The 418,463-nt window shown below is 38.7% G+C and overlaps 3 protein-coding genes across 9 annotated transcripts; 2 read left to right on the top strand and 1 right to left on the bottom strand.

The window, feature by feature from the left end:
- Window positions 1-2,182: 2,182 nt before the first annotated feature.
- Window positions 2,183-36,359, top strand: CDK13 (cyclin dependent kinase 13; the record flags this gene model as incomplete). Its single annotated transcript, XM_075747037.1, has 13 exons — window positions 2,183-2,790; window positions 6,366-6,533; window positions 6,813-6,952; window positions 8,528-8,698; window positions 18,237-18,426; window positions 20,898-20,954; window positions 23,722-23,823; window positions 23,943-24,020; window positions 26,149-26,265; window positions 27,215-27,346; window positions 29,686-29,891; window positions 32,832-33,392; window positions 34,496-36,359. Coding segments are annotated over 13 exons (3,387 nt in total), but the record flags the coding sequence as incomplete, so codon positions are not given.
- A 22,309-nt stretch (window positions 36,360-58,668) lies between these two features.
- MPLKIP (M-phase specific PLK1 interacting protein) lies at window positions 58,669-66,542 on the bottom strand. The gene is made up of 2 exons (XM_075745345.1): window positions 65,971-66,542; window positions 58,669-61,497 (listed from the first exon to the last, which is right to left on the bottom strand). The coding sequence occupies exons 1-2, from the start codon at window positions 66,328-66,330 to the stop codon at window positions 61,294-61,296; spliced, it is 564 nt and encodes a 187-aa protein (XP_075601460.1). The 5' UTR covers window positions 66,331-66,542; the 3' UTR covers window positions 58,669-61,293.
- A 2,382-nt stretch (window positions 66,543-68,924) lies between these two features.
- Window positions 68,925-418,262, top strand: SUGCT (succinyl-CoA:glutarate-CoA transferase). 7 transcript variants are annotated; one of them, XR_012834023.1, is made up of 15 exons: window positions 68,925-69,244; window positions 73,292-73,343; window positions 73,436-73,509; window positions 76,772-76,857; window positions 77,634-77,684; window positions 83,435-83,555; window positions 111,685-111,776; window positions 121,560-121,703; window positions 136,966-137,061; window positions 199,284-199,355; window positions 204,202-204,299; window positions 216,793-216,895; window positions 274,552-274,621; window positions 362,296-362,359; window positions 414,404-414,478. XR_012834023.1 is itself a non-coding variant. In XM_075745339.1 (15 exons), the coding sequence occupies exons 1-15, from the start codon at window positions 69,067-69,069 to the stop codon at window positions 418,108-418,110; spliced, it is 1,530 nt and encodes a 509-aa protein (XP_075601454.1). In that variant the 5' UTR covers window positions 68,925-69,066; the 3' UTR covers window positions 418,111-418,261. The 7 variants fall into 7 exon arrangements, 6 of the variants coding, with proteins under 6 accessions (XP_075601454.1, XP_075601456.1, XP_075601455.1 ...); XM_075745339.1 differs by lacking the exon at window positions 274,552-274,621 and adding an exon at window positions 417,967-418,261 and having other exon boundaries at window positions 414,404-414,558; XM_075745341.1 differs by lacking the exons at window positions 121,560-121,703; window positions 274,552-274,621 and adding an exon at window positions 417,967-418,262 and having other exon boundaries at window positions 414,404-414,558.
- Window positions 418,263-418,463: the final 201 nt, after the last annotated feature.

The raw sequence follows: 418,463 nt of genomic DNA, 5'->3' as shown, positions 1-418,463 counted from the left end.
TGGAGATACATAATTATACTGATTCTACAGCTGGTGTGGATCTGTAGCAGCATACCTCTGCTTGAGATAATAATTCCTCTCAGAAAGTGAGATAACAGTGTGCGGAGAGCTCCGACCTAGAATTTGAAGTGTATGTATTGTCTGGATAGTCTTGGCCCTCCTTTTTCTACCTACTACACCATCATAACTCTATATTATGGAACTTTGTACTTTTTTACTTTTACTTCAGTTTGGCCCAACCTCTGAAAACTTTCTTTGGGATTTAGTACTTAGATTTCCAACGTAATAATGAGAAGTGTAAAAACTATTATTATTATTGTTGTTACCACCACCATCATCATCTGTCTTTGTTATCCTGCTATGCCAGAAAATTCTATAAATCCTGCTTTCTGGCATAGAAATGAACCGTGTTAGTTTCCAAGACTTGTCATGTGGGGTTTGGTTTTTTGTTGTTTTTGCTTTCAAGGTTCTCTAGCCGTTTGGATCAATTTCAGTTTTACCTATAGAATTTTGAAGCTTGTGCTGCAGTGTACAGTGTGCACACCTACACATTGTTTTGAATCACTCCTTCATAATTTTGACTTATCTCAATGAATTTTTATGTTGCTTTAGAAAGGAGACATTTTATAATGCAGGAAAACTGTGTAAATTTGGAAATTAGTAATTATTGCACACAAAATAGAAGCATATACCATATCAAATATTCAGTTGAAGCACTGAATGTTATTTCTTCTGTTGATATTAAATTTGATTTAATTTAATTGTTACTAAAATTAAATTTAACATGGGGTGGATAGTCCTGACCATAACGATTGTAGTTGGCTGCTTTGGTTTTTTTCTCTTTAAAGTTTTGCCAGCCTCCATACACTGGTGTGCTATTTTTTGAACTCTGAAGTTCTTGTATCTCCAAGAAGTCTTATTTTTGCTATTGCTTAATAATTTTTTTCTTTGTCCAGCTTATGAATTTATCCTTATTATACTTTTTCTTCCCCTTTAAGTGATATACTCAAGAGAAATATATTTCCATCAAACTTTAACTTTTCCATCAAGAGAATCTTGGTGAATGAATAACCTTACTATTCTTAGTATGGTAAAATGGATTAAACCCCCCACATTTCATTTCATTTATTTCATAAAGTTTCTGTGTGGTAGCAGTGGATTAGGCTACTTTACTTGTTCTCATGCCCTTCACCCCAATTCGTTTTTTTGTGGGGGGTTTTTTTGTGGGTTTTTTTTTTTCCCTTTTGTCTTTTAATGAAAAACTGAATCAAAACTACTGGGGAAATTAGGATATCCCTCTGGAAAACTGAATGAAAAATAATTCATGTTAAATGGTATTTTTGTACAGTAAAAGTGTTTTTCTAACTGTTAAGATTTCCTCCTGCCCTCATTCTCTGTTGTTTTCCTGTTATGATTTTGTAGATGGCTTAGATTTACACACACACACCCCCTTTCTATTGGTCTCTTTATTCTGATGCAGGCATAGCATGGGCCTACTTGTGGATTATGTTTGCTTATTAGTAGCTATAACAAGTATTGGGTACTTATGGTTTTTGGGAAAAAGTATGTGGTTAAATTTTGAAAAAAGAAAGTTAAGGTTTATTGCTGTCTTTCAGTTAGTTACATAGCAGCCTTTAGTATTCAGTATTTTTTTCAACTAACTTATTTTAATGACCATTGTGAAAGTAAAAATTAAGAAATTGCTTACTTCTTCAGTGTTGTATTTAGATTTTTCTTGTCATGTTGTAACAGTGATTTAATTTTGTTGAATTCTGGTTACATAGCCAGCTGATTTTTTTCTCAAATACTGCATATACTGAAGGTGTTCGCACAAGTTGCATCGGATCAGATTTTCTTTAAAGGAGAAAAATATCTGATAAGTGGTGAGGAAAAAGGAACCTATCTGCCCTATAGGTATACTTGTATTTTGCAGTTTTTTAATGAGAAAAAGTATGTATAAGAAAGCTGTAACATTTTCTAAAATCCTGTTTAGATGGAAAATCTTGATTTTTTAACTGTGCAGACTTTTTTTTAAGGTACGGTCTCTCCTATTTCATAGCCTTGTTTATTCTTGAAGTATGGTGATGATGATTGGTTTAAAAGTAGTTTGTCAAAAAAGCAGATAGACTGAGAAAGCAGCTAGACTAATCTTTAACTGGGTAAATCTTAACTTTTTTGAAACAGGAGATCAGCAAAATCTCGAAGCAGAAGTCCATATTCATCAAGGCACTCAAGGTCTCGTAGCAGACACAGGTTGTCTAGATCCAGAAGTCGTCATTCAAGTATTTCTCCTAGTACATTGACTCTGAAGAGTAGCCTGGCTGCTGAACTGAACAAAAACAAAAAAGCAAGAGCTGCTGAGGCAGCCAAAGCTAGTGCAAAAGCTTCCAATACTTCAACACCTACTAAGGGAAGCACTGACACTGCTGTAAGTGCGCCTCAAGTGAACAATGTAAAGGACCTGAAGAAAATAAAAACTGAGCATACGCCTTCTCCTACAAGCAGCGCAAATTTGAAAAATGACAAGGCAAAGGCAAAAGTCTCGCTTCCTGAAACAAAAGGAGAAAATAATTTAATTGCAGACAAAATTACTAAGCAGAAACCCACAGCAGTAAAAGAGAATAAATTAACTGTTGTAAAACAGCCACCAGTCACTGTAAAAGAGAAAAGCAAACCAAGTACACCAAGTGTAGTAACCAAGGACAAGGATCGAATTGTTGCACTACCAACCTCCACACTGCCACCCTTGCCTTTGCCTCCCACGCTGCCTGAAGATAAAGAAACTGATAGGTGAGTTGTGACATAGATTTGCTTTTTGGAGTTGTCTCTTCCTTTTTATTAGTGTTGTTGTTGTATGTTCTTTTTTTATTGTTATTGTTACTTCCTTTGGAAAACAAATATAGATCAGGCTGATGCAATAGGTAGTTTGTTCTTGCTCTTCAGTTGTTTAACATGGTGATTGTTAGTGAACTGAAGGAATTTGATCTTAAAAATAATTTAAGTGGTTCTCAAAGAGAAGGATTTAGTCTAGGAGGAATCTTTCAATAAAAAGTACACTAAAGACGATTTAAAATTGCTGGTACATAATAGCTAGGGACTAATGCAAAGATGCATTCAAGGATTCAAGATTTCAAGCTTGGTATGAACATGTACATACTTGTGGGGAAAAGTTGAATTCAGTAGCAATATGTGAAAACTCTTAAATTGGGGGTGTGTGAAGTAAAGATTCTCTTCCCTTTGGAAGACAATTGTTTTTATAGCTGTGTGTTATTTTCGTATAATTTGTCTCAGAGCTCAGTATTATTTTAAGAATGTATAATGGAAGTGAGGTTCATGTCCTGTCATTTGTGTTAAGTTTAGAAGCGTAAAAATGGGTCTGTAGTGAAGAAATTCATGTCTATTCCAAGTGTCATCTGAGTTTAGACTACATGAAGTCTCTTCATAGTCCTAATAGAGAATACATGCTGTCAATAGGTGTATTGGGAAATTATGCTGTTGAGCTGTAATTTACTGCTTTTCTTTTGGTTTTGGTGATGAAGTTGAGAAGAGTTACTTTTGATTTTACTCGTGGTGTTACATGCTTCTCACATGTATACGAGAAATCAACTTTCACAAGTAAAATAAAATTTCTGAATGTTGAAGTAATAACTAATTTAAGTGTGATAGATCTTTTGTAAAAAATCAAACTGTAAAAGAAAGATTCAAAACCTTATGAAGTACTTTTATATCCCATATCTGTGAAACTAGCCTGTCTTCTCTTGTTCTTTGAGAAGTGTGTAGTGTTTCTTTGATTAGTATAGTAGTTATAACTAGAGATGTAAATGTTTCTCCTGTGTTTGCTAGTAATTCAATGCTGTGGTAAACATTAGGATGCACAGAAGGCCTTGGCAAATAAATACAACCTAACAAGGTATTAGATTTTTTTTTTTAGTAGTAAAAGAAAAGTCTTTTTTTTCTTGCCCTTCAGCACTCTAGCAAATGTCATTCCAGTTGTTCAGAATCACATCTGTGTGGTGAATGTGTGGTTGCATTTAAATTTATGACAAAGTCATCCTCTAGGTAAATGGGATTTCTGACACTGTTATTTGAGAGCAACATTTACTGTTTTAACTAAAAACTAGGCTAACTAGTTTAAATATGACTGGTTTGCAGTGTTAATAATGATGTTATGAAATGAGGATTCATCTTGCTTCTCTTTAGTATTTTTTTTAGCGTAATACCTGTTTTAAGTGTAGCTAAACTGCACAGAGGAGTTAAACTACAATTAAATGGTGCTATCAGCACTGAGCTCATTCTCCTTTCCAGAAAAAAAACAGCCTAAGGCTTGCAAACAGCTGCATTAGAAAAATTAACAAGTAATAGAATGTAATTTATGCTTTGCTTATAGGACGTTATAAACTTCATATCAGAATGCTTGTGATTACAAGTTGTGATAAAGCTTAAGTCATCAAAGAAAAATGTTCAACGTTTTTTAGGGGCAAGGAGGGCAAAGTTATTTACCTTGGGCTCAAAATTACTATGCAGAAAGTGTGCCAACAAAGCAAGCTTGATGCTGTGCAGAGCTGGATGGTTCCTAACGCTGTGTCAGTTGTGAAGTTCAGTAAGAATCTGTTAAACCCACAAATAAACTACCTAAAGGAACAGCTGTGTTGCGAAACCACTGTGTAGGTTAGTTGAAAGGGAAAGCTGTTCTGGTGGTCCACGACTTGTGATTTAACAGGCCTGGAAAAGAGGCTGCTTTTGGCTGCCTCTGTTTTCCTAAACCACTTTTAAAGTCTGTTTCAGTACCTCTCATATATTGTACTTTCACTAATATTTGAAAGTTTGGAAGCAAAATTTTGTGAGAGAAATACAAATATATGAATTCAAAATTAAGCATTTTTCTTTACCATGGTAATTACATGCACTGTCCAAAAGTGCTTTATTCTTTATAGCGTGCTAACTATTGTATTTGTGATGAGGGCAGTATGTGCTTCCTTGAGGTGCCTCTTTAAATTCAGGCAGTGGAATCTTGAGAAGTGGTAGAAGACATTCAGGTGTTCTGCATAGCCATACACAAAACACTGGAATGCTTTATATAATTAAATAAAAGATTGCTAATTGCAGTTAATGTAAGAAAGAAAATACGCATTCACTGTGATAGGAGATAGCAAGATCTTTCCATTTACAGAAGTTTATGCTTTGTCTGTTAAACTAAATAGATTATAAGTTGCAGAAAAACCTCTAGAAAAGGTTCCCAGAGAAGGATGCTGACAATAGAATAGTGCAATTTGGCAAATACAGCTATCTTGGAAAATGTCCCCTCAAAGCATGACAGAAAGTTTTCTTGATGCAATGACAAAGTTTGAAATTTAAAGAGAGAATACTGTATGAGAGTCCTGTGGGGAAGAAACGTTATGTAATTACATATAGAGATGGTTGTGGTTTAAAAATGCTGGATGCGCAGTAGCTGCACAAATCTAGCTAAAGGAAGTTCTGGTAAAATGGAACCATGTGTTTTAAAAAAAATATAATCCTGCAGGAAATATGATGTTTTCAGAATTTCCCCATTAGAATGGGAAGAGCATTTCTAGAATTATTGTGTATAGTAATTGTTAAAAAAATACATTCCTGTACATGTGTTTGGGGGATTTTTCTCAAGACAGAGATTGACTGTCAGTATCTGTTACCTAATAATGGTTGATGATTAAAAATGGTCAGATATCAGTAACTCATGGCAGAAAAACATGTAGTCATTTTTTTTATCTGATTTTTTTTTTCCACTTGATTTGCATGCTTATCACTAGAAATGTGTTGAATCTGGAGTGTTTCAGCAAATGTACGAGATTGGAATCTGTAAATGAGGTGGTGTGGACTGCCTCGTAATGACCTGCAGTGTTACTGTGGCCACAAAGCTCATTATCTCTGGAGAGCAACATTATAGTGAACTGGATTAGGGTAATCTCTATTATATGGGAAGTCAGAGTACAGATTTTACCACTACACTTCTGATGTCTGGCAGCACCTGAGCTCTAAATATTCTTAATAGTCTAGGCCATAAGTTTGAGAAAGACCTTGTGCGGCAGAAGAAGTCTGGCTTGGTAAGGCTTGTCATCTAACCTCAGCTTTCACCAGAAAGATCTGATTTCATAGTCTCTGTAGAATTTTGGTAGTTAGCTGTGCATCTTCCAAGAAGCTGTTTGTGAGCCATTTGTAATCCATAAATCAAAAGTCCTGCAAATTCTAAGAGCAGAGATTTCAAATGTTGATGAACCAGCAGCCTACAATGTATTTTAAAAAAATAATTCCAACAGGTTTTCCCTTATGTATGTTAATATCATTCTACTGTGTTCAACTTATTAGCAAAATTGTGTCTTTTTTAATAGTTTGCGAGAGAATCTTTCCGTGAAGTCAGTTAAAGAAGCAGAGAAGAAACTTCGCCATCTGCTTGCAGACTTGCCACTTCCACCTGAGTTGCCAGGAGGAGCTGACTTATCCAAAAGTCCTGAAGAAAAGAAACCAGCAGTTCAGTTACACAGCAAGAGAAGACCAAAGTATGTTTATTAGACTTTTTTTTAAAAGCCTGTCAAGCAAGTAGAAGTGATAATTGTTTCTTTAAAATACATTCTTTTAAAAATGTTTCTGCTTCGTAATGACTTTTTTAGTATTAATTTAGACTTGAATCAAACTGCGTGGTTTATCGCCACTTGATGGTAGTAAGCCAGTTATCTAATAACGTCTCATAAATATTTTGTGTTGAGGTTTTTTTTCAAGGTTAAGACAATCCTTAAGATAAATTAGCTGTATTCTTAGAAATACTTGTTGTTTTCTAGAATATGTGGACCACGACATGGTGAAACAAAAGAAAAAGAAATAGATTGGGGAAAGCGCTGTGTGGATAAATTTGATATCATTGGTATTATTGGTGAAGGCACTTATGGGCAAGTTTACAAAGCTAGGGATAAAGACACAGGTAAGTTCAAAAAGGTAAATTACAATTCTAAAGTGAACTGGATATTTTGGTTTTGTTTTTATATTGAGTAAAACCTGTAGTATTCTGCCTTCTAATGTCTCTGATAGTCACTAGCTGATAGTAGGAAGACAATCTGCCTCTCTGCAACACAGCCTTGAAGTGTTGCCTATTGGGTATTTTTCTTGCAGTATAACTGACTTATGACAAAACAATGACATAATTTTTAGATTTCATGTTAAACTATTGCTCAAACGAGCAAGCAGTCACCACTGTGATACTTAAGAATATTGTCATTACTTCTAAATAGATAATGCATTTAAATTGGTTCTTCATATGTGCTGTATGTTGCTTGATCGTTTTATGTTTAATTAGTGGTTCTTTCTGTGACTGCTTGCCCTTCTGGCTTATTTGTGCACGCTTTAAATGCTGGATAATTTTCTGCTTCAGCAGTAACTGAATCACACAGGATCACATACCAGTCTCAGTTCCTTCTTTCTGATCTCCAGAAGAATAAGCAGTGTCATTATAATTCCTTCTTTATTCTTCACCTGTGCTTGTCCCAGTTTGCAAACTTTAATTCTTAAGTTGAACTGTCACAGATTTTATTTTTTAGCTACTACCTTGGGAACCATTGCGAATCATTGTTAGGAGTTTCTTCCTGCTCTCTTGTTATTTGGTTCATCGCACATTTAACTCCTTAATCCATCATAACTGTATTGCCTCTTTGGCAAGCTTCAGGTTATTAATGTGTGGTGTCATTTCTTAACCTCCAGTAGAAGTTGTTGCTGTCTGTATTGAGTGGGTCCATATAGTTACAGCAAACCTTCCATTAGCTTTGAATTCAAATCCTGTGTGAAGATTGGCATTCAGGTGTAGGATAAGTCCTTTTTAGGGCTTACAAAGATATCTGTACTGTCAATATACTTCCCAGACAGCAATAAAATTCCTGGCATACAGTCTTTAGATATCCTCCATCATGAGCAGATCATGTTGCTGCCATTTTGCAGAATCTAGCTTCATCCAGCCCAACCTGCAGTAAAATAATAAGGAAAATTGCTCCTCACTGTAAGCATGGCAGTGACACTTCTGCTTGTAGAAAGTATGCTGTGGAATTTGAGAACTCTTTAGTTGTCTGACTCATATCTTGAACTATGTAGTATTTCTGGCTAGATATATGCATTCTGACCTGTGGTGAGGTAGTAATAAGAAATCCAGAGCAGATACAGGCTTCTGTCTCTGAAGCTGCTGTTGATAATCACTCTTATATGGGAGTTTATTGATAGACTCGATGTGGAATATCAGGACACAGGTGAGCGAGGTATGCAGGAAGATGATGACAAGCCTTGCAGTGGGTAGCTGAAAATTCTCATTTATAGTTTTGCTTCTCCATGTGATTGTTTCCCAACAACGGTTAATTCTATTTCCATTCAGCATAGTGTTTGGTGCAACCAAGGCTGATGCATTCAGAAATAGTAACAAATGAGAAGGGTTTTAAAAACAAATGAACAAACCCAATACTAAATCCCATAGTTTGCTTGCTAATCTGAAGGGTTTTTTATTTAAATTTTCTCTTAGGGGAAATGGTGGCACTAAAGAAAGTACGTCTGGATAATGAAAAGGAAGGGTTTCCAATTACAGCTATTCGGGAGATTAAGATTCTGCGACAGCTTAATCACCAAAGTATTATCAACATGAAGGAAATAGTGACAGATAAGGAAGATGCTTTGGACTTCAAGAAGGACAAAGGTATGTATGCTAACACAGGAGGGTAGCTCTTTCTGGTCCTGTTCTTAGTATGACAGTCTGCTATGCTGGATTTGAAGTTAAGCTTCATTAAAAAATTTATTTGCAAATTGTGATGCTTGACAAGACATTTTAATTTTTATTTGATTACTATTAGAAGTCCTTTATTTAACTCAGCTGTGCCTTTTGCTCATAGAAACATTTTTTGCAAATATTCTATAGGATAGAAAAAATTATTACTTGATTCCAGTTTTGCTGGAGAGGAACAGATGTTTGACTCCTTGACGCTCACGGATTAGGGAGGCCAGCAACAATAGGAAGCTCTTAATTGTGAGCTTTTTTTAACCTTTTATTTTCCTTGTAGTATTTTCTCATATAATTTAGACTATTGTAGACTCAATGCTGAAGAGGTGTTTTTCATTGTAGGCCTCTGTTTTATCTGAATTGTGGTTTAGTTTTTTCATAATTGGGTATGTGTGTCTTGAAAGCTAGAAGAAGGATAAATGGGAAGAAAAAAAATGCAAGATTTGTGTAGTGGTGGTGGTGTTTTTAGTCAAATAGAAGGTATGCAAACTCTTACTTTTTTGGTTCCTTCAGTGTTAAGTCTGACTTGTTTGAGTAACTGTGACCTCCTTAGCCCACAGAATCAAGCAAATACAGTGGAAGTGATACAGTGTTGTTGCTTGGTACTTTGAATATCGGAGTGGTCATTTTGCCACTTCCTTTTAGGTCCAAGTCTTATCAACCTATAATTTTGTGGTATTTTAGTGTCCTGGGGGCAAGTTGATATGTGGTTTGGCTGAGGAGGGTGTTTGGAATGTGGTACCTGTGCTTCTTCCCTGCTCTCTCTCCCTGAGTTTCTATACAGCATGCCCAGCACCAGTGCAGGTAGAAAACACCGTATGTACTGCATAGCCAGCAGCAGAAATACCAGGTGACGTTGTGATGAGTCAGAAGATGGCTGTCACAATTAAGCAGGAATTAGTTTGGCCTTTTATACTTTCTAAAGATGCCAGGAAAATACCTTGAAGGGTATACAGCACTGACACACTTTTTTATTGTGTTTAAAAGTAGAAAGCATCTAGCAAAGGAGTTTCTCTAGATATGTGCAGGTTCAGTGGTCAGCACCCACTCTGAACTCTGACAGTCTGCAACAGCCAGTTTAGGCTTTTCGTGTGAATCTTGTACTAAGTTTTAATTAGGTCTAACCTACTTGGCTAATGAGACCACACTGAGCCTTGACTAAATACTTAATGACTCATTAATTAATTTTCTCCCTTTTTGTTTGGTGCCATGTCTAGGATTGAATTGTAATTTTTTTTGGTGTACTTCAAACTGTGTCTCATTAATTTCAAATGTAATTTTTTTTTGTCCAAGCCTGTATTTGTGCTTTTGATATTGTTTTCAATTTAATTTCTCATTCTTATTTAACAGCTTATTAAAACAGTTACATTTTCAGAAAATTTGCAAAGGAAGGGGCTTCTCTGGAGATGGTAGAATAAAATTAGTTTCTGATAGTCTCTTGAAAGCATTAGCATGATAATGAGACTCTGCTATTACGATTTGTCTGTGAAAAGATGGCAGTTGGTTTTTTTCAGGCACTGCATTCTGTATTTCTCTAATGAGTAGTTCATTGTGATGTGGGGATTTATAGCTGAGATGACGTGGCCAAATTGTAGTCAACACAGGGAATGAATGCAAGCAGGAGGAAGTTTGGTCATTTTCACAGTAAACCATTGCAAACACAAAAGTGGATTGCTTGGCTTATGATGGAACCATTATAAAAGTCCTAGTGATGTCTTAGGAAGAGCTTACAGTAGAAGCAAAGTGTTTTGTCCTCTGAGCATGCTTCTGCTTAATGTGTGTTATATGCTTACCTTATCTTTGAAATATAGATCTTAAAAAAAAATGCTGCCTGATAATCCCATTTGTAAAAGTAGGGAATGAGAACATTTCTGCTAACACATGTTCCTCTAGTTAATATGAGTAAAGTTAATTTTGTATCTAAGGAGGTCTATCATATCCTGACCTATTACTCATCTACTTATTCACTTAAGGATTTTTTTGTTAGATCTCAGTAATTTAAAATGCAGCAAATTTACTTTTCTGACAATTATGTAAATATTCGGTACACTTTGTACAGTACTTGTTTTAAGGATACTTTTTAAGTATCCTTTTTAAGTACATTGGCCTGCAAACCAGCCATGGCTTGGCTTGTACAACTTTGTCCTGATACTTTGAGCTGTGTTACATGTTTTTAAGTGACTCAAAAGTTTGGAAGACACAGGATTATGTATCTGCCTTGTCTCAATATTTTGTGTGTTTCACTTTCTTAAAGTGGAAGAAAAGTATATCTGTGTTTTATCCTGTCCAGCATAGCGTATAAGCTTAATGCTAAGAACAGCTTTAATAGATAGGATTGATTTTATTCTTTCTCAACCAACCAATAGAAAAAGAAATGTAACACATTGAAGCAGTGTTGTACATATGTTATAAAGGTATTTCTATCAGTGGAAATACAGCACATCAGTCAGCAACAATTGGTTGTATAGGTTGGGCGTGTACACAGCTGAGTGGGTGATACATGGATCTGCTATACTGAAGATCTGAAGTTTTTACCTTTTGCAGTCTTCATTACGTGTAAGACATGCTTGATGATCAGCATTACTGATTATTAATTGGGAAGGTAAGATCTTGATTCTGAGGCACAATCCTGCCAGGTAAAATGCATGTTTGGTGTGGCGAGGAGTATCCATTTTGTATGTTTCTCATGTAGGCTTTTCTCTCCTACCTGTCATTCAGAGGGAGATACGCGAACACACAAGCTTAGGAATGGGAATACATGACTCAGTTTGTATTCTGTCTTGTGTGTATGTCTGTGTAACAGCTGACTTAAAAAAAATATCTGCTGAACATACTGCCAAAACCTACTCTGTTTCTCTCAGAACATAAAGCCTCATTTGACTTGATAGCACTGATGAGCTGTAGTTTCCATTCAGTTTTTTCCTAAAAATCTTAGAACTTCATTATTTTTGTTGAAAATGTTTTCTTCTAGTGAGCTAGTGCAGGAGCAATTGTGGGTGTCAGTCTTCAACAGTAGTAGAAGTAGCCTGATGCTGTTGGTGCTTACGACCAAGTCTACTGGCAACTTAACTTTCCTTTGCTTTTTGTTTGCTTGATGGTAGTTCAATTTAATTGGGGTTCACGTTCATGAACTTCAGTTCATATCCATTTGGAGCAGGAGGATTGTACTTTACAGAAGCTCTTCATCTTCTCTTTGTGTGAGAAAGATTGTGTGACGTTTCCTGTAGAACAGTAATTGAAGAAAACAAGATTTAAAACAGAAGTTGAAAACAAAGAGCTACTTCCTAGGTATATTCAAATCTATACACCTCATAAGCTAAGTTAGTTGAGCCACTTCATCAGTTATAAAGTGAATCATTGGAAAAAAGGCCCTGCTTACTTTGGACTTTTGTCAGCTCTGGTTTGTTTTCTCAGTGAGTCTGTGATTTATGTGACTTAAGTGTCTGTCTTTTTCTTTGGGCACTTGAGATGGTCTTTCAGTTCTCAGTTGCGTCTTTATCAGCTAGAAGCTGTTTGGCAGTGCTCAACAGTTTAGGTATGGGACTGCCATGATCTCTTTTTACTAAACACATGGAGAGCACCTGACTTAGCTTTTGTTGTTGTGAATGTAAAACCAGTAGGTGTACTGACTGACGTCTCTCTCCTTTTGACTGGAAGAGGCATTTTCAATTGCTAACCTGAGGGAGGATGTAAAACTTTGCATGGGAGACTCTAATAAAAAAAGATCTGGTTAACATCACAGCTTTTTTTTTTTTTCCTGCATGTGGATTATCTATTTGTATTGTGTGTGTGTTTCTGCAATTTATTTTAAGATCTAAGTTTACTTTAGATAGCTTATATTTTGAATTAATTTGCAATACAAATTAACAAACCTTTTTAGGCATGAAGTCAGTATTTGTCCTGACAGCACTGTAGTACACGTGTCAAAAGGACACTGTCGTACATGATCGCATGATTAGCAGGTTACTTTCTCACAGCTGTCAAGGATACTCAGTGTGTCTGAAAGCTTGTGGTTTGGAAGGAGCCTGTGACAGCGATCATTTAGTCATCAGAGTACTTCACTACTGGGTTCCTTCTCTACTTACTTGTATTGTAGCTAGCTTTATCCAGGTTTCCTGAGAAGCTGACTAAAATCAAACTGATCTGAATTTCAGAAACCTCTAATGATCCGCAGCTTGCCTTGCTGCTCCCGAAATAGCTGATAGAAACTTCTTACCCAAATAGTTTTCATGCTACAGCTAAGTTATCAGGAATCGTGCGACTGCTTGAGTGGTGCTTCCTGTTTGTGTGCACTGGATGGGGAGTCTGGTCTGGACCTAATTGTGTGGCTTTTCAACTTGATCTATGTTACGGCAAAATGAGAAAAATCCCTGATCATTAATCAAATATTTCTGATATGTTTGGTTTACTTTTCCTCTGCTTTAAGTTTTTTGTTCAGTTTTGTATTTGCCTGTAGTATGCGATGAAACAAGGACAGTATTTACGCCTAGGGCTGCATTATGCCCTTGGCTGGTATGCCTGTTTCAGAACGTGTTTCCATGTACATGCAGTTTGGGTTGGATTTGTTTCAAGAGGAGAATGCAGTTGAACTTGGTAGACAGTTGAACAATGGGAGAATAACAGGAGGATAACACTGTCATCAAATAAAAACTTAATATTGGGTGAAAATGTAAACAAAAAAAAGGGGCGGGAGTTCTGGTTTTATTACACTAAATTTGTCTTAAAGTGCTGTGATATCTAAATGGAAAAATGAGTATTGCAGTGATGCTTTCTTTAGTCTTAAGGTGATTAATTCAGCGGCTATGCCTTTATTAGGTGTTTTTCAAATTACAAAATAGGTTTGTAAAACATGAGTAGAAAGAAAAGATGAATGTTTAAGGAACTTCAAGGAATTTGAATGTAAGGAACTTCAAGGAATTGCTGGACAATTTCTTCTCTAGCTTTCAAGCTCTGCTTGATGAAATTCTGTTTAAACCTGTCTTGGAATAGAGTGTATCATGAGTACTGGAAGAGAAATTTTAAGGCAATGGAAGAGGAAATATAATCCAATTATTGCTCTTGTGTGACCCCACCTGGAGTACTGCGTCCAGCTCTGGGGGCCCCAGTACAGGAGAGACATGGAGATGTTGGAGAGAGTCCAGAGGAGGGCCATGAAGCTGATCAGAGGGCTGGAGCACCTCTCCTGTGAGGACAGGCTGAGAGAGGTGGGTTTGTTCAGCCTGGAGAAGAGAAGGCTCTGGGGTGACCTTATTGCAGCCTGCCAGTACCTGAAGGGGGCCTACAGGAAAGATGGTGAGGGACTGTTTATGAGGGAGTGTAGTGACAGGACAAGGGGTAATGGGTTTAAGCTGAAGGAGGGTTGATTTAGATTAGATGTTAGAAAGGAATTCTTTACTGTGAGAGTGGTGAGGCACTGGAAGAGGTTGCCCGGAGAGGTTGTGGAGGCCCCATCCCTGGAAGTGTTCAAGGCCAGGTTGGATGAGGCTTTGGGCAGCGTGGTCTAGTGGAGGGTGTCCCTGCCCATAGCAGGGGGGTTGGAACTAGATGATCTTTGAGGTCCCTTCCAAGCCAAACCATTCTATGATCTCTAATCAATCAAGGGGGGAAAATACGTATTGCATAAAAGAAGCTGAGGCGGCTTATTAGCAAAATAAAATCTGATGGAGCCTCATTCTGAACAATGAGTACAGAACAAAATGTTGAAAACCTGTTCAACACCTCAACATTGTACATACCGTGCACTGAATGAGGCAGGGATCCTTTTGTCTTTTTAAGCATTTTTGTATTTCAAGATGCTATCGTAACACATGTATACAAGGACTGAATTAAAATTTGCACATAATAAGACATCTCTAGTCTCCCAGTTCGTCTGATCTGTATCTAATCAGATATTTTGTGAAACCCCAAACACTTTCCCCATGAAATAATATTTGGAAAATATTTGCTTAAAAGATGTCATCTATGTAGGCTTTTGCATCATTCTCCCCTGCTGCTCCCCCCCCACCTCACCCAGCCCAAAGCACTTGTATCTTATTTAGGGAATAAATGCATGACTTGATGTCTTGCTTTGTTGAATCTGTATGATTTGATGACAGTCCAAAAAAAATCCAGAGCCTACCTGTGTGACAAAAATACAAAGTATGTTTTGTCAGGCTTTTTGGTCCCTCAGAAAATCCTTTGTGTATTACAGATCAGTGCCATGTTTTGCTGTCTTACTCATTTTGGATCAATAGCTTTTTACATCATTATACACCAACTCATTTTGTGTTTTGGTTAAGAAAACTGCTGCTGTTAGAGCTCCATGACTTGAAATATATGAACAGGAGGAGGAGATATGTTAATCCTTTCATTATTCTAAACTGGTACCTCACTTTCTGACCCTTACCAATCCTAACTGACAAAATGGTCAAAAAGATAACTTTTTCTTAAGTGCAAATAAAAGGAGTAAGGTGAGGATTGTTTCCATCCATGTGAGTCTTTATTTATTGTATACCTCCGCAATAGATTCAGCTGCTCTCTCTTATCCCATATTCAGGAGTATCACTGAACCATAGAATGGTTTGGGTTGGAAGGGACCTGAAAGATCATCTAGTTCCAACCCCTCTGCTGCGGGCAGGTACACCTTCCACTAGATCAGGTTGCTCAACGTAGGCAATATTACTACTGTTCAGCTGTTCCAGCGGCTACTCCGTCAATGTGCAGTGACATTAAGGTTTCTTACTATCTTGGTAGATGAAGGAATGGAGATGAGCTGTGTGGTATTAGCAAAGGAAATGGGGCACCCAAGACATAAACCCCCTGCTAGTGCTCTGTTGCAGCACGTGGAAATGGACTGTAGGCTGCCTCCTTGATTGAACTAAAGGATGCTGTAAACTCGAACTCAGGCTATGCTGTAATAAGCAGACTTCTGCCTGGGCGTAATTCACTTGTAAAGTCTTCCATGACCGTTTCCTTCTTCCTGAATATCAATAGCTTCTTTCCCTGTTATGAAGGATCAGATCCCCTGATCTGATGAAAACGGATGGAGGTTTGAAATGATCAACTGGAACAGTGTAACTGTTTTGTTGACTGAAACTGTAGACCTCTGTCAGAAAAGGGAACCACATTTGTCTAGAAATAAACTAACAGAAGTTTCACTTCAGTTTGTGCCTTCTTTGCAGCTACAATCGCTTCCAAATATAGTTAGAGTAATACTGTAAATCAGGTTTTAGTGGTTAGACTGCCATAGCTAGTAGACTAGGTTTAATAGATTCTCATAACCAATGAAGATTCAGCTTTGTCAGTTTTTCTTTTTAAAACAAATTCTAACATTGTATAGGTAGGTAATAATGCGTAAGTGTAATGGATCTGTGCATTTGCTCTAATATGGAAGGAACATTTAGCATTTACATTGTGCTAGTGTGTGTTTCTTTGAGAGTTGCAGAGAATATAAATAATTAAATGTCATCTCCCAGGTACTATTCTTTTATTTATGAATTGTCTCCATTGTTGTCAGCTTTCCTTCTTGCATGAGGGTAATCACAGTTGTGATTGCTACTTATAAATAATGGTGAAAAATTCCATTAGCTAGTAGGCAGAGCAGGAAATTGCTCAAGGCATGGAGCCTACTTTGCATACAAACAAGAAAACCTGGGTTCAGCTGTTCTTACTAAACAAGTGTGCAATCCCACCGACCCTTCACAGTCTTTTTTCCTGTCATGTACACACAGTGTAGCCTGCTGCCATGACAGAGTTAACTTCCCTGTGTATTCCAGACAAAGAAGATACCAAGATCATTGGTATTCAATTTTGTTGAGCTAACGTCCTCTGAAGGGCGTATCTAGACTATTCTGGCACTGCAGCATTAATAACAGGTGTTTTGTTTCAAGGCATCTTAAAATACGTCATGGTTCATACTTCAGCTGTCAGAGAAGTAGACCTAACACCAGGTTGCCAGCTATCTTGGTTTAAAAGACCAAGATTAAGACCCTCTGTGCTTTTACCATGCTGATCTGGTGAGCTGCATTGATTAACTCAGTTATGCCAGTATTAGCACTCTTTTAGTTATTTATGGCTCTTAATACTTCCTCCTTTCTTTTTGAAGTGGTGGGATCAGGTTGTACCTGCTGGATTTACCTCCTGCTCCACTTCCTCTGTGCACACTATCGGGTATTTTATGATCAGTATTTTACTTCCTCCATATAACATACAGCAGGACAAAAGGACCTAAATTTGAAACTATGAACCCAGAGTGTGTTATGCAATGGCCTGTGGTTTAGCTGCTCTACGCTGATCTTTGTTATAAGTTTAAGTAATCTTTTTTCTGTTTGTTAAATAGCAGATGGATTTAGCACTCTTTCTTCCCTTTTCAGCTACTGTGCAAGAAAACAAGTCAGTTCATTAGAATTTGGCTGTCTGCATGTATGTTCTGGCAAGCTGACTTGTCATTATTGCTCCAAGACTTTCACTAGCTTCTGAATTGAAACTTCTTGTTTAGGAACTAAAACCTGCAATGAGTTCTTGTTGGGCAGAAGCTATTTGCACTTCAGAGTGGTGGCTTTGAAATCTTTTTTGGGGGAGGCTTTTGAAAATGGAAGGTGGATGGACCCGCTTGAATGTGTTTTCTGCATTGCCACCAGTGCTCTACAGGGATTGCGCCGTCTTCTCTGCCCCAGAGTGAAGAAGGGGAAGAATTAAGTACTGAGAAGTAGATTGTTCTCAGGGTGTTTGTGCTGGAGATTGGTTATTGCTGCTTCTGAAGTACTCAGCAGTTTTCCTCTTCAATAATACTTATTTATATCAAAAAGCCTTCATTTTAATAGCTTTATTTGTGGAATTACACAGGGTAATGTGAGATAAGACCAGATTCTATTATGCTTAATGTATGTGTGTGGCAGCTTGGAATATGAACTCATCTTTACAGAGCTGCTGTTGCTATTAGGTTAGTTATGCTTTCTCATTTTGTCTTGTCTTATAGGTACTTCTAGTCTGAAAAGGGCAGGCTTATTTCTGACCTAATTTCACACTAAGAGCTTAAAAAAATCAGTCACAGATTCATGCAAGATGAACTAATGCTGTACATACTTTGTTTCTAGATTTCTCCACAAACTTTACACAGGGTATATTAACCCAGTTAATTTTTCTTTAAATAAAATGGATGGCGATGGAGACCCAATAGGGAGAGTACATGTGCCTCTAGATTAAAGTGCCATGTGGTAGAATTATATTTGTTTTCACAAACATTTGACTAGAATAATTGTTTATCTGGAAAAAACCAATATTATGAAAACATTTTACTGCACTATACTTCATTGTTGTTATTGGATATGAGGTACAGCTATAAATATTGCAGAAAATGTAAATAGTTGTGTGGAAAATACTTCCAGCTTTCAAAAGTAGGGAGCAGCAGTGCTTTGGACTACTGTTAAATCAGTTTCTCTCTTTCTATTTCTCCTCCCCTTTCCCTTTCTTTTCCTAGGTGCATTTTACCTGGTATTCGAATATATGGACCATGACTTGATGGGACTGCTGGAATCTGGTTTGGTTCATTTTAATGAAAACCATATTAAATCATTTATGAGACAGCTGATGGAGGGCTTGGCCTATTGCCATAAGAAGAACTTTTTGCACAGGGATATCAAATGTTCAAATATTCTACTAAATAATAGGTATGGATATTACTTCAAGTATATAAAAAAATTGTGTGTTAACATCTTTAAATCTTTCTTCTAATCTGCACAGTTCACTTTGTCATTAGCAAAACTTTTTTTTTTTTTTTTTTTTAGATTGTCTGGTTTCTTTAAAATCAATTGTAAAATACTGATCTGGTCACGTTACTGCTTAACACTGGATCCTACAATTGTTTGTTAAACTTCCCTGTGTTAAAGCAGCAGGATTAAAACTTGAATCTTTTAGGTCAGAGTGGGGGGAAATTATCTTGAGTTCAAATATATTAAAGCAGAATTTTAGGAAATAAATGTTTGATGTGTATTCTTTTTGTAATCTCAGTTCAAGATGAAGTGTGGCTAGGCTGGTTCTTTGTGACATAATTCTGAGGTCCTCATCTTTATCAGTCAGGATAATGCTTTAAAATAATATGTCATCAGGCATGTTCAAACATGCTTTGGCTTGCAGTTACAGCCATAATGAAATGGGGAGAAGAGTTTGTTTCTTTTTTAACCTCTTGTAATTACAAATCATATTAGTAAACTCGCTTTTGTTCAGCATGCAACAGCAGCAAATAAAAAGCCTATGTGAACATAGTGGGTAACTTCAGTACAGAACTGTTGTTACCAGATCCAGCAGTACTAAAACCAGGGAGCAACCGTAGGAGCAAGGTTTATTACAGCAAAAAAAGAGTATCTTTACAGAGCAGGTAGTCAGCTTCTGGAATTTGTTGTCACAGGAGGTTTCCAGGGTAGTGACCGGAGATTCAAAAAGGGACGAGACACATTCATGGGCAGAATCATTAACAGCTGCTAAAGGGAGTAGACAGGAATACTTGGTTTTAGCCTCCTTAACACCGTGACTGTGGGTGGTGAAGTACAAGGAAGGTGAGCCCCAAAGTGAGCAGGTTCACATGTTTTCCCTAAAAATCTGCTTAGCTGTTGTTGGAGATGAAATACTGGGCAAAATGAGTCAAGGATCTCTTCTTGGTAGGGCCCTAGTTTTGTCCCATCTTACTCCAAATTAAATTTTCCATTTTCTCCTCCTTTTTTTCTTATAACAAATTAACATTAGATTAGTTGCAGTTCTGGATTGTGATACGGACCCCTAAACAGATGTACACATGTGTCCACATCACTCCTTTTGCACGCTCACCTAATCCTGCTTGCCTGCTCATCTCCAGTGGTGGTGCTGTCTCTGTGCGCATTTGGGAACGCAGAAGCTGAGGTGTAACCTGGCAGTGGAGAAGAATGCATTATGGTAGTGGTAGAGTTTTCTGTTGTACTGTGCTCTCTGCTCCAGGATACAGAGTTTTTTTCCCCAAGGATATTTTTTGAGCATCCTTAGACATTTCCACTGGAAGAAGAAAAAGTTCATAGTTGATCTGAATAATTTTAAGCTAATGTTTATAAAACACCATTACTAGTTACAGCCTGCAGCCAAACACAGGGATTATAGATCTTTTAGATGTGCAACTTCAATGAATTTTTGAGCAAAGACATTTATCTTCCACAAATAAGCTCTCTGAGGAATAAACATGTAAATTTGAGGGGAACATTTCTTTGTTTATGTGAGTTCTCCAAGTGTTACAGCAATTCCAAGCACACATCTGAGGGGAAGAAAGGAAACAACAATCTGTATATTTTATTACCACAAGATGGTCATTCTTATACACATCAGCAAGTCTTGCCCTAATTTGATAAAATTTATTTGAAAGTGACATTTGCATGTATTTGAAAGTGATGAGAGTTTTACAACTCATACGTACAGAAAAAACAAAACCCCTGTGTAACATACCAACATTCATTTCATGTATTACAGAAGCTTGCAGGTAGCTGTTTAAATCCTCCAGACTTTATAGATGGTGAGGGATTCTGGGGATTGAGCAGTGCCTTTCAGCTGTAGAAACTGCCAGGCAAAGCTCTGTATCTTCTACTCTTCCCCTCATATATGGGAAAACTCAAGAAGGGGTTAGGGGTTGTGTCATTCAGCAAGTTGGCTGCTGACAAAAATAGAAACCCTTATCTGGTTGCTCACCCTGATTTAAATGCTGTATTTAAACTTTACAAGAGCAGAACAGGGCTTTGATGGCTTCCTAGAAGGAAGTACGACTGCTGTTTGTACAAATGCTTATACTAGCAGTAAGGCATGAGAAAATTGCAGTTTCTTCCCTCCGTTTTTTCTTGCAGAGTTACTGACTTGAATGCTTTACAGTTTGCACCTGAATTTTTACTAACATCTGGTGATGTAAATGCCATTTGATGAGCATACCTAATTTTGCTTACTTGTCTTTGATATTCAGTAGGTTAGTGTATTTGTTTACTGAAGAGGGTATAGGTTCTAAGATGTTTCCTCATTAATGTGGTTTGGTGAAGATCAGTTGCAGCTGCCTTAATCTCAAACTTCACCTGATTTTTGGGGAGGAAATCTTAACAGCATTAACCACCAAATAATTCTTTGCTTTTTCCACCAGAGGGCAGATAAAGCTTGCAGATTTTGGGCTTGCTCGGCTGTACAACTCAGAAGAAAGGTAAGATATAATTATACTGTGAAAAAAGCATTCAGAAGTTTAATCTTTTTACATAACTCTGAGGGCCAGAAAAGAAGACTGTTTAGAGCAGATGTTATTGTACTGTAATACAAGTAATTGCTTAGGAAATGGAGAGTGCACGTTGTCTTATACTGCATAAAGCCACAAAACTCTCTTTGTGCAAGTGTATTGCTTTTCCAAGTGTTCTGGGTAAATAACTGTAGAGAGTGGCCATATATTGATTGGAAATGAGGAGTTGCAGTCCTAAGTAGGTGCATTGATATGTAGATTTTTACTATTAGTTTCTGGTCTTGTAAACGTAAAGTACATTCTTTCTGTTGGTATACCTAGGAAAAGTTTATTTAGGGAAAGTGAAATTTTTTTACTGACAAATTCGTACACAATTTCTTTTCAAAAGGCATTACTTTTGTGTAAGATTTAACCTTACATTTGAAGAGGTTCATTGTATTCTTTAGGCAGTCAGTGCTGTTGAATCTGCTGGAAACAGAGATATGAGTTTAAATAAAAGTTATTCTGAAACTTCTTGTGACTTGTGCTTCTGTTGTTCTTGGCTTCGTTATGTTTGTACTCCAGGAAACAGGTGCACAGTTTTTATGATTAAGAACTTCAGTATTTATATTGTAATGTCATGCATTTGTCATGTGGAACTGGATTTTCAAAATTCAGGCCAAATGTTCGTTACACTAGTATGTACATCGGGTGGTTGGCTACAGAGAATATTAGCTACCTGAGCTTACTTTGATTTCTGCATACCTGATTTGGGAAATAATGTCTATAATGTTAGCTCTATGAGTGTATTGTTTTCTCACAGAGCTCTGAGCTTGTTGTTGAATCTGATAGCATTAGTTTCACTGTCTTCTGAGCTGTTCTTTCAGGAACATATGCTTAAGTACAGTTATGGAAAATGTTGAATATAGTAGCAGGGTAAGATAATCTTAAGCAGCTGCTGGGTAATTATTTTTTTGTTTGGATGTACTTATAATAAAAGGGATTGATGCCATCCTACCTTCTTATTTTAACATGCACCAAATTGACTTAATTTTTTTCTTCTCTGATTTACCATGGGGGGGTTTAATGTCTGTTTTTAAATTAATTTAAATGTTGCTTGTAAAACTCTGTTCATTAAGAATTGAACGATTGAAAAGTTCAGTGTCTTTATAGCGCAAATAACAGATTTTACTGTATATCAAACAGCAACATTATTATGCCATTATACATAAATGAAGCCAAGATTAAATTGTAGTTCTACTAACGAATAGAATTGCCAGTTGAACTTGGGAGGATAATTAGAATCTCATTAGTAGATTTTTGACAATTCTTTTGTCATTCATTTTCCTTCTTACTAGCTTCTGACCTGCAGTATTGGGTGTAATTAATGTATACCGACAAGTGTATAATAGCTGCTGCTTTAAATTCATGTATTTTACATTTGTTTTTCTGTTGTTTAAAATTATATACTTTTCAGAAGGGAACAGAATTTACTAGGAACATAATAGGAAAGAAATTAAAATTTCATTTTAAGTAAATTCCCATTGTAAATTGTAAATTAAGTAAATTCCCATTGGTTGTTGTAGTTGTGCTCCTTTAAATGTTATTCTGGTGGATTTAATATGTTTGGAGTAGGAGATATGACAGATTGTGTAAGAAAACATCTGTTCAAATAAAAAGCACTGTATACTAATATATGAGTGGTGTATCTGTAGAGAAAGTCCATACCATGTAAACATTTCATAGAGGAATAATTGCTTCAGAGATAAATACAACAAATGATGGGATTGTTTCCAAAAACATACTACATTTTAAAAATTAATTGGGGAGCTCCTTAATGAAAAAAAGACTTGGGTGATTTTGCAGAAGTGATACCTGTACCACTGAGTATGTTATAAGAGCTTGTTAGACTTTATGCTATGGCTGTTCAAACTCTGCACTTGATGTTACTCTGCTTTCAATTTGGAGTTACATAGTATTGGTAAGAGGGAATTATTAAAACTGAAAGAATTTTGGAATCACTTTTAAGACACCTTGGCTGAAGCAAACACAAAACTTAACATCTGTTTTCTGCCTTCCATTGTGAACTGTTCTGTTGATGCTGTATCTCAACCTGTCCACAAAAAAATTACGTGTCTAAGATAGTGGAAATCCTTGCCTGAATGTGAGGATGGAAAGGATTATTCCCAGTGACCAAAACTTCTGGTTAGAGCTGTAGAGAATTAAAGATGTTGTGAAATACAGGAAGATACTGGAAGCGTTCCAGGCTTTGGAATCAAAATTGTTGAAGGATGTAGTTCACAAAAAAGGCTCTGTCTCTTTTGCCCCTACTTACAGAGGGGAAAGTGACTTTTTGTCGTCTTTATAAAATGCTTGTAGAGGTCCTACATTCGGTATTCTAATAATAGTTGCCCAGAAATTTCTGGTTTTATCCAAACAGGTCCTTCTCCTGAAATGACTAGCAATGTAATAAATATGCAGTATTTCTATCTGAATAATAATTGAGATATGGGATTCACATAGCATTGAGAAGGCTATGTGATTATTACTTATATCTTCAGTCTGTCCTTTGATAGCCTCAGTCAGACGGTTGTGTTTGCTTTTGTGCAGTGCAGCTTTGCAGGACTAAAATTAGGAAAAGGGAGTGGAAAATTGTACTGTTCTTAAACAGCACCACAGAAGTCCTTCAAAATATCACTTTTTCAGAAATGAGATCGTAGTAAAATGATAGTCCTCTCTTTTTCCTCCTCCCCAACAGCCGACCATATACCAACAAAGTTATTACATTATGGTATCGGCCTCCTGAACTTCTGCTTGGAGAAGAAAGATACACGCCAGCTATCGATGTCTGGAGCTGTGGGTAAGAGTTTGGTACAGAAGAGTAGCAAGCATAAACACAAGCCAAAAATAAATCTTAACTGTTTCTATCAATCTGTGTTGAAAGCCATAATGATGGAATTGTGCAAAACTGTTTTACAGCTGCATCCTGGGGGAACTTTTTACAAAAAAACCAATATTTCAAGCAAATCAAGAACTTGCTCAACTGGAACTTATAAGGTAACTTGCAAGCACTGCAACGTAGTAGGTGCCTCTTAAACTGTCAGGTTTCTTTTGTTAGTATTAAAATTGTAAATGTTGACATTGTGTTATTTCCAAGTACTCAGTTATTGCCCTGAGATGTTAGTGGTTTTGATGGGCATGTAAAGCAAGTGACTTTTGCTCGGACATGGAGAAGAGTATTTTGTGAATATTCTATGGTGACTTGAATAGTAAGAGGGTTTTTTGTAGAGCAGCTGGAGTTGCCTGTTACTGAGGTTGTAAAGAGAGAGTAGTCAAAATACCTGTTATTTTTTAAGATGATGTTACAACTTCCTTGTAGCAAAACAAAAACATGGACAATAATGAGGACAAGCGGGATTTGCGAGGAGTAGGTACTTGGCATGCTACTGGCCTTGAGTTCTTATTTCAAGCCTTCCACATAGACACCTGGGCTTTATTATTTATGTGGGAATATTTCTGTTCCCTTACAAAATGCCAGACACTTTGTGGAGGTAATTCTATTTCCTTCCTTATCTCAATAAATCATAGAATGATATGTATATAACTCAGTGGAACCAGAGCATCTTTTTTTCCACCCTTTATTCAGCACGTAAAAATTGCTCTTGATTCTGATATCATAATTGACCTCGTAAGTGAGGAAAGGTCCTCTTCCTAGAAACAAGGGCAAGAGAGGATGAGTCCTACAGAACTTACAGAACCTGAATAGTAAACGGTCAACATTATTTTAAAAATTAATTGAATAAAAAATATTGCAAAGTTATATATTGAGATGTTTTTCAAAACAGATTAAACAGTAGTATGTTTGTGTAATGTATTACTAACTGGCCTGGAAAAATGGAGTTTTTTGGAGAGGCGAAGCATATCAGTGGTCATTCTCAGTATAAGGAGAACTAAACTCGTGAGTTGGGAAATTTTTGCATTTGAGCACTAGATGGCGTCGAAGCATGTTATAGTGCTGTCAGCTGAAGTTTTTTCTCTTTGCGTTGTACCTCTGGTGCAGCAAACTAGAATTTTGTAATTTCCTTCTCCTGCTGTGGAAGCTCCTGTTTGTAGCTCATTTTTCCTCTTCACTGATACTATGCATTTTTGACTGCTTAAGTGTAATACATCAATTTTATCAACATCTCTACCACCATCATGTTACAGTCAACAATTCTACATTTATCTTTTCTAACTTTGATGTTCAAAGATAGAACTGAAGTAAATTCTGATAGGAAAAGATAGATTTATTATTTTCTTTTTATTATTTTTCTTTTCCCTCCTGAAAGTTACATACCCCAACCACTGTAAGGTCAGATGGGTTGGGGCATGACTAATAGATCATAGGCTCTTAAACTAACTGTTTAAATCTAATAAATGGGAGGAGTGAAATAGGGAAATGTATTTGCAAAATGTCCTTTTATGACTGCCAGCATTAGAGTTTGAAACCTTCCATGTATGGTGAGTTGCCTCTTCAGAAGTGTGGTGTTGGTCAACCTGTACTTAGCCATCCTCAGTTGGACAAAATGTGTGGGGATGGATGGGGAGGAATAAGACTATGGGCAACTCCATTTGTGGAGACAGATGAGGCATGAGACATAAAACTTGTAACTGAAGTAAAAAATACACAGGTTTTCTAGTGGTCGGATCTTGCTTCTGCCCTTAGGCTTTACTAAGATTATGTCTTCAGTGTCAACTAACTTCTCTTTAGTCTTAAATTTGTTGGTGAAAAGTGCTTTTTCAGCCATTTGATGTATCTTTCTTCACTGGCATTGGGAGCTAAGGGCATAAAAATTAATTAGCACTGTAAACCTGGGATATCCAAGTCAAATACCTGGAGTATTGTCCAGACATAGTAGGTTAAGTTTTTCAGAACATTTGTGTGGAGGATGCTTGGGGTGGGGTGAGGCAGAAACAGTGGATGTCTTAAAGTAAGATTAATCTGTGCAGGGTGATTACCTTTCGTAGACAATTCACCATTATTTAATGGTGTTGGGCATGGGACAGTAGAGAAATTTTAGCTAAAAGAACATGAACATTAAAAATTTATTTTTGTACTGACTGTACATGCAAGAATAAAATGACAGCTGTGCCCACTTGTGGTTTTGGATCTCATACCCTTTTTTTCCCCTTCTTTTTGGTACAGCCGAATTTGTGGGAGTCCTTGTCCAGCAGTGTGGCCTGATGTTATAAAATTAGCTTATTTCAACACAATGAAACCAAAGAAGCAGTACCGTCGAAAACTGAGAGAAGAGTTTGCTTTGTAAGGATGAAGAATTACAGTTGACTGAACTAATAGCGTTAAGTTTTCATGGAGACTTTATGAACTTCGCTATTTTCTGGAGAATGAGCATAGATTAAGTGTAAATAAAAATGGCTTTAGGTTCTTACCCTTCCCATGATACTCACAGAGCTTGTATTAACCCTTATTTAATAGGAGCTTCATGAAGAGGGAAGGTGGCCCTAAAATTTCAGCCACTTGTCAGCATTCACCTAAGGAAACATTTGGTTTCCATGATTGGTACACCTGCTTGTTGTCCCTGTCCAAAACCTAGCCCAGAGTACTTAATTGTTTTTTATTAGGACAACTGGCTACAGCTAAATATGTAGTCTGGTTAACATTGCAGTCTTTTGGGTCATAAATTCATTCAACACAGAGGAGTTACCTGAACTACTCTAAACTACAGCCATTGGACTAGTTTTGTGCAAATATCACATGTGAAAGTTATGGAAAACAGCTGTAAGCTTATTTTAAAGGGTTTGTTCCCCTCCTTCAGTTACTGTGGGTTTCATGGGAAATTTATCATCTTGTTCATACTGGTGAGACATATCTTAAAGCAAAGAGACCAATCAAAACTGCAGCTCCCTGGGTGCTAAATTCCAAAGTGTAAAGTAACAATACAGTCTTGGCTTGAAAAGGTGTGGATTGTGGTTTTGTTTGTTTTGTTTTGTAAGGACAATGTTTCAAGCAATTTAAACCACACAAAGCAAAGAAAGCTTGGCTTATATGCTTGCATAGGTAGTGAAAGGTGAAGTTTATCTTTGTCTCTTAATACCAAGCTCAAGTTGTGAGTGGGTTTTGTTAGGATGTAAGTTATCTGAGGACTTAATGATTAGTTATTTTGGAAGGGATGCGTTCATTAAAATTCTGCAGAGAAGTGTGTGATTCAAAACAAAAATGTGATGCTTTTCTCCATTTTGCTCTTTTGTAGCATCCCACCAGCTGCATTAGATTTATTCGATTATATGCTTGCTCTGGATCCCAGCAAGCGCTGCACAGCCGAACAAGCTCTTCAGTGCGAGTTTCTGCGAGACGTGGAACCGTCTAAAATGCCTCCTCCAGAGTAAGTAATTTCCTTTGGTAATGATCCTTACCTCTATGAAATGGGAACATGCACTGATTTCATTAAGCTCATTGTGTTTCAGTTGAAGGAGCTTGTGGCAGAACAAAAATGTTAATATGTGCAGTTATTTAATGGTGATTCTGCACTAAAATGGTTGTGCAACTGAGTGACTCTTACACCACGATAGCACTGGTTGTGGGGATCTAAGAACTGTTTCATTTGTTATTCCTAGAACTAGCTACTGACTTAGTGCATTTAAAAAAAAAATCTTATATGAATGTTTCTAATGTTGAAAAAAACATCATTTCCCTTTTATCTCTGTTTATCAATGTCTACTTTTTCCAAGGGTTTTTGGGTCCTCCGTGAATCTGAATTGCCTTCTTTGATGGTAGAATGACACTGGGTATAGAATTCTGCAAAGGTACCTGAGAGTTAAAAGTGAAATAGCATAAATCATTTCCTGTGCCAGATGAGATTCTTGGTTTTACAGGCAGGAGAAGTGAAATACTTTGTGCAGGGTTTTTCCTGTCTGTTTCTCTGAGAGGAAATGTATTGTAATGTCCAGTAGGGTTTTTGCAGTGACTTAATTGTTATTTTAATCAGTACAAATCATACTGGAACAGGCTCTGAGGAAAACAATGAAAAGGTATTATAGAATCTGCAGGTTTCATTCTTCCCTTAAGATAGCTGTCAGAACATAGAACATTTAATATTGTTTGAGTAAATTGTACCTTCAAGGTAGCCTGTACTGGCTTCTTTTTAATTAGTTACCAACTGGGAAGAAATGTTTGAGTTTTATCTAAGAATTTTATTTAAAATCTTTTGAGACCTACCTTTTACATGCACAAAGTTGTTATTAATGCTCCTGATACATGAGGCTAAGAGGTTTCCTTGCCTGAATATGACTATGTATATATAACTGTCTGAATATCAGTAATCAGCAATCTTAGACTATTTGTTAAAATCTCAGAACCACTTGTACAGCTTGTTGCTTACATGCATTTTAAAGTAAGTGAATGAGGAGAAATTGTTCATTGTTTTTTGGTTTTTTTCCTGGGGCTTGGTAGTGCATCTGTTCTATGGAAATTCAAAACAAACTTCTTGTTGGTGTCCTTTTAAAAATTTAAGAGGAACCACACTCACTTCTGACAGTGCACAGGAAAGTGTTGGCTGTTCTCTTGAAAGAAGAAAGTTCTACTTTGGGAAGAAATAGCTGTTCATATAAGAAAGTGATAGTGCTGATTGCAAGGACCATAGGACACTTCTCACAATGAGTTCTTAGTTGCTTCTAGTTGTTTTTGACTAAATACCTGGCAGGTCTTTGATCTGGTGTGCGGAGGGAGAAATTAAAGGAAGCAGTTGTCATAATTGGATTTCCGGTGGCTCTTGTCATCTGTCACCTCATTTTTCCACGTTCCTGGGTGAGGGAACTACTCAGACAGTTACTAATATGTAATAGGAAAACAGAAGGTGCTATTTTTACTGCCTATCTCACTATTTCCATTATCTATGAGATGAGTCTCTGTGTTCCCCAGGAAATCAGAATTGGGATGCCTGCAGGCAACAGTAATGGAAGGACAGAACTGGTGGCAGCTGACTTCCTTAGGAGACTTTTGCCTCTGCTTTTGTCTGTCTTAAAGGACTGGGATATCCCTTGTTCTTCCTAGTATCCTAACTTTGCTAGTGTCAAGAGCTATTTATTCCTGCAACTTTTTTTTCCCCCCTACTTTCTTGGTTGTCTGTGCTGTGCAACTATAAATACTAGATAGCCATGTCTGATATTGTGGACAAATATTTTAACTCATGAGGCAGTAGTACTTTTACAAGCGGACAAAAGGTCACCTGGACCCTGAAAAAAACTGCTTTCATGTTGATAACTGTTAGCTGTTACTCTGCAAATTCCGTTTTGTAGCAAGTGTGCAGCGTTGATTTTGAAGTCTTGAATTGCACGAATAATTAGGCTTTTCATAAGTATGAATGCAATAAAGTAATATTGATTCTCATTATAAGATATGTGTTCCCCTTTTCTGCCAGAGGGACCTGTGCTTCTGAAATAGAATCATAGAATTGTTTTGGTTGGAAAAGACCTTTAAGATCATCAAGTCCAACTGTCAAAAAACATTAAATTGGCAATCAGATTTCAGCCAGAAAAAGCATATCTGAGATTTTGCTGGCTTTGGGTGTTTTCTGATGTATTTCCGAGTTCCAGGAGGTTTGTCTTTCTAAAGTTACATTATGTATAATTTGAGCGTTTATTTTACCAACATGGTTAAAATAAATAAATAAATTTAAAAAAAAAAATTAGGATAAAACTGATTATCTCTAATCATTCTTTGCAGCCTTCCTTTGTGGCAAGATTGCCATGAGCTGTGGAGTAAGAAACGCAGAAGACAGAAGCAGATGGGCATGACTGATGACTCAACAGCAACTAAAGTCCCTAGGAAGGATCTGTCTCTAGGCATGGATGAGAGCAGAACCAACACCCCACAAGGCATGCAAACTTCTTCCCAACTCAAAACTCAGGGCAACTCTAGTGTAGCACTTGGTCAGTAATATTTTCGGTTCTTATAATTACCTTCTACTTGGATTGCACCTCTAGAAATTTTAGATGTTATTTTCAGAGTACTGACGTCTCCTGGATTCTTGAGGGAGGAACAGTATTGTAAGTTAAATCTTTGTTACAAAAGGTTTACCTTTGCTTTTGGAAACTAGGTTTTCCTTTTAAGTTTTACGTAATTTTTCAGTCTGATCAGAGCAACTACCTTGCTCTGTATTTTGAGGGGATTTTATCTCTTTCTTACCTAAATTCTTCTGTAATCCCCCAAGTTAGCTGCTGCTCTAAGTTCCTCACAATCTCCATAGATTGGAGGAGCTTTATTGGTATTGATAACTAATCAGAAGGCAGATTTTAGAACAATCATCATTTCAAATGAAACAGATTCCCTCTGCATGTTATGTTAGCCTTCAGCTTTCCAAGTTGTTGGGGCTGAATCAAGTTGTAAAAAAAATAAATGCAAAAAAATAAAAAAAACCCCACAAAACCTGGTATAAGAAGAAGTAGCTACCTCTAGATTGCACAGCCATTAATTCTGAAACTTAACCGAAGTATCTTGCTTGGAGACCCAATTTTTTGAATATAATATAAAAAGTAAAGTAATGGTTTCCCATGTGGACACCATTTGAGATACTCAGCAGTTCGGTGATAGTTCCGTCATGATATGTAGAAATATACAGAGTAACAATATCAAATGGATACCTGATAAGTTTAGTTTAGACCATGTTTGATTGTGCAAAGTGACCATAAATCCTGTGGCACTGATACAGGAGTTCAGCTGAAGAAAAACAGTAAATGCATTCAGAGGGCCTGAAAATTCTTTTATAGTAACCATCTTGAATCAACTCTTCATTTAACAACAGAGCAGAGCTCCAAATAGTCTGTGCAAAGATATATATAAAATAGTTCTTTTGATCCTATTTTATTGCAATTTATTGCCTCTTGCTCCTGTTCATCCTGTTTCTCACTGTAAGCCAGCTGTGAGCTTCTGCCACTCCGTATGTTTAGGGTAAAGTTTTGGCAGCGTTTTCCAGCATGGCTTTCTGGAGCTCTTAAAAAATTTTCCCCTGGCAAATGAAAACTGTATAGAAGTTTAAAGAGTCCAAAGCATAGTAGTTATTTTCTTTGTGCTTTTCTAACAGGTAGCACGATGAGAGACTACTATGTTTATTAGTCATTAATACTAACCATGCAAAATAAACCAAACAAATAGAGAAGGAATCATTCAGGTCTATATTGCTGTTTGCCCATATGTACATAGAAAAATATATCTAGGTAGAAGACAATTTAATTTTCAGTGGAGCTTAGACAGTTCAGCATAGAGGTGTTTTCTGTATTAAGAGAAACACTTCTGGAAGCCATAATGCACATTAGATGATAATATCAATAAGGCACGCTAAAGAACTCTATATACAAATGCATGCTTTAAACAAAACTTGCATTTGTTTCTGAGCACCCCAGAAGAAGAGGTTAAAAACACCTTGGATCAATTGCTAATGTTCTGATTCATGAATGGGACACCTGGTTATTGCATCTTACAATTTAACAGGAGTTATGTAGAGCTCAATAATTCTGTTCTGGTAGAAACTGCCACATTTCCCAGAGAACAGTTTGCTCTTGGAATGGACTTGAAACTAACCGAGAATGGGAGAGGTAGATTAGTTTCCCTGTTTGGTGTTTTTCTGCTTAATTTTCACTGAGAGTCTGAGAGAAGTTTGAACGTTCAGCATACCACCCTCAGATGTTGCAAAATCAACTGTTAAGCATGACATCTGAGTGAGAGCCAGCAGTACAAGGCATTAGAAACAATTTTTTTTCTGTGTTGCCAAATAAAAGGTGGTTTTATTTTTTATATTCATGTAAATATATAAAATTGTTGAAGTCCCTGGATCCTGCCTGAGTAGGTTCCAAGTGCTTGTATCCTGGTGCACATCTACAAGTAGGGTAGTGGGTTGTGGTTTCCAGCTATGCTGCTCTTAGTCTTGCAAGGCAAATACTTAAGATTTGTTTGCCTGTGACCATTTTTTCAGGCATGGCTTTGAAGCTGCTATGAATTAATATATTGGTGAATTAGCAGAATGGCAGGGTAGAAGAGAACAGAATGTGTTCATGTTGATCTGGGTTAAAAAAAATCCCGGGCTCTGCCAGTACAGTCATGCATGCTCATTTTTTAATTTTTAACTACTTTCTTCTCTAAGTCATCTACTCATAGGGCATGTTGAAATCCATGCTGCTTCACTTCTCCTTTCAAAATAAACTACCATAATGTGTGTTTGAAACTAAGAAACTACTTTGATATTCTGACTTCCTTATTCATATTCCCCTGCATCATCATAATCTCTTATTTGTGGCAAGTAAACTCCCATTTCATTGAAGAAATTGTGTATCATCACAAACATGCATTTTCCTGCTATTGACTGATTGACTTGTCCTTCAAACTCAGCACTTGCTTTTGCATTTATACCGCCAGCTTCTGGGTCACCTAGAGCCTGGTCACTTGAGCAGGTGTTAGAATCCAGATGCTGAATTAGAATGGGCCAGAATATGACTGGAAGTGTGTTTTGCAGGGGGATGTGATATCTCAAAGATAGGAAATTTTGTGGGGATTGGAAATCTTACAGCTGCCTAAAGCAGGTGGCCTTAAGCCCCAGCTTAGTTGTATTGTGGAAAATTGAGCTCCAGCTTGATGTTTCCCATCTGTCCAAGTGCGTGTGCACACTCCTTAGAAGTCACTTTCTTTACATTGGATCTTACTATTCCATTTCCTAGAGATACTCCCCCAAAGGCAGTGAATATGTAAAAGCATTCCATTTCTATGTTGTCCAAACCCATGCTTTGCCAGTCGTGTCAGCCGTGCTAGATTAGTCTTATTTTTGAGTTTCTGAAATATGCCAGTTCTAAATACTTAAAAACCACCTTTTTTGTCTTTAGCAAAAACAAGCACTGGACAGCAGTTAAACCAGAATGAAGTGGCAATCCTGCTAAACCTGCTACAGTCTAAAACAAGTGTTAGTTTGGCACAGTTTGCCCAAGTGTTGAATATTAAGGTAAACCCAGAGACTCAGCAGCAACTAAATAAAATAAATCTTCCTGCTGGAATTTTGTCAGCAGGTGAAAAACAGTCAGAACAGCAGCAGCAGCCGCCACCGCCTCCACCACCACCACCGGAACAGGAGCCTCTAAAACAGCCGACCGTCACGCAGCCTCCTGTACCACCTGCTCAACTGAGTCAGCCTAAAGTTGAGACTGATGCTGCCCAGGCAGCTGTACAGAGTGCATTTGCTGTTCTGTTGTCTCAGTTAATAAAGGCTCAGCAAACAAAACAAAAAGATTTTGTGTTGGAGGAGAAGGAAAATGGATCAGGAAATGAAATGTCATTACAACTCAGGCAACCTCCAGAGCCCACCACTCCTGCGTCTGTCAGCCGGGATGACGTGGAATCTCCGGCACCCGGCTACCCACATCTGATCAAGTCATTATACACGTCTGCAGGTACTGAAGGTCTTTGTTGCTAACCAGCAGGTGCCTTGAGCAGTGGAGGCGTGACAGTTTGGGGATAAAGAGTTAACATGTTAACTGTATGAGTCTGTGTGAGTATAGGAGAGATGATTAAATTGATTTTTGTCACATTTGACATCTGGATCATAGAATTTGTGTCTTACTGTAACAGGTGCCATGCAGACACAGCAAAAGATGATCCCCACTCTTAAGAGGTGCACAAGTGCCAACAGTATTTCTGATCAAGCAGTTACAGGGATCATTATTCTGGAGCTTTGGGGTTTTCTTAGTGGTGTTTGTGGTGGAGAAGACAGTCTCCTCTAGCAAATTCAGGGGTGGAATTTGCCAATTTTGTGTGTTTAGGTAAAACCTATTTTGGGGAGAGGGTATTTTATTTTTGGTTTTAATGCTGACTAGAGCAATTTCTTAGTGTCAAATTCTGTAAGTGGTAACCCATAACTGTCCCTAAACACATGCTTGAAGGTTTCCATTGAGGTATAATAGTGGATTCCATAGTCTCAAAGTTTAGAGCTCTGTTGTTGATCTTTTTGGATTGCTATTTCAGTTTTATTACATAGTGGTTTACGTACTGCTCTGTGGTGTTTGCAGCTGTTGAAGGAAATATATCAAGTGGTTTGGGCGTGTTTTTTGAGGTTTTCCTGGGTGGTGGGTTTTTTTCTTCAATTTTTTTTAGCCTTAAGTTTTGCTATTCCTTGATAGGGTGGCCTTTGGTCTCTCAAGACTTCTATCCCTATTTGCAAATCTTTTCTGATACCTCTCTGAATTTTCTAGTGTTTATATGTTGCTTGACATTTGGGTTGGTTTCTTCTAAGGAACTTGTACCATTTTTCTTTAACTGTTTGCCTGCTAATATTACTTTGAGGAGAAACCTGCATCACCTTCCTGAGGCAAATGAGCTGCCTTCTCCAAAATAATCCATCCAATACAGATTATTAATAATCTACCAATACATTTAACTAAGAAGTTAATGAGAACTGAAGTAACAACCCCCTGTATTGTTCCAGGAAAAGTCCTTTTCTTTCTGGTGGTGTTATTGTATATTTTTATTCCAAAGCTTTTATTTTTCATCTGCTTAGGTCAAGAGGATTTGGTTAGGCAGTCTGAGATGAGGCTTCTAAACAGAACACCCGAACAAGAACGCCCTCGGATCTTGCCTCCAGACCAGCGTCCCCCAGAACCACCGGAGCCTCCACCTCTCACTGATGAAGACCTTGATTATCGGACAGAGAACCAGCATTTGCCTATAACTAACTCTTCAGGAGCAGATCCTCACGCAGGAGTGAAAGCAGCTCTTCTGCAGCTGCTTGCTCAGCATCAAGCTCAGGCGACAACGGAGGAGCCAGTACAAGCGAGTGTGGATTACCAGGCTAGAGACTCCTACGTAACAGGCCCAGACTACAAGGATAGCTTTGGATCATCTTCCTTCTCATCCGCCCATTATGGCGGTAGCGATGGAATAGGAAGTGGATCATCAGGAGCATTAGAAAGGAGGAGCTTCCTTGGAAACTCCGATATTCAGTCTTTGGATAACTACAGTACTGCTTCATCTCACTCTGGTGGTGGCCCTCCTCCGTCGGCCTTTTCAGAATCCTTTCCCAGCTCAGTAACTAGTTATGGAGACATTTACCTCAACACTGGCCCCATGCTATTTAGTGGAGATAAAGACCATAGGTTTGAATACAGCCAGGGCCCAATTCCGGTTCTGGGGAGCAGCAGTGATGCTTCTGCAGGGCCAGAGAGTACGCACTCTTTGCCCACGAAGATGCACAACTATAACTACGGAAGTAACTTACAGGAAAATCCCAGTGGCATCAGCCACATGCATGGACAGACTTGGACTTCTCCTGCCCAAGGACCTGGCTATTCCCAAGGATACAGGGGACACATTAGCACATCTGCAGTGAGAGGGCGAGGCAGAGGATTACCATATTGAGTATCTGTTTTTCCTCAGGCACATCATTTTTATCTGGAAAAACTTTTTTTTTTTTCCTAGCTGCAGTTTAAAGCAGCAATTCAACAGACTTGAATAATGTTAATTCAACAGCTTTATTTTTATGTGGAAAAGGGTCTTGCATACAGTAGGAAAAATTAAAAATGCTTAAAACTCATGCTGTCGGAAAACTAGATAAATTGATTGTACATGTTCACAAACTCTAGTTCTGAATTTTATTTTGTATTTTGGCAGTTTTAAGTGGATGCTAAATTTAGGGACATCAGCTTTTTATGGCACTCTTTCAGATCTTCTGAACTATGCACATTTGTGCTTTTTTTGTAAGTTTGGACCAACTTTTATGTAAAAAAAAATTTTACAACAATCAAAGCAGGGCACTGATTTATTTGGTATTTTTCTTTTTACAGAACTACCTTTAGTCAAAGGTCACTGTCAGTCTTTGCACTGCTTTCAGTGTTATCGTGGAAGGTGTACTTTGTGCTCATTTCAGATAATAAAACACAACCTTTCTCTTGATGCAAAATTTTATAAATATTTGGTCAATGTTATTTTTTTTTTCTTTCAAGAAAAAAAAAAAGAATGGATGTTCTAGTAAAATGTTCTCTCCATCTCCCAGGCTTGTTTATATAAAAACTGTTTTACTTGAATGGTAAGTGCCTTAACATGTAAGCTTAAGGTCTGCAAAAATTTGGAAGTACTTTATAGATTGATATGAAAATAATACCTAAACCTAGGTAGTTAACATAAAATTTCAGATAATAATAGGCAACTCAAATAGGTCATAACCTTGTGCTGTTTACTTCAGGTGGGCCAGTTATTTAGAGACCTAATCTTATCTTGATGAAATCATAATTTCCAAATTGAACTTCATGAGAAACCTTGAAAGTGAGGAGAAGAATGAAGAGTGTAGTTTTTCCTCAGCTCCCTCTTGGAGTTGTAGTAAGTGTTTTAGTTCCTCTGCCAAATAAACTATACTTTATATGTCCTTACCAAGTGATGAAATAGTTTTTTCTCTTAAATGTCAACAGCAGTAATTAGTTTACTTTGTGTGAAAAGCTGACACTGTTGTCTTTTTACCACAAATACTGCATTATAGGAAGTAACCAAAGGAAAAATGACCAGTATTTAAAGCAACGGCAAAATGTTTGACACTAGTTCTAACTCTCTGTAAACTTGTGATTGTGCCAATTAATCAATTTTATATCTGCTATTCCACAGAACATTTTAATATTGGAATTGAATCTCTCTGAACAACTGATAAAATGACTGTAGTTAAAACTCTTACCAAGAGCCACTCCTCATATTAATTACAACTTCCAGCATGTTTTTTTTTGCTTTGACAACAAGTGGTCTCTCTTCTGCAGAGAGGAGGTATGGTTATATTTTGCATGTACGTAAAAGAATGTTTTAAAGCCCATATTGGAAACAATTTTCCAACTGATTATCCAGTTGACAAATCGGTACCTTATGTAACTGAGTGTTTAATTATTACTTTTTAAAAAGTAAAATTTCTACTTACACTATTACAAACGTAGTCTTGTCAGTGACTTTTTGGATTTTCAGAATAGAAGCCAAAGTTGTTGGTGTTTTGTTTTGTTTTAGTTGAAAATCCTGGTTTGTATATGGCTAACCTACCACATTGTAGAGCATGGAGAAACTCACTTCTCTAACAACGTAGTGTTTGAGGATCTGGCAGATGAGAAATGGAGAGAGAGTCATGCTGCTTACGATGTCCCTGTAAGTCTGGCAGTTGCCTTCATTAGACACAGTAGAAAATCCTGCGATTTGAAAATAAAAGCGGCTCGGTCAGAAACAAATACTTACAACCTGAATAGCTTGTGCTTAAGAAAAACAGAAGCTTTGTGTGTGAATGACAGTGCATTGGATAGTTTTCCTTGAGTAAGGAGACCCTGTAGCATTTTTCTGCTAGTAAAATTTTAAAGGCAAAAATCCTGAGTGTCATTTAGATATAGACAGTGTCAGCTAAGGCTTTTTGTTTAATAATCTTAAAAAAAAAAACCAACCCAGTCCTACAGTGATACACACAGATTGCTTTTTTCCAGAATCAAGCAAAAGACTTTCAAAGCTCTTAGGCAGTTGCTTTCACTAAAAATGTGCAGTCTGGTGTCACTCTCCTGCACTTCAAATGTAACTGCAGGTGATAGTTGGCTGAAAAAGCAGGTAAGTTCAAATGGAAGGTAGATCTCAGAAGAATAAATAATTTTACTTCCAATACAAAAATGCAAGGAAGACATTGTGTCTCCTACCACTTGCCTTTTGGAGGTAAATTTTCAAGTCATTTAGTTCACCTCATTTAATGCAGAGAAGTCAGTCCCCTCTGCACGTGTAAACGACAGTGCCATTTCCTTACGGGCTGGCAGTAATCTGACGTTGCATCATTCTGCCAAAATGGATTTCAGTCTTCAGCCATGAAAAAACCCACAAAACCCCAGCACAAGTAACCCTGACTGTGAGGAGAGAGAAGGACGTGCAATAGGCAGTTGACTTCCAGATGAATCAGAAAGAAAACTCTTGGCACGCTGTGGCAGGTGCATACTGCACAATGACTTTTCCCCAAATTCAGTTTAAGGATTAGTAGCCCGTGACTTTGAACGCTGTATTTGCCTGGGACAACAGTGTTGGGATAATTTGGAGGGAAAACTAACATATTCCCATATGTGATAACTCTGAAGAGATTACCTTCTCTGCAACCCAGAGGATCTTCTTGGCTCTTTCACTGACAACCTTTCCTCCCGGGCAGGTAGGGGCTGTGTGTGGGTAAGGAGCTCTGCCCTCCCTCTGCAGGGGGCGGCAGGAGGATTTCTGCCCGCGGCCATGCTCCCCTGGCCCCGGAGTTGCGTCTGGGCAGGTTAGCAGCCAGGGAACTGGCTGGATCTAAGGACCATAGATCCACGTTCATTTTTATTGGACCTGTGTATTATCTATCAACATTTCTTTTGAATTAAATCACTTGGCAGAGTGAGTCATTTTACATCATGTGGTTCTTGCATTTTTTTTTTTTTGATGCAGTAGTAGACATTCTGAAAACCGCATTATTTTTCTGTGGAGCCGTGGCTTTTGTTACTTCCCCCCCTATTCCTTTGGGTTTACACTTTCTGTGCTGCAATTCCAAAGTGTGCTACAGAGACCTGGACACTACATCAAAAAGTAAGTGTTGTGTGTTTGTATTTCTAAATAAACATAGCAAAATACCATAATCATGGACTATCAAGTAGCAAGTACTTCATTATTTATATTAAGTGGTCTTTAGCCATACCAAGAGGAAGAAAGCGAGCACGACTGGACTGCTATGACCATGACTTAAAACGCTTAGACTATACTGAAAAACAGCCAAAGGAAAAGGAAACAGCTTTTATCATGGATTGCTAGTTGTTGTTGTTACCTTGAACAGAAAAAGCAGTGTTAGGGAAGAGGTGTAAAAATACATGTATCCTTAAATGTTAATATAATTTCTTGGAAAAATAATTTTTAAATGGCAAACTTCTATATTTTCTTATGTTTCCATAAAACATGGTCTATGTTAAAATTTCCCCATATCACAGTAGTGTGAGGTGCTTTCTAGAAGCAGAGGCGATAAGTGCTGTAATATAAGTTCTTACAGTTTTGAGTGCTCTTCTCCTTTTGCTTGGTGCAGGAGCCAGTTTCTGTTTTGGTGAAGTTTACAGTTGGATGAGTTTAATAGATAATTGTGCGGTAAGAACTGAAGTAACATAGGATACCTCTTGTCTGCGGGCAAATTAGATCTCAGACCATGAATTCTGTTTCCAAGAGAGAAAAATCTCAGATGTATTTCTTGTGTTATTCTTTTCGTTAATAAAACACGCAAGTGTTTTACATACAACATTTCTCCAGTCTATTCTGTTAACACTGTTATTTACGTGGGGAAATTTTTACTATTTCCCTTCTTGATAGTTTTGGGATGTTCTAGATATGCGGAAGTGTGTCATGAAATTAAGGAATCACCAGAAAACTGATTTGAATTGTGTATTTAAAAATGATATGACCTTGGGTTGACTAAAAATCAAACTAACTTTTGCTTATCAGGGTGAAGAATACTTTATTGCAGGAGTTATTTCAAGACAACCTAATTGAAAATAATCAAACTGTTATGCTTCAGCTTGCTTACTCTTTGTTATTTTAAGCCATTTGTATATAAAATGTATTGTGCGGCCTGTAAATAAAATACGTGAAAACTTGAAGTCTGTCATTGTTTTCTCTCTGGTTATCAAACAGCATTTCAAAAGGACATTGGGGTAAACTGATTAAACTGATTAACTGGTTAAACCATGTGCTGAGAAGATGCTGCTGTTTCCAGCCCCTGTTGCCTGAGCTTTTCAAGACGGTGGGCTACGTATAACATGACATTTCTTCTTAGCGCTGTCCAAGCAGACGTGCAGTTAATATTCCCCACCACTGCCTCTTGTAAAGAGGATGGTGTGTGTGTTAGAAGTGATGGGGAATCAAACCCAAAGAGGCAGCTATTTTCAGTGTCTGGCTACGTGCGCGCACTGCTGGCGAAGCAATGTAAATCGAGCGTGGCTTCAGCAACTGTGCTTTGAATGCCTGAGGCTTCTCTGCTTTTCTCCTACTGTATCAGCTAATCGAATGAAAACTTTTGCATCTTACAATAAATGCTATACTTTCATCCAAAACATATGCCACTTGCCGTATCTTCAGTACTCTTAAAGTGCAGGTCAGACAGACTGCTGCTGTCATCGCTTCAGTAACTTGTCATTGATAGACAATGGGCGGTGAAGGGGCAATAGGAAGGTACATGCGCCAGCAGCAGTTACGCAGATGTCCTTTGACATTAGGCTGGCAAAGGGGGTAGCTGTACCCCAAAGCATCTTCTCACTTCGGAGATGATCCTTGGGCAACAGCTACAATGAAAGCCTGGATTTTTCTTCTTCAGGCTGTATTATATAGGATGGTGACTTGCACATAGCAGATCAGACAGATGCCTGAAACAATTTCTAGCTGTCTGCTCCGTCTTTCTCATGAAAGCTGCTATTGCAACTAGTTGGGGTATGAACCCGTAATGGTGAGAGAATGGTGCTGCATCCCATTCATTCAGCTGTTAGTGCCATACAGCCACTGAGCTGTGCAAAGGGTGCAAGTAATAATTCCAATGGGATCTGCATGTGAGTCAGCGTCCCCAGCCGCTAATAAAACAGCGTCAAGTGAAAGAGGAGAGATGCAAATAACTGCAGAACAGCAGCCTGTATCAACACAGAGCAAGGAATGCATCTGTGAAATTGGTGGCAAGAGAGGAAGCAGACCGTTTTGTGTCACAGCCATGAATTATTGCCTGTTAGCTGTGAAAGAACCATGTGATTTTGTAGAAACTTCTGTTAAATTAGCTGAACCGGCATTAGGTTGCTTCTATTTTTAAGGAATGCCTGTAAGCTCTGACAGGCCATCCGGATGAAGGGGATTACAGCCACCAAACTCCCCCATCACGTGGAAGAGCTCTTGGCAGCGACAGCAAGGGGAGAGAGACCTTCCTTTGACAAATGAGAGGAACTGTTTCTTTTCCCAGTCAACTGTGTTCGCTTCAATGGAGCTTGAGGGGTTTGCTTTTAAAGCCACTTGCTCATTATGGCTGCTTATTTTGGGCTTTTTTTTATTGCCCATGGAGAAAAATAGCAGTCATTGTGATTTAACTCAGGAGGAACTTTGGAGTCTGAGCCTACAGTAATGTTTTACTTCAGGTATAGTGGCCCTTGCTAATAGGTGATACTTGGGTTGCTTTTCACAGCATGGCTTCGATTTCACTGCAACAATTCCTCTGTGGGTACTTAGAACATACTATTGATATGGCAAGTTCTCACAACGTGATGAACGTATCTTTAATAGGGCTTCTTGCAAAGCAGCTTTGTGAAGATTTTTTTCATTATTAGAAAAATACAGTGTAGAAGAAACATAACTGGGTAGAAAAGGGAATACCTGAGTGTAAGCTTTACAGAAACCAGCCTGGGAGTTTCTGGTACTTGCAAGCAGATCTGTCAGCTGTGTACTGCCCTTAAGGTAACTCAGGGGGATTAATTGGTTTCTGCAGTTAGTATTTGACTTGTGCACATGTCTGTGCCTGCTATACTCCCTCCTACATGCTAGGTTACGGTAATAGTTGCTAGAGGATGTAGTTGGAAGCGAGTGTTTAATGTGCAGGTCCAGCACAGAAAGGTGCCTTTTTTTCTTTCCTTCTGCAAGTTTTTTTCAGACCTGTTTAACAAATGTGTAAAATACGGTAGCAGGTTCTGACGTGGGGGAAAAACCACTATTTCTCCTGTCTTTCAAATGTTTCCCAAGGATCTTGGTTTTGCCCAGGTGGCAGCAGTAGGGAAGTACTGATCTCAACAGCGTGCCTTGCCGTGGGGGGCCTCTCTAGGCATCGCTGCCACAAGAGCTGATGCTGTTTCTCCTCATAGCTCCGTGTCAGGGTCGCCCTGAGCAAGGAATGGGCTGTGCAGAGAATTGGACAGAAACCTGACTTAGGAGGGGATTTTCCCTGAAGGAGGGGCAAGGGAGAGATCATTGCTTATGTGCCCAGCAAGGGTGCTTTTGCCTTCATTCTCCTCCGTCCTCACAGACTGCAAAAAGTCTTATGGGAGTGGTTTCAAAGCAGGACCTGGTTTTGTTGGGGGTTTTTTGGTTGTTTTTCCCTACTGGTATTATCCTTCAGGGAGCTTCTGGATGTTTCAAACCACCCTGAGACTTCCCCATGTCTGCTGAGCAGTGGTCCTCCCAGACTCCACGGCACACCCTGTCTGCTTTCTTTACTCTCTCTCACGGACAAGATGTAGGACAACTTTCAGGGGCTAGAACAAGATGTTTCCCTCTTCTCTCAGAGCTGAAGTTCAGTGGCTCATGTTGCAACTTCCGACCTCAAAGACTAGTGGCAGGAAAATGCCTCTTCTACAGGTCTTATTTTTTTTATTTAATGAGGAGACAAGACTTCCACACTGCTGACTTCGCTGACACAGCTGTCTCCTGCACTGCTTCTCTAGATGCCTCAGCCAAAAAAATGCCATTGGTTTCAATAAATCACCAGATTTTGAATGACTGGCATGGTCCAACACTGTGGTAAGGTCCCCTGCCACACTACAGCTGCTCATCCAAGCCTCATTCCCTTCCGTTTCACTGAGATCTGTGAGTAGCTGTATTGATACTCTAGAATTACTCGAAGCTTTTTTTTTCCTGTTGTTTCAAATTCTTTGATGTACCAGGATATGGGGGAGAAAGCATATACAACAGGTTGTAGAGCTGTATGCAAGCTCTCTCCTTTGATCCAGTCCCTGATGAAGATGTCGTGGAGTGAGAATGGGAGAAGGAAACAACCTCACCTGTCCAGCGAAACTCTGCTTTGCTGGGCAATGCGCTCGCTGGCAGGATCTGCTTTTATTTCTAGCTGGGGAATATAAGTGCTACTTAACACTCAGGAGTGTCTTTCTGGTAAAATGTGAGGGAAGCATCTTCCTCGCACACTTGTGAAGTCAAAGATTCCCTATGCTTTTACCTGAAGAGGGCCAGAATCATTGACCAGCATTTTTTCTACATGTTTTTCACTGTGACCCACTTCAGTCTCTATACAGACAAAGCACCATGTCTGGGACTTCATCCAACAAAAACTTCTTTTCTTTTCTTTTTTTTTTTTTCACTTTTCTTGCCAAACTGAGCCCTAACCTGCTTTAAAAATCTCTCCTTGTAGGGAGAATAAATCTTGTATTTCGATGTAAGAAAATCAGTAGATGAGAACTTGAAACAAACTGGAAACGGGGTTTTCCTGGGCTACAAAACATTGTCTCCGTGTTTCTGTTAGCAGTGCTGCTTCTACCTCCCTGGGGGAAGGACAAGCCGAGCGTACAGAAACCCCCTGTGCTCCCTGCCATCCCCAGCAACGCGCTCTCTCCAGGCAGCGCCCGCTGCGGGGTGTGACCTAGCAGTGAATGTTACGGGGCATGTAAATGCTGTTAAGTCTCTCTAGCAAGTTTTTTTTTTGGGAGGATGGACACCAAACCATAAGATGAGAAAACCCAACCAGAGCATAGTGGTTTTGTTCATCTCCCTCGGTTTCCTCCTGCTGCACGTGGCAGCCCTGCTCTCGGCAGGACGACGCTGCGGCTGCTGCCTCCTCCATGTCCTTCTGGCTCACGGGGGTTCGTGCAGGGCTGATGCCCGTTCACACTCCGAGGAGGAGGAGGTCAGAGGGGCAGGGTACGGCCTGGGAGTGCTCAGAGACGTGGTGGCACAGTGGCATCCTCCTGCCTTGCAAAGAGGTTGGTTTTGATCTGAGTTTCCTTTGTGGAGTCATGGTATCTGCAGCGTTTGGATCCAAGACCCGGGTGCACATCCATTCGTTCCCAGTCGGAAGCATCGTTCGCCTCCTGGAATAGCTGAAGTAGTGCCACTGGTTCAATGAGGAGATCATTTTCAGCCACTTGCTGGTCATCCGGAGTGTGTAACCGTGGTGTGTCCACCGGAGCATATCATTCTTCACCCTCTCGGTAAGAAGGGAATACCTGCCTCTCATCAGCACAGCTGGTAAACACACAACGACCCTTCTTTTCACATTACGTTGGAGGGGAGGGGGGGTTAGAAAAATAGTGTTATTTTTTATATGAGAATCTGGGACAAAGGGCATCCTGTGGTCACACTGGATGTCTACAGTGAAGCCAGGAGCTGAATACGGGTGTCTTGTGTTGTCTTGCCTGGGTTACAGCAGTGAGCGCAGGGATGAGCTGCAGATGGTCCAGGTTTTGTAATGCTGCACCACTGTTTGTTTCTAAATTGTAAGCTCCAAGACAAGGTAAAGTGATGTTTAGATTATAGTATAAAAAGACCCAAATATTGCTGTGTGGCATTCAGTACTTCTGATGCTACCTTTTTTATGTTGCTTTTATTATTCCTTCTGGAAAAATGTTTTTTGTATGCTCCAGTATTTGCTATTCCCCAGTTTCCTCCACCAGGCCAATGGATGTTGATTATTTCCAAAATACAAGATAAAGCTCCAAGGCTTAGGTTAGATGAAGCTGTTTCTTGTTCTGTCCTGGACAGCCTCTGTGTGCCTTGTCCATAAAATACGAATAAATAGTTGTACCCTATTCCTCAGGACCAACATCAGACTAAAAGCATTGCCTGAGTCTCTCAAAAATGCTAGTAAGTGCTAAAGATCATTAGGAAAATGCTGAACTTCATCCTTCACTTAACAACTTTCTGACCTACGCCCCTGCAAAGCAATACATGATTAAGAGATCCGGACTTTTGCTTTGCAGCTGACCCAATGGCAAAAAAATACACTGAAGTTACAGAAGAGGAGCAGGCCACCCCCCCGCCTTCCTGCGCTAGAGTTTAAAATGAAAACACATCCCCGTACTGGGAAACGAGGGATGCTGTGTGCAGCGCACAAAACCAGCAGCCACAGTTACCTGTGTGCAGTCCTGTAACCTTCCCCACCCTACAAACTCCTGAGAACTCGTGTCATCTCCAGGCTGGAGTCCTTGTCCCCAAGACAAGGCAGCGGGCTGACTGCGCAGGCACCTTCCTGCTTTCTACCCTGCTACTGCGGAACAATGATTAATGGTGACCATTTATTTTCATACCTTTTTTTTTTTTTACAAAAATTGGTCATTGTGGGGGGAAAAATAGACTAAAAGAACTACAGAAGACGTGGGAAATGAACAGAAAGCTATTACTGATGTATATGAGAAGTGGGGTAGTAAATAATAATTAAAACCTTATCTGCAGATGGTCTGGTGATTCCACATCAGGAAAGTATTACTGTAAGCCTGGCAGACTTTATTAGAAGCTATGTACGTTTTTCTCTCCAGATTGCTTCTCATTATGGATTGCAGATCCTGCTCTGAGACTTCCAAGTAAGCACATACAATTATGCGAGATAGTGAAAGAAGACATGCAGGCAGTAGTAATAATTTTTATTTGCAAACTGTACTTGCAATTACAATATTGCCTTTTGGGAACAATGACAAAAAAAACCCCAAATCCCACAGAATCTTGCAGACCTGTTCTATCACAAATTCAACACTATGTCAGCTTCTAGCATCAGACAAACCAGAGATGGCCTTCTCTTTTGACTGATCTCCTGGGAGCGCTCCAGTTTGGGTTTTTTTTGTTTGTTTTGTGGTTTGGTTTTGGGTTTGTTTGGGGTTTTTTTGGTTGGTTGGGTTTTTTTGCTTTATGTACAACATTTAAGTCTTAACTGCAGGAATGCAAATTCTTTACTGACATTCAGGGAAACCTTCTGCATGCTTTATTGAAGCACCCATCATTTGTTGCTACCTTGCAGCCTCTAGACTCTTCATTTCTCAACTCCTGAATTAAGGTTTCAGCAGTACAGAGGTTTTGTATTTTAAAAACTATTACATTACACCCTTCATCATGGGAAGCAGTATATCAAAGCATTGCTCTGCATCTGAAATCCTGTGCTTTCTGTGTTTATTTAAAATGTAGATATATGGCTTGATACAGTGTGGTGAAAATAAGGTGCTCTTGACTTTGCAGAAAGGATGTGAAATGTGGAAAGGATATGCTAATATGACATCTGTGACAGGAAATTAATTTTAACTATTTATTCTAACTATTTTTGAGGCCTACAGGAAAGCTGGAGAGGGACTGTTTATGAGGGAGTGTAGTGACAGGACAAGGGGTCATGGGTTTAAGCTGAAGGAGGGTCGATTTAGATTAGATGTTAGAAAGGAATTCTTTACTGTGAGAGTGGTGAGGCACTGGAAGAGGTTGCCCAGAGAGGTTGTGGAGGCCCCATCCCTGGAAGTGTTTAAGACCAGGTTGGATGAGGCTTTGGGCAGCGTGGTCTAGTGGAGGGTGTCCCTGCCTGCAGCAGGGGGGTTGGAACTAGATGATCTTTGAGGTCCCTTCCAACCCAAACCATTCTATGAGTCTGTATCTCTTGTTATTTTAGTATGCTCCGAGTATGGGCACATAGGTATGCAATTTATAGGAAATTTCATCCAATTTCTTTAAATATGGATTCATATGCATGAAATTTATGTTAAAATAAAAAGGAGCCATACCCTGTCACAGTATGTAGTTTGTAGGCTGGTAACTAAATAAATGATTCTTTTCAATTACTTTTCTGAAGCAACGTTTGTTTAAAAGCATCTGTTATTCCATTTGAAGTGATGAATGAAAAAAATGTTTGAGAAAATGTCAACATTTTAAAGAAAACATCATTTTCACCGAAATCTTTTGGTGTAACTGGCATGACTACCTAAAAGGCCTTTTTCTTCTCGAATATGTATTTCCATCAAGTTCTAAAAATATCTGATTACTTGAGATACTGTCCCAATATAAGGCATCCTCCTGTCTTGTTTAAAATACGTTTCTGTCTAAATATTTCATCCGTATGACGTGTGTTTGTGGTGGCAAGAGCAGAAGTGGAGTATCCAGTATCCGACAGAATTAAATATAGTCACTGCATTCCGTAATGAAGTAAGAAAGTTGGTAGCTTAAATATTGGGTGAGATCATGAATTGCCTCTATAGAATTTGGAAGAAAAATGTGATGAGAATGAGAGGGATCAGTTATATTGACTAATTGAAAATAAAAACTTCTAAAACCTTCTCCTGACAACAAAAGAGGCTGCAGATAACAGGAAAAAGTCGGGATTTCATACACAGATTGGAAGAACATCAAATGCAGACGCTTCACTGACAGTCAATTTGAAGGAATGTATTTCTAGGTGTGTTTTAACAAACAGCTTCAAAACAGCTTCTGCTGTAGGGAAAGGGGATAACTGACCAACTTCCTACACAATGTAGAGACAACAATTTGACAAGACAAAATCAACACGAACAACATAAAAGCACGAGCTTTGCTGTGCGGAGATAGGCCACTGGCTCAACCTCTTCCCACAGGGAACCATTTGGTTGCACAACACTTTGACAAGTTGTGTAACTCCCCTGGAGGATTTCACAGGACAGGAGAGGTGATGCATCAACAAGCAGCATCATTAGATTCATAAGAACATAAACAGACTCAACATATTGGATGAGATTTCTTATTGGTAGGATTTTTGTCAAGTGGGTGCTCCAAAGTGTATTGGGGAAGCTGGCAGCTCCTACTGTTCTTCAGAGCAGTTCTAAAACTATTTGTAAGTGGGAATGAAAAAGCTGCTCAAGATGACATGGAACACTGTAGTTAGTCAGAAAAAGCAAGAAATCAGGTTTGTAACACTTGCATTACACACCCTGTGTTGTGCAAAACATCATCCACAATGTGCAATATATTGTGTATTGTCGGAATATTAAATTCAGCACTTCCACAGCTTGAACACTACTAATGATGCAGTAACATTTTTAGGCTTGATTTTCCGTAGCTTTTAAAAAATAAGATCTATGAAATGACTTGCAATTATTATGGTGACAGGTTTATGCTCTAGAAAGACTATGCCACTTAAAGTTCCTGTCCAAAAAAATCCGCAACCAAAAAACCTTGAAGACCTGAAACCACAACTCTGGAAGTGAATTTATGGATTATTTTTCTGTTTTGAAGCGTGCAAAGTTTATTACAACACACATTAGAATACTGTTGTGTATCGCTTTCTGATTCATTAATCTGAAAAGCTGAACCACATTTGTCTCCAGGAGACAAGTGAGCAGGTGCTTTGCCAGATTAGGGATCCATCAGTTATGAAGACACTGGTCATTAAAAAAAAAAAAAAGGCCTCATTAAATTAATGGCTAGTAGAGCTAAAGACTCGTTTACTCTGTGATAATTGCTTGAGAATCTTCTACTCGAAGGGGCTACACTTCTGATTACAGCATAAATCATTTCCATATGCAGTGAAATTCAATAGTACAAGTATCCCTTTCTATTTCTTAGGAGACTGTGACCTCTATTGCTGTAGTGTTGTGTGTGAAAACTTGACTGTTACCTTAGTTTGAAGTTGTTCCTGCTGTCATTGCAGATTTTAGGTCAGATAAAGGATGAAATCCAAACCCATGTTAACTTCAGCAGGGATTTCCATTTAAGTCTCCAGTGACAGAATTTCTTTCGAAAAGAATTTTGGTTGGTTTTTTTTTTTTGGGATAAAACTATCTTCCATTAAAAGAAATAAATGTATAACTTAGCATACTTATTTTGGCCACAGAAGACTGGAAATGCAGCTCTCCTTGAGAGCTGTGAACCATACAAATATGTGGATTATTCAAGAATTCCTGGAGATTCTCGATTGCTCCAAGTCCTTGCACGCTAACAACGTAAGAAGTGGATTTCTTTTGTTAAGAGTAATCTGAGTCTATTTCTATTCTTTACAGTAAATTTGAATGGTGCTCAGGAAAATGGAAGTGGTTTTGCAGGCTTGTATCAGAATTGGGAACATTTAATGAAGAGCTGTAGCACAGAGTGAGATGCTCACAGAACTGAACAGCTGCCATTTATCGTTAGTGTGTGTTGGAAAGGACGGCTGCCTTTCTGCTGGCATCCCTCCTCCCAGCAAGGTGACGCGTTTGAAACTTGCTCTGAAAATTTTCTTGAGCAATCAGCTTTAGGGAATGGGATAGGGGAGGCGGAAAGCACTGCGCTCTCTTCTCTCATTTAATCGTACTAAGGCTTAACCAAGACACCTTCTCTTGCTATTCTTTAATTCTCCCGTTTGTAAAATGATGGAATAATAGCGTTATCCTCTCTAAAGGCTGACGTGATGCTTAACTGAATGTAATTGATGTGTTGGTTTAGCTATATATCAAAAGTAATGTTCACATTTGTGAGGTGATTTTCTGTTCAGAGGAATATAAGGATTAAAGCTATTTCTAGAACTGTGCATTGTTGTTCTGCTTGCTCTGATCTTTCACACTGGCCTGTCTGGAGCAACAGGGAGGCAAAATAATTAGACATGAGCCCTCATATCTAAATCTGATAAAAAAGGGTTGATTGCACCTCCAAACGGAAACACAAGAGATGGGGGCGTTGTATACTTCCACCGAAATACCACACTTGGTCTTAAAATCAGTGTGATTTTTATTTTTTTTCCCCCCAAGTAGTAACTCTTGTTGAACAGTCTTCATAACATAAATGTGTTTCACAATTTCCTGTACATACTTAGCCGATTTAGGTATAGACAATTTGGACAATTTCGGTAATTTTTTATGAGAAAAGTAGTAAATTGGCTTTGGTACTATATTCTAAAAGAATGAGTTCTATCATTAGCTTCAAAGAAGCTAATACAAATGCAAATGCCACTTTGCAGGCCTAAATGTCACAAAAGCACTAAAGATGTGGTAGCTAATGATTAAAATTTAGGAGGGTTATTACGTGGAGCTTTACAATGTTTGTGTTTGGGATATTCAAGGAGTTTTTATTTTAGGTGCTATTTGAACCACTGCACTAAGAGATGAGGGAACGGAGAGGAACATGGAGCACGTGCCTTAACATTTTAATACAGTGAAATTTAAGATCCCACATAAAAGATCAATGAAATTGGTCACATTTGTAAGACACAAAAAGCTGAAATGAGATGACAGTGAAAAGGATGGCTACCTTCCAGTATGATCCTGGACATAAGGGTTAATATCATACTTAGGCAGAGGAATATTAATCAGTAAGATTTTAGTATATAATTTTAATGATTTTAAAGTAAACCATTACTTTAAAACTTATTAGAAAAGCTTCAGAAAACAGATAGAGAAACAATCTAGTCCTAGAAAAAATGTCCTAATGTAATTTAATGGCTGTATCTAATTGTGGCAGAGAATGTTCAAATGTTATTTGATCACCGCCCTTGAATGGAAATTTGATACATTTAATACAATATTAAAATGTAAAATTTAATCTGTTGATGGAAGCTAACATTAGACAAAGCCAGCCTAGATAGAAAACAGCTTTTGAAGTGACAGCAGTTAGCCTTGGTATCAACTTCAATTGACAGATGTTGGCGTATCTGCCATCTGAAATCTTTAAATATTGGATATCTATGTTCTGGTTTAAAGTTGTTGGTTTGATGAGGGAGTTGCCAGGTGAGGTTTAGACCTAACATTGTGCTGGATATCAGGACAAATACTTCTTTCTAGCACTGACTGATGGACACTGAGGTTTGGGATTTGTCAAAATCTGTATTAGGAAAAAAGTATTTCACATGCTGCTTTAGTTTATGGAATCCACATTTTACTGAAAAGGTCTGTATTCTGTACCTCTGAACCAAGTAGCATCATTGAACCCACTCTTTGGGACTCAATATGTATAGATTTTGCTCAGAACTTTAAAAAATGTTTTTCTTTAACTCTTTGAAAGATGCTTAAAATTGGGAATTAGTAAAAAGAAATAAGAAAATAAAAAAAAAATCCATCAGCACAAAGATAGTGATGCAGGAGTCTGAAAAGAATTTGCAGTAAGAAAAAAAGAAAAAAATACAGACAGGTTACAGATGGAGGTACCTTTGCAGATCACTTCTTTGCAATTGATTTTTCAACAGCAACAGTATTACTACTAGGGAGGTTACTGACAGCTTCTGTCCCGAGATTAATTGTTGGAAAAGCTCACTTGAGTTAGATTTCTTGTTTCAGACATCAGCAAGTTCAGTTTGAAACACATTTTAAACTATCCAAGCTCTAACTCATTTGATTTGAAAGCACTTGCAATATCCGCTTTGTCAGGAGAACTTGGGGGGAATAGTGGTAGTCAAATCAGGATGGAAAAATCCTCTTGTGATACAGATAGCTCTGAAGAAGGTAATTTATGGATGGTGTAAGTCACAAAAGAGTGGAAGCGTTGTAAGAGAGAAGTATCTGGTTCAAATGGAGTGTCAAAGAAGGAATATGGGATAGTTGGTGGAAAGGGAGTCCAGAGCAAAGTGAAGACCTGGCCACAAGAGTGTTGTGGAGCCTGTGAAGAAACAGAATAAAGAAATGAATGCAGGTTTTACTCTCTTTCTTGAGCTTTCTACTCTTCTGTGCCACTTATGGGGAGACTTGTAGCACGGTCTGGACTGATACCCCCGTTCTGTGCTGATGCTTTGTGATACTGCAAACAAATGAAAAAGGCTCATGCTGGACTGGCAGGGAAACGCTGTACTTGTGAAGGGGCAGAGCCTTTCACTAGAGTCTCCTTGCCAGATGCCAGAGGGGAAAGCCTGCTGCACTGATGATCCTCCCCAGGCACTGAAGTTTAATGCCAGGAATTGGATTATTTGTTTTGGGTTGCTTACGTAGCAACAGACTACTCGCTGGTAAAGGCGTATACTTTGCTTAGATGTGTTTCTGCTCTTTCTCTGACACATCAATACAGTCAGAACGACACCAGAACCTTGCTTCTTCCTTCTGCTCATTGGAAAGGTTACAAGACTGAGAGCAGTTGCTCCGTAGCAGATCCTCTGGTTGCTTAAGATTCTGAAGTAGAATTTGGCACTGAGGGAACTGAGGCTGGACTGAAGCTGAACTATCTTTTTAATTGACAGTAAATTATTAAATATACTGAAAAGGAAAGGTCCCTATGCACACAGACTTCTTATTTTTGCTGCTTGTAAAAGCACATCTGCTTTCTTGTCATTCGTGGATGGAAAAACAGTAGTATGTTCTGTGGCTGCTGAACGGAGAGTACCTGATTTTATGCTTCCGTGAGGTAGTTTTCCTCCCTCCAACTTGGTGTACTATCAATCAACACAGATATGCTGAGTAGAAACATGAGTATTTAAGAGATGGTTGTGTTGGGAAGCTACCAGGAAGAACTGGGATCAAGATGACACTGTTTCCCCATGCCCTTTTCTTACATACATACTTTTTCTGTTATCTTCTCTGTGACTTTGCCTCTGTCTTTGCAATGATTAGCCCAGATTTGAGCATCACTTGTCTTCATGTTCAGAAGAGAACTAGAGAAAAAAGGGTGGCTGCTACAGTAGAGGCAGGTCTGCCTTGTACAGTTCTCACTGCACATCTGACAACCAAGTCCACCACTCAACCAACACAGGCTCAGTTAGATGAGTGGGGAGGATTTGTGTGAACTTTACTTGTTGACATAGTTCCATCATCTCCAGCAGTGTAAACCAACAGGACCTTTGGTGCACAAGGTATCTTGGGTGGTTGAGTGGCACTGACTCCACCAAACTCTCCAGCACATAATTATTGGTAGCAGAGCCCTGAAGGGTGGATTAAGCCTATTCCAATGGAAGAAGCAGGAAAGGCAGGTTTATTTCCATGGAAAAACCTATGCAGAAAAGCCTTAACATATAGCTGGTGTACAGACAGTTCTGAGAAAAAAAGAGGAGGAAAGAAAGACAAGAGAAGACCCACCAGAGACAAAAAAAAATATGGTTAGACTACCTAAGTTATCTTCTCTGGATGGAGTTAAGGGAGTGTGTGGGTAAAAAAAAAAAAACCAACCAAACCCAAACACAACAAAAACCCCAAACAAAACAACAACAACAAACACAAAAAACCCCAAACAAAAAACCCCAACACCAACCAAAACACCACCACAAGCCACTTTTGGTAGGTAATAACAGAAATATAAAGTACACAATGCCATGTGGATGTGTTTATTAATATATTAGAATCTACTATTTTCAAGCTGTAAGAAGATAAATGATAGAGAGGTCGTTAATGAAAAGAGAGTTCTGTCGCTTACTGGAGCAGACAGAAATTAACCTGGGCTATTACCAGATGTGTATTCACAAAGTATAGACGATAGCTATTTCTTCCTCACCTCACAGCAGTGAGGATGATAGGCTACAGGAGAGTCAATGTATAAAACATGCAGCAATTATTCTGAGAGGAAATTAAATACTGTCAGAAAAATGCAACCAGATGCAATAGATACCCTGAAAACAGGGATTTAAAGTTTCTTTGCGCAAGCTTTCTACATGCTTGGAACTTTATTTTAGAAGCTATTCTAAGTACAGGAACACTGCTGGTAGTGTAAGCCGTCTTCAGTTTCAACAGGGACACAATTTGGCAGTTCATTCATTTGAAAACAGTTAGAGCAGTTTCTCAACCTGTTGTCCATGGTGTGCATACTGATTTCTTAACATCTGGAAATGAACCACCAGATCATTTTGCTTGGTGTAATTTAATTGCCATAGCAACCAGGAGGCTATTAAAAATCTACAGACAAGGGAAATAGCTTTAGGAAAGTGGAATAGGCAAGTAATCAATAGAAGGACCCTGTGAAGGTGCTTTCTTACAGTTACCAACCAAGGTTGTACACTTCGACCGTTATCTTAGCTTAAAAAAAATAACAACTGATGAAATGAGACTTATGCAAAGATGCTAGACTTCACAGACAAGTTGCAAAGATACTTATTCCCTTCTGCAAACTCAACTTTAGGAATAGTAACATGGTAACTCCCAACATCTGTTAAGGGAATAAAGCGAAAGACTTACTTACTTTACTTTACATCATTAACCTAAAAATCTTCATTAAGCTGCAGGAGGTAGTGGTTTAATTTTGAAAGTGCTGTGCATCTACTACTTACAATCCAATTACTGTTGATACTACTCCCCAGTTGGCAATCAGTGTTTTTTAAAGCTTATGTTTGCTCTGTTATTTGTGGTTTATGCTCTGTAGTCATCCACAGAAGTTGTCAATTAGCTTGATTCCTCTTCCCTTGTTTCAGCGTGAGCTTGTGTGATGCTTGAAAAGGGGATGATTTGTATCAGTGTGAAAGAGGTTATGGTCTTCCATTTATTAGTATTTATACTAATAGTTGCATCAACATCATGTTCAGTGGTTTGAACTCTTGGGAATTTCCTCATGCAAACTACAAAGATTTAAACCAAAGGCAAACACTTGTTGACTCTACACTAACAGCTTTCAACTGTCTTGACTACGCAGCAATTAGATTGTGGCAAAACACATATGGATACCAGAAGGTTTAAGTGTACTTCAATACAGCGTAAGGCAGCATGATTACTGCTGCCCACAGAAGCGGGGTAGTACATACAGATTTTTGGTGCAGCCCATTTTAAAAGAATTGCGTTAAGAATTTCAGCTTGACATGATTCTTTGCCTCCTAAGACATGGTCGCTAATGAATAAATGAAAGAACAATTTAAATTCTCTTGACACCAATAACATAGTGGCTCACTGTAGGCTTAGAAAATGAAAAATCCCTTGAAGTGTGTTTATGTGTGTGTGGGAGGGAAGAGGTCTTTCTTGTTTTGTCCTTGTTAAAATCCCTTTATAGCTGCAATCTGGAAACGGGCTAATACAGGTTGCACTGAATTGCAACAAAGTCCCTACTCGTGTAGTCCACCTGGCACTGCCCAGACCATGATTTCCATCCCAGCATCTCAACTGCACAACCTCTGACCCAACACGCCTGGACGAACTGCATTGGCCGGTTCTGGAAAATGTAAAGAAAGGAAGGAGCCTCAGATTCTTTTCAACTATACTATGCAACCCCCATCAACTGTATGAGGTTTAACAAGGCCAAGCGCTGGGTCCTGCACTTGGGTCACAACAATCCCAAGCAACGCTACAGGCTTGGGGAAGAGTGGCTGGAAAGCTGCCTGGAGGAAGAGGACCTGGAGGTGTTGGTCGACAGCTGGCTGAACATGAGCCAGCAGTGTGCCCAGGTGGCCCAGAAGGCCACCACTATCCTGGCTTGTATGAGCAATAGTGTGGCCAGCAGGAGTAGGGAAGTGATTGTCCCCCTGTACTCAGCACTGGTGAGGCCGCACCTTGAGTACCGTGTTCAGTTTTTTTGGGCCCTCACTACAAGGAGGGCATTGAGGTGCTGGAGGGAAACAAAGCTGGCGAAGGGTCTGGAACACAAGTCTTACAAGGAGCAGCTGAGGGAAATGCAGTTGTTTAGTCTGGAGGCTGAGGGGAGACCTTACTGCTCTCTACAGCTACCTGAAAGGAGGTTGTGGTAAGGTGGGTGTTGGTCTCTTCTCCCAAGCAACAAGTGATAGGACAAGAGAAAACAGCCTCAAATTGCTCCAGGGGAGATTTACGTTGGATATTAGGAAAAATTTCTTCCCTGAAAGGGTGGTCAGAAATTGGAACAGGCTCCCCAGAGAGGTGGTGGAGTCACCGTCCCTGAAGTGTTCAAAAAGCATGTAGACGTGGCACTTCAGGACATGGTCTAGTAGACGTGGTGGTGTTGGGTTGACGGTTGGACTTGATGATCCTAGAGGTCTTTTCCAACCTTAAAGATTCTATGATTTCTATGATTTCTACTTGAATTAAGACTGACAGTTGAATTTAATTAATTAAACTTATTTTCTTTCTCTTGTAGGGAAAAAAAAAGTGTAAATTTAATGCGTCCTCCACAATCCTGTCACTGTTACCTGGAAAAAAATGAATACTCAGAATTAAGCAATTTTAATATTTGAAAATTACTTCCCTGGTAGAACTTGAAGGTATAACTTTTTTACTGCCAAATATATTGACATTTGAAATCAAAATGCAGGAATACTTTAGTCTAAAAATTTAAGAAATACATACATGGTGTCTAATGTCAAAAGCTTTCCACATCCAGTGAATAATACAGCCCACAGCTTTATGAAATTGAGTAGGTCCAGTGTTCTATGTAAAACAGACTTTTTACTTTTATCAGAAAACAGGCCAAATGGTGATTTAATGGCTTTGACCAAAGTTCATGTTGTGGAAAGCCTTGAAGTTAGCAGTTACAAGTCAGTGTTTCTCTAGAAGAAAAGTAAGAACAAGACAGGTCTCACAGTTTGTGAGGCTGTGTAAGAATTCTTCTTTTGCGTGCAAGATAATTTTTGAGAAATACTTTTTTCCATCTTATTAGGGAGTGGGATGGTATTTTTCAGCTCTTTGATAAAAATCCTTTCTACCTGCCATCTGGAAACTGGCTAATAAAGGTTATGCTGAACTGTAATGATGTCCCTACTCATGTAGTCCATCTCGCACTGCGCAGATCATAGTTGCCAGCTCAGCATCTCAATAGCTTATTTTTTTGCTTCATATTTGCCCTGTTAATGAGCAGCTCTCCTTTTAATAGCAGCAGTGCCAGCAGTATTAAAATTTTCACTCAAACTGTACTGATATGACCCCTTTTAGCCACAGAAATTACTTTCTTGTATACAAATATTTATACTTCAGAAAAAGAATGTGCAACAGCCACAGATGACCAAACAAAGGGCAGTGGCATTCACCTGTGATTTTACTGAAGAAGAGAATGTGCTACAGTTTTAGGAGTTAAAACTACAAATTTATAGTGCTCGTAAAATATAAAATGCAGGATGTGCACTAAGCAAACCACTGATATAGTTTTAAAATGCTGCAACCTACATACAGGTGATGAAACAAAATGGGTAACTGCCTCAAAACACCCCCACTGGGCCCCATTGCACTGGAATGACAATAAACTCTGGGGGAACCTCTAGGAGAGCAAGCGTAGTTTGATGACCCTGGTGTGACACCATGCATCTGCCCACCTGTTTCTAGCCCAGTAGTCAAAGGCTGCCTAGTGTCATCAAGGAAGTAATGAGGATGAGATAAAGCTATTTTAGCCAGATCTAAAATGCTTTAAAGGCAAGGCCAAGATTTGAGGTCTAACATTCAAGAGCTAGTAATTTTGTAAAGGTGAATTCAGAAGTCCAGGTTGAGAAAGTGTTCTTTAACTCAGCAAAACACATTCTAGTGAAAATGGCAGAAAATGAAAAGGATTCAATTTGTCCCTAGTGAGATGTTCAGATGAAGAGTTACTGTAGGCAAAAAATTTGATTGTGAACTAATGACTGAATTCTGGAACTATACTACTGGTAAGTGTTAATACAACTTGGTGATTCCTTTCTTGTGATGTACGAAGTTGTTTGAGCCATAAAAAAAGTTTATCTATTTGTCTCTGTCAATTGAAATCCTGAGCCACAAAAACCATAATGATTCTTCACCCATCAGTGTAGGCAATCCTCCCTTTTCTCTCCTAGTACGAGGAAGATCGGAGGAAGGTAAGTGCCAAGATTTGGGGAAAGGAGAACCAAGTCTTTACTCTTCATAATTCAGGAAAAATGTTGTAAAACCAAGTTTAATTCATTGCAAGATGGTCTTGGCTCATGTATAAAAGCACATGTATGAATCTGAATTCATCGCAATTGCTAAACTGAGCAGTTTATTGCAGAGGGTAAAAAGCACTGACAGACAAATGGATGATACAATTTTCAAACTGTAATGTTAGATACTTACATATCTTGGTTGCATGAGTAAATCCTCTGACATCAGTGAGATTACTCACAAGCATACCTTGAACCCAGACCATAACAACTTTTCTTTAGAAGGTAGCTGAATAGCTTCCTTGTAGATTTTCCATATAATGCATGTTTCCAATGCTGCCCCTCAGATGTCTAAATAACACATTTTTATAAAGTGAAGAGCACATGAAGATATCCTTAACAGAAGAAAAACGTGACTGCAAAAGTAGTTACCCATTCTGTTGACCAGAGAAGCATTTCCCCTGCAAAGTGTTCCCAGTTTTGACATGAGAAAAATGCCACATCTCAATGCCTTATTGCTAATTCTAAAGAGAAGTAGCTTGCTATGAATTTTTAAAATCCTGTTTTAATTGAGATTTTAACATTCTAAATTGTTTTACACTTTCAATATAAAATAGTGTGTGCAAAGTGCCAGAGAAGCATGAATATTCTGTATTATAAAGTGCAGTGAAACCCCAAACCTGAACTATCTTTAAAGTATTACAGTATACAACTTGGGCTCACTCCCCACCCGGTGCGTTGCCAAGTTACACAGAATTGTACTCAGTTATCTTGCTGTGGTATTAGCACAAAGTGTAGTAGCACTGCAGTTTGCTGTTAAACACAGTAGCAAACAGCAACAAACGAAATTAAATTTTTGCCAGAAGAGAGTTCGTCATGAGTTACACAACTCCTTTACAACTGAATGGAAGTCAGAGGGACTTGGGGGACAAACACAATACAAAACAGAATGAAAAAGAAGTACATCAATCCAAACTTCTGAAAAAGGAGCTAAACAACTTACCTTAAAGTCTAAGAAGTCTGTTGAAGAAAGAACAATGCCCATATTCTTAATGCGTTCATTATAGAAGAATTCCTTCGTTAACAAGACATAGGCACTATTTTGTTTCATGGGCTCAGGAAGAAAGGATGTATTTGTCCTGTACTTTTTATCATCAAATGCTATTTCCAGAGCCACACTGTTACTATGAAGTGGCTTCGTTAACAAATGAGGAAGTGATATATCCTATCTCCATTAGAAACACGTGGGGAAAAAGGATGTTTGCCATGTGGGAAAAAGGAGAAAAATCAGTGAGGAAGTAAGTGCTTAAGCTTCCTGGATATCATAGCAAGAAAGGCAAAGCTTAAAATGACTTTAAGTACATTATATTTATAGTTCTGAACATGTGTTCATGCATTTTACAGCTATTCAACAACAACATTTTGAAATTTTACTGTAATTGCAGGATTCCTCCTAGAAGCCAGAAAGGTGAATCACTTTTAAGTTTTTGGTGCAGTATGATGAGGTTATTAAGTTTATTACATCTACATTTTAATTCCTTGCAGATTCTTGACCAAACTACTGGAGTCTTTAGCAGTATGATGTACTTATAATTGTTGGGTCATATCCTGAAGTATACTGAAGCAGCATCTTAACAGATGGCATTGTGGAAGGCCTGTATTGATTAAACAACACTTCAAGATTATTTCCTCAATTCTCTTTCTGGAACATTTACCTTCGTTGATGTCTGACACCCGGTTCCAGGAGTTAAGAGTTATTACCAGAGGAGACTGGCTTTGATCCCTGGGTCAACTGCAAAGCCAAAGTGGAAAAATGCATCTTTGCAATGTGCAAGGGCAGCTGATATTGGCTACCATATAAGCAGTCCCACCTCTAACAGTCTCTCTTCTGTCATGAATCCTTTTCCTTTCCCTTCTCCTTGCCAAACCCAGTTTCTTCTGATGTCTAACTGGGAACACATCATAACTTTAGTCTCTTAAATAACATCGTGTCTGTTTCCCCAAGATCACCAAACATTGCAAAAAGTGCATTGAATTACAAAGGAAATAGTAACAAAAAAAATGACTCTCTTAAGCACCCTGTAACTTTGTGAGATTTACAGCACCTGACAAGGTTAAAATTAAAAAAGGAAAGAAAACTTTATACTTCGCTTTTCACAATGACATTGATTAATTGATTTATAAATTCTAAAGACTATCTACAACTTGTCAAGTCATCTCAGTTTTGCTGGTACGCGTTACAGGTAACAATACTGACAGCTGCCATTTAAGGCACAGTTTTGATTCTGGGATGAAGATTTAACCATTCTGCATACAAGCAGGCATTATGTTCTCAGTTCTTTGAGCAGCCTTTTTGGATATAATACTAAAACAATACAGTCAATTGGGGGAAGACACAAGTGACAAACTTTAGATTATAGTCATAAAAGTACGAGAGACTCAGCTAGCACATTTCAACATGCTAACCCCCCTTCCAGTTCAAAATTCTTCCTGAAAGCGGCATTAAGCCAAGACATTTTACGCTGAAAGAGGTAAAGAAGTATATAGGACTATTCCACCTCAGCAAAAGACAAGTTTGTAAGAACAGTCTAATGTGATTCCCTGTGCTTTTCTACCTAACCATGCTTCAGGACTACAAAAATATGTTTTCTGTGAAGTACATAAGAAGTTTAAAACAAAACATATGTTTTGAAAACTGAGCTGATGCTTTTATTTATTTTTAACTAAGTTTTCACCCTCTACCTACTGCTTAAAAGCCAAGATCAACAAACAAATAATGGTAGATTCAACAAAATTTTGGTATCTACTTCAGGCTTAACATGGCATGTTAAGAGCATGCCCACAGCTGGAACTATTTCTTATTTATTCTAGATTACAATATTCACTACTAGATTTAAGAACGGATCTTCCACATATAGACAAGCCCTAAAAAAAATTTCATGTTTTCCTCTTTTGTATAAAAATATAGCATGCACGCACATGAAACAAGACTCCTCTAGGCAAAGATGCCTGCCATAGGTAAAAAAAAAAAAAATTAAAAAATTTGAAAAATCTTGTATAGATTAAAAAAAAGATGCTATGTATGTACTAATGTCAACGGTATAACCCACTTTCATTCATTCTATGCTATTCTAACAGGTGGATCCAGAAAGTACATTTGCATTTATTTAATCTTGATGTTTTATGTGCTCCTTAGACTTAAATTGCCACTGAACAGACTTGTTATTATAATCCAGAAATGTCTAATTTTGTTCCAAATAATTTTTTTAAAAAATACAAAAGCAAATGATTACAGAATTATGTTTAAGACTGAAGAGCTGGTTCAACAAATTAAACTTTCCAAAGACAATACATTTGTTTCCTGAGGTGGCCAAAAGTCACGTTTCAACTTCATGTTACACTACAATTAACAAAAAATACTATGCACAAAATCAGAGGTTAACTACAGCATACAGACACATTTACAGAAGTCACCTAATTTCACTAGTACTATTTGTGTTAATGTGTACACCTTAACAAAAGTCCTAAAATAATCTTTATACATTACAAAACAAGGATTTACAAAACTTTATTTTATTTTCAAGTTACTTCATTCTAAAAATGTTGAAACATAAAAAAATACCATTTCCTAAAGGAGTTTACAATAAAAGGCTAACAATCTGGCATGGAAGAGGTAAATATATGGAAACCTGTTTTAACAGTCACAAATCAGTCGCTGGTGATTAAAGAACACTTTGTTCTTCAAAGCTGGTAGGCACTTCCACGTAGCCAGAAATGTAAGTTTTCCTACCACTCCTTTTCCCTCCCATACATAAAAATATCCAATGCAATAAAAAAAAGTAGGATAAAAGGGTGGACATGTGATCAAATAAAAGCATTATCTAAGGTCTTGATTACTGTTCATCTTGTGTAAGTGTAAAGATTTTGTCCCAAAGTTTTCCTGACAAGATGGAGTTATTTGGCTTTTAAAAGTGTTAGCTGAAATACCTCCCTTTTTTACCAGTATATGTTGTTTGCTCACTGCTGTATTGTTGGTTTATGTCTGTAACAGAAACTGGCTCTAGGCCAGCCCATGGGTCCTCAAGCATTGAAGGTCTGTAATAGTTTTCCACATCATTAGACACTCTTTTCTCTCTGCCATGCGCTGTACCAAATGGAGTAGATGTCCTGGGTGATCCCTTTGGAAGAAAACCATCAGGTAAAGAAACATTTAATAGACTAATTCAAACTAAAGAAAAAAAAATTACTTTCCTTCTAATGAAGCAGAGCTTTGAAGCTGATTATTAATGATAATTACTACTCCTCACCTGCATCTTCCTCAGAAAATATTAACTTTATTATACTTTAAATTATGAATGATGATTTACCAGGATAAGAAAAAAACCCCAAAACAACAGTCTTCAAAATACTTGTTTACGTCACTCTGGCACATAACTACAGAAAAGCTCCTTGTGCTATTTTTCGTAAGTTGCCTAAGTCAAGGACATGTCTAACTGAAAAGCTGAACAACAAACCACCGAGTTAGAGGCTGAGGAAGAGTTGGTAATGTTTACAAGAGCAGAAGCCAGGTATTAAGTACTTATAGATTGAACACTGCACTGTATAAGGCCAATAGCTACAAATGAACCAAATAACTTACTGGGACCCCCCCTCCTGTTTTAACCAAACTAGTGTACTGTGAAATTTGAGAACAGAGGGTTTTATTTGATATACAGTCTGGATGGTAATCAGTGATTAAGCAGATACTGTATAAATGAAAAAACTTTGCATGGAGCTTTTGCTGTTTGATTGTTTTTTTTAAAGATCAAGGATCACCAAAACTGCTTCTGCAAACCTGCTACAAGTCTGCAACTTAAAGAGAGCTAGCTATGGCAAAGGAAACTGCTATAACCATTTTCTCATCATCCATTGTTCCTCAGATTCACTTCCCTAAAAAAGGGAGGTTTTGTCTAAAACTATGGTTAAAACAAATGAATTTAAATGAAAAAAGTTAAACAACCTATACTACAGATACATAACAGTTAAGTCTCCAAAGATGCCTGTTGCAGAAGAACAGGACTCCTGGAGGCTGATTATCAGCCTCTGACTTTGTAAAGGAGCGTAAAAGCCCTGATTAAGGGCTGCTTTGTAACAGTATTTGAATTTGACTAATAAGCCCTACAGAATCTATATAAATAGATCATATGAAACAACTTATGGGTAAAACTGAGAAGTGGTGCCATATTGCAAAGGTCCCTACGCTTAGCCAGAAGAACAGAATCCACTGAAAACTGCTGAGTCTTGAACCTATTTCTGAAAGTGCTGCGGCAGAAGCCTGCTTATGTGGTCCCAGGAAGTACTTTTCTACACCTCCTAAAGCTTGATGATAATGGATACACAACCAAATGTAGGAACATCCGTGTCTTATTTACAGGGCATTTGTTTCTAATGATCCGTCGTAGTACAATTAGGTTATGGAGCTAAGATGATGATCTTAAAACCGAAAAATTACTAAAAGGTACAGAATTACTTTATGAAGTATTGTATCAAAACCATGAGGGAAAGGTCAGTGAATCACCTCAAAATACAGCTAAAAACTTTCTAAGGGACAAGGAGTTTCCTAGAGCTAGTCAACATGCACTAGCAAAAGTGACATTAATGTTCTTTAAGCACTCACATTTAGTAGTAAAGCAGTAGTACACAGTGCATTCTATCTTCAAATTAAATAAAACATGTGTTTCATGGAGAACCTGTAGCTTTGACACTGTAAAACAGCTTGAGTGTGGAGTTTATTTAAAGTTATGTCTAATCTGCAGCACTCAAAAGAAAGCTGAACTGACAAAACAATCTGCAGTATCCAGTGACAAAAAAAATTCAATGGTAAGACTCTTTTGGATGGATTTATTTTATAATATTAAATATCACTAAAATATAATGCAGGCCATCAGTAACACACACACACAAAGATCAAGGAAACATATTATTACGTAATACCAGATTGATGGCCTTCAATAAGTGTTAAAAAAAAAAAAGTGATTATTCATATTATAGGTCTGTGGAAAAGGAAAATAGCCCTACCAGTGCAAGTGAAACCATTCTGTGCAAAAGAAACTGGTGCCAAAGATATCTTAAAAAAAACACTTTATACTTTACTGTCACTGGTGCCAACAGTCTCTTCTCACTGAACACTCCTTAAAGAAACAGCCAATCTACTGTTGATACTTTTTTCCAGACAACAAATATCTCTCTACAACAGAAAAATAATATAATCTCTTTTGGTGCTTTCAACGTGTTACTGAATGTGGTAATACTGCCTTGAAAATGGGGACAATCACTCCCTTTATCAGCTTTCTTCACTTGATGTAATTTTAGCTGCTGGCAGATGCACAGAAACACAGAAATCAGGAGATTTGAAAAAAATTTTTTTTTTTACTTTCTGTAATAGTTTTCAATCCATCACCAGTAACTATCTACTGCTACTAGCTAGTTCACTAACTCCTGTTGAGTGTAGAAAGGGAAACACTACCGCTAAGTGAATTCTAAAAGGAGATATTCAAGAGCTACAACAAACATCTTCATAAAATTTAAACCAGATGCATCTCTGGAAAAAAACAGAAAGCTCTGTAAAGTACTGGCCACATGAAGGTTAAGTCAGCCATTTTGGAAAAAGATCAGGCTTACTATCTTTTTGTTTTCTGTTCATTTCATAAAAAGAAAATCTACAAACACAAAATGAGCACAGAATACTAATAACATGTCATTAACAGAACACTAAAGTAACATAGTGTCTTTTAGATTTCCTGATGAGATTTTAAAGAGTCACTTAAAGATTTTAATCTCAAAGGTGACAGTAGCATCATAAATTTCAAAAGTACTGTAGTCTCTTAACAATAGCATCTGCAGAAGAGGAGGAAACAATCCACATACCTCAGAAGAAAGTTGATTAGAACATGCAAAAAATCCCTCTGTCTGAATCTACTCATGGCCTCACAGACTGAGACTCTTGTTGCCCATATCAAGAAAATGGGGACTCACAGTTTATGAGACTTTCTCCCTCCATGGTTGCCTCTATTGCCCTCCCAGGCAAAACAGTCCATGTGCATACACGTAAAAGTACACACATACGTATTACCTTAGTCTTAGGCAAAGCTACAGACATATGATGCCTTTATAGTCTTAGAAAGCATCACCATCAGGTGCTCCTAAACTACTCACAAGGTCCGCAGAAGGAAAGGGGAGAAGGAAAAATATTGTGACTATCTGTGACTGGATTCAAACTTGTAAATTCTTTATGTCAGTCTTACTTAACACGAAGAACGGAGCCTATGAGACTGTTCCTGCCCACAGGTCCTCACGTGAAACAGTTCTGACTAAAACTAGAAGCAAAAGGATGCCTGCATGTTCTTCTGTTAATTTAAGGCAGGTTTTTAAAAAACACTTAATTGAATATGCAAAGAGTGATTTTCTGAAGGGAAATGTCTAGACACCGGTGACATAAACCATGCCTCCAGAATCTGCAGCAGAAACCCCACATCCTTTGCCTTTTCAACAGGTACAGAGGTTAAGCAATCTGTAGGCTTCCACTTGCTGTTGTGTTGAAGAAAATGTACAAAGTTAATAATGATCCCCTTCCACCAACTATGGAAGATAGTTATCTGCATCGTAAAAAAGTAACCAAGCACCATTTTTGAATGGAAACGCAACTAGGCAGTGCAGGCATATTAAGGTTTTACTAATCTCTGTTAAGATTTGACTTCATTATTACACTATAATCCCTAAAGTGTCAGTAAGAGCACTGGAAAATCTTATCATTGTCTGTACTGCATGTGTCATTTGTTACACTTTTAAGGTTCCCCTAATATTGCATAAAGCCAGCTATGTACATAAAGTTGGTATCATCTCAAGAACTGTCATCCCTATCCACACTGCCAGTCACATACCCCAACTAAATCACTTAAAAAAAGCGTAACTCACAGAACCTGTTATTGGCAGCTCTTGGGAAAACTACTTTATACAAATTAGAGCTTTCACTGCAATACAAAGACTTTAAAATGATACTCTATTATCCCAACAGATGCTCTCATTTCTGTTTAAAGGAGCCTCAGCTTAATTCTCTTTAGTAGAGCACTCTTTTACTCATGTCCCTGAAAGCTGTGTGTGGATAGAGCAGCTTCCACGATGTAAGACAATACAGGCTAAGTAAAAACACACAGCACTTCACCACTGTGCTAAAGAAAACTGATCAAAGGGAGGTACATACAAGGGGAACAGATGTTTGCTGTAGTTTTGGGTGGTACTTAATTTTCCCTGTACCTTTCAGATGCCAGAATATGAAAAGGAAGAAAGCTACACTGAGTCCTTGTGTCTTCACAACCACAACAGGCCTCACCCAGGCCAGGGGCCCTCTTCCCTTTCCTGGTCACACAGCTGCCTGAGGTGAGGTCTCTCCATCTTCTCTACTGGGAGAAAAACAGATGCTGCCAGTGTGGTGCAAGTCTCACTCTGCCCTGAACATCGTGGTGGAAGAGATGAATGCTGCGCCTTGCTACAAACCCTCGGCGTGCTCTCCCCTGCAGACTGAGGGCCCCGCTTAGCAGCACACTCCCTCCCTCCCGCCCCTGCCCCGCTGTGCGGAGCCGCAGGCCTGTCTCCCTTACCGCCCTGCCCCATACCTGGTAGTGCCTCTGGAAGCCCCCGGGCGAGCGCCTGTGCTGCTGCGGGTGCGGGGGAGCTCCAGCCGGGGATTTGCCGCCGTAGGGAGCCGGGTACCGGGGGCTGACGCTTTGTGGCCTGCGCGGGGTCTGCCCCCCCGGCGACGGGCTCCCGAACCGCCCGCCGCCGCCGTGAAAACTGTGGCCTCGGGGCGAGTGGCCGCTGCCGTAAGGCCCAGGCCGGTGGCCGTAGGGCGGCGTGTGGTGGGGGCTCCCGTAACCCCGCGGGGAGGGTGGCATAGGGCCTCCGCCGGAGGGAGGGCTCTGGAAGCCGCCGCCCGGGTACGGTGGCGTCGGGGGGCGGAAGCTCTGCCGGTACATGGTCGGGGCCGGCAAAGCGATGGCGGAGAGGAATAAAACCTGCGCAACGACGTCCCCCAGCAGGCGCCTCAGCAGGGCGACGTCGCTTCTGGTTTTTTTTCTCTTCCCCTCGTTTCCCCGCCAGGCGACCGGCACGTTCCGGACTCAAAAGGTTCCGGGCCGGGGAAGGCGAAGCGAGGGACACCCGGCTGGTAAAGGTCGCTGCGCGTGCCCAGGCTAGCGCTCCGCCCCGGCTGACAGGGCGCGGAGAGGCGGCGGCGGGGCCTTGGCTCGGGTGGGCTCCGCGTCTCCACCGCAGGCCTGCCCCCGGGACGGCTCCGACCTTGGCGGACGCGCTTCCTCCCGGGTCCCGGAGAGCAGGTCCCCGCGGCGGTCGTCTCTCCCGCCTCCCTGTTCCAGGCGGGAGGGAGAGCGGCTCGCAGCGATTTGTCACGCTGAGCCTGAGGAACGTTGTGCGTTTTAAAGCTGAAGAGTAATAACGTGAAGTAAGGGAGTTTTAGAAGATGTGTAGCAGCCGTGCTAGTTAGCTCAAATTAAAAGCACAGCACTAAACCCCAGTGTTTGTGAGCTCGGTAAGCGAATACTCACGGTACTACAGTTCGTAAAAATCAACAAGATCAGCTGTTGTAAAGCAAAGCAGGTATTTGCCTAACATTTCATGGCACTTCAGATATGCTTATTTGTGCTCCTTTCTTGTGTAGTCTTTTAATATATAAGCCTGCAAGTGACTACATACATTATAGCAGTCCAAGCTGAAAAGACATACAAGGACACATTAAAGAGTACTTGAATGGAAAGGGCTTTTAAAAATCAGTTTGAACTGTCAGCGACTCTTCAGTAGAGTGGTAGCTCAGGCAATGAGACCTGCACATATAAACTCATGGGAAAATGCTCTCTTGGAGGAGAACCTTGTATTTAGTGACATAAAATCAATTTTATTTATTAGCATTCCTGCTCTGTTCTCAGCTATGTTAATGCAAATCCTCAACAGCTCAGTGAAAAATAGTAAAGAGATTTTTTTTCATTATTCCCATCAGTGAAACAAAGCACCATTCTTTTTTAGGACATGGCAAAGTATGAAAGTTAAATAGGGCTTTCAGAACAGCAGCAAACAAAAGTTAGCCAATAAAATAAGCAGGATGTTTCTATGCTTTGTATACTAGTCTTGCTTTTCTTTGGTTTTAAACAGTTGTTGTTTGTTTTTTTGTTGGGTTTTTTAGGGTGGGTTTTTGGTTTTTTTTTTTTTTGCAATGGCAATAACTCACTTTGTGTTCTCAGTGAACTCAGCTCTCCACTCTGTTGTACACTGTGAAAACACGGAGCAATATCCTTGCAATTCTAAAATGGAGAGAGACTAAACCTGCTGACAAATTTTTTCTAATCCTTTACTGTTTTATCTTCTCTAGAAGACAAATTTTCTATAATTATTAAGCATACAAGGAATGCCATGTCTACACAAGAGAGTTTATCAACATAAGTATCAATTTCTCTGTCTGATCAGTATTCCAGAAAAGGATGGCTTCATTTAATTTAAACCCTTTTCACACAAAATGAATTAGAAATATGTATTGTTACACACATTATACTGGGATAGTTTTGCTGATGCGTTCCTTGTTGACAAATCCTAATTACTTCCAGGATTTTAAGCATCCACGTTATACTTTTCATTATACATAGCGTGTCCACTTAACGAACGCATCACGTAGATAATTTTTCCCTACATTCTTCCTCAGCGTTCAGGATGTCTGACATGCAACGCTTAAGGCTGTGCTGTCCATAATGCTCATTTTCAAGCAGTCAGAAATTTCAGCTATTCTTGAGATGCAGCCGTCGTCTTATCCTCACAGCGGGTTTCTCATAAACACTGAACCTCTGTGCAGGCTTTTTTATCCCGTTGCAGAGCAGGAAGACACCGCAGTGTTCCTGTAACAAGCCTTCCGCTCTGTCCTAACACAAACTAAAAGTAGTCTGAAAGTCCTTAGCTCGGGAAAGAAGTGCTTAAAGGTCAATTCAGGTTAACCCTTCCATAGCTATATACAACTGAAGCAATGGCTTAGAGTGTAAGCAATATTGCACCTTTAATGAAATAAAACTGAGATCTAGGATCTACCCCGTGCTACTGAGAGGGTTTAACAGCACCCAGTAGAATGCCTACCTTGTAAGCGCAGAAGACCATTGTGGGGATATTTTATTTTTATTCCATCTTGGCAACGTTGTATGTTGCAGTCTGTACACCGAATTGGAAGTACAAGTTTCTAGCCATCAACCATCGGCTTGCCCATGAACTAGGCGCTGCAGCAAAAAAACCTTGCCTATTTTTGTGTGAATACTGAGGTTTTTACACAGCAGCTAGAATTACTGCCGCAACACCTGCGAGACACCTCCCTGCTTGATAAAGCCCAGCCCCCTGCGCGCTAAGAAAAACAGAAGAGGCACCCTTTTAACCGGGAATTCTTTATAGGAGGGACGAACCCTCCCGCCACGGAGAGAAAAACGCAGCAACTGACAGCGGCCCCGGGACTCATGGCGGGAAAAGCCGGGGGCGGCAGGGAGGCCACGCCCCACGCCTGCGCACCGCCCCAACCCGGGAACAATTTAACGCTCCACGCGGGTGCGGGAGGAGGAAAGGGGTGGAGGTGGGAGGCGCACGCGCGGTGTGGCGAAGCGCGTACCTCTTCGTGACGCTCGCTGAGGCGCTCGGCGTTGCTTCGAGTGGCGGGTTGGCGGCGTGCGAAGATGCTGCGCGCCGGGCTGGGAAGAAGGAGGTGCCGATGTGGCAGCGGGTTGTGGAGAAGCCCGGGTCCCGCAGCCGCTGGAGGCAGCGCCTCACTGCGCTGCTCCAGGGCTTTGAGCGCCGTCTCCGCCTCCCCTAGCAACGGCGGCGGGGCGTGGGGCGGAGGCTCTCCCCCGGCAGGTAGCTGCGCCGTGCCCTCGCCCTCCTCCTCCTCCGCCTCCCCTTCCTTCCCTCCTTGGGGCCCTGTGCCCGTTAAGTCCCGCCGGGGCTCTGAGGCGGCGCCACACGCACTTGAGCGGCTCGGGCAGGGGCCGGAGCCGTTCCGCTGGGGGGGGGCGGGAGGGATGTTAAACACCTGAGGGGAGGCTTCTGCCGCAGCCCCCTCGCAGCACCGCGGTCCGGCCCCGCGGCCTCCGCCTTTGAGGAGAACGGGGCTGCGCAGTGCCGGTAGCCAGGTGCCGAGTCCGCTGCCAGCCCTGTTGCCCCCCTTGCAGAGCACCGCGGGGCCTGCGGCGCCAGAGTGAGATCGCGGGGCTGTGGACGGGCGGGTGGCGAACGGGGTCGCTTAAGGGCAGCGCGGCCGCTTGTGTAGCCTTGGTCCGCTGCTCCGTTCCCTCCTGGGCTGCGGGGCTTTGCCGAGCCTGACTGCGACGGACTTTGCGCAGCGGCTGTGCCGCGCTGCCGGCCGCTCTGGTTCGCCTGCAGCAGGGAGCAGAGCAGCTCTCTGGCAGCTTCAGCTAATATTTTTTGGGGGGAGGCGGGGAGGGGAGTGCCTGCTGTGTGGTTCTAGGCCTGGTTTTCCTCAGGTTACAAAATTAACTTCATACAGGTTTTTTTTTTTAAATTAAGAAAAATAAAACCAAGCTGCAATGAGGTAATTTTCCTCTGGCTTTCAGCTGTTATTTAATAATATAGAAAAATATTAACAATTGTGTTGATTGCATTAGAATTGGAGCAAGTTTGGAGTTTTGTTTCCCCAAGATGAACGTACCAAGTGTGTCCCTGGTTGGACTGTACCTATTGATAGTGAATTAATCCACAGTAGTGATGGACTTGATCATAACTGCATGTATGAATTAAAAATATTGATTGTGCAATCAAAGTAGAGACAATAGACTTAAGGAATGATGTCCTCTACAATTGAATGTAGTTGGAATGGAATCTATTTACTGTTAATTTGCAGTGGTGCAAAAATACTAATCAGTTCTCTTCCCAGTGCTGCCTTCTGTCACAAGTATAAAGGAAAGCTTTTTTTGGGAATAAGACATGAAAATTAATTTCTGTTCTGTAGAATGATCTTTCTGTTGGTCCAGGACCAAGCCTGGGACAACCTACTGAGCTTAACTAAAGAGTTTAAATCATGTTGCGAGTGAGTGTATCTACTTATTTGTCATCAAAGTTATTTATAAAAAGATGCATGCTGTGTAATTTACAGTACATTTGAGCATCATGAGAATAAAGAGATTACAAATAAGCTATAGTGAGAGCTGGGAGAGTGGATTTTTCTTTAAAACATCAAGTAACTAGAATAATTAAAAGCAAAAATACAAGAGAAAATGTGAGTTGAATTTTAGACAATTTAGCCTATTGAGCCAGAATTCTAACAAAAAATACTCTGCGGGGAAAGTTTAACTTTGGATATGTGCCTGATAGGAGGCTACCAAGGAGAGGGGGGGGAAACCAGGAGATGCTTCTAGTCAACACTGATCAATTCTGAGCTCATCTGTTTGTGGTGTGGTTTTGTTTCTTTTTGTTCCTGCAGTAAGGGGTTGGTAGCACTGTGGAACACAGGATTAGTGTACCAGAACTGCCGTTTCTCTGATCGTCAGAAGGCTTTCTATTGTAATTGTTTCAGCAAATTAGTGTCTTGTTGGAATGCAAATCTAGGTCCTATAAGCTTTGTTTTGTGAATATATGTGCTTTTCTAGTTTGAGGAGACTAACAGGTCTTTCTTTTTTCTCAGATTTTCAAAAGTAGGCTTTTGATCTCTCCTCTTTCATGCATTTCTTCATCATTGTGGACATCAGCATTATTTATCAGCCTTAAAAAATTTCACAATGGTCTGTTTGTACAAGAATTGTACTCTCCTGCTCCAACTATAGAGGAGTCTTAATCCCTGAATGGAGTGTTATATGTTACCATAATGTGAGTGATATGATAATTATAAGGGTTCATCAGTTTTAGTTATGCATAAATGCCTATTTACAGGCTAAATGCATATTTACAGGCTAATCTTAACACTTTTTAAGCTTCTTTGAGAAATATCTTTATGGCTCCTGCAACTTAGCCACAGGTAGAGAACCTGTTAGCTCTGAAAAATTGCTGCTGTTCTGGCAGTGTATCTCTGAGAAATGTAAGTAACACTAAATGCTGGCTCAGGAGGAGAGTGAACCACCGAGTGAGTGCAGCTTTAAAAGGTGTGGAAAGAATAGAGTAAGATAGACCATTTTTGTTAACTAAAATGATTGGGTTTTTTAGGGAGCTGTGGTCTTCAGTAAAGCTGTTGTTTACATATTTACTGTAAATGCATAGTAATGCCATTGTGAAGCAAATGGTGCACTCAGTGCCTTAACAGACAAGCATATGCTTAAGTATTTGCTCAACTAGAGCTGACTTGATAAAATTGAGGTTATGCAGGAGAATCTGTGGTGTTTACCTGGCACTAGCACGAGTATTTTCCAGCTGGAACTCTCACCGATGTGTGCAGCATTGAAGAGAGATGGCAGCCCAAGTTTTCCTAAATGCTTTGAAATATGCAAAATACATGACCACTCCTAGACGTGCTGCTTGGTCTGCGTATTGTATTAAAACCCAAAAGTCTTTAAACTCAAATCCTTCTGGAGTGACTGGTAATAATTGGGGAAAATGTCTTGAAGATGGAGAATGGGATGCAAGCATTCTCATTGAGAGCAGTACAGTGAATGAAAACATTTTAGCAGAAGCCTTGAATTCCCAATGTTGCTTCATATCTCTCTAGCTTTTTACATTTTTTCATCTATCTATACCTATTTCCTTCTTACTATATATACAGTAAGGTATGAGGGAGAGTTATGGGGATGACGGAAGGGTTGCTCAGGTCTGAGGGAGGGAGCGTGGAGCAGCTGACACAGGCATTCACTGCTGCATGACTTGGGAGACACAGCACACTGCCCTGCACATTTTGAGGGACTGTGGTTCTTTTCTCTTCCTGTTCTGTAAGGAAGTCTGTGCTTTAATTAGTTGGTGGGGTTTTTTGTTTGGTTTTTTGTTGTTGTTTTTTGTTTCCCCCATGTTTTACATTTTTCTCTTACCTGGAAAAACACCAAAAAGAGATGCTTACCACAAGTTAGTATTGTGTAATTTTTGTGGTGTTACTAGCCAAGTGCTTTTTTTTTTTTGAGACCACTTTCCACATAGTAATGAAATTACTGTCCACATGGAGTAGTGAAGAGTTTACATCACCATCCTGCAGTTAAAGACACTGAGTTAGCAGAAGAGAACCTGAAGTCACCCAAGAGATAGTTGGCAAAACTGTGGTCTAATCTCTGAGATTGGTTGCATTGTCTGTGATGCTTACTGCCACTGCTGCTGTTTCTTGGAGCTAGTCCAGGTTGAAAAGGGTGAGGGAAAGGATGAAAGCATTGTGATTTCCTAGTGGTTGTTTTGCATGTGTGACTGCCATTGAAAGTTAAAGTTAGAAAAAGTATTTCCTTGGTTCATGCATTGTTTTCAGTTTTACAACCTCCTTTTATGGAATGCAGATATTCTTTTTTTTTGTTGATGAAAGTCTGTGAGTCTACACAGGTCAAAACACTTTGTGAGGATACATGCTGTGCGTCACATTGGTCTGCTACCCAGTAGTTTTAGTTTGTGTCATTCTGATGTTGCTTGCTATGCTTTTAGTGGATCTTTCTTCAGATTAGTCTTTAAAAGCTATATGAGTGTTCGTGGAAGGCAAATATCAAGATATCTCTAAAAAGTAGCTTTACTGTAGAATTGCTAGATGTTTAGAATAGGTTCTGCAATGTTAACCATAAGATTTTCCAACTTTGAAAGGCTTTTACTAATGTAATATACTCCTAATAACCTACCTGTGCAGAAAGCTTTATTATCCTTTATTTGGGGAGGGAGATGAGGGAGGATGATGGGAGAGTGTCATAAAAAACAGTGTTTCAGACTACCAATGAGAAACATATCTTACAAAAAAATTAATTCAAGAGTAAGTCACTGTTTTCTGTTTCTTGTCAGGTGCTAGTAATGTAAAGCCATTGGATGGTGTGAAAATTCTTGATTTAACAAGGTTTGTGTTTTGTCTGTAATTTGGAACAGTCTGTCTAGATGCAAATATTCTGATAAGAAAAACTAAGAAAACAATCTTTTTTAATATTGCAGGGTGCTTGCAGGGCCCTTTGCCACAATGAATTTAGGAGATCTAGGGGCTGAAGTTATCAAAGTGGAAAGACCAGGTAAGATTTTTATTTATCTATTTTAGATATAATAAGAATGTGGGGTAGTTTAACAAATAGTTGTTTATGTATTTTAAGTAATACCTGACTGAGAAAGCAGGATTGAAAACTTTTGGAAGTATTTAGAAAGACAATACTATGTTTATTTGGCGCTGGTGTGTTTTTGGTGACAATGTGTATATGGTATTGTGCTAAGAAATAATTAATTTTGCAGCTATTTGTATACTTTTTTGAGCCAGCAGTTTTCAAGTTTTGGGAACATTTTGCATCTTTGTACTATTTCTGGTATAGTAGAGAACTAGTTATTAGGTTTGCTTATACATGTATGATCTGTTTGCTTGAAGTTTGATACTGTGCTCTGTACATGTGTGTTTTGATCAGAAGTAGTCTATGTCTATTTTTAGAAAAGTGTGAGAAGGTTGAAGTTGTAAGTTCAGGTAACTTTTTCAAATATTGATGTACAAAAGTGTACTGAGTCATCACTTAAAGTGCTTTATTCCATCACTCAGATCCAATAAATTGAATTTGTTTGAATTGTTTGGAGTTTGCTTAGATTTTAAGTTGGGCTTGTGAATGCTTGGGTGTATATAGTGTTTTTTGTAATGTGGTGGGAGGGTTAAAATTGGTTTTAACAGTAGTGTTTGAAATGCAAAATTTGACAAACATACAAATCCTTCCAGCAATTAGTTATATAAGAATTATGGAAAAAGTGTTGTTTGTATTTGTGAATTCAGAATCTTCAGCTAAGTTCCCTCTGAGTCAAATGTCTTAGATAATTTTAAATAGGAATACATCTTACTACTCAGGATTAGAATACTGATAAAATGACAGGCATGTTAATTTTGGAAACAGAAACTTTTAATTTTTATTATTACAAGGAAGAAAGGTAATATGAGCATTTAAAATATATACATTGTTTGTTACTGCTTTTGTGTAATATTATACTGATCTAGTAGGGATGGCAAGCATTGTGACTGGTAGAGTATAAGGTGACTTGGTATACCACATCAACTTTTTCCAAAGAATAATTTTAATGTTCTAGCACAGTTTCAGGTTGTTAATTTAAAATTATTTTGTCGGAGAAATCTTTCTTTGGAATTGTGCAAAGTGAACAAAAGTTATTTTCTGTATGAGGTAGTTGTATCTTTAAAAGTCCAGGATCTGATATTCCTGTATAGGTAGAGATGGGAGCTCATTGGAAAAGGGAGATTTCTGAATTTACATTCAAATCTTCATGCTAGTGCTGAAAGTGTCTGAGGTTAACAAGCTTCAAGTGTGTGTGTGTTCAGATGCAGAAACTTGTGTAGCTCCTCCTGAGTCTGATTGGACTCTGGGTGATTAGCTTCATAAATAAGATTTTATCTTTGTATTTTAGCTTAACACAGTGGGTTATTCTTCCACTCAGCACATGCATTTCTTACACAAGGAATTGTTGAGGATTGGGTAATGGTAAAAATTGCTTCATTCCTAAGGAATAACTACAGTTTTTAGTTCTTAAGACCATACAAGAATAATAACAAATTGCATGGCATTTGGTTCTTTTTTTAGAAATATTCCCTGCATTTGGCTTTAAGTTTTATGCATCATTATGCATTTGAGGCATGTGATTATGCCATAGCAGCTGCACATTATGTCATGTATTTTTTCCTTCTTTAAGTTTCAGTGTTTTAAGTTTCTCTTTTGGTATTATTTGTTTTGAAAAGAACTGGTGAAGATAATTACACTCTTGAGATACTAAACCATATTACAATCCCTATATTTTAAATAGGAAATATTGAGTATTTGAACACTTAACACATTGAATGTCTAACAAGTTTTTTCACATCAACCTATGGATCATCCTTAATCACTCACCATTGTTTGAAACATTTTCACTTTTGTGACAGGGCAGAAGCTGCATCAATTCTGTACTGTCAGATGAGACTGACAGTGGTGTTACTCCAAGTATCTATTTAGTGGGAATGGAGCAATGTCAATGATTAAGTACAAAGTAACAGTTTTGAAGATTTGCATTTCAGCTCTTAGAGTTTTGTTTTGTGATTAAAGAAGGGCAGCCTGAGAAACCTGAATTTCAAACACTTTAGAAGGTGAATAATCAGCTCTTTCTGTGAGAGGATGCCTGCTTTCACAGGAGTATTAATCCATAAAGGATAGTAGCCACACTAGTGTCCTACATGGAAAGTATTACTGAAATATTTTGTTTCAATGGCTTGAAGTGGTAACGTACAGAAGAGATTTTTTCCCCCAAGCTTCCTGCTTGAACCAAAATAGTTTTGAGATACTAAATAGTACAAATGTTGATGAATAATTTATATGTTCCACCACAGTGGATCTTAAATGGCTGTAGACTTTGTGTTACTATAGTGTATAGCATAATTATGATGATGGCTCTTGTGTAAGATCAAAGGTCCTTCAGCTTGTTTCTGTATCTGTGCTGCTATCAAAGAGTCCTCTGTGTTGCCTCACTAAGGAAAGTTTTCAGTCACATGTAGTTAACAAGTAGATAAAGTTTTGATATAGAAATAGATACGGGAATGTGTATACTTGACAGCACTGAGGGTGATGATTATATCTGAATTTAAATTTAGCTTTAATTCTAATTAAAATAAATTGCCAGTCTTCGTGACATTTAAGAACTATTTAAAATTGGAAATTAAACATAAATGATACAGTGACATCAGTATCTGCAGCAGCTTTAATGCCATCTTGCCTTTCTGGAAGGGCTGGAGGTGGGGGATCGCACCAGCTACAGCAAGTGCTTTTTTTTGTTGTTCTGCAACATGCAGATTACAAGTTCTGCTGACCAGTGGTATCTTGATGTTGTGTCCAGAGTGTTTCAGCAATAGGTTATTGACCATGTGCACCGTGTGACTCAGTGCAGGGCAAGAGCTTCTAAATTCTTCTGGATTGCCTAAAAGAATGGCATTGTAGCTTTGCTTTGAAGTTAAAAAAAAGCAGCAACCAACCAACCAAAAAACCCTCAAGAAACCACCCCACAAACAAAACCAACCAAAAAACCCCCAAATACATTAGTGTTATGTGGCTGTAAGGAATCCTGGCACTAGCAAGTGCTATGTTCACTTTGCTTAATCACTCACTTTTAGTTGTTTTTTGACATAAATATCCTAAAACGTGTATTAAACTAGTTTTTTCCTGCCTGCCTTAGGGAGTTTAAATATTACCTCAGAGAACTTTTTATTCTTTTTGCTTGTTGTAAGTGAAATATTGGACAACTACAAAAATGTGATGGTATTTCTTTCAGGAGCTGGTGATGATACTCGAGCCTGGGGCCCACCTTTTGCTGGAACAGAAAGTGTTTATTTTCTCAGTGTCAATAGAAATAAAAAGGTAAATGGAGACCTGTATTGAACATTAGCCTATGTTTTCTGTAATTAGAAGTGAAGACATAATACTTCTTTGATTCTTAACATGGAGCAATAGTTACATTGGCCTTGAGCTATAATGAGTAAATTTCAGGAGAAAACCAGTTCTTTTGAACAAAAAAGCCTGCAAACCTCTGGTACAGTGCTGTGGTCAGCTGAGGCAAATTCAAAAAGCAAGAGTGGTCCTGTCAGTCCTCAGCTGCTGGTGCAAATGGACTGAAAACAAACCCTGCTGAAAGAGTTATTTTATTTGAAGGATCAGTTTTTTCAGGTGTGTCAGCAGAGCTGACCTGCATCAGCTGGCAGCTGGAGGAGAGCAGGCATTATACCACAGTTAGGTTGGCTAAAGGTAGTTTGTGAAACTTCAAGATTAAGATGAAGTTTCATGACTTGCCTGAGCTGTTTAATGGCTTGTTGCCATTGAAACAAATGTTTCTGGTGTCCCCATGTGTACTTGCAATATTAGGTCCTGTGCAAACATACAGTGAACAGACTTCAGTGCAGCTCCCAGTTGCACATCTGTCAAATTTGTTTTGGTGCTTGTCTGATCTGTTGGTGAGGCAGTTCAGCTTGCTTTACCAACAGATTTTTTTTTTGCAGGGGGTGATGGAATGTGTATAAAATTTACTTACTTGGTTTAGCTGTAGTGTGAAACTTGACTGTTGGTTACATTAAGAGGCTGATAATCACCAGGAGGGCTTTCACATAAATTACTGTTGTATTTTTATTTTTTGTCCCCAGAGTATAGCTATCAACATGAAGGATTCAAAAGGAGTAAAGCTAATCAGAGAGGTAGGTTGTGGTAACATGCAAACTGTACCTTTTTTGTATTCTTTTGATCCTGAATAATAAAGAATAAACTCTGCATTTCAAATATTAATTTGATATCTGATAATTAAAAATATGTATGTGTGCAGTAAGTTTGTTAAATTACAGTATATAGCCTCTGTGCTCTTGGATATATTTGATCTTGCTGTACTACTTCATTAGAAAGATTCAGACTGGACTGATACGAAGTCACTGAGCAGTTTACAAAGAGGAGATACTGGGCTCCAGTATTTGCTCTAGTATTTGCAGGTTTTTGAATGTTACAGTGTATTCATGACTTCAGTTGCTGTGCATCTTTCTGAGAAATACTGTCCTGTAGGTCAAATTTAATATTTGTTTCTTTTCAGTATTTTGAGTTCAGAATGTAAGGGTGTTTTAAGGGTGATCCATTTTCCATTGGAAAAAATTAATAAAAGTATCATATTTCACATTCTGTAAAACTTGTTCTTTGCTATCCCTTCATTTATTGAGAAACATAAGACCTGCTACTTGCTAGTGCTGTGTTTTTAGCCCTGCAGTACTAACGTATCTAAGGTGGTGAGCTGGCTTCTGTTACTCTCTGTTTCACTATCAGTTCCAATCACTTGTTTTCACAGTGAGACTGTATGTATCTTGCAATAGGTGTTATCTGTCTGGTAGTATTTTTGTTGGGAATATTGCATGAAATGGAAGTAGATTAAGATGTCTGATACTTTTGACCTTTTTTCTTCCTGTCAGCTCTTTAAAAGACACTTCATATGGAAATCTTTGGCATTTATAAGCCAAGGATTGTGCAGTGCCTTTTTTCTTTGCTGAACAGAAACATTTATTGTTGATTTGTTATGAAGCCATATGTTTATCTTCTAAAGGTTTTGGAAACAGACACTGTAATTTGGAATAATTTTTCATGTTATAACACAGATGTATTTTTGGATAAACTAGTCATATTCTAAATAAGGGCTATAAAAATTGTTCCTCTTGCATAAGAAGACTAACTTTGTTCCTTGCTATTTGGCTTTTAAAAATGGTGGGGAAAAAACCCCCAACCCTACTCTACCCAAAATGTCCACTGATTCTGAGTGCGTGGGCTGGACCTGTTTGAAGAGTTAAAGGGAGCTGGGCTTATGAGTCAGGATGAGCTGGAGAAAAGATGGCTTCAGCGTAAGCTTCTGATATGACTGCCACTATTTGTGTTTAGGAAGTTCCACTTTTCTTGATGTTTGTGCAGGAAGATTACTGCTTGATTCTGTTTTTAAATGTATAACTTTCTACAATATGGAGAACCTTTTTATGGTCTGTATAGTTGAGTGGCTGGTGGCTTAAGAATTGCAATATATAATCTTTGTCCTTGAGGCTCGGGTGCCTGGTTGAGTTCAAATTCCACATGATTTTTTAAATCAAAGTAGCAACTTTCTTCTCCCTCATGCAAGAGCAGCATCCTCTCTGTCAGCTCAGTGCCAGACTTCCTACTCTCTTCCTCCTGGTAAGATCTCTTGTACCACTGTAATGTACAGCTATTATGATGGTGAAGATAGGATAGCTGGCAGTAAGAGTACTTAGAGCTACAAACAAATGGTTCCTGCCAGCAGCAATATTAATTTTTCTGTTAGCTTGATGTCACTGAACTAGTCAAGCATGCGTGAGAATTATTTCCTAAGATGTGATGATATGGAATTTCCAGTTGGAGGAATAACTCTGTTAAATACTTATCACACTAGCTGTGGAAATGGACATCTCCTGTGACAAAGTTCTTTCCCTTGTGAAGATAAAGCTGTGATGAGAAACCTAACTCATGGAAAAACTAGAAAGCAACTGCAAGATTTGCAGAACTGACCTAAAAATGAGGCCAGACAATCTTGTTGCCAAGTAATTTTTTAAAATAATTTCTATCCTTTATTAGAGCTGCTTTCATAACCACTACAGCTTTCTGTTCCTTGAATCAATATCATCCCTCTCTGTGATATGGCAACATTGCAGACTGAAGTGATGAGGCATTATTGAAATGTGACTCTACTTGTGGAGTTGTTCATCATTCTGCTTGATTTAGTGATAGTTTTTGGAAGTTGGTGCAGAGGTCTTGACATTCCATTATTGCATCTCAGATGGAACCAGAATGTAACTTATTCTTTTTGACACAACTCCACAGAAGATGTAAAGGAAAGTTATAGATAACAGGCTTTTTGTTGTCAACTGTCTCCTGGTAACATCAGGACAGATGTGTATAGAATTGAGCATTGTTCAGCAATGTATTTGTTACTAGGAAGAGTAGTGTTCCTGTCTGTAAAGTAATTGATGGCAAGAAGAAATTCAGGTTTGTGACACTGGTTACTCATACATAAATATGAATTTTGTCCTAAGCCCTACAAGAAAGGTAATAAGATTATAATTTTTTTTATTAAGAAATATAGCATGGTTAGAATAAATTTTGTTCCCTCCCATAAATTCCATATAGGCAGAAGAGGGCAAATCTCAGAATGTAGAATCATATTAAAAGTAAAGTAGTAGAGAGTCTTCAGGTATATGACAAAAGCACAGCCTTGATAATTCAGTCAATAGTATCAGGTGAGCCGAAGAAATCTGTTAATCAGGAGTCCTGGCTGCTTTTCTTCCTTTGGCACAGCACTACAAAATACTTGTCCAAGGGTCTGCTTTTTCATAATTATATGATTTCCACAAAATTATTCTTTGGTTGTCTTTTTTATGTTTCTTTATTCTATGTCACTTGTAGCCCTGTCTTCCTTTCTAATGCGTTAGGCTCACTGTTAACTGCTTTCCAAATATTTGTATGTCTTCCTGAATGAAAATTATTTTTTTCTCTTCAGTGATGGTATGTGCACCAGTCCCATGCTCTGACATCCTTTTGTTGTAATATGGCTCAGTATCTCTTTAGAGCATTATTCAGCAGTTACTGTCAGAAGCTTGTCTTAAGAACCTTGAGTACCTCTTTCCTGAGTATTTAGCCTTAACTAACTTACTTTTGAATTTATTCATAAAGAACTTAAGAAAATTCAATTGGCTGGGAACAGATGGCACTCCTTCCCTTCCATTACCTTAGCTAATAGGTCTACTAGAGTCTCTTACATGGTTTCTCACATGATAAAGCAAGCATATGCATATATATATACACACACATATGCATATTTATGTTTATATGTGTATGTATACACACTCTCCTCGGTGTGGAGTTTTTGTAAAAAACCAAACTCCCTCTCCCAACAAACAAAAAAACCAACCCCAAACCTCCTTGAAAAATTAAGAATGGCTTGCTTTGTCAAGTTAGTAGCATCATTATTTGTTATTTTTAGTCAATTTAATGACTAGTTTGGCATGTATGATGCCTTTTTTCTTTCCTGAGGCATAGATGGTGTTCTACCTGGAATATATAGTATTCCAACTCAGGTCTGTGTTGTATTGCTCTGTTAGCAGAGGTTAAAATACAAGTGATATGTTCAGATGATTTGTAGGACAAAGTGTGAAATTTCAGTTGACAGTGGACTTAAAACCCTACTGAAACTGAAAATCCTTTGAGTTTTAAGAACATACGGTTTGTCTAGATCAAAGTTTGAATCCAGTTCTCTGCAATGGCAGAACCCTGGATACCTATGCTTGGTTCAGTGAGCATCAAAAAAAAAGTACTATACACAGGCTGCTGCCTTTATGCATTAAAGACTTATTTCCAAGTGTCATGAAAACTTTAGTGGCAGAGCTGACACAGCACTTCTAGGATTTCTTGAAAATTCATGTTCATTTCTCTCTGAGAATATATACACTGCTAAACTGGGCCCAAATCATTGTATCCTCACTTAGCACTGTCATCATCCCATGTATGTTGCCAAATCCAGAGGTATGGTGCTTATGTTACAGTATGGTATGTCACGCTCTTTTCTTCAGTGGCTTGTAGGAGGTGACAGTTCTTCAGTATGACATGGACAACAACTCTTAAACCATTTTACCCCATACATTCACTGTAAACTGGATAGATTATAAAATCCCAGCAAAAGCAATACACAAGCTGTAACTGATTTTTCTGTCTTGAATGAATTAAGCTTAGGCTGTAGTATTACCAATTTGAGAAGTATTTATGTATGAACTGTGAAGGATTTAAAGAGAGAATAAAACCCCCTTTATTTTTCATAAAGTCATACTAGTAAAGAACAAATAGTTTGCCCCTATTGTGTTCCCATTACCTTACTTTGGCTTGATCTGCTGTCTTGTGCTGAGGATTAGCACAGCTGTAGATCTGAGCTACTTCTGTTTTTACTAGCAAATGCTTTAGCTCTGTGGAAACCTGGATCTTTTTGAGAACTTTCTTGTGAAAATACCTATTTTTTTAATAACTTCCATGAAGTTATGTTCTCTTCACTTCTATGGTATCATGAATTAACAAACTAGCCAGCTGTCCACATTGAAACCCAGCAATGCTTATTTAGAATCTGGAGACTGATTTTACTATAGTCCTACAGGTTCTTGACATGCCTACTTTAAAAATGCTTAATAATGTATTTTGACATGCACTTTCACCATATGCTGAACTTTCTGTAAATGTTATTAATGTCTCTTCTGTGCATCTAATTAAACCATTCATAAATTGTGTGCCACCTTGTCTGAATAAGAATCAGTTTCTGTCTGTCTTGTTAAATACTTGCTAGCTTGGCAGCTTCTTTGGCCTTAAATTCAGATGAACAGCCTACATGCTAGAACAAAAATACTTGTGACTTGCTGTTACAATGACACTAGTTTATAGAAGCTGGTCTAATATACTGTATATATTAATCAGACAGCTACATGATAGTTTCAGACAGTGTGACTCTGATCAGCTGCAAATAGCATTAAGAAACTAAATGTTTTAGGTTATGCTTAAAAATATGTGCACAAACAGGGACTGTCAGGGAATATCTTCTTAAATTCCTGGGGGAAAAAAGTCAAAACAAACAGCTAAGCAAAAAACCCTCTATAACTCCCCCAAGGCACACATCTATCTCTTAATATGTAGTTCTCTTGCTTCAGGAGTTCTTTATTAGTATTAGTCCTTTTGAAATATGTGTATCTATTTATAACTTGTATAAGGACAAAAAAGATGTAATTTAAAGCCCATCAAGGTTATATTTTAATCTTTAGCTTCAGTAGATTTTTTGACTAGGTCATTCATTTAGATGTGATGGTGAAAATCATATTGCAGAGCTTGACAGCACTAGTCTAATTGATGTGACTTTAAGATGTTTAACCCAATAAAACTTTTAGGCTCCCTGTTCTGCTTCTACATACTGGAAGGGAGATATATGGCCTCTGTTACAGTAATTGCCATCAATGATTTTGAAATGAAAAACAACTTATAAAATTATTTCTAAGGTAGAGAAAGTGTGAAGGATAAAGATGCATTCTTTCTCCTCACTTTCTCAAGCTAGGTGCAAATATAAAGGTGATGATTGTTCTGCAAACTATCATTAAGTCTTGGGAAATTGATGTGATACTGATAGTATAATTATGTTACAGTTTTGTCTAATTGCTTTAGGAATTTGCCAACTACATATTAGAGATGCTGTGTATCTAGACAGAAGACTGACAGAGATGCACAGTCTAACAGACCAAAAAATATCTCTCTAGGTCTGTAAATTTTCTTTTGTCAGAAAGACTGGAGCCATTTTGATTAGTGAGATTTTGAAATTTACATGAGGGATTTATTGAACTTTTGGAAGCTCATTACCAAATCTTACTTGTCCTTTTCTTTTCTACAGCTTGCAGCAGCGTCTGATGTTTTTGTGGAAAACTACCTTCCTGGGAAACTGGCTGAAATGGGTCTAGGTTATGAAGACATTAATAAGATTGCTCCTCATATAGTGTACTGTTCAATAACAGGTATTTTACTTTCAATTACTTCTATTCATTATTTCCTTTATTCAGTCAACTTGTTATAGAAGTCATGTGGCTATATAGAAGTGTATTATTTTGATGTCAGTTAAGGTAAATTGAAAGGCTAAATGAGTTAGTTCAATTCTAAAAACTGCTATAGAAAAATTGTGAGGCAGGAACCATGTCAGCAGTTTATAAGCTGTTCAACAGTGGCATTACTGTGCCAGACTGGCATGTTCCTGTTGACTTCAAAGGAGCCAGGACTGGCAGGGCTTCTTGCATTTTGCTCTGAACTGGTTGATAAGTTTTTTCCCCAACAGTTTTACCACCCTCATAGTAAAAAAAAAAAGTGTTTTCCCATGTTGCCTGTTGCCTCCTATCCTGTCAGTGGGTGCTGCTGAGAAGGATCTGGCTCTGTCTTGGTCATTCCCTCCTAGTGGGTATTTATATACATTGCTAAGATCCCCCTGAGCTTTCTCTTGTTTAGGCTCAAGAGTCTCACCTGTCTTGCCCTCTCACTGTCTGTCAGGTGCTCCAGTCTCTTAATCATCTCTGTGGCAGACTTGCTCCAATAAGTCCATATCTGTCTTGTACTGCGGAGCCCACAACTGGGCACAGTACTCCAGATGTGGCCTCACCAGTGCTGACTAGAGGGGAAGGATCCCCTCCTTCAGCCTGCTGGCAACATTCCTCCTAATGCATCACAAAATACTGTTGGCATCCTTTACTACAAGGATGGGTACTTTTCTCTATCCTGTTTAAGCACTCCCTAACTTCCTCCACTGAGGGCAAGTCTGCCTTGCTGCAGACTTTCCCTCTAGTCTCATGGACCTAGGAGTCCTGAGGCTCTTTCCTGGTAAACACTGAGGCAAAGAAGGCATTGAATACCTATGCCTTTTCCATGTCCTTTGTCACCAGTTTCCCTGCCCCATTCTACAGTCTTCCCTGGTCATCTTTCTGCTGATTGGTTTGCAGAATCCTTTCTTGTTGCTCTTGGCATCTTTTGCCAAATTCAACTCCAGGTCAGCCTTGGCTTTCCTAACCACATACTTGCATGATCAAACAGCAGCTCTGTACTGCTTCTAGATCACTTGCCTCTGCTTCTACCACTTGCACCTTTTCATCTTAGTGTCAACACAAATTGGACAAAGATCATATAATTTTGCTGTTTAAAGCTTTGTGTAACGCATAATTTACAGTTATGTTCTACATAATGAAAAACATTAAAAATAGATAACTGAAGGTTTTTTATTCTTGGACTATGATCATATGAGGTTGAAGGTGTTTAGGAGGTAAGAGCTAAGTGATTGTCAGCTACACATAAAACAACTTGGGATCTTAAATGATGGCTACTTAAGTCTTGGACATCCAACAGGTGATAAGAAACATCTATTTAAGGACAAGGCATCTTCTAGGAATAAAGACAAAATCTCTAGTACTCTTAAGAAAAAAAAAACCAAACAGAAATCGATTAAGTCAAGGTAGGCAATAGCAAAGCCTCAATCTGAGTATGTTAAAAGAAGCAACCAGACTAGGACCAAATGTACATCTGTCACAGATTGCATGATGGTGATACTTAGGCAGTAAGGGTTTTTGACACAATCAGGCAGAAAACTGATTTAAGAAGAAAGAATTCCTAACTGATTTCAAAAAGCTCTGTGGCCTTATTCTAGATATTTGTCCTGGTTCTGGCAAGGATAGAGTTAATTTCCCAAGGAGCCAGGACAGGTGAGCCAAGCTGGCCGGGGGCTATTCTATACCATGTGACGTCATGCTCACCATAAAAGGGGGCTAGTCGGGCAGGGGCGGGTTCGGCGTGGCTCCGGGACGGGTCGAGTGTTCGGTCGGTCGTCGGATCGGTAAAATCGTTCTCTGTTATCACCCATTGTTACTATCTGTTATCAGCACTGTTGTTGATTGTTTCCCTCTCCCTCGCTGTCCCAGTAACCTGCCCTTATCCCAACCCTCGAGGCTTTGCCGTTGTTTTTCCGTTCTCCTCCCCATCTCGCCGGGGGAGGGGTGAGCGAGTGGCGCGTGGCACTTAGCTACCGGCTGGGGCTAAACCACGTCAATATCACAGTTCAAAACTATTTTGTGCTGTGATTGACTTTACTACATACAAATATACTTTTTTCTTTTTTTTTTTTTGAGGGGAGTTAAAGAAGATCTAAAAAGAAGTATTATTTCTCAGATGAAAGATGTGCTAGCCTAGAACGTTGCATTAAATGGACTAGTTGTCTTCCCCAAATGTTGAAAATTGTTGAGACAAATTATCCTTGTTACAGCAACCCATTTTACATCTAAACAGTGGGATTTCATCCATTATTTGGCATCTGGCAGGCTGTACAAGAGATAATAGAAATATGTTAGTTCTCAAGTCCTTTCTGGTTTGAGAGTCCTGTGAAGGATAATGGATCCATAACATAACATGAATTATGTTCTAAAGGTCTTTGAACAGAGGATCAGAATGGTTTATGCTGTTTAACTCAGCCAGTTTTGAGTACGCTTTTTTAAGGATGTATTTTAAGTATCATAACTATTGTTAACAGACAAAATTATGTTGGTCACTGTTAATGACTGTCATGAACTATATTACGTTTTAGATGTGAGAATACGTAGACACAGACATTTTGGCATAATGTTTGTTAATAAATAAGTACCAAGAAGTAAACATGTCCAGTGTGTCAGAATCAGAGTATTTTTCCAACTGTAATTTTTGGCTTTCTTGTTTTTTCTTGTTAGTATACATGCTGAAGACATTATAGGTGATTCATTTAATAAATTACAAATAATTACTGGACACTACTTCCTTTATCCATCTAGTTAACTCATTAATGAGACTGGATATCATCTGGAATGTTTTGGTTTCTCATTTTTTTTGAACCATATTACCTTTCAAGTTTAAACTTCATAGGTATGGAATGCAATCAATAAACAAGTAATTTGAAGGAATCAGTTTCACCCTACAGCATAACTTGTATAGCAGCTGTGATCAAGATGTCTTTAAGTTTCTTGGGATTTTTTGTCGTCTCATTCAGTTATTGAATGTCAGTATAAATAAATCAAATCGGATATTAAAATGTTTTTAATTTTAGGGGTCATCCAAAAATATAGTAGGTAATTTTCTGACTCTAGACTGTACTATATCCTTCCTTTGTACTACTTCAGAGAGAGTGTGCTCAAATAGTTGTCATTCTTATCATTGTTATGGTTGTTACACTTCGGAGGAGTATTGCTTTTACTTTTTAAAGACTGTTATTTGTGACAAGAATTGTGTGAAAATATGGGTCTTGCATTTGTCTTCAGACCTCAGAGTCGCTAACTGATAGTCAGCGCTGATAGCCTTTTCTTCTTAAGGGCTCACCTAGAACATTTTTATCCCCGTCACTGGCTGGTTCAGTACCGACTGGCTGCACCTTGCATTTGTAGTTATGGTGGTAGCAGCCATTACCCGATTATGGATTAGGTTATTTGCCAGATCCTTGAAGTGGCTCAGATGCTGAGTGAGTGCACTCCTTGTAATACTTTTCTTGTTTGTCCTTTTACATAGGAATTTCTATTTCACACTGCTTGATGTTGAGCCAGATGGGGCTGGGCTGTCTTTGGAGTATATTGAGTTAGTCATGAATGGTTCATATGTGCCATCTGTAATATCACAACACCTGTATGTACTCTATTAAACTTATTTCTCCTGCTGGATGATAGGTAAAATATGGTAGAGATGTCATCACTCTTCATTTATTACTTCCTTTGGCCTCCTTGCTTTAAGTTGCAGTATTACCATGAAACCTAGTCTAATCAATCCCAATTTAGTACTGTATGGTTCCTCCTAGCCTCCCTTTCTCCTCAATTCTGGCAACTAGTATTTCTGTTGTTCTCAGCCTCCCACCTACATGATGCCTTTGTGTCCTCTTCTTGGTTGTTTTGTCAGATCTATTTCCCTTCCTTCACAATCTGTACCCTCCCCTGCCCTTTCCTAGCCATGATTGCTGATCTGAGCCATTTCAGACTCTTCCCCTCTCCAGTTCAGTTCCTCACCAAGCATCAGTTTCCCTTACCTCCTCTAGCTTCAGGCTCATGTTTTCCCACCAACTTCCTTTTTCCAGCTAATCATAGTCTCGAGTTCTTCAGAACCTTCATTCTAACATTTTTCTGTTTCTCATTTCATTGCAGTGCTAGTAGGAATCGAGCAGACAAGAGGCCCTCTTTTGAAGCTTGGTTTTTCTGTGCTATCCCTATGCACAATAAATGTGAGCAGTAAATATAAATAAAAACTGGGGTAGAGCATGCTCAGTTGGTCTGTGGAGACAGTGTATGTATATTTGTCAGAACAAACTGCTGGGATGTGTGATATGATGGAGCATGTACTTCATGGACTGAATCTTTGGAGATTTTAGTCTTGAAGCACTAACAAATATTTCCTTGGAGAGTATATTTTTCCCAGCCCTCATGATAACTTAAAGCTGTGTTTGAGGATTTTCTAGTGGGGGGAAAAAAAAAACAGCATTAATAAAAAAGCTTAGTAGTGACAAAAAAGTCTCTCATTCTTTCAAATCTTCACTCTAAAGAACAGAAATTCTTGGAGTTTTAAACAAACAGCTATAAGTTGTTTTTTCTAATGTAGCAAAACATTGTTTTGTGCTTAAGAACAGCAGAAACATTCTGTGGGAAATCCTGAAAACACTCAAAATTCTCATTCTTATACAGCTTAAAGATTAAGATTGGACTCTCTTACATAAAATGCTTTTTGTTTAATGGAATATATATGGTGGTGACTGGTTCAGCTGAATAGAAACATATTGTAGGAGAATATAAAATCTGGAAGACATGTTCCTTAGATGTCAGAAGATATGCTACTTCAACTTATCCAGAATTGAGCAATTTTTTCTTTAATAAAGGAATAAAATTTGTATGGAACTGCTTCTTTCTAAATTTTGGATTGTTGCAAATTGTTAGTGATCATAAAGTGACATACAGTGTAATTTTTCAGAAAGTCCAGGGTGTGTGTAGGTAAAGAGTTTAGACATAGGTAAGCCAGATGCTCTCTCCTTTATGGCATTTTGGAAGTCATGATTAGCAAGCTGAGTTTCTTATCCAAACAGTTCTGATTGAATGTATCCAGCCCTGCAGTGGCTGTTGCAGGGTTGTGAGGATTTCCGGGACATTTCCCAACTTCCCTGTGGCTTTGAGCGCTCTTGAGCTCCAGATTGTCTGTTCTCACTCACAAGTTGGCTTTGCTGATGAGAGTAATCTTAGAACTAGTTAAAATATAATATGTTTTGACAGTTCTGTGGTTGAGATTGGTTTAAGGTTTTGAAAATTGGCTGGTTAAAGTAAATCATGTATAGGTCACAAGGGAGTGACCATTTCTTGCTATCAGTATGGTCTGCGTAGCACTTCAACTAACAAAGTCGTAGTTTATTTCTGAACAGGAGGGGGCACTGTTTAAAAGGACAACGTTGTTTTCAAATAAAACCTCTCTTTCCCTCCCTTTTCTTCAAGCCCCTGAAGGCAATGTATTCTGAAAGATTTTTGTAGTTTGTTTTTGAATGATGAAAGCTGCTCTTGTCAGGTTCTCTGCTCTGTCCTCTTGCTCTGCTAATTTGAGTGAATTGTGCTCAGTCTTCTCTTCTGTACGGGTTTTGCCAAAGATAGTGTTCTTGAGGGTGTTTTGTCTCCTTCCTTTCTTTAGTCCTCCTTTTCTAGAAGTAATACTTTATATCATATGCAGGTTGCTTTGTATGTGGCTCGTGGCATGACAAAATCTTGTTGCAATATTTTCTCTCATTTCATTTCTTTAAAATATGGATGTGATGCTTAGTTTTCAGCTGTTTAAAGAACTTTTATTCCTGTAAAGACTTCTTGGTATATTTATGCATGAAAGAAATTGAATACATAATGATAATCATGGAAAATCTTAGAAATATCCTTAGTTCAAGTAAAAGAAACTATGAAGATAAGATTTTTTTTGTATTGGTATTTTTATTAACTTTGTATTATTGTAACATTTCATTTTTTGAGGATTTGCAGTCTCTACCCTAAAGAACTTAGTCTTAACTCTGAATTTACAAATACTTTGTACTGAGCTGTTAATTTGTTTGTTGGCAAACAGTATTGTTGTAAAAAGGCAAAAAATAGGTAGGAAGAATGGCAAAAGGTTTATAGAAGAGGTATTGTGTGTCATCTGAGTTTCATATGGGTCTGAATCTGGAATTGTTGTATATGTAAATTTTATTTAATTTACATAAGCCCTTAAGATCCATAAATCAATACTTTTCTTCAAAAATAAGTAGTAAATCTTATGTGTCTCTTGAGTGATTCTTAGGAATCTATGAGAAGGAAAATAGTTCTTAATTCCACTCATCTACATAAAAATTAATAATAGCTCAAGAGAACCAGCACTTGGTACTTCCCAGTACATCTTGTTTGGTACAGATAATTTGTAGCATCTTCTCATGAGACGATGTAATGTTATAATTTTGATGCATATTCCACTTTGGCTCTAGTATCTTCACAACAGGAAAGAAAAACCAACTGCAGTGTGTTTTGCTGGGCAAAGGCTAGCTGAAGTTCTTTAAATCCTCTAATTTGTGAATTAACTGTGGTAAAATGTGGAATTGCCTTGGATTAGGTAGCTTGTAGACTCCCTCTTACAAAATGATTTTGGCCTATAAAATTATAGATAACTTGGAGTGTCTGTGTCTTCATGCCTGCTCCTTTGCCTGACGACTGATGTTCTTGTGGTTTCTAGATGGTTATAGTCTGGATATAATTACCTGGTACAAATTGATAGATTACCTGCCAACAAAATGATAACTCCTACTCTAAAAAAATGGTGTATATTTCATAATGGATATAATTTGGCAAAATAATTTCTTGATGCTGTAAATTATTTATTGATAGCATATAAGTAGAAACTAAGTTGTATTCAGAAGCTGGCTCAAGCAATGGTTGCAGCTGTCACTAAATAATAGCAACTAGAGAAATGGTCTTGATCATTAATGTGTTGAAAAGTTATTAAAATTTATCACCCAAAATTACTAATAAGAGGGGGTTTTTGTAATTACAAAACAGCAAAATGATCTTAAAACTAGGCACAAGAAATTGGGGGGAGGGGAGGGGAAAAAAGGGCAAAAAACCCCCTGCATAGCAAAATGCATAGACTGGTTGAGGCAGATGGCCAGTGCAAGCAAGATAATGTGGAGAATGAAATGGAAGTTAGGAGAATGAACTGAGAATTTAAAGAGTTATAATGATCTTTTAACTACATTAAAAGCAGAAACAATTTGGAGAGTGAGGAAATTAAGGAAGCTGGAAACTGCAAAAAAGAGGATTGGTGTCTTGTCACTGTCTTCAGTAGAAGATGTTCATAGAGAAATTTTCAACAGATGTGGTGTTTTCTATTATTAGAAGATACTGCACTGTCAGAGACAGATATGTCAAAAGAGGCGTTGTCAGAACAAACTGGGTGTCATGCTTCCAGTAGTTCTTCATGTGGTTTAAGAACAAGGAGGCAGATCTGGGAAATGGTGAACATTATACCTTTCTTAAATAAACACAAAAATCACAGGTTTGCAAGTCTTGAGGTATGAACTTAAGTGCTGACAGTGACTGAATAAAGCATTTGGAGGGGGAAAAATAGGAAGCTTCTACTTGATTTGATGAAAACAAGAGCTTTCCAGCATGGGAAAAGAAAATCAAGCCTCTCCAATCTGTTAATTCTTGCATTATGCACTTGGAAGATGGACAATTAAAGACTTGATCTGTCATATTTTTGGGAGCTTGAAGTTGTCTGAGTGGGCAGTTAAGAGAACTTAGTAATCGGAGTCTAGAGATAAAATAGTCCATGAGAACAGCTTTTGAGGAGTTGAGTAGCAGACTGGATTTGTGGATAGACAAATCGTTATTGGGACAATGTTACCCTGAAATACATAGGTAACTAATAGACCTTGTGCTGTATATTTTGACTGTAGTAAATTTTTAACACTCTTATGTAATGCTTTCATAGACAAGCTAGGGCAATGTGATGTACAAGAAATAATAAAAAAATGGTTCAAGAGTGATCAGAAACTCCCTGATATCTTAGCTCTCATGTTATATAAAGAATAACTATTGGCATATCATGATTGACATGGAAGGCAATGCCTCAGAACTGATGTTGCTGGATATTTTTTTTCTTAAAATAAGTGATGGAATAGAATGTGGATGACTCTAAAAGCCTTATGTGATCATGAGCTACAGGGTGTTTGTTGTGGGTTTTAGTGTTGAGGGGCAGGAGGAATCTGGAGCTGATTTTCAGATAGAAGACATTACTTTATTTACAGCCTTAAACTCTCTTTTAAAATTGTTTCTAGGGATGTGGCTAACTCCCAGAAGAGTCATGGAGGGTTGGCCTCAGCTACTCTGCTCAGTTTTTCTTCCTGAAGCCAGGGATCTAAAGCGTTCCCAACAGTTCCTGTGTCAGCACAGCACTATGGGCAGGAATGTGGTTAAGTCCTCATATAAAAGAGGAGGCCCACAGAGCTGAAAGGGAGTAAATTTATACAGCAGGATTAGAATTAAAACTGACCTTGGCCAAAGTGTTTACACAAATAAAAGAGCAAGGGTAGAATTAATGGTTGGAGCAAGTCCAATATACTGTGCTTAATCAGAAATAATTAAGTCCTTTTAATATAGTATGGGGAACATAGGGTTAGAGAAGGGTTCTCGGAAGACTTGGTGGTTCTGGTGGGGCATGATCGAAGTTGAACATGAGTCAAAGATGTCATACTGTGAGATGAAAGACTAGTATCATACTGGATTAAATAAAGACAAATATGGCCTAAATGACTGTTTATCTGCCCTGCTCCACATGGATAAGGTCTCAGTTGGAAGGCTGAGTCTGTTTCTGGATAACATATTTCAAAAATTATGTGGACAACTGAAGAGTTGAGAGAAGAACAATCATGGAATCATAGAATGGTTTGGGTTGGAAAGGACCTTAAAGATCATCTAGTTCCAACCCCCCTGCTGCAGGCAGGGACACCCTCCCCTAGACCAGGTTGCCCAAAGCCTCATCCTTTTTGAACTTTGAAGAGAGAGTTCAAGAGGGTTGGTAGAGCATGAGACTCTTAATCTCAGGGTCGTGGGTTTGAGCCCCATGTTGGGTGCCAATAAAATAGAAAAAAAAATTCTAATAAAAAACCCAAAAAACAATCCATAGGTGAAAAACACTACTGTGGCCATCTAACCATCTTTTCCTAAAGCATTGTGTACATTTTTATGTAGCAGTTCTTAAATGAAGATCCTAGTAGCATGTGAAAGCATTAAAAAAAAAAATCCTTAATGTGTAGCAGTAGCCAAAATACTACTTGGTATTCAAAGAATGAGAGTGTTAAGAAAAGAAAATCTTAAGAAAAATTTTGGGAGCTAGTAGTTAAAATAAGAATTTAGATGTGACAGCTGAAGTGGATTCTTTGGTTTTCAGAGAGTCAAGTAATTTGGAATACAAGAGCAGCATACAAAATAATAAATGCTATAGATTATTAGTGATTTTCTTTCTCAAAAGTAATAGACAAAGGCATCCCATGAAGCTGGAAGACTAGGTAATTAAAATTGGTAGTGCATTGTAGAGAAAATTTTGCCTTTTAATATTCTGCAGTGTTTGCTGCCTTATGTTCTTAAGAGCAAGATGCTAGTCAAATTAAAAATGAAGGAGTAGACAATTATATAGGTCAGGAGACCAGGCACAATTAAGATAGTTACTCAAGGGGTTTGGAACAAGCCAGCAGGTAACTACTGACTTCTTCAAATACCAAACTAAGTGGTGTCAGTTGTTTGTTGTATGCCTCAGGATCAATATGTGAAAGCAGCTTAATAATAAAATTTAATGATGGTCTTATTTTGAAGAGGGTAGGTTAGAGTATGACCTTACAGTTTTTAGATACAGAGGGAAATTAATTGAATACTTGAGTGCTTTTCTGCCCTGTGCTGGTGTGCTATTTTGCAATTCTCAGTGGAAACTACACATTTGCACAGATTGGTAACTGGTTCCTTTTGTAGTAAAGAACTAGTTTTATGGCATGCAGCAGAAGCTGTAAGAAGTTATGTTTATTGTGTAATAACTCTGAAGTGACCATCAATATATAGTCAACTGTACAGATTCTTTTAAGACTATATTAATTCTAAACATGAATTTCTGCAATGATTGGGAACAGTTTTAATTTATAGAGCACAAGGGTTAAATATTGTAGGGCAATAGTCTCAAAGAAGTTTAAAAAAAAAGTTATGATTTGGAAACTTGCTTCATGTAAATCAAAGCCAAGGAGCTGGTTCTCCCTATGCTGTCAGGGAGCAGGACGGTTTTTCAAACTATTATTCCTTATGTCTTGCATTCACCATATGAATAAAGTACCTAAAGAATCTGATGTGACAATTTTAATCTCTATTTGTATTACACTATGTTTGCAAGCAGAATTTCTACAATTTAATATTTGGAAAAAACTTAATGTGGAAGAGGTAGAGCTTTGTATTATCTCATGAGTCCAAGATACTTGATTTCTTTCTAGACATCTAAACAGATTTGTGCCTCGCCCTGAAAAACTTCTAGTCATATGTCATTTGAGTATCCAAGTTGTGTCAATTTTTCCTTTTGGCTGAGCTGTCAAACCAGAAAACTTCAATGTAAAAAGGCAAAGAATTTGCTTATGTGAGGAAATTAATTTGCAGAGAAATTAAACTACTTTTAAACTACAAAATTTTACTACTTTGATGTAAAGAAGGTACTTTTTTATTATAATTTAGAGAAAAAAGATCACTTGTTTCTGTGAATGAAGAAACAGTTCTTCTTGTTGCTAAGAATAAAGCAATCAATCACCACTGTGGTGCATTGGTGTATTATTGGTGATCTTATGTGGTATGGTACATAGTTATGTTGATAAATTTGTCGAGAGAACAACTTTGATCTGTTTATGCAGGGTCTTTCTTTTACAAAAGTTAAATTTTGAGGCCAGTCAGAATACACTTACATCACTTGATAGTGTTGTGTAGGGGAAAAAAAAATGAAGGTATCTCTAAACCAGTATGGAAAATTGGCCCTGGGGTATTACAGCTGCATTACTTTTGTGGCCTAACTGGTTGAGTCGTCATGGCATGGCAATATGTGCTGTTGATGTACTCTCAGTACTTCTTTAGGACCAAAAAATGATTTGTGTAAATGCAAAACTTCAGGAAGGAGACTCTAAGTTATCCATTGATATTTAAAGGGAGATGGTACTATAGGTGAGGTTTCTGAAAATTGCCCTTACATATTTAGGCACTATCACGTTTTAAGGACTTGCTTCTTTTTGGCAGTAAATGTTAAGATAGTATTGTGCCTCTACTTCACTCCATCTTGTAGAAGGTCACCTGTAAAGTCCCCAAACCTCCTTTTGCTTGGCAGAAGACCCATTCCAGGACAGAGTCTGCTGCCTTAGGATTGGCACTTTGTGGCCAGTATTTATTCCAAGAGTAAAATACTTAGTATACAGAACATAAACTGCAATCCTAACCACATGAAATTTAATTGTTGTAAATGTTATTTATATAATTAGTTTATTTTATAAATCTATAATTGTTATAATCTTCCAGCAGTTGACTGCTTTATTCAGAAATAAGTGATAAGGACCAATGGGAGCTTTTAATTTCTTTTTCCAGGCCATGGTGCCAGTTACTACCCTACTGAAGCACAGCTACACCAGCATGAGGTTCCTTCTGGTGCTGTACAAGAAACTTCATAAGCAGCAGAAATTAAGATCAAGATCTCCTAAATTTTTCCTGCTGTCTGTTTTGTATCACAGGTGATCCATCTGCAAACAGGTGTTTACCTCTTTTGCTTTTCTGGACACAAATGAAAAAATGATATGAGTGTGTTAGACCCAGTATTTTTTCCCGTACTGAGTTTAGTGATGTATTTGGTGGTTTTTTTCTTAACACATAGTTAGATTATTTTGTGATAATTTTTACTTTTACTGAAAAAAAAAAAATCCTAGTTGGAGGCCTGTATTTAGTGGTGTGCCTCAAGTGCTTGGTCCAGTCTTGTTCAACATATTCATCAGTGACCTGTATGAGGGGACAGAGTGTATCCTCAGCAAGTTTGATGATGATACTAAGCTGGGAGAAGGGGCAGACACACCAGAAGTCAGTGCTACCATTCAGCAAGACCTGGGCAGGCTAGAGAGCTGGGCAGAGAGGAACCATATGAAATTGAATAAGGGCAAGCGTAGGGTCCTGCACCTAGGGAGGAATAAGCCCAAGCACCAGTACAGGTTAGGGGTTGGCCTGCTGGGAAGCAGCACTGCAGAAGAAGGACCTGGGAGTCCTGGTGGACAAGGCGTTCTCCGTGAGCCAGCGGTGTGCCCTCATGGCCAAGGCGGCCAATGGTATCCTGGGGTGCATTAAGAAGAGCATGTCCAGCAAGTTGAGGGAGGTTATCCTCCCCCTCTGCTCTGCCCTGGTGAGGCCGCATCTGGAGTACTGTGTCCAGTTCTGGGCGCCCCAGTTCCAAGAAAGACAGGGAACTACTGGAGAGAGTCCAGCGGAGGGCTACAAGGATGATTAGGGGTCTGGAGCATCTCTCTTAAGAGAGGAAAGGCTGAGAGAGGTGGGTCTGTGTAGCCTGGAGAAGAGAAGACTGTGAGGGGATCTCATCAATGCTTACAAATATCTAAAGGGCGGGTGTCTAGAGGAAGGGGCCAGACTCTTTTCAGTGATGCCCAGTGACAGGACGAGGGGTGATGGGCCCAAGCTGGAACACAGGAAGTCCCATCTGAACATGAGAAAAAACTTCTTTACTCTGAGGGTGAGCACTGGAACGGGCTGCCCAGAGAGTTTGTGAAGTTGTCTTCTCTGGAGATATTCAAAACCTGCCTGGACACGATCCTGTGCAACCTGCTCTAGGTGATCCTGCTTTAGAAGAGGGAGCGGATTAGATGATCTCCAGAGGTCCCTTCCATGCCCTACCATGATGTGAATCTAATAATTCTGAGAAAAACCGAGAAACAATGACTGCACTGTTTAATCAGACTTGCAAACAGATGACAAATACTGGGATTCCTTTGAATTACTTATACTTTACTTTTCATGTCTTTTAATACTTCTTTTTAAGGGTCATATGTTTTTAGAAGCCCAGTTAATAGGATTTGAATTTTTGGGATTGCTTGTTAAAATAGTGTAATATTGTTCAAAATCCTCACTTTTTTTTGCTTGTCCTTGTTTATGTTGTAATTAAGTTGAAAGTGCCTTAGTCTAAGCACCCAAAACTTGCAAAGGTTTTCTGTGTGTCTTGCCTCTGAAGAGCTGAGTTGGGAAGTGTCATGTAACTTTACCTCTCAACTCTGTCATGCTCTAAAGATGAAATATGGTAAAAAAACCAAAAAACCAACCCCACAACAAAACCCAAAACAAACAAAAAAACCCCACACCCAAACCAAGACCACCCCCCCCAAAAACAAACCACAACAACAAAAAAAAAACCCCAAACCCCAACAAACCCACACCAAACAAAAAACCAACCAACCCCAAAACCCAACCACTAAAAAAAACCCCAACCCATAAAACCCCCCCAAAACTTAAACCCCTATCCATACATTCAGGAAGACTGTCAGCTGCAACTGTTGGAAGCTTGAGAGTACGCAAGAAAAATATTAGATAGGTTTATCCTGTTTGTATTGGCCATCTGTCTTTTTCCATTCCTGGAGACAAAATACGTAGCTTGTTGGGTCTTGAGTCTGATGTAGTGCATTTGTTTTCATATTCCTATGCCTACTCTGTTCTTCAGACACCAGCTAAACTTTTACACCCATTAGCACAGCTCAGACAGCACAGGGACAGATTTCCTGTGCTTTTGGTCCCTCCAGAATGTTAATCGGTAAAACTGTTGCCCAAATACCACTTGCAGGACTAAATCCCCTTAAACACACCTTTACAACCCATTTGGAGAACATGAGTTTCCCAAAGGTTGCATGGTAAAATGTGAGCCAGCAAGGCTTCAGAGGTGTGTTACAGAGCAATTCAGTTAGGTAGCTTTTCATTGAAGGAGAAGCAAAAAGGACTTGACTTTTGGAGTCTTTAAGATTTTCTAGTGGTGATGGCAACAATACTCTTTAACCTGTATTATACACATAAAGTGTGTGCTCAGTTCAGGAGTGATTGAAATGTAATATGACAAATGTGAACTTTTAGGGTGTTTCAGAAGAAAACCAAAGTTTGGTTTAAAAAAAAATATTTCCTTGTATAGAATTAATGTAGTTATGCTCTGTCCAGATGCAGAACCAAATGATAATTTTCCTACTTAAACAAATTCATGTTTCTGTTGGGTTTATATGTTTTTCTTTGCTGCTTGCAAAATTAGCATACTGGGATCCCAAAGAGACCTATTCAAAAGAGGAGGATTCTGTAAAACTCAGCTGGTTGACAAACTTTTTGGAACTGAGCATGAGGCTGTTTTCTGTGTAACAGGCTTCCGTCAGCACAGCTGTGCTGGTTAGGAATTTGAAGAGGTGTGAACACTGACTGCTTTAGTTGTTCTGGTAGAAGCCATTAGCAAATATGTTATTATGTTGGCAAAACTTTTCTTTTGCTGGCAAAATTGGTCTGCTCAGAGACATGTCTCTGTAAATGGTTTTACATTCTAGTATGAAGTGTAATTTGGCCAGGGAAGCTGTGTTTGCCCTGTATTTGCAGTGCCTTGCCAGTACCTCTAGAGGACTAAAGGGCTCGGCGCTGACACAGGCCAAACTTCCAAAATGCATCAGTAATCCAAATATGAAAAGGGTGGAAGCTGAAAGGAGGCATGCTGAAACAAAGGTTGCTGAGAAACAGATGGGAGCTGACAGGACCCCTTCTCTGTTGGTAGGATTGATATCTGTGCATGATTCAGATCTGCTGTGCACCTCCAGGAAGGCAAGCTTTCTAGCTGAGTGACACTAAATCTTTGAGCTTGTGCTGCTTCTGTCATCGGTGCATGAGCAGCAGCTAGAGTGCATTTTCTTTTCTTTTCTTTTTTTTCTTCTTCTGTAAGTGAGCTAGACTTTTGCACTGGCATTAAGCATCCTAGTAGGAAGGCTTTACTGTTTTCCCGCTATTATTTCTTCAGTCACACATAGCCTGAATGTCCAAAATACTGTGAGCTTAGGAATAAGAAACAGTTGAAAGTGAGTGCTATTCTGAAACACTCTGTTCCCATTTCTTGTTCAATATGAAGCACATATGAAGTTTAATGAACAAGTTGTAATTGTTTCTTGCTTTAAAATTAAGTATTGACTTTCAGCTGTGCATGGAAGTAATATTTTTCTTATGACTTCATGCTCATTGCTTGTTCTTTCGTCTAAGTAGCACTCTGATATTAGCAGTGTTTTGTATAAAATCTGAAACTTCAGGATTTTGTACTCTGTCCTAATGAAGAATACCATAGCAGACAGAGAGCCTGTGAGTCGTAAGATTTGACACTGGGTTAGTTTACAGTGAATGAAACCAGATTAGGCACTGAAATCCTAGATATGAACAGTATAGCAGCACAGTACAATTGTGGAGACACTTACTGATGGTTTAATGTTTATTTTTCAGTAGCTATTATACTTGGACTTATGCCTAGCTAAGTTAACAGAAATAAAGCTGGCAGATTTTAGGCAGCTTCAGAAGCCCTGAAATAGGCTTTTGTAAAGCAATATTTATTGTCTTTGAGTTTTAATACTCTAAAGAGAAGACCCAAGAAAAAATCACCAAACATTTTATTTGTTATCACTAAAGATTTCTCTGCTGGTTTCCAAAGGAAATATTTTTCAGGGAATCTCCTGTCTTGTTGCCTTCTTTTCTGCTTTCTGTTGTTTTATTAATCTTTTTTCCTTGCCGGGTGGACTTATTTCATATGAGGATTGCAGGATATTTTTGGTTGTTTTCTGGTTTGTTTTACTGTTCAGATGGTGTAGTTTTGAGATTTCACCAGAGAGATCAGTATGACTTATTAAAATGGTGCAAAGATCTAGTGTTTTTGTTGTGCCCATTCATAGTATTTTCTATGGGTGTTGTTAGATTAGCAGGAAGACTGTAAGTAGCTGGTGTTGACCTGAAAATGTTTCCCAGTAAATATATGGTCTTCATTACTTCTGTTTTAAAAATACCGTGATAAAATAAAACACTTTGTCAGTAGCTAACAGAGAGAAGGAAAACAGTTTTGGGCGTAGAAGACACAAGCTATTGAAAAATAGCCTGTATTTTGTCATTTTTAGAAACCAAAATGGTGGCAGTATCTGGCACTTTTCCATGTACTTGAACATTAAAAGCTTTCTGTATTCCAATGTTTATGTCAGAGTTGGCTGAAACCCACTGATCTGCAAGTTGTCTTGTAGAGAAAACTTTGTCATTGCAAGTTGTAGATGTTACTGCAAAGTAAGAGTGTAATGAGAATAGGTTTGTGGATAACAGCCTTTCTGTAAGTAAAAGTTCTTGTAAAGTGAAGAGAATAGTCTGTTTGTGATACATGGGACAAGAAGTAACTGTTAAAATTTCAGCAAAAAAGATTCCAATTAAACATTAAGAAAAGCTTTCTGATAGATAGGATGACTTTCTGGTTTAGGAGTAGAGTCCTTGTGGATATTGCAAAGTCAGGATAGGGGTACCTAGTGCCACGGTTATCATGTCTTGCAGGGAACCCTGACCACCTTTGCAAGAGGAGACTGGGAGGCTAAAATTTTGTAACTTCTTTGAAGAGAGTACATCTTTCAAAATAATTTTATGGAACTGCGACTACAAGGTGCTTACTCATATAAAACTATATTCTTTGTACAATAAGAATAGGTATCGTATATCATGTACCTGCTCAGGGTGTATAATATATGATCGTTTCTCTTATTTCTGTCAAATTAAATTAATGATCTTAGGATATGTGGGAATTGATTTGCTAATTAATCCTAACTTATTTTAACATTCAAACTGAAAACCCTAAATATAGTAAAATACATAATCTAGAAGTAAAGATACTATCTCCTCTGCTATAAATTGCTCTAATTTTCTTAACTTTATTGCAGTTCTGAAAATCTTCATGAAGTGATATCCCAAGATGTTTGAGTACTCTGTGCAATCAAAAGTTTGTTCAGTTGTTCAGACTGAACAACTTGTATCTTATTATACATTGCATTGTATTTATTTATATGGTATTTTCTCATCAATGAGACATGAGTCAGAGAATTTGATTAGTGGTAATTGTGTTAGGAAAATCTTTATAGAGGAGAAAACCCGCAAGTATGTGAAATATCAGTTGTCCACTACATATTTTTTTTTGTGAAGGCAAAGATTCTTTTCACATATGACTCTTCCTAAGGAGCCAATTGGCAAAATCTGTTAGTAGAAAAACATTCAAGTTAGGCAATACATTGAGTTAATCAGTTATTAGATTCAGCTGTTTCAAGTAACCAGATACATTTACTTTTTACCACTCCACATATTAAATTCCTGTAAATGATCAGCAACTATTATGTTTAACTATGCATTGTACAATCAGGGAATCTCTTAATATTAAGAATATTCAAGATCACTTTCATATGTATTTCCAAGAAAAGGCTCTTTCAACTTTTCTTTATGTTCACTTAGTCTCTGCCGTACTGGTGAGTTACTGCAACTTCCCACTTCTATCTGATCTGTAACAACAGTTCATTTAAACTTCAAGCTGGGATTTACACCTTTGTTAGGTTGCATAGAAAATGAATGTTATATCAGGATTGCAAATGAAATTCATGTTACAGTTCACTATTTCAGAAGTAGGAGGTAGGTGCGTACCTGGTCTTTAAGCTGAGTAAGGGTTGAGCTGTTCACATATTTTGTGTGTATAAACCAAAGAGAACTATAATCAGGCTCAAGAAATGTCAGTGAAGTTATTGGGTTGAAAGGACAGCCTGGTATTTTAAGAATGTATTGTATTCCATATAACTTAATCATCTTCAGGAATTAAACTTTACAGGTTTATTTTGGAAATTTTTGAGGAAATTTTTTAAAAGTTTTTAGAAAAAAAATTCCGTACGGATTTTTAGTTTGACACTTTTTTCCAGCTAGTAATCATTAATGGCCCTTGAAGGGACTATGTATTTTATCTTAGAGGGAGAATTCAGGGTCATAGTACACATACTCATGTGCGCACACACATGGACGTGCAGCCCCAGGTGCAGTGGAGTGCTTAGTCTAGGTCAGCTTCTTCACTGAACACTGCTGCACAGATTTGTCTGTCAACAAAACCGTATACAGTCACAGCAAATGAAGCCGCTCAGGAACTATCCACTTTAAAATGTTGTCTGATTCAGATGAGAAATAATGATGTAAATAAGTAGTTACTTTAAATTTCTGTCATAGGATAATCATATCCTTATCAGAGATGACTTTGTATCTGTTGCCTCAGAACTGAGACTTCTCTTGGGCTATCCTGACACTATACAGCTTGGTCATAGAGTTATAAATATTCATAGAAAATACACCTTGCAGGTACTCCTTAGTTTTACATTTTTTTTCACTACAGAAATAGCAAGATTGTTAGTATCTGAGCTGAGGTCTGGTGTCTTTCTGTTGACTCCTGGCTGATTCCCACCATTAGCCAGGTGTTTCTCACAAACATTTGCTCCCTTACTGTAATAGTAATAGCATGGCAGAGGTGGGTGCGTGGAGGAGTTCTAGCCAAGTAGGTGAGGACACACACAGGTTAGTACAGAGAGATCACCTCAGTACTTAACTAGTTTCTGTGCAAATTTCGCAACCTGCGTAGATTCAGGGGGAATGCTGCTGCTACACTGCTAGGAGTAATTGACTTCACTATTTTAAAATTAGCTTTTACAATGTAAGTATTTGGAGTCATAAGATCAGCTGTATCTGTACCAAGCAGGGTATAAGGAGTGTGTGTTGTTACCTTTAAGAGTGTGTAGCTGGGAGTATTTGTATAAACCCAAAACAATGGTGGGGAATTTGTGTGTCAGCCTCCATACAAGGTGGGGAAAGAAGTTTGAGTACTTAATCTGAGTGTCATCTAAAAGCTTAAGCTTTTAATTGAAATTTTGTTTTCAGAAAATGGTCACTTGCATTTAATTTCTGAGATCATGTAGAAGGGTACCCCCACTTAGATTGGGAAGCCGCTTCTGCCTTGAAATTCGGAGGAGTGAGAAGTTAAACTTTGGCTGACAGCAAAAGAGAGTGATAGTAGCATCTCTCAGGTAATTACAGTTTAGGTTATGGAGAGAAGAACTACTTTCTTGTAACTTATATTTGGCATGTTGAAAAGCTAGAAAATATGGCCCAGAAGTTTGCAGGCCTGATTAAAAGCCTGTTGAGAGCCAGGCTTGTGTTGTTTGAAATGGTCTGTGGCTGTGTCCCAGAAGTGTGGTTGGTGTTTTCAGAGGAGTAGTGTGAGGCTGGGTACCCAGATCACATGAATGGAGTTAGACAACTGGCAGAGGCTGTTGTTTGTCCCCTTCTACTCTTTCAGTAGCTAAATCCTAACAGAAATCCTGCATTTGATTTAATAATTTTATTTTATCTTTATTTTATCTTTGCCTTCCAATTTATAACACCTGATTTTGTTTAAAATACAGGGTTAGGATGTCTAAATCAGCATGTGTAAAAGCAATAAAGTAATTGATACACTGTACACATCCAGAATCATAAAATGGGAAATGAATTGTATTAGATTGCTGGTCAGATTTTATGCCTGCTGACTTACAAGTTTTTATTTTTTCTTTAACTCCTTTCATCTCTCTTGACAGTTTGCTCTGACTTCACCTTTTTTGTATCGGTTCTGATCTCCTGTAAGCTTGCCTACCCAGGAAGTTGTACTTCCTTTCCTTCTGACCAACACATGGCAAGCATTTTCCAAAAGCCGTTACTCATTTTGCTAAAGTATTTGGCAGCTCTGACTTTGCAAAGTTTCATATAATGTGTCTGTTAGATTTTGGCTTTTCTCATCACAGAGAATTGCTTGTGTTCTTCTGCTAGTTTCATTAATCTTTATTAAGTAAAGATGTAAGCTGTCTTTAATTGAATGTTTTCTTTTGGCAATAGAACAAGTCAAAAGGTGTTTCTCATTAATTTGTTATTCAGCAGGGATAGCCATCTATCTGGATTGAATTTGTGACAATGTTTAGTCCCTATTTGTAGAAATGCCTATGTCGAACGTATTTTTCTATGTATTGCTCAGAATATCCTATACAGGCTGACTTTATAATGTCATTTGTCATGTGGGAATTGAGCTACAGGGAATTGGTTTGTGTTGACAGCATGTCTCCGTATTGGTTTTTCCTCTCCTTTTAGTACAATGTGTTTTATATTTGGTCTTATAAAATTTTATCATGGTATCAAATCATGAAGAAGTGCAGAAATGATGGCTTTTGGTTTTCTCGAGCATGTGATACAATTATTTTGGACAAAGGTCATAATGAGAAATGCCAATCTTTCTTTTTTTATGACATAGAAAATCATATTCAGACTTTCCTGTAGCAGTTAATTACAGGGCCACCATTAGCTTGAAAGCAAATTGTATTGAAGAAATTAGAGTAGCAATTTCAGGTGTTGCACGAGTTCTTCTGTCTCCCTTCCAGTTCCTGTGCTTTTAGTCATTTTTTAAGATTTACTTCTCTCTCTCTTGTTTTGTGGAAGGTACAAACTGCATTTGTGAACCGCCATCCTGGGGAAAGTGTTAGATTTCATCAAAAGCAAATCAAATGCACAACAATCTGAGAAATGAAGAAGCATTTTTGTTTACCTTTGCAAAAATCCCAAATGACTCTAAGGTAACCTACAAAAAAAATACTGGTTTTAGGGTGATTGTCCTTCAAGTGATGATATTGCAACACATTAGTGTCTGTTTATCCCGAAAGCTTTCAGACAGCTCCTAGCTGAAATGAATTGTTTTTATACACATGTTAGGAACCCTGTCATCATATTGTCAGTAACTCCTAAGCAAGCAAACGAGGTGTCCAAATGTTTGTGCTCGGTATAAGTCTTGGAATAGCATAGAATCTAGAGACACATGGAACTTTGTCTGGGACAAAGTTGTTTATTTGGTTTGCCTGCTTTCTTAAAATTTATAAAGAGTGTTTGCCATAAATGTAGCTAAAAATCCTGCTGTCATCTGGCAAAAATGAAATAAAGCTATGTTGTAGCTGACATGGTATTATAAAGCTAAACCTGGAAAGACACATTAGTCTGTTTTTCTAACAGAGTTCTTTTTGGAAACAGTTTTTGCTAGCATTTTTAAATTTAGTGTGACATTTTTGAGCATCTGGCATTTGGCAGCTTCACTAATAACACTTTTGTGCAGTCTAACAGCTTTTACTGTTATTACATTTTTCCTAATCTTCAGCCTGACCTTTCTCACTTCATAATATTTATTTCTGTCTCTCAGACCAGAATCATTTAGGGTGGATTCCAAAGCAAAGTATGTGTCTCTCTCATGTGATAAATATATTGACCATTTAAAAGTGGATAAACTAGCAGTAGTTTATGACATGTTATTTTTTCCCAAACTTTTGTCCCATATGATGCCTCCAAATATTATCATTTTTCCTATAGTATGTTCCAGAGCTTGAGTGCCATCACACGGCACTTGTACACTAAGCACAGAAATGATTAGCTTCATTGTGTCAGAGGTGACTTCTGCATTTCAGTCTAATTGGCCCCCTTGCATCAGAGCAGGAATGTCACAGCAGCTTTAGAGGAGTAGCTAAGATTTATTTCCCATTGCAGAGTGGGTTTTTTTAGGTCTAGGTCTCTCTGATCCAACTAGAAAAATCTGGGGGAAAGAAATGCTTTCAGTCCTTCCCTTTGTCAGGAATTGTGATGTATTAATAATGGTGTAATTTAGAATCATATAATCCTTTAGGTTGGAAAAGACCTTTAAGATCATCAAAACCATTAACCTAGCACTGCCAAGTCCACCACTAAACCATGTCCCTAAGCACGATATCTACACGTCTTTTAAATACCTCCAGGGATGGTGAGTCAACCACTTCCCTGGGCAGCCTGTTCCAGTGCTTGGTAACCCTTTCGGTGAAGAAATTTTTCCTAATATCCAACGTAAACCTCCCATGGCACAACTTGAGACCATTTCCTCTTGTCCTATCACTTCTTACTAGGGAGAAGAGACTGACACCCACCTGGCTACAACCTTCTTTCAGGGAGCTGTAGAGAGGGATAAGGTCTCCCCTCAGCCTCCTTTTCTCCAGGCTGAACAACCCCAGTTCCCTCAGCCGCTCCTCATAAGACTTGTGCTCTAGACCCTTCATCAGCTTTGTTGCCCTTCCTTGGACACACTCTAGCACCTCAATGTCTGTTTTGTAGTGAGTGGCTCAAAACTGAACACAGTACTCAAGGTGCAGCCTTACCAGTGCTGAGTACAGGGGGACAATCACTTCCCTGGTCCTGCTGGCCACACTATTTCTGATACAAGCCAGGATGCCTGTAGTGTTTTATGGGGTTGTTATGACTGAAGTACAGGACCTGTCACTTAGCTGCTTTGAACCTCATACAGTTGACCTTGGTCCATCAATCTAGCCTGTCCAGATCCCTCTCTGGAGCCTTCCTGCCCTCAAGCAGATCAATGCTTCTGCCCAACTTGGTGTCATCTGGAAACTTAGTGCAGGTGAGCTTCTGGAAAAACTCAAAGGCAAGAAGAAAGTTTACAGATGTGGAAAAAGGGACTGGCCCCTTGGGAGGAATATATAGGAACATTGTCGAATATGCAGGGATGCAATGAAGAAGGCTAAGGCCCACTTGGAATTAAATCTGGCAAGGGATGTCAAGGACAACAAGAAGGGCTTCAAGTACATCAGTAGCAAAAGGAAGACCAGGGAGAATGTGGGCCCGCTGCTGAATGAGATGGGTGCACTGGTATACAGAGAAGGTGGAGTTAGTGGATGCCTTCTTTATTTCAGTCTTTACTGCTAAGGCCGGCCCTCAGGAATCCCAGACCCTGGGAGTGGGAGAGGAAGTATGGAGAAACGAAGGCCATCCCCTAGTTGAGGAGGATCAGGTTAGAGATCATTTAGGCAAACTTGACACCCACAAATCCATGGGTCCTGATGGAATGTACCCACAAGTGCTGAGGGAGCTGGCAGATGTTATTGCTAGGCCACTCTCCATCATCTTTGAAAGGTCACGGAGAACAGGAGAGGTGCCTGAGGACTGGAGGACAGCCAAGCCAATGTCACTCCAGTCTTCAAAAAGGGCAAGAAGGAGGACCCAGGCAACTGCAGCCCAGTCAGCCTCACCTCCATCCCTGGAAATGTGACTGAACAGCTCGTTCTGGGGGTCATCTCTAAGCATGTAGAGGAAGAGAAGATTACCAGGAGTGGTCAACATGGATTCACCAGGGTGAAATCATGCCTGACCAGTATGTGAGGAGAGCAGTGGATGTTGTCTACCTTGACTTCAGCAAGGCTTTTGATACTGTCTCTCATAACATCCTCATAAGTGAGCTTAGGAAGTGTGGGTTGGATGAATGGACAGTGAGGTAGATTGACAAGTGGCTGAATGGCAGGGCTCAGAGGGTTGTGGTAAGTGGTGCAGGGTCCAGCTGGAGACCTGTATCTAGTGGTGAGCCCCAGGGGTCAGTGCTTGGTCTGGTCCTATTCAACGTATTCATCAGTGACCTGTATGAGGGGACAGAGTGTATCCTCAGCAAGTTTGATGATGATATTAAGCTGGGAGAAGGGGCAGACACACCAGAAGTCAGTGCTACCATTCAGCAAGACCTGGGCAGGCTAGAGAGCTGGGCAGAGAGGAACCATATGAAATTGAATAAGGGCAAGCGTAGGGTCCTGCACCTAGGGAGGAATAAGCCCAAGCACCAGTACAGGTTAGGGGTTGGCCTGCTGGGAAGCAGCACTGCAGAAGAAGGACCTGGGAGTCCTGGTGGACAAGATGTTCTCCGTGAGCCAGCGGTGTGCCCTCATGGCCAAGGCGGCCAATGGTATCCTGGGGCGCATTAAGAAGAGCATGTCCAGCAGGTTGAGGGAGGCTATCCTCCCCCTCTGCTCTGCCCTGGTGAGGCCGCATCTGGAGTACTGTGTCCAGTTCTGGGCGCCCCAGTTCCAAGAAAGACAGGGAACTACTGGAGAGAGTCCAGCGGAGGGCTACAAGGATGATTAGGGGTCTGGAGCATCTCTCTTAAGAGAGGAAAGGCTGAGAGAGGTGGGTCTGTTTAGCCTGGAGAAGAGAAGACAAGACTGTGAGGGGATCTCATCAATGCTTACAAATATCTAAAGGGCGGGTGTCTAGAGGAAGGGGCCAGACTCTTTTCAGTGATGCCCAGTGACAGGACGAGGGGTGATGGGCCCAAGCTGGAACACAGGAAGTCCCATCTGAACATGAGAAAAAACTTCTTTACTCTGAGGGTGAGCACTGGAACGGGCTGCCCAGAGAGTTTGTGAAGTTGTCTTCTCTGGAGATATTCAAAACCTGCCTGGACACGATCCTGTGCAACCTGCTCTAGGTGATCCTGCTTTAGAAGAGGGAGCGGATTAGATGATCTCCAGAGGTCCCTTCCAAGCCCTACCATGCTGTGAATCTGTATGTGAGGATGTGGCAGGTATCAGAATAAATTGTGCCTTCCTAGTACAAGGTGTAGAATAGGGATTTGGGGAGTTGAATAGGGATTTAAGGGGGGGTTGCAACTTTTGTTCTTTCCAGATTGTGTGTCACACAAACCTAAACCTTTACATGAGATTAGGCTTCTGTGCTGCTCCCTTTCCAACTGACATGGTTTAGAAAACTCAGTTTTATTCAATTAAGTTTTAAATTCTTTTGTCTCTCCTCTGAAATACATTCCCCCCCCCACCAAAATAATATATTCACTGTACTTGAGGGACTAAAATAAATTCTTTACTGGTATAAAGAAGTTATTGAAATATTGACTGTAGCCTGAAGAGGTAAACTCCACTAGAGGGCAGTTTCATCTTCAGAGACCATTACTGTAAAGTCTGTCTTTCTGTATTCAACAGGGATTATCTATTTAGCCTAAAGTATTTTCCATTGTATCTAAACTTGATGAGCCACCTACTACGTTATACTAAACAGGAACCTATATTTAGGGTTAAGCGTGTGTAATAGAGTGCAAAAGCAGAGATTTGCTGAATTCAAGTGTGAGAGAGCGCAGGGCATTTGGACAAACATAAACTTTGTGTGGCATTTTTATATCTTTAAGAAGTTGTTTTATATAGTTATATATGTATAGACATGTATATGTATATATATATCAGTTATGATGTGCGCCAGACTGAAAATTTTCTGAATGTAATTTTGTGCTCTCTTTCAAACTTTTTGTACTTATGTTCATAGTTATTTCTAAAACATCTGCACTAGGTTGCTCCATTGACCTGTGTAGTTTACTAGAATAATAATGTTCAGCATTTGATTTTTTTTGTCTGAATAATGAGATCTTTCATTTTTAGAAATAACTACTTGTCATTTAACTCTTACAGTGAGATAGCTACCTCTTCTTCCAGGCATTTTATGTTCATAGTTCCTGGCGCAAACCATTTCCAATAACAAAAGATTTTGTCCCTATACTAGCTTTGTCAATTCAGAATTCCGATCAAAAGCGGAATTTTTTTTTCTTTTTAATCTATTGTGACCTGTAAAAGCTAATTAAACAATCCTTAGAACCTCTGATTTTAGCCGGAAAGCCATTAAATAACTTTTATTTTGAAACAAGGCTGTTATAATGTGTGAAAAGGACTTCAAAAGTGTATTTCTAAAATACCACTAGAAAAATGCATGACTTGTGTCCCGTCACCTTCCCTGAATACAGTGTTTGAGGGATGGGTGTTTGTCCTTAGAAGAGCATTGCAAAGCATTTTATAGCTGTTCTGTCTACATACTAAATGCTTAATTTTCAGATGTTTTCTGTTTATGAAGACATTTGTGTGAGAGACGTGTTGAGATGTCTTTTCTTTGTTAATAATTGAGGCCAGTACATAATTTCTCACTTACTTCAATATGCTTTTCACTATTCAATTAAAGTTGTTTTGAATATTTTTTTTATTGAGCAAGATTTTTGTTTTTGAAGTGGCCCCACACATTTAAATGGTTTTAATGCTACAGTTCATTCTGATGAGATAATGGTATATGCCTAGTTAGAGCCCTTCAGAGCATTTTTGGGTGGATCTACTGTATTTTATTTGCTAGTCCTGCTATGTTTGAAAATGAAAACACTTATTTTCTGCAAACTTAAGTGTGTAAATATGAAAGGAAATGTCACCAGTTGCTTATTAGGGTCTCATAGTCAGCTGTTGTCAGAGACATGATTTTGAATAAAACTGGGTAAACTGGTAGGTTTTTTCTTCTCTCTTGTGAGTAGTGAAGTCAATAAGATACAGATTTGACCATAAGTAAAGTGTTGAGTCCTTTCTTCCAAAATGTTTGTTTTGAGGCTACATTGACGAAGTCAATGTGCTGACTGTGGTATCTTGATATTCCCTGTGACACTGAGTGTAGAAGTTGAGTTCCTCCTCAGCTTTGCACAATGTGGATCTGATGTCTCCAGGTAATTAAGATAGTTTGTGGTATAATGGGGAAACTGGTATGGCTGGTGGATATTGTTTTGCTTGGTATGAATTGCTAAATATTCATTGGAGTAACAAAGTTCTTTAACTCCCATTTGAAGTGATCATTATTCCCTTGCACTGTACATTAGACATCATTTATGAATTTTGTACGTAACAGCATTGGTCCAAATGGAGGAACTAAAGATGATTACCCCAATGAGTAATGATTTTTAATTGTGTGCTGTAGTCAACAAAGCCAATGTTTAGACTGTTATGTCTACCAAACAGACTATCTGTATATAAAGAAAATTATTCTGGGAGAATAATTAAAAGGAATTTAGGAGACTTGGGAAGTTTTATCTTGCAGTAGATGTTGATTATATTTTTTTTAATACTGTTCTCACAGCTAAGAGTAGTACAGAAACATTGCCTTACAAGTGCCAGCCAAACTAGGAATCTTGTCTGTGACAAATATTTCCTAACTGTTTGCTCCTGTAATTAGGGGATTTCTCCTAGAGATATCTGGAAAGGGTAAAGAAAGCATGAGAATAGCTTTTAAATTTGCTACCTTCGAGGAGGAGGAGAAGAGACTCTTAAATCTGATTCTCAATGGCTCTGACAGTTTGTAATAGTTCTAATAATAGCAATCAAACATGTTACTCATTCCCTGTTGACTTCTCCCCTCTGTGTTGGTGGTCACTCATTCCATAAAAGAAAAGCAGACTTGGCTCTTTGACCATTTAAGGTCATTATATTGTACAGGCCCAGTACACGAACTGCATCCAATTTCAGCCCTAAATTATTAGGTTATGCTGTGATTGACAGGCAGTAGTCCCTGGCAGGAGCATAGGATTGATATCTGGATTTGGAACCTCTTCAGTTGATTTTGTGGTTGTTAGAACATAATGAGTTAAAGCAGAGAAGAGCAAGGATGCTGAGCAAAACTGTATTTATGTAGTTCCATAAAAGTTTTTTGTATTTTGCATTTCATTGTTGCTAACTCTTGGCAAATGGATTGTGTGTACTTGCTAAAGGGCCAGACTTGCCCTCTGTTGTAAACAATGCTTTATTTTGAAGGTAGCTCTGTTTAGATGTGGAATAAAGTAAGAGAAGTAAGGGGAGAACAATTCATGTGTCTAAATCGTAGTGTCATGATTTTAGTATCACTTGTGGTATTCAAGATATCTTTATGGCAGAGTGGAAATATAACATAGGCATCATGGACCCTGTTGAACAGTAGTTGGAGACCTGTAGAGATACCATAGAGCCTCTGAAATGACATCTGAATCCCACCCCAGCTGACCCAGCAAATGAAAAAAGGAATTCTATCCAAAGCGAATGACACATAGCAGGGACAGGAGTCTGTCTAGAATTAAGATCAAACACATCATCAACCCACACAGGATAAATCCAACCATTTACTCTTAAAAATGTGCAAGAATAAATAGAATACAATAGCATTCATTGGTTGTACAATCTGGAGAACTTGTGAACAAAACCTGATGAGAAATACTAGTTGGTTCCTTTTTGTACTAAAATAGTTATATGTGTTTATGTTGTACTTGTCCTTGATTGAATTACTAATTGTTCTCTTTCTGTTTTAGGTTATGGTCAGACTGGTCCTATGGTTCAGAGAGGTGGATATGACTCTGTTGCAGCTGCTGTTTCTGGTCTCATGCATATCACAGGGCATGAGGTATGGTGCTCAACTTATAAATTTAATAGAATCTTTGTGCCATGTGCTAAAACTTGATGCTTCATGTAGCAAGTTGATTTATGCTAATACATCTGTTATGCATGCCCTCCAGAGGCCAACAAGAGGTCTTATCTTTGGGAATCTAAGAAAATTCTAGTGCTTATATCCTTCAGGTATCTCACTCGAGGCTCACAAAGCCAATGCTTGAGTTACAGAAAATGGAAGAAAAATAGTATCCTAAATCTCCAGTGAATAAATTGACAATTTATGCTAACCTGTTAATGGCCACGTGCAGTCACTTCAAGAGCTGTAATAGACACGTTGTTGATACCTGGATGATGAAACCATATATATGTGTGGGAAGTCTCATCCATGCTTGATAGTGATATTCCCTCTTTATAAGAGGGAATTGTGAAGCCATCCAGATAATTCTGACAATTCAGAACCTGACAATTCAATCATCCTGCCTGGAAATAAGCAGAGAGATGCCATTAGTGGTTCTGAAAAGCTTTATGTGCTGCTATTCCCACTGATACCCAAGATTTTGGGTAGTTGCAATAGTGCAGGAGGCTTTACAGAGGTAGCTGAGTATCTGGATTCCAGGGCTACATAGACTGTGTGTCTTCACCTCAGAAAAATGCTGGTCAAATAGATGTTTACTTAAGCTGTCTTGAATCACCTACAGATGCAGAATTTGGTCTCCAAATGACACTTCTCAAGCGAGATAGTGTTACAAGTCTGTTCTATGCATCATAAACACTAGATAGTCTTCTGTGGTGGTGCTCCTGGTACTCTGGAAGCAGTAGTGCAGATCTTTAGAGAATGACACTTGCGTGCCCTAGATAAACAATGAGTTCATCAGGTTTCTGTACTTAGTGTCAGATATTCATGTTTGAGTAGGTTGTTGAAAGCTAACCATGCGTGATCTGGACATAACTCTACTGTAGGATTGATATTCTGCCAATAGACTTGTTTTCTGCTGAGAACAATGGCAAACATCAGAACTCTGTGCTTGTGGCAATTATTGTTACCAGAGTCCTTCCTATAAAAAAATAAATACAAAATGCCAAGCATTGTTGGAGGAAGCCAAAATATCTCGTGCCTAGTGTCCTAAGACTGTCTTGCCCATTGCTGCCATGTTAATGATACATACTCATACGATGTCCCATCTCAGAACACAAGAAGACATGAAGTTGACTGCTGTCCTTACAGGTACTTCTCTTCAAATGCACATATATACTAAGCAATGACTGATCACAGTAACTGTGGTGTAAGTAATTTTTACATTCTGACCCTGGTGTCTGTAGAGTGAAGCTTAGTACTTCCAATACAATGCCAGAAACTTCATGCATACCTCAAAATATACCAAACAAAATTAAATGGGGGTATAAAGTGTTAGAAAGGGCAAAATGTTATTAGTAACAGATGAATAAAGGAAATGATGTTGAAAAATTGAAAAAGACAGGACTCTTGTATAGATTTTCAGTGATATGTGAACGACAGAAAATACAAGTGTTATACTGAATAATTGCATGTAAGTTGTATTACGAGAGCAATAGTCCTCAGTGGCCATTATGAAGATGGATTTTATTAAAAGATTGTGTTAAGATCTACACTGAAAATCCAGATGTTTGCATCACCTCACAAGGACTTGAGGCAATATAATCATAGGAATCATTTAATCATTGTTAGTAACAGTTCTGTCTATTCACTGGGGGCTTTTAACAATTCATTCAGACTTAGTCATTCTCTTCCATGAGTAAAATAAACATGCTAAAACTTGCTTCTTATTTTTTCTTTGTTTGAAGTTGGTCATATATTATTTCATCAGTTTCTCAAAACCATTTTATGATGTATAGAGGGACAGTTTTGTTTCAAAGACTTAAATGGTCAATGACTCCAAAGAAACAAATGCGTCTTTCGTTGTTCTGAAAATTTACTGAAGTAAATTTAAAATCATATTGTATGCTTGTTTGAAAGTTACTTTAAAATGGTAGTGTATTATTTATAGTAAAATCTCCCATGTTCTACATTTACGTTCATGTCACTGGGTTGTATTTAAAATTCCACAAAATAGCTCTGAGAAAAGTAGAAAAACAGTTAACATGTAGAAAAGTGGTCAAAGTAAAAAAGAATCTTACTTTTGCATGCTGTTTTTTCTTTATTAAACCTTATTTGTTGACCAGATAACATGGAATTCATATACAAGTAATGTGATCATTTGAGGCATAACCTAGTAAACTAGAGTATGATTTTTTTTTTTTTTTTTGCTTAAATAAAATTTAAAATGCCAGTCTTATGAACTGGAAAAAAAAAGTTACAACAAATGATGTTGGGTTTGTATTGCATTGTGGTGACTATAGATAATCAGTAGTATGACATCAGTATAACAGCGCTCTGTGGAAGCTTCCCTTCAGTAAACAAGCAATTGAATGTGCTTGCAGGATGGTATTAGAGGTTATCAGATGATGCAGTAGATAAATTATAATGAATTCAAGCAACAGAACATCTACAGGCATCACTGAGGTGCTTAATTTTAAGATATGTTAATACATTTTTTTTACAGCTGCTCACAAAGCATTTTAATAATTTTAGTATCCTATTATGTCCTATATCTGACATTTTAAAAATGGATAGAACTAATAGCAATATATATTCCATTTTAGCTTAGAGAAATTTCATATTATGAATTTTAGTTTCTTTCAAACAGCTGGCTACTGATTTAATATCTCAGAAAGCAGTTTACTGTTGCAGATCACATAACTTTCGAGGCCATGCTTCTAGTCAGTAAAGTCTTAATTTTAAGCCGTGAAATCAATATATTACCAGCACAGCACTTTGAACAAAACTTGAACCTTCATTATCTGTCACATATGTAACGTTAATTTTCTTCAGTACTTTATATTTCATGTAACACTAATTTTTGGTGCAGCACAGAGATAACAGTGGAAGAGATGGAAGTTTGACTAAAATGTGTGTATTTTATCCAAGTTAACTTTTTATTAGGGAAATAAAGATAGTGTAATACAAATGTGGAATGCACCGATACACAATAATATCACATTTAGCACACAGTATAAAGCTCTTGAAAAGGAGGCAAGATCATATGCTTTATACATCTGATTTTTAAGATCAGAGAGAACATTCCTGCATAAAGAAATTCTGAATGGCTTGCTTTTTTTTTTTTTTGCTAGGAAATAGTTGTTACTGAAATGACTTAATACTGATTCTGGGGGTTATCAATAAGCATGTGGAGGAGAAGAATGTTATTGGGAGTGGTCAGCATGGATTCACCAAGGGGAAATCATGCCTGACCACTCTGATAGCCTTCTATGATGGCATGACCAGCTGGGTGGATTAAGGGAGAGCAGTGGATGTTGTCTACCTTGACTTCAGCAAGGCTTTTGATACTGTCTCTCATAACATCCTCATAAGTGAGCTTAGGAAGTGTGGGTTGGATGAATGGACAGTGAGGTAGATTGACAAGTGGCTGAATGGCAGGGCTCAGAGGGTTGTGGTAAGTGGTGCAGGGTCCAGCTGGAGACCTGTATCTAGTGGTGAGCCCCAGGGGTCAGTGCTTGGTCTGGTCCTATTCAACGTATTCATCAGTGACCTGTATGAGGGGACAGAGTGTATCCTCAGCAAGTTTGATGATGATACTAAGCTGGGAGAAGGGGCAGACACACCAGAAGTCAGTGCTACCATTCAGCAAGACCTGGGCAGGCTAGAGAGCTGGGCAGAGAGGAACCATATGAAATTGAATAAGGGCAAGCGTAGGGTCCTGCACCTAGGGAGGAATAAGCCCAAGCACCAGTACAGGTTAGGGGTTGGCCTGCTGGGAAGCAGCACTGCAGAAGAAGGACCTGGGAGTCCTGGTGGACAAGACGTTCTCCGTGAGCCAGCGGTGTGCCCTCATGGCCAAGGCGGCCAATGGTATCCTGGGGCGCATTAAGAAGAGCATGTCCAGCAGGTTGAGGGAGGCTATCCTCCCCCTCTGCTCTGCCCTGGTGAGGCCGCATCTGGAGTACTGTGTCCAGTTCTGGGCGCCCCAGTTCCAAGAAAGACAGGGAACTACTGGAGAGAGTCCAGTGGAGGGCTTGTGTTGGGTTTGCGTGGCAAGGTTTTGGTAGCAGGGGGGGCTACAGGGGTGGCTTCTGTGAGAAGCTGCTAGAAGCTTCCCCTGTGTCTGATAGAGCCAATGCCAGCTGGCTCCAAGACGGACCCGCCACTGGCCAAGGCCAAGCCAATCAGCGCCTCTGTGATAACATATTTAAGACAGACAAAAACAGTTAGAGATTTTTGCAGCCGGAGAGAGGAGTGAGAAGATGTAAGAAACTCTGCAGACACCAAGGTCAGTGCAGAAGGAGGGGCAGGAGGTGCTCCAGGCGCTGGAGCAAGATTCCCCTGCAGCCTGTGGTGAAGACCATGGTGAAGCAGGCTGTCCCCCTGCAGCCCATGGAGGAAGGATGAGGGGGTGTAGCAATTCCACCTGCAACCTGTGGAGGACCCCACGCTGGAGCAAGTGGAGGCACCTGAAGGAGGCTGTGACTCCGTGGCAAGCCCGTGCTGGAGCAAGATCCTGGCAGGACCTGTGGATCCCTGGAGAGAGGAGCCCACGCTAGAGCAGGTTTGCTGGCAGGACTTATGACCCCGTGGGGGACCCACGCTGGAGCAGTTTGCTCCTGAAGGTCTGCACCCCATGGAAGAGACCCACGCTGGAGCAGTTCATGAAGGACTGTAGCCCGTGGGAAGGACTCACGTTGGAGAAGGTCGTGAAGGACTGTCTCCCGTGAGAGGGACCCCACGCTGGAGCAGGGGAATGATGAGAGGAGTCCTCCCCCTGAGGATGAAGAAGTGGCAGAAACACCGCGTGATGAACTGACCGTAACCCCCATTCCCCGTCCCCCTGTGCCGCTGGGGGGGGCAGAGGTTGAAGCCGGGAGTGAAGTTGAGCCCGGGAAGATGGGAGGGGTGGGGGGAGGTGTTTTTAAGATTTGGTTTTATTTCTCATTCCTCTACTCTGTTTTGCCTAGTAATAAATAAGATGAATTCCCTGTCTAAGTTCAGTCTGTTTTGCTCGTGATGATAATTAGAGAATGATCTCTCCCTGTCCTTATCTCGACCCACAAGCTTTTTGTTGTACCTTTTCTCCCCTGTCTGGTGAATGAGGGGAGTGATAGAGTGGCTCTGGTGGGCACCTGGCCTTCAGCCAGGGTCAACCCACCGCAGGGCTACAAGGATGATTAGGGGTCTGGAGCATCTCTTAAGAGAGAAAAGGCTGAGAGAGGTGGGTCTGTTTAGCCTGGAGAAGAGAAGACAAGACTGTGAGGGGATCTCATCAATGCTTACAAATATCTAAAGGGTGGGTGTCTAGAGGAAGGGGCCAGACTCTTTTCAGTGATGCCCAGTGACAGGACAAGGGGTGATGGGCCCAAGCTGGAACACAGGAAGTCCCATCTGAACATGAGAAAAAAACTTCTTTACTCTGAGGGTGAGCACTGGAACGGGCTGCCCAGAGAGTTTGTGAAGTTGTCTTCTCTGGAGATATTCAAAACCTGCCTGGACACGATCCTGTGCAACCTGCTCTAGGTGATCCTGCTTTAGGAGAGGGAGCGGATTAGATGATCTCCAGAGGTCCCTTCCAAGCCCTACCATGCTGTGAATCTGATTACTTGGAAATGCTTCTGAATAAAGTTTTGAACCTTGAAATCAAACTGTAACTTCTGCAATATTGCAAAGTTACAAGCACAAACAACTGCATTTGTGCTACTGTTGTTTTTGGTTGTACAAAATCAGCTACATTCAGTGTACAGTAGAATGCTGTCTTCAAACCATGTTTGCATGTGCAGAAACCTGTATGGAATTCAAGCTCTTGCATGTGTACTTGATTACCTCTGTTAGAAATGTATGACACCTGTGAAGTTTGAAATTCTGGTGTGTTTATGAAAATTTACAAGTAATAGTGGAGAGTCTATTTTGTGTAAATCTGTACCGCAAACCCAATTTGAATGAAAGTAGATGCTTCAGGACGTATTCAGTTTTTCTTTACATAAATTAAAATGTGCTAAAAGGACAGAGTTTGCACTGACGATACATTTATTGTCCTGGACAACATAATTTATAGATATTTCCTGGTTAAACACCACATTCAAGTTTCATATTTGATGAACAGAAAGCTTTTACTTAATATATTCAGATACATCATTTCCAGATGAATATTCCTTTGATGAAAATTTCTATCACTCATTAAGGCAATAACTTGAAATTAATTAAATAAACAATTTGGATATAAATCTCCTTCCAAGTGGATTATAACACACAATTTTCGATATTCAGGGTATCTTTATGGTGGTGCATTCTTTCTTGCTGAAGAAACAGTTTTGTTTTACTGAACATGAGACAGCAAGACATGATGGGGATCTACAATACCAGAGGGGCCATTCTTCAGCTTAAAACCAAACAAACTGCAACAAAAGAGTACACATGGTGTACAGCTCAGAGCTGTTGAAAAAATATAGCCATTGCTGGTTCATATTAGCTTCAGCAGCTATTTCCCATCTGTAAAGACTACTGGACTTAGAATACTTTTATTAAGTATGTAATTGCAGAACAATTTCCATTTTTAATGGATGATTTTTTTATTACTGAGGTAAATTTGGGAAGAGAAAATATGTACAAAAGGAAAAAAAACAACTTGGGGAAGGAACCTTCCAAAACATCTTGTGGCTATCTCTGGACCAGAATGTGTTGACAAATTGTAAGGAATTTTGCAAACAGCAAAAATTGGGAATAAAAGTGTAAACTGATGGTAAGATTGAGCAATAACAAAGTGCAGTGATGGAAGAAAAAGTCTGCTTTGCTGGAGTGAATCTTCATCTTTTCGAATGAGTGAAGGGCATGTCCTGGTGCTGCCCTAAGTAGGGTTTAACCCAGCCCTTGTGCCTGGATGGCAGCTTAAAGTACTTTCTCTCTGACGAGGGCTCTGTTTTGTCCTTCTACCAGAAGAGTAACATCACTTTTGGCTGGCAGGGGTGGTGGTGGTGGTTGTGACTTTAAAATAATTTGAGTAAAAGCTACTGCATACATCTTTACTTTGCTCAGGGAACTAGTATAATGTTAGCTACACAAGTACTGCTGCACTGTCAGAAGCTCTGTCTAAAGGAAGGTATTTCTCTGTGTGTGGAGGGAAGCTTTATCCTTCACATAAAGCAGCTTTATATCCCTTGTTTTACAGGATAGAGATGCAAACCTGTTCTTACACAGTAACTGTGCTTGCAGCTATGTATCCTGTCACAGAAGGTCTGGTTTGTGGCACAGGTGGACATCAGTAGCTGATTAAAGGGTGAAAAATGGCAGCTACTCATGGGTCTTGGTAGAAAGACCAAGGAAGAGTAGAAATTATGGGCTGCTGCAGAATTGTAGGTTGTGGAGTGTTAGCATGAAATAAAGCTAATGTGTTAAAAATAACAGCAGTATAGTGCTAGTAGTTCGACTTCTCAAATGTAGGAGTGTTCTGTAAGGGGAAATTGTGAAAGTATTTTTAGAAATGAAGGTGAACTTTTTACTGAGGCAAAGGAAGTGTTTGCTTTAAAACATTAGGTAGTTTAGTACTTGATGAGGAAAGTGCTAGAATCAAGGCTTGAGAAGGCAAATTCATATCTATTCATATATCTAAATTCATAAATCTATTAAAATAGTCTGGACTTTTGTATCTTCAAAGTGTAGTTTTCTCCATGAAGGGTGAAATTAATGATACTGGCAAGTGATAAGTGTTTTCAAACTAAGAATCTTGCTGCATATCTGTTTGCAAAATCTTAAGTCTTTTTTGATTTCTGCTTATCCCAATGTCTTGGCTGTAATGGAGAAAGAACAATTTAACAAACTGAGAACTTGCAGCAGATAATATGGGGGAAATGTTATTTTTTTTCATTTGTATTTCCTAGTGGTAGGTCTGAGAAGCAAAAACCTTCTCATGTGCTCATTAGTTTTCTCAGTAGGCCTACACGTATAAAAATAAAGAACTTCCCTTCCTGTTTTCCCTCAGACTTGGGTACAAGGAAGGTGGTAAATGGATGGAACCTTTGAGTTGTCTGTTCCATTGGGAAGCTGAAGTAGCTTAGAGTGTGAAGAAGGAAGAAATAAGAGATTCTTCAAGAAAGAAGTACTCCCTAAAGCAGGAGTCCTTAAGTCCTTACAGATGTATAGTTTACACATCATCATTAATATTTAGGCTATAGTTAGTCACAGACTAATCCTTACTGCCATTTGAATGACAGTAACTGAGATTTTTTTTTTTTTAATTCTGTTGTATTTGATACAGGTTTTACAATTTTGTTAGTCACATTCATGATATGAATAAAATTGTAGCCTTTTCCATGTTACATAGAAAATATTGTACTACAGTCTTTTATCCTGGAATTGACCTATTAATGCAATTGATATTATTTTTCTTAAAATAATTTTTAACTTATATATGACTTGATATCAGCCTTACATAAATCCTGTTGGAGTGCGAAAGAAAAAAAAACATGGTGAAGATAAGTTTTAAATTTTTTACGTGAAGCCAAGACACTTTTTAAAAATAATTATCAGTAAACATAACTCTCTCTCAATCTTAAAGTATGATTACACTTAGCAGTTTAGACATGACTAATTAAAGTAATTCTGTAAATTTGATTTTATTGAATTTATACTAAATTCGTTTAAAGGCATTTAGGGGAACTTTGACAAATAGTTATTATTTATCAGTTATGCTGATTTTAAGTTGGCTTATGTTAGGCTTACTTAGGTGGTGAAACTCTGAAACAGTCCCATTAGCTTTGCGCTGCTATTTGTGGTCTGTACTTAAAGGCAAACAATGGCTATCAGAATCTGAGCATCCGACCTCAAACTTTTTGGAGTAGGAAATGGGAGAACATCTCAGAAGAAGAACTTTTAAGCTTCTGTGGTAAAAGCCTACCTTGACTGACATTGGAAGTTCATTTTACCATTGATTGCAGAGGGGCCGTATTTCGTGCCAAAGGTTAGGGGAGTTCTGAAACACATGATGTAAAGTGAAGATTCTTCCCATCATGGCAGAAGAAAGGATGACATACTGAAAAAGGATATCTGAACCAAAGACTTTTCAGTGATTATTGGTCAGTAGGTCAAGAATTTGCTTGTATTTACATGCGTAATGTGTACATGTGTGAACAAAACAAAGTTGTCTTTGTTTTCCCACTGGAAGCCTAGAATGTACGTACTGGAAAATACAAAACAGATTTGGCTGGGGGAGGGCCAGGAGACGAGAGAGGAAAAGAGAGTGAGAAGAGGAAATCAATATGGTTCTGCCTTTCAAACAGACATACACCAGGGTCAGTGTACTGTGGAAATCCTTTATAACTCTGGCTTCTAGGTATAATGAAATTCAGTTTTCACTGATGCTCTTGTCTCTAACAATATCTTTTTCCTTTTTGTATTGGTGAGTTGAAGCATTATGTTACTAGGGCAAAAAGTAGCATAATAAATCATTCACAATTTGCAGTCCGCAGCATTGCGAAGTTACAGAATCGTGTAGATACTGCAAGAATATCTGATTTTCAGTGGTAGTTTTTTTACTTCAGTTCACTCAAAGATACTCTTATTTCTTGCAGTTTGCAGTGCAGCAACATGTAAACACTTTTTCAGATGAGTCTTGTGTAGAATGTACTATAACAAACAGTAATGTTTTGCCTCTCGTTTTCTTTTTTCTTTTATTTTTCTTTTTTTTGTCTTGTTTTGGGGTGCATTCTTCTTTTCCTTTAGGATGGTGAGCCAGTTAGACCAGGAGTAGCCATGACAGATCTTGCTACTGGGTTGTATACATATGGAGCGATTATGGCTGGTTTACTTCAGAGGTACAAGACGGGGAAAGGACTGCACATTGACTGTAATCTCTTGTCATCTCAGGTAGGAGGTTTAAAAAAATTGCTTTTAGTTGTGTAGGTGTTTGAACCTAAGAATACCAATTTGACATAAATTAATGCAAATTAGTTAGCACAACTAATGATGACAATAACAATAACAGTAATAGAATTAGTGACAGTTTCCTTATTCTGCCACTCTGGTAGTGACCATTTTATATGGCATGGCTATAGTTACTACTGCATTACATTTGTTTTTCACTTTTTACAAAGGACTTCCATGTTCTTTGAAAAAAATGAGTTAAGGTTTACAATATTCCTGAGATTGTAAGTAACAGTTGTAGTAAATAATTTGAGGTAGACAAGCATAAATGGTGAAACCACTGTTGGAAGGGAGGCCTTGGCACTGGGTAATACCACTATCAGAGTGACTGCATAACTTGTGCAAAATCACCCAGAGTAATTAAGTATCACCTGAGTGTCAAAGTAATCTAATCCAGGAGGTCTGTGTTTTGGCTCTGGGAATCAAAGAATAAAGTAAGCTTGAAGATGCAGCATTTTCTCTAGGCATATTAAAGAGAAATCTTATCAGAATTGTAAAGACAAAGATGTTTTGATCATGATAGGTATACCATATACCACAGATAATGAAAACTTTAAATTGTCTTTAAACATTTAAGCACCATTAGTGCAATGATTTATACTTTAGAAAAAGAAACTGATTTTGGTATGAGCGCACATGATCGGATGATACATTGTCCTGCTGAGGTAGATATCAGTCCTCCGTTATTTTTTTCTTTATTTAATTGTATTTTTCTTCACATTATACCTGTCAGTACAGTTGAGAGATGATAGAGTGCCCATTGTACAAAAAGTTGGCCCCGGTGCAAGCAGCAGGTTGGACAAGATGACCTCCAAAGGTTCCTTCCCATCTATATCATTGTATGATATAATGATTGAGACTAATGATTGAGGTTGCTCTTGTTTATTACCTACTGCTCTTGTTTAAATACCTATTGAAATCAGATCTGGAAAGGAGGGGAAGCCATTGCTTAAAATCAACAAAGATTTTTTTCATTTCTTTCAGAAATGTTTGTAAGGACTGAACTCTTCATCATACTTATGTATATTTGTAAATGTTGTGTCTGTATGTGAAAAATGTAATAAGCAGTTTAGAAAAATATTTTAAGTGTATGTTAAACTCATTAAATATATACGAGAGGTTTTTTTGTTTAAGGTATCTTATAATGTATTATATTACGGCAGCTTCTCCTTCATTTTTTCCATTTCTAATTTTATTAAAAGGACTTCCAGTAATTCATACTAATTTCCAGAGTCATTCTGTTATTTTTTGATTCCTCGTTGCACTGTTTTTTGGCTTTTTTTAATAGACTCTTCTTGATTATTATGATATTTTGTCAAATGCTGAAATTAAGAAGAGTTAAAATTAACTCTCTTATTTCACCTTACTTTATCACCTCATTTGTCTTTAGAATCTTTTTCCTTGGTTAGGATAGCTTTGGCTATGCACAAAAGTGTTCTCACATTGCAAATTTTCCATCTGAAGTTCCACATCATCATCCTTTAGGCTAGTCACTGGCACACACAAGAAAGGGAATGAAGACTCAGAGAAATGTTAGTGAACAAAGCATGATATATAGTGTTTGACTTCTATATATATGTGCTTAGCTGAAGAAGTAGTAAATGGTGAAGGGACAGTTTAGTGAGTTTTTTTAAACATTAACTCATTCCATGCTTGTTATCAAATTATAATTATCTAAAAGTTATTAAGAAGTAATTCCATACATGCACATTCTTATTGCAAAGTAAATGTTTTTATTTACTTCAGTGTTGGAAAAATAAAATTGAAATAAATTAGTGGTTTGGAATAGAGAATGGGTACAAGCTGTTATTCAGAAAATAGCTATTTTGTTTTAGATAACCCTATTACTTCAGTCCAAATTAACTTTAGGGTGTTGGCCCAAGACTTTAATGAGAACATTTATTAAATTGGAAAAAATATTTATGGATGAGGTGCTGGGATACCAAAAATAAATCCATGTGATCAATCCCATTAAAAAATGTGTTAAAATTAATGAAGAAAAATGTAACTGACAGCTGTGTCTCTCTGAGAACGTCTAGTTTTCCTGGTTCATTTTCTTTGTTTTTGCAAAACTGGTGGTTACTTGTAAGTCTTTAAGGGTGAGTGTACTAAGAAAGAGTAGCACAGGTCTAAAAATTAACGTAAAAAAAAAGAAATTGCTGTTGCAGTACTACTGGTGGTAATGTTTTTTTAAAGGTAAGTTAGACAATTACTGTGATATGATCAGGTTCTTGAAAGATCAGTGCTTTCAAAGGCATTATGGTTTTACATACCAAGTTGAGATATCTAATGTTAGCTCTTCCTCATGTGATGAATGTTTAAAAAGAATGGCCTTTTGAAGTCTCTCACGGATGCTGCCAAAACAATAAGGAACCTAAAGTTGTACACTTTTAGTTTGTTAGGTTCTTGTTGCAGTTGATTAATGGCGCGATCTAGAGGTCAAACAAATGCATCATGATAACTTTTCCTTCAGCGTTAGTTTCACTGGACTGTAGTAATTTTTAATGAGAAAAAGGAATCTTTTTTGTGTGTAAAACAAAATTGCTGCTGAACCATCCTCCTATTAATAGTGTTACAACAGCAGGGACCTTTTGGCTTTTGTCAGTATTTCATACACTGAGCTAATATAACAGCATGCTTGCATCTTTTGTCCATCCCTTCATCTGAACTGAGAAGTGTGAAGCTGGCCTATACACGTCTTCATTGGGCAGTGTTGATGACTTTGACTATGTCAGAAAGGAAAAAAAACCAAACAACCAAAACCAACCCAGGGGTTAAAGCACTTAAATAATCAGAAATCCCTGAAAACCGCTTGGTTTATTTTACAGCAAAAAAACTAGCATGTACATGTCCATCTATGTCTGTGCTATCACTTTTCTGCATGCCTTATAGAAATGCAAGAGAATTTATTTCTTTGGGGGATGAGAAAATGCTTTTGATATTACTTTCTTGCACAGATATGCTAATGACAAAGAGCATTGAACTGAATTCAACTACCAATGAAAATGATCTGAAGGTTTTTTAAGAAATATCCCACTCACTGGCAAGTTTGTTTAGTATTTAACTGCTCTGTTTAGAACCAAATGATAAGTGAAATCCTGTTCTCTAAATAAATGTTATTTTTAGCATATCTTAAAAAGACATCTTTCTTTCAAATTCTGTATGTGAAACATTTTTGCCCTATAGCGGCTTAGTACTACCAAAGAGGATTTCTTTCCCCACAACAGAACAGAATTCTAGGATAGGGTGACTGCTAGGATGTGGTTTTGCAGTGAGCACTAACTTTCTATATCTTTCGTCTATAAACTTTTAACCCATGTCATACAATTCCTTTGAAATTTTTGACTTTTAGATGATTTACAGTTGTCAGCTCCAGACCTTTCAGCGTCAGCATCTAAATAGTGTCCTTTAGATGATGCTAGTAAATAAGAAGGAAGTGGGTTTTGGATTTGGTTCCAATTATGCAATTGTGCCTTTTCTTCTGTTGTGGCTTAAAAAAAAAATCTCTTGGAAGTTTTAATATCCTTCCTGTATTTAATTACAACCAGGCTCCAACAAATACTGTAATAAGTTGGTTTCTCTTGGATTGAAAATCTGCAAGAAGTATTTTACATTTAACATTTCTGCAATTTTGAAGTGTATTTTTTCCCCAGATTCCACAGACAGGATAATGTGGTTAATATTGTTTGTATTATATGATTGTTCATCAGACACTTCTCTGCTTCTGATTACTATGTTTTAGTTTGTATTTGCCATAGCAAACTCTTAATCTTCTCAAAATTTTGAAGTGGCCCTAGAAAAACCGAGCAAATTGGTATAAATTATTTTCTATATTCCATCTTTGTGCTTTAGTTTGGCAGTTAGTTTACTGAGATAACAGTGAGGTTTAGAAGCTATTAGGTTTTTTTTTCCGGACCACTTTTTCCCAAGATTATTGCGTTTATGGCCCGTCTAGTTAAGGTGCTTTTAGTGCTCTCTATTCAGGGCTTTCATGACATGTCTTTTATAAATTATTGAGTATAGGTGAAACTGGTGGCAGTTACATACTGCCTGTAGGATATATATGGCATCACGAGATCCCTGAGCAGTAAGTTGTGTGAGAAATGTCAGTCTTGGAACTCAAATACTGTTCAGGTATCTTGACTGTATCTTGTTGCTTCTCTGCTTGGTAATGGAGAGTTGTGAGTTGACTGAAAACAGAAAGAAAATCTGCTTTTTTAGAGGTCATTGCTGCTGGTGATTTCAGAGACCAGCTAGTTGTCTTGCATGGTTTGAATAAGCAGTTCCTTTTTACAGGCTTATAAAGCATCATATTTGAAAAACATTGTATTCTTAATGTCTGTCATGATAAAAAAAATTGTATATGCATTGTATGGTGATGTTGTCTTTTTCACTGCATAGCTCTGATATGGAAAGATAATAAAATCTGAATTATGTGAACATTTCTTTAAATATATACAGTGCACTAAACACTTCTTGGCTACTATTCCAGATAATTTCCATTGAGGACATCAGTATAACTAAGAACAGAACTTATCCCTCGGGGTTTTAAGTAGCTAGGATTTTATTGAATAGACTAGAAGACCATACTAACATGACAATAAGTCAATTTAATATTGGTCTCTGTGGAATGTGTGTTGTGATTTCGAATGATTAGTTATGCAAAAAGTCAGTGGTAGATCATACTCCAACTGGATCTTGGATTTATTTAGTTGCTTTCTTTACTCTGTAAACAGACTACATACCCAGATGGCAAGGGAATTTCTTCTTTAGCTGCTATCTGACAGTAAATTCTGTGTCTTTTTGTCTTTGCTACTATTGTTCTTGTGCTAACGAAACTAAGTCTGAATGTGTTGCAGCTTCATTTTCCTGTGTTGACCTATCTCTATCATCAATTAGAGAAAGACTAGGAAGGAGATAGAAAAAATATGTCCCTTTAATACATAGAGAAAATAAAAATGGCTATCTGGAATGGGTAGGGCAGAGAGTTTAAAGACAAAGGAAGACATTTCTTTTAATGAGTTTATTATTTAGATGACCTTTGAATAAGGGTGTAATTCTGGAAATGGAATCAAGATGTTTGTTGTAGGTTATTACCAGCAGATCATGTTTTGGGCTCATGCTAAGTGTTAGAAGAAGAAGGATAACCAGGGTAGTTCAAAAGAAATGGGAATGATTTAAGCAATTTAAGTAGCAGAATAAAAACTTTTAGTCTACCCCAAAACCTCACCCCTCTCTCTAAACTCATGGAAACCTTCAGAAGTCATTCTGTAAATTGGTCAAATTTGGATAGGGTCTTTCAATACCTTATGTGCTATTTATTCATGTAAATAGCAAGGTAAAGAGCTGTAACTTGATGGAAGAGGTTTCAATTTCATGTCATAGAAAATTTTAAGTTAGCAAAACAATTGATTTCTGTGTGCTGTTGAACCTCTGGCAATCTAATAAACCTTAACAAGTATGTCATTTTGGGGTACACTGATGGAGCACCAGCTAAGGTTTTAACACTGCTTGTTTTGATCGCCTCACATAGCTCTGATTGGAATTTCTCTGTAGATTATAATTTATAAAAAAGGTGAAGTAAAGGATGATGCTAAACAAATTTGGACTAATGAGTTCTTTTTGGTCTGATGGAGTTCTGCTGCCATGACTCTGTTTTTCTCCATGTTTGTATTATTCAGCACTGTATTGTTTCTGGCTTATCAATTTAATTGCAAACTCTTTACAGTAGTGACGTGATTAGGCCAGAGGTCATAATTCATTAGTTATGTATTATATTATAGTGAAAGCTATAAAAAAAGTGTTGAGACTGTTTTAGGACTTCAAAACCAGGTATCCATTAAACTCTATCTAAAAGTCAGAGTTCAGTTATTTGTAAAACAGCTTTGCCTTCTTTGGAATGAATATTTCTAGTACTAGATTTCTGTGACAAATTATGTGAAGTTATTTTGTAACTTCATTGAAGCTGACTCCGTAATATAACATTTTGATTTTTTTTGGTACTATTTAAATATTTTTGTAGATTTATTAAGGAAAAACTTCTTTCTTCAGAGAATCATTTACAAATCTGTTATCACTATTCAAAATGTGTTATCAGGCAGAAGTGCCATGTTTTGACATCAGACCCGTTAGGAATACTAATCCATGTATTTCTCAAATAAAATGGAACCTTAGACTACGTTTCTCTGACTTGTATGCCCTTTAACAGCTCAGTATATGAACCACATCTGCATTACGGACAGCATTAAAGTGCTCAAAAAAGCATTTGTGGACAACTGAATGGTGGGCGTTCATTAACACTGCAGAGGTACAGAAATACAATCTTATGCATTGTAAAACATCCTATTTCAAGCATTTCATTCAATTGCATGGGTTTGTTTCTTGTGCCATTCCTGTATTGCATTAGCACATGAGTAGTAAATGGGCAGTGTCCAGAGATCTTTCAGTGTTACAGCTAGTGCCAGTGTTGTTCTCCTGAGATAATACTGTTATGACCAGAGGAGATTTGGCTGTGATAATAGCGGTGGAGTATTTGCACATTTCTCACCCAACCAGGTAGACATGGCTCATTTCTGTATGTGCCTCCCTACATATCAAATGAAAAATCTAAAGAAATCTTCCTGCTTGCACTGCTGCAGCACAAGCTGTTGAAATTACTATTGTTTTTGTGGAGGGACAATTCTTTTCAGATAAGATGAAAATGACGATGTCAGGAGCAGACAAACACGCTTAAGATTCTTTTTTCAGTGCGAGTATTAATGCTGATAAATGCAGAGACAAAAAGATGAGTGCTATAAATGGTTAGGTGTATGCATATTTTCATTGTAAATGGCCCTGTTTCTAATCATAAGATCAAAAGTGAAAAGTGCCTCAATACAGCTTCTTTTGGATGTTGGCAGCTTTGCATGGAAATGCATCGTTATTACCAATTAAATAAAACAATAGAATCCTTCACGAAGTCTATGTAGTGTCCAAATTGGAGCCTCTGGATACTACTCTATTACAAATAATAAGAAAAATTGCTATACTTACTCTGATGCCTGTCCTCACAGGTAATTAATTTTTATAGGAGCAAAATCTGTTTTGTCTGGATTTTATTTGTATGTTTTGCTCTATTTATTTAGCTACTGTTTTTAAACCCAAATTGTTCTGTGTTTTGCAAGCATGCTTCCAGTTTTTTGCATGAATAGAAGCCACTCTTAAGAACTTGATCTGTGCTATTTTATAAACAATTGATGAAATACAAGCAGACATCATTACAGAGAATTAAAAACCAGATAAGTTCTAATTCATATTAAATGCATAGCTTTTTGGTGGGAAAGGCTATAATTAAGGAATAATATAAAAACATATGTTATAATATTTAAAAAAACCTGTATAAAATGTAGCAGAAGAAACTTTTCACAAGTTGAATTTTGCCTGGACTTAGTAAAGCTGTATGTAAATGCAGAGTGTAATGCATTTAATATTTCAGTGGATATATATTCCTTCTTCAGAGAAGATGGAGACTGAAGGAAATTATTGCAGAAGACATTTATAGTTAAGGTTGTCTGATATGTATGTTATCAGAGTCTGAATGTATTTTTTATAACTTTGCCAAAGTTTTAACTGTTTTGGCTGAATTTTCCATGTCATGGAATTGCCAAAAAGTGATTTGTTTTCAAAGTTACTGTTAAAATGATTCATCTGTTTCCAGGAACAAGTTATGGGAAAAGACGTTGATGGGCTTTTTTTTTTTTTTCTTCCTGAGAAACTCATTGCCTTCGTCCTTTGGAGTGGAAACTTGAAATTTTGCAGATGAATCACCCTTGTTTCAGGAAAGTGCCTTTTGAAAGGAACTCAGGGTGGCAGCAGGCGCAATGTGTAAGACATATGACATGCGTAAAGGCTGATAGGGACTCTCTAGGAGATTCGATGGATTGGGCTGTGTATTGGATTGTGTATTTCCCCAAAAAAGTAAATATTCAATAAGTACCTACTAATTAAATGAGCTACAAGTTTGATAGGAAAAAGTATAGGACCTTATGATTACGATTTGTATATAAGTGCACAAAGATCTTGCGCAGAGTGTACAGACTAATTTTGGAGTTCTTGTTTGGCTTTTTTTTTACCGAATATTCTCATTAATAGATTTTTTTTTTTTTAAAGTGGCAGATTCCTTAGAGCTGTTCTTTGTGTTGTTATGAAGCTGGAACAAGAATTTTTCAGTGGTTGCAATGGTATGCTTTTTTACATTTTCAGAAAAAGCTTTTAGTGTATTATTTTCATTATGAAAATGTAATTTATTCTTCATTTTAAAATGCTATCTTCTTCAACTGAACCTCATTTAAATTTTTTTTTTTTTTTGTCCTTCTTTCATGCCAGTGCTGTCTAATAGATTCTATAGTCAGGCTTTTTATTTCTGTTCCTTCACCTAAAATTCATCTGACTGTATGTAGGTTTTTTTGTTTTGTTTTGTTTTTTAAAGTGGAGAGTCAGGAGAGATACAAGTCCATCTGACAGTTAGTTTCTCTTGAAACTGTGTGCTGAGCAATATATATTTTTGAAATTTAAAGTCCTACATCTATTAGTTGCATTGAGTCTTTGTTATTGTTAATACTAATTTAATTTTAATCAGATGATGTGGGAAGCACAGAAGTGTTCATTCTGGTCTTTTAAAAGGTCTAAATTGCTCATTAAAAAAATAATTCATAGATCAGTTCTTTTTGTTGTTACATTTCACTGAACTCAGCAGTTCTCTGCTATGCAAATGCCTTGTGTTTTTGAAGATGCCTCAGTTTTTCTATATTTATGTAGTCTGAACTTATTTTTTTATAAAGCGAAAGTTGTTCTCAGCCATCATTTTCACACTAAAAAGTATCTACACAGTTGTGCACTTTAAAGTCTGTTTTGCTGTCTTTAGCTTTCTTCGTCTGAGAATCCATGTTCAAGATAGGGTTCTCAAATATATTACCTTTGTTTTTCTCATTGCATGTATTTTTTTATTGTTTCTAGCTCATTAAGCACCTCCTAGTGCATCATTTCTGTGACTGTATGATTTGCTGTGTGCTGTCATCTGAATAAGGATTATTTGATCAAGTGGCTAACTTTAATCTGCATGTCCCACAAGATGCATGTGATTACTGGCACAGGGTTGGATACCTGCTTAAGTGTCTGGAAGGTCCTAAACCAAATCCTAATATGAGAGGTGTTCTGAAATTGTAGTTATTTGTCATTAAGGATTTGATTTTATCTTTACAAAATTGTATTTGTGGCTGGAGTTATACCATTTGCTAATGCTTCAATGCCAGGATTTTTCTTTTGTGAAGGATAAATTCATGATCACTTCCTGGAGGTACATTAAAAGAAATCAGCATCACTGGGAAGAAAACACTTTTTCCTAGAGCACAGTGTTCATAATGTGATCACAGACATTTTCTAAAGGGGACGTATACTCTTTAAAGGTAAGCCTTGGCCTATGTGATAGTAGTCTTGCTTTTTTTAGTTAGCTTTTGCAGACCTCTTCAAAGTCATTCATTGAATTTGGTGGTCTGCAAAGCACTGGCTGACAGCAGCTACAGTTCTACTGGTTCGTGAAGGGGAGGGAAAAAACTATGTGGAGAGGGATGATGTGACAACAGTTTGAATTTGGGAGAAGGGTCAGACTGGCTGCCTTGCACAGATGTAGGGACACCACTGATGAAAATGTAAAATCGTGCTCCTTTGTGGGCAATGGCTTTGCTGTGTACTTGGAGGTGGTGTCTGCCTGGCCAATGGGTGTATGGCACTCTTGAGCTGATTTTTAGCTCCTGCAGAGCTCTGAACTCCAGGCTAGGTGGGAGGCCCTTACATGCCCAGGCACAAGGTGATGTTCGTTGACAGCTCCTGGGAAGGCTGTGGCTTCCTGCTGGGCCCCAGTGGAATGGGCTGCCTTGAACTGTAGCAGCTTTCTTGCCTCTGTGCAAGGCTGTGGATCCTGGTGCCCAGTTCATTCTTGCAGGAATTTGAAACAGTTTCCTGCCTAAAAACTGGTAGAAACGCACCATTCATTGTGGCGCGGTGCCACGTCCTGACCCAGTTGGGTCAGTGCTTAGGATGTAACATAGAACGTCTGCACTGTCTATGGCAGCAGTGAGATGATTGCGGACTAGTAAGAACTTCTACTCTCATTAAGGCTTGTGGCTGAACGTAATTAGACTTCAACTGGAAGAGTGGTGTTTTCTCCTAAATGGAGTGGGTTTTTCTTGGTAGAGGTAGAGGTTTTTTGTTTTGATGTTATTGGTTATTGTACACAAAATGAGGATTGTGATCTTATGTTCAAATTTTTCTCATATAAAGTTCTTTTTTCCATGTCACCAGAAGTATGGAAAAGGCATAAGTGAAAGATTATTGGCCTTTGCATAACAGAAGGCACTGAAATTCTCCTGGATGATTTTTCTATGAAGTTATAAATTAATATTTGGGTTACTAGTTCAGTAGTATAGCATAAAATAAGTTATCTGTGCTACTGTAAAACGCCTGTGTCTCAAAGTTCCTAAAAGACAGTCTACATGCTTACTTTAAGAAAAAGTAAACAAAGAATAAGGAAAAAAAATTAACTTGGCTGAGAGTTGAATCCTTGTTAAGATACGTGGCAGGAAAGCAGACACAAAATTGGAGGGAGAAGAAAGGAAAGCATATAATTAAAATGTTGTTTTCTCCTCTTTCCAGTTACCTGTCATCTTTTGTTATTCATATACACTTGTTGAACTTGCATGTAAATGATTGATTGACTCAGTGAACTCATTGTAATAAATTATGTTTGATGTGCTATCTTGAAAAAAAATCTTTTGAAATTCTGTCTCTTTTCTTTGTCTGCACACCTTGTGGCTTTTAATATCTTGTTTCCCATCTGTCTGATTCCATCATAAGCTGAGCATAACTTTTCAGACCTTAATGCAGCTCTCTTTTTGTTCTGGTTTAAGTATGTAACGCAAATATGTGATTTAGCCATCAACAGTAATATCTGAAAGGAATGTTGAAGTGTGTGTTCCCTTTATTGATGTGAAATAAAGAAACACTTATCTGTAGATATTTGATAATGCATATTTACAGTGCATAGATCTGTTTCTGCAAGCAAATGAATACAGAGATGTCTGTATCATTGTATTACATCTGCTTTAATGTTATGAGTCCAAAGGTTACTTTTAAGGATTAGTCCTTAATTAAAGGAGAAAAGAAATGGGTCTATAAGGTTTCAGGAAAGCAGTTTTAAATATAGATTTAAAAATAGTTAACTGAATATGTAATACAGATGTACCCAAGCTTCATTTTGAGAGATTGATTGTACTAAAGCTATTCCTACTGCAAGAAGTGTCTCTAGCAATGAGGTCCTTCCTGAGTCTTGAATTACAGGAGAATTTGGAGAAACAGACTTACTTTGTTAAAAACATTTTTGTCTAGGGCATGTAATGTCAGTAGCAATGTTCAGCTGGGCTATCTTTTTTATGCTTATAGTTCAGTAGTTTGCTTAACAACCATATGGTATAGGTAGATAAATTCTTTGTGTTCTTTTTTAAGGAAATAAATTGTATATACTGAAAGATTTTTTTGGATAGTGCCTTTTTAGTGAGAGTAAATCTTTGAAGACAGCAGAGAGATTGAACTGAGCCAGAAAGAGAGGAAAGGGAGAAGCAAGGTAGTCCTGGGACTGTCTGTAACAGTTTCATGGGACAGTAGAAATGGAATCATCTTTTAAGTCTGCTGAGTCCATCAGAGAGTTATTAGGAAAGGGGCAAAAGGCCACAGAGTTCACTCAACTAAGTGTGTTTATACATAAACCACAAAGCACTGAAATACTTACTTTGATGTGGTCGATATAAGTTTATTTGTATGATGATGATACTACTACTACTACTACTACTACTACTACTACTACTACTACTACTACTGCTACTTCTTTTTGGCTGGTTGATTTGACTATGAACATGGTACCCGACTCAGAAGGAAGTCAAAGGGAACCAAAAGCCTTTTTCCTTCATGATTTATTGCAAAACCAATAATAAGTAAACCAGTTTCAGCAGGATACATAGGCATATGCATTCAAGCAAGTGATCAGTACGTTGACTGAAATGGAATTATTCTTCAGACTAAATATCATGTTGAACTGAGGCCTTTATATAGTCGAAGCAACTTTTAGTTCCAAAATTGCTTAGTCTTTACTAAGCTTCTCACTTCCCTGGCATTTGCTGTCTATTGCTACTAAAACAAGCCTTTCAGCAGAAGCTTTAGTGGCGCAATTCCAATATTTAGTGAGTATTATGTTTTAATTCCATGCTGGCTTTGACTGGGATAGAGTTAATTTTCTTCATAGTAGCTGGTATGGGGCTATGGTTTGGATTTATGGTGAAGACAGGTTTGATAACCCAGGGATGTTTTGGTTACTGCTGAGCAGTGCTTACACAGAGCCAAGGCCTTTTCTGCTCCTCAAACCACCCCACCAGTGAGTAAGCTGGGGGTGCACAGGAAGCTGGGAGGGGACACAGCCAGGACAGCTGAGCCCAACTGATCAAAGCGATATTCCATACGATATGATGTCATGGACAGCATATAAGTGGCTGGGAAAAGAAGGAAGGGAGGGATGTTTGCAGTGATGGTGTTTGTCTTCCGAAGTCAGCGTTACGCGTGATGGAGCCTTGCTTTCCTGGAGATGGCTGAACACCTGCCTGATGATGGGAAGTGGTGAATGAATTCCTTGTTTTGCTTTGCTTGCCTGTGTGGCTTTGCTTTACCTATTAAACTGTCTTTATCTCAACCCACGAGTTTTCTCACTTTTAGTCTTCTGATTCTCCTCCCCATCCTACCGTGTGAGGGAGTGAATGAGCAGCTGGGTGGTGCTCAGTTGCTGCCTGGGGTTAAGCCGCAAAAAATTCTTTTTTTCCTATTGTACTGTGAACAAGTGCTTTTGAGAAATCTAGACGTGTATATTTTCCACCAATAAAAGAATTATATTTGTCTCATCAAGAAAACTGGAGCACTTTGCAACACTGTGTTAAGAAGAATTTTTTTAAGGATAGAAGTTTTCTTGTGAAACTTCTTGTGAAGAATTTTGTTTATGAAACTCATAGCTCTATTTCTACAGCATAGAATATAAACAAAGAAATGGAACAAAATCTTGGCTCCATTGTATTCAATATCAGTATTTTAGAATGTATTTCACTGGTTTTTAATTCACTATGTCCTTCCCAGAGTTAAGCTCGGTAGAGTGTTTCCTTCCAGAAGTGCGGAAAGTTAAATGCAGGTATTGCAGAGGGCATCCTTATGTGTTTAAAAGTAAAAGCCCATTGTAGTGGATGCATCTCACCTGTCAGTGAAACTTGTGTGGAACACAGCAGCTGTGTAGTGTTACACACAAACACTACAGAAGAATATCTCACGATTGCATAGCCATTTGCTGTGGTAGAAGAAATACCACTATGGAGTGTGACCCCAAATTGAAAACTGACAGGAGTGATGGGTCTAGCGTAAATGTTATTAATGAATAACTCACTTTTGTGACTCATTTAACTCTATCTGTAATAATGCTGTGTTTCATTCTGTGTTGCTGAGGAAAGTTGCAAACCAGAAGAAAAAGTCCTTTCTACATACATCCCAGATCCATGTCCTTAATTGCTGAGATTTTCCTGGGGACTGAATAACAGACTAGATAGACATTGTTCAATGTTTTACCTGAATGAAGCAACACTGGGATATAATAAGCTGCCATTGAAATCCTACTACAAAGTGTCTTCCAACAGTACTCAGGAATAAGGCATTGTATTTGTAGTTAGTATATATGGACATAGTTTTTGGCAGCAGTTAAATTCTTATTTGTTGTATATTTTTGTAGGTTTTTTTGCTGGACTAAATCACTGTATCCATGTTTTACAGTTAAATATTTTATTTGCTCTAAATGTGCGTGTGACACATTCACATTGCCTTTTCAGCATATATGGAGAAAGGAAAAGAAAATGAAATTACAACCTTTTTCTAGAAATTCTGATATAATTCACATATTGGAATGTGAATGGTGGACTTTGAATTAATTTCTGCTTGTTTTAGAGTCAATGGTTGGAGTTGAGAGGGACCTTAAAGATCTTTTGATGTAGATTAGACTGATTAGGAGGCACAAAATAGTGTAAACACTTGTATTATCATAGTAAATTTCTTTCCTGTAGGGAAAAAATATGAAGAAAATAATGTTTTTGGAAAAAATATTCTCATGGCCTGTTATTTAGACAAGCAGTTGTACTTATTGGAGCAACTAGTTAACAGCGTAAAACCAATACATTGTGTCTGGTGAATTAATGATAACCTTGCATGCTAACTGTAATGCTTTATTGCGTTGCTTGGCTTCAGATATATAGTCACATGCTATATCCTCTCGAAGAAATTAGAATAAAGAGTCTGCCATTGGTTATAACAGAACCAACAATTTTCATACATTACTGCATCATAAACATTCACTTCTTTTTCCTAAGATATATTTGTGCTTACAAAGTATATATTTATCCCCTCAAATTATGGTTACTAAATTAGCATGTCATACTTTTCACAAAATTAATCTTTTTCCAGTTTTGTCGTCTGACTAATAACTTGATAAATATCTCCTTATCTTCTAATGAAAAATTATTTATCTAGGCCTACCACTTAATATTACAGAGCATGTGGAGAGCTGAAGAATTGAGAAGTATTTTCCATAGCTTGAGCATGTAAAATGAGAAGCATAGGAGAAAACAGAAAGATAATCTTGTAAGTGAGAAAAAGCCTTTGTGATTTAAGCATGGGATTGAGGTTCAAGAAATATGAGTTCTATCCCACAAATCCCTTGTGCTTCCCACCAGACTTTAGACAAGACACTGATTTTTGCTTTTCTGCAGTTGACCATTCTGCAAAATATTTAGGGTAATACTGTCTTATCTCTTAGCGTAGTTTAATACAAGGTTTGTCTAGCATTACTAGTGTTATAGGACACATTAGTTTTTGAGTTTATTGAGTTGTACTTATGCAAACACTTCCATGATATAGATAAAGCCTTAATTTTTTCATACTAAAAAGTGTACATAATATGTAATATATAAAGGATACTTTTGTGACATAAATATTTTAACTTATGTATCTGAAGCACATATAAATATACAGAAATCTCAGAGAAGTCATTAATGAAGTTTCAGCTTTCCTGAATACTTCACTTTTTCTCCATTTCCAGGTTGCATGTCTCACTCATGTAGCAGCTAATTACCTTAATTGCAAAATTGAAGCCAAACGCTGGGGTACTGCTCATGGGAGTATTGTTCCATATCAGGTAAGCAGAACGCATTAGGGTTTTTTTGCTCTTGGAATTCATGATTTTGTGTATTATGAGATTGAGAACTGCTTTAGTTTTCCCATGACCTGCTGTAGTCTGTAATGTGTCTGTATCTAGGTAGGACAAGGTTCTGTTGTTCATTGTTATTTCTGCATTTTTCATATTTCTTCATCAGCAGTAGATTAGTAACAGAACACTGAAATAGATCAAAGGTGTTTGCTGAAACTGGATGACTTTAAAGCTCGTGTGATGACTTGATTGGTTTTCACCTGACAGAGAAACCTTTTTTTTAAGGGTTAGCTGACTTCCACTTATAAACTGAACTCTTTTGCCTCTGAATTTTGGTATTTTGATCTTGTGAGTCTACAAGAACAATCTAAATGACCATTCAGATCTGGGAATTCTACATATTTGCCATTTGCTACAAATCACTGTTGCTCAGTGAAACAACAGATAGGCAAAAGGAATTAAACAGACCTCAGATCTCTCCAGCAGAATTCATAGTCTGCTACACCTAATGAAGGATTGAAATTCCTTAAAATAACATGACCTTCATCATATAAACAAGCACAGGAAAAAAAAATGTACTGCCAGTTTTATCATACTTCTGCCTAGTATAGGAACCTCTTACAGTAAACAAAACTTTGTCCTTTTCTAGCTGATCATTTTGTATTCTTGATGGAGGTCATGCTAACTTGCGTAGACTTGGGCATATATTTAATTTTTTAAAAAATCTATTATTTTTTCATAATTTTTGGCACTTCTCATCAAATAGTCATGCTTTCAACTAGCTAGGCAGAGCCTGAATTTCTTAACTTCTTACCAGAGTCCTTTAAACCCTGAGAGGGACAGTTCCCAGCATTTGGGAGAACTGCACCTAAACCCCACACAGTTTCTTTACCATCCCCTTTCTTTTTAGAGAAAGTGAGGGAAACTCGATGTATCGTCTTCTTCCCAGTGGTGAAGATGGTGGTGATCACAACATTAAAAGATTTGCTGCTTGTGGCCATAGAAACTCTGAAGCAAAAATCTTCCATCTTTACGCAGAACACTGTCGCTAGCTAGTGTCACAGCCAGGCCTCCTCAGGTCTGAAACCAAACCCAGTTGTTTTTGTAAAAGCTATGTCCACTTGAGCTGGGAGACTTTTTTCCCAGTACATACCACTGCATAGTCAACTGTCTTGTTATGAATTAGCTAGAACAGATGGCAAATTATTTTAGATCAATGGGGAGAGGTTGTGGTGCTTTCTGCAAGGATGAATTTGGTCTCGCAGTATTTTTGTCTCAGGTGTAGTGCAGCACAGCAATGGCTGTGCTACACTGGTTGGTGTGACATAACAGTACAGCCATGTTTCCTAGAACCAGCTCTGCATGACCCAATGTAACCAGGCATCCACTACACAAGTTACTATGTTCTGCTGTGTTTCTGTGATGTGACCTTTTGGTGTAACCCTTTTTGAACTTTGGTATATTGAAAGTATAAAACAGATCTGAAGTGTCTGAAGTTTGTATAAGCAAAACCAAAAACCTGACTAAACAAAACATTTGGCTGAATAACTGAAACTCGCATTCTTTTATGTCCTTTTGCCTTTGTTTTTCCACAGTCAAAATGAAAAGCATACACTGAGTGTCCTTTGTTTCTTTTTTCATAGACAGCTCTCTAGATATATTTGAGGAGATTGTTTTAGCTATCTGCTGGTTTAATCTAGATTAGTCAATATGTAAATAACTATTTTTAAAAAATCCTATTTTAACTATGGTTCCTGTGTTTCTGTATGCTGTTTCTGTAATAGATATTAGAAGTATTACCTCAATATTGTAAACCATTTTAATCTGAATTTTCTTGTTCATAAACCAGTAATTAGGGTGGATTTACTATGGGTGGAGCTGTGTGTCTATGTTTATGGCTCATCTGTTAACATTCCATCAGCTACCATGGTTATAATTCTGATTGTAACCATAAGTATATTATGCTTTCTAGAATTTATTTTTTGCTTTGCTAACATAAGCTATACTTAGACTGCAAAGCTCTTCAGAAACTTGAATTAACCCTCACTGTTCCTATTGTACGGCTTTTATAGTTGCTTCCATAGCTCATTTGTAACATAGTTTAGAACAGAACTCTGAAACCTGACTTTAATCCCTCATCATAGTTATTGAATATACTGTCTTTTGCTTACTAAACAAATATGTGACTATTACAGTGCTATTTTTCACAAATATTTTTTTGTTTCAAGATACTTTGTGCAAGTGAACTATAATTTATTCAAATAATAAAAATCACATTTCAGAAAACTGTATTTCTATATATTTTAGAACAAGTATGTGGTAGCGAACTGTTGGTTTTTTCCTTATGTCCTCAGCTTTATTTTGTTTTCATTTGCTGTATTTTGAGTTTTCACATAGGTAGTAAATTATAACTTTGAAGTGATACAGAGCCTAGAATCCTGCTAAAAAGTGTCAGACTATGTTAAATCGTGGAAAATTGGGTAAACACGAGAAATCCTTTTATAGATATTAAAAGGGCAAAATCTAAATAACTTACATCATCTTTCTGTGTGACAGAAGTCTGATCAGAGTCATGCTAAAGTACAGACCAAAATTTAATACAAAATATGTCAAAAGCATCTTAAATATGTACATAAATAGTACTTTTTTTGCTTACAGTTGTTACAGTAAGTGTTCTAGTGCTGTTTAACACATTCAGTAGTGTATACTGAATGCTATTGTAGCTTTTCTTTCATTGAGCTTCAATTGAATAATTTTGTTCAGAGTGTCTTTGCAAATGGCTCTATTTTTCCTATTTACAAGTCCAAATTTAGCTTTGAGTTTATCACTGAGTTCCCTTGTAGCTTCTTAACTGGAAAACCATCAGCATTTGTCCCTGAATGTGTTCTCTAGATTGACCTTTCTTACTTTTCCTTGTATTTAAAAGCATAAAAATTGAGCATTAATGGGCAGCTGGGTTTTCCCTTTCCTGAAACTACTGAGATGTGTAGCACCTTTGAAAATCTATTTCTGGTCTGAGCAACAAGCTCGTAATAAAATAGATTTAAAGTTTGGTGTGCAAGGACTTTCATACTCTCTTAAGGTTTTTCTCATTTGCTGATAATGTTCTGACTTTGTGACATGATCATGTGAAATGTCTGAGTTTTCAGTTCTGCGCGCTCATCACCAGAACCCAAAGGAAAGGATTTGAATTTCTTTTGAGTGTACAATCTCTTTTAGGGTTCCCGTAAAGCCATCTGTATAGGTTTGCCATAGGTTTTCAACGGAGATGAACTTCGCAATGTGCCACAAAGATGAAGAACTCTAGATTCTAATCAACCAAAATCAGAAATAGATTTTTGAGTGCTGAGCCCTTCATGAAAAATTATCTACTTTGAGCATATCTGCTTTTTAATCAGAGCAATGTAGTTTGAATAGGTCACTCCTGTGATAGTGCATATAATCAGTTCCCAATTTGCTTAGTTTCAAGTGTTAAAACACAAACCTTGAGTTCTGGGCTGTATCTTAAGCATAATTAGTGCAACTTTTTAAAACAAGCTTCTATAATGAGACACCTTGTTTAGCTACAGCTGCTCCGTTATTATCCAGAGGAAATCAAGGGCTTAAAAGCATCTGGTTTACATAATTGTGCTGAAAAGTAAAGTTGTATTACTGTCTTTCATTTGGAGGGTTAAGGTCTTCCCTCATTCTTGTGCTTTCAGCAGTGTAGCTATCTTGCCTGTACCATGCGTGAGATGTAGATGTTCACTTTTTCATCTTCCGATTGGCCCACTCAGAATGGATATTCATTCTCCTGAGAAAGTTTATTGTGACCTGTGTGTTTACAGGATGTTTCCTGTGGCAGCTTATCACGCTGCCATCAGACACCTGGACAACTGGGCAGCAATTTCAGAGGCAAATTGTCAGCAAAAGGTATAGGGCTGTTTTCTCTCAGGCCATAATGATGAAAGTCTCTTTAAAAACTGAGAAGCCAAGCTCTTACAGATATTCCACATACACACACACACACGCGCCAGTGAATATGATATTATTTCTGTTACAGATTTGGTCCTAAGACTCACAGGGTCTTCTTAAAATATAAGCTCACAAGGAAGTGAAAGGTATGAGGTAGTAGGAAGATGAATATAGTCAAAGATTTAAATATCTCTGTATTATTTTTAGCATCTGCATCTCATATTTTTTCATGTGGAATTCCATGCTGTCCAGGAGTCTTACAAAGAAAATCCTGCTCATGTCACTTGTGTCTCATCACAGGAACAGAGAAATGCAATAAGTTATTTACCTGATTCATCTGGCAGAGATGCTTTTCATACAAAGGCACAATATACACCAACTTTCCTAACTCAGCTCTGGAGAATCTCACAGAACTTTTCATTACTCTTTTTTTTTTTTTTCTTTTTTCTTTTTCTTTTCCTTCCAGTGGAGAAGGCAACAGAATAATGTCAGTTGTTCGGAAATTTCAAACTGCTTATTCCACACAAGAATGGTGATGTGTAGTAATTTTCTTTTCTGTCTTTATGTGGTTTTACTAGGATAATTCTGCAGTTAATGTGTCTTGGAATCAAAATCAACAAAGAATACAACTTGAATTGTTTGCAAAGTTGTGTTTTGTGCCTGAAACTCTCCTTCTTAAATAAGTCCAAAATGAATGTTATTGAAGAAAACGTGTCTGCTCTGTAATGGCTCAGTCTAGGAAAAGATGGAACTTATGTATAGGAAAGAAGTAAAATATAGATTTTTTTTTTGGGGGGGGGGGGTTAGTTCTAGATTCAGGAACTGTAAGACGACCCTTCTTATTATGAACATAATACTCACCTGGACTATTCAGGCTGCCTTGGGGGGCCATTGTCCTATATTGTTGTGAAAATTAAATGTTTCACAGATCAACTGAATAGAAACTTTGTGCTCTCAAGCTGCAAAGTGTGCTCGCTTGCACTTTATACTTTCAGTTTCCAGTTTGACCATCCTCAACATGTCTTAACTCATGTGATGAATACCTAATCTCCCAGATACTTTAGTGGCCTAGTGTATCTCCTTGAACTACTTACCTACAGGTTCGTTTTTTTAACTAGCTGCTTCCTTTCTATTTTTATCTTACAAGGCACAGGAAAGAGAGAAGCCAGAAAGGCCTGTGTCATCCTGGATTCTGTAAAACGAGAAAGCAAAGATATCATTTACAGGACATTTTTCTTTCTTTCTTTTTGGGCAAGTTTCTGTTTGTAGATTTTCTTACTAGATTCTTCAGAAGCGTCTTACTGTGGTATGACTAGATTAACTACTGACTGCACAAATGTTTTGGTGTTATTGTCATTATAAGGGACCAATTTGGCACTCTGCTTGGTAAGAAGTTCTGGAGTAGGGATCCTGATTCCTTGCCATTTTAGTCAATGCAAAGGTATAGTAATCATCTGTGGGAGTCTGTGTAGAAAGCTGCCCATTTATGAGGAACGAATTCTAGTTATTCAAACCTGACAGCATTATGTTGATACCTTTCTGGTGATTGTCCTTCAGTGAGTTGTCAAGCTTCTCTCCTAGGCAGAGCAGCTGTCTGGAAACCAAATCAGTAGGTTTGCCTTAGGCAGTTTTAGATACGTGCTCAGTGTATAATGTGAGATGTAGTTATAACTTCATTCATATATATCCTATCCTGTCACAGCGACAGCACTTTAAAGAAGCTGGCCTTGTATGAACATAGAATAGACAGCTTCTTACCTGTACACAGGAACTTTTCAGATGGAAATGAAATGCATTTTTAATTTAAAACCTGATACTTTTTTTTTTTCCCCTGAAGGAAATCCTCCTACACCTTTCTACTTTAAGCAATGCCTGCAAGATACTTTTTTATGGGCCTGAATTTGCAAAACAGATACGGATAATCACAATTATTGTTAAGGAATGATAGCTGATAATTGAGACTGTCTCATTTTTTATCTCCTCCTGGGAAATGTTGCAGACTATTTTGTGTCCATAATAAAACATTCTTAGATATGTATTTACATATGTGTTTGAACTTAGATATGTGTTTGAACTTGCATATGTATTTATGCTCATTTAAACTGGTTGTACGTTAAGATTATTAGTTTGTCACTTGTCCATGGTCACGTGAGAAGAACTCTAATGAAACTAGGATCAGAATAAAGGCATACTGATGATCAGTGTCATTTAGTGGACATATTTGTCTTTTGTGTATGCTGTTCATTGTTTCCTCCACTTTTGTCCATTGCTGGGGAGAGGGATCTAGTTTGTGTTATATTGAGCAGCATGGTTAGCCTCCAAACATGTTGCATGGTTACCAAACATTACAGAATTGTATATCCTTGTCAAATTGTAATTCTTAGGAAGGGCACTGTAACAGAGCCCACATCAGTAGATGGCTCTTCAAATTGTAGCTGATTGGAAAGGGATAAAATTGGAATCTGTGGGCTTTTAGAGGAGATATTGACTGCAACTGGATCACTGCTTTTCTCTAATTTGCTTATCAGATCCATGGCAGAAGAATAAACTTTGCTTTTCCTTTTCTGAAAGTATTTTTCGTAGTCATTGTATAACTATACGGTGTAGGCACTCAAAAGCTAAAATGTATTTAAACAGTCTGAAAGAGAACTCAGAAATCTGTGGCCAGCGGTATCACTCGGTGACTCCTGACGTAATAATCCTGCATATATAAATAGCAATTTGTATTGCCATCATAACTAGAAAACCTAATAAAACACCACAATCCCTTGTGCAAGGTATTGTACAAGCAGGACAAATCAGCTCTTTCTGGTCAGTAATACAGAATGAAACACAAAGGAATTACTTTAAATGGCTAAAATGAGTAAGGACTTAGGCAGTGTTCACAACCTTTTAAAGCTGTATTTTCTTAAGAATTTGAGGATCTGATGATTTATGGTGAATAATATTCACTCTTAGGGCACAGGAGAGATTAAGGCATGTCCACATGATGATATTAACTTTATGAAGACAGAAAAATAAATAAAAAAAAAAACCCAGGAAAATTCTTCTTTATTTGATGTTCAGGTGCTTGCTTTTATTGTGTGAAATTGTGGCAGTTTCAGTTGGAAAATTTTGATTGTTATGGAAGGGTATGTCCACTAGATGTCATTCATGTAATCTAGTTTTTGTTGCAACATTTATTTCTAAGGAGCTATGTAGCATGGTAGATACAAATTATCACCATTATTAGCTGTTTCTGTATATGCGGTGCTTTTGACTTTATGTATGTGTGGCATGTTACAAAATAATATTCTGATTGTCTCTGTGATGGGCTTGACATACCATTTCGTCTAGAACGTCTGTCTTTACAGGTTTTTGCCTACAATGTTTTTGCCTACAATTCCATTGTTGCATGAGTAGATCTGTTATATAAGAGCACCCAGGTGAGCTGTAGATAGTCTGTAACAGTTCTGCAAGGAGACACATGAGTGTAGAGTTAAGGACATTACGCCCCAAAGGAAAGCAAAAGTATCCTGTAACTAATATAATTCCACCTAAAATATGTTCTTTTCTAAGCTTTTTACACCTCAAAGGGCAGTTCTTTAGAAAAGTGCATATCTAATTAGGGAAAAATTCAAATTTCATAAACTTACACAAGTGGATTTATATACTCACAGATCTCAGCTGTAGTACTGTGCTTACAGTACTTGATTTGTATCACGCTATTAATATCTGAGGCATTTCAAATAGAATCGCTTTAATCAAGCTTAAACAAAATACTCTGTGAGTGGATAACTCAGAGGTGCATCTGGCCATTCATTCGGGCGGGTTGGTAGCATCTGTACAGATATTAGCAAAGAGTGCTTGCGCCCCCCCCTTTTCTCCCCCCATCTTTGTAGTATGACATGTGTTACTAATTGCTAGACAGCATCTGGGAAGCCATATCTATACTCTCATTGAAGAGCAACTGCTGCAACATTGGCCTGTGCTCTTTCCCACTTTCAACTTGGAGTAGCTACGGCAAAACTGGAAGCTGGAGATCACAGCTTCCTCCAACCTCCCTCTTCCCTTCCATATGGAATAAAGAATTTCTCTGCCCTGTGTAGTCAGCCAGAGGGCAGGATGGGGAAGTGATAATCCTCTTGGAATGAGCACTTGCATGAAAAATGATAAATGCTACATTGCATGGGGATTAACACTTGCTTATGAACTTGCTTTTAATGGAGTGATGCTTCTCTTTCAGCAATGTGAAGGTTCGCTGTACTTGTAGACCTGATTAAGAACCTTTACTGCTGTTCAGTCAAAAGGGAACCATCTGCCATCAGAAACATAACGGTGTTCAAAACTGTTTCACTCTTTTGCATATTGTCTTCAAGAATGTAAAACACTGACTTTTCACATAGCATTTACTTCCTTAGGAAAAAACTTGTTCCTCATATCTTATTGCAACATTCTTCCTTCTCTCATCATGAGAATTGCATTTCTGCTCACATTTAATGCATCTGTTTGAGGTCTGCATTTTGTCACCATGAGACTCTGAAACACGACTATCCAGAGCTAGTTGAATGAATGGAGTTGCGATATAAATCATGTCTATTCTCATTTTTTTTTGATGGGAGAACTTACAATATCCTGTGAGGATGTTCACAGAGTGGGTCGATCTGCAAGTGGAGGTTATGAAGCTTGTTTGGCATCTCTAGATGTATTTGGTATTGAACACTACTTTGTAAAGATTTAGTGTAGAATCTGATTGCTACTATTTCTTTTCACAGTGAGCTGACACATCATGCAAATTTAGTCATTAAGTTAATTTCCAAGTACTGATATATACCAATAAATTTGGCATGGGCTATATTGTTTCCTCTAAAACTATTGTATTACTGCTACAATAAGCTTAGCTCCACTGGAATAACACCTGTGGTCCTCCAGTACGCAGGCAGCTTCTGGGAATTTAATTGGAAGGGTAGCATTTTTGAGAGAGCTTCTGTTCTGCTTTCAAAAGTCACAGTGCCATTGCCTTACTAAGGCATTGAAGTTTTAAATGCTACATCTACTCGTGAAAATAAGCTTTAAATTTCAGTGCTTTTTAATGTTGTTTCTCATGCTCTTTGCTACATTCAGATAAAATATTGCATGATGCTAAAGCAGGTATTTTTTACCAATGTACTCACTAATAAAAATTGATGGTAAAAAGACAGAAATTATAATCTAAAGTTTTGTCTATTATTAAACCCCTATTACCAATTTTTTTTATTTGCTTGCTTTTTAAGATAAGCTACAAGACTTGAATTCAATTGTGTTGAGAGTGATAAGTGTGAAGGCGAGAGATAAATTTTTTAAAAGTAGTTCTCTGTTTTGACAAAATCATACTTCCTGACCATCACCTAAACCACACAATATTCATTGCCTGGAATTTACTCTTATAATACAAATTAAGCTAAAGAAATTGATCTTATGTCTGTATCCCCGAGGGGATCTCAACCAGTTTTATCTAGTATACACCCTCACCTTTGTTCGCTTAAATCTAGGATACTTTTGACAGATGTTTGTCCCAATTTCTCTTCACCAGAAGTTTTGAAATACTTGCTACAGTCTTAGTTATCCATGCCCACTGAGAGGAGGAAAAGAAATAATTCCATTTTCAGTAACGAAGATAGAGCCTGGATTTTAAAAAAGATTTTTGGCTATGGAGTTAGTGATGCATTGTGACAGTTGATCACCATATTGTGTATAGCAAGTTGTTATATAAAATATATGTAGAGCTTATCTACAGTGTTCTCTTTCCTGGTTTGTATGAGGCCAGCTCATTCATGTTTTCTCCAATGTTATATTTTCTCCAATGTTATATTTTTTAAACCTCTTGTATTTTTTTTCTTTCTACCATGATTTCCACTTTGTTCACCTCTGCAAGTGGTGTGTCCAGATCTGGTGAGTGCCTTAGGTGAGTTCTTCACCTCTGAGCAACATGAAGAGCTTTGACATGCTCTTAAGGCACCTGAGAATAGTTTGCATTCATTTTTTAACAGCATCACATCGCTGTATCTCCTTCTTCTCAAGCATTCAGCTGCCAGGGTAGGAGAACAGCACATACCTCTGTGCCTAACCTTTGGCGACTAGTTACCAGCTGCAGCTTCAGTTTGATTTACTATTAAATGGTTCTTGGCATTCCTTTGTCTGTGTTCCATGATTTTTTCTTTGTTTCACCATGGATCATTTTACAGAATAGTTTCACTGATGACTCCCAATCCAGTAGAACCTGCAGAGGTGAGGTCACTCAATGCTGAGGTGATCTCTGAATTAGAGGTAGCAGCAGCCAAAGCTATCGCCTGACTGCGATCTTGGTTTATGTCAGCTACAGCAAGTTTAGGGCACTCACTTTTTGAATGAGTATGTCCATGTGTGAGTTTAATGAGATTTTAAAACTTGTGCGCATTAGTTTTACTTCATCAGTCATCTTTCTTTTCCTGGGTGTTTCTAGGCAGACGAAGTCTGAGATTACAAAAAGTTGTCTTGTAAGGATATGGAAGACCCATCTTGTATTTCATATTTTGGATTTTATATTTTCGAAAGCTACCAGGGTAAAGAGTAGAAGTTAAATTATTTTAGTGGAAAGGCTAGATAAAAATATATCTTTGCTAGATAAAAATAAAGAACAGATACAAGGTTAACCTTTAATTTGCTGTCCACCTGGTATGCAGTCAGTTAATATTAGTTGTAAATCTGCATTGGAACAATCCATTGCCATGTGTAATAGCCATAATAATAAACAAATAGGAAGTTGATGTGACTTCAAGTAGAGAAGCATTAGCTGAATCTATGTAACATAGTTAAAACCTAACATAAAGACAAGGAATATAAAATATTATAAATACCAATGTTTGTATGATGTCTCTTCTAAACAGAGACAATTTTTTACCTCGTCAAATTTATCCTTGGCATATGTGGTTATGATAGTGGCTAGAGAGTTTTGACCATGAATAATAATTGTAACAATGCAACAAAGCCTTTTGTAGTAAACACAAGTTATTAACTTAGCTCACTGGGTTAGAGACTGCATTTTAATTTAGCTTGAGGCTTAGAACAATGGACCCCGAGTCTTATTTTAGTGCTTCCACAAAACCACGAATAATTTCTTCCCTTTTTGTGTGCAAGCTTACAGTATTTTATTTTATTTGAGAGTTTTTAATATAGGAGTGAATGTTTTGAAGTAAGTCTAGGTTTTCACTTGATTTTCCTGATGTTACCCATTTTTACATACCCAGTTTACTTTCACCAGTTGGTCAAAGTTGGAGGATGAGTGGGAAGTAAAAATGACCATCACGTGACTGTCAGAATCACAAAAGAATCTGAGATTTAATACCTACAGTGTTTACGGATGTATTTAATCCACAAACGAGGAGGGCCTTGAGCAGGAAGAGTTCTGTGTATTAAGAATCTGATCAGGTAGCTCATTTAAGAGAATGCTATTAGTGATACCTCTTAGCGCTCATGCATAATTATGCTATCTTTTCACTGTTACCTTTTCAAACTCCTCAGAGATTCTTAAGTAATTTTATTTCCTGCCATTTACCAGTTTTGAGTAATAGTGATGAGGAGAAAACAGTTAAATAGTTTCTTTTCTCAAGTACCAGGTGCTGAAAGCAACTGAGAGTATTGATGGTTTTTATAGTGGTTTCCTGTACATCTTATGTGAGCTTCTTCAAACATTCATAGTATAAGTCTTTGGCAGATTAAAAAAAGATAATATAAATGACTTGTGGTTGAGAGATTGGACTGAAACTCAGAAATGTTGCTCTAAATTTGCTTGCAAAATAGCTATATGATTTCTGGTTTGGGTGCTTATTGCAACCTCATTTAATGTGATGCTGCTTTTTGGGTAAGTGTTCCAAATCCATTTTTAATACAAGGTGGAGGAGTTTCTTGAAATCACCAATTTCAGGTTGCAGCAAGTAATGGAGTGGTGGTTACTTCCAGAATTTCTGCTGTTGTGTTTCCTATCACATTTCTATCTATGCTTTGAGATTTGACTCCTGCTGTTGTGATTTGAATAGGCCACTTTTGTGTGCCTCTCCTCCCTCTGTAAAATAGCTGACCTCTTCCTTCTATTTTTCTCCTATTTGGTCTCTATTTAAATAGTAAGCTGTTCAAAAGAGATTATTCCTGTCTTTCAGGGAATGACTGCATGGCATTGAACAGTGTAATGTACAATTATGTGAGCTAGTTTCAATACTGCAAGCAGGGAACAAAACAGTCTTGGATGGGGCTATCCCTTCTCTGTGTAAGATCATCTTTAACAATACTGCTCTCCACAGATATTTGCTTGACTTGTCCTGAGATTCCGTAACCCCCAGGCAGTTCATTTTAGTGCTTCACTATTCATTATCTCCATGGCACACAAGGCAAGAAATGTCTAAATCACATCGAGGAAGAGTCAGATCAGACATTAAGAAAAGCTTTCTAACAGAGGAGCCAGATTCCTTTCTCTTTTCAGTAGCCTTTTATGACTTTATGGACTGGTTTGTCTCAGTATTCTCTTGGCTAAACATTCCCAGTTTGCTGCTTAATCTTTCCTGTGAGATCATGCTTTCCAGAACTTACTACTATTCTCTGTACTTTCTTTTTGGAACATGTTGTTTTTGTGATGTCCATAACCAAGTGCAGTACGTTACTCCAGCTCCAGTTTTATCATCCTGAAGTACAACAGAAAGACTACTTCATGAATCTTGTGGGTTCTGCTGATGTTCTGAAATGCCACTTTAATGTTGCCCTGCTGTTGCAAAGGAGCCTTTGTTTAATTCATGTTCAGTTTGTGAAACATACAAATTCTCGATCCTTTTTTTCTGTATGTGAATTATTCATGTGAGTGAATTATGCCTAATTGTAGAACCTCCCAGTTCATAGAATCATACAATGGTTAGGGTTGGAAGGGACCTTCAAGATTGTCTAGTTCCAAGCCCCCTGCCATGGGCAGGGACACCCTCCACTAGACCAGGTTGCCCAAAGCCTCATCCAACCTGGCCTTGAACACTTCCAGGGATGGGGCCTCCACAACCTCTCTGGGCAACCTATTCTAGTACCTCACCACCCCCACAGTAAAGAATTTTTTCCTAATACCTAATCTAAATCGACCCTCTTTCAGTTTATTATTCAGTTTCAGTTGATTTTCCTTGTTGAATTTCACCCTCTTGCTTTCAGACTTCATCTCCCAGTTAGTTGCAAATGTTTTCAGTTCTCCAGTCTGTCCAGTACTTGCAGTTCCTTCTAGTTTTGTGGCATCTTCAAGTTTGATGTACATACTGTCTTCTCTTAGTATCTGGGTTATTAAGGAAAATATTGAAATAATCCATGAACAGTTGATAATATTCTTTCATGTTGACAAATAGTTCATAACTCCTTTGGGTCATATCCAACCAGTTTGTAACCCCATTTCTCATATAGCCTTATTTAAGTCGGTACTGCCCTTCACTGTAGTCTGGTGAGCAAAGACAGACATCTAAGTCAATGTATTTGTACTTGGTAAGTTAATATTGGCTACTACCCATTCTCTGGTTGTTTTGAGGGGATGAATTTGTGTCTTTCTGGGAGGTAAGTGCTGACATACAATTTACTTGATTTTATTTTTTTTTTTTTAAATCCAGTTACTGTGTTTGCACTTTTCTAAGCTCTAGTATCTCTTTGGTTGCCCAGCTGCTAGTGTGCAGCTTCTTCAGACTGTTCTGCAAGGATTCTAAAAGAAATCTTATCAGGGCATGACACTTGAAAACACTGGGTTTTCAAAGGTGTACTCTCAACACAGCTTGTTCATAATCTAGCCCAAGTTTCACCTCTGTATTGCCACTTTGGTGTGCTACTGTGCCTTTGCTAATGAATTCACTGAATTATATGTTTGTGTAGTGCATAATAGAGTCAGAAGGTATTATTTTAATGCAAATAATAAGCAATTATAATAGTAACAGAGTGCTTACTGTAAACACTAGGCAGATGGGCTGTGCTTGGAGATGGTGAATGTTCATAGGAATCAAGAGCAACATGATTTAGTTTCAGATGGCATTGATTACTGCGCTGAACATCTTCAGAAGACTTAATTACTCAAATCCAGTTTAATCCTTTAAAAGTAGAAGTTAAGTATGACTTCAAGGACATGTAAGACCTGTTGATTAACTTCTGTGCTAGGGTTTATGAATTTCACCTGGAAATAGAAGTTAAAACAATACACTCTTGAGGAATGTGCCAGTTCCAGATTTTATGTAAAATGCTAATCAATAATGTGATAAATTTAACCAAGGAGATACTGGATAGATAGCATGTTTACTATGAAATAGAACATTCTGGAAACAAGGTTCCAATATTTAAATATTGACAGATGTACTGATTATCTCCTTGCCTACCCTTAAATTAGTGTACCAGGTCCTGAAAATCATGAGTAGCAGCATAATAATAATCATGAGACTCATAAAAAAATGATGTCTTCTGTGTTCATTTACCAGTCTTCTTATTTCCTCCTCCCACCCCCCCGACACACAGACACACACTTTTTTTTCTTATATTTAGAGTTCCAAAAATTGCTTTGGTGGAAAAAGAAGGAAGACAGCTGACTCCTTCACATAATCACCCTAGTTGACTTGGCAGCATTCTAGGCTTTGTGTTTTTCTGCCCGCCATTTTAATAAAAACCTACTCAGTTATTTGTTTTTTGTATCTTTGATTTCAGCTCCTTGAGGGAATCAAGACCCTGTTCTTGATTTAGTCAGACTTTACTGCCTGGATGTAAATGGTATTTTTTCAGTAATGTATATCAGACTCACCAGACTCATCAGTAATGTATCAACTCATCAGGACTTGGAAGGGAAGGCAGCTTCTCCCTGAAGCTCCAAAAATTGTGAAAGAGAAAAATACTGATAGTTTTTGGTTTAGAGCATCTCATGGCTTTTCAGCCAACCTTAGGATTTTTGGGAGATCTGAGTGATTTTGAGTATGTGGCTTGGAATAATGTAATCATTCACTGTACCATCTGCTCTAATGCCAGCAAGAGATGCTCTCCTTGACATCCCTACCCCAGAAACATTTCTGGTAACCCTGCTTCCAAGCTCTCATGCCTTCTAGTGGATAAGCAGGGTTTTAACAGATCTGAAAGGCCATTACCGGCCAACCTTATATCCGCTATATTTAAAATGCTATTCAAATCCATTGTAGTTGTTCTTCTGATGCCTCACTCAAAGAATGTCTTAAAACATATATGTAAAAGAGTTGTAATGAGAATTAGAAATACCGCAGACTGAATGTCTCCAGAACCATTATGAAAGTGGCTGCAGTGGAACTGGCAACGGTTGGTGATTGAGTAATGGTATGATGGCAGTTTCAGCTCAGGCAGGGAAGATGCTGTGTTTGCCACATGTGAATTAATATAGTGCTGCTTTTTACTGTTGAGGGATTAGCACAATATTTTTTTTTTTTTTAAAGAATATTTGAAGTAGAAAAGACTAGGAGAATAGATGAACCCATATTGCAGACAGCTGCTTTTTGAGCTGATGAGCTAAAAATCTGCTATAGCTGGGAAGCATCAAATCTGAAATTATAACACTGCCAATGCATGTGATAGGAGTTTACAAATACCAGGTAAGAGCTATGCCCTTCTGACAAGTAATCTGAAAAAGAACAGGAGGCAAGAATATCTGTATGCCGTTTGGACTAGGCTTTCCCGCACAACAGCAATTTGTATTGTAACAATTTTTTTCAATGTAATTCTGTGCACATAGTTTATAAATATCAACCATCAATAGAAAATAAAATTGGAAAAATGTATTAAAGAAAAAGGGATGCTGGAAGTGATAATTTGAGTGCTAGAAGTTAAGAATTTGTTTTTCATCATTCTAGTTCTCTATTTTTCCTAATATGTGTACTAAAAACTAAGAATAAACTCAGAGGCAAACTATAAATTTTTTCTTTAATTCTGTAACATAGAATCATAGGATGGTTTAGGTTGGAAGGGACCTCAAAGATCTGCTGTGGGCAGGGACACCCTCCACTAGACCAGGTTGCCCAAAGCCTTGTCCAACCTGGCCTTGAACAATTCCAAGGAGGGGACATCCACAACGTCTCTGGGCAACCTGTTCCAGTGCCTCACCACTCTAACAGTAAAGAATTTATTTCTAACATGTAATGTAAATCAACCCTCCTTCAGCTTGAACCTGTTACCCCTTGTCCTGTCACTACACTCCCTCATAAACAGTCCCTCTCCATCTTTCCTGTAGGCCCCTTCAGGTACTGGAAGGCCGCAATTAGATCTCCCCGGAGCCGCCTTTTCTCCAGGCTGAATAATCCCAACTCTTTCAGCCTGTCCTCACAGGAGAGGTGCTCCAGCCCTCTGATCAGCTTCGTGGCCCTCCTCTGGACTCGCTCTCCAACAGCTCCATGTCTCTCCTGTACTGGGGCCCCCAGAGCTGGACGCAGTCCTCCAGGTGGGGTCTCACAAGAGCAGAGCAGAGGGGCAGGATCACCTCCCTCGACCTGCTGGTCACGCCTCTTTTGATGCAGCCCAGGACATGGTTGGCTTTCATCCATGAGGCCAATATTTGACATTCACGTATAGAACATATCTTGCTGCAAATGCAAGTTAAGCGTTAAAAACTAGGGGATGGATTGTAAAGGCCACCTCTTTTCAGTATATAGAAAATATACCTTATAAGAAATCAAATTCTTTATAATTCTTCACGCAACTACACGTAACTGTGATTTTTGTCATAGTACTGCATTGAGCTTTATCACATTAATTACATCACATGCAAGTAGTAAGGGAAACATTCTGAGGTCAATATCGCCCTTTCAGATTAATTCGTCAATAGAGTTAAGAATGCCAGGTTCCTAAAACAAGAAGGAATATATGGATTGCAGCATCGTACTCAGTTCTCTTGGAAATGAAGCATGTGGAGGAGCAACCATAAAACTGTGCCTAGCTAGGACGTAGCTCGCGCATGTTGAGGCTGCAGCGATCAGAAAAGGAAATTGGAATGTTGTGTGGCTATAATCTATTGTTTGACATCCAGTGCCTGCTCCTGTGTAATTTACTTGCCTCTTTTGGTCACCTGACTGAAGACATTAAGTGGGCCACAGGGTAAGCCAGGAAATTCAGCTCTCTGCTTTCCAAGCCCAAAGCTCAGTTGTTTCCCCTTTCCCCTTCCCCCTCCCTCTGTCTTCACAGCTGGTCAGCACATGCACAGTAATTGCTTGGGCCAGGTAGGGCAGATACGGAAAGATACATATGGAGCACATGCAAATCTGCACTAAATTTCTGGAATGCAGCAACAGGGCGAAGTTAATGTAAAGCAAGATTTCTTTTATGTTTAAAGTTTCTAAAACTAATAAAAAAAAGAGACAACAAATTCACTTTATAGCCTTTCCTTTTCTCTACTACTACTAACTGAGCGGGTTTGGGATTTTGCCAAAATATTACACATTGCTCAAGAAGATTACAAAGAAATCCCAGACGTGCACTAGAGAGCTATTAAATTTAGCATTTCTAAAAGATATTTTCAACAGCTAAATACTTGTTAGAGCATTGTTTTCCCCAACTTTCAAAAGTTGCCACAACTCAGTCACAGATAAGAACTTCCAGCTTTTTAATTGATATATAAATTGAGTTTAAAACCAAATCCACTACATTTCCTGTGGTAAAGGAAACAGAGACTCTTCAATTTGGTTTGTCCCTAATTTGAAAATCATGTTCTCAGGAAATCCTGCATAATTATTTTACGTAAACAGGAAAAGTAATTATTTGCTTGGGGCTCTGTTGGTGTGGATGTGGGGGTGTGCAGAAATACTGTAGATTCTGGAACTCAATGTGTTAAAAAAATATTGTAGAATGAAGGAAAACATCTTCCAAATAAGGTGATTTTTTGTCTGGTCATGGATGGGCTAAAATGAGAGGGTTTAAAATGCTTGATTTTTTTTCTTTATGTGTTCTTACTGTTTCTCCGAAATTCATTAATGGGAGCAAGTAAAGATGGAAAGATGACAAATTTGTAATGAGGGTATTTTTGTATTTCTCTTCAGGTGCTCTTGCCTTGTCAGCAGAGTTGCTCTTCGTCATCTGGAAATGAATGAATTGTAAAAAGCTATTGTAAAAATGCTACAGGATTTCAACCTTCACATCCTTCTCTCCTCTCACCCCTGCTAGGCCCTAAATTTACTTTTGCCATTTGTAATAGTTCAGTTAAAGGTTGAACTTCCCCTCCTGCTCCTTGTGAGCTTTTCTGATTTCACTTATCGTTTGAACAAGATATATTGGACTTTGTTTTCTCTAGAGTTAGTATGAACTCTACACTTCTTCACACTGTTGATTCTGTTTTCAGTTGGAAAATAACGTTACACATTTTGAGTATAAATTGTACAGTACGTAGGCTGGGATTTTTTTGTGTGGGTGGAAACAATCTGTAGAGTTATTGCGGGAGTTGAACCCTGTTTAGTTATAAAACTTTTGAAATAAAAGCCTAGAGATTTTTGAGGAACTATTTGTGGATTGTTTTTTTAAACCAGGATGTGATTCAGACTATTATTTAACAAGAGGACTCGACAACCTCACCAAATGCAGAGAGGAATTAAGGATGGGAGCAGGTGCATGCTTACTTTATTTGGATTTGTTTGTGGCATTTTCTTAAAAGTTTAAAGTTCAGTATATCACTCTAACAAACTGTGGTCATGAACGGTCGTAGCTTCAGGGGAAGATTGGAAGCAATGATTGTCTTAGCAGAAATTTTAACACTAAAGTTGCTCAGAGAACATAGTTTAAAGTGGAAAATCAGGTTAGTTTCCTCTTTGTTTTCTCAAGGGAAAACTGTGAGTTAATATAGTAAAAATGAAATGATAGGTATTTCTTTGTAGATTTTTAATCCAGTGGAACAGATTTGCTCAGTAATCATTCTAAAAGGTATTTTAAGAATGTTAACCCCAAATGGTAATTATTAAGCGACTGTATCTTGCTGTGAGAAATAGTTTATGTGTGTTAACATAGCTGTATGTAGGAGGACTTGTGCTGGAAGGGTATTCTCAGGAGCATGGAATACGGTTTGAAATGTACGCTTGGTGAAGTCATGCTTGTGTTAGATTAATAACATATTTACCTCTGCTAGGTAATCTTGGAGGGGTAAGCAGGTTCAGCTACTACAGAACAGTTCCCTCCATCCCCGTTTTTCCCCTATTGTATTAATTTTGTAAGTACATATTCCTGAAAACTCCCCTTGCGTGTTCCCATTTGTCCCGTGTGATTCAGGAGTGGGGCTTGAATTCAGATCGTGAATTCTTGGGACACTGATTTGAAGGAAGTAGTAGTCATTCCTTTTCATATATAATGTCAGGTTAACCTTTTTCTTCCCCTTTCAAACAGTTTTTTCAGTGCTCCATACTGTGATTTTTGTAGCTATGTCTATTATTTTGGTGGATAATCTCAGTGGGAGCAGGATGCATGGTTATACACAAACATGAATTTTATTCAGAACCCTTGGATATAATTCCAGAAGTAGAACTAGCTGCCTTCTGGGTATATTTTACATGTTTTTAAGCCTTGTGGGCAAATTAGGACTATACCCAGTTTGGCTTCTTATATAAGGAAATATTAGAACTTCCAGGGAGAAAAGGAAAAAGCATATGTCCAAATAATTTGTTATGAAGAGTTGAAAGTCTTTACAGTTCTTTTAATCAAAAACTTCAGCTAAGGAAAGACATTTGTACGCTAGCATTGCTACGTGTGTTTGTAGTCTACAGGTGTGAGTCTAGCATAGGTGTTATTTAAGGACGTTTTCCAGAAAATAAGGGAACAGAATCCCTCAAACTCTTCTGAATTTATGCTTTTTTTTATTTATTCTTTGTGGACATTTTTAACAACTTATCTATACAGTTCTTTATCACCAATCATATTGCTCTACCATCAAAATCTGTTCTTGGCAAATTCTTGAATACTGACTTTTTAGATGGGATAGCAAACCATGTTTGGTTCTCTCCTTTGTCCACTGATAATTATATCTTTCCTGTGCAAATTATTTAAGCTGTAGCCATAGAAAAGCAGTAGTTTTCTGCCTTAGCCTTAGATCGGGCAGGAACGCTGTGAAATGTGATGTTATAAATTGTTTAGAGTTGCTGTGTTTTTAATAGTATGTTTATAAAGGTCTTAATAGATCTAAGGAACATACTTTACAAGGATTTCATTCTGTTTATAAATAGATATATTTCTTTTTTATATTCCTTCCCCTTCCCTTTTATTTCTTATCCTATTTTTTTAGGAACCATTAAAAAATAACAACTTTTAGCAGGTGTTGCCAAGTACGTGATTTCTTCCAAACAAGGGGAAGCTGATAGTTTGTGAGAAGTAACAGTTCAATCCACCTCTCAAAATTTGATGTAAATCTTCCTGTAGACTTCACAGGGTGCTGCAGTAAGCCCAGGACCCTAATTCTTGCAAGCACTGCAGAGCTTCCTATCTTGGAAAATTCTTCCAAAGCGAAGCTTCTTTTTCTATTCATTCCATCCATCATCATGCTCTTTCAATTTATGACTCTGCCCAATAAATTCAGTATCAGCTACTTGAAGTAGCAAGTCTCCTATGTCTCTTCCAAGTTTTACACTTCATATTTCAGCAAAGATTTTCTATAAACGATTGGAAGAGAAACCAAACCCTCACATATATTTTACATTTATAGTGTAATTTTCTTTATTGTATCTCCTTTGATGAACTCTTTGCCTAGAATTATGGGTGGAAAAACAAACTAGAAAGAAAAAAAAAATTAAATAAAATTAATTTCTGCCATTAATTTCTGCAGTGATAAAAGCATTATAGTATCACATTTTCACTGGCAAAACTCTGGGTTTCTACTTGCAGCATAATTGGCAGAAACAAATGCAGGCAATTACAGGCTTCAGTTCATCAAGGTACTTAAGCATATGTCTAACTTTAATTGAGTAAGTAGTCATTTGACTTCAGGGGATTATTCACATTCTTAAAATTAGACGTATGCTTAAGTAAGTTGGTGAATCAAGGCAATAGTGGCTATTTTAATAGAATGGTGGAGACAGAACAAGCAAGTGTAACCTGCACTGTAGATACTCTTGGATTGCTCTGGTTTTTAAATAATAGTTATTAGTGGGTATATTTTCTATTTCTTAATAAAATATCAATGCTTAGTAACCGTATAGTTCTGTGTTCACCTATGCACAGTACTTATCCTATACCCAGAGAGCAAATGATCTCTTCAAAAAAGTGGATTGGAGCTGTGGAGGGCTGTTATGACTGTTCTCATGTAGGTTAAATGTATTTAATAAATCACTGTTTCATTTTACAGGACAGCAGCCTGGGGCAGGAGTACTGTACATTTCCTGCCAACTGTTGTTTGTTAAATTTGCTAATTTGATTTACAGGCATGGTACATACCATGACCAGTTTGCATCAAGAGACATACAGATTTTTCATCTGAAGAGCTTTCTTAGCTATGTACGCTTGTAAGAGATTTTGAGTTTTAAGGATGCATTGCATTAGAAAATTCTGCCTCAGACTTTCCTTCAAACCTTCTATGTGAAGGCTTAACAATCAGTGTGATACAGACTTGTTTTGGAGTTGCAATGTGATAGTATTCTGATGAGTAAGTCTTGACCAGAAAGAAACACAGGAACATCCAGTGGAGAGTAGCTAAGAATTGCCAGCTCAGATTACTTGTGATTTGAAAGTGGAACATCATTTTAGACAAGGGTTTGCAGGAGGGACATTTATGTAGCTTGAAAACCTAGACTTTCATCCTGATGTGCAAGAAAGATGTGGTTTTGCTCAGTCAGGTTAGTTTATATAGAATCATAGGCTGGAAGGGACCTCAAAGATCATCTAGTTCCAAACCCCTGCCACGGGCAGGGACACCCTCCACTAGACCAGGTTGCCCAAAGCCTCATCCAACCTGGCCTTGAACACTTCCAGGGAGGGGACATCCACAACGTCTCTGGGCAACCTGTTCCAGTGCCTCACCACTCTAACAGTAAAGAATTTCTTTCTAACAGCTAATCTAAATCGACCCTCCTTCAGCTTAAACCCATTACCCCTTGTCCTGTCACTGCACTCCCTGATAAACAGTCCCTCTCCATCTTTCCTGTAGGCCCCCTTCAGGTACTGGAAGGCCGCAATTAGATCTCCCCGGAGCCTTCTTTTCTCCAGGCTGAACAATCCCAACTCTCTCTGTCCTCATAGGAGAGGTGCTCCAGCCCTCTGATCAGCTTCGAGGCCCTCCACTGGACTCGCTCCAACAGCTCCATGTCTCTCCTGTACTGGGGCCCCCAGAGCTGGATGTAGTCCTCCAGGAGGGTCAAAATAAAAGAACCGATGAAGAATAGAAGTAAATTAAACTGCTCTGATAATCATTGATGCCACACTGTTTAAGCAGAAGTACCTTTTGTCCTACAAAGTATGTACTCCTATGTCCAATCAAAATGGCAGTGTTTTTATTGCTTTGAACAGATTAGCCCTTTTTTCATTGAAATTTGACTTATTCTTCTGTTTCTTCTTTCAGTATATTCTGACTTTTTCTCAGTAAAATTGTAATCAAGTATCTGATGTAACTGCAGTATATGAAAAGTAATAATTAACGTTATATTTATTTTGGAACTTACAGAACTGCATTGCAGGCTAATGCTGGGAAACTTATTTTGATTATGGGATTCTAGCATCTGGACTTACAAGTCGGTTCCTTTTTCTTCTCCCTTCAGATTAAAATACCTTTTCAGGCACTTGACTTAAGTGTATGATTTCTTTTATCATTATGGATAAGTTTTAAAATGGGAAATTGTATTGCTGTGATTTGCCAGGTTTCTATGGCATCCTACAAAAATCTGGGTATTTATAAAAACCTGCAAAACAGAGGACTTATGATTCTGTCCACTGCTTTTGAGAACTTGTTATAGTAGCATCAATTAAAACTACATAGAGCAGGCTTAGGAAGCAATAATGAAGACTGGCTATGTGAAAGGGATTTTTTTAATGCTAAAAAACACAGGTAGAAAGCAAGAAATACCTGTAAGTAAAAGCGAGTATATCCAGTTTGTCAGGTGACCTCTGATGAGGTCATCAAACTGAAGAATTTGACGCTTCCATTTCTGTTTATTGGATAATGGGAACATACAGCTAGGTTTTTTACTCTTAATGAAGAGAATGTGACCCAGGTGTATGGGAAGGAGCAAATGAATACAAAAGGGATGAGGTTTAGATGTCTGATCTAGATAAAGTATGTATGATAACTCTTATTACATCAGTTCTTTTCACTTATGACATCTTACTGCCTTTTGCACTGTCAAAAAATAACTGGACAGAATGCTATGGAGGTGCATAATAGACATAATTAAGCAATTGTCTTTTTTCTGAGAAATAAAAACAAACGAACAAAAGACAGAATCAATTTTAATGGCTACAACAGACTTAAAATATTTACATTTTTGAGGTATGGCCAAAATACTTTCTCAGAAGCCCCTGCATAACTAGGACAAATTGAAGTAACTGCTTGACTGGAAATTATTTTAGTATCTCATTGACATCCTAGGACATGATTAAGAGGTGGTTAGTGAGAGTTCGATATGTAGTCTGTAAGAATCTTGAAGCAGGTATGTGATTATAAAATACATTTAAAGCTGCTGATTGCATGTATGGATGAGACTTTTAAACCAGGAAAATTTATTTTTCCCTTGCCCTACCTTATCTAATACCCTGTTCCAGTTCAGATGAAGTGTTGCTATCTCTCTGCTTTTGAAGTTCTCTTGAGACAAATTTAGTAGAGTGATAGTTATGTATTATATGCTGTTATACCACTCATTTAAGATATTGAGGGATACTCTGCAAGACTGACACTGCCTCGTTAAAGGAACAAACGTGAAATGAGGCTTGCAAGTTGCCCTTTGAAGGATACTGGGGATAAATCTGTATCACGATTTATAGTGATGTATAAAGCAGAGTTCCAGGCAGAGAAAAATCTACTGGTAATGTCCTTTGCCTTGTAGGCTCCCTGAGAAGCAACGCTAAGTCGTTTCTCCTCGAGTTGCAGTAACGTGAAAGTTGATGGAAATGGTTTTCTTCCTCATATTCATAAATCCAGAGCTGAACTGGGGCAAGCCTAATTGGAACGAAATACTGAAATATGAGCAAAATTATAAAAAGTGTAGGTGATAAACAGTTCTTACTCGCTGGGGAAAGACTTAAAGGGAGCCAAAATTCTCTTCTGGAAGATGTGAGCAAATAAATCACTTTCTCTACTTTTGAGTGTGTTTTATAATACATTGTTATTTTTTTGGATATACAGAGAATGAAGGAAAGAAAAAATAGAAAGAAAAATAGGCAATTCTGAATGACAAGAGTACCACTTTTAATAGTATAATTATAAGAACAAACCCTCAGTACACAGAATAACAATTCCTTCAATACATGAAGGGTCTCTTGAATCGTTTATGGTTTTGCTATGTGACTTCTGTTTTTTAACTTTCAATTGTTCTTGCAAGTAGTAATTTAAATGGTTCTGAATTATAATGCATATCCCAGTGGGAAGAAAACTGAAATTCTTCTGTGGCTATGAAAGTGCCACAAATACTCAAGCTTTTCTTTTAATGCCAGGAATCAAAAAATATTTTATTAGATACATCCCTTTGAAAACAGGTGCTTCCTCAATTTTTATTAACTGTATATGTAAAAGTAAAAAGAGCAGCTGACGTTAAGCAGTATTGATAGATTCCCAACCAGGAGAAATTTCTGAAGGGAAAGATTGTTCCCGTGTGATGTAGAGTACATACTAATTTTTTTAATTGGCAAAATGAGATGACTCATTGGCTAATGCTTAAAAGCATTCTAGCATGTGCCAACTGGAGCATTCCACGCGGTAAACCTGGGCTGCTTAGTCAGAGCTGTGTGTCAAGTACAGAATAATGGCTTTTCTAACTTCAGGTGTGATTCTTGCATTACATATTATGTAAGAGTTGTAGAAAATTCTGTCTAGGTGGAGCTGGAGTTCCAAGTCGTAAAGAGTTAATTTGATCTTCAGGGTAAGATAACATAGTGGTTTTGGGCACTATGAATTTCCATGGTGGACTTGTTGATTGATCACATACAGTATGGCAGAAGGGTACATGGACGTGATGTCAGGGCAGAAACAACTGCTGTCCATTGAAATTGGAGCCGAAAATGGAGGAGACTGCTGAGGCGAAGAAAAGTACATAGCTGGAAAACAACCCACACATTGTTGGAATAACGTATCTATACACACTGGACAATACTGAACATTTTTATAGAAGAGTAGCAAGTATATATGTTCAACAGAATTAGTTTCTTAATCATGCTAAGTCTTTAGACTGCATTTGTCATTCATTTGTATAGCCTGGTTTCATTTCATGGAGAGTGCTTGAGGGGTAAATTAACGTAAAATATCACATTAAATTTAGTTATATTCATTCACTTAAAAATCAAATAGAGTAGGGAAATTCAAAGCTATTTTTTAGTAACAAGAAGATTTTTCTAAAAAGTAAAACCATAGAGCCTTTGTTTGACGCTTTTATAACTTGAAAGGACTCTAATTTAAACCAAATTAAACTGAAAGAATGCTTGTGGACTAAAACTTCTGAATGTGAGGTTTCAGCCTGGAGTGTGTTTTTTTAATGCCTGAATTACAGACTTCTGAAAAATGAGTTTTGAAGTAACGTCATTGATGTCCTTTAAGGCAGTGATAGTGGAGTTTTTTGTAAGACACAGTATCTGTGTGTATGGTTAACAAAAACAAGTCTTGTGTGGAACTGACATCTATCAAAAGTTAATTGAAAAACATATAATTACTAAATTTGTGATTAGTGATTTATAGCATTTTTTAATTCAAAATCCATTCCAAGTCCAATTGCTCTGTTTAATAACAGTGCTAAATAAAAGTTCTCTGGTGCTGGATTGTTTAGATACTGCTCTGTCCTTAAGCCAGGCTGACTTGGTCCAAAGTAGTACAAACTTTTCTGAAAGTCCTTTACCTGTTTTCTGGATGTCTGGTGGTTGTTGTCAGTCCCAGAGTGTGCATGCGTCAGTTATGGCAAAATTCATATTCTTACACCTACGCTTGTTGTGCTGTACTGCCTTAATACTGGGAAGTATTAACATTTAGGTAAGATTATCCATGTGTATATTTGCTTGGTTTACCAAAAGTTGAGTGTAATGCTGACGGAGACATGTGTTTTTTCTTCTGCTGGAATTAGTTTGTGCACTTGTGTGAGCACTTCTAGGAGTGCTACTCTTAGTGAGAGTACATTCAAGAGCTACAGATTGTTTCTTGGATGCCTCTGTTTCCTATTTGGCCACTGATCCTGAAAATGAGTAACTGAAAAAAATGTTTATTAAAGTTTATGGACAGAGAAAATGACTTCTGACCTCTTTTCCTAAGTCACTCGACATGTAAAGGACGTAAGGGCTGCGTGTGCGTATTCCCTGCACTCTGCATAGAGACACTAGAGAAGCTGATGATGTCAAGATATAAAGTAAGATGTTCTTGCAAGCAAGTAGTGTTTGAAAGTGGTAATATTTCAACCTGGATGTAGAAAACTGTCCTTATTCAGATGAACTTAAGGACGTGCTTAATTTGATTCACGTAAATTCTTACTGAAGACAATGAGACTTAGAATAGAATAGAATATTTTCAGTTGGAAAGGACCTACGTTGATTTAAGTATTGCACAGAGCAGAAGTAGATCTAAGAATATATGTAAGTGCTTTTTTAACCACAGATAATGGGGTGGGATTCATACTCATTATCTTGTTAAGACAGGTAAAATGCATCAGAATTTAGTAAAGATCTAAAGTATTTTGAAGGGATCCTTAAAAGCAAAGCACACACAATTTCTTCTAACACAATGTGAATACTTAATATATAAACTAGTTCCACAGTGTCCAACTAAATTAATCAAAAACTTGCAAAGCTCTAGAAGCTGTTCACATAGAATCATAGAATGGTTTGGGTTGGAAGGGACCTCAAAGATCATGTAGTTCCAACCCCCCTGCTGTGGGCAGGGACACCCTCCACTAGACCAGGTTGCCCAAAGCCTCATCCAACCTGGCCTTGAACACTTCCAAGGAGGGGACATCCACAACCTCTCTGGGCAACCTGTTCCAGTGCCTCACCACTCTAACAGTAAAGAATTTCTTTCTAACAGCTAATCTAAATCAACCCTCCTTCAGTTTAAACCCATGACCCCTTGTCCTGTCACTGCACTCCCTGATAAACAGTCCCTCTCCATCTTTCCTGTAGGCCCCCTTCAGGTACTGGAAGGCCGCAATTAGATCTCCCCGGAGCCTTCTTTTCTCCAGGCTGAACAATCCCAAGTCTCTCAGCCTGTCCTCATAGGAGAGGTGCTCCAGCCCTCTGATCAGCTTCGTGGCCCTCCTCTGGACTCGCTCTCCAACATCTCCATGTCTCCCCTGTACTGGGGCCCCCAGAGCTGGACGCAGTCCTCCAGGTGGGGTCTCACAAGAGCAGAGCAGAGGGGCAGGATCACCTCCCTCGACCTGCTGGTCACGCCTCTTTTGATGCAGCCCAGGACACGGTTGGCTTTCTGGGCTGCAAGTGTACACTGCCGGCTCACGTTGAGCTTCTCATCTACCAACACCCCCAAGTGCTTCTCCTCAGGGCTGCTTTCAATCCATTCCTCGCCCAGCCTGTATCCGTGCTTGGGATTGCGCCGACCCACGTGCAGGACCTTGCACTTGGCCTTGTTGAACTTCATGCGGTTCGCATGGGCCCACCTCTCCAGCCTGTCAAGGTCCCTCTGGATGGCATCCCTTCCCTCCAGCATGTCAACCACACCACACAGCTTGGTGTCATCGGCAAACTTGCTGAGGGTGCACTCGATCCCGTTGTCCATGTCGCCGACAAAGATGTTGAACAGTGCCGGTCCCAGTACCGACCCCTGAGGGACGCCACTCATCACCGTTCTCCACTTGGACATTGAGCCGTTGACCACAACTCTTTGAGTGTGACCATCCAGCCAATTCCTTATCCATCAAGTGGTCCATCCATCGAATCCACGTCTCTCCAATTTAGAGACAAGGATGTCATGCGGGACAGTGCCAAATGCTTTGCACAAGTCCAGGTAGATGATGTCAGCTGCCCTTCCCTTATCCACCGACATTGTAACCCCATCATAAAAGGCCACCAAGTTTGTCAGGCACGATTCGCCCCTAGTGAAGCTCCTAGTGAAGCCATGGATTCACCTGAAATGTTCCAATATAAATAAACAGAAATATGAAAGAAATATCTTTATAAAGTTAAATGATACTTATCAACAAAGAAATAACCCTTGTTTCTAAGGCCGAAGAGATTTTGCTTTCAGCCTGTAGGATCTGAGAGTTTACTCATGATTTTCTAATGTTAAGACAAGATGCTCTAATTGTTGGTGTTGCTGTAGCACCACAACGGAATGTGTATGTAGTGGCAACTAGACTACAGTCAGAACTTACGCTGAAAGGTCAGAGCTTATGCTCAGGTTCTCTGTATTTAACCTCTAGTTCGTTCTGTAATCTCAGCATCTTTCTTTTCTCCCAGTTCTTTAGTTGCAGGAAGAAGGACAAAATAAATTTAGGCCTAAATGAGTGCTGTGGTAACCTTAAAATACCTGCTTGCTCCCAAGAAACACTTGTGGCAAGCTGCTCTCATTTTACTTCTGTGTCTTTCTCCTTAGCTGATGTATATTCATCTCTTGTAGAAAGTTGATTTGATCTTATGATACATTGTTGATATTCTTATTTCAAAAAGAACATAGTTTATGTTGGAGTTGTTGAAGTAGCTGGACTTACAAAGTGGTATTTGGAGAGTTCTCTGGAAGGATGACTCAGCTTCATTCACAACCTGGTCAACATCTCTTTCTTTCACTGTGTCATTTGCTTAAGTATATGAAAAATGTCCCATCTTATTTAGATGTGGTACTTGGGGTCTAACAGGTTGGCCGGGACCAAAAATGGCAATCTGAGTAATGAGTTAAAAAGGTTATTGTGAATTTTGTTTAAATCTGGCATTTTCCAAAGTTGAAAATTTATGAGGACAAATAAGGTTATTTTAGATTACACTTTTAATTTTTTATGGAGATGAGATTAATAGCTGAACATTGTCTCTGAAGTTGAATGTAAATGCATTTCTATAGTTCATTCTGTGCTGTAGAGACATGAACAGTCATTAGTACCCTGTATTTATCTTTATTACCTAATAATTTATTAGAATCTGCCATTGTACATCTCATACTCGATGTTTTTATGGAGCAGGGTGCAAGATATCTTTGGTGTCTAAAAATGGGAAGGTAGCATGTTGCTTTCCAGGGTCTTGGTGGGATTATGGCAAACCGTAGCCGCAGTATACATCCAGCCTTTGTAGCACATATTCTGTCCAGTGTCAGTAACTGATGGCCCCTGTCCCACCCCTGGTATCATGTGTGCATCTCACAGAACTGCTATATAGGCAGCAGAATCCAAATCACCCGTGTGTGTGAACACTAGAAGAAGCAAAGATGTATTTGTCGTACTGTAATACTTTGAGTATGCTGGTAAGATACCTAGCCTGCAGAGCTTCCTTTAGATCAACGTATTTAATTCTTTTTTTTAGCCTCTTTTGGTAACATACGTATTTGAAAACTGGAATCTTTCTTATGAAGTCTTTTTTGGAGAGTTCTCTGGAAGAGTGACTTGGCTTCCTTCACATCCTGGTCAGCATCTCTTTTCCCTGCTATGACATTTGCCTGCGTGTATGAAAAATATCTCATTTTATTTGGTTGCATAATGTGAGTCCAAATTTAGTACTGACTTGAACTTTCTATACATAACCCTTTTTGGCTCGTTTTTCTTCCTGGAAAGCTAAAACCTGGGCCAGGTATACCAGTTTTGCAATCTTTTGCAGTGACTCTTACTCCAGTGATAATATACCAATGCCATTAGAATTAAAAGTGTGCCTCAGTTCTCTAGGCAATGGAAGCATTTTCCACTGACACCTGTGTATCTTTCTTGCTCCGTACCCTTAAAATGACCTGCTGCCATCCTGTCAGGGAAGAGCTGCCTGCTTTTAAGATAAGATCTTTCTAGGACTTTTTGTCTTCCATTGATTGGTCTTATGATCCATGAAGGACACACTGTAGTGAGTTAAGTCCAAAGACCATAGTCATGTATGTATATTTTCCTTCTCACCATGATTTTAAGGAAGATCTGTATACAAATGATGAATAGCCCAGAAATTTTTTTACATGCTTTCTTGGTGTGGACTATCAGTTTGGATTGAGAACTTTCACATAGGGTTGATGGATAAGGAACAATTAAGTAGGACTCGCAATTTTGCTATTTTGTATAGTCCCTGTTGAATGTAGATGAAATATTTATTGGGACGACCGAGCAGCTCACAGGTGCTGTTGAAACCTTACTCTGTGTACTCATAGCATTAAATAAATTATATATGTGATATTGACCCACCCAGTGTAGATGGGACATGTAAATTTGAGGAGGACTTTGTTCTTTTACTGATTTTGTCATGTTAAGGAAGAGACTGGTTTTAGTTATCATTTTGACTTGTGATTTGTGATTTGTATTTGTTATGCTTTAAAGACAAAGAATTTTCACATTATGGTTTTCATTACTTAGTGTAAGAAAATTCAGTAAATTTGGCGTTGAAGTAGATACTGCCTTCTTTTGATGCTAAGAGTCTTTGGCTGCTTTTTACTCTATAAAAGATTTAATTAAAATCTATTTCTACAGTTTTTAAATTTATGAGTTGTAAGGTCACTTGCAAACAAATAAAAATAATGAGAAAATTCCATTCTTTTTATTTCTTTATTTTTTGTTTCTCTTGTAATCTCAGAAACACCCATAAGATATATGAAAATACATGATTTTCAATTCTTTTAAAAATTGGTGTTCACTGAGATAAAACTACCAACTCTGAACTCCAGTCAAATAGTGACACAGAAAGAAAGTGCTGTAGGGTGATACTGAAGAGCAGATTGTGGTTCTTGTAAACCTCTTTTTCAATTTTTCCTCTTTTCCTTCCCTCTTTTGTGTAACCTGTCATCATTATTTATACTAAGAAATGAGTGATATTTTTATCACTCTAATAAAAAGTGTGTTATTACTACATTGTTGAAATAAAATTCTTAGTGCAGAATGGTACATTGTTTTCTGCACTGTACGAGGGACACACTGCAAAGAATATTCAGTTTTACAGTGTACACAGTGATGCTCTCAGTTGCTTGAATTTTTTGGGGCATAGTGTAGTAAATGTCAAGAGCCTTTGAAACATTTGAAGCAGATGTTCTACTGCCAAACTGAAGCATTTGAACTCAAAATGAAACAGTTCCCTTAAACCTTGACATTAAGTCTTAACAGTTTCACTTCCCAATTGGATGTGGTATGAAGAAGATAAATAATAGAACTGTAGCAGGATAAAATATTTATTCTCCCATGAGGTGGGGAAGAAAAACATGTTTAGCATTTGCTTTGCAATTTTATTTGTTCTGGCTCATTTCCTTCTTATACTCACATATATACAGTTCCAGGCACATGTTAAAAGCAGTAACTAGGGCTTGGCTGGGGCCCGGTGTCCTTCCTCTCCCCTTCCATTTCATTCTGAGTTTCTCTCATAGCTTCCCTTAAACTCCCTCTTTGTCCCCATGTTCCTTTCAGGAAGCATTCATCAAAATGTTCTCACTTGTCCAAAATCTGTCTACTTAAACTGATCAATTCCTATGGAAGTCGATGTCAGCCTTTTCAAATAGGAGTGCCATATTTAAAGACCTCAACAAAAATGGCTTGAATTTCCCAGGCTCTCAGTACCTGCTTCTTCCACTGACATTGGAAACAGTGTGGGTGCTAAGAGGTCACAGCAATGAAAATATTTTAATTAGGCGGCCACCTTCACTTTGGAAATGTCAGGCTCCATTTCCTATTTGTCTTGTGAACATATTCTCATAATGAGAGTTTCTGTCTGAGATTTCAGTTATTCTACTGGCTCCATCCAAGTATCTCATCCTATATACATTAGTATTGTTTGCTTTGCTACCTGACTGATAGCATCATGTTATAAACACTTAGAACCAAATAACAACCTTTTTAGGTCCTGTCACTCATCCCACTATTATGAAACCTGTGGCACTAGTTTTGGGCCCTTCTCTACACGTTGTACTCCTGCTGTACTCTGCGCTTTCAGATCAGAGCTGCTTTTCTCCCATGCCTTCCCCAAGGTGAGTGGGTGCTACCCCCAGATCCCCTCTGCTTGAGCAGTGCTGGGGGAAGATCTGGAAGTGAGCTGCAATCCCTTTTCTCTTAGCTGACAGCAGTCCTCCCTCCTGTGGCCGCTTGTCTTTTTCTGTGAATCCATCTGACTGGGAAGCAGGCAGGTTTGGGAGAGTGGAAGAGAAATTCAGTGGCTAGTGCTTTTTTTCTTTTCCTTTAGTACTGAGAAAAGGTGGCATGGGCAATGGCGAAATCATTATACTGGTCATGAAGATGCAATAACCTTTAAGAAAAAAATGGAGATTTGGTCAATAAATACATTCTTATAAACACACACACACACACACATACATATATATATAGTGTTAAGTCTACACTGATAGGTAAATTATCTGTGCTTAGTAAATTTTCCCTGTCATTCCAGTCAGACATCAGAAAATACTCCTTGTCTCTCCTGAGGAAAAGGTTGATAAAAGGTAGATGTACAGCATCCAATTTCATGTGGAAATTAATGGTTAACAGTGTGATCACTCTATAAGCTTTATACAAATACATGTGCTTGAAAGCAACGTGTACTCTTTTAAGGAGAATTCAGCATGGCCATACATCATTAGTATGGTACAGCATGTCTAGTATTTGTTGATTATGGGTGGGGTATTTTTGTTCTGTAATAAGGTCTGTGTAGCAAAATTGGCAAGAAAACTGTACCATGTACTTGACTAGATCTTGGAGCCAGAATGTACAAGCTCACTTTCAATGGTAACCTTATAAAGCAATGCTTTTAAGTGAGGGAGCAGTACTTAACACGGCCTTTATAACATCTTGCACTGTGATTCTGTACTGCTGGTTGAATTAGGGTTTCATCTGCGCTGTTCCATCTTTTAATAATCTGGCTGCTTCATTTGGCTTTCTACTGCAACCTTGTTGTAGGGAAGCAAATATTTTCTGTACAGGCTGCAAAGCAGCTAATGTTTTCTTCAGATCATCCTCTGTTTAACCCCTAATAGAATAAAGACTTCCCATGAGCTTTATATGTTCATCCTTCGGAAGACTTATTTTGTTTGATATTTTACAATAGCTGTCTAGAAAGGTCTTTCATAGGGTGAGTGTAAAAGATCTATTTAACACACACCTTTATAAGGGTGGAGTAGCGCTGTGGAATTTTGATCAAACTGCTCGGTTTCTGTATTTTCCGTGGCCTTGGAAACAAAAAAATAACAGCAGTTGTAGAACATATTTGGATTTTTTTTTCTTTTTTTTTTTCTTTTTTTTTTTCTTTTTTACTTTTCTGGGAATGTAGCATATAAAGAAATTTGATTTGTGTCTTATGGATAAACAGCTTTATACCTAGGACCATCACAGTTTAAAGATAAAAGTTAAGTTAGGAGAAATATATACACACACATGAAGCAGAGGAAGTTTTTATACAGCTTTATATATATGTATATGCATTCATGCATATGTAGATAAATATATATAAAAACTTGTACGTTTATAGGATTTAGATATTACCTACCTGGATGAGGTTAATTCAGAGGCAGTTACTGTTAGGGATGGTTGTAGCTGTGCTAGGATCTACATATATGTATATATACACACACACACACACACACACAGATGTACATCTATATGCATATTTAGGTATTTTGCTTTAGCAATAATAAATGCTTAAACCAATATTATCACCATCATTATCAAACACCTTTTTTCTATCACTTTTTTTACTCAACATCAAAAGGTTCTACAGAGTAAGTAAATGTCATTATACTTACTGTCTAAATGAGGAAGCTCAGACAAAAATGAAATAACTTGTCCGAAGTCAGTCACCAGGCTAGCAAAGGTCCTGTTGGAAGTACCCAAAAAGTCACCAGTTTATTTTATGGTTTTCTGCATTAGGCAGCACTGCAACTCATTTGGTAAGGTCAACTGCATGATATTTAAAGAATAAGTTTATATTCCTTATGCTTATTATGGGGATTGCTTAGCCTAAGGGTATGTTCCAGTAAGAATATACTGAAATGCAATTATGTTTTCACCATGAGGACAGTCAGTGAAACAGGTTGTGTGGAGAGGTTGTGCAGCCTCCTTCCTTGGAGACTTTTGAAAACTAATTCAATAAACCCCCAAGTAACCCATTCTCATCTCATAGGTCACCCTGCAGGAGGATGGACTGGAGACTTCCTGAAGTCCCTTCCAACTTGACTTATCCAATGATCCTATGATCAGAGTTGCAGGTAGATAAAATGCCCCCCTGTTCCCAGTTCTGCTGTTAGATGGAACAACAGGAGAAGGGAACAATTACTGCAGAGCAAGCCCTGTGATTATTCTGGTCATATCATTTTATAGGGAAGGCAATGCCAGCAGCACTGGCTGATGGTAGTGATGTTTTACAAATTGGTGCTGAGTGGCAAAGGCAGCAAAATGGTGTGCACCATCAGTTAGTTGTTAGGAGGGAAGAGCAGGTGGGAATATTGGACAAATGGGGAGAGAAGGAGACAGGAAGACAAAAGAGTCTCCCCACCCTTCTTTAGTATAAAGAGGGTCACCATACATGTTGTATAAAAAAAACATTTGGAGATTCTCTTTAATCACCAGTGACGTCTGTTATGGCTCTGCTTGAAAACATATAGCAACTGTGGTCTGAGAAAAACTGCCTAAAACTCTTCAAGATTGTTTTTAAAGTAAAGTTTTAGCGTTTACTGTTTCCATGACAATGCTTCAGTAATACATTTTTGAATGGAGACTTTATAGGGAACAAATGGGAAATAAGAATAACTCCAACTCTTTGGAAAAAAAGGTGCAATAAAGATCAGGAGTTACTTGAGGTGTGAGCCAGACCCCTACTCCAGCATAGTTGTGATTTAGTTGTGCATCTTGGCTCAGTGTACAATGGTGTGAAAGCCATTAGTATGGCAGAGGCGGATGCTGCAGACCTGCTGTGCTTCTATCTGCAGTAAGAAAAGGCTGTATGATGTCATGCTGCAGTTTGTATGGGACAGAGCTCTATGGTTTTTTGGTTGGGTTTTTGTTTTTTTTTTTTTTTTTTTGATAGCTTTAAACTGCAGGTAGGGAAGCATGGTAGAGCACAGAGAAGAGAATTGCAAGCAGTGCTGTCACTATAACATGCCAGTTGTTGGGAGGCTGCGTGCTTGCCCAGCATTCAGCCTGTTGGAAGGTGGTACTCCCTCAGGCTCTCCAACATGCTTTGCTACAGAGTTATGCTGGTTATGTGCCAGAGTTGATCATTTTAGTGTTTTTATCTGTGGCAATTTATTGTGCAGTTGTACAGAAACTGAATCCTTTCATGTGGTGAGGTTCTTGCAATTTCAAAATTTCTTTTCTCTCAGCACATGTTCTCTGCTACTTCCATGCCTCCTGCCCCTAAACAAAAAACTATTTTCCACAAGCTAAAACTACTGAAATAATGTTTCACTTTGATTCTACTTTTTCCATTGCATAGAGTATTTTGCCATATAAAATGTAAAGGAAATTAAAATGGAAGTTTGTTTCAAAATGAAAACTTTTAACTCTGAAAAAGTTAAAATAATGAATGTTTTTAAATTACTGCAACTTTTGATTTCAGTTTTCATTTTAAACTTATTCTTTGATATTATGTGTTACGGTGAGTTTTGCTGTTGACGAATAAACATTTTCTGTAGGAAAAAAATGTAGTGCTAGGAGATACTGGCAGTTCTACTTTTGAATATATGTATCAGTTGATAGCTACTGTACCCCTAAGCATACGTGCAGAAATAGGGAATAAACTCGGATTAGCAGAAAAAGACTACCCAACTGGATCAACATAGTTCCTGATAACAATGTTTAAAAAAAAAGCAAAGTTCAGCTGCTTTTCAGCTATTGCAGCAGTAAGCATTTTTTTTTAGCTTGATATCTCATATGTTCAAATGTGTTTAAATGTGTTTTGTTTTTCAGTTTAAGTACCATTTTACAAGTGTAACTGGCTTTTCTGGTTTAGCTTACTGTATTTCAAACAGAGTAAGTATAGAACTCTACTAGTACAGATCCAGTTTCTTAATAGTTGTGGTATACGTTTGTGGAAAAGAAAGAAGGTAGAGCATGAAAGCATTTTTTAAAAAAACCCCACCTGACAACCTCTAGAAGTTGTCCACCTTGATTCACTGGGGCTCAACAGGCTTACTTTGGGGTGGGAGGAAGTTCAGTTCCCAAACAGTTTAAGTCCTGGACCTCCCTCAACAAGAATGGCCAATTTTCTGAATTGTATGTGGTTTTAATGTTGAGGACTACTGTCTTCTAGAGATAGAGATGAGAATAGCACATGCTTTCCACTGGATACATCAGATTGGACATCAACTTTTCAATCAGTTAGGGGTGATTGTATAAAGCTGCAGCCTAAGAAAGTATTGTTCTCAAAGTGAGTATCTTTTCTCTCTGTGTAGCTTGTTTGATTTTTTTTCCCCAATATACTTTATTATTTCCAGTAGACTTTCTTTTCTTGTTCTCATAGCCTGCCCTTTTTCTTACATACATTTTCCCATTTTCTTTTTTCCCTTTTGGACTGTATCATGTTTTAAAATACATTTAAGATGCATTAATTTTCTCTTTGCTGTCATTTTCCATAATTTTATTAGATTTTGTACAAAAGTGCAAGGCCTTCAGCTGCTGACCTGGCAGAAAATGCAAAGATGAGGATGAGCCAAACATCATTAAAGTCCTTCTGTCTAAAATTAAAGAGTCCCATGCAAGTTTTGTAATCTCATAAATAAAATAGGACCTGTCAGTTTGGAAAAAAAAATGCATGTAGACTTCATCCGGACTATGCAGCCTGGTGGAATTTATTAAAGATACTATATTGCAGGATGAAATAAAACGTGAACAGGAACTTTGAATTTATCTGATAGAGTCGCATGACTTAGGTGTTTTAGTAACAGCTAAATGTTTAATCAATCAAGCCAACAATGTTGTCTAGTGACATCTGTGTAGTTACAGCAGACAACAGAATGAATTTCAAAAGCATAGAAATGTTAGAAGCTTGGGTATGAAAACATTAAATTGAAACCAGAATATTTATTGAAGAGTATAGAAACTATACTGTTTAAACAGGAAGGGAAAAGAGCCAAAGATAAACATTTATCAGGCTCTTCAGAGAGTAATATTTTGTGGGAGAACATTATATCACTGTACTGTAAAATCCGAAGGACTGCAGAGGGGTCATCCAGGTCCTTGGAACTGTTTCCACGTAATAGCATAGCATAATTCTGTATGCTGAAAATGTTGTTAAGTCCTTTCTCTAAAATGAGAATACAAAACACTAAAGCTTACAGTTTTGGTAGTGCATAGGAGCAACTACTGCAGTGGATTTTTGATTGCTTAAGTAAGGGATTATGCTTTTCTTAAAATACATCTCATTACGTATTTGTATTCTCAGTATCCAGGTAAACCTATAAATATAACTCATAAACAAATGATTTCACCTGAGGTTGAAATGTCATTGTCATTGAATCAATTTAGACAGGCAATGAAGTCTGACCTTTTAATCTCAGAGCCAGCTTTGTTCTACCAGGAGAGAAGTATACAGTGGTGAAATCATTCGTGATACTCTTTTCAGCGTCATGGGAAGAGTATGCATATAGGTTTCCAGTCCATGCTGAAGTTACAGTCATAAATAGTGTTTCATGACACAGGAAGGAATTCATAAAATGATGTAGATATTTTTGTAATTCTTTAAATGTGTGTATCAAAGCTGATTCATTATTAGATGTGACAGGTAAACTTTTATTAGGATGGTGAATTTATGTGTCATCATTTGATCCAATGGCCTAATTATATCCCAAAAAGCATTTGAATCTTCACAAAAGTTTTGACAGCTGCACAGAAATCACTGTCGTGGAAGTATTTATCATCAAGATTTGATGATAATCTACAAATCTGAAAATAACTCAGGACATGAAATGGCTTGGGTTCTGTGGCAGTCCTGGGTCTTGCTTATGAGTTGTATTATGATTGTGTGAATTACTGGGCATCTGACCCATAGTGAATGAACTGATTTGTTTTTCAGAGCAAATAATGAGAAAAGAATGTATAAAGGCTGTTTCAAACTCAAATTTGTATGTCTAGGGTTTTGTTTATTTAAGATCTGTAATATTTTACTCTGATGGATTTAATTTGATTTAATTTACTACTGGATTTTCTCCAGTGATACAAGAACTAGCCTAAAAGAAGGCCTGCCTTTTTCTTGATACACAGTCACAAGACCATTTTGTAACCACCATGTTACTGGGAACCGTGGAAGCAGCATCTATATGAAGCCAATGGAATTACGCACAGGAAAGATCCAAGCACATAAATACATTTTGCCAGTAAGTTTTGCTAGTCTGTGAATTTTCTGTAGTCATTGCAGACTACAGCTGCATAAAACTGTTTTGTTTTATTTTTACATCAAGCAATTCACTCTTCTTTCATATCGTCCATATCTGACATTAGACCCTAGGGGAAGGAACCATTCACAACATTTTTCTGTCAGGCTTGGTGCACATGTAAATCCAAGAGGCTCCAAAACTAGGTGGTACTTCCTTCATGAATAAAGAGGATCAGAAAATCCAGCTCAGTAACACTCCCTACTGAAGTCAGTCTTTCTTATTTTTGACTGCAGCTCAAAATGATAAGCCTTTTGAATTCTGAAGGGTAGTTATTATATGAGAACAAAGTATAATGGAATACAATCAAATGAAACAGATTGTAGCTCTTAATTTATGAAGATTAAAACTGTCCCAATATGAAACACACACAAATGTGTTATAAATTCAGGATAATTTGAATAATGAAATTAATCCAAGCCAGGAACAGTTGACTCAAATGTTTCTTGTAATTAATGCAAGCAAGACACTGTTAATTTAAAAAAAAAAAATAAAATAAAATAAAATAAAATAAAATACTGCACACCCCTTAATCCTCCTTCATATGATGAAAATGTGGCAATATTTTCCTTTGACTATTGTTCTGTGTATCTTTTGTGGTGTTTTCTTCCAGTTGACAAACAGGGCATTTGGGTTGACAGATTTTTAATAACCTTTCCATCTCACATAAAACTCATATCACATGGAGACATGGAAAAAGATGATCTTTGCAATTGCTTCACACAGTAAGCTTGGCTATACTTGAAAGTCTTGCCGGCATAGTTATATTGGTTAGATGTGTGGGAAAAATCACAGTTCACTGACGTAGCCATATTGGCAGAAGCTCTACTGTAAACAGTCGTACTAGAAGTGGGGTTACTTTCCTGGCATGTAACTAATTCGGGAACTCAAATAGACTATACCAGCAAAATAACTTTTCTGATGGCGTAGGCTGTTCTCCTACCAGGAAAATTGCCTGCATAGGTCTACCATAGCTCTGCTGTTGGGAGGATCTTGGATCTGTTTCTTAAGCTGTCAGTAGAAGCAAAGTGTTAGGGTCTACATAGCTTGCTTGGCTTCTGATGAAAAACAAAACAAGAGAGTGATCGGGTCGGGTGTCCTTTCAGTGGTATTTTTGGTTTATAGTGTGGCAGTGCCAGAAGCTCCTCCCGCACATGGATACAGACAGTACCTACCCCAAGGGGACAGGGATTCACAGTCTCAACAGGAGCAAGATATTCTTGTCAAAAAAGAAACACTAAGTCTAATGAGGCCTTTAGTCATTCTAGGATATGGTTAATTTCTTTAAATAATTATTCAGTGGAAGCCTCCTTTTAACTAAGATGCATATTCTAGTACAAAATCTGAAAGTATTATCAGAAACATTTAAAAAGAATTTTGAAGTGAGTTTTCCTCTAGATTTGTCTTGTCATCTTGACCACCAAGTGTTTGTAGCTCCATTTATCTTAATAAAAAGAAATAGTTTTAAGCTTTCTTGCCAATTTGGATTACCACATAGACTGTTGGTTGTGCTTGTTAAAAAAAAAGACTGTACAAAGTTTATCCTGAAGCAGATGTGAGAAACTGTGTTAGATTAGAATTCTTCTACTTAGCTGCTGATCAGCCATTTGTTTAAACATCTTTTGTTTAATGCAGCTTGAAAGGGTGGTTGAGATAACAAATGAAGTAAAAAATATTTATTACAATAAAGTGTTAATCTTACATTCCTATAAATGTTCATGTAAATAAGACAAAACCAGAAAGGTGCTAGAACATTAAACCTTAAATCAGTCTCTCCCATCCAAGTTAGGTCAGTTGTTACCATCCAACAGCTATTAGTGCCCCAAATTACAACAAATAAATAAAAAAAGTTTGGGTTGTTTTTCGGGAAGGTTCCTAAATAGTAAGATTACATGAATCCCTGTGGCCATGCGTATTCTGACAGTAGAACGGATTTATACCTTCATCCTGGAAGTATAGTGTCTCCAGAGCTGGGTTGACTCTGGCAAATCTGTGGGAAGGCCTTACTTTTCTGAAGTTGCCTCTGCAGACAGAAAGCCCACTTTAATTTTAATGCTAGATTTACCTTCCTTCATAAATAGATACTTTAAAAAAAAAATAGATTGTGTTTCACATTGCACAATAATATGCATTATGGAAAGCAAACCGGTATGAATGTGATCTTTTGTATATTGAAAAGAAAGATGCAGGCAAGATAAGTATTTTTTAGATGTGAGTGTCAAATTAATTCTGATTAGAAAGTCTGTTTTTCCACGAAGAATGCAAATACAGTAGAAATTGGTTATGTAGATTATTTTGCACCTTAGTCTATTCCTCCAGCATTATTCATTTATGGGACTTAGATATTTAAAGGCAATATGTATATTCTGTACAGCATTAATGTATTCTTTTTTTTACTGTTTCCTCTACTGGATGTTTACCCTTTTATTTTAAACATTTGGAATCAAGAGCAATATATTGAGAGCAATAAATAAAAACTACTGACAGATGGGGAAAAAATCTGAGAAGCAAAATATCTTTCAGGTCTTAATATTCTTTTATTTATTTAAAGTTTAGACATTTCCTTTTGCTATCTTCGGTTTTTTTGAATGTTTTTAAAAACTTTGTCTGGATGTTCCAATATTAGGAATATGCAAGACTGTGGCATCTGTGTGGAACCTACAGATGGTCAGAAAACAGTAATGAAATCAAGTGAAAGCCAAGTGTGACAAAAACAAGAGAGAAGGTAGTCCTCTGACAATGGAAGGTTACCATGTGGCCCTCTGTCAGTAGCTGCAGAGGAACCAATCCTGCCTTAGACTGCGTGTCCTCTATTGCTCCTACCAGGAGATAGGTGTTACTTCTCAGAGACAAAACCTGTTGGAGAGAATGGCTGCAATCCCTGCGTGTTCTCAAGAAAGTTTAAAGATTATATTAGGAAGAGTCCAAGCCTATGAAAAAAACCACAAACTATTTTATCTTAATTTAAGCTTTGTTATTGTACATCCTTTTGTGAATTCCCAAAAGCGCTGAGTGTGCCTCACATCCATATAGATCATCTGTCGGTTTTTGCAGGTGCAACTCAGAGGTACATTAAGCCCCCTGGTATATTTGGGTCTGCTGCCGAAGCCCCGTGTGCCTCAGAGCATGCCGTCCAACTCTGCTGGGGGCTGTACTTGCAGACAATCTCTCTGTAGTGACAATGAATTTGATTTTGAGAGTAGCACTGAAGATGCAACACAGATTTATTGATTGTGTCTGATCTAAATGCCAATCCCGTGTTATTCTGGAGTATGCAGACCTGAGTGGAGCCTCCTCTTCCTCCTAAAAGAGGAGAACAGAAAATACACACTGCAACTCACCTCCTTTTGGGAATACTAACACCGTGAGCGCCTCTAGTATATGACAGGTTTTATATTCCTTGAGTAACAGAATTGTTGTTGTATTTTTCTGTGCATGCCACAGAAATGGGTGCAAGAAATGGGTGCCTCTGTCTTCTGTTTAAAAATGTTGTAGGAGTGGAAACAATGTGTTCAGAGGTTTACCTGGCTGCAAAACAAAGGAATGACAGTCTAAGCAAAGGGTCTGGTTGTGCTACTCTTAGTTATATTGTAGAACGTATAGACTTAAATGAAATTTTGAGGATCAAGGTGCTACTCTGTATGGGAGTGTCAGAACTGACCAAAAGCTATTTTAACCTGGATTTCTGCAGTGGGTGCCATCCTAGCCATTAGTAAAGTTTTAGCTGCAAAATAAAGTAAGGAGAAAGCATGCTTTGGAGAGCACATATTAGTTCTGAATCTGTAAGATGGAGGGACATTGACAAAATTAAGGAAACTTGAATCCCTATGGATCGTACTTACATTTAGCATACAAAGAGGATCAGACCCAATATATTTAATAGGAAGGTAAAAAATCAGATAGATATCCAGGAAACGTAAAGTTCTGTTTTTAGAAGCCTGTTCCTTTGTCTCTCTGAGATGAAACCAGGCATGCTTGAAGGAGGGAGTTGTTTTGGTTTTCCTGCCCAACTAGCAAAAAAAGTTGCCTTTCCATCTTATTAAATAAGATAACAGTTTTGTTCAAGTTCCTCTGGAAAATGTGACATTCTAAAACCATCTGCATTGTAGAATATCTCACTAAGAACTGATGAGTTTATCCTTATTCATCATCTTTATAATTTTTCATGCACCTATATTTTATATGGCCACTATTGTAATAAAAAAGAAAATATGAGATTGAGGAGATAATAAGCTTGCGCAAATTGGTTTTATTTCATGGTATCTTTTTATTGTTTATTGACTGTAGTAAAGTTAAACCTGTTTGCAATGGCTGAAAAAAAATCTGGTGCAGAATTCCAGTCATGTAGTCTTTATAAAATGAGAAGAACAAAGGGACTTAGTAATGCTAATGAAGGTTCTTTCCAGATATCGTTTTCTCTTTCCATTTGAAAATAATTTAGCATAAGTTTGAGGAATCATAATATTGCAGCCTTTAATCATAAGCATGCCATCTGATGCCGACATGGGTGAGTGACATTAAAAAAAATCCACTTCTTTATTATGAATCTATTATCATTCCATGGGGGAAAAAAAATATTATTCGTTCAACCTTGAATGATATCATAGCATATTTAGTAAACAGCAAGATTTGGATGATGTGTTACTTTGTGGCATCACTCAGGGCTGTATCATTGTATGTAAACACTTGAAAGAAAAGACCAAGAAAATTCACAAAAGGCAAGATTAAAACACAGCTATTGTACTCTGGCTTAAGATCATAAAAGGAAGGAAGTTCATAGTTAAGGATCCAAACCTCAAGTATCTGGGCACAATGCAGTGCCAGCCTTAATTTTACATAACCGTACCCTGTTATGAGTAGACATTGGTGGTTTGATCCTGAATGATGAGTTACATTGCTCTTAGCAACTGAAACCAGAAAAATAATTTTATTTTAATACTTGCCTTTGGTGAATAGACTTTTTGGAACAGTTGCAATTGTTTTCTTTATGTTTTCTTGCCAACTGAAATAAAACAAATCCGTAATAAATAGTATTTTTTCAAAAGTTACCCTTAAAACTCTGCTATGCAACATTCTTTTAAAATGGAAATGGGAAATTGTGAAGAGAAGTCAAGGTCATCTTTAGATTTCGGGAATGTTAAAAAATTTGTCGTAAGTTATAATGGCTATAATCTGCAGAAGCTTAATTAATGCCCCCCCCCCCCCCCCCCCAGTCCTAAAACACTTAACTGGTAAAGGAAGTAGTTAATAGTACTGTTAACACAGAATAATGAAAGTATTACAGAGTTTTTGAAGTATCTGCAATTAATTGTATTTCTATCCTACTTTTCTTAAAAAATTCTGTTTCCCTCCGGTTCTTAGAAATTGCAGTGAGGGTAGCAGAAACAGTGCTTTATATGATACCAGACTGTGGATGCAAAATGCAGAGGACAACCGGCAATGACATCAAATCTTACCTTGACATTTTAGGCTAAAGATATTGCTTCAAGGATTCCATAGGGGAATCAGCAATTCCTTAGCAATCTCCAGTCAAGTCCGGGAAAGACCTTTAGCACTTTAAAAGCCAGAGATGACCTGCCAAACAATCCAAGCATAAAATCTATTATCTGATAAGGTGAGAAGGATGATTGTAGTTTTCTCAGAGGTATTTTGGTTCTTTCACTGATAGGAAGGAACCTCAATGGTGTCCAAGTCACTTGCACCCTTTCTGTCTTTATTTGACGTTTGGAGGGATGCAGTGGACAAGAGCTGGGAGGTGAAGAGACAATAATCTAAAATAATGTAGCTTTCTCGCAACAGATGGAGCTCTAGTCAGTTTTGAATGGTAGTTTAAATTTTCTCTTGAGTAGAAACTACTGAAGGTACGGGAAATTCACATTCCAGATAAACTAGTCTCTTGGGTGTTGCAGTGAAATGGAAAGGTCCCTGACCCACAGTCTGAAAAATTACAGCCCACGAGACGAGAGAGCTGAAGTGTTTGGTGATAAATCTTTTGCTCTTCAGTATAACTGAGCATATCGCTAAAAAAGATTTACACATGAAAAAGAAAAGTCTGGAGACAGAGGGAGAAAGAAAACTACTTTGTGAATATGAATGATACTGCTACACTGAACAGCATGGATAATAGCTGTGTAGAATGATAGTACCATGGTAGACCCACAGAACAGTTCAACCATCAAGATGTTGCTTTAGAGAATTGCTGAATGTCGGAGTTTCATGGCTGGGGATTTGGCAGCTGCTTCTCTATTCTAGTTTTTCTGTAATCTCTTTAGTGAACCATTGATTGGGATTCTCTTAGCGACAGGAAAGCACCCCCTTTCCCATCTCAGCGCCCAGCCTTGGATTCTTCAAATACTCCCTGCCATACATATGTGGACTTTTGATTTCCCCTCTCTCTCCATGAGATTGCAAGTTCCAGGACTAGGGATTTCCCTCTGATTTTCTGATGCATTCTCTTCCATTCATATTAGAGTATTCTCTTCTCTGTTGTTGTGACAGACCTGCTTATGACAGTATCTTCTTTCAGCTGCTCCATGTGTTGTTTTTTCTGGGGAGTTGGTTTGGGTGTTTGGGTTTTTTGGGGTTTTTTTTGGCCTAGCTGCTTTAAACCATTTTTACCACAGAGCACCTACTTGTAAATCCACATGCAAGTCAGGTCAGAGCACTCTGTCTACACTGGCAGTGGGTTAAAGCACAGAAAGCTCTACAGGTACTTCACTAAGATATATCACTGTATGAATTTTTCTGCAGTGTATTGTGGGAAAACTTTTCATCCACAGACCACTATACAAAAATGTTTTTAACTCAACTAACTAAAGTACTTCTATGACTTTTGTTCCAGCCAGTAGCAAGGCATGGATCCAACTCTAGATGATGTTTTCCATCTGTTGGCATGAATGCAGCTCTCATTTTAGGAAGAGCAGAAAATTCTGGGCATGAAATGCAGTGCAAAAGCATTTCAAGAGTACCTTGTTGCCCTAAGAAGTCAGCAGCATGTTTTGCCAGGTCTCTTGTGTAGATGTGTCGATATGGAGACAGCTGATGAGGGTTGAATAGCTGCAGAATCCCCATGCATCTTCTTGTATATCTGGCATGGCTTCTTCTCCAATATGGAGGACACCCTCTTAGACCTTTGTAAAGAGCTTGCTTGTGCCTGTGCATTGCTAGGACTTAGAGACAAAAGGGGTACTTACCAATACCTAAGCTTGCTGCAATCCTTTACTGCTGCTTTACTATGATTTGTTTTTTGGCCAGTCCTTTGCTGGTGCCCAGAGTGTGGAATTATGTATTTCAGTGACTGTTCCAAAGTTGGAGGGCTGAAAAATGTTGATTTCCCTGAAATAACATCTGGATTTTTTGAGAGAAAGTGTGATAGGTCTGTTGAAGGCACAGATTTGTCCAGCCTTCATCCAGAAAGGATAATACTTGCCTGTTAGCAAGCGGAGATAATCCAGATAAAAGGTCCAGGAATGGGGATATGGGGGAAGAATGTGTGACACAGAGATAATCTGGAGATCCCATCTTTTTTTAATTTATTTTTAACATGTAGACAGAGTTTACTTTATTTCTGCCTCCAATGTGGAGTCACGAGATCCACAGTTGTTTAATGGACGTAGAACATTCTCAGCCACTCTGCCTCAAAATGAAGCAAAATGTGAGAACACCTGGTAACAGAAAATTTCTTTGTGTTCTTAGCAGTATATAATTACATGCTGTTGGTATGATTTGGCCAACTGAGGCAAAATGGTGTGGCCAACAAATTTTTTGGACAATAAAGTCCCTATATTTCTGCTTGCTTTTGAAACATGCAAACTGTGTGACGTATCTGAGGGGGAGCGGGGATAGATTTCATTAGGAGTAGACTGGTGCCTGTAATCTGGCTACGGGCTGTTTATGGCTATGTCAATACTGAAAAATAAGCAGTGCTAGAGCTTGTGTTTTATTTCAGTCTAAATGCCAGCTGGGCCAAGAAGGCAAACTGATCTCCTGAATACTTATCAAAACCTTTTATCCAAGTTTATGATTAGATGATTAGAGCCACATTTAGCTCTGCAGTGCTGATACACTTTTTCCTGTGTTCCTCTTCAGCACTTGCCACTCTGGTGCTCCTCTAGACAACAAAGGCACTTGCATTCAAATTCTTCCTGACAGGGACAATCTTTGTTCTTCCACTCCTCAATTCACACCTTATATCACATTTTAAGAGCTTTGGTTCTCTAGCTCTTTTCTGTAGTCTCTGTATTAATCTATTTTAGCCAGTAGGATACAGAACACAGACATTGAAAAGCATGTAGAGATCGTTTCCCTGTGGAGAGTCAAGCACTGTGTTTTTGCTTGGGAAAATTAAAGAAATGCAGTGTTAGGATGGAGATACCAGTCAGAATTAGTTACGTGTTTTTGGTTTTTTGACATAACATGGAACAATGGTGATGATCTATCTGTAGGCAGTTTTCGGGCTACTGATGTGCTCCATGCAGTAACCATCTAATTTTCCTTTAAGCTAAACCCATTAGCATTCAGTGGGTTAAAATGTTCCCTACATGCTAACAGCTAAAATAATGACCCCTCAAGTCATTGCTGCCGCTGATTCTACAGCTCTTGCTATTAGTTTTAGCAGGAGGAAAACTGTTGGATGCTTTAAAACACAACAGTAATTTTCAGAACAACAAATCATATTACAGTTCCTCAGAATGTAAAATGACAGTTCATCAGATTAGGTTGTTATAGTTTGAGAGTTTTATCTAAATCACTGTACGCTTCCTTTTTATCGCTAGCTATATTTTTTCCTTTTTCTTCCAAACTATCCAAGTCTAACTCTTAAATCAGCCATTAGGTTTAGAATGAGTACACCCTTTTTGAATCAGGTATTTGCTCATTTCTGTGAACATAACGAGGTTTAGGAACTTCTGGATCTGTCATTATTCAAGCTGATGCTGGTCCATATCCACTAAATACTTCTCTGCCAAACCCCTGTCTTGGACATCTGGCTGTGGACACTTGGGTGGAAAGCACAGCCTGCGGGGCAGTTAGCAGAATGACTGGCAGCTGAGGTTGTTAGGGTTCACAGAATGACCCTTCCTTCTTCCCTTCCTCCCTTCTTTCCCTTTCTTATGCAAAGAGGTGTTTTGGGTAGAAGAGTTGTCCAGGAAAACATTCAAGCCCTCTTACTTTTACTATTTGCTACTTCTGTTGTTGTCTGGATGGCAGCAAACATGTTCCTAGGTACACAATAGTAATAGTAATAGTAATAATAATAATAATAATGCTTTTTCTTTCATTTCTCCTGATATGCCTGTGGTTTTCCCATCTCATACACGAGCCTTGTTTTAACACACATTTGTGATATAACTGCTTTCTGATCTTTAAGTTTACATTCTGCTAACCAATGTGAGAAGGGAAAGGGAAAACCTGTCTGTGCTTCCTGAAGCTGTCTGTCTTTCTGCAAACTGTGTTTTTGTAGGTGGCATTTTAACAGTGTAAATGTAATAATGATCAGTGAGAATCTTGATTCCCTTGATTTCCTTCCCCTTGCTCTCTAAATTCATAACTTTTGATGTCAACAGCAGACTAACAGCATGGGCTTTTCAGAAACTTCCAAGTAGGAGATGACCACTGCTGTACAAAGGGAAGTATGCTGCTGTCCAAACAGGTATTATTGAAATAGCCTTGGGTCCCAGCCTGGGTATTATTAGCAGTGTATTCATTGTGTATTGCATTTTACAAGTATCATTGCTCAAAAAGAGCTGTTATGAAGATGAAGGTCAGTTCAAGTTCTGCAATCCGTTGAAAACCAGGACAAATGTGAAGGCAGTTAGCCTGAGCTGGCCTTGGTACTTCTGCAGAGTCTCTTACAGAGGAACGCAAATTGTCTAGTTTAAGCCTTGAAATGCCAAAACACTCAGGGTAGGCAATCATATGGCACCATAGGCTTCCTGTATTTTTTCTGTTCCATCAGGTTTTAAGACCAAAACGATTTTGACTGTGTTTTAAACTTCTGTGGACGGAGAGAAAAGCTGTCCTCCTGTTTTATACATTTGAAAACCAGGGGTTTCTTTGTGTGTGAGAAGAATACAAATCTTATTCTGTGGGACCTCTATTTTCATTTGGAGGCTGAAGTCCAACGGACAACCATGTGTCCCACTCATTTCAGTTGATTTTACATTCTTTATGGCAGCTTAAGTTTGCTTTGTTTGCTCACTTGCCGTATTTTGTTTTAACTTGCGCAGATTTTTGAAAAGAAAAAGACAAATCAAGTAGCTGGAGAAATATATTCTTTGTCTGAAAAGTCTTCTACTTCAGTACGTAACTTGATGTGAAAATTGCTGTGCTTCCCTGCATAATTTTCACTAGTGATCCTTCCCACTTAAAAGCACAGCTTTGTCAATGTCTAATAAAATGCCCAAGCTTCGTAACCGTGAAAGTAAATGTATATTGGAGGGAAATTAAAGGTACCAGTATTCCACCGTTACTGAAAGCTGTCTCTGTTCATCTTAATATAACCATTTCACTGCTACTCCTCTCTGTATTATTTTCTGATACTGTTACAGAGGAAGCTGTAAAACATCCTAACGCTTTCATCAGCACCCTGGGAGGAGGAAGAGTGCCTTTACAAATCCACACACCTCTTCTCCCTATTCGCTCCTTCCTTCCCCTCCCCAAGTCAGGCAATCAGATAATCAGCTTCATATAATCGAGGGACAAGAACCTTGTTTCTGTGGCAGGTCGTTTCATAGCCAACTCCAGGGAATACTGGGCAGGCAGCATTTCAGGCTGTCATCAGGGGTGCAAGAACAGGCCAAGCTACTGCCAGAAGCCCGTTTTAGTCTTTCCCAGCACAATGGCGGGTCTGTGTGCTGGGCTTGCTGCTGCCCATTTGATGCCAGCCCCAGTGTCACCAGAAGGCCATCTGGATCATTAGGAGACCAGCCCTTTGACTTTGCCAGCTCAACAAAGAGGGAGGCAAGAGCATGATGAAGGCCAGGTGCCAGGCAGCTCCTCCAGACTTGCTCGCACCATCCCTCAGCCATAGCCAGACTGGGCCCCTCAATAGCTGGGATCATTTCCGTAATGAGGATCACCTGCTCTTTATGAGATGGTCACTATTACTGGAGTTCTTTGCTGTTAGCATGTAGACTCTAACATGGCTGTGTTATAGACATTTAACACTATAGACTAACTGTAGACCAACATAGCAGTAGTTGGGTAGCTTTAAACTTATTTGACTGTATGTGACTGACATCTAATTTAATTGGAGTGCTGTGTGTACATGCTTTGGTTTAGTTTCTGTAAATTATTTATTATGAAAATATGTAAAATAATGTGGGTTTTTTTTTTCAAAAGACTCTATCAGAAGCAGTATATGCTCAGCCTCACTTGCTAGCTGACTGAGGTGCAGTGATGCTGGTACAGTGTTCAGTATCAATTTATGGCAATTATCTGTGGCAGAAATGCAGTGATTTTGCACTTTTCCTGATGTCAGAGTGTTTGGCAGAAGTGCATATAGTCATGGTTCTTAGGCTTTTAAATTGCCACTGTGGTTTGCAATTGGGCATTTATTTACGAAATTGAAAAGTAAGGGTTTAGATTGACAGTGGGAGTAAATTGGCTGGTCATGCTAAGAAATTAAAACTCTGTGGCACTGGGCGATCTTCAGAGTCAGAATCCTGCCCTAAATAAGCCCAGACTCCTGTGATTCTCCCATGATTAAATCAGAGTTGTCATTTGGATGTTCATACTCTCTTATATGAGAGAGAGGCTGTCCCTTAGCCACCCAGAGACAAAAAAATTATGACAGCATAAAGCAAGATGAAACCTTGAAATAAACCTAGCAATGAATAAGAATCAAGTGTGTTTGTTAAAGAACAGCATGATGTATCTGTGAGTGGAAATTAAGGTTTTTTTTCCTTTCAATCGGCAGGGGAAAAATGTGGGATCTTTTTTTTTTTGAAAGCTAGGATTTTCTACTTCTCCTCCTTTTATCGCCTATTGCCTTCTCCCACCATTTTACTGGCACAGCTACGTCCTTCAGGCTTGGGAGGGGGCGAGGGGTGCAAGGAGATGATTTTGTACAAATGTGGCTAAAATCTGGTGTAAATTTTAGGATGTGATAATAGAAGCACATTGATATTGTGTTGATTCTCCAGAACAAGATCTTTTGTAAAAGATAGTTATGTTCATTATGCAAAAGCACTCTACAAGCCATGGATGTAAAGATCTCTGTTAAAAACCAAAATAATAGATACTACCACACAGATTTCCTCAGCTCTTTCTTGGTAGATAATTTGACTTTGTTGCTAGAATGAAAAAGTCGTAAATATTGGCCAACAGAGTTTCAGGTTGGCAAAAGGTATAATGTTTTGATTTCTAATTGTTATGATTTTAAAGCTTTAACAATTGAAATAATGCTAGATTTGAGGTAGATAAAAGATTGTAATTGCAGTAATGTGATATTATATTTCAATATTTCTCAGACTAGTGGGGAATGATAAAAAAAGAATACTAGAGAAAAACACAATTTATAGTTTTAAGGAAACCTAATAGAAATTTACAGGAAAGTGAAGAGGAAAGGGACTTCTGACTTTTTTAGACATGTATGTGTGTTCCACTCATCGAGCATTATTTTTCAGTTTTTTTAAATAGATCTCCCTAGCATTATTCCTATGGCCTGGCAATGTTTGGGGTTTTTTTTTTTTTTGGGGGGGGGGGGGGGGGGGGGCGGGGTTGGCATAAATTCAGGACTTGAAATAGTGTGCATCCTGGATGTATGGCCAGTTCAATTTTTAAATCCTTGATTAGAGATAAAGTAGTGTTTTAAACCAAAACAAACTACACGGAATAAACCTTAATGAGTCTGACTTAAAACCACAAATCAAGGATACTGAAGAGTCAAGGTTGAAATACTTGAAATCCATCCTTAGTTCACCATACTATGTCTACTGAATAGTACATAGGATCACATGCTTTTTTGAGAGATATATTAATTAAAAAAAAAATCTCCAAAATAGGGCAAAGGAACATTGGCAGAATGGAGTAGAGTTTCTCCTGCTTTTGTGCGTCCTGTTCTGCAGCTAAATGGCAGATTTCAAATATAAGCGCTGTTTATTTTAAGTTGTGAAAGTGCCAAATTGCGAAACGCAGCCAGTTTTGCACCCCTGTAATTGTTATGTCCTCGTTGGTGTTTTTACTGATTTTCGTCAGCATCAGTGCTAATTTGATCCCTTTGCTCTTCTCGGTTGTCTGGTTGTCAGAGAAACTCACAAATGATTCAGCTCAGCTTTTTGAAGAGCCTTCTTTATAGCAGGACATTAAGTTATTAGGACCTTTAAGTTAATAGCATTGCCAGTGCAGTCTGAATTCTCATTTGCTTGCACTGGGTCATCTGTTTGCAGCTTGAAATGCCAGGCTGATGGGCTCAGCATGAGTTACCAAAAAGGTACTCGATATTACAAAGCTCACCTTTGGAAATTGTACCACTACATCACTTAAAGCCAAAGAGTAGAGAGGGAAAAGGGACAGAAATAATGAGACAAATCCTGCTCTGATGATTTCTACTGAAAAACAGAAATAGGACCTCATTTAGGATTAAATTCTAAATAGCACTCTTAAAACATTGTATTTGAGCACTCAGATTTTCCAGACAGCTATATCTTATGATTTTTGGAAGGTGTAATGACTATTTGTCATTTCTGCTTCAGTAATGCCTGGAGGCCTGTATCAGGATCAGACTGTGGTCATGTGTGTTGTTTTTCAAAAGAAATGTTTTCATTGCATTCTTTTACTTTAAAAGTGAAACAAAAAAACAATGCTTACAATCCCAAAATTAGAAGAAATTGTGTGAACTATTGTATGAGAAGGAAAAAGGGTAAAGAAACATAGCTTGGATTCAGGCTTTTGAGAGATTATTATAAATGTTGAGAAAAATATTGTTTAAAAAATAGCTCTGCAGTGCCCTTTAAAATCAGTAAGCGTCTATTTTAATTCCCATATAAGTAGTAACTGGCTGCTGTCTGTATATATACTTAAATGCTGCTTGCTGTATAAGACCTTGTTTGCTTAATTTCAACCTAACTGAATTTTTATGACTGTGCTATAAACCTCTTGAAAATAGTGGCTTAAATGGAAATGCTGACACAACATTAATTACACTGGCTCCAGTGTGATACTGCGATTAAAGTTTATTTATTTTGTGTGTGCGTGTCTCTGTGTGTGTAATTTCATTGTTGAAAAGCTAATGGAAAACTAATGTGGCAATGGAGAATGTGATTCTGTGCCTGATACTTTATTTTTCAACAGCAAAGAACAGTTGTAATGCCAGTTTACAATATCGGAGAATTTAATTGAAGTATAGGTAACGTATTTAAAATTTTTAGAAATTTGGGAAAGTGACAAGTTTCCCACTTTAAAGCTGTTCACTGCTCTTCCAGGAGTTTTTAAATGGTTTTTTGGGTGGTGAGGCTAGACATATATTGCAGTCACATTAGAAAACAAAGAAAATGGTTTCATTTCCTTGCAGCATATGTTCTTTGAGATGATCGGGAGAAAAGTCTCATCTCTAAGGGTATGCAATCCAAAGTTAACATTCACTGCACTACTGAATATGAAGTAACAGCTATAAGTGTCTTTTTTGTAAACGGTACGCCCAATTGATACTTTTAGATTACAAATCTATGTATTGCATCTAGTCAACTGGGAAATGAACAGTGTAAATATCGTATGACCAGAAGAAGACAAAGTGAGAGAAGGATCCTCTCTCCAACCTGTTACTTAGGGCAGTGAGCTGGGACTGGAGAGGCCTTGGTTGCGATCTGTGCCCAGCAGTTTATACTTCTCACATTAGGCAACAGCTGGATAAGAACATGCCACAGTCTGGAGAGCAGAGCTAGGCTGTCCCGCTTCCTGAGTGAGTGTTGAGAGTAATACACTATTAACGCTAAATGTAGATATCCCTGTTTGGTGCCGTGATTTTGGGTTAACTTTGCTGCCCCTTTCCGTAAGGTGCATTCGGAGCACATTTAGTCGTTTTTGTCTGCTTTGCTCCGGGATCAGTTCAGCAAAGTCATTTTTTCTGCACTCACACATATGTGGAACTTGAAGGTTGATCAGAAAAAGTGTGTAATAGATTGTGGGTTCTGTAGAAGTGAATGGTCTCCCTGGTTGGTAGTCTGTGGTGTGCTTTCCTTGACATCAGTGCTGGTGTTCTGCCTCATCTCAGAGACCAAAGTAATCATTCCCGTTCTTACCATAAACACCTTTCCCACAGGCTCAGGGCATCCAGTCGAACTGCTCTTCTCTGCGAGAGAATTATTGCAGATATTCTTAATACTGATCTGTCTGGCAGACTGTGATAGCTGTGAAGTTGCAGGGTAGTACGTCCTGCAACACGACAGTGAAGAGAGAGACAAGTAGTGCGGGTTGAGAAGACCAGAGGGGAAAAGTGAAATCTTTGTGTGGAATGTCCTTCTTCAGTTTGCTCAGTGAGAGCATTCAGCATACATTAATCCAGTCCATGAAATTTACATTTCTTATTTTTACTGTTTGCTTTCACTGGAAGAGAGTGCAAAGTAGGCAAATACTTTCAAAGTGTGTGGTCTTTATGATTTATACGTATTGCTCAGAACTACCACTGACCAAACTTCTTGGTCTTGTTCCCATTTGTTACAGTAATTAAATATCCAGTTGTTATGAAAGGATTGTGCCCTTCCCCCGAAAGAATAAAGAATGTGGCTACTCCATGATTCTGTGGCACAGCTGATGTTTTATTCAATCCAATGTGTAAAGGTAGAGAAATGATGTGCCAAGTTTATCCCATCTGGAAGGAATGTAATTGTTCTGGATCCGAAGCAAAACTGAGGATTTCCTACTCTTTAATGTATTTGGGAACCAGAGTCTGATAAGGTTGTGTCCTGGTTTTTAGCTGGGGTAGACTTAATTTTCACAAGAAGCTGGGAGAGGACACAGCCAGGACAGGTGACCCAAACTAGCCAAAGGGGTATGCCATACCATATGATGTTATGCTCAACACACAAAGGGGAGAGCTGCCTGGGGAGGAGGGGCTGCTGCTTGGGCTGGGCTGGGCAGCGGGCTCCGGGCACTGAGCAAATTGTGTTGTGTGTCACCCGCTTTGTATATTCTAAGTATTGTTGTTATTTTCCTCTTCCTTTGCTGTCCTAGTAAACTGTCCTTATCCCAACCTATGGGTGTTGCCTTTTTCCTCCGATTCTTTTCCTCATCCTACCGTGGACAGTAGGAGGGAGTGAGGGACCTCATGGTGCTGACCTGCTGGCTGGTGCTAAACCACAACAGGTTGGACAGAGAAAAAAAATGAACATATGCTGTAGATACATTTGGTTGGCAGAAGAGAGCCTGTGTACAAGTCAGTCAAATCCTGAATACATCACCTTCTTCACTGGAGCTTTTAATCTACATTAAGACTAGAGAATGCTTGTCCTTAATGCTTGTCCTTCAGTGCAAACCTTTGCATTGAATCCAGTATCACAGTGGAAACTTCAAAGTGTAGTTGAAGACAAGTTATGCAATAAATTAAAAGTAACATGGTAATTTTTCTGTGGCTCCAAGCCTGCAAGAGACCAGCTTTTCTCTTTGACCACACCCACTAATACCAGGGAAGTACTTCAAGCACAGAAGTGGAGACCTAGGTATGGTCATGCAGTGTTTTACTGAGTAATTGTTCGCTGATTCTGTGAGTGAGTGAAGAGACTGCAGTCAATGGGAAGATGGAGGGGAGAGAAAGGAGTGGCCTATGAGAATTAATCTCCTTTTAAAAAATGTTGATGACATGTTTCAAAGCTTTGTTTGAAAATATTGGCTTAGCTTTTTCTGCTTTTATGTTTACAGACTTATCAAGTAGGTGTGTTTGCTCTGCACTGTCCCCAGCTGGTCCCAAAGATACTTTCAACCTTCACACAAAGCTGCTTGCTCCTATGCCAACCTTGGGAAGGAGCTTAGAGAGTGCTCTCTCCCTTAATGCCACCTGAGAATGCTCCCTGTTGTGCTGACAAGCATGTACCTTACAGAAATACTGTATCTAGCCTTTATAAAAGGATGGCATATTTCCAAAATCTTGAGCAAGCTGCTTCATAATTCAGTTGGAGCAGTCAGCCTGTTGCTCTGTAAAATCAGCAGCAGTTAGAAGGCACTCAAAAGTTACTACCCTTTAAGCCGCGCTCCAGAACTCACCAATACATAGTGACTGTCTGCAAGCCCTCAGCTGTTCTCCTCATGATCCATCATCTGGTGCTTTTAGAGATGCTACTGTTCAACTTTATGAATCAAAAGGCAGGGCTGTCTTGCAAGATACTTCAAATCTGAGGGTATCTAACATCAGCTATTCCCAGTGAAAGGGATTGTAAGGAACTTTGCAGATCCCAACTGTTATTCACATAGGAACATCAGATAAGAAAACTCATAAAGATGAGTAATACACCTCTTTTACCATACCTGATGTAGTGCAAATCTTCCTCCAAGGGGAGGCCTGGAAGCTTTCAAATATTTTGACCATTGACTGCCATTGTCAGTAAAGGGGACAATACAGTAAATGGTAATGAAAATAATCAGTAGCTTGTTCAGATAATTAAAGCTATTAACCTTTCCTAAATATGGAATAATCCTCCAATTTCAAAACCTCAATGCTTTGTTCTGTTGGTCTCTCTAAGTATTGTTTGGCCTCCAAATTCTTCTTCCTGAGAAGTCTCTGAAGAAGTGACATCCAGTTTCTGCCTGGATGGCACTTGCATCCTTTGCGTTTGACCTTGACAGTCCTTGAGGCACTGGGAAGCTGTCTACTAATGGTGATGGCTGGAGGGTATATTTCACTGTGTGCTGGATTTGATCTGCCAATAGCTTTTGAGACTGGACTATGAAGTGCCCTCACTGTGCCCTCCCTCACTGTGCCCTCCCTGATGGTTTAGATTTAGATTTTTGAGGTGGGGTGAAAACTGTCTGACCTGTCATTCTCAAAGAGTTGTGATCGGTGTTGTCATCAGCTCAAGGCCAATCACTAGTGGCATCCCCAGGGGTACACGGGGCCAGTACTGTTTAACATGGTTGTTAGTGACCTGGATGGTGGACAGAGTGCACCCTCAGCAAGTCTGCAGAATATACAAAACTGGGAAGAGCGGTTGATAGACCAGGTGGTTGTGCTGCCGTTCAGAGGGACCTTGACAGGCTGGAGAAATGGGCCATCAGGAAGCTGATGGAATTCAACAAAGGGAAATACGAAGTCCTGCACATGGTAGGGAATAACCTCATGCATCAGTATAGACTGGCTGGAAAGCAGCTTTGCAGAAAGGGACCTGGAGGTCCTGGTGGACAAAAAATGGAACATGAGCCAGCAGTGTGCCCCTGTGACTCCTAGTCTGTATTAGGAGGAGCATTGCCAGCAGGTCAAAGGAGGTGATCCTTCCCCTCTGCTCAGCACTGGTGAGGACGAATAACCAGTGGATCCAGTTATGGGTCCACAATTGAGTCCACTTCTGGAGTTTGTAGGACAAGGATGTGCTCATACTGGAGCAGTTCCAGTGAAGGGCCATGAAAGTAATTAAGAGCTTGGAGCATCTCTTGTATGAGGAGAGGCTGAGAGAGCTGGGACTGTTTATCCTGGAGGAGTGGAGAGGAGGCTCAAGGAGATCTTATGAATGTGTATAAATACCTGATGAAGGGGCGAAAAGCATCACCATGTGCAGCAGCAGATGTTCTGGTTGTTTTGATTTCTGTGTTTTGGATTCAAATATTTAAAACTGACCTGGACTTTTGATGAATTTATTGGAATTGGTCCCTTACATTTTAAAGTTTTGTTTGTGGAATCAACATGCAAATTGAAACATAGGCAAAGATATTTATCATAGAATCATTGAATGGTTTGGGTTGGAAAGGACTTTAAAGATGATCTAATTCCAACCCCCCTGCTGTGGGCAGGGACACCCTCAGCTAGACCATGTTGCCCAAAGCCCCATCCAACCTGGCCTTGAACATTTCCAAGGAGGGGGCATCCACAACCTCTCTGGGCAACCTGTTCCAGTGCCTCACCAGCCTCACAGTAAAGAATTTCTTTCTAACATCTAATCTAAATCGACCCTCCTTCAGCTTAAACCCATTACCCCTTGTCCTATCACTACATGCCCTTGTAAACAGTCCCTTTCCAGCTTTCTTGTAGGCCCCATTTAGGTACTGGAAGGCTGCAGTAAGGTTTCCCTGGAGCCTTCTCCTCTCCAGGCTGAACAACCCCAACTCTCTCAGCCTGTCCTCATAGAAGAGGTGCTCCAGCCCTCTGATCAGCTTCGTGGCCCTCCTCTGGACTCGCTCTCCAACAGCTCCATGTCTCTCCTGTACTGGGGCCCTCAGAGCTGGACGCAGTACTCAAGGTGGGGTCTCACAGGAGCGGAGTAGAGGGGCAGGATCACCTCCCTTGACCTGCTGGTCACACTTCTTTTGATGCAGCTCAGAATATGGTTGGCTTTCTGGGCTGCAGGTGCACATTGCTGGGTCATATTGAGCTTCTTATCAACCAACACCCACAAGTCCTTCTCCTCAGGGCTGCTTTCAATCCATTCTCTGCCCAGCCTATAGCTGTGCTTGGGATTGCCCCAACCCTCGTGCAGGACCTTGCACTTGGCCTTGTTGAACTTCATGCGGTTCACACGGGCCCACCTCTGCAGCCTGTCAAGGTCCCTCTGGATGGCATCCCTTCCCTCCAGCATGTCGACCACACCACACAGCTTGGTGTTGTCAGCAGACTCGCTGAGGCTGCACTCGATCCCACTGTCCATGTTGACAACAAAGATGTTAAACAGAGCTGGTCCCAGTACCAACCCCTGAGGAATGCCACTTGTCACTGTTCTCCACTTGGACATTGAGCCGTTGACCACAACTCTTTGAGTGCGACCATCCAGCCAATTCCTTATCCACCAAGTGGTCCATTGTCAAATCCACATCTCTCCAATTTAGAGACAAGGATGTTGGGTGGGACAGCGTCAAATGCTTTGCACAAGCCCAGGTAGATTACATCAGTTGCTCTTCCCTTATACACCCACACTGTAACTCTGTCATAGGACACCACATTTGTCATTTATGTATGACTGATGATTGCCATAGCATATATAGGCTTAAAGTTCATAAAGCAGGCAATAAATACAAGAGATTGATGGTCTTTCATTAACACCATCAAAGGTGGAAAATTTTGAAAGGCTATTGACTTAGACCAGTGCAAAGACTGGCTAGTGTGGCCTCACATTATCTCAGCAAATCTTTGTCTGCTCTGATAATAAACTAAGGTTAAGTTTGGCCTGCATCTTTATTGTATAGTCTACATAGCATTTTTGGATAGTACTTGTAAAGCACTTAGAACATTCTGAAAGGTGGATAAGTTTATATTCCTTGTGTTTTGGGAGCTTAAAATGTTTCAGTACACAAAGTATCTCAGGTATGCAGTGTTCTAGGATCAAATTTGGAAAAGTGCTGAGTCTTAATGAGGTCCTGTAACAGCCATTAGTCAGTGTGAGGTGTTGATGCATGCACACTGGACCTTGAGATCTGGCTTTGAACACACATATATTGATGTCATGTACTGTATATCATTCAGTGTGAATTTACAGATTATCTTCCTAGAAACCCCTAAGCTTTTTACACCATACTAAAAAGCTATGCCTCTGGATGCTACGCAGTCTGTCTCTGCCTTTTCCATGAATAAGATGTGGACTAATTTTTTTTGTCTGGTTTTTGTTTCTTGTCTTCACCAAGTGATGTCCTATTGCTCAGGATACCACATGGGAGTAGCAGGTTAAATCATGCTTGTGCTCTCAAGAATCTTATCAGAAGACCTCATTCTTCAGAATAAGGGGAAGGGAGAAAAGACTTTTGCCTTGTGTGTGTAGGGCTTTTTATTGCGCTAATGTGAAATGATTCGATGTGATGGACAGCAGTTTATCAAAACAAAATCTCATTAAAATCTGTCTGCACTTTGCCCTTACTCTCCTTTGTATAAGAAGATTGTGAAGCTTTCTGTGGCCAGACAGTAACCTGTGGTAACCTGTAGTGTGCGTACATTTATGGGTGATGAATAAAACCATTGTTATCACCCTTAAATGTTGGCATCAATATTATGCTAATAACATTTGGAAGTTTCTGCTTTATCAGCAGCAATGACTGGCAAATAATCAGCTGTTTTGTAATGGGAAGCTTAAAATAGCAGCCGAAGACATTTGAGTTAAGCTTCATGGAAAAAGACACTGCTGCATTTATTATGATATCGTTTTTGTTGTGTAAGGATGACATGATTGTTGTTTTAGCTTTTTAGACATACAATGCAATTAAGAATAATCAGTTTTCCCACACATTCCGCAAAGTAACTGAAGCACAAATGCTAATAACCAGGCCCTTAAATTTAGAGTGACTTCCACTGCTGCACGGACAGCCCACGGGTACAGATGCGTGTTTCATAGTGGTATGCAGCTATTGTGTGATTGCAGTCTTCTTACAGAGATGCAAGTCTCAAAAGATGTTGCTGATAAATAGTAAACTCTTTAAGATTTGCCCGTACTACGAATTTAAATATATTTTGGAGTGAGGAGGAAAGGGATCTATATATAAGTACCTATGACATATATCGTAGGCTTTGCAGTATGTAACAGGCATCCAGACTAGAAGTTTAAAAGAATGTGTAAAAGAATTCCTACTTTGTGTTTACTGGAAGTAATAGGTGGTTGCACCAATAAAAACTATATTGTGTTGCATATGCAAACAGATACATGTAGTGTTCAGCCCATAATTTGTGTGAAGTGTGTGTGGCTGGTTTTAGAATTCACAGCATCAGCAAAGATGGGTCAGGATTTGGGCAGAGTGTTCCGAAAACAGATCTTGCCTCTAACTAAAGGTAGTAAGTTTATACTGACAGTTTGAGTTAATCACTATTCCTACTAAAAGCCATTTATTGGGGGGAAGAACGGGGGCAGTCTCTTACATATTCTTAGACCAGGCTCTGTCATGATTGTTTCCGACAGAAATTTGCATGAACAGATGTATCTAAAAATGTTTATACATTCATATACAATTTTCTTTTCTGTGTTCTTTCCCCCATTTTTTTCTGTGCTCATTGCTTTCCTCAGCGTGAGTATGCAGTACCTTTATATTGTGCATGCTTCTAGACTTTTACTGTACTGGGGCTAAGTCAGTGGGACTTTTTTGCATGCTTGGGACTAAATGTTTGCTGAATTTCATCTTTGCTTGCTAAGAATCTTAGACTGAAGTGCTTAATTAAATGTGTGAAAAATAAATTGCTAAACTTTATCGCTGACCAATACTATTTACCAGGAAATGAAACATAGTGAGAGAAACAAGTGATATCCTAACTGTGATGTACAGATACTTCCATTTCAGTGGACATAATTTTCCACCTACAATTTTAAAGCTTTGACTATACCAGATGGTAAAAGAGTCTTAGTGTGGATGTAGTTGTGTCTGTATGAAAGACTGCAAGTTGGAATAGCATATTCCTGTTTATGGAGGAGAATAAGCCACAGTGGCATAAGAAGACTTTTTGTTATTAAAGTGTTCCCATACCAGGGCTTATATTTGTGTGTTATTTTACCAAAATTTATAGTAAGAATTCACAACTTGAGATCAGGATATGATAGCTCATAAAAAATTTGATTTCTGAGGATGGAAGATGAGCTTTGTTCTTTGCAAGAAAGTATCGCAAGGCCTTGTCACCATTAGTGCACCAGCCTGGGCTGGCCTCTTGCACTCAAGTCAAATTAATAGCAAATTATTTTTTCCCAGAAAATTGTGGTTGTAACACTTATGACTGAAACTGCAGTTACACACCCTTGTATAAGGAAGAGGTGTGGAGGAGAAGGGAATCTGTTTCCATTATGCAATTTTAGAAGATGCCCTGACACAATGGTAAAAATCGAGGAAGATGCCAATTACAGATTTTCTTTTTTCCAGTGAAAATCTAAGTACAGATGATTTACACTGAAATGAAAATTGTTATGTCCTACTCAGTTAAATGTTCTGTTCACCATGAGATGTGTCAGTAAGGCCACTGTAATGAAATCAAAAGAGAAAAATAAATCCTCAAAGCTGCAAAAGAAGTCCCATTTTCATGAGACCACTGACCAATGAGATAGCTTAGTGTCCAGCTGAAGAGCTGGCAAGATGCAGCCTATCCCTTTCATCCCCCCATGAGAGTCCCTAACTTGTCATTGCTATTTGGCAATTTTTTTTTTTTTTTTTTGCATATTTGGTCAGGGTCTGTGACACCTCAGTGCAGCTGTCTGCTTTCAGTCAGGCTAAGAATGAAGCTGAATAAATAACTCCAGGCAAGTAAGTGTTATCCTGGTAAATCCTTCTCAGTCCCTGTGAGTGTGGGACACATTTGCAGAGATTCAGGATGCCTCAAGACACATTTTCGGAAAATAAGCTATTAACCAAGTTAACTTCTCAACTCTAGAAAAATCAAAAGGTCCGCATCCATCTTTGTGGATGACTTTGAGCCACTTTTATAGAACTAGAGATTGGATCTGAAGGGAAATGTTTAAGGAAGTCATTTGAACATCATTTACAAAGTTTTCAGTTAAAAGATGAGCTAATATTTTATAGTTTAGTTACAGCTTATCACTTATCTTTGTTCTTCCAGGCTTTTAGGACCAAGGATGGCTACATTGTTGTGGGAGCTGGAAATGATCAGCAGTTTGTCACCGTGTGCAAGGTAATGGTATGGTAGGTGACAGTACAGAAATGTGTAATAGTTTCCATTCTGACTAGGAAAATAATTACTGACTGCTTCTTAATTCCCCTTTTTTTGTCAAAGTAAGTAGCAAGTATAAATTCTAACCCTGGGGTTCTGTCTGGTAGTTTAGGGGACTGATACAGGTTCTCTGCTTTGCCTCTGTATTCAGAACACCCCCATTCCCAAACTCGTGGGTGCTGAATCCCTTTTGAAGTGTGTGCAGCTGTACAGCTAATTAGCTGAAAAAAAAAATGAACAAGCTAACAACTTTCCAGTTCTGGAATAGCGAGTGTCACAGAAGTCACACAGTTGCCTTTTTCAAGAAGAAACGTGACACCGTTTCTCCATAACAGACATGGTAGGCACAGCTCTTAACAAAGCAAAGCTAGGGGATGGATGATTCTTGTGCCATTTTAACCAGTAGCCGAGTGCGTGGTCGTTTCGAACATTAGTGTGTGCTACTCTGTGCTCACAGAGAAACTTGCAGACTTCTTAGAAAAGAAATATTATGGGACTGTGAGCCAACTTTGAAGTGGTTCAGAGATATGACGTTGAAGAACAAATTTTCAAGCAGGACAGCTGCATTCAAAATCTGGTATCTTCATTATTTTGAACTGAAGGAACACTAGCAATTCTATTTTCACAGAGGGTAGCTTGGAAAGTTGTAAAATAGTTTTTGATTTTTCACGTACTCCTTTCCTATTTTTTTAATACCTGGAATTGCTTTTCCCTGGACAGTGAATACATTTTAAAAAAGGAGTGGTTGTAGGGAAACAATTGTTCTTAAATAAAGTGTAGCAACATTCCAAACAAAAGACCCCAGTAACACGTAAGCTGGGGCAAGAGAAGTTTGCATATAGCGTTAGACAGCATTTTTTAAAATGAGAGTTCTACCTTTTTCCTGTCATTATGTTTTTTCTCTGGGAACTTGGATACTTAGCCTGAATTTGTCACACTCTAAATGAGCTGGCAGCCTCAGGAAATTGAGCATTATTTTCCTCCATTTGTTCACGTCAGACATTTCACATTTCCATGGATGTTCAAAATTAATAACTGGAATATGTAGTAAGAAGACAGTACAGTTGTGATTCTCTCAGTGCAGTTTGGGCTACATATCCCCACTTTGCTATCTGGAGGAGTCTGGTTTCATTTGTTTGAATTGGCTCTCTCAATAGGTAGCAAGTTAACCTCCTCAAAGTTTTTTCACTGGGTTTTCTTCTTACAGGTGTCCAACCAAAATAACTTGGTCATTATCTTAACATGAATGAAGACTAATGACTAAACAAGTGTCTACCTGCCACAACTCAGTTTCATCAAAGACTTGTTGTCTCATAAAGGAAATCTTTGCAGAAAGTCCTAGGACTTAGCTGTGAATGTCTTCTTGATGCTTTATCACCTGAAGAGTCATGTACCAAATGCTGGTCTTCCTGCCATCCTTGAGTAAGGCAGAGCTGAAGATCCGGCTCAGTAGGTTCTGACACCATGGTTGAGCTAGAAAGGACTAAAAATTCAGACCATGCATTCACCCTACTTTAGGGTGCAGCTGAGAGACTGTGTGACTTGTTGCTACATAGTCCCTCTGTAATCAGTAAGGAGTGAATGGTACCCCAGGACATGAGGCAACATTTCTACGATTTGTGTTACCTCAGAATCTGTAGGACTAAAATTAAATGAGATGAATATCTGCATGCTGATCATTTTTTGTTTCATCCTTATAAAGGTGTACTGGTAATTCTAGGCTTAAAAGTAGGAGGTACAGCACATGGAAAAATGATGATTGCTCGCATTTGAAAGGGATTAAAAAACCAGAAAAAATAGTTTAAGTTTTGGGTAATGGTTAGACTTTTCTATAAACCAGTTACCATATTTGTTTTTAAAAAGAACAGGTTTTTTACCCTTATTGAGTTATTGTAGGTATGGATTTGGGTTGTTAAATTGCCCAGAAATGGAGTGATGTGGAAGTCAGTGGAATGCTGTGAAATCCGTTAGAGGTAGGCTCTGTGCTAAGTCGAAGGTGATTTGGAACTTAAACCACCATGAAGTGGGAGAGCCAATAAAGGAAGAGGACTTTATTACAGGAAGGCCCGCAACACCCTAGTGAACCTTTAATAAATACAGAGACCACTAATTCAAACATTGGAATTGCTCTTAGAGAACCTTTCTGAGATGAGCTGGTGCTAAAAATACAGGCTGTATGGAAGCTGTTGCCCTGAAGACACATACTCTAGAGATGTAACAGCTGGCTCAAGCTGTAAACAATTGCAAACATTCTGCTTCAACCATATCTTTCCAAGCAAGCAGAAAGAAAAAAACTGGAATAATTCACTGTGATGTTTTCAAAATCAATGACAACTAACTGTAGCTTGTTTGAGGACTTGGATAATTGCAGAAAAACTTTGTAACGCTGCTGGCTGAAGTGCATTTCATAGTGGTCAAGTGTTACGAAAGCACATCCTGATGTATGCTGCTTCAGTCTAAATAGGAATACCGAGCAAGAGTCTTCAGAAGACTCAGAAGACTGAGCTTTTGTGTACAGCAAAGGAGAGTACGAACAGGTTTGCTACTGTTGGGGGACAAAATGCAGAGAGCATAAACTCTGAATGTGCATCTGAGATCTTGAAGGAGGCCCAGAAACGGAGAACAGCAGTTTCATTCCAAGTGGTCACAGTGAAATAAAGAAAATAGCATTGGCAGTATGATGCAGAAAGGTGAATGCCACATTAATGAATAACTTCTCAAATGTGCATTTGTTAGTCACAAAAAAAATTGAGAACATATATAGACACGCAGCTTTACAACAGATGGACATTAAGTTGAAGCTGAAGTCAGTAACGTTAATTAAAACAGTAGAGTGAGCAACTCCATATGATCATTTTTCATATAACTCATCAAATGGAACCATCGTTTTCTGATTAATTTCTTGGTTTTTTAAGCTCTCATAAATAAGTATTCACTATCATTTACTTTGAACAACCTTACATGATTTTTTTTCTCTATAGCAATGATTTGTAAGTCCAAAATAGCAGCAATAAAAAGGGGAGATAATTTTAAGGGGGTACCAATATTATTGTTTAACTTTTAGATAGTAAAAGAAGAACAGTTTCTAAAGCTAGGTTACAATATGTTATGATTTTCATAAACTCAATTGTGTAAACATAGGAGGAAGAGAAAATATGATGTGAATTAAGCACTGATGGAAGATGCTAGATTGATATTTTATGTTATCTTGCAGATAAAAATCTGCAGAAAATTTATATAATACCATCATTGCCCTAACATAACTTACTGATACCTTGGTTTCCATGCTTAGTTTTGTCACTCTAGGCAACAACTACATCAAAGGTGACTGTCTGTTTTGGATATCTCTAAGTATCTGTTGAAAGAATACCTATTTTGCTGATTGATTGTTTTAAGTCATCAAAGGCAAGCCATATCCTTATTCACTCCAGCGAAGTGAGGAGTCATTAAACGACAGGGGCCTTGGTCTGAACCAGTCTCAGAGGAATTAGTAAAGTTTTAGGTTTGAGGCAAATAGCAGAGAGATTGACGCCAATCTGTGTATCACTTAGATATGGTAGTACATAGGCATATGGATTCAAGGGGTGGCTGAACACGTTAATAAAACAAAAATCCGTGGAGAATCGCTAAATACATAGAAAACAGCTCCAGCTCAGAAATGCCCTACTCTAAAGATGGCTGGAGTTTGGGTTAACAGTAAGGAAGTATCATATGTACTGGCCCTGTTCTTAAGCTCATCCTAAGCATCAGCACTCGGCCGCAGGCAGAGATAGGCTGATGGGCTGTAGGGACTTCAGCTTGGAGCCAGTATTGGTTTTTTGGTAAGCCATCGTGGAAATGGCCCTGTAAAAAAATGTGGCTTGTTTAGAATGATTATAAAACTCATCATAAGTAAAATTGATCTTGAGTGTGTGTTAGTGAGTAAAAATACATGAAGAATATGTGACAGTCTCCTTCTTTGTAATCTTCTATTCTGCCTGCTTCTGTAGCTGATGTTATTGGGATATTTTTTATCAAATTTGGAAAGCAAAACTTATTATGTTTACTTATGTTCTATATTAATACATTGTGGCATGAACAGATAAATTATATAGTAACTATTGATTGTCCACACAGCTACTCTGTCTCATAAATGCCTCTACAAAATTCTAAGATTCATCCTCCACATTTAATTTCCTATATAATAAAATTCACATTGTCTTTGCATGATGGTTAAATTTCTAATGTGCCAGGTGGGAGTTACATATAGAAGATATATTTCTCCTTTCTTGGAGGTTATACCACCAATTTTATTTTTTAATTCTTTTGGAAGAAATCATAAAGAAAAAACTATGATGACATTTCAATAGAAAAACACTTTTTTTTTTTTTTTTGCCTTTTTGACAGAAATTACTGAAGTGGAAAGAAATATTCTTAGACATCGCTTTTCTCAGTATAGCATATGAAGTACAGTCATAGTTCTTATTCTGTGACATATAACTTAGTGCAGGATAATCCCACAGATCTCTCCAACCTCATGGTAATAACTTACAAACTTTTTAGTGTTCTACAACAAGAATTTCTCCTAGCTAATGGTGAAAGCTATTGACTAAGATTTGGATCTTCAGTTTAATTTCTGTCTTTTTCTGTACTTCTTATGTAACATTAACGAGGAGGCATTATCTTTTCTTAATTTTCTAATCTATATTAAAAGATTAATGAGAAGTAGGGATTTTTGGAAAGCTATCTTAAATTGGTAATGAATTTCATTAGCTATATAAATATATCCTGCCAAGCACAATTCTTACTCACCTTTATTTTTACTTAGATCCTGAATTTGCCTGAAGTTAGTAAGGATTCCAGATACAAAACTAATGCACTCAGAGTCCAGAACAGAAAACAACTTACTGACATATTGTCAACTCGGTAAGTTAATCAAAAAAGGGAGAAATTACATTTAATCTGTTAATGCAAATAGTCATGTGTAAGAGCGTCTCATCATGTGAAAATTTTACTCTACTCTTTTTGAGATACTTTATTTTTTTAAAAAAGTATTGAGAACACTTACTGATGTTAAATATACTGCCTTTTGCACACAGACTATAGTGTGGACTAGCAAGAAGCCAGACCGCAGTTTTAAGTTTTCAGAAACCATTTTAACTTCTTTTTAAGCATTAACTTGAATTTTAGTGAAACAACCAGTACTTTCTGCTTTCCTGGAAGAATGTAACTCCTGGAAATAAAATGCTTGGAGCATCGTTTGCTTTTGCTGTAGCTGAGATTTTAAAGTTTTCGCTGAGAGCTGCTATATCCGAGGGAGTTCCACTTGATGCTACTCCCTCACTGCTGGTTCTGTGCTGTGATACATTATCCCTGGGTCAGTCCTTTTGAAATCAAAAGGATATGTGCTTAGTATTCTACATGGGAATCATCCTATTAAATACTTTAATTAAAAATTATTTAAGAAGCAGCTCAGGAACCCTTTATTTGAGAAATTAAAATAGCTTAGTTATCTTCCTCATTCTGTTTGAGAAAGCCTTATTTCTGTGGAGTGCTCTTCTGTTTAATGGAGAGGATGATAAATTTATATAACCTAAGAAAAAAACAAATCTGTGTTAAGCTTTCCAAAGGTGGCTTCAGCAACACTTCATACTTCAGGGGATGAGCAGAAGCAGCAGCATATCTACTGTTGTCAGTGATTCAAGAAAAGTCACACTATCATTTTGACACTTGGCCTGTGTGAGTCTTTGTCAACAAATGTGTAACTATTATCATTCAGGCAATTTTTTGTTTATTTAGGAGCTTTAAGTCAGATGTCTCCCCTTTTCATTCCATCTGAGAAAAGAGTTGCAGTAGGACACCCTTCCCCCTCCTCTCAACCCCGCACATTTTTTTGATATTGAGAACCAGAATCACCTTGCATTAAAGACTGTAGAGAGAATGATTTTGCCTCTTCCTGTTGCGCTTTTCTATCTAACCTGTCCATTTTCAGATGTCCTGCCCCTGATGAAATAATGAAGTACCAGGTGACTTTGCATTTTCAAATAATTATGGTACAACTGTTCACAATGAACTTCTGGAACTTATCTTTTACTTGCCTTCCTATTACAAATGGATTGTGATAGCACAGATGAACCCACTCTTCCTATAAGTTTTAAGCCCTTGAAAGGGAATAGTTATCTTTTTACCTATTTTTGAGCTCTTACATTCTTGACACTTAATCTTAGTTTCAAAGGTGATTCATGTCGACTTACTACTTGGAGTTTATTTCATTTAATGTAGCATTTATCTGATTTACTCTGGCACCTTACAAGAGTGCTGTTTTGCCATCCACAGATGAATTACTTAACAGCTTGTTGCTTGAGGTTAATTTTGAATGCAAGGGGTTTTTATGGGCAATATCTGAATAAGAAGATAAAGTTCAAGGAACAGTTGTTCCTTGAATGAATCGCCAGAATTCTAGTTTTGTTTTATATCTGTAGCTATTAGTTCATGAGATTACCTCATTGCTCTTTCAATTACTGCTTTATGTCTTTTTTGTCAGCGTTTATGTTCTGTTTTATTAGAATCATTTAGGCTGAATTTCTGTGTAATTTATGTGCAAGTATGTGACTGTAAACACATTTTTGGAATAGATGTTTCCGGTAGTATTTTGTTATGTCATATTATTGTGAATTCATCTGGCATTCAGTTTTAAAACACTGACTGTAACAAACACCTCTGGCATTCTAATGGACGTTGAATATATTTCCATACACATTCCCTGGTAACTTTGCTTTTATTCACTAATGCACAGTTGTTTGTAAAATTATACATGGTTCCTTTTCTGAAGTTACTTAGAGAATTAAATGAATAGTTTCTCAGAGCTGAAAAATGTCAGCCCTTGAGAAATTAAGGGAAATGACAAAATAGTAATGGCAGACTTTCACTTAAAAATACCTTAATTAAGTCACTGATTGCTTGATAGTATTGCAACTTCCAGCACATGGAAAATATAAACCTAAGGTGCATTAGTTAGAAAGAACCACCTGCAGACCCTACCATTCACTCACTATATGTAAACTGCTATCCACTTCACAATGAATTTGTGGAGATATGAGCTGGAGCAGCTTAAAAGAGTTGTGATTTTCTTGACACGGGTTCTACTACAGCCACTTTTGTTGAGATGAGCCCCTCCTTTGTGTGGTGGAAGGCAAAAAAGAACATGAAAGTCCTTTAAGGATTGAGTCAGGCCATTCATCCATGTCTCATTTTGATGCTGTGCCAGGCAGGTTGCATACAACTTGAGGCAAAGCAGCTTTTTTCCAGTGATGTTGCAATGGAAAAAGTCAGCAAACTTGTTTGGTGTGCCAGGCTGAGCAGTAAAAAGCAGGTAGAAAAATGCATCTATGTATAGGAATCTGGTGATTCCTAAATGTTCCTTCTCTTTTGTACATGCTTGGAAACATAAATGGGAATTATGGTCCTGTGGTGGAATCCATTCAGAATGTTGCTGCTGCTAAGGCCAGTGAAAAGATTCATAGATATGGTCTATGTCTCAGCATCTCAATGGTAATTACAGTGACTAGAAGCACATGAGAGGAAACATAGTTGTGTTTCCTTCCCTTTCCCCCAACCTCTTTTGCTGCCATTTTCAGTTTATACATCCTTCCTGTTCCACTTAAGTCATTGGTATTTTAAACACAATTTGTATGGCAGATACTTGGTACTCTGCAGTTGCTTGTATATATCACTGTTGTGCCACAGAACATACATGCAGACTTTTTTCCAAGCTGTTGATGCTGTTATAATCTTACTGAGCTGAGGTCCCATCAGACCCTAGAGTAGGCTTCCATTGACCTATCTAACCTGTCCCCTTCCTCCTATCTCTTTTAAACTCTTTCTGGAGGTATGACTTACGTTTTCCTATTTTTCTTAATTTTCAAAACGGACTAACTGCAATTCCTGTCTAACTTCTGAGCACTTACTAAGTGCAGGAAGAAGGATTCTTAGCTTCCTGCTCTTAAGGAAAAGGATTTCCCAGGTTCTATTTAGGAATAGAAGGAGATGCTCAGACCTACTCAAAGGGTCAGGAACTCCCTGAAGTCTTGAGCATTTAATTTGCTGCATGTGTGGAGCTGAAATTTTTAAAAACATCTGAACTTTGAATACCAAAGAGACAGTTGATGCCTTTCATTTGCTAGGGTAGATATTAAGGAATTGAGACTCTGGCCACAGTTTTATTCTAGATGTGCACAGAAAGGAAACATTGGTACAACTGGACAATGTTAAGGAATGCTGTTTTTTTAAAAAGGCTGCATCTTGGGAATTCTTGACTCAAATGACCTCTAATTTAGATCAATATTTCTACTCACCACCTGCAGTAACCAGGCCAGATTTCAAGGCAGTTAGATAAGCACGGGGATTATATAGCACTTAGAAGAAACTGACCTTTAAACAGAAGATTTTTCAGAAAGGTGTGAAATGACCTATTCATCACAGTCAGATGTCCTGAGCTGAGTGAGAATACAAGATGGAGATGAATATGGCTTGAGACATAAATGTAGCTTGAAACAACAGCTCTGAGAGGTGTGAATTACTCCATTCATTTCAGAAAGAATCTTCTCATCCTCTCTCTTCCCTGACAGAAATGAAGAGTGAAGCACATCAGTCCTTAGCTCTTCACCCCAGCTTGCCGTCTGCTTACAACATCTCAACTCCCACTGTAGAGTACACATGAAAGAGAGATGAGGAAAGCAGGTAGAGGAGGATAAATTCATATATCCATAGAGATTGTCAGATCTCAATAAAAGGGACTGGATGGTAGACCACTCTGGAGGGGTATGCTGCTTCTGAGAGACCCAGCTCTCACATTGGGGTAAGAGGAGGGAATTACAGAAACCAGTCCCAGACATCTTGACAGAGGGAGAGTTTTTCAATTCCATCTTCTATAGGGAAATGACTACAATGCTGCAAGGACCACTGGGTCATAAGATATTCACAGGGAAGAATATAGGCCTATGGGGTATTTTCTACTTGTTTTGCTACTGGTGGTGTTATCCCTTTCCCATCTCTGGTCCTCTTCCTGCTATGCTCTTTTTTTCCCTGTCCCCATCATCTTCCTACGTTTCCTGTGGCTCCCCCAGCATCTTATTTCCTCTTTCTCTTTCCACTGCTGCCATTTGCACATCTACTATGTTTGCTTTACAGAAAAGGAAGTTTCAGTGCCTTCTGTATCTTCCTCTTTATTTAGGTGACAACAAAGCAGAACTCTGACAAAAGCAAGTTGCCTCTGAGCACCTTCCTTTCTTGGGCGTGTGCCAAGAGTCAAATTTAAAATGACCCTACCTGGGTGGAGGTCAGGTTCAATGGCTACTACAGAGGCCCCTGAGACTCCCAGCTCATGTGAGAACTGACAGACTACAGAGCACTCTGGTTTTTATGTTTCCAGTGGAAGCCTCTGTTTTGTGAGTTAGATGTACATCTATCCACAAGAACCAAGGTTTAATTGTCACTCCATTCTCCCCCACTTCCCTTCCACTTTTACCTTTGCTTCCTCTGGAACAGAATACTACAGGCACAATATGGACTATTTTGTATGTGTATATATATACATACATATACATATATGTGCATAAATATGTCAAGACATACATATATATCGTGCACATGTAATTTGAGATGGATCTGTGCAAAAGCTGGTATAATTACAGTTCTAAAAAAAGGTGCTTTGGGGAAGGGGCTTAATCTATTGACTTCCTTCTTCAAAGTGCTCCTGCATCTCAGTAATGTATCATAGAATCATAGAATGGTTTGGGTTGGAAGGGACCTTAAAGATCATCTAGTTCTAACCCCCCTGCCATGGGCAGGGACACCCTCCCCTAGACCACATTGCCAAAGCCTCATCCAACCGGGCCTTGAACACTTCCAGGGATGGGGCCTCCACAGCCTCTCTGGGCAACCTGTTCCAGTGCCTCACCACCCCCACAGTGAATAATTCCTTTCTAACATCTAATCTAAATTGACCCTCCTTCAGCTTAAACCCATTACCCCTTGTCCTGTCACTACACTCCCTGATAAACAGTCCCTCACCATCTTTCCTGTAGGCCCCTTCAGGTACTGGTAAGCTGCAATTAGATCTCCCCAGAGATGCATTTTAAGACAGTGCAGCTAAATGTGTAATCCAAGGTACTTTGGGAAAGTAACCTGTAAATGGAACAGAGTGTGTGGGATTGTACGAGTGCAGGAGGAAGGGGAACAGCAGACATGCAATCAACCTTTAAAGTGAAGCAGCTCACGTAATGAAGAACTTATAAATTCATCATGATTAGTGCTCCTGCAACTATAGCTAAATTACTGTAGACTTAAAATCAGAAGTGTTAAGGCTGGAAACAATTCAGAGTGGAACTTCTATTCCTAGCACTTATATTTTAAAGCCCTTATTCTTGACTGTTCACCACAGCTGCATGTTACCTACATAAGTGTGAGGGGAAAAGGAATGAGCAGGAAGGAAGCACAGAGGAACCTGATCCTCAGTTAATGAGATCTTTGCTAGATTGTTTCCACCTAGTAACAGAAGAGGAAGGCACCTAAAGGAGAAAGTGTGTTGTAAATTGTTTAATTTACCTGATGAGGAGCATGGTTAAATTCACATTTGTTGAGATACCCCCAGTCTCTGTAAATCTCCTTCCCCATCCCCACCATTTCTTTTTCAAAACCAAGAGCTTTGCAGGCTAAAATCACCGTTGATAAGGTTACAGGAATGAGCAGCTGGTTGTTTCCTGGGTCAGCAAGACAGGTATCTGAAGTTTGAAAAATAATTGACTTTGATGTGGCACAGCTGGTGAGGTTTACTTTTCCCAGTTATCTACCTCACCATCAGTGCATAGATGGTTGAGCTGTGTAGGTGTCAGCTATTAAACTGCTACAGTTTGCTTTAAAATATTTTGGTTTAAGTTGTTATTAGTTTTATGTTGACCTCTATATATGCAACTGTGAGAGATCCAAAATGTCTCAAACATCTGATTTTTGGACTGGGTAAGCTAATGTGTATTTTCTGTGTGTTTTTTTCTCATCATTTAATAAGCCTCTAACCATTTTCATACATAAGTGTGAAGTTCAAGATCTTTCCTCAAAAGGAGTTTGCTATCTTTTTTTTCTGATGACATACATTACTAGCTAGAAGACTGCTGAAATCAAAGGAGATCTTTTCATTGATTTTTGGGTTTTGTTTTTTTTTTTTTTTAATGAGCTTTTTGACCTGACCATTGTTAGCACTTTACTCTCCTTGACTACTTAAAAGAAGAAAGGCAACAAAATCAATATAGCTTTCCATTATTCTTAGTGGGCTTTTACTGATGTGCGTTTACCTAGCTGATTTTCAGTTAATTTGCACTTCTTTGTCATAACTGTAGAAGTAACAGTCCTTTTGCTTACTTGAGAAAAAGAGAGGAAAGCTTGGGAAAAGGAGTACATTTCTAATGTGTGTACATTAATATTATCAGAATTCAGAAAGAACTAGTTCTGGAACATGCTGGATTTTACTACTCAGGAGCCATAAGAAACACATTTTACAATATGGATGTGTTTCCCCTTCTCTAGTATGCTATTCTTTAAAAATGATACATAGTTTTAAAACAGCATGCAAAACTTCATAAAGGACCATGAATGCCCATTCATCTCTAGCACAAATTCTGCACATAAAAGTGAATGTTTATTAGTAGCTCTATTGAACCAGTAACAATATTTAAAGTATGCAGAAATTTAAAACAAGTTTCAGGGTGGATTTGTGGTACCAACAAATATCTGGACTGTACTTTATGTAGCTACCACTTACAATCTACTTTATGTGACATCTTTTAAAGTAGTTGACGTATCCATTGGCAAAACATGTCAGTACAATCATGTTGATCCCAGAGATGTTAAGGGTCTGTTGTGATTTGCTGAGTGATTAATCAGTAACCAAGAGGAGACTAATTAGACACTAACACAGAGATGCTTTCAGACTATTGAGTAAATACTATAGTATTCATTTTGAAAACTCTAATTGTATATTTACTGTACACTAAGGGATAATGATCCATTATTTACATTTTCTGAAGAAATTTTTTTCTATGACTTCTATTCTGTATAATGTCTTCCATAGATGCTACTGTAAGAAAGTGTACCAACTATTTTACTGTGTTAACTACTGTTAAAGGAATTATTAGTAGTGAAGAGAGAAAATATTGTAGATACTTGAAAGTACGTAGACTGCTGATAGAACAATCCAATGCAAAAACCATAATGCAAACTTGAGTTGTGCTAGAAAGCACAAGAATGCTATTGTGGGCTTCAGAAAGAACAGAGAAGGTTTTTGTGATTGACTGCATGTAAATAACTATTACTAATCCTAGATGTTGCTGTTCCATCTGCACTTGGTAGCTGTCCAAATTACTTCTCTAAATTAATTGCTATAAGCTTCCTATAGAAAAAAGCAGTATTTTGCTTCAGTAGTTCTAAACTTACTTTGTGTGGTTTTATCCATTAGAGAAACATGGATGTCCTTCCACATAGGATGTAGTAATGATTGAAGGTTTCCTAGGAAACACGGAAAATGGGATATATGCAAAGAATGCCCACAAAGTGGATTTGTTCATGCTTTAGAAGTTTTTATTTCATTGAAAGACAGAATATTTGCTAAAAAAGAAACAAAGTTTACATTAACTATTAACAGGATGGGAAACTTAGTACATTTTAATAGAACTCCGTTATGTTCATAACTCATTAAAGCCATTTCATCCAATTTGTGCAAGTCAAGCAGACGCTTTCTTTTTTGCAATTAATGATCCATCCTCCCTTTTTTTAATTAGAATTTGTTAGAAAGCAGAAGAGGATTTAGTTCTTGCTTTGTAAGAAGCAAAACTACACTTGTGGCTTGTGTAAGGAAATTTAAGTCCTTTTCATTTGATATTTAATTTTTGGAGGCTATTTCTTATATTGTGCTATAATGTTTTTTTGATTAATTTGCTGAGTGTATAGTTTAAATTTAGCATTTTTCATTTAATGATGCCTGCTAGATTTTTCAAATTGAGGAAAAATATATTTAGTTGGATTTCTTCCCATGAAATAACATTTCAATTAGTTCAGCTCATGTTACGTTTTATATTCTTAGAAAATTTTAAAGCATGAAATATCTTTAATGTTAACTGTTTCAGAATCTGATGCCTCACTTCAATATTGCAACTTCAGTAGCTTCATGAGTGCTGTGTAATTCAGTCCAGAGGAGGCTTAGAGTACTGCTTAAAATGCAAGTAAACATCATGGGGACTACTACCTCTTTTAGTGAAGCAAGCCTTAGTACAGGCTTTACAGTAAAGGTCCTAGCAATGAGTTTGTTCTTCACTGGGATACATATCCTTCTTTTTTCGGAGGTGTTTTCAGAAAGAGCCTGCATTCCAGCTTCATACCACAGACTAGTACAGTAAAAAGTAAATTCTTTTGAACTTCTAAAATACTGGTAATAATTGTAGAAAGCTAAGCTACAGGTTTAAAATGATTCTACAAATAAATCACAGATAACTTAAATGGCATTTATGGGATCGTATCTATAGCAGATGGAGCATTTTAGAGGGAAAAGGGACTGATGTGGAAATATATTAAGCTGTGGTGTGAATCACGTGGTTGGGCTCTCTTGCAGTCACTGAGTGTCACTGAGGGCCTGCGGACGGATAAAGATTCACTCGCAACTGTCATGCTTCAGAGTTCTGATGCGGTACAGGCTTGGATGGTTTTTTACTAGCTTAAGTTTGGAAGATGGGCCATTATTTAGCCTTGTATGTGTTTCTATCAGTGATTTTATTTATATATGTATATAAAAATACTTTTTTCCCACTGAAAGAGAGGAGGTGACATTATAAATTTTCAGTTAACAAAAGGAAATTATATAAATATCCTACTTAGTATAAAAGGCAATATCAAAGCATACAAAAATGTTCTAAAACCAATGTTATGGGGAAAAGGATTGGCCAGGCCTTGTAAATTCCTGCTGATAGAACTTTTCATTTTCAGGAGAGAATTTCAGTCTTTTACTTCTCTTGGAAGTTTTTGTTGAAGGTCTTTATTTAATATTTTGGAGTGCTGAGCATGATACCAATTGATAAACATCAGCCTTTTGCTATAAGGAAAGCTTATGGTATTTATTTGTGTAAGCGCTATTAAGAATGATATTTAGATGGAGGGAATGATATATACAGGTTAGAAGGAAAAAAAATATTTCAAAGTTTGTGCAGCTGACATCAGAGAGGTAAGCTTTGGCGTTTTTTATCCACACCTTACTGTTTCAAAGTCTGATAAAATATATTTCTCCCTTAATGCTGTACAACAATATATAAAACACAATTGAATGAACCAAATAGTTGCATGCTGTTGCTCTCAAAATCTGAATAATAGACCTTTATTGGCAGTGGTGATGTTCTGTTTTGTTTTTAAACATTTTGCTTAATGATACGGTCTCAACAGCCTCTTTTTATCACCAATAAAGGAAGCTATTCTACATCAGATTTAGGTCAAGAGTTTCAATTTCAAGAGACAATGCTGTCTGTATCCTTTGAGGGTGATAGAATGTGGGATTTTACATCTTTGAATTTAAAGCTTCTAGGAATTCTCTCCAGTCACCAATATGTAAATTAATAAGACTAAGACAATTGTTAGGTCCATTCAAAACAAGTATTTTTAAAAACAGAACATCACTTGTTTTCTACAAAATTGTGGGATTTTTTTTTTTTTTGGTCTGTTACATAGGTAGGAAAAATCTAAGCAGAAGCTAAAATTTCAGGCATTCATACACACCATAGAAATCTTGCAAAGCATGCACTCACTTCACTGTATATTGAGTCACTCATAATATTGCTGAAAAAGAATGTCTGTCTTGAAAGTTACTCAGATTTGCCATGGCATACTGATTATGCAGATGTAGATAACTGACACTCCTGTTGAAAAGACTTCATTTTCAGACTATCCTTTAAATCTAAGAGTTAGTTGGTTTTGTTTTGTTTCTTTTTTTTTTTTTAAGAAAGAGTTTATAAGTATTCTCCTGACTTTAAAAAAAAAAAAAAAGTAAAAGGAACATAACATAGCAGGGCTTATTCATTGCTAATAGATCAAGGGAATGCTGATACAAATGCTAAGAATTACAGTAACTTCTTGGAGATGGTTTTCAGCACCAAGGTTATGATGCTGAGTCCAAGAGTCCTCCTGTAGCTGTACTGCCTTTTGTGAGAAATGAGACAGTAGTGGAGGTTGAGGTGTTAGAAAAAGTAGTAGCTGAAGAAAGCTTTTAACTTATAAAAAGGCAGTTAGTGGACCATGGATTATGAAGTATCTCAGCAGGGAAGTGGCTCAGTTGCTAGCAAAGAATCAGCACGGTTTTGTGTAAATAGCACCAATAACTAATGGGAAACAGTTTTTAGTGTGAATCATATTTACACTGTGCAGTGGTTTGAGCCCCAAACCTTAGTAATAGAAGGCTATGAATAACAAGAATCTACGTATAATGAGACTTGTTGCCAAACAGAGTACAGAAGGGAAAGGCAAATTATATTTTAGATTAAAATGATAATTTTCTAATGGCTGCAGTCACTGAGGAAGGAGGGTTATCCTCCTCTGTATAGTTACCTTTTTTTCCCAGTTTCCTGTAATGTACTTGGTTCTAGGTGTGGTCAGCAGTAGAGTACTAAATTACAGGGATCCTAGAGATGTCCAAGAATGGTATTATCTTTATGGCTGACTACATTTTTACCATGAAATAACTTTAATATTCATTGAAGTGTATAATTGAACAGTGCAATAATCTTATATCTGTTATCTTTAGAAGTGATGCTTCATTTCATAATACATTTTGCACTTTTAAAGCCTTTTATTCTGATTTTTCTGTATTATTGCTCCTTCAATTTCTAATAGTGTTATTTGTTAACTTCACATGTACTCAGTAGGAGTAAAGCTTCTATTTCTGAGGAAAAGCAGTGCAAAACTTGTGCATTTTCCTAGTTATTTAGCGTGCAAAATGCATTGAGTATTAGGATTTCTTCCCTCAAAGCCTGGGGAAGTCATTCCTGCACAGGGAGAAAGACATTAACTGTGAAGCTTGGACCCATACCTATTGCCATATATGTAATATAACTGTAACTTGTCACCATCACTAGTTTTGTTTCCTTAGACTAAAAAGTAACATGAAATACTTTGCAGCCAATCTCTGCATATGTATAAAAAGAAGTTTACACAGTTTGACTTTGTACGGATGTAGGGATTTTTGTGCTTTTGAGCTTTGTCGCTATTAACTTTCTGTCAGAAACTTGGAAGGGTTTTTTGCATAATAACATGCTAGAAAGTAAAGCTGAACGTTACTGACATTGTTCTGGATAACCCTTGGGGAATTCTGAACTGGTGAGCTACCAAATACCAGTAACTGAGTGTCCCGTATCAAGGTTTCTATTAATTTCACTTTCATCAGGTCTTTAAATCACACCTAATGTCTTTTCTGTGTTGTACGTATCGTGAAGTAGATCCTTTCTAATAATCCGGTAAACCTTTGTGTTATTTACCTTCATGAAATTTAAGATACAATCTCCAAATAAGTTCACCTTTGAGAATCCTGGACAGCTGCAGACAATACCATCTCTCAGGGACTGATACTGCTTCAAGAGTGTATTTTCTTCATGTAGGTAACTCTACTGGGCAGATGAGGAAAGAAAACATATCTAGCAAAAGAGGGGAAATAGAGTGGTGCTACCAGTTCTGGATTTGAATGCTTAGAAAGAAATAATCTGAGCTTTTAGTATGTGCTACAAGGACATGGAGCTCTGTGTTCACCAGTGTAGGCACAGTGTATATGTATGCTGTGCCGGATATCCTTAGGATAGGTTATGCAATCATACAACAAATAAATATGTAATCAATGTTGTTATCTGACCAAAAAATGTGGCTGTTAATCCTGACATATGTTTTGGATGTAATGGAGGAAAAACACTGCGGTGCTTTACATCAGCTTTTAGTGAGCAGTGCCGTATGTTAGACTTGCACCCACATTATAGCTATCTTTTTGTTGTTAAATATGTACATAAAAGAAAACAAATGTGAAGCACATTAGTGTAATTAAGAACTGGAGGAAACCCCTAGATCCTTATTTGAAACTGCTGATAAATTTAGCTTTACATCATTGTTGGATTGCTTCAGATGATCAGATAGAAAGAGAAGTCAGTTCAGCAATGTTCTTTCCCCTATGTCTTTGTGTTTTGCATTTCTGAAGAACACGTGTAGTACATTTTCATTATGTTGTTTGCTGCCTGGGAAGAAATCAGTGGGGAAGAGCATGGAAGCAGGGAGAGAGGGAGGAGACATGCTATATACTTTTTGAACTCTGAAAGCACGGAGTTGAAACCACATGCTTCTTATTTGCTCTTAGGTTTTCAGAAAAAACAACGATCGAATGGTTGCAGCTCTTTGAAGGTAGCAAGGTTCCATATGGCCCAATCAACAATATGCAGCAAGTATTCTCGGATCCTCAGGTTGGTTCTCACCAAGTCTTTTCTATACATTATTACATATGTTTTACAAATGCTGAGTAATGATTGCTTTTCCTGCCACTCAGACCTGATTTTAGCTACTTTAAAATGGGATTTGAGAGTTATATGGTAGATTGAATTAATATGGCATAATAAGAAATAAATACAGATCCTTAAATGAATTATACGCTTGAGAACACAGATTTTGCCATAATACATTAAACCATAGGTATTCCATGTCTTGTGTGGAGTCTGTCTTTCAAAAATGGCTGGTAAAACAGGGAAAGAAACTGTAATATATTATGTAATTGCATTTTTGTTAGATAATATGCAATATGCAGAAAAGTACCTTTCTGCTGTCTACAAACAACTGATGATGTATGGATAACCAGAATCTGTACTGTTAAAGGGCCCAACACAAACCGAATTATACTGTCTTGAATAGTGTAACAGAGTATTTTATGGCTATTCTTTTGTGTGATGAATCTCCTTTAAATTAATTTCTAATAATGAGAGTAACCAGAAAAATGATTGACCATTGGAGGGGAAAAAAAAAAAAGCAGCCTATTTTGTACGTGTCCATGTCCTCTGTCAAGAAGTGTTTGTCAGGATTGTGAATATGATTGCAGTCTTTGGGAAAGAAGAACAGGCAAAACAATCCCTCATATGAGGGACTGTTGTATGTTTATTATACTTCTAGAGGTATAAGAGAGTATTTGTTAAGCTACTTCAAGGAAAGAAGGTTTTTTTCTTAAATACAATTTCTCCTTAAAATGATGTAGTATCATGCTGTAAAGTATGCATGGGCCAAATATTTCACTTCATAACTTTCACAGGGATTAAAGCTGGGCTTTGAAGAACATACCACAAGAATCTCTATTTTACTCAGAACGTGGTTGACTTGGCTGTACTTGGGACAACATTGGAAAAATATTCTTTGCTTTTTCTTGATGCTGCAAATTAAGAAGTTGGGTCCACTGTGAGAGAGACGGCTTTTTAAAATGTAGTGTGTCGTGGGATGGCCATTACCTCCCAAATTTAAAAGAGGTTAGCATGGTTATCTTGCTTTTGTTAGAATTCACCTAAATATTATTTTTATATATATTTTATATATATGTCAGGTTATTACCTTTTATGGATAGGCCAGCTATGTCAGGTATCACAGTGCTTTGCAGTCAGATACAACCTTATGGCAGGCTTTTCAAAATCTTTTCCCATAAAGGGGCATACCAATCTTTTTTTATTCCCTTCGTGAAACTGCTTGAAAATGTCTTTTCTACACCCTTCTCTGAAGTGGCACTCAGACACTGTGTTCTTATTACTATTGGAAAAGAAATGTCAGTATTTGGGGTGATGCTGCATGTTATACATTTCTTTCATGTCTGGTGCTGCCTGCCTCCTTAAGCATTTTCTCATAGTTCTTGTTCTGTTCAAGGGGAGCAGGGGGAAGACAGCAGTTCTTTCCTTTTCTTTCTTGAAATATGGAAAAGTGTTGACATTTTAAGGTATTGCTCTTATGGCAAGATATTTACTTTACATCACTTATATAAAATTAAGCCCCCACTCCACCTTTACATGTCTGAGAGGCCATCTAGCAGTCTAGGAATTCAGAGAGTAGCATACTCAGCTGCTTAAAAAAATTATGTAGAAATTAGAAAAATAATCTTATTTTGATGGTGAAGACTTCAGACCTTCACAGGTGGCTTCATTGCCCTGAGTCCCTTATTCATAGCTTGGATTTAGAGGCTTAGGGACAGTTCAAGCAAAGCTTTTCACGTTTCTTCTGAACTGTAGTTTTTGCCGTTGCAGCTTGCCCGGTTTCCCTCCACTTGCTCATCTTTCTGCTGTATAGACAGCATGCGTCTGGCATAAACACACATGCTTGTGTACAGCTTTGCTCTTTGATAAGGCAGTCTGCAATTTTGGTTTCTGAAATGTCAAAAAGCAAGACAGTGTCCTGAGAATATGTCTAAGACTTGGGAAGAAGTCTAGTAACACCTGAGAATGTGTAATCTAGGTATCCTCTGCACTATGAAATCCCAGTTATAACGGGGAAATACCAGCACCCACCACCAAGAGCATACCGTAATCACAGCAAGGTTCTTCTCACATGTAAAGCTCAACCCAGTCATTAAGTATAAGAACTTTGTAATCATTCTTCACAGTGCTTCTATTATAATATGGTGGGTTTTTTCAGGCTTGGTTTAGATCAGAAAATGCATTTCTAGGAAAGATGTCACTCAGCTTGCATATAATAGCCTTACTTACTAATACTGCATAACAACAAGTACAAACAGGGTGATTTAAAATGAAAGAGTTTATCATAATGCAGTAATCTGTTTTTCATAGTCATTTGCTTCCAACCATTGCAAAGATTCCAGAAAAACATCAAACCTGGTGATACTTCAGTATATATCAAACTCTAATCTACATCTAATAGTTAATACCTGGGTTTTTCTAACCTTTTCCATCTTGGGCATTACCAGCAGAACTGGATCTAAACTCAATACCATTATTTAACTTCATTTTATTGCCATTGTCTTCCTGTTCAATCTGCGGATTTTGATATCCATAATGTAACCACCGTTGATTGTAAGTGCAGTCTTGCACCTTTAGTGACCAAGGTGCACTGTGTGAACGTCAATGACATCACAGCATCTGTCCCCTCAGCTGTCAGTAATGCTACAGAGGGTGCACTGGGCTGGTACGAGCCAAAGACAGAAATCCTGCAAGGGGGTTGGAATAATGCAAGGGAGGAATGGAAGCAAGTCTGATGAGATAGGAGAGACAAGTAAAGGAGATGACTGAAATGGTCTAATGGAACTTAATCAGCTACAGGTGGGTTGTGTTTTCAAATTTTATTTTATTTTAACTAAAAGGACCTCAGAACTCTGAAGGCCAAGAGTGGTTTGTATAACTTCTATAAACTGAGATAAAGCAACAGGACATTTTGTTAATATCATTAACAGCTTCAATCATACTCCAAGTGAGCTGCCAAAAAACATGAAATTTTTTACTAAGTTGGAGTGCCAGGTGATACTGTTTTTTCCATGAATGGAGTGAAATGTCCACTTTTCCCACTGATTATAATCTTTTATTCATTTGTGAAGTTAAAATGAATACCACAGGCATTTGTACTGCTAAGTCAATCAGTCTGTGGATAGAAGTATATGTGTACTTGTGCATGTATGGATAAAAAGGCTGAGAGAAAGAGGAGCAGATTGGCTAGTTAAGGGAACAATTTTCTTAAAAATGAGAGGGAGGAAAGAATGTTTGTAAAAGTTCTTACAAACTCTTAAAAGTACAGTATAGACTATTTTAATGAAGCTTTTTATAGTCAAACTTTTTCAAGCTATTTTTTAAAAATGTGTTCTTATAATCAGGCCAAGATAGTACAAACATTAAAGGAATTCTTAAAACGTTTTAAAAACTTACTAGTGACCTCAGTATGGTCCCATTTAACATACCCTGGGGAACATGTGCATGAAATACAACGTGGTTTGAGGGTTTCCAAACAAAACAAACTTAAAAGAGAATACCATTTTTAATAGAAACTATTCAAATTCTCCCAAAAGATAAAACAAAACCAGGTATGCACTGTACTGCAGCTAAGTATGAAAGAACAAAGATCTTTGCTGGTTAAGTGAGAGGACTGAAGGGGTTTTTTTGTTTTCTTTAAAATGTGACCCTCTCCTTTCTTGGCAATGTAATTTCTTTAACAGTGCTTATACAGTGTTATTACTTTAATTAAATGGCTGGCATATACAAGAAGCAACAAAACAACCCAGAAATACCATGGGCAGTTTAATAAATTGCTTGTTATCTGATGTTTTACCAGATTAAATCCATTCCTGTTGATGAATTTTACTATATGAATGCTGCCAGCTGAAAATAAGTATGAAAGCCATGCAGTGGTACATCTCCCCCACACACTCCCCCAAAGCAGTTATAGTCATACCACACAAGTTGAGTACATCAGGTGTAAGACATCACCCTGATGCATCACTTCTGAGAAATATGGGGAGGGAAATATCGGAGCTGAAATATCACAGCTGGCCCTGATTTCAGCTCCTGCCAAACACCTGCAGACTCTAAAAGGATACCAAAACAAAACTCCACCCTGTGGCAAGAGGCCATCCCTTAACAACCCTTCCCTGACTTTGCATCACTATAAAAATTAATTTAACATTTTTTACAGAAACCTTAGTCTTCCTGTCCCAGAAGGCCATTACAGTTCCTTTAGCCATTTCTCTGAATATGCCTCAGGAAAAAAAAAAACAAACCAAAAAAACCAAAACACCACAGTAAAGTGAACTATTGAAATATCTGATAGCTGGAAATTATCTGATGTTTTAAGTTCATTATTTGTGGAAACTTATAAAGGTGGTAGGTTTTTTATTTACTTCCAGATTGTCTCTTATTTTGGAAGTCATTTCACTTGAACACATCCTGGCAAAAATTTCCTAGCATCTGGTAAAAGCCTCTACAATCAGTGTTGTGAACACACAGAACAGCAAAAGATATAAAGTGTATTGTGTTTTGGGGGTGATTTTTTTGTTTGTTTGTTTTTTAAATCATCTTATTCATAGTTTTTGTTGGTTTGGGGTTTTGTTTTGTGTTTTGCTTTATTTAAATATGACCATGTTTTAATTGTTATTCTTTGTTGAAAGAGACTTTTGTGGCCCACTGAGGGACGTCCCAAGTTGAATGAAATTATATTCATGTCCATAATACTGCAGGGAGTTTTTACATATAGAGGTTTCTGTAACTGGAAAGCAGTTGATGAAGGCCTGAGGTAATACGATGTGTCTGGAAGTAATTCCTAACAGACAAGAGAAAGAGAAGAATTAAATTTTGCATGTGTCCATTAAGTACTAAAACTGGTTGGAACTTTTCCTATGGAATGTTTTTCCATTTAAAAATGCCAATTCATTGAAAGCGAAACATCCACATGAAGGTGTCTAAAATTAAATTCTATTTTGAAACAGAAATTCGGCTCTATGCCTGCCTGTTTTGCTGAGCTGAAAATGTGTACTGCCTAGCTTTGATTTAGTGTTTCAAGCCAACTTTTTACTTCAATTTTTAAATTTTACACAATGAAAAAAACCCCATACCACCAACCATACCCAACCCTTTAATTTTGTCAAAGTAGCTCTCTTATACTAAGTTACAAATGTTTTCAAGCTTTTGGTTTGTGGGAAATTTAGGAAAGTGGATTCTGTTTTAAAGTGGAAAGCATTAAGGAATGGAACATAGTTTGAAGAAATGAAATGGAAAATTAATTCTAAGACTGTAGTATGTGATTCCCACACATACACAATTTTGCAGGTTTTCTATGTGTTGTGAGATAGTTCTGTATATAGGAAGGGCTCAAAATGAGACATCACTTGTATTTTGGTATGAGGAATATTGTAATAGGAACTGTTTTTTAAATTTGGGCTGTAGTGAAGTGTAGTCCATGGTTATGCCATCTTTTTGTCTGGCCTGCCTATCTTACAGTGATAGTTACAGAGCTTATGGTGGAGAAGTCTTGATGGGGTTCTAAATAAAAATGTATGTTAATGATAGGCTTTTGTTTGTACACACATTTAATATACATCTATTGTCCAAGTAAGAAAAATAATGATAAAGGAGCTAGTTCAACACTTTCTATTGTGAGGTTCTGTTTTCACTTGCCTGTAACTTTGCAGAATTTAATAGTTTGATCTGAAATGTCCAGTGCTTGTTGTCTGCCCAAGTCTGAAGTACATTTGGAAATGTTTCTGATAAAATGGTCTGTTCATGTTTGATAACAAGTTTCTAGAAATCTATTGTCTACCATATCAACATACTCTTAGATCTGTTTGTTCCCTGGGAGCTCTGCTGCTCATTTGTAGAGAATTAGCTCTTTTGCAAAGAGACTTGGGCAGAAAGTTGACTGCCGTGTCATAGATGTGCTCATTTGTTGTCCCATGTTTTTAAGGGTGGGGGAGAGAAGCTGGCTGTGAATAAAGTACAGTGGAGCCCCAGACAGTACATGCAAAAGATAAGCTTTTGCCTGGTGCTGCATATTCTGGTCCTTTATGTGCTTTGTGAGCCCAAAGGTGTCAGCTTTGCTCAAGACCTAGATTAGAAATTGTTTAACTACACTAGATAAAATGGTTAGGCTTTTTTAACACCTGAGTTTTGATTTCTAAAAATGTCACAATAAATAAAGAAGAACCATACAAACATGAGAAAATTCACCAACAACATTATTTACTGTAGAAGAACCTCTAATGTATAAGGTAGAAAAACCTCTAATTCATAAGCACTGTGATATTTTTACATCAAGTAACATCTTTCTGCTGTACCCTCTTCCTGAAGTGTGCGGGATAAACTTGGCTGTTGAGTAGGAGAGCATTTAGTCTGCCTTGTGAAACAGGTTGTTGTCTGTCAGATTCTTAATTCATTTGATTCCGAATATGAAAAGTAGTGAAAGAGGTAAGAGGTTGCAGAAATATGGCTTCATTTTTATAGAAGTTGAATGCCAGACAGGAATCTCTTCCTCCATCTGCCACACAGTTCACACGTGGTTTTGGGTAAGTCACTTCAATCAAACTGTTAAAAGGTGGTCGTTAAATGTGTGTGCCTCATGTTTTGAGCGCCTGCCTTGTGACACCATATGCTAAATACGCAGCAGCACCGAGTTCTCATGGATGTAAATGAAACTTTATCCTTTGGTCATTTTAAAATGCAATATTGTTGAAAATGCTGAAAAAACCTAACATAGCAGTTTTACCCTTAGTTTTCTCTGTACTTTGGTTTCTTAGCCATGAAACGGGGACTCATCTAAAAAGCAGCGTTGTAAAGATGCAGTAGTTATGCTTCTAGAAAGAAAAGCTTCTAATGTGAGAGCGCCGGAGAAGTAACCCTTTGGGAAATCAATTTTTCTTTTTATTGTGTGATTTGAGTGATATATATTAAAATAAGACCTGAAGCTACACCTTACTTATGAGAAATAAAACCAGTTTTGAATACCTTTAACTTCACTGAATGCAGGAGGAGCCTGACAGGAAAAAAGTCAAGTGTGCACTTAAAGATTTTACTGTGTTTCTTTTGTGCAAGCAAGCAAATGATGCTCAGGAGCAGCATTTTTAATGTTCTCTTTTAATTCTTTCAAATGTGTACATATATGAATTGCATGCCTTTAGCTAGTACTATTTGCACATGCATTTCATTGACAAAATACTAACATAAGTCTTTGGTTTTGGAGAATATTAAGTTCTCAAAAGCATCTTATTAGAGGTCTTATCATAAAAAACCCTAAATTGTGTTTAAAAATTACATTGCGGTTGTGGTCATTCAAAGGTGCAGTAAGTCACCTAGCTTTTTGGGGCATTCCCTTCCAGAAGGAGTCCTGTCAAAAAGCCAGGCTCAAGTTTTGAAGCAAAAACCCCCATTTTTGAAACCTCAGTGTTAGGAGTCAATAATGCGTGTCCCTTGTGCCTGAAACTCTTGTACTAGTTTCTGTCCTTGCAGGAGTTACATGTTGCTTTTCCTAACCTTGCAGCTCATCAGAGTGACATCAGTTGATTTCAAAGAATCTGCATTTGGCATCTCGCGCTACCAGAGTATGCTCAGGATAAGGCCATCCATGTTTAAGATGTACTGAGCTAGATGATGTGTAACTTCTTAGAAATCCCTTACAGAGCATGAGCCCAGCTCTCACTCCTGTTTGTATAAAGGATGTAACTATGGGATCAGAAGAGAGTTTTTAATTAACCCAGTTGCATTTACCTAAAGTTTGATGTGTGTCAAGTCTGTTATATGTATGGGAAGGGAGGAAATACATGCGTGCGTCTATTCCATCAAGTCTCACAGTCTGAAGAGAGTTTATATGCTGAAGCAGTTGATTCTTTAGAAGTGTAGCTTGGTTTTTGGTTGGGTTGTTTTTTGTTGGTGTTTTTTTTCACCTGAGCATTCACTGAATCATTGTCACAAAGTAATGGTCAGTTAAAAATAGGTATTCTTTGCTTTCCCCACAGTATGTAAATTGTAAGACTATTTATATTGCCTGTTGGTTGCCCAACTCGCGAGACGATACCAAATCAAGTATTTTTTGTTTTAAAGTATTGTTCTTAAGTAGATGTAGATTCATCTACTAAGTTAAATTTATACGGGAATCAATAATATACTGAAGCATGTCTGAAATGCCAGTGTTTATAACTCCCTCCAACCAAGAGTCACTTTTAAAATTTCCTACTGTAACTATGTTTTCACAATTAATTGCCACCTTGTCTTTCTTAGAGTTCATATGACAATAAACTGGAGATAGATAGATACACATATATATTTAAAAAAAATCTTTTTTTTTTTTTCTTTCTCAGAGACCATAATGGCTAGATTTTGTCATAGGTCTTGTTTCCTTTTAAATAGATTAGTTTCTAATCAATATAAGTAGTGTGGTGCAGCTTTGTTGTGTGAGTTATGTTTTGTAGGCATGAAAACACTAAGGATATTCTGGACAATAAGTATTTGGCATCTTGCACTTCAAAAATCTCTCAAATGGTAGTAGCTGCAGATGATGATATATGTATTCCAGTAAGGGAGAAAATAAAATGGAAAATCCAATAACAACAAAAGAGTACAGAAACTGTGCAGATCAGGCTTTAGTTATCATTTGATCTTCAGCTGCTTTTCCTGAGTGCTCAACTTAATTTAAAAATCTTAGCTCAAGCCATGACCCTGGCCCATCATCCTGAAATTATAAAATTTCCCACTCTCTTCAGCCTAAGTTCAGCTTGGAGTCCCACTCACTGCTGAAAAAAAAGTTATATTTTCAGATGAGATGATGACATGTTCTCTTTGCATTGTACTTATGCAATAACTTAAAAAAAAATATACTGTTTTAGTTTTATGTCTCTTACTGACAAGGAGGAATATTTGAGCCATGAAAAAGCAAGTATGTAGGCTGAGTAGGAGTCGGGTATTTGAAGATTTAGATTTCCAACCACCACAAAAAGGTATTAATTAGTCAGGCAAGCTTTCTCTGTCATTGCCATTTTCCTTCTCATCTCTGACTAGTTTCATGTAGGTTTCTAGTGTGATTTAAGTAGACAGTTTGTAAAGAAGCAGGAAGTATTTCCTCACTGTGCATGGTCACTGAAGCTGGGAGCATTACCATCGTTTTAAAGAACTCATCCTAAGCTTAAAACTGGCTAGAGCATTCAGATGTCAATGCTCTGAGCAGCCAGCCACATGTTGAAATTTTCTCTACACAATTTTAATTGGCTACTTAGCAACTGTAGCATTTAATTATAACAACTTAAATAAAAAGTTCTGTAATTTTGTACTACCTGTTGTAGGGGTAAAACTTCTTCTGACATCCTAAAAAATGATCGAGGTGTATTCTTACAGGAAAAAAAAAATATTTTTTTGATCGAGTTTACAGACAGGGCTTTGGGCTGACCCAATTGAATATTAATTGTCTGTGATGACACCTGAAACACAACATAGCTCACATAAGAAGAAAATGTATTTATATTTTTATGCATGCCTGTAATGGCTTGTTAATGAAAGAGTCACCTCAATGTGAAGGTAGTACATTGAAGACGATTAACGGTAGCGTTAAGTATGGAGATGCTGACTCACACATGAGAGAAGATGAAGAGAATTCAGGAATTTTGAGCCAAGTTTTGAGCGAAGTTTAGGAATGGCATGAGAAAGAGACAAGGATAAATTGAGATGCCAAGCAGACGGTATTTACACTGTGGATTCCAGTTTAATTTCTAAGAAAAAACAAGAAGTAAAAAAAGAACCTCTTTAAAAACAAACAAAAACCCCTCCTAGCAGTTCCTCCCTGCTGTTTGGATATCAATGTTGCAAACATTGTATGCATCATCCATGATGAACTGTACATATTGGCATCTAGGCTGACAGATGGATCTGGGAATTTCTAGAATCAGGCTGTGTCTCCTAACAACCTTTGAGGGCCAGTTTGAGGGGTTGCTATTTCCATGAGCTGGGTTTTGGAGAGAAGCTTCTGCCAAATGATGAAATGCATCTTCCCGCAGTCCTCAAGTCACATGTGCAGTATGCATGACCACAAACACATCTTGTTCTTTCAGATACTTATTTCCACAGGGTCTCAAATGAGAGATGGAGAAATTAGGATTTCTCTAGTTCTTCCTGTGATGCTCAAGACCATCCATTTCATTAAAACAGCTGAAGTCTCTGTTCCAGTCATCAAGATACAGGCTTTGAGTTTTAGAGAAATTTTGATGTTTAAATCTGTTATGTAATAACAAATGTTGTTTAAAAAAAAAAAAAAACAAACCCACAAACTGTCCCTCTTCTTCCCTCTGTCCCTGAGAAATCATGAAGTCAAAACAGAAGAATGTTTACTGACAACTGGAGCATGCAAAAAAACCTCCCCCAAATTCCTATGTCATGATGCTCCCTTAGACTTGGGGCCACCATGTACAGGGTACGAGGAAGTTGTAGGCTGGCATCGTTATTTTCAGAAGGGAGATGGCATCTTTCAGGCTCCAAAGTTATTGAGATATGATTATATTATTATCATTATATTCATTTCTATTGATACTGTCAGCAGATAAACCTGACTTCTCGTTTGGTAGTTTGTACCAAATTCATCGAGATGATGGTCTTGACAAAGGACTCTCTCTGTTACATCCCCGTTTCCTATATAGGTTTGCTATCTGACCTTTAATGTGTGTCTTGCATAGGAATTGGCCATCTTTCAATGACTTTCTTGAGCCATTTTTGGATATGTTATTTGTTCCTGTTGAGAACAGCAGTGGCAAATTACACTCTCCATTTTTTTCTTCTTAGATGTGCCTTGATACTGAAAAGGGCTGACAGTGCGCAGCATGCAGATGCTTTATTCCTATTACTTTCTACTTTCATGGCATTGCTTTTCATCTTTATTTCTCAAACTTTCTTTTTAACGTTTTCATTGTGAATCTAACATTAAACGTGGAATTTGTGTTTCACTGTCCATACAATGTGTGTTTTTTGGATGTAGTATTTCTATACAACCTACCCTATTGCGTGTATATTCTAGTGGGAACTTAAGTTACAGTATTCTGGTATTCCTTATTCTCTACCCCAAACTGATATATTGAAAAAGAGAGATACTTTGCAAGGTGAGCCCTGTTGATTGTTAAGAACTTGTTGGATTTTTCAGTGTTACATCCTATTCCTGGGGTGTAGGAATATGCATTTAATAGGAATGTATACGTGAGGCTTTTGTAAGTCATGTGTTTTGAAACACAGAAGATACGTCCTTAATACAGACTTTCTTTAATTGCCTTTTTTTCTGTCATAAGTTCTAACTCCAGTAAATATGCTGCTACAACTAGTGTCAGTTATAAGTATGTGCTATTAAAGGAAGGTGATGTTCACTGTCTCCACAGTGAAATTTTCAAAATATTTGGAAACTTAAATAACATACTTTCATGTCTTTATCCTCTGAATATGTCCTTTCAGAATCTAAACCCCTAAAATGTTACTCAGCCAAACAGCTATTCTAATTGAAATTAAAGGCACAGCAAGACCAGTGCAATTGCTAATCAAGTAAATATCTAACTCTATCCTATATATTACAATCAGGTTTATAAAAATAACAGCAAATTACAGGTTGCTTGTGACATATTTGTTATTGCAGAAGACTCTTCAATCCAGGCATTTTTCCTATTTTAGATCAAAATGCAAACACGTTCACTCTCACTGTGTACATTTTACTTCTCTTTTTAGATGAGTGATGGAAAAATAAACATGAAATGAAAGCATGTGGAGATAGTTTATATCTTTACAAGTCATCTAGGAAAGGGTGTAGAAAGAAGCGTTACTGTCATTTCACAACACAAAGCACTTTTTCAACCTCCTTGGCTGTTTTAAGTGAATTTTTATTTTGAGCATACAAATTCTGTGGATACAAACCTTCAGCTGTTTCAAAAGGAAAGGCAGATGCACTCATCATATTGTAGGTGTACTGTCTTTGAGATTATTGCCTCTGCATCAGTTTGACCTGTGTCAAATCAAAGGAACAAAACCCAGCGCTGCAATCTTGGCTGAAGTAGCTGGCTATCTGACCATCTACATAACCTCAGAAGTCAGTAGGGTGATGATGAGTGCGACTGAAATTAAGTATTTGCCCGAATATTAATAGGGTTTGTGTTTAGCTATGCCCTTAATTAAAAATTAATATAAAATATCAGTATCCAAGCAATGCAGATGTTAAAAAGGCATCAAGGTGTATTACAGAAAAAGCTGTGCAACTGCTCTACAGATAGCCATTGAGTTTGGCTTGTAAATTAACTGCTTTTTTCTGATGAAACTGCCACTAGGGAGGCCAGCCTTTGGGTGGGTAGAAATAAACTTCGACATGAGTATTCAACATTAAATCATCAATTCATTTATAGTGGCCTCTCTTTTTTTTGAGGGGGCGTGGAGAGTTTAGTGCTAATTACTCAGTTTTGACTGCTCAGCAGGTGACAACAGAAGTAACTAAGGGTTCATAAATAGATTTTATGTTTCTAAAATGAAGGGTTTTTTTCAAGATTTTTGTCAGGAACTTTTTTCTTACTGCATTTTTTTATGCATTACGTAATTAAATGGGAAGAAATGAATGTTACACCAAAGTATAAAATCTATACATAGCAATTACAGGCTTGAAAATTTATATGTATAAAGTGTAATTAGGAATTATTTCACCAATTATAGAATAAGAGAGCATAGTCTTGTAGCAGACGAGTCTTGCCTGCTGCTCTGTGTGGTTACTTAGTAAAACATCTCATTTGCCTGAAGTTCTGGAAGAGTCTAAAATTGCACGTAAAATACGCTGCGGCTTGATTTAGCTGTATTTGAAATGATGATGGAGGATGAAAGAGCATGTAAAATTCATTCTTGCTTAGAAAACCTCTATCTTCTTATTTATGCTAAACAAAGTTAGTTATAATCTCCTCAAAGACATTATGTCCCAAATTCCTGTTTCATTTCTAATTTTAACATTTGCTCAAAATCTCCAAAGGTTACAGAAAGCAATAAAAGTATGCACAAGGAGATTGCTGGAGTTGATAACGGCCATCACGTTTTTCTCTGTTTAGAGGCTGTCTGTTTTAGTTCCTTCAGTTAAATGGTGAAGTTCTCCTGTCTCCTGCTTGTTCCCCCATACTAGAGTCATTGCAGCTGTTCTCAGGAAAGTAAAATACTAAGTATATTTGCTGACCTAACAATGTTCTCTGTTACCAAAGCAAAGGATTTTTCCTAATGTGTGTAGCCTCGTACTGACATGTACCCTTCCTAGCAAAGAAGTATTCAACAGATAAACACTTCTTCACTGCTTCCTTGAAAAAACTGATGTACGGGCCCAATTTTCTCTCCTGATAGGAAAATGTCACTTAAAAACAGGGTGGTTGTTTTGGTGGTGGTTTTTGGTTTAGGATCTTTTTTTATATTCTCTGTCTTAGGCTTTTGGGGTTGTTTTTTTTTTATACAACGAGTCTGCTAAATAGAATTGGGGTAATACTTTTTTTCATGAATCATTCACTAGAAGTGTGGTTCTGGAACAGATAATTTTATTTGTAATTTGTATCAAATTCACTAACTAGTTTTAAATATTGTCAAAAGCTTAAATGTGAGCAAAATAGTAAGATGATAAAGAAGCATTTTCTTTAAATATACTGTATCCTGGATCAGAAGAGAGATCTGAAGAAATGTTTCCCTCTACTCAGAAGGATGATCACTGGCATAAATATTATCATGATACTTTATTATAATAACATTAAGATGAGATTTTTCTCTTTGGTTCAGCTAAACGTCTCCAAACAAGATCATCTTCTTCATACTGAGGAGGAGAAAAAAGCTTGGTTTTTTTCCCTTTTTTTCCTTGACCTCTAATTCTAGTTGATCTAATTTTTGATCTGAGATTAGCTAGCAATTATTCACATAGCCCTGGTGTTTAGAAACTTTAAAAGTAACTTCATGCCAAATATAAAATTCATATTTTTAATAAAATCTTGCTCACTTATTGCTCAAAATATATTCATGAGTGTTCTGACTTTCCATACTCTTAGGAAGACTTATAACAAAGTTCTAGATTTATTTTTTTTTATAAAATACTACTTTTAAAACCTAATTTTTTAAATGAAAATTTGACTTTCAGATGGAAAGCCTGACTTCATAATCCAACTTTCTATATTGTGGACATAATACATACTCTTGAAACAGCTGCAACTACTTGGGGTTTTTTGCAACTGACTTGAACTCAGTTAAATATTACACATTTAAAAACACTTCTCTATTTTTTTTTTTTTTTTAAATTGGTGCTCTTTTATACCTTGCCTTATATCAAGATGAGTCTAGTGGTGAGTAACAGCAGAAGGCAGAATAGGGAACTTTATTTCATTTATATTCTTTTTTAGGCAGAAGGTTCTTGATAGATTGTGTCAGGTTTGTTGGTCTTGAGTATGTTGATGGTCTGAAGCTTCAGCAGTGTGGCTAACTTCGTGGCTTTGCATACAGCGGCAGGAGTTGTGTGGTGATTTTGTGTATTTCCTTTCTTCCAAGCACCTGAGAAACAGAAACTTCTGTATGGAGTGTTTTATGAGCAGTTTAGCGTGGCAAGGCTTTGGAATACGTTTTCTTGTTTCTAAGTAGGGAAATGCCAAGACAGAGATAGCTACAATAGAAACAACTTATATACACTTTTTTTCAGAGCAGGATGGGATGTCCACCTGCTTGCACTTACTCTGGACTTTTCCTAAACTCAGACAGCTCCAGGGACTTGAATCCGAAAGGTGCTGAGCATTTCTGACCCCAATCCATCAACCAGCATGCTGCTCGTGCAATGCTGCGTTCACAGCGGTGTGATTACTCATGCTTTTGTTTTTTTTACTTTCTACTAGTGTACACTTTACAGTGTGTAATAGTTTCAATTTCATTTTTGAATGTCATATATTCTTCCTCTTGTAAAGGGTTTTCTCTTTGTATTTTTCTTTCTGTCGTAACTGCCTGCCTCAAAGGGTTTGTCTGTGTTCGGTGTGGATGAAAAGCTGGGTGGTGGTGCTGGTTTGTGGGTTTTTTTGGGTTTTTTTTCAGAATTGTTTGCTGTGATGTTCAACCATATGTGCCTAGTCCTCCCTTCCCTCTGCTGGAAATACTGTCTGTTCCCATTCCTGCTTTTTGCCATGCAAATTCTTTGGGGCTTTTTTTGGTAGGGAAGTAATTGTGATTTTAATATCTAGATGCATTCACTCAGTTGTCCACTGTGATGGCTGATATACTGTCTTTTTGTCTAGTGTATTTTATTGAGATTTAAAAATTTTTTTTTAGATCAAAGAGTGTGCATCCTCCATTCATTTACATGCCATGCTTCTCTGTAGCACTGAATACCTAGGAAGAACACCAGCAATGTCAATTAAGAGATACACATCAAGGCATAAATGCATTATGATATAGTGTAAGTCCTAACCATTGTTCTATGCTGACTACCACAAAATTATTTCTCCAATTTAGTGAATCTACATGTTTTTATTAATTGGAAACAATTTATTTCACACAGTGTTGCGTGGAACATGCAATATAGTTTGTGAGTTCAGCCTTCGTATATCCAATGGTATATACGATACAGTCTGTGTCCCTGGTGCCAATACTGTTTAAACTCCTCATTAATGACTTGGACAGTGGGACTAAGCGAACCTCAACAAATTTGCAAGTGACACCAAATTGGGGCAAGTAGTTGATATATTGGAGGGTAGGACTGCCATTCAGTGCAACCTTCGCAGGTTGGACAAATGGGCCAGCAGGAACCTCCTGAAGTCCAAGAAAAGCAAATGTGGAGTCCTGCACCTGGGATAGAATAGCTCCATGCAGCAGGACAGGTTAGGGATTGACTGGATAGAAAGCAGCTTCACAGATGATGTCCACAAAGATCTTTGCGTCTTTAAGTTGAACACGAGTCAGCAGCGTGCCCTTGTGAGAAATACTAATTCCATGTTGAAATAAGTTAGTAAAATCATGGCACCAGAAGTGCATGTTGACAGGATAGGAGACAATGGACGCAAGTTGCAGTAAGAGAAATCCTGATAAGATACGAGGAAGAAAAATTTCGCAGTGGAGTTAGGCTTTGCATCAGCAATGCTGTGAAATCTTTATCCTTAGAGACAGTCAATACGTGACTGAACAAGACCCTGAACAGCCTCATTTGACTTGTAAAGTTGGCCCTCCTTTGCAAGGGATTTGGACCAGAAGACTACTAGAAGTCCCTGATGATCTAAATTGCTCTAACTATGTATTTAAAGTATGATTGCATTAATTGTTTCAAAGGCACAAGTGGTGGCACCTGACTAGGCACGCAAGCGAAATTGCATGCCTATGCAAACGTTTATTAGTAAAGGTTTGTTGGAGTGCAGGCAACAGTTGAAGCTGAAGAGGGAGGGGATTATCAATGTTTCAATAGTTCAGAGACATGTTCAAGCTGAAATTTCAGTAGGTCTGTTTTTATTTATTTCTTTTTACGGCTATCATTCCTGCCTATTTCTTTGGTGGATTCTTTGGTGGATGTTTTTTTTTTTTTTTTTTTTTTTACCCTAACAAATTGGATTGAGTTGCCAGCACCTGCAGAATAAGGAGAGAGATAGATTTCCCTGCCTAAAAGACATATTTTTGAATAAGCTTTTCTAGTCTGAAGAAGAAAGAAATGAAAGGGGGGTGGAAGTGATTTTTAGGGTCTGTTTAAAAAAAAAAAAAAGCTAAAGGAAAAAAAAGGTGTGTAAACCAGACTGTTTTATTTAAAGCATCCAAAGCTGATAAGCAAAAAAAAAAAAGGATACAACACACAGGCTGCAAATGCAGTTCTCATGATTTAAATCTGGAAGGCTGTACAGTACATCTGTTTAACATCTTGCAGTTTCAAGAACTCTGCCTTGAAAACCTTCTGTCACAGTGACACATGAAATAAAAGGTTATGTTATGACTTTCAGATGCAAACCTGTAAAAGGTTTATCTAATAGCATACCATCTTTTATTAACCCATTGCTGCTGCTCACCTCTAACTTGCTTTTGCCAGCAGTTTTGGGAGAGATTCTACTGTGTGATGAAATGCGTGATGAAAAGAAATGTCAACTCAGACTGCAAAACTAATTCTGTAATGGCATTAAATGACTTATTTGCCATAGGTAAATAGAAAATTTACATATCTGTGTACCTCCTCATCTGTTTTCTCTATTGCTGTCAATGTCTTTCAGCTATATAACATTTTTCTTTGATTAAAAAATGGAACAGGTTATACTGTTTCTGACGTATACTTTGAGAACAGTTAGAGTGGCACAGAATAATTTGAACAGTTTCAAGGTTTATGATACCATAATGGATAAAATACAAGAATGGCTTGAAGATGGTATTCTTGATTCAGAGGTCTGAGTTTAAGGCTATGAATTTAAAAGAAATAAGGGTGTAATGGTTGCCTTCTCATGAATATTTAATACTTCTGCATCTCAGAATTTGAAAAATTTATCAACCTTTGCTCATAAGACAAAGCTATAGTATGAAAGTTGTGTTGTCAGAATCTTCTTGACAGAGCTGTACTAGGACATGTTTATCAGGCTAGGCTGAAGTTTGCTTAGCTATAGAAAATGTCATTAGTGCAGGAGTAGTTCTTCAGGGTCCTACACAGCAACTACCTAAGAGCCTAGTGCAAAATACAGGGGATGCCATGATCCATTTACTGGAAAACTTCCTTTATCTACTACCCAGACATGCTTTGTACCTTCCCAGATCAGGTTGTTCAAACTTTCATCCAGGCTTAATGGTTGAAGTCTGGTGGTTCCAAAATGAGAGAGTCTGGAGCTTGATCGTAATGCTTGTTGCTTCCATGTTTTTTTGGAGTGACTTTGGTTAAGTTATTCAGCTAGGTAGTGCTGTGGTTTCTATATTTACAAAATATGGAGAGTAATATTTACCTTGCTGAAACATGCTTTATTCATTGTCTGCAAAGTACTTTAGAGATCCTTGGTTGAAATTTCAATGAGTGCTGCTATTTAATATGTTGAAGTGTGATTTGTTGGTTTTCTTTACAAGGCACAGATGCTCCCCGAGAAACAATGGTAATTTCTTTACCTCAAGGAGCTGATGCCACGCAGGCAACAGACACATCACAATAGCAAGCTCTGCTGTATGACCTATGCTGAGTGGGTGTGTGAAAGAGAGAGAGATAGCATTTCCTTCACAGACATACACACCCTCTGCCCCAGACTAGAGAAGAATCTGCTTTGCAGAAGGTTTGCTTCAAGGGATTTTCCACATGTATTTTATTATGTTAAAGCTGATAGTGGTGACAAGTTGCACATTAAGGAACTGTTTCTTCAAAAATGTGCTGTTTATATTCTCTTTAGGAAAAGTGATGTAATATTGGGTTTCTCAGATAAACAAAGTCATTCGGTTATACAATATGTTACCATTGCATATGAACCTTGCTCTCATCTGCCCCATACCTGCTCATTTTAGGCCTCTGGCTTTATATAATGATTACCTGCATGTTTAGGGACAAATGTGTTCATATTCACTAAGTTAGTAGCCAGTGGTTTCCACCAGGGAAATAAGTTTAGTATGCTGTTAGTAATTTGGTTTCTAAAGTACCGGCAAGGTCCTCAGCGTAAGAGTCAGTGAAACATGTGGTCTTAATCATTCCCTTAAAAAGGAGACATGGTCTATTTTCCATTAGGAATGGTGCTTACAGCAAATGAGTAAATACAGAATGAAATTTACACATGTACTATAACTTTAGTGTGTGTGTATGTATTCAAACATGCATGTACATGTGTATGCTTAGGCGTACTCCCAGCGAGTGTAACGCAATGACTCCTGTAACACAGCCAGGCTTAGAAAACAAGTTGGTTGGTTGGAACATGTGGCTGTTCTCAAATTTTTTTTCTCCTCCCCCACCCCCAGCCAGCAGAGTTCAAAACTTACATTTGCATCATGTAAATGGTATAGAGGAGCTACAGTAAAATTTCTTGTAGAAGTGTTGGGATTTTAATGTAGCTCTTACTCAGAACAGAGTTTGCAATGGCAGAAATGCAGCCCTCACCCCTCGATGTGCCGTGCCAGCATACAGGACCAGCGACTGGCCTTGGCCGGACTGGTCTTACAGAGCATGGCATCGGAGAATGGAAGTACAGAGAACTGCCCGACTTTGTAGGAGCTGTTTTATCCCACTGAATCAGGAGGACACAGCAAGGCTTTCTGTTGGTGCCTCACCCTCTTCCCTCTTAGAAAAATTGGCGTAAGAGGATATATTGGCTGGCAGAAATCCAGTCCGGTTTCTCCCTTGCCTTCTGGCAGCCTTCCCGCCGCTGCGCGTGGAGCCTTCTGGTGGCAGAGCAGCAAAGCACAGCCCTGTTCTGCATCCCTCATTGTTAGGTTCCCGTTGGGCGTTGCAGCAAGGGCCTGGGTGTTATTTCCACTTTCTCTGGTTTTAGCTAACTTTGTCATACTTGATGCTCTAGTATTCACAAGATAAAAACCAGGGGAGAAAGCAGGGCTTGGTTCTGCCTTGAGCAAATTTTATGTAGTCCAGGTGTGAAGCAGAACGTAAACTACAGCTTTTCTAGAGAAGCATTCTTGCTCAGCTTTTTCAGCTGAATTTGTTTCTGAGATAGCCTGTTCAAAGCTGACTAGTCAAAATATTCCCGTTCTTCTGATGCTGCCTTGAGCAGAATCTAACCTGCAGGTATGGATATAGGTGGAGATTAAAAAATGCCTGTGAAAGGAAACAGGGCTCCTTCATTGTCTTCTAGGGTTGGTAACATCTGCATTGTTACATCTTTAATCGCTCTTGGGTGTTTCTCTGTCTTTTAATCTGTATAGACCACTACATATGATTTCTGTAATTGCTAACCAGAAACTTGGAGTAGTATATTTGCAGGAAAAGAATTCACACTGAATGCTAAAACTTCATTCACAGAATTTTGGAAGTCATTGAAGAAAGGAAGTTTCCTTTCTTTCACCAGCACTGAAGCTGCTTCATATTTGATTATAAGTAAATCCAGCTCATGGATTTACTTATAGTTTAGTTTATTATTCTCATACACTATTTTTTCTTTCTTGTGATCGGGGGGGAAAAAAATGACCCCAAAACCCCCCAAAAAACCAAACGGATAGGAACCAGACCTGTGGTGGTTTTTTTTTTTTTTTTAGAAACTTATATTAATTAAAATTAACTTATGGTTTTCCAGGAAGAGGCAAATTTTTCCAGATACCAGTGTGAATTCTTGTCGTCCTCTCCTTTATTGTGAGCTTGCTACTTCAGATGTAATGGCTTGCTAAATCTGGTATCTTTGGAATAGTCAGGTCCAAGGCTGTGATATAAAAGTTCTTTAGCGGCCACTGCTTATGCTGTGACTCTTCTTCATTCCCCCCTCCTGCGCCCTTGGAGTTTAATGGCACAGATTGCAAGCTACGTAATGGATCTTGTTTTGCTGTGGCCTTTTCCTTTTCCTCATAAGTACTGTATTTCTCCTGAATGGTAATTCAAACACTACTTTCTTTTTTTTCCCAAGTTGAACTTGGTCCTCATGAAGCATCGTTGCTGCAGTGTAGTGTAATTTAGATGTGAAAGGTGTTGCTCTGATGACCCGTCCTTACACAGGTGGCATATATAATACAGTACTACAGCTGGGGACTCACTATATACTCACCCTTTACTATTTGTGTTTCAGCTTGAGGAAGCAATTGTAACGCACTTCAGTTCCTCTCTTTAATCTAACAAATCATACAGCCACCGTGCACCCTGGTCAGGTACCATCGTTGCCTGACCTAGAGTAAAGATAGGATATGTTTAGCTGTCCTGCAGCTGCACTGCAAGCTTCACTGTGGATACGCGTTCCCTGTGTCTCATTTCAGAGGCTGAAATCATTGTTACCTTAAGGTTCTCCAATTTCTATTGCATTTATGTAAAGTCCTGCATCTGGCACTTTTGGCACTAGTTAGTTATGCAGGTTTTCCTGCAGATTGTCAAGATAAATCTCTCCCTCTTCCTCTGACACTTGCTGTATTGTCATCACTGATCCCCAGTCTTGTGTGTTATTCATGGTCTTGTTTTCAGATGAGGGAGGACATTAATTCTCAAAAATAAATGTGTTCTTATAAGCTTCACTCAAGTCAACATTTCCCATTCAAGAAAACTGCTCGGGCATGTTCATAACTTGGACAGGACTTTCAGCGTGTACTTAAAATACTTAAATGCTTAACTGGATGGGGATGGACTAAATCTTTCCTGAATCGGAGCTATAATTTCTGATGTGTCAGTTACATGACCTATTGCAGAATCTGCTTTGACAGATGGATCTAGGTAAAGTGAAAGCCATAGAAAGGTATCTTTGTGGGGAAGCTGGGTATTTTGTTTTATATTTCATTTTTTTCCTGTGTTCATCCTGGCAATAGTGTTTACCACTGCTTACTTTTTTAATATATGTATATATACATATATGTGTGTGTATATGAAGTTTGTATAAATATGTGTAGCTGTATATATATATAAATAAAAGCAGATTCCTCTGCTGGTGTGTTGTTATTAGAACTTTAGCTGTGCTAGAACAGAAAATTTATTTTCTCTTTACTGTTTAGTGTGAGAATGTACAATGTGCTAACAAACCCCAAATGATCTTCTTAAAACAAATTGCTATTGCCTCATCTTTCCAGAAAGAGTAACGTTTAATGTGAAAGCCATACATGTTCTCCTTCATGGCTGCACGTTGCCACTAGTGTTTGGTTTGAAAGTATCTGTACTAGGTCACAGTTACCTGTCCCTGGGCAAACTGGAGAAGAGGATTTGCAAGATGTTAAGGTATGCAGGAGGAGATGTGAACTGTTATCAGTCCTAGATGCATGGCAGAATTATCTCCTTGTATAGATCTGTCCCCGACATTTAGGAGATTCAGACAGTAGGTAGGTTGTGGGAGAGCCATATATTTTGCAGGTTTCATCAAAATATCCACTATGAGTGAAGTTATGAAAGAGGCTGAGCACCTGCTTTTCAGAGATCAGGGAAGGGTGATAGTTTTATTAGACCAACTAATGAAGTTAGTTTGAGGAAACTTTAAGGAAGATGCATCCTCAGTCCCTGCTGAAATCAATAGAAGCTGGCAATGTTCTGTTTCTCAAAATCAGACCGTATTGTTGCAGATTAAGAGAGAGACACATACAGAGAAAAGATGCTTTAGGGCAAATGCTTCCCGGTCTATGGCCTGCAGGCAACATGTTGCCCTTAAGATCCTTGCTATTGGTAAGAAAAAATGAAAAATGAGGAAAATGCTTATATATGCAAAGTATATTACTCTCGTAGTAGGACACTTTTTACCCAGAGTTCCAAAAAGATACAGTTCCCTCCATCTTTCATTTTTCTGCTTTTGACATGCAGACAATAACCAATATTTCAATTTACTTTGACCAGTCGATATTCAGATTACACTTAGTAAAGAGCATCAAAATAGGAGAGAAATATTTTGACGTTGATCAGTGCCATTGGGTAACATTTACTGCACATGAGGTGGGGCAGTCTCAGTCAGTGGTGAGAGCACCCAATGGTTGGGTTGTGCCCAGCAGCAGGCTTTCCCCTCCGAGGGCTTTGACAGAGATTGTTCTCTGTTCTACCCTGAGTCCATGTGCCCAGGTTTTCTTCTTTGAGTGCCTGGAAAAGGTCAGGTAATGTACCTTACTCACTGACACAAAAGCTGTTAAGTTTGCATCATGTTTACTGTGGCCAAGAACATGTAAGGAGACTTACTGGAGAGCATCTGACATGAAATAACTTGTCATCAGTTGAAAAGTTTTCAGTATGTCGATGTGCAGTCTTTATTTTTTTTTTCTTTATGCAATTCACATAACTTCCCAATACAGAGAACTTAGGAAGGCCATTGTTTTTCAAAAAGCAGTCATGAGACCTATCTGTGACTTTCTATCAATCTGTGACTCTTTATCTAGAACAGTATACACAAAGGGATGTCATAAAAAGGAAGGAAAATTACCTCGTACTGCAATTGTGTCAAATCTAAGAACATCTTTTTCTTGGTCGTGGTTCTGAACTCAAAAATCAAATTTCCAAAACTTCTAGTATGAAGTAATATCTAAAAGTCATACAGCATTGCGAAGTAACCAAAACTATAGGTGGTTAGAGTAGAAAATGTCAAAGACAAAGCTGAAAGTCCATAATGTACTACTTTCTGTTACCAAATATTTGTTTATGATTTCCTACTTTACTGTTTTAACACCTATGTTTGATATAAGCATATACTTCAAAATGAAATAATCATCTCTATTATATCTTTTATCTGTTCCCTAGCACTTTTTATCTGTACATCTCAAAGCTTTTTGCTAACGAGGTAAGTGTCAGTATCCCCATGTAACGTAGCAGGAAATGGAAGCACTGGGGCACTGCCCTGGCTTTACATCAGGCGTGTGGGTGTCAGGACAAGAAATGGAATCTCCCGTGTGACAGGAGAATATTCCTTAAACTTTTTTTGGACTTTTAGGATTCCGAGAAGGTACAGGATATTTCAAAATTTTGTTTGGTGGTTTTTGTTTGGGTTTTTTTGTCTGCAAATTGGTCAGTTTTCAAACCAGCAGGGTCAAACTGCTGTGAGCTGAGATTTTGCTAAGTATAACTGATTTTGAGTTTTCATGTAGTAAAACATGGTGGTTTCAATTTGGGTTTTATTATTTATTTTCAAGTTTTCTTGCATCTGAAGCTTGAAGCAAAACAAGAGAGTATGAAAAAACTGGCAGAAAGAGTGATTGGGGAATAAAAATACCCAAGCCTCACTCAACTTTATAGTATACCTTTCTGTTGGATAAAGAAAGTGCAAGCAGTATGCAAGAGAATCAAAACTATTCAGCAGAGGATTCTGTGTTCTCGGTTCATGTCATGAAGGAAATGAAGAGAGAGAGCGTGTTATGACAACGCTGTCAGGCAGCGACTGATTTTTAACTTTTTCTACATTTTATTTTATTCTTTTACTATATTTGAATTGAAGCTTTCAAATCTACTTTCCTATGAAAACCAGTTTCTCAAAGAGTTGACTTGACTGCCTAACGCTGGACTGAAACGAGAAACCTGTGCTTGGCTTTTGGCTAATACATCACATAGTGCTGAGATGACGCTCCTGTCCAGCTGGAAATATTCAGTTCATTGTTCATCCATCGTGACCAGGATGTGTCATGGGGGTTGGCCTATTTGTTCTATTTTTGTTTCTTTCCTTTTGCCTGCATGGTTAAATAGTTTTAAGTGCATAAATGGTAAGTGGGGCTTTATCCCAATACATACGTCTGTCTGTCTGTGCAATGTTTTTATCAGTAACACTCTTTTAGGGGAAGGAGAGGAGAACGTACCTCATTCTGAATCCCAGCCTAGCTTCCACTGGGTTTGCATCCTGCTCCCTTTTCTTCTCCAGGCTATCGCATTTTTTTCCTTCCTTCAGGGGTTTGATTGCTGTATTTATTTTCCACCTTGGCAATACAGACATATTATTACTGCATGTTTTCTAGGAGATTGTGGTATCTGATGGATTAAGCATAAATCTGTCTGGGAATATTGTGGGATCTAATTGGATTCTGAGGGTGATATACTATTTGGCATTAGGAAAATCACTTAACAGTGCACCCCAAAAGGTAAAAAAGTGTCTTAGTTAACATAAGAAAGAACATATTAAAGGTAGTTTACGATGAGATGCTAATTGAAGATGCGGCCGTTTATAGTTTTGAGGGGGGGTTTCTTATGTTTTGGGGTGGAAAGAAATGTAAGATACATGCTAGGCTTGATTCTAGGGTTAGTTCGTATCATTAACATGCTACCATTGGTAAAAGTTTCTTAGTCTTCACTGTAATTTTCCATGTGTTAACTACCATTCATGAGTGACTGGAACATAACAATATTATTCTTTAGGAAGATATGAACAGCTTCTGGGAAATACAATTTTTACCATTGTAGAATAGGTATAGTACTTCATAACTCAGTTATGGTTTTAGAATTTATACTTACATATTTATTTGTGTGTATATATAATACTTCTTATAATAGTATATCTAAAATTTGTGGCAGAGAAGAAAAAAGATATGAATTTCTTGATGTGAAAGCATCTAAATTCACTGGAGAGGGGATTGGTTGGTGGATTTTTTTTTTGGGGGGGGAATAACTCTCTTATTCTCTTTATTACGTTTTTATTTTCATGAAGCACACACGTTTTTAAGAAGTATAAAATTTATTACTTTTTATTTTATGCAAAAGCAAGATAGCTCAGAGAGCAGGTAATGAACTTACATAATTTGGTTCCCAAATTTATTTCCTCTGCTAAGTTTTGATGACAAAAACGAAAAATTACAACCAAAGTAAATGAATGATTTCCCCTACAATGGAAATACTGATAAATGCTGACTTCTGGAGGGTACTCTACATTAATGCCAATATTTCATAATGTCCTGCATGTGTTTGCTAGTTGGGTAGTACCAAAGAAAGGAAGCGGTATATGATTGCATATTGAGTAAGATAGAAGGAAAAAAAGCTGGGCAAATTATAAACGTGTGGCCTGTGCCAAATTTATACGAAATGAGTTTAAATGTATTATTGATTGCTAGCATAGGTTTATAACATAGTTGCTGAGCATTGTATAAAATTAGTATGTTGGCAAAATTGTAAATTATTAAATACTTCTAGCAGTCCGTAGATGTAGGACATAACTTCCTTGGTAATCTTTTTGACCTTTTTACTTTATTAACTCTAATACGCTTTAAACCTGTAGGCTGACTTGATGCATTTTCCTTGTGCTTTTGAAAGAGATTAATATACTGCTCTGGTGCACTTAATTAGTAGCAAAACAGCTTTTGTTACGCTTTGTAATATTGCATAGCAATCCAACTGAAAGAGGAGGAAAATTGTGAGTAAACATGAATAAATAAGGAAGTGATTAGATTATATGAAAATTGTTTAGATTCTGATGGAAGTTTCTGGAATCTGCTAATGGCAGTAAGTACAGTTTAATTACTAATGCCAAAAAAGGAGGCTGAACATGGAAGGAAGGGAATTTTTCTACTTGTTAGCACTTATGATTTTCTAAAAGCTATCCATATGGGTCCACTTGGTCTGGACTTATAGGCAAGTTGGTCTCTAGCCAGATGCTCCATCTCCTTGAGCTCACACCTCTCTATAGAGCTCTAATGTTCCCCTGAAGAGTACATTTTTTTTTTTTAAAAAACTCTCTAATTTAGATTTGGCAGTTGAAGCATGATGGCGATTGAATGTTTTGAGAACGAGCAATAAATAAAGCTTTAAAACTTCCATTGTTTTGTCTCTCAGTTGCTGTGCTATGCAGTTGCATAAGCATCCGTACGCTAATGTAGTGGAAATCAGATTGGATTACATCTGCTAGGGTCACATTTTGGTTAAGGTTTCTTTGCTTTTTTCTTTTATTTCTATTTTTTCCTTTCCTCCAAAGCTCCAGCTATCCTCATTTGTATCATAAATAGAGAAATATAAAGGAGGAGTGCTTTATTTTATGAGACAATGTCCAGCAAGGAATTGGTTGAATGAAGAAGGTAAAGTTTGGCTAATCGGAACAACATACTTGTAATGAAACATGATTTCTTCCTCCCCCACCAGCCCATATGAATACCACGTAATCCTCCTCTCTTTTTTTCCACCATGGTAACCTGTTGTTGTGCCTGTGCCTGCTCAATGTTTGATCTGCATGTCATATGGTTCTTTCAAACAGCGCAAGCCTCAGTAAGCCACAGGGATTTGTGCCTCTCTGTCAAAGCAAACTAACAAGGTAAAAAGCCACTATATTGTGGAAAACATAGGGTATCTCTATGGTGGCAGTGTATTTTCCACCCTCCTGCAGAGCTGTGAAGGCAGCAAAGGAGAGCGTGTGAGGGTTTTTTTGACTGCAAGTAGTGAAGGTAGTTGGGTAGAAGATTCACTTCCAACGTCCTGGTCCTGATACTGGGATTGTAACAATCATGGGAGCTGCTTGCATAATGCAGAGCCAGGGCCGAGAGAAAGCACATGTAGGTCACTGGACAGGACGTAGATGTTAAGTGTGCGCGTGAAAGACTGGAGATTTTCTGGCTGGTTGTTTCTTTCACTCTTGTGTGCAGGATCAGTTGGCTGTGTAGATATTCAAAACTTGAAAAATGCTGAGATGATATATGTCTGCAAAGTTATACATACAAAACAGTGTTCAACTAAAATCGGATCACAAAACTGGGCACGTGCGAAATAATCCATACTTTGCCAAGTAATCTCTAAATTGTGTTTATTGGTGGATTCACGTGAAGAAACCTAGAAATACCCCTTCTTCACATGAAGAAACCGAGAAATACCCCTTTAAAAATACCTGGTAAAATTTGATTTTTATCTGATTCATAAAAACTCAGAATCATCAAGTTCCTTCTTCCTTAATATTCTCTAGAACACTCTAGTGTACTTATTCAACCCCAAAGGGTAAATGTTAAGTATTATTGTTTTATTATTATTAAAAGTTTGGATCATTTTCCAAAATATTTGGACTCTACGCAGTTTGCAAAACCATACTGGAAATTTCATAACATACAGTGCAATCAGAGGAAGAAAAGGTCAGAAACTTTACAAGAAAGTAACAACCATTCTTATAGTATTCTGGGAATTCTCTTTCTTGTTTTATTTAGAAGCAGGAAATGCACGTTAATTTTGAAGGGGAGAGGGAATGATTACATCTTCTGAAATTCCAGAAACAGTTCAAATTAAGGCTTGACTGAGAATTCTTCTTTCCCTTTTTCTTCCTTTCCTTTTCCTTCCTTTCCTTTCAGGAGTCTAGTTCATTTGAAACATACCTTGGAGTTGGAGCAAGTTATGGCAGCAGGGGAACGCAGACTGTCCAACAATAGAGAGAAGGATAGGTTGAATATGCGCTATTGCATTCCCCTGTGCATTATACAGGCAAATACAACCTTCACACTTTCCACCCTTTCTATCTTTCCACAGATGCTACCTAAGGATTGAACTGGGTGTTCACGATGCTTTGCTTTGTTCCTTCTTCAGCCAGCATTGTTTGTGCTTTCATGACTGTGTTCTTCTAGAAAATATTTGTAGTTTGTGCCATCTCTTCTGCTTTTAGCCACTATGGACCCCAGAGTGTTCTGAGCCTCTTGAGGTTAATTATATTATACAGCTACAAATCCTGTTACAGACTAAAACTCCTTTGAGTGAAAAAAGTTGAAATTTGTTTGTGGGTTGTTTTTTTTTTTTTTCCTGACAAGAAAGCTGTTGGCAAAAGAAGTGACAGTAAAGCTTCATAAGCATTTCATTCTAACGTGCCATGTGGATGTTTTTATTCTCAAAGGCAGCCATTTTGTGGTTTCTCTTTCAAAGGGACTAAGTGAAACAATATATAAAGCTGCACTGTTTGCAGTAAGCATGTCTGCAGAGGGAGCTACTATTCAATAATTGGTTTGGGTTTTTTGGTATTTTCTGGGTTTTTTTGTCAGTTACTGACCTTTTTTCTCAAGACCTAAATCTTCATGAGCATACCACGCTCCATCTTTGTTCGGGACAGATTGTCATTTCATATTTATTTGTCATGGTGTAGATCTGACCATAGAAGGTTTTACCACCTATGGGCTTGGCTTGTATTTCAGTAGCGCTATCGACTGGTGGTGACCAAGAGAATCAGGTGAAGACTCCAGCTATGTCAGTGAGGCACGTCTGGTCATCTACACATCAGAAGACTGTGCTTACTCTTAAGTGCTGAAATAGAGGTGAGCTGCAGGGTCAGAAAACAACAGGACAGATAACTGTGAAACATCTGATGTGCTGTCAGGTTGAATTGACATTTCCGTTATTTTGTGACTAAAGGCAAGTAGGGGGACCAGAGGTAGCCCCAGTAGTTTTATTGTCTTTTTGCTTGATTATTTATTTAAGGAAAGAAAGCCTTATTCTTCTAATAGTTTGCAACAATTGTATATCCCATAAAATTCCCCTCTGTATGTGGAAGGACTGTGTGACAAATCAAGAAACCAATTAATTTTCATTTCGAGGTTTTAAAATTGCCTAATAAAGATGGATTGATAGATATAGGCTACCACTTTTGAACAGAAGATGAGGGAGGAAAAAAGTTTAAAAGCAATCCCAGGCTTCAGAAAAGCTCCAGCTAGACTGTCTGAACTCTGTGCACATAAATAATAAGCTTTTGTTAAAGCCCCAAGGCTGCTAGGTAAAAACTGCAAATCCTGATAAATTAGTTATAATATATAGTCCTCAGAATACTTGAGTACAGACTTGGAACTGAAACATTTTAGCAGTCCATTAGCCATTTTCTTTTTCTTGAATTCAGAGGAAAAGCACATCAGTCACAAAAAAGGGATAATACTATGAATATTTCTTAAAATGTGAGAGAACTTTTTTTCACACTTTGGAAATGGCTTTGAAGAATGCTGGTATCAGCCCTTACTTTGTTGGCTGCTGGCTCTATCCTGTCCTGGCAGGATTTATTTTTTTTCCTACTGTATGCAGAATCTTATACCTCCCTTTTTCTTAACAGAAAACCTTCCAGTACGACGTTAAGCAAAGTGACTAACATCTGTCCATGGTTTTTGTTCTTTATCTTGTCTTGTGTTGAGGAAGAGATTGGCACCTTAAGAATAACGTACAAGTTCATATTTTTGTTTTTTGGACGTGTTTATCTTTAGGCGTATCTTGGGGAGGTAAAGTCAAAGAAGTTTGTTTTCACATGTATTGCAAAGTGGTGAAAAGGACTGGAGTGTTTAGCTCTGCAGAGCAACTATTTAACTTCCACCGATTGACACTCTTCCAAACTTCAGTTTGTAACTCTCATTCTCTGTGTCTTCTGTCCCCATTAGTTGCAGGCTGAATAGTGCTGAATGCTGCTTCATGCAAGAAGTCTGTACAGGTAGAGATCCTGGGACAATCTAGAGCAATGGAAACCTGTGGCTTTTGTGTTGCAGACACAAGATGAGGAAAAGCAGCATAAATATACTTCAAAAATCTCACTTACATACTACTTTAGGCTGATAGAAATGATGCTTGAGTTGTGGAGCTGACTCAACAGCTAGCTGTTTGGAGAATGTTCTGCTTCTCTAAATGCCAATGCAGTTTTTACAGCAAACTTTACACAGCAAGTGCCAAAATGTCTGATCCACTTTTTAACTGGTAGCAGCAGGTCTGTTGTATTTCTGTCACCATCATATAGAAACTTGCCCTGGAAACATTTTGTGCCTGGCATGTTATCCTGCCAGATCTCATGGCCTGCCATCTATGGCAGGAGTCAGAAAGGGATTGTTAAATTGCCCTTCTGTCCTCACCCTTTTACCTGCAAGTTTACATGGCTGTATGCTGTACAGCATCTGTCAGTTTGGCTTCGTATTTTAAAGACAGTATTACCGATTTATTTGAAAAGAGAGGAAAGGGACTCCTTGGATGGACTTTGAAAAACCTAATTATTATTTTTCTTTTTTCAATGCCTTTTAAACTGCTGCTTTCCACTCTGAAAGTTTTCTCCAGGTAAAGTGATAGTTGTGTTTTTGAAATACAGAATCAATGAAATACAATCTGAAAAAAATAACCAAGTAGGATTAAATATTGTGTTGTTAAATGCATTTAGCTTATTTTGATAAACTTGGTGTATAGGGATTGATTAGCGAAAATGTTAAAATGAGTTTTTAGTAGACGTAAGACACTTTCAAATAAGGTGTTTAGTGTGATACCCTGTGAAGTGAACACTGCTTGTTGTTCCATGTTGATGTCAATGGATCTCCTTCTGTAAAAGCATCTGCCTTTGCAGTCCTGACTTGCGGACAGGCAGCTTTCTGTCAAAGCCTTTTAATCCAGCTGATCATGAGAGAGAAACTTTGTTATTCATGTGTCTTTCAGTTCGTTCTTGTTTGGTTCCAGTTCATATTATATTCGTAGTTAGAGGAGATATGTTAGACTACACAATAGCTAACTACTGTGTAAGAGGTCTCTCTGCAAATAGGGAGTGGATCATGGAGCTATTTATTTCCCCTGAATTTTCATTGCCTCTTGGTCTTTCAGCTGTTGCCAGAATCTTTTCAGTTCAGCGCTAGTAGAGGATTCTGAATGGATTGTTTTTATTGGTGGATTTGTATAGTAAACTTGGATGATCACACTTCCCCCCACTATGTTCCTGTGATATGAAGGCAATACCTTCTTCAACAAAAAACAGGAGGGTGAAGCTAAGTAATAGTACAACTTTTCCTAAAAAAAATGGAATATTTTCAAAACATTTATGGAGCTTGATTTGGCATAAGTCATGCCAAGGTGCTGACTGACTTTGTAACTGACTATGGGTAACAAATTGAGACCAATAGACTTCAGACTGTCATTTTGAAAGGGTAAAGTTGGATCTAATTCAGACAGAGTCTGCTTTTAAGTTTTCACTGACAAAACTGTTTTCAGTCAAAACTGCGTGGTTTTGATCAATTTTTATTTTTTTCTAATGAAAAACAAAATCAATATGAGAAACTTCAGCCAGAAGTTTGTACACTTCCCCCCCCCCCCACTTTCCAAGTAAATTTTCCAAGCATTTGGAAATTAAAAAAATCCCCCTCCCCCAGATAATCTGAGAATCTAAAAAGTCATCCAAGTCATCTGTCAGAGAATATAGATTCTGGTGGTCCATTCCCTCAGGTGTTAGAAGCAAAGCATCCCTTCAAATAGCCCTTATAGTATGTATATCACCCCTCCTATGCAAGTCAACAGCAGATCAGTGAAAAGACGGGATATAATTCTGTCCCATTTTGTTCAAGTCAGCATTAAAGTTCCAGTTGATCTGTTTATGTTTTGTGTTTTTTTGGTTTTTTTTTTGTGCCTTAAACTATGCTTCTGTATCTGTTGCTTTCTGAACTGTGAAGAATAAAAAAAGTAAAGTTGGGGATTAAATAACGTCTTTTATTCAAAGCTCTGCAGTGTGGTATGAGGTGCTAACAGTCAGTGGCCTCCAAGTAGCAGTATTACAAACGTAGCTTTGCTGGCAGGTGTGACACCACAGCTCAAGCAGTATATGATGTGAAAAACTAAAAAATGCCTTTTAACAGGTGAGGAGATGACCCTTCATGGTCATCTTAAGCAGCTGAATTTCAGAGGACTTCTGTTTTATATTGTATACTGTACACACATTGTTTATATTGTTGTCCAGAAAAGTTCTTTTCTGAAATACCAAATATCACCCCCCCACTCCCTCTCATAAAATACTGATCTTCTGCTTTATTTTACGTGAACCCTTTTCAGCCCTGACTTCATTCTATTTCTGAGAAATTACAGTAGGTAATCTGAGAGTTTGCATGACAGGCAGCGGGTTTGGAGCTGAGAAAGAAGTAGCATTCAAAACAAAGAGACTAAAGGGATTAAAGGGGAGAGTCAGGAGAACAGGGCAAGAGGTATTCCCTACAAACTTTGTTGGCTATTTTGTAAATATTGTGTCAGTGCAATAAAAGTGGCTTCTGTGGGTTTAAGAGTGGGTCTTAAAACAATATATGCTTCTAGAGGAGACGTGACTACTGTCATAAGCCACTTGCAGCTCAAGAGTAAATGTGGAGTGGCCTATAAACTAAAAATTTCTGTCGTCTTTAAATTGCTATACTGTTGCCAGTTAGCCTGATTTATAGTATTGGAAACTACAGCTGTTCTGTTCTATTACTTCCTTAACTGAAATTTGTATATTGAAATGATTGTTTCAGTTAAACTAAGATTGGTTTATGATAATATGACTGCATAAAGGCAAATAATTACCATATTTTAAAAATAATAATAAAAATTCCTTAATTCTTCTTCCTGTCCCTTGTGTCCTGGAGGCAGGAACAAAAGAGTTTTAAAATCTTTCATTTAGGTAGCATAAAGACTGAACTATGTTTACCTGTTTTTTTTAAAGTTAATTTTGTAGGCATTATGGCTATATCCGCAAACCATCCATGTTTGCCTTTTCAGAATGTGATTATTGCTCATAAAAGCGGTTTTAATTGAATGCTTATGTCATGAATGGCTTGTAGCATGCTTAAAACTACATGCCTCTATTTATATGACTATGGTTTATTTTTTAGAGCTCCCTGTATAACAATACTGGGAAATTACTAAAGGTTTTTTGCTATTCAGCTGGGTGATTTTAAAAGATATTGCTGTTATATTGGACTATTGGCATTGTTGCTTAGGAATAAAAACTTAAGAAAATTATCCCTTCCCCCTTTCAAACAAAGCCACATCTAAAAAGGTCACAAAAGGAAACACACAATTCAAATAATCTTCTTGCTGTATCTGAGATTAACTTGGACACAGATGTTTCAATTTATAGTTTGATCTGGTGTAATATATACATTTAACAAAATCCTGTTTTGTATTGCTTCTATAAACGCTAACGTCTGATAAAAGCATGTTGGCTTTTCTGCCATCTCCTTGAATCAGAAACCTCTGAGCCAGTGCGTAGAAAGCAGGAGTCTGACATTCAGAGACCCAAATTAACTCTTTCAGCATTTGGCTGCAACTCTTCTTAGCCTTTTCCCTGCCTTTTGAATGGCAAATCCGTTTGTGGTTTTTTCAGTTTAAGCTGCTGTGGATAATTATTAGACTTTGTTCTTGCTGTATTTAAAGATGAAATGATTCAACGCTGTTCATTACAGCTCATTTCCGGGCCACACTGTAGCCATTAAATTTCTGAGATAGTATCTGCAAAATCACTGACATTATTCATACACCATGACTACAATGTTTTTCCCCCCTGCTGTTTGCCAGGCATTAGCCCACCTGTCTGTGAAGGGAAATGGCTTTGGCATGATCAGAATCTTTATGGAAGGTCATGAACAAGCAGCCTTTGTCTTTTTTTTGCCAAAAGCAGTTTCCCCTTTATCCGCAAATAGCATTATCTAAAAAATGAATTGCTTCCTCTGAATCACAGATATCACTCGGAGATCGGTTGATTTTTATATCCCAAAGGTGAAGTTATATCGCTTCTGACTGTGTGTCCCAGCAAATTTTAGTTGCAAGAAGGGATACTAGGTTTATTCTGGAAAATAATTAGCGGCTGCTTTACTATTTCATGCTAATTATCCTAATGAAGCAGGGCACAATAACCAGAAAGGTATCGGACAGCCAGGCAGCGAATTCTGAGAATGTGGAGGATCATATCTAACCTCTTGAGTTTATCTTCACAGTTTAGTTAGCACCTGCAATAAGGAGGTAAATATTGCTGTATAAGGAGGATTTTATATGTTTTGGTAAACCGCATCCTGCCCTTCTGTTATTTCTAAAATTGGAGGATTTAATCTTGCAAGCTTCTTACTCTGTGCTGGTCTTTTGATCTCGGTAGGTATTACATTTGGTAGTAAGTGCAGAATTGTTCTCACATTCCCTCAGCTAGCATATGATCATGGCCTTTATGAAAGTTTAAGCAAAAGTCAAACCTCTGAAGGGAAATGAGGGAAACAACAAACCAGTACCTGCTGAAGCAATTATTATAAACTTAACTCAAAGATTAAAAATTTGAATCTGTAAGGTAGAGAGTCATGGAGTGATATAAAACCATACTTGCTTAGATATGTTGCTGGTGGGGGGACCATGCTAAAAGAAGGAAAAGTGTTTCCCATCCTGCTCTGCAAAATGCAGAAGTACTACTTTAGTAGCACTCAGTTATATTTCTATGAAGCTTGGTTGAAAGGCAAAACTTAAGGTAAAAAGCTCCACAACAACTTACTTGTGTATTTGTAAGGCATGTGTTTACCATGTGGCCGCCTTTAAAATCCCACTGAAGGGATGCAGGCAGCAGCTGAGACCCACACAGTTCAGGGTTTTGAAGAAGAGTAGATGTTGGTAGTCTACTGTGTTGCTTGGAGAGCTTGCAGGCAAGTAGTCCGTCTGTCCCCCTTCCCCACACGTTTGCTCTGCCAAAGTCCAGATCCAGCTGCGGACGTTCACAACTGGTGTGATTGGTCCCGGCCCTGTGCTTAAAGGAGCCATTGAATTAACAGCTGTGCTGACAGCCAGCAGCATGCCTGGCAAGCTGATCATGAGGAGGAAGGGCTTTGGAGGAGATGGTCTAAGAAGTGCCAAGGAGGCCTTTTTTTTTTTTTTTTTTTTTCATTTTGGGATAAATTTTGCTGATTTTTCTAAGTATCCTTTGAAAAACGAGGGTGGCCTTATATTTGAAGTCACCTTATACTTGGGCCAGTACGGTAGTTCTAGCTAAATTCATGAGAACAACCAGAGTCTACAAAGATAAACCACAATGAGGTGGAGAAGAAAGCATTCAAAATTTGTTTTGGCAGAAATTGGTTAATTAAGTCTGTTTAGCATTACACAAGACCTTAGCTTGGCCAACTTACTATCGTTAAATATGTGGCTTCCCAGGAGTAAATCTGGATGAAATGTCTTAGTATTGTTTAACTCATTTTTTTCATAGAGAAAACACAAAAATTGTGCAATTGCATATACTGGACCAAAGAAATATATATGTTTGCAGTTTCCCATGAAGCTCTCTTTTCCAGAAAGAAGAAAATCTATGGATAGAGTTGTTAGTTTTAGGCCCTATATTGAGGGAAACGGCAGTATTTTCTTTGTTATGCTTCATCACCTCAAAAACTGGAACACAGATTCTAATAGCAAAACCTGAGTGATTATATTAATGATAATGTTTTAAGAATACTGATATAACAGGAACAACAAGTCAAGACCCTCTTCAGTGTCTCAAACAGATGACTTGGGACAAATACCCCACATATTCTTCCTAGCTTTAGCAGCTGTTGCTAGACATAAGTTAGCTAATATGTCTTCAGGTATTAGTCAGATGATTGAAATAAATTTATTGAGGTTCATGGCAGTATTTTCTGATCATAGAAGAGTCTTCCCTGAGGAAGAGTATGATTCCGGGAAGCCAAATGGGCTACAATTGTATATGGAAGACCTCAGAGATACAAGAGAATGGGCTGAGACACATGCTAATTTTCTTCTCACCAGTATATTGTGTATCTTAGCTTTAGCACACAGTAGACTTAAGTAGGTTCAAGGTCTATTCTTCTTCCCAAATATAGGAACAAATTAATGAAAATATAGAAATAATTTACATTTAAATGAAATTAATGGTACAAGGGGAACTTAACAGCAATTATCTGTCTCAAAATACAATTCTGGAGATAACTTAAAAAAATCATTTAGTCAACTCTGAGTTCACTTTTTGTTTTTAAATTCCATCTGTTAAAAACAGTGGCACACTCAGTGTGAGTAAACAAACTAGAAAAGGCGGGCTTAAAGTAGTCTGTGGGCTTTTTGAGGTAGAGAATGTAATAAAGAGGTTATCAGTAAATCAGCCAGCTTAAAAGACTTCAGGCATAATTCCTCTGGCCCGTCTTGTTCCTGTAGCTATGCTGAGAAGCCAAAGAGCTGTCCTTCATGTCAGCCATGGATTTTTGTGGTATAAAGGAAGGTCCTGGGTTGTAAAATTTTCAGTTTCCAGGTCTGTGGCAGTCACATTTTTTTGTTTGTTTTGGTTTTTTTCCCTCTGCGCTCTTCATCTAATGGACAACTAGGCTGAGCACAGCATGTGAACGCATGTTACGTTACTCTGAGTTGCGCTATGGGTCAGAAACCCTCAAACTTTGAATATGATTCTTACAAGCAAAAGATAAGAAAGCAGTACTACTGATTAGTATTGTAAAGCTTTTATCATTAGCTTTTACAGTGAGTAGAAGTTCAAGCAGCTGTGTAGATTTATATGTATTGTACACTGGCATCAATTATCAATCCATTGCTATCTTACTATAAAGCTGAACAAAGTCTTGGGCTAGGTTGTGCTTGATTTGACTCAACTTGGGAGACTACTTCTTTTAAGATTTATGCTGCTTTTGTTTTTTAAATCAACTTAATTTTCAAGGTATTATAAAGAACTTTGAGTAAAACTGAATGCAGTGATCTAAGCGTAGAATTCCATATACAAATGAACAAGCTATTCTGGTAATACTCACTCTTGGTTGCAAATGTAAAAGTAATGAATGGCCACAATAGTCTATTTCCCATCTGGTTTTAACAGTCTATTTCTTTTTTATTTTCCAAAATGCACTGGTATCTAAGAGCTTATTTAGTAAGTTTTTACTCTGGTAATTAATTAAAGGCTATCATTTTCTAGTATACATCTGTGGAGCTTTTTGAATTGTCATTGTGTTGCCATGCTTAGGACAACAGTTTGAGTTAAAGCCAAAGATAGCTTTGAATCATTTGGTATCAAGGTACTAATGAGCTCTGCAGACATTTCAAATACAATTTTTCCCCCTTCAGCCAGGTGTGGCTTAATCCACTCTATTTTTCCCATAAGCAATATGATGACCAATATATAACTTTCTTCTCATACTGCAAAGAACGTTTCCAAAAGGTTAAAGTCATGTTTTTTGCAACACAGAAGAGAATTTGCCGATTTCTCTCTTCCTGATGTTAGATTACTATCCATTTCTACCCTGAGATCTGATTGCCTGACAAAAATACTTTTTCCTCAAAATCTCATGAACTATACTAGTTTGTATATTGATTTGTTTGTGTGTTTCCTACCCTTAAAAACTGTTTATGACTCAAAGTGAAAAAGCTATTTCTAAAGGGTTTATACTCAAGGATCATTCTTCTAAATTCTAGCTGTGACAATGCAAACAAATTACCTTTGGATTCCAAGGAAAGAAATTAAGGGTTTAATAATGTAGTAAAAGCATTGAAGTAATTACAAATTAGTTTATTAGGAATTCATTCCTCTTGATTGATGTGCTAAGTGGAAGCATGTAGGACATTAAAAGGATATTGTGTAAATCTTGATAGTATTTGCTGCTGCTGCTTAGAGAATGTATACGTGTTCTGGTATTGATTTGTTTGCAGCCAAATAATTAAACTGTAAGATTTCTGGCTAGCAAAATTCTTGCGCGCATAGCATGGGAGTTCCATGCTTTGGTCCAGCTCCAGGAGAAGGGTGCCAGCTTTTGCCTTGCTATTTCTGACTCATTCCACAAAATGTAACTTTGTCAGTGCCCAATTGCCAGAAAGTGTCAGCCCTGCTCTTTAAAGCAGTTCGGACATTTTTTTCTCTACAATTTGTATGTATTCAGTATATTTTTAAAATATTTGTTCAGTATGCCCTTTGTAATAGCCATTCACTTTCTTTAGAAAACACTCTAGTTACAGGTTGGCTTCTCTAAGATGTCACCCAAACTTATGCTCTGGCTTTATTTGCCATAGTGTGGCAATGCTATGACACTCATCATGGCAATCACTCCAAGGGTGATGAAATTTGGGATTCAAATTTGCTCTTGGGGAAGTCTATAGGTTTTGCTTCAGACCAAAGACGTGAACCTCCACTGGGTCATCTTGGTATAAGCATGTAATTCCACAAAGCACCTGCATCTGCTAAAAATACCTCATTGAAGCAAACAACAAATCCTTTGATATGCAGTAAAGAGGATGGGTGTCCCTTGGATACTTCCCCAACCATGTTTGCTTTAGTGTTGTCATTTGAAGGGTTAAATGTAGCAGAGAAGTTTCGTTCCTTCCCTACCAGCCAAGGTGTCCATCCAAAATGACAAATGCTTTGTTAAAAGGGTTGTATGTACAAGTCAGTATCTTCAGACTACTGAAAATCTTAAGTACCTCCACATATCAAGAAATATTGTCATTTTTTAATCAACTACCTGTCTTGTATGAAAGGAATTCCCACCCAAGGAAAAATAACCTCACATCATGATTATTCTGTGTTATGGCCATTGTTCATATTCCGCCCCCCCCCCCCCCCCCCCCCCCCCCCAAAGATACAGGGTTTGTGTCTTGGAATTCAAGGTGAGATGTTTTTCTGTAGTTCTGCTTCCTATTGTCAGTGATAATTCCACTGATAACAGAATAGCATACCCTTTCTTTGGTGGGGAAACATATTTGTGTTTCATTAGAAATGTTTGGTTAACAGAAGCACAAGAAACTAAACCACAAAATCTAAAAAGGGAAGTTTAAATGTATTTTTTATAGGAGCGGATCTGTAATAAAAACAATAAAATCCAGTGTTTAAGCTTTATAGAAATAATTTAATGACCAGCTGCAGCAATAAACACCTTTCCGTTTTGATTGGGTCTTAACTCCTCCATCCAGTGATTAATTGCTCCATGAAAGACAAACACATTACATTATACCTTAAGTATAACATCCTGTTTCAAAGATTCCACTAGTACAGTTTAAATGTTTTTGAACCTGTTCAGACTTTAAATGGATATTTCAAGGATCCTCCATTTATCATTACTTCTTGCATATATTCAGGACCAACGCAATAACTGGCCACTATTTCCTTTCTCATGTTCAGCTTTGGCCTCGCTTGCATTTGTGTTCCACTTAGATAAAGAGTAATGTAATGTTGTAGTGTCATAATTTATTCTCATTGGAAACACCATGGAAAATACAGGATGAAGATTGTATTTTATTTAAATTGTGAGGAAAACCCAGAAACTTTATTAAAAAGTTTTGTAACTGGTTCCTATGCATGATTGAGCATGTATTAATGTATTATTATTAAAGCTATACTCGTTGCAGATAACAGAACATCCACTAAGACTAGTATTTAAAAAAAATTTTGGATATAAACTAGATCTTATCTAATGATCTAAGAGGGAAATAATGACAGTGAAAATTTCTAAATAATCCACTCCTCCTCTTAGGCTTCCTTTCTTGAGGAAGACTGAAAAAGGGACTGTATATGACAATAGCATCAAGAAATCTCTGCCACAGCAAAGGTTGTATCTATATCAGAAGTATGAACTTCATTTGTTTTTTTGAATTCCATTTTATTTCACTTTGTGTTGTGACCTCCATTTGAGAGTGTTACCTTGAGTTTTGATACAGAATCACAGCAGGACTGAGGTTGGAAGGGACCTCTTGAGGTCACCTGGTCCAACCCCTGTGCTCAAGCAGGGTCACCTAGAGCAAATTTCCCAAGACAATGTCCAGCTAGCTTTTGAATATGTCCATCCAAGGTGGGAGATTCCACAACCTGTTCCAATGCTCAGTCACCCTCACAGTAAAAAAAAAAAAAAAAAAAAAAAAAGTGTTTCCTGATCTTCAGATAGCACCTTCTGGTTTTGCCCGTTGCCTCTTATCACTGGCACCAATGAAAAGAGCCTGGCTCCCTCTTCTTTACCCTCCATTCAGGTATTTATATATGTTGATAAAATTCTTTCTGAGACTTCTTTTCTCCAAGCTGAACTGCTGCAGCACTCAGCCTCTTCTCCTTTGCTGGACTGTCTTCAATAGCTCTATATCAAGCTTGCACAGGGGATTTTATTTTATTTTGGATTAAAACATTTGTTGTGGGATGATGCCTTTTATGAAGAATCAGCACAATCTAGTGCTTCTTCCTTTAATGGTTTCTCTGATGAACCCCTCCAGAGAAACAATAGATTCTTGAATGGGAACAGGGGCAGAGGCAAGTTCAGGACCCTTTCTTCCTTTTAATCATCTGTGGCTCTGAATACTGTTGACAAGACATATCAATGGTCAATGCACATTCCTTTGCTAAGCTGGCAGTTTTTGTTTGCTGCTTGTGCTTTCCCATAGCCACCTGAGAGCCCAGAGCACAACGTCACATAAATGTTTATGAACTCAGAAAAATGAGGCAGTAATATCAAGATCCAGAGCAGCTGGGTGACAGCATCCTACTGATCTTACTGGAAGGCAAAGGTGCCAACTGTTAAGATCTCTAGAGAAATCTAGAGCTTGAGGTGAGTGTTTAGCCACTGTCCAGTCCTAGGAAGCTTGGATATAGTCACCTTGGCCACTGGGAGAAATAGGTCAGGCTGCGATAAATCTCTCTACTCACTTCATGATCTGACAGGAAAGCCTTGACAGACCTAATTTAAATTGCACCTAGGGGAAATCACCCATGTTAAGGCTTGCATAGTGTATAGTAAGATCAGCTTCTTTACACCTTGAGGGTACAAGATTTTTAGGGCCAAAGATCTAACATTAGGCTGAATAATTTTTATCATTAGACTTGAAAAACTTTGTGTAATTTTACTGTTGTTAGCACCCATTAACATAGGTGGTGTGATTTATCTGCTTTGTCCAAAAGAGCCAGTTAGTGCTCATTTAGGTATTCAAATAGGAAAACCTCAGTCAAATATTTAAATGATGTTAAAGACAATGGGCCAAACTATTTCTTGTTGTTTTCTTGGCGACAAATCTGGCCCAATTTGAGTCAAGCAGTACAATAGTGAACTGCTAGTTAGCTACTTCTTAAAAGTAAAAACTCCTTGTTGTTAACAGCTGTTATTGCTTCCCATCACAAATGCAACACTTTTAGGATTTCTGAAATAGGGGGAACAATGTGGAACATTCATTTAAAGCAGTGGAAAAAATATAGTTAAAATACGCGTACAAGAATAGAGGAAAACAATCATAAATACAAGTAATGAAAATTTGGCAAGAGAAAATTATTTGAAGTCATATAAAAATCATTTGAAGTCAGAATATCAGGTAAAAATCTATTCTTTCCAACTTTCTGTTTTTTGTAGAAGTTTGTTTAGATATTCTTTAGATACCATTTTTTGCACTTGATTTGGGAGATCAAATAGAAAAATATGGTAGCTTTTTATAGTGATAAGGACAGTTCTTACTTGAAACTTGTGTTTTCCATTACTATATGATAGTCTGTAGGTATCTTTATTTATGCTTCTCTGTTTTTCCATAGTGATCAAAGCAATAAAGCCAATCCAAAACTGTGTATGTGCGATTTCAACATATTATGAACTTCGTCATCTGAATCCACATAGCTAGACATCAGCCAGACGTGCATGGGACAGCATGTATAGCAAGTAGCGTTCCATGTGTTGGTTCATTCTCTCACTGCCTTATTTAGCACTTGGTGTTCTAGGTATGAAATAGTGTGTCTGTGCAGATTGTATACCATTCAGAAAACAACTCACTGAATTCTCATATACATTCGTATCATTACTTGCACAAATGATCCTGCAGAATACATTATCCTCCGACAATGAAGGGGTTAAAATAGGTTTTTCATGCTCTGGTTTTGTCAGTGTTAAGGTTTATATGTTAGATCCTAGACCTTTGGAAACATAATTTGTTTTGCAGACTCTTCCTTGAAAGTGTTCTCTGTTTCAGTCTGTTTGATTTTTATATCTTTCCCATTTCAATGTAGTCATAATGTTAAAAATCAGCTAGTTTCAAATAAAATAAATTTGAGGCCTGTTTTAGAATTTAAATCATTATAGAGAAGTTTTTAGATTTAAGATGTGCATGTTTACATACACCATTAATATCTTGATCATTGTTATAATTTCTTTACTTGGATGCTAGTCATGTTTTTGCCTGATACTTTTCGGACAGGATATCAAGGCCCATAGACTGTTGATATAATTTTTTTAAGTTGAAGTATTTCAGTAGTTCTAATTACTACAGACATGTCTGACCTTACATCCATTGATCATTTCTGTGCGAGGTCGTGGTGGAATCATCCACTTAACGGTATGCAACAATAGCAAAAGTAATTGTAGCTTTTGAACTGATAGGGAAAAACTGCTGAAAATAAATACTTATCACATCAAGAATTTTTTTAAGTGGTGCACGGAAAAGAAGAAAATATAAATTGACAGCAATCAATTTGGAGAGCTTTCAGAATAACTTTTATTTGTCCATTTTAATATCAGCAGCTACATTATATAACGTAAACATGACAGGCCTGAATGTGACCCAGCCAGGTGCATGCCCCCAAAGCAGCTGGTGAAGGTCCCGGAGGCTTTCCTGGGAATTCTCAGGGGGCTTGAAGGGGGGGGGGGGGGGGGGGGGGGAAACATCATCATCTTGCAGTCTCCACCTTCTGGGGAAGTGGGAGCAGAAAAAACCCCACATACCTGAAGATGACTTCTGACTTTATCCAGGACTGTGGGTGTCCTTTTCCATCCACTATTTATTTACATTCAGTAAAACTCAGATGTAGCCTAGGACGTGGGCCAGTAACTGCTGTATTGGAGAATACTGTTAGTCCATCTGATGGTTTAGAGGAAGACAACCCCCTCTCTTCCTTCATTCCCTTCATAATGCACCTGGCCAGTTGTGCAATGCTAACCAATGAACAGCTGCTAACAATGAGGAAATTGTGTTCATAAGAAGTAGCTCAGGATCTGATGGTTATTCTCTGGGGAGAAATTGAAGCACTAGGGACTTGTTTCTTGCCAGGATGGGTTTTTGTTGTTTTTGGTGGGTTTTTTTTTTTTTTACTTCTCTCCACTTGAAAAAGTTGTCTCTGTGTTGAATTAAACACTTTTATCTTCTCTGTTTATGACTTTGTAGAGCTGGTTTCTTTAGAGGAACTCCATTTCCCCATCATTTCCTCTTCCCCTCCCCCTTTTCCCTCTCCCGCTCCCTCCCCCGCCTAATCCATCTGGGAGGATTAAGGATTTTACAGCTGAGAAATAGCTAGGCATTGGAATAGCTATTTATAGTATGACGGGTAACTTTTCCTAGCAGTAATGTTTATCTGTATTAGTGTTGTCAATATATGCGTAGGTGAGTATGTGGATGTGAATTAGCTTATGAGGTACATTTTACAGTGTGCACGTAGCAAGTATCTAGTGTATCCTCTCAAGACATTCCTATTTATTGAGTGTCCTCCCTACAAACATCTTGTAGTACTTTAAAAAAAAAACAAAACAAAACAAAAACAAAACCCAACAACAATAACAAAACCCACCCAACACAAAACCAACCAGGATACGAAAATTCACTGCCAAAGAGGTGAGTCTTTAGGCGTGATTGAAACTTAGCTATTAACATAAAGAACCCCATCTATGAAGGGAATTCAGATCTTTGGGCTTGGGAAAGTAAGCAGAGACATCTAAACTCTGATGTAGTTTCAATTTGAGAAAGTCTGCCACCCTTCACAGCCTGCGTTAGGTGCATGCCTCTAGCAGAGCAGTCAAAGGAATCCATATAAATAATGAATGTAGTGAATCTTTTTCTTTTGTAAGCACGAAATTCTTGCATTGACTCATGTCTTCAGTCTGGTAAAATGTTCTAAGTGTAAACAAATTCAATTCAGAGTGGCTAGACAGGAGTTTGAGAAGAAACTAGCAGTACTTATACTGCTCTATGTAAAAGTCACTTTTTTTTAACAGCTTCAGTGGATTCAGATGCTATCAAGGGACATACAGCAATCACTATTAATTTATAAACTCATTATTTTAGTACATATTTCTCTACAGGTCTTCCTGTTTCATCATGAGAACGATCCAACTGGAATTCTCTGTCACAGTTTTCTTTCTCACGTTAAAATAATTCTTTCCAACTGACTACACTTCTATACTGGCATAAGAAAGCTAAAACTGTTTCTGGCTTGAAAGTATGTCTGTTATAACACAAACAAATGTGTATGCTGTTCTGTATGAAAATATATAAATAAATCATCTTCAAAAAGCTGCTATTGTTGAAAGCTTTCATGAGTGGATGGAAAAACAAGTGATCAGCAGCAGGCACGATTCATCAATCTATTTAGCAATGGCCATGGTATTTAGTAGAAAATCTACGAGGATCGCTTTAAATACAACTAATTTTCTTTGTTCTTCAACTTGAAATAGCCTGCAGACCTCATCCAACCAAAAGCTGAAAAACATTAATGTAAAATTACCTCTCTTCTTATCTCATTCTACACTGAGGAAGACAGTACTTGGACTGATGCTCTGAAGCAGGTCACTGAGGTACCATTAAATGGAAGTCAACCAAATGGGCAGCATTTGCCTGAAGGCTTTGATATTGTGGTTACAGGTGGTATTTCAGCAAATTTGTTTGTTCCCATGACTTGTGAACCTGTATGTAGCCAGTCCTGAAATAACTGCAAACACTTTACTCAGAAACTTGCAGTGAATCTGACATTTTTTAGTCCTAATTATGACCACCAGATCACAATATCTGAAAGTGTTCCTTACAAAAAGCAGACTTTCTTGGACACCTCCAGCTGCCTTCAGAATTGGAATTTCTGATCAAATCTGCAGAATCCATGAGTATCTTGCTGTGACCAAGGAAGCAAGACCGAACTAAAACCTAAAAACAAGTATCCCAAGCCTATCTGTTGACATGGTTTGGGCCAGTCACAGAGAAAGCATTTGAAGCCTTGAGGAAGTTCTGGCCTACCACATAGCTGATGAAAAGTAATGAAGACCATCTGGCCTTCATAGTAACTGAAATCATCTATGCCAGCCTCAGAGAAGGCAGCATTCCATCATTCCTAAGCATGCAACAGTCTAGCCAGTTTTGGAGAAATGTACATTTCATGCCAATGCCCTCATAAATTATACCCAATCTTCTTCCTATCTCATCTCATGTTCTCTTTGTTTTAGAAAGATTACAGAGTAGTTGACAGCAAGTCATTCTCTGCAGTACCTTGATTCTCTTAGAACACGCATACTGTGAGGTGACAAATTATGTAAGCTCCAGATGAAACACAAATGTTGAAGTTTTTGTTGCTAGATTTCATTTCAGCCTTTGACCGATTTAAATGTATAGTGCATGTATAGCCTATGCAAGATAGAAATACAGTGTAAACTCATTCCTTTGGGAGGTATAACATAGCATTTCAAAGGCTATGCCCTTTATGTCACCTGGATATCTTTTTTGCCTCTGTTATCCAGGACTTCCCAGAACAGCTGAACTCCACAGAAACGATGTTGGACAATTCAAGCTTGCAGTGGGAGTTAGATACAATGTATTTTAATTGTAATATTATGTATTAATGATACTGTGTATGAATTTTAATAGTTTTAAGATATATTAGTAGTTTCAGACTAGATTCTTCCATTGGTTATAAAGGTGCACACTCCACTGAGATGAGTGGAAATACTCCGGAATTCTTCAATCAGAATGCACTCTGCAAATGCCACTGAAGCAAAGGCAGCTGTTATTTTTATCCTGATAATGCTAGTACATTAGATGACTATCTGCTTCCTGATATAGATACTACTTTTTACAATAATTTTATTTTGCTCACCAAAAGTAGAGAAAAAAAAAAAAAACATTTTAATGAAAAAAGGAGAAAGTTGCTGTGAAAGATTTCAGTAAGAGAGGTTGGGGTTATTTTGCAAAACAAACCACTGTTTAAATCATTTTTAGGCACTTTTGGAGGCATGACGCAGTCAGCATTCATGCTGAAGAATTAATCTCAGGATTGTAATTATTTGATAAACATATGTTAATTTCAAAAGTTTCCTGCATGGAGAATGGAAATAATTTAGTCTTATCAAATAGCAGCCAACTCTCCCTTTGCATAAGTCATGATTTTCATGTTGATGTGGTGTTTTTCGAACACATAAGCCATCTTTTTGTTTTCAGTGTTCCCACTTGCAAATTGTTCTACTTAATAGTTTATTCCTATTACTGTTTAGTTCTGTACTAGTCTTTCTGATCTTAGTTTCCTCAAGGGCTCTTGTTAAATATATATTAGGGTTGGGCATATTTATTATGCCCTATAAAGGCACTTTTACATATCCAAGCTCACGAGTCATCGTTGCTCATGCAGTTAGACCCACTAAGGTGGAGGAGACCACTTATACCAATATGCAAAATCAAGTCTCAAACATCCCAAGGTATGAAATTTAATCTTGTTAGCACAAATCTGTTTTGGGACTTTATGAGAGAATTTCCATGCATCTGTTTAATCCCTCGAGCTTTTACTCATTTCTCTGAATGAAGTTAATATGATCGACAATTTTATTTTCCCTTTCTCTTTTGAATCATGGCAGAGTTTAGGATTTTACTTATGATAAATGTAAAAGATCAATCCAGAGCAAGTCTCTTGAAAGAAGTATGTTGTACAGTATACTTCAGGGTATTTGGGAAAATAAACAAATCTATTTGGGTATCGTTATGAAAACAACCTGGTCTCTTTAAGAAAGTGATGATGAATTTTCAAAAGTGGTAAGAACGCAGCACTGCCTTTGAAAGAGCTCTAGTCTTGCAATTCAAAATATCAGTTCCTCCAGTTGAGGACTTGGGTTCACCACTCTCTGTAGACTCTTTAATATTACAGTGGTTTTGAGAAGTTTTGACCTTTGTGGAAGACGGCAGACCTCAGAGTAGGCTGTTTATTTGGGCAAACATTTTGAAAAACCAAATTGTACAGATTACTTCCTCAATATGAGTGTAGGCCCTTCAGTAATTGCTGAGTTTGTTAGACACCTGAACACGTGGAGATCCATCAGCATCCCTGAACAATTCAGGTTATGACAAAATTAGGGTAAAAGTCTTTGTCTCCATTTAAGACAATTTGAAACAAGTGTAATTAAAGATGTAATCTGTAGTTTGCTTAAAGCAATACAACTTCAGGGATAGATGTCAGGGGCTAACTTCTAGCCCTGTTGATATTAGAGGTAAAATTTCTATTGACTTTTTACTCAATAGACCTTCTTTTTAGTCACTTGAAGTTTGCTTCATTTTAAAATACAGTTAAGTAAAGCACCTGCCTAAAATAAATATTACCCTGCAGTACTGGGAACAAAGTACAACTTTGTTTTGTTACTAAATGAGAACCAAAGGTGGAAAATAACTTGTCTGTCTTGTTCCATAGTCCACCCTATCAACATAAACAGATGTTAAACTGATGTTTATACACGCACGCTATATTCTTATCAATGATCTAGTAATACTGTTTGTAAAGCAGAAGATAAGATGTACCCATTATACAAACCAAATGTATCCATATGGCTACTCAACTTAAAAGCGGGGCAAAAACAATCATCAAAAAATTGCACCACCACCAAATAAATACCCTTCTGAAATGCTTTAAGAGCCTGTGGTCAAGTCATAATGAATTTTTTTTAATCAGTTAAAGGAGAACAACAAGAAAAAAACAACCTGTACTGCTAATGAAAGACTTCAGAAACCTCCCTTCATTTGTGTTTGTGAAGGCAAAATTGCCAGAAGAATAGAATACCTGAGGTTTCTACTAAACTTTATCATCAAGTGATACAATCACACACTCACGATGTTTCTTTTGGCACCGCAAAGGATCAGGGCTCATCTCATTACAACTTTCTCTTGAGGTCCATTTCAGCCCAGCATGTGCTCTGTGTTTTAATTCAGGTGCTGGTTAGGGAACGAGCCATCACTGAGCAGGTTTGAGATACCAATCTGGCAACAGCTTACCTCATTTCTCATTATTTCGTTATGATGTGTTTTTTAAGAACATCCAGCTCTTATTTGCAGGAAAACAATTTCCTCATGCAAAGTAGAACATGCAGACCTGATTTATTTCTCATTTCAGCTGTAAATCTGTTGATTTTTACTTAGAAGAGTTAATGTCTTTTTTTTTGTCCTCCCCCCCGCCCCCCCATCTGTATTACAGGCCAGACTGTGACTGGCATTCACAGCAGTACACAAGAAATGAAGGGAGGGCTGGAAGGGAGAAGACAATTTTGTTCCTTTTTAACACCATGTATGGCATCCAGCTGTAAGTTTAATCCTTGCTGCTCATACATACTCTTTCAGAGGGAAGTATTCACCATACTCCTCTATTCCTTTTTATGCAAGAAATACCAGTCACTTAGTCTATGCTCTCCATTTAACCCAATAAGAAAGGGATTGTGTACTGTGGTTGCTTATCATAGCAGAGGATTGGATTTAATGGTGTAGAAGTCCCTTCCCTCTGTTCTCTTGAACAGCCATTTTTTTGTCAGATAGTGACATACGTGCTGAGAAAACTCTTCTGCTTTATATAACCAACATGCCCACCTACTGCAATATTTACTGCTTTTACATGATGCAGTGAGCACTCTTCTTGTTTTATCTTCTTCCAGCCTCCATCGGATGTGCTGTTCTTAGGTCTCACAGTGGGAGGGTGAGTTCTTGAGGGCCTGTTCTCAGATGCAGATTTTTTGACCATAAAAATTCTCATGCTCACTGGTGGCTGGTGGTATTTTTCAGGGAAATGAAAAAGCATTCTCAATTAATTCCTCACAAACAATGTTTGTGCAACAGGGGTTACTGCCAGCATATCCATCTACTGGACTTTCCATTGGTAGTAACTCACATTTAGAAATGGTCTTTGCAGGGTAAAAGGATCTCCTTTTAAAGGTGATCATAGGGAAGCTTGCACTGCCTAGCTTTGTTGATAAAGGATTCTGATTATTTTATTTTTTTTTTAGCTAGAGGATACTAATTTAATTTTTTTAAAGTCAATAATTGCATAATGTCTGTGTCTGTAAATTCTGTGGGTTTTTTTAGTATATGTATACACAGTCATGGTTCCTATTTGGCTTTTCGGATTACAACACTTTCAAGTCACAGAAAATTTTACTGGGATACTAATGTTAAATCATTGCTATAAAGACCATGTTGTACCGTATGATCATTTCAGCTGCATGGGCAGAGCAAGCAAGTAGCATCAGAAAATTCTATTAACCAATAGAGATGTTAAAGATGTTAAAATTCTATTAACCAATAGAGATGCTACATCTCTCCCAGTCTGTAGGCACTGGAAGCTTGTAGGTGTGGGCTGTTCTGGAAGGGTAAGGCAATGGGGCTAGAGTGGATACAAGGAGCAAATAAATAATTTAGGTTTTGTTTTGTTTTGTTTTGTTTTCCTCTGTGGTCCCCTCTTGTTAACAACGTGATAGGGAAGTTTTGGGCAGTACTGCTTAAAGATACTACAAGTGGTTGCGGGAGACCAAATGGAGTTATTAATGCCATGGAACAGGTCAGTCAGTGATACAGCCTGTGCGTGTATTAACACAGCATTTAACTGTTTATTAAGTGGTCATGGGGAACTTGGAAAAACTAACGGGGTCTTGTCCTCTCACATATGAGGATGGATGACTTTTGCAGTGTCTGGTGTAGGCTACCTCTATACTGTTAGCAGTATCCAGGCTAGGTTTTTTAACGGGCTCTGGTTTCTCTTCGACTGCAATATGGATTTGCCCACAGTACGTAGCTTCAGGTGACTGAATAGCCAGTTCAGCGTGCAGGGGTTTACTGCTTACGTTCTCAGATGGGTATATCTTCCAGTATTCCCTAAAACACTTTAGAAGTAGAAATTTTTCTTGATTATCTGTTTCAAAAAATGGGCTAAAATCCCTCTCCTAGCTATTATTTACTTCTTGGAGGAATGCTTGCTTTCCAGCTGTTGGGAATGCTATACTTGCCATAAAGATAATCTGAGTGGATGGGATTAGTTTCTACAAGTTTTTTTTAGAAATACAAACATGCAAAAAGGAAGGAGGTAAATTTATTTCTGTGGCTAAAGAATTAAGTCAAATATCTGCTAACACTTTATAGCAACAGGATTTGTTACACCTTGGAGTGTTTATGCTTTCAGACCCCCTTAGTGTTTGAACCTGACCCAGTTTCTTATGTTTCTACATTGAACAATACTTTATCTTACTTTTTTGACAGCTAGACTTGAACCAGAGCTGTAGATTCCACCATTTCCTAACTGCGCATTTTTCAGAAAAAAACTCAACCTGAATTTTACAAATATTCTTACTGCCTAAAGTTGCACTATTTGTGCACTGCATGGATTTTATTAATTGTCTCTTGTAGTCTGTCAAGTCTGATAATTGCTCTTCATTCTGTTTTTATACTTCTGATTTCTATATGTCAAGGACACTGGGGTTTTGTCCTAGTTTCAGTAAACAAAAGAAAATTGCTGAGAGTTGAAATGCAGTGGATGATGGAACTGGATCCAAGTAAGCCATTAATGCACACTCAGAGGTATTTTGTTTACTTCAAGGCTAATGGGGCAGCATGTTAGCTCTTCAAATGTGGATTTTTGGGGAACTTCTGAAACTGGCACTTGCTTTGGCAAAGCAACATACATTAGATGAGTTTGAAAACAAGCAATAAATAGATCTGGAACATTGGGACATGCAACTAGGTATGACAAAATTTCAGGGTGTTTTTCCAGAGTCTGACAGGAGGCAGGCAGGCCAGGAACCTGGTAGGACACACCGTTCCTTTGCCTTCCTGATTGTTACATCTCACTAAGGATCATTTTTATACCAAGAAATTTCAGAGTTTTAGCTGCGCAAGCGATGACTTCCAAATCGTTCTGCCAACGCATGCTTGATTGTCGTTTGCGCCTGTATTCGACCCCAGGCTGCAAAATTCCCGTCGCAAGGAAGGAAGCGGTTGAAGCGCACCTCCGCATCGGGACTGGCGGCACCTGCGCACCCGCGGCTGCCTGAGCCGCCTCCCCGTCCCCTCTCCTTCCCTCTCCCGGCCTGGCCGAGCCCCGGCAGCCGAACGAATCTTCCCTGCCAGGGGCGGCGGGGGGCTGCGGAGCCGCGGCGGGGGGGAGGCGCGGCGGCCCCGGGCGGGCGCTCCCTCTGCTGGGCAGCGCGGGCGGACCGGGTCCCCGCGGGCCGCCCCCCGCTCCGGAGGGCTCCTGAGCTGCCCGCTCCCCCTGGAGCTGCTCAGGCTTCGGGGTCGTCATTTCGAAGGCTGCTCTGGGTAGTCAAGTAACGCGAATTAAATCCTCCCCTCTGCCCCAGCTTTCCCCTTATTGCTTTTAGCCTGATGGTCATGCTACATGTAATTAAATTTCTTCTTCCAGTCAATCTCTAAAATCACATTTCTCACCCCGCCCCTCAGTATGTTCCTTAAAGATTGAGAGCGTAGGGAATTCTACCTAACAGAGTAAAGCTAATTTTTTTTCTTTCATTTCTTGCTGCAAAGAAGTAAAACTGCAAACAGTGATGTTCCGTTCAATAGCTAGGAACGCTTTTGACAACTTTATTTCAAGCAAGACTGCTGACAAAGTAAAGCATCATGCTAATCATTCAACGCTCTGAATTTGTAACAAAATTTGGAATAACATCTTATTCTTTACAGGCTTCCTTTATATAGCTTTTTGTAGGAGTCAATATTGTGATATTTCAAAGACATTTAAATACACAGGCAAGCTTTTGTATTGGCACGAGAGTACAATAAAAATCATCATACATTGGCAAATAGGTGAATATTAGATTACATAGAGGTAAGAATTTGCCTTTTAAAGACAGTCAGAATTTTTAATGTTGATGTTTACCAGTCGGTATTCTATGATCGAGGACTCGGTAATTGTAATACAGGTCTAGGCTGAAAATTATACAAAATTTGAAATTAAATTTGTTTTGGCCTGCTTCTGCCTCCTAATTACCAACTGATTTGTGATCACCTACTTTCTTCTGTGTGGTCACCTCAAAGCTGCAGACACAGAATAATTTTAGAACTCTGAGTGCTCATCTTTCAAGGTATGGCTATATTTCATTTATTGAATAATGTGCTGTGATAGTGGAGGTGCCTGGAATCATAGATCTGTGGCAGCTTGAGGCTTGGCCCTTTATATTATCTGTAACAGGCCAAACACTGCAAAACCCACTGTTGTATACGTATGCCAATATAAAAAGCATCAAACGTTTCCTGGCTGGTTTTGTAAGGGCCGAGTATATACACATAGCTACAATCCTTTTTTCTAGGGTCAGTTACTGGATACAGTTTTAGTGTCTCAAAGAGATGGCTGATGTGTTTTAAGACAAGCTTTAAATATCACTACTTACCGCTAGTAGTGCTTATGAATACACTCATCACTACATTAGTCTTTGGGGAACTATTCGTATGGGCGTTATTTGAGCAGTGTCAAATTTTCATGAATAATACATGTGTTCATTTTGAATGGAAGGTGCTCTCTGGCACGCTCCCAAAGCATGAAACATGTCAAAATTATCTTTGTTTATTTGCTGAGTCCCCAGAATCAGTGTTTAGAAGCATGGCTTCGTTACTCCCTTGTACGTTGTATGCTCTTGCAGTCCTTGACTGGGCAAAAATATCAGTTAAGTAAGCAAGTTGTACAAACTCCAGGATATCATCAAAGCATGGGGAGAACCAAACGAGCGTTCAAACAAGAAGAGTTGTACTCTGGGCAAAATTCAAATACTATATCAGCTGTATTCCTCCTGAGGCCAATAAATGTCACTTAAAAATGAATTGGTATTTGACACTTTTGGGAGTTGTCCTTTCTCTGAGTATATTCCAGTACAGTGTGACCATTTAGGGCTGTTCTCATGTATGAATATGTTTGGCATTTGAAAAATAGCTTTTATATTTGTATGGGTATTTATTAGCGGTTCTTTTTCACATTACTTTGAGATTCATATCTGATATTAAATTGAGAAGCCATCTTAGATGATTTTTTCAAACTGAGTTGCAAAATGGCTGTGAATACTGCTTTTTCACATTCTTGCCCAGGTCACAGATTATTCTTGTCACTATATCCTTTGACAGAAAAGGAACAGTAAGTCAGCCACTTGCTCACATTGTGTGAAAAGAACACTTGCAGCATTTCCCTTGTTGCTGAAAGATATAAATCCTCCCTTGTTTCATGAAATTTGACTGCTTTTGCAACTTTTAAATTTACAAAATAAAATGCCTCTGGAGTTTTTCTGAGCAAAACAGTGACTTTGGTGGGATTTTGAAAGGATGCGGTAATTTGTTCAACTTTCACAAGAAAAAGTCCATGTTTGTTTGTCCTGTAAGTCAGAACAACTTCCCAAATATTGCAGTAACTTTGCCAGATGAAGTTTTCGTTGGCCAATGCTGCTAAAAAGGCAACACCTGGGAATGAGGCTTATCTGCATAGAAGGTCAGAAGCTCTGTTCCATGTATTTATTTCAGAAAGGCCTTTTCTCTTTGACTGTCTTTTTTGGTTCCATTCTTGACTGTCTGTCTTCAGCAGCATTATTTGCCTGTGGTTTCTCTGCTGCATTCAGTTTTCACTTGATTTCAAGCTCTTTGTCTGCAAATTGATGATCCATGATGAAACGTCTCATGATTGTGAATAATCTAATACTCTAGTTTTTCTTTAAAAAAAAAAAAAAAGAATACAGCCTGGCAGTGCAGCCGATGCAAGTTGAAAAGTTGAAGATGAGCGCAGTTCTGTAAAACAATACACAAGATGAGTGCCACCTACTGCCTGGTTTTCTGCTCTCTGTGTTAGTCCACGTGCCAGTGTCCTGGCCGGTCCTTCTTGTCATTTTCCTGACCATGGTCCCACATCCCAAGACTGCAGGGTCCTGCTCCTTGCCCTTCCTCTTTTCTCCATACATTGCCTACACAGTAACTGTTTCTCTTCTCTACGGCACAAGCGTACATAAGCTATTAGCCTTTTCTTGTGTAAAGCAATGGTGGCTATTCTTGCTCTGAAGTGACATCTTGGCACTCTCAATGTCTGCTCTTTTAAGTCTGCTTGAAATGTTTTTTGTTTCTTGCATGAAGTCAGAAACAATTCTTTTGATACTCAACCCCATAGATTACTGACCAGTTCTGCTTTACTTTCTGATGTTGCATAACACTATACTGCTCAAAAAATTCTACTTAAATTAATGTGACTGCTTAGCGTGGATGCTGCAGCCCATAGCTGTGCTAAGTAGTATTCTGTTTCACAAGTGGTCCCTTTGAAGTCAGTTGAGTTACACGTGCTTACATCATGTCTGAACTTGGTCCACTGTGTTTACAACATGCATATTTGATATTGCACAGTGGGTGTACATAACTTTAAAAATAGTAAAATCTTTATTACTTTGAGGAGTGTGCACATTAAAGAACAGATTTTCATTTACATCAAGGCTCCTTGCACTCCTCTGGTGATGCAAAATGCCTTAAAACTAGCATAAATTCCACTGAAGACCAGCTGAAAATCCCTTTTCACAGCCAATGTCACGTAAAATGCTGCTGCATGTAAACCGAAATGCAGCCCTTTGCAAAAGGGATTTTTTAATTTCAAGGGAATGTTTTCACTTTTTTGTTTTGTTTTCCTGTTGTAAAAATACAATAGAATTAATCACTGTAACTTTCTGCTTGTTTTTAATGTACAGTGTGCCATCTTACAGTAAATCTTTTATGATGAGCAGTTGACCTTTTTTATCCCCGTGAGTTTCAAATTAAATGTTAACACTTTTTCTGGTTACCTGTATAGCAATGCTCACACAAACAGCAAAAAGGCTGCTTATTCCTTGGATTGCTTTGAAGAAGACAAATACATAATGTCACTTGAAATCTGCTTTTTTTCGATTCCCAGTTTGGGACAGGAAGGTAATGCATAAAAACATATTTTTGAAGATTGTAGAGGTGGACTTTTATGTCTAAACCTTCTCAAATCTATGTTGTTCTTTGTTTTTAAGCTCCAGTTCTGATCTATCTGCATAAAATAGTCACTTAAGGGGCTACAAAAGTAATCTACTGAAGCTTCAGCTTCTGCAGATAAAATAAGAAACAGCTAGAAGTGGTATAAATGTATTGGTTCTTACCTGGTAAAGAAGTATTGCTTTTTGAAGATCACCTTGTATTTGAAACGCTGGGCAAGAACTTGGGGGATCTGGATCCATTTCTTGACTGCAGCAAATTCCTTGCTTTACTCTTTGTAATTCAGTTAGTCTCCATACACCAATCTATTGGTCTGTCAGTCTGTCTACCTGTCTGTTTATCCATCTGCTTCAGAGAGGTGTTGTGAGGGTAACGCCGCTTCCACTTCCCATACAAGGGTCTGCCTAATGTCTGTAAGGAACTGCTAGAGCAGGGGAAAATATTTTCTGCTATTGCTAGTACTCTTCCCTGACTTTTTATGTGATTCTCCCCACAAGAGAAAAAGAAAATGGCTGTTGCAAATCTTAGGGGAGAGAACCCATCAATATAAAATCAGGATGTATCTGTACAGTCATGTTCGAAGACATTTTAGCAGGGAGATTTCCTGTCTTGGCACAGAATATTTTGTTTCTTTTGGACAAAATGGTGTAATGTTTATCCGTATACAGCTAGTTTACAGCTTTCCTGTATGGTTCCTGAATGCATCCTTATCATCTTCCTTTTTCTGTTTAACTGGGAAAATAAGCAGTGTATTGGAAATTTTTCTTTATGTGCTGTAGGCTACACTTAGACATTGAGGTCTCAGTAATTTGTGTTTTTAATGGATAGGGGGTTTTCCTTCTGGGTCATTTTGACAGAGCAACTTAGGTTGTCCAAACATATTCTGAAATACGTTGGGGATTATGGTTTCAACACATGCGTGCCTAGGGCCAAAGTATGAGTAACACATGAAATTTTGTTCCATTCCATGAACAAACCACTGTTTTGTGGTATAATACAAAACATATCTAAGCAGTTTAGATCACTATCAGGCATTACAACGTTAGGTTTTCTATTTATATGACTACCCCAAGCTCATTAGAAGCTCATTTTGTAGCTCTAGGGAAGTAAGAATAAAAAGCAGTGAAAAATAGTACATTGTATTCTGTTCTAATTATACTCTATTTACTGTACTTACTAATATATATATCAAGTGTATAATTTTATAGTTGCAGAGCCCGACTTCCAAAACTTGTGAAGTCCAGGATTGTTCATAAACCTGTCGTGCGTGCAATTTAACTATGCAGCTTTGATTGCCGGGACAAACTGGCTGTGTGTGCATCCAGGCAGACTACTGGTCGCTGGTCCCGTATGAGTGTCCTTGAAGCAAAGTGTTTCCCGGTTCCTCTTCTCCACCTGCTCATAGGCCTGCAAGACGGACAGCGGTTGCCAGGCCCAGAGGAATCATCAGGAGGGGACTGGCAGATCTGAAATATCAGAAAGGATTTGTAAAGGTTAATGAACAGATTCTGGATGTGGAATTTGACTGTTAAAAGCCACGCTCTGAGTGGCTGGGTGAGTCTTTGCAGAAAAAATCACAGGAGTGCTCACCTTGGTCACGCAGGTAGAAGTTTCATGTCTCCATCAGACTAAGTTTGTGCACGTGGGAGAAATCCTGATTGGTTGAAATAAGGTATTAATGCATGAGAATGGGATAGGTAGTAGAGCAAGGAGTGGAGGCAGGAAGTGTCCTTTCTAAGGGAAAATATTTTTAATTGCTGCTTCTTGTCTTGCCAAGTTTACCTTTTAAGCTACAACTCTGTGGCCTTATTGACATATTGGTCTCAACTTTTAATGAAAGGATGAATGCAGAATACAGCCATAGACAAGTAGTAAAACTTCTGCAGCTAAGGACAGAGAGAGGGAAAATAAGTCCATTACATAATAGAAAAAACCAAGGTTTTGGACAACCTAGGTAAAAAACAGTGATAACCTTTACCTTTCCATGCTCTTACCCCTCACTGGAAATTACTTTCTGTTATAAAAGGATATGTTGTGTAAACCCAACCAAAAATGAGTGTTTACATTTTTTTGTAATGTAAAATTAATGAGCCATTGCCCCAATAGTAAAAAGCTTCTCCCAAGTGTGCATTAGTGGATTAGAAGCACACTTCACAGGTGGTTGAATACACAAGGCTGAAACACACCCAAGATACACATTGAATCTTAGTGAGGCACACTCACTCATGGCTTATAGTGTAAGAGAATACATAACAGCATTCCAGTTTATATAGCGCTTAGTTTAAACTAAGATGTGTAAGCTTGTTGTTCTAACGGAACATGTGTTTTAAAAGAAAAGCTGTGCATGAAAAAAATTCCTTAAAATCCAGATAGCAGAGTCCCTTCTTCGTGCTCTCAGTGTAATGTATTACAGCAATAAAATGGAAGCACCATGCAATAGACTGAAAACAATATGCCTGCTCCACAAAATAAATGTCTGTTTATTAGTCTGTTGTCTTGTGTATTTCAGTGCCCCTATGCCCCCAGAGAGCGAGAAGATGACACTAAATTAAACCACAGATATTTGTCCCCAAATTAAGGTAACTTTCACTTCTATAGTCTCTTCTTATTTAATTAATGAGTACAAGCTCTGTTTTTCTTCATCTTTAGCCTTCTTTCAGGTTTGCTGTTACGCACCTTGTTATAAATTCCTTGGCTTCCAAGCAGAGTTTTATGGGCATGGAGCATTGTGTTTAAAAATAAAGATTCTGAACACCCATATGTTTTGAGGTACAGTTCTTTTCCTCAGAGGGTATATAACGCATAAAACAAAAAAGCGTATTTTATAATGGAAATCTGAAAACAATCAGTGAGCCTCTTGTTCAAAGTAACACCGGGTTTGCTTTAATTTTCAACAAATTCAATTTTCTTTAAAGTGCCGTTTATATGCCCATGTTGAATTATAATAGTTAGTAGTAATTTATTGGGGATATTATTCCAGAAATTTTTCTGTCTTCTACCTTTGACCCTAGGGATGCAATAGAGGGGGATAAAGAATGTATGGTGCAGTATGACACAATATACAGGGCAAGAAAAGGAGCATTACAGCAGAAAGCTGATCTAGAAAAGGCACGTTGATTGCATTATTTTAACAAAATCACTTCCATAGTGTTCATGCAACATGAGGCTACTATCTATTATTCATTCTCCCCCCGCCTTTTTTTTCCCTCTTAAGCTGTCTTCAAAGCCACTGTATTTTCTTGCATGATTCTAGGAGAGGGTCATTGTTGCACAGAAATTGAGCAATTTTGTACCAATTCAAAGCTAGTAGTAACAAATGGAAAGTCTCTGCTGTGGGTTTTGGATGAAGGCAATAATATTGTTTCTCTGCTAGTTCCTCTGTATAAGCTAAAGGCTTTGTGACGGGTTTGGGATTTTCTTAATGCTATTTGAGTCTTGAACCTTTTGAATCTTACTGAACCTTTTCAAGCAGAGCCTTACCATCATTTTCTTATAAACTTTCTGTTTAAGTCAAATTTTGCAAGGCACTGTTTGTGTTTTCACAGAAATAGAATCCACCGATAGCAATTTCCAAGACTTATAGCATGGGAAGGTTGTATTGGGCTGTATTTTGGTTGGTTGGTTTTGGTATTTGCCCACTGTAGTACGAGGCCTGATGTAGAACTGCAGGGAAATGGATGCTTACAAACCTATCTGCAGGCTTTGTGTCTGGCATCAGGACTTTGCCCCATGTCTTTGTAGTAAAGTCTCAAGAGGCACTGATTTAAATGAAGTCATGGCTCTTCCTTCCCCAACCTTCATCGTGTGACTGGGAGTGAGGCTGTTCAATCCAGCAAAGTTGAAATCTCATCCCTGTAGTTAATCTTGGCCCTTCTGGAAGTGGGATTGACCAGGCAGAGCTATTGCTGCCCTAGTTTGGAGGATTTCTTTGCTCCCAAAGATGGATCGCGTTGATATTTGATAAACGCATTGCCAGATGCAAAACAGGGTTATTTGACATCTGAGAAATATGTAAAAACACACTGAAAGATTTATACTGAACTACCTCTTAGCCTCATACAATGATTCAAGGGAAAATATGTAGTATTGCTGGCTGTCAGTCCCTCTTTACAAAGCATTGTTGTAAAAAAAGGCCACGAGCCCTTGGAGATGAGATTCTGTTTTCTGCGGCCTCACAAAAATTTAATAATTCAATTTCTCTTTTCCTCTCCCCTCAACTGGGAAACCTTTGCCTAACCTTTATCTTTGTGCATGTAAGACTTGCCATTTTCAGTTGCCAGAAACAGTAGTGCCAGGGCAGCTGATTTAGCAGTTTCATTCCCGCTAGGCCACCCAAAAGAGCAGTTTCTATTATACTGTACTGTGTGAATTGGCTGTCAGCCTATAGTCAGGTGAACTCTGCTTCTAGATGTGTTCCTCCTCTACCACTGCCATCTTTCCAGTGACACATCATCGCTCCTGCACCGTTCTGATGATACGGCGTGTTTACAGATCGCTGGAGCAACAGAGCCCTTTGACAGCGTGTTATTGCAATACATCATGAGAGACAGCTATCCTGATTGTGTTTTACTCCGAGGGTCCTTTCATCTTAAGCAGTACAGCTGATCTCAGGACTGCCTTAGAAAAATGTGAAGACAGATAAAATGCTGTCTTCGGAATGGCCCTTAAATGACGCAAGTGTGTAGGTGCAACATCCGCATCGTGGAGGACCGTGCAGCGACTCTGTCTTTAAGGAGATCTTTTTGTACAGCTCTGTCCTGTTCTTCAGGATCCCTGAGCAGCAATTATTTTGTGTTCTTTCTCATTTTACAGTGTAACTGCAAAATTGCTGTTTATTGAGAAGTATTCTTGTTTTGTTTTAATCATTAGGTGGCTTTTAAGATGTGGGCAGAAGCAGGCATGGAAACAAAGGGCGTTTGAGCTCTGAAGACAGGGAGCATGGTAGCAAAGAATAGCGCTTTGGCACAGCGCATGGCGGTACAGGATAGCGCTTTATGTAACAGGATACAGACAACACGGCAGGCAATTGGCACCACAGGAGAGCGCTTTATGTAACACCAGAGATAATCAGCATGTGGCTGGCATCACGGCTTAGTAACGCATACAATGACATGGGGAACAATTGCATTCTCTTCTCTCTTGCTCTCACAGAGGTTACTGAGGGGAAATCCCTTCTTCCCATTCTGAATAAGCGTGTGATATTAGATATATTTACTGAGGGAAGACAAGGATTCAGTTCCATTGTGCTAAGCTTTTTATTTGTCTTAATTTATTTTTTAGAAACATGCCCTTTGCTCACTTGCTACTGTTGGGGGGACTGACCGAACAATTCAAAGCTTTCCGAAGAAAGAGAGTAACTTTTAATCACTGCAGTGAGCAGTGCTTTTTGGCAACACTACAACGCTACCAAGAGGCAATTTTAATAAAACAGTCCAGTGCTTCAGAAGCTCCTGAAGTACTAGCAATTTGAAGGAAATAAGGGGATATATTCCTTTCTCCACATCTCTTTTTTTAATCTTTAAAAGAAAACCACAGTGCCCCTTTGGTGCCTCTTAAGTGGGCATAACTGTTGATTTAAAAGAAAGACAAGCTGGTCTTTATGGTTAAGCATTTCAGTCCAATACCCTCTTTTAAAAAGCAAAGCACTTTAAGGTTTTGTTTAAGGTTGTTCATTCAAATCCAGAGGGACTGGAAAAGGTTGGCTGTGGAAGGCCAATTTCCCCACACCAAAGTTTCTTTGGTAGGACTCCAGGAAGGCTTTGGGGCATCCTGATTTCTGCCACTCCTTGGCTTATAGTATTTCCTTCTCATCTAGTGAATAGATAAAACTAGTTTTGCTTGATTATGAAGAAACGGCCTGACATATGTTTTGCAATAGTTTTTATGCTGGTGTAAATTCATGTATGGCAGCATCAAGGAAAGCAGGGTGAGTTACTCTGCAATATCCATCATTTCTTATCACACCAATCATCTGTCTTAGTGGGCATCATGTGATGCGTACAGTAGACTTTTCTTGAGAAGTTTTCCAAATGTGGTGCTTAAAATTTGGGACCTAAAGCTCCTTTTGGGTAGAACGCAAATTCTCTTCAAATCAAAGTAAAGATTTCCATTCACTTGAATGAAATCTGGATTGTACTTTAGGACTGAAATCCTTTCTTCTCCCCTTACCCTCAATCCTGTTTTGGGCTTTCATCCCCCTGAATGTCCTCCAGACAGAGTATGTATGCATGCATGTAATTTCTCGCACACAACAGACACGTTTATTTCAAAGCTCTTTATCAAAAAGTAGCCTCTATGTGAGTAGGCTCATTACCTTTTAAAGGCTACAGTAGTGAAAAAAAGAACTTATTCTCAATGGCACGTATGCAGTTGACAGTTCTAAGACAAATTGACAGTAAAATTTTTCCCTATTCATAATAAGGTCTGGTTTAGTCCTCCTCAAAAATTGGTCTCTACAGATGATGTCATTGCCTAGTGGATGAACTAACCTGGTTTTAAATCCAGCTATGATTCTTTCATGAAGTATGCACTAGAGACAGAAAGAGCAAGCAAAATATATATTGTAACTTTATTACATTTCAGTTACTTATGGCAATCGCCTGTCTGTCCCTTTACTGAGAAGGGAAATTCCAATTCCTGCAGCAGGCCTCTGTTAAAGGGCTCTTTGGAAGTGGTCAGATGCCCTTGTTTTGCTGGGAGAGTTACGGATTATTAGGACCATCACAGCAACCTGGTGAAAGTGTTTGGGCTGAGGATTTGTTCTGGATTTTTTGCAAGGTACTCAGGATTTGCTCCTCTTTCAGACCAGAACCTTTTAAATTAATACCAATTCAGTACGGAATAGCAGTAGACAAGAAGAGCCAGTTCATTTCCACTTTTCGATAATGTAGCTCTGCCATCCCATATACCTCACTTCCATCTTGCTCTTCCTTTCCTTATTTGTTCTTCCTGTTGGTTTTTTTTTTTTTTTTTAATAGATATTTAGAACACATTTTCTTGACTGCATGGGAGATAGCAAGTACTGGAAGACTTAGTGTATTTCATTTTCAACCTCTTCTGGTTTAAATAATTTTTCTTTTTCTAACTTCAGAAAAATTATTTTCAATTTAATTTCAATTCTAGTGGTGCAATGTCTGTAGATTGAAATCACAATGAAGACAGGCAAAAAGCACCATATATGAAAAAAATTTTCCAGTTTATGAAATAGGTGTGTCTGTGCGCATTGTGCTTGGACTTAAGCGTGAGCTTTGTTTTACTTTCTATGGTTAAAGCAAACAAAGTTGCTTTGCAAATGTAGGAAAGATAGCACTCTGCAGGCCTTGGGTTATTCAGGGCAACTATCCAGGGTTATTTCTGAGTAAAATATGATGGTTTTCTACCTAGAGCTAATGTATCAGCTAATCCATGGGGCTGTTAATCTCTGAAGTGTGGAGTAAGAATGACCCTCTATATCTCTTTTTTTTTTTTTTTTTTTTTTTAACAAACCTTGAGGTTTCAGGCAACGAGTTGAGTTCCCTTTTACCCGATGAAAAATGCCTGCTAGATGTAGCTCCAAGGACCCCAGTGCTGATTCAGAAATGAAAATATTCCAAGATGAAGGAGACAGAGTAAAGCTTTAAAGAACAGCAGTCATGACAGATTTTTCTTAAACATAGTGGATGTTGTCTTCAAATTGCATGTGTTGTTAAAGTGTTCTTGAAAATTTTCCCAAGTGTTTAGTTGTGTAAGGCATTGTAACTTCATATATACTACAAACAAAACATTTTTGCAGGAAAAAGTATTTGTTCATTTGGGTACATGCTGACTTGTCCTTGACTTTATTTCCAACCATATCAATAGTGTGTATCTCACTTGAAAATTAAAGAAATTACATCAAAGTAATTTTATGAAATTTGATTAAATTTATTTTTATTATGATATAATTTAGCAAGTAAAAGGAGTAATTTTTTTTCTCTCGAGTAACCGTTAGAAAACAGGCTCTAGTGGGAAGCTATGTTCTTCTCTTCTGTTGCTTCTTAACAGCTAAGGCTTTCACTCGACTCGTATACCTTCTAGTCCTCAGCTGCACTTCTGCAGTGCTACTCTTTACAGTGTACGTAAATGAAAGCACTAATTTTATATTTGTCAGTTAATTAAAAATTCTATTGATTGTGCAAATAAAAGGAAGCTCCAGAACACACCTTTTACAGCCTGTTATCAGAGGAATTCTACAGTTGATTGTAAAGGGAGCTGACCAAAAAATTAAGGGATGTGACTACTTAAGGAGGTAAGTCTGGGTATCGGTGTCCTGGATGGAGCCTGTGGCAAAAATTAATGTGTGACAGTTGTCTCTGAAGAACTAAGAACAGTGAAGTACAGTAAAAACAAGGGACAACTTGTCAGAAGGTATGATCAGTATTAACTACAAAAGTAGGTCCTTTGAATTAGAATTGGCAGCTCTTTGACTAATGAAGAGCCACATTTCTCAGCTTGCAGTGGGTGGGAATTTCTAGTTCTTTCTTTTTCATTTTCCAGTGAAGGAGGAAGTGTTAGTGCCAGCAGGATGAAAAGGTGGCTTGGTGTTAAGTAGCTTAGAAACATGATGGCAGCAGCGTCATCTTAGGTTTTGGAGGCCTGTTTTTTTGATCTAAGAAGAACCATGGAATTTAAGAGGTTTTGAAACCTTTCTGAGTCCTTCAGCGTTGCATAGTGATTGAATATTTTTAAGGGGCTTTCTGTTTTTAATCATGTGCAATTTTTGTCTCTATTTTTGTCTCTTTAATCTGTGTGTTATTTTGTAGGAAACTCCTAAAATGCCATTGGTGGATAATCATTGTGTAAATAAAAATGTTATTTATTTTCTTCTAACTTATGATAATGATTAAGGTTTTAAGTTTGTAGAAACATGTTCACCCAACAGCTTTGGACAGAAAGAGCAGAATGCTTTTTCTCTACTGAGCCTGTTTGGTTTATGCCTCTGTTGGTTGTGAATATTGCTGCTGACCAAAAGGCTGTTAAAAACACTTTTCTTTTAATCTGTGTGGAGTTCATAATTTATGCGAACACTTGACCAACCTGATGAATATTTATAATAAGCACTTCAAAACTTGAAGTATGCTTTTTTAATTGTTTTTATTTTCCTGTCAAATATACTTGCGTATTCATCAGAGTGAGTAACTAAAAAGACTTGTTTACAGTATAAAAGACATCCTGAGGCTTCTTTCCTTTATTGTACAAACACCAAAACACAGTACAAATCTTTATGCTGTCCGTGCTTACATGACTTGCTGTTTTTTCCTCCTTTGCTGTAACTGTAGCACTGAAAAAAAATTACCATTTCTTTCTTAAGATAGAATAAACTTACTTCAGCATCCTCAGATTACTTTTATTTTCAGTGACTCTAAAAAATACGAAATATGAGCACAAGCATGAGGGGAATCTTAGGGCTGTGTGGCGAAGTGTCTGAAGCAGGACATGGAAGGCACTCGTCCTTCTTAAGTGGTTCAGGCAAATCTTTATATTAGATCAAACTTTACTTGTCCTTCCACAGCCAATCCTACCTTCTGTATCACATCTGGGGCTAGTTCAAGAAAAAAATGCTTGTGCCTAATCCTGATCTTCTTTCTGGGGTTCTTTTTTGATAACCTAGTGCTAATGACCGCAGAGTTATGGCTTTCATTCTCTCTGTGTAAAATGAAATATTCCTACTTACTTTTCCACTTTTTGTCCGTTTTATTTATCAAGATTGAGAGCTCTTCGGAGCAGTGATTTGTTTTATATTTGTAAGTATTTTAACTGTACCAAGTTCAAATATACTCTTAGTAGAAGCCACCAGATACAACTAAAATTATTTTAAAAAATAGCAGTAATACAGAGTCCACATAGTAGCGGACATGATTTATGAATCTGTGCAGTTTTCCCCCCATATGATTTCCGTAAAAGATACTGAGTTACATCTGTAAGTGCCTCAGAGCGCCATCATATGAAAAAAGAGGTTTCTGACCTGACACTTGTAATGTTTAGGTATTTCTTGGAGAAAAAACCACAGCAGTCATAGAAAAGGGAAATTGTGCTTTATCCATACAAATACATCCTCAAGACTGCATTGTGGGTCTACATTACTGGTACTTATACTGCTGTGTTAATAATAATGCTTTTTGCTGAATGTTGATTGCCCCTTTTTTCCCTTTCCACATATAAAATGCAAGGTCAGAGACCAGGTTACACAAATCACTTTTGGTTTTGTTTTTAAAAATCTTTGATAGCAGCACTACCAAGCTTTTGAAATTTGGATGCTGGTCAGGTGGAAGTAGGCAGATACAAAAACTCTGCAAGTAATTACAATGATTTCTGCTGCAGGGTTAGCTAGCCAGGATCAGGAGTCCCCCACCTGTAGAATTCCAAGAGCCCCTGCTATTCACTGCCCTTTGAACCTTTGCTTTTGCTTTTTCCTTTAACTGATTTAGTTCAATGGAATGTACAGCCGCAGTCTGTGGAAATGGACAGATGCTGCATGTATGACAGTGTGCTGCCAGAAATGGAAAAAACACAAGAAAGGGCAGCTTTGGATGTTGTATCCAGCTGCCTGCTGTGATTTTTCCACTAAAGCACTAGAGGGATTAACCAAATGCACTGCCAGCTTTACATGATCTGGGACAGGCCTTAAAATGGAGACTTTTGCATTTTTCTGTCTACTCTCTTTCCCTGCCCTCTTCCTTCCCCCTTTCTTTGGCATCCGCTTCTGCCTCTGACAATGAAATTGCTTGGCTAGCTTCAGGTTTGTTGTTACCATCTTTCAGGTGAAGTGAAAGAATCTCTTAAATGAAAAACACTGATTTTGTTTGGCCCTGTAATGGGTTCATGGGAGAGTCTACAATGACTTGGCTAGCCGGAATGTTTATTCTAATAGTGAACATTAAGATAATAAACTGGTAAAACCAGAGAGATCAAGCCTTTAGTGCTGCTGTGGGTGCAAGTGGATGAGTGAAGTACATGTACAGTATACTTCCAAATTAGTGTCTTTGTTCTGTGTCCTAATGCAGAGGGTGGATAGGATCCAGGCCTACTTTCTCCTTCTTTGGATTTCTGGGATTGGGAATCTAGGAATAAATAGACCTTGCATTTCTGAGACCAAATTATTGTGAGCAGCGTTTACACAGCAGCGTGGAAAGGGGGAAGCGCTTTTCTCACCTTCTTGCAATTGTGCAGTGACAGCTTACAAACCTGACTGTAGGAGAGCGTCTCTGGATAATGAAGCCTGAAGAAGTAAATGTCATTTTGTGTGTGAGGCAGTGAGAATTATGCTCTTCACATCAGCGAACTGACGTAACATCATGCAATATCTCTGTCTGGTATAAAGTCGCTAGCCCATCTCAAATACCAATATTAGATTTGCTATTTGTCCTTAAACACAATTCTGTAATTCCTAGGATGCCTGCAGAAATTATTCAGTAAGTGCTGAAGAACCCCAAACAACCTGTATATTGTTACCAGACACTTACTGAACAGAAAAAGGCGTCTGTTTTTAAATTGTTGTTCAGGAGTTTTTTGATTCATTTACCACATTCTGGTGGGAGTGGTGGTGGTGAAGAGGAATAGATATGGAAAGAGTAACCAAACCCGAAATTAAAAGTTTCAAAAACTAAAAATAGTCTGAGAATTCATACAGAAGCTAGGTATGCATTGTGCCGTTTCTCCATGCACAGGTCTTCCTCATGCAATTGCTCATTTGAGAGCCTCCTTGGGACTGGTGAGGTACTGAAGCACAATAAAAAGGAGTGAGCATCAATCTAATACTTACGTCGGCAGGTCATTGAAGTGAGTGGGTCTCTATATTAATGAAGTTAATTGTATCCATCACTGCTCATAGGATGAAATCCTGTATGTACTTTGCTAAATGTGAATGTATTTGTCTGAGAAACTGGTTAGAAGCCCATCAGCTGTACTGAGTGAAGGCTGGCTATTTGAAGCATAGATTTTTGTACTCAATGTGTAATCTGCTTTTCACCTGAATAACCCAAGGTTTTCTGCCTGACTCTGCCAGTACCCTTCAGAGAACACAGAGAACAAGTGCCTTCTGAAAATCTTACCAAGTTTTTGCTAGAATATAAGAATATAACCAAATCTTCCTGAATTCCAGTGCTTTGCTCTGAGTATTGCGTGAACAGCCCTTTTAAATGCTGCTTTTGTGTGTTGTCAAATAACTACCCTGTTTGATTATCTATGTAGTTTCTTTACAAGTTATATAGATAGTGTTACGTAGGGTGTGGTAAGAATCATTTGGGACTTTTTTTTTTTTCCTAATCTCCAGGTCTCTTAGGGTAGCACACAAAATATGATTAATATCAGACAAACCTAGGTCAAACTAAAGACTAATTTAAGTTAATTTTCTGTTTTCGTGAGTGATCAGTGGGAGATCATTTAGGCAGGAAGTAAAAGTGGCAGGTATATAGAGGATGAGTCTTCTTCTGTTACATCATAGCATCTCCTGGTAATAAAACCTCCTGGAGGCATGCTTATGCTTTGAGACTTTTTTTTATGTGGGGGGATTGGGAAGGCAACAGTACGAGTTAGAAAGTGTTCCCTGTAGGTATACAATAAAATGGATTACTGTCGATTGTTACCGCAGAAGTAGCAGTGGAGTCTTGGAGCTCTGGGTAAGGCATGCTGGGTTCTAGCTTTGTGAAATCAGGCCATTTTACAAAAAACGCGTAGACTTGGAAGTAGTGACCTGATGACCATTGCTGGTAATATCCCATTAGCCATCTGCATAATGGACACATTTGTTTCACAGTCTAAAGGATGAAAGGCAGGTATTGGGATAGTTCTGAAGTCTGAATACTCTGCTTTTGGCTGACAGCAGTTCCTCCAGATCATACCTGAAGCTTACAGGCAAGACAGAGTAGTAAGTTAAGCTCTTATTGATGGTATTCTGCATGAACAGAAGTTTTCAGATTTTAGGGCTGTCAGGCTTAACACTGTAATGAGAGCCACCTTGAAACAAAGGGGATTGAGAATAAAGTTGGTGTCAGTCATATGTTTCATTTTGCCAGCCTAACAATATTTGGGGTTTGTAATTTTTATTTTTGAACAACTTAATTCCTGTGGACATATGAAGCAAGGACAGATTGTTACAGCTGTGGAATGTCTGGAAAACAGTTCATTTCAAATCAGGACAGTTTTGCAATTCTGTCAATTGAAAATACTGCTATTGAGTGAAAAATAAGGAACATTTGAGGGGGCCTCAAAATAAAACTCAGAAATCTGCCACTGTCCTGAAAAAGAAGTGTACGTGTATACCTTTAGGAATCCAGAACTGTTTGGCTTGGGCTTTTCTGGATATTAAGAGGCTGGCTGCAAATGTAGGAGGAGAAAAAGAAGCATGAGAGGCACAAGGGGAGATAAGAAAGGAATCTTCGTTTGCAGACCAGATAGTTTGTCACTCTGAGAAAAGCCTTGAGGAAATGGCTTTCAGTCAGATGATGGGATGAAGAATTTCTGGATTTATGAATAAAGAAGACTTCTTTAATCAGATCTGTCTGGAGTTCAGGGAAATAGGACTATATGGTTTTTGAAATAACAAAAATTTATCTGTACATGACTATTAATTTGCTTGCTTGACTAAAGCAAAATTCTGACTTAAGGGATAGATTTTTGGGTCAATAATTAAATATATAAGAAAAATGAAAGTTATCTGCTAGTAATAATAAACTTATTAACCACAAGAAAGATGTGTATCACTTCTTGCGCTTAGTCTTTTGTTCTCCTTAATATATTTCCAACAGGAACAAGAGGGAAATTTATGCTTTGTGTACAGACAATAAATGACTCAAATGTCAGAGTGGATCAGAAAATAGGGGAGTCTTTGTATTTCACCTTCTTCTCAACAACAAGCTGTTAACCATTGCTAAATCAAGCACAGCAGATATGTAAGAAGTCTAATATGTTGCAATAAGTCTATGTAGTACGTACTGTGGAGGTGGAAGAGATGTAAGTGTTGGTGTTCTGTATAGCCTGCCTTTTTTCTGAGAGGTACATCCCTGCCATAGCAGAGCAATGGGAACTTTCTTTGCTTTTAGTTTCAAACTCTTTAAGAGTCATTGGAGGATCATACGTGCGTATGTCAGGCCAGCTGTTAGAGTGCAGAAAGCACTGTTGATCCTTAGGATGGTGCGATTAGCAATACTCTGAGCTCTGTGGAGTTGTCTACAAAACATGGAGCAAAAGAGTGAAGAGCAGGAGGTGCAAGAATCAAAGGTACATCAAATTTTATAGTGTGTACCTGTCCTTTAAACAAGCAAACAACAGAACAGCTATTATTTGAAATAACCATGTAATAGCCCTCTCAGAAGCTTCTGTTATTTCTATGTCATCATGATTACAAGGCCTCTGTGAGATGAATGTTGACTTGTTCTACTTAAAGCAAGTAATTTTGACTTCTTTCTCTTTTCCTACTTTTGTTCCATTCTGTCCTTTTACTTAGTTAAAACCGATAGGAGTTAAGTCAAGGTCTTTGCCATGATATATTTGCTGGTATGTATCTGTGCTGTTCTGTCATATTACTGGGCAGGAATATGTGAGGCTAGTCCTGTCAATACTGAAAAATACGCCCAGCTTGCTCAAGCATTTCTTTGCAAACCAGATGAGAGGAAACCGTTGCTTTTGGCTATGAATTTTATAGGTTCTGTTCTTAGTGATATACGTTATGTTGTTGGTCAATGAACACAGTAGCTTTTTGTGGCCAGAAGGAAAGGGAAATTGTCGGAGTTTTCTGCATGCAGACATGTATCATAACTTCTGGGGCAATGATTATGGTGCTTAGCAGATACTTAACATATAAGGAGTTAGTTTCATTTAATCACTGGTATGGACAAAAGGAATTTCTGAACCGGAAAAATACATCTGAACCAAGAAGGTGGTTCTTTAAGTTTATTACATCCCCTCCTGCCTGGTTTGTATCTACTGTATCCTTCAATCCCCTTTTCTCTTTCTCTCTCACCATAAAAATGTCCAAGTATCTTTTAAGTTCATCTATATAATTTACTTTGATGATTTCACTTGGCAGCTCTCTCCATGTGCTCGCTACTCTTTGAGCGATATATTGCATTGAAGTTCTAACTAAAATCTCTTTTTATTCCTGTAGTGCTTTATTTATTTATTTACATTCCAACCTGTCCCAGACAGGTTATTCCTTTTTACCTTACCAAGCTTTTAAGAAATTTTAAATAAGATTGGCACTGTGTTAACTTGAGCCATGGTCCCTGTTACTTACTTTTGGTTTCCACTTGTCAATTCCCTCGATTTGGAATTTTGCTTTTGTATCACTTCCGAAGAACAAATTCTGACCAGACTTAGTCACCCCTTGTGATCCTTGTGCCATTACTGGCAGAAGTCAGAATCTGGCCAAAATCCTGTTTGGGCAGAGGTAGGAAGAAGTTGTAAGAGGATCCCCTTCCACACTTGGATCGTGTGCCTGTTGCCATTGTTTTTCTTCCTGTGAATACACATAGACTCATTTAGTTTGCATACCTTCCCTTAATAGGATCTGCTTTATATCACACATACTTGCAAGTAAATCCTTACTGTAGATTTTGATGTTCTTTCCAAATACAGGTCTTGTTGCTCTTCTTAAAATCCTCCCCAGCTGTAGCTTTTCCTCTTGCCCCTCCTTTTTTTCTTAAAATTTTTTCTCCCTCTTTAACTGCTGTGGTGTTGCCTCCAGAGGATAACCACTTGATTGATGCCTGGTCTCATGATCCAGTTGTAAGTGGGATCCTCAATAACATATGCCCCCTAGGGTGCCTGAAAGCAATGTGCTACTTGTGAAGCCTTTGGCAGAACCTTTTATGAAGCTACCACTTACTATTTTGCACATTTGCACTTAGATATAGCATTATAGATAGCACAACAACCCCTTCCCTATGAGTATTTGACAAGCAGTAGATGCAACAGACCATATTCTGAATTGGTGAAGATGGATACGGTCATAGAGGCCTAGCATTCTACAAAAGGCTTAGAAAAGTGTATGTAAAAGATTGCAAAAGACTCCTTTTCTCCGTGTTTCCATTGATTTCATTGTATTTTGAGAGTGCATCCCAAAACCTAGTTTGCCTTATTTTCATTCTAGCCACAGCTGACTGAAATGTGAGTGAATATTGAGAAAATGAACTGAGCAAAAGAGCTGAAGTACATTTCCCATTTTCATATTAAACTAATAATAAAAAAAATTCAGATGGTAAACTGTAGTGTCTGAGGAGCATATATGGATGAGATATACACATATATAGTCCTACTTTCTTTTGCTTGTACATTTGTCAAGCCCAACACATAATTGAGCTCTGACTAGTCACTTAGAATTGTTAACATGTATGCAAACATAACTTCCTATTGTGGTCAGCCTCCTTTTCTTCTGTAGTTCTCATTTGCTGAATACATTTGCTATTTATTTTTCTTTCCCTTCTTCTAGCACTCTGCACTTCGTTCCTACATCTGTGTGTTTTGGGTGGGTTTTTGGTTAAAAAAAAATTTTTAAAAAATCCGTGTCCTTATGTCTTCACAACTTATTTGATGCAGCAACACTAGCATTCTTCGGTGTCTTTTAAAGAAAGCAAGAACTAGAGTGGTTTTTTTTCCCATTTCATTCCTATCTCTAGGCTACACAGAAGACATGTATACTTTGACTTACCACAGTGCTTAAATAACTATCAAAAATCATTTAGTTTAAGAGTGAGGCAGATCTGTGATCACCAGTTTGTATCACAGGAATCTAATACATTCTAGAAAGGTAGGATGCACACTCTTAGGAAGTTGCTGTGCCCTCGTGCAGCAGAGTCCACCAGTGGCAGGACAAGCAGTTATTTCTTTTTCCTGTTAAAAACACTGAATATCAGAGCAAGCACAGTAAGCGTTCTTCATTTTTGTCACATTTTATGTTTTTCCTTTTTACCGCCGCACAAGTAAGTCTGATTAGGTTCAAGGCTTGGATATAAGGTACACTAAGATACCACTAGAAACTGATACTAAAATTACGTCAGCATTTTTCTTTGGAACAGGTTGCCCAGAGAGGTTGTGGATGCCCCATCCCTGGAAGTGTTTAAGACCAGGTTGGACGGGGCTTTGGGCAACGTGGTCTAGTGGAGGGTGTCCCTGCCCGTGGCAGGGGGTTGGAAGTAGATGATCTTCAAGGTCCCTTCCAACCCAAACCATTCTATGATTCTGTGATTCAGTTTTGTATTAATGCTTCTGCATACACAAAGTTCGTTACTGAACTGAAGAAGCCTTTCAATTTTTTAAAGATAGAAAGCACCACATCTTTCTGAACATTTGTAATTATTAGGGAGTTTCTAATGTTTTTCATAAATACCTAGACCTTCTGTGATAACAGAGTGTTAAGTAGTTGATAGATTCTAATTTTTCTTTGCCACGGTACTTGGGTATTTCTAGGATACGGGCTTTCTCAGTAGAAAGGCCAGAAAAGTCATGTTACAGTGTTCCCTTTTGTCTGCCTTTAGGCTTTGACTTGACTAGAGTATGGATTATATTGTTTTTTCACTTGTGTATAGCCAAGTATAATAATACTGTAGGCATGGTGTGGACACCAGAGCATTGCACAAATGTATCTGCTGCAAATTGTATTGTGACATTCAGCTGCACATCTTCACTTTCTGACACTGATGCTATACAAAGGTGATTGTGTAAGCTAATTTCCTCTTTGCATACCTTATCTTACTGCCTATTAGTGAATGAAGCAACTATGTTTTCTTCCTGTTCTCTTTGAATTACGTAGTGAAAACATATGACTTATAATTTGAACTTCCGCAAGTTCTCCGTGAATGTCCAAACATCTCCTGTTCTAGAAAGTTAATAAGGTAAGAAATGTTGTAGCTGAACCGGTTATTATGAAAAAATATTTTCAGGAAAATACTCAAAAATACTTACTTAATTTGGCTTTTGTTACTGAATTATGATCTTGGATATTTTACTGTTCTAATTCAAGTGAAAGTGATATATGTATTATCATTTATTTCTCTCTCTTTTATAAAAATGTTCAAATCCCACATCTGTTTATTTTTGACTTTGGAAAATCACCCAAGAAAAGAAAGTTATCAATATTAAATTGTCCTTTAGAAAATATTTAGAATAACCTAATTCTCTGTTAGGATACTATCAGGTTGATTTTGATACAGGAACTGGGAATCAAAAAGTTCTTTGTCTCCCCTTGCGCTGTCTTTTGCATATCTCTAAGCCCTTAGTCTACTCAACTTCCTAAAAATCTGAGAAAAATCTGTGTTCCATATTTTAAGGTGGAGAAGTAATGTTCAGAGGAAGTGAAGTCTAGATCCACAGTGCTCGTTGGGCACACGATTGCTTTTGAAGAAAATAGAAACTGGTTTCCTGGAGAGTTAGTAAGTTTGGGTGGAAGCGACCTATCTGGAGGAGTCAGTGACAGACCACAGCCATACATACACATCTTTCCACTTTCAGGCTTCAACCAGTGTACTCTTTACCCCACATACCATCTGCTAGCTGGTAGAACTTCGTGTGGTTTTGCCTGAATTTCCTGCAGTGTTGGGACCCTGGCTTCATAGGTTTTTTTGGACTATGATCTCTGTTAAAAGATGTTATTTAATGTATGTTGCACTAGTTTTTACAGGCCAGTAACAAAAATCACTTCAACATATAGCAATAGGGAATGAATGTGTCCAAAGAAATGCTTTTTTATTTCATATAGAAATGCTTTTATATGAACTGTTAGTATTCTGCTGGGTGTTATTTAGCATTTTGGAAACCAATTCCAAACATTTTTATTGGAATGGAAAGATAAAAACAAATGCCTTTATTGCTTGGTGTCAGTTCTAGTGACATGAGTCTCAATAATTCTGTTCCTTATCCTGCAGACATCTAAAATGTCCATCATTTTCCTAAACTTTCACAGTATTTTCATATCGCGTTATGGTAGTCTTTACAGAATTCTAGGAAACTGATTTAACGTTTGTTTGTTTCCTGTGGGCCAGTCTGAGGCCATTATTCAGTTGTACTAATTCTGTAAAGAAATACTGAATAAAGGCTTAAAGTTTTTAAATTAACAACTTTTATTATGCTTGGTTTTGTCACATATGTAAAACGTTCTTTTACATGTAATTGTTAGCTTTTAGATTCTGGTGAGGTTTATGTTGTGCTGACTGCCTTTCCAAACAGAAAAGATGACATGACTTGTGTGCCGATACATTTACACAGCTTAAAAATGTGTGTTTACGCAGCCAAGGTCCATGTAGTCTGTGTTAATTTACTATCATGTGAAAGAGGAAACAAACCATTTCATAATCAGCTTTTTTTTTTTGCATCTGAAAGAAACAGAGCAAATAGAATCCATTTCCTTTCAGCTTGAAATAGTTTTCTGTGTTATGGTAATCTTGAATCATTAGCAGGACCAATTCTGCATGCTGAATACTTCACCTATAAATGTTATTTGCCTCTTGTTTCCAGGATGTTATATAGATATTGGTACAACATTTGATAATTTTAAAAAAATCCAAAACCTGATGGTAACTGGAATAGATAGTCACTTTTTACGATTCACACTTTTTTCTTACAATTCCTGTAATACTTTTAGGAAATACCTTTTCTCAGATTTTGATAAAATTCTGAAAGAATCAGAAAACAGGTGATACATAGATATTTTATGTGACACCTGTTTATCTTTTAGCTACATTAACATGTTGTACTTTTTATTGAGTTTTTTACCTTTCATCGTTCTTGCACTCGTCATACCATCTTCCACATCTAGACTTGCCTTCTTGAGTAGCACCAGCCTGACCAAGGTTGTAACTACATTGCTGCTGCGATGCAATGCAGAGATAGCTAAACTTGCTTAGGTATCGGGGAAAAGGAGCAGCATGTCTTCAATAGCATGATAACCAGTATAACTAATTTCTATATTATACAATGTTAACATATTGTTACAGTCATTAAAGTTTGTGGGAATCTTTCACCTGCTTTCAGTAGTCTTAAGTCAGATTTTATTCTCTGCTGACCCTACTCCTAACCCTTTCCCAAATCATGCTTTTGCTGTAATCTTCAGATTGTTTAAGCAGCAGAACAACACAGCAACTGAATCAAAATTGCTCTGCAGTGGCCCTCTAAACCTCTGTATAGTTGCCCATCACAAGCTCCCTCTGGCTAGAGATAATCTCCCTGTAGTACTGTATGATACCAGTCCATTTAACAGTACTTAGAAATAATTAGCATTTTTGCAGATGAGGCAAATAAGCTACGCTGAACTGCAGAGGTGAATGAAAACGTTTATATGTGGCCCCTATGTTCCGTGTAAACTGTATTTCAAAATGAAAGAGAATGGAAATGGCAACACTGCAACAATTTTAGACTACTTGCAACTTCCATCTGTTCAATGAACTTCCATCATTGCTGAAGGCAGATCCCTGTTTAGTTCAAGAGAAATACATTATCCGGTTCTCAGTGACCAAAAGTAATTGCAATTAGCACATTTTTCATGTGCATCTCATTGTGTGATTTGTTTCATGGTACACCACCTGCCATATTTTGGTTTAAAAAATATATTTGGTTTAAGACAGACAAATAGTTCGTGGCTGGAGGTTCTCGCCCATAGCACTGTCTGGTAAGAAATGGCTTCCTCCTTTAGTCTGCAAAGCAGGGATTCAGTACTGCAGACTCTAGAGAGCACTGTGCAGCATGGCATCCGAATTTTCACTCTAAAAGTCTCTTTAAGTTTCCATAGGTAGAACATATCTTAGTTTAGTTGCTGTTTTCCAGTTGAAAATATTGGGTTTGACTTACATCTTGACTTTCTCGAGAGAAACAGCATTTAGGTTCTAGGCACATGCAAAGGCTTTTGATGCACCATTCCAGTGAAGAATCTCCAAAATTTAATGTGATGTGTATCTTCTCCCTTAATAATAGCCAGAGTATATGTAGGAGGCATGCGTCTCCTGGCTTATGGCCAGAGCCATGCTGGTATACATTCATTTCTCAAACTTTGCCACTCTGAAGAGCGGCAGTCCTCACTGCAACACAAGAGCCCTGAAATTCCTCTTAGTTACCCTTAGACCCCAAATCGCTTCCCTCCCCTGCCAGCATAGGGAGGCGCAAAGTCACTGCTATTGCCTTTCCCCCTTGGTGGTTAGGTTTGCTGCAGGTTATTTCTGCATTTCTTTGGCCTCTGCCTGATTTGCTTTATGAAGTGCTGTGAGATGCCATTCTGAATTTTCAGGTGTGAAATACTCAGTATTCTGCACCTAAAAGCGTTTACCTTAGATACGCTTTTCACTAGTTTTATCTACTGTTTTTTTAAAACTTGAACTCTAGATACTTAGGCCTTCTTTCAGCACCATATGAAAATTTTTGCCTAAATGCAGGTGTGGAAGTACTTGGACTCAAGTTTCAAAAAGTACCGAGTGTTGTCATGTACCATGAGAAGTAAAATGTGGACACCTTGCAGTGTCTCCCAGCGCAGGCCAGTTTGGGCAAGAAATACACGACCCCTGTTCAGGTCTGATGGCTAATGCAAAACGATGACTTGTGAGGTGCAGCACAGCACTGGATTTGTTGGGCTTGGGCCAATTCCTGAAAAATCCCAAGGGAGGCTCTGCAACACATTGACCTTCAATACAGCAAATAGTTTTATTAGGATGTACATATCAGGTCTGTGATAGTCGTATGTCTGCATGAGTCTGCATCCAGTCTAACATGAAATCCAGAGCAAGGGGAAATGGGTGCAGGGCAGGTCCGTCTGCAGCAGAGCCAGAGCTCGTAGGCTGAGATGAACCTGTCCTGATGCTGTGTAGAAGCACAGGAGAGTTGTTGTACTGAATTTCCTTGTACTCTGGTTCTGGGGAAACTACAGGAACATTTGGACAACGTATGCATGGAGCCAGATTGGGGTTGGCTGTTCATTAGTTTTGGGTTGGAACAGAAATTATTGTACTCCTCCAGGAGCCAACTTTGGATGTACTTTAGTAATATTTGTCTAGAGCCCCATACCTTACAGACCCTTTCAGGTTCCAGGTTTCTTGTATCCAGGCTTGGATAAAGTAACCATCCTAACATGAAAGGTGCACAACCAGAAATGTCGGTCTAACATGCATCCACAGGCAATAACATTCAATAAATGCATGAACTAGTCAACATGTTTATTTTTTTATTGAAAATGCTATCTCCACTCATGCTACTGCTACAATAATGGAATTTAACAACATACTTCTGATTTATATGAATTTTAGGATTTTTTTTCCTAGCACCTTCCTTCATTTCACATGTGTTATGAGGTCATAGAAAGAAAGACTCAGTTGAAATGAATATACACAATGGGATAGAGTTAAGGTTGCTGTGGGAATGTCAACTCTGAATTTCCTGCTTTTGCTGCGATCAAACTATGGAATGAAATGTTTCATTAATGATAGGGTTTTAACATTTCTTAACATAATTAAGAATAATGTGTTAAACTTAACCCTTTAAACAGAGGTGTCTCTGTAACAGTCAACTTTTGCCTGTGCACAGTCTAACGAGTTTTCTATCTAATTGTATTTGTAATAACATCACACGGAGCTCTTGCTGAACCTGGACCCAAGAAATATGTTATTACTTTTGCTAGAGAAAATAAATGGTCAGCAGTAACGGAATTAATGAATGCTTATGAGCCATATACATTTCCGATTTACAATTACGAGGTAAAAAGAGCTATGGGTTGCTGTGGAAAGCTGTGTCTTTTCTGTAGGTTTACACACCTATATTTTAAGCAATGCATAACACTGTTTAGTAGGAGTATACTTATTAGATTTCTTTCCTTGAAATAAAAAAGTAGAAAAAATGTCCAGCAATGACCATTTCAATTTCTTTGGATGTCATCATTCTTCCATTTGCAAAGTGCATAGCTGTACAGTGGGGTTCTGATGTGACTGATAATGTAAGTAATATAAATATTTACAAGCACCACAGATAGCATTCCTGTTTTAACGGAAACTATGTCAGTATCAATTCTGTGGATCTTTCTTATATTCCTAATGAAATGTATTTATTGATGGAGTTTAGGACTGAGGATGAGAGATGTGCGTCACATTCCAGCAGAATGAAGAGGGAACAACAGCTTTCATAGACCTTGCTAGAAACACAGATTAAAAATCTCCACAAAAACCAAACCCCAAAACACCCCAAACCAAACCAAAAGCTAGTATGTTTATTTAATTCAGGCTGCATTATTTGTCCTGTGTTCTGTTGTGCTTGTATCTCCAGATATTTGGTGTAGAATTTGGGCTTCTCCAAATACCAAGATCTGGCCTCAGGAAAGTAGTCAGTAGACTTTGGTGGGACTGGGTTTTCACTCAGAACTGTTATTCTGAAATTCAGATTGCATGATTTTACATCACTTGATGTGATAGATAACCGTGCTGGCCCATACTGAGTGAAATAAGAATAGGTATTGTTTCAATAGGTGTTCTTTTCAATTTTTGGAATTGCTTGTAGACCTTCCTTTCCAATATGGGTTGAACCTGACTTGAGGAAGCAGGTTAGCTCATCTGGAATAACCCCTTTTTGTAACAAAGCGTAGCTAGTCTTTCTGATGGAAAGATAAGCTTGTGTATCAAATCAGTTTTACAGTGGCTCTTCTGGAGAGCCATTGAGCTGCTCCCATTCGGTTGTACTTCCGGTTGAGACAAGTCCCTGTATAGATGGCGGTTCTGTCAGAGTATGCAGTTATTGAAACTTTCCCTGAAACTGTTTCCACATTCACATCTTTCCATGACGTACAAGATGTGTACGTCATGGAGAACTGCTTGAGATCACATAATGGCTGAATTTTTAACTTCCCAGCCAGCAAGGGAGTACATTTGAGCTTTTCAGGGCAGTTAACTGCATTCATTTCAGCTGTTAAGTTTGGGAGATGGTGCATTCTTCTTACCTTGAGATAAGAGCTGAGCTGGTCTTGTTTACATAGAGATATATTGGAAAGTATTTCTGGTTTTAATTCAGGAATGAATGCTAGCTCTGGCTTTGTAAACACCTGTTGAAATCATTGAGTGTTTCATACTTTGGCTTTTTTTCTTTTTTTTTAATTTATTTCCATCTCAGATTCTTTTGTGTGTGCATGTATGTGCCTTCCAGATCCTTTTCTTTGCAGGAGATTCTACAGAGTGGCTTGCTGGAGGCTGAACACCAGTTTCCCTGAAATTCATGCTACGTGCACTTTGTGTGACATGGACCCTTGTTGGCAGTTGGCAAAACCGGGTGTGCTCAGCAACATGTTTTCAGAGATAGTTTGCTTTCTCTGCTCAGTGGAAAGGGGATAAAAAAAAATCTGCATTGCACATGTCTCTGCTTGTGACCTCTGCTTGTGGAGGAGGTGAGAAGCAGAACCCCAAGTTAAGCAGCATCTGTCGTTTCAGCTCATCTCCACACAGCAGGACAAACGTTTAAGGGGAAATAAGCATTGTCTTTATCTGGATGCCTGTTTATCGTAACATTTCTGAAAGCATTGGTCATTTGTGGGGTTGGTTACTTGAGGCGAATGTACTGTGTACGTCCAAACCACTTGTCATGCAGTGGTTAAAGCAGACGGAGATGGGAGGCAGAACCTGCGCCAGCCGAGGAGGATGGCAGCAGAGTACTGGGAAATGCTTTTTATTACTGTTTCAGTGAGAAGGGAGTCCTACTTCTTGCTGCTTCTCCGTATTTAAACTCTGGTTTTTATTTTATTATATTTAGTCACCTCATCCATGTGAGCTTAATTAAGAACAGTTTGGTAGTTCATAAGTGTGCACAGACTTTTAAATATAAGGGACTGAATATTTTCTAGGTAAAGTTACCCTAAAGCATAACCTTTATATTAACAGCCTGACTGTTACTAAATAACAAGAGGAAAACTGGGCTAATGAAGTCACTTGCCAAATAATAAAAAGGACATCTTCTTAATACCTGAAATGATGGCAGCACTTTCAACTGCGGAAGCGAGCAGAGTTAGTGAGGTGGATGTATTGCTTATATACATTATGAGGAAGATGTTTCATTTGTACTGATTGTTTTCTATGAACTATTCAAAACAATTGCCTTGTTTTTTGGGAAGGCAACTAATGCACACATATTTGTGTGATAGTTTGCTACAATGCAAACTTCCAGCACTCTGGACTGCTTCCAAGAGCATTTTGGGAGCAGGAAACTGTACTTTTAGGACTAGACTAAGACCTCCTTCATTAGCCTTGGCTTTTGCGTACAAGGCATTATATCATGTTCAGAAGATCGGTCTGTCTATCTATCTACCTGTCTAAATAAAACGTCTGTATGCACACATGTAGCCCTAGCTAGCAAAATGTGTTGTTTTCTGGGACAAAACCTTCAGGTTTTGATTGGCTGCTGTATCAGTAGACTGGAATACTTACTTACAGCTGTCCTCAGAGGCCTTCTATAAAACTGCAGGTGTTCAGCTTTAGCAAATAGTTCTTATTATATGGATAGACTTTTGGCAGCTAGTAATGATGTTTCCTGAAATTGAAAAATGATTTTCTACCTTACACACTGGTTTTACATTACTGGAATGTTGGAGGGGAAAACAAATACCTCTCATCAAGTAGTACTGAGACTGTTTTTGTTAGTTGTATATATTTTCTGATTTGTATATTTTATACTGGAGTGCAAGTTTTTTTCCTTAACTGTTGTGGTCAGATTTGAAATCTCTTCCAGCAAAACTCAAATTATGAGGACTTAAGGAAGTCTCTGGCAACAGAGGGTTATATCCTCCTTTATACAGAACTAGCAACTGGCTTGCAGTCAGCGTACCACCAAACCTGGAGCTAAGGGGGCGTTGTAAAGCCTTGAAAAATATTGGACAATATTGTAAAATACTGTTAAGAACTTTTTTTTTTAATATATATCACCAAGTAAGGCACATATGATGATTTTATGAGTATATGTTTAACTCATTCTGTACCACTGGAAGAAAATGGTGGATCATTTTGTCAGGGTCACTCTTTTGGACAATGAGATTGATGGCATATTCTATGTCAGTTCTGGGGAACTGTAGTTTAGCTGCAGGGAGTTAAACAACTTATTTGGATTGTATTTAATTATCCGTATGCTTGATGGGATAATTTAGTGCTCAGGCTTTCTTCAATATGCCTGCTTAACAGTGCTAAATCAGTACCCGAAGCCTGGTGGCTCAAGATTCTCCTCTTGTAATTTCTATTTGTTTCCAAAACAATACCTTGTTGAAGTAGGGTTATATGAGTGTTTTAAGTGTACTATGACATATGACATGACTGAGTCCCTGTTAGACACTGTAGGCACAGCTCAGATCTGTCAAATCCAGAATGCTTCCTCAAGGAAAGCATCGATTCCTTAGAAAGCAGTGCTGGGAAGGTGACAGAGTCCTCGCAAGGGTTTTAGAGGACCCTAAACCCTCACCATCAGTTTTATACGGCAGCCTTTGGATGTGATGTGAATTATTATAATGCAGGCCTCAAGATACAACACAGTTGGGCAGCAGTTCCTACATTTTTTTGTGGTAGAACAAAAATACTGCATATGAAGTCAATGGGAATTTCTGACTTCAGTAAACAGGGGCTGTGCAAGCCAACTCAGCATGCCCAGTAGACCATCCAAGTCCTGGAAAGGAATACCAGGACCAAAGGTGCTTTTAATTTTTTTATTATTTTTTGTTTGCAAAATCTTTAAATACATAGTTATTTTGTTTCTCAAATAGAGTTCAGGAAAGTAATCTATGCTTTTCTGTGAAAAAAACTGCATATTTGAAACATTTACAGAAATAAGGAGACACCAAATGCGGGTACTAAGCTTAAACCTCAAACTAATTTTATCTGATGCTAATCCACAGTGCTACAGACATGAGTTATTGCTGATGGCCATGGATGTGGCCATGTTCATTGTAAAGGTTCCTCTTTATCTCCTTATCTGTACTCTCCCTCGCATTTCTCACACCCATTTGTGCACAGTTCTCCAGGTTTTTTTCATCATATGAAAGTATCATTTTCAAAGGCTTTTGCTTTTCACATCCATGTCAGTATTGCAGATTAGAATGTGACAGGGAATACCTGGTTGCATACTTCCTTTAAACCTGAGCCAGTAGCACTGCAAAATGTTAGGGAGAGCACCCTTTCATCTTGCACCATCCACCACTTTAAAGTGAAAGGTTTGTTGATGTAATCCTATTTTCAATCTATAGAGGTCACCTGTAATGCACTGCTCTGAAGATAAATGCCTAGTATTGTTTGATGTTAGAGGTTTCTTTTTTTTTAAGGCAAGTTTAATGATATTTTGGGTTGCCAGGATACTGTGTTGAAATTTTTGAAAACTTCAGCTGTTTTTAAACCATTGTTAACTTTTCATTCGATTGTTAACAGTCCTTTCCAAACTGATATTTTTATTATTTCAATATGTTTCAGGTTGGTTTTTTTTCCCCCGTCTTTTTCTTTTTTTTCAAGATCTGATAAGTTTGAGGTAATCTGTGGTGTCAGATGGATCGACTAACTTCTAGATGACAGTACACTAAATCACGTATATAATCCTTTGGCAGTTGGTGACAAAGATAATATTGATTTCACTGGGAGAAGGTTTGCATCCTGCTGGTGTATCACAGAGGGACAAAATGGAAACCTTAGTTCATAATGTAGTCCTTAAGCAGTTGTGAAACTCACATCCGGGATCTTTTTCGATCTCTAAATACACCTTTGGTTTTATGATTAAAAATCAAAATCTCTAGAGGCCTGTACGAAATGAATCACAACATAAAAAACCATAAGTAGCCAGAATTGCATGTTAAGCATTGTACATATGCTAGGTCCATGTATATGTAGAACAGAGACTACAAAATAGTCTTTTTTTTCATGTGCAATTGTGTGTGTGTAGTTCTGGATATCTGTGTCTAACGGATTATCTGGATATCATAAAAGTTATTGTATTGATTGTGGATTTATGGGTGAAAACCTACCCCAACTAAAGTTAGTGACAAAACTCCAACCAATAAGTAGGATTGAACTTCTTGTTTTTCAGTTTCCATTAACGTTGTTGGTACAATATCTTATGGTGTTTCCCAAGTTTATTAACACCGAAAAGTATTTCCTGGCTGAACTGTATTGGCAAATGCTCCTGGAGAAACAGAGTTTATGGGTTTTGTTGCTATAGGTCATGCAATTTTTCCCCAATAAAAAGGTAGAATTTTATTTCATAGCTTAACTGCATCTACTTTTGCTAGCAAGGCTAAGTCGGTTAGGGGTGGGATTTTTTTCTCCATGATCCTGACTGATACCGGTACGTACAGGTTGTCAAAGGCTTGCTCTAGCCCGGACGGGTGAATTTAAGCCTTTTGGTTACATCTGAGGATTTGGCACGTTGTAACAGGAATTTCTTGTCTATAGCTCATCTCTTTTGATAGCAGTGTTAATTGCTCAGCAGGCAGCTTTCACAGTGGTAGATCTCACACGAATGTGAAACACTTTGGTGCACTTTTCAGAACTGGGCTCCCATTTCCAACCCCGTGGAGCATTGCTGTAGAGAGGAAAGCTGCTTTCCTGGTGTGACGCAGTAGCTTTGCGCCTGTAATCGCTCCATTTCCCAACCCAAAGTAGTCATGTGGGGAGTTCAAGTTAGGTTAACAAGAGCAGGCTGACATACAGAAGGCTTCATTTCGCTGGGTCTTATGCTGACTCCTGTCCTGTTATTGTTAATGCCCTGTAGTTAATTTTTCTTTTTGTTTCATCTGCCTGAGAGTTCAGCTGGCAGCAGGGAAAGTTCCCTGAGCTGGCTTGGCATGGTATGTGGTTTTAAAAGCCCCTTGCTGCTTCAGGAGGGACCCACTTTTCCAGGGCTCTGTCACTTTCCCTCTTTTGCTTTTTGTATTCAGTCCCTTCCTTACCATTCCCCACATATGGTACGCACAGTTACAATGACTTGCATCTGTCCAGAAGTGTGTCTTTCTTAGAGCTGATTCTCCTGTTCCTTTGTGCATGAGCCAAAAAAGGACTGTGTGTTACACAAGGCTGCCAGCACCCTTCTCCCAGGAGAACATGTGTGGTCCCTCCACATTCATCTGAATTCCCACTAACCCCAAAGATCAAGACTGTTTAGACTTCTTCCTGTCTCTGGTAGCCACCATTATCAAAATTACTTTGTCTGCCCAAAAAGTTAAAAACCATTGCTATTACACTTCCAGTTCTATCGATGATAAACTATGGAAAACATCAGTGTCATATATTGTGTTTAAGACAAGGAGCTGTTTGACACAGCGTATCCGTGAAATGTTTATAGTGAGTAAGCAAAACTTTGAATTAACTTTAATAAAAACTCCCTTTAACCTAGAAATGGAGCCTGTACAATAAAGTTTTATCTCTCTCAGTGATGTTCACCCTTTTCATTCTAAGGGCCAAACACTAATAATAAATGGTAAGGAGCCTCTCTCCACTTTATTACGCCCTTTCCTTTTGCTGTGTGTGTTCAGCACATCTAACAAGAGGAAAATAAAGATCATTCCATGAATTCCCGTAACATGGAGGCCAGTTGGTGTTGCTGACCTCTTTGTTCCACTCCCCATGGTCCCCAAAGAAGAGTAGGAAGAAGGTGATAGGAAGAAGAAGAAAGTAGAGCATGTTGCAAACTGATTATCCTTAGAAGGTGGTTTATTCCCTGCTTAATCCCCTGTACCCCATCTTTCTTGCTGGTTATTCAAGTTGTCTCTTTGAGAAAGAAGGACTCTTCTTTGATCATAACAATCCTCTTATCTGTGAGCATCTTGAAGCTTGTTGAAGATACAAATCAGTATAGGAGACAAAGTGACATCTCTATGACTCAGAGACTGTGAGAAGGAGAGCTGCTTAGCAGCTCAGGAGGAAGGTACTGGTTTGTTACGAGTGGAGCCAAAATGCTTTAAAGATAATGTGGTAAAGCAGAATTTTGTTAGTCCTAATTTCACCTCACTGATGTATGTCAGTATCCCTCCCTGACCTTTTGCTGAAAGGGAAGGTGGGCCACTGGATGGCCAAAATTGCCATTGCAAACATCCTTAGATGCAACTGAACTGATACTGATGGTAGTTGCCTGAGTGCTCCTTCCAGCCTGCACTCTGCCCTGTTCCACCCAACCACAGGATCAATAGCTTTAACTTAAATCTTGCTGAGACACTCACAATTTTGATGTTCAGCAATTTTCTGTAATAGCCAAAGACTGATAAAGCATGCCAAAGATCATTTGGGATTAATGGACCTCTTCCTCTCACTTTATCCCCTGCCACCAGGTGAGTCAGCAAAGGAATGCTCTAGAGTGCGTCACTGTGAGAGTATGCTGGAAAGGTATCTCCACACATTTGTCCTCTCTACAACCAGACATTCTTGCGTTGGCCGCTGAACTGCATGGACTTTTGATCTGACTTGGTCCAGCCATTCCTATTTCTTAAATGTGCACTACATGTGCAAGAAGAAAATGGGCCAGTGAATAAAAGACACAGTCTTAGGTGAAAATTCACTCTTCACAGAATCGCGGAATGGTAGGGGTTGGAAGGGACCTCTGGAGATCATCTAGTCCAACCACCCTTCTAAAGCAGGTTCACCTAGAACAGGTTGCACAGGATTGCATCCAGGCCATTTGTTTAAACAAATAAACTTGCATAGTATATTGTGGCTTCCTCATTTCATATTTTTTTAGCTAGATAGAAAATTCCACTAAAAAAACTCCTATGTGTTTCGTATGATTTCATTTGCTCCTTACAGGCTTCATCTCAGGCCATAATTCTTGATTTCTCCTAATTAGTTGCTGTGGAAATGATTGTCATAAACACAAACAATGGGAATATAAGGAGCAGATGAATTCTTAAGAAGCAAAGATTTGTTTTCCTGTAAATGACCAAAAAACCCTAAGGAGAGGCAGCATAATACTTTCTGCATTGTCTTTCATCTCAGGATTTTACAGTACTTCTCAAGAATTAATACATTAAAGATTTTTGAAAAGCTGCTGCAGAAATGGTGTTGAAACCTTCCATGTTAGTTGTCCTCAGTAACTCATGATCAAATCATTGTTGCTTGCAACTAAAAATAAGCTTTTCCTTGCAAACTGAGCCTTCACTCTGAGAACTGACTGGATTCTTCCCAACGTACTCATCAGCACTACTTACAGAGATTCTGCTGACCAAGTTATTTACACCTGTGCAGTCCAATTTGCTTCAAGGCTCATTTTATCCCTTTGCCTTAAGATTCTTTCCCTTGGAGATTTGTAGGCAGTTCCAACACTTTCAATAGCGTTGCCTCACTGTTGCTGCACTATGTGAAAGAACAGTAAATGATTGTATCGAAGGAGTACAGGGTGGAATGGAATCTGCAGCTGCGTCAATCTCGGCTACGTTCTGCATGACTATCGGGAGAAAAATCAATAAAAATATATATTTTTGCCACTGAAGTCAGCACATGTGGCTAAATATCCTCTGGGGAATGAAATCCATCACTCTACACAAGCCCACTGTACAGCAATGTTCTTAAATGCTCAAAACGGGGCTTGTGTGGTGTATAGGCCATGTGAATTCACGTGTGGTTTTCACCAAGGGAGAGGCTCTTTGAGTCAGAAGATGCCTTTTTGCATAGTCACTTTTCAGAGCTGTACTATATTTTGGCATTCACAACACCTCTGTCAGCTGAATATTTATAACTGCTGCTTTTTACAGATGGGAAGACCAAGGCACAGAGAGATTAAATGACTTGTCTAAAGGAGCACAGTTGGTTAATGGCAGAGTGAACAGAGAGTTCAGGATTTCTGACTCTCCTAGCCTCCATAGAACATTTCTAGAGCAATATAGAAGTGGTGGAATGCACAAGCAGAATTGTTTCTGAACAAAAATATTTGTCAGGTTGCATAAAAGATCCACAACAGCTCTTTAAAAATGTGCAAGAACAGATTGATTTTAAATGAATGTGGTCTTTTCTTTAGTGATTAGAAGGGGGGGAGGCTTAAATGTTAAAATATTTTCTTCTGCCATTGATAAAAAAATTATAAGAAACTGTCCTGTGCATAGGTATGGAATAGAAAAATCTACATAGTTCTTAGGCTTCCAGCTAAAAGGTTTTTTGAAACTGAAGCTGTAAGTGCGAGTCCAGAAGTAGGATCTTCTTGTCAGCTGCCCGCATCTGTTATTGGAACTATATAGTAGTACGTTTCCAGCATTGCCTTGTAATACGCCCGTGTCAACTTTACAGAACTCAAACATGCGCAAGAAAGATACACTAAGAAGGGCAAAATGCTTTTGCATAGTTTTTATATTATTCATGCAGCTGGAATGTTTACAGCATAGTACAGAGTGTAACAAGAGCAAATGCTGAACCACATCAAGCAGTTCCCTTGTCGTGCATGTCATTTAAATATCAAATCTATAAGGGCGTTTGCTATGTTCTTCACACACAGAAAGACCACAACTAAGTGACTTAAAAGTATCCCATGAGTTTTTAAAAATGCGGACAAACAACTCTTTTCTTTTGATAATTGCAAATACATTGTTCCACTCTGTTGGTTCTGCAACATCTGGTGTTTTATAAAGCATTTTAAAATGTCATCTCCCTTCTCCATTTGCCCACACCCTTCCCACTGCACCTTAACCCCAGCATAACAAGAAACTTTAATTTCTAAGGAAATCTGTGGAAAATCTTGCAAAACAGAGTTAAGGAATAGTGTCTGTGTAGGTTTGAGTATTTCTTAAATTAACAAGAAAGCCAAGTCAGTGGCATGGGGCAACACTAACATATAGAACAATTTTTATGAGGAAGATGAATAAGATTCTGGGCTGTCTCAGCGGAAGGGTGTTATTAAATGACTCTTGCAGAGGACATTACTTAGAACTTTCTGCTTGGTAGTGTTAACTTGATATGCCAGTCTTGGCATTAAGTTTTCTTAAGTCACAGGACGGTTTCTCAAGAATGAAAGACTGTAATCCACTTTGTAAGTCCTGGTATGTGTCCACCATTTGAATTGTAAAGCGAGCGTAGTTCCTTCACAGTTGGCTAGTTAACGAACTTCATAGTTTGTGCCTGAGGATGAGCTTACAGGTTAAGGAATCTCAGTGGGCAAAGGGAAAGGCCATTCCTGCGTAACAGGAATGTGTCATCAGGGTATTTTAACATTTTTCATAGAAGTTCTTGTCAGTCCATTGCAGCGTACAGTGAACAGGATACTTTGCCCTGAGAAGTAGGAGGTGAGTACAAGACACAAATCTAATAACATAGAAATAACTGTAGAGGTTTCACAAAATGTCCCAAAGTAAGGGGTCTTTATAAATATCTTGGGGGGGGGGGGGGGATCATCTTGCCTAATTTTTTAGCTATGTGTCAGTTAGGCATACAGTCTAAGCAGGTTTTGTGGTCTCTCTGTTTTCAGTGAAGAGAAAGGGAGCAGGGGCACCTCTAGATGGCAGTTCATCCCACCTGTCCAGGTGAGACTAGGTGCTCATTTTTCATCTGACTAAATTTAGGTAGGATGAATCTCACATTTACTAGTCACCGCAGAGATGATGCTTCACAATCCAGTGAATTTAAAGTAAGACTTACTTCCTTAGCTCTTGAAGTCAACAGGGTAGAAGATTTCTCCCTTACAAAGATCATAAGGGCCGAAGAAAAGTACTGTGAACTGTTAGTGAAGTTGCCTTCTTCATCAATGCACTGTAAATGTGTGGCAAATTCTAAGATAAAATACAGCTAGCTACATTCAGAAGGTTATGTTAAATGATTTGTATTAGCTTCTTTTTACGTACCTGGTGAAAATAGGCAAAATTTTATTCATAATGAAAAATGTCATGTTAAAGTACATTTTTAAAAGGAGACTGACGCATAATATGCAGGTGATTCCTGTTCATGGGCCTGGTGATTAGGATATTCTGTGTTCTTGTCCTTATGGTCCCACTGGGACAGCAATTCTCTGCGGCTTACAGTAGACTTCAAAGAATCACAGAATGGTTTGGGTTGGAAGGAACCTCAAAGCCTATCGACTTCCAACCCCCTGCCATGGGCAGGGACACCCTCCACTAGACCACGTTGCCCAAAGCCTCATCCAACCTGGCCTTAAACACTTCCAGGGATGGGGCCTCCACAACCTCTCTGGGCAACCTGTTCCAGTGCCTCACTACTCTCACAGTGAAGAATTTCTTCCTTATATCTAATAGACTTACTTAAATTACTGAGTACCACTAGTGCCCTAACCAAAGATTTCTTAGAAGCTGAATAAAAGCGCAGCCTCTAAGAAATCTTATTCCAAGTTCTGTGTTGCCTTAGCCAAAATGTTATTAGTATCCAAGGAGTTGTATTGTGACCCTATATCCTTAACCTTTCTCATGTCTGTTTTGCCAGAGCTGTGTGATTGTCAGATAAGCAGGGATGCCTTTACCCACTTTACTCTCACTAAAGCCAGTAACAAGCAATGAAAGTACAGTAGCACTGTCTTCAGCATGGATTAGAAAGAGAGCACCTGTTTTAAGGTCCCAAGCAAGCTTGTACCTGTGTACTGTCATCTACTTTCCTTTCTGTTACGGTTAACTCCTTAAGATTTTCGAGCTTGTGCTGCAGTCAGACTTCCATTTTCCCAGCTAGATATACTCTTTGTAAAGAGTGTGTCTTGTTTAAATTAGCAAAACAGAAGTTACAGGGATTATTTTTGCTCCCTGTAAATAAATTAAAAGGGCAAGTTTCAGAGTGGAAGATGCATTTTGGCAAGTAAAAGCATAGTAACACTGTTCATAAGTATATTCAGGCTGAAAATTAAAGTAAGGTAGAACATTTCTATAGGGGTAGTAGACGCAAGCATTATAGCTACCATTGAGCTTGATAGGTTTAAGAATGGGTTTGTGGGGAAGGTTATGGTCGTAAAGTACAAAAGCCTGGATTCAAACACCTGGGGTGGAAAAGAGCATAGTGATTGTTTCTTCTGAGAAGTCTTGGTCTTCTAAATTTTTGGGTGAAATCATGCCTTTTTGATAGTTTGTGGCATGATGTTGTTATGAAATGGAAATAACAAAGGTGTAAATTTAGCTAGCTGCAATCTTTAAAAGTCTGCCAGATTCTGCTCTTGAACCTTTATCCCTGTCTCTGTTGTCCCCTGCTTCACTGTGATGACTCACTATGATGATTATGGTGCCAGCCGGTGTCCCCTCAGCATTGGGAGCTCAAATCCTGTTGCTATGCAAACACTATTCCTGCAGCCTTAGAAGTTTAAGAAATAAAGGGAAATGGTAATTCCCTTTGGACCATCAGCCACATGACCTTTTGTTCTCACATGGTTTAGTCCCTCTTCTGTACGTGACTGCCATTTGGGACTTTTTTGGCTTTTGTCCATTTTATTCCAGTTAGCATTTAGTTCACACATCGTTATAAGAAGCGCTGGTTACAAAGATACGCAGCTCTTGTCATAGCAGAAGTATTTCGTATGCACCTGCAATTTGACGTTTGTGTTGGGGGAATACTGCAGAGTGAATAAAAAAACTGAAATAATTTGCTTTTTTTCTGACTCCACCTGCTATGGAGTTGTTTTGTTGTATTTTTGGAGGAAGGGCGTTGAGGTGGGTTTTTTATTTTATTTTATTTTATTTTATTTTATTTTATTTTATTTTATTTTATTTTATTTTATTTTATTTTTTTAAAGAACAATCTGAAGGTGTGTTTATGGCGTTAGGGAAAGGTACATTGTGAGTTACAATGTTATAAGCAGAGAAAAAAGGAAAATCTGTAAGACAGATGGCTATTAACATGGTGTAAATACCCTATTTTTAAATGCAAGGGGAAAAAGGTGTTCCATATATAGTCCTCAAGCTGGAAGCTTCATGTTTGTAATAGTACCATGGCAATGTGCAAGGATTAATCACTTCCTGCGTGCTATTTGTAACAGCAACGTCAACAAAAAGCGTTCTCCAGAAGCTTTATATTTTCATTGCGTTTGCTCCTCTTTCTTCAGATGCACGTATTCAGGTACACCAAATTCGTTAAGACCACCCTAGCCACCTTTGCCGCGTGCGTGCAAGTGCAAGGACCTGCAACCCGCCTGTACCTGACCACCTGAGAATCCCCCCGGTGCATGAAGCTGTTTGCCACTGTGCCCAGTTGTCCCACCGCCCCTTGATCGCATCCTGGAGGCAAGAAGGGGGAGGGTGTCAGGGCGCACTGCAGCTGTGCTCTGCTGTGACTCAGCCAGGTGCTCACAGAATTAGGGAGCTATAAATGGTTTCCTGATAGTGTTCCCCAGCTTGCCTTCTCCAAGTAAAACTCTGCACGGGAGAGTGTCTGGCCTGATAGCATTCACAAAAGCAACAGATTTGGCCTTGAAACGCTTTTTGCTGCTCATTGCAGGAACTCAAATGGCTTGGAATGAAAATGACCTAATATACTTCAGCAACTGCTCTGAAATTAAGAGTTTAGTCTCATGTATCCACATTAAGTGGAAAGACAAACAATTTGAGTTATGTTAACAATGCCCCTGCAATGGAAAATGTTGATACTTATGCTGATGGGAATTTTCTCTAATTGATCTTCTGTATTCAAGAAACTGTTATTGGAAACTGATATTTCACACCTTCATACCATGGTGATTGTTACTTATTAAGTGCTTTTATATCATGATGTCTGGAAGTAAAGGGTCCCCAAATACATGTTAATGTTAATCCATCTTGTCAAGTAAGTTTTTTCATGATGTGGCGTGACTGGAAAATGATCACTTGTGAGCTTTGCATTGTAGTTTAATTCAAGGCAAATTTAAAAAGTGGTTTCAATATTTCTTTTTAGTAGTTTTAATATCTCATGCAGAAATTCTGGGATTTTTTGGGGAGGGGAGGAGGTTGGTTTTTGGGGGAGGCTTGCTTGACAGGTAGTCATTGGCTATTTTTGTTGAAAACTGAGTGTCAAGACAGGAGTCAAGTTGCAGTAAAATAGCTCATGGTACAAGGTAAACTGTATGTTTCCATGGAATATATCTTATGATGAAAGCTTCTTTCTTAAGTAGTCACTCTCTCTAAATAATGCATTCTTTCCAGACACCGTTGCTATTTTGTTCTTTGACAGGTAATTACAAACTCGCTCCTCAAAAAGAAAAAAAAAAAAAAGAAAGAAAAAAGAAAGCCAAGAAAGCCATACACCTACAGGAAGGCTTTTAAATGTAGGTCCTGCTTAATCTGGTTTAATCTTTGTTTATATAAATTCATGTGTGTTTTGAGAGCTCGTTTCTCAACTTTGAAGCACCCTTCTGTATTTATTTCTCTGAAACTTTTTGTAGTGCTTGTACATTGAGAAAAAACAATGCTGGCACTGAGATTGTGTATATAAGCTAAAAGAGTTTTTGAGATGCGTGCGTTTTTGCCAACTGCAGTTGCTGGTTTTAACTGGCAAGCAGTACCACCCTCATAGAACAGTGCCTTTAAAAAAAACCAGGATTGCAGATGATGTTTGTGAATTCATTGCCCGAGTTTAAATATAATGCTTTATCTCAAAATACGCAGTTACAGAACGATGTAATTATTATGGAGCATCCTCATTGCATGAAAAAGCCACGAAACAGATAAACTAAAAAGGAAAAAGGAAAGGAAGATTTAGGGAGAGGATGTGACTCAGGGATTCAGGATCCTTCCAGATCGATAGAACAGCCCCAGAAACAGAATGACATCCAGCTGCTGCAAATGGGCCTAGGATGAAGAAAAAGAGTGAGTGGAGGAATAAATGTGGTCAGAAGTGTAGGGTGGAATTGGTCCTTTTTGCATTTCAAAGAAGGAGGGAGGCAGTTGGATTTGGGAAGGATTTGGGAATGAACAAGATCCTGGTGAAGGCAGATGAGGCTTGCTTCCCAGAGCGAGAGGATTGTTTGGTGACCCTGAATTTATTTTTCATTATTATTATTATTATTATTTATTTTCAGCAAAAACCAAGATAAAATGCTTTCCTGGTGATCTGAAATGGTTTCCTGCAGTCAGTTAGGTCACCCCAAATCAAAATATTTTGTTCATTTTTAAAATACATCTTTTTTTCTTCTTTCTCTTTAAAGATGAATTTCAAAATGGAGACATAATGGAAGCAATCGCTTTGGAATTTGTTGAAGTGACATGTCTTAAGTTTTGGGGGATTGTTTTCAGCTAAACTATTGCTGATTTCAGCCTTAATTTGTGAATAACTTTCAGGTGGGCTCAAAGCTAGCACATTATTTACTGAAAGCTGTAGAAATCATGAAATGTCTTGAGGACTTTTTCAGAAGGAAAAGCTGTGTGCAATGCATAATTGCTTTCAAATCCTGTAGACATCATCTAATCCAAGTGGCCTTGGATCCAACCTGAAGCACTCGGCCCCTAATTGCGTGCCAAATACCTGTGTCGTTTGGGAGTTAGATTGTTTGTGCACAGTCAAGAAAAGAGTGCCAGCTTGCACTGTGTCAAAGACCATGAATGAAAATAATTTTCAAAAATTATTTTTAAACTATTTTTAATTGTTGTAAGTGCTGGTCAGATATCCATTGTAAAATGAGGATCTTTAAAATGGAGGCATTCTAAGTGACTGGCTAGTGATGAAAAATGTAGTCTTAATTTATTTGGCTTGATCACAGTGAGAAAATAGAGATAACCAAATAGTTTGCTTAAAGTCGCAAAGAAAATGGGACTCCTGACCAAAGAAATACATGCTCACTTTAGCGATAACTGCATACCCCTGATTGAGTGCTAGAAGCCTCTTTCTCTTTTTCTGATAATTGTCCCTTGGCACATTCATCTCTGTGTGTTGCTTAGAGGCCTGTCTGGTAATCTTTAGCTAGTTTTAAATCACAGGTTTTTCCATATGCAGGCCAAATGTTACAGAAGATACTGAAAGTTCATGCGTGTGCGCACAAACACTCTCAAAGGCTTTAAAACATCCGCAGATATCTTTAAAGGGCATATGCTAACAGAAAAAGTTAATAGGCTGTGGTACAGGAAGGAGTTTCAGAGCAGAAGCAAGTTGTCAGATATTCATAAAATGCTTTTAAGAGCACAAAATTTTGATCCCTGTACTGGTTTCAGGTACCTAGAAACTAAGGGTTTTGTTTGGCTCAAGTTACAGGTATTAATCTAATAATGATTAAAATATTGCGGGACATTTTAGTTCTCACTTGAATGCCCTTCCTAGTTAGAGGCGGCTATTACGTGCTTTTACTTCTCTATGCTGCAGTAGTACTTTCTATTCTAATGTATTTTTGCTTCACTTACTACCCTTAGTGTATATTGCAGATTTCATAAATAAAATAAAGACAATTTTGTTTTTTGAGAAGCTGAGGCACGAAGTGGCTACAGGGGCTTTGAGGAGGTCATGGGAAGACCGTATAGGAGAGAAGTCTGATTTCTCTACATTGCATTCCTTCACCAAGACCACCTTGTTCACAGGCAAAATGGAGCCACCTGGGAACTAGTGTTTATCACTAAGACCACCTTCCCGTAGGAAGTATGGGAGGATATTTGGGATAGGTGCTGGACTAGATGGAGCTGTTGGTGGTGTAGCATCGTACTTGCGTTGAAATTCAATGATTGTGTTGGACCTAATTCCCGTAATGTGAGGAAGAAGAATCTGGTATGAGTGAATATCTGACAGTGCTACTGAACACAGCTAGTTCTTGTCTTTCTCAAGTTCCTCACTGAACAAACACCTTTGCTGTGCCACCTTACTCCTGTGGATTGCCACGTTATGAAACAGAGTAAAATGGGGTGGCGGAGGTGTCACTCATGTACACACGTGCACACTTGGTGCACTCACATGCATACTCATGTATACACTCTTAGGAAATCTCAAGATTTTCCTCCAATTCAAATTTGAGGATGAATAGTATAGAACCTGTTCTGCTACTTCTGCCGTGCTGAAATAATTTATCAAAAATGTAGGCTTTTACCTGAACATAAAGTTTGTATTTCTTTTGAAACAGCGCTCAGGTAAAAATAACCAATTCTTGTAGACAATAATACATTTTGGTTCACACAGTCGCGAGTTAGCAGCATTAAAAAATTAAATCGAATTTACCTCAAGTATTTAAACAAATCTACATCTCTTCAGTGACTAGGACAAGAACTGTATTATGGATATGTTTCTTCTAAACTTACCTTATCTTAGATTTCAAACAACTTCTGTCTAGCAAACCTGACTGTGCAGGAGAGCTACGTTAACATTTTGTAATATTGTTGTCCAGTGCTACTTGGGTAGTGAGGAAAAAAAAATCCTCACCTTTCTAAGCTATGTTTACAGTAGATTTTCCAACTGAAATAAAAGAGAATACTTTTGGCAGTTCATGTGATGGTTGTACAGCTGTTTGGTACATCTTGCTCTTCTGTGTTCTCTGTAACACTCACTCAGTGTGGAGATAGCGGGGAATACACAGCTGCTGTCCGTTTCCCGGGAATTGAAAGATACCAGATAAAATGTTCAGCAACACCCTCTTGTTCAAAGGGAATGCAAGAGCAAATTTTGGATACAGGGTGATATCATGTCCTTGTATAAGTTGTTATTTTGTTATGACTGACCTGAAGATTTACACCTCTTGTTAGTCATGCAGTTTATTTAAAAATTGCATTGATTAGAACTAGATCTGGATATAGGCAAGGAATTAGTATATAGTTACACTGAAAGAACATAAGAAGGACATGGACTGTTGGAGCAAGAGGAGGGCCACGAAGCTGATCAGAGGGCTGGAGCACCTCTCCTATGAGGACAGGCTGAGAGACTTGGGATTGTTCAGCCTGGAGAAGAGAAGGCTCCAGGGAGATCTAATTGCGGCCTTCCAGTATCTGAAGGGGGCCTACAGGAAAGATGGTGAGGGACTGTTTATGAGGGAATGTAGTGACAGGACAAGGGGTAATGGGTTCAAGCTGAAGGAGGGTTGGTTTAGATTAGATGTTAGAAAGGAATTCTTTACTATTAGAGTGGTGAGGCACTGGAACAGGTTGCCTGCAGAGGTTGTGGAGGCCCCATCCCTGGAAGTGTTCAAGGCCAGGTTGGATGAGGCTTTGGGCAACCTGGTCTAGTGGAGGGTGTCCCTGCCTGTGGCAGGGGTTTGGAACTAGATGATCCTTAAGGTCCCTTCCAACCTAAACCATTCTATGATTCTAAGTCCACTGTTGCTGAAATGGACACAGTCATTATAAAATGATTACTATAAAATTTCTAAGGTCTTCTTAAATTTGAGGGAGATGACTTTTGTGTTTCAGCTTTTGTCAGTCTTCATCTGCATATGGCTATAGTGACCTAAGACTTCGCTGATCAGCAGCAGCAGTACCTGGGGGGGGGGCAAAGGCAGAGAAGTTTACTGCAAGACCAAGTTTTAGTTTTGTTGGATAACTCTTACAAAGCAGCTATCTCTTACAGCATCCCTATGGTTTTCTTAAGTACGATCAGGGCTCTGCACATGCCCAGAATAGATGCATGGCCTCAGTATAGAGATATGAATTATATTTGAGTATTTTGTAGTTTAGACGTGTAAAACTGTAATTGCTAAGGGATAACTGGGAGCAAACTGACCTTCTATTTAAGGAAGAGATTTGTGATGGAAGATTTGTCATCATCTTCATGCTCATGAGAAAGTGATGCATTATATACTCAGTGATGCATTATATACATTGTGCACTGTGGACCGCATGAAGAAGTTATATCTTAAACTGACTTCACATAACCTTTCAGTGGAGAGAGGCAATGTGTTGGTGGATGTTCATGGGATATTCATTAATATACTTAGTCATCAGGAGTTATGTCATGATGATCTTTTATAGAATACATAAAACAGCGTGTTTAGTAAAAGAAAATCTTGGATGACTAAAAGATTATAGCTAGCAGAGAGAGTAATGACAGATCACCATAGGAAGTCTTTACTGATGGAAGTGGGCACAATAAACAGCATTGGCATTGACATAGATTGTCATAAGCCATATTGAGAACACTAGTTTTCCATGCCGTTGGCTATTCCAGGCTGCCAGCAAAGATTTTGGTCATATTCCAGTGGGTTTTTTTCATAGTTAAAGGTCTCACAGTAACAATAATTTCAAGTCTTCTGTGTATTGAGCTGCAAAAAACAAATAAAAATAATCTATCCTTCAATTCCAATAAAGTGGAAAAACCAGAAATGTAGTTCTTGCCTCCACAGAGGCTGTTGGCATTTTTCAGTAGTTAGAAAAATGGCCAGTGTGAACAGACTAATTTGTATTTAAAATACAGATTTACAGTGTCAGATGGTATCTCATTCTGAGGAATTTTGTCAACACATAAGGAAACAACACATTCTGGCGAAATAATATGTGGATTGTAAATCATATATTACCTCAAAAAACTCCACCCCTTTTCCTATGCAAATCTCATTTTTAAGTCATTACATTAGCAAGTACTTTCTAGAATGTCGAAGCTATAAAATCGTAGGAATCCTAGCGAGAGAAGGGTTTTGGTAAGAGGCCAAATATTCCAAGCACCTTGTATGTGTTTTTGTGTGTGTGTGTATATATGTACGTATCTGTATATATGTAAATATGAGAGAGAAAAGATTCTACATCTTAATTAGACTGTTGGATCTGAACACAAAATATTAGCCAATGCAGTGCAACAGAATAGCAGGCCATATGAACTTAGCCTAACAGGAAAAACAAAAGTTTTCTTCGAATTTGGGGGAGGTTGATCTATATTTTTCAGAGAACTGTGACACAGCTCCGTTCAGTTCCTCATCCAGTGGAAAACTCTTTTCATCTACCCAGAAATAAAAGGGAAAAGCCCGTGAAAGATAGCCTGTCCTTAAAGTAGCCCAACACAGATATTGACAGGATTTGGATTTTTGACATCAGCTTTCTCCTTTCTTCTCTTGACAGGCACATCAAGTAAAAAAAACATTTACTGATTTGGCATAGAATTTATCAAAATAATTAAGAACCTTAATTTGTTCCCTACAATCCTTAAATTATAAACTTATTATGAAAGAAGTCCTCATTATAAGGTCATCATGTAAACAGAATATTTTCTGTCTTTACTTGGCAACAGAAAGATGATTTTTAATATTGAAGCAAACAGGTTCTTTAAAACAGATGCATCCAGTCCCCCACTGGCATTTTTTAGCTTTGTGAATGGCTCATTTCATCAAATGAAATATGATCTATGTTTTTCATATGATAGAAGTATTGACTTCTTTAACTGAATTAAACTCTAAATTTAGGGGATTTGGGTAGGAATAGATATTTGATAGGTGTTTTACATAGATAAGGAAGAAAAAGGCCCCAAAACCCCAAGGTCAGAATTTTAAAGCAATGTTATTCAACAGTTTGAGTATTTATGATATAAAAGATGTGACAAAAATTCTGTGAAAAAAGCTTCCATGAAATGATCAGCATGAAGAATAGTAATGTTGAAATGTGATTTTTATATAGGATTTGTTTTATTCACATTTGGCAACCAGGAGGGGAAAAAATAAGCTATTTTTATTCCATAGTTCGGAGACCAAAATTCAAGTTTTCTTTAAAACTCATTGTAAATGGGATATTTGGTGGAGGCCATGAACTACTTTAATACATATTCCATCATTCTGTGCTGCATTTTTTTCTTGTTTTTATTCACTTCAGCATACTGAATGATTGAAAATCCAGCTACAGCTAGCATAGGCTTCATTATTGGAGCCGAAGCCTTAGATGTGCACTGAATGGCAAGTGGTGTACCCAGAAAACCTAATGCTGTCTAAAAGGAGAGAAGGGCTGGGGTAGTTGGATGAATACTTAATTCCTTATATCTGTTTTATGTCTCTAGTCAGCCTGGAAACACAGGTTTCCTAGTGAAAGAGTTATATGGTCTTTCCAAGAACTCTGCTCTCTTGCAAAAGAAAAGATTGGCTTCTATGTAAAGTGTCAGCAACGAAGGAAAAGTAGGAAAGGAGAAAAAAGATACTGTGTAGAAATCTCAGCAGAAAAGCTAGCTTTAAAAAAATAACATTCCTACTGGCGCAACCTCTTGGCCCATAATAAAGATGAAATCCTCACATGACAGAACACTCCATTCCCCCGTGTCAGAAAAAGGACACTGTCTAGCAAAGACTCTCGGTTGCCCAAAGCAGTAATTACCAACACTCTGGAATGAGACAAGAAATTGTTTCTCTCTGTTCTATAAATTCTGTGACAAGGATTTAGTCTCATTCATTAAATCTCACATGGCATGCCTGTGGAACCGTAAGAAAAAAAATAAAAACTAACCCTCCCCCAAAGAAACAAGCCTTTAAAATTTTAGGATTAAATCTGCAGATTCTGCCAGTTTTCTTCCATCTGTCATTTATTGCATCCATAGCTTTCCATATTTAAACAATAGTCACTGTAATTTACCACTTAACAGTAATAGTTGCTTATGTCAGCAATCAAAAGTTTTCCAACAGGAGAAGGAAATTAATATTTTGCTTTGTGTTTTCAAGGATTAATGCGTATGGTCACCACACTAAACTGCAGTTCCAGTGTTTAATTTTTTGTTTAAATTGTTTCATGAATAACTTTATGCTTCTGCTCATTTGGGATAGCTATGGAAAAAAGGAAACATTACATTTGATGCCATGCTGTTGAGCAAAGGAAAGGCAAAAGCACCATAGCTTGGCATGGAAACCCATCTGGTTAGTTCAGTGGAATAACTCCCTTTTGGCCATCTTTCTGATTATTGTATTATAACACATTCTGTTTCTTTTTCCAGTCTGGCCTCTTGTACATACCCAAAGATATAACAGAGAAATTGAAAGATTCCACTTAGGAACAATTTGACCCATTTGTACCAGTAACTTTGGTCCTACAGTTTCATATAGATTTTTCAAACAAAAATCTAAAAGTATATTTGATAATGCATCTCTCCTTATTATTCATTGTCTACCTTCCCTGATCACATTTTTTATTAGTCTTTTCCGTATTTTACCAAACTATTTTTATTTAATGCAGCACTCTTTTTATATGTATTATAAATCATTTTAACAGAACAGGCTATGAGCATCTGCCTTAGTTGTTGAGAGGAGACCCCCACTGGTTTGCCAAAAATATCTCTTACATGTAGGGGTTTTATATTTAAATTTAAGCTTTTTTTTTTTTTTTTCCCATTTATTAGGTAGTTCACGGTTACCATATCAGAATTGTACTGTATACAAAAGACATATGGCCATCCTTAACAGAAAACATGGATCCAGCCAGATGAAGTAATAAACAAGGCAACTTTGTGAATCTTAAACTAGCTATCATGGGTTTTTTCCTGTTACAGTTTCCCCAGCAAGCCATTATGGATGTAAATGAGCATGTAAAGCACATACATGTAAATTATTATTAGAATAATAATTTTAAATCTTTTAGAGTAATTCCAACCATAAACAGACACAATCTTTTATGTCTGCTCTACATTATAGGTCGCATTTTAATTGGAGCACTAAAGCTGTGCCCTTTGATTCTCAGTTTTGGCAATCAATCTAACCTTTTAACCTTGATTTGTGTTTTGGGGATTGAAAATTATGTTTTAAATAAGGCAGAAGGGCAGTTTGAATCTGGATGTTTTGGCCAATACAACTTACATTAAAAAATATGCTATATAACAGCTCCTTCTCAGAGGCAACACAGAGAGAAGCATACGTTTTCTTTTTTCATTATAAAGCTCAAGTTTCAATCAGAAAGGGAGAAGAATATAATTTTGGCAAAAATGCACAAAAGATTTTTTCATTCATTCCAGTACCGAATAAAAGAATTTAATGAAACCTCAAAATTGCCGTGAAACGGAGCTGTCATCTTCACTGTCGTCACTTCTGATCATTCTAATGTGTTTTTTCCACTGACTTCAGAATAATATGGATAAAGCCTGAAGATCAATAGGTCCATTTCATCCTCTTGGCTACATACCATACTACAACATGAACAACATTTTGGCTGTTCTTGGCTTTCATCTTTGGTGGTGGTAGACTTTCTCTCCCTTCAAAATTATGCTTATTAAAATAGCGATGCCATTAAATCCTATGAACTCTGATTGTATCCAGCATAAATAACCTGAGTTTTGAGTGAAAACCTTCCATTTTTAGTTAAGTTCAGCCATGTTATTTTTCTGAGGCATGTGTATATATACTGCCTTTTGCAAGATGGTTCTGATCTAAGAAATGCTTGTGGTTCTCTGTTTTCCTGAATTACGGATATGAGATCAGAGTTGAGGCCTAGGCAGACTGATGGCTCAGTGTATGCAGGCTGTCAGAAATAACACATTATCACTTTGCGCAGACACTCATATATAAAGTCCTCCTTACTTATATAAAGGGTTAATGAAGATCAGGTTTCAGCAGGAAGAAAGAAGTCTTTCCATACAACATTAACAAGACTTTCTTTTGACACAAATATGTTTAATCATCCAACACGCAACAACTACAGTCCTTCAAATTAATGGTGTTCAGCCAAATGTACCATCACACTGAAAGGCTTGAGTTACACATTCTTCCAGAAAGGATGAAACCAGGGGTTTTTTGTTAACTTGTGTAACTGAAAATTGTTAGTGTCTGTGTTTATGTGCCAACAAGTGCACTTGGGCGCCTCTTGTCTGATCAAGACTGTCGCCTTCTGTGTCCTTCAGGAGAAGAGAACCGCCAAACACCACAAAAGGTGACATTTGAGCAGACAAGGTGCTGAGCGGAGTCCATTATCTCTTATTAATCACGCTGACATTTTAAAGGATGATTTTCTTGAGGGGAAGGAAAAAAAAAAAATCTCCCAATAGCTTACCAGATACTGTGAGGTAAGCTAGATCCTGCTTGATAGTATTTCTTATTAAATTTTCATTTACTTCCCGTCAGACCTGCACAGAATACATTCAGGTACGCTTTGAGAAGTGATCATGATGGGATTTCCCTGTGGGAGGAATGCAGTTCTGTCTTATCTGTCACCACACTTGTAACACAGGTACATGTATTTGTTGGCGTCTTGTGTTTGGCAAAGAACGGGAGTGTGCCTGCACTGTGCAGGGATCACGTAAAACCTCTTTGTATCTATATTTGAGATATCGACACATTAGTTCTCTGTCATTTTTTTTCCCTTTAGCTTACTATTGAAAATTCTGTTTCTCCTTCTAGTCACAACTACATCAAAAGCTTCTGCTTCTTTTTTACTTGTTGTCTATTTACTATACAGTACCCCAAAAAAAGAAAATATTACTTTTTACCACTTACTGCTCTGTTGCTTGCAAGTTGTGTAGGGCCTAAGACAGAAAGCTAGGAAGTTAGGCATAGGGACTGATTGATATAATCACTGCAGACATCCCTGTAAATGTTTTAAGTGGCTGTAATGGCTGTAAGACAGTCTTTTTTAGGGACAACTGCAGGGTTCTTTGGTTTTTTTTTTTTTTTTTTTTTTTTCTTTTCTTTTCTGAAAGTCTTGAGCATTTACCTTTGCTCCTACCAGCTGTGGCAGAGATCCATAGATTGCTGATCAAGACAGTATGTCCCTCTAAAGACGTTCCCTTGTCTTCCTTCCTTTGCAGTTCCAGGAACTACAAACAAACAATATCACATGTAAGATTACCTTTCTACCTGCCCAAATCCCTCAGGAACTCGCACAGCTCTGCTATATTCATGATGTCAGTATCATTATACATATAATCCGTAAGATATGTTCTCCAGTAATTCCCAAATTCCCATATAAATTCATCCAGCCCTGACAGCACTGCAGCTCCTCCTGTCAGGTATTGTTCTCAGGAGGTGTTTCCAGATGTTACAAAATTCCAATATATATACTTTATTTGTAGAAGTCACCTTTATAAAATGAATATTTAAATGTTCTTTCTAGCAGAGCAAATAAAAGCTAAGTTGAAATCTTTGCTAAGTTCACCTGAAGTGTTTTGGAGTGCTCTCACAATTGACAAATGTATGTAATGTTTAAAAAAAATTCAACCACAACAGCTCCTGATATTAACGTTTATGATATTTATTCATTTTTCTTCTCAGTATCTTTGGAAAATAAAACACGTTGCAAACAAAGCCAAAGTGATCTACATAACATTTTGGTGTTCAGGCAATATAAGGTCTATACAGACTCTGTAACGTTAGGAGTTTTTACCTCCACTTGCTTTGAACAGTGTTATTGCTGCATCTCTAAATATCATACATCATATTAACACTCTGAACACTTTCTGTCATTGTAGCTTTCATCAACAACTGTTCCAAAGTGATCAGTTGAATTTTACGTAGTATAGCTCAGATACTACGTATCTATTGCCCATATTCCTTTGGTTTTGTGTTTTATATTTGAAAAGGACAAACTGTTTCTCACTGATACTTGTATCTTCATGATGATACAGACACAAAGAAATAGTTTAGAAATGACCTTATAAAGGAAGACATTTCCTGCAAATAACCGATGAAGGAGAGTCCGATGCAAATCTAGACACAATTAAAATTTTTAAAAATTCAAAGGTGTAATCAAAAGTCACCTGAAATATACATGGTGTTATTATAAGAAATTACTTGGAAACAGCTGGGTGATCTTTTTCTAAATTAGGGATTAAATACAGGTTAAAGAAAAGCATGTAAATTGGTGGATTAAAACTGAAATGAAATTTTACAATACTATCCTACTATATTATAGAGAAAAATCCTGTCACTGCCTGTGTTTTCTAATATAAAAACTATTGTGCTGTGCTCTTCACCTTCATGGATCCCTTGCACTAACAGCTTAGTACCTATGGTATCTAAACAGAATAATATTAGTGATATATATTCAGAAGAGAATATGTGTAACTGTTTTTATATGTATATACACACATATATGTAACAGAAGTACATTCTTGTAAAGAAAGCGCTGAAGCGACCCAGCCCATCAAATGCCTTGAATATATAAAAAAAGAGATCTGAACTTGATTTGAAATTAAATGGAAATCTAGTGTAACAGCTGTGATTCTGAGGAGATACGCCATGGTCTACGTCAGTTTCTGAGTCTCTGAAATATCCATGTCTGGATATATTGTCTTGCTGTTAATTGAGCTGAGGAGTTAAAGGGCCCTGACATTGTCAGTAATTATGGGGTAGTCTTCTACCTGATCCAGGCTGACAGAACGTTGCTGGTGGGTCTGGTCAAAACCGAGATCAGCTTAAACAAAGTGTACTGTTCCAGTATTCAGTGACTAACCATTGATATGGATAGAAATAGTAGAGTGCCTACAGACTCCTGAATGTTTTTTCTCTGTTTTTCTTCCAGTGTAATTGGCTGTTGCTCATGCAGGAGCTGGTTTGTTGTGATTATATGATTGGCATGGGTAGGGACTGATAAAGTTGTCTATTGTCTGCATATTGCTGGGGTTTGATTCAGTACTGTTTCAGCTTGTTGTTCCATGTAGCTATTGAAAATAAACTGAGGGAGAATTGGTACTTTTGAAACCCATAAATACTATTGTTACTAAGAGTATTTGTTAGGTTATGCAAAGGACTGCCAACAAAGTCCTTGATTGTGCTAGGTGCTGGATAAACAAAGAGGTGTCCATTATCAGTAGCCAAGGAGCTCATGTCCAAATAAAGCAGGGGTAGGGCGGGGTAGAGGTATCGGACAAAAGTGTGTGAACAACGTGATATTTGGGATAAATGTCATTTCCACAGTTCTTGGCTTCTGCAATTGCCCTCACAGTTTGACGAGTCCAGTGGTGGAGGTACGGTTTCCTGTCACTACTTACTGGGCGTACCTCTCCAGGAAGGACTCAAATAATTTTAGAGCACTACTCTCACTGCCGAGGTCCACGATGATGGGAACGGATGTCTGTCCTTTGCCCATTGATGGGTGGAGAATATGCATCAGTCTCCTAGGTGGTGTCAGTTGTGTGTCCTGGCTTGACTCCAGACTATACTGTGTCTAAAAGGTTAATTTCCATTAGATGAGAATGTCCTTGGCCTTTGACTAGCTTCTCTGTGGACTAGCTCGTGGGAAATTTGATACTGGGCGGTAGTTGGCTAGAACCAATGTATTCAGGGTGGGTTTCCTTTCTGTGGATAAACAGAGCATGTGTATCTCCAGGAACAGGAGTTTGGCATCTTCTGCCAGCACTCAATTCACTTACGGTCATCAAAAGTGGTTCTTTTTATTACAGAGTTTCAATACTCTACATAAGCAATCTCTGTATTTTCCAGCCTATCGGTGACTACATTTTCAGCTGCAGTATTTCAGGTGACTTACCTAGTTGTCCATTTATATGAGTTTGTCCTGCTCACTTTACTATCCAGAAGCATAGGTTAAAGAATTGTGCAACCTGTTCCTGCACTCTGCTTTGGTCCTGTAATATCTATGTATGACGAATGCTGGTACTTCTACTGCAGTTGTATCTCTTTCAGCGTCAGTGCACTATCTCTTTTGTCTTCACGCATTCTCACGGCAGAATCTTTAGTTTTGTTTAAGAACTACATTTGATAATATTTGCAGCTGAAGTGCAGGTTCTGATTGTTTTTTACAGCTGTTAGAGATGAAAAAGCCTGATCTCTGCTTCAGCCTGTATTCCTGACAAGACTTCTTGGAGTTTTGCCTTAGTTTTTAGGATGCTGTCTAGTTTAGTTTTGCGCTTGACTCATATACATACTAATACCAACAAGTATGGAAGTTTGGCTCTGAGTTTGACTTAACCCTGATGAACAGTGAGACCTTAATCTAACTTAATCTAGCAGGTTTTCTGTAGCAGCTTTCTCTAATCAATGGAACAGTTGACAACTGGGATTTTCATTGTAGTCACAGAAAGCTGTACTGAAGGGACCAGTACCGTGCTGGTACGGTAATCTCGCTCTCACGTCTTGTATATGTCAAAGCAAATTGAGTTGATAAAAGTTGGTTTCTTATAACTTCTTGTACTAGTGGTGCTTTACATCTGGTAACCCCAGTCATGGCAGCTCATGATCATCTAGTACAAAGTTAACCCTTCACTACTGCTACTGTGCTATACCAACCCTGTGCGCAAGGGAGAAGAGGTTTGGCAAGATGAAGAGCTGACAACTCAAGGCAAGGGAATTTGTATCTATCATTATCTGTATTTTATGACCACAGATGTTTTTAATTGATAGCACCATTAGTCATGATGACAAAATTATGATACTATTGTGCTATTCAATAACCCACTTAAGGACAAATATAAAAGTTGTATGAATTTTTTTCCGGTGTTATAAAATATTATTGTGTCACAGTACAAAAAAGACTAAAAAGACTCATCACAGATTAAAATTATACTTTAAATGCTATCATTGTATTTGAAAACTGAAAGGACCAAGAATAAGATTGGGATCCCATTCAAATAATGTTTTGTCATTACACTGAGTCAGGGATCCTGAATCATTTTTCCAAAAGGTTAGCTCTGAGGTCAGTACCTGAGTTATTTTCTCACATGTGCTTTATAATCTCCCTCGGTGGAAGTTTGCTTGAATAAGAAGTACAAGCTGGGAACAGAGCTCAATACCTCAACACAATAGCAAATGTCTTATTGCTTTCTGAGGAAATGGGTTTGAATTTTCTAAAGGACTTGTTCTGGCATGTGCTGGTAGGACTCTTTCTGTTCTGCTTTCTCATATACATGCTTCAAGGAGTGGATTACTGTTGGAGTGAGAATTTCTGATTTACTAAAATACTGCTTCATGTGTACCCCATCCTTCAAAAAGGATCCCAGTTTTGAGGATTTGTATTTTTACTGGCTTCATCTTTAATGTTCATTATTGTAGCAGTCCCTGTTTGACATATACTTCACATGATTTTAATCTTCACAGTTGTCGGAGTTCCATTGTAAAAAAGATGCTATTAATGTCCTCCAACCATTGTTCAAACGTTACCACCTTAATAAATAAAAAACCCAACCAACCAACAAACAAAACCCCCCCAAAACCCCAAAACAACTTTTAAATGTTCTCTTGGTGCAGACAGAGCCATTCTGCCTTTTGCTTTCATTTCAGCCTGTAGGCAAACATTAGTTTTAAAATCTGTCACATAGTCTGATTGATCACTTTCCAGGAAAACAGGATTCAAGTAATTTTTCAAGTAGATTCATAATGGATTAAGCAGAGTTGCCACATAAAGAAGAAACATTTTACTCCTTTCTGATGTCAGAGGAGCTGATACGCTCTGTTTAGCAGTAAAACCTCCTAAATCGCTCAAGTATTCACAAACTACACAAGTACAAAAACGAGACATAAAACAGGAAGGAGAATTTCAGCCCGTGATGTAGTAATCCTTATATTCTTTAAATTGCTGTATTAATAAGTGAAGAATGTTTAAAAAGCAGGTCTCAGGAGTTGTATCAGAAGTACAGCCCTCTAGAAATGCAGCAGGTAATAGTATTAAGTAAACACGAGGGTGAAAACCTGACTTGAAGTCATCGGAGATTTTGCTGTTGGCTTCCAGGATCCAGAATTTTACACAGTTTTGAAAGTGTAACTTTATGAGGTTACAGATTTAAATTCAAGCAGGATTGGTAGGAAGATACGCTGAGTTTCTGTTGAGGATTTTTGATTAATATTTAGAAAAAGAAGTCTAGTCTGTTTTGAGAATAGTGTTAAAGATTGTCATTTTATGTGGTCTTGGCATACTTGGAGAGTTTTCCCCTTCTAAAATGGCTGAACTTTGTTACTTCAGGACCATAGGCTGTGTGTAGCATGTATGTATATATATTTCTCTATAATTTCATCCTGGTCAGTTGTGTCATAAAAGTAAAGGTATTAGCACTCTCAATAAAACAAAAAATGCTTTAAAAAAAAAAAAAAAGAGATGGAAGTACAGTAATGATTCTCAATGTCTCATTTGTAGGCTACTCTAGTTAAAAAGACTAAGAAAATGCTGAGGAACTGCTTTCTGGAAATTAGACCCCTTTTTGGTACCCAGTTTTGGATATCTCAGCTCTCTTAAGTCAAGTTTGAAAGTGTAAGCTATATACATGTTCTCCATTTACTTTTACTAAAACATTGAGCTAAATCAGTTTGCAAAGAATCACTCAGGCATTGCAGTTAACTTACAGAAAACAACAATATTTTCTTCTAATGTCCAGCAGTATTCTCAGCTTTCTAATCAATTTTTAAATGTAGTTATGCTATGGAGTTGTACATTAAAGAGCAAGAGAAAATGAGATGGTTAATATTTACCTGTAAGCCTCATATACTTAGCCATTCTTCAAAATAAGTAATTTAGAGTCTAAGATACAGTGCTTGAAAAAAGGGCCCTGTTTACATACAACATGATTCAGCAGACAAATAAACGAGAGCAACTTTTTCAGCGGGACTTGCTTCCAAGTGGGAATGAAGCCCGTCTCAAGGACAGCATACTTACCCAGGAACCTAGCACTTCTGCTGTGATAGCTTACTCTTCCATTTTCTTAGTATGGGCTGTCTTCCTGAAGTTCATTGACACCCACTGGTAATTAATGGGAGGCCATCGCTTTTGCAATGAAAATTGGAACTGTAAATGCTTTTGCAGTATTACAAGGCAGTAATGTTCATATTTTGCAATGCTGCATTGTTCTTTACGTATCTCTTACAGTTATGTAAGCTGTTGTAATTCCTTTTCTTTAGAACAGGATATGAAAACAGAGCGGATGAATGACACCATATTTGTTCTAACCATTCTTGAATAGCCAGCATTATAATTCTTGAAGTCTTGATGTGGTTCAGTAGGTCAACTAAAAAAGAAGGAATTATGACAATAGTTATAGCTGATAGTCTGAACACTTGTGTGCCTGGCACGAGTTTGGATTCATATGCCTTCACAGTTCAACTGCATTTTCTTCTTCGTGAGGGAAATGCTTTCAGTTATGGATGTGCTCTTTCAAGTTTTTGCTTAGGGAGTTCACAATATAAAAGAGAATTCTTCTGTATGTTTTCAGTTTGCCATAGAATGAAGACGTTGTGGTATTCTGGAGATTTGCAGTGTGCACAAATTAAAATCCATTTCTCAATTTTTTTTCTACTCAATGCAACCCTTTCTTTTTTTTTAACATGCTTTAAGGATTGTTTCTGAAAACGTACTTTACAGGGACCCATAGTATCATGTCCCTGTTCAAAAGGTAAAATCAAGAGTTTATTCACAGTATTTTCCATGATCTGTTTCCCAGGCTTAGTTTTTCAAATAGAGTTTCCTTTAAAAAATACTTTTCTGTCTTACAGTTCAATTTCCTGTAGTACTGGTTATGTTGAGAATCACAAGCAAAGTATTCTCTGAAAGTTTGTGGATCGTGATGTGCAACCTAAGCTGGGAGGGGTAGAGGAAAAGGAGGGAGGGCGAAGGTTCCTTCCGTTCTTAAAAGTAATTGTCCTGATGTGATGGAAATTGCAGTCACCTGCCTAGCAGTGGAAAATCTTTAGCTAGAAGGAAATCTACAGCATCGTCACTTCATTATAGTTGCAAGCACCCTCATGCTGGACAGCAGCTTTGATGAGACTGATAAAGGCAGGGTTATTGAAACAACAGAAGTGTTTGGGGGACCATAGTTATAAACTATACAGATCTTCTTGGTGAAGCTACTGCATAAAAACTTTATGCTCTTGCAAATTGTACTTGGAACAGATTTGGGACTTGGGAACCTGGAGCTGGAGGTTTTTGCTAGTCTAGGGTAAGTTCAGAGATAACATCATGTGGGTTATTCTAGTGCTGTGTGAGTATAAATGTGATCAGATTTCAACCCCAGCTTTTATTAAACTTTATTTCTGATTTACCAGGAAAACTGGAATTGATCACTACTGGTCTTGCGGTTACCATGGCTGAATATCTAAAGCAACCAAAGTCTGTGTTACTCAGCACATTTCATTAACTTCCCTTCATGTCAATTGCCCATCTTAAAAATTACTTGCCTTATAATGCTGCAGTTCTACAGTTATTTTAATATGTTTTACAAGAGTCTTCTAGGTTCTTTTCCTTAAAATTTTACACAATATGCTGCAAATACAGTGTCTTGTTTGTTTTTTAAACATAAAGATAAATTCTTCTTGCTATTCTTTCAAAATACCAGGCAAGCAAAGATGGTAGGTGTTTCTTTTTTACCTATCAGTGCCTCTTTCCACTTTCTTCTCCTAATTATTCCTTAGAAACATCTGGTAACTTTCTGCCTAACTGTCAAATTTCTATTTCTGTTTTATTAGCCAAACACCTGCATGCCAGCTGAGTATGTACAGACATTCCTAAATATCAGGAGTGTTATTGCCAGCCTGACTTGTAATAAACTTGCAGTGTGATAGCGCAGTAAGATTCTCCTTACTCCCCTGTTATTAATTTACAGATTAAAAAAGCTCATAAATCCTAGTACTTAAGGTACTAGCTTATTAAAGTACTAGATTATTAAATCGTTGGTACTTAAGTACACTACAAGTAAAATACAGTATTAAATACACTGATAAATATATAGTGTTTCTGCTTATGTTCTTTTTTTTCCTTGATTTCACTTTGTGAGGTGCTATTCTGGTTGCTTTTCTGGATGATTAGTTAGCCCAGGTTAAGCTTAGCTCAAAAGATCTTTTTTTGAAAATCTGAATGAGCTGAAAAATCCATATGCAAATAGAAAACTTAGTTTAAAAATGTTAGGCCAGTGACTTAAGTTTTAACCTCATTGAAATCTTTGGCACTTTCTAGTCAGCTTCTGTGGTGCCACAGTGTAAACCAAAATCCACAAAGAGGATGAGTCAAATAACACTTTTACCAAGCTAGGAGCCTTCTTTTAAATAATAGATGTAACACTGGAAAGAACGTTGTACTAAAATATTCATAAAACAATTAGAAGATCTAACATTTAAAATAAGATCTGAAAAAAGGCCTTGTGTGCTTGCGAGCTTGTCTGTTTTTTCTAGCTATGTCAGTTGAGCTAATAAAAGACATTCCCTCTCTTCGCAAATCCTTCTGCATGTAATAATTACTGTTCCATGTTCTTCATTGTTATTCTAAGAGCACGGTATAATCCGAGGCAGTGTTTCTGCCTTTGAATCTCACTAGGATAATAGAAATCTCTTTTGTTCCAGTCCCCCAGTTTGTCAAATGGGGTTGATAGCATTTCCAATTCAGCTTCGCCTGGCTGACTGTTCCACGTGTGTGCTCAGTGGAGATTTTTTATCCTGCTGTTTGACAGGAATCATCCAAGCTATGGCCTCCTCACTGCTCTCTGCTAGCTCTGCCTTGCATACCCTTTTTTTGCAGTGCTCAGCTCCAGCTGCCTCTCTTCAAGACTCAGAGCCCATTCCCACAGTCCTCTGACTATTTTCCTTTCTAATCACCTGTGCATTTCCCAGCTGGGCCATTTACGTCACTTCTGGCAGTCCCCTCTTGGCTGCATTTACTGATTCTGGTCTGAATTCTGAATTCTGGTTGTGGGGTTTTTTTCCTCTCCCTTGATATCATCTGAAGTCACCCAGCTAGAGGCTCTCTAGTGCCTTATTTGTCTTTTGTTTTTAATAATTTACCTTATTTGCCTTTTTTTTGGTCTTACTTTCTTCTGCATTATTTGTCATCTTGGGTTGTATGAATAGGGACATCACACAGGAGAAGCAAAACTCAGTGGGCAGCGGCAGGATGAGATGGGCGATGGTCGAGTCATGGGTGATGACAGTAGGTTTTGAAAGGGAAGGTGTAGGTAGAATACCAAGAGAAGAGCTGTTGAGTATCACCCGTTACTCTGTGAACGAAAACATAGGAGACTGAAATGGAACTGGGAAAACTTCAGCATGAACAGTTCTGTAAGAAACAGACGGGCCTACGTAAGCGAATGGCCTTGATGGCTGACCAGATTCTAACGCTTCTCATTCCTGTGATTCCAGGAGAGAGTGGTGAAGGGGAAGGTGATAAGCCAGAAGGGCTGTTTTGTGCAGAGAATGAGCGATAGAAAACACAGCATGCTCAGCTGCTCGGAATAGCCAGAAACTCATATTGGAAAAGTCTTCTGCAGCAGAGGGTTAAATTTGAGCCTGTAATTCTTAGAAAACATGTTAGAATTCATATGAAAAAGCTTTAAGGACTTCATTTTAATTGACCTTGGATACACAGCAGGTCATGGCCTTCTGGGGAATTAGAACCAGAGCGTTCATCAGGGAACAATACAAGTTTAGAAGGTCAAGAGCTGATTCCTAATCATAAGTGCAAATGTTCTCATGTGTGTTTAATATGAACTGGGAAATACTTTGCAACATGTTGGTCTGGAAGAAATTGGAGAGGAGGCCTTAATATGTAATTTTTATATTAAATATGATCTTTTGAATACATTGTTTAGTACATTTATAAATTCATGAGAAAAAGTATGATAAAGGGCCAGACATAGCCATAACCACATGCTTTTTGTAATAATGAGATCAATAAACAGCTGAGGCAATGACCTTCCCGACGTGTTGTTGAAAATTTAATTGTGAAGACATGGGTTCTAACTAACTTGTTTTACCAAAACAGGAAGGAGGAGTGGGTGCAAAGAGTTTCCCACGTTAAATTTAGGAACAGTCAAAATAAAACGAATGCTAAAATTAGCCAATTTACTCCAGGCTTTGTGAGGAAGAATGGGCAAGTAATTGTCAATTATGGAGTAGGATTGGAATGCAGGTTGTAGAGGGATAATTAATTGAGAGATATTTCATTTTGATTAGTGTGGCTTGAAAAAGTGCCATCTGAAGTGGTTTCAGGACTTCGGGGCGGTCTGCTGCAGATGGGCAAGGGACTGGCATGCAGCACTAATGGGGTTATGAGGTAGATCAGAATCTATCACGTTACTGAAAATAGAATAAAGGATTAAAGAAGAAGAAAGGATAGTCTTACGATCAAGAGTTAGGTCGCTGTACCGGGAAACCTGGGGTCATTCCTGGCTTGTACCACACAGTTCCTGTGTGGCCCGTGGTGTGGAGTTGAGGGCTGGATTGCAATACACTCCAGGGGCGTTCTTGCAGGGTATAAAGCCGCTCCCCTACCAGGATGATTATACTGGTGTTCCCTTCATCGCTGTTCCAGGTTGGGCATCAGAGGAAAGGGGAAGAGAAGAAGTTTGCGACTGGTACTTCTCCTCTTTCGAGTTCAGTAGGTGGAGTTGAGCTGGGAAGAGGTCGGGCTTGTCTTTGCTGTGTTTTTCCATCCTGCGTGCTGACCCACCACCCCGGTTAAAGGGCTGCCGGGAGGCAGCTGTGATTCAGCTAGGGCCATAGCTTTCCCAGAGTTTCTGCAAAGCAGCACATGTGGCACCTCATTCTTCTCTTTCATATCCCTTCATTTCACTGGCTCTTCATAACCCAATAGAAATAATTGGAAAAGGTAATACTTACATTATCTGAGGCTTGTTTATCTAATGTGAGGAATATTGAGATCTTTGGGCAAGAAAGACGAAGTACAGATATTAGTTTGCTTAAAATAAACAATTGCTAATTCAGCTAAGAGTGTGATTTTTCATCTTGTTTTCATTTTGGTTAATTTATGAATTTGGGAACTGAGACTTTGAGGAGAGGATATACCCTCTTCCCCCCATGTTCCCTCAGTGGAGATTTCAGGACTTCTTAGAGCAAGGGTCCCAAATGGAAAATGTGGTTGCTGTGAAGAGGCATCATTAGTGCAGTATGTGGAAGTAGGCTGCCTACCTTCCTGCACGAACCATTTTACCACAAACGGATTCCAGTTCTGACACACAGCTTTCAGCAAAATCAGCCAACAACTGTTAGCCAGACATGAGTGTCTTTGGCATTCAACAAATTACTTGCACATCAGACAGTGCTGATTACTACCGGAAAACAGTATAAATATCACATTTTATATTACACTTGTAAAATTGATTCTTTCCTCCTTTGCTGAGTTAGTATGCCAGAAAATTTGTTAATTGCGTGATGGAGTTCAGAGATAATTCTGGCTGCAAAATTACAAACAAAAGAATAATACATGTATCATCGTAACATTCTTTGGCTGATTCCGTTCTCACTATCACCTGTTTGCATCGTTGCAACCACTTTGTCCAAACAGAGTTTTAATTTCTGCTGCATTCAAACCCCTGTATTGATTAAATATGAATCAAATTTAGCATTATACATTTGTCTATATTATACCTTATTATAGCCTTTCCTTACTTTTGTAAAAATGTTCATAGATTTGTTAATCAAATGAAATTAAGTACTTAATCTTTATAAATTATTTCAGTGTTTTCATTTGAATAGTACTTACAAGGAGAGTCCTTTGAAAAGTTCAGATGAATAGGTGGCTTGCCAGATGATAGTATTTTTTAACCTGAACTATTTGGTAAATCTTTAAATAGATTCATCTGTAAAAGAAAAACTTAAGCACAGTATTTCTTTGCAGCCATTTAGAATGGGACAGTTTAGAACTTTTCAATCTTTCATCTCAAAGTAACGTTTTGACACCAGGTTCATTTATACTTCATGAGAACGTATCAGTACTTAGTTTCCAACTGAAACAAACACTTCATTTGACCCCAGAATTCATTCTTTTTAACCTTTTGGCTTGAACTATGGTTTGAAAAAGGAACTATTTGCAGGAGGATTTTTTTAAAAACACTCTTTTACTTCTAGAAGATTTCAAAACCTCCACAATTCCTGGTTAGAAAAAATAGAATTTAACTCTACTGATTTTAAAATTTGTGTTCTGAAAATACAGCCTCTGTTCCAATTGCACATGTGAATAGGATAACTACTTTGAGTTCCCAGGAACATTATGCACTGATAAAGCTACTTACGTTCTTAGAAGTGTTTGAACAATTAAGACTCTTAACCTTTTGTGTCTACTTTCAATGACAACAGAGGTTTTGTAGCTGCACGATGCCTGAAACAACATACTCCAGTATTTCTCTAAGCACAGCTGTACAAAATATCATTTAGCATTATTGTTTATAATAAGTGGAAGCTGAATTTAGCTCGAAACAACAACAACAAAAATGTTGCGGGGGGGATGTTACTATAAATCTTGATGCTGGGTGTTCTTGTGTTCTTTTCCTCGTAACATCCAGTGGTACTTATGCAAGATTGAACCTGCTGGAAATTCTTGAAGGTTGAAAAAGAGGAAAGAAAAGGAGAGGCAGGCACCTTTATGAGTCAAGTAGATTTCAGAAAGGACCGTTAAAGATAAAATTGTTCTGAGCCCAGAACAGAAATAAAGAAAACAAATTGAAAATTAAGAAAATTAAAGATAAATTGCATCAGGTTCTATATTTGTCCTTCCTACTTTTCTTACCAGTTACAGTACTACCAGGAAAATTCATGCTTTCTGAAGGGATTGAGGCTTTTGTACAATAGCATATGAATAATCAGGTAAAAGATCATTGCAGCTGACAAAATGAACATCCTGCTGTAGATTTGTTCAAGTCTGTAGTTGAAAGCATGAGACACAGGAAAAGTACGACGTCTTCCACTGCTTCAAGACTCAAGCCCTCCTTTAAAGTTGCTTCTCTGCCTTTGAAAGGAAAAGCTTCTGACTTCCTGAAGTAAGACACATCTTAAACCATATGAACCACTTTCCGTGCTGACAGAATTTAGTTAAAGCTCATTATGTAAAAAGGTGCTATAAGGAAACTTTATAGAGTGAATGCTCTTTATAAACTGGAAGCTAAGGTTCAGCCAGTTTCCATTTAAGTCTCCAATATTGCCTGCAGCAGTCAAGTAAATTTCATAACAGACTCCCTCCCCCCAAATGAAAACCATGTGCCTGCTTCATTTTTTACTCCTTTCCTAGTCCCCCCATTCAACCCTCTCAGTGCTTTAAAGAACCTTGCAAGAATTCATAGAATTAAAATAGCAGAGTTAACTCTGGCTGTTACTAATTAGGCCACGTTAGCACAAGTACTTCCTAAACAAGCTGAACTAGAGGCAAATTGACATGGGTGTATGGCAGCGGAAAGTGTTAAAAAGCATGTATGTACATTCTCTATTCATGGAGCTTCAAAAATTACATTAGGATTTTCTTTCTCCATAGTGAAATTAGCTTAAGTAGAGAAGCAAATAGGCAAAGACTTGTGGTTTAATAAGTACTCATTTTAGTTGAAATGATCTAGGGCAAGAGAAGTCTTCATTTTGGGCGTTATTCTATAGAATACTTGAATGCCACCATTTTTTTAGAAATAATGTATTCATTGCATTTGTCCAAGTAATTGCAGATATCTTTTTTTTCCTTCTGATTTATGTCATTGGAGACTTCTTCTCTGAGAGGAAAACATTTCTGGAACAACCATAGACTTTCTTCATGACCTTAGCATGCTAACGCATAAAACTAACTACCGGCAGGCATTAGCAGGCAGGAGTCATGGGGACGTCTGCCCTTCCTCTAGATCCTCATTCTGTCCCTCAGAGAGTGCCACCACTGGCAGTCGACCTCATAATTTCAGTGCTGCAGAACAACACAGACATTTTATTGACTCCTCAGATTGCTGAGGGAACAGCTACTATTTTTCTCAGAATGATGGCTCTACTAATCCTTTTTCAAGGCTTAAATGCAACTTTAAAATACATTGTACAATAAAACTACGTATCTGAAACTCTGCATACAAGTAAAAACAATTAAGTGTATAAGAGAAAAGTCTCAAGAAATTTTTAAGAGCATTCCGGAAACAGTTTTATGTCTGCTAGAAACCATTAATCAACAAGTATATTTAAACATGATGGAGCTCAGCTCTTCCGCTCTGATTGCCAACACGTCCTGATGAGAAAACAACTCTCGTGTTTGTCTTTCATTATGACCAGAGTTTAAAATGAGACTGTTGCTCCACTAAAAAGTTTAGCTATGCCTTCATGCCATGAGGACCATTTCCTTAGTGCTGTTTCTGCTGTCAGATCTGTAGTGACAGTTGGGAGGAAGATTCTTCCATCATCATCAAATAAAACTACAAAGTATTCTTACTCTGAGATGTCAGTGCAAAGAAGGAGAAGATAGGATTGTGAAGCATTTAGGGTTTCTCTAATAATATTCAAAGATTAAGAGAAATGTTAAAAATAGAAGATCAAATCCTGAAGCTTCCATTCAGTGTCACAATATATGGAAGTTAAAGCTAATAGGGATAGAGAATTTGGTTTAATTTTTTCATTGGAGCTCATTTTTTAAATTAATAAATGTGAATTAAGCTATTGAATTTTTTGAGACATAGCTTAAGTCCTTTATTTGTATTCTTTTTCTTCCTTGATAACACTATCAATAGCAATTTTAATTGCTGTTTTCTAGACTTCTGTCTTTGCATGTCTTAAAGTGTTTTGTTAATCCTTGTGATGATTTTGGGAAGCATTTTTAACACATATTTACAAAGTTAAAGGGAGAACTAACATCTCTATTGTCATTTGATCACAACTGTCAAATTTTAACATATGGTTTTCATGTTGTTCTCAAATTAATTTAAAAATCTTGGCATTAATTAGCAAAAGAAGAAAGATACACTTCTAAAGACATCTCAATAATGTACAGTAATATAAAGTTGATGAAGTATTGTGCTTTGTGTTTTACCATGTAAGTATCTAATTTCAAAATATAGCAATAACATTTTTGTGGATCATAATCCATCAAAAACAATACTGTTTTGTAAATCTGAAAAATAAAACCATACCATTTCTGTTGGTCTGAAAAGAAGAAAGAGCTTTTTTTACCTCTAGATTGGTTCCTCTTAGAAATTTGCTATGAGAAGAAGAAATGGACTAAGATCAGGTTCTTGAAGGGTTTCTGTGTTCTCTCTGCAGTCTCAAATGATCCTGTGATTACACATATTTTTCTAAGATGAAATAGCTTGTTTTAAAGCACTAAAATGTTTTCAAGCATGTTATTTTAATTGGAATTTGAAAGACCAGTTGTTTCAGAACTTAATACCAGTTTCAAATTCTGACAGCTTTTGCCAACAGAAAACTATGAGTACTTCAGGGGAAGCGTTCAGGCAACAACTTCAGTGACATAATCGCATTAGTCTACCACCGCTAACCTAGCACTAGAGAGAAAAACATTCTGCATGCCTGAAGGATGTCTTTAGCCTGTCACTTAGAACTTACACCGAAATAGATGAATGATAATGAACAAAATGTAATTACTACTCCAGTTTTTCAAGAGGCAGCTATGAATGTCCATCTGGGATTCACCATTAACAGGCTAAAACACAAAACTTGACTGAACAGCAGTAGCCCAGCACATTTTGGGTTTTGCTCTGACTTCTGTTTGCGTCAGTGGAAGCAGGATCTGTGTCTTCCTAGCTAATTAACATACAGCCCCAGGTTATATTACAGAGCTCCGTGTCCAGGTTAACATACTTCTATTTGTAAAATTATTCCTACTTAATTACAGTGAACCTTTAAGCAACTGTGGGTGTGTTTACTTGAGCGTTTTAGAGCTTTTGAAGCAAATCTCCATGTACCATACCTTGGTTCACATTGTGGAGCTACCTCAGAGAGAGCAGATTGGATTCCTACCTCATTAGCTTTTCTCCCATAATAAACTGCAATCAAAATTAGGCACCTACAATTTAGTAATCAAAGATAAGGTAAATACAAGATAAATATCTTGTATCTACATTTGGGTATCAGTTACATATGCGGAACTTTTTAAAGATTTTTTTTGAGGGGAGTACCATGTTCCTTAAATTTGAAATTTGTTTCACCTTAGCATGGTTTACCTTCATGAAGTTCAGCATTGTCTTGAATAGCTGAGCAATAATAAAAACAAAAAAGCAAGCATCAGACTTATGACAGCTCTGCTGTCTTTGATGTTGTCTTCTTGAGTGATGTGTTTATGCAAGACAAATAAGTAAGCTATCTCCGTGAGCCCTACTTGAAAAAACTCCAGATTTGTTCTGGAGATGGAGTATCTCTTTACTCGTCAAGTATGTGTTGATGGATTAAGGGAGAATGCAGGCAGGCCCTAACTGTCAACTGCCTGTAAGCAAAGAGGCTCGACTAAAGGTGGAGCGTTTGTCAGTGCTGAATGGGAAAACTGGATTATACATACATCTGAGCTGTCCTTTTCTACCTTATACACATATTACTTATAAGGTCACATTTTCTGAATACATTACTGCTTTTGCCTTCAACCCACAGAGTATTGACTCTAAGCTATTGAATATTTTGTTATATATAAAAAGGAAAGAACTGATAAGAAACATCTGTGTCAATGGATATGTAGGAGCAGAGACAGTGAATTTCGGCAATACTGAGGATTTTATTATATAGTGCAAATTCATTTTGGCAGCCTGTCTCACCTCTGCTGCTGTAAATCAGAAGGCAGATGACTTATGTACACTTACCTGAAATTAGCCCAACACCACCTCCCTTCTGTATCTTTCAGTGTCCCGTGTGCCTTCTTCTGAAAAATTGTGGCAATATTATTTCCCATATTCTGTAGATGAGGAACTGATGTACACAGTCCTGAATACATCTCAGTTTAAGCATTTAAGTGAGATTTTTCAGGTAGCTATGTTCTTATTCTAAGATTATTCCATGGTTAATGGAGTAATATCATAATCATAGTAATCATAGCCATAGTCAAATATCAGAGCCATAATCACCTTCTGGAAGTGTCTTTCTGTTACCTATAATGAGGACAATTTCGTCACCATCTTGCGAAGCTCAGTCAAGTGTCTAATGGTAGTTGAGGTGAATGTGGGTCATAAGGTTAATCTCCAAAATCATCTCATACATGCATGGGGGAGCAAGAAATCCCACAATGTGACTTCATTTTTCAATGAGGAACGCTTTCTTTGACTGTCTTCGCTAACTCACCAGGTCACATATACCATTGCAGTCCATATCAGCAGTAACTGTAAATTAATTTTATATGGCAACTGTGTTTCGATAATTTCTGGTTTCCAGTAACTGGAGGATGGGCTGAGTGCAGTGAACAGTAGTCGTCTTACAAAAAGCAGCTTTCATTCGAATGCTGGCAGCTGTAGTATCTTCAAGAAATGAAGAAATACGTGAACACAAAGACAGAACTTTTTAGCTCTTCCAAACTAATATTTCTTCAGATATATGATTGAAGTAAAGGGTGGGGAAATACTGGAATCTTTTTTTTTTTATTTATTTATCTTAACTAAATAGTTGTATTAGAGGAGTGAGAAAACATTTGTAGGTACACAGATTCAGTTCTGAAGAAAAAAGAAAAGCTTGTCTAATTGAAGCCAATTTATAACTATTTATGTGTAAATTAACCTAGAAGTTTTATGGGAATGCATTTCCAGTAGAGCTCTGATATTACGTGATCCTCATGGGAAATACTATGATACTGGGCGTTTAAATAATCGCAGAAGCTAAATACTAGAGGTGGATCACATCACTAAAAAATCTTTCTATCTTCTGAAAAGCCAGGGTTGTTCTATACAGTGTGTTTTCAAATGTTTTTCCTTATTTTGTTTCAAAATTTCTGTCCATCTAAGAGCACAGGTAGATCTTAGCAGCAGGAAATTAAAAGGGTGCTAAGTTTACGTTGTTCCTATTTAATGTTCGTGTTCCAACACAGCAGTGCATCACCCTGACTTGCTGCTCCTTATCTCCAATTGCTATTGCTACTCTTTATATATTTTGAATGGTATTTTTTTACATGACTCGAATGCATCTAGAGGAGGGCACCAAAGGTGGTGAAGGGGCTGGCAGGCATGTCCTCTGAGGAGCGGCTGAGGACTCTGGGCTTGTCTAGTTTGGAGAGAAGGGGGCTGCAGGGCGACCTCGCTGCTCTCTCCAGCTTCCTGCGGAGGGGAAGCGCAGAGGGAGGTGCTGCTCTCTTCTCCCTGGGACCCAGGGCCAGGGCGCGGGGGAATGGCTCTGAGCTGCGACCGTCAGGGGAGGGTCGGACATGACACGCGGAAGCATTTCTTTCCCAAGGGGGTTGCCAAATCCCAGAACAGGCTTCCGAGCGGGGTGCTCCATGCCCCACGCCGGTCAGTGTTTAAGAGGCATTTGGACAATGCCCTAAATGCCATGCTTGAACTTTGGTCAGCCCTGAAGTGGTCAGGCAGTTGGACTAGATGGTCATTGTAGGTTCCTTCCAGCTGAACTATGCTATTCTGTTCTGTTCTGCTATACTGTTCTTTCTGAAGCAGGATATGCTCCTGAATTAAATGGTTGCATATATTTTTCAGGTAAGCAATACCTCTTCAATTCTCTATGGATGGGTTTTTTTCCTACTTCTATGTATTTCTAGATATGCCTGAGCCATTTCCCTTGTAAAAACACACTAAAACGCAAGAGCCTGAGAACAACAGTACTCCCTCAGAGAGACGGTCCATCTAGCCGAAGACCCAGTCCCCGCCTGAGCCATCTTGTAGGTGTGCCCGTCGCTGTCCGTGTCTCCTGGATAGGCCTGGGACCTGCATTGCAGAGAACCCCTCTTCTGGATGGAGCCATCAGACCTAGGTCAGAGATTTTCAGGCGTAACATAATGTGACATAGCCCCTTCCTTTCCCTATTCCCTTCCCTATTCTGTTTTATTCTGTGCAATCACCATGAATAATGTAATGATGAAGCTGTTATTTGCCTGAAATGCCAGGGGGCTTTTAAGCTCCAAAACCGCTTTCAAGAACACAGAACACAAAGGTTACAAGAGCAAGCAGAATTTTATTATATTCTGCTGAATCTTTTCAGAGCCAATGTTCACAAGAGCCAGGAGCAGGCTGACGCATTCTTCTGTTTCGAAAAAACATCCCTTGCAGTCTGGCAAAGGCAAGGCACGGAGCTGCAGGAAGGAGCAGCAGCAATCCAGGACAAGCAGTCCCTGTTTCCCAAAGAGAGCGAGCGTGAAGGAGGAGGCTCAGGACCGACCACACACACACCCCAGAAGAAGACGACGAAGAAGAAGACGAGGCGGAGGTGTGTGGTACCGTGGGCTATTTTGCAAAGATTGGTGCGTAGCGATGACAAAAGCATACTTTTGGCATTCCCAAGCTTGCTGCGCTGTGCTTCTTGGCCGGCGATGCGTGAAAAGCGCTCTTGTGCCTGCCCTGCGCTTGGATTGCCCGCAGGGAGAGCTGCAAAGTGGCAGCTGCTGCTGCTGGTGGTGCAGCAAGGCTGGAGCCCTTCCAAAAACACAGGCTGTCTTGCAGAAGCAAGAACCCCTGGGGAAAGGGAGCCAAGGGAAGAGCAGAGCTCGCTCCCACGACGAAGCTGCACCGGGCAAGCGAGCCCAAAAGAGCCAGGGGCTGAGAGAGTGGCACCTTGGAGGTGCAAGAGCAGCAGGCAAGACCCTAGCGGCAAGGGGCCAGAGGAGCCCCGCCAAGGGGCTCTGCTCAATGCTACAGAGGACAAGAAGCAAGGCCCGGGGGCCTCCCTTGGGGCCTGCCCTGCGGGTCTAGAAGGCTTCCTCCCCCCGGATGCGGGGCACGAGGGCCACCTTCGTGGAGCATGAGCAGCAGGCACCTGGCCAAAATGGCCCAAAGCAGGCCTGGCAAGGGGCCGGTGCTCAAAGCCGCGGAGGAAGGCAAAAAACCCCGGGGAAACACTTGCTCGCCCACCGGGGGAAAAAAAAAGCCTTCCTCCCCCCAGCTGCAGGGCACGAGAGGCCATCTTCGTGGTGCATGAGCAGCAGGCAGTGACCGAGCCCAAATGGAGCGGAGGAGCCCTGACAACAAGTGGTCGTGCTCAGTGCTGCAGAGGAAGGCAAAAAACCCCCGGGGACCAGTGCCAATCTGCCCCGGGGGAAAATTCCTTCCTGACCCCAGCGGCGCTGGCGATCGGCTATTCCCTGAGCACGTCAGCAAGACCGGCCTCCTCCTCCTCCTCCTCCTCCCACAGGCAGGCTGGTCACGCCTCCCAGGTGACAGATGCCCAAGCCCTGTTCTCCCTCAGCCTGCAGCCATCTCAGGGGCTTCCCAGAGTGGCCAAGTGCCCCTGGCCCCATCGACCTTGGGGGCAAGAATCCTTCCCGTGGGTGTCCGGCGGGACACCAGCGGGTGCTCCAAAGCACCGGGACCCCTTGGCAACCTCTCTGCATCCTCCCCTTTCTTACGGCTGCTGCCCCTGGCTCCACAGGGGATGAGGACGGCGAGCTCTGCAGCGCTTCTCAAGGAGGCATTCCCTTGCTCTGGCCACGCCTATGCGGCAGAAAAGGCCCGATGGCCTCGGGCACCTCCAGGCCTTGTTGTTGGTTCTCATCTCCTGAGGGGCTTGCGTTTGTTCCCCTAAGGCTGAAGCAGCATTTCCACCCATCCATCCATCCATCCATCCTGAAGGTGGCCCCGCCAGGAGCTGGTCTTGCAGTGGAGAATCTCCGTCCAGCAGGCTCGTCCAGCTTCCCTTCTTCCTCCCTCAGCCTCTGCCGAGGAATTCCACCGGCTCCTCCAGAACTTCACTCTCAGATGGCTTCGAGCTGCCCGTGGGCCAGCTCTGGCAGCGGCACACGGGAGGATGCCCCTTTTATCCTGCCCCGGGGCATTGTGACTGCTGCGTTGCCGGGCGCTGCCACTGTGACATGGGGGTGATGAGGCCCCCCATGCGCAGCCCCGCCCACCGCAGCCCCGCCCACCACCCCTCCGCCCAGCATCCTTCTGACGAAGGAAGGAAGGAAGGAAGGAAGGAAGGAAGGAAGGAAGGCAGGCCGGCCGGCCTTTGGGGTACTGGCCCCGAGGCTGTCCCCGTGCCCAGGAAGCCCAGGGGGCTGTGCCTGTCCTCGGTGGCCTTGCCCCGGGCGCAGCTGCTGGGCATCCCTGGCAATTCATCTGTGCCTGCAGGCTATGTCAATAAAGAAGGGTGTTTGTACCACAGGCATTCACTTGGTCGTGGTGATGCTAGAGCTTAGAGAAAGGGCTTTGGTTCCCTCTGCATGAAGTCTGCAGAGACATGGAGAGCGTGCATGACTTCCTCAGCATGCCTTCCCAATGCGCCAAGGGACCTTTGCTACTACACTCTTTACGGTGAGGTCTTCTTCTGGGAAAAAAGTCCTGCATTGTTTGGTCTTCTTGGCCATATTCTCCCTCGCACTTCAATAGCTCTTTTCCTCCTTTGGCCTTCATCCTTGATACCTTTCTTGAAAGCCATGGCAGTCCTCTCAGCCTTTGTCTTGCTCCTTCCAGTCGGCGCCGCCTTCTTCTTCTGGAGGCCTGCCATGCTCCTCATCAACTGCTTAGTCTTTGTCTGCCTTTGTCCCAGAATTGGGGAATTTGTCTTTCTCGAACCCGAGGAATGCGAAAGGGCCGTAGTGGTACGGGTACAGGAGTGCTCAGCGGGGCTTTGCACACTGCTTGCCTTTCTTGCCTGACACACCAGAATGCATTTGCCTGGATCACACTGGTGGTGGCTCCTAGTACCCCTGAGACCTCCTCATGCCGCCAGCAGGAGCATTGGCCTACTCCAAGGTTTCCAAAGGGGAGCAGAAACTCCTGGTGCTCCACCTGACGTCGTGTTAGCTCTTTCTACCCTGCAGTTCGTCACGCAGGGTTTACTGATGTTGGGGCTATGTCTTCTGGCAGAGCTTCAGCTGGTCGGGAGGGTGGGGGCCGTAGAAGCATACCATGAGACAGAGCCTTTTCTGCCTCAGGGATGCCATGGAATCCAGCATACGATGTGGCCAAGGAAACCTACCTTTCCTGGGCGATGCTTTTCTGCAATCCAAATTCAAAAGCCCTGAGCGTGAATGTCACTCTCTCCTACAGCTGCTGACAGCCAAGCGTGAAGGGTGGAGCCCGAGAGCTGTGTTAAGGGGGCATTTGCCCAGCGGTAGCCTGCTGGAGTCCAGCTCCAGGCAGGCACGGCCAGCAGATCCAGCCCCGCACCGGCCCGCAGAGCACCAGACGGGCTGTCTGGGTGGGCTCCGAACATGAAGCTGGTGCTGTCAGTCCTGTCGCTTCCAAAGTGACTGACTGCCTCCTGGGGAAGCAAATAGCCCCGGCCGGCACGCAGCCAGCTTCCGTTGTGGAGGTTTCCTTGGCAAAAGTGCCAAAGCAGCCCAGGCGCTGCAAAAGCTACAGGAGAGGCAACCCTGGCGGGTCAGGGCGACACAGTTGGTGGCACTGCTGTCTGCGGGGATCTGCTTTAGTCTCCAGGAGTGTGACTAAGGGTTGCTGACGATTTGTGAAATGACCTGTGCAGGCGGTTAGTGAAGAGGAAGGTTGCTGCTGGGAAGGCTGATAGGAGTGAGGAGGTGGCTGGCCAGGTGGCCATCCGACACTAAAAGGCAACAGCCTCTCTTTACGAGGCCCTAAGCGCCCGTACGATAGCTGCCCAGGATAGGAGGACTGAAGCCTTTGCTTTTTAGCTGCGCTCCTGACTCCACCTGGGACTGTCGGTGTGATGACTTTCCTGAGGACACCAACCAGAGAGAAAGGAACTTCATTTTTTCTTTCATGAATGAAAGAAAGGATGACAAACAATCTTGTAGCACGCACACGGTCATTAGTTTGCAAAACTGGGGCAACGAGTGCAGAAAGCTGAAAAAGCCAACCTGCTGAAACACAAGAGCCTGCGAACAAGAGTAGTCCCTCAGAGAGAAGGTCCATCTGGCCCAAGACTCTGTCTCCAGCGTGGCCAACCATCGATGTCTACAGGAGAGCATCTGAGCAGTGCAGGTCTCCTGCTGTCGGGCTCCTGGGGGTGCTCATGGGCCTCAATGGCTGGGACCGGCCTCCCCCGGGACCCCCACCTGCACCGTCTCCTGCCAAGGGCCCCGGGGACGTGTCTCAGCTCAGCCTGCGGCCTTCAGTCCCTGCCTGAGCCATCTTGTAGGTGTGCCCGTCCCTGCCCCTGTCTCCTGGATGGGCCTGGGACCTGCACTGCAGAGAGCCCCTCTCCTGGATGGAGCCCTCAGACCTAGGTCAGCGCTTTTCAGGCACAGAAGAGCATCACCTTTCTCCCTTCCCTTCCCTATTCTGTTTTATTCTACACGCTCACCACGAGTCGCGTAATGATGAGACTCTTACTTGCCTGAAATGCCAGGGCTTGTTCAGCTCCAAAACCACTTTCAAGAACACATCACACAAAAGTTACAAGAGCAAGCAGGATTTTATTTTATGGTCTTTTCCTGAATGCATCCAGAGCCAGTGCTCACAATGGTGAGGACAATGCGCATGTGTAGCCAGGAGCAGGCTGACGCATTCTTCTGCTTAGGAAAAAACATGCCTTGCAGTCTGGCAAAGGCAAGGCACAGAGCTGCAGAAAGGAGCAGCAGCAATCCAGGACAAGCAGTCCCTGTTTCCCGAAGAGAGCGAGCGTGAAGGAGGAGGCTCAGGACCGACCACACACACACCCCAGAAGAAGAAGACGACGTAGAAGAAGACGACGACGAAGAAGAAGAGGCGGAGGTGTGTGGTACCGTGGGCTATTTTGCAAAGATTGGTGCGTAGCGATGACAAAAGCATACTTTTGGCATTCCCAAGCTTGCTGCGCTGTGCTTCTTGGCCGGCGATGCGTGAAAAGCGCTCTTGTGCCTGCCCTGCGCTTGGATTGCCCGCAGGGAGAGCTGCAAAGTGGCAGCTGCTGCTGCTGGTGGTGCAGCAAGGCTGGAGCCCTTCCAAAAACACAGGCTGTCTTGCAGAAGCAAGAACCCCTGGGGAAAGGGAGCCAAGGGAAGAGCAGAGCTCGCTCCCACGACGAAGCTGCACCGGGCAAGCGAGCCCAAAAGAGCCAGGGGCTGAGAGAGTGGCACCTTGGAGGTGCAAGAGCAGCAGGCAAGACCCTAGCGGCAAGGGGCCAGAGGAGCCCCGCCAAGGGGCTCTGCTCAATGCTACAGAGGACAAGAAGCAAGGCCCGGGGGCCTCCCTTGGGGCCCGCCCTGCGGCTCTAGAAAGCTTCCTCCCCCCGGATGCGGGGCACGAGGGCCACCTTCGTGGAGCATGAGCAGCAGGCACCTGGCCAAAATGGCCCAAAGCAGGCCTGGCAAGGGGCCGGTGCTCAAAGCCGCGGAGGAAGGCAAAAAACCCCCGGGGACACTTGCTCGCCCACCGGGGGGAAAAAAAAAGCCTTCCTCCCCCCAGCTGCAGGGCACGAGAGGCCATCTTCGTGGTGCATGAGCAGCAGGCAGTGACCGAGCCCAAATGGAGCGGAGGAGCCCTGACAACAAGTGGTCGTGCTCAGTGCTGCAGAGGAAGGCAAAAAACCCCCAGGGACCAGTGCCAATCTGCCCCGGGGGAAAATTCCTTCCTGACCCCAGCGGCGCTGGCGATCGGCTATTCCCTGAGCACATCAGCAAGACCGGCCTCCTCCTCCTCCTCCTCCCACAGGCAGGCTGGTCACGCCTCCCAGGTGACAGATGCCCAAGCCCTGTTCTCCCTCAGCCTGCAGCCATCTCAGGGGCTTCCCAGAGTGGCCAAGTGCCCCTGGCCCCATCGACCTTGGGGGCAAGAATCCTTCCCGTGGGTGTCCGGCGGGACACCAGCGGGTGCTCCAAAGCACCGGGACCCCTTGGCAACCTCTCTGCATCCTCCCCTTTCTTACGGCTGCTGCCCCTGGCTCCACAGGGGATGAGGACGGCGAGCTCTGCAGCGCTTCTCAAGGAGGCGTTCCCTTGCTCTGGCCACGGCTATGCGGCAGAAAAGGCCCGATAGCCTCGGGCACCTCCAGGCCTTGTTGTTGGTTCTCATCTCCTGAGGGGCTTGCGTTTGTTCCCCTAAGGCTGAAGCAGCATTTCCACCCATCCATCCATCCATCCTGAAGGTGGCCCTGCCAGGAGCTGGTCTTGCAGTGGAGAATCTCCGTCCAGCAGGCTCGTCCAGCTTCCCTTCTTCCTCCCTCAGCCTCTGCCGAGGAATTCCACCGGCTCCTCCAGAACTTCACTCTCAGATGGCTTCGAGCTGCCCGTGGGCCAGCTCTGGCAGCAGCACACGGGAGGATGCCTCTTTTATCCTGCCCCGGGGCATTGTGACTGCTGCGTTGCCGGGCGCTGCCACTGTGACATGGGGGTGACAAGGCCCCCCCCATGCACAGCCCTGCCCACTGCAGTCCCGCCCTCTGCCCCGCATTCTTCAGATGATGGAAGGAAGGCTGGAAGGCCTTTGGGGTGCTGGCCCCGAGGTGGTCCCCGTGCCTAGGAGGCCCAGGGGGCTGTCCCTGCCCTTGGTGGCCATGCCCTGGGCACAGCTGCTGGGCGTCTCTGATGCTTCCTCTGCCACTTGGCTCCCAAGGACAAACCTTTCTGGTACTCTTCTCTCAGGCCATGGCAGAAACCAACACTGCAGCCCATAGACCAGCCCTATTAGCTGTCCCCTCTCTGCACCAGAGGTAACATGCATGGGGCCACCTGGCTGCCTGGTCCTCTGAGTCGGAGAACTAGAACTGCAGGAACACTGGTTTTCCATTTTTGGTGACTGATACTGTAAGGGACCATTGTCATTACTTGTATGTTCACAAGTCCACCAGCATGATAGGATTCATCTCAGAATAAGGAAGGAGCTAGCAGATATTACCGCAGGTCTCCTCTCTCAATCATATGCCAAAGGTCTTGGGAGTTTGGGGAGGTCCCCACTGACTGCAGGCATTATTCCAATTTACATCAAGGGCACGAGAGAAAGCCCAGGAAACTTATTACTCTAAGCTCAGGACTTGGAAAAACTGTGGAGAAGATCATAGTGGGTGCTTTTGAAAGACATTTAAAGAACAGTGCAGTCAGCACACAGTCAATATGGATTCACAAAGGGAAAGTCCTGTTTAACTAATTTAATATCCTTTTACAATAAAGTCACCTGCCTAGTGGATGAAGGGAAGGCAGTGGATGGAGATGTTCTGGATTTTAGTAAGGTTTTTGATACTGTACCTTACAGCATCCTTCTGGACAAGTTTTCCATCTGTGAGATGAGCAGGTACACCCAGGTGCGCTGTGTGAAGAACTGGCTGAAGGGCAGGGCTCAAAGGGTTGAACTGGGCTACATCTGGCTGCTGACCAGTCAGCAGCGCTGTTCCTCAGGGCTCAATTCTAGGGCCAGTTCTGTCCAATATTTTTGTCAACTATCTGGAGGCAGGAGTTGAATGCACCATTAATAAGTTTGCTGATGAAGTGGAAGTTGCTGTTGACTCTCTTGAGGGACAACAGGCCTTGCAGAGGGATCTGGATAGGTTGGAATATTGCAATCATCAGTGGCATGAAACTGACAAAAACAAATGCTGGATTCTGCCCCTGGGACAGAGTAACCCATGACAAAAGTCTAAACTTGGGGGGAGTGGCTGGAGATCAGCCCTGCAGAAAGGGGTCTGGGGGTGATGGGTGATGGGAGGCTCAACAGGAGTCAGCAGTGTGCTCTGGCAGCCAAGAGGGCAAACCGCATCCTGGGGTGCATCAGACACAGCATAACCAGCTGGTCAAAAGAGGTGATTATCCTGCTGTAATTAGCACTGGTGCGGCCTCACCTTGTGTCTTGTGTGCAGTTCTGGGCCTCACAATTTCAGAAGGATGTTAAGGTAGTTGAGAGCATCCTGAGGAGGGCACCAAAGGTGGTGAAGGGGCTGGCAGGCATGTCCTCTGAGGAGCATCTGAGGACTCTGGGCTTGTCTAGTTTGGAGAGAAGGGGGCTGAGGGGCGACCTCACTGCTCTCTCCAGCTTCCTGCGGAGGGGAAGTGCAGAGGGAGGTGCTGCTCTCTTCTCCCTGGGACCCAGGGCCAGGGTGTGGGGGAATGGCTCCAAGCTGCATCTGTTGGAGGAGGTTTAGACATGACATGAGGAATCATTTCATTACTGAGAGCATGGTCAAACACTTGCAGAGGCTTCCTGGAGAGGTGATCAATGCTCCAGGCCTGTCAGTGTTTGAGGCATTTGGACAACGCCCTTAATGCCGTACTTTAACTTTTGGTCAGCCTTGATTTGGTCAGGTGGTTGGACTAGATGGTTGTTGTATGTCCCTTCCAGCTGAACTGTGTTATGCTATGCTATTCTCATTCTAGTCTTATTCTGTTGTATGACTCTTCTTGAAAAAAGTAGTCATCACTTTTGGTCTTCCTTTTATTGTAGTCATTTTTTTTTTTACTTATGATCCACATTCTTTGTTTGGTACTTTGTTTTCTGGTTGGCATAAAGCCCAAATAGTGCAAAATGGAATTCATAATATTAAAGAAAGACTTGTAAAAGTTACTTAGGCTCTTCTAGGTTTTGGACTGAAGGCCTACATCAGTTCTTATTTTATCACAACATTTATGTGCCTCTGTTAAGGAATAAAAGGCCTTTGACCACTTGCCTTTTGACTGTCTCTCAAGCTCTGCATTTTTTTGACCTAAGTTAAGCAGACTAGTGGGGAAAAAAGGTTCAGGCAAATTAAAAACCTGAAGAAAGAGATATATGGATCAATGAATTATAACACAAGGGAACTCTAGTTTTGTGCACTGCACTGTGTATACGGTATAGATATATATTGACGAGATACAAGGAAATGCTTTCTCTTTAAAAAGTATCCTGTGATGTGCACTTAAAAGATATGACTTACAGTTAGTTAACACCTGCATTGTTGTACAATATTGTTTTCAAATTAGCTTAACATGTCAAACATTACAGTACTCTCCCTTTTGGTGTGAAATGCCTAGCATTTTTTAATGTTAAAATCTCCCAACTGATGTCTTGAACAGCAAGTGATCAACTGGATAAATGAAAATAACTTCAGAATATAGTCACACGATGATAGTAATGGGCTGATTTCATTCACCAGCCTTATCATATTCGATTTTATTTGTACAGCATTCTTTAATGACCTTTATTTATTTCGTGGTATAGCAGATACTTGGTTTGATACTTGAGTGGGATTATGTACACAAACTTCTTGTGGCCTGCATGGAGTACTAAGGAGTTGAAGAGATTTATTGTCCAAAAGTAGTTCTGGAGCAAGAATCCTTTTGCAGGACTGGAGTTAATTAGATAGATTTGCCTTTTGTAGGAAATACATACTAGTATAATAAACTAATGGCATTGTAATCACAAGGCTCCAAACATGAAATTTTGATGCATTTGTGTTGTACTTAATTTTAACCCAGGTTGGATCTAGTCTCATGAAGCTGCTGCAAGCCTCAGACAATTCATTTTTTTAAATATATTTTATTTTATTAGATGTCACTCCTGTACATTTGGTATAGTTTGATTGCCATTCATTCTAATTGCCTGCTTAAATAGCACTAGTTAGAATGAAAGGTCTTATATGAAAAGAATATTCAGAATAGTGCTTGTGGCTTGACACAAGAGATTTCTTCTGGCAAATGTTAATTGCTGTGCAACCTGCTTTGAACAGGCTCAGATACAGTGAAGTGTTGCAAACGGATGGTATTGTGAAGGCCCTGAAATGCTTCAGTGTGTAGACATGTATAAATTGTGTTTCCGTTTACATTGAACATCTGCTGAGATTTAAGTGTTTTGAGAAAAATACTCTTCCATCATGAGAGATTACTGTCAATTCTTTTAATGCTATTAAATCCTAGTATTAACTTATGTAATAATATATAACAGTTACTGCTGTTGAGGTAGAAGAAACCCTCAACACAAAGTTGAGGAGTTAAAGTTGGGTATAACTTCCAGAATGGCTCAGAACATTTGAAGATGTGAATTTACCCAGGTGAACTATTTCATGCCTTTGTTCATGCAAACAGATTTTAGGTGGAAAAATCAGTCTTTAGTATTTTCCTTCCCCCTGCCCCCCCGGCGCCTCAGTCTCTCATAGCTTCTATAACAACTTGCTCCACCAACTATGTGCTCTAAGCAACTGATCTGTAAAAGGTACGAAGCTGGTTTTTTGAAGAGCCTGTGAGAGTTTCTGTATGGACACTGTGAACTCTCCAGGTTTCTGGTAACAATTGTGCTGGGAAAAGAGAAGAAAGCATGCCATAAGGGACTGATAGGGCTTATATTCAGCATGTAGCTTCCTGAATATAAGTTTTCAGGGATAACGTTCATGGTAATTCCATATGGAATTGCTGATCATTCCGTTTGTTGAGACTTAGCCCTGTTACCTGCTTTCTGAGGTGTCTTCGCTGGGAACCTGACAGGGCAAAACAAAATTCAGGCTTCTTATATGCCAAGTCTGACCACAAATGGGAACATAATATGGAACATTAGTGCAGAAATGCAAATTTAATACTTTATCAAGTTCTCTGTGGTTTTAGGGGTATATCTAGAACTTTCTGTTTTTCTAACATTTCTGTGGCTTAAGGAAATGAACAGTGCTTTCCTAAGATTGGTTTCCATTAAGTAGTTGATGTATATTTTCCAGCTGAATGAGATTTCATTATGGTATTATCAATAAAATGTGTAGTATAATAGCCGGTGACATTACTGCAGGCTATTGTCATATCTGTATATTACCACTCAAAACTGTGATGTTTCTGTTGTGCTTTATAAATTTAGGTCCTGTATTTTCATTGCTAAGGTTAATGGCATATGGTCATTAACTTCAAAGCAAGACAAGTCTGGAAGCACTGCAAAGTTCATAGGAAGCATTGTATTTAAAATCCTGTATTGTTTGTTGCTCACAGTTACATATACAGTATTCAAATACTAATTGCTTTTTACATTAAATTCTCACAGAGCATCTAATGCATGTTTTTGACTAAGCAACTGTGAAATGTAGTATTTTCCAAACTATGTTTTGGATTTTTTTCAGTGACGATAGTTTCTGAAAGAAATCACCTCTTTTGTGTGTACACTCATATCTCTGAAATACTTGCCTGGCTTTAGATTTCTGTTTGCCTTACTGCAACTTGGAGAAAAATTTTGTGGTTGGATAATAAAACTGATGAAATTAAATGCTAATAATGGAAAAGTGGATAAAAATAGTTAAGTACTGAACAGCTAGAAAGCAGTGGAAGATACTGATAGAAAGTGGGAGCTTATTTTCCACCTAAGTATGCTTCTCCACACGTGTCCTGCAAGTAGCACTCTTGAATTCCAACTCCTTGGTATATGCATAGGTAGGAGTTCTCCATCTTAAATGCTTTTGTTACAAAGGCCAATGTTAATGGGGCAGAGTATAAATCAGGAAAGATCTCCATGTGCCAGAGGTGATGAAAGTTTCTTTGGCTGCCCAGGACATAGAGCACTGAGGAAGAAGAACCCTACACTCAAACTGAACAGCATCAATACTGTTTACCAGTGTATTCTGCCTGTGTTTCTCCACAGCGCTCCTTTGACTTAAGTCAAAATGCTGTAGTTCAAACCACAGTCACAGTTCCTTTTCTAAAGGGCTACAAGAGTATGCAGGAATAGACCGCTTATGAGGAGAGGTGTAGCGAATCTCTGCCTGCAGCAGGCTGAGGGTCTGCAGGGAGATGCTCCCATTTGGATGTACTTAACAACACTAAGCAAGTGCCAATGTTAAGTGGCATTCCTCTGTGGATGAGCAAGTCTTGCAGTCCTGGGAAGGAGTAAGTACTCTGAGTTGACAGACCAGCTCTAACAAAACCATGAATGATGTATAAATAAACCGCAACACTTACATGGCAGGTGAAAGATGAATGGAGTACTTAAAAGAAGGCTCTTGGGAACTCAGCGTGGTGTGCAAGATTGGAAAACCTATACTGATTATGTACTTTGTACTGGGAGAAACAGGTGAGGTCCCCAAAGACTGTCAGAAACCAAGTGATATATTAGCATGATGGTATTGCTGTTAATAGTTCCTTTGCTTACTATTAGCCCAGCAGTATGTTTGTGAATATTTGAGGCTTCTTGGCTATTGAGATTTCTTTTCCTTCTATAAATGTATCCTTGCCATAACATGCATGCCTATCTGAGAAAACACATGACTTCCATAACAGAACTATTAGAAGTGTTCTTATTATTCAATATTGGTAAAGTTTGCACATTTTGAAATAAGAGTTCTACGTGTTGGGCAAGCACCTCAGTAGATTTTTCAGTCTGGAGTTGCAACTGCATGTGACTTATTCCTAGACCACATGACAGAAAGGTACTTCTGAAAAATATTAGTTGTACAAAGCCCCACAAAAACCATCAGAATTTTCTCTTCATCATCACCAGCTCCATAGGCAAGTCTGGATATGACACCTGAGAATAATGAGTATATGAAATATCTACACAATTCTTATGAGAACAATGCCAGTGGAAAGGTTCTCAGTATTTCCTCCCTACCAGTGTCTTACTTATGGTACACAGTACCTGAAGGCATGGTGGTCCTAGCTTAGTACCACTGTAGGAGCACACTTAAATTCATTTATAAGTTAGTTTCCACAAAGGAAAACATTTGGAAAGTTATTTTGTTTTTGTTTACAGTGAAATAAAATAAAATGAAAGCCTTTCATGTGACATTCTTGACACCAAATTAATAAAACCCATTTACAATCCAGGACATTTCATTTTTACATCCACTTGCATTTTTAAAAATTATTTGTAGTTACATTTGTCCATGCTTTTTGATCAGAGAAACTGTAAACATAATTTTAAAATGCTGAATATAGTATTTGTAATTAAAGTGTGAAAAATATTATCAAAATCCAGTGATTTGTAACACCATTGCTAACAGTAAATAATTGGCAATTATGACTGAAAGAAGCAAAATCAGTATTTCAGCCTGTTGCAGTAATAAAATCAATCTTTTTCTACAGCACCTTCCAGGTGATCAGTGTGGAGTTATCAATGTTATACATGAAAGGTTTGCCGCAGCTGGAGACAGGCTCTTTGATCCCAGAGCCAGTGCTTTGAATACAGCCTCACCCCATCTTCCTATCAGGATGAGCCAGGTCTCATATCCAAATAGCAGTACAGCCAAGTATCTTTGCTTAAATATTTCTGTGAATTTAGGATTTACACATTCAAACCAACCAAAAATGTGGTTTTACAATAACATTTCAGTTCTCAGGAAAAAAAACCACATCTGAAAAGTATATGTATTTTTTTAACCAATAAGGACAGATTCTCTCCTCTGCCACGTTTCCAGACTGATAGTGCAAGAGGTCATCAGGGAGCTGTACTTCGGCACCTGAGGGAAGGGGCCTGATTTCTGAGCACCTGGAAAGCCCCCCTGAAGTCAGGGTCAGGTTTGCAACCTTGAAAATCAGAGCATTTATGCAGTTAATTACAGGCTTGTGCCCTTGCATTTTTGTATACTTTGGCCTGAGTTATAAATCTTTGTTCTCTTAATCTCCTTGCTATTCATTATAAATATTAATTATACCATAGGCTAATACACCCCTCTGAAATACTTGCTTCTCCACAAGAGTTACAAAACTGATTCTTTTCTGGAATATGGTCTGCTATTAGAATAAAAGTACCTTTTTTTACTCTCATTATTTTCCAATATATCTGATGAAAACATTTGAGATTTATATAGACATATTTAGCAGCTGTCTCATATTTACCTAGACTGTGAGGTATAAATTGAATTTAGAACTTCTTCTCAAGAATAAGCATGTGTTCGGCAATTAGACAATGGCAAAAGTGTTTCTGCTCTGTGACAAATGTTTTTCATTGTTTAGTATATTTTTGATTATTTAATGTCTCTTTTGTGCATTATACTGTGGTTGATTTAGCAATAAAGACTTTTTCATTTTGTAGCAGTAAGTGCTAAGGGGAGTAAAACATTAATATGAGAACTACTTTAAGTATCAGGGTTACATCTTCAGTTACTGAATTTGAAAGATGATTTAGGAAATTGAATTACTAAAACCATTAATTGCCTGGTTCTCATTGGCCACAAAAACAATTTGCTGAGTAGATTCTCAAGGAGGAAGAGGGTGAGGCCAGAACTTGAAGAACAGAGTTTCATAGGCTGCCTCAGAGGAGCTCACTGTGGTGGATATGCTCTGTGCCAGTATTATGAACAACTAAAAGAATCCTGGAAACTTATCTAGGAAACTTGGTGAAGTTTTATCATTTTTATGCTCACTTCTGAACTGCTTTTAGTCTAATGTGCAGATTTCATAATTTAAGATTTCTGGTATTTCAGTTAATGGATGACAAGAAGTAGGATTTCCATTGGAATACTTACACAGTGCTTTGGAGGAGGAAGAACCTCTGTGGAAGGGGTTGTCTAGAACCATAGTAAAAATAGATTGCTGGTGTAGGAAATTAATGAGTGTGGTTACTCATACAGGAGTTGAGGAAAAGCTGACAAATGAGGGCTCTCACCATTTAAAAAGACATCTGCTAATGATGTCAGTCATACAAAAGGTGTAAGGGACAAGAATGGAATGTACAGCAAAACTGAAGGAGGGACAACTGAGAAAATCTGGAAAGCTAGTACAGTGTCAAACTTAAGAGTTAAATAAAAAATGACATGGCCAACTCCCTGCTTCCCTAAATACACACAAAACCTATACATATCTGTGTACCAACATAAGATGTGTAAGAGAAAAAATAGGTGACTTGAAATTCTTGGCAAAGAAAGAGGATCTTGACATAGTAGCCATTACAGAAGAATGTTAGAATGACAAAAATCAATAGGAGAGTGTAATACCTGGCTATAAACTGAACAGGAAGGACAGATTAGGTCATAGAGCTGGGGGAGCAGTATTAGGGCTGTACTGTTGAGCCTTCTGATCAGGAAACGGATATTGAGTCCAAAATGTTGAAGGACATCAAAGAATCAACTAAGCCTAATGAGGTAGTAATAATGGGTGACTTCAACTACCTTCAGCTGGTTAAATGTCACAGTGGGATAGAGCATAAGGGAAGCAATTTCTCATCACTCTGATTGCCTTTTTGGAACATTTAGTTCTAGAGCACAGAAACAGAATGACAATTCTTGACTTAAGTGACGTACAGGAATGCAGGTAAGAAACTCTGAAGTCCTGTATCAGAGCAGGCCTTTTTGGGTTAAAGTCATGGCCACTGTAAAACTGAAGTTCAACACTGAAGAGCCAATAGCTAGTTTATAGAACTGTCATTAGACTACAGCATGTAAAAACTCTTTAGGCAAAAGATACTAAATAAAAAGTAAGGCCTCTTCAGAGATCTGCTTGGTAGAATACCATGGGACAAAGCCCTGGAAGGAAGAGGGGCCCAAGACAGCTGGCTAATATTCAAGGGTCACCTCCACCAAGCTCAGGAGCAATGCATCCAAACAAAGAGGAAGTTAAGCAAAAACACCAAGAGGCCCCCGTGGATGAACAAGGAGCTCCTGGGCAAAGTCAAACAAAAAAAGGAAGCCTACAGAGGGTGGAAGCAAGGGCAGGTAGCCTGGGAAGAATTCAGAGAAACTGTCCGAGCAGCCAGGGAGCAGGTTAGGAAAGCCAAAGCCCTGATAGGAATTAGTCTGGCCAGGGATGTCAAGGACAACAAGAAAAGCTTCTATAGGTATGTCAGTGATAAGAAGAGGACGAGGGAGAATGTGGGTCCCCTCCAGAATGAAGCGGGTGACCTGGTTACCCAGGATATGGAGAAGGCTGAGGTACTCAATGACTTCTTGGCCTCAGTCTTCACTGGCAAATGCTTGAGCCACTGCCCAGGTCACAGAAGGCAGGGACTGGGAGAATGCAGAACCACCCACTGTAGGAGAAGATCAGGTTTGAGAATATCTAAGGAACCTGAAGGTGCACAAGTCCATGGGACCTGATGAGATGCATCCATGGGTCTTGAGGGAACTGGCGGATGAAGTGGCCAGGCCACTCTCCATCATATTTGAGAAGTCCTGGCAGTCCGGCGAAGTTCCCACCGACTGGAAGAGGGGGAACATAACCCCCATTTTTAAGAAGGGAAAAAAGGAAGAGCCAGGGAACTACAGGCCGGTCAGTCTCACCTCTGTGCCTGGCAAGATTATGGAGCAGACCCTCCTGGAGACTATGCTCAGGCACATGGAAAACAAGAAGGTAATTGGTGACAGCCAACATGGCTTCACTAAGGGCAAATCATGCCTGACAAACTTGGTGGCCTTTTATGATGGGGTTACAATGTCGGTGGATAAGGGAAGGGCAGCTGACATCATCTACCTGGACTTGTGCAAGGCATTTGGCGCTGTCCCGCACGCCATCCTTGTCTCTAAATTGGAGAGACGTGGATTCAATGGATGGACCACTTGATGGATAAGGAATTGGCTGGATGGTCACACTCAAAGAGTTGTGGTCAACGGCTCTATGTCCAAGTGGAGAACAGTGACGAGTGGTGTTCCTCAGGGATCAGTACTGGGACCGGCACTGTTCAACATCTTTGTCAGTGACATGGACAACGGGATCAAGTGCACCTTCAGCAAGTTTGCCGACGACACCAAGCTGTGGTGTGGTCGACACACTGGAGGGAAGGGAGGCCATCCAGAGGGACCTTGACAGGCTGGAGAGGTGGGCCCATGCGAACCGCATGAAGTTCAACAAGGCCAAGTGCAAGGTCCTGCACGAGGGTTGGGGCAATCCCAAGCGCGGCTATAGGCTGGGCGAGGAATGGATTGAAAGCAGCCCTGAGGAGAAGGACTTGTGGGTATTGACTGATGAGAAGCTCAACATGAGCCAGCAGTGTGCGCTTGCAGCCCAGAAAGCCAACCGTGTCCTGGACTGCATCAAAAGAAGTGTGACCAGCAGGTCGAGGGAGGTGATCCTGCCCCTCTACTCCGCTCTTGTGAGACCCCACCTGGAGGACTGCATCCAGCTCTGGGGGCCCCATTACAAGAGAGACATGGAGCTGTTGGAACGAGTCCAGAGGAGGGCCACGAAGCTGATCAGAGGGCTGGAGCACCTCTCCTGTGAGGACAGGCTGAGAGACTTGGGATTGTTCAGCCTGGAGAGGAGAAGGCTCCAGGGAAACCTTACTGCAGCCTTCCAGTACCTAAATGGGGCCTACAAGAAAGCTGGAAAGGGACTGTTTACAAGGGCATGTAGTGATAGGACAAGGGGTAATGGGTTTAAGCTGAAGGAGGGTCGATTTAGATTGGATGTTAGAAAGAAATTCTTTACTGTTAGAGTGGTGAGGCACTGGAACAGGTTGCCCAGAGAGGTTGTGGAGGCCCCATCCCTGGAAGTGTTTAAGACCAGATTGGATGAGGCTTTGGGCAATGTGGTCTAGCTGAGGGTGTCCCTGCCTGCAGCAGGGGGGTTGGAACTAGATGGTCTTTAAGGTACCTTCCAACCCAAACCATTCTATGATTCTATGAGTCTATGCAATTAAATCCTAAGAATCAACATGGAATCCAGTTGAGGTGTTCTGTAGTAGAACAAGAGACACAGCAGCCAAGTAGAAAAGCAAGAAGTATTTGTATATGGTTACATGGGTCAGGATTTTTTTGAACCAAAGATATATGCTTCAGGCATCAAAATCCCATCCTTAAGGATGTCAGTAAAAATTAATTTTGTCTACAGCATGTGTATAAAAAGCTGTGAAGCTGTGGCATAAGAAGGACACTGTCAAAACCATCACCTCATACCCACAAAGAAAAGAAAAAAGTTCACCACAGCAAACAACCTGTAAGACACAGGTCTAGCAGAAAGCGGAAATGGAGAATAAGGGCATTCCAGTGAACTGTGGTTTTCTTTTGTTGTATTCATTTAGTATCACGGATGTGGTTCTAGGGACATAAGGGACTACAACATAGAGCATTTAGTGTGTCAGGATAAGGGGCTGAGAGTAAAGAGGTAAGTTAACAAGCAACTAGAAACAAAGAAAAAAGCCCAGATTTCAGTCATTCAAAAATTTGTAAGGAACATTACTTTTCTTTAAATTAAGTACTGTTCCAGCATGAATTGGTGAGATACTACAAATATGAGACGTAGATGCAGGTAAAGTGGAGATGGATGTGATTCACTAATACAATACTTACATGCCTCATACTGTAGAGAGATGATACTACCTTCTCCAGGTGAGCCCAATATGTTAGAAGATGTGTTTCGAAAGAATAATAATAAAGTTATTAGTGCTCAAAGTCAACTTTCATTGGCAACAGGACTTGAAAATACTGAGACTATTGCATTGAAAAAGGGCTGGGGACATGCAGATATGCAAAACATTCTGCTGCATAACATCATTCTAGAAATGTGAGACCAAACGGAACCAGGCATTAAATAGGGATATTTTTAATATGTTCCAAATTTCAAATGAGTTAACATCTTTTTATTTGGAAAGAGGTGCTTTTAGGATGTGGGATGCAATTCCAGTATGGCATTGTGTTCACAACACGCGCTGTTACTTCTTTAGGGGGTGATTATGGCCACAGCTCTATGTTCAGCAAGTACAGGAAAAACAGTATTATTATTTTCTTGTGGTTTGGAGGCACAAGTAGTAATTACATTTACCAAGAGCCAGTTATCTTGTGGCTACAAAAATATGGAGAAAATGGTTACATCATTTCCTTTGTGGCCCTGAAAATCCTTTTCACTAAACTCTAGATGAAACTGTGAGAGAGTGGTATCTGTACGAATGCATATTTCAAATGCATGGCTCTACATTAAACAGAACTTTTTAAACTTGGGGGGTGTGTCTGTGCTGACAATGTTTGATGTGTTTCTGATTCCAGCATCTCCTTCAATTGGGATTTGGAAGCTGATTGTATCTTAGGCAGTACCTAGAAAGGGTTTGAAACCTTGCTGGCAGTTCAAAGAGAAACCGTGTTGTCATGGGGTATTGGTTATGTGCATAATCAGTTATATTACACTGGAAGTGAACTAACATGATATGCAATGAACCTTATGATAATTACAAAATTTGCCAGATGTTTACTAGGTGGCCAAACACCCCATTATCCATGTGAAAAAAAGGCAGCAACAATGATTCTGATTCTCCTACCTGCCATTTGTGCTGCTGCATCAATAATACAATAAAGATGTTTACTTCCTCAGCATGTGAGAGAGCCATTCATTTTTGAGGGATGCAAGGAAGATTAATGCTTGTTAATAATAATATTCATGATTAATTTCTGTTTCACAGCTTTTGTTACTTTGCTATATAGTCTTTTTATCCAAATAGTCTTTTTGTATATGTATTATTATTGTATTTATCAATTAAGGGACCCATCATCAACCATCAAAGATTCTTAGAAGACATTCTGTGGAATGTCCAAGAAAACCCAAATGTCTTTAAATCATCCTGAAGGCATATCCTGCATTGTGATAGGTTTTTTAGATAAATAACTCGGTACTCACACATAAGTCCCAAAGAAAGGCACCATACGCATTAATAGTCTGTACATCTTACTATCTTCAGGAAAAGTACAGTCATAGAAAAAAATGAGAGTTTCGCCCTCTTCCTTGAAGGATCTGTGAAAGTTGAAAAAGTCTTTTGCACCACTGTATGTACCAGATGATGTTGTAAAGAATGAGTCTTAAGTCCCCAGTGATCAAAGATAAAGCCCCTATTTGAATCTAGATTTTCAGGCTTGCAAGTCTTTTACATGAAGATGAAATTTAAAAGTGTTTCTGCAGCCATATTGCATTTTTATTTCATAACTACATTTCTTTTGAAGTTTATTTTATTCTCATTTTCTTCCTTATATGTCTCTTTTAGCTTTTAAGTGAGACTCAAGAGAGACTCAAATATTGAAAGAAAAATTACAGTATTGAACTGAACGTGCCCACTGCTAATATAAATGTTAACACAGAAAAGTAGTGTCAGTTGAATGATTGTTTTGAACAAGGTGAGAATACAAGAAATAATTAGAGTTAATATTTGATCCTCCTTGTGAAAGGAGATGGCTAAGGGATTTTAACTCTGTTATAAAAATTTTAACCACTTCTTAACTTACAGTTATTAACAACATTAGGGAAAAGAGCAAAATTAATCATTGAAGTTATTATATCTGAATTAATGTGAGCTTCATAGCAGGTGATGTAAGTATCCTCCATAGTTTTTCTCATGACAAGCTAAGAAGAAATGATGAAACAACTGAGAATATATATGATGAAATATATTAAATTACCCTTGGTTTGCACTACAAAAGTAAAACTTTAAGATCTTTGCTTAAAAGATTCTATGTGGACTTACTTGCATATAGTATTGGGAAAATAATAATGAAATTTTTTTAATTAAATTCTTTTATTCTCTGAGGTTAGAAGACAGAATCATATGAATTTTTCTATTTGCTGTTGTTTGAATAAAGTCATGTAATAACCTATACTGGCTAAATAAATTTAAAATATAGTGACTTCTGTTACCAAACAATATTTTCTTTTTGTAACATGAGCAAATCCAATACTGTCTGCATATCAATAAATAATCCTAAAGTAGAATTGTAGCAACTAATGATAGACAATTATATATATTCTGTATTGTATATATAATATCTATATAGTTTTTAAAATTTGGTCTTCAAGAAAACACAATTTAAAAAAAAATTATTATGTAGCAAAAGTTGATACAGGAATCATTTTAACAGATGGCTCAAAGCGGAACACCCCTATCTTCTATTGACTTCAGTAGAACGAAGAGATTTTTTTACTATTTCTTGTTGTGTATTTTACTTCTTTCTTGCAAATAGGAGTGACTTTTCCTTTACAGTTCTAAGTGTCAGGAGGAAAAACATAAACATGTATGAATAGAAAAAAAAAATAATCCTACATGAACATGTCACAAATAACAGCAGGACACTGCTAGTACTATTATTGAGATGTGATTACAAAATGGCGACATCAGGCTTTCTTTTCATTAACCAGTAGACAGACAAGAGAGGTTCCTTCTTTAATCTACAAGATGACTGTATTTGGAATAAAATGAAATGGAATGAAAAGGTTATTACTGAAAGACAGAAGACTATGCTTCTGATTCCCTTACAATGATCTCATTATAATCAGTGTAAAATGGCACCCAAACATTAATTTGATTCACAAAATCTCAAATGGTAACAGATAGTATAGTAATAGAGAATTTATAGACTGGAAAGTAAGCCATATGGGGAAAAAAGTACTAAAATGGGTCTACTGATGGTTGTTATCTTTTACATGATTCATCAGTTCCTTATGCTGAGCTAAGGTGAATAAAAAGGGGATAGAGGACTCTGCCACATCAGAAGGATCATGACCATTTGAGCGGTACAAGACAATGGAGGAGAAGGCCTTCAAGTTCTGTCTCTTACTTTGTCCTCAGACTTTCCTCGTCTTTGATGATAATGGCATGAACATTGCATTCTCCCAAAGGCTAGGATCCAGTAATCTTATATGTTTCCTTCATAGTTTTTAGAATGTACATGAGGAGGAATCAGTGAAGTTGTTTTTTCAATTTCTTTTTGAGAATCCTAATAGTGAAACACATGAAACAGGAAATTACACAGTTCTTTTAAACAGTGTTTCTGATGGGGGGGGAGGAACGGTCTTTGGCCAGGTTAATTGCTTGGGGGTTGTTTTCTTCAAAAGAAAAGATGGAACTGAGTATACCAATATAGGCTTAATAACTAGAAAATAAGAGTAATAAGAGTAATGACAATTGCAGTATTTTCAAGAAAATAATGTATCTGAAAGGGAAAATCAATGCTGCACTTATCATGAGAATGGAAAGGAAGCTTGACTGTGTCTTGAGCAATTCTTTTAAAAGGGAATAGAAGCTATTTGAGGACTGGTGGTCCTCAAAGATACTGCAGTTTCGTCTTAGTTCATTCTGTAAAGTAAAGGGAGATGGAATTTGAGTCTAACAAAAGGAAACCTTTTGAAAGTAATATAAGTCTGCCTTATCTGAATAAGAATTTAGAGGCCTGGAACACAGGAAGGCATGAATTTTGTGGAGTCCTGAGTAGCTGCCAGAGAATCTGTATGTTTTTCCTTAACCAAATGGTGCCATTTTTAGGTACAGCCTTTAACTTGCCAACTAAAAAAGTGCTTATGCACTTGAGTGTGCTGTTGATTTCAAGTTCAAATAAGAGTGTTTTCTTGCATTTAGGTAACAAATAATCAATTAACTGCATAAAGAAAACCTATCTAAGTAAGTTACGGAGAAAGGAGGCCAAACATTCAATACTGTTTGATTAAGGGCATAACTGGAAAGATTCTAAATATGAGTTAAAACAAGCAATTATATTTTCCAATTCTGTCATTTGGAAAAAAAAATCTGGATGTCTCACTTGAATGTCTACCAAAATTGGCGTTAACCTTCCGAAAGAGAAATAGAATTAATGATTTGGTACGGCGCCAAACAATTAGACCAGTGAACAGACATTCTTCCACCAGCATCTATTATCGGAAATATCTGGATTTCTAAATGTCAGCTAAATAGGCTCACCCCACAAGCTAAGAGAAAGCTGACCTGACCTGTTGACACCACCTGTTCAGGAATGGGAATTTCTTAAGCATGCCATTCTACACAGATAAAAGGTTCACAAAATTTGACCTGGAAAGAATGGTTAAAGGAATTAGTTTTGTTTAGTCTAGAAAAGAGCAGACTCAGGGAGGATGTGATTACAATCTTCCAGGACGTAAAAGAATGTTATAAAGATGCTAGTGATTGGTTTTCTCTGTCCAGTTGGGGAAAAGACAAGAATGAAGATTTTTAATACAAAGCAAAGATATTTAGATTATGAATTAGGGAAAAAAATTAATAATAAAAATAGACAATATGGTGCAGACTACATAAGCAAATTGTCATCTCATTAACTGGAAATTTTCAATAATAATTAGACCAACAGCTGTCATTAATAGTCAAGGTTGCTAGTGTTGTTCACGGTGTAAGGTGAATAGATACATGTATTACATGATAACAGTCTTTGCCCATCTTTCATTTTCTATAGCTGATACATTTGGCAAGGCACTCTAGACTTGTTACATTGGTTATAAAATAATTGGTTAATGGGAGGCTTTTTTATTTGTAGAGGATACTTCAATAACAAATAATTTTTAAGAATTCTGATTGTGTAATTAAGATAACAGTGTTACAAGGATGGCAGAATAATAGGTAAGGAAATTATAAAGATTACTTACTGGCTTTGGATGCAGAATTCTATTAACAATAGCAGTGAGTTTGCTATTATGAGTTCCTTTTGCTCTGTTATTTGAGTATTTTGGTATCATACATTTTTTTCTGATTGAGGTTCATAACAAGGAACTGGAAATTCTGATGAACAATCATCCCATACAGATATACACAGGGCTGAAGCATGGCTTACCCACTTGAAAGAAGAGAAATAACATCAAAATTATGGCATCTTTCTTAAATGTTTGTAAGAGCTACTAAGACAGCATTTCATAGCGTGATCCATAACAAGCTCAAAAGCAACTTAGGAACAGTGAAAAAACCACCTAGAGAGCATAAGTTATGTATAGGCCTTCAATACATATTGCAGATGAAAAGTGAAAGTGAGTGAAGGTTTTAATTCTCATTCCATGTTGGTACCAGTTGTCTGTTGGTGGTTGAAAGCAAGGCATGCCTGCAGCTCAGTTTCTTGTGTTTGATGTTTGATATAAGAGCTTAAAGATATGTTAGACATGTAAAGTCTTACTGAAGCATTTATTTAGATGCATAAATAGAGAGTACTATCAAACATCACTGCTTTCATTTTACACATTAAGCAAATTACTTAAATTGTAGCTCCCTGTATTTTCAGATTTTCTGTGAAAGAACGTGACAATATTTATCTCTCTTTTTGTCTTGAGTTTAGGAACTGATTGTATATTTTTTATTACATACATGTTTTGGGTGTTTTTTTCTAGGTGCTGCATAATGGACTTGTGATGGAAATGAATCATCCAACAGCTGGGAGGATAGCTGTTCCAGGTTAGATGTTTAATTCTTTTTTCTAAATGGAGCTTGAAATTAAATGCTACATGACATCCTGAGTAGTTCTGGAACTCAGCTGAGGACATGACACATCTTCACATTTCACTCAAATGAACAAAATTTTAACCAGGAAGATGTTTGTGCTCATATTCATTCCGGTAGCAGAAAAATGGGTTAAAATGTGTGTCAGAATAGCTTCTGGTTTTCATCGGTCAGTTGTCATAAAACATGAACATGGATTTGATAATATTTGCAAACTCCCACTGCTAGAAATATTACTGCTAAATCATCCACACGAATATGTGAATCTGGTTTTGATTTAGGTCTATTTTGCAAGTTACACAGGCTTCTTTTAGGGACATTTCTATTGTAAAAAATCATAAAAAACAAGAAAGAGGAAGGAAGTTCATACTGAAGGTTTCATTACACTATTTTGTTTAATGAGATTAGACATAAAGCTCTGCAATGATGAAGTCTTAAATAGCTATTTTGGATTTCCAAAGAGTACAGGAGCAATAAAGTAGTTTCTCCTCTTTCAAGCTTTAAGTGGCTCAGGACTTGGAGCTGGTGTAGCTTTACTTCCATTGGAGTTAGTTATGCAATGGGGTTAGGTTCATCTAGAGCCATTGTGAAAATTCTCATTCAGATCCTCACAGTTGGCTCTGTTTTGACAACTGGGTCTTATCTGATAATCTACTCGCTATTGGGTCAACTTTTTCTGCTTCTCTGTGCTTTTCTCTCTCCCAAGCCACATTGAGAATTGTTTCCTCCCTCATTCAAAGCACCATGTCATTTTTATTTTTATAACATCTTCTCCTTACATTGTGATTTTCTGTGCCAAATTCCACCCTCTGACACAGCATCCAGTTGTCATCAATTTCAGTTGACTTGAGCACATGTAGTGGTAAGAAGAATTTGACCTATAAAATTTATCTTAATTTGCACATCCTGGAATCACACTGGGATGCAGAAAGAATTATTTGAAAGAAATCAATCCCACATTAGATCATGTTTTCTGCATTAATAGAGGGGGTGTTTTGTGTGTGTGTATGCTTCATATTTGCTCTTTATCACAGTTTGCATTCCACATTTGGTCCCACTAGGCTTGGATGTTTGGTTGATTGTATTAAAAAATATTTCTCTAATTTAGATGCACATATCTGGAAATAGTGATCCTTTTGTTTTAGTTTCTAACAGAAAAGTAATCCTGGTTTATTTATCCAAAATGAAAAGACTAATAAGGGTTTTGATTTAATTCTTTTTAAAGAACTGGGCAGAAAAGCCTTGCAGATGGTAGAGAAAGTGCGTAAGGTTTTCATGTTGCATACAATGTATAATCTATCTTACAGAAAGCAAATACTCCTTAAGGGGATAGGTTAAACTGCAAGAAGAGGAAGGAGATGAAAGGAATGTTCTAATGTCTGTCAGCAGCGATAGAATGTATTGGCAAGAGAGAGAGTTTTTACATAGGTAAGCCACAGTACTTTCCAAATCCTTAGTTATTTTTTATTTTATTAAACCAGTGACACTGCACTAAACTAAAATAAATCATCTTAATCTCTAATGGTTTGCCATTTAGATAGGATTCTATGAAGAGTTTCTTGTATTGAAGCAGATGGCTGAAATGATTATTGGATATTTGAGCAGGAAAAGGAGAATTCCTTCCTTTCCTGGCATGGGAGGATAAGGAGGGGAGAGGCAGGGGAGGGAAGAGTGAAGGACACTCATTCAGTGTGAACAGAATGGACCTATTGATATCACTGGAAAGACAGTGCATTACTCTGTCCAAAAATTAGAGTGCGTAAGTGAGTTTGGCCACTGTTGATGGTAGGTAATGGAAGTACCCTGGAGTTGTCCTGGTCAATGATGTATCTGAAGAGTACAGGGAAGAGCATGCAGAGAAGGCCTCTGGTAGATAAACTGTTTCTCAATGACTATTTAAAATAGTAACAACTTTTTTTTTTTCAGTGTGATTGTATTTGAGTATATTGTATTTGGTAGAGAACAACTTTACTAAGCTCTCAGTGTCTGGCTCAAGGTTGCTTAATAAAGATATTAATGTGAATGTTGAAAATGAATAGACTAAAAATGTCTCTCATTGAAGAGACTGGGGAGACTCTGATCCCAAAATAAAAAAGGATGACTATTACTTCTTAACCATATAAGCCAGATTTTAATGTGTCTTTTCGTAATTGAATTGGACATCACACTTGAGGCTTTTGACAGAGGTCAGAGGTGCTGCCAACTAAAGTTGTGCTGCCAGTGACATATACTTATTGAGTGAGAGCATGATGGCAGATTTCAGCTCCAAGTACCACAGTTGGCCTCTGTGTCTAGCATATTGGTTTGGAGTAGGCCTTCTCCAGGCATATCCCCACTCTGACAGTGGGTTCAAATCTGTATATGAATCCTGACTTGTAGATTTCGCATCTTGAAATTCTGAGGAATTTTGCCATTGACTTTAATGTAGGCTACATTTTTAACGTTGCATTTGGTGATTCATACCCCTCCTTTGCTTAAGTATCTTTTTGTATGGTTATTGAATTTGACTCTTTCCACACCTAGTCAATGCTTTCCCTCTTGCCTTTTTTTATAATTCCCAGCCTAAGATATAATGTGTACCAATAAACACATTGTAAGGTACTAGTGGAACTGGAATGGAGAAGTCACATTATAAAAAACATATTTCTGTTCATTTTTCTTTTCAAAATGCATATTGATGGTAGGAGACATACAGACCTTTTATATATATATATATTTCTTGCTTCAAGCATTGAAAAAATATCTTTGCACATATACACTGCTGTTACCATTAGCAAGATATCTTAGATTCAAGAATGGATGTGAAAAAGGGAATTCATGATGTCTAACTAAGAGTGACTGTGTAAAAGATTGTAAGACTATTTTAAAGAAAGATGTGGTTCTGTGGTAGTTGAGTGATTTTATTAGGATGTTTCACGTATACCATTCAGGATATTCATGTCATAAAGTTATTCTAGAGCTGACTTGTCGTATAAATATACATATACTTGGCATATCATATATACAGAGGGTGCAATACTGTGAGAGATCCTTGCTTGAGTCCCAAAGGCCTGGAACTGTACTGCACTCATTGTTTGCAGGACTGTTTCATCCGATTGCAGGGCTCTACTGATGAATCTCTTCTGGCTCTATATCCGAAGTCAGCTTCATCATCTTTAGTTTGGGGCAGGGCTCTGAAGATGGTCACAATCTGGAGCACCTCAGCTGGAGAGGCTGAGGAACAGGGGCTGGTTCAGCCTGGGGAAAAATCAGCTTCAGAGAGGCCTGGCAGCAGCCCCCCAGCACTGACAGGTAGGTTATCAACTTGAAGAGCCAGGCTCTTCCACAGCAGTGCATGGTGAGAGGATGAGACAAGAGATTCAGGCTGGCTATCGGGAAAGTCTTTTTCATCATGATGACAACCAGGCAGTGGAGCATGTTGCCCAGAGTGGTTGTGCAGGCTCTGTTCTTGGAGGTTTTCAGGAAACAACTAGATAAAGCCATGAGCAATGTAGTCTGACCACACACCTGACCCTGATTTGAGCAAGAGCTTGGACTGGAGACCTCCTGAAGTCCTTTCCAACTTGGGTTATGTTCTTATCCTGTGATTAACCTCAGCATCTCCTCACTCAGCTCTGTTGTGCTTGGCCTTTTCCGTTGAGTTCTGGAGGGAAATGATATAGTTTTAAGAAAATGGGAAATGTAGAACACAGAAAGTACTTTTGAGGGCAAAAAATGATAGGGGAGAGATGTTTTATAGAGTGCCAGATTGCAGATAATGCTGGATGGCACAGAGACAATATAGTTAAGTGAAGGAACAAAATTTCAAGAAGCTGTAGCAGCTAGGTTACTCTTGAACTACTTTGCCAAAGAGTAATGGACTTTTCTGAAGAGCTGTAGCATATGGGTTTCTGGGACCCACTGAGTAATTTATTCTAAGTTGCAATGTGGAGCATAATGGATTACCAACCCATACTGATTATGTAGAAAAAGCTAATGGATGCAATGCAGTCTTGCCTAAACCTTTTCCATTATCGTCTATTTTATATGGGTTAGGAAACTCAAATAATAATATTCCCAACTTCTGCATTATCTAGTGTCTAATGTTGACTTTTAAAAGCTGCCTGTTTATTGTAGTCAAAACAGAGTTTGTAATATGATTATTTTTTTTTAAAGGAAAAAACACAATGCATTGAGCTGTCCCTAACAAACCAACCTTTGTAGAATTTATTAACTAACAGGAACCTCTGTGAAATAAACCTCGTTTCTGACCCCTTCTAAGCCTTAGCGAATTGGGGATTTGGATATAAGCCTACACTTCGGAATCATCTCTCATCAAACAGGAAACAATATAACTGTAGAAATCATGTAAAACACCTCTTCCAGACAAAACAACTATTCTTAGTTTTGATAGTGTTTATATTATACATTCTCCTCATCCCCGTTTCCTGAGCTGATAAACACTATTTCTGTCCTTTGGCCCATGATCTGGATCAAGGATGTCTTTATTGCTCAGAAAGGCAAATTTCATACCTGGCTTTGTGATTTCCTTCAGTGCTCTTGAGATAATGGGGGGGGGGGGGGGCTGCTCCAAGCTCAGTTAGGAAAGGCAGTACAGGATTCCTCCTTGGCATAGATTTCTTGGACTGAATTCAGGCAATCTATGTTAATTAATCAACCCACTCAGGAGAAATGTCCCTTTTTCCGGTCTTCTCCTGTCACTGTGCATTACAAATATAGTACTGAAAGAGGAAAGACTTTTTTTTTAGAGATAGACTTTTCCTGTTGTATGATTCATTAAATAGTGTCGTGGTTCCATGGAGACTAATTGCCATCAATCTCTTAGAAGAATGGTTTTAAGGAACAAGACGAAGAGGCAAGAAATCCAATAGGACTTCCTTACTATGCCACAGATTTCTTCCTTAACCTTGGACAAATCGCTCTCTGTGTCTCACCTTACTAATTGTTTGCAGTTTTTCAGATCTTAATTAATAGTTGAAAAATACTTTGATTTCTAAGTGAAGGAAGTTCTTGGAAAAACTCTATGTATTATTTTAAATATGTATTCCTATTTATTGTGTGTGTATGTATTTATACTTATTTTCTCCGTGTATGGGGAAGACCAGTTATAGTTGTGGAAATAACAGTGGGGTATCTATGTGTTTGATCAATACATTTCAATACAGGGAGCAGGTATGGCTGTTAGTGATACATGCTATCTTTTTTTGATCATTTAATGTAAGTGCAGTGGGGGAAGCTTCAGTAGGACTAGATATATGGCAGAGAAAAGTGATTCCTTCATGGGGGAAGTTTGCAGGAAATTAAGGAAGTCTGTACTCCAATCCATCGTTTCCTGCAGCTAGGAGATCCCACAATATAGGAACAACAACAACAACATAAAAAATCCCAACAATTTTTTTTTGCAATGAACCTCTGCTTGAACTTCTGATTCTGTCTGCTTCTCATCAGGCAGTTTTTACATATGCGTGTGTGCACGCGTGTGTGTGTGCATGCGTGTGCATAACTGATGTTGATTGAAAAATTTTAATTTCACTTCACTATTTATGGTACATTGGAGACAAACAGTTTCACCGGCATTACCGTTACCTCACTCGCCTTTTTTAGTCATCAGGGCTGACTGTTTATGTCTTTTACATTCATAGAGCTGATTTCAATTTTGAGGAATTCAGGACCATTACAGGAACTCGGCAGAAATGATGTATGACAGCACACTTAGCTATCCTCAAAATACTTCAAAAAATCTTAATAAATATATAAACAATATATTCATACTGATTGCAAAAGCAGAAAAGAAAGAGGTGGTTGGAATGGCAAGGAATATGTTATAAGCTTCAGGATTATGTAGAACAGGCTAGTCTATGTTTTTAATGAATGATACTTTAATTTGGAATCTCTTAAGATTCCTTTTAAAGTAAGGCATAAGCAACAAGCCTTTTCATATTTTTGCTCCTATGTCATATGTTTCCAGAGTATTTCTCTACTGTATATTTTAAAATTTGCTATACGTCCCAGAATAGTCTTAGTGCCACAGTTAATACTTTTAAAGTTAATGTTTTGAGGAAGAAAATCCAGCTGTCTCTTACCTAGTTCTGGGACTTCGGTTGTTGGGAGAAATTAAGAAATAGTGGAAGTCTTTTCCATCATGCTCAGAGTAACTGAGTAGCGGTACTGAGTGGGACCAACAGTGTTACTCAGGCAGCGGCGCTCCAGGACTGGTCTTCTGAGCTGGACTTTGGCAGACCCTAGGTTTTTCTGTCTTTCTTTAAGTTGCGGCAATCAAAGTATGGTTTCTTGCATCATGTGTTTGTTTCCAGGACCCAACACTGCCATAGTGGGAGGGGAAATAAAAATATTTCAGTGGACAAGTGGGGACATTTTCCTACTTTGTACGTTATAAGGCAAGTAAAATGGTGGTTGAAGTTTTGCTAAATGTTGATCGGTAATTATACTTCTACTTACTGGACAATATTTTCTTTGTATTTTCCTTCATGTGTCCTAAGATATGCTAGGATTTTCTTTAAACTGGAAATAATAGTTCCTTGTGGAGAGTAAACTAAACAGTATCACCTTTCTGTTACATGGGGGGGCGGAGGGGGAAGTTGAAGTATTAACTGAATAACCAAATAAACTCATTAATTTCCCACCAACGGTCATAGTCCTAGAATTCAGCTTTGTTTAAAACTATTTTTTTTTTGTTCTGTTTAAATGTGTTTCCCACTTCTTTATATGTAAGTAACAGCAACTTAGAAAGTACTTGTTTAACCCTCACTCTGTAACATACACAGCCAGGTGCTCACACAGTTCAGGGTGTGTGATTGTAAAGATATATCTGCATGCCTCGGGTGCATTGTAAAACAGCCAAATTACTTCAACACCCATAAATTGTAAGTATATCTTTATGATCTTTAATAATTATTGGATAAGAAAAGGAATCTACTGTCAGCTAAAAAAGTTTGGTTTATTAAATGTAAAAATATGTTTCAAACATTCAGACAATTTTACATAATCCCTGGGATACTGAGTATACTAATCCTCATTTGTATTTCCACCATGTCATCTTGACCCAAGCTCTGCCTCCCCCTGAATGGAAAGAGTGATTGGACTTAAACTGTTTTCTGTGAACCTAGACTGAACAATTTTATGGTCAGCAGTGGCCATTAGATCATGTAGTTTGCCTTCTTATGGCATTGGCTATAGAATTTCATCAATTTAATTCTTTCACATGTGTTTGACTACAGTTTGTCTTATACAGAATTCCTCAAGAGATGGAAAATTCATCAAATGTTGCCTCTTTCTTTAAATGCCCGTTCAGGTTCATTTAAAAAAAAAAAAAAAAACAAAACTGCCATGATTCTAATTCAGTTTTACCTAGTTATATAGAGCAACAATATTTTGTTCATGTCTTTCATGAGCTTTAACTACTTTTGTGTTCTCCTCATGAAAGTACTTACATGATAGAAGTCACATCTAGATAACTTTTTGACAAACTATGTATAGTAATTTGCCCAGGTCTTTTCAAGTCTGTTGTGTAAGCAAAGTGCAGCAGCTTTGTCTTTTTATTGCAGTCTGTATACTGTGTATTTACAGGAAAAATTTGCAGTTTATATAGTGCATCACAAACCTCCTGCCTGACTCCGGGCAAGTCCCTTAGCCCATGAAATTACATTTCTCACTTCTTCATCCAAAAAAATGAGATAATAGAACTCATAAGTAACTATGAAGCATAAATATGCTCATTTTTTTCCCAAATTGTAATAATGACAATACATGAAATTTGATGCTCTGGGATTGGGTAAAAATGAGGGCCAAAATAAGGCTTATACAGTTAACTTTATTGTTCACTTGATTAGGAGCCTACCACCAGTCTATAACATGTACCTGTTGTGGGTTAATAAATTTACATATATTTAACTTTTTTATCTGTAACTCCTGAAGTAGGGCATATTTAGGTCCTCTTAGTCACTGTGAACTTGCAATTATTTTTGATCCTCTTCCTTGTACTTCCTACAGTTCTTTCTAGTAATGTTCTGCCCAGAAATTAATCCCGTGTTGCATCAAAATCTCTTTTAAAAAGACCAGTATTGCCTAACTTACAGATATGAGGTGTCTGCCCATGCAGTAAAAATTACATTGATCTATTTAGCTGTTATGCTGCATTTCAAGCTCATGTCTAATTTGCTTGCCAATTTAATCCTGAAGACTGTGTCAGTGTTACTATTTCCAGATGTATACTTCCATTTAAGTGCCAGCGTTTCAGGTTATTTTTCTCCAGATACATTTTTTTTCCCCAATATGAATAGAGCGCAATGTTTTTGATGCTTCTTATCTCTCTAGATCCCTTTAAGTGGTCAATGAAGACACAATTTTATTGGGTAAATTTGAATTCAACAAGCTCTTCACCTATTCTAAAACTTGTGCCTGCTATTACTGTTGATACATTCACCAGCAGATCTTCCTTGCACAAAAGCCCTGCTTCAAAACACAAGCGTGGTGATTTGGACTTGAGTCTTGATTATTCCAAATGATGCTTTAATAATTTATCTATCAAAAATAAAGCATTGCTGCCACTTCTTTTGCCCCCTGCCATTTTGCTAACTGTTCTGAAGCTCTTTTGGGGTTCTGGAAGGGTAGGAAATTTCCAAGAGTTTTTCCAAATGTTTCATGAATACATGTGATTTTTTTTCCCCAGATTTTTATTTAGATGATGTTATTCACCAAATTTGTTCCAAACTTGCAAATACTGTTTTGTTAAACGTAAACTTTTTTTTTTTTTGTCAAATAAAAGTAGCTTGTCCATCCTATCACTGTTTGCAAAAGGTTTAAACCAAGGCAGAACAGATGTGAACTAGCTTAATCCAAGGTCTATTGAAAACATTAGGCATTGGGTCAAGACTCAATTAGAAAAATCTTCCTAATACAGTTTGTTAAGGTACTGAACAGAATCCCCTAAGAAGACATAGAATCCCTGTTTTTTTCGCTGTCTGAAACTAGACTGAACATAGCAGTAAATAAAAAAGTTTACCCATATAAAAAGCAGATAATTGTTCTATTAAAAGTGACGGATAACTTAATTTTAAAATTTGGTGTCAGTTCATTGCTTTAAATTAAGGTTGTTCAGAGATCCTGCCTGTGGCAGGCCAATAAAAAATTTATATTGATTTGTGTGTAAGTAGAGTGTTCCTCCTGGGTTTTGAACGGGATGCAGAGATGAAATGAGGCAGATGCTTGCAGATTGGAACAAGCTTTTTAATATTCTTTGCAAGCTGGTTTTAGAAGCATCAAAAGGAACATAAAATCAGGCGCATTTGTGAAGAGAGGCGGTGCAATTTATAAACAAACGTGGGGCAAACAAAATTTCAAAGCTGATCATGTGCAAATACCAAATTTCAGTTGTCCAACTTGTACATACTAAAAGCACAACTGCATGCACACATCTGCAGTTCCCAGCCCATGAACACAGACATACTTATGCAAGCTTGTATAAACTCATAGCAATGTGATAGTATTCTAAAGAAATTACAAGATTAGCAGTAAAAAATTAAACTGTATTGCTTTGACTATGAGATTTAGATTCCTATATGAGTAAATCTATGATAAAAACTGTCCTGTAATTTGCTGAGTTACATTTGGGAATTGCTTTCTCTTTCTCAAAGAACTGGGTAGTACAATTTTCAGCTGGAGTTGAGCTAGTGCTTTTTCTTTTGAGCCAGGTTAATTTCTGGTGATGCCATGCAGCCACTTCTTCCTAGCTTTACTGCCCATGCAGTATGTTTTTTCAGTGTCACCTAGTCTGAACTATTTTGGATTACTGAAATGGTCAGTGAACTTGTCTCCCTGGAAAACACACCTTATAAAAATGGAAGAAGTTCATATGATGGGGGCACACCTCAAATACAGGTCTTATATAAGGAAAATTGTTAGCTTTCAGGTCTCATTCCTCAGCCAGACCCTAACCGTTATCTGGGCTCCCAGCACAATTCTGTGTTGTCTTCTCAGCCACCTGAATCTTAAGAGGTTGAGAAGCTAAAGCGGAACAGCTGGGAGGCACTGCCCTGGGAACATCAGCGGTATCTGTGCTGTGCCAGGGATCAGAAGGAGTTGTGCTGATAGCAAAGAAATTAAAATAGGACTTACGATACATAGAACTACACTGCTGGAGAACAGGAGTCATTTTTCATGCTCAAAGCTTACCTTAGGCAGTTGCAAAATCTAACAGCTTTGACCAAGAAACTGGTGGTTCACAGCAAATGGCATAGTGTCAGGGTGGAGAAGAGAAGGCTCACGCTGAAAGATCCTTGCTAGTTGGTGTCAATGGTTAGTCAAACCGGTATTCTAAATTTCTGAAATTCTGTAGTACTTGTTATGTTTCAGTTCTGGTTAAGGTTCAGTGAAAACTTTGAAATAATAGGTGAAATTGAATTCCAGTCTGAGACAAAGTAATAATTAGAAACTCTTTTGGTTTCATATGTGGTTTGACTCTTGGGATATAAATTTTTGTGGAAGTCCTTCGAATACTTCATTTAGAAATAGAAAAAACTCTTTGCAAAGGTGATCACTTTCTATACAATCCTATCAGATATTTCCTTAATGATATAGTGAGTTACATACTTGATCATGTGAATGCACCACTGTCGTGGTTTATCCCCACACTGCTGCTCACTCACCCCGCCCCAGTGGGGTGAGGAGGAGAATCAGAAGAAAAAGGTAAAATTCATGGGTTGGGATATAGACAGTTTACTGGGGCAGCAAAGGAAGATAAAAAGTAACAACAACACTACTTAGAATATACAAAGCAGTGGTATGCAATTGAATTTGCTTACCTGACCTGATGCCCAGCCTGTCCCCAAGCAATGACCCCTACTCCCCAGCCAGCACCCTTTATATCTGGAGCGTGATATATATCATGGTATGGAATAGCCCTTTGGCCAGTTTGGGTCAGCTGTCCTGGCTGTGTCCCTTCCCAGCTTCTTGTGAAAATTAACTCTATCCTAGCTGAAAACCAGGACAACCACTTACTATTTTGTATGTGCAAGCCAGGTGTTTATGTAAATAAACAAAGTGTACAGTTCTGTTGTTTCCTTTGGATATGCCTATATTTTAAAATCTGGCCTTCACCTCCCACTTTACACTTAGACACTTTACAGATCAGTAAATTTGGCAAAGGAGGCTGTTTTGCCAAATATTCTAGTTTTCACATTTATTCATATTTAGAGGAATAGAGAATATAAAGATGGGGTATAGATTTTTGTGTTGGTAGTATTTACCTTTGCTACCTCCCTAGATTGCTAGAATAAGAACTAGTGTTGTAATTCCTGAGAGGGAATTTTTACTTCCTGATTCCCTAACTGCTCACAAATCAATGTCCCCACTGTATGATTTAATAGTTGTTTTCTCTCAAAACTGAATGCACAGTTTTATAGCCTACCCTGCTACTCCTCATTTTCCCTCGGATTTCCTGAGAAAAAACATCAGAAAATGCTGATGTGTCCTTTTGCTCCTCATAGGTTCAGGTACCGTGCTGTAGCTTTCACCAGCTCTAGAAGAGTGTTGTGTAACTTTGGTATAGCTGCATGGCAATGTTAGATTGGAAGATACCATTTTGACCTATCCTTCAAGCACTTCTGTAATCCTGACACTGTAGAGAAAACTACTGGGGGGAAAACAGGAGAAATTGGAGGAGTAGCTCAGAATTTAATAGAAAACCCTTGGTGTCTTCTTATGAAGCCATTCACCTTCCAAGAGTCATTATTCTGACCTAATTTCAGTCTTTCAAAATGTTGGCTAGTGTGGAGATAATTTGGAACCTTCCTTCCAGTTGACTTTAAGAAAGCAAGCAATACCATGTTTACTACTTTAATATGACTTTTAGATTCTCACTGCTAGATGGTTCATCACTCAGGGCAGCATCACCCACAACCGACCTCCATGTGGCAATCTGGTACCATTTCCATGAATTTGTATTTACTCTCAAGATTTTTCTGTCAGATGTCCTCAAGTCTCAGTTATGTTTTTTTTAAATGAGGGAAGTTTGCAGCCAGTTGCTATATTGTGAGGCATAACATATACTTCTATTTTTCAGGCATTTTCAGAGATTAATATTCTTTTCCCCGGGTGTACGCAGACATGAATCAAAATGCTTCATTGAGTATATTTAGAAACTATAAGTATTATCTGGCTTTTGGAAACCAATATTATACTGGGCACCAGTTCCAATTAAATGTAATAATATATTGTACTTCTATAACATAAGTATGTATTACACCTGCAAATCAGATATGAATGTATATTATATACTGTTATAGAACATCACACTCTTGATACCTGTGGAGGTTATTTGGTATTAAACTGTAGTGAGAGAAGAACTAGGTAGTTTCAGTGTTAGAATTTATAAGCAAAGGTGATTCAGAAAATGCAGAAATCTGAATATTTTGTGTTTGAAATATTAACTTTTCTGTTTTTACAAAGTGTTGTATGAAGGAAATTATTGTAAATGAAAAGAAAGCTAAGCCTTGGTATCGTGCTGCATTTTTATCTGCTCATCTTTGAGCAGTATTTATGTGTAATTATAATTATCTGTGATATCAGACAGGAAAAAAACATTATTTCTTTATAAACAAGATTTAAAATATTGGGTACATTCAGGGAATTTACATGCTCTGATGATTCATGGTGATTACATTGTTGAAGATAAATGCTTTAGAAAGTTGTGGATAATTTTTAAACTCAAGATGAATGAATTAAACAAATGTTGTCTTATTTACAGTAAAGCATGTCCTCAGTAAAAGTGCTCTGCTCTTTTTTGAAGACTTGACTTGTATTTTCAGGAGCTTTGTCATCTAATTTTTCTAAATTTACTGTAATTAATAAGAAGTAATGATCAGTAATCAACTTAAATGTACCATAAAATATGGAACCTAATATATGCAAGACAAAATTTAAGCATTCCAATTCATGGTACACTTCGTAGTATATTGACTGATAATTACGCTGAGATATTAAGAGGATCCATTTGTAGAGGCTCTTTAAAAAGTCAAGAGGTAAGATCAAAAACTCAGTCATAATTTAGGAAATTTCTGTCTTCTAGTACTTAATGTCTCTACCTGAAGATATTTAGTAGTTCAAAATTTACTTCTATATTTGAGTAGTGCAACCATTACCACCTCCTATCTTGTAAAAAGAAATAAATCCTGCTCCAAGTGACCAGGGCATTTGAACCACCACTTTGGGGAGGAAGGACTGTGTGTTGGTTTGTTCATCATACTGGGATTATAGCTAATTTCCAGTTCATTGCTGCTTTTAGCTACTTAACTAGCAATACCTATGGGCCAAAGACACCAATCCAGGCAGGCATGTGATTATACTTAATTCAGGAGTTATTTCTGGGTGCAGATGTAATTGGTGTACAACTCACACAGCCTTTGAAAGACTTACAACTTTTGATTATACGTTGGATTCTTCCACAGGTCTCATATTTCCAGTCTTTCCTAAATAATGCAACGGCAAAATAAAATGACTGAGGCATGCTGGCAGAGAAAACAATTTTCTCCTGAACTTTAAGGTATACTGGCTATAAAGTTCACTTACCAGTGGTGTTCTCCCACTGGAAACATTCAGCCTATAATAAACAACAACCTGATTGAAAGGATGCACATCTATGTAGCTGGATGGGCCTGGGACGTGCAATGCAGAGAGACCCTCTCCTCAATGGAGCCCTCACACCTAGGTCAGAGCTTTTCAGGCACAGAACAGCATCACCATTCCCTTCCCTTCTCCCTTCCCTTCCCTATTCTGTTTTATTCTACACGCTCACCACGAGTCGCGTAATGATGAGACTGTTATTTGCCTGAAATGCCAGGGCTTGTTGAGCTCCAAAACCACTTTCAAGAACACATCACACAAAGGTTACAAGAGCAAGCAGGATTTTATTTTATGGTCTTTCCCTGAATCCATCCAGAGCCAGTGCTCACAATCGTGAGGACAGTGCGCGTGTGTAGCCAGGAGCAGGCTGACGCATTCTTCTGCTTAGGAAAAAACATGCCTTGCAGTCTGGCAAAGGCAAGGCACGGAGCTGCAGAAAGGAGCAGCAGCAATCCAGGACAAGCAGTCCCTGTTTCCCGAAGAGAGCGAGCGTGAAGGAGGAGGCTCAGGACCGACCACACACACACCCCAGAAGAAGACGACGACGTAGAAGAAGACGAGGAAGAAGAAGAGGCGGAGGTGTGTGGTACCGTGGGCTATTTTGCAAAGATTGGTGTGTAGCGATGACAAAAGCATGCTTTTGGCATTCCCAAGCTTGCTGCGCTGTGCTTCTTGGCCGGCGATGCGTGAAAAGCGCTCTTGTGCCTGCCATGCGCTTGGATTGCCCGCAGGGAGAGCTGCAAAGTGGCAGCTGCTGCTGCTGGTGGTGCAGCAAGGCTGGAGCCCTTCCAAAAACACAGGCTGTCTTGCAGAAGTAAGAACCCCTGGGGAAAGGGAGCCAAGGGAAGAGCAGAGCTCGCTCCCACGACGAAGCTGCACCGGGCAAGCGAGCCCGAAAGAGCCAGGGGCCGAGAGAGTGGCACCTTGGAGGTGCAAGAGCAGCAGGCAAGACCCTAGCGGCAAGGGGCCAGAGGAGCCCCGCTGAGGGGCTGTGCTCAGTGCTACAGAGGACAAGAAGCAAGCCCCGGGGGCCTCCCTTGGGGCCCGCCCTGCGGGTCTAGAAGGCTTCCTCCCCCCGGATGCGGGGCACGAGGGCCACCTTCGTGGAGCATGAGCAGCAGGCACCTGGCCAAAATGGCCCAAAGCAGGCCTGGCAAGGGGCCGGTGCTCAAAGCCGCGGAGGAAGGCAAAAAACCCCCGGGGACACTTGCTCGCCCACCGGGGGGAAAAAAAAGCCTTCCTCCCCCCAGCTGCAGGGCACGAGAGGCCATCTTCGTGGTGCATGAGCAGCAGGCAGTGACCGAGCCCAAATGGAGCGGAGGAGCCCTGACAACAAGTGGTCGTGCTCAGTGCTGCAGAGGAAGGCAAAAAACCCCCAGGTGCCAGTGCCAATCTGCCCCGGGGGAAAATTCCTTCCTGACCCCAGCAGCGCTGGCGATCGGCTATTCCCTGAGCACGTGAGCAAGACCGGCCTCCTCCTCCTCCTCCTCCTCCCACAGGCAGGCTGGTCACGCCTCCCAGGTGACAGATGCCCCAGCCCTGTTCTCCCTCAGCCTGCAGCCATCTCAGGGGCTTCCCAGAGTGGCCAAGTGCCCCTGGCCCCATCGACCTTGGGGGCAAGAATCCTTCCCGTGGGTGTCCGGCGGGACACCAGCGGGTGCTCCAAAGCACCGGGACCCCTTGGCAACCTCTCTGCATCCTCCCCTTTCTTACGGCTGCTGCCCCTGGCTCCACAGGGGATGAGGACAGCGAGATCTGCAGCGCTTCTCAAGGAGGCATTCCCTTGCTCTGGCCACGGCTATCCAGCGGAAAAGGCCCGATGGCCTCGGGCACCTCCAGGCGTTGGTGGTTCTTCTCATCTCCTGAGGGGCTTGCGTTTGTTCCCCTAAGGCTGAAGCAAGATTTCCATCCATCCATCCATCCGTCCGATGAGCTTTAGGAGTTGGCGTTGCAGCAGAGAACTCCCAGCAGCCTCATCCAGGTCTTCCTCCCTCAGCCTCTGCCGAGGAATTCCACCGGCTCCTCCCGAACTTAACTCTCAGATGGCTTCGAGCTGCCCGTGGGCCAGCTCTGGCAGCGGCACACGGGAGGATGCCCCTTTTATCCTGCCCCGGGGCATTGTGACTGCTGCGTTGCCGGGCGCTGCCACTGTGACATGGGGGTGATGAGGCCCCCCATGCGCAGCCCCGCCCACTGCAGCCCTGCCCACCGCCCCTCCGCCCAGCATCCTTCTGACAAAGGAAGGAAGGAGGGAACTCTGCAGAGACATGGAGAGCATGCATGATTTCCTCAGCATGCCTTCCCAATGCGCCAAGGGACCTTTGCTACTACACTCTTTACGGTGAGGTCTTCTTCTGGGAAAAAAGTCCTGCATTGTTTGGTCTTCTTGGCCATATTCTCCCTCGCATTTCAATAGCTCTTTTCCTCCTTTGGCCTTCATCCTTGGTACCTTTCTTGAAAGCCATGGCAGCCCTCTCAGCCTTTGTCTTGCTCCTTCCAGTCGGCGCCGCCTTCTTCTTCTGGAGGCCTGCCATGCTCCTCATCAACTGCTTAGCCTTTGTCTGCCTTTGTCCCAGAATTGGGGAACCCGAGGAATGCGAAACGGCCATAGTGGTACAGGTACAGGAGTGCTCAGCGGGGCTTTGCACACTGCTTGCCTTTCTTGCCTGACACACCAGAATGCATTTGCCTGGATCACACTGGTGGTGGCTCCTAGTACCCCTGAGACCTCCTCATGCCGCCAGCAGGAGCATTGGCCTACTCCAAGGTTTCCAAAGGGGAGCAGAAACTCCTGGTGCTCCACCTGACGTCGTGTTAGCTCTTTCTACCCTGCAGTTCTTCACGCAGGGTTTACTGATGTTGGGGCTATGTCTTCTGGCAGAGCTTCAGCTGGTCGGGAGGGTGGGGGCCGTAGAAGCATACCATGAGACAGAGCCTTTTCTGCCTCAGGGATGCCATGGAATCCAGCATACGATGTGGCCAAGGAAACCTACCTTTCCTGGGCGATGCTTTTCTGCAATCCAAATTCAAAAGCCCTGAGCGTGAATGTCACTCTCTCCTACAGCTGCTGACAGCCAAGCGTGAAGGGTGGAGCCCGAGAGCTGTGTTAAGGGGGCATTTGCCCAGCGGTAGCCTGCTGGAGTCCAGCTCCAGGCAGGCACGGCCAGCAGATCACGGCCTCCACTGGCCAGATAAAGTTGTCAAGTAGTTGGACCAGATGATCATTGCAGATCCCTTCCAACTCAACCAATCTATTCTTTTCTATTCTATTCTATTATATTCTAATTTTAAAACATCTTCATTTATATCTTCTTTATAGCTTTTGTCCACCTGTGTGTCCACTCAGCTCCCTCCAAACTTATTTACTTGCAAGAAGGTCCCTTTTCTTTTGACAATTTTATTCTGTCCTTCCATTCTGGCATTAGTATTATGGATATATTCCATTGGCCATGTGAGATGGGCATATGACAACAAGACAGCCTTTTTGAAATCTCTGTTGTATATTGGTTTTCTGATGTACACTGGAAATTACTCCCTGAACTATGAAAGAATAGGATCTGTGCTGGTTCATAGAGACAAAACTCATTACTCTTTCCCGTACAGTGATAGTGTGTCCAAGACCAGCAGAGGTTAAGAAACTTGGGTTTGTTTGGCAGATGTTTCTTGTTATTCTGCCAATTAAGTCAACAATAGGTATTCATAATCCTAGGGAGGCTGGATGTCATAGAAATTACAGGGCAGGCAGAATAGCTCATGCACAAATAGCTGAAAAAGAAAGTAATCTTATGGGGATTTTTTTCCCCCCTCTTTTTATTCTGCGTGTCCTAAGAGCTGTCACCAATCGGTAACACTGTGCATTGGCTTCACCCCTTGATTCTGTCTACAGTGTTCACAATCCTGAATGGCACAGGCTCTGTCTTATTGTTGCAAGGGAGATGTTCTTCTGCAGTTTGTCTTACATTCAGCTTTCAGTGCTTTGTATAAGTAGTAAAACATTTTTTTCAGCAACTAGTTTAAAATAAATGGTTGGAATACTTGCATTCTTAAGAGAGAATGGGCAATCTCCATGGAATAAAGATAGTGGTGGTTGTGAGGTGGCACGCGATGTAATGCAGTGTTTTGTTGCCTTACCAGTATAAAGATACTCATTAGATTCTTGCTTTCTGGCTTTCTGTCCTGGTTTTGGCAGGGATAGAGTTAATTTTCTTCCTAGCAGCTGGTGTAGTGCTGTGTTTTGGATTTAGGATGAGAATAATGTTGATAACACACTGATGGTTTTAGCTGTTGCCAAGCAGTCAAGGACTTTTCAGGTTCTCATACTGCCCTGCCAATGAGAAGGCGGGGGGGCGCCCAAAAAGCTGGAAGGGGATGCAGACAGGACAGCTGACCCAAACTGGCCAAAGGGGTATTCCATACCATATGACGTCATGCTCCGTATATGACTGGGGGTTGGCTGGGAGGCGGGGCAGCTCGGGAACTAGCTGAGCATTGGCTTCGGGTCATAAGAAATTGTACTGTCCATCACTTGGTTTATGTGTTCTTTTTTATATTATTATTTATTAGTACTATGATCTTATTTTTCTGTCCTATTTAACTGTCTTTTTCTCAACCTATGAGTTTTACTTTTTTCTTTCCTTTTGGATTCTCTCCCCCATCCCACTGGGGATGGGTTTTTGCATGTGAGCTTAGGGCTGTGTGGTTGTTTTACCTGCTGGCCGGGTTAAACCACAACACCTTCTCAAGTATTATCCTTGCTGAGCAAGACATGGAGCTGGCAGAGAGAAGCACTGATCTTAAGAGGAAAAAGAGATTTGAAGAGCTGGTTTGTGTGCTTGTGGCTGGGATGTTAATGGCCATTGAAGGATCTCTGCAGGTAATTATCTCAACAGAGTGCCACTGGACTTAAAAAATGTGGGGCGCTCTCATTTTATTATGTCTTAAGTAGTAAAGAACAGTGTGATACAACAGTCATTTGGGTGAGACTGACAGCAAGAATAAATTATTATTGAAAGACAAATAATGCAAGAGCTTTAAAGAGGGAAACCAAGCAGCCATGAGGCAACGAACAGCCATGAGACAGTAACTTCGCTAAGAAAGCTGAATTTCCATTCAAAAAATCCTTACTCAAGTGTAGCAGTACTAACATATACTGAGTAAAGCATTGACTAGGGAGGGTAAAGATGAGAAAAGTATGACAAAACATTTCTACTATTGCTTCTGATGAAAAAGTGAAGTGAATGAGACATTGTTGGTACTGATAATACCTAAGACACTGTAGCAGCTGATAAAAGTATTTGATATACTGTGACCCCATAAGGAATGTGACTGTGTTTTTATCTGAACCCAAGAATCAGAAGGAGGAATAGATGCCTGTCTTACAGGCACATACTCTGGCATCCACATGTACTTTTGGAGATGTAAAAGATAGCCTAATGAGAGACAGGAACATATATGAGGCAAATGATTCCAGCATACAGGAGACACTGTTGAAGGAAACAGAGACATTTCTTCAAATGGCAAGGGCAGCTGAACTGTCTAGGAAAAGGATCAAAACAGTGTTATTAGTGCAGAACAAGTTCACAGGGTCAAACTAAAGGAAATTGGGAAGCAGGACAGAGACAGATTGACCAGGAATGCAGGCTCATGGTGCGGGGTATGTGCTGAGAGAAACAACTCAGAAGACAGAAAGAAAACTGTCTGGCTCCTGGAAAATCATGTAAAAAGCAGAGAGCATAGCAAGACTTTCTGTCCGTGTATTACAGCTCAGGAAATATAAAAAGTGGTAACAGAGATGGAGAACACAGAGATTACAGTTAAAAGAAAGATGTCTTCTGGCTGCCTTTCATAGATCCAGAGAAATTAATTGGATGGAAAGATGCAGTTTTGTTCATAATGGCAGAGTAATGACAAAAAGTTGATAACTCTACTAAGAAATGGCATTGTTTTATCCATTGAAACTTTCAGAGAATGACTCAGATGCTTAATTAATGCTGAGGAAAATTTGGAGTAAACTGAGGATCTTCATTTAGCCAAACCACTAAATATATCATTGTAAAGAAGTTGCCGCTTATCACCACTAATAGGCCATAGACTATATAATCTATCATCTGTTTAACATCACTGTTTGTGAGGCTAAGACTGAGTTTTACCACGTTGTGGTAAATGAGTCCATGAGCTGTGTGACAACACTGACTACACCTTTTGGAAGATAATTGCCTGATGTAAATGCTTTTAACCTGGGCCCAACCTCTAAGGTGTTCCAGTGTAAATTGAAGCTGGGAAGGATTCCCAGACATGTGGCTTGAAGCTGGTGACAGAGCTATTAAAAATTAATGGTCTGACAAAAGAGACAGTCAATGTCACTATGTAATAAGCAAAATATGAGATTGAATGTAGATATGTAGACTTGAGAAAAAGTGTGTTGTTTTCTGATAGTTGACATCTATGGAGATGGCAGCAAGACCCTGGAAAAGTCAGCGCAATTAGGAAAGCACTCAAAATGAGAGGAGTCCAATCATTTTTAGTGATAGTGATTTTTTTCTAGAATTATCAGAGGTCTTTAAAACAGTGAGGAAGATCAGAAGGCAGAGACTGCTCCTAAGACTCTATAGGGTAGCTAAAGCAACATTATTTTGTTCTGAAGTAGGTTAGGAGCAGTGCTAATGCAAACCAAGCAGCCCAGAACATTTACTTAAAGACAGGAAATAAAAAGGAACCACAGAGCCATCCTTTCTGAAATGCAGTTCTCTCAGTTCACCTTTCAATACTAGCTAGCACTGCTATCAGCTATCATCTTGTTTGCCCAAAATTTACTAGAAGGAACCTGGACAAAACTGTGGGTTCGTACTCAGATTTGTTTCTTCTTAAAGCTTTAGCAGTATAATATGAAAATAAGGTATTTCCCAAGAAAATTGCTGTCAGTGGCAGATGCACTGCACACATGTCTTCCAGAATACAATAGACATTATTTTATGGAACAAAAACTACATCTCCAATGGTAGGCTTCAGGCAGTCCTCTGAAGAGCAGGCAGTAAATCAGCTTCTGCACCAACTGTGGCAGTCTGAAGGAGCTGTTGCCACAGGAAGTTACTCCGTTTTACTCTGTCAGGGATGAGCTGTACATGCAAAATAGGATTTTGTTTGAAGGGGACTGAACAGCAATTCCAGAAGGCTTACAGGGTGTTACAGTGAGCCTGAAATATACTTCAGACCTACTGATAAAGGTCTGCATGAAATGAGCCAGGTAGTTTGTTGACCAAGCATGTATGCCCAAGTGGGAGCAAACAAATAGCAATCTGAAGTGCTCAGACCTCTGACTGACAACAGGAGACTGATCGTCTTCATGAAATATCACCCCTGGTTAAAATGCAAAGCAAAAATAAAAAAAAAAACCCTGATGGTCTGACAAGCTCACTGCTGCAGCTGCTGTAAGGCTTGCTGGAGGACGTGCGAGCAAAGACTGTGACAGGGGTTAAGGCATATCTGAAAGCATATTTGTGAGGTCTGGAGTACCAGACTCTGTCTGAAAACTAAATATGCCTGGCAGTACATTTCAAGCAATTTAGCACAGAAACGGTCACGTTAGCCTGGGTGCTCAAAGAGCAATGGGAGAGTCAAGCTGGCAACAAAGAGCTTGGTAACAAGAACAGTACAGGTGAGTAGTCCTTACTCTGCATTGTTCAATAAACACATTCCAGCATCTCTTCCCCTTCCCTCTACCATCTCCCTTTCTAATTTTTACCTTGACACAGCTAAACTAAATCTGCAGGGCAAAGGGGAAACAATAGACAGTGCAATGAATTAGTAAAAATCCATGAAAAATGTGGATGATTTGATGCCATTGTGTAGGAGAACAGGTCTGACCTAAGCATCAAAAATCTGCTTGCAGCAATAGCAAAAGCTAAAGGCTCAAGTTAGTAGCAGAGGGAAATCTGAAGACAGTGGTCACTCAAAATCAAAATCAAAGTGAGTGAGCAATACCAAGGAAGTAAAAATAAAGAAGTTAATGTAATCTTAATGCTAACAGAAGCTCAAAATCTAATTTCTTGCAAAAGTTGTCATAGTTTGCTTGAAGGAAAAGTAAAATAAAAATACATATGGCCATGGCAAAGGCACTATTAACTTACACTCTTGATTCATTGAGTTTCAGCAGAACTGTTCTGCAGGCTGTTCTGAAGGTGTTCTGTGGTCAGAGCTGGTGTCTGTACAGCTGTAGCTGCAGGAGAATGCAACACTCGTATGGAGTAGATGTTCCCCTTGTTCCTGTACAATGTACCCATAAGCTGTTTATACGAGTCTCATATAGAAATAGAGAAAATAAAAATTTATCCCTAGAGGCACTTCAAATTTGTTTTTGCTTTCCCCCTGTACCCTTTGCAACATCAGAATCAACCCCCAAAAGTGAAAAACATTTCTCCCTTCTGATGTCAAATCCTGGGCCCAAGAACTGAGATGCAACCTTCTTCCAGGAAGGTGTCTGACCTGGCAGGTTTCCTTTGTTTGGTCCTCAGTGCTTTTTCTGGCAGAAAACGTGTGCTGTGTGCTTCATATGGGTTAAATAAAGTTCCGTGTTCAGAACCCCACTCTGGAGAAACAAGCATTTCATTAGGCAGCTGCCTGGAATCAACTTAATATGGACAAGTGAGAAAGCTTGAGAGATGTTAAAGTCTCTGAAATATGTCTTTTCTTGTTGTTTCACACAGTTATACTTATGCAGAGATAAGCTTTTCTGCAATGTCAGGCTACATTTTAACAAAAGCCTTGAAGGGCAATGAGTGCTGGTCCACTGTACTTTCTGCTGACGTCTGCTTCCACCCTGTATTTAATAGTAGTTACGGATACCTTTGGATGCAGCACAGAGAACTCGTACTCTGGATCTGTCCGTCAGCGTGTCGTTCAGCTCCAGAAGTCGGGTCTGCACAGCTCTCCGCTGCTGCTCAGCTCTGCAGGCCCTTCGCTGTGCTGTCGAAAGGCAGGTAGTGCGACATCTGACTGACAGTACCGCAGCTGTGCGTTGACAAGCAGAGCGGGATTCACAACAGACCTCTCGGGAGGCAGTTGTTGCGTATCCTTTTACTATGAAACTTCACAAGACTGATGGGACGTTTTCTCTTCATCTGTACTTTATATAGCTTGCCTGCGTACTCGTATTGTATTAGGCATTGTATTTGCATATGAATGTTTGACCATATATTTAATGTATGGTTAGACGTGAAGAACTTGGCACACGATACACAAGTTGTGTGCGGATTAAATTATATTAGACACTTTTGTATCCTGTTAGGAGTCACAGAAAGTTCTGATCTAGTATTCTAACTTAGAGTAAACCAGCCCTATTAGAAATACTCTGAAAATTTTCATAAAAAACTTTTAACCAGTCAAGCGGTCTTCAAGGGAGTGTTGGAAAACTATCATTTGGGACTTGTAAAAGTAGGCCGGACAAAGCATTAACAATGGAATTTTAAAAAAAGGAAAATTGGAAATAATTTGCAGTGGTGGGAGAGGGGAGCATAAATGATTTCTTAGGCCTTTTTTTTTTCATCTTATAATCTTAAATTATTTCTTTGAAAGGTTTTCCCCCCGCTTTAATGTAATAAATTCCATAGCAATGATGAGTAAAGTATTTAGGGACTTTTACCAGGGAATGTTTAGAAGAGATGATGAATGATTATTGGCTTTAGTTGCTAATTGACACAATAATCTGTGCCAAGGGATTCCTCTCTACTTTTGAAACTATATTCTAAAAAGGAAAGAGAATTGATTTGTTAGATAACACACTCATGTTAAGAGATGAACTGAAGCAGGATGGAGACTCATGGCCTCTCATTTTTTCTTAAGAGATTGTATCCTTCTTGGCTTTTGATTTTGTTTCTTCTAATTCCTGATAGGAAAAAGATGTGCAATTTCAATATACATCCCATGACAATATTTTAAGATGCACATTCAGTCTGCCAAAAAAGATGAAGCTATAGGAATAGTCCTACAGATAGTTTGAATGTGTTAGGTTTTTGTAAAAAGGAGAAAGTGCACAAAACAGCACAAGTTTGCCTAGCTACCTTTTTCTGTAGAATCACTAATTTTCACCCTGAAGAGGTCAGGCAGATTTATGGAATAAAACAGGGCCTCAGGCCATGTAACATGATTGTGAGCTAGTCAACCACTCATTTGTGCCAAGTAAATTTTGGAAATGATTCTCCTTTGCTGACAGTACCCTCATTACTGATTGTGTAGAGTAATTTATCAGGCATTTCTTAAAATAAACCGTTCATTTATGCTAATAGGACTTGGCAGGGAGGAAAAATTGGCAGGACTTGAAGTTCCTAGTGTTTTTCTTTTTTAAAACAAAAACTGTAAAGTCCTCAGTATTTTGAGCAACCGTTATCACAGCCATGCATACAGTTTATTAAAGTGACAAGTAATTGCATAATGAATTTTCAAAATGGGAGAAAATTATTCCTATGTTAAGTTTACAAAAGCAAATAGTTTGGTAGTATTGCAAAAGCAGAGTCATTAGTTTCATACTTGGGCATTCTTTATTGGCTAAGCTTCTGGTATTAATGAATCACTTAGCATCTTTTCCATGACTCATCTATTCTCAGTGCAGTACCTCATCTTGAAATATCTCTTTGTTCCTTACCCCTCGTGTATTTTCTGTTTGGTAGCTCCCTCCAAGGAGATGTTTTCTTTCTGCTTCCTAGTGAGGCTTTGATCCTGCAAACACCCATGCACATCGGTAGCTGCTGAAGTGAGTAGTCCCTTTGAACCTGTGGAACCGGTCAATACGTACAGTTACTCGCATGTACAAACAGTCGTAGGACCCAACTGCAGTGACTGTGCCGAGTTTAGCTGCTATCCTTTGCAGCCGAGCTGTGGAGATCATTGTACATTGGAGATTGATACATTTCATGTTCAGTTTTCTTCAAAACAGAATTTTTAAGTATATCAATTCCTGAAAAAGCCATCCTTTGTAGCGCACAAGAAAACTTCCAAAGTTCAAAATAAAAAGAAAGCATGTATTGAAACTCGCAAATAAGGACTGCAACACTGATAAAATGACAGCTGTAGCAAATTGTGACTCACCAAAAAACAATGCTTTAATCCAGTGCCTGCTGAAGTGTAAGGGGAAGTCTTCTGTTAACTTCACTGGTGGTTAGATCTGGTCCTCATTTAAAAAGACGAAGCTAGATATATCTCCAATTGTACAGAAATTCTGTGATAAGGTTTTTTTGATGTATTCAGTTTCGCAGCAAATAGCAAAATCTGTTGCATCTTTGAGTAAAACTAAACAGCAATAATGGTTTTGTTGTTGCTTTTTAATGAAAGTAAATATGGCAATGAGTAAATGCAATTAGTACAGAATATACTGTGCTTCTTACTATAATAACAAATTGAGCATGACACATTGACCCCAAATTTTCATCATGCCTCAGCCTTTTACTGCAAATGCCAGAAACTCAAGCTGTGTTTGCAAAGACAAACAACTTAAAACAACCAACAGCACCTTAAATTGGAGATTTAGCCCTAGGTATTTTTTAATCATCAGATTTTTCCAATGAAGCTGTGTGATGATACAACTTTAATTTTTTTTGCTGTCTCATGCTGCTGTACTTTGTAGTTTGCAGAACTGAAGGGGCCCATATCCAGTACAATGCTGCAAAGAACAGACATTCTTTTTTTGCAGTTCTTCAGCTTTTTAGACTTGAAACTCAAATTTAAAGTGTGAAGCTCATTCCATGAACATTTATTGAACCTGGCCTTTTCCGCTACATGTCTATTACTCACCATCATAATTAGAATGTCCCTGCAATGGGTCTAAATGTTTCTGTTAATGCTTTCCACTTCTGTCTGCATTCTTTTCATATTGTTTCCTGCCATTAATGCAATAAAAATGTCAGCCACAAATACCAGATTCCTAATGGAAAAGCAAAACAAACTAAAACCACAGCCAGCGCCACAGCTGAGAGATATTATTTTTTCCTGATACTCCAAATTGTTACTGGGCAAACAATTAATTGAGGTTGCATATACAATGTGTATCATTAAGTTATATACATTGTTCATACACAGAGGTCAGAATCACTGAGACTGACTGTAACTGAGAGTAGTTGCTTGCTTACATTTGGGTTGCCTGATCAGAGAAAGACGGTTTCTTGTTTAAATGAGAGGGCCGTAATTTGTACTTTTGGCTTCTCATGCTCTTGGAAAAACACTTTAGTTATTAGTTTAAGGTACAACGGGGCAAACATTACTTCTTTAATGTCCTCAGACATACAGATGTTTAATGAATTTACACTTTTCATTTGCTCTGAGTTCCTAAGAGGTAGAAGGCCCAGAAGAGATGATCTAAAACTGATTACCTATTGTTAGTGCAAGACGGATGTTTCTTGTAACGTCAGCTAGTTGGTACAATGCAATAAGTAGCCTCTCTATGCTTTTTTTTTTCCTCATTACTTAAACCTTTCAGAGCTGCTGGCTGTTCTTAAATACAGTTATATGAAACATTTCTAATTAGAGAATATAGTTTATTGACATGAAATTGGTGAGGAAGTTATCTTAGAAATCTGAACTGTGTATAGGACAAAGTAGTTGTGGTAGTTAAGTTCTTCATATATTCATTATAATATATATATATATTTGGAGATCAGATCCCCATATGCACTGTTTCCTAAGCATAAATCAAATAAACAAGCAGACCCTTCCCCACAGAGTTTGCAATCTTAAGGGTAATACAGGAAAAAACGAATTGATAAAGAGCTTGAAGAAGCATTGAGACAGTACTAGTCAGCATACAGCAAATGGCTGCAGCTCTTTGGTGAAATTTATTATTAATATTTTACTTACTCATTGAAGTGTAGGTTTCTGAGAAACTCCTGAGTTGCTTCTGTTAGTGAAGTTAAAAGCTGTAGGAGAGAAAGGCTAGATGCCTGTCTGTTACCTCCCAGGTAATTTGCCAGTATATTCTGTAACTCTCTCCTGTAAAGCCGTCTGTTTGGGAATAGTGTGAGGTGCAGAGAGCAGGTTCTGTCTGACAGGAGTTTAACATAGGCCTTGGATTGTGCTGAAAACCAGAACGTTTTCTATCTATTTATTCCACCTTTCATTTCAATGAATGCGTTTTGATATCTTTTGCTGTATTTTTGAGGCTCTGTACTGTTAAGCAGCTCAACAGTGTAAGTTCAGCCTGTAAACTCTTCAAATTAAGGGTTGTTTTCTTCTAATTGTCTGTGCAGTTCTTGGTTCAGCTGAGCCTCTGTCTAGATTAAAAACAATAGCAATAACTCAAAATAAGTATGTACTCTGAATATGCTTTCAAATGTTCCATTTTTTAATGAGAAAGTGATGGAAAATGGTGGGAGGTTCAGAATACAATGGATCCACTCTGCTTCCCGTATTTAACTTTTCCTTTTCTTCCCGAACCCCTCGGTGGCGATTCTGCAAGCACTGCAGCGTAGGAATTGACCATCACCAGAGAGCAGCCCTGTTTGTTTATTAACAAGGCTCCATAGCCTGTGGGGAAGCTGTGCTGAGACATGCCGCGCAGTGATCAGATTTCATCCAGTGTAAGTGTGAGGTCAAAATGCAGGATTTGAAAACCGATAACAATGGTATAAGCAGGTAGCTGAAATGTCTTTCTGCCCAGTGCTCTCTGAGAAGAGCTGTGTGTGCAGTACCAACATGAGCAATGGACATTTGTCTAGTCAGAGCTCTGACTCCTGTCTACACGTCTGGGTGCTGTCATTACGGCGGCCACTGAGACTGCGCAGGTATTTAGGGCACACCAGAGGACAGCAGTGAGACTGTACAGGAAAATGTCAAACCTTCAGATTTACCTTCTCCCCCCCACCCAATGCCTGCAAAAAAAAAAAAAAAAAAAAAAAAAATTTGCGAAGATGCTTTCTCTGGAGTCTGTTTAACAAGCCTTTGCACAGTGGTGCATAATTTGATACCACATGACTGAGAAAAAAATTAAGTGCCATTGAATGTTGTTTTAAAAGACTTGCCACGGACATTCTGACTACAGCAATATTTCAGTAGTTCCATCTGTATTTAGTCTCAGCATATTGGCGATAGGACTGAAATCTATTAACACTCATGAAGTTCCATGTTTGAAATCTTTCATTTGAAAATATAAATGCAATGCCAGGCAAAGTAAAAGTTGAAAAGGTTATCCTTTATCTTCTCAAACCAATGGCAAAAAATTCCTAATCTAATTTAGTTTGCATGAGTGTATCGTATTTTTTGGCCTCCCTAGAAAATGACTGTTACTCATTTTTCTCCAGCTGTAAGTAATATGACTTAAATAGCTCAGTGAAGCAGCTCTATTATTTACTGGTCAAAAAACATTACAAATGATTGAAGGGTTTTTATGAAAGAGGTGGCTGAGAATTGTTCTCATTTGCTTCCAATTGAAAGTTTAATGCTTGTGGCATATTGCAGGGGCAATGTAAATCCATAGGCAAACAGAAAATCTGAAAAATTATCATTTTTATCACGGTTTACATTTTTCTGTTTTTCTCAGGTTTACAAGTATTTGGTGTGTTTAAAACGTGAGTTTTTCAGAAGTGATTTTTGTGTGTCAGACTTGAGGTGCTTCCGAAGTGGGCATTGATTTTTAGACACTGCTTACTGGCCTGTTTGAAACCAAGCCTGTCAAAACAGGCCTAAACCATACAATGAAGGATGAGAGAGGGGCATCCAGGAGGTCTCCAGAACCACAGACTTTGTTGTTAGCAAGACACTTCACACACTCTGATTTCCCCCATGCAAAGGGAAGAGGACTGCAAGACTGTAAACCTTTTGAGATTCAAGATAATATCTTTGCATGACACCTCAGAAAACTTTAAGCCATTTTCCCCTAATGAAAGCAGGGAGAACCTTATGAGAGACTTCATTGAAAAAAGTAATTTTGAAGCCTAGTCAGTTAATCTCATATATTGCAGGTAGAACTGAATCTTATCAAAAGTTATGTAGCGCTATGTTTAAAAACTTCCATGTGAAAGACAAGTGCAATACTGAGTAATATAGAAGACATAACACTGATCAAGCCTACTTGTGATCCCTCCTGCTAGTTTTTGTCAGTTTTTACCCCATTTACCTGTGTCAGATACTGAGTTAGCCACTGATCAAGTGAAGTTGTTCAAATACTGGGTTTACCTTTGCATGTTCTTTAATCTTATTTGCTTGAGTCATGAACACACTGTTTGACTAGGGGCCTATTGCTCACACTGACTGCCAGGAGAGAAATACTGAAATTGTCTATACCAGACATTCAGCACCCGCGAGTCCCGCTGGCCAGAGCGGGCTCAGCGCTGAATTCAGACCAGGTTGCTTGGGGCTTTGTCTGGTTGAGTCCTGAAAACCTCCGAGGGTGGACATTCCATAGCCTCATCTGAAAGCCCTTGTGAAACCTGCTTTCTGACAGCAGTCTGTGTTGGAGCAGTAGGAAATAAATCCCTTGTTCTCTTTCAATTATGGTATTGCCAGGTGTTATCTGAAACAATACTATGGGGAAAAAAAAATAAAGAGATCTAGCGTTATTTAAAAATTGACAGTATCACCTTAAAATTATTATTTTCTAAATGGTTTATATGAGTGCTATGGAACAGTAACACATGCACATGCACTTCCAGCTGTACAGTAAAATTTATGAACCTCACACTTCTGGCACCATTGGTATCACTGTAAGGACAATAGCTTTGCATGAACAGTATTTGTATTGTGGTATGTTGTGGTTCTATTATGATGAAAAGGGTTAGAAGACACGGCGTTGCTTTTTTAAAAACAAAACAAAACAGCAAAAGCTTTTATTTTAGCTTCATCTTTTTATTTTTGGGCAAATAAGATCATACATACATATGCTTTTTAAATATTCCTAAAGGATATATTTTTTACTGTCTGCAGCTTTATCTTTAAGAGAAATTCATTGCTAAAAGCTGTTCTTCTTGGACGAGACCTTTTGATTGCAGAGGAAGTTGAGAATCTATCTTGAAGTTGCTTTCCTTTTCTTTCATGCTGTCCATCAGTGAAGCTCAAGCCCATGCAGTTGACTTTTTTCAGACACAATCCATTCAAATCAGCCTTTTTTCTTTTTTCTGTCTTTTGTCAAATCAGCTGTTGGCTCCTACCACAGTGTCCCTTAGCTCAGTTATTTCACCCCTGTTCCTAACTGCCTTATTCATGGAGTCAGCCACAGTCGGCTGAGCACATTATGAAAAATTCTTGTGATCATATGAACTTCCTCAGCTGCAAGTGATGACTCTGCTTCGTATCTGCTATCTGCTCGGTCCAGCAGCATTTCTTCTGAATCTCATTGATAAGTATCTCAGTTACCTTTTCATCACTTTTCACATCAAACTCTCCTCTGCTCCTCCTGTTCTCTCTATTATTTTCTGCTCTAACTGTTCCACTCCTTTTTTTTTTCTTTTTTGCCTCCATAGCTCTGTACTCCCTTCGTTTTTTGCCACTCCCTTCCCCTATTTTATCTTCTCCATTATCTTTTTTTCTAATCTCTAGCTCTCCACAGATTCATTTTAAGAATGGTTCATGCACACTCAAGAATTGGAAGTGATCAGCCTAGGGCAGATAGAAGGTCTGTGTCTCATCCTGTCTCGTCTCTGACAATAACCAAAGTTTTGGCTCCCCTGTCAGAAAAAAAGGAAAAAAAGCCCCAAACTAACGCCAAGCTTCCTTTTCAGATTATTTCTTTCAATTAAGTTAAAGATTCCTTCAACATGCTACTCAGAGAAATTACCTGAAGCTCCTGTCTTTGACCCCACTCTTTCTTTTAGGAAAACTCATGACAGAACCCCTGATGGTGAAATTTTGGGTTGCACTCTGTTCTCCCCAGAAGTACCATAGTCCATCCCTCTAGAAATGCATTGTTCTTTGAGTTGAGCTATGGGGAAGACCCTTGATGGTTGCAGAACTGTGTGACCCTATGATAACAAACCACTTTGAATGGAAACTTTAGGTGTGCGTTTTTGAGAACCAAATATAAACGAAGAAGGTACTTTTAGTAATGACATGAACTGAATAAAATGTCCCCCTTTTCAAGGCTGCAAACTCAAATCCTGCCCTTATGATGCACTATTGCATTTTTTTTCCCTGAGTGACCCAGCTGGAGTCTTGCCTTTTCCTCACTAGTCTGCCAAGGAACCTTTGTGCTGAATCACTGACTATTTCTACTGTAATTGGCTTGGACTTCTAGGGTGAGGGGTGTGCTGAATACTTCTCCTTTTTTGCCCGCTAATTGTGTTCCATGCCTCGTGGGGCATTTTCTTGAGAATTTCACTGCTCCTGTAATATTTGATTTGGAGCTGGATGTGTAGCAAAATGAAAATTGTTTCTATTTTATTAATTTCTTCAGTGTTGCTCATCAGTTTAAGGAAATCTTGAGGTGTTTTTCTTCTTGCTGAGGAATGAGTTTGAGACTATCTTAAGACTTCCTGTTGGTAACCAAATGTCAAAAAAATCCTCAACCATTTTTCCTCTCAGTTATTTCAGCCAAGATTTGTGTTTATCCCTTTATTGTTCCTTTTAGAATAAACAAGAAATAATGGAGTAGTTGTGCTTACATTGCCCTATTCCCCACTTCCCAGGCAAATCAAGGGTGTCTCTCAGCAGCAGAAGGATGAGGTAGAGTTGTGATTGCAGCCATTATGTGGGGGAGCAGGAAGGTGATAGGAACCAGTGTGGTGGCTTTTTCATTAAAAGCTGTATTCCATTTGTACTGCTCTTCCTGCAGCAAAAATCTGAATTTTTAGCAGATGAATCAGAACTATAGTAAACTTTGCACTGAGGAATTGTTTCCACAAGGGTACTGGATATCACTGTAGACGTGTGTGTGTGTGCACTAACACACTTGCCAACTAAAACTACAGCAGCCAAAGGATGGGGTCAATTTGGAGAAGGGAGGCAGAGATGCAGGCCTGGCTAAAGGTAGCAGGCACATAAGCATGGTTGTTCTGTGAATATGGCAAAAACTTCTGTTAGAGATGGAATGGTGGGCATTACCTGCGTTTTGGGGAGAAGACAACTAAGAACAGAAAATGTCAGAAGCCTGTGTGACCTCACTGGCTCATCAACTCTAAAAAGTCAATCCGTATGTGATTTGCTGCACTAGAAAAGCAAATCTTTTACAGAGATGGGCATAAGAAGTAGCACTGAAATGCCTGCTGTGGTGGGGTTAGAAAAAACAAGGCTCTCTTGGTCTCAAGTCCCATCAGTGTTGTCCACAGTTCTCTCACCATTTTTATTGCCTTTAAGCTCCAGGACACCTTCTTCTTTGTCAAGTTTTACATGTTTTCTTAGGCGTGTATCTTAAGAATGTCAGCCTGAGAACATCCAATTGCTTCAAAGTGTGTTTCCCTGAGAACAACTTACATGCAAAAAAAAAAAAAAAAAAAGGCAAGTGTTGTCTGATAAAGGAAATCCTTCACTATTCATAAAATATTTGGGTTATTTGAGAAAAGAGGAAATTGCAAAGGATTAGGTTTACAGCACATGAGCATGTCTCAGAAGTGCTACTCTGTAAAGCTTGTCAAGGAAAAAAAAAGGAAAATAAATCCCAGTAGGCTTCCAGAGTTTTGCATCCTGTAGTTTATTACATTTGTCAGTAAAAGCAGCAAGGATTATGGAAGTAGATTTATTAATTTTATGAAATCCTGGCACGAAGGATTGGTGGCCCTCTGATAGAAACTGAAGTGGAAGTATTTTGCGAAAGACAGACGTTGTGTACTTGCAGTGAAAAGTTATTATTGCAGCAAACCTGTTGCAAATAAATCGCTGTAGCAAATCCCTTGGAAGTTACTTGCCTTAAAGTCGATGGGATTATGGTTTATGTCTCCTTGTGTAAAAGAAGATCCTTGGTTTCAATGGGTGTTCAAATTCCTTGGGGCAGTATACAGAATTAGAACATCTAATCATAACCAGTTTGGAAAAGTTTCCTGTTGGTGTTTTAGCATTTGTTATTAATGCCTTAAAGGCACACTCTCTGCTAAAATGAGAGTTCATTTTCTCTGCTTTCAGTATCTCATCCTTTGTACAAGGTGTCCTATGGAAGACTTTAAAATATTTGATCCTCTTCAGGATCAAATATATTTGATCATCTGTATGTTGAGAGGAAACTGAGACAAGGAACAGTAAGTTGTGCTAAGAAAGGTGTTAACTGAAACATGATGATTAAACCATTTATGAGCATGTCTGTTTTTCACCTCAAGGCAGAGTCCGTCGTGTATGACAGACAAAAATACTGCCATTGAGATCTGAATTGCTGAAAGCCTTTTCTCAAAGTTCTTAAGTCATATCCATCTGAAAGCAGTTGTAGGCTACTTGTGTAAAATCTCTTCAAGGACTCTGTTCTGGTCTAGTAGGTAGGTAGTAGGCAGGTACCTGCATCGCAGAGATAGCAGTTTAGCACTTTCGGTGGGTATGGGTAATAAAGTCCCATTTTCTCTTAGAAGTGTGTCACTACAGGAGAAGTTTAATGCCTTCTGGGTCATGTGATAGAGGCTGAAGAAGTGGCCTTTCTTTTCTCTTCCTTTTAAATAAGGAAGTTAAATGCCCATGCTGGTATTGCAGTATGCCATTAGTAATCATAGCAGTCTATTTAATTTTTGTCTCAAGTAGTAGTCACTTTAACTCATATGAAATTAAAAAAGTAAGTTTGACTTTTTGTTTGTACCAATGTTCAAAAATTTTTGCATAAATTTAATTGGAAAATACAGTTCCTGATTGCCTAAGATATTTCAATGGGTCTGTTACCATTGCATCAAAACAATAGATAAAATAATAAGCCATGGCACTGTGAGAACCACTTAAGAACTGTTATCCCTGTTTCACAGGAATGGGACAAAGAACAATTTCCCTAAGGTCACAATAAATGAGTTTCATGCTTTGCAGTCCTTGAGTACCTACTCATCACTGGGCCATCCTTTCCTCATTGCAGAGGAGAAATGACGTGTTCCAGGCTCTGGACTCTCACTGCCTCTTCCCCTGCTCTTTATGTCTGGTCTCCATGAGTCTGTTCTCTGCAACCCAGGGGCTTTCACAGCTCACACATCCAGCTGGCTAAACATCCCCGCTCTCTGTGATCTGGGCTCTCATTGTCCCTTGCTCTCCCTTGCCCTAGTTTCTTTTGGAAAGAAAAGAGGAGGTATCAGTGGGAAGCAGACAATACCATGCCTAGCCAGGTTCCTGATTGTGGACAGTAAGGAGATTAGGACTAAGGGAGGGGGAAAACACCATAAGGGGACGTGTCCACTAAGTGTAAAGTTCTCAAGTCTATTGCAGCAAGGCATATTGGCATGCATCACAGAAAAAGCTTAGCGTCATTGTTCAAAGGAAAGTTTAATAGTCATGGTTACAACACTAGCTGCTGCTCTACAACTTCAGCGCTCCATGCAAGAGTTACCTAGGTCTTCACAATATCCTAAGAGATAAGTCAGCAAATACTATTGTCACTCTATTACAGCTGAGGAGACTGGGTCATTTAAGCACACACTGTAATGGTTTGCTGGATCACAACCACACAGAGTAACTTCATGTAAAGCAAGTTAGTGAAAGTGCTAGAATTTTAGGGCTCTGTTTCCAATGGTTGTTCCCCATCAGGTTTGTATTGGGAATGTCAAAGATGTCATTTCATAAGGGTCAAGCTTTTGTTAGAAGTAAGCAACCTGAAACCATGTTCCTCTTTTTTATTAATAACATCCTCCATGTGGACAGTAAGGATCTGAAAATCTCAGTGTCTTAGTAATGGAAATAACTGTATGTGTGCTGCATAATTATATGTATCTTGTAACCATCTCGTATGAATGCAAGTACATATGCATCTATATAATATCAGTACATCTGTATGTATAAATAGGATGCTCATCCACATGTAAGCAGTTGAAATGGAAATCTAGATGTTCTGGTATGGAATTTATTTCTTCTCCAAACTCTGTTCACTAATGAATGTGAAATATAGTTTACTGGAAGTATAAGACTAAGAATTGGTACTGCATTCATCACATCAGAAACACTGTTTTTTACAAGTATTCATTCTTATGCACAATGTGTTACAGTTCTGTAGGGTTTTTCTTCCCTTTTTCCCCTCTTTTTTAACAATTCTAAAGACCATGTAACTATATCACAGACAGTATTTGATTTGCACTTAAGGGAATTATCGCACCTTGTAGTTCAGACTTCTAGTAAACCTCAGACCTCCTCTATTTCTATCACTTAATTTAAAATTTCCAAACCTTGGAAAGAGACTGATTTCAATGTATTCCTGTGCTACAGTACTATAGTGCAGTCAAAGAATTTTTCCACGTGATCATAGTGCTATTACTACTATTGATTTTGACATATCAGGACTCAGATGCGGATGAACATAAGCAGTTCTTCTAAAAGTTTAATAGTGTTTTCTTCCTTTATTTTCCCATATTCACAGTTGCTCTCTCCTTTCCCCCTTCTTTTGCCTTCCTTTCTTAAGAGGTTTCCTCTAACTGTAGTTTCTCCTTGAAAGGTTATTGTTAACTTGGTGCTAACTTGTAATGAAAATAGCACATTATTTGTGTATATTCATTGTGATTTTTATCCAGAAATAACAAAAGAAATAATTTTAAGTGATCAGTGGTTTACTTTCCCTAGATTATCAGTTTGTGGCCTCTCAGAAAGGGACCTAATTTCTGAAATGCTCAGAAAATTTTAAAGATAGCCCAGATTCACCAAAATACATTGGTTCCTAATGTTTTTACAGTCCTTCACATTGATTTTACATTGTGCTTAAAGGATTAAATATTTGTTGAATCTGATCCTAAGTCTTTTCTTTTAAAGTGGCACTATTTATGGTCTTTTAATTAAATGTGGTGGATAGTGACAGTCAAAGCTTAATTTAAAAACTGGGATCTGAATCCTATCAAAAACTGTTCAATTTATAAAATATACCTTAGTATGAATGGGAATTAAAAAAATCCACTACTTTAATTAAAACTAATGAGAAATAATGTGATTTTCTTTTCTGTCTTTCTCACTTTAAAATCATCCAATGTGAGCAGCTTCTGTGAAACTTGTGGGTTTGCTTGTACACAGATGTAAGGATTATTTGCATACTGTCATTTGCCATAGATTTCAACAGCAGTTTCCACATGTCACGGAAAGCACACCATATAAAGCAGACGCGCGTTCTCCATGTATGCTGCGTCTATAAACCAAACAGGACATATATATTTTAATAGAATTTGGACTAACATTGTAAAACATTTTCAAAGGGATTCAGAAGGCTTTACAAAAGAGGACAGCTACAGCACAAAAATACTAATTAAGATGAACTTTTCAAAGTTGTTAAAAGTGATTTGTTTTTTGATTTTGCTTACCCAGCTGAAGACGCATGAAAGACAGCTTCAGAGAGTGCACTTTCTTTAAATCAGGACTACCACAAGCAGCTCAGATCCAAAAGTAAAAGCATCCCGAGTTCCCACTGAGTCATTTGTGAAAAATGTGGCCTTCTTTCTCTCTAGTCACATTACCAGTCAAAGCTGATTGGGAATAGAGGTGGAGGGGAAGCATATGATCACCTGCTCTTTTTACATGAGTCCACTTGTATTGGTTGACCTAGGAGAAAGAATAAAGATGCTGTGGTCATGTCTTTCCTCTGAGTCACCCAAAACCCCAACGTTTGGATTTCTCTGATGAGAAAGGCTGTTTCTCATATCCAGTACCGAAGTCTGTGGTACCCTAAGACTGCTGTTGCATGTACATAAATGGCATAGTTCCACTGAAAGTTCTAAATAATGTAAAATTAAGTAAGTCCACCCTATTTGATTTCTTTATCTGAATCTCGTTTTAGTTTTGTTTGTGATCGGCCTCTAAGAAGACTGGATAACCCAGACATAGAAATTACAAAAATTCGCTCTATGTATTAAATTGGCATTACATCTTTCAGCATGAATTCAGGTTCTGCTAGCACTTTTAGGAGTCATTAGTGCTTTGCTGAATTTTCCCACACCTGCTTAAAATATGCTGGTTGCAGTGCATGCTGCAAAGTGGGGTTACTTGGCTTATCATTAAGGATAAATCCCAGCTGCAGAGATCTAACAAATCCAGAGGAAGAATTCAGCAAATAGTCATTTAGTCAGAAGCACTTGCTAATCTTTCCCTCTGTCTCAAGTATGGCTTTCACTGTACAATGTGCAACTGGTCAGCTTATGTAAGAAATAGATGAGGGAGTACACTGATTAATGAAGGAACTGGAAAAATGTGAATAGTGAAGAATATCAAGCATTCAGAGTATTCAATATTTAAGGTCAGGAGAAGGTTTTGAAGAAGGAGTGGGAGAAGGAGTGAAGGAGAATTGGGCTTAGGGTTCAATGGAAAGTGCCGTGGGGAGTTTTGGGCTTTGGGAACAAGAGCGAGCATTGAAGGTTGATGAGTAATTGAGCTACATGGGATATATTATCTCATGGTGTATTAAGTTCCTTGTGGTGATTATCCTCAGGATGTCAGAGTAGGCGTTGGTTAATGGGAGACTAGGGAGAGTGATTTGGGAAGAGCAGGGGAGTATGCATAAGAGGAGGGTGGGATACTGGAGCTAGATGGCGAATTGCTAGAGGCTGGGAAAATATCGTGGGGAAATATTGGATGGGATGTTCCTGTTGTATTCTCATACTCCTTCAAGAGCATCTACTTTTGACCACTGTCAGAGAGCGATCTAGTGTGGTGAGCCACTATGGGTGTTTTTCTGCTTTTATGTTAGCTTTCATAGTCTCTGTGAAAGGGTGAAGGTTTGCCCAGTTGTGGTTAGTTGGCAAAGGAGAACAGAGAGTAGTGCCAGGCAGAGAAATATGGAAATAGCTTAGTTGGAAAGGCAGACCTCACTGTGGTAAGAGGAGATGGGAGTCCTTAGCTTCTGCTCTAGAATCCTGAATCCCATGCTCTAGAGGAATTGTGATTTCCCAAACACAAATCTGTTTTTCTGAACTCCTGAGCATAAAAAGCATCTGTTGCCCTAGACCGCTGCATATCTCACCCTGCTCCATTCACCACCTCCACCCAGCTAACTTTGTCCTTAGGTTTACTAATGCTTTCTGGCATGGGGATTTGGTTTAAATATTGCAAAATATAGTGGAGAGCTCCTAACTGGGTGGTACTACCTGTGATGTCTCATGGTTGTACTGCAACCACAACCATAAAAATTAGATTAAACTAACAAGAAACTATGTCTAACAAGCTAGCTTTTCTTGAAAAGTGTGGTTGTCTCCAGCATTTTCAGTACGTTTTAATAATATGGGAAGTTTAGTATTTTGTTAGCAAGGTAGCTTTTGACTGGAGAGCCCTAACAAGATGAGATGCAAGCAGAATAATTTCTGAAAGATTTCTTCCACATCTGTGGCTGGCAGTTTGGTATCTGCCCTCTCTACGTACCCATGGGAAGAAAAGATGTTGGGGCCCAGCTGGTTCTTGCAGCTTGCCAGTGGGGTCTGTGTCACATCAATAATGTCAGTCATTCACCTCAGTGAATAATAAATAACCTGCACATCCGCAGAAATGAGAGCTATTATAGTGAAATGTTATATAAAGATGTACTTTAGATTTAAAATGTTTCAAGTCTCTGGGTGTTTGTAAAATTAAAATGATCCTAAGACAGTTAACAAAAATTACAGTTCATTTTTCAGCTGTAAATCTGTGTGCTACTTATTTGTAGAACGTGCAGAATTCATTACATTCAGCACAATTGTCTCTGCCTTCAAAGAGCAACAAAACTGGCTAAGCAGTACTGGAGCCACTAAAATCTCAATAATACTTTTTGATAGTTATTATTTACTGTTAATTGAATTATATTGCACAGACATACTTCAATAGAGAACCTAAATATCCCAGTCAAGATCAGTGTGTGATGTTCAAGGATCTGCAGACAGAAACCAACATGTGTTTTCTACCACATTATGGGAAAGAGTTTCCACCCAAGAGTCAGCTAAGAGTTTAATCCTGCAATTAGTATGCTCTCTGCCCAGAAACTATCACTTGCAGCACAGCAAGACAGATGGATTTCGGATTAGAAAGAAATCTCTCCCATAACAGAGTAATGCACAATTTATCAGATATAACTTGGGACAATGGTTCATACTCCTCTGAAGCAGCTCTGGGAGACAGGATATCAGAAAATTAGTATTTGTATTTCATTCCAATACAAAACAGGGCCCATTGTGTCAGACACTGTATAAACAAAGAGTAAGAGACAATTCCAGTCCCTAACATTTTATAATGTAAATAGGCAAGGCTCTCAAAACTGTATGGAAAGTATAAGGATATGGCAAGGGAACGTGATTTGCCTGTGATCACAGAGTTGCTTGGTGATAGAGCAAGGATCCAAATCCAACTGTTTGGATCCCCAACTCTGCAGTCTGTACTGTGGTTAACCTTACTATTAGATGATTGTTAGTTTCTTCTGATAAGTTTCTTATATTTTCATGGTTTTCTTTTGTATTTGGTGTTATTTGTGTGTCAAAATTGCTATACAGAGAATAAGCCCCAGGAGAAGCCAGAAGCTTCACACCCTACTTGTGTGAAAAAGAACACAGCAGTAATAGATCTATAATCAAGGTAGATTTAAATGTTTGTGTGTCATAGCAAGCAGCTCTTCTTATATGTATATTTAAAAAGTGTACCATCAAGGATTACTTCAAGCAAAAATACCAGCTGGCTTTGAAATTAACAAATATAATCTGTAACAGGTACATATATAAAGCATGAAGTAATTCCTGGCATTCTTCAGTTGATACAGTATCTGAAAGTTGGGAAGAAAACATTAGAATCCAGGAAAGCTACACAAAGTATTTTATTTTATGATTTTTTTTTTCCTGCAAGTGGATGAACAAGCATTACAAACATGCCCTACACCTGTAAGATCTAGTTATATGGCAGGTAACCAGGGAATATTCTGTGTTTTAAAATGAAATCTGCACATTGAATCAGGCAGCGAACAGCTGGCTTAGAAATCAGCCTGAGAATCAGAATAATCTATGAAAGGTATTTGTGTTAGCATTAAACATTTTTGCATGCTGTCAGTGCAGAAGGTAGCTTCTGAGCTTTGTGGATTAAGGAAGTGGCTGGTATGACTTTCTGGAATTGGGTCACCTTGTTAAGAATGGAAAACTCAATTAAAAGTTAGTTATGAGAAAGCTATGTGAGCCCTTGTGATTTACTGCTGCACAATGCGGATTCGTATTTTAAAAGGCAGAGTTTTCAGTCAAATTCGTGTCAAGTTATTAGGGAATAAGGTTATGGTCATTTCTGCAGCACATCATTGCTTTTTGAGCAAGAACTGTATACTAATATGCATTTGTATCTGATGATAAGCAATAGAAAGGCAAATGAAGGTAAAAAGAAACTGTTCTTTAATAGCCAAATATACAAAGACATTTGGAAGACTTAACTAAAGCACAAACTAGGGAGATGCATTCCTGGATACAAGAAACAACTGATGATTAGACTTTGTTAAATTATACTGTGTTTGGGAGCAATCTACCAGCACCAAGGCAAAGCAGGCATTTGCTTACTACAGCATCTCCAGTTCTCATGTTAGGATACGAATCCCGTTTTAATCCATGCTTTTAGATATGTCATTGCAAACTGAGTGTGGATGCTTTTCTCTTGGATTTTGTTTGAGATTATGCCTGTACAAAATCATTTGCATTAACTCAAAATAGGAAATTATAAGAGAAAATTAACTAAAATCAGATTAACCAAAAAGCTAAAATTAAATGGAAACAAAAACTGTTAGTATGGAACAAAAGTGCCCACACACAGACTTACTCCAGAATAACTAATTGTATGAACTAAAACCAACTGTTATTTTGGTTCCAGTTTTTTGTGCAGAGAAACCCTAGGACCTCTGGCAATTAAAATATAATTGTTCTTGTGATGCAAATACTTACAACCATTCCAAGGCCCTTTTAACTTGCCAGTGCAAAGTAGACACAGCGCTGTGAGATAGCGAGGCCAGAGGCAGCAAGGCCCTTCATATTTTATACAGATTTTTAGGAGACAACACTTGCCAATCGCATGAGGTAAAAGAAAGGAGAGGAGAGGTCGAAGGGTTTGCAGTGAAAAAGCAGATTGTGGAAAAGCAGAAGAAATACAGTAAATGAAAACCCACAAGTACAAATGGCAAAGGATCAAAGGTGAGGGGCTGTGTAGGAGGGAGGTGCTACTGATGCTCCCAGACATTCAGGGATGGAAAAATTCCGTTAAAACTAAGCACCTGCTGCTTGAGATTAGGGCTTCAAAATTACAAACGACGTCAGTAAAAGTATTTTGCTTTGCACTTTAAAGGGGAGCAAAAGGAAACAGCCAAAGTATTAGGAGGTGGAAAAAGAGAGAATGGGGAAATATTTTAATGAAACTGATCTGCACACATTTAAGATGGGATATTGCTTAGGCATGGCTGGTTTCAATCTGATTTTAATTTTTGTTCCCCAGCTTTTCAGCTGTCTTCTTGAGCAAAAAGAGACTTTTTAGTTTAGTTTAGTAAGGGGATAGGCAACCGAGCTTTGGATGGCTTCCTAACCTTGTGCCTCATTCCTCTTCATGGGTGTGTCTGACTTAAATTTCTGTTTCTTAATCCTACTCTAGTCTTTGTGGGCGAGGAGAGATGATTTCTGACTCTTTCGCCCATTGTAGGGTAGAACGCAGCACTGAAATCCCTCCTGATGGAGTAAAGGCTGGCAAATGTTAGAAACCACAAGAACTTAGATACAGAACCAGCCTGTACTTAACTGACATACACACGCTCACATCGGCATGCCCGCGCAACCAAAAACCAAACTGAAGGCTGCTTGGTTTGAGACGGCTGTTTCTCCTGCCCCGTACTGCTTTGATATTTGCAAGTCGATGAGCTGAATATCACATGTCAGGCATTGGCAGCAGACAATGGAAAGCCAAAAAGCTGTTCCCAGTCCTTCACACTGAGACAGGATTGATCAAATTGTCATTTAGAAATCGGTGGAAAAAACCAGCCTAATCTGCAGTGTGCCCTCTCTGTAGTCCCACTCCCAGACTCCATTTTAAGCACTCTGTTTCCCTTTAAAGAACTTAAGATTAACCTGATGATTGCTTTTAAATAGGAAATAGGAAAAAAGAAGTTGCTAAAAGGAGTTATATGTCTAGAGTTTTACTTTCCCCTGCTCAATGAAGGGATATTCGCTCTTCTTGCCTATTTTGAATACCAGATGTCTCTGCACAGGCAAACTGAGACATCCTGAAAGAGAAAGATTTTCAGATGTCCCCAGCTTTTTCTGGAAACTGGGCCCCTTTAAAGATGTCTCAAGTATGACACTCCAAAACAGAGTCGTCCCAGATTGCACAGTGCTTTTCGAAACTCAGCCAGCATTTTTAGTAGCCTATGCCTCAAGGAGTCTGGGCATCTTACCCAAAAAGAGCTAAAAATGTAATTTGCAGTTCTTCAAGTAATCTAAAACAAAGTATCAAATCCCTTCCCATCTTCCTTTGCCAGGGAAAGTCCCTGTGCACTGGAACTGGCCTCGTTCTGCTGCACAAGGGACAGCAGAAGTAAATGGAGGGTGGAGTGGGAGAGCTTTTGGAAGAATGATCAGGCTGTGCATAGTGCTTAGCCCTACTTAATCACAGATGCCTTGCTTGAGAACTGAGTTCCAAATATTTCCATGGTGCTCAAACAGAGAGTTACCTGGCTGTCGTCTGTGCTGAAGAATTTCAACCACCAGAATTTCCTTGGCTGTGCTGCAGCTGATGGCTTTTTCCATTATTTTAATACTCACTCAGCAGATACTTATTTGGTGTGGGTCACTAACCAGGCAAGAAAGTATGGACCGACTGTTGAATTTTCCAAATGTGAAGGTTTATATGCCTGTGTATTGTGGCCACAGAGGAACAGTCTAAAGATGTGTAGAATACTTGTGTGTGGCAATATGCATACAGCACATGACAGACACATGATTTGACATCTAATTAAATGTCTGATCTTTGCCTTTTTATAACAATATACCCCTCTTGAGACTTAATCCTTTGGCCAAAACAAGGGATTGTTGAGGAAAAATTAGGCAATGTGAAAGACTTAAGAAGTGATTGAGAATAGTTCTGCTACAGGTGGACTAAAGGTGGCTTTCCTTTCTCAGTTTCTTTTTCTTAACAGGCTAAGATGGATATCATAAGACATTAATCATACTAAATAAATGAATAAATCATCAGTACTAATATACAGATGGGTTGTGGTGAGGTTAGGGAACTAAAGCAAAGCAATGTGATAGACTGCTGCTGTCATAAACTGCTTGCCACACAGCTCACTTTCTGTTCTGCCTACCAACTATTGCTTCCAAAGGAGCTGTTACAGTGGGTTTTAATACCATCAGACAGGAATGCCAGGTAGACCTGTGGAACAGGTTTTCAAAACCTCTGGTTTTGAAAAGAGACAGAGAAGCACGATTGGAGCCATCACAAATAATCACCTTAACATAAATTCCCATTACAAGGTGTACTGAAAAGAGCTGGTACACACTTTAGAGGTATAAAAAGGGGACATAGAAAAATGCTTTTTCTTCTGCACAAGAATCTGTTCCCTGTTCTGACGTCCACACGTGCAGAAGAATACAGAAATAACTAGAAAAAGACTTCAAGGATAGGCCACAGAAAAATGTTCCCTAGCAGCTGGAAGATCGGACTTGGGGACCTTGACAACGTGTTTGGGAATGTTAAATGCATTTTCAAAAGTTGCTCAGGAGAATGTTTTGAATGTTCTTTCAAATTTCTGTTAAAAGAAGGCCCAAAGGTTTTTTAATTTTTAGTTATTTTTACCAGCTGCTTAGAAAAAGCTTAAAGCCTCCTACCCTGAAAAAGTGCTGCTTTAGCAAGTAAGAGATTAGGGAGAAAATTATACCCATCCTTAGGATCAGGCAGTGTTGTGTTCTTCAGTGTGCATTGTCTTGCAGCCCTGAATGAAGAGACTAGAATCAACTTCAGGTATCCGGACTTCAGCTGGTTGCCTAAAGAGTAAGGAAGAGCTCATCTGCTCCCACTCTGATGCTGCACAGCTGGCCAAGAGGATTACTTCTGGGGTCTCCGAAGAGCTAGAGAATCTAACCTGTAGCTGGAGACAAGACACAGAGGAAAGGACAAATTGCTGTACTGAGGAGATACAGATGCTTTCTGGGTTGGCTGGCGTGTCTTACTCCAACACGCAGGGTCACACTAACCACAAAGCATGGGACTTGGAAATAGTTTTCAGCAAGCTCAGTAGGAGGGCCCCAAGGAGCTTCTTGCCTTCCTGTGCAGCCGGGGGCATGATTCAGCTTCCAGGATCATGTGAGCGTGTTGCAACTAGGCAATTCTCTGTCCTTATGGGAGGCTCATTTCAGGTAGCATTTTGATTTTTATTGTTCTATACTAGGAGCACGCTTGTCACTAATTGCTCTCCTTAAGGTACAGCAGTTGAGGCCTGTTGGTTTACAATAAAGATGTCTGCGTGAAACAATATGTGGCTTGACCTCCTAAGTATCAGCGGAGGTTCAGGTGGGCCATCTTAACGCCAGCCCTCTTGTGTGGAAATAGTTTTACTTATGGGCATTTCAGAAATTCATATGTTTCATGCCCAGAAATAACCATTATGATCATGTAGTCTGACCTCCTGCATAGCACAGGCCTTTCAGCCTCACCCCGTAATTTCTGCATTAGGTACACATCCTGTGGTTAACCCGCATCCTGTGGTGGGATTATATATCGAGTTTTGTATTGATTAGATTATGACTTGAGAGAAATTATGTTTTTAGCTTGGATTTTCAGTAGTTTAGGCTTGCCTCTGCAGGTTTTTCCTTTTAGAGTTTTCAAGGCTTCTCCCAGTTACTCTTCTTTGCCATCTAGTTCTTAAGCTCCTTCTGCAAGAGCAGTTTATGTTAAACTAGAAGTCTCTAACTTCCTTGCCTTGGGCTTGCACAGCCTGAATGCACCTTCCACAGTACTGTGGAAAAGATGCCTAGAAGAAGTTGTTCCATGAACACTGGAACTAAATATTCTTTTCCTTCGGAGTTACATCCTTTATAAAACTTGTATGTAATCCTTATGATAACCTGGACTTTCCTCATGGCCTTTATGGCTTGTCTCCCCAGTGAAGGACAGTATGTGCTGTTACAGAGCTGTGTCTGTACTTACCGGTAAGCCATTTGCAGCCAAACAGAATATATAACAGCTGAGTTCTTTAGCTTTTTTAATGTCATCAGGGCAGCAATTTGGGTGTCTGTCCTTCAGCAGTTGCCAGTTTTCACAACACTGGTAAGAACTTAATTTTCCTTGGGATTTCTATGCTTTTGTCAAGATTGACAGGTTCAGAAGTTACTGTGTGTGGCGGGGACAAGGCAGACAAACAGATGATTAGAAAGACAGCACAGACACGTAAATTTGTTTCCTTAGGAAATGGAGCTACGTATTATTACCTAGGGAATTTACGATTCTTTAAAATTGCTACCTCTGGGTATTCTTACAGGTCATCTTCCTTCCTGTCTGTCTTTGAATCTTCTCTGAAGGTCTTTGGGGGTTTTGGGAAGGAGTGGGACCACGTGAGTCTGTACAAAAAGTTAGGCCAGATTTTCAGCCTTGTGAGGCGATACATGTGGGAAGCAGTAGACACCACCTTACTGCAACGTTTTTAAAGCTTTTTGGTGCCAAGAGTCCTCTCGCAAAATTGCGTTATTTGAATGGTATAATTATGCGGGATTACTCTCAAATATGCAACCAGAGTGACTGATAAATGATTTCCTTTACTCCAGCAGTCATGCAAGATTAATTAGGTACAGTTAGTATGGTGACACTTTGAAAATGCGTTATATAAATGTTGAGTGGTATTTACACTGATTATATCCAGGATGTTGGTTGATAGGAAATACATAAAATGTTTTTTAATGCATTTCTATATATGCAGCTTCAGGTAAGAAAGTACTTTTATAAATGTACTTGGCAAAGGGTTTTAAGATTTGTGTAATGGATGCTTTGAACGCCTAAGTGTGGGCTTAAAAGCGGCCCGATTTTTAGACACTCATCTATGGCTATCACACATAAACTATGTCTGTGCTCTGCCTGTCAACTCATTCCCCTCACAATGCTTCAGTCCTTACATTCTCGACTCTTGTGACGTTGAACGGTCCTCAGAGCTGTCCCATGGCTGTCAGCGTTGGCCAGACAAGAAAAGGTAGACAGATGGCTTGTAGATATTTCTAGTATTGATACTATTTACTGCCCTACTGATTTTACTGTTCACTACTACTATTTACGGATTTATTTATATCTGTGTTTATATGGCATCTAGAGTGAGGTTTACTCTTTTTTTATTACCATCTGAAAAAGTTTGTCCATCCTCTCCACTCTCAGTTCCTCGTTCCTATTTATCCTGCCAAAGTTTTCCATCCTCTCGGCTGTGCTGGATGCCAAGTGAACACTTTGTGTGGCAGTGCTCTAAGTGGGGGAGGAAGTGGAAGCTGCAGTAAGGGAAGGAGGAGCAAGTCTTTGAAAATTATCTCCTTAATTGCTTTTTTTTTCCAAATCTATTACGGGTTGTTCTTAAAAGGTAAATCACCAGCTCTAATGTCATGCAAAAGGAAAGGATTTTTCCCAGTGATTAAATAGATTCCTGAAAAGTCCCCCAAGCTCTCAAACTTTCAGATCTGTGGTAAGATATCAAAAAATGTGGGAGTTCCCCAGTTAAGATGGAGCTGATCTTTCATTCTGGAGATTTCCCTGAAGCCTGTGTGCACTACTCGTACTAGCAGGGCTTTAGTGACTGTACTTTTCTACTTTGTGTTTAATCGAGGGGAAGAAGCCTGGTGTAAAGGCAGTGTAGCCAAGCTGGGCTGCACTGTGTGCGTAGGCACCCCATCTTCTCAGCTGTGAATAATGGATGGACAGAAGTCATGGCTGGGACCAAAGGGAAGAGACCAGTCACTCAAAATGAAGTCTCGCTGGTCTACTCCTGGTACCATATCCCTGCACACATCACGTCTAACGCCCAAATGTCCTTCATGGCAGCCATGAAGCCCCTTTTGCTAACTTATTCTGTATTGTTTTCCTTTTCATTACCTTCAAAGACACTGCTTGTTTCCTGCTGATCCTCCTTTAGGCCAGTTTCATAACCAGCTGATTGCATGCTCCAAACACTTGACCTGTAGCTTTTATGGGATCTGGGTGCAAATGTATTGGCTCTGGACCATCACTGTTGACTGGTGATGATATTTCATTGGAATTGCAAAACTGTTATGTAGCAACACCATGTTATTGGAAGAGGCACAAGTGTTATTGGAAGAGGCACAAGTGTTTGGTTTGTTTTCATGCAATTCCTACATGTATATAAACTACACTGTGAGTTGGGGTAGAACTAAATAATGAGTGGCATTGGGTTTCTCATTGCTCTATTTTGCAAATGTAGATGGTATGTTGCAACAGAATGTGTACACGTACATTAGCTCAAACTTCCTCTTTCTTTTCCTTGTCCCACTTGACTAATAACAAATAATCATGACTTTTCCCTGAGCTTGGCTGTCCCCAGGCCTGATTCCCTCTATATAGTTTGAGACTTAGATTGCTTCAATATGCTCTAACCTGTGCTGTAGAAAAAGTGTTACCCGGTGACTGCTGCACAGTGCTGCAGGACTGCTATTTGTCAGGACAAAGCAAAGATTATTACCTTTATCCACTTTTATATACTGTGCTTTGCACCTTTAATATAATTGAAATTCAACTTTAAGTTCTGCTACTTGTAGAGTAAAATCGACTTTGCTTCTGCAGCCCCAAATCTCAGCAATGCCCAATGACACATTGCAAAGGCTGCTGCACGTTTCTTCTGTTTAGGGTGAATGTTCAAAGGCATTTCATTCTTGCAGAGCCCTCCCTGTGGACCTCTTTCAGTGGGTTTATCTCATTTGTGTCTTTTGCTTTAACGTGTTTAGTGTGTCTTAACCTAATAGCTCAGTTTGATGCCTAGCAATACTATGGTAGATAGGCGCCAAAGAAATAGAATTTATTATGATGATGCTAAGTTTAAGTATCAGGGAAGTCTTCAAGATACCTTGGTACGCAATTGTCATTGTGGTTGCAACTGATACAATTTTTTTTTTTATTGTTGCACTATTAACTTTTGTACATTATGTGGTGTGCACAGCATGTATTAAAAGAAGATAAGCCTAGAATTTAAATGTGGTGAAAGAGCTCTTTGATTTACTGGCAATGATAATCAAAGCAAAAAAGAAAAACAGGCTCCTCTTCATTTAACAGGACAAAGGTAAATCACAGCTACCGCTCCTTCCTTCGTGGCTTTTTTTCAGGTGACCATATGTGTCCCTCTAACAGCTGAATTGAGTGTAGTGCCCTGCTCAGAGCCAGAATGCATAGGTGACTGCTCTCTTACCTCCTCCACCAGTAACCCTGCTTCTACCCCAGCAAAGGCCTGTTTTCATCTGCAAGGTTCACTGTAACTCACCCACATGCAAATGCTTCTGACCTTAATTAAAGCAGTTCACCTCTCTCTGCCTCAAGGGATGGTTTCCTCATAAGGCAGTTGTGTTTAATTAGCATTTGCATAGCATTCTGCTGGTTGCTCTCTGGGAGCGTTGTTCAGTAGGAGCGTGGGATTGCTGAAGCCTGACTGGCAAGCTTTGCACCCTCCTAATTGACACAGAAGCCAAGTAGAAGTTACACAAGGAAAGAACAGAGAATCGTTAATGATGGATCATTAGCAAGTAGCTCCTTTGAATGAATGTAGATAACTTTATAACTCTATCAAAGTGAAAAGTAGCATGATGAATGATGCATCAAACAATAAAAGCTCAAGAAAGACACTGGTTTTATAATTGCTGTGCAATTTTCGAGCATGCTCTAGTTTGTAAGATTAATTTCTTTGGGAAGTGTGAAGCATTCTATGCCTGTTGTACACTTAATGTCAATTTTGGTTTTCTCTCATTAGAGGTTTTATTCTGTGTCTTTTGATATCATTGCAAAAACTCCCAGGCTTTGAGATACACAGTTTTTATACTAGCAAAAATTTGCACAAGCAAGTGAAAAGTGTATAGCTACTAAACTAGTTCCTTTGAGGGTTTGCTGATTTCTTAGTATAAAGAGTTCTCGGATACACACACCTGAAATAATATTGCTTTATATCTATATAATATTATTTTTTTAAATAGAAGTTGCCTAATAGTTTTGTGGCTATGTTGAATTTCTAGACTAATAAATCTCTAAGGGGCATTTTTGCTCTGAAATTATCTTCAGAAGCATTTCAGTTGGCACAGACGGATCATTCCTGTGGCTTGTGCTAGCACCCGTTCAGCCCTCAGTCAGCCCTAGGAAGAGGAATTAACACAAATATTGCTTAGTGATGTCACCTGTCCCTTTAAAATATACTGATGTCTCACTTGAGATTTCCTCTAAAAATTTAACTGAGTATGTTCAAAGTGAGTAGAATTAGGGGAATAAATTAATAGGAAAGTTATTCCTGATGTGAGCTGTTTCTTAGCTTTCATGAATATTAGTAGGTGGAAGGGACTGTGAGAGATCATCTAATCCATCAGCAAGCCCCGAGAATCACTCATAGGATCAGCTATGCCAGAATAATTTTATTTCTAAAGACCTGATTGATAGGAATTCTGCAGCCTCCTCACATGGCCGGTTTCAGCATTTTGCTCCCCCTACCATTATAAAAGTTTGTTTTCTAGTACCTAACTTCAGTTTCCTTTGTTGCAATTGAAATCAATTATTTTCTTGTATATCATCGACATGAAACAGGATGTACTTCCTCCTTGTGGAAAGGTCACAGAGGTTTTTTGAGGGGTTTGAGGGTTTTTTATTGTTGTTGGTTGTTTTTACATTTTTTGAGGACAGTTTTTGAAGTTTCTCTTTAGGCCCACAATCCCACGTTGTTCAGTCTGTCATGTTTTCCTTGATCATTTTGGTTGCTGTCCTGTAGAACCTCTTCAGGTGTTCCAGATAGTTGGGCAGTGGGCACCCCACATCAGATGCCACTCCAGCTGTGATCTGCCAGGTCTATCTAGAGAAAAAAGATTATTTCATGTGTCCTGCAGACGCTTGCCTTTTTCGCAACAGCGTGATGTTGACTCATCCTCACTTTGTGATCTAGAATAACCCCTAGCTATTCCTGCCTTGCTCTTTGTCCCCTGCCCTGGATTTATATAATTAAATGTAGTTCCTTCCCCTTGACTTTATTGAATTTCACCCTGTTTTATCAGACCATTTCTCCAGCATAGCCAGGTCGTTGTGAAATCTGCTTCACAATCAGTTTTAGCTTGAAGTCCTCAGAAACCTGAGCAGGTAAAATCTGAGTTCCATCAGCCGATAGAACTAAAAATATACTGATTAGTGCTTCATCCTGAACAGATTCCTCTGGAGCTCACTTGAAATGTTTTTCTGTTTTAGAAGATCCCAGGCAGCAGTTCTCTGAATATGATTTCCCTCTCAGTATTGTACCCGGCTTTGGATTTACCTAGACCATGTTTCTTTAGTGAGTTTATGGAAAATAGCAGATAATTTTCTTTCTGAAACTCAAATCTTGATCTGGCATTGTAGTAGTCAGAGGTTCATCTCACCTGACTTCAGATGTCTGGATGGTAGAAGTCTGCAGCTAAGGTACTTGTCTAGGCTTTCCTATATGGAGAAACATAGGTGATCACAATTCATCCGGCCAGTTTAGTCATTTACCACCATCTTTGAAGAATTACCCTGTAAGTGTGTCTTTTCATCTGCAGTGACTCCAAAGGGAGTTTAAACAACTAAACATCTATATGTAGACTATTGGCATCTAGTAAAAAGACAAGATCGAGTGCACACTATTTGTCCTTAATAGATACAATCTGGCTGTTACTCGTCTTTTTCACTGTGATTATTTGTTCCAGTATTTAATGGAACTTGAAGTTAAATGATTTGGTCCACTCTTCCCCAGTTCTACCTCCTTTCCTTTTTAAACACAGGAACCATACCTGATGCCTTCTGGGAGCATACTCATCAGGAATGTACCAAGTCAGCTTGAAAAAAGCTGTTATTCTAAACACCCTTTATTTTATTTTGTTCTACTTGGAGGTGGATACCTTTACTGCATTAACCGTTTGATCACAGTTGATGAAGGCTGTTGAAAAAATGGCGTATTTTGGCATGCTGCATGACCTTTGTCAGTATCTCTCCTCAAGTTCTTGCTGTGGTTCATTTCCCTTGCTGGTTGATATCCTATTTCTTCAGAAATAAGTCAAACACTGTTCAGCCTATTAAAATGGCCTATGTATTTCTTTGGATTTCTAAGCTGTAGTGTCATAGGCAAAGCCATAACTATGTATAACTTCTTCTGTAAAGACCACAACTATGAATAGAGAAATCCTTTTGCCAATTGTCCAAAGCACCAAAGGTTGTTGTATTTCGTATTAAAGAAAATTTACCAGCTGACAATTCGGGAAATTATTGCCCTCTATTTCTCTATAAAAGTTAGTCTTTCTATGCGTACACAGTGTATACCTCAGTTTTGATCCTAGAGTAAGTTTGTGGCCCATTCTCTCTTCTGAGGCTGACAGTAAAGGTATAGCTATTTGTCTGCAGGGATCGACACTGAAATCTCTGTTGCTAAAAACAGAGATCTGACTACCTGCAATAGATATATATTCATAATGTTACCAGCTTCCCAAAGTGATTTCCACCTGTGAAATTATTCTTGTCAGAGTAAATAAACCATTGTTGAGTTTCTTATGGCTGCTACCTATGTTTTTGATAGAAAACATAAAACAAGCTGGGGATATCTTTGCTGTGCATGATGTCAGTTCTACATCACCGCAGGATAATGGAGCATGCCGCAGAGGTACTTGAGCTCTTGCTAGCTGGAGATGGTGCTTCCCATCATCTGGTGCACTGCCCCGACATCAGTAACAGTGTGTTAACATGACATTTCATTGCATTCTTATGGTTGTCCCGCCTCCTGTTGTAGACAGAGTGTGGAGATTTCTGCGCCACATCCCATTGTGTGGGCTGGGCATTGTCATTCAGCTAGCAGAGAGTGGCAGACCTGTGATGTAGTATGACCCAGAGCACCCCAATATACGTACCACTGGGAACAAGGGGAAGACTTTCTAAATGCTGGGCAAATATTCAGTAATTCTGCATTTGATTGAGCTACTTAGAACTGGCTTATTGATGTATTATTGTGACCTGAAATCTTTTTAGTCTAGAATTCCAGAATGTAACATTTCTGTGATAAGGACTGTAATAAGACTGCCCTGAAAATGAGATACTTTCCTTTAAACTAACCTAGACACTTCAGTATAAATATGGGCAGTAACTTTTGAAAATAATTTCCCTCCTGTCTGCTTTTTTTTACAGGACCAGGTGTCAGATACAGTGAATTTGCTGTGTCACATCCCAAACCACCTCCGCTTGTCGGACAGCATACAGTGGAGATACTGAAGGGCATGCTGGGGTACAGCGATGATGCCATAGAAGAACTGCTCCGCACTGGTGCTGTGGCTCAGCATGAGGTCAGATAAGGAACATTAGCTACATTCCTTCACACTGAGTTCACATTACTTTGTCCTCTCTTTGCTCCCTTCAGCTCCCCTAATGGGACGCAAAGAGAAGACATAATTTAATTCCTAATTTTCTTCCATGTGTGTTTGTATGATTTTAACACTGATGTATCAAATAAACAATCTCATACTGTCTGAGTGAAAGATTTTCTTGGCGGGGGTGGGGGTAAATGTAATTATAGTCCTGTGTGGCTACTCATTTTCTGTACTTCATATGGGAAATGGAGTTCTTATCATAATTACAGTAATTGCCTAAACGTTTGTCCCCAGAAAGACATGTTAGTGAAAAGAAGCAGAACCTTAAAAATCTGTATATTAGACTCTCCACTTGCAGAGAGCTGCCTTGTACAATTATTTTAGTAGAAAATCAATTATATACAAATTGGTGGTTGATCTGATTGATTTTGAACAGAATCATCTGTCATGAACTCTTTGTTCATCTCTATTTTAAATCACAGGTAGAGTAACCATTTCAAAACTCACTTCTGTTCCCTGGTATTCCCAATTACCAGTATGTCTTTATATTATATTGCATGGTCATGACAATCCCAGTATGTTGGCAGAAATAAGCCGAAATTGGCACAGTTCTTCAGTTATGCAACAAGCCTATTCCAAGACCGGTTGAGAGACAAACTATGGCTGAATAGTCTTTTGTAATTTTATTCAGAAAGGCCCAAGGTACTGTTAATTAAACATTGATCCACACAAACCCACATGCTGAATGTCGAATACCAGAACTTACCAGACGTCTCGATCGAGTTCTGCGGGTAGCTACTGTTCCTGTCTCTGCTTTGCCATCCAAAGCACCTTTCACTATGGAAAAAACACGGGTGAAAATCTGTGCGAAACTTTTGACTCACTCCCACCCCCATGATTCAAACATGGTGAGAGTTGACAAACCTTCCTCAAATTTAATAATACCATATCCTCCAGTAGCATTGCTCTTAAGAGTAAGGCGCACCGTGCACTGCGAGAAGGTGGAGGAATTTGATCCATGACAAATAGTAAGGAAAAGATTAAAGAAGAGTCATTTCTTCTCTACAAACCAATTTGGCAGTACTTCACTCACGAGAAATGCCATGCTCCTCTATCACAGCGTATAATTTACAGCTAAAGTAAACTCAGCGTATGGGAAGGGTCTAACCTTTGCTGTGCGCACCCTGGGAGCCAGGCAAAGCCTTTCTATTCCTAGAACTAAATAAAACTAACTCAAATTGACACTCAACACATAACCTCCGTATTTCTCCCAAAGTATCGGAAACAGGCCTGGCATTATAACTAGCTTGTCACTTTGTTTCCACTCTAACAAACAACATCCTCTGTATTGCATTGGAACTTCACAGCTCTGCATTACCTTCTGGGGGAAAGAAAAGAGGTTATTACATAATCAAATTGCAGTGGAACCCCACTGTGGTTGCTCATTTTTGAAGCCCAGTGTGTTTTGGTTCATTTGTTTGCTTGTTTGCTCTGTGTTTTTGTATTCTATTTTTCAGATCTCCTTTTTTTTTTTTTCTCTTTTTTTTTTTCCTCTTTTTTTTTTTTTTCTTTTTTTCCCTTCCTCTTGCACTGCATTCCTGGCACCAAACTCCATGCTCCGTCCATGTGCTAAAGACATCATGAGATCCTGGAAGAGTGACTTCTTAAATAAATATAGAAATAAGTCTGAATAGAGAATAGGGACACCATAGGGGAAGAACTGAAACTGGATTGGAAGAAGTTTAGATATAGTTCACCTTCCTTTTAATCTAAGGGGAACATCCCTTTTTTGATGAGAAAAGCAGCAAGTTGAATTCGGCTTCATATAAAATGGATAATCTGTTATTGAACTGAGCCTTGTTTACAAATAAAAACTATTTAGTACTGTCAGATAGCATTCACAAATAAATTTGCTGGTTTTACTTTGTTAAAGGCTCTTTTCTTCCCATTGCTAAGAATCATGTACATAAGATACAGTAAAATATTGCTCAGTTTTGTTAAGAATTTCTAAAAAAATCTTTTTTTTTTTCTGTGCTTTTCCAAGCAATGGAAATAGCTAATCACCTCATCCTTAGCTACAGTAAATTGGCAGAGCTTCTTTGACTTTAACGTAACAATGCTGGTTTAAATCAGCCGAGTATCAGGCTATTAACTCCGTAACATATTTTGTGCAGAGTTCACACGCAGTGTTTCCCTTTTTTTTTTTTCCCCCCCAGTGTTTTCCTCTCTGCTATATTGACAGTCAAATGCCTAAAGGGATAATCAGAGACATTATTTTGTCTCACCTCCAGTGTTTACACTGCAGTAAAAGTAAGAGAAATCCAGATACTATTTTGCCTTCTCAGTGTTTAAGTCATACACTCACACACAAACTGTTGCTAACTCTTGTTCTAGTCAGGAATAAATGGAAGTCATTAAATAGGTGGGTGTCTGGAAGCCTAACAAGTCCTGTAGCTTCCAAGGTCTGATCGTGAAATTTTGCCCTTTCCAAGGTTTGGTCCTTTGATTTTGGATGATTCGGAGGACAGTTAAATAATTGTCTTGATAATATCTAAGCTTTTATAGTACCCTTTATCATTTAAAAATGAACAAATAAATGCAGAAAACCAGTATTTACAAAATCCACTGCACGCTTCCCAAAAATCTTCAGGAATATGTGTCTCTAGAGCTCAATTGTGTTTTGACAATCTTGTAATTTCAAAATGGTTTTCTCTTGTACTGCAAAACTGGAAATCAACCATCACAAGGGATTCTGGACCTCATAAACTGAGATCCCTCCAATTTCAAGGAAGGGATGTAGGTAGGAATGACTATACACAGCTGCCTCTGGCAATGAATTTTTTTTTCTCTGCTTAAATTGGAAAGGAATCTGCTGGTGCTGCCATGATGTGTGTGTGGTATTGGCTTTAATTTTACTTGATTTACACATCACTATATTAAAAAAAAACCAACCAAAAAACAGAGAGATACAAGACACATCTGTTGTCTGGTTCAAAACTGAACCCACCTATAGCTGTTTGCCAGGATGCTATAACTGCCATTGGAAAGGGGGATTTCCATTTTGGCATCTATTCTGACTCCATGGTGCATGGCCCCTTTGGCTCCATTCTCTGCATTGGGGGATCCCATTGTTCTTGTCTTATCTTCACCATGAAGAATGTTTCCTCAGTCCCCCTCATATAACTGTCTGCCTTTCTTTTCCATGCAAGCTAGTAAAGCTCTTCACCAGGTATAAATCACCCAGAAAACTGCAAAATTGGTGGAGTCAGGCTGGTTTTGCGTAGCCCGAGGATCTCACTGAGGGATATTTTAATACATCAAAAGAAAATTCCAATCAAACAACAGGCAAATGGATAGTAACGGATTTTTCTTGCTCCTACACAGATCTTGTTCCTGGTATCTCTTCCCCAGGATCTTCCCATGCGCTTGGAAATCCCTGCATGGATGTCTGCAATGGGTACCCTAGAAGTGACATTCAAAAGTAGGCCTTTTTTGATTAGTGGCCAGGAGCAACAAGTTACCCACTAGCCGAAGCCCACCAGCTTTGGCAGCTGTCCACCCTATGTGCAAAGGCCAGTGAAGCCATATTCATGCGAAGATTCATCTGTTGAAAGGGATCACTTACTGGTGCTGGAAGCCAAATGCTCCTTTCCTTCTCAGGTTTATAAAATAAAAATCAACAGAAAAAAAGTTATTTTGTAATTTATTTTATTTTAATATAAAAATAAGCAGAGAAAGGGAAAATACCCCCATTCCTGACTTATATCTAAAATATAAAGGTCCTCTTTTTTTTGAAGTTCATTGAAATTGAGGCTTTTGATGCCTGTTGATATTAATGAGAGTTTTGGCCTTGCTTCTTCAAAGATTCAAGCTCAGCCCAA

The sequence above is a fragment of the Balearica regulorum genome, chromosome 2, assembly GCF_011004875.1.
Source record: "Balearica regulorum gibbericeps isolate bBalReg1 chromosome 2, bBalReg1.pri, whole genome shotgun sequence".
NCBI classification, from domain to species: domain Eukaryota; kingdom Metazoa; phylum Chordata; class Aves; order Gruiformes; family Gruidae; genus Balearica; species Balearica regulorum.
This window is presented reverse-complemented; position numbering and strand designations above follow the sequence as displayed.

Bases quoted from the DNA above. Each gene is read 5' to 3' on its own strand.
- MPLKIP (XM_075745345.1), bottom strand. From the start codon at position 66,330: ATGTACCGGCAGAGCTTCCGCCCCCCGACGCCACCGTACCCGGGCGGC. The intron at 61,498-65,970 runs GTATGGGGCAGG...TTTCTTCCAAAG, and splicing joins GCTTCCAGAGGCACTACCAG to GGATCACCCAGGACATCTAC.
- SUGCT (XM_075745339.1), top strand. From the start codon at position 69,067: ATGCTGCGCGCCGGGCTGGGAAGAAGGAGGTGCCGATGTGGCAGCGGG. The intron at 83,556-111,684 runs GTATTTTACTTT...TTTCTGTTTTAG, and splicing joins AGTGTACTGTTCAATAACAG to GTTATGGTCAGACTGGTCCT. The intron at 362,360-414,403 runs GTTAGATGTTTA...TTTTTTTTACAG, and splicing joins TGGGAGGATAGCTGTTCCAG to GACCAGGTGTCAGATACAGT.